The sequence below is a fragment of the Natator depressus genome, chromosome 2, assembly GCF_965152275.1.
Source record: "Natator depressus isolate rNatDep1 chromosome 2, rNatDep2.hap1, whole genome shotgun sequence".
NCBI classification, from domain to species: Eukaryota; Metazoa; Chordata; order Testudines; family Cheloniidae; genus Natator; species Natator depressus.
The window spans coordinates 240681255-241160186 of NC_134235.1; the positions used below are offsets into that span (position 1 = coordinate 240681255).

At 42.4% G+C, this 478932-nt stretch overlaps 2 protein-coding genes across 5 annotated transcripts in view; both read left to right on the forward strand.

Moving 5' to 3' along the window:
* LOC141983273 (uncharacterized) overlaps window positions 1-3540 on the forward strand; it is a 15277-nt gene extending 11737 nt beyond the window's left edge. The window contains exons 1-2 of one of the 2 annotated variants that reach the window (XM_074946236.1): window positions 1609-2505; window positions 3093-3540. In XM_074946236.1, coding sequence (XP_074802337.1) covers window positions 1923-2505; window positions 3093-3223 — 714 coding nt within the window. In that variant the 5' untranslated portion in view covers window positions 1609-1922 and the 3' untranslated portion in view covers window positions 3224-3540. Of the gene's footprint in view, window positions 1-1608; window positions 2506-3092 lie in introns of those variants that run through there. The other variant, XR_012638337.1, reaches the window with a different exon arrangement.
* Window positions 3541-30511: 26971 nt separating this feature from the next.
* ADARB2 (adenosine deaminase RNA specific B2 (inactive)) lies at window positions 30512-455753 on the forward strand. Of its 3 annotated transcripts, none has more exons than XM_074946237.1 (10): window positions 30512-31261; window positions 306799-306885; window positions 315264-316171; window positions 370223-370337; window positions 395507-395675; window positions 403262-403413; window positions 422894-423062; window positions 439436-439617; window positions 448380-448558; window positions 451939-455753. In XM_074946237.1, the coding sequence occupies exons 1-10, from the start codon at window positions 31162-31164 to the stop codon at window positions 452113-452115; spliced, it is 2238 nt and encodes a 745-aa protein (XP_074802338.1). In that variant the 5' UTR covers window positions 30512-31161; the 3' UTR covers window positions 452116-455753. The 3 variants fall into 3 exon arrangements, with proteins under 3 accessions (XP_074802338.1, XP_074802340.1, XP_074802339.1); XM_074946238.1 differs by lacking the exon at window positions 30512-31261 and adding an exon at window positions 299932-300065; XM_074946239.1 differs by lacking the exon at window positions 306799-306885 and having other exon boundaries at window positions 30513-31261.
* Window positions 455754-478932: the final 23179 nt, after the last annotated feature.

The following is a 478932-nucleotide window of genomic DNA, read 5'->3' on the forward strand; positions in this document are numbered from 1 at the left end:
GGATTTCATACCAGCTTTTAAGTAAGTTTCCTTCTTGATTTTTAAAATTTTAAGTGCCACATTGACAAGCCTGGAAACTGTTTATCCGCAGAACATGCATCTCTGCAGCCTATGCTTTGCTGTCTCTGTTTTCCCCACACAGCTTTTCCACTACAGGACCCATCTATAAAGTGAGAGAGTAGTTGATTCTGATGCTGGGAGAAATCCTAGACATCGGTGAAACCACTGGTCCTTCAGTAGGGAGCTACAGGTACTTAGTATCATTGATTTAGATACCTAAATATGGAATTTGATGTCTGACCTTAGGCACTATTGTTATTATTGTGGTAACATACCAGGGTAAAACAAGAACAAGCTCCCATTATGGCAGGCACTAAGCAAGCATAAAGTAATAGGTGGTCCCTGCCCCTAAAGGGCTTACAGTCAAAGTAGACAAGACAGTCACTTAGGAGAAAAGGGGCATAACATATAAGCAGAGTAATCAGAGTGATAATTTGCCAAACAATAGTTCTGAAAAGATGTTCATCTTATATACTGGGAATTGTGCTAGGCTCTAAGGTAGAAACTGGTTCCAATTGATGAAGTTTTTATTTTGGTAAGGAACAGCCACAGAGCATTTTGATTTTCTGACACCAGTTTCATTTGGTATTATGTCATGTACGGTACAAAATATCTAATAATAGTAATTACTGTTATTTTTGTTATCTAGCCAGTTCTCACAATGCTTTGATGAACTGGCTTTTTGTTGTTGTTGTTCCTTTTTTGCTTTGATTGCACCCATTTAAATAAGTGTATCTGATAAAATAGTTGCTGACAGCTTACCTGACAAGGACACACATGGTTCAAAAACATGAGTCACTTTGTAATTCGTACATATTTAATAACATTAATTTGTTGGTCAGTGTTTAACAGAATAATGTCACATTATGCATTCTGTTAGCTTATTGATAAACAGTCATGCTATATCTTCTAAATGATCAATTGTAAAAAAAAAAAAAAAAAAAAAACCCAAACCCACAACCTAACAAAAACACTCCCCAACTTTATTAGCTTGCAACTGATGCAGAATAAAATTAACATTTTAAAATTATTGGTATCACAGAGCAACCCATTATTTTGGGCATGAATACAAAAGAAAATGCATTTTGCCACAAAAGTTTTATTATTTTCTTTTTATACTCCCTCAAAATGCAGCAATTAAATTGTTTTAAAAATAGCAGAGAAGCTCATTGTCATGGGTAACTCTGCACTTTTTCAACAACTGTTTTGGTGGTTATTGTTCTGAGCAGATGTCTTTTAGGTTTAGATTTTCTTTTCTGTTCTGTTCTTTTCTTTTCTGTGGCCCCATACTCTACAAACACTGTAGCATGTGCATAATTTTGCTCTCATTTGAATCCTCTTTGTGTTCCGGGAGTCTACTTATATGAGCAAGTTAAATATGGTCTCAAGTATATAGAGGATTGAGACCTGTGTCTGTACATACCACACTAGTACAGGGCAAACTGGGAAAGGTTCAGTTTAGATAAGTAAACACAAATTCAGATAAGGAGTACTTGTGGCACCTTAGCCCTGGTCTACACTAGGACTTTAGGTCGAATTTAGCAGCATTAAATCGATGTAAACCTGCACCCGTCCACACGATGAAACCCTTTATTTCGACTTAAAGGGCTCTTAAAATCGATTTCTTTACTCCACCCCTGACAAGTGGATTAGCGCTTAAATCGGCCTTGCCGGGTCAAATTTGGGGTACTGTGGACACAATTCGACGGTATTGGCCTCCGGGAGCTATCCCAGAGTGCTCCATTTTGACGGCTCTGGACAGCACTCTCAACTCAGATGCACTGGCCAGGTAGACAGGAAAAGAACCGCGAACTTTTGAATCTCATTTCCTGTTTGGCCAGCGTGGCAAGCTGCAGGTGACCATGCAGAGCTCATCAGCAGAGGTGACCATGATGGAGTCTCAGAATCGCAAAAGAGCTCCAGCATGGACCGAACGGGAGGTACGGGATCTGATCGCTGTATGGGGAGAGGAATCCGTGCTATCAGAACTCCGTTCCAGTTTTCGAAATGCCAAAACCTTTGTCAAAATCTCCCAGGGCATGAAGGACAGAGGCCGTAACAGGGACTCGAAGCAGTGCCGCATGAAACTGAAGGAGCTGAGGCAAGCCTACCAGAAAACCAGAGAGGCGAACGGCCGCTCCGGGTCAGAGCCCCAAACATGCCGCTTCTATGATGAGCTGCATGCCATTTTAGGGGGTTCAGCCACCACTACCCCAGCCGTGTTGTTTGACTCCTTCAATGGAGATGGAGGCAATACGGAAGCAGGTTTTGGGGACGAAGAAGAAGATGATGATGAGGAGGTTGTAGATAGCTCACAGCAAGCAAGCGGAGAAACCAGTTTTCCCGACAGCCAGGAACTGTTTCTCACCCTGGACCTGGAGCCAGTACCCCCCGAACCCACCCAAGGCTGCCTCCTGGACCCAGCAGGCAGAGAAGGGACCTCCGGTGACTGTACCTTTTAAAATACTATACATGGTTTAAAAGCAAGCATGTGAAAGGATTACTTTGCCCTGGCATTCGCGGCTCTCCTGGATATACTCCCAAAGCCTTTGCAAAAGGTTTCTGGGGAGGGCAGACTTATTGCGTCCTTCATGGTAGGACACTTTACCACTCCAGGCCAGTAACACGTACTCAGGAATCATTGTACAACAAAGCATTGCAGTGTATGTTTGCTGGCGTTCAAACAACATCCGTTATTTATCTCTCTGTGTTATCCTCAGGAGAGTGAGATATAATCCATGGTCACCTGGTTGAAATAGGGTGCTTTTCTTCAGGGGACACTCAGAGGAGCCCATTCCTGCTGGGCTGTTTGCCTGCGGCTGAACAGAAATGTTCCCCTGTTAGCCACAGGGAGGGGGGAGGGTTGAGGGGGTAGCCACGCGGTGGGGGGAGGCAAAATGCAACCTTGTAACGTGAGCACATGTGCTATGTATGTAATGTTAACAGCAAGGTTTACCCTGAAAGAGTGTAGCCAGTGTTTTATAAAATGTGTCTTTTTAAATACCGCCGTCCCTTTTTTTTTCCTCCACCAGCTGCATGTGTTTCAATGATCACAGGATCTTCTCCTTCCCAGAGGCTAGTGAAGATTAGAAAGAAAAAAAAACGCACTCGAGATGAAATGTTCTCCGAGCTCATGCTGTCCTCCCACACTGACAGAGCATAGACGAATGCGTGGAGGCAAATAATGTCAGACTGCAGGAAAGCACAAAAGGACCGGGAGGAGAGGTGGCGGGCTGAAGAGAGGGCTGAAGCTCGAATGTGGCGGCAGTGTGATGAGAGGAGGCAGGATTCAATGCTGAGGCTGCTGGAGGACCAAACCAGTATGCTCCAGTGTATGGTTGAGCTGCAGCAAAGGCAGCTGGAGCACAGACTGCCATTACAGCCCCTGTGTAACCAACCGCCCTCCTCCCCAAGTTCCATAGCCTCCACACCCAGACGCCCAAGAACGCGGTGGGGGGGCCACCGGCCAACCAGCCACTCCGCCACAGAGGATTGCCCCAAAAAAAAGAAGGCTGTCATTCAATAAATTTTAAAGTTGTAAACTTTTAAAGTGCTGTGTGGCATTTTCCTTCCCTCCTCCACCACCCCTCCTGGGCTACCTTGGTAGTCATCCCCCTATTTGTGTGATGAATGAATAAAGAATGCATGAATGTGAAGCAACAATGACTTTATTGCCTCTGCAAGCGGTGATCGAAGGGAGGAGGAGAGGGTGGCTAGCTTACAGGGAAGTAGAGTGAACCAAGGGGCGGGGGGTTTCATCAAGGAGAAACAAACAGAACTTTCACACCGTAGCCTGGCCAGTCATGAAACTGGTTTTCAAAGCCTCTCTGATGCGTACCGCGCCCTCCTGTGCTCTTCTAACCGCCCTGGTGTCTGGCTGCGCGTAACCAGCAGCCAGGCGATTTGCCTCAAACGTCTCCCCCTTACTCTCACAGATATTGTGGAGCACACAGCAAGCAGTAATAACAGTGGGAATATTGGTTTCGCTGAGGTCTAAGCGAGTCAGTAAACTGCGCCAGCGCGCCTTTAAATGTCCAAATGCACATTCTACCCCCATTCTGCACTTGCTCAGCCTGTAGTTGAACAGCTCCTGACTACTGTCCAGGCTGCCTGTGTACGGCTTCATGAGCCATGGCATTAAGGGGTAGGCTGGGTCCCCAAGGATACATATAGGCATTTCAACATCACCAACAGTTATTTTCTGGTCTGGGAATAAAGTCCCTTCTTGCAGCTTTTGAAACAGACCAGAGTTCCTGAAGATGCGAGCGTCATGTACCTTTCCCGGCCATCCCACGCTGATGTTGGTGAAACGTCCCTTGTGATCCACCAGAGCTTGCAGCACTATTGAAAAGTACCCCTTGCGGTTTATGTACTCGCCGGCTTGGTGCTCCGGTGCCAAGATAGGGATATGGGTTCCGTCTATGGCCCCACCACAGTTAGGGAATCCCATTGCAGGAAAGCCATCCACTATGACCTGCACATTTCCCAGGGTCACTACCCTTGATATCAGCAGATCTTTGATTGCGTGGGCTACTTGCATCACAGCAGCCCCAACAGTAGATTTGCCCACTCCAAATTGATTCCCAACTGACCGGTAGCTGTCTGGCGTTGCAAGCTTCCACAGGGCTATCGCCACTCGCTTCTCAACTGTGAGGGCTGCTCTCATCTTGGTATTCATGCGCTTCAGGGCAGGGGAAAGCAAGTCACAAAGTTCCATGAAAGTGCCCTTATGCATGCGAAAGTTTTGCAGCCACTGGGAATCGTCCCAGACCTGCAGCACTATGCGGTCCCACCAGTCTGTGCTTGTTTCCCGAGCCCAGAATCGGCGTTCCACAGCATGAACCTGCCCCATTAGCACCATGATGCATGCATTGGCAGGGCCCATGCTTTCAGAGAAATCTGTGTCCATGTCCTGATCACTCACGTGACCGCGCTGACGTCGCCTCCTCGCCCGGTATCGCTTTGCCAGGTTCTGGTGCTGCATATACTGCTGGATAATGCGTGTGGTGTTTAATGTGCTCCTAATTGCCAAAGTGAGCTGAGCGGCCTCCATGCTTGCCTTGGTATGGCGTCCGCACAGAAAAAAGGCGCAGAATGATTGTCTGCCGTTGCTCTGACGGAGGGAGGGGCGACTGACGACACAGCTTACAGGGTTGGCTTCAGGGAGCTAAAATCAACAAAGGGGGTGGCTTTACATCAAGGAGTAGTTCAGGCAGGACTTCACGGAGGGTTCCAATAAAGAAATGGTGCACCTAAGTTATTGTTCTTATTGGAACAAGGAGGTTAGCCTGGCCTCCGATTGATACATGGCTAGATTTACCTCGCTGCACCTTCTCTGTGAGTGACTGCAGTGTGACCTAGAGGAATGAGTCCCCTAGACAGGGGAGAAAGCAAATGAGTACAAAACAAATCTGGTCTATTTCTTGTTTTGATCCACTCCATCTATCTTTTACATCTTTGGCTGGCAGCAGACGGTGCAGAAGGACTGCATGCCATCCACATCTCATGGCTGCTCGGCAGAAGACGGTACAATACGACTGCTAGCAATCCATATTGCCTGCCTGCTCACCATAAGACGGTTCAATAGGACTGACTGCTGGACTTAAGAGAATGACCTGGTCAAGTCACTAAAAATTTAGTCCCTGCGCCCATGTCTGCCCAGGCGCTCCTGATCGACCTCACACAGGCGACCAGGAGCACCTCGGACATGACGAGGACGGCTACCAGTCGTACTGTACCGTCTGCTGCCACAAGGCAATGGGTTGCTGCTACTGTGTAGCAATGCCGTACCACGTCTGCCAGCACCCAGGAGACATACGGTGACGGTTACCTGAGCGGGCTCCATGCTTGCGGTGGTATGGCGTCCGCACAGGTAACTCAGGAAAAAAGGCGTGAAACGATTGTCTGCCCTTGCTTTCACGGAGGGAGGGAAGGGGGGACTGACGATATGTACCCAGAACCACCCGCGACAATGTTTCAGCCCCATCAGGCATTGGGATCTCAACCCAGAATTCCAATGGGCAGCGGAGACTGCGGGAACTGTGGGATAGCTACCCACAGTGCAACGCTCCGGAAGTCGACTCTAGCCTCGGTACTGTGGAAGCACTCCGCCGAGTTAATGCACTTCTGTGGGGACACACACACACTCGAATATATAAAACCGATTTCTAAAAAACCGACTTCTATAAATTCGACCTTATTCCGTAGTGTAGACATACCCCTAGAGACTAACCAATTTATTTGAGCATAAGCTTTCGTGAGCTACAGCTCACTTCATCGGATGCATACTGTGGAAAGTGTAGAAGATCTTTTTATACACATAAAGCATGAAAAAATACAGAGTGGGGTGGGAGGAGGTATTTTTTCATGCTTTATGTGTATAAAAAGATCTTCTGTACTTTCCCCAGTATGCATCCAATGAAGTGAGCTGTAGCTCACAAAAGCTTATGCTTAATTTTTAAGCTGTTGGTGAATAAGGCTGCTTTTGTGTTGAGGTGCCACCTTTGACTCTTTACAACATTCCTCTACTATCTAGAAATAGGATAATTGAACAACAGCAAGAGCCACACTCGAAAGAGCTGACCCAGGCATGTGTACTTTAATTTCAGCGCCTTCAAATCTTAGTGAAAGACAGAGTTGCCCTGAAATTTTTGTTTTTGTGTTTGTGAGTATTCCTCCTGTCTTTCACCACGTTACACAAGAAGCTTTTCTTCTTAAGTTTCAAATTCATTATAGATGCCCTACTCCTGCAAGCTGTCTATGCCTCCTCTTCCAGAATGTTCTCCTCCTGACACAGTTCAGAACGGTTGTCAAGGGGATGCCCTTACCTGGTGCCCTTACTCTTCTTTTGTTTATTTTCATAGTAGGCAGAGATTTTTTTTCTTGGTCTATCAACCTAAACCAGCTCATGTTATCTGAATTATTGAACAGATGCAGGCAGCAGGGCTTTATTATATTTTCTATCACAATAGCACCTACAGATCCCCAAAAGATTGGGACCCAACTGTGCTAGTTGTTTTATAAACGTAGCAGAAGAGACAGTCTCTGATCCATGAATTTGCAATCTACATTTTAATCCTTATTGATTGACTTATAAATTTTAAGACAAGACGGGACCACTATGATAATGTAATGTGGCCTCTCCATAACACAGGCCAAAGACCTTCACACAGAAATTTCTGCATCGAGCCCATAACATCTATTTGAGTTATAGCATATCCTTTAAAAGAGATATTTAGTCTTGACTTACGGACTTTAAATGATGGAAAATTCTATTACTCTCCTACTGTGTATTTCAAATTATCCCAATACATAATTGCAATATGCTTTATTTAGCACTAAAAACACCATATACTAACAGGTAAGAACGCACTTGGAAAACAGGATTGCTGAAAGAAACTAGAGGGGATGATGCACAAGAGACGGAAACTAGAGGTGATGGTGTAGTCATGGGCTTACAGTCTGATGTGGCAGTAAAAAAAAAAAAAAAAAAAAAAAGGCTAGTGCTATTTCGGGTAGCATATGAAGAGGCATCACACAGTACAAGAGGAAGCTTACAGCACAGGACTGAGTGTCAAAAGTTCAGGGTTTTAGTTACAGTTCTGACGTAATTCCTGAGTGACTTTGAGCAAGTCACTCAGGGCCTTTGTGGTGGGGGGAACAATACACGTAGGTATTACTAGAAGTGAGGCCGAATGAAATATAACATGGAATATTTATGCTGAATGTAAGGGAAAATTTTCTTCACAGTGGAATGTATCAGGCTATGGAATAAGGAAAATGGTGGAAAGCCAATTATTTGGGACATTAAAACTAGACTGACAAAAATTCTGGTATTTTACAGTAGAAAACAATCCTGCGCTGGCAGAGAGACTGAATGACTGAGCTAATAGATCGTCTTCATGCCTTATTTCTAGGCCCTGCTGGGTTCCCATCCTGCTCTTAGTGAAGGCTTGCCATAACTCCTATTTACTTCAGTGGGATCAGGATTGGCAATTAGCAGACTATGGGAGGGCAGCCATTAGAGACGTGATCCCACATCACAAAGCCAGTGTATCAGGCATGAATATTTTTATTTCCTTTATTAAAAAAAAAAAATCAAAACATTAGAAGGCAACAGAAACAAAGATGTCTTGTCTGTGTTTGCTCAATTCATTTCACCCTTGCTTGTGTGCGAGAGAGAGCGGACAAGCAGTTTTTACCCCCTTCCCGTAGGCTAGTTATAGCTTGAATAGAATCTGAATCTCGGAGAGAAAAGGCTGATTTGTTATCCTCCAGCAAGTAGAAACAGGGCATCATAGGAAATTCTCAGATTAGTCCTGTTTTGTTTGGAATACATGCCCACCAAAAAAACCAAGCAAACTGTAAACCAGTTCACAAAATCCTTATAATTTTGGGCCATATCCTAACACAATAACTACATTTGACCTTAGCAGCTTTACCCAGCACAAGCAAACAAGCCTTGAATTATTGCTCTCCTGCAACATAACAATTCCACTGCTATGACCCCTGGTGTCTTGCAAAATACAGTAGAACAATAATGGTCAATCCTTCCTATACAATGTGTTACATTTGACAGAGGTTAGCATTAGCTACATGACCTTTGGCTGGTACTCAAAGAGGTAATATCTCTTCTCCAGTTCAAGTGATAAAATGTTAAATAGAATCAATGTTGGCCACGCTTTTCTGGAGATAGAAACAAAACCAATTTTTACACTAAAGCATGCTTTTAACAGACTGAAACTAGACGACAGTATTTCTCAAACTACATTGGTAAAGACACTATTTGAATGTCAAAAGTTTAATTTTTTTAAAGAAAAGTGACAATTCTTCTTCCCAATTTGTGGTATGATTAACAAAACTTTGACGTATACAGACAATAAAGGAGTTTGTTGCAGGTCTTATATGAGTAATGCATGAAGAAAAAAAGGAAGGACTCGTATAGATTCACTGTCAGCTTGTGATCAGGATAAAGCAAGCACATAATCAGACAGGGAAAGAAAACCACATAAGCATGGTGGGGACTGTGGTGGGGCGACAACTCACTGCTGTGGCGCCTCCTGCTGGTTGTCCAGGGAATTAGCTCTTTTCAGCCAGGAGCGCCCTCTGCCGGTCAGTGTCTCACCTGCCGCTGGCCCCATGCCCCTCCTGGACCCCAGTGCACTTCTAGATTAGGGTTCTGCCTCCTGGCAGTACCCCCTCAGTCTGGGTCTCCCCTCCCAGGGGAACCCCCAATCCCTCCCTTGCCTCAGTGGCTACTGTCAGTCATCATCTAGCCCCCGCTCCCTGGGGCAGACTGCAGTCTGTACCACTCATCATCAGCAAGTGGGGGTTGGATCATCTGCCTCTGTCTAGATCTGGGCTGCTCCTCTACAGCCTTGGTACCCTTTTGTGTGCCTTTACCTCGGCCTGCAGCCTGGGGCTGGAGCTCCCCCACCCTTCCCCAGCACTGCTCTACCTTAGGTACCCTACTTAGCTTCCCATGCAGCCAGGTCCTCCTTTCTCCATATAGCTAGAGAGAGTGTCCATCTCCTTCTGGCCCACTACCCTCTTATAAGGGCCAGCTGGGCCCTAATTACACAGGCTACAGCTGTGGCTGTTTTCCCACACAGCCAAGCTTTTTCCCTCTCCGCCTTCTCCCAGGGCTGTTTTAAGCCCTTCGAGGCATGGCGGGGTGGTCACCCCGCCACAGGGCGCCCACCCACCTCCAGGGTTTCCAATAAGACCCCGCCACAGGGACGCACACTCCTATCTCTTCCTCAGAGAGCCCATTCTCCTTGCGTACCCAGGCCCAGTCTCCACTTCTCAGGCTTCTCATCCCAGTCTCCTTGCCCCACCAGTCCTTGTCTCCCCCTCTGAGCTTGTTGTCCAAGTACCAATCACTCCAGACTTCCATTCTCTCTCTTCCCCACACCAGGTCTCAGTCTTATTGCCCAGCAAGTCCCTTTCCCCCTCACCCAGCTCCTCACCTGATCTGTCTCTCCTCTTCCCTCCACTGGCTTACAGTCTTTCTCTGCAGGCTCCTCATTCAGTTTCAGTCTCCCCCACATACACACCCTCCCAGGCCCCTTGTCCCAGTCTTTTTGCCTGCTCCATGGCTCCTTTTCAGATTTGTCTCTCCTCCTCCTCCATTCCCCCCACTTACTCCTAGTCCCAGTCTCCTTGTGCAACCAGTCCCAATCCCCCCCACCGCCCATCTCACCCAATCTCAGTGCTTCCCCAGCCACCTGACTGGAAGCCCACTTCCCTTTTCTCTCATCTGCTCCCAGTTACAGCCTCCCTGCCCAATCAGTCCCACTCATGCCTCCCACCCTCTCAAGTTTCTAGTCCCAGTCTCACCAGACTCCTTGTTCCAATCTACTCCTCTTCCCTCCTCCCTTGTCTACCTTTTGCTCCCTTTTCATTCAAATCAGATGACTTCCTCCTCTGTGCGGCTTGGGAAATAGCAAGTGGGGGTGGTGGGGGGAAATTTTCCAAAATAATTCAGCTAGAGGCATGGAAACCTCGGCCCAAATGATTACAGTTTGGCAAAGGTATACAGAAGTTTATAAAGGGAAGTGTCAGACAACCTGAATAACAGGCAGTGCTCTAGCCTCACCAATAATAATACAGGTATAAAAGTAAATTCATGGTTGTGGAGAACAGCTGGGAAACATGATCCAGGGGTACCATAAAGGTTCAAAAATCAGAAAGTAAGTAAAAAGAATGCAAAATGTGTGGTCTTGTTTTAAATCTCATTATTTTTAAACCAATCTAACGTTATAGGGACCGGGGCTGATTCATGATTAATTTAATACTGGGGATGACAACTCTGTGGATTATATACAGAACTAGCTTCTAATCGTAGGTATAAGGGCACAGAATCTCATGGGAAGTGGTGCAGTACTATAGGAAGCCCTTACCAACATCTGGGTAAAGAAAAATGTAAGATGATTTTTTTGTAGGCAGTGGGAACTGTATTGGATAATAGTGTTGATGGAAGGGATTCAGAGTTTTCTGAAGATCCCAGTTTTTCCTCTGCAGGTTTCAGAAGGTTGTTTCTTTTCAAGTCTCAAGGGGCTTCATAATGAGAAGTATCGTCAGCCACATTACCTAAGAAAAAGAAGCTCTGGTGAACATATTTTTTTTTAAATAGTGCTTGCTATCAAAACCTTTTTGCTGGAAATGAATTAGTTGAGGTAGAGTCTATTATCTTGCTTGCTTTTATTTATTAAATTTTGGGGGCGACCCCTCAAGTAAATTTGTTGTTGTTTTTTTTAGCTCAATCACTGAAACAAAATGCTGCTCTTTAAACTATTTTTATTTCAAGTCTTCATAAACATATTTTCCATTTTATGTTGATACCAGTCTCCGACACCCACTTGTTAAACTTTCAAATGAGTGCCTTTGTGTTTTGTTCTTGCTGCCCCTTATGCTTAGGAGCTCCCTGTAAACATCCACAAAGCTACCTCATTATCTCCCATAAAACTCTCCTGTACTGTGGTGCCTACAGAAAACTTCACAACAGCTTGGCACTGGTGTGCTGAGACCACTGTCTGCTGACCAGTAGTGTCTCATTGTTTCCTTGTGCTCCCCTGTCTGTTGTATCTACCTGTTATCTCTTGTCTTACATTTAGTTTGTAAGCTGTTTGGCGCACAGACCATCTTCTTTTTCTGTGTTTTCACAGCACCGAGATCAGTTGGGTCCTTGCGCATGACTGGAGCTCTTAGGCACTATGGTAGGACAAATAATAAATAATAATAATAATAAAAACAACAAGGAGTATAGTTTGATTCCTAAATGGGGAAGGTTTCCCATATTCTAATACCCATTGAAGTCAGTGGAAAGACTCAGATTTTCATGGGGTTTTGGATCAAGTCTTCATTAAATGGTAAACATGCCTAATATAGAAATCAGCCTAAGTAGAAGAATATCTGTTATGGGTACTTTGCCTTAAAAGAGCTTTGGATCAGGCCAGATGTGAAGTAGCAGTTGTTATGGCAACTACTCAAGTTTCTTACTGAATGATTCTGGTCTTGTATTCATGTGTTTAATGCCTATTGACAACAAGCCCTTAGTAATACAATAAACTGTAATACATGATCTACGCACTGTATTTTCTTGTATATGTAGGCCTAGTCCTACCGCGTGACAAGCACCCTCAGCTCATATCAAGGGTAGTGGGACTTGAGAGCAGTTAGCATCAGGCAAGAGGAACATTTCACCTTGCAGGATGGGGTGTTAAAAGTAATAACATGTCTGGGATGTTATAATTTCAGTATCATAGAAACCAACCTTTTAGTCTATTCTTTTTTGATCATATGTTTTTATTTTGTTTCTTGGACCTTGCCCTGTTGAAGATCTGGGGAATGTGAATGCACAATACTGTTACACTGAAGGTTGGGTGAAATCTTGTTGAAGTTGGTTGGTGTCACAGCCACCCTTCATTCAAGATAAATGGAAGAAGTGGTCAGCTCCTTTTTAGAGCAAGATAAATGAAATGATGGACCACATGCAAGGCCAGTCAGAAGCTGAGCTATGTGAACAGAGGGGTTTCCCTGGGGACTGAACACAAACATAGGAGGCTGGATATTATTTGTTGGAAAGGTGTTTGTCTGTGAGCAGAAGCAGCTAGAGAACAAGCAGAAAGCAGGCATCAAGAAAGCCAGGAAGACATCAAGAGAAGCACCTGCAGGGTGATCATGAGAAAAAACGAAGAGAGAGGGATTTTGGGGTAGAGAGCTGGCTGGAAAGAGGTTTGGAACTGTGAGCACAGAAATGATGTCCTGTTGTTTGAATCCTGCAACATTCAGGGCAACAGGACTTTGATGTAATTCTATTTATTTACATAGAATGTACACACAGAAATTCCTGACTCAATCCTCAGTTTCTCCTCCTAATGGAAACCACCACAAGACCACAAATATTGGCTAAGCACTCAGACTGAAAAGGGGTAGCATTATTAATGAACATTTGGTGCCACTTAAGGCATGGGAGAGGGGTTAGTAGTCAACAAAAGATATAACCTGTCCTTTTTTGCAATAAGTTTCAAGAAAATTATGCAAAAACCAAAATAACTATTTTCATTTTCAATTGAATGGGCAGCTGGAAATTACAATTTTGGATAGTTCATTTCTTTTATTTGTTATATGTGAACCCCCATAATTTTTCATCTTTGCTGCTGTAACCCTTCTGCCCATCAGAGTTGGCAGCAACAAGGGCCGGGTTCAGTATCTAGGGGTTCCATTCCAATAACACAATGCAAAACCGGCTCGAGCCCCCACCCAGTGACCTGGGACAAATATATACCACCCCCACTGGGCGCCTCTAAGAGGCAATACTTCCCCTCTCGCAAACACAGAGTCTGAGTGTAACAAAAGCCTTTTAATAACAGAGAGAAACAATGTGGCATTATGTGGGGGAAACACCACCAACAGGATTCATAACACAACCCATGAGCAAAAAACCCACCCCAAGCAAATTGGGGCATGTCCTTTCCATTTGGTTCTTGAGTCCAGCAACCCAAAGTCCCAAAAGTCCAACAACCCAAAAGTCTCTGTCCCTGGTCAGTGCAGCACCAGAGTTCAAAAGTTTATCTGCAGAGTTTTACTTCCCAACCTGGGTGGAGATGGGGGGAGAAGGGGGTGTTAAGGGGCACCTTACATGGTCCAAAGCCAATTGCCCCACCTCTCCATGGGGCTTCGTTCTGCCAGCCTCCCCCATGAGCTGCTCCCGCAAACTGCTCTGCTCCAAGAGCCACTCTCTTCTGCTCACCATCCCATGAGCCACTCCAGCTGTCCTGCAAACTGCTCCACAATATGTCTTCAGGCTCCCCCACTACTTAACACAACACTCAGTGATTTCAGCTTGTAGTAGGGGAGCCTCAGTGCTGGTACACCATCGGCCCAAAGTGAATTCACTCAGCAGCCCATAACTAGATAGCTAATGGAATCAAAATTAGCTCTGATATTCTACAGTAGAGAGAGAAGGAAGTGCAATTAGCATGTAAGGCCCTCACCAGGGAGCCCATACCACCAAGTATTAATACCTATTCCCCAACCTCTCTCTATTCACTGAGTTTTGGAACCCATGTACCTTGCCTAGTGAGTGCTACTTAGTTGATGGCGAGTCCCTCCATCATAACAAAAGGCCAAGTACAGTTCCACTGTCCTTGATTCACATAATCAGGATAATAACAATTTATTCTTCCTGCCCCAATAACAGAGAAACTGGGGATCCCACAGCAGCCAAAGTGACCATTTGGGCAGCTATGGGCTCATTCTAGGCGGGGTGGGTGTGCCTATGCAAATGAGATCAGCCCCTGAAGTTCTTTTCCACAACTTGCCACAACTCACCACCAGATGTCAGGGTGGAGCTCATCCTGACTCTGCTTACACTGCATTGGTGTGTTTGGAGGCATTTATACAATTTAGGTCAGGGATCAGCAACCTTTGGCCCGTGGCCCACCAGGGTAAGCCACGGGCCAAAAGTTGCTGATCCCTGATTAGGTACACTTATTTTGTTCTACAAATAGTTCCTATTTCTACGAATATCTTCTCTATTTTGAGGAGGTACTATGGCTTGTATTATGCAGGAGGTCAGACTAGATGATCACAATGGTCTCTTTTGGCCTTGAAATCTATGAAAGGGAAACCTTTTTTTCCATGGTCTGTGCTTGGTATCAAAAAGCAACCTCCCATTGTGTGCACAAAACTTTACAAGCACAGGAACTCCTGCATGTGCGCTCTTGGTCTAACACATGTAAATTTTGCAAAAAGAAAAGGAGTACTCCTATTCTTTTTGCGAATACAGACTAACACGGCTGCTACTCTGAAACATGTAAATTTTGATCATCCATGTGTACATAACAAATATGTGTACTAGTATTTATGCTAGAAAAGTGTGCACACAGATTTGTCACATGCAAATATGCACACGCACAAAAGGATACCCCTTTGAAAAGCCTGAAACAGAAAAGGTATTAACCAACAGAGGTAAGTGTATACAGTTTAATGATAGATGAACTATAAAAAGGTTTAGACTTTGGGTTTTATTCAGGAAAGCCCTCAGATATTCAGCCATTTATCCAGACAATCTGCACTTCTTGGGCCTGCAAAGCTGAACTGGAGATTGGACAAGACCGGCTTTTCTGAGAGATGTCTAGTCTTTCCTGTTTCTGATTTAGACAGCTAGACTATGATACCATCTTTCTTTATGCTATTTTGGCACTTCAGTTAGCAGTCCTGACTGAAACTGGGAAGTGCAACAATGCACAGAAATGATAATGGAAGCCTGGGATTAATTTTGGGGAACGTTCTATTTTATTGTAACCAGAGCACTATTTTGTTTTCATAGGGCCGGATCCTATACCCATTATGTATTCCGGGTAACCAGGCTGTGCTCTAAAATCCTTTTCCCCACTCAGCTATGGAGCAATAAGAAAGCTGCTCAACAGCCTTTACTGCAGTCTTGTGGTTGTCATTCTCCCACATCGCTGCAGTCCTCTGTAGGAGGAATGACTAGTAGATTTGTGTGTTTGTTGATTCCGCAGCCCTGATCCATTTCTCCCATGCCACATCTCCAAAAAATAGATGCATGGATTTTAAGGGCAGAAGGTACCATAACGATCAACTAGTTTGACCTCCTGCATCACATAGGCCAAAGAACCTTACTCAATAATTTCTGCATCAAGCCCATCATTTCTGTTAGAGCTATAGCATACGTTTTAGAAAGAGATCCAGTCCTGACTTAAACAAAAACAATCCTGCGACCTTGTCCAAAGCAAGCTTTGTGGAGCTTTGTACCATATCACTGGGCAAGCTTCTCAAATCCTATAACCTTCTACAATGCATCTGTCCTGGTTCTGCTGAATCTGTGGGTCAACCAGGCCAAAGAAGAAAAGAGGTTATGCTTTCTACAAAAGAAAGGAATGAACAGCCTGAATTTACTTTTCTTGAATTAATTTAAATTGGTAGCTAGAACTATTTGTAAGAAAACAAATTGTATTTTGGATTTTTTTTTTAATGAAGAGAATATAAAACTACTGTAAATGATTGAAAACTAAGTTAGAAAATAACTACTGATCTACACCTACAGCTCACTAGTAAAGAAATTGAGAACATGACCCATTTAATGTATATTTTAAATAAATGAGACAAATATACATTCTTATGGCTAAGATGCATGAAGAAAACTATAAAAAGGAACACCTGACATTTTGAAGGGTGGGAAAAAATGGCAGAAAGTATTGATCTCTGATAATGAAATATCAACTAAGTTCACAGAATGCTTTAAGTTACCTCCTCCACTTTGATCAGGTTCAAATGTTACATTTAATCTGTAAAGCTATAAGTGGTACTCAGAACAAAAAAGACTCAAAGACCTGAGGTTTTTGAAAATAACTGCTGACGCTTGATTCAAATGTCAGAACAAAATTACAGAAAGGTGCCTCAGACCACTGTATTTCAAAATGAAATTAAAAATCAATGGATACTTTCTCCCCATGAATTTTAAGGGGATTTTAAGGTATTAAAACTGTATGTAGCAAACAGCCACATATATTCATATTTGTTGGATAACCATATATTATAAATACTAAATAATGCTAACATATCTCCTGTGAGCTTGTGGAGAGCTTATTATCTTTGATCCTTTTGTTTTCTGAAAGAAAAACCATGTTAAGGTCCCTACAGCCTACATATTTGGGTAGGGAGAAAACACAAAAGATTTTAACAAAACATTGAGTTTTTACTGCTACGTTTACAGGACTGGTCCAGATGTTAGGTGTTGTTTAAATGATAGCCTTCTCAATTCTTAACAAAACAGAGTGTTGGTATTTTCCTTGGTATCTTGTCCACTTGGGAGGTGGTCACTGACTCTATAGATCAGCTGTTAACAGCGAGAATTGCATTGTAATGCAGAACAAATGAGGGTTGAATACATGCCCTCCTGGTATTCAGCAAGGCACTGCTGCCACTTACAATTACAAAGGACAAGAGCAAGAGACACTTCAGCAGCGGGAAAGCATGACCTGAGAGCTGCAGCTCATTTTGCACCGCACTTATTCAATACAGCACTGCCCTATAATTTCCTATAGCATTGTTATCTGTTAGCCGTTTACACAGTCACACCTTCATTATGTCCCCAGTTGCCAACATCAGCTGCTTGTCACATCTATTGATTGCACTCAAACTGCAATTTACATGGATCACTTGGGACTGTCTTCAGAAAAACTGATATCCCTTCAAATGAGTCTGCAGCTTTCTACCAGGTACCTCTAAGGCACAACAAAATGTCCGGTGGAAACCAATGTGACTTTAAGCAGCACCAGCAGCAAGTATGCCAACATTTGTCAAAATCCAGGCTGCTCCTTGCTCCTGCTAAATGTCAAGGTGTCATTCTCTTCTTGCTATGTGGTATATTAATTGTGAGGTTGCTTAAGGCCATGAAAGGTCAGAAAGGACAGTTATCAAGCATGTGGTTTGTAACCTTCCTATCTGCCATCAGCAATAATGTGACTAACTTATTCAAATAGTCTGGATAAAGAATTAAATGCATATTATATGGTTACAAAGAGAAAAGATGCCCAGGTATTGAACTGCTGTTATTAGTTGTTTGTATTTCAGTAGCACCTAAAGAACTCCATCAGGTATCAGGTCCCCATTGTGCGAGGCATTGTACATGCACAGAACAAAAAGACAATTCCTGAAGTACTGGGTGCATTCAGGCAGTTGTGATTGCCGCCAGTGTATCTCCAAGGAATTCAATATTCAAATGTGTGTGTCATTTATTTGGAGTCATATACACCACTATTGTGTGCAATAACTTAGGGGTTTCAGGAGAGACAGAGGCACAGGGAATGTAAAGAAAAAACAATCTTTGGCAAATCTCAGCCAGTATTGCATTATCTTGTGTATTTCCCCACCATAATCAAAGTGCAAGTACAACAGAACAAGGACACAAGTTTGATTTTGAATCTGAGGGTCTCCCATACTACAGCCAACTAAAGTGCTGACTATCCCTAGGTGAACGCGTGATTAAGATACTATTGCATGTCTCAGGTGTGATGCTTGTTCTGAATCTGTAATACACGGCATAATGTGTGTCCACACTGGTAGAATTGCAGGTATTTCACTAGTAGCCTACAAGACAATATTTCTGAAGCTGCTCATATTAAAAAGAGTGTCAAAACTCCTGTTGTCTTCAAATGGAAAGAGGATCGGGTCTATACATGGTAAGCAAATGAAGATATATGCCAAAAGCACTATTGAAAAGATTGCATTAACAAACCACTATGACACATGAATTACAAGTGTATTAGGAGGTACATAAACAGGCTGAGAGCTGTTTTAAAGGCTAGCGATTCACTTGCCTTCTCCCTCTTGCACCATATATTTCAATGAGTGTTTTGTGAGATTTAGATTCCAGAAGGACTAGAAGGAATCTGATGTGTCTCACTCAGCTGGATAACAAAATCCTCACCAAACTGCCAGGCAGGCAATAGACAGGGTAGACAACTACACAAACCTTTTCAAATCATCTCTACAAGGATGGAGTGCTGATAAAAGCTTGCAGTGAAATGTTCCTGAAATTATCTGTGATGGAGTAAAATCATGCACCGTTTTGCAAGGGACATTGAATCAATGCTTATTACTAACCAGTAAAATGTTTAAATCTTTCAGTGGTTCTAGTAAGAACAGAAAGCGAGGGAGAAAGATTATGGTGAGCCTGGTAAATTTTAACATATGAGATTACAATCAAATAAATTCATCCTAATAGTCTGGCTTGTTTTGAACAGCACAGATATATTCCTGACATGTCGCCATCCCTTCCTTACAATTTATTACATTGATTAACACACTGAACCATTAATTCCATCTGTGTTTTGTTTTCTGCTTTTTCTTCATGCTGTCACACAGAGCTCTGGGGATATGACATCAATGGTTGAGAACATGAGTGCTTGCAGGGAAAAAAGGCCCGATCCTGCTCAAACTGAGATCTTGCCATCATCTTTAATGGGAACAAGATCAGGTACAAAGACCTAAAAATATTAACCCTTAAAACAGGATTCGTTTAATTCTCAAAAAGGGCAATGGAAACAAATATAATCCAGTGGAGCTTCAACTAATTATACTTTTTTTAAAAGTAGTATATTAAGGACTCGCATTTCAAAAATTAGCAAAAAATAGTCTATGTTAAATGTGAATGATAGTAGTAAATTATATAGTGGAGCATAGTGGATTATAGTAAGCCATTACTTCTAAATTTCTGCACAAATATATTGGTAAAGTGTTATGCTTCTATTCCCATTCAGAAGGTCATGAAAGTCATAAAATACTGAACCTGGACACTTGCCTTTCACTGTTCCTGCATTATACAACAGCACTGGGCTGCTTTAACAATTTACAGCTGAGGTCAAGGTCAAAGGAATCGAATAAGCCCATGCAAGTAGTAGAATATAAAGGTTTATGATGAGGGGTCAGTTATGACAGTTGTATTGTATAATGCCAGCAGGCTAAACATGGGCTAGCTGGTTGCCCTGTATATTTGAGGTCCCATGTAGCTGATACTAAACATCGCTTCCTGAACTGTGGCAGGCAAAGTTTTAAAAATAAAAAAGTTCAAAAAATCCACCTTGGTAATGAGTAACATTTGATGAATGTGCATGTGCTGGGGAAATCTTTGCCCCACTGGTCAATGGCAAAGCTCCTGTTGACTTCAGTGGAGCTAGAACTTCACCTTGTGTATATGAACAGAGCAACACAGGCAGATAAAAAAAATACAGGAAAAAATATTGCTAGGAACTACTGAGGGCCTGACTAGGCTTTGAATCAGGCCCTCAGAAAGAGACATATTTTCCATCCAAATTCCCTTCCAGTCTCAAGGAAGCCAAGAGATTTTCATAACCTTTCTATCACAATGTGATTAAGGATGCATCGAGTAATGTAAATGCTGTCCACAATTACGTCTTTTCAATATTTGTAGGTTTTACCTGAAAGTTTTTATGTGAATTATTTAAATCCAAGAACAATGGTGAAGTTGAAAGAGAAGAAGAGCTTTCCTGTGCTATTTCATTGTTTGCTGAAACTAATAATTCAATGTCATAAGTGATGATGTAGTAAGTCAGCAAACATGAAATATTTCTAGGGAGCCCTTTGTTCTGCTATTTTTTTCCTACCCAGTGCCTCTGGTTGTCAACAGGAAGACATAAAATACATTTTCAGATTTGAAATAAGGCGCCTTTAGGTATGATCCTAATCCATCTCCTTGCTGAAAAATTGAAGAAAATTAAGTCAAGCATTGATGTAGAATTTATTTTTCCTGAAAGTGTTTAGCCTGGAATCCTAGGCATTTAAGAAAGATGATACTAATGAAATTGATTCAGTACAAAGGTAAAATAACTAGAGTCATGTTGAACTGAAAGATTTTTGGTTTTAGGGGGTTGTGGGAAGCTTTTTTATTGTTTCCATTAATTTAGGTTCACGCCTCTTTTTGTCTCGCTTTGAGTTGGGAGTTCTAACAACCTCAAAAAAAAAAAAAAAAAAAAAGAAGAGAAACTCAAAAGGACAATTTTTGGAGGGTGATGGAAGCATTTAGTGGTACCTGATGTCAGAGCACTTTGTCTGTAATAAGACTAAATATAACTGAGTTTAAGAGACTCTGAAAAATTAGAGATATGCCTGAGAAAAAATTCAGATTCAAACCTTCCCTTGCTGCCAACCTGGGAAGAGTTCATCCCCGGAGATTTGGATCAGGCCTGTCTCTATTGAAAGTAGGCAGCATGTAAAGAAAAGTTAATTATTTTAAAATAAATGGTGTCAGCTTCACTAAGCTTCTTTCTGATACTTGTGCTTTGGTAGCTGGTTGTCATTATCTCAATGTAAAACTGTGATTTATCACTGGTTTGACATGTAGACTTTGTTACAGGCTGAATGCTGATTCAGTGAACAAAGTTCAAGTAAAAAAAGTTTGGATAAAGGTGCTGGGGAAAAGAATCCTCAGCCCAAGGTAACCTGCAGCCTTCTACTTTAGCCTAGGAGATGGACACGGGCCTCTATGTACCAGCAAGCCATTGTAGTGCATTCACTAGCCATGTGTGGGGCCTTCCCACATTCCCCTTCTCCTCTGGAAATAGAGACCAGGATTCTCCATTGAATAATGTTATTTATGATGCTTTAAAATAAAATATAAGGCTTCAGTCTAATTACTGAGCTCTGGCTAAGGTGATTGATCAGGTTTGGGGGAAGTGTCTTCGAAGTCACCTGGAATTTTCAGGTGATTTGTTCCCTCTCACTCTGGCTTTTGGAGCAGGTATGACGTGGAGATGGATTAGTCTTGTTACTTGATTATCTGCTTTTATCCATGCACAGAAGATAAGTGTCCTGTTTTATTATTTTAGACCCATCGTCAGCCTTTGATACTGCTGGGATTTTGTTGACCTGCTTGAGGATCCTGGTTGGGGTGAATGGAATTGCTCTGGAAGGATTTAGCTCTTGTAAGCTCCCAAAGGGTGTTACTGAGCAATAGGTCATCTGCCCTGAGTATTCTCTTATGCAGGAATTCTGTTATCCCTCCTGTTCAACATGCCTCTGGGGGAGATAGCATGGTGATTTGGGATGCAACAGCATAAGTATACATATGACAAGCAGCTCTAGGTCTCTTTTTCTACAGACACAGATGGTGCAGTGTATTTGGTTTCCTGATGCTTCCCTGAGATCAGATTTGGATGAGAGCAAATTAGATAAAGTTCAGGCCAAAGAAAATTCAGGTGACACTGATGTGGTAGGGAGTAAAAGAAATATCTAAAGAGTGTTGAATGACTTGTGTTTGCCCACATTTTTGAGGGGGTATGTCAGCGTGCTTTTCAAGAGCTTGACAGTTTAGGAAATCTACTTTTGATCCCCAGTTTCTCCTGCATTCTCAGTGGTGTTAGTGGCTGAAATCTGCATCTGGTGAGGTGATTGCAGTCACTTATGTCGAACGTTTGTTTATTTCTATTACAGTAGTACCTAGAAACACCAAGCAAGATTAAGGCTCCATTGTGGTAGGTGCTGTATACATACACAGAAAGAGACAGCCATGGCCCTGAAAAGTGTATAGTCTAAATAGAGAAGAGACAAAGGAAGTATTACTATCCCTAGTGTATAGATGGGGAACTGGAACACAGAGATTTAAACTACTTGCCCAAAGTCATTCAGGAAGTCTGTGGCAGAACTGGGGATTGAAACCAAGTTGAGGGCCTTCCTTTAGTTATCCAAGCCTTTGTGGCCACCGGATAAGGATTTCTGCAGTCTACTTTACATGGGCCTACCACTGAAGACCACTCAGAAGCTACAGGAGTTGCAGAATGCATCTGCTTGTTGGTGTGGGCAGGAGGACCCAAAGATGGCATTGGTTCTCTATTTACTTCTAGAATCAGTGCAAGTTGTTGGCTTTGATTTATAAAGCTTGTCATGTTTTGTGCTCTTTTTGCTTGAGACATTGCCTCTCTCTTTTGAGTTACCACAGAGAGCACCTGTGCTCAGCTGGGACCCTGACAGTTTTCAAAATGAACATCTAAGAGCTTGTGGGAAGGCATTTTCATTGGTGGGATCTTGGTTCTGGAACACGATTCCTTCTCAGCTCTGTCAGAGATGTAGTCTTTGGCGTTCAGGGTACAACATGAGGCTCATGTCATTCACTATTAACTATCATTATTATGAATTTTTCCTTAGATGGGATGATTATGTGGGTTGAATAAATTCTGTTGTCATTTTTATAAATTAAAATAAAAGAATAAATAAGGCAGATGGTGATGGTGGTATTGGTGTTTTGTTAAATAATCTGTGGGCAAATATGAGTGTCATCAGTTTTGTCTTTAACTTTAGAACAAGCCTACAGTAGTTCATTATTAAAACACAGTAGAGATATTTACATGAGATGCCGTCAGTCAAATGAAACCAGTCCAGATTAACCCACAGTGTCTGATTCTAAACAATCCAAGTGTGAACAGAAAACAGACACAATAGTCCAGCTTGGCAATCAAGAGACAAACTTTCTTATAGGAAATTTACACCAAAATGACATAGCCATTTAAGAGTTACAGGATAACTTTCCTAGGTTATCACATAGGGAAATATAATACACTGAAATTGTTTACTAAGTAGCACTAAATCTCCTTTAGTGTCCTTTGCTCCTGATTCTAGACTTATCCTGCGGTGAGCTTGACACAGACCAACACTTATGCCTCATGGAGCCTCACTGAAAATGGATTCTGCTCATGGGGAACTCATTGCAGGATCAGGGCCTTAATCACTTTATAAAATTGCCATTGTATCGTATAGATGGACAAATGGTGAATAGCACCTGCATACAGACACATCATATTATTTGCATGTATACTTTGGATGTGTGTACTCTCTTGCATACACATTTCTGCTCATGATTTTGTGATGGCTCATATACGAGCTCTATCTGAATGTTTTATTATTGCAGCATGTTGCCAAAATTCTTGTTTTTAAATAGTTTTTAAAATAAGTGGGCAGATCATAATGGTACATTTTTATTAAGTAATAGAACATCATTACCATAGCATGAATCTGCCAGGGAGTCTCGGATGATGCTATTGCAGTTTAATATACTTCAATCATATTCTACTTAAATATCAGTCACTAACAAAGTTAAAACAAATATGGATTGAAGAATAGTGACAGGTGCAGGATGTCTGAACAAATCATGTTTGATACTGAACATATGCCATGCTCATGTCTGCAGACTTAAACTTTGGAGAGGGATATCCTTACTATAATAAATACTGCAAACCTAAAACATCACATGACTACAATTTGGCACTACATTTCTATGATTACTATTGTACAGTACTACATTATCTCTGCAAAATAGATAATGTATTGCATGATTTTTATACAAAATATCTCTGTGGTTCAAAAGAAATGGTTTGCCATTATAATCTGTGCTAACAGCATTTAGTTTTGTAGATGGTAAAATACTTTTCTACCAACTTTGCAAGACTGGTTTTAATTCATATAGTAGAAAAACTGCTTGGGGGAGGATTATTCCTAGTCTAATGTTTATAAGATTTCCAAAGCAAAGATATTAGGAAAAATAAAATATTTTACACTTAAATGGCACTTTCATTATCATATTATCACATTATCACATTTAAATGGCACTTTCATGTCCCCATGTGGTAGGCTAATATTAACATCCCTATTTCACTGATAAGGAAGCTGAAAATTAGAGAAATTAAGACTCATATTTTCAAATGTTTTTCAGTAATTTTAGGTGCCCCAGTTTTCTCAAAATGAGCATCCAAAAGTTGAGGTGGCTAACATGAGTGGACACTTCATGTTTTCCAAAATTGAGCCGAAGAGAGTTGCCCACAAATTGTCTGTGGTGGAGATGGGATTACAACCCAGGACACCTGACCCCATCAGTTTTAGACATAAACCACAAAACCATCCTTCATCTCACTGTTAACCATTTCAATGAACTGGCTAGTATTTACATTAGAGAAACAAGGTGGGTGAAGTAATGTCTTTTATTTGACCAACTTCTGCTGGTGAAAGAGTCAAGCTTTCAAGCTACACAGAGCTCTGCAGGTCTCTGTGTAGCTTGAAAACAGAAGTTGGTCCAATAAAATATATTACCTCACCACACTCGTCTCTCTAATATCCTGGGACCAGCTTGACTATAACACCACTGCAAATAGCTTTTACATGTTCCACTGCCCTCTGCTGGATACAATTATAAATACCTGGCTGCATGTCAGAGGCTTAACAGAGATTCATTCTACTTTAGGTCCACTGGTAGGGAGCTCTCTCTTTTTATGAAATTTCTGAATGCCCATACTGTGCAATATAGATACCTTGCCTGAGGTGAACATTTCCAGCACATGATGAATTTGGAGGATTTAGAAAGATAAAAATGAATTCATTTATTTCAAGATTCTTAGCTGTTACATGCTACTTTTCATTGGTCACTCTCAAGTCCCGTTACAAATTAATATAAGTATCGCTATCCCCCTTTTGCATATAGGGAAACTGAGGCACAGAGGTAAAGTGATTTGTAAGGTCACATAGCAAGTTTATGGCAGAGCTCAGAATGGATCCCATATCTCCTAGTTCAGCATTGTACCACTGAACTCAGGCCTCCTTATTAGCCAGCGTGATGATGATGACTATTAAAATAGGCCTTTACACAGCTTAAGCTTCTCAGGCTAGAGACTGGCTAAGACAGTAAAATTTGGATCCAGAACAAGATTTCAAATGTCCCAAAATTCAGGAGGGTTTGAGCACAGAGCTTTAGTTTAGCACGTTATAAAGATAAGAAGTACTAGCAGCGTTGAAACTGATCTTTAGTAGCAACTTAGTTACCCACAGATTCAGAGCTGTTGGGGTGCTAGGGTGAGGATCTCTGTATAAATGCCTAGAAAGAGTAGAGCCCATCCCTAGCTGTGGCTGTTGTTTCGTGGTCTCTTTTACTGTTCAGATTGGCATTTGTGTAAGCCATAACTGCAGTTACTATTCATGATGATTTGTAACCTTTGGGATCTAGGTGCTTTCCTCATTAAAGAGACTATGGTCTTGAAAACTGGATCTCTCATCAGGGAGATCTGACTCATCTTGCTCCCTTGCATGCTATATACTGAGAGGAACCTGTTTTTGTATAAGCCATGGGCCTTTAAGAAAACCCAGCAAAGAAGACATTCACAAGCCTAAGAAGGAGGGGGGAGCTTATTGTGGGAGTTAAAACTAGTCTATTCTTGCTCCCCCAGCCAGCAGCAGCTGTGGCTATACCCTGAGTTCTATTCCCTTCAGTTAGTGAAGGGTCCAAATCCTTTTTAATGCAACCTCCACCCATGCGAATCCAGCGTAGCTCTGATTTCTTAATGATATTTAAATGTGCAAATCAGCATAACATGGTGACTTGTTTGCATGGAAACACTTACCTACAGACTGACGACAACCTGTAAACATTAAATGTGGATCCTCACTCCTCTTTCTTCCCACCCACTCCTTGATGTCTGGCCCCAAAGCTACAGTGGCTTTCACTGCAAATAGTCACACTGACAGGCTTTTCAGATGCTTGTAAGTAGGGCAAGAGTGGATTAGAGCAGGCATTTTTCAGCAGAAGGCTCTGGAGTCTCACCTGCAGAGCCTTAGGATTGCATTTTTAAATGTTTAATGCATGTTTAAGTGCCCTCGAGCGTCTTTTATCTCCCAGTTTCTAAGGTCCTGATTCTTCTTTTCACCTTCATGGGCACAAAGGAGCAAAAGCAGGCAGAAATAGGAGGGGATGGGGAGCATGAAAGAGAGGGAGAGGAGTCCTCAGAAGCCCTTCTCTACCTCTGAAGAGGACACATTGGGAAGTTGTCACTCTCTGCAGCCTGCTGCCCTCAGAGCCACACAGAGATCCCTGTAGAAGGAAGGAAGTAGAATTCATTAACTCTCACTTTGTGTCTGTGTAACCCACACACCTTCTGGGTATGGTGTTCTGTCCCTTCTTGTGGTAGAGAGAGAGATAAAATGAGTCTGCTCTGCAGGCTTAGCTAACAGGCAGATGGCTTTTTAGTTCATGCAGTAGAGGCTCATGCACTAAGCTGCAGAGTCCCAGGTTCAATCCTGCGCGCCACCAACTGGGGTCTTGTTGATGTTACGTCTGCACCCCCACATCGGAGCTGGAGTTTAGACACAGGAGTCATAGTCAGTCATGAAGTGTAAGGCCAGAAAGGACCAACAGATCATCTAGTCTGCTCTCCTGTATATCACAAGCCACCAACACCCCCACTCTAAACTCAGCAACCAAATATTAATATCCACTCCACACAGCTCGTAAGAGAGGGAGGGGAAGCTGAGGTGCACCATAGTACAGAAGTAGGACTTCATTTCTGTGCAGATTCTAGCGTCTGCAGGTTTTGGAGGTCATGCCCCTGCTTCCTCTGCCATTCTTTCAGACTCTTCTTCACGGAGGGAAACACCCAGTGGAGACACTGCAGAGTTTGCCATCCTGAGTGTCCAGGAATCCCCACCATGTGAGTTTTGCCATGAGAGGAAGCCCCAGCCAGTGGAAGCACTTGCCCCATACAGTATTATAAGGGTCCATAGTAGAGGGTACAGAATTTTTCTGGGTTGTGTTCAAAAACCAAAAGCTTTTTCAAATTTCAATAACCACATAGCTTAGACAAAATCAGATTTTTTTCCTCACAAATATTTCCATATTTTCAAAAAAATCATCAAAAAATTAACACAAGATTTCTAACCAGCAGAGGCAATATGGGGGCGGGAGGCATGAAGGGTCAAATGCCCCCAAGATTGGTTTGTCAAAGGCAGGGAAGGAGAGGGGCTCTGTCCTTCTCTCCCTGCGCTTCTCCCCCGCCACGTTCGGCCGCTCTCCCTGGCAGCCAGGCGGGGAGCAGGACAGAGCCACTTTTGCCTGAGAGCGCCTGGCTAGGAGACAGTGGGGGCCTGCTCCTTGCCCGGGCTTGGCTGCCGGGTACAGGGGTTGAGCATACCCGGGGGGTGCTCCAGCTCACACGGCTCCTGTCCCCAGCAGCAGGGCCTGGGTGGGGGCAGCCTGTGTAAACATGCGAGGGGAGAAGAAGGGGCTCACTTGGCCACTGTCCCCAGGATTTGTGAGGCATGGTGGTCACACAATTCAGGTGCACACAAAGTTCTGCTAAGATGCAGCCAAAATCTGTCTCTTATATTTTAGCTATTGGTTGCTGCCTACTGGCAAATAAACTACTTGGTCTTTTCTTCAGTTCTTTTAGTTTGGGAGACCCTGTGTGAAGAGGTGAGTTGCACCACATCTAGACTGTAGTGAGGCTTCGGTTTGTTGCGATCACTGTTGGTGGGTCATTCCCTGTGCTGAGGGAATGTCTTATAAGAATTTGAGGCTAAGCTCTGACAATCATGTGTTGTACTGGCTGCAGTCAGCTATAGAGATGGGTCACAAAAGCAGTGGCTGTCCTTCAGATAACATAGAGCTGACCGTGAAAGAGCATTATATATGAGGACTGGCATCTTGAAACAAATCCTTCAATCTACTTCAGTATGTGCAGGTTGCAGTGCCTCTGTGTCATGTGTGGGTTTTGTTTTTCACAGGAGGCAGGCTGAGGTGTGGTAGACAGACTGCAGCTTCTTGAGAGCTTTGGCTTTAGCTCCAGATAATGCAGTCAGAAGAAGTCCAACCGACAGGTAATGAACAAAAGGATCACTGTAGTTGGGCCCTCATCTGAGAAGAAAAGACAAAGTCTCCTTGTTAGACAATGGAATCTGGTATTACTGGTAATTACCATTATTTGGGTGTCCAGGAACAGGAATGATTTCAACAGAACCCCAAGGCTGCATACTGCATTGACCATGCATGGGCATGAGACTGCAGTGGAGAGACATTGTATTTACTACATTCTCTTTTTTGCACTAATATTGCCTGTGTTTTTCCTGGGTCGAGCCCAAGTTACTTCACTTTCATCCAATGGGATATTGTCTGTCTGGGATGAGAGAGAGAGAGAGAGAGAGAGCTATGTGTAATTGCCCTGGTCCATGTGACCTCACAGTTTCACTTATAGGTTTCACATAGAAGTTAGATAGAAGTGTGGAGACAAGATTGAGTTTAGCTGGATGAGGAGCTGACGTCATCCACGATAACATGAGAGGAATGAACGTATGCATTTAAGGAATTCTGTGAATTCCAGCAAGTTGTGCAACACCCTATAATGATGGTGTCAAAGGCAGCTGGTTGACTGATTAATTTTCACTTCCATCCATGGCCATAAGGAGGTCATCCATCTACTAGTATAACCAGAGCTGTCTTTGTTCTATGATCATTCCTGGAGTTGCCTGGGAGGGAACTATGTCATTGCAGAGCTCAGATGTTGCTCAAGTTGGCTTGCTGGTGCTTTCTTGATAACTTTGCCCAGGACTGAAAGATGAGATACTGGGTAGCAGTTCACAGGTGACAGCTTTCTGAGAATGAGCCAGACTGTCACCTTTTTAGGGTTGGGTTGGTAGAATGCCTTCCCTGGGGACTGGCAATACCACAAAGACAACCATTCCCATAGTCTGTCAACACTCCAGTTAGAAGTAGAATAAAATTGTGTAAAACACTTTAGAACCTTAAAATAATTATTTGAATTAAATCTTATAAATAGATGACTGTCCAAGAGTACTCTTTTTGTTTTTAATTAGGATGTGCTTTTCTTTTAAAGCTCATAACCCATATTGCGCACGTACAGCATTTAAATATGGAAGGCAATTGACTTCTAATTTCTATTTGTCTACACAGGGATGTGATTTCTTCAGTGCTCTAAAACAGTGGTTCTCAAAGCCGGTCCACCACTTGTTCAGGGAAAGGCCCCCGGCGGGCCGGACAGGTTTGTTTGCAGGTTCAGCAGATCGCAGCTCCCACTGGCTGCGGTTCGCCGCTCCAGGCCAATGGGGGCTGCGGGAAGCAGTAGCAGCCAGGCATGCCCAGCCTTACAAGATCTGCTTTTGAAAGATCGGATAGAGGGATTGTCACATTGCCTAGGCACATGTGGGTCAAATTAAGACCTTTACACGGAATGTACTTGATTTTATTAAAGGTTTAAATCAAAACCTTAGTATGATTTTATGTCATTTTATATATTTAATATAAAAAAATCTACGTAGAGTTCAACCCTGTCTAACCAAAAAGTTTCAGGGGCATAAAACATTTGAATATACAGGGGTCTGAATAACAGGGAGTATTACAGCCTAAGTGCTGCACAGCCTGGGGTGTAACCTAGATGCAGATAAGAGGGAGTTTGAGATTAAAGAGGTTCCAATAAGCAGAGCTTTACTGTACTCCTATGGCTTACTGCAAATGGAGCAGCCACTGAGGACATTAATTATTTAGCATAACTTTTTCTCTAATATTATTTTCTTCTGTGTTAGCAATCTAGGGTGCAGCTTCATATTCTTTAATCACCTGATAACTAAGAGGAGAAATGCCCTGAAGAAAAAGATCCCTGTCACTTAAATGGGCGATCGACCTGCTGTGTAACCTTTTATTTTCTTGAGAAATATGTAATGTTTTGTGGTTAAGCTTTTCTGAGGAATGCCGTTGCCATCTTCCTCCATATAAGCCCCTCTGTACCAGTTACCTTCGTTGCCTGGTTTCCTAAACGGAGCGCCGCAGAGTGTAATATGTCCGTTTTGAAATCAGACTGCGCCCTGGCACACTCATTCATTTGCTACACTCACAAGGAAGGGCAAAAAGAGCTATTTGCCCTTCATTATGAATTTAGCAAACAAATGTGCCTTTAAATAACTAGACATGCAATGGGAATCTTGAATAAGATTTGGGGGTAGAGTGTTTCTTCAACAGTAACCCAGATTCTTCCCCTCGAAGCAATCATCAGTGCAACAAATGAACTAGTTAAAAACTATTTGGTTAGGGGAAATAGTCCCAGCATTTCTGTGTGTCGGGAAGCATAATATTCTGTGTTCATATGGTCTACAGCAAAAAAAAAAAAAAAAAGCCTTGCAATCCCTTTTGTAGCATCCCTTCCTGTAAGCTGCCCCTTAGGCTTTTCCCAGATAAACTGGCAGTATGTTTTTATTCCCTACAGTGCAGTTCTCCCTTCCTTTCTATCAGGTCCTAGGCATATCCGTCAGCCCAAATGGGAGCTGAGTTTGCAAGCTGACAGGGGATGGAGAGGGCTGGTGGTGCTGATGTCAGAGCCAGGAGACAGTTGTGATTGGATCTAATTAGACTTTGCAGCAGCAAATAGACAAGCTCCCTGCATGATTGGCTTCAAAGTGGCTGGTGCCAAACAACTAGCAGAGGTGCAAAAAGTAGAAGCCGTGCATTTACAGCCCTGATAAAGGAAGGCAGCCTGAGTGAGAGCTACCAGGCTCTTGAGCAGCTTCAGTCTATACCTTTCCACAGTTCTCACAACAAGCAGTTAAGCATGTCAGCTCAGAAGATCAGAGACACTTAACCCAGCTGATGCCAAGTGACAGAGAATAATTAGAATTAAACACCATGCAGTACTAAAAAGTGAACCTTATCCACAGATCTATCAAGCAGCAAGAACCAGAGGTGAAAATATACAAGAAAGAAAAGACCTCTACATTCTTGTTTACTGAACTACAGTTATGACATCAGTTCTGGGGAACAACAGAGCTTCTGGAGGTCCAAGTACTCAACTAAAATGCAAGTCCAAAAGGAGGAGGAGAAGGAGATCAAAGAGGAAAGGTAAGGTTTGCTTTCCCTCTACCTTTCTTTTCTTTCATTCTCTCTCTTCCTTGTTCTCTCTCACATACTCTCTCTGGGCTGCTGCTGCTTATGTTGTCTATTTATTTTGGATATATGCACTTTTTTGTAGCCTCCAGGATGCTGTCTACACAGAACACTGGGTACAGGGGTTGCAAAATACCCCACAATTTCATGTAGGCTGTAACAAAGAGAGCCTTGCAATTGCTGGAAGTAAGGGGATGCCTGAAAAAGGGTAGGGATTGTTATTTTGTTGAAGGAAAAGGGAAGTGTTTTGTTTCTGTCTTTCTTTGTAGTGGATGGAAGCAGTTTAATTATCCAGTTTCTGCCGCACAACTCAACAATCCACGGCTAGTGTGCTTCCTTTGACCCTGTCAGAGGTAATGTTATCACATGATTCCTAATGAAATAATACATCGAGCAGTCCTAGGAATTAAAAAAGGAAATAAAAGGAAGCAAGACTTTTGCAGGTTTTTTTTTCCCCAAATACAAATCACCTTCAGATTCAGAGTTGCTCATACCACTGACGCTGGCTTTGCAATAATATGGGACCAGTTCTTATTTATCTGAGTATTTCTCCTATGACAATTACGAACTGCCTAATAAGTCTCACTTGCACATGGCTTATGAAGCAGAAATTTAGTATGTAAAAAAGGATAGAGGATACACCATCTTGTTGGTAATGAAACAAGCTGGAAATCAGTGTGGGGAGAAAAGCAGTTTTCTGACAGGTTGCTACTTACAGACTGTTATTTTTGCCCTGTTATTAATATTTGCCTAAGCTTGCTGTAGTAAAGTTAGTAAATGCATTAATTCTGATCCACTTCTCTAACCAAACCTGCATTATAGAAATGCTAGATTAGTAATTACTTTAATCCAAAAAAAAGTGAAGCTACTGAATGTCATTGCAGACTGTGAGTATGCCTTAGATAAAAGCTCTTCCCAAGACAATCTTGCTTTCTCACAGAGAGGGAGTAAGACACTACTGTCACATTCCTGGTGCTATGCCTGAACAGTTAAAGTTAGGGTTATTGTAAGATATTGTAAGTACTTGAAAGTAAAATAAAATTGATTTAATAAGCAGAATGTCAGAAATGCCCAGCTGCAATTTGTTAAGACTATAAAGATGCTAATACAAAAGGGTTTACCAGAGCTGTGAATTCCACCTAGTCTGTAATTGTCATTGCTTCAGAGGCCTAAGATAAGTTTCTGTCAGCTAGCTCGTCAGCTCAAGCTGTTCTTTTAAAGCCTTTGAGTACATTATTTCTTCTTCAGATTCTGGAAATTAACCAGACAGTTTGGAAGCCCTAAATGTCAATTATTCATGTGTCTTTTAATTATTGCCTCACACAAAATCCATTGGGCGTGCTTGTCTGATAACTTTCTAGAAAGGCTTCAAAACAGGCTTTCTGTGGCGACTTGCAATAACTAGCCGAATGCTAAAAGGGGGACTCTGCAAAATTGGATTGTCACTATTATATATTTACCAGAAACTCCATCTTTTTGTTCAAAATTTTAGTAACAAATAGTGCCCTAAAAGTAAGTAAAACAATCAAACGTGTACGTGAACGGATACTTGAAATAGAAAAGCAGCAGCCTGCATATAACTTTGACTTATTTCAACAAATCTTCAATATTTTCTAATAGCTCATACCAAAGGGTCTTCTACAGTTGTGCTTTATGCTGTGTCACAAAAGAAATATTATCTAAAGTACTAAGCAAGAGAAAAGTCCACCCCACAATTAATGTGGATTAAATCTGTCAGTTTCTAAGGCTCTCTGTTTTTACCTAAACCTAGCTCTACTGACTTTGTAATAAGTTATATGTGCTTTAGCAAACCTAGTTATCAGGACGTTAAAATTTGGCCACAGACTGTTATCTTAAACTTGGGTACAGAAATGAATCAATAATTCATTTAACTATAGAAGAAAGATTCAAAGGCTAATTACACTTGTTAGTTTTGTTTCTCAAACAATCAGAAAAAGTGAAGATCTTTAATAAGGTGCCGTTTCCTATAAACTGTGTTTTGCTGAAATAATATGGAAGTTAGGCATCTTCTTCAAACAGCAAAGTTGCTAAACGGTAACTATTTGCAGAATGCACAACTGGAATTTGGTAGAATTCCTGAAAGGAATTGATACATTTGTCCAATAGTAGATAGACAACTTTCAGGAGCTAATTTCTGATTCCTTGAAATATGGACATTTGTAACCAGTTTCTGAATATTTTAACTGGTTAGCATGTGAATTGTGTTATCATTCTAATTTCCCTGCCCATAGGCTCATAGTGCCCACTCACAAAAATTCATACGTTCATGAATATATGATGACAACTTAAGAAAAACCCAGTATTAAACCTGTTGGATCTGTTTTTTAGGGCACACCAGTTTTCATACTGATTGTATGATTTTTTTTTTACTAAGACCAGTTAATTGCTGATACAAAGGTGTTGTTCAGTGCATCAGATATATTGAGCACTCAACAATAAAAAAGGAACACATCTTTTACATGAATGAATATGGGTCCTACTGTTTTTCAGATACTGCGCACAATGTAATCTATTTTAATCAATTGAGAAAACCATTTTTAAAGGATTATACCAAAGGTTTATGCATTTAACTATTTTCCAGTGTGTGTTTTACTACCTACAGCAAGTACACTTTTGTCAGGTGTTATTGAAGAAAATAAACAGGGGGTCGGGTGGCTGTGTGCATGTGTGTGTGTGCGTGCATGTATATTTGTGTTATATATAATGTGTGTGTGTGTACACAAGTGCACACAGAGACACTCACCTCAGTGTTCAATTTTAATTTAGTAGAAATCAGTGTGAGAAAATGAAATATATCTAAAGACACACAAGTGAGTTTACAAACAGATCATTTATAGAAATAAATTCATTATACCAGCTATATAGTACATATTTGATGTGTTTATGTATCAGGTTAGAAAGTTGTACTACTTTATAAAACACTTAGGCATGCTTTGGAGTAGAAGCAAGTATTGCTCTCTATTTGATGCCATTCTTTATCTCCTTCTGATTTTACTTTCGAGGTTTTTGTTTATTTTCTTACACTGCTCGATGTGAATTTTAATGCCATGTCTCTGTGTATCAGTGTATAATTGATTCTGGCACTATGCTTTAGGAGTTACGTTACCTCAGAGGCAGTTACATCTGAGGGAAACAAATTGCATTCTACAAAAGTTAAATTTCTGCATTTATTTAGGATAAATATAGTGAAAGGGACATACTCTCACAGGGACAGGCACTATTTCTGTATATGTAAATCAGGCAGCGGGGAGTGTAACCGCCATGTACTGTATGGTTTCAATGTTCAAAGATATAGTTCAGTTATTATTATTATTATTATTCCCTGTATTATGTTTATAGTGAATGAGTCTCAGGGCTTAGTTAAGACCCTAGTATTAATGGTATAAACAAATGTCCATGCAGTGTGTATCACATTACAAGCATATTTACATAGAAATTTAATTTAGTTTTACACTACTTGCAGAAAGTGTATTGGAAGGCTAAAATATTCTGATATTCATAGCTATTTGTAAGCAATTATGGTTAGGAATAGTTGCACTATCATTCAGAAAATAACAATTTTAACTCTTAATGGTAAGTAAATATCATAATTTCTCAAAGGGCAGATGTAAAATAAAGACAGATATTTGCCAGAATATCAGCATGCTAATTTTCTGTAAATTACTTAATGGCAGGTCTGTAGCAGTATTAATTTTGTTCTTTTAATCTATGTCTATGGTGTGATCTGACTTTAGAGAAATATGCTTAATAATTTGGATAAATCCATGTTAACATTTATCCATGTTAACATTTAGTGGCTTGTGTCCCTTTGCAAAACAACAAAAAACACCTTGCAAATTCATATGTGTATGAGTTTGAAACATAATAGGTTATAAACAGATTACTGGTAAAATTCACTTCAGAGCCTTGAACAAATTCTGTGTAGAAATAGGAAGGGAAGGGCAAGAACTTTAAAAAGAAAGTTTGTTTTCAGATGAAAATGCTTAAAAAGGGACTAAAATAAAACAGAGTTGTAACATGTTAATCATGCTGTAAAAGGCCAAACTTTCATAAGCCTTCCTCATCTTGGTGGAAATCAACATTTGGAATCTTAACGTGAAGTTGGTGGGTTGGAATGTACCACTGCTTCATTATTTTCCAATACACGACAGCAATGAAATTTACTCATTGTTTGAGTGTGATTTCTTCAAAGCCATTAGTTAAACTTAATCGTAGGAAAATGGAGTGAATCAGATATAAACGCAAAGTGAAATGCTGCAATAGAGAGAGCGAGAGAGAGCTGAGCTCGCTATTGATATTGAAGGGCAAGAAATAAAAGTTGGCAAAATAAACACAGTAAGTGCAGCGGATGGTGAGAGAGACAGGATTATGATGCAATGAAATTCCAGAAAAAAATAATGAAATAACAAGACTGTGCTGAGGATGGAAAGAAGAAGTCAGCTTGAGTCTTCATCACCCAGCAATGCCAAAGTAATAAATAAGCGTGTTTCATCTTGGTTCAGGGACACAACTCCTTCTCTACAACAGGATTGTGTCGTGTTTCAAGATGCGCTCTGCTTATCTCATACCCTGACAGCTCAAGAGGAAGGGCCTGGATTTGATGATAAAATTAAATTGATTAAGCCTTTATCCATCTAATTTTCAACCTTTTTTCTTTTAACTATTACCTCCAATTTCTAGTGATCCGTGTAATGACAGCAATTGGAGATTGCATCAAGGGCATTAGCTACGATGGCTGAACTTAAATTTAGAATAAAAATATGGGATTCATGCATTGATATCTAAATAGCGGAGGATTTGGTTACAGCATAATTGCCTCTTCCTAGCAACTGCATGTAAGTGAGGGGTCAATAAAATTGAGCATTTTACCTTACCAGAGAGAGCAAAATATTTTGGATTAACCTTCACATGTTTATGTAAAGGAGAAAAAGTACTAGCATATAAATCAATAATATATTCACACTGTACCTGTGCACTCCTTATAAATAGCTATCTTCATTTTTTCAAACAATTAGAAATTAATTTAGGTTTTTTTGCTTCCTATTATGGCCGTTCAAAATCTCTTAAAGACACCCACAAAGCATCACAATGCAGAAAATGACTGTATGTCACTTAACATCTGTCATTTCTCTTTGTGAGTTGAGCAGGTAAATTTTCCCACACGGTTCTACACACCCAGGCTCACAAATTCCAGATTATTAAGCGAGATTAATGCAGTTTTTAAAACATTTACGACAGCCCTTTCTGAAGTTCTACTGATACAAATGGGAAACACTGCACTAAAAATTAAAGGTCAGTTGAAATTGCCTAATGAAATATCAAAGCCACTAAAGGTCTGTACAAACAGTTTTATTAGCTTTACTTCCATTTATGTCTGTATGTGATAGTAAAAGAAAAAGTGAAACATTAGAGTATCTAATATTCACTAATTGAACTACTTGGAAACCCTCCTGGCCAATATGCTATAGGTTTTGTGAGTAGTAATGAACCTAAATTGATTCCTACATTTAGAGCCAACTATCTCGACAACCTTCCAGGCAGTTTACAGTTTTTCCTTTGTAAACTATTAGTTATCGAGACAATAAAGCTGATATGCATCAGCAGATACATCAGTCTAAAAGGGTCCATGATAGACTTGACATTTTTTTTAGTATCACAGCCTGATTTCCCTGTAAATTACATAAGCTCCAATAGTAAATAAAGTGCTTACATTTCTTCCCTATCTAATCTTCTTTCCCTGTTGGCTGCATTGTTTAAAATTCAGACAACCTAGCAGAGTTTGCAAAAGCATGTTGTAATTGTGAACGTAACAAAAGAGCACTTTGTTAACTCATGGAAGCAGCTTATGACTCCTAATAGTGACTAAGCCTTGGTAATTCATAAAGTAACAAAATGTGGTACCTTTAGTGTACAAGTGATCTGGTGGCTCATTGTTAAGTTTTCTTAATATTTCTTCTTTAAAAGGTGTATTTTTTCCTTTTTAACATGCAACGAGAGAAAGCATTTACTATTTATTTGAAAGGTTTCAGAGTAGCAGCCGTGTTAGTCTGTATTCGCAAAAAGAAAAGGAGTACTTGTGGCATCTCTAAGGTGCCACAAGTACTCCTTTTCTTTTTATTTATTTGAAGTATGTAGATGTATTTCTGGGCTCTGAATTAACCATAGCCACTCAAAGCTAAGAACTGGACATCATTGTGAACAGCTTAATGAAAACTTGTCCTGACTGTGCGGCAGTGGTGAGAAAGGCAAACAGAATGTTAGGGGAAAAAACCGAACAGGATGGAAAATAACAATGAAAATATTACAGCGCCATTATATATATGAATGGAACGCCCTCAGCTGGAACGCTGTGTTCAGTTCTGGTCATCTGGTCTTAAAAAGATATCACAGAAGTAGAGGGATCTAGAGATGTGTAACACAAAGAATTAGTGATGTGGAAAGTCTTTCATCTGAAGAGAGGAAACTTAAGAGGGGCAATGGCAAAGGTATACAATTAATGAATGGTCGTAGGGAAGGTAAATCAGGTAGTCCTCTTTGCCTATCCTTATAATACAACACTGAAACTGAAAGACAACACATTTAAAATTGATAAAAGGAAATATATATTTTATATAACACATAATGAACCTGTGGAACTCATTGGCTCCAGATATTTTTTACTTCAAGATCTTAATTTTTTTAAATCCTGTATATATGGATACTGGGCTTGATCCTGCAAAATTGATATCAGTGAAAAGTTTGCCATTGACTTAAGTGAATGCAGAATCAGGCCAGAATTGATGAATTAATAGGATTTGGTTTTTAAATAGGAGCTATAAATCCTTGTTCTTCAAAGCATAATCCAGCCACTTACTAGAGCTGGATGGATTAGGAGGAAACTTGCCCTACAGGAAAGCTATTCCACAACTGCTCACTGTAGTGTTTCTTTCACCTTATTCTGGTGTCCTGGCCATTGTCAGCAATACAGTACTCCAGATTTTGCTGTTGTGGAAGATTTAAAATGCCACCAGTAAAATAGCTAGAAAAAACATATGGTTAAAACGACATGTGTGGGCAGATAATTATTTCTTTTTAAGCAAAAGAAAACCAGTGATATGAAATGACGGCCAGATATTATTATTATTTCTTTGTATTATCATAGTATCCAGATACAGTAAATCTTTTATAATCTGTATATTTACATCAGTGGATTAGTCCTGCAACCCTTAAATAGTCTTATTTATGCAAGTGGTCCCATTGAACTGAGGATTGGGTCCCAAAGTAGTTTTAAATTCATTTGATTTTGGATATATGCCACCTGCTAATATTGTTAGGAAGTACTGATAGTAAAGGAGGTTGCTGGTTCTTTTTCTTTCTTTTCTGGGGTTCAACAGTGGTTCACAACTAGATTTCAGTCTGAAATCTACAGAACAAAGTGACGTTACCATCTTTATATAATCTTTGCTCACTGTAAGAGAAACTTTGTTCAAAATTATTAGTGGAATCGCCACTCTCTCGCTGTTAATGAAACACCAGCATGAAGAGTCAAAGGTGTATGAGAAAAAAAAATTGAACGTGACAGACTTTGTATCTCCATCCTTGTAGAAAGAGATTTACACCAAATTAATTTAACATAATTGCCTGGTTCTTACCTCTTCTTAGAAGCTGAAAAATGGCTGTTTATTCTTTAAATGGTGATGGAGGGGGGAAGGGAGAAAGGCAGTTAGAAACCATGGGAAATATGAACCGGAAATAAATATCAAACAATGGCTATGACGCCCACACTAATGACATATCACCCTCATACCAGGCCTTAAGCTGCCACCTCTACTTGCACTGGAATCTCATAGTAAGGTCCTGCTCAGCATGAGCCACGGTAGTAGAATTGTGCCTACTGTATATATATAAAAAATGGTCTCCAGCTGCTCTAGACGTCTAGACATGCTAAATTGATGGGTATCATAAACCCCAGGTTGTATTAGGAAATAGCTCTTAAACACAGTGGAATCCACACAGGTCTTACTTAAATGTGGGTTATTATTGGGTTTTATAATATTATGTTTAAGAATTTTATATATACCTGTAGAAATAGACAAAAGATATAAATGCAAATACAAATATAAATATAGTGTGTACATATACACACAGACAGGCATATATATAATAGTCCCAAATATATTGTAGTTAAAACAAATATGTGAAACCATCCAAAGAAAATAGCAAATAGAAAAAAAAATGGAGAAATAAATAAATGGAAGGAACTCCTAATCACAGTTTCCAAATTATATCTACAGTATATGAAATGAGTACATTTGCTACAAGTTTTTTAAACTTGGTTACTAGACAGGATAGCTAATTTAAACAGGTTTTCGTCTAATGAACTCAAATATTGCAGACCCAGAAATTAAATGAAAACATTTAACATGTTAAAAATGAGAGGATTTGGTTTAAACCCCTTCATGTGCTGATTTTGTTTCAGCTGCATCTATGGCAAAACTCATACTTCGGAGGGAACAGGGGCAGACCCTAAGCTTGTGTTTTGTATTACATTCATCCTATCATCATCATCATCATCATCATCATGTTCCTATCATACCTGCCACAAAATACATATAGATTCCTGAGTAGTTTATAAGTAAAATAAACTTTCTTTTAGCTGATATCCAGGTTGTACCTTCCTTTCCCCCTTGCCAATTGCTTCTATTCGGATGTTGAAATGTATACAAATGGTAATTTAGGGATGGGGTGGGGGGGATCACAGCTATCTGTATTGTCTCTATCCATTGTTAAGCAGCAGAAACAGTAATTAAATTGCAGCTCAGCTCTTGCTCTTTATATCTTTAAAAGTTTTAAAAGAACAGTATAAGCAGAGAATTTTCCCTAATGTCATGGACAGAAGATTTCCTCGAGCTGCTAACTGCTATGCAGTATATTAATTGGTCTGTGGTGCAGCATTTATTTATGCTAAAGCATCTGATATATTTGTCTGTAAAATCTGTTATTTTAAAAATCACGATATTTGGCTCATCATCACCACAGATCACTTTAAAATGACCAATTTTACGGGCATCTGCCATACTCCACAAAGATTTATTTTATTGAGTGCAGTATTCACAAAAAATACCTTACATGCATTCAGCTGAAAGCCATAAACTTAGTCACTTGATGATAAAAAAGCAAAAAATATCCTCATACTACAAATTCTCCAGTATTCCAACACATGCTGAAAAGGGGGATACCTAGTATTCAAGTATAAACACTACTTCAATTCTCCTAGCACAAACCAAGAGCAAGACTCCGTACATGAACTTGTGTCCTAGCAATAGTGTATAGTAAAAGCATACCTTTCCTCTGCATTCAGTTGCTAGGAGAATGGAGAATTTGTAGATCTAAGCGTGTCTGGGACAAATTGTAAACAGTGAGGATGAAATGCAGTCAGACACCAACTTGTCATGAGTATCCCGCTCCCAATGGATTACAATTTGTTCTCAAAACCAGATGCATTTGTTAAGGTCTTATCTTACTTTGATTAGTGAGAAGTGAAATAGAAATTAGGAGTCTTTGCTTTTATAAGTGTGGTTTGCAATTGTAATAGGACTAATAACGGCTTTTACAGAACACACATTTACAGATGCGTTCTAGAAAGTGCACACTTTGTTAGCCAGATGTTATGTTCTGAATAAATGGCATCAGACTCCAAAAAATAATTCTAGTCAGTGATGTGCTAGAGGGCTTGTGTGAGGACTCCGGGAGTGCCTTGTTAAAATTGCACTCTCAAATTGGAAAGAGGGTTGGGGTGTTTTCCCTGCCCAACACAGAGATTATCCTCTTTCTTCAGGTAATTCAAACTCTTCCAAACCAGAAAGGATTCTTACTGCTAGGGTTAATAAAAATGCATCATCATCATTGTCATAATACTTGGCACCTGTGCTTTGAATATTCAAAGCACTTATGCAGAAATTGTCATATTACGTCTCAGAATTAGAGAGGCAGACTACCTAAAATTCACAAGTGAGGAAACTGAGCCAGAGTGGTTCATGGACCTCAGGGTCAGGATCAGGTTTAGAATTCAGGAGTTTATAATACCCAGTTCTGTGCAGTAAACCCTTATTCACATGTAAGGAGCAAATTTTTGCCTTTGGAATTAATCAAATTGCACCAAATTTTCTCCGTGGAACGTTTTTCTAGGAGAGGACAGCCCCTGGTATCCCTGGCCGTTTCAAATTATGGAAGTTAAAAATGTGCCATACTGCAGTATCAATATTCACAGTACAGGAACAGAGTGTAAACAAGGTCAGCAAATGAACCTATTCTATTTCTTTTTGAAACAGTGTTGTCTTTGTCCTTGGTAGTGCTTACACAAGTGTTTGTTTTAAAATGGGAAAACAATGGGTAGGGCCAGATCCTCAGCTGGTGTTATATTAGTTTAACTCTTTTAATTTTGAGGGAGCTAAATTTGTCCCACAGTCATTACTGCTGTACATGTGGTAGAAGGCTTACGGGAAGCTGAGTGAGAACATATTGTTGGGAACCACTTCTTCAAATATTAGCGGCCTATCACAAGCTTTATGTAAGACTAGTATATTTGTGTAACACATGTGTTCCCTTTTCCGATGTTAAAGGGGAATTTGTATGCAAGGCTGATTGAAATGGTTAGAGATTTTTCTAAAACTCATTGAAATGAAATGATTAATTTAAAAGGTGTAATGACTTTCAAGTTTATCTAATTTTGTGCAATATTTATCGGAAATCTTCACAGTCCCTACGTTTGTTCTTTGCCAGCAACTCACTCTGTCTACGGGTGCCCATTTCCTAAAAGACCACTAGGTTGCTGTACTGTTAAGAGCAGTTTCCATTATAAACTGTGTATACTTCTTAGTCATAAGAAGTCATGAGATCAAGAACAAATTTTAAACAGAACTTGAAAATAATAAGCATGCTGATTTTGTAGGTTACAGGATTAAAAAACTACTAGTATCTGCTGTTATTTTTCATTCTGAAAACTAAAAAAAAAAAGTCTTTTTTTAAAAGAACAGAGAAGTTGTGGTTCCTTCATTGATAATGTGTATTAGTGACTTTATTTAGGAACAAAAAAGCCACAAAAATAAAAGTCACTAACAAATTCCTTTCCTTCATTTATTTAGATAAATTCCCAATAATTTGTAGTACACTGACTTGAGCTGCATGTGAATTGGCAAAATTGAAACTGCCTCAGACTTTCACAGTAATGACTGAAAAAAAAATGTTGAAGGATAACTGTAAAGGATCCAAAAAAACCATTATTGTCACAATATATAGTTTATTAAGCAAAGCCTATGTAACCCTCCAGATACAAGAATTGCATGCTTTTATTATCTTTCTCTTCAACAAGCCTCCACCAAAACATCTTTCTCTGTCATCCCCACCTGTTGTTCTTGTCTTACATGGGTTTACAATTCAGTGTAGACATGTATGTGGGATCAGGGCTTGTGGACTCAATATTTCCAAGGCTGTCCTTGGGAATCCACACTGCATTCTAAGCCTGGGTTTACAATTGCTGGATCCAGGTCTCAGAGCCACGTCAAAGTGTCCAAACTGCACTATGCAGACCTTCTGACTTGGGTCTGCAGCTTGAGCTGTGTTCATCCTGCAAAATGACAGGGCTAGCCACCTGTCTCCCCAAAGAGTCTGAGGAACTGGGTGCTTGCTGACCTGAGTCAGATTGAATTGTGTATGTGGGTGGAAGGGGGGCTTGGGCTCAAACTTGAATCGGAGCCCAGACTTAGTGTGCCATGTAGACATACCAAAGTCCAGTCATACAAATCCTTACTCATGGAGAAAATTTATTCAAGCAAATATTGGGAGTACTTATGAGTGACTCTTAGATTGTACAATGTCTTCAGGGCAGGGATCCTGTTCTCCTTTTTTTCGAGTGCCATGCTATTCCAAGGCATTATGGTCCCGATTCAGAAAAACACCTTAGCATTTTCTCAAAAATCCCGTCCTTATTTAGCAAAGAACTTACGTACATCCCCAAACCCCTTTGAAGTCAATGGGACCTAGCGCAAGTTTAAAGTTAAGCATGTACTTAAAAGCATTGCTGACTCAGGGCCTGTATAGGTAACAAATCATAGTAATTGTCCTTTTGGTAAATAATTTATATTTTAAAATATCCTTAATATATTTATTTAATAGTGTATGTTTTAAAAGGCTCCTTCACACAAATTTTCCCATTCATGCACTTATACTATGTGAAGGATTCATTTCCCCCTGAAAACCTACGCTTTACAATAACAAAAGAGAGTAACCCGCAAAGTATGTTTCTGCACTACTAAGGTTGAAACAGTCCCCAATAAAAGCAAATGTATTGCAAGTCAAGGGGCTGACATTCCTTCCTCCCGCCTCTGTGGTTTGGTACTGCATGAGCCTGTTATATAGCCTCATATTTGCATATATGCAATAGTGAGACACAACAGGGTGAAGGATGGTTCATCAAGTTTGACTTTAAGCCATCTCAGTGGTGGTGGTGTGCATCATTACATTAACATTGCCTGTGCTGGTTTGGTATGGTTTTACATAAATAGACACCTAGCCACCTGTGCAGCCGGACACAGACCTACATGCAAACAGTATGCTTTTACTCTAGTATACTGCAGTGCAGTGTGATTCAGATTACGCTGATTCACTGCATGAGGTTAAAAAAGAGGCTTTTCAATAATCTTCAGTGTATATTTTGTGTGTTCATACACATACAGGTAGACAGACCTAGTACACCATATACTGTTATGCACGCAGTCAAGCATGCACACAGTTGCCCAATCTGTACACAAAAACATTGAATGCATCCGATGAAGTGAGCTGTAGCTCACGAAAGCTTATGCTCAAATAAATTGGTTAGTCTCTAAGGTGCCACAAGTCCTCCTTTTCTTTTAACAATATTATGGCGCCCTGACTAAATATAGGAAGTGGGCTTCAATCAATTCTGAGACAGCTTCTCTGCGCTGAATATTACATAAATTTCTCCACAACAGCTTGTTTCAGAAACTTTCCCTAATAATGTAGATTAAATTAAATTGTTTCTGCTGCTTTAATGCATATTCATCAGATAAAAGCCCAGACAGTTATTATGATAGTTTCTCTAGCAGGTGGAGTATGTTTTAGGATTTGATGGACACAGGATTTGATGGAGTAATCTCAGTGACATTTTGTGGATTATTTTTATGATGGGGGTTAGCATAAAAAGTGAGAACGTAAGCAGATTTTGAGGTGATTTCATTATGTTTTTACATTTGTTTCCTTTTATCGTTTTAAACCGAGAATAAGTTCATGCTTTGAACAAATGCAAGTCTTTTAAGGCAAGTAATGAACCACACAAATAAATGCTGCCTAAGAAATATATGTATTAGATGGCATTAATCATATGCAATAATGTTTCTAAAGTAATTGATTTTATTGCATTTATTTTCTTAAATAGTAGGAAGAACCTGAAGAAAATGTTATTGTATACTTTTGCACAAGTTACATGTTGTGTTATGTATATGTGCTTGTGCAGTATGCATATTACAATACATGTTTTGGTTCATAAGAAGTCACTAATACAATTGATAACACACGCCTCGTGGTCTATGGGAAAATGCAAATAGAAATCAAAGCACAACTTCTCGTTTTTAAAAAATTGAACAGAAAAGAAAAGAAAAAAAAAGATTGGTAGCAAAACTCAGCCAAAGAGAGCCGAAGTCTGATCCTGTTCCTGTTGAAATCATTGGGAGTTTTGCCATTGGAACAGGATCAGGCTCTATTCCTATTAGGACTCCTGTCCCATAGGTCATGCTCACATGGGTAATCGCATTGTTTTCAATGCAAATTGACTTCAGTGGCAATACTTATATAATTAGTGTCAAATAAACTAGCATTATAAATAATGGGTCACTGCCAAATTAGAGTTTCCAAAAGAAAATGGAAGTTAGAATTGCACACGCAAGAAAAGCCCTTTATTCCGTCTCTGAAGTGTGTGGTTAGAATTTAACATTCCAAGGGGTTTAAAAATACATTTGATAACACACAAGACTAACACGGCTGCTACTCTGACACAAGAAGTTATCACACTAGACTCCACATCTGTTAATTGCTTTGTTGCTAAATATCAGTAGCAGCACGGTATCTGACTTAACAGAAATAGACATGTTAAAATGCTATTAATTTCTTTACAGTGTTTTGTTACCAATGAAACTTCAGAGCTATGAATGCATGTTTATAATTAATTTCTACTTAAACTCTTATACGGAGACACGGTAGTAATATGCATATTAATATACACACCAGCACGTGCCCCAGCAATGTTTATGTTAACCTACATGCATATTCATTTACAGGGGCTGAACTCAATGAGAGTTTAGAGATTCGATTCACTAGGAGCTGGATCAAGCACATACTATTTAACTTACATGGGGCCAAATTCCAAGCGCAGACTTTGGCTCATCAGGTTTTAATTATTTACCGTTAAGCACATGTGATGATCTTCCCCCTCTGGTGTTACTACTCTCACACTCTTCCATTGTATGAGCTCACCTCCAGCTGCTTTGCTGTGTCTTCTATTTTGTTTATAAAATCTTGCATTTTATTTCCTTATGCAGCTATAATCATTGATTAATTAACAAACCTTCAGTTCAGAATTTTCCTCTAATTCTCAAGCCATTTATAACCTTAGCCTACAAACCAAGATTGAAAGTCAGCCTTGTAGTTAATCTTGTTGTATTTTTCATGAATATTGTTTGTGCTTTATTATGCTGGTTATATTCTCTTACAATGAAATTCACCCTGATGTGGAGTCCTCCGCATCATGAGGCCCTGATCCTGCAATTAACTCAGTGTAGACAGGCAGTGTAGACAGCTCCATGCAGGTACAGGAGACAACATGTGCAGAGTCAATTGCAGTGTCACTGATCTCAAGTGTTCAAAACCCATGAGTGAGGCCTCAAAAAATGATGGAACCGGCTTAAAAAATGTGAGATTGTAAATAAGTAACAGATTTGGGGTTGTTTTTGTGCCTTCGGGCTTTTGAGCCTTTAGGGCATACTCACGGTTTCAAGATTTTCTCTGCAAACACAAGGGCTAGAAAAAGGAAAGCTGTGATTCTCACCTAATCACGTGCTTCCAGTAGATGGAGCTTTAAGGAAATCACCAAAAATTTAGTGAGACTCCCAACACTATCAGGAAAGTTGGCAACACTGAGTTTGGAGCCTAAATTGTCTCCCAGTGCTATGAGATGGTGGGAAAACACAGGACAGATGTAGGGCAGCAGGGGAAGGGGGTCTCTGCACCACTGCACTCTGGAAGAGCGCGCTCCACCATGACCAGGTATACCAGGATGCATGGAGGGGAGTACAGCAACCACTATTCCATCCCACAGACGGCAATTGTAACTATAGAAGGACTGTCCTGCAGCTAGATGCCCCGTGCCTGCCAATAGTGTGGGGGGAGCTGCTGATGGGTAAGGGGAGGAGTGAGGGCAGCCAGCTTCAGCAGTGTTATTAGCATGCTCAGTACAAGCCAAGCAGCAAATTGTGGGGGGCACATGACCCTGCATGCCCCCCCCACAGTGCATCCCCTTATTCACCGCTACAGAAGTCTCCTCCATTAAACTTGTTGTATACCTTCTTTGAAACAATCACAATCTAAAGGCTGGGCGTTTCAAACAGCCGGTTGCCACTATGTGTTTTCAGCTGAAAACAGTGGGACTGGAAACTCTTCCTTCTGATCTTTTCCAGCTCACCGCACAAAGGGAAGCATGCAAGGTAAATTCTGGCGAGATGCTTTACATTCCTGTACAAATGGAATAATGATCGAAAAAATATTTATTTGCCTGTCCCTTATTCTGAACTAGTCACTGTTCCTAATCTGCACCTAGTAGCACAGAAAAGATGTATTCCTCCGAAAGGGACCAGCCATCATCAAGCATCCCATAATTTATGTAGCAATTATTGTTTACTCACCACTGAAGCAAATACCCTCATGGACTTGCCAGTCCAAGGGACCGAGTCCTTCACTTCACCTGGGTCAAATGGGTAACAGACTTTTTCATACATGATTCTTAAGTACAAATAGAAAAGCTATTGATAGCAGTTGTGATACTGCCAGCCAGCAATCCACTAAATTATTGAGAAATGATACCTGTTTTGTTATTCATACAGTCGGAGCCTATAAAAAGCTCTTGCAATATTCTGTGCTACTGTTTGCAGTAGTGTTCACAGAGGCAGCCTGGTTCCCGGGCTTCAGCTGAGCTCTGCACAGCAAGGACGAGGAAAGCAGGCCCTCCACGTGCCAGGACGGCACACTGCTCTGATGAACTCTTGCACATAAACTCTGGAGAGCATTGTGCATTTTAAAGAGGCAGGTCAGGGGGCACCTCACTGAAGGGTTACTGAGTCTTTCTACATGAAGAATGGGGTAGATGAGTGCATTGTCACCCAAAGAAGATGGTACCTGAGAAGTTTCAGGAATACTGGTTGTGGGAAAAAGGGGACCAACAAGCCATCCCCCAAAGACACTGAATGCCTAGAGGTGGGTGAGATATGTGGCTGTGTCCTGAAGATGAGTTTATGACACTCTGAGTGGAACACCCTCCTCCTCAAATGAACGATGAAGAGAATCAGGAAATTCCCTCCTTCTCCCCCCACAATCCATGTTCATCATGTACATACACATGTCCTCTTCACTTTGAGCAAAAATGACAAAAATGGCAGTATAGCCTCACAACGACATGTCTGTGTTCTTAATTCCAGCCAACAGAGACAGTTCTCAGTGCCTGTATTTCCTATGCACAGGTGAAAGCTCTGTTTTAACATTATACTTGCAAAAACCACGGATAATTATTGTGAATTGAGACAGAGGCATTTTAAAATCAATTAAAACAATCCCAACACCTTAGCTGAATTCTTTCCCTTCCAGTTTAGAGATACCTGTGTATTTACATAATACAAAGGTTCATAACTACCCTCTTAGAATATTATCCCAAACACTGGCCTGGTCATCCCCTCCCTCCCATAACATGCAAGGGCCTGCTCTCCATGCACTACTGTGTAGAAGTTGGCTAAAGCAGCCAGGTTCCCTCTATAAAGGTTGTGGGTGCAAGAGGGGAGAGAAAAGGCTACACAGTTGTCCATAAAAAGAAAACAGATATTGTGGTAGATTCTACATCTCTCAATTTCCACTAAGAACAGCGCAAAAGCCAATAGCTGGAAACCAGTTACAGCTCCATGAATTTCTGCGCAGATGATTAGAGCAGCCTGGCAGTTGCTCTAACTTGTGCCAGCTGGCAGTGGCCCCTAAAAAGTGGGACCATGGGGAGGGAGGTGTAATAGCTAGCTGTACTGGCTCTACTCCCACATGTACCAGGGCAGTGGTTTTCAACCCTTGCGGGTCTGCAGACTGTGCCTAAGGGGGTCTGCGAAAGGTTGTCATTACCATAGAACATTGGTTTTCAACCTGTGTTTTGCAGACCCCTGGGGTTCCACAGGCTATGTCTAAGACTTCCATTGGAAATTTTTTAGGGATTCACAAATGAAAAAAAGGTTGAAAAGTATTGTAGGGTTATCACCAGCTGGAGAGTTATGCAGTAAATGCACCTTTTCCGCCACCTAGTGGTGTAAAGGGAACAGAATATAGTATCAGTTCTGGTTCATTGTCCTTTTAGATTGTAAACCCCTTCAGCCTGGAACATGTCTTCTTCAGTTTTCACCTAGTGCTTTGCTGATGCTCAGTAAATAACTGTAGTAGGCTAACGAAAACACATCAGCTGAAAGGAGCCAGGTGTGTCAGGAAAGGAACTTATGTAGCTAAGAAAGATTATGTAGCTAAGCAGGGTACCCACACTCTGAAACTGTTGAAGTTTGGGCTTAAAGTTATATTTCCCTCCTTACAAGGGTTATCTCTAATGTTAGGACCTAATTTATCTTCCAACCGCACAATCCTATGGCCTTCCCACTGTTGTTGTTATTACCATTGGTTGTTTCCCACATAAATGCTAAATCAGGAAAATGATGGGTGGTAACTGCTATTTATGTTAAAGAAATGAATCAAACTGCATACAGGCCATGAACATAGCAAAAACCATCTCAGGAGGGAGGGAAGGAGGAGAGAGTACGTTGTTGTTTTCCTGTATTTCTTTTTTGCTGATATGATACAGGGGTTCTTTACAAAGTCGGCATTCCCCAATAAGTATCACCCACTGGAATCTGAGATACCAGTTTCCCTCATGAGGGTAACTGTAGTATCTCAAATACTACTGCGTGGTAGCTGTAGGGAAATGTGAAATTTTAATTGAAACCACGGACATTGTACATAAATAATTTGATCACTGTTTATAACTTTGAAGTGAGGTAGCACAGTAGAACCTCAGTTATGCATGCTACATACCAAATTTTATGAATTAGCAAATAAACATTATTAAAAACCCAACAAGAATACAGCGTCATAAGTTTATTTTATTTACTTTAAAAAGTGTAGATCTAGTTCTTTATACTGTTGACCACTCCATGTGGTGGAAGGCTGGATGTGTATTCCATGTTTTGCCATAAATTGGCTGCAAGCACATGTTTATGGGTCTGTTTAGCTCCCGTGCTTTCAGATGTCACCATCCTCCATTAATTATTTGTAGTGTTCATGGTATTCTTGTAAAAGTAGAGCCTGACCGTGCAACCTTTAATCCCAGTAGTAGGTTTTACACATGTAGCCAGTCCCATTGAGCGGGATAACTGGATGAGCAAGCATTGCAGCAACTGGCCCCTTCCCATAACGTATTTTGTGAAAGTAACTGAGTCTTAGAAATATGAGATCTCTACTATTAAGCCTGGGGTGACACCTCCACACTCTTGGTTGGAATGATCTGTTTTGAGAAGCAATGAACTGAGACCCAGATTATAAACTCTTTGGGGAAAGGACCATTTTATGGCGATGTATGTATACAAGACCTAGAACAATGGGGGTTCTTGGTGCTACCTCAATATAATTAATTACTACTACTAATGAAATATTTATATTGTGCCACATAAAAGATAGACAATTACCCAGCTAATGAAACCTTCAATGATTATTTTTATTTAAAATAATAATAAAGTCCCATACTCTCTGTGCATACTCTGCAATTAAATGTGATCAGCCCAATAACTACTGAAGAAGAAAAATTGGGAATTGCGGAAAGTTGTACTTGATACCTGTACATTAGTAATGCAAAAATAAACAGATCATTTAGAACGAGGAAATCAAATCTGCTCTTTGTTTTAATTTGTTGTTGTATTTGATAGAAATAGCTAGGATTGGGAAATGATTACTAAGAAGCATTATTTGTATACTGTATATTTCAAATCACAAAGGAGTGTTTCATTTAAAATAAAATCATTAACAAAAGTGCATCAATATATGAATGAATAGGAATGAAATGTTTCTGGTGCTGCAAAAAAATATAGTGAGTCATTAGCATTGGTGCAACTAGCTTCTTTTTCTAATTCACAGTCACATATCCCGATTAACTGTAAAATATTCCCAGATTTAGGACACACTGTCCTCCACAGAACGCTTAGCTGGGAAAGGTTATTAACATTGAATGGGGACTGTTCTCTCAGGAGAGCTGCAGCTAAAATGACCAGGGAAAGAAATAGCACAACTTCTCAAATTAGCATAATTAGTAATTATCTCTTAATAGCCCCACTTGGCTTTGGAGACTTGGCACTTGAAATTCCGCTTAAAGTTCAGTGAGGAAAAACAAATTTCACGCTGAAATGTCTCAATAACACAGCTGAGCTGCTGAGGTAATCGTCTGGTTTAGGTAAAGGAGAGAAGATGAACATATGGATAGCTAAGATCTTTCCTGTAAGTACTGTGGTTGTGTTTACATATGTAAAGCACTCAAGACTTGATTGTAGAGTTGCATCCTTCTCTTTTGGGGAGGGAGTAGGGGTGAGTTAACTTTTCCATATTTCTCTTTTAAGAGGGAAAAAAAGATTAGGGTAATAACAAAGTAAAATGAAGTAGCCTCATCCCTTTGGCATTTTGCAGAGTTAACTAGAAAAGATAATAAGCTAAGACAAACAAACCAAGTGGTGGAAGGAAACAGCAGACTTTATTGTAGCCAGTGCCAGAACTAACCCCTTCCCAAATGGCAGTGTTCTTGAACATTTTACTTAGGACAAAATCAAATGAATAAATGCATGGAGCAATAGTAACCCTAACATTTTTTCTTTTTGTGGCAAGGAAAGAGATGTCTCTCTTAAGATGCTTTTAGCTGAAAGAAAACAAACACTGAAGAAAAATAGTTACAATTTTTATATAACTAAAAGCTATTCCTCTTTATCCCCAGGGAAGGAGTAATTTATTAGCCGATCCTGATCTGAGCAATCCTTTGTTATTATTATTATGTGTTTTATTTACACGCTGCACAGCTGGTTTGAAGCCCCTAACGAGAACAACATGTACGCAATCGATAGGGTGCCAGAAACTAGTTCTGAATAGGAAAATAAGTTTCCTCATTTTAGCCTCTTTGACAGCTGGACGATCCATGTTAGGAGCCACCATGCTGATAATGGACCTCTCTGGTTGCTTTTTAAAAAAAAAAGTGTCAGATTTTGCTGAGTTTAAATTGCCTGGATCTGAACAAGTATGGAAGGTGAATTGCACTCTCATTTCTGAGCAGCTCAGCCTCCTCCAGGTGAGGCTGGATATGCCTTTGAGAACAAGCCAGAACTCCGCAATGCCTGTAGAACAAAAGGCTCCTCCATTGCTCAGAAAAAAACTCTCCCTTACCGCCAAATCGACAGAAAACTAGAAAATATGAAGATAAACTAGTCAGAAGAGGCTGACAGCTGTTATAAAACTGATAGGCTGACACTCTTGTGACCAGAGGAGGAAAAAAGGCTTGGCTTGGAAACTCTAATGAAGCCTGGCCAAGGTCCATTAGCTCCTCTTCACTTGTAGCTTCTCAGCCTCACACCCTATGGATTGCTCTTATTATACAGGGTGCTAGGTGAGAAATGTGATTAAGCAATCTGCTAGTCTGTGTTTCAGAGGACCAGTTTCTGAAAGTGTTTCAAATCCTTTATCAGCCAATAAAATTCATTTCAAAATTCAGAAAGTGTATGAAAGGCAAGGAAAAAAAAAAAGAAATGGAACTGGATCAAAAGAGATGAAATGACATTTTAAAAGTATGGAAATGAGGAGCGTGTTGAGTCTGAATTAACAGCATAAAGCAATAAAAAAAATGCAGAAATCTGGCAAAGTCAGATGGAAATATTTTCAGTCTGAAGAAAAGCAGGAGAATATAGACAATGTCATAAGGAGACAAGCACATTCCCTTCCTCCCCCACTCACATCCATTCCCCAAATGAACACTCGACAAATAAATTAAGCTTACGCACTAACTATGGAGAGATCACAGACAAAAAATCTGATGGATATCTGAGATTTTGCAGAAATATCTTCTGATATACTACATGTGGGTGGCAGCTGAGAAGAAAATCCTACAAAAGGAAAATGCCCACTTCTTGACAAGCCTCTTTGTTGAATCATTGATATGTTTCTGCTTTCTGTCTTCTTTATAGTATCAGGAACTGGAGGTGTTGTTTCAGGACCAGAGCTATTAAGAATTTTTAAAAGATCTGTTAACTCCAGATTTTGGTGCCCTGTTTTCAAAATAGGCCTATTTCATGGTGCCCACAACTTCACTTGAAGAACTCTCCATGCTCAAAGTGGGTAATGGTCTGCATATCTTAATAGCATGTAAATTCTCATTGGAAGGCTGATCTTGTGGTCAGGGCAGTGGACTGGAAGCCATGAAATCTAGGTTTAATTCTTGGCTCTGCTTCACACTTCTTGTTTGATCTTGAGTGAGTCACTTAATCTCTCTCTGCCTTTGTTCCCTGTCTGCAACAAGGAGATGATTAGGGCCCTACCAAATTCACAGTCCATTTTGGTCACTTTCGCAGTCATAGGATTTTTTAAATCATAAATTTCATGATTTCAGCTATTTAAATCTGAAATTTCATGGTGTTGTAATTGTAGGGGTCCCGACCCAAAAAAGGAGTAGTGAGCAGGGGGCGGAGGTCGCGGTACTGCTACCCTGACTTCTGTGCTGCTGCTGGCGGCGGCGCTGCCTTCAGAGCTGGGCAACTGGAGAGCGGCGGCTGCTGGCTGGGAGCCCAGCTCTGAAGGCAGAGCCACCGCCAGCAGCAGCACAGAAGTAAGGATGGCAGGGTATGGTATTGCCACCCTTACTTCTGCGCTGCTGCCTGCAGAGCTGGGCCATCAGCAGCCACCGCTCTCCAGCCACCCAGCTCTGAAGGCAGCAGCACAGAAGTAAGGGTGGCATGGTATTACCACCCTCACTTCTGCACTGCTGCTGGTGGGGCACTGCCTTCAGAGCTGGGTGCCTAGCCTACAGCCACCGCTCTCCTGTTGCCCAGCTCTGAAGGCAGTGTAGAAATGAGGGTGGCAATACTTCAACCCCCCATAAAATAACCTTTACCCCCCTGAAATTCCCTTTCAGGTCGGGATCCCCAATTTGAGAAACACTGGTCTCCCCTTTGAAATCTATATAATATAAGGTAAACGCACACAAAAGACCAAATTTCACATGGGGGGAGACCAGATTTCATGGTCTGTGACACGTTTTTCATGGCTGTGAATTTGGTAGGGCTCTAGAGATAATATTTCCTTTCTCCCACCCTTTGTCAGCTACCTGTCAAGGCCTTGTCTATGCTACAGAGTTTTGTCAATACAAGCTACACTGAAGATCAAAAACTGGTATAATTACGTTGCTTGTGCGTGTTCACACAATGCTCCTTCTGTTGGCAGAGAGCATCCACAGTCGGTGCTCTAGCACTGACAGAGAGCAACGTACTGTGGGTACCTATCCCGCTGTGCTACTCGCCACTTTCTGCAGTTGTGAGTTGTGGGACGGCGGAATGGATCGCAGTGCATCATAGGTGTGGGCTCAGTGTTCCATGATGCAGTTCTTTCCGTCTCATCATTCCACGGGCTTCCGACTGCATTTTGCAGCAGTTTTCAATGGCCCCTGTTTACTGCGCACCTTCCATCTCCGTCTGAAAGGACGGATACTGCACTGCTCTCCACTGTTTTCGTCACTGTTATGAACACATCGTGGATGGTCATGCAGTAGATCATGAGAACCAAATCTGAACATGAATCGGAGCTGCCTGCCCTGCAGTGTGCCATGGAAAGAAACAACACCAGATTACTTTTGGCATTCATAGAGTAGCTGCGCATGGTGGACCATCGCTTTTGGACTTGGGAAACAAGCACTGTTTCGCATCGTTATGCGGGTCTGGGATGATGAGCTGTGGCTGCAGAACGTTCAGATATGGAAAGTCACCTTCCTGGAACTGTGTGCGGAGCTTGCCCCAGCACTGTGGCACAAAGACACCAAAATGAAAGCTGCCGTCTCAGTGGAGAAGCACGTGGTGATTGCTGTATGGAAGCTGGTGACTCCAGACTGCTACCGGTTGATCACGAATCAGTTTGGAGTCAGGAACTCCACCACTGGGGCTGCGTTAATGCAAGTGTGCAGGGCCAGTAAGCGCATCCTACTACGAAGGACTGTGAATGTTGGCAATGTGTGTGAAATAGTGGATGGTTTTGCAGAAATGGGATTCCCTAACTACGGAGGGAAGGTGCTCCAATTTTGGCTCCAGACCATCTTGCTATGGAGTACCTCAATAGAAAGGGGTACTTCTCTATGATATTGCAGGCCCTTCTGGACCACCGTGCCGTTTCACTGACATCAATGCAGGGTGGTCCGGGAAGGTGCATGACATCTGTACAGGAAGCTTCAAGCAGGGACTTTCTTTCTAGACAAGAAGATTCCAGTGCGGGATGTTGAAGTGCCCATAATGATCCTGGGAGTAGCGTACTCCTTACTCCCATGGCTCATGAAGCCTTACAGAGGGAACCTGGACAGCAGCAAGGAGTGCTTCAACAGTAGGCTGAACAGGTGCACAATGACCACTGAATGTGCCTTTGGCAGATTAAAAGCACGCTGGCACTCCCTTTATGGCAAGTTAGACCTAAATCAGGAAAATATTTCCAGGGTCATAGCAGCCTGCTGTGCGCTCCATAATATTTATGAAGCTAAAGGTGAAAAGTTTCCCCCAGGGTGGAACGTGGAGGTGGATCACCTGGTGGCTGATTTTGAGCAGCCAGATACCATGGCAGTTAGCCCCCCCACCCCCACCACCACTGTGCCCCTCTATTTGAATCAGGGAGGCTTTGAGGTACCATTTTGACAATGAGCTCCAGTAATGTGTCTTTCTATACAGCACTCTGTCATGCCTTGTTAACTTGCCGCCTTGCATAAAATTTTCATGATCCCTGACTATGATTTGTACTCCGCAAATAATCAAATTGCCACTGTATATTAATTCCAACAGCAACCACCATGTGTAGGAGATAAATAAAAATTGTTTATCTTTCGGAGAGTATGTTTTTATTAAATACCAGTTAACAACACACACACACACACACACACACACAAAAGGCTTGGTAGGAAGGGAGATAATGAAGGGCAGTGTAGGCTCTCATAGCTGTAAGTTCTACTATCAGTTTGGAAGCTGTACAAAGGGGTGGAGTGAATAGGGTACCGAGACGGGTCGGGAAGTTGCAAGGAATGTGTGGGGTGGAGTTTGGAAAGGGCATGGAAAGCAGTTCTGTATCGGCTGCAGAGTAGCCCAAGCATGCATGAATTCAGCCTGCAGTATGATAAGGGACTTCAGCATCTCTGTTTGCTCCTCTATCACTTTTATCATCTGCTCTTGGCCTGTTAAAATTTGCTCCTGGCTCTCCTTTCTGTCCTGCCTGTCTATTTATAACTTTGTTTTAAAGTCTCTCTCCACACCCTGCGTTCCTGTTTTTCAGCGTATAATGATTGGAGCACCTCTCAAAACATATCCTCTTTCTCTTTGTTTTCTTATCTGGTGGAGGCACTTCGCCAGTGTATAGGGGGTTCCCCCTGAAGGCCACATCTGCAAAAGCACAAGAAATAATAAGCAGAAGCATGATTATTAGTGCATGCACAGCATTGAATCATTGTAGTAAAATGCACCTTTTTAAAAATATGAATCAGTTTCTCAGTTTCTCATTGGCAAGCACACAGCTCGGCGAATGCCCAAAACATGGTGAGTTCGGCCTGTGGGTCAGAGAAGCCACTCAAGATGAGGCGAAAGATCCTGGTGTTTTTTCAAGGGGATCACTACAGGCAACTAAGCACAATAATGTAAATTCTGCCACCATTTTCCACAGGCAGGGGTCAATGAAGCCGATATCTCACTCTTGAGGGTAGGCAAGGATGCAAGGGTGCATCTCCCACACATGTGCAGCTTCAGACCAGGTCCCTATGCTGCCTACCTACATGCTACTTTGGTCCCTAAGTAAGTGATTGCCAAGTGGCGTGGAAAAGTTTCCTACAATGGGGGAAAGAACAAAGCAGCTCTGCCAAGGAACCTTCGGCAGAGGATTGGCGAGTACCTCCAGGAAAGTTTCCTAGAGATCTCTCTGGAGGATTCCCATGAAATCTCGGTGTGTATTAACACACTGTTCTGCCGCACTGTTCAGCTGCACTGGGGAATGTGAAGCGCAGGCAAACACATCTAGTCTTGTACATTTCTATCCCTTCACCCACTTCTAGAATATACAGAAAAAAGAACACCTATACCTCATATAACCAAGCAGCATCAATTCAAAAAGAGCACTTACCAGAGCTCTCCGCTCCTGCATCATGAGCACCAGAGACTGACTGCTGGGACTGGCTAGTAGAAAACAGGTCCTGACTCATCACACCACCGGATGACCCTGCCATGTGCTCCACATCATCCTCCAACTCAACCTCCTTGTCCATGACTTCATTCTTAAGGTTGAGTCCTGTGTCTGCTGTCTCCAGCTCTACCAAAGAATCCATGGGGTTCTTGGCAGTGGAAGTGGGGTTGCCGCTAAGGGGTGGCAACCAGTTCCTTATGGAAGCAGCAGGTTTTTGGCACAGCACCAGACCAACAGTTTGATTCCCTTGCATTCTGGTATGCCTGCCTCAGCTCCTTGATCTTTGCATGGGACTGATATGTGTCCCATTCGTAGCCATTATCCAACATACCACCAGAAATCTGCCTGTAGGTATCGAAGTTCCTATGGCTGGAGCAGAACTGGGACTGCACAGCCTCCTCTCCGCACAGTGCCAACAGATCCAAAAACTCAGGCATGCTCCAAGCGGGACAGCATTTGCTGTGCGGAGCCGCCATGATCAGCTGGGAAGATGTAATGTGAACTGTCCACACTGAGCAAACAGGAAGTGGAATTTCAAAAATTCCCAGGACTTTAAAGGGTGAGGGTCAGAAGCTATAGGCATAGTTTGCTATATTTGGGAGGAAGGGGGCAAAGCACAGGCATGCCCATGCATGCACACAGATGCACACTGAGGCCAATTCCTGTGGCTCATGGCTCTCTCTCTCCCTGCCTGCAGTGGAACCTGGGCTGCTGGTGCTGGGGGGGGAGGGGGGAAGGGGAAGGGGGATGGGCTGGCTTAACAGGGGAGCCCCAGCTGCTGCTAGCAGCCACTCTAGCACCAGGTGTGGCAGCAATGTCACTGCTCTGGTCTGCTGCAGCCGCCTCCTTGCTGGGGCTGGGGCTGCTGCTGAGTGGACACCACATGCCGGGCTCCTGCTTTCCCCCACCCATTCCCATCACCCTTGTGTAGGAGACAGACAGGCACTAGGACCCAGGAGACAGCATCCAGCTGCTGAGGCAGGAAGCCGCAGCGCAGGAGAACAGCTGCTCTGTCCCGCCCCTCCACTCTCCGCAAGCTGGGGTGAGGGCAGGCGCAGTGTTGGAAGAACAGAGGTCCCCCCTCCCACCCAACAGGACGAGCAGAGCAAGCCATGCAGGGCAGTTCAGAGCTTGCAGAAATGGGGAGGGGAGGGAGAAAGTGGCACATGACCCCGTGTAACTCCCCACACACACCTCACCTCTGTTTAGGGGGGGGGGCAATGCCCCCCACACTCTCCCAAACTACCCCCAGACAGAAGCCAGTGTACCTGGGTGCAGGGCAGCACAGTTCAGCAAGGTCATTGTGGGACACCTGCTGGAGGCCATTTACAGCAACATAACAAAGCGCAGTGTCTACACGGACATTTTGTTGATATAACTTTGCTGCAAAAAGCTCTACGCCTCTCATCAAGGTGGTTTTATTTTGCCGGCAAAGCAGGAGGAGAGTTTTGTGGATGGAAGGAGCATTGTAGTTTGTACACCTCCACTGTTGTGTCGACAAAAGCTGACTTGTGTTGACAAAACTCTGTAGTGTAGACAAGGCCTTAGACTGTAAGCTCTTTAGGGGGTGTCTCATTATGTGTATGTACAGCATCTAGTCCAACTGGGTCCCGGTGTCATTTAGGAGCGGTAGGTGCTATTGTAAATAATAAAAAATAATAATTAGCACATTACATCTGGCTCCTGAGCATTCAGGAAGATGTATGTGTTATTTTGCAAGTGTAGTTTCAGAGACTACTTCAACATTTGGCCCTGGATGGCAAGAATTAATTATATATAGCACCATTCTGCAAAGTGCTAAGCCTCTTCAAGTGAGGTGCTGAGAGCCCTCATCTCCTACTGAAATCAGTGGAACCTGAGGGCACTCAGCAGCTTGTAGAGGATTGGGCCTTTAAAATTGGTCTGTGGGATGGATTTGAGGACAGAACCAAGAAAAGGAGAAACACACAAAATTACGTGAGCAGAAAAATGCCTGAGTATAATTTGTTTTGGTTTCTTTTTTAAAAATGCCATTGGGTCAGACTGGCTTTGCAGGAAGCTTTTAATTGCATGAAGATGCTGCTGCCAGTCTCCTCATTCCAGTTCCCTTCTCCTACTTCATTCTCCAACTCAGAACTATCAAGTCTGGCTTATTTTGAATTGCTAGTAATTCAGCACAAGAAGTGTCAATAAGAATATACTGTATATTACTTTTGGTCTGCTTTCAAACAGAGTACAAGCTATATTTTCTGAACACATCAAGAAAGTAAATTAGGAAATCTAACAGACCCTATAAGCCCTACTCTCCTTTGTCCAATAAAAGTAGGTCAATGTTTTATATTGTTCACATTAGTGTCATTCATTTTAGTTCTTCTAATAAAAGCTAATGGCTGGGTAAGCATTAGTGGATAGCAGAATATCAGATAAGAAATTATAATAATAAAAAAAAATTAATGGCAATTTTTTCTTGAAAAGCACTAGATCATTGGAATGTTCCTATACAATAACTTAAATTACACCTTCTAACACCCTGTCATAAATATAAAGGGAAGGGTAACCACCTTTCTGTATACAGTGCTATAAAATCCCTCCTGGCCAGAGGCAAAACTCTTTCACCTGTAAAGGTTTAAGAAGCTAAGGTAACCGAGCTGGCACCTGACCCAAATGACCAATGAAAGGACAAGATACTTTCAAATCTGGAGGGGGGGGATAAAGGGTTTTTCTGTCTGTGTGAAGCTTTTGCCGGGAACAGCTTAGGAAGGCAGCCTCAGAACTTCTGTTAAATTAGTAAGTAATCTAGCTAGAAATGTGTTAGATTTCCTTTTGTTTAATGGCTGGTAAAATAAGCTGTGCTGGAGGGAATGTATATTCCTTTTTTGTGTCTTTTTGTAACTTAAGGTTTTGCCTAGAGGGATTCTCTGTGTTTTGAATCTGATTGCCCTGTAAGCTATTTACCATCCTGATTTTACAAATAGGTGATTCTTTTACCTTTTCTTTAATTAAAATTCTTCTTTTAAGCACCTGATTGATTTTTTTCATTGTTCTTAAGATCCAAGGGTCTGTTCACCTGTACAAATTGGTGAGGATTCTTATCAAGTCTTCCCCAGGAAAAGGGGTGTAGGGCTTGGGGGATATTTTGGGGGAAAGACATCTCCAAGTGGGCTCTTTCCCTGTTCTTTGTTGAAAATGCTTGGTGGTGGCAGCATACAGTTCAAGGACAAGGCAAAGTTTGTACCTTGGGGAAGCTTTTAACCTAAGCTGGTAAGAATAAGTTTAGGGGGTCTTGCATGCAGGTCTCCACATCTGTACCCTAGAGTTCAGAGTGGGGAAGGAACCTTGACACACCCTGATTTAGAAATTCCCGTATATACCATAATGAGAGTGCAAATGAACTGAAACACTGTAAAAAATCTTGTATATGTCTTCAGCTTCAGGTCAACGATCAAACACTCAGCAGATGCTAACCATCATCTTTATCTTGCAGTCCTTATACATAACTTCCATTAAATTCATGCAGAGTTTGTCAGCTGTAAGACTGCAGGATCTGCCCATAATTTCTATGGTTCTGTTCTTGCCACAAAGTAGTTCCTCTTCACATTAATGATAGCTAAGTTCTTGTGTAATGCTGACGGACCCCAGTTGTCAGCAGGCAGGATCGAACCTTGGACCTCTGGAGCTTAGTGCATTAGCCTCTACTGCAGGGGTCAGTAACCTTTGGCACCCAGCCGGTCAGGGTAAAGTCACTGGTGGGCCAGGACCGTTTGTATATCTGGAGCATCTGCAGGCTACGGAGCCCCTATGGAACGCCTAACCGTGGCCAGTGGGAGTTGCGGGGCTCCGTGCCTGCAGATGCCCCTGATAAACAAACTGGCCCAGTCCCCCAGCAGCTTTACCCTGACGGGCCGGGTGCTAAAGTTTGCTGACCCTTGCTCTACCGCATGAGCTAAAAGCCAACTGGCTGTTAGCTAAGACTGTAGAGCAGACTCATTTTATCTCTCTTTTTAAATGGTCTCAGTGTCACTAGATGGGACAGAACACCACACCCAGAAGGTGTGTGGGTTACACTTGCCTCAAGGAAAGAATAGCACCATGAAAGTTTAAAAATGTTGGATGTAATTGTGAAGTGTATAGTAAGGGTTCTGCATACCTGAAGTTGATTAACACAAAGTTGAGCGTAAGAGAAAGTCAAAGGAAAATGTACTGTTTGTATGTTTTGGTTCATTGGGCTTCTTCCTGAAGTCAGACGAGTATTACACCAGTATTGCTAATTCCAAATATTTGAAAATCATGAGTCAGGCCTCAAAAATCATGATAAATCATGAAAATCATGATATGGGTTCCTTTTACTTGGCTTTTTAGCCTTTAGGATATGCTTGGGTCATGTTTTCAAGATTTTTTTCTGCCACCATAAGGTCTAGAAATTTACTACTTTTTTAAAGAAGAAGCAGGTGAGATCCTACTGTCATCACAAGACTCCAGGAGCTGAGGCTTTAAACAAAGCATCAAATATTGTGGAACTTGCGATCAAATCATGAGAGCTGGCAAAATGGTTACTTCCAGTTTGTAGATTAGGAAAATGAGGTATGGAGCCAAAGACTAACAAATAGGAGCCTAAAGTTAGATTCTGTGACGGGGTCGGGCCAGATGGCTACAGGAGAGTAATTTTTTTTTTGAAGCAAAAGATTTTTTTTTATTTGCATAACACACTTACAAAGTAAAAACAGCAGCATATGCAATGTGTAACACAGCAACCAATCACAATTGTTTTTTCATTAGCTTCAGGGGAGGGAAGTGTTCAAGCTTGCCTGGGCCCAGAGCGGGGGGCTTCCTCGACTCTCGTGGTCTTCCACCCCTTCGAGTTACCTGGCGCCATGCCCAAGTGTCACCAACAATTCCCTCCTCTGAAAGCACCCAACAAGAGGGGCAGGCTGTGGGGTGGACAATCTGGGGGGGGACGACACGTGCAACCACGTGTGAAAGGACCCCTCTAAGGTGGTGGTGTCCGCAGCAACAATGGCTGGGGCTGGGGTCCCTTACTCTCTCCCCCAAACAAAGGGTCAGACAAAGGGACCCGGACGGGGACACCGAGCAGAGAACCTTGGACAGCGCCCACCGCTCCTCAAAAGCATCAAGGGAGTCAGTGGATGCTGCCCAGAGGAACTCTGCCCGGATACGTGAACGGACCGAGGATCAGAAAACGGCCCCACAGTCACAGGAAACTCCATCGGCCAACCTCCTCTCTCTGGTTTTATAGATGGCTGTTTTAGCCAGAGCCAGGAGGAGGTTAAGTAGGAGATCCCGTGACTTTGTGAGGTCACGGATGGGGAGTGCATAAATAAAAAGGTGAGGGGAAAAATGCAACCAAAAACGTAATAGGAGATTTGTGAGGAGCCAGAACGGGGCTGCAGCCAGGCGCACTCCAAATATACATGCGCCAGGATTTCCCTCACACCACAAAAGGGACAAGTATCTGGGACGGGGGTGAACCGCACCAAGTACGTGCCCGTGCTCACAGCTCCATGAAGGAGTGGCCAACGGATGTCCCCGACGGGCCTCGGAACCAAGGTGGAATATAGGCTGGCCCACCGGGGCTGCTCACCCTCCAAAGGTGGCAAAAGGTCTCGCCCCTTTGTGTCGGGGTGGGACACTAGGGTGAGGGCGTGAAGGGTGTGGGGCACGAGCGTGTATAGATGTTTCCTTGGCACGGTTTGGAAGCGTACCGGCTGCAGTTCATGCAGCCGGCTCGCAGTGAAGGGGTGAGGGGGTCGATTGGGTTTGTGGGGCAGGGGTCCAATTAAAAGGTCCAGCGGGCCTGGGGTAGAGGGTGGGCGGGGCGTGCCCTCGAGCAGGACCTGATCGAGGTAAGCTCGAGCAGCGGGCGGCAAAGTGGCCTTCGCCTCCTGAAGTATGCGCCGGGGGGTGCGAGGTCTGGAGAGCCCCATGCGCTGGGCGAGCATCAGGGGATCCAGCCAGTCTCCCCAGTTGTAGTCCAGGAGGTCTCCGACTCTCGTGACTTCTGCCAGGATCAAGCTCTGGTGCACCAAACGGGACTCCGCCACCTGCACATGGAGCTGGGGGTTGTGTAGCAGGGGCTCCGCGAGGAGATCTACCCCCTCAGTTGCCGCCACGGACCTGGTTGTTAAAAACAGTTTCCAAGTCCGGAGGAGGTCCTGGTAGAAGACCGGCAGCCCCGAGAGGTCTCGCGGAAGACCTCCTGGATGGAGATAAAAGAGCTGCCGGTCATATCAGAGACCTCGGATGCGGCGCAGGATGGCGTGCGCCAGTGTGCTCCACGCCAAACTGCCTGCACCATAGAGGAGCCTCTGTAGGGCCTGGAGGCGGAAGACACGGACCTGACTGTGTAGACACTTCAGGCCCTGTCCTCCTTCCTTCAGGGGTAGATGAAGAACCCCTACAGGGGCCCAGTGCATTCCTGACCCAAAAACCCCCAGAATCGATGTCTAGAGGTTGGTCAGGAAACCCGGGGCTGGGACCAGGGTGTTGAGCCGGTACCAGAGCATGGACAGGACAAGTTGACTAAGCACCAGCGCTCTCCCTCAGAGGGAGAGACATCGGAGTAGTCCCGTCCATTTCCAGAACCGCTTTATCACCCCGCCCTCTAAATTTTCCCAGTTTTCCAGCGGAGAGGGATGCGTGGCAGAAAGGTAAACACCGAGGTAGAGCATTGGACCCGCACTCCACCGGATGGTCTGAAGCGTGGGTGGGAGGGAGCTCGCCTGCTGCCAGTCTCCTACCGCCAAGCCAGAGCTCTTGACCCAGTTGACCCGGGCGGAGGAGGCTGCCAAATAGATGGCCTGGCAAGCCTCCACCCGCACCAAGTCGCCGGGGTCCTGGATCACGAGGAGCATGTCATCAGCGTACACCGACAGGACCAGCTGCAGCTCCGGCTCCCACAGCACCAACCCTGTCAACCTCCTGCGGAGGAGACAGAGGAAGGGTTCCATCGCCAGAGCATACAGTTAGCCCGAGAGGGGGCACCCCTGCCGTACTTCTTGCCCGAAGCTGACCAGTTCGGTCAGGGTCCAGTTGAGCTTAACCAGACACTCTGCAGAAGTGTACAGCACCCGGAGAAAACCCACAAACTGGGGTCCAAAGCCAAACGCCTGCAGAGTGCTCAGGAGGTACCCGTGGTCCACCCTATCGAATGCCTTCTCCTGATCTAGGGACAGGAGGGCGAACGACAGACCGTCTCTATGCCCAAGTTCCAAAAGGTCCCGAACCATAAATAGGTTATCAAAGATACTGCGGTCCGGAACAGTGTAGGTCTGGTCTGGGTGGATCACGTCCGCCAGCACAGACCCTAGCCGCAGCGAGATTGCTTTCACTACGATTTTGTAGTCCGTGCTGAGGAGCGAGACGGGACGCCAATTTCTTAAATCGCGGAGGTCCCCCTTCTTCGGCAATAAGGTGAGCACAGCTCGCCTGCACGAAAGAGGGAGAACCCTGCTCTGCAGAGACTCGGCCCAGATGGTGACTAGGTCTGGGCCGAGGACGTCCCAAAACACGCGGTAGAACTCCACGGTCAGCCCGTCCATGCCTGGAGACTTATTAGTGGGCATACGACGGAGGGCTTCCAAGAACTCGGCCAGAGTGAGACGCAATTCTAGCCGGTCTCAGTCACTCGCGCTGACCGTAGGGAGCTCCTCCGAAAGCACTCTGCAAGCGCTAGGGTCGGTCAGATCCGGGGAGAAAAGACTTGCGTAGAAGGCTTGGGCCCTCCCGCACATCTCCGCCGGTTCCATGAGGGGGGTGCCGTCTTCTGCCAGGAGGCAGGTGACGTGTTTCTTAGCCCTCCTCATTTTCTCCAGGGCATAGAAGAAGTGGGAGCCGCGATCCATCTCCCGAAGGAGGCAGATGCAGGATCGAACAAAGGTGCCTCGGGCCCGATGGTCCTCGAGGGCCCGGAGCTCCTCCCACTTCTCCCGGCACGCTCCGCAGAGGAGCGGGTCTTCGGGGCTGGCGGCCAAATGCCTCTCCAGCTCTAGGACCTCCCGTTCCAACTGCTCTATCGCCGCATTTTTCCGTCGGCTGGTGCCCCGAGTGTAGTCGTGGCAGAAAAGCCGGGTGCGCACCTTCCCCAGGTCCCACCATCGCCACGCCAAGGGAAAGGCATGCTGCTGCCTTCACCAGGCCAGCCAGAATTCCCGGAAGGACGTCACGAAGCCTTCATCCTCCAACAGGCTGTTGTTAAAATGCCAATAGGCCGACCCCGGCCTCTCCGCACAGAGGGAGGCTGTCATGGTGGCTAGGTGATGGTCAGAAAATAGGGCCAGCCGAATGCTGGAGGAGTGGGCTCGTGAGATATGGAAGCATGATAAATAAATGCGGTCCAACCGGGAGTGGCTCGACCGATGGGCTTCCACCCGGACAAAGGTGAACGTGGAAGTGTCATCCGGGTGGTGGTCATGCCAGATGTCCACTAGGGTGTGATGTTCAACTATCTCCCGGAGGGTGTCCGCGGCGGCTGGGCTCTGCTCGGTCCCCGAGCGGTCTCACTCCTCGTGGGTGGTATTAAAATCCCCTCCCAGGACCAGGCACTCGTGAGAATCTAAGGTGCCGAGGGAGGCGGACGCTTGCTGATAAAATTGCAGCCGCTCCGGGTCCGATGTCGGGGCATAGACGGTAACGAGGTTAACCACAAGCCCCTCTATACGGACCCGGAGATGCAGCAGGCGACCTGGCACGGCCTCAGTGACCCCTAGTACCTCGGGCCGTAGGTCGGGGGAGAACAGGGTCGCCACTCCAGCCTGCCGAATCGTGGAATGGCTAAAGTAGACCTGTCCCCCCACTCCAGCCGCCAACTGTCTTCAGCAGTTGGATCCGTATGGGTCTCCTGCAGGAAAATCACAGAGTACCCTCCCTCCCGAAGGAAGGAGCACCTGGGACCTGCGGAGAGCCATCCTACAACCCCGGGTGTTCAACGTTGCGATGGTGAGAGGTGTCATGGGGGAGGCCGGGGCGGATCCTCACTGGCAGGGACGCTCGCATCCCCCATGGGCCCCGCAACAGTCCTTGACCCATCCTGTAGGTAAGTAATTGGTCACGGAAGACGCGGACCCTCCAGTAGGCTGCGGCATCCTGCTTCCCCATCCATTTACCTTCCCCCATGAGGGGCCCTTGTGGCCCGGAGGATTTGAAAAAAATCCCCCCATCGCTGGAGAGCAAGCTGTACCTTGTTGCGGGAGCCACGGACATCCTCTAAAAACTTCCGCAGCTCTCCTCGCAGCTCAAGGGGGCGTGGGGTTACGGTTTCCCGGTTGTTCCCTGGTGGGGCCCTTGGTGCAGCCCCGTGGTCCACTAAAACGGACAAGCAGGGTGCGGACCCCCGACGGGGTGCCTGATGGGCTGGAGCTTCTAGGCCCGCCTCAAGCTCTGGGGCGATAGGGGGCGGTGGAGGGAAGATAGCAGCTCCTAATGGGTCGGGGCAGGAGAACACAAAGGCCGCTCCCTGGGGGTCATCAGTTGGGAAAGGGAAGGAGACAGCCCCGGTGGAGGCAATAACATTGCAGGAGGTAAATTGGATAGGGGTAGGGGCAGGGGCAGGGGCAGAGGCGAGGTTCTGGGTTTCAGGAGGCAAGCAGCTGGATGGTGGCGCCTCCCGATCAGACTCGAGGGTTAAGGGGGTGGGGAGGGAGCTCTCAGTAATACCGGGCGCGGGCTCTATGGTGGATTTAGCGGCCACAGCATCAGGAGGTGGATTATCTTCTGTTGGGCCCCCGCCCGGGAAGGAAATCGATTGCTCTGCACCAACGGGGGGTGCCCCTGGCGACTCGTGTCCCGGCCGCGTGGCGCCGGCTGTCACCTGAGCAGGCTCGGTGGTCGTCAGCAGGGTGCCATCAGTGGCCGGGTCGATGGAGGAGTCCAGGGGCTCCTCGGAGGTGGGAGCAGAAGCTGCAGTTATGGGGAGGGAGCATGGGGAAAAGAGGGATAGAGTGAGGTCGCCCAAATCGAGGTTTGCTGGCAAAAGGTCGTCCTCCCCCTGGGCGACTGGGGTCAGATCTAGAGCCTCGATCTCCTCGAACATGGAGGATAGGACACTTTCCGTCGCCCCGGGGTTCTCCCCGCTGGCAACCGCCACTACGGTTGCCTCGGGGCTCACGGGGGCTTTGGGTAGTGTCAGAACAGAAGGGGCTTCCTCGAGGGTCTCGGAGGGGAGGGTATCCCGTGGAGGGGAGACACTACCTTCCGGTGCTACCACGTCTTTCCCGGCTGACACCGGTGGATGGGACGCACTCGTGGGCAAAGCGGAAGGTTCGGCATCGGTGCCCCCCTTCCTGGTCTTCCAGGGGGCCTCTGCCTCGGGTAGATGAGGTGGAGCTTGAGCCTTCTGCTTGCCTCGCTTCCCCTGGACTAGGGCCCAGCCCTCCATGGCATCAGCTGGGGGCTGGTTAGGAGGGGTCGTGTCAGGGGGTAAAGGCGATGGCTCAGGGACTTGGGGGGGGGGGCGGTGGGGCGGCATAAGGGAGGGAGGATTCTCCCTGAGGCAGGCTCTCTCCAATGCGTGGTGGTATCTCTGCCACACCCTCCTCCATAGGCCCCGCCAGATTGTCAGCAGCAAGGGTGGGGCTCTCCCGCTCGTCTGGGCGTTGTAGGGGGGGAAGGGGCCCCGGCTGCTGTTGATGGTGGCGGAGGCGGTGGGCGGGAGAGATGACGAGGTGGCAGGCGGGGGGGCTGCTGCCACCAGGGCATACATCCTGGGGGGTGAGGGAGGGACACCCGCAGAGCTGGTGAAGGGGGCAGCAGGGAGGGACGCCGTGGTCAGTGGCAGGGCCGCAGCAGTGGGGGTGGCCCCTGCCACTGAGGGCCTGGTGGTTTTATCGGGGCCTTTCCCCTTCTTCTTGCCCTGGCCTTTCCCGCCGGCTGGGGGGGCTCCCCTAGAGTCTGGGAAGGCAGTGGGCATGGCAGCAGCGGAGGTCACCCTGGTGCCCTCCATTGCCGATGCCCCAGTGGGGGCGGTGGCAGGTGGTTAACAAGAGTTGGGGTCAGGTAAAAGGGACAGGCTGTGGGATGGGCAGTTCGGGGGGGGGAGGGGGGCACATGAACCACCGTACGCTTGTCCAGAGAGTCCTGTTTGGTTGGCTGGTGCTTCTGGCCCACATGGTGGAATCAGGGCAAGCAGCTAAGTCCAGAGGCAGATGTTAAACAGCCAGCAATGATGGTGGAGGAGGCAGTTGTGAAGATGATAGTGTGGGGGTTGGGAGGACACAGATGGATCGGGGGGCAGCTCTGTGCCACACCCCCTGTGTCCCTACAAACACAGTCAGGACACAGTCAAGGCCTCCCCCCACACGAGAGCACAGTTCGAAAGTTACTCAGTCTTGGGCCCCCTCCACGGCGATTTGAAGTTCCCTGGGCGGTGTTCCTCTGGTAGATGGCTGTTTCTCTGTCTGTTCTGGGTTTTCTTTTTTGCATTCCAGAAATGCCAGAGCAAGTGATAAGATTCCTCTCAACCGGAGACGGGTCCGCAGACAAACAGCAAGCGGCTGGGTCTGGGGGCTGGGTCCTTCCACAACCCCCCTCCGGGGGAGCAGGCCGGCAAGCCCCCTCTCTCTGGGGGGGCGGGGGGGGAGGTTTTCAGCTGGAGCGGCAGCAGCGTCCGAGTCACACAGGGACTGTACAGAAAAGCCAGGACTGGGACCCATATTTCCTGACACCCAGCCTTGTGTCTTAACCATAAAAAACATCTTTCTTATCACATCCATTTATGATAATTACCATTTTATAATACTATGTACATTACAAAAGCCAGCAGGTTTATTTAAAATATATATTGTTTTCTCAATAGAAAATAATAGTGCAATAAAATACATGCATCTAGTTGTCCAATTGTTAAAATGGACTTTCTTTACTAAATAGATTGCTGTGGCTCCTGGGGGGCTGTTATAATTTATTGTGCCAATGTTTGACTCTTTCCTCTTGCTGGTAAGCTGGTACCTTCCCACCGCCAGGCAAGACAAACTGGATATGTAATATCAAATCCTTTTCAGTACTCTAGAGTGGCTATGGCTATATTTCAAGGACATAGGAGTCTTCTTGGCTGATGACAAAAAGAGACAACTGTTACTGAGCAGGGGAAGAATCTTCTCTGCTAGTGGAAAGTCTTGACCTCTAAGAACGCACAGAATATGTTCCAAGGTGTTCCCCAGATTCATTTGGTCCCTATATGAAGAGGATAATTGTATGACATGCCTAAATCTGTGCATAAATAGTTCTTAATACACCAAAGGGAAGAATTTGTCCTCAGTTCCTGTTTATTTTTTCATATTCACACAAATTCTGTATTACATACTGAGTTAAGGACACCCCTTCTAAGTAATTTAATGCATTATTAGCAAGGGGAAGGGCTGAGCTTGCTTTTTCCATTCAATGCTAAATTTAGCTATCCAGGCCATGAGATTCAGAATATACCCAAGTGGCAGCGGAGTGAACTGAACCACTCAACTCACACTCAGCCAGGTGAAATAGACACATAGAGTCATAGGCAGAAAGGCAAGAATTGTTCCAGTACAGGTATTTCTGAAACTAAACCAGAAATGGCAGTCTGCATTGGGGAAAGTGTGTGCAAATTGGTGGGTTTATTAGCATATGAAATGGAGATGGTGTCTGGTGGTGGTCTAAATGGGGAAGGGATATAATTTCTGCAGCAGGCAATGGTGCATTAGAAATGAATACACAGTGTTAGTGCTCAAGATTTGGAGTACACAACTCTGCATTGAGACAAATGGAGGCTTGATCAAGACCTCCGTGGAAATTTGGCCCTATTTCCTTCTCTTCCAACCCTGCCATTGCAGTGGAACAACATACCCACAGTCTAGCAGAGATTGGGGCATAGCTGGAGGGCTGGCTGGCTGAGATCCAGACAACATGGGGTTAATGTTTGTGGGTCTGAGGAAGCCACTGAAAGAAATGGTTGAGATTATTTCAGCACCTCCTTGATTAAAAGGACATGCCCATTACTAGTAGTTAGGGGTCACAAGCTGGGAGTCTTGATTAATCCCTCAGCTGTTTATGGATATCTAGGTAGTAAAGACTGCCAAGAGTACATTTTACCGCCATTGCTTCCGGCAAGAAGGTTGAGGTGCTTTTTATTTCTGATGCAGACTTCACCATGGGTATTCATTCCTTTTCAACCTGAGGCTAATTTACAAATGGGTTCTGCTAGGAGCTACACCATCAAACTATTCAGAAATTGTATATAGAGCAGACTGTGACTGCCTCTTATTAAGACGTGTTTCCAATGGTGAACATGTTACTCCCGAACTCTGATTTACACAATCTCTTTGATTTCCAAGTGATGTTTAAGGTGTTAGTTTTGTCCCCCAGTGATGGGGGTACTGCCACTCCACCACCTGGCTTTGCCCATAAAGGTTCAGAAGGGTGCAGTAGATACATATAGAGATCCCAGAGTCCTGAGAATGGTGATTGGGGAAGGAATTTGGAAACTGTACTTTAAAGGGACTGAAACCTTGCAAAGCAGGCATGGCAAGGTTCCCCTCACCCAACCAATTGGGAAAGAGTTGGAAAAAGGCTGCCTTTTCCATCAACATAGACAGACACTGACAGTAGAAGGCTAGCCTGCAGAGCCTTCCAGATTGGAAGACTAATTGGGAAGGGTGTTCAGCTGAAGGGAGCTGGTAAAAGCCTTACAGCTGACTGACCTGAGGCAAGAGGCCGGAGAGACAAACCCCAGGCCCAGAGAAAGGGCTGAGAACTCCTTTTCAAAGGAGAGAGATATTGACTGTCTGAAGGCAAGGGGCACAGAAAACTGCTAGCAGTACAATCCCACTGCTGCAGGGTAGATCTGAGACTCCATTTGGAGAAACGGCTCTGTAGCTGGCCACAGGAAAAGCTGGGAGGAACCACCAATCTCAAGGTAGGGAAAACAAAGCCTGAAGATCTTGTGAAGGTGCCAATGTGTAAGGTAAAGGTAGGAGCAGCACAAGGAAAATAGCAGAGGGATTGAAGGATCAGTTCTTAGCCACCTATGCAGGATCCCTGGTCTGGAATCCAGAGGAGAGGGTGGGCCTGGGGTCCCTTGCCTCTCCCCCAGACCAAAAGGGAAGCATGGCTGTCAATAATAAAAGAAGCCAAGAACAGGAAGTGCCAGATAGAGACTGGCTTGAAGGCCATTAGATGTTGAGTTTCCTATTTTCTGGATTTTTTCTGTTAATCCCTGGAAAGGTAATGGACTGAGAGGACCTGGCCATGTACAATGGCAGAGCATTGTGACACCAGAACAACTACAAGGGGTGCTAGACTACAAAAAGTGCCGCAACACTGCACCGGGGCAGAGAGAGGTGCTGTGGAGAGGGGGCATGATGGGCCGCACCCTCTCCCTCACAAGCCCTAAATGATTTGGATCCCGGTAATGTGGAGAATGACTCTCTCTCCTTTTGATACTGGGATCAGCTGTGGTGTACAAATTAGCCATCCCCCGGTTAAAATGAAAGGGGACTCATGGCAGTGTATTCTCAGTGGGGGTCCTCAGCTTTGGAACGTATCCCCTTTCAGCCATTGGTCTGTCAGATATGGATGCTGATAACCTTCCAACCGTTCTGGAAAAGGTGCCTGTTTCCTCAGGGCTTTTTCTGGCGTAGAGGTTTGATTGGCTGCGAATCTCCGCTTGGGACGTAAGGCTATAGTGATTGAAAATAGAGGGTTAGGGTGCAATTGTTTGAATTTCTGAAGCCCAAATCCTCAAAGGTATTTAGGTGCTTAACTCCCATTGATTTCAATGTGTGCCCTGAATTCCCATCGAAACCTCATTGCTTTCCCAGGTGAGTGCCCTGCATCTCACTGCATCAGACTTTTAAAATGATAGCACCGCCCCAGTCCATGACTTTGGGGTGGAATATGGCGAACCGAATCCCCTATGCACCCCTTACACACTTTTGTTTGCTGGCTACATGCAAATTAAAAGAACACAAAGGAGGCCACATATACACTTACTGACTCATTTTTGCAAATAATGGTTAGCATTGCATAATATAAAAGTATTAAAGAGATTTGTTGCCATATTGGCTGTTTGAGACAGTAAACCTCTTTAGTGAAATTACCTACTGGACACAAGACTGGACACAAGCTAGCTGCAGGAGGCATAATCCAAGCTTTTTTGCAATGCATAACGATATGGAGAAAAAGTGAGAATACAAACAGATCACTATTACTTAGGTAAACACAAGTCTGTTCAGGTATATGATGTTGGGATGTGTGAGGGGTTTTCTGTGTTTTTTATAGTGACCTGAAAATATTGGAATTTGAAGAGAAAAATCTTACCAAAATAATTGCATATTCCAGGACAGATCTTCCCCACTCTCCTAACCCAAACTGGGTGAGGAACTGAATTGGGATCCAGGACAGTTGGATTCTATTATTGGCTGGCTCTACTGCATTCCTGAATAAGCTTGGTCAAGTCGCTTTGCCTGTCTGGCTCCCTATATGTAAAATGGGAATAAATCTATTAATTCTTGTGAACTGCTCAGATGCAGTGATGATGCAGGCTATTGAAAAGCCAGTCAACAACAACAACAAAGCGAGTTAAAGTGCAGGTGTGTTGTGAGTTGTCTCTGTAGGGGGAAAGCAGCAGTGAGATCCAAGTATGTTTCCAATAGTGGGAGACATCCTGATTCTCCAGGGGACTCATGTTATTAACCCCATAGAGCTCCACAATCAGCACAAATGTGCTTACAACACATCGCATTGTGGTATACAGTGAGTAGTAAACCATACACTATCATTCTAGCCTGTTGCTGCTGAAATGAGGAGAGGTTAAGGCCCAAAAATGGGAGGAACGGGGGGACCATGTGCTTCAGTCTCAGCAGCATTGCTGAACCAATCACTGCACAATGTGCATTTGGAGCACGAACATTGGCTTGCAAACAATAAAGAATAGTTAAGCGTATTTTAAACGGGCATTTTTTGCTTGTAGCTCATGAAAGCTTATGCTCAAATAAATTTGTTAGTCTCTAAGGTGCCACAAGTCCTCCTTTTCTTTTTTCAGTCCTTTTGGAAACTTGACACTGACATCTGTTTCCTTAACAAAGAATGTGCATGCGCATGCACACACCCACACACATATGCTGGTTTAGTAGGGAAGGTTTGTGCTTTATGGGCCTGCTTTTCAAAGGTCTTTATCATCATTTATCATTGATAGCTGCTTTCAGCTACCTGAAATGGGGTTCCAGAGAGGATGGATCTTGACTGTTCTCAGTGGTACCAGATGACAGAAGGAGGAGTAATGGTCTCAAGTTGCAGTGGGGGAGGTTTAGGTTGGATATTAGGAAAAACTTTTTCACTAGGAGCGTGGTGAAGCACTGGAATGGGTTCCCTAGGGAAGTGGTGGAATCTCCTTCTTAGAGGTTTTTAAGGTCAGGCTTGACAAAGCCCTGGCTGGGATGATTTAGTTGGGCGATTGGTCCTGCTTTGAATAGGGGGTTGGACTAGATGACCTCCTGAGGTCCCTTCCAACCCTGATATTCTACGATCTCCAGTTCCCATTGACTTCAGCTGGATTTGTAGGTGCTCCATAGTTCTGAAAATCTGGCCTTATAAGTTCTAGCCTTCTGGATGTGATATCTTTTAAAGGAAACAAACAGCATTGAATCCTTTATTTTGCAGGGGGAAAATACTCATTTGGGTTTACACTTTCAGAAGGGCACTCAGCATCCTGGGAGACTGGGCCCAAAGTATCTCAGCCCAGGAACAAATAAATTCTGCAGAAGTTTTTAAACAGCTGGTTTGCCACAATTATAACACTATAAATCATGAGTGGTAGTTCACCTTGCAGCACTATGAGTTTTCAGATCTCAGTAGAAGGACAAACTGATAAATACTTCTCTGTTCCAACATATAGTCCATGTGGTAAAGGACAATTGTGTGTGTATATATAGACACATAAGTTAATACATTGAAGTATGCCATTTTTAAGATTCTGTAAAAATTGGGCATCGGTTTCTCAAATAGCTTAGTAAATTACAAATTTAAATATTTTAGGTCAGGGGAGTGAATAAGCCCTGAGGAAAAACTCAGGTGACGACATTTTCTACTGTTCTCAAATTATCGCATTATGAATCTGCCTGTACCTGATTCCTGTATGAACCAAGGATCATTGGTGCCTGTTGGTGTCTTGCAACAAATATTCACATCTAGACTAGGGATCCCAATATGAGAAGCAAATTGGTTGCACTTAATTTGGCATAAAAGTTTGAGTTACTGATATCAGAACTTTTTGATGTTAATCTAGTTATCAGTCAATGTTGCTCCAATTGATATATGCTCGCAGTCAGAAATCATAATGTTAGCTGAAAAATCTCAATGAAAATTTCACTTTGCTCATTTAAGACCCAGTTCTCCTCCCCATTACTTAAATGGGAATTTTTCAACTGATCTGTATAGGAGCAGGATTATACACATAGAGCCTGATCCTGCAAAGAGGTATGCACATGCTTAACTTTACATGAGTAGTCCCCCTGCAAGATCTAGTTCTTTTCTATATATTACTGTAGGTAAACATTTTAGGTGAATAATAATTAGAGCATCTGTAAATAATGATAAAATGTAAATTACAATAACTTTAAGAGGAAATACCTTACTGATAGTGACAGCTCTTGATATATAACTATGTAAGCCTTTTTATTTCTAAATGTAGTACACACAGTAAGAACAAATAAAACAAGAAATTATTCATAATACAAGGCCAAATTCTGACCCTCTTTGCTTATACCCTCAAAATGGATGCAACATAATATTGTAAAAGAAACAGGAGTAATGTGAGTGGGACAAGTTGTGTAGGGACACAGCTCGATCAGGGAGCTTGAGCTGACACTTTGTCTACACATGCAACTTGCACCATTTTAACTAAAATCAGTTTGTAAATGGAGTTTGTTAAACTGTTGCAAATTCTCGTGTGAACACACTTAAATCAGTTTCTCAACTGGCATATACAGATTTAGTTTAATTCTCTACATTGATATTAAGCCAATTGAAAAACTGATTTAAGTGTGTCTGCAACAGTTTAACTGAATCAATTGAAATGCTGATTGCTGCAAATCTGTTGCCAGTATTGAGAATAGGCCTTTAAGTGCCTGAACCTCATTCTCTAACTTCAAAGCCTCACCTTAAATGCCTCTACAAGTTGAAGCAATGGAGCACCAGAGAGCACAGTGATTCCATGGGTTTCAGGGAGAACCAGAATAAAGAGGACTGGTTCTTCCTGAGTTTCTTTTCCTAGCTGTGGTTTTTCTAGTGTATGCACAAGACTAATTCACAGGTCAAAATTCCCTACTGGGGATTGAATGGAGGGTACGGCACGGATATAGGGTGAATATAAACACCTAAAATTGCAAATCAGCAGGGGAATGATTGGACAAAGCTGCCCTGGCATTTTAAATGTACCCTTACATAGAACACCTGACTGCCTTTATGCTATGGGCACTCTTGTGCCATCCTCTGTAAAAGTTATGCCAAAGCTTCTCCATGACCTCATCCTCCGCTGCTTTTCTTAATTTGCTCATGTGTTCCTGTGATCTCTAAATGGCCTTGTGGCTTTATCCAACAGGAGAGTGAGTGGACCTGAGCAGAGGGGCTGTTTCCATGTTATAAACACAATTACACTCTTGCCATGTCAAACTGCACTGACCAGCAGACTCAGTAAGGGCATCCTGAAGGTGAGAGAGATCTGCTCTTGCACACTTGCCATAACTGTGCCAGCATTTTTTTCCAGTCACAGTGTTCCACCAAATTTCTCACTACCAGCTTTCATAATAGTTTGAGTGTAACACTGAACCAACTCAGGCACCTTGACCATCAGCTCCAGACTTCCCTTATAACCCAAACAATATTAAACTTGCTCCCAGTTTCATACAAATTAGCTGCTCATCAACTCTGTTATTAACCAAATGTGGAGCAGCTGCAGTGAAGAAACCATGATTACTATAAAACTCCTTCAACTCGAACGTTCTTACGCTCCTTCCTGTCATTTTACTCAATTGATTAACTCCATCCCGTTTATACTATTCATTTACTTTAACTGTCGTCAAAGGCCTCATACAGTTCTTCATGCCTGCATCTTTTGGACCTGGTTGTAACTAGCACTTCTTCAAATCAAATATTGAACTAACAACTCCACTTGGCCTTAATAATTTAGAATATCATCACTAGGTAACAAGTGTCCATTAAAAAGAAATATTTTAAAAGATGTACAAACCACAGAGTCTAATTGCAATGAAACCTGGGATTATTTCACTGACTCCTTCTAGTCCGATTCAGTAAAAACTGAGCCTGGCTTCAGAGAAAACCAAGAAAGCAGTGATTTTTGAAGCTTAAGCAACCTTGAATGGGTTTCTGAGGGGGTGGAAACCAGGCAGAGTTTATAATGAACCTCACTCAAGCCAAATGATACAGTTTTCACTCGAGGGACCAAAGCTCTCAGTTCACCTTGATTTAACATGGATGTTTGACATTTGATAATTCATTTGCTTCTGTGTTTTGTCCCCATCCCCTATCCTCCATTGGATTGTGCCTGTAGACTAGAAGCCCTTCAGAGCAGAGATTGCCTCTTACCTGTCTTTTTAAGGCTCACATTAAAATGGGATTATGCACTGCCATAATATACATGTTGACTACCATTGATTACTTATTATTGATAACTAAATAATAAAAGTGTGGAAAGGCCACAGAAGGTCCTTCAAGGCAGAGGACGGGCTGTGGTTCAGCGATGTAAGAGCAGGAAGTGGCAGGAAAGGTGTGCAACAGCTGCATGCAGCAGAGCTAGGCTTCAGGCCAGCTGTGCATAGGCCACTGTAGAAGAGGAGGTTTGAGGGGCAAGCTATAAGACCTGTGGACTTGTAGTTAGGGAGATCCAGTGGCCATGAACAGACATGTCCGGGTGCATAAGGAATGTCGGTCATAGAAGGACTGCGGAATTGTCGTATGCACTGTCCACAGATTGGAAAACTGGATTTCATACACAAAGCCCATTAACTTAGTCTTTGATTGGGGGTGGAGGGAATTTTTTAAAATTAGTCAGTCAATGAGTAGCTTGGCCTCAAAAGGATCACATGGTCACTCTGCTTGTAAGTTTAAACTTGTCTCTGACTGGCTGAAGCAAATAGTGTCTATTCTCTAAGCCATTCAGAAATGGCCACTGGTAACTAATGATGCTATTGCACCTCTCCACCTACTGTGCCAACATCCATTACAAAGAATGTTGAAATCTACATCATTAAGTAGAATAGCAATTAAATCATTATAATCACTTTATTAAAGGCTCAGTCTCTTCTGCTTTGAAACAAATGTCTTGGCTTCACCTCTACATTTTTATTATAGCAGGAAACCATTTCCTTGTTACAACATTCTGTTACATTGGCATTATCTCATCATGTCGAGCTTTCATAAATCATGCAAAGGACTTTATGGAAAAGAATCTTTCCTTTGGAAGGTAATTAATATCCAGATTACTTAGAAGGTGGGGAAGATGCAAGGAGTCTTCTTCTCCTGGGGTGTCATTCCGCTCTAAAGGAGTGGAAAAGAGATGGAGCCACATACCAGTCCCTTGGGGTGCATCTCCATAGCCTGTGGCCACCTGCAGCAGCAAGCCTCCTGGCCTGGGTAGGCAGACTTGGGTTTGTGGGGCTCGTGCTACCGCATTAAAAAGAGCTGTGTAGACAACACTTTGAAGTTATGGCTTGGTCTGGAGCTCAGGGTCTGAAGCCTACCCTGCTCCCAAGGCTTCAGAGCCCGAGCTCCAGCCTGAGCCACAATGTCTACAGCTAGTTTTAGAGCCATAGTGCAAGCTCTGCAAGCCCAAGTCTGCCAACCTGGGCTGGGAGGCTCTCTGCTGCAGGCTGTGTAGACATACCCTTATTGAACACAGGGCAGCCATGCTGGCTACACAGATGAATGTATGGGGTACCTTCCTAATGGATAGTGCCTCAGCTGCACTCCTCAAGAGCTGTGGATGGCCAGAAGTCCCTCTGGACTCTGCACCACCTCTGACAGGCTCCTGTGTAAGCTCTTTTTGGCAGGGACTGTCTTTTTGTTCTGTGTAGCACAATGGGGTCCTTGTCCATGACTGGAGCTTCTACATGCAACTGCAATACTACTACTAATAATTAATATAATAAATGAAGTTGACCCTCTAAATAACCCTGCAGTCAGTTCCGATACTGTTGTGCTATTTGTTTTAATTTTCCTGTGTAGATAAAACCATAGGTGTTATTTTGTTCTCATGAAAGGTGACTTGTCTATAAAACAAATAAGGTGGGATCCAGCTGTCCAAATTACAGAGGTGTCCTCTAAATGCAGTTGGAACTGTGAATGGTGGTGTTTCCAGAAGAAAATCTCTTCCTTTGTAGTTCTTGAAATGGCAGTAGAAGTTCACTAGTACAGTAAATTCTGCCCTAGCCAAAAAAAGTAGGTTTTTGCTCAAGTTAGAGACCATTTCTTTCTTTCAGTTGGTTGTTCTCCAACACCATCAACTATTCCTCCTGTAAGCCTGCTCTTGCATGTGTGCTCATCAGCTTCACCTGCCCTTTAAGTACCTATAAAGCAGTAGTCATTGAGACCACATGCCTGCCCTGTAGTGGATCTTAATGTTTGTTATAAGCCCCAAGGCTCGCTCTTCCTTTCCTGCCACAATAGCAATGGTTCTTGAAATCATCGTTCACTGGAAGAAGAATGCCATGCCCAAGGGGAAGTGTGTATTTTCAGCATGGGAGCGGAATGGGTAACACAATGTGGGGACTTTTGTGGGGAATGAACTCTCAATTGAGTAATTTATTTACTCTTGCTGTAGGGCCTGTCATGCTCCCCTTGATTTCAATGGTAACTTTGCCATTGATGTCAGTGAGTAAGCCACACAGTCAGTATCCGGTCAATGTTGTTGGCAGCTATCAGGCCATGCTAATGGAGAGTGGTGGAGGTACTATATTTGGGGGTTTTTTAAACAAAACATATTTCTCTTTCGTATTCAACAACTGAATGAACTCCTCCACCTGTTCCAAATTGAACTAATCTAAACCAGCTGAAATGGTGACTGTATATCCATTGCACAGGATAATATCCCCTGTTGGATGTTGCAAATCTTCATTTTAATCTGTCTTTGAAATACAATAGAATTATTAGTCAGTACCATCAATGGATTCCCTGTTGCCCCAGATGCCCTGCTCTGACCGCTCTATTTTGTCAGGTTTCAGAGTAACAGCCGATGAAGTGAGCTGTAGCTCACGAAAGCTTATGATCAAATACATTGGTTAGTCTCTAAGGTGCCACAAGTACTCCTTTTCTATTTTGTCACTGTCTGTGCCCCTTTGCAGTATGGACATTGACCTTCAATGACCTCCCCATGAGAAGTAAAAGTTCCACCATGCTGATCCCATGAGCTGCCTTCAACTCTCACTTACACCACTTATATGCTGACTTCATTGGAGCCAGTCCTGATTGATGCTGGAGTATGAGAGATCTCATCCCCTTTGGGTAGCATTAACTCATTCTACAACTGAGATGCAGTCAAATTTTTTTAAATATTTTTCTGAACCAAGCCCAAATGTTGACCCTTACAATGAGCACCTACTGTTTGTGCTTGTCTGTCATGCTGGTTGCTTACTGCATAGGATACTGCACTTCCCCTGGGCCAATCCCTTGGGTTAAGTAGAAACACTTGGCTGCAAGGTACTGTCACTCTGGGTCTCATAGGTACAGAGGCAATGGGGGGACATAGAGAGAGGTCTCCTCCACCCCTAGATTTGCTGCTTGGCTTGTAATGAGCATGCTCACATTGACTGGGCAATATGTCCTGCAGCACCTACTCTCCACAGTGCTCCCTGGTTGCATTTCTGCAGGGCCTTCTAGTGGCACTGTGGGAACACCAGCCACTCTATGCTCTGCAAAGCCAGGTTCTAGTCCCCAGGATCTTATGCAATGTAAATGTGAGCAGGATTGGTCTTTTTAATAATCAGTTAAGTAATTTTATTACATGTTATTGTCCATATGGTACCAGTAGAAAGCAATGTAAAAGGTTTTTTTCCAGTTCTACCAATAATAAGGAAAGGATTAGCATAGAAATGTAGGACTCAATGGTACTTGTAATGCACTGGGTTTAAGAAAATTGCGGATGGTAAGGAGTTGCACAGTGAGGTTGTGGAAAGGGGAAACAATGCCTCTCAGACACTTAGGTCCATGGCCCCAAAAGGTACAGCCCAAACGGTGGTATACTATGTAGTTCCCTCCATCACCAGCCAGCTCCATTAGTGGATGCAAGGGACAGGACTGGAGAGGTTGTGGGGCTAGAGTCCCACTTTTTCCTCACCTCTCCCTGCCCTTGAAACAGTCCTTTGTGCAGCTCAGAGGGCTGCAATTATGTCCTGCAGATGGGGAGCAAATTAGAGGGGGTTCCTTCTACCCGTGGCCACCATCTGTCCGCCACAATAATTAGCAAGGTCACATATAATTAATCTTGAAGAGGTCAAGAGTTCCACTGTGTATTTCCTATTCACCTCGATTTTAACCAACCATGCAATTCAGAGCGCAGATCAAGCAACAATAAGAGGAAATGGGGGAGGGGAGAAAATCAATAATTTAAGTTGGGAGAAATCATAATCAGTTTTGTATAAAGCAGCGCCACAAAAATGTAGCCCCACAGGACATCTGAGTATATGACAGAACTCTGAAACTCTAGGCTCCTTATCTATATGGGATACAGATCATGTCTCATGCATTATGTGAATGAGATGTGCAAGTAATTCTCTTCCTCCCTAGGGTATCGACGGGCTGAGTTTTCATTGAAATGATAGAGTAGCATTCCCGCACATTTGTTGTTTAAAGATTGGTTTTGGTCTCTTATTCCCAAGTATGGTAATAAAATGTATGCAAGAGCAAGGCTTTCATACCTGTGGAAGGGCACGAGAGAGAGAAAGGACAGTTTTAGTTACTTACTTCCCCAAATCTTTATAGCTGCTCTCCTATCACGTTATGCCTGAGCATGTGTTTGTTTCTGTATTGGATGCAGTGATACAATATTTTGGTGCTCAGAGTATTGTGTTGTGGATTCTCACTCATTAACATCCATTCCTGCTGGACTATAAAAATAATTTCTTACAAAGTCGCTTACTCTGGCTTCTAACTCTATTGTAATATACACTGACCTTTTAAACCACTACACCTATGGGGGGGCTAAATTATAGCGTTTAGTTCCCTAGATGCTCCTTAGCTGTCATAATGAAGGAAGTTTACAGTGGGAAAGTGAATGAAGCAAGCATGTTTTTAACCATATGGTAATTATCTGCTATCTGTGCAAAAGACATAAAGTGTTGTTTACCGGATATGAAAAGAGCATCTGAGAAGGGATTCCCTGGGGAGGGAATAAGGGAGATTTGGCACAGTGGCTGCTCTTCAGATGGCTTGTAATAGACCCTATAAATTTGGAATAAGCTGTTGTTAATCAGTGAAGATTGGAGACGGTTGGCACATAATGTTTCAGCGTTAAGGGGCAGGTGACCATCTTGCCAAGCAGGCATTATTTTAAAACTGTAATTGAATTATGCAGTTGAGCTTTTAAAGTAAAAATGAACAAAAATGTGTAAAATGAGGTTCTAACTCTTTGAAGTCAATCGTGCATTTAATGAGTAGGAAGAAAAATCCTTAGTGGTGGATTTTTAGGTGTCATAGCACGACAGTCAGGAGAGCTTCCTAAATTATGGAATCTGTTTTTTACTTTTTTCTTTCTTCCGAATTAGCTTAATTCAGCTTGACGTCTCTCCATTTGCCCATGATACTTACTTATGCAATATGTTTCTGACAACTTTACTTCTTAAAAAGGGAGGGGGAAATGAGTCACGCTTATAACTGTAACTGCAACGGCACAAAATTCAGAATCATTTAACTTCAGTACATTAAATTATTCAGAAAAATTGCCAAGCCTCATTTGAACAAATCTTCTTAACTCAGTTTAGCATTTTAATACCAAGAAAATTGGTTGTGAAATTGCAACAGCGCCATTTGCTATTGAATGTAGTACTTGCTACTGTGAGTTGTCCCATTTGAAGCAATAGGAATACACACGGTAGTAAGCACTACATTTGGAAACGATCAGGTCCAAAGACACTTTTTCATCTGTGGGTAACTACAGTTTATTTATTGTTGTTAATGATATTTATTGTATAGATGATGATAGCATCCATAATGCATATGTCTGAGCTTGTTAAGATTAAGTTTATTGAGAGACCTACAGGTGGAGATGTCAGAGAGGCACAAGTTATGTCTACACAGCATTTTGGAGAGAGCCTCCCATCTCAGGTTGACAGACTTGGGTGAGCGGGGCTCGTGCTAGCACTCTAAAATTAGCTGTATAGACAACACTTCGAAGTTGAGGCTTGGACTGGAGTATGGCTCTGAAGCCCACCCCTCTCCTTAGGCTTCAGAGCTTGAGTTCCAGCTACAGCTGCAACTGCAAAGCACTGTTTATACAGCTATTTTAGACCACTAGCATGGGCCACATTCAGGACCAGATTAACCTTTTGTGAGCCCTGGCGCCCAGACTGTGGCCCCACCCACCCCTGTTCTGCCCCAAGGCCCCGCTCCCTGCTTCACCTACGCTCTGCCCCAAGGCCCCATCCCCACTCGCACGGGGAGGAGGGGCCAGAGAAGAGTGAGCGGAGGTTGGGACGGAGAGGAGTGATGGTGGGTGGGGCCTCGGGGTAGGGGGGTGGGTAAGAATCCATTGTAAACCCAGCACAGGCCCCATTAGTCTCCTAGGCTGGGAGGCTCGCTCCAAAATACTGTGCAGCATGGGATACTGGAATGGGTCGAAGGAGGCAGGCTAGGAAAGGAGATGTAGCGCTAGTTTAAACCATGTATCTGAGCAGATGAGATAATGGTGTATAGAGAAAAAGAAGAGGGGGGAACCCAGGACAGAGCCCTGTGCAGGGCCACCCGGGGGTGGGTGTGTGTGTGTGTGTGTGTGTCAAGTGGGGCAATTTGCCCCGGGCCCCACAGGGGCCCCTACGAGAGTTTTTGGCGGCACTTTGGCGGCGGGTCCTTCAGTGCTGCCGAACACACCCGGAGTGAAGGGCCCGCCGCTGCTTCTTCCGCTCCGGGTCTTTGGCGGCAGGGGGTCCTTCCGAAGACCCGGATCGGAAGGACCCCCGCTGCCGAAGACCCCAGACCCCCTGAATCCTCTGGGCAGCCCTGACCCTGTGGGATGCCCATGGAAAGTAAGAGAAGGGAGGAAGATGACTCACTGAAAGAGAGACTAAAGAAAAACTCGAGAGGTGGAAGGAAAAGTAGAAGAAGGAAAAGTCACAGAAGTTAAAGGGCAAGATGTTGAACACAAGAGTGTGACTGACAGTGTCAAAGGCAGCGGAGAGATCAAGGAGCTTACAGGTGGAGCAGGGGCTGAGAGATTTGGACAGAAACAGGCCATTCCCTCAATATATGTTACCATCCCTCATTATGTCACATCTCTGTGTAGAGTCAGATCCTCAAAACCCTTATTCATACAGTTTGACCCATTGACGTCAGTGGGGAATGTTTACTTAGTTGAGGATTACTCAGAGGAGTAAGTGTTGTCAGGACCAGGCCTTAAAGATGTAAGCTTTTCATGGCAGGGATAAGATGATAAGAATGGCCATACTGTATCAGATCAGTGGTCCATCAAGCCCAGTATGCTGTCTTCTGACAGTAGTTAATGCCAGATGCTTCAATGGGAATTAAAAAAACAGGGCACTTATCAAGTGATCCAACCCCTGTCATCCAGTCTCAGCATCTGGTAGTCAGAAGCTTAGGGACTCCCAGAGCATGGATTGCATACCTGACCATCTTAACTAATAGCCATTGGTGGACCTATCCTCCATCTTTTTAAAGATGAGGCAACCAGAACTGCATGCAGTATTCAAGCATACAATGTATTTCTACAGCCGCATTATGATATACTGTCTTATTATCTATCCCTTTCCAAATAGTTCCCAGTGTTCTGTTAGCTTTTTTGACTGCCACTGCACATTGAGCAGAAGTTTTCAGAGAACTATCCACAATGACTCTCAGATAACCGCTAATTTAAACCCCACCATATTGTAAGTATGCTTGGGATTGTGTTTGTCAGTGTGCATTGCTTTGCATTTATCAACAATGAATTTCATTTGCCATTTTGGAGCCCAGTCACCCAGTTTTATGAGAGTCCTTTGTAACTCTTTGTAGTCTGCTTTGGACTTAACTACCTTAAGTAATTTTGTATGATCTGAAAACTTTGTCACCTCACTGTTTAGTTCTTTTTCCAGCTCATTTATGATTATGTTGGACAGCACTGGTTCCACTACAGATCCATGGGGGACCCCACTATTTCTCTCTCTCCATTTTGAAAACTGACCATTTATTCCTACCTTTTGTTTCCTGTCTTTTAACCAATTACTGATCCATGAGAGGACTTTCCCTCTTATCTCATGACTGTTTAGTTTGCTTAAGAGCCTTTGGTGAGAGTCCTCAGTCTGGGATATTTCCTCAGATTTGTCATCTAAACAGAATGGCTCAGGTGTGGGAATCTCCCTCTCATCCTCTGCTATGAAGAATTAATTTAGCTTCTCTGCAATGGCCTTGGTTCCATGAGTGTTTCTTTATCACCTTGATCGTCCAGTGGCCCACTCATTGTTTTGCAGGCTTTCTGCTTCTGATATACTTAAAACATTTTTTTGCTGATAGTTTAAGTCTTTTGCTAGTTGCTCTTCAAAGTCTTTTTAGCCTGCTTAATTATATGTTTGCACTTGACTTGACAGAGTTTATGCTCCTTTCTATTTTCTTCAGTAGGATTTGACTTCCAATTTTTAAAGGATGCCTTTTTGCCTCTAGCAGTCTCTTTTACTCTGTTGTTTTAGCCCTAGTGGCATTTTTTTGGTCCTCTTGCTTCTTTTTTTTAATTTGGGGTATACATTTAATTTGAGCCTCTATTATTGTGGTTTTTAAAAGTTTCCATGGACCTTGCAGGCATTTCACTCGTGTGACTGTTCCTTTTAATTTCTGTTTAATTTCATGTTTGTGTAATTCCATTGTCTGTAGTTAAATGCTACTGTGGTGGGCTTCTTTGGTATCCTGATTTTTTTTTCAAACACCTCAGTATAAAAAAAAGTCAATGACTTCCAGACTAGAACTCAACTAAGGAAACCCTGATCTCATGGGTAATAACAGCCGTACAGCCTAGTGGGTCAATGCTCTGCTCACTCTGAAGGCTCTCTATATGCATCAGCAAAAAAAAAACACCCAAACCCCCATAACCATGAGGGCAGTTTCAGGCTAGAACTTGTATTTTAATAACTCTGTAGTTTTATAATTTATGCAATCCAGGGAATATGATGTCTTTTATAAACTTCCTAATTACACTTTTACTCAATGGCCCGTACAATCTGTCTAATCATTTATCCACTAACTCAAAAAAAGGCCACCTTCTTGGTCTTGATAAAGCAGATTGCAACAAATCGCACAGAGCTGTTGCTATTTCACCAAGTACATCTGTTAAGAACCATGTGTCTTTACCTAATTTGGGGAATAATATTATTTCATTGATGACATGTCGTCTTACACATTATGTAAGGTGTAACAGTATTCATAATTTTCTGTTTTCCACATACACATAGCAAACAATTTCATTTCTCCACAGCTGCCATTCAATGTATTTTTAGTCAAATGCATGAGGGTTGAGCTGTTCTGACACTTATCTTCATTTTTGAGGAGAGATGAGATGTGTCTCTGCTGTTTTTGAATTATCCCCTCTCACTCCCCTCACATCTGAGTTTTTTTTCTTTTATCGGGATTCAGTGTCTGAGCCCAGTAGTGTCATCTAATAGCAAGAGTCTGTGGGGCTGGCAACAGGAGAACCTGGACCCTCCCTTCTCCATCAGGTTCCAACCCAGGGCCCTGTAACTGTCAGGTTGGGTATGTGGCCTGGGGGAAGACACCACCAAGCCTGCTCCCTGGGTCACTTCCTGCCACGCCCTCTCCCCTCCAAAGTCACAACATCATCTGCTTATGCACTTACAAGGGGGCAGGGTTTGCCCAGGCAGTGATCCGGAGGCTTTTCTACTTCTGTCTCAGCCAGCTGTCTCCGGTCTCCACAGGGCCTTCAGCAGTGGTGCCTTGTTCCAGCTGCATGAAGCTCCTGCAGCCATCCTGCAGGAGCTAACAGTGGAGGACTGCTCCCTTCCTCCAACTGACTTGGGCTACTCCCTTTTGAGCTCTGCTTCCATTGTGAGCACACCCAGCAGGTGCAGCTGGGCAGGCTTCTTGACCCAGATTTGCTTATTAACCCTTGGTTCCCTGGTCTGGAGCCTATACACCCCATCTCACCTTGATAAAGGCCAAAATGCGAGAACCTGTTCTGGTTTCCTATGGACGGGTTGCAAGTTTTTACTTTCCCCCCCCATTCTAGGTATTCTATTGCTTGTATCTTTGGATTTTGTAGCTTAGTATAATGAACCAAGCAGTGTTTTAATGTAGGTGAATATTTTTGTGTACAACACGTACATAGCAATCCAGTGCTCTCTGGTCCAGTTCTCAGCTGGTGCAATTTGATGTCTTTGGAGCTATTTATACAAACTAGTTCTGTTTGTCTTAATGCTAAGAGGCAGCTCCTCAGCTAATGTAAATTGGGATACCCCCACTGACATCAATTTACACCACTCTTAGTTTTTAAGACAGAGTTTAACAGTAAATGAAAATGCACTTTTGAGACCATTCACCTATAAGTTCTTTAGGTTATTGGATTGTTCTGAAGTACTGTGAGACAGTCGGGGTGAGTTCTTCTGACAGGCCAGGCCTTGGTGAGAGAGAACATCTTGTGTTGTTAAGCAGTGGCCTGTCTCTCATCAGCTCTGGCTGTCTTATGAATGATGAGGAGGACTTGTGGCACCTTAGAGACTAACCAATTTATTTGAGCATGAGCTTTCGTGAGCTACAGCTCACTTCATCGGATGCATACTGTGGAAATTGCAGAAGACATTATATACACAGACACCATGAAACAATACCTCCTCCCACCCCACTCTCCTGCTGGTAATAGCTTATCTAAAGTGATCATCAAGTTGGGCCATTTCCAGCACAAATCCAGGTTTTCTCACCCTCCGCCCCCCCACAGACAAACTCACTCTCTTGCTGGTAATAGCCCATCCAAAGTGACCACTCTCTTCACAATGTGTATGATAATCAAGGTGGGCCATTTCCTGCAGAAATCCAGGTTCTCTCACCCCCTCACCCCCCTCCAAAAACCACACACACAAACTCACTCTCCTGCTGGTAATAGCCTATCCAAAGTGACCACTCTCCTTACAACCTGCATGAAAATCAAGGTGGGCCATTTCCAGCACAAATACAGGTTTTCTCACTCCCCCACCCCCATACACACACAAACTCACTCTCCTGCTGGTAATAGCTCATCCAAAGTGACCACTCTCCCTACAATGTGCATGATAATCAAGGTGGGCCATTTCCAGCACAAATCCAGGTTTTCTCACCCCCCCCACACACACACAAACTCACTCTCCTGCTGGCAATAGCTCATCCAAACTGCCCACTCTCCCCACAATGTGCATGACAATCAAGGTGGGCCACTTCCAGCAAAAATCCAAGTTTAACCAGAACATCGGGGGGGGGAGGAGGGTAGGAAAAAACAAGGGGAAATAGGCTACCTTGCATAATGACTTAGCCACTCACAGTCTCTATTTAAGCCTAAATTAATAGTATCCAATTTGCAAATGAATTCCAATTCAGCAGTTTCTCGCTGGACTCTGGATTTGAAGTTTTTTTGTTGTAAGATAGCGACCTTCATGTCTCTGATTGCATGACCAGAGAGATTGAAGTGTTCTCCGACTGGTTTATGAATGTTGTAATTCTTGACATCTGATTTGTGTCCATTTATTCTTTTACGTAGAGACTGTCCAGTTTGACCAATGTACATGGCAGAGGGGCATTGCTGGCACATGATGGCATATATCACATTGGTGGATGTGCAGGTGAACGAGCCTCTGATAGTGTGGCTGATGTTATTAGGCCCTGTGATGGTGTCCCCTGAATAGATATGTGGGCACAGTTGGCAACGGGCTTTGTTGCAAGGTTAGGTTCCTGGGTTAGTGGTTCTGTTGTGTGGTATGTGGTTGTTGGTGAGTATTCGCTTCAGGTTGGGGGGTTGTCTGTAGGCAAGGACTGGCCTGTCTCCCAAGATTTGTGAGAGTGTTGGGTCATCCTTCAGGATAGGTTGTAGATCCTTAATAATGCATTGGAGGGGTTTTAGTTGGGGGCTGAAGGTGACAGCTAGTGGCGTTCTGTTATTTTCTTTGTTAGGCCTGTCCTGTAGTAGGTGACTTCTGGGAACTCTTCTGGCTCTATCAATCTGTTTCTTCACTTCCGCAGGTGGGTATTGTAGTTGTAAGAATGCTTGATAGAGATCTTGTAGGTGTTTGTCTCTGTCTGAGGGGTTGGAGCAAATGCGGTTGTATCGCAGAGCTTGGCTGTAGACGATGGATCGTGTGGTGTGGTCAGGGTGAAAGCTGGAGGCATGTAGGGAGGAATAGCGGTCAGTAGGTTTCCGGTATAGGGTGGTGTTTATGTGACCATTGTTTATTAGCACTGTAGTGTCCAGGAAGTGGATCTCTTGTGTGGAAGTGGCCCACCTTGATTGTCATGCACATTGTGGGGAGAGTGGCCAGTTTGGATGAGCTATTACCAGCAGGAGAGTGAGTTTGTGTGTGTGTGTGTGGGGGGGGAGTGAGAAAACCTGTATTTGTGCTGGAAATGGCCCACCTTGATTTTCATGCAGGTTGTAAGGAGAGTGGTCACTTTGGATAGGCTATTACCAGCAGGAGAGTGAGTTTGTGTGTGTGGTTTTTGGAGTGGGGTGAGGGGGTGAGAGAACCTGGATTTCTGCAGGAAATGGCCCACCTTGATTATCATACACATTGTGAAGAGAGTGGTCACTTTGGATGGGCTATTACCAGCAAGAGAGTGAGTTTGTCTGTGGGGGGGCGGAGGGTGAGAAAACCTGGATTTGTGCTGGAAATGGCCCAACTTGATGATCACTTTAGATAAGCTATTACCAGCAGGAGAGTGGGGTGGGAGGAGGTATTGTTTCATGGTGTCTGTGTATATAATGTCTTCTGCAATTTCCACAGTATGCATCCGATGAAGTGAGCTGTAGCTCACGAAAGCTCATGCTCAAATAAATTGGTTAGTCTCTAAGGTGCCACAAGTCCTCCTTTTCTTTTTGCGAATACAGACTAACACGGCTGTTACTCTGAAACCTGTCCTTATGAATGATGTGAATATACACCAAAGAGAGTCCCCTTCTGTCCTGGGGTGGAAGCAAGTGCCATCAATGATGGGGAAAATTGTGTGCATATGTGATGGCCGGCCTGTTAGCCAACACATTAGGAATTGAACTGGGAACCTCCAGAGCTAAAAGCACAAGCTGCTATAGCTTGAGCTAAAGAGACAAGTGTCTGCAACCGGGTGCTGTAACAATTCAAATCTGCAGATCAGCAGAGGGCCTGTAACATACACTTACCAATGGGTTACACTTCCTGGATGCAAAGAGCTCCCAAACATGGGTGAGGGTGAGAATCTCTTAACAAGTAAAAGTTACCTTCTCTTGTACTAAAAATCCATGTTTTTCTTCATAACAAAGAAGTTGTGAGCTTCATCAAATAGATAGAGAGGTATTGCACCATTCACTACTGCACACTAGTAAAAATGTCTGGGGCCTGGATTCAGCACTGCACTACCCTTTGATTTATGCTGGCATGAAGCTGGAGAAACGCAGCAATAGTCTTTCATACTAATCCTAATATTTAATTGCAAATTCTAAAACGTTCGACTAAATAGAGATCGTCTCTAGTCTGGATCTGTATGTGACTCAGCTGGTTCTATAAAAGTTCGTGTTGTGATCTAGAACAGGTCATATTGGTTACAGTTCCTTCTCACACCAAATGTGCACCAGCTAAGATTCATTAATTGTATGTCCTCTGTGACTTAGGGACCTCTTGATGCAAATTGGCAGAGGGCAGGGGGTGCATATGGTGTACGGGGATCTCCTGGGACTGGTATCTACAAACCATTTTGCCAAAAAGTGTCATGTAGGGTCTCCGCTGATGCCTGTGTCACACAGGTCCTCATAATCATTGTGAAATGTATGTACAGATCATATGTAAGGAGATATGTATCTATACTGAAAATTGTGTTCTTAAGGTCTGTGACTTGGGGCTGGTCACCAGAAGGTGATATAACAAGTTTATTTCAGGCAGGGGGTGCTTATGTACCTGTCCTTCTATGTGTAAATTGAGTATTCACAGTCTGAGCAAAAGGCCAACAAGTAATTGCAAAGCCTCCAGGGGAGATTCTCACAGGGAAAGCAAGCAGCAGGTGTTGCCCTTTTACAACTGAAGACAATGGAGTATTGGGATTATATCCAAGGGTACAGAGGTACAACCAGTTACCCTTCACTGAGGGGACAAGCTCCTCGCTGGCTTGTCTTAGGAATGGAGGATCACAGCTGGACTGGCTGTTTGATGCTGGGAGAGAAACTTTGGGTGAGCTAACTTTTATGAGACAGGAGAATGTCTTGTTTAGTTATGCTTAAACTCTAGAAAGCATGTTATGATTTTATTTTATGTGTAACCATTTGTTTTCCTTAATTCTACTTGCTTCTTCTCAAATCTCTGTTCATTGTTAAATAAACGTCTTCCTGTTTCTCTATAAACATATCTAAGAGAAGCTGTGACATAAGGTGTAACTGGTAAGCTAGGGTGTACTGTTCCTTTGGGAACAAAGGATTTGGGAATTCTGTGAGAATCTAATGGATCTGGGGCTGGGCACACCATGGGGTGCTCAGAAAACTCAGGGGTTGTGTGTGGCTATTACTAACCTGTACAGAGAGAGCGGGGCCTGCAGAGGCCTGGGAGGCAGTGCTTGTGTTGCAGAGGCTGGTGGAGTTGGGGAACGGACCCACAGCAGGCACAGACAAGACTTCCTCACACTAAGGGCAAGTGGTTTTGAGGTGCCTCCCAATCCTGGGTACCCCTAGGAAGCATCACATCATCTCTGTTTCACTTTCCTGGTCTCTTACCATTTTTTCTCTGTGCATTTTCTCTGTCTGTTTAATGTTGTGCTCCAATTGCCTCATCCGAAACCCACTAAGCCACTGGGAATCATGCCACTAATTTTGGATCAGGCCCTAGATTCTTACAATAAGTCCAGTATTCAGAGTAATCTCTAGGCATTGAGATGGTAAATGGATGCACTCATTGCTTAACTTTATACACATCGGTAGTCTCTTTGAGTTCAGTGGAGCTACTCGTGTGCAGACAGTTAAGATTCAGAAAAACGGTAAAAATCATTGTGTGAGGGTTTGTTTTTATCCTTAGGGTGTTTGCTACCAAATGTTGGAATGTTCATACTCTGTCATTCCTGTAAAAACAAGTGTTTGAGTATACAGGATGGAAAGCATGTGATTTTGTTTTGCAGTAAGAAGAAAAGGAGTACTTGTGGCACCTTAGAGATTAACAAATTTATTTGAGCATGAGCTTTCGTGAGCTACAGCTCACTTCACGCTGCTTCTCTGAAACCTGTTTTGCAGTAGTATGTGTTAAATATGGTGGGGGGTTTTAAGGCGAATGCTGTCTCTTTGCCAAGATTTGCACGCAGATGTGGGGCATTAACATAGTGGATAATTGGATATTGCAAATAAATTATCCAAATGCAGTGACTAATGAGATAATGTCCCTAGTTGATACATTCTCTAGTCTTCTATCTCTAAGCAGAAAAAGGGAAGGGAAAAAGAAAAGTGGTTTTAAGAAAAGTGTTCACTTGAATTGTGATTTGCATTATCAATAGCTGACTAAATTCTTAAGTCGTCACTAAATATGTACATATATGTATATGCACACACACAGACCATACCTACATGCTTATAATGGATGCATGATATATAATAAAATAGCAAAATGTACCAATGGAACATTAACAAAGGGGCTACTGTCCCAATTACAGAATAAAATGGATTTTTTCTGGGAAGAGTTTTGCTAGTACTGAGATAAGATTTTTAAAAAATCAGATTAATGAAAATCCAATTCAGCACTCTGAAATGAGATTCTTAGCCAGTGTAAATTGACCTACCTCTTCTGCAGTTGGGGGAAGCCTTATCAATCTCCACGAACCGAGGAGCTAGACAAAATTGACACAATATCCTCTTTTGGTGTCTTTCTGCACACCCTTGGTTTGGGCCTCCCTTTCTCCATCCCATTTATCCCTTGTTTCATGTACATATGCATTATGGTAAAGAGACCTTCTCACAGGTATTTTGATCAGTAAAACCTTATTATCTACTATAGTTAGTACAGAAGATGTTTCTGTAATTTCTTCCGTGTTAATGCCAGATTTATAACAAAGGGTAGGATTTTCAATAGCCCCTCACTGAGTTTAGATGCTTAGCTTCCATTGCTTTCTTCACCTTGAGTGGCAAGATATACTTTTTTTTCTTCCAAATTAGCAGCAGTTGCCAAAATTATGACTGCAAACATAGCCAAAAGAAAAAGTAGTATTGACTTCATATGGTGTGACCAATAATCCTGTTTCTTATTTGTCTATAATGCGTATTAACAAATAATTCTGGCTATATTTTGTCAAAGATTCTACAATTGCTGTAACCATTTCTTTAAATCTTCAGCTGTGAAAACTAGTTGCTTTTTGTCATCAGAGATATACAAACTGCTTAGTTTGCACTTCACTGCTTCTAAATATAGAATATCTTTTCCAGTCACCATTATTATCAGCAGACTTAGGATGTTTCCACTGGTAAAGATGTTTCTTAAGTGCTTGACTTATGATCATGTGAGCTGTTTTACTTACAGTCAGTAGGAAGCCTGGATTAAACTTCAGATATTTTTTCCCTAAATGAAAAGATTTTTATAGTGGCTATAAAGCAGGTGCATATACTTGGCTTATTTAAGCCACAAGAAAAAAAGGCAGCCAGGGGGAAGGGGGAGTTAGGTCTGAGCTACCTGTACTTCAGTAATTATGTGGCATTTAATTTAATGTTTGACTCATCAATATGGATCTTAAAATCAGATGCTTCATGTAATCTGTGGTATCAGATTAAATTCTCCTTTATGGGAATTTATGCAAATACTTTCTCTGTAAAATTTGCTTGTCCCAGAACGTGTTTAAAAACTCCTGGAAGTACCAAAAAAAAGTTTACTGCATTTCATACATCTTGAAAATGATATATATCAGTGGGTATAAAAGTCCTAGCAGTGTTAACTATTTAAGTTCACAGGACAAACAAATCACAGTAAAGCTATCAAAGGACTCTCCTGGCTGACTTGTGTATGCCAGATGGATGTACATGCTGTTACATTAATTTTAATGGGTTTGCCTTAAAAGACGTGTGCCTAGGTGTGCCAAAGGCATAGTGTTAATATGCCCTAGAAAAACATTAGCGCTTTATTTGAAGGATTCAGGGGGAAGGAGGATAATAGTGACAGAAAGCTGTTAGATGCAAAAGGATATTTAGAAGGGTGATGGGGCCGTAAAAAAAAAATCATTTATTAGTAAATCATTTATTAGTAAGACTATTGTATCTTTAAACACATTGTACACACAATCTTCCAAAACTACATTACAAATCTTTAGAATTACAAACACATTGTACACACAATCTTCCAAAACTACATGTAAACTGAGCCAGTAACTGGGTAATAGTTGGAAATGTACCTAGTAATTCTTTCTTAGGGTTCTTAGGTAAGAAACCAGCTGCCTTCTCCTGAGCGTTTACAAAGAAAAGCGATTTTAAGTTTCTGGTACATTCACTGAGCTGAAAAGTAAATGTAAAAACATGACAAGAGAGAATGTTCATGCCAGAGTTGATTTCTTTGTCTCTGAGCATTAAAGTTGTCACCTATGCACTATTGCAAATCACTAATCCCAATCCCATTAAAATCAAGTTTTGCCTTTGTCTTCAATGTGAGAAGGTTTGGATCCATAAAATAGATCATACTTATGGCACCAGCCTTATAGAGATTACTGCCATGTCCCACAATTAATTTCTGAAAGAGGTAACATGGTCTCGTGTACAGGTTACTGGCCTGGGAGTCAAGACACTTGGGTTTTATTCCTAACTCTTCCACTGAATTTGGTCACTTTGCTCTCTTTTAGTTTGTCTTCTCTAGTCAGATGGTAAACTCTTTAGGGCAGCAACCGGCTCTTATTGTGTGTCAGCCCAGTGCCTAGCAGGATGAAGCCCTGATTTTGGATGAGGGCTCTAGGCGCTACTGTAATACAAATGATAACTTTGCTGGAAATAACACTCAGTAATTTAATTATGTTGAATCATGTTGAGAAAAAGCCCAAACCAAGATCCAAATGACAAATATTTACCTAAATTTTACTTTCCTCACATCCTAAAGCTTGTAAAACAAAATATGAAATATACAACGTACCCATGACTCAGTAATGGGCTCTGAAACCTTTGCAGTCTCAAAAACAATGTATAAGAGAACAACTGATGAATTTTATCATTTTACACAGAAGTTTCCCAATCTCTCAAAATATGCTTAAAATGGAAAGAGGAAGCAGTGTTGCATGCGGGAAATGTCACCTCGAAATGAGTTCCATTAAGAGAATGTCGGGAGACACATCTTGGAGAGATGTAGTGACTGCTACTGCGTTGCTGCTATAGCATCAAGGACATCATTATGAAGGATAATGTTGCAAGTCAAGAAATATGCACATGTTTAAAAAAATTGCACATGAAAATGAACAGCAGACACCTTGGTGTTGGCTTGACAAGAACCAGTCACAGGATTGCTTGGGATTATGAAGAAATGTCATCCTCCTCTAGATAATATTGATTACCCCATTCATACTGAAAAGTATCAAAATATATTAAAGGGGCTGGTCAACGTAAATTATTTGAGGAAACCGTTACAAAAAGCCAATTTCTTTTTCAACATGACTGGTATTCAAGGCACAACAGTTCTTTATTTCTGGAGGGGCAAGTAACATATCTGCCAGTTATGATTTTGGTTTTTTGTTTTGTTTTTTTTGTTTTTTAGTATTTCAGCACACTTATTTCTATATAAAATAATGGGACCCCAGTGTCATGGGAGGATAAGAAGAGCCATATTAGAAAACTGGCAAAAAAATCAGGAGAAGGAAAAGAAGTCCCCCCAAAAAGTAGGGACTAAAAGAGCTATTTAGAACATAGATAAAGTAGGAGGGTCCGAACAGAATTTGGGGAAAGGATATATCTAAGCTGATTTCTCCCTATAAAGGGAATATTATGAGCCTGATTCTCTTCTCACATTGTTTTTTTACTAAACTGACTTATATCAGTGTAATTACAGAGACAAGGTGGGTGAGGTAATATTGTATTGGACCAACTTCTGTTGGTGAGAGAGAAAAGCTTATGACCATACAGAGAAATCTTGTTCAGGTCACTTCTGTATAAGCTCAAAAACAGAAGCTGGTCCAATAAAAGATGTTACCGTACCCACCTTGTCTCTCAAATACCCTGGGACCAACATGGCTAAAACAAAATGGCAAACAGCTTATATTAGTGTGAGAGAAGAATGATGTTTTGTGTTCCATAGTAAATGCTGTGCGGATATACTGAACCAGCTTTGTGTGGCGGAATGCATTATCATTAGTCATTTTCACAAATCGCTCATAATGGTTCTAAGGAGCAGTTAGCAAAATTAACCAGCAGTACTCCGTGCAAAGCCATCACAGTTGAGATACAACTTGACATCATTGGGGTGATGATGAACAGAAGAAAGGAGTAGGAAGGAAAACTCAAGGTGATAAAAGAAATGTAAAGGTGTTTGGAAATGGGAGAGAAGGGACACGTAGGCTCTTGTTTCAGCTAATTACAGAACTACTTGTTTCAGCTAATTACAGAATTACAACTCCGCTTCTTACTCCAAAAAGAATTTTGGAGTTTTGATTACACAATAAGTGCTGGGTGTCCCTTACAACGTTTGATTACTTAAGAGTGTGTGCGTGGGAGGGAGAGCTTTAGAAGACCAGTCCAAATAGTATATCATTTTGAGACAAATGTAGAAGTTTGTCACTTGTCCTTAGGAATAATCTTAGAAACATGAACATACTTAAGAAAGGAGATGGCATTTGGCACTTACATATTTCTTTCAGAAAGATAATGAGGCTTTTTTATATAATAGCCTGTAGAATACTTACACTTCTTGGATATTACTATTAGTTTCTTATTCTTTACCTCATTTATTGTATTTTAGTACACACAAAACAAGTGATGTAGATTAAATCCCCTATAGACTTCAAATGTGTCAGAATAAAACGAACTATGCATTTAAAAATGGTTGCACATTGGGGTGGTATGTAAGTTTTGTTTTCCATTGGCATGATCACATCATTGAGTTATAACATTATGGGGAAACAATCACCCTAATTACTAAATGCATTTTTATCACCCTAAAAGAAGAGGGGGATGTTATATGTATACACAAAGCAAGTTGTGGTCTTCTGTTGATAAAGACAGGATTTAAGTCTGATTGGCAGAAGAAACCCTGGGGCTAGCCACTGAAGATGGCCATTATCATTTATTAAGCAGGTGTTGAGATGAATTGGTCTTTTATCGTAATGCAGATTTACAGTGCATTAGGCAATCCATTTTTCAATTTAGTGTACTGCCTCTGATAAATTAACAGATGTCGATTGATTTTTTCCCTTCAGTCCCCCTGTTTACACCTGACAGCCAGTTCTTTATAGCTGAGCAGTTATTTGAAGTTATAAACATTATAATTAGCAATTTTTTAATTAGGCTGACAATTAACAGGAGATTTGCAAAGCTGCTAATTTGACATGTCATACTCTCCACAGTGTTTATGTTAACCACTACTTGAGTGAATTCAATTGAACAGAACCATAGTGTCTGAAAAAATCAATCTCAGAAGAACCCTTTTTCCCACTTGGCTAGCATTATGGCACTTCAGGCAGAGAAGTGGGACTCAATGAAATTTTATAAGATGACAGTCCCAACTATTGAAGTTTAAACAATGTGACCCTGTTAACTCAAAGCTGCTATTGAGCGCCATGCACCAATCACAGGAGCATGCTCATTTGTTTTAATACCAGTGTGCTGCAAAACATTTTAAAAAAACAAAACAAAGAAACAAACAAAAAAAAGTGAAGATAAAGCTGGTCTCTATGTGATTAAAATAGAGGAAAACAAACAAAACAAAAAAAGAAGAAATCATGCATAGCATGTTATGAGTTTCTATGGTCATTACTAATGTCTGTTGTAGTTTTGCGTTATCTTATTGGAACAATAGATGCATTTCCATAGGGCAACACCTTCAGGCACACCCCCTTATGGCATGGTGTGGCTTTTCAGGCTGATTGCCCTCTCCCTCCACATCCCTGTAAGTTTAAAATGATTTACTAACATCTGGGACTGAGATAGGGTTGCCAATCCCCCAGTATTGTCCTGGAGTCTCCAAGAATTAAAGATGTATCTTTTATTAAAGATTATTTCATGTGATGAAGCCTCCAGGAATATATCCAACCAAAATTGGCAACCTTAACCTGAGAACAAGATGCCCCCTTTCCAGAGTGTCATTTATTAGCTCCTTTTCCAGAGTACAAGGAAACCCCCTCCTCGTTAGCCCCTCAAGTCCAGCCCCTCTTTTGGGCTAATGATGAGAAGTGTCCTCTCCTGTCAGCGACAGGTATAATAGGCCAGGAGAGGCTAAGCCTCCCCTAACCCAGGCCCTGGCCCTGGCCACACTCCACACTGAGGCCCTGCCCTCACTCCCACTCCCTCCTGAAGCCAGCAGGGGTTAGTTAAGGCTGGTGGCCCAGGCTGGTCCGGGATCAGAGCAACTCCTCCAGCTACGGGGGGAGGCTCGGGGCTCTGGCGGGCAAGGGGCGACAGAAGGGGCTGGGTGGGGGATCCTCAGGTGGAAGGGGCAGGGCCAGGGGGGCTAGCCTCCCCAAAGGGATTGGGGTTCATGCGCTGCCCATGTCCTCTGCCAAAGTCAAGAGTTCCCCAGCCTTCCTCTTGAAGCTGTGTTATCATTCAAATGTCTTGCTCTCCTCCCAGAGTAGGGTTAGTCAGAGAGTCCCCTAGCTCATCTCCTGGAGTAGGGTTATTCTTCAGGTCAGCTGTAGCCCTCTGTCAGCTTTTCCCTAGCAAGGTCCTTTTTACTCATTCCTTTCACCTGCCAACCTGGAGAGGCTCAAAGGCCTCGTCTTTCTCCTGCTAGAGTGTCAGGGGGCTCCTCTGTCTAGGAGCACCTCCTTTCATTTGAGTCCTGGGGCCTATTATCAGGCCCACCTGCTCATTATTCAATTAATTGCCTAGATAAGCTTGTTCCCTTTAAATTAATTTCTCACAATTAGTCTGGGCCTGGACTCCCCTTAAAGGGGCCAGCAGCCTCCTGACATACCTAATGCAAACTGCTAGAGTACGAAGAGTACATATTGTCCCACTTAGACAGCAGGAAAATTCCTAGCTCTTTTTTGGCATCTGACTTCTCTCCTATGATGTAAAATTTCTTTTAATTGAAGTATATTTTTCTCCAAGAGACCTCTGTCTACTGTACTCCATTTTCAATCCTGATGAACAGACTTTGTCCATCAGAGATATTCACTTAAGGAGTAATTCTTCTCTAGGTTCTCAACTCTTACAAAAGTTTCCATCCTGCCACCATCTACAGCATGAATTCTGCTGAAATCTAGCATAATTTTGTGCAAATTATTTCAGTTTTCCAACCTTTGGAATGGTGGGAAAGCAATGCCATTGATGTGAATTGGTTCTTCGAGGGAGAGGTATCAAGTGGTCTGTGAGACAGCGTTTTCACCAAGACATAGGCCGAAGAAAACTGGAATGAATGTGCCCATGTGTCCATTTCTGTGAAATAAGTCACTTGGATGCACATTTTTAAATGAAACAGGCTCACTTTCGGTGTAAATGGGTCTGTTTTGGCTGAGATTGCTCTTTATCTCTAGGAGCTATCTGCTTCCCTGTTACACAAATATGTATACACACTCTCTCTAAACCAGTGGTTCTCAACCTGCAGCCTGTGGGCCACTTGCGACCCAATCAGCACAGAGCTGTGGCCCATGTGACATCCTCAGGACCATAAAGGTAGGATTAGACGCGGCTCACATAACACACTGTGGGCCACATATGCGGCCCAAAGTGGTAAATAGGTTGAGAAACCACTGCTCTAAACTGTTTTTTGCTTCTTCAAGTCCTGCAAATCCAGATGGTTACTGCTTCATTTGCCAGCTGGAAGTATTCACCCACTTCCTATATTAGCTACTACTCCTGCTCCCCTGGTCCTTGCTCCTAGCAAAAAGTATGCTGAGTTGGACTCCCACACCTACTTTGGGTGGAGGTGAAAAGAGGGCTCCAGCAGGAATTGAATGCACAACCTGGCACTACTCCCTTTAACCACTAAGTGCCATGGGAGTCATTGAATCCAGACATCCACAGGATCTCAAAAGAAGGGACTGGAAGTGACACGCTTATTCACACTATGTGGACTATCGTGCTGGTGGAAGGGAGAGCTTCTACCCTGGTATGCCTGTGATTTTAGTCACTTTCTAATACTTGTTTTCCTCCTAGAGGGGCTTGTGAGGCCTAGCAATTGAGGGACAAATCCTGAGATCCTTACTCATTTTATTTATTTATTTATTTATTTTTACTCAGTCCATCCCTCATCATACTCAATGAAAAAGGCTGGATAAAAGGCTAAGTAAAAAAATCTCAGGATTTGACCCAGAATTTCCAAAGCACTTTGTGTGAAATTCACCCTCTACGCAGAGGGCTACTGCAAGACCTATGCCCCACTTAAATTCTGCTTAAGGCCTGTGTTGAGGCCACTGCACAGGGGAGGATTTCACCCTTTCAGACTCTTGCATGAAAAGTACCGAGGAGTTGGTGTCAATTGTCATTGCTGCACGGGACAAGCTCCAAAAGAGCTATGACCAGCTGAGGATCTGGCTCTAGAATAATTATCATATTTTCTCACCTGCCGATAATGACTTTCTTAACCACTTATATTTCTGGTCAGTAACTAAACAGATAGAGTTTTGAGTTCATAGCCCAGTGCATTTTATAACACAGAAAATGTCAATGCTGCTTTCTCTCTGGAGTAATTAAACTAATAGTATGTCTTATGGTTCTATTGGAGTAAATGGAGAATCAATAGCAAATGAGTTGTAATTAAGTATGTGCAGTGATAGTATTAGCATCTTGCTGCTTACCATTTTTCAACTCAAGTGGGCTTAATTAGCAATGTGGAAAATCCTGTGTTTGACATGCTGTAAACTGAAGAATTCATTTTATGTGAACTATTTCTTGTTCACTTCACACAGTGAGTCAAGCATTGGGGCCAAGGAGGGCCCTTACTGTATCAAATACTTGAGTTTCTTCTCTCTGGACAAATAAGATATCAAGAACCACAATTAAATACCCTTTTAATGAACAAGACAAATGATCTCCCTAGAGACAGTGACTCAGGAAAAAAATATCTAGGGCTAGGCAAATACGAAGAACCTATTTGTGAGAAAACATGTCATCTTCCTTTTCAAAAGTTCTCCTGGCTAGCAAGCTTCATTTAAAGTTAATGAAAAATAGAATTAAAGCAGTTTTCATTGGGAGCTCAAAAGAATGTAATATGCTCAAATATGGGATATATTCAGTTATTTGATGCCATGTTTCCTTTTTGTTTTTTGAGTTATTTTTATATAATTCAAGGGCCATCTTTTGTCCCTGTTGCTGTGTATTTTCTGAGCCAAATTCTGGTCTTCTTTACAGTGAAGTCAATCTAATCCCATTGAGATCAGTGGAGTTACTTTGGATTAGCAGTGTGAGAGAGCAGAATTTGACTTTTCCCTCTATACTTTTTGTTTAAATCATTCTTCATTGAAATCAATAGAATGTTGTTTGGGGACTTAATATATGGTTCCTCCTCTCTTTTCCTTTCTCTTTATTCCCTTAACGGTTTTGTTTTGTACAGTATTTTGGTTCTGAGTGCACCCTCCTCTTACTCACATCTGTCTGACTTCAGAATTCTCTTAAGACACTAAAGAAAGCAGAGACTGAGACTAACTCAAACTGCTCCAGTGACTTCCATAGTTAGAACACCTTGGATTCCTGGTCATTTATGGAGCACTTTTTTTACTGTCTCTTCTATGAAATCCTAGTGGGTGAGTAAGGCTCACATTACACAGGAAATCCAGCCCCAAGATGAGTCAAGGAGTCTTGTGATCTCAGTTTCAGTTGGTGTGGCTTTTCCTTCCTCTCACCTATGGTACTCCTCCTCTAATCGTTCCAAAACACAACTGTGAAAATCCTTTCCCTTCCCTACCGTTCTGACCATGTTTCCATCTCTACTTAAGTCTCTTCACCAGCTCCCACCCATCTTCCATATCAAACTGAAGCATCATCTCCGTATCTTTGAGTATCTTGAAGTCCATTCCTTCCTGCATCTATGCTGCTACATCTGCCTGGAGTAGCCTCCTTATCAATATCCACCATGCTTCTTCCATTTTCTTCAAGAAACTTTTAATAATCCAACTCTTCCATGAAACATTCAAACTGAAATGACTAGACACTTTGAGTCTAATCTGGCTTGTCTTTGTAGACAGGATGGAAATGAAGTTCTAACTTTTGGAGATGTTGAAGAGAAAGTAATGGCAGGATTTGGAAAGTTCCAGATGTGAGGTGAGAAGGAAGCAGAGGAGATAAAGATAAGTCCAAGGATGCAAGGTTTCATGATTGGAAGGATAGTGGCAGGAAATAAGGGAAGGGAAGAAGTCTTACAAGGGAAAAATCAAGGGGTTATTTTTGTGCCTGGTTGAATTTCAAATGGTGTCTCTTCATCTAGAAAGCATTATCAGAAACACAAATGGACACTGTTGGGGTGGACAAACAGAAATAGGAGCTTAGAGCATAGCTGAGTCTGTGGGAATAAAAGTCACCCAGGGAGAGAATAGAGAGTGACAAAGGAGCGCTGAGGATGGAGTCTGAAAGCACTGACTGAGGGAGGGGGAGGCAGGCCTTGGAGGTAGATGAAAGAAGAGAATCAAAAGAGTATGTTGCGTTGATGGCCCAACAAGGAGAGATGAATCAATAGTGCTAAAGGCAGCAGCTAGGTCAAGGAGCTAAGGAAAGAGGATACAGTAATATTACAGCTATCCCTAGAAGAGCTTAACCCCTAGTGGGAAGAAACTCTACAGCCTGAATGCAACTGTACACAGTGAGAGAGGAAAAAAATATTTTCCCTATAAGTGCCAACAAATATGGGAGATATGGATGGGGAGTGGGAATGTTTGGACCTATTGCACAGACAAACTGATTAACGTCATCACATCCTTCTCAAGTTCCTGAGTAATGTCAGAGAGCGTCCTGTCCCACTGGTAAAGAGGAGATGGAGTAGACACTGTCTGCTAATGAATATACCAAAAAAAGGACGTGAACAACACTCTAATTGAGAAAACTATTTATTTTGAGCTGTTTATTTAAGCACAGGAGGATTCCTAATGGAGCCATCAGACCTCACTCATTGGCTAATAGTTTAATTAGGCCCATCTGGTGGAGGCTGTGGAGAGAACTGTCCCAGCTCTGATATTGGCAGAGAGGTAATTACTCATTCTGTGGCCCAGTGACTGGCACGCTAACATCTCTAAAGCCAAACAGAAGCTCAGCAATCTGTCTCACATGAGAATAGCTGAGAGCTATTGGAGGCATTTGAGTGGTTCACCTTGGCACACCAAGGAGAAATGACACTGTTCCACAATATCCTTGAGATAACCTCAACAAAGAAATTGGGGGGAGAGTTTCTGAAAGTCAAGTAAATCTTGCCTTCATCAGCCAAACTTAATATAATGAAAATCTCTCTCCCCGCTCCCCCACCTCCCAAAAATGCATGTAAAGGGTAACAGTGTTCTTTCTTAGTGTTCGGTAGGGAGCATCCTTACTTCTGAAAACTTACTTGCTATTTATAAAAAAATCCTATTTCTAGGTAGACAGCTGGTAGGGTTGCAAATAGAGTATCGTGATACAAAGGCTTCACACCAGTGTAACAGCTGTCTTTAGCTGAGTTGGTGGGGAAATGTGTGGGTTAATTAAATTAAAAGTGGAAAGCACTTCAGAGTAGTAACAGCTACCGTTTTAAAGACTGAAATCAGCGTTTCCTTTTTAGCCTGGTGTTACGGTAAACATTACTGTCTGAGGAGGTAAGGTGATGTTATGACCACCATTTTCTATTCAGTGGGTGTACTTGAGAAAACATGGTTTAGTGCATAAAAAAAGTTGTATTTCATGTCTGTTTATCCAACATTATTTACGAGAAACCATTCCTTAATCTTCAGTTCACTCTAATATGACCCTCTCCCTTTACTGAAACCTCTAAAAAGCAGTTAATTTGTCAAATATTTTATCAACTTTTTTTTACAGTCTCATAATGTGGATGCTGACTAAACTAAAATCAAGCACAAAGCCTGCTGAGTGCAAACTTAGCAATTTCCACTAAAAATGACACTTAGAGAAGCTGAGTAGCCTCAGAGGAGACATCATAAGTTTTTTTTAAAAAATGGCAGCGAGTCAATAAATCACCCCCTTTAAGAGAGATCAGTTCTCTAAGCTTTATAAAAGAAAAGAAGGTGAGTACTCAAAGAGGAACAGAAACTCCTGCTTACAAGCTTTAAATGTGTCCTGCTGATGCGGTGTCTCCTCTTCTGGATCAGACAATACATTGTGATTTCTTTTCAGAAGATGGTTTTAAGTCATAACCTCGTATTATTTTTGCTAAACACCCTAGAATTCATAGTGGAATATTTTTGTTCTTATTAAAATTTACCCTGTGTTCCTCCTTTACAATTACAGCCTTTTGATTATATAGACTCATGAACTTGATGGTCCAGAAACAACTGTTATAATTAATGTTATCAGTTGGGCTCTACTCTGTCTTGGCTTGGACATGCATGGAATTGTTGGTACACATTACACACTTCACAGGTGCAAACGCCTATGTGTTTATTTTAGAAATCACCTGTCATCTATATGTGCAAGCAGGGCCATCTGTAGGGGGTTGAGGGGCCCAGGACATAAGCACTGAGTTTCTAATCTGCCGGGGGTGCTCCCCCCGGCTCCACCCAGTCCCTGCCCCCACTCCACTCCTTCATCTGAGGCCCCACTCCCGCCCCACCTCTTCCCTGCCCAGTTCTGCCCCCTCCTACGAGCACACTGTGGCCTCGCTCCGCTCCCTTCCCCCCAGTGCCTCCTGACGCTGCGAAATAGCTGATCCGCGGCAGGCGGTAGGCGCTGATCAGCAGGGACCACCAGCGGGCAGGAGGCACTGGGGGGAGGGGGAGATTCTAGTAAGGGGGCTCCTCCTCGCCCCCCGCCTGCCTGCCGCTGGCCATTTGCCTCTTCACCTCCCTGCCTGCTTTCTGACTATTCTATAGAATTGTGGGGCCCCCCAGAGTGCGGGGCCCCGGGCGGTTGCCTCGATTCGCCGTACCCAATGGATGGCTCTGTGTGCAAGCATAAGAATTGGTGCCCATGTACCCAATGATTCCCAGTGGGTTTGCATGCGCAGTTTCAAACAACTGTGCACATTATGTGTAAATATACAATCAACACCGTTTTGCAAAAATCCATTCGCCCAATTGCCTGGGCAAGCAATATTTTGATGGGCAAGTAAACATCAATCATTTTTAGCATTCTTATTAACAACATCCTGATAAGAATCAGCAAGTAAATTTTGTGGCACCTTAGAGACTAAGAAATTCATTTGAGCGTAAGCTTTCGTGAGCTACAGCTCACTTCATCGGATGCATGTAGTGGAAAACACAGTGGGGAGATTTGAAATACACAGAGAACATGAAACAATGGGTGTTACCATACACACTGTAAGGAGAGTGATCAGGTAAGGTAAGCTATTACAAGCTCCCCCGCCCCTGCTCTCCTGCTGGTAATAGCTCACCTTACCTGATCACTCTCGTTACAGTGTGTATGGTAACACCCATTGTTTCATGTTCTCTGTGTATTTCAAATCTCCCCACTGTGTTTTCCACTACATGCATCCGATGAAGTGAGCTGTAGCTCACGAAAGCTTATGCTCAAATAAATTTCTTAGTCTCTAAGATGCCACAAGTACTCCTGTTTTTTTTTTTTTTGTGGATACAGACTAACACGGCTGCTACTCTGAAACAAGTAAATTTTGTGCTTGGTCTGATAAATTGTTAGGACAATTTTGCAGTGCTGAACAAACTCACCCAGTGCAAATATTTACCAAAAGATTATCTAGTCTTAAAACAAATCTGACTAATCTATTCTGAATGTGCATGTTGAGTAAGCTAAAAGCATAGTAACAAAAATGCTTTGAAATGCAGGAGCTATACAATTCACTGCAACCTCTAACCAATCTTCTCTTGGAAGTTCACTCTTCTGTGTCCTGCTGCATCAGGAAAACAGTGTTGCTTACAAAAACATTCTCAGCTGATTTACAGGATGTCTGATAGAAGCATTCTGACTACTAATTTATGCAAATTCTCTTGTCTTTACTGTTATCTTCTCCTCCTCCCATTCATTTGTCTGTTTATTTACTCTTTGCATATTGTCAAAATCCTAGATTGTGAGCCCTCTGGGATAGGGATTGTCTTTCTGCTACTTGTCTGATTTTTGATTTAGGGTCTCAAGTGTGACTGAAATAGAAATTCTCATTAATAATAATTGTAAATGAATACAACCAAACTTTCCCAGTTTGCTACTTGTAAAGATACTCCTGGGGAATTCTGCGCCACTGCGTGTGTGTGGAATTCATGTCCTCTGCAGATTTCTTTGCTTCCCCACAGAAAAATTATTTTCTGACAGTGAAGCAAAGGGAAGCTGTAAGAGTGGTCATACCCCCGCTCCCTAGCAGCACAAGTGCATCATTTTGGGCACCCGCAGCAGTCGACAGAGAGGTAAATCATCACAGGGCTGGGGTCACCCCAGCTGGTGGCTACTGCTTGCACCAGGATCAGCTACTAGTCCCCTTCCCCTGCAAGGATTGGATGGGGCTGGGTCAGACCCACCACAGAAACCTCCCCCATCTGCAGAAAGCTCAGCATCCTACTCCCTGTACCCTGACCCTCCACCAAGATTCACCCTGTACACCCAGAACCCCCAGCCCTCCCTACCTAAACCCCACCCCACTAAACCTCAACCCCAGCATCTGGTGCTCCCCTACACCCAGACACCAGGCCTCCAGATGCCTGCTTCTGCACCCAGACCACTCCCCACTGAGCCCCCTGCACTCAACCCCCACCCTGATTAGCCCCACCCCTCTGCACCTGGACCACCCTGATGAGCCCCCCACATTCCCATCCCACTAAGCCCAAATAGCTGTACCTGGACCCCACCCCATCAAGCCCCACTCCCCCAGCACCCATACCCCCTCACTGAGCGCCACACACCCAGACGCTCCTGCTGAGCCCCAACCACCTTCACCACAAACCCCCTGCAGAGTCCCATTGACCCTGCACCTGGAAATCCCCTCAATGAGCCTCTGTACATCCAGATCCCCACACACACCTGGATGCCCCACTGAGCTGCCCACACCCAGATTGTCCCACACAGAACCCTCTCAGCCCCACACCTCGATTCCCCACACACACACGGAGCCCCTCCACAGCTAGATCCTGGGTGGTTGAGCCTGCCTGTCCCACACCTGGCACACCTGGTGTGGAGGGGCAGGGCCCCAGGGTGTTTCTGGGGCAGGCCCAGCCCTTGCACTGTGTTAGGGTCAGGTACAGCCTCATTGCCAAGTCCCTATTTTGGAGGGGAGGAGGACTGCAGGGTGATCTCCCACCTCTGTCCAGCCAATGGCCTGTGCTTTACACAGCCATGCTGAAGCCTCCACATTTATTTATTGACAAATAAAACTTGCAGAATTTTAAAATGTTGTGCACAGAATTTTTAATTTTTTGGTGCAGAATTCCCTTAGGAGTATAAAGAGCACGAGCACCACATCTGACTTGCAAAAATTGGAGCAGACTCCATCTGTCATCATCTTTACTACAAACATGGTGACTCGGAGATAACAGATCCCAGCATCGTAACTAAAGGTAATGAGGGTAGCCTGAAGCTATGTTGTAGAAATATGGGTATGTCTGCACTGCAGTTAAAAACCCAAGGCTGGCTCGCGCCAGCTGACTCAGGCTCTCAAAGCTTGAGCTAAGGGGCTGTTTCACTGTGGTGTAGACATGCAGGCTCGAGCTCTGGGACCCTCCAACCTCACAGGTTTTCAGAGTGCCCAAATCCAAATGTCTAAACCAGGGGTTCTCAACCTTTTTCTTTTGGACACCCCCCCTCACTCCCCTCCCAACATGCTATAAAAACTCCAGGGCCCAGCAGGGGGTCTCAGGGCTCTGGGCTGGGGGGTTACCTCAGGCATAGGTGTAGTTTGGCTTCTATTTTGGGGGTCCAGGGACCAGTGTGGCTCGAGCCAGCTCTGCACAGTGGGGCCTGGGGAGGGAATGCCACCTCCACCCCCTGACTCACATCAGCCGGTCCCCCAGCCTGTCTGGGTTATGTGTTGTGGGGGGGACCAAAAATTATAACTCAAAGGTGGGGAGCTCAGCTCAAAAAGCTTAGGGTACAGGCAGGGGGGAGTTAGGGGCTGTGGGCAGGCAGGGGAGTAGCTCAGGATGCAAGGAGGTGGGAGCTAGGGGCTGTGGGCAGGCATGGGGTAGATCAGGGTGCAGATTGGGGGAGCTAGGGGCTGTGGGCAGGCACGGGGGTAGATCAGGGTACAGGCACGGGGGAGCTAGGGGCCGTGGGCAGGCACGGGGGTAGCTCACGGTACAGGGAAAGAGTAGCTAGGGCCTGGAGGGCTTCCCTATGGTCCCTGTTCCCGGAGGGCTCTCCCAGCCATGGAGCTGGGTCCCCCCTCCCTGGCGACTCTTACCGGCCGTGTGAGCAAAGGAGGCTGGGAGCTGAGGAGCAGCTTCAACCCCGGGCACCAGCAGCAGGAGCTGAAGGAACGCCATGGCTGCCTGCTCTATGGCACCAGCAAGAGCAGGCAGTGCGAGGCAGTTGCTATCTCCAGCTTCCTGTCTCCGACCTGGCCAGGGGGTGGGGAGAGAAGGAGGTGGGGTGGGAGTGGAGCTTCCCTCGAAACTGCCCTGTGCTTGTACTGCAGTTGGGGGGGGGGCAGTACCCCCCCATACCACCCAACTCTGCCCCTGGGCTTAGGGCTTTTGCCCCACGGGGAGCACCGTGGCTCAGGGCTCCAGAATTCAGCCCCACCACTCCTGGTTTCAGCCCCTCATGGGGTGCTGGGGCTTCAACCCCATGAGGGGTGCCAGGGGTCAGGGCTTCAACCCCAAGGCTCCCAGCTTCAGCTATGCAAGGGGCACAGAGGATCGGGGTTTCAGCCCTATGGCGGGAGCTGGGGCTCAGGCTCTTTGTTTCTGCTGCAGGACCCTGTGGCCCCCCTGAAAGGGCTTGTGGACCCCCAGGGGGCTGCAGACCCCTGGTTGAGAACTGCTGGTCTACGCTACAATTAAAAGCCTTAAGCCAAACCTAAGTCAGCTCACATGAGCTAGCCACTGCTATTTAATTGCACACACCAGCCCGCTTCTCATGGCAAAGGAGTTAGGCTGCATGGGAGTATTTTCTATACTTGCAACACGAGATGCATATAAGCAGGCTCCCTGAAGTCATTGGGGTTTCACGTAGGTCCACCTGCATGTATCTCTTTGCAGAGTCGTCTGGAGCAGCTAGTTAAGACTTTGCACCTCAATATAAGAGTTGCAGATGGATAATGGATTACAGTCTGTCCCGTAGGATCAACTGCTCCAAAGTAGGGAGGGAAACCCTAAGTAATCTAACTTGGAGTGTTTTTCTTCATAAGAATATGAGAAAGGAAGACCTAAAATGTTTTGTTCATTCAAAAAAAAAAATGTAATACAAAAGGAAAAAAGCCTCATACTATCAATTTATCTTTGTGATGGACTATATGGTTATTTATCTTTTTTAATTATGCCTCCAAAGGATCATGAAGTGGCAATAAATAACATTAGGCAACAACAAAGGGAACAGCCTGGAGAGCTGACTGTAACTTGCTCACCCCACCCTTTTTATGTTAACCTCCATAAAAGTGCGTGGGGGGGGGGAGGACGTTGCTGGTACCATCTGACATATTCAAGATGCTATATTTCTGGAATCAAGTGAAACACAGCTGCTTGCTGGTAAAGGGTATGCAGGATATGGCAGGATTACTTTAGTGTGATACATGTGTTGTTACTCAGGGACCAGCTAGTTCTCAAATTTAGTGCCAGATACACACATATGGTCACACCTGAGCACATCTAAATACATAGCACCTCCACCAGAGCCTGCCCTGAGTTTATTAGCATTTGTGAATTTTTTTTTTTTTTTTTTTTTTAGTTTTGTGGAGTTGATGCTGCTTAAAAAATAAATAAATAAATCCCTTTAACTTTACATTTTAGAGGCTGCCAAGCACGAAGAACATTTCAAGCTGTAGTATCTTTGCTTTAGCGTGTGGCAGTTTGCAGAAAATCTCACCGAGCTTTCCAAAAGGAGTGCGTCATTTTGTGTGCTCCAATTTTTGGGTGCTCGCTTGGAGGGGCCACCTTACAGTAGCTGATTTTCAGATGGTTGAGTGCCTAACACTTTCTGAAAGTCCAGGTATCACGAACTGAGCACTTCAAATCACTAGTCACTCTTGAAAATCTTGCTTCGGTGTTTGGGAGTGCAGAGGCACAATTATGCCATCAGATATGCTCATGAAAATACAGCCCAATTCCACTGATTTAAACAGAGTTAGTTAATATATGCAGTGAAGTAACCAAAAGCAGAATTTGGCCTTCATGCTGACAGTAATATGACAATTTATCATGCAGACAAGTCTCACAACTATATCATAATTTCAAAAGCTTAGCAGTCTTTCATATTTTGTTCAGCAGTGAAGAACTGTTGGGATTTTCATGTGTGTTTTGCCTTTGCAGAAATAGAAGTAGGAATATGGAATATAGATCCTCCTCCACATTCATTAGCATTTTAATGGCCTCTCAATCGTTAACAGATTTGATGGAGCTACTGGAAAGATAAGGCTGAACTTTGATTTACTTCCACACTTTCCAGTCCCTGTAGTAGTCGTCATGTTGTGTTTTACTAAGTGTAACATCAGGCCTCTGAAATAAATTCTCAATTCTTTGAGAAAAAATAATAAAGACAATTTGAGGTCAAAAAACGCCAATTTTCACTCTCTCCAGTTTTCACTGCAGAATGAAAATTCGAATCTCAATTGATATTTTTGTAGCATTCATTGAAAGCCCCCCGGAAAAAAAAAGTAGCAAAGCAATCTGAAAATTAAAGTTGAGGAACTTTTGCAAAATATAGCTACATAGCATAAAGTAGCAGTTGCTATAATGATTTGTATAATGACCCAAAACAAAGACTAATGTAATAAAATTGTAAAAAAAAAATCACATTGTTTTTAATTTGTGCCTGAGGTCTTATTTTATTAGGAACTGAGATTATTTGAGTGGGTTTAGTGCATAACAAACACCTTTGAACACAGAGATGACCAGCTACGATATAGCTATTTATTATTTGTATCATTGCAGCACCTGCGAGCCCCAGCCACGGACCAGAATGCCATTGTGTTAGGCACTGTACAAACAGAGGCTATTGGGATTTTGCTTCCCAAAAGTATTGGCTCCAAAAAGTGATGCAGAATCAGAAAACACCAGAGCATCATACTTGGAAATGCATTTGGCATCAGAAATGAGGGAAACTACTTGAAGTGACCTACAGTCCCCGGACTCATGAAAATGGCATATGTTTTGCAGTTACATACTGGCAATAGATATTTGCCTACCATCCCTAGTTTTGTTGCCTTGACAATCCCACATCCTCTCCCAGATTATTATTTATTAATTATTATTATTATCTTTACTGCAGTAGCAACCACAAGCCAGAAAAAAAAATCACCTTCTCAAGGACTAATGGTACCATCAAAACAGTCAATGGGAGTTTTACTGTCCACTTAAGAGGACACAGGTTCAGGACCAAGACCTGTACGAATTCTTTAAAAAAGAGGAAAAACAAATAATAGCATTACACTGTCAGAACAAACTAGGTTAATCTGAAACTTTTCTTCCTGTTTCCCACCTCCTTTCAGGCAATTGCCCAAGGACAACAGGAATTAAATGGCCCAGGAGTTTTGCAATGGGACAGGAATATGCTATCATCTATTAGCTGTTTTGTTATCTGGTCCACCTTCAGTTGGAGTTGGATTGGGCTCCTATCTAGCTGGTGATATCTCCACCCATTTCTCTCTGGATTGGTATCACCAAAGCACCACTGCTCGTGGTTGGGCGGAGTGCCCTTGTAGCCATCTTTGGAGAGGGGTATAAGATTGACTGCTCAGAGAGAGAAACTAACCCACAAAAGGTCCCTCCACGTTGAGGCACCAAGTAGCAGGTCAGGCTGCAGAAGCTTCCAGCGTCATTACCTGTGCTGTGCCTGTTCTGTGGTTAAAGAGAGGATTTCAGTTTCCAGAAGTATTGATGCAGCATTATCATGGCAAGATCCTGTCAAAGCTGTGGAGGGGAGGGGACGTATGGATAGGGTGTGGAATACACACGTTTTTTCTTTAAAAAACAAAACAATAAAACCCAGCAGCCTGAAAAGTCACCTTCCATGGCCTGTGTTGTACAGGAGGTCAAACTAGATGATCTAATGATCCCTTCTGGCCTTCAAATCTGTGAATCTTCTTCATAACTCAGCAGGTGACTAACACTGGGCATCTGAGTCTAGACAACAGTCCTCTGATGTCAAAGGCTCTTCACCTTTACATCTGATATATTCAGCCCCTGAACTGGGACGTAATAACTTTCTAAATCAGCAGTATTACGTTCCCACTGTATGATTGCTTTCCCTGTAGCATAAAGGGGAAAATTACGCTGGCTAACATATTTTACAAAATACTTATCTTAAGATGGTATCAGTGAAGCACTGTCAGGGAGTACCTGGAGTTCACCTTTCATCATTCGGAGAGTGAGATCTCCAGTCACAAATTTAGATCTTAAAAATGTAAAATACCCATGGTGGAGATTTCCACTGGACTACAAAAGCCTCACTTTCATTAGGAAAACAATTTAAAATGCTTCACAGTCATTGTGAAAAATATGGGCCAGGAGTGTCTCTCAAAACTCCATTGAGCTGAGCAACTGAAGACAAGAAAAATTGTGTTTGTATTATTATGACCATTATCTGTCCATTCAGCAGTGGTACTCTGCAGGAAAAGACAAAGCTACACTGACAGCTCTAGGAGAAGCCTACACATTTCTGGGTCACCGCTTGTGATAACCCATAGCACCACAAGCATGTTGTGGGTGCTTTTTAAGGAAAGACTTGTGTGTTTCTTCCCTCTGTCCCTCTCCCTCCTTCCCCTCCTCCACTGACCCCCAAAGCTTTGATAGGAACTTGCCATGATAGATGCAGGTGGCTAAAAATAGTGTGTTTTGTGTGTAACATACAAGCAAGTGAATAATTTTCTTCCGTAAGCAAGATGCCAAGGGACAGCAAAAACCTGATGGCAGTGGCAGCTAAGGTACAGTGATGGAGTGCTGCTCCCAACACACTAAATCATTGGCAGAGCAGCTCGGCACACTTGCAAATGCTGCTGCAGCATCAGAAAAACCCTAGAGAAATACTCCCTGCATTTAAAAATTATTCTTTGGAGATATGTGTTTCATACAGGGAATTTGATCATTTATCCCTGCAGTGTGAAAACAGTGCAGTAATAAATGATGGCCTTGTTATATTAGCTGCCTCTGTTTCTGTCTCCTGGATTTGTCAGATTTGTTCGCTCTAGCCAGGATTATACCATATATCATCACACTTCTGCACTCTGCTTGGGGTGTGGGCAGTTAAACAATTAAAGAACCAGTGATTAAGTGCAGAACTAGAAAGCATCTCATCCAGTTCAGGTTTTACTAGTGACGGCATTAATGTAACAGCCATTCCTCTTTGGAAAGAGTTGGTAAGAGCGTGGCAAATAAGGCAGCTCTCTCCAGGATAGAGCTTTGACTTCTGTGGAAGTAGTCAAGCCATTGGCCAGTTTTCTGTTTTACTTCTAGAGTGATGTAAGCTTTGTTATTTTTATTGTCCTTATGACACAGTGACTGTTACCAGCAGCTATTTCAATAATCTGGAATGAAATCCTGGCCCCATTTAAGTCAATTGGAAAATTCAGATTACAGCCCTGGATCTTTGCAAGATCATAAATCATTAGCTAGCCAAGTCCCTTGACTATGTGCCTTGCTCTCCAAGTGACCCAGTTTACATGCTGACCGCAGAAGTGCTGCTCTTGGGATCAGAGGACAGTAGGTGGAACTGGAAAGAAGGAAGGTGCAGTACTTGTTGGGTGGAGTTTCACAATAGATAACTAGTGCTAGAAATAGAATCCCTTCCCTGGAAGGCATGAAATCTTGTTTGATTGTGGGCAGCAGCCACTCATAGGGGAAAAACGGAGACTCAAGTAACTAATGTGTGGTCTAGTGGATGAAGCCCCACACTGCAAGCGAGGAGAGTGCTTGAAATCCTGGCCCCACTGACGTCAGTGGGAGTTTTGCCATTTGCTTTGCTGCCAGGCTTTAACCCCTGAACTCTAGCATTGCTCTGTTATGGAATCACTTTGTCTTGCTGCGCATGGTTGTATTGTGACTGAGGTTATGTCTACACTACAGCCGGGATCAACGCTCTGAGATCGATCCACCGGCGGTCGATTTAGCAGATCTAGTGAACACCTGCCAAATCGCCAGCAGATCGCTCTCCTGTCAACCCCTGTACACTACCCCCAACGAGAAGAGTAAGGTAAGTCGATGGGAGAGTTTCTCCCGTCGACCCCCCACCGTATAGACCCCACAGTCGACTCCAGCTATGTTATTCATGTAGCTGGAGTTGCGTAGCGTAGGTCAACTTACAAAGATGCAAAATGATATTCACAATACAATCAATGAAGTTTAAATTCTGAAGTTAAGTTCATCCATTGACTGTTAATTGGATGTCCTAAGAGGATACAGTTATACCCCAGTAGATTTGTTTCCCTCACACCAGTGAGAAAAATCAGATATGGTGGTTGCTGAAATCTTTTCCTCTGCATGATGATCTGCAGTCTGTAGCCACACTCTCCTTCATTATGTAAATAGGTAGGACAAATGTTCCCTCTTTCCCGCCCCCACCCCTATTTAAATGCACTGTTGTGAAGACCCAGTGCTGCTGCAGGACTGGTATTAGATTGTTCACATCATTAGTTTAAATGAGATTACGATTATACCATCTGCATTCAATTGCATTCCATTCAAACCTTGTCATTGCCTTTGCCAAACTTAACATCTTTTTTTAAGGCTATTTGTTTGCATTTCCAGACAGTTTAAAGACACCTTGCTGCCTGTAAAGGCTGAATTTAGATTTAATTAATAAAACATTACTCTTTGCTGGGAGTTTAGGTCAGATTCCCTATTCCATGTTATTAGTGCTTAAACCTGCACCTTTGAAATAGGATGCCAAATTTTGAGTTGTTCTTTTGATAAGCATTCATCACTTGGCACGATACCCTTGAAATTAGCTAATCTTAGTGTTTCTTTCTATTATGTCTGTCAAGTGGTGACCAGATGCTAAAGCAGAGATCTCCAATTAGCAGAGTCCCTCATACAGTTGCTGGATTTACTGTGTACACTTATGACTCAAACCAAGAACCCTGTAATCCCTTGGCAACAGTTCCACCAACTGATCCAAACTGGAGCCGTGTCCCACCCTGGCTAGCATGAGATGTGCTTTGCTTGCATGAACTAGAAGCTGCTTTTTCCATAGCTTGCACTCTCCACTTTAAAATTTAAGCTTTGTCCACCATTATTCCCAGTATAAATTCACATCTCATATCCCTCGCAGCACCTGCTATCTTGTGTGATTCTTTTTTCTGAAAATCCAGGCTATAAATAGTGTTGTCCTGTCAGTTTGATTAATATCATTATAAAGGTCTGGCCCATCCCTTTCATAACAGAGCACTGTGATGGGGTTTGTACCCCTCACTATCATGAAAGGGGTTAAGTAGAACTAGAGAGCTCAATTAAGATGCCTGACTGCACATGGAAGGTAGGCCAGCCCCAATTACTGATGAATCCCAGGAGAGTTAGTAGAAAGGAAGGAAATTGGTAAAAGAAAAGAGCTAGGAACTGTGCAGTTGCTCTCTGATCAGAGAATGGAAAGAGCCTGAGGATAGCAGAAGGTAGTTTAAGTCATAGTTTAAGTTTGGGATTTTGGTTAGTGGGATTCCAGGGAAGAGCCTTGAGGGTCCTGGCCCTGAAAAAAGGGTGAACCTAGAGAGGTTGTGGAGGAGAAGGCCAGTGAATGCTGGGTAGGAAGAAGTCCATGGAGGCAGGAGCGAGGAGATGGAGCAGTCCTTAACTGCTGTTTATAGGATCCTTGGGCTGGAACTCTGTGTAGGGGAGCCAAGGCCCTCCCACTATCAGCCACTAGTGAGCAGGACCAGCTCTAGGCACCAGCAAAGCAAGCACGTGCTTGGTGCAGCACATTTCCAGGGGTGGCCCTGCCCAGCCATGTGCCGCTTTGCCCAGCCCCCATGCACCTCTGCCCGCGGTCCAGCCCCAGGTGGGTAGTTCCGACCCCTGCAAACCCGGGCCGGGGGAGGCGGTAAGGGCGGCCGCGCCGCGGCTCTAACAGGTGGGATCCTGTGGAGAGGAGGGGGGCGTAGGAGGCAGGGATGGGTCAGGGTGGGATCCTGTGGAGAGAGAGGGGGACGAGCCGAAGCCACCTGTGATCCTGTGACAGGAGCAGCTGCTGCTGGCGCTGCCAGTGCCTCCCTCTGCCCGGCTTGCTGGGTCGCTGTCTGGCTGCTGCGCTTCCTCCATGCCTGCCCCGCAGCAGCCCCTCCCGGGGACTCGCCCCTGCCGCCTGTCCAGACTCCATCTCTGCTGGCCGGGCAGGGCGCAGCATAGGGCCCGGCCAGGCTCGCTGCCGTCTCCAGCCCAGGACGGGGGGTTGGGCGGTGCCTCCGGCCAGGATGCCAAAGCCCCTGCTGCTGCTGCGGGGGAGCCACCCCGGGGACAGCGAGCTGGGGTGGCAGTTCTGGGACTGGTGCCTCTGTACCTACGGGGACTCGGCCAAAACCAAGACGGTGACCTGGAGCAAGTACCAGCGCACCGCCGAGGTGCTGTAGAGGGGCGCCGGCTCGGACATCAGCTCCAGTGGGGAAAGAAAGGCAAGTTCCAGTTCTGGGTCCAGTCCAAGGGCTTCCGGCTGGGAAGCAGCACCCGGGAGGCAGCGAAGATGGGTCAAGTGGTGTACGTGCCGGTGAAAACAGGAATGGTTAGTGCGCTCCATGCCCCGGGGACTCAGTGTTTGTCTGTCTGGTGTCTGTGTCCTTCCCTCCCACAGCTGACACCCCAGGGGCCGGGGCCCAGTGCAGGGGGGAGACCCGATGTGGGGCAGCCCCCCACTCCAGCATCACACACCCCACCCAGCCATCCATCCCAGCCCCTGTCCCATCAGCACTAGCTGGCACATCCCACGTGTAAAAGCCAAAAAAGGCGGGGGTGGGGGAGGCCAAAAATTTTTTTGCTTGGGGCGGCAAAAAACCTAGAGCCAGCCCTGCTAGTGAGGTGGTGATGAGTTGGATGAGAAGGACAGAGAGCCCTGAGAAAAAGGAGTAGTGACCCCGGCACCCAAAGTCAGGGCTGAAGAGCTCATAAAAGTTCTTGGACTCTGGTTTGTTGGACTCTTTCCAACCCCAGAACAGGTGGAGTTAAAGTGTGACCTGTTCAAAGAACTTAGTCACAGAAAGAGGCAGACCACTGAGAACTGAAACAGCCATCAGCAAGAGATGCTGTAATGAGGGTCAGAGCAGCTATGCCGTGTCCCGGCCATGAAGAGGCACTCTAGTGGTGAATCCAACTCTACGTGCATTCAATTTAGTTATATAGAGTGGAGTTCAACTCAGTCACAGAAGCCATAATCCATGCCCTGTCTGCGTACAGCAGGAATGAAAACTTAGCATGCGTTATGCTGTGATTCACCGAGCAGCCGCCACCACCACTTTGCTTTTTTTCAAATCCTCCTAAAGACTCTTCCAACAGTAGTGCCAAGTGTCATGTGTTTGGCAGCCTTGCTATGTGTTCTCACATCTCAGCTTGATTTTCATGCAACCAGCTGAGCTGTTGAAAGGCTGTAGGCATTTGCCTTTTGGCTGCTACAGACATCTGTAATGGTTGATGATTAGGCAGCCAGGCAACTCCTCTCCCTGCTCCCCTGCTAGATGAGAGTCCAGATTAAGCAGCTGGGAGGCAGAGGTGGTGACTTAGGCTGGGAGAATGTAGTAGGTGCAGTTGCACCAGGTGAGGGTCTAATACCACTCCCATGCTCTCTCCTTCCCCACTTCAGCTAGCTATGCCAGGATCTCCCCCTCCAGGAGTCCCTGTTCTCACCATGAGTCTGAGCACCTTATACCTGCTTCCCCCTCTGCTCTAGAAATCCTAGTAGCTGGTTGGGACTCAGGATTTGTTAGTCTAAGGTGCCACCAGTACTCCTTTTCTTTTTAGTTCCATTTGTGGCTCTGAAAACTTTCCCATTTCACCTTTTGCCAAGTCCTGCACCTCACTGACCTCCTTTCCCTAGGCCTAAAACAGGGGCAATACCAATTCCTTTCTCCCATCCTTTGTATGTCTCTTCTACTAAGATCGTAAGCTTTGTGGGGCAGAGACTGAATTAACCGTATGTATATACGGTGCCTAGCACAATGGGCCCATGATCTCATATAGGGCTGCTAGATACTACTAAAATACAAGTAAATAATACAAATTCAGTAACTCAGTATTTTCTATGTAGGTAGCTAAAGAGAAACTTAATATGGTTTGTATGTTTGTCAGTTGCTTAGACAAGGTTTTGCATTTCTGTTTAGAATGGGACACAAATGTTAGTGTGTCACTTCTGCAGACACAGAGTGTCTCATAAAATGGGTTTTACAGAGAAAAAAGGGAGCCTGGGAAATAGATGGCATCTGTCCAAATTCAGGTCTCAAGTACAGAGGCTGGTTTGAGGATGAATACAGGACCTTCAGCTACACTTGCTATAGCTGTTGTACTATTTGAGTTAACTCAATGTCAAATATATGAGCACGCATTGTTTTGGGAGGAGGGAGGTTTTTTGCTTCTAAATTAGTTTTCTGCCCTCACAGCCTCTCTAGGAAACTGGTCATCTTTTTCAAACAATCAAGTCTCAATAACAATTAATAAAAAACCAAAAACTACTATATGTTTGAAGTTATATTCCTGTGTTTCAGTGTACTTTTTGCACCCGTCTTACCTTTATGAATGATTAGAAATCTGTTCTTTTTTAAAAAATTAGTTTCAAGTTTAATATAGTGCTTTCAGAATCGTAATGGCAACTAATGAGACTTGGGAAGAAAGTCTTTTACTGTTGCAAAGTGCAGGTATAGCAAGGAGTGGAAAGCTGAGATTCCTTTATCCTGTTTATGACCTGACTCCAAATGATACACTCTGCTCGAGAAATGGTAGTTTAATGGCCATTATTATCAAACAAGCCCAAGCCTCCTTTGAAGCTGTCAGCTTCAAAATCAACTCCAGTCGTGTATCTTCATTTGAAACCTTTGCTGAGCTTTTTTTATCAAAGCATGACCCAGACCTGCTTTCCAAACACCTTCCTTCTCTTGCACTAAGCAAACTACTTTTTTCCCTCCTCATCCAGCATGCACAAAAAATGCTTTCAGGCCCAGATAGAGACAGTGGATGTAAAAAACCATGGTGCAGAGAGAAGGAATATGCTAATTAAATTACTTAGGCACTTTAAAGGGATTTGCTTCCCTTGTAGAGTGTGCATCTCTGTTGGCATGTTAATTCAGTTGTAAAGTAAATTATTTACACTAATTATTAATAAATCATTAACAGCACATTTTTGAAGTATCCAGTTAAGATGCTAAAACCTAAATCTCTGATCTGTATAGAAACAAAATACTGCTGATCTATTTTGTGAAATAGCAGGACTTGGCTATTTCTGTCCCTCAATCAGAAATATAAATTCTGTGCCCTGGGGTTGATGACATGATCTACAAGTGTCCTCCAACCCCAGTCTTTCTGCTGCTAATGTTGGAACCTGATTCACAGGCATGCCTAGCATCCCTCTCTCCATACTTGACTACAGAGGACTGAAATGCTCATAAGGGTTTTGCAGGCTCTGAGAATTTGGTATTTGAAATAACTTTTGTGGAAGAGGGTTAGGGAACTTTTTATGAATCCCTTACTTTTTAACCCTCTGAGTTTTTCTGTGAGTTAGATCAGTCCTCCCTGCTTCTAAGCTACCACAATGGATATGTTTTTCTCTGTCTGCACTTTGTTGTCTAGCCCAGCTGATGGCCAGATATTTGTGTTCACTTACCACCTGATCCTGCAAGGTGCTGCCCATCCTCCTGATGGGCCTGCTCCCATTTGTTTGTTGTTTATCATGCTCCTCTCCCCTGCATAAACTTTGGTAGGTGCCTCCTAAAACATTATTCCTGTGTGCAGAGCTTGCAGTAGGGAGGAAGTTGGGGGAGATAGGACAGAGCTAACATCAGAAATATGGGGAAAGGTGGTGACTTATGGGTCCATAGAGGAAATTAAAGTGCCTCTTAAATTTCATGTGTGAACTCCCCACACTGCCAGGCTGTGTACAGGGGGAGCTGTCTATGAAGTTTCTACTCCCTGCCCATGCGTGTTGGTGGAGAGTGGGTGCAAAGGGGCAAGGAATGGATGGAGCCTTGACCACACACATGCTGTACCCCAACATGCTGGTCAGCAGAGAGAAGCTGGTGCAAATAATCAACTGGTGGCATGGGCCAGAGTGCTTGACTGTCTATTTCTAACTCCCCGTGAACATTACCCTCTGGTGAGATGCACACACAGCACTGCTCTAGTCTGTAGGCAGCAGCTCCACCAGGTTAGCTGAAAAGGAATCTTCTTTTGGCTGAGCCCAGAGGAGCTCTCTCTCAACTGGAAGTCACTCCTTGCAGATCTTACAACCACAGGTAGGTCTAACATTAATATGAGTTACGCTTACACTACAAGGGGAGGATGTTTCCTCATATCAGATCCCAGATCTGACTTCCTAATTACTGGGGCTAGTGGAAGAGGAGGAGGTTATCTATTATAGATGATAAAAAATGCTAATCTGTCCCCAAAGGTACAGGCAGTAAAAGATTATAATTGATCCTAGGCAATGAAAACAAGACAAACTCCAGATTCCTTCATAAACTATTTCAAACTCTGGGCAGCAGCTATCATTTATACAGAAATTTCTGATTTGCAGAAAGACAGGGAGACAAGTTTTCTGGAGAAACTTTATGGAAGTGGGGTATTTGGGAGCAGGGGGGAAATCGATAGGCAAATCACCAATAGATCAATGTTAAAAAGCCACTAGAGATGCCAACCTAAAACCACAGTACTGAATTCTTAAAGAGCACATACTTAGACTCCTTGCTGAACCAACAAGAGGGGATGCCATTTTAGATTTGGTTTTGGTGAGTAGTGAGGACCTCATAGAAGAAATGGTTGTAGGGGACAACCTTGGTTTGAGTGATCATGAGCTAATTCAGTTCAAACTAAATGGAAGGATAAACAAAAATAGATCTGTGACTAGGATTTTTTATTTCAAAAGGGCTAGCTTTAAAAAAAATTAAGTAAATTAGTTAGGGAAGTGGATTGGACTGAAGAACTTGTGAATGTAAAGGCGGAGGAGGCCTGGAATTACTTCAAGCCAAAGTTGCAGAAACTATCAGAAGCCTGCATCCCAAGAAAGGGGAAAAAATTCATAGGCAGGAGTTGTAGACCAAGCTGGATGAGCAAGCATCTCAGAGAGGTGATTAAGAAAAAGCAGAAAGCCTACAAGGAGAGGAAGATGGGAGGCTTTAGCAAGGAAAGCTACCTTATTGAGGTCAGAACATGTAGGGATAAAGTGAGAAAGGCCAAAAATCATGTAGAGTTGGATCTTGCAAAGGGAATTAAAACCAATAGTAAAAGTTTCTATAGCCATATAAAGAAGAAAAAGAAGAAGTGGACCCACTAAATACTGAGGATGAAGTGGAGGTTAAGGATAATCTAGGCATGGCCCAATATCTAAACAAATACTTTGCCTCAGTATTTAATGAGGCTAATGAGGAGCTTAGGGATAATGGTAGGACGACAAATGGGAATGAGGATATGGAGGTAGATATTACCACAACTGAGGTAGAAGCCAAACTGGAACAGCTTAATGGGACTAAATCGGGGGCCCCAGATAATCTTCATCCAAGAATATTAAAGGAACTGGCACATGAAATTGCAAGCCCATTAGCAAGAATTTTTAAATGAATCTATAAACTCAGGGGTTGTACCGTATGACTGGAGAATTGCTAACATAGTTCCTATTTTTAAGAAAGGAAAAAAAAATGTGATCTGGGTAACTACAGGCCTGTTAGTTTGACATCTGCAGTATGCAAGGTCTTGGAAAAAATTTTGAAGGAGAAAGTAGTTAAAGACATTGAGGTCAATGGTAATTGGCACAAAATACAACATGGTTTTACAACAAGTAGATTGTGCCAAACCAACCTGATCTCCTTCTTTGAGAAAGTAACAGATTTTTTTAGACAAAGGAAATGCAGTGGATCTAATTTACCTCGATTTCAGTAAGGCGTTTGATATGGTTCCACATGGGGAATTATTAGCTAAATTGGAAAAGATGGGGATCAATATGAAAATTGAAAGGTGGATAAGGAACTGGTTAAAGGGGAGACTACAACAGGTCATACTGAAAGATGAACTGTCAGGCTGGAAGGAGGTTACTAGTGGAGTTCCTCAGGGATCAGTTTTGGGACCAATCTTATTTAATTTTTTTATGAGTGACCTTGGCACAAAAAGTGGGAATTTGCTAATAAAGTTTGCGGATGATACAAAGCTGGGAGGTATTGCCAGGACCGGGATATCATACAGGAAAATCTGGATGACCTTGTAAACTGGAGTAATAGAAATAGGATGAAATTTAATAGTGAAAAGTGCAAGGTCATCCATTTAGGGATTTACAACAAGAATTTTTGTTAAACTGGGGACGCATCACTTGGAAGTAACAGAGGAGGAGCAGGACGTCGGAATATTGGTTGATCACAGGATGATTATGAGCCGCCAATAGGACATGGCTGTGAAAAAAGCTAATGCGGTCTTGGGATGCATCAGGTGAGGTATTTCCAGTAGAGATAAGGAGATGTTAGTACCGTTATACAAGGCACTGGTGAGACCTCATCTGGAATATTGTGTGCAATTCTGGTCTCCCATGTTTAAGAAGGATGAATTCAAACTGGAACAGGTACAGAGAAGGGCTACTAGGATGATCTGAGGAATGGAAAACTTGTCTTATGAAAGGAGACTCAAAGAGCTTGGCTTGTTTAGCCTAACCAAAGGAAGGCTGAGGGGCGATATGATTGCTCTCTATAAATATATCACAGGGATAAATATGAGGGAGGGAGAGGAATTATTTAAGCTCAGTACCAATGTGGACAAGATCAAATGGTTATAAACTGGCCATCAGGAAGTTTAGACTTGAAATTAGATGAAGGTTTCTAACCATCAAAGGAATGAAGTTCTGGAACAACCTTCCAAGGGGAACAGTGGGGGCAAAAGACATAAGACTAAGCTTGATAAATTTATGGAGGGAATGATATGATGGGATAGCTTAATTTTGGCAATTAATTGATCTTTGATTATTAGCAGTAAATATGCCCAATGGCCTGTGATGGGATGTTAGATGGGGTGGGATCTGAGTTACTACAGAGTTACTACTACTACAGTTACTACCCTGGGTGTCTGGCTGGTGAGTCTTGCCCACATGCTCAGGATTTAGCTAATTGCCATATTTGGGGTCGGGAAGGAATTTTCCTCCAGAGCAGATTGGCAGAGGCCCTGGTGGTTTTTCGCCTTTGTCATAAATATAAAGGGAAGGGTAAACACCTTTAAAGCGCTCCTGGCCAGAGGAAAAACCCTTTCACCTGTAAAGGGTTAAGAAGCTAAGATAACCTTGCTGGCACCTGACCAAAATGACCAATGAAGAGACAAGATACTTTCAAAACTGGAGGGGGGGAAAACAAAGGGTTCTCTCTGTCTGTGTGTTGTATTGGCCGGGATCAGAGCAGGAATGCAGGTCAAAACTCCTGTAAAAAGTCAGTAAGCAATCTAGTTAGATATGCATTAGATTCTGTTTTGTTTAAATGGCTGATAAAATAAGTTGTGCTGAATGGAATGTATATTCCTGTTTATGTGTCTTTCTGTAACTTAAGGTTTTGCCTAGAGGGATTCTCTATGTTTTGAATCTGATTACACTGGAAGGTATTTACCATCCTGATTTTACAGAGGTGATTCTTTTACTTTTTCTTTAATTAAAATTCTTCTTTTAAGAACCTGATTGCTTTTTCATAGTTCTTAAGATCCAAGGGTTTGGGTCTGTGTTCACCTATGCAAATTGGTGAGGATTTTTATCAAGCCTTCCCCAGGAAAGGGGGTGTAGGGCGATTTTGAGGGGAAAGACTTTCCAAGTGGGCTCTTTCCCTGTTATATTTGTTAGACGCTTGGTGGTGGGAGCAAAAAAGTCCAGGGACAAAAGGTAAAATAGTTTGTACCTTGGGGAAGTTTTAACCTAAGCTGGTAAAAATAAGCTTAGGGGGTTTTTCATGTAGGTCCCCACATCTGTACCCTAGAGTTCAGAGTAGGGAAGGAACCTTGACAGCCTTCCTGGGCAGCATGGGGCAGGGGTCACTTGCTGGAGGATTCTCTGCACCTTGAAGTCTTTAAACCACGATTTGAGGACTTCAATAGCTCAGACATACGTTAGCAGTTTGTTACAGGAGTAGGTGGGTGAGATTCTGTGGCCTGCGTTGTGCAGGAGGTCAGACTAGTCTATCAGAATGGTCCCTTCTGACCTTAAAGTCTATGGTTCTACGATTTCTTAGAAACCAAGTACGATGTAGGCTCACCAGCAGACAAGATCTGAGAAAAGAAGGATAGAAGTATTTGTTCTTGCCTGATTAGACATCAGACTTTTCTGAGCTGTCCCTGTTTTTCTAGTAATCAAGACTACATTGGGAAGTCTCAATATACCCAGCCCTAGGACTGTAGTGCAATAGTCCAGGGCTTCCAAATTTCAACAGCCCATTAAAAAAAAAAAGTTTGCATGCGTGCTAGGGTTCAGGCCAAAACCAATTATCTGCAAGTAGTGGGAAGATGACAACTCTGTGATCCAAATGGAATTGAAAAAGGCATGAATGGAAAACCTGCCTATGAGAGGGATGTACCCAGAGGACAAATACAAGGAATGTGGCAACCATTCTTGGACATTAATTGAAAAATAGAAATTAGAGGAAAGAGAACACCTCTTACTTCCCTGCATACCCATGAAGAACCAATTATTGGGTCTGAGCCTGTGAGTTGCTGAGTGCCTCCAGCAATTAGTAGGCGGCCAGGATGCTCAACGTTTCACAAGAGCTGTTTAAAATCTTGAAAGATCAGGCTTATTATTAATATAAAGCAGAATATTCCTTCTGCTAGAACTACACTATTGAGGTCAGTAGGGAGTCTTCGATAACTTCAGTGGAAGCAGGATCAGGCCTGTGTACACATTGGGTTTCACTGTCACTGGCCTTACACAAGTGTTTGTAGTCTCCTCCTTATGTGCTCTGTAAGGGTCAGCCACAACTGCAGACCGTGTGCCATGGGCAGCACAGTGACTCAGAGGCAGATTAAGATTTATCAGGACCCTGGGCACAAAGAACATTTGGGCCTCCCACACCCTGAGGGCCCAGGGGCACCAGACCTAAGGGAGCTTTTTGGGGGGGGACATGCCCCCTACCACTTTTAACTGTGGAATGGCTATGCCCACTCATTTTTTTAACATGGGCATAGTAGCCTCAGACAGCTGCAGAGTGGCAGTGGCATAGGTGTATTTGAGGGGAGGGGAGCATGTTGCCCCCCCACACACACCCCAAACTGCAAGCCTCAGGCCAGAGGTGACAGGAGTAGCAGTGCTGCATGTGGTTACTGCCTCAGGCATAAAGCCCAGGCATCAGAGGGGGGCAGCCCATCACCAGGAGCAGGAGGCACCTGGTGGGGGCAGCCTGGCAGCAGGCACTGAGTGAGCCCACATGGAGCGTTGCGGCCACTGAGGCTGGGCAAGTAGCAGTGGGAGCTGTGCTGGAGGAGCCCTCCCTGTCTGGCTCCTTGCTGCCTGTGACCTTCCCAGGGCTCCTAGCCACCTCCCAGGCTGGGGCAGAGCCTCCTCTCCCCACAGAGTGAGTCTGCAAGCTCCCAGGGTGGGGGCAGAAGGCTGGACTGGAGCCCCCACCCCTGGGTTCCACCAGCAGCGGTGTGCCCTGGGGGCAGGGACACGGGTTGGGGGCTGCTCTCAGGCACGCTGGCCCCCAACCCAGAGCAGGTGGAGGGTCCAGGGTTCCCCACAGCATCCTGGATGGCTCTTACCATGGCCTGGGTCCAGCTTCTGGCCTGGCCAGGGCCCTGGGGGCAGGGGAAAAGGAGCAGCAGGGCCACAGTTCCAGTGATGGTGGCCCCCCCACTTCTACCTAGGTTCTGGATCTCCTGTGGGGGCCCCCCAAATTGGGCCTGTCAGGGTTCCTTCCCCACTCTGAACTCTAGGGTACAGATGTGGGGACCTGCATGAAAGACCCCCCTAAGCTTATTCTTACCAGCTTAGGTTAAAAACTTCCCCAAGGTACAAACTTTGCCTTGTTCTTGACCAGTATGCTGCCACCACCAAGCATTTTAAACAAAGAACAGGGAAAGAGACCACTTGGAGACATCTTCCCCCCAAAACACCCCCCCCCCCAAGCCCCACACACCCCCTTTCCTGGGGAGGCTTAAGAATAATATCCTAACCAATTGGTTACAAAATCAAAGACCCAAATCCCTAGATCTTGGAACAATGGAAAAATCAGTCAGGTTAGCTGAGCTTCTTAACCTTTACAGGTAACAGGATGTTTGTTGCCTCTGGCCAGGAGGGATTTTATAGCACTGTATACAGAAAGGTGGTTATGCTTCCCTATATATTTATGACAGGGCCCATGCATTAATCCCCCACTGCAGTGACTACTCCATGCCTTTTGCCTGGGGAGAACAGAGACGGAGAGCAGGAGGGCCATGACCTAGTTCTATTTCACCATCCTGGAATGGGATTGGGTGAGGAGGCTGAACCTTCCAGAGCCACCAGGAGAAAACAGTCTCTCTGCAAGTTCTTCATGGGACAAGATGGCTCCATCGCACCCTGAGTGCAGAGCTGGGTTTTAAGGTCATAGTCTAGGCCAGTATATATATATATATATATATATATATATATATATAAAAACCACATTAATTTGCAAAACACAGATCAGTGTTATGTATGAGAGCAAGGCACTGGTCAAAATCAAAACCTCAGCGCCAAACACCCACAAACGCTGGGGTTTTCAGAAGCCACACCCAGTTCTCATACATAAACACTGTTCTGTATTTCTGTAGAACCCTGATCAGGATGTACATACAGTTACAAAGTACACTGATATTTCCCTTGCTAAAATGGGGCTGGGGGTGGGAAAGGACACTCATAAAATATTTTACATTTTAAACAAAACCAAAACCACAGGCACCCCTGCCAACTCCAGCTTGCATCGGATACACTCACTACATTCTGCTTGTCCTTGAATGCTTGGCTCCCAAGCCCTGGGTTTCAACTCACATAATCCTTTGCTGAAAAATTCCATCATTTTCACCCACATGTAGGTTTTAGTAAAAAAAAACAAAAAAAAACAAAAAACCCAAAATATAGTGTTTACAGGTAATATGTATCGATCTGCCTAAATATATTGGGATTGCGTGTGCAAAAAATGCCTTAAAACTGGCACTGTTCTGCACTGGTTTCAGTAACAAACCCGTTTCAGTTAATATGTATTGGATCCTAGAGAAATGTTTAAACTATCCTTCAAGGCTTTAAATGAAATTGGCTTCTATAAATATTATTTGGTTTACTTAAATGCATCCAGCTGTGACAAAGAACTGGTGGGAGCACAAATAAAATCAGAAGGAATTAAATAAAATGCATTTGTTTTGAGAAGTGACTACTGGCTTCAGTGAAAAGCTTTATTGGGGTTAGTGAAAACAGTATTTTAATGAATCTTTGCTCATTTATTTAAACTATATTGTTTCCATGTATCAGTATTGGTTCCACTGGTTAATGAAATGAATTCAATTAAAAGGATTCAGCAAAATCATCTCCATTAGAAAAATTAAACTGACATCAGTTGTGTAACACCTCAGGTCCATGATGCAAAAAGAGTAATCCTATTGAAAATGATAAAATAAACACAATATAAATCCAAAGTATTGGATGAAATATCAATTAATTGAAGGGATATGCTTTGTGAACATAGTGTGTGTTTATACTGGATGGTATCTAATCCTAGGTATTGTTTCAGTCTGTGGTACTTAAGCACGTGCATAACTTAAGGATGCAAGTACATACGTGCTTAAGTGCATTGTTGAATCACGGTGGGAGATGCAGCCAACCTTTTGCACTGGAGTTTGGGTTCAGAGAAGCATTAAGGAGAGGAGGAAGATAAAACAAGAGGGAAACAAATGGTAGTTGGCGAAGGACAGTTATGCAGTGAGATGTGTTCGTGTGATGTTCTATTTTTTTAAGGTAGGTTTAAAATCTACAAAGAACTTGTTTTGTTTGGGTCAAATCCTGAGTTCTCATCTCAGTTTTTATTCACTTGCCCTAGCTCTTATCCTAAGTAACCCACTCTCTGCTTGGAGAGAGATGCTAGTGTGTTCCTTTGGAATGAATTGATAGGCATGTAGCAAAAGTCTATTTGTGTATATACCTTGATACTCTTTTAGGGTGTGACCCCTCCATCCTTACTGTTTGCCCTCCTCTAGATCTGTAAAACTAAAGACAGTTATTCTGGACAGACATGATACAAGCTCTGAGTGTATTAAACCTGTATAACCATAATCCTGTTGCTACCTCAACATGGAGCTGCTTTGGCTTTTCCTTTCTGACACAAAAAGGGACAAGGGGTGGAATCTTGGCCCTACTGAAATCAATAGGGTCTTTGCCATTGACTTGAATAAAGCCAGAATTTTACCTACAGAATGTCAGAAGCTTAAATCTGAGGGCTGAGATTTTCAAAGCACCTCAGCTGTGGTGAAAAGGTAAACCAGTTTAGGCAATTAGGTTAGCATTGAACACGTTTAGCTCAGTAGCTCTATAGCTCACTCCCCTCACACTTTGAAGTCTCCAACCCCAAGCCTAGTTATGTGGTGGTTGTCTGAAGGGGCTTCTGATGTCCCTGGAGAGCAGCAGGGCAGGGGAAGCCTACTGCAAAGATGCCTCTTCCTCTCACTTTGGGGCTTTCCTGCTCCACCTTTCCTCCCTATGCACCATGTAATTGAAAGGGTGCCAGTGGTCTAGAGCCATCAGAATAGGAGCACTTTTATTTCAGACTGAGGGGGGTCTCTACAGCTCCCCAAGGAATTCAGTGCTGCATTTTATACATTTGAGATCTTTTCAAAAAATACCTGATTTGGCTCTGTGCCCGTTTTCCTATTTTTAACCATTGGCTACACTGTTGCTAAACCATTAGATATCTTAATACAGAAGATAATGTCCTTAGAATTTTCATCATTATCATGCATTTTTCCTATATACAAGAGTGCATTAACTTCTCATTCTGACTAATACTTTATTCTAAAAATCAGCAATCGTTCAATGCAGTTATTTTTCATACACTTGCACTGTATATAGATTAATGCCTAAAACCCTGAGTTGAGTTACTTTCTCCACTGCTGCTTTCATATGGCTTGGGTAGTTAACAACGATTACAAATTTATATCCAGATTTGATAGCCAGCACGTTGCCGCATCAGTGAGCTGGTGAATGTCCTTCAGGCCCCCGGAAAAAGAATGAAGGGGGACTCAGATATGATGCGCTCCATCATTTGTGCCTGGTGAATGCAGTTGCATACAGGTGTTTGCCTCATTTTCCATTTAAAGAGGGTTTGTCCACATTTCCCATGAGATGTCCTGATGCGATTCAATCTGCACCAGTCTTTCTGACATAGATCAAAACCCGGTGGTTCCTCGGCAGAGTCAACGATGAGCTGTTTGTTTTGAGCGGTTGAAATGCTCCATGTTGCTCTCCTTTGAGCTTCAATGTCGAAGTTCAGTGTAAGGGTCTTGATGCAGTTCCATAAAGGATTGCAGGATTTTAATCTTGTCTTTGGTGGGTTCTGCGGGTCATCATGCAATGGGATCCATGTGTTTACATTGACATGGTTGAGAAAGTGAGATGTCTGGACAGCTCTTCTAATCTGTGGAGGCTGGATATGCGATATGCTGAGTGGACATCACAGATACCACAGCACTTCCTATAAAGCAGGAATTTATCCTAGCATCCCTAGCAAAAAGTTTTCCTCTTTCTCCCTCTTGTATAGTGTGCTGTGGACTGATTGGTTGTTCGTCCCATTCGCCAAGTCAGTATTTCAGTGGTGGTGTATGTATATAAAGGGTTCTATATCAAGAGTGCCTACATCACCATTTTAGCTGTAAATTATTCAAATAAAAAAAATAAACTGAATAGTGCCACCTGATCAGAAGGTAACTAGAGGAAGCCCTAAGAGTCATACTTGCATTAATCAATTTCAGATAAGCTTAGACTCAGACCCCAAGAGAGGAGGAAGAAACTAGGTTTATTTGGAAGCTAGGTCTATAAGCTCCAGAAACACAAGAGTTGCCATGTTTGTTTTGTGGTCTCTTGTTTGCTTTTGGTGTCTTTTAAAGACTGTTCACCTGTTTAAAGAGAAAATGGCCAAAGACTCTTCTAGTTTATGTTGATTTGGTTGCTCCAAACAAATTTGAAATTCCAGATGTAAGCAGTGTCAGGATGAGCTCCACCCTGACATCTGGTGGTGAGGTGTGGCAAGTTGTGGGAAAAAAAACTTCAGGGGCCAATCTCATTTGCATAGGCACACCCACCCCGCCTAGACTGAGGCCATAGCTGCCCAAATGGTCACTTTGGCTGCTGTGGGATCCTCAGTGTCTCTGTTATTGGGGCAGGAAGAATAAATTGTTATTACCCTGATTATGGGAACTGTGCTTGGAACTGTACTTGGCCTTTTGTTATGATGGAGGGACTCACCATCAACTAAGTAGCACTCGCTAGGCAAGGGTCATGGGTTCCAAAACTGTGTGAATGGAGAGAGGCTGGGGACAAGTATTAATACTTGGTGGCATGGGCCCCTTGGTGAGGGCCTTACATGCTAATTGCACTTCCTCCTCTCTCCACTGTGGAATATCAGAGCTCACTTTGATTTCATTAGAAGTCTAGTTACAGGCTGCTGAGCTCACTTTGGGCTAATAGTGCACCAGCACTGAGGCTCCCCTACTACAAGCTGAATTCACCAAAGAGCTGAACTGACTAAGAGCTGAAATCACTGAGCATTGTGTTAAGTAGTGGGGGAGCCTGAAGATATACCGTGGAGCAGTTTGTGGGACAGCTGGAGTGCCTTGTGGACAGGCTGGCGGAGCAGTTCGTAGGACGGCGGGAGCTGTTGGTGGGACGCGGAGCAGTTTGTGGACCGGCTGGTGGAGCAGTTCGTGGGACGGCGGGAGCTGCTTGTGGGCCGCGGAGCAGAGCGGAGCTGAGCGAAGGAGTTCGTGGGGCGGCTGGCGGAGCGGAACGGAGCGGAGCAGAGCAAAGGCCTATGGAGCTGTGGGGCGGTCAGCTTCAGATCATGTAAGGTGCCTCTTACCCCCGTCCCATCTCCACCCAGGGTGGGAGGTAAAGCTCCGCAGATAAACTTTCGAACTCTGGGGCTGCCCTGACCAGGGACAGAGACTTTTGGGTCATTGGACTTTTGGGACTTTGGGTGATTTGGGGTTGCTGGACTCAAGAACCAAAGGGAAAGGGGCATGCCCCAATTTGCTTGGGGTGGGTTTTTTTGCTCATGGGTTGTGTTATAAATCCTGTTGGTGGTGTTTCCCCAACATAATGCCACATTGTTTCTCTCTGTTATTAAAAGGCTTTTTGCTACACGCAGACTATGTGCTTGCGAGAGGGGAAGTATTGCCTCTTGGAGGTGCCCAGCGGGGGTGGTATATATTTGTCCCAGGTCACTGGGTGGGGGCTCGAGCCGGTTTGCATTGTGTTATTGGAATGGATCCCCTAGATATTGAACCCAGCCCTTGTTGCTGCCAACTCTGACGGGCAGAAGGGTTACACAAACTATTCAAGACAGGACTCTTGTTGAATTTTATTCAGTTGCATGATTGGTAACCCTGGTTTGCCTTAAGTATTTCACAATACTTCATATTTTTAATACTTTTCAGTAGACTGACTTACCTTGTATAGTCCCTGTCATAAATATAAAGGGAAGGGTAACCAGCTTTCTGTATACAGTGCTGTAAAATCCCTCCTGGAAAGAGGTACCCTACAGTTCAGGGTGGGGAAGGAACCTTGACAGTCCCATAGGTGGATTGGTCCATAAAAGTTGATTATTCTTAGTAATATTATATCAGTCATATAAAGACTAAGGTACAGATAGTAAAACTGTAGCAGCATAGAATCTCATTTCATATTACTCGGTTTTATTCTATATCCACTAAAATATTTATCAGGTGTCTAAAACTAGAAATCCACACATAGGGTGAAATTCAGGCCCTATTAAAATCAAATGGCAAAACTCCTATTGACATCAATAGAGACAGGATTTCACCCCTGAAATACACACCAAGGAGGAGGCCTATGTTAACATTTTATTCTTGTTCATGGATGAGAGCTTGGTTTGAAGATAAATCTACCAGCCAATATTATACATCTGGAACTGTTAAACTCAGAGGATGGTACTCCCTTCTTCCTAGAGAAGTTAGCATAATCCTTGCATGACCAGGTTCCTGGACTGGGCCTCGCTGAGACTGGACAGGGCAGAGACTGCAAAAAATAGGGCAGAAAATCCCAAATGGTTTACTCTATAATCTATAATCAGATTCACCAAGCCAACAACAGAATAGCTTCTGCAGTACCACACTTGGTAACTGGAAGCCAAACACAGTCTCACTTAGGCATTCCAGCCCTTGGCTCCCATCCAGCTACATGGGCTTAATATGGTGAGGGGTTATTGAAAACCTATTTCACCATATGTGAGGTTCTTACTGATCCCAGAGGATTAGACACACATCCCTAGGTCAATATGAATCTTAGATCTTTTCCAGTGATCACGCTGATGCCAATCCTTTAAAGCTAAAAACTAAAGGCTTAATAATAAAAAAAGAAGAGAGTTATAAATCACTAATAGATCATACAGATACAAGTGATTTTCAGTGTTCATAGATCAGGATCATAGCAGTGATGGAATAAACTGCTAGCTTGCAAAAGTCTCTCTGGAATTACCCAAACAGATTGAGGATCATCAGTCCTTGGTTAGAGCTTACTTGTTAGAAATCCAGTCCAGAGAAATGAAAACAAAAGGTGCCTTTTTATATCCTCTGCCATGTGTATGGAAATTTGCTGTCCCAAACAAAGTCCACAGCCCCTGTTTGTGGAAACCACTGGCCCAAGATGGAGTCTAGGGTCACATGAGCATATCACATGTCCTTACATAATTTAATGAATCGCAGGGGGTGGACATTGGTCCCTTGGAGTCTGAGGCATCTGCAGAAAGACCTACTGGGCAGGATGAGTTTCTTCAATGGCCCATTGTTAGAGTGAAGTGTTCTTAATGGGCCATGAACACATAGCAGTCTAGCCTTGTGTGATGATGTGGGGAGACCCCTTCCAGTGGAGTGAGTTCACCCCATCCTTAAAGCTGCCCTCAGTCTCCAGACCATAAGACCTAAGGGCAAGGGTCCACAAAGATGCCCTGATCCACAGGATTTTAAGACCCAACGGCCAGAGTCTATGGAATTGCCTTGCTCCACAGGACAATAGGGTCACATGACCCATGTCCGGGGGTAGCCCTTCTCTGCTAGCAGCCAGAGTCCACAGGGGTAACCTGGGGTTTGCAAGACAGTAAGGTCCAATGGCCAAAGTCAACAGAGATACCCTGGGTCTACAGGGCAGTAAGGCCTAGCGGCCAGAGTCATTAATGATACTCTGGGTTCACCAGCAGCCAGGTCTAGTTGCCAGAGTCCATAAAGTCACCCTCCAGCCAGGGCTGTATGGCCTTGCAGCTGGAGCCAATAAGGTCACCTTCTGGGCATGGCTGTACAGCTTAGTGGCCAGAGTCAATGGAGATATCCCTCCAGGCACAGCTTGATTCTGGCCACTAGGCTGTACATGGAGATATCCCTCCAGGTGGGGCTATACAGCCTAGCGGCCAGAATCAATACGGTAGCCCTCCAGGCAGGGCTGTATGGTCAAGCAGATGCTTGGGGGGGGGGGGGTTGCAGCCAGGTAGGGGGACCCAGACCCTCCCTGTTCCACCAGGTACCAGCCCAGGGCTCTAGCAGTCGTGAGTATGTCCATCACTGGCTCACCAGGGATCCATCCACAACACGCTGACCAGCCTCAGGACAATGGCTTGTCCCCACCACCAGCTACTTCCTACCTTGTCACTCCTGTCAGCAATCTGTGCATCTTCAGGGTCTCTGGGTTCTTTGGCCAGTGCAACCCCGTGTAGCTCCGACCTCCCTGGGGTGTCCACAGTAGTTGGGTGTCTGTGTGAGTCTCAGTGTCTCTGGCTTCCACAATCTGGGGCACCAGCGGTTCCTGGGCAGGAGCTGACAAGGAGCATCCTTCCTCTCTGGCAGTCAGCCCAATCTGAGACAGGCTGCTCCCTCTTATATGGCTGCTGCACCTGGAGCATGCCCAGTAGGGATGTGGGGGAGGGGCTTCCTCTGCCCACAGTGAAGAGTCAACCCTTCCCCATCCAGTGCGGGGTGAGTTCACCCCGTCACACTTTGATGTAAATCTATTTGGGGGGTGTAACCCAGGAATACAACCGATGTGTAAGATACAAATACATAGCCAATATTCATAACTTTGGATATAAAGATGATACATGCATATGAATGGAATAATCATACTTAGCAAATCGTAACTTTTCCATTGACACCATATATGACATACTTTGCATGAGATTTGTTACATTTGTATAACAGTGGTAGCAACAATGATACAAATGGTCATCTGTCTTATACACAGCATCACACCCTGGTGTTCACAGGTTCATAAAGTTTAAGCCAGAAAGGACCTGATCTCCTGTATATTGCAAGCCACTAAATTTCATCCAGTTACCCCCGTAGTGAGCCCAGTACCTTCTTTGACTAGCAAATAACTTGTTTGGCTAAAGCATATCTCCACTAAAACATCCAGTGTTGATTGATTTAAAGACAGCAAGAGATGAAAAAATCTACCATTTCCTTTGGTAGTTTGTTCCACAAGTTTATTACCCTCACTGTTAAAAATGTCACTTACTTCTAATTTGAATTTATCTGGCTTAATCTTCCAGCTACTGGTGTTGTGGACTCAGGGACAAATGCCTTCTAGCTCTTGCAATCCATCTGTGATATAACTGATTTTCATGAACAGAGCAAAGTAATAATGTTGTAAATTAGCCCAGCTAAGAATTGGAGAAACATGCAGGAGCAGGAAGCGCTCCTGAAGATAAGCGAGTAATTTTTTATCCTTCTGTTTATTCTATTATTTCTTACTGATCTCTGCATCAGGCTAGTGGATACAGTTAACTGTGACTTTTCTCTGAGGCAGCAGACTGGTGATGCTAAGAGTGAGAAAATGTATTAATCATTTGGCCTGTGGCACACTCAGCACTCATTCTCTCTAGCACACTTTCCATTTTCTCAACAGGGTGGTAATAGACATGTAATCTTAGTATCTCTATGAGGTTTAACACATAATCTCAATGTCTCTGCATCATAAAGATGTACCTGTACACCTGATGTCTCTGTTGCAGTAGGCATGGCGTATGTGCAGCTACAGCTGCCATGTTCATGTAATTTCATTGTATTGGTATACGTATGTATATGCAAATTCCCTCTGGCTATATATCTTCATTTGCATACTTTACTTCTCTTTAAATATTTTCTGTATTTTGCTCTGGTAGCTCTTCCCATTTGGAACTGACTAGAATTTGTTGGACCAAAAAGAAGGAATGAAAACCAACCACTTCCAGATTCTTTCTCCTTCAGTGTTACTTAACAAAGCAGCAGCACACTTTGACTTGGGGCCTGATGTGAAAACACACATCGTTTCCCTCCCCAAAATATTCAAACTGGCTTTTAAAATTGAGGAGTTAGTAGAATGTATTAAGTACCAATGATGTGTTCAGTGCTGTGTACAGCCTCCACTTTAGAATTTTTCCATGCTGTTGCTTAGAGCCAAAGACAAGAAGTAACCCCCCAAAATGTATATTTTTTTACTGAAATGAAGATACTGTAACTCAACAATCTGCTATTAAAAACTAAATGGACTTTCCCACAAAGAACATGATGGGAGATGTTTAACTTGTTGAGTACATAGGAAATAAATCACTCAAGCCAGGCCAACCAGTCTGGATAGGATAAGTACTGACCCAAACTTTTGTTCAGAATGATAATGCAATGTGACGCTCTTTAGAGATTTGAATAAATATGGATGCCGGGTTTTTTCCTCCACACACACTTCTTAGTTCTGAGACTGGAACTGCTGACTGAGAAGAGAGGTCTGTCACGATATTTCTAGCTTGACTGGAAGCAGCAAGTAATGAAAATATTACCCCAAAAATCTTTTCTCACCACATTTCCAGCCCAGTTTGCTGACTTTTGAAGTTCACACAAGGCTTGGTCAAAAGCCACTGTAGTTGATGCAAAGACTCCCATTGACTTCAACAGGCTTTTGATCAGGCCCAGGGTTGCATATAATAAGTGTGAGATTAGCATTGGAATTTTGGGGTGCTTATTCAGCTCAGGTGAATCTCTGAGTTTCACTCACCCCTCAATGTTTCAGTATTCCCAATACATTACTTCACTACGATACTTATTAAGAAGATAGTTTGAGGACTGTTATTTAGGAAAAGATTGTCACTCATCTTGCATGGGCTACCCACACTGCACATGACAGCATGTGGTTAGGGGAGGGAGAAAAGCTTCCTGCATGTGGACGGGAAGTAGGTTGGGGGAGAGAAGAGGATTGATTCCACTTCCTAATATGCCTGACTACCTCTCCTGCAGCATTGACTCAGCTGTGCTAATCTGCTGTTGGCATAGACTGTCTATACTAGTAGCAGATTACTTCTACCATGTCCCCAGGAGCAATGGGTAAATGGAGGACTATATCTTAGCTCCTCTGATTTACTATATGGCCCCTTGGCTGATTCGGGGCAGCACAACTGTGTCCTACCCTACCTGGGGCAACTTGTTAAGGGCTAAATTGTCAGTTAATTATTGAAGGGAATTGAAAAGCTCATTAAGGATGACCACTGTAAGTAAAGCTGCATTGGCACAAAAGTTATCTGTGTCATGGTAGAATTAGTGTTTGAAGTACTTAGCCAGTTACAAAATAGAATGACTGGCGGACCTCACTAGCAAATTGGCCCTTTTTTCCCTAGTTTTGGTAACCCAATGTTTTCTGTTTTATGGAAGACATCCTAGTTTCTTAACTTCTGTTAAAAAGTACTGATATATAATAATAACAATAATAATTAATAATAAAAACTCATGAGGGATGCGCTAACAAATTTTGAATAAGGGTTTCATACCAAAAACCTTGGAGTATGAATGCAGCCCCTTTCATCTTGCTCCCTTGCCTTGTGCACCCCAGGATTCTGCTCTGGGTTTAGGCGGATTAAAACATTACTTTTGGTGAAGGCTGGATAGGATGTTGAAATCTCTCACCATCTTGGAAGCGCTTTTATTGTCCGCGCTGGCTTGTCAAATCTTGGATAAAACTAACTTATTCTAAACATCTTAATAAAAGTATCTGCTTGTCTTTCCTGTGTGGAGCAGTAGCTTATTAAGTTCTTCTCTATGCCATTACAGGAGCAGAATTTGAAAATGTTTTGAAAACATCCCTTAGAGCCACACGACAATAATTAACAGCATAGCAAGTGCTGAGCAGCAAGTAGCTGATAATGACAGAGTTTAATGTCGACTGAACGCAATTAATCATGGATACTACCCATAGAGCTTAGGATTTATACTCCCTTATTATGAAGCACTGATGAGGTCCCTTCTCAATCCTTCACAATGTATGTATTAAGAGTATCTTTTCTGCATAAGCAGAAGAAAGCAGAAGGAATGCTTTGAGACTTGTATTTCTTAATGTTTACTATCTCTCCATTATGCAGTTAGTCACTGGTATTCTCATAGGATGGTGATATCATGGAGAGGCAGCAGCAACTCATCCTTCTAATCTTTCCAGCAGACATGACAACAGGCAACATATATAGCGCAATCCCAATGTGACTAATAAGCACCAGCATTTTGATTTGGATGCTTTACCCAACCTAGAAACTGAGGCAAAACAGCTTACCCCCAGTACACGTTCATCTTTGCCGAGGTTAAGAAGCCATGATCAAATATTCTACTATGTGTGTATGGGTGGCTTCGTAATTTGTATAAAAGCTGCATGATTTCTCTTCCTCTGTTGCAATCATCGTATTCCACTTGTGCAGTGCAGCGTCATCGCTAGAGCTCTACCAAATTCCTGGCCGTGAAAAATATGTCATGGACCGTGAAATCTGGCCTGCCCCCCGTGAAATCTGATCTTTTGTGTACTTTTACCCTATTCTGTACATATTCCATGGAGGAGACCAGCGTTTCCCAAATGGGGGGTCTTAACCCAAAAACGGGAAGCAGGGCAGGCGCCAGGTTATTGTAGGGGTGTGACAGTTCTGCGCTGCCTTCAGAACTGGACAGCTGAAGAGGGGTGGTGGCTGGCTGAGAGTCCGGTTCTGAAGGCAGAGCCGCTGACAGCAGCAGCACAGAATTACGGATTGCATGGCATGGTATTGCCACCCTTACTTCTGCGCTGCTGCCTTCAGAGCTGCGTGGCCGGAGATTGGCAGTTGCTGGCCAAAGGCCCAGCTCTGAAGGCAGCAGTGTAGAAATAAGGGTGGCAATGCCCTACCATGCCACCCTTACTTCTGCGCTGCTGCTGGCATTGGCTCTGCCTTCAGAGCTGGGCTCTTGGCCAGCAGCCGCCGCTCTCTGGCTGCCCTGCTCTGAAGGCAGCGCTGCCACAAACAGCAGTGCAGAAGTAAGGGTGGCAATAGTGCGATCCTCTTACAATAACCTTGGGACTCCCCCACAACCCCACTTTGAGTCAGGACCCCTACAGTTACAACACCATGACATTTCAGATTTAAATATCTGAAATCATGAAATTTATGATTTTTAAAACCCTATGACCGTGAAATTGACTGAAATGGACCATGAACTTGGGAGAGCCCTAATCATAGCTATTTGGCATTTGGCAATTGACTAGAATCTTAACTCCAAAGTGAGTTCATAGTAAGAAGAAGGAGATTGGAGCCATCGTGTTGCAGAGCATTCTCAGTAAGACTCAGAATACTGTATGGCTGAGTAAAGAAGATTCTCCACAATTTTAAAACTGTGTCCAAACCCCATTCATAGCTAGTTTCTGATTTATTGCCCAACCTAATCTCAGATTGTTTGTTTGCAAATTACTTTTGCATTCAAAAAAGAAAATAGCATAGAGCAGTGGCTCCCAAACTGGGGTATGTTTTCCCACCAGTCCTCATACTGCAAGGTTTTTGTAATGGAAATGGTATCCAAATTCTCTCCTGTCTATTTTCCACTTAATTATAAGGCTGGGATTTGGAGCAGCCAAGACTTCCTTACTAGTTGGAGAGTGCAGAGAGCAGAATTGAATGGGCTTCGGTACAGCAAAGATCTTAGGGGTTGTTGATGTAAACTATTTAACCATTTGACTACTGTATTCTGCATATGTCCAATAAAACTCACCAAAAGTTTCACTGCTTGAAACACATCAGCTATAGCAGTGGTTCTCACACAGGGGGCACGCAGAAATCTTCCAGCGGGCACGTCAACTCATCTAGCTATTTGCCTCGTTTTTAAAAAGCACTAGCGAAGTCAGTCCAAACTAAAATTTCATACGTACAATGATGAATGTAAATAATATACACTGAAATGTAAGTACAATATTTATATTCCGGTTGATTTATTTTATAATGATATGGTAAAAATGTAAGTAAGCCATTGTTCAGTAATAGTGTGCTGTGATGCTTTTGTATTTTTATGTCTGATTTCGTAAGCAAATAGTTTTTAAGTGAGGTGAAACTTGGGGTGTGCAAGACAAATCAGATTCCTGAAAGGGATACAGTAATCTGGAAAGGTTGAGAACCACTGAGCTATGGTATAGGTGTCATTTATTCCACCAGACTGCAAAAGAATTCAGTAGTGAAGCTCCTGTGATGAAAGCAATAACCTACAAGTCCAGTGAAGAGAGGATTAGTAGAAGATAATGGGGCTAGAAATTTTGATAGTTGTTGATGGATTCTCTAGGGCTGATTCTGAAGGCATGGGAATGCTGAAACTCCATCGACATTAATGGGAGTTCCACACATGGCTGCAGAATCAGGCACTCTGAACACATTACCAAACTACCAACTGAAAAAAGGATTTTTTTTTTTTTACCATGCACAATTGGCCTGTGGAACTCATTGCCTCAACAATGGTTGGGATTTTTTTAATTGAAAGGAATATACACACTTGTTCTTGTAGGAATAAGTCAACCTCTAGGTCAGTTCCAATATGGTCAGTTATTCATAATTGTACACCTGAGTTTTCTTGCACTACCTTTGATGTATCTAATACTATCCATAGGCAAGGTACTATGTTAGATAGACCACTCGTCTGATCTGGTATAGTATCTGCTCTGTTCCAAATGTATTTCCTAAGTAAATCAACCCCCTAAAAGAACAAAGGTGGCTGACAAAATTCCTACAGTAGCTCTAAAATGTACAATACTTATTCATTGTAACATTATCTTGGGGTTCTTCGTCACTCTTTAGAGAGTGATAGATGGATATTGCTATACTAATGCAGTGCTTTTAGAGAGGTGTGATTCCCTAGTGACTGATTTCCACAGCTAAATAGAAAAATGCAACCCACAGTAAATCCAGTCTTCAGATGAGATGTAAAACTGAGCTTCTGAGAGCTTGTAACAATTAAAAAGTCCATAGAAGTTTTTAGAAGAGTAGAAGGTGCTTGTTCCATTGTCCTGGTCAGCTTTCATGCTTGAATATTACATTCTGGCTACCTAATGCCCCCAGCATTTTAAATTGGATTAGCTATGTTATTACTGTTGCAGAGTGTGGCTATATGTTGTGAAAATGCCAGAGGTGGCTGTATTTCACTGGTGGATGGTATGAGTTTTCGGATGTGAAGCGAATTCATCTCAAAGCACTATTTAAATACCTTATTTTTTGGCCATTTGTAGTAGCAGCCAATTAAACTGCTCGCTATTTGGAGCGGAACCATTGTTAAAATAAAAAGTCATTTTTAAGGACAGTCAAAGGATCCACATGCCAAGCTGTGAAAGTTGGGTTTGGTGGGGTGAGGGTGGGGGTGTTTAAATCTGTCTCCTTGCTGGGCTCAACACACTACTACACTAGCAACTTTGACCTCATGCTTGCTTGTGTTGTATGGTCAGATCATTATTGGGCTTTCATCATTGAAAACAGCTGCCTTTTTTTCAGATCTAGAGATGAAAAGTGCTATACTGTATGACAGAATCAGGTGGATAGACTTGGAGATCTCGTAAGTCCTAAAGGCTCTAAATTCATAATTCTGAGTAACATAAATGTAGACTCTTACTGCTCGGTGCATAACATGAATCCAAAAGCAGAGGGCCTCCACTGCACTTAAACCCCTCCACGCAGTGGGTCTTATGGGTGCAGTATTTGTTCTTGGTGCTCTCTGAACCTACTGGGTGCTGTTCATTGCTTCTTTTTATTCGGTTTGAACAGACTGGTACATCCAGGACCAGCAGAGCTGGGCTAGTGGCTGGGGTACTGTATCCATGTTGATGTGGATCCCCGTGCTCCAGGACGAAAGATCTGACCTGACTTTTCTATTTTGGACTAGGTCTGAAGGAAGCTCTTATGGGTCTTGTAGAGGTGGATATTGCTCCTATCTTTGTGTCTGCCTTTAATAAAGCTAGAAATCATTCCGGGGGTCATAGTACAATTTGTCTCTAAGGCAAGACAATCCCTATCCCTTCTCTTTCTGTCAATCATTTGATGTTCCCCTCCTTTACTTTTACCCTGTGCTTTGGCCCATTGATTAATACATCACTGCAAATAAGGATTCAGCAGAAGAAAAAAATAACAGTAATTTTAAAATGAAACTCACCTCAAAGCTCTGTACAAGATTAATTTTTGTACATTTCAAGCAACCTGCTCCGTAGTAGAGCTACAAATAAATAGCAATAAGAAACTAAACACAGACCTCCACACTACTTACCTCTGAAAATGCTATGATTAGCCTTTTATTCACTGAAAACTATGAATCAGTGTTTTCACAGTTCTAAAATAACTAAAACCTGCTAGTTCATAGTACTAAATGTATCTAATTTTAGATAACTGACATCCATACACATAATAAACACTTGTAAGCCACGAAAATGAGCTCACACGGTAGTACAACTGCAGATTTCCAACAGCCATTTTTAACAGTGCAGCTATGTTACACATATCTGTGGTGTATAGGTTTTATGCCTGTTGCTAAGCTTGTTAATTTGGGGCCCAGTCATACCAGAATTCAAGACCCTGTGAGTTTTGCCACAGGCTTTAATGGGAGAAAGATCAGGCCCCTAAATGATCTCTGTTTAGACTTATGCCACTTGCTCAATTTGCATTCCACATATCCTTTCCAAACTGTGGCTTTCCTGGGTGGTTCCTGAGTCTTTACACAAGACAATATTTAACCATTCTGCCATCAAAAGCTACTCTTCTCCCACTAAAAAATGGACAATTCCCCACACACATTCTGTGAGAAATGAACTTTTTAATTTTGAAGACCTGTGAAAATTTCAAAGAAAAGTCAAACTTTCATTTCTTACAAAAGAGTTAAAAATATCCATTTTTGCCAGCATTGCAGATTTTTTACACCTGTTTTGTTTTTATTTTAAATTAACCTAAATAATATATGCATCTAATCAAATGTAAGATAGTGTCGTATTCTTGTTTGCATAGTGTATTATCAGAAAGGAAACTTTGTTCCTTCAGAACCTGAAGGTTCTGGAGAAGTATCAGTGATATACTATAGTCATGTAATTTAATCATTGTGTGCTTTGCTATGTCTTATGACATTATTTGTCACCTCTACCACAGTAGATTGAATGATGAGAACAACAGAATTGTACATCATTTTCTGAAATACATAGAAATGTTGCCCCTTAACTTCTGCCGTGATGGCTGCTGCAGGTCTGAATAAATCACTTGGTATGTGTTACATGCATGATGGACATTTAGTCTTCCAGGTATAATGTTCAGTAAAGAAAAGTCATTTTATTTCCAGCTGAATAAGCACTCTATCATACTAACCAAGTCAAACAAAGTTATTATTTGGCTTTTTGCCAAGATGTACAGTATAGAAAGGTCACATTTTTAATGGCTTTGTACTCCATCGTAATCAAATTTGTAAGCCTGGAGAAATAACTACCGGTACTTCAATAAATCATTGTTCCCTGTGCATGTTTAACCACTTCCGTGCTGTTCTCAAAGTACCTTTTTCCAGTGTTGCAGTAGGAGTGGCTAGCTATGTTTTACTATGTTTTACTCTTATCTCAGTTATTAGCTTTGTACATGAAGGCATAAAGTGCTCATCATAAATCAGCAGCTAGTAGGTCGTGTTTTCTGATTGCTTTGGAAGACTAAACCAAAAGATAGTTTTCCCAATCAAACATCTGCTTCTGGCCAAACAAGATTACAGTACTGTAAACCTAATGCACATACATGTTAACGTTTTACTAGAATCAAAATAATTAGAAGGAACACCTGCTTTTAAAAAGTTATTGTTCTGGATCACTGGGCATTGTATTCCCCCAAAATCTATGAAGATTACTCCTGAGTGAAAGCTGTAAGCGGTTCTTGTCTCAAAGTGAAACACTATTGATAAAAATTCCCCAATGTCCCCTGCATGACGTGATGGTCCAGCACTGTTGCTGTTGAGCAAGGTGTGATGTCAAAAATCAGCACAATCTTGGAAAGTCCCAGTGAAGAAGAAAGGTTAATCCTTATTAGTCTTTACTTGAGAAAATAAAATCTTGTCTGCATTTTTTAATTTAAGATTAGCTTCTATTTTTGCATTTTTATTATAGCACTTATATATTAGCTAGAATATAAGTTATCAGACAATAACATAATGGTCGGGAGTTGAGAATGCCAAGAAGACCAGCTAGTGTTAATTGTACTGAGGGCTGCTAGGTTGTGATCACTTGTCTACTACACAGTGGACTCAGACAGCAACTATAGGTACCTAGTCTGGAAGCAAAACCTCTTTGGTCATAGGTCACTGGTTGCCTAGGTCAAATGAGACCCAAAGGTGAAAGTCCTCTCAATTTGTTTTGCTTGCACTTTCCACACATACAACCTCTGAGCCAAATCCTTGCTCAGCCCCTGCTAGGGCAAAACTCTCATTCTAACTTCAGGATCTGGCCCTGTAACACTTACTCACTGTTCCTGACTTCTCCAATACTAAGGCACAACAGAAATAGTAGACCTCCACTCTAAACACAACTCTGCTACTTATTTCATCTTATCAGAAAGGTCGAGGATTTAATGGTTATGAAGACTGAAATACCTGCTCACCTGTTAAAGAAGTTCCTCCAGGTTAAAGTTGTGGGACTGCAGCTTACACTGCTACTCTCCATCTTGCATCATTCTGTGGATAAAGGACTTTGATCTCTTGGAGTGTCAAACTGGTACATTTCACACTCACTAGAAAAGGAACACTTTATAGTTATGGTGAGCAGCATCACTGAAACAAACAGGACTAATTCTGGAGTAATACAGTACTCAGCATGACCCAAAGTATAAAAATATCTTTAAAATATCCATATTGACCTCTGTTTCTTGGTGGAAACATCTAGTGCAACAAACAGAGCTTGCACTGAGCCCTATCTAAGTCAGGATCTGCATGGTCCAGTAGCCCACCAGCTTGCAAGAAGCCGCACGATTAGAGCCCTGGGCATTTTGCTAAATAAGAGGCCAAGTCATGTATTGTTTATTTGTCCAACATAATAACTTCAAAATGTATGGGGGAAAAAAATCTTTAAAATGGCCATACCTCTTTGGCTGTACACAAAGAAATAAAAATAATTTGAATATTAAATCCATTTATTTTTTAAATCCCAAACTTGTAAACTTTCCATTTTTCATAGGTTTCAGAGTAACAGCCATGTTAGTCTGTATTCGCGAAAAGAAAAGGAGTACTTGTGGCACCTTAGAGACTAACCAATTTATTTGAGCATGAGCTTTCGTGAGCTACAGCTCACTTCATCGGATGCATACTGTGGAAAGTTTAGAAGATCTTATTATATACACACAAAGCATGAAAAAATACCTCCTCCCACCCCACTCTCCTGCTGGTAATAGCTTATCTAAAGTGATCACTCTCCTTACAATGTGTATGATAATCAAGTTGGGCCATTTCCAGCACAAATCCAGGTTTTCTCACACACCCCCCCACACACACACAAACTCACTCTCCTGCTGGTAATAGCTTATCCAAAGTGACTACTCTCCTTACATTGTGTATGATAATCAAGGTGGGCCATTTCCAGCACAAATCCAGGGTTTAACAAGAACGTCTGGGGGGGGGGGGGAGGGGAGTAGGAAAAAACAAGGGGAAATAGGCTACCTTGCATAATGACTAAGCCACTCCCAGTCTCTATTCAAGCCTAAGTTAATTGTATCCAATTTGCAAATGAATTCCAATTCGGCAGTTTCTCGCTGGAGTCTGGATTTTTCATAGGCTTTTTCCTTTTACCTGCACCTTCTTAAAAACAAGCAAACCAAGTATTGCTTTTGTTTTAAGCAAAGGCAGTTGTTCCGATGCCAACTGGTTGTAGGCTAAATGTCAGCCTGGAGCAAATAGTAACAGCCAACTTGTGTCATCCCTTGAAGAAAATGATTTAACTAAGCAACAAACATTGACAGACCTTTAACTGTTGTAGTCATACAGCACAAAATTGGTACACATTTTAAAAGGAGGGTGTCATCATGAGCATGATTATACATAAAGTGGCATGACTTCAAATTCATATATCTGTGGTAATGTCACAACCATGTCAATGGCGCATGAGTGCTGAAAAGTGGAAAAACGTCCCATTAAGAACCAAATGTCCATGTTTACCAGATAAGCTCTTTTCTTGTTTAAAGGCTTATTGTGATGAGATTGACCTACAAAGTGGTAGGAAGAATTTAATGGTAGACTGAAAACAAGTTTGTGAAGGAGGCAGTCCTTCCTCCTGTAAACAATGGGAAAAGTGACTTTCTAGGTCTTTTTTGAAAGAAATCCCTCTCTTTTTGAGCTAAACTGTGGAGCAACCAAAATAAAGCCTGTCTCCAAATAATCTATCCCACCTTATACAAATAATCTATCACAGGTTCTGGGTGGTGGGAAGGGGACTGTGGAAGTCTTGGTTAACTCTCTGTAGACCTTGAGCCAAACCAGATGTGACTGATTAACGGCCTACACCGGATTGGTCAATGTACTATCATGACTGCTAATTGCACTCTGAGTGGTGCAAGATTCTGTATATCTGCTTGTGTGCAATAGTATGCATCAGTTTAACAATGGTTGCAACAGAGACATTGGGGTGGGATAGGGAATAATAAAAGTGAGGCTTCTCTGCCCAGTTTAGTCTGTTGGGCTGCTTAGGCTCCTATTCCTCATTCACAGCTAGAATCTTTCACTCAATAAATTACTGAGGTTGTGTGGTATTCTGGCCTTCGGTAACAAAGCATCTTTATAATGGTGACAAACGTTCAAATACCTTCCCATTTTGGATGTTCTTGTGTTCATCACTACTGCAGTTACCCATGAATTCTTTTCTGGTTATCCCACACATTGTCATAGCTGGAACACCATGTGACATCCCTCACCCTTTAGCTTGTACCTCTTCTATTTCTTTTGCATGCCCAGTACTGTGAAGCAGACACTTAGTGCAGTGGGGCCATAGTCCACCTAAGGAGGGTCCTTGATTAAGTGGATTGTAACTATACCCTGGTGGCCAATCATGGCATTCTGCTGGGGCCTTCCTGCAAAGAGAATGTTAGGATCTTGGCCCCCTCAAAGGTAAGATACATTCTACCCCATATATCTTGCTGTCTTCACTTTTGAACTCATTGCTCAGTGGTCATGAGCAGCAGAACTATTGCAGCCTGCTGTTACAGTCATAATTTGTGATTCTTCCAAAAGGATCAAACTATTTGCTGCTACATTGCATGAGCCTCTTTTTGTAAGAATCACCAAGAAGCTCTTGTACTATTCACACAGTCCCTATGTAGCAGTGGAGAAGAGCTGGAATCCCATGCTTTAGTTCTGCTGTCTGGAAAGGTCTCCTAGCTGAGAACTTGGCAAAACTTCTAAAGTGCCACAAGTACTCCTGTTCTTATTGATGAATGAGCCATAACTCCTGTAGTGTATTCTCAATACTTCAACCTAGGGAAAGTTTGTCTGGAAGTCCCTATGGGGAACAGTAGAATAACCCACTCAAGATAGTGAATCACAAAGTAAGACCATGTGGATCCTAAAGTATATTGAGACTCAACAGATCAATTTTTAAAAATATACTCTTCTTATAGTTTAACAAGGGCTGTGTCATTAGAAAGGCAGGTTGATTGTCTGTGTCAACATCAGTTAAACTTGAAAGAACATACACAATGACCATGAAATTCACAAGTGCATAAATCTATAACTCTGTGTAAAGTAGAAACTGTTGATTATCCCTACTCTTACTAGCCCTGGATCTTGTGCAAAGGAAAGATCTGTGAATAGTCCTGGGAAAAACTAAAAACCAGGTGCTTGGAGTATAACAGCTGGAACGTTCTTGGAAAAGTAATCACAGGGATCATGGGGCAGGCATGCCTATGAATGCTTCTCCAAGATGGAGAAATCAGGAGACTTTTCCTCATTCCAAATATCCACACCAAAATCTGAAAATTCAGAAAGCAGCATGAGATGCCAAAATAAAATGGAAGAACCCGGGAATGTGAAATTTCCAGAGTCACTAGAGGAAATGAAAATCTTCAAGATGCTTCTCACATTGCAACACAACCTTTTATCCTGTCAGCTTGACTCTCCCCTCTTGTTCCTGGGGGTGTAGTAACTTACCTTAAACTACCACCCTGGCATGCTCACTGAGCTGTGCTGGCCAGCATGGTGAAGGTCCTGAGCCAAGACTGCCCGTTCCTCACCCTTCCCTGTCCACCTATTTGCAGTGGCTGGGAGTGAAAGTAAGCAGGCATACAGCACCTGTTAGCCCTTCCTGACAGCACCCAAGGTCCAGCTAGCATGAGTGGGTGGGGATGTCAGGTATCCCTTACGCTGCTTGAGCATGCAGCCCACCTCAGTCATATATTCAGAACTTACACTTGTTTTAAATATCCTGCACATAGCATTAAATCTCTTCCTATGTGACTCCCTAGCTTTTGACACATGATTTGTGTAGCTCTTTGTATCCATCTTGCTGCATGTATTAAAAGGAGCGGTCTTTAAGCCTGTGCTATTACAGGGGGGCCTGCACCTGGACACCCAATTAGAGGGTAGTGTGGAACCAGGATGGTCACAGATGAGGGTGTAGAAACATAGGGCCCCGTATGTCTGACTTCACATGAAGCCAAAGCCTCAGCTCTGTCTATAAAAGACTGAAGTCAAGTCCACTTTGCAATGTTTCTCACAACAGCATTACCCAGCTCGAAGATGAACAGCCAATGCTGTTAGCATGAAATGGAACAACTCCCCTACAAAGTAAGGAGAAGGGCAGTGCTCACACCACCAAATGGCTCTGTTGCTAATTGCTTGCCTTTAAAAAGACTGATGGACGGAAGGAATAAAGCGAGTGATGTGTATTTAAACCAGACAAGAAATCACCTGGTTATTCCTTAATTACATTCATTCATATGACTGAAAAAGTTGTTCTCAAGATTGCAGACAGCATTGTATAAAATTCAGCAGCCAATTTACCCCTTTCAGAAGGGCACAGGCTCCTGCCACAGCAAAGAGTGAACATTAAAATAACCATTATGTAGGCCTAGGAAGAAAGTGTCACACGCTGAGGTAAAACATTTCATTGAAGGAATGAAAAGACAAATTCCCGCTCATCCAGAAACTAACTCAAATATCATATTGTATGTGCTTCTAATCCTTGGGATCATGCAGGTATTACTGGTATAAAGACAATCTGGGAAGCACATATCCCAGCTTACATGCCTCTGAGAAAGACATAGATTCACAAAATGGAGAGACTAAAACAAATATCGGGGAAGAAGGTGGGGGAATAGCAAGGGGGATGAGTCCTGGCCTCCCATGCTTGGATTTTCTTTTTCCTGTTCCAGTTGTATATTTATATTGCAACAGAGGGACCACAAATGGTTAACAGTCAAAGACAAAACCCACTGTGACCGGCAGGTCTCTGTGCAATCATCAGTAGAACTAGCTATTCTAGCCAATTTAATAGCTTGAAAATGAACTCATTAGTGGTCTTTTATCAGTGGAAAAAAGTCTATTAAATCTGGATGTGTGAAGAAGCAGTACAGAGGCTCATTTCCATCCCACTTGTGACCTGAACAAATCAGAGAAATGCTTTTCAAGGAACAGGGTCAGGCTTGACTGCAATAAGATATTTTCTACACACAGCACCAAACTTGTCTCTTTCCTTCAGGTTTCTGATGCAGTTAATTTTAATATACAGTCTGTTGCTTCCCCCTCCCCCCATCCGACTCCACCCCCATCCCCATCGTCGATAATTATGCAGGCTGTTTACACTTAGTGAGGAGAAAATGCAGTTTGGTCTGTTGGATTTCTGATATACCTGCATATACCTCTAATAAATCTGCACTGCACATTACTTCTCAGTGACCAGGGCTTAACATAAAAGGCCAAATCCTCAGCTAGGATAAATGGGTGTAGCTCCATGGGAGTCAATAGAGTGGTGCTGGTCAAGGTATTTTTTGGTATGTTTAAGGAAGGAAGTTCAGTGATCAGAACCAACCACATTGAGATTTGGCGGCATGTGATGCACATTCACGTATATTGCATTCTTCCTGCCCCCAAACCTTTCAAGCTACTAATACCCAATTGTGGAACACTCTGACAAAGACCCACAATGAGAGACACAAGTTATGTGGGAAGCTTAACGTGCTCTGGGATTCATTTCTTTAGCGTAAGCAATTCTTTCTAAAAAGCATCAGTTTTGTGATTCTTTATTTCTGATTTAAGCAATTTTCAAACATAAAAGTGGTGGGCACCCCTTATTTGTGTGGGACACAGGGAGCTTTGGGTCTGAAATGAGTGACAATAGTGAATAAGGTACAGCTGACAGGAATTGCTGTCTCACATCTTTCATTTAGGAGTTGTCCACACCGAGTTTTGAGACATTAGTACTTCCCACAGAGAAGGGTTTAAACACAGGTCTTAATAGAAAGGTGCTAAGTTTACATAAAATACTTGTGTATAAGACTAGTGAATATGTATCTCCACTTAAAATATTTCTTACATGTAGTACCTCCACAACTGTGTTCTAGTTTATATGTATCTATATAGTATCACTTCATCCATAGTCTTGGAGACAGCATTATTTAACTGTGCCTGGAATAGACTCTTTCCCTTTTTCCTTACAATTGTTTGGTCAAAAGTTAAACTCATAATGGAATTGAATTATTTTTAAAATGTAATTCCAGACACTTTATTCACATGTGTTTAAATTTATAGGATTTAATAAACTCAGATTACTTAATGGCCACTCAGTCCTGCCCTGCAACATAACCCTATTATTCCAGTCTTTTGCTCTCCCATGCATTGAAAATCCCAGCCATGGTGAATTCCTTCCAGAGTATGTTCTGGTTTTGCAACGAATCTGTGCACTATTTTGAGACCACCAAACTCATTTACTCCAGGCCTGAATTGCAGCTCTCTGGGGGTGAAAAGTTACTTTCTCAACCCTCCATATCACCTAGCAACTAAGACAATAGTTTTGCTATAATGAGTAAACTGTATATCTAAACCACAAGAAAGGTGTAATCTGATTCCCTTGATTAGTATAGTGATAGGTGGACTCAGAATGTGTTTGAATGTATCCCCTAAAAATCTGTATGTTCAATTCTTAGATGAACTGTATGGGGAATACTTTCCTTATCTGTTCTAATTTCTCCCCATTTTCTTCTTCCTGCAATTCCATTGAAAAGCTCCCCAGCCCCTCCCTCCACTGTCAGCTTGCTCTGGACCCAGAGACACATACAAATGATTCTCTTCCATTGTCTTGCCTGCCACTCACCTTGGAGATATCCAAGAATCCGTGAGCTCTGGTGACATTATTAGCTAGCATGGTAGTCAGTGTAGAGTTGCTAAAGGCCTGTTGTAGATTTTACGGTATATCGGCAAAGGGGACTTGGAGTCGTTTACTTGTCCAAGCTGACCTAAATGTGTAAGAGTTTGGGTTTTGGATTTTTCTTAACTAAACTGGTGTCACCTGTGCCTGGAATAGAGAATCCATCTTCTTAGCTCTAGAAAGGTACTTCTGCATTCACATGTGTCCACTAAGGGTGAGCCCTAAAGTGATAAAAATATAGATAAAAATATAGTGATTAAAATGAGATTTTTCCCATAGTATACATAAGGCACTGCCTAATTTAAGATGCTAAACTTTGTATCTCGTTGCACCAGCATCTGCACTGCAGGCTGTTGTGAAGCATTGTTACCTGTATACAATGACAATAGAGCATCATTCAATCTACTTAAACAAGCGTTTTACGCACTGTAAATGTGTATGTAAAATTCCACTGTGCTTTGTATAGCACATTTACAGACCAGTAACTGCACTGAATGTATTTGTTGCTGTGAAGTAATTTTATGTTATCTGAAGTCCTATTTTTATATTTCAAAGTCTTTCTCCACACATCACTGGGAATGTTAAACTTTCACAAAGCAAAGGGGAAAGAGGCATTAAAATAGCATGCATACTGATAACATGCTGCCTTTTGTTCCGTTGTTCTCACACAGTATGTACTGTACAAGGAAAGAACATGGTCACCTATCCCCTCGCTAGAGAAACTGTCATTCCTAATTCATTTCTACAGGGTACTTAAGATGCCTTAAGCAAACTAAAACAGCTTTAAAGCAAAATTAATCTAGTTTGACTGTAGCAAACTAGCTTTTTCTAGAAATGTAAAACATCTCTTTATTAAGAGAAGGAGGAGGTCATGCTGCTTCTCGAGGCCCATTCAGGGGGTCTACTGGTAAAATCTTCACAGACCCCTCAGTCTCACTTGTGGTGAGGGGAAAGCAGCTTAGACAGCTATTGCACATGTGCATGAATAAAAATGACTACTTGAGCCCTCTCAGCTGCTATTCACAGTCTGATTGGGTCTCAGTCCGAGTTAGCATAAATCTTACAAAAAGTATTGTATATTCCTCCAGCTGCAAATAGGAGTCTGCAATTTTCTCCTGGCTTGCAAAGGGGAGAGACAGGAGCCAGTCAGCCAATCAAGGGCTGGGCAACCATGCCAGACCTGGGTCCTCCCTTACAAGCAAGGGAGATGACAGGAGCCATTGAGTCCCAGCATGGGAAGGCTGCACATGCCAAAATAGTGGCTATGCAGAGCCTCTACCTCAACCGTCTCCAAGTTGCAGGATGGATTTAATTTTCCTCATGTCCACAGTTCCAGCTGTGACTCTACAGATCTTCACCCATCAGCCCTGTTTAAACTAGAAAATGAGGGATGCTTAGCACATATGTAAATTGAGGTGAACCGTGTAGCCAAATGCTCGAGATGAAGAATATTTTTAGTTACAGATTAAAGAGAGATTTCACCAATGAAACAGTGCACAGGTGAAGAAAGTAATCTTCTAAATCTTCTATGTATTCCATAAAAATGATTACAAAAGAACTATTGCTCAAATCATATACTTCTCTATAACCTTAGATACCCATGTGTAGCATCTTGTAATACTTGTACTGATTTTATTGTCGTAGGGGCCTGCATATCTTTTGACTTGGACTTTTATATCAGATCTCTTCTATCTAACATAATTATTTGAATAATTATGTACGCAACCCTTAAGCTAGATATTTTCAATCTGCACCACATCCTCCCCTAGGTGCAATGCAGGAAGACATCTATCTCTGAAGTTAGTTAACTATATTTGCCACCAAATGTTCACATATTAAGTTTGCAAAACATGCAGTATGTCATGTAAGAATCATTTACTGTGTATTTTTGATGTGAATGTCTTGCAAAGACAGAGTGCTACAAGATGCTACACTTGTCTAGAGGTTGGAGAATGAAAAGTACGATATTGTATTTAGAAACAATATGTGATCATATCGTTAAAGATTGTTTTATAATGCATACACATGAGGGGGCAGGTTTAGGGTTCAGCCTTCCAGTGTTTATTTAGTTAACCTAATGTCAGCTTTGCATCTTTTTAAATTGTTTTAATTTTAGTAATTCCAGATAATAACAGGCTGGACTTCAAATACATTTCTCAAATATTAACTAACCAGTGGGTGCCAGTAAGCAGTCCAAGTATGTAACATACTGTCCATATTTAGGAAAAGTATTACTCTTCCACATTGGGCTGGATTCACGAGGAAATTAGGTGTGCCAATGCTCAGCATTACAATGTCTATGGGATTCACAAAGCCCGACTTAGGTGCTCAGGCTTCCAGTATAATGAACGAAGGGAGCTAGGCACCTCAGAATGGGATTCACAAAACATACCACACTGAGTGGGGAGCCACCGAAGCTAGCCAGTAGGAGAGATGTGTCCTAAGCCCTAACCTTTCCCGGTAGTTCTGTGCCTGAGTCCCAGCTGCAGGGAGGCTCCCAGTAGCTAGGGTATTCACCTGGGATGTCAGAGTAGATCCTGGGTGTTCTGCATCCCGGGTAAATACTCTGACTACCAGGCTATAGAATCATTCTCATGCTTGTGCGCACACTCTCTCTCTCTCTCTCTCTCTCTCTCTCTCTCTCTCTCGGCCAATAACTCTTCCATTAGTTATCCACAGTGGAACAGCTTCAACAGGAGAGACTGAAGAAGCCCAACATCAGAATATCCCATAGCTCAGGGGTTAGGGCACTCACATGAGAAGTGGCAGATCACTGTTCAAATAGCTTCTGCTCCTCAGGGAATCTCCCACATCAAGCTAAAAGTCATGAAAGAGCTCCTCCTCCTCATTCTGTGTGAGTTCACATGCAGGGTCCAATCTATTAAGTTTGCTTAGGGTCCCACATGTGAGTAAGTCAGAGCAATGCCTGGTTCTTGCATCACACTGGGGCTTGGGCAGCTGGGCACCTAGATTGGAGCAGCAGGTGGACATGTCCAGAGGCAGAAACGTAGGTGAATCTAGGACATTGTGCATGAGTTTATTTTGCCTTAACAGACACTTTTATGCTATTTTAACCGGCAGGTTAAGTGTTACAGTGCCAAGGTAGAAGTTCGCAAATGGTGGTAAAATTCACATAGTACTATGAAATGTCTCATTAGGCCACATCCGTGTCCCTTCCTGCCAGCTTGGAAGTCTCTTACTATTTTAGATTGGAGGAGGGGCAGGGTGTGTGTGTTTAAGTGTTTAGTACATTCTCCTTAAATGCCAGTGTAGTTGTTCTTTAAAAAGGGGTCAAATGATCCTAGAAATCTGAAAGGAAAACACTAGCTTCTTCACCAAATTAGAAGCTTAGAGAGGGGAAAGGAAAAAATGTTCTGTCTCTCCCTCCCTGTTTGACGAACACACTGCCTTTTAGGCGAGACCTGTCAGTGATATACTGTCCCCTGGTTGTTATCACTTGTACTATGGAGAAGGAGCTAGGAGAAGCTGAAGGCAATGTTATTCTACCACTCTGCAAATTACTCACTGTAAGTATTAATATGGCCATGTATGGAATCCTAAATATCTTGCTATGATACTAACCAGATGACAGCAGCATCTGATAATGACTTACATTTCTTAGCCCTCCTAGTGTCACAATTTCCCTCTTCAGATAGATGAATTTCATAAAACTACCATAGATAGGCACAGTAAATATAGTAGCTGTGAATCTTGAGCTGCTACTATCTAATGAAATGGAACTTTATAGAAGTCAGTGCATGATTATTTTGATTTACAAAAAGAGGGAGAGTATAGTTTTCCTATAAAGACTTTTGTCCAATGAAGGATGTATTTCGATGTTGTTTGCTGCACCTAAGGATCAGGACAGTCTTAAGATTGTATTGTTTCTAGCTGTGCAGTGTGTTCCCTATTAGTCTTTTATTAATTGGATTGGTCACTGTTACTGAATCTTCTCCTAGTTCCTGCAAATGATTTGGTTCACTCTGATTTCGTCCCTATGTTTCTTTTTATAGCAGCTTGTATATCTTGGATAACAGTCTGAAAGGCAAGATGTTAACTTCACAAACATTTATTGCAGCACGCAAAGAACATGGACAAACACAAAAGCAAACTTTAAAGCTTGTATGTGTCTGACAGTAAATTACCCAGGCTTTACCTGAGCCAGATCTCTGCAACCTTTTTTGTATCACAGTCCTATGGATAAAAATCAGCAGAGCACCTTTCCCTCAGACATCCTTCTGATTGGCTGGCTGCAGGCAAGATGATCCTGCTGCAGGGCTATAAGAGAGCTACTCGCTGATTGCCTACCTGCAAGTCAATCGACCCTTTCATGGGGCCTTAAAATTGAGACCGGGGGCGGCGGGAAGGTGTTGGAGGTCCCAGGCCTCATTTAAAGTAAACACCTAATTAAGTGCCATCCTGAACTGGACTCTAATGCCGAACTGTTTATGGCAAAGTGAGACTGTGATGCTAATGAGTAACTGAGAGCTGGCCTAAATGAGCTGTGTAACTCCTCTCCACTCCCTCCCACTCCATTTCAAGCTGTAAATACAATGTTTTTGGGGGGGGTTTTTTTGCATTTGTCTATGTCCTGTTGCCCTCCACAATGAAGATGAGGGGAACAATATTCCACACTATGGAATTGTATGTAGGTTGCGAGGATTACCTCTGAGTTGCAGCATCAGATATAATATATGTAAAAATGTACCTCCTGAGAGGATGCTTATTAGCAATTTTTATAATGTGAGACTCATTACAGTGTGATTCCTTTTGTACTGGAATTTTGCTCCATTTTTTTTCTTTTTTGTCTTTTCAGTTAACGTTTAACCAGAGATTTGAAATCTGTTAAAGAATTCCCTCTTTGCTCCTGCCATTTAGTAACTGCATTTAGCCTATGAAGTTTGCTATGAATAACAAGACTGAAAATAATGTGTGATGTGTCATTAACCAGGCGCAGGAAAGAAATGGAGTGGAGGATGTGGCCTAATAATTGATATTTTTGGTTTTCTGGTGGTTTCCCAGGGATGTATTAATCAGCTTGAATAGAATATGAACTAACCTCAACCATTCCCCAAAATTCAAACTGAATTAGAACTGGAAGCAGAAGTATTTAGCAGTTCCATAAACACATAATATTGACAGGTGTCAGCTGTTCCACATGAAGTGGCTCCAAACTTCAAGGGTTGGCAGCAGCATTAGTGCTTGACTTTCAGCTCTTAAAACATCATCCACTACCACTTGCACCAAAGGAAAATCCTCATTTGCTATAGTAGAAATAGGGTTTATTGTTGCGTGCCATCCCCTAGAGAGTCACAGTCAAATCATCTGAGGCAAGTATGACATTCCATACAGTAGAGTACTGGTACACATATACACTACAGCAACATCACTGTGTCGTGTGGCCTGTGCTTTAGAAGTCCTAAAATACCATGGTGAGAGTCTGTTACTTGGCATGCTCCCATCTAAAAGAAGAGCCAAAAGAGGAAGCAAATTAAAGTGAAGGAAAATCCATGTGGTGTATTTGTGAAGAAAAGAAGATTCAAAACTGTGGCATAGTCAGAGTATTGGATCACAATAGGAATGAAATGGTATTGCATAAAGTGCTTGATTAATGGGTAATAAAATACCAAACATGGTTACAACGGCTTGATTGTCAGAGATGGCAAGTACCGACAGCCCCTACAGCCCCTACTGAATTCAAAGCTCTTATGAATTTGTTTTTTATGGACTATTCTTACCAGAGTTCCCTTGGTGCATTTTTTTCAGAACTTCTGGGCCCATTCTTATGTGTTGTTAAATAACCTCCATGCTTATTTTGCGTTGAAGACATACAGCACATTTCTGGAGTCCCTTACCACCTTGTTGGATCGGGCCCCACTTTTCTTGCTAATCCCAATTTCCATCACTTTTTTGTTTCATCACTGAGTCATTCTGTCAGCTGTGTAGTAGTTACAAGTAGTATCTGCTGAGTACTCTGAAAGTGCTTCCTAATTCTTGGATGGCACTTAGCATCAGTCTTCCAGAATCTCACCTACTCTCCTTAGCACATAGTCTCAGAGTAGTGAAGAGAGCAGCAGATCTGGCAGTGCCTAGAAAACTGTTCCTATTTAAAAATATGTTTGGATACTGTTTTCAGTCCCTTTACCATACATAACTTTATGGGGATTTTTAGTAGTGATTGACTTGACTATTTTACTTTAATTGAACATATGCATGTTTGTGTCCTGATGTCTTTCTTATTGTAGGTTACTATCTAATGAGCTCTAACAGGCTTAGGAGCTGTGGTAGGTAGATACTACCTCCTACATTTAATATAATGTGTTGCTATGGAGATAAATTCTTCTGTATCTGACAAGCGACAAAGAAGCCAAAGAAGGCATTGGCAAAATAGTTCAAAGCCTGGAAATGTAACATTAAAAAATCCTTTTGCCACTGCACTAAATTATTTATTTTGCCCCCATCTTGCTGTATTGTTTTATCTCAGTTTCTGCTCTTTGCTGGAACTACTATTTTTACATCTTTACTCCAGCTGCAAGAGCTGGCAGGCAGATCCCACTGGAACCTACCCCAGTTCTGCTCCATGAACTGGATTATACGTTGCTCGCTGATGTAGCTGGCGTTTGGCTCCCTTCTCTCCCGCAGTGCTCCCTAGTCAGCAGAGACTGAAACGTTTTTTCCTTCATCATCGTCCTAGCCACCAGTCACTTAGGCTTTCCTGATCCCCCATCTCCCAGCTCAGTGCACAGGGCTCTGGGAATTGTATCTCTTGGGCTCCTGTAGTTTAGAAGCTTGTCTTCCTATGGGGGTTGGAGTCTCACTGTTTCAGCATGTCCTTGATGCTTCTCCGAATCTCTCAGTCCATTGCTCATGTAACAGGATCAGTTTAGCAATTTAGGGGTTTTTTGTTGTTGTTGTTTGCATTCAGTCTGATTAACCAGCTAAGCCATTTTAAATGCTCTCTTCCCTTTATTGTAAAGGGTCAGACTGTGACCAGCTCTGCAAAAGTGTTTGAGAAAGGACACAAGAAGCCTTTCCTGATCACCAAACCAGCCCACTGGCTCTTGCCCTGAATGGGACAGGGCACAATGTACCCTTGAAAGATCGTTGCTGAAAGATCTGTTCTTGCTTTGCAAGAGCTCCTGCTAGTATGTGTCCCAACAACTGCTGTGGGCTGTGTCTTAAAACTGCAATTTATCCCTAAGCCTAACCTTCTTTCCAAATAGTGACTGGCTTAATTTTAGTACAATCATATTTGATATTTCTCTTCCCAAATATAGCTTCTTTATTGCCTGCTAACATTAGTTTAAGATGCATGAGCCAAAATAAAAAGGGGAAAAATGCTAGGATTGCATCTAAGTGTGACGTACGTAGAATGTAATCTTTCAATGTGTTCAAAATTTCAGCCCTTGGGTTGCTCACAAAGCAGTCACTATGAGCTTTGAAAGAGAATTGTGCACAGTTTCAGGGTTTCTTGCAAGCATTTTGCATTGGGAAACTGAAATATGAAAAAGGTGTTGTGGAACAAAAGTCCTATTAAATTCAGTTTGGAAATATCAACACTTCAGATTAAAACAGTGTTTTGACAATCCTTAATCAAAATGGTATTTTGGGTGGGTTTTTTTTTTTTTTTGGTTGTGGGTGGGGTTGGTTTATTGAACTAAATTGAAACATTTTGGTTTGAACTCATTCAACATTACACTGCATCTGCCTTCGGTGCTCAATACCTCAAGGAAGTTTTAGTTTGCGGGCAAGAGGCACCTGTATCCTGCATAGGACTAGGCGTCACAGTGGTCAGACTACATTTCCCATGTTTCAACTGCAGGCCTATGAGTCCACGATGCACACACAGCTTCATTTCAATTTTGCAGAAACTGCATTTTCTGTCAAATCATTTCAATGGTAAATTCCTGACCAACTCTAACACTGGGACATAGTCACACATGATATAACTCTTTTGGATTTTGGGATTCCTTTACCCCATTACCTGCATGAGCAGATAATCTATTCATTTACAGGCTGACAATAATAAATCATCGGCAGGAAGGTTTCACTTCTTGCCATGAAAGGTTAGAACTTGATGACAAGCAAATGTATTTTTATAAGCTCTGCTAACCAATCTAAGCTATCACTCCTTATTCATTTAAAAAGATTCTTCCCCTTGCAGTAGACTTTCTGATTACTAAATTGCCAGCATAACTTAGTTATAAGAAAGCACCTATGTGTTTTTTTAAAAAAGCAACACAACAGAAATGAATGCTCATGATGTCCATATTTCAATATACTTACTCCTAAAGGGACACATGGAAACCTGGCAGGAGCTGATGCAAATCCCACTAGAGTCAGTGGGAATCACATCTGCTTTCACCTGTGTTTATATCATGTGTTCAGTAGCTTTCAGCAGTTGTCAGCATCATTTAATTTAGCAGCTGGACTTGACTTCAATGGGGTCAGGATTTCACCCATCAAAGGGAGTTTTACAATTGACTTCAATGGGACCAGGTGTTCATCCAATGTTTTTGGTGGCAGAAGCTCACAGAGAACAAATACAGTTAAAGTAAGCCAGGGGGAATGTTTTCTTCCACATGTGAATGAAGCACACCCGGAATCCTTGACACAAGAGACAGGGCAAAATTCCTCAGGTATGCACATGTCACTCCCATTCACCTCAGTTTGGTTTGTGTGTGGCAATCCAGGAGCCAAATTATCCCTAAAATGGAATGTGGCTATTTTCAAAAGTGTCCAACATTCTTCACTAGAAGAATTTTGGAGTGGGTGGGTGAGATTCTGTGGCCTGCGTTGTGCAGGAGGTCGGACTAGATGATCATAATGGTCCCTTCTGACCTTAATATCTATGAGTCTATGAGAACTTATTCTCAGAAACAGCAAGGAAGGCCAACTTCTGAGTGAGAATAATTGCGTTTGTAATATCCCTCCTTTCCACCCATGGGAGGATGCTAATGGCTAACAAGTGTGCTCTAGAAAGTGAACGTTGTTGTTTTCTTCACACTTTTCTCTCTTTATTTCTCTTCTCCATCACTTTCTAGCAGCAGCCACATCTTTGGTATTTTACCATTAGCCAGAGGACAAGAAACACCTTCCACTAAAACTATACGTAGATAACTAGCTTGTGAAGTATTAGACATACAAGTAGCTTCATCCACTTGCATGTTTTCTTCTAAGACTTTTGGGACAGTGGTGATAATGGAGTTGTAATCTACAAGGGCTGAGAAGTTATATACAATTTCCACTTTGAGTTCTTATTGCTTGCTAATTACAGCAGAGGAATAGATTGACTGAATGCTTTACATGATCCTGCAGACCATTAATCAGTTTTGGTTCTAGTTTATTGAATCTTCTGGCAGCTTTCACATGCATTGGATTGCCTTGGAGATTGCAGCAGGTGGGCTAATCCATTGTTTAAAATTGGCTCAAATCCTACTATTGCCATGTTATCATCTTGGGTAACTTTGTATACAGAGAGCTGGGGAGTTAGTCCATGGTGCAATTTCCCAGGGTTCTATTTTGGTCCCTTTGCTATTTTATGTCCACCTGCTTCCTCTTGGAACTGTGATTAGATGGTACAATTTGATCTTTTGTTGCTCTGCCAGTGATAAACAACCAGTGAGATAGTCATTTTCTTCTGATTATGCCATGGCTGCTTCTGTGCTCTCCTTATCAGATGTTTCTTGATGGGATTAGGATTCAGTCCAAATAGAGATTCTTTGGGTTTCAACAAACTTGAGTAGAAATCATGGTATATCTCCACCCACCCACCCACCCAATTAGAATAGCCTTTTAAGTGTCAAATCTCCAAGATATACTACCTGAAGGTTTTGATAATTTGGGGCTGGATTGTGGACTTCTTATGTCCATGTGCACTTAGATGAGCAGTCCCATCTCAGTCAATACTCAGCCTAAGGACTGCACAGTCCTGTGCTGGGATGGCTTACCCACTCCACATGCCTATGGATGGAGGTACATGTGGTGAGTTGCAGAATGTGAAGAAATTAGCATGGTGCTCTTTATTGAGGTAATTCTGCAAGGTGTTTATAGTAATTATGGAATGTAAAGTTGGCTGCTGCCAGGTATTCAACTGAGGGCTTGATCCAATGAGATGGTGAACACCTCAAATCCCACTGACTCCATGGGGACATGGGTACTCATGACGCCATATGGCAAGGTGCTGTCTTAGCATTAAAGCTTATCTATCGGATCACTAGTTCAGAATTCTACTATGTCACAGTGGTGTTGTATCTTTTCTTATAGTACTTGCTAATAACGGTAAAATGGTTTCTAAAATGGAAAAGAAGGTTGGGGAAGAGGGGTGCACCTCTGATGAGGTTGAGCACTACTGAAGGAAAAGAGTACCATAATGTTGATATATGTTTTGTATCTTACATGTAGGTCCTTCCTACTTTCATAAACTACCTTCTCCAAATACCTCATCTCTAACCATTGTCTGCTGATTAAATAGGAGCACTTTGTGTGGTCTTCATTCACCATCTCTTTGAAACAGTTTTCCTCATAAGCATCAGAGTATCCTGTTCATGCATTTAGATCAAAATAGAGGACTCATGGGCCTGCTTCTCCTTCCATTTATGTAGGTTTTATGCTGGCATAAGTGCAGTGAGATCACAAGTCACTTCTAACTTATGCCAGAGTAATCAAAAGTAGAATCCAATGCCTATTTTTTGTTACTGCTCTTTTATTAGCAATTTTCTCATTTTTCCCTTTTAAAGAACAATTCATTGACATTTTGCTCTGCATTTTCTGGGGCAGCATGTTTAAAAAGTGCATTGCAAATACTTTCGTTATTGGCTTCTTCATTTTCACACAGCTGTCACCCTCCTGATGGAGCATGGCAAAGTAATTGCAGTTCTTCCGATGGAAATGCTCTGAGAATCGTATTTGTTTATTAAACTTCTTAAAAGAAATGAATGAATATTAGAGCTAATGAAAGGTGCCATGTTCAGTCCTGGAGAATTAAGTCTTTTATCCACAAACAGGTATGCTATAGACCACTGAAGTGTTTCCATTCTGATCTGAGGAACTACCTCTGTGAGTGAGCGAGTGTGGTCTAGTATCTATATCCATTTTTTTTTAAATTTTGGTTTCTAATTGCACTGTCAATTAGTGCTGGTTTTGGTGGTGGTTTGTTGATGTTGGGTTGGATTTTCAAAAACAGCTAGGTGAGTTAAGAACACAAGTCTCTTGAACTTTCAATGAGACTTGGGCTCTTAGACCATTTAGGTGCTTTTGAAAATCCCAGTAGTGGACCTCTCGCCTCTAGGAACCATGCTGAGATCATCAGCAACTCATTTAAGTTTAGTTAGAACAAATATTTTCTTGACATGAAAAACTACCAGGGGGGGCGAGAACAAAAATTATGGGTCTGATGTGCTCTTGCTTATTCCAACTTCATGGAAACTGACTTCAAATATGTTACTCTGGCTCAACATTAGCATGAAAGGAGAATCTGATTATATAGCTGATTATGGGGCCAGATTTTATACATCTGACATCCTGGAAGGTCAATATTTTTAATGCATGAATTAGGAAGATATGAAGTAGACTAGCGCAGCTATAAGTAAAACCTGAACATTTAGTAGAAAAATGAGGTTTAGGATGCATAAAACATCTCTGTTTAGGCAAGTTCAAACTAATTTTATGAACCGTTCACCCAGATCTACTTTCTGTTTCTATCTCATTTTGTTTACCAGCTAAAAACAAATATAGCAAATATCAGTAGACCTTGAAAAATACATTAAAATTGTGCCCATGGTTCCTCCTTCTTTCAATATATCTCAGCTAAATTGAAACACGGCTATATTTTTTGAGCTGACAGCTTTAAAGAAAAGATGACATGAAGTTGAAACTTTAAGAAACAATGTGTTTGGGTTCTTTTTAAGAAGTTTCAGCAATAATGTACTCAAGCTACAGTCCAAAGCACTGATAACAAAAGCTACCTTCAGACTCAAGAACCTATTTATGCCAAATCCCTTAACACTGTGTGTTGCCTGTTTCCCTAGATACTAATTAAAGTCATAAAACTCAGAGCACATATGGTCAAGAACATTCATAATGATTTCAGATTGAAACGTGTTGTGATGGGGTGTTCACCCCACACCAGCCTGGAAGGAGTTAAGGTGGCTCAGAAGGGGCTAATTAACCTTATACATGGGGGAAAGTCATGCTTGATTGATAAACCCTAATTGCAGATGAAGCCAAGCTGGGAGAAGGATTATAAAGAAAGGAAGTTACGAGCAGAAGGGAGTTCTGGGGGTGGGGAAATGTGTGTGCACATTCAGTTGCTCTCTGGCCACAGAGAGGAGGGTAGAAGGAAACCCAGTGAGAAGCAAAAGCCTTGGGATCCTGTTCTTGATGGAAGGGGTTTGTAGGGAAGAAAACCTGTAAAAGGCAGAGTAGGAAGAAGCCCAGGCAAAGAGCAACGAGGTTTGAGACTGTGTAGGTATTGGTTGCTGATTATAGGATCCCTGAGCTGGAACCGGGAGAAGAGGGTGAGCCTGGGTTCATCTACCTGTCACTGGGAAGTGTCATAGGACAGTTGAAGATAGCATCTGGACAGTTGGCCTGGTGGGATCTAGAAGGTGAAAATTACCTAGTTACTTGGCTGGAGGGCTGAGTCCTGAAGAGAGCATCCTAGGTCCTGGCGAGTGAGGGGGAGAATGAGCAATGAAAGGGAAGGGGAGGTAGGCTAGATCAGAGGAATGCTAATTCCCCAGACCAGCCATAAGGTGCCCCCTTCCTGCGATGAGTGAACTAGGTTGCAGGTGTATTGTATTTTTATGAACTCTTATTTCTCGTCATTCCCCCTCTGTGGTTATGAATGGTACTTTAGTCCTCCGCAAGATGGACAGTACCAAATTGTACTTTGGATATACTGGACTAAATTCTGCTCTGCAGATAGCAATGCAAGAGTGGCCAGATCCAGGGATTACAATGGATTTAATCATTTTTCTACTGGTATATCTGACAATGAAATTAATCGCAATGATTTTTTATCTAGATGGGCCCATGCTAGAAAGTAGGGCTTTGTGTTTGGCACTCACCAAAACTTGATGGTATGTGGATCCAGCATTTTGATCAGACCCATCCATAATCTAAAGGCCTTTCGAAATGTACAACTACACAGCAGCTTGAGAGAGGGGCCATGGTTGATGGTGTTTTTAAATGTGGATTTCCAACCTACAACAGGAAAAGTAATTGCCTCCCTTAACCAAGTCAGCAAGCAGCAGCTGTCCTAACAAAGAGCAATGCACAGGAACTGTTTGAAATCATTAGAAACAGTTGGTAGAACTGTCTCACAGCAGTTTGTTTATGGTGTCAATTTTATGGCATTGTTGTTGGTGTCAAGATAGCTTCTTGTTCAGATCCTCTGTGGCTGGTGCCAATGTCTGTTTTTAAGGAAAACGTGCAAGGACACACTTTAGATTTCCTGGGTCACCACCTTATCTTAAACTGAGTTATTGTAGGAAAAACAAGCCATCAACTATATCTGTTGCTCTATGAGAAATGCCAATTAATGCGGTGTGACCTTTCCTGCACAGAGCAACTAGTGTGGAAGCTCTGGCTCTGTTGAAGTGTGTTGCAATTGCCTTCAATAGAGCCAGGATTTCATACTGTTTTGGACCCTGGGTGACCAAGAGAGCGTGACCCAATGAGCAGCGAAGCGAGGGGCAGATCCTCAGCTGGTGTAGACACATTGAAGTCAGTGGAACACTGCTGATACCAGCTGATGAACTGGACCTGAAACTCATCATCCCTTTTCCATTTAGGGATGGCAGTGCCTGCTGAGCCCTTTCATAGCTGTTGCTCTTGTGTGTGGGAATGAGTACAAACTTCCCTCCTTTTTAAAATAAATAAATTAAAATTAAAATATGTAAATGATCCTGGAAATCGACATTTAAATGCCTGGCCCCTCCTCTCAAAATCTGCCCTGCTTTTGTTGAAATGCGAGCAATTTAACCTCCTGCACACAACACACACAATCTGTTCATCTTCTTTCTCCTGCCTTGATGTGACAGGTTTGCGGTAAAAATGCAGCGAGAAAAACAGGTTGGATAGCTCTCAGATTGACTTTTATGCAGGATTTCTAGCACTTCCTGACTTTTGGCATGAATCCTCCTTCCCCCCCCCACCCCCCGCAAAAAAAAAAAAAGAAAAGAAAGAAAGAAAGAAAGAAACAGCTACCCAAACGGATTTAAAATCCTCACCAAAAAAACGCTGAGGTTTAGCCCAGCTCGGTGTGCGGGTGAAGGTCCAGGCTGTGTCTTATTCTCACTGAGAGCAGTTCCCTCATTGTTATGTGTACTGGTAACTGGCCAACTCTTCTAAAGAGCTGCTGCATGCATGTGCCAGGAAGATTTTGCTGCCATTCCTGGGACACTGGAAACTCCTCTCTCAAAAGCTGTTCACAGGGGAAATGTCAGTATCATAAATGCTAAGAAGTGGGAATCAGATAATTCAGGTTACAAATTCTTTCCACCTTAGTTCAGTGGTTTGCATACAACCCTGCTTGATATTCTGTCTTAAACTATCATGGCTGATGGCTTTTTGGTCATATATATGAAATGAGGGCACCTCAGACTTAGTTCCTTAGGGACAGAGATATCTGCATTAAAATCACAGCAGAGACCCTCACCCCTGAATAGTGCTCTGTCCAGTCAGAGTTAAGGCACTTTGCTAGGGCCAGAATGGGGAAAGCATATCCTAGTGCTGCCCCCGTTGTGCCTGCTGAGTAGTGAAATAGAGAAATTCAGCTTCCTGTTCTGCCAAATACTTTTGCAAACATGAGTGTTCGTTTTAGAATTTAAGTGTAACTAGAGAATGAAATGTTGAATTGGCTGAATTTGTAAGTCCCCCAAAGCACTGATGTCTGCAGACAATTAGTGGAGTTCAGTTTGGAAGGTGCACTGTATATTTGAGTTGCTAATTATAGAACTATTTCCTGGTTTTGGAGTTAGTGTCAGTTCAGCAACAGTTGGGGACTGAAGAGAAGGGAAATAAATTCTTTACTCTGGATCTAGACTGACTCAGTTGTTCTGTAATCAGAGTATCAGTTCTTTTAAGAGTAAGATTATGATGAAATATCACTGATAGTCCACTAGGGACTTCACTATCACTATTGATTTTCATAGAATCATAGAATATCAGGGTTGGAAGGGACTTCAGGAGGTCATTTAGTCCAACCCCCTGCTCAAAGCAGGACCAATCCCCAACTAAATCATCCCAGCCAGGGCTTTGTCAAGCCTGATCTTAAAAACCTCAAAGGAAGGAGATTCCACCACCTCCCTAGGTAACGCATTCCAGTGCTTTACCACCCTCCTAGTGAAAAACTTTTTCCTAATATCCCACCTAAACCACTCCCAATGCAACTTGAGACCATTACTCCTCGTTCTGTCATCTGCTACCACTGAGAATAGTTTAGATCCATCCTCTTTGGAACCCCCTTTCAGGTAGTTGAAAGCAGCTATCAAATCCCCCCTCATTCTTCTCTTCCACAGACTAAACAATCCCAGTTCCCTCAGCCTCTCCTCATAAGTCATGAGTTCCAGTCCCCTAATCATTTTTGTTGCCCTCCTCTGGATGTTTTACAATTTTTTCACATCCTTCTTGTAGTGTGGGGCCCAAAACTGGACACAGCACTCCAGACTATTTTAAGACTATGGTAATGGGCAGCAACATAAAACCCTAAGATAGATAGGGAAGGTAATGTGGTATGTTTTGCAAAACCATAAATATGATAATGAAAATATACTATTACTCTTAAGTACAGTTGATGTACCTTTCTTACACAAGACTTTAATGGATTCCATTTATCTTATCAGCACAGTAGTAGTACTGTGCAATACAAGATGTGTTGTAAGTGTATCAGAGGCCATTAGGAAAAAAAGTAGATCATATCATATTAATTAGATATGTGTGATGATACAACTGAATTGTAATAATCACACAAGACCAGAGTTAAGGCTGTGCATTCAGCCTTAATGCTGGTATTTCCTGACTTGAGTGCTTAATCAAACATCATTAATGTCATTATTATTATTATTTTATTTTATTATTTTTGCATGTAATTTGTCTATTAAGTCTGGATGCCAGCTGGCAGAAAGTATGTTAATTTCACTCCTTTCTCCAACATTGCTGAGCTAGTGGCTGTCAATGAGTGCACTTTTATATACTGTACATAAGAAAAAAATGTTGCTCCTATATATTGTTTAGAAAGCATTTTATATCTAATAGAGATATTATTTTGCATAATTCCATTTCTAGTTTATGCAGTGGTTTATATACTGATTCTTTTCACCAGTGCTTCACTGCAGTTACATAAATCATTAAAATGGCAAAAACAATAGAAGAGTCATTCAATTTATGCCTCTATTTTACCCGTTGAACAAAAACAAACACTTGACATGGCAGTCACATCTACTGGAACCTTTTCTTTTCCTGCTAAAATCATTTAGGCGCATTCCTAACTTTAGCCAAATAGTTGGGATGTGCATGGAATGCAAGGCCTGCTTCTGTCTAGAAGTAGCATCTGGTGAGTGATAAGAGCAGCTACCCACTCTAGGAGTGGGAAAGAGAATTCTTGAACCACAATGAGGAATGCCTCATAGAAAACGCAGCCCTCTGTGGCCAGGTGACCCTGTCACCACTGAAACGTTGTCACTGCATTTTTCACATTCTCACTTGATAACTTACTGGATTTCTAAAAGCTGTATTGGACAATTCCAAATACATACTAATTTGTATTACAGGATCCCAACTGAGATCAGGGTTGCCTTTAAATTCCAAACATGCACATAGTAAGAGCCAGGCCCTGCCCTGAAGCATCTACAGACTAAACAGACAATGGGTGGTAGAAAGAGAAAGATATTATTCCCATTTTGTAGATGGGAAACGGAGGCACAAAGATTAATAGACTTGCGCAAGGTCACAGAGATACAGTCCAATGCATTAAGTGCAGCTGACAGGCAGATGCATGATCACAGACTACTCTTCACTCACACATCCACTCCCTGTGGCTTCCCTCCTGCCCCACAACTGTAGTGTCAAAAATGAGGTTATCACTTACATTGAAGACTTGTAACAAGCTACATGAGTACATCCACATGACGAATTACAAAACAATTCATGGCCCACAATCCCTAGCAGAGGACACTTCAACTATCTGGAAATCCAGGTGCTTGAAGTTGCTGTCTCTATTTTCTGTATCTTTGAGAGATTAATTATCATCTATTCACAATCAATAATTAAATTAAACTACAGTGGAGTTATTTTGCATCATGTCTTTCATACATACTTTTCTCCAAATGCTTTACACATTGTAGATTCAATTACAGAGGAGAGTTGGTACAATAATTATATACAAAAGTTTTTCTCTGTGAATTTGGGCAATATTTTATGGAATAGTTGCTCATGGATAACGATTTTTTTCATTGCTTGGTCACCTGTATAAATACTTGATGTATATTCTTAGAATAACACTTGCTGTGAATATTGATACTTTTTAAAATTGTAAAATATTTTTTCATAACTTGGCCATCTCTGACAGATATTGAACCGTGAAATTGTAGCAGGAGAGAGAAAATGAGAGGGATAGTCATGGGGATTTTCAGCTGAGGTGTGAGTTGAGGGAGAGTCAGTGAGACAGATGAATAAAGCAGAGATCTTTTCCGACAGCAGGAGCTGCAGTGGAGAAACTGTCACCAGCAATGGTTAGATTTTGCAGAAGGACAGAAGAATCTATATTGCAAGATGAGTCGAACGACTAGGAAGGGGAGTAGAGAGAGACAAATTCCATGACATAGACTGGAGGAGGATGTAATTTTTAATTGGATCCTGAAATGAAAAGAGCTAGTAGAATTTCCCAAAATGAGGAGTGATGTGGTTCTACACTTTTTTGAACACATGGAAAGGCAGAGAGCAGCAGTCTACACATGCACAATGGCTAGTAATTAGGCAAGTCATAAAGAAATAAATTGTATTAGTCAAAGTAGGAAGAGATTAAGGCATGTATGAGAAATTCAGCCAAGGTAGAGTCAAGGCGGTTGCATTGGTGATGCAAAGAGAATTGTTCTATAATAACATGCAGGAAGTAGAGCATAGTGCTTTGTTTTGCTTGCACTTCCTGAGTAATCCTAGAACATTCTGCTCTTAGTGATGGGAAGGTAAGTGTTGAGAAACTGGTTCATCTGGAGAGAGTTCGGAGTCCCATCCTGGTGCAATGCTTCAGTGGAGTTGAAGGCAATCAGGTGAAACAAAAGCTTGCTTAATATTAGTGAAGGAAAAAGCTTACCTATCTTAACATCATAGAAACAAAATCTGAATGGCTGACTCCAATAAATAGTTGCATCTTTCTCTTTCTAGAATATAATCCTGCATGGGCCACACATTTAATTCCAATAATAATAATTTACATAATGCATTAGATGTTGAAACACTGAACAAACATTGGGTCCATTGTCCGTGGTGTAACTCCAGTGTCTTCCACAGAGTTACAGAAGGCATGAATTTGATCCAAGAAGTAATTTTACAGGTTATTGCTGGAGTTTGGGTTTTTGTGGTAGTTAGGCCCTGAGACAGCAGAGAAGGTTCAAAATATGTTTTGTCCTTTGGGATGAATTGGTTTGTACAAACTATTCCTCAAAGCTCTTAAAAATGAGATTAAGGAGTGCAGGATAGAAGTTTTTATCCATAATGGAAGACATGTTCAACAACACAGATGCGAGTTAGACACCCAACTCACATTGAATTTCAATGACAGTTATTCACCTAATTGCCTTTTATGCCTTTGACAACCTCCCCTATTGTGTTTATCTTGAGTACAGCTGGATGTACCTGGGAAAACATCCCCATAAGGAAATGTGGTCTCTTTTTGGGAGCCTAAGCTGATCGGGTTTCAAGGTTGGGCTGAGCATAGTTAAAGCTAGAGAATCGCCCAGTGGAAATGGGCTGTACTGCTTTGATATGTCTTGGGAAAACTTCTATTCTTCCATAATGAAACTAAGTAAGGGCCCAAACCTGAAAGGTGCTAAGCCTGACTTACCCGGGAATTGAAGGATGCTCAGGACCTCAAAGGAGATGCTCAACACCTTGTAGAATCAGGGCTTAAAGCTAGAAAGACCTTTTATGTGATTCCCTATGCCACTTCTGTTTCTCTGCCACAGTTGCTAGTCTGGCCTCAGGCTTCTCTTACACACCAGAGGAAGAGAGAAATGACTTTTTGAACAGGCAATGATGCAGTGATCTTGCTCTGAATGTCACCTAATGCATCAACCACTTTGTTGCTTTTCACGCATGGAGCAGTTTACACTGCCCACAGGCTTAGTGGCAGAATTTTTTGCCATTTCTTAGGGGACTCATTCTTCATGGCAAGCCTAATGAGTACTTTCAGGCTAGTGATGATGAAGTGGGAGCCTAAGGAGCCAGCCTGCAGAGCTTGGTTTACAAGCATTCAGTTCTCTGTGACCAAGTCACTCCAGCTCTCACACTGATGGAATATTCACAATGCTCTCCCCCCACATGAAAATACAAAAATACTTACCAGCCATGGTATCACACTGGTGATTTTTAGATAACAGAATAGTAAGCCACTAACATAAAGTAACATATCTATTCCATCAATTGATGTACCATCTTCTGATATACCATGTTCTAGTGGGATTCTGGCATTCTGCAACCAGGGAGCACACTCTGGAGGCACACAGGCGTGTCATAGAACATGGAAGAGAGAATGAGCAAACAAAGGCTCCTGCCCTCCAAAGAAACTTCAGCACTTCAAAGAAATGCCTGTGTTCTGCTACAGAACAGAGGCTGGAACAGAACGCAATAACAAAAGGGTTAAAGAATGACTAATTTTATTCAAACCAATGGATGAAGGAGCAGTTGTATTTGCACTATACATTTAGGTGTGTGTTGCACTAGCGAGTAAGGGAATACTGTGCAGATCTGTATGCTGTGGCTAGAAGAATATGCATGTGAAAGAGAACCTGTGAGATGAAGGAGCCTTACTATGACCAACCAAGCTTGTTCATTAATGACAGTGGTGTGAGCTTCCAAGGAGGTGTGCTGTATACATGCATATGGAGGAGGGCAAGAGCCTTTGTTTGCCCCTCTGCCATGTACACTGGTCAAAATGGACAGTCTCCACGTAAAAGAATAATGGACACAAATCAAATCACACAAATCAGACGTCAAGAATTATAACATTTAAAAACCAGTCGGAGAATGCTTCAATCTCTCTGGTCACTCGATTAAAGATCTAAAAGTGACAATTCTTCAACAAAAAAACTTCAAAAACAGACTCCAACAAGAGACTGCTGAATTGGAATTAATTTGCAAACTGGATACAATTAACTTAGGCTTGAATAGAGACTGGGAGTGGATGGGTCATTACACAAAGTAAAACTATTTCCCCATGTTTATTCCCCCCCCCCCACTGTTCCTCAGACGTTCTTGTCAACTGCTGGAAATGGCCCACCTTGATCATCACTACAAAAGGTTTCTCCCCCCAGTACCCAGCTCTCCTGCTGGTATTAGCTCACCTTACCTGATCACTCTCGTTACAGTGTGTATGGTAACACCCATTGTTTCATGTTCTCTGTGTATATAAATCTCCCCACTGTATTTTCCATTGAATGCATCCGATGAAGTGAGCTGTAGCTCACGAAAGCTTATGCTCAAATAAATTTGTTAGTCTCTAAGGTGCCACAAGTACTCCTTTTCTTTTCATTGAGCAGTATGGAGATCGTAACTTACTTAAGGGTCTCCCATAGACTTTAGATTTAGATTCAGTAGTTCTTTCAGTCTTCTCTGCACAGTTAAATTTATCAGTATAATTGTAGTACTCTAGTGATTAATTCAGCTAACTAGCTAAATACATTTTTGCTAGCAAGCAACCAAATATATTTGGGCTTGCCACAGACTTGCATTAAAACAAGGTCTATTCTTTGGTGCAGTGCGGCTTCCTGGTACTTTCGATATATGCACTCCATGCGACTCTCACAATGGAGCTAAAAGCACAACAGAATTGTAGGGAAGAGTGATGAGTGAATGGAATTAATATAGAAGAGAGTACAATTAACTTAATAAAATAATATCCAGGTACAGTACATTGTGAAATAAAGCTAGAACTAGAAATGGCATTTTCTAAAAACGTAGAGAATGTCATTTTCCTAAACAGAATTAAGTAACTAAAGTAACTGAATGTAGCAAAACGTGAGGTGGCAATTTTCTTTCAGGGAGGCATTTACTCTCATTCCAATATATTAACTACCGAGTTCCTACTGTGTGGTGTGCGCATGTCCAGTTTGTGGAGGTTTTTAAACTAGTTCTGGGTATGTTTGCAAGACAATAATATGCTTTTTCTGCTTGTCCATATATTGTTTCTGTGCAAATTGACAGATGCCACACGCTGGTACACATTCCGATATTCAATGTCACAATTAATTATGCATAAGGAGAAAAAGTATGCAGACTTTTGGCTAAGTGTTGAAAATCCCTGTAAGCCGTTTTTATGATATTGAGCAAGCATGCAACTGCCAAAAGTAGTTCTGTAATATATAGGAATATTTAGTGCATTTTATATTACTTGATTATACTGGTACTGGGTCTCTCCTCTCCCCACCCCCAATGCTCTTTTCGAGAGGCATCTTTAAGACCAATTATTCTCTATCATTATTACCTGCAGGAAATCGGTCTTACATTTCCCCACTGTAGAAATAATCAGCAGTAACTATGCAATATCAAGCTGCTACCTTTTTAATGAGCTAAGCAGCATAACCACTAATTTATGGTAACTTCCCATGTGACAATAAAAATACATTAACTTTTATTTTTAATAAAGGCAATACAAAAACACCAGAATTACTGTACGGATAGAGAATAATCATAAGCATATGTGTCAATGAATTAACATTGCCTGTTAATTTTAATACTGTTGATTAGCATTCATAAAGTCACAATTTTTTTTTAACTTGAGCCTTTAATTGGAGTGTTGCCTGCCAATGTTTTTATAGGCGGGGTGGGGCCACTGGATAAAATGTTTAAAAGTGGCTAAGTCCCATTTTCAAAAGTAACATGTAGACTAAGGAACCTCAGTCATGCAGGGCCAGACTTGCAAAAGTATTTAGGCACCTGATTGATGCAGGTAGGTGCCTAGGAGCTTTTGAAAATCCCCCTAATTCTTTTTGAAATCAGTAGGAGTTACAAGCTTTTTGGAAAGCTGAGTAGACACCTAGCTGCCTCATTAGGCACCTAAATACCTTTGAGAAACTGGCCCATAGACGCTTTTTTTAAAATGGCCTTTGTAAGCTTTTATGTTGAAATTTTCCCAATTAATATTAAATTGTTAACAATAATAGTGCAATAAAACCCAACTTAGTTTTCAAGTTTGAGCCTCTAGGCTGGTTACAGAAAATTTAGTTAGTAGAGGACCACTAGGTGACACTTTGAAGGATAAAACCAAACATTTTTTAATAAAGAAAATGATTAGTTAAGCAAACAGGCATGCAATTACTATGTACACAACACTACAATTATACTTACACTCAAAGATGAAATAGTGTATCAATGGGTCATCAGTCCCCTGCCAACAGAGTGAAGTTCAGTTTTATAATCCTGGAACTTAATGGCTCCCTTTTCATGTTAATTGGAGCTCCCCTGTAATTTAGGAAAACTGTTTCTTTTATAGATCATTATAATACTAATTAACATTAAACTGCCCTTACCATAAATATATTTCCACCTCCTCATTGGCTTTATTCATTACACATTATTTAAATAAACACGTAAACCAATATCCTTCCCATACTATCAATATAGATAGGATTTTAATAACATTCACAAATCTTAAAAACACTCATTAAAAACCTGGAACAACCAGTTAGGGCCATAACCTAACCCTGGGTCACATTCTTACTCACTTCAACTTTCTTACTCTATCCAACTTATCAGTTTCTCACACTCGCAAGCTCAGTTTCCGATACTCCTCTACACTTAGGCGCAACTCCTAATTTCTATTTAACATAGGCTACAGATTTAGACTTCTAAGTTACTTAGTGGGGGAAATTTTAAGATTACCTATGTCCACTCTATAACTTATACCTTAAGGGCAAGATTTTTTTTAAAAACTGGGTGCCTAAAGTTAGCCTTCTAAATTTAGGCTTTAAAATAAGTTGACCTGATTTTCAAATGTTCTAAGTCAGTAGTTCCCAGACCTTTTACTAAGGCAATCCACCAACTGCTTTTTGTCTCTGGAAGCTCCCCTTCCCAGGTGTTGCAACCTGCCACACAGGTTTGCAGCACTACTTAGTTTTAGTCCAGCTCCCCTTACTGGGCCAAACCTGAGTGTCTCTGTGATCTTGTGTGCCAGGTCACAACACCTGGAGTGGGCAGCTAGGCTCAGTCCCATGGGACAGGAGCTACTGCTGTGGGGCAAGTGCAGGCTGGACTTACCCTCCAGCCTCCCACATCCAGGGCCTCCCCACACAGTGGACCTGTAAAAATGTATGTTTGCCTAGGCCAGGACCCAGTGGTGGGTTAATTTGGCCCTGAATGTGGCGACCCACTGTCTGGTTGGGACCCACCATTTGGGAAATAATGTTCTAAGTAGTTGGTAGCTCCCACTGAAGTCAGCGCTTTTGAAAATCAGGTCACCTTTCTTGAAGTCTAAATAAAATAATTTAGGAGCTCAACTCCCCCCCCCCTTTTTTTTTTTTTTAGATCATCATACCCTAATAACTTTCCAACACTAGCTTCTGTCTGAACAACTATAAGCTTTCACGCAAGAGCAGACTGTCCCTCCACCCTCCTCCCCACTGTAAAGTTGGATGTTTGCTGTGTTGGGAGGTCATGACACTTCCCAGTGATCAAAATACAAGTGCAGCTGAAAGTCTTTAGTGAATTTTACATTATCTTAAAAAACCATCCTAAACAATAATTCAGTTTACAGGTCTCTTCATGCAGACCTACAGTAGAATACTCAGTTCAAACACTTTATCATTCCATAGTAGGTAAGTATAGCGATAGCATATTGGCTCCTTGAACATAACCTAGTGAGAAAAATCTTTAGACCCTGAAAAAATGGAAACAAAATTCTCAACCCTTTTTTTGTCAATTTGTGTACTTAGGAAATTCCATTAAGGCTTTCACACAAATCTGTTCTGTTTAGTCCTGCCAATACACACTTTAAAATGCCTCCGACTACACAATAAGCTGTGATAATACACAACAAACTGTCTATATGATAGACTGCAGTAATTCCAATCATGATATCCACTATCTCACACTCCCATGAGATTTCATTTTCATCTTTGCTAATGCTACTAGAAATAATGGGCATAAATCCTGAAGTCTCAAAGTAAGCACAAATTCAGGTGAATTCTGGTAGTTTTGACTGCATTAGGACTCGTCTTCTCATTATATTCCTACAACAGATGAACAATAAACCTCATCATTTGACTTCCAGTCATGTGGTGTTGTCAATTACGTAGCCCTGGTCTACACTGGAAGGGGGGAGGGAAATCAATCTAAGTTACACAACTTCAGCTACATGAATAACGTAGCTGAAGTCGACGTACTTAGATCAACTTACCGTGGTGTCTCCACCGCGGTGAGTCGACTGCTGCTGCTCCCCCGTCGATTCTGCCTGCACCTCTCACGGCGCTGGAGTACAGGAGTAGACGGGAGAGTGCTCAGGGGTTGATTTATCGCGTCTAGACTAGACGATCCCCCTGGATCTATCGCTGCCCGCCAATCCAGCGGGTAGTGAAGACATACCCTAAGACTCTTGAGGGAAAGGGCTATCTCTGTTTTAACAAATGATGAACTGATGTATAGAGAGCTTAAAGGGTCACATTAACTTAAAATTTTCATCTTTTTAACAGTTCCTTTAAGAAGTGTAAAGAAGTTACTTTTAGGGACCCCTTGGTGACCCTAACAAATTTTGTAGTTTTAACAATTGCATTGAGACTGTACATAAACTGCTGTCAAATACCCTACTGAACAAATTGAAAAGATTTCATAGATTCTCAAACTTCATTGCACTGCGACCCCCTTCTGACAACAAAAATTACTACACGACCCCCGCAGGGGGGACCAAAGCGTGAGCCCAGCTGAGCCCTGCCGCCCTGTGCTTGGGGACCAAAGCCAAAGCCAAAGCCCAATAACTTCAGCCCCTAGGCAGGGGGCTGTATCCTGAGCCCTGGGCAGCAGGGCCCGGGCTTGGGCTTTGGCTTTGGCCCCGGGCCCCAGCAAGTCTAATGTCTGCCCTAGTGACTCCATTAAAACAGGGTCATGACCTGTGTTCCCTCTAAGCTGTGCGGTCGCGCAGCTGCCCAGGAGTGAATCAAGTGCTGTGCACTTGATTAGCAAAGTGGCGTATGGTGATGTATATTCAGGTGCTCCTCCCGCCGCTGCTCTGCAGCTGGATTGCTCCTGCCCTCTGCCTTGGATCCCCTGGCCAGCTGCTCCCGGGACCCTCCTGCTTGCTGTTCAGAGCGGAGGGGAGCGGCTGATGTGAGGGTGCCTCTCCCCTGCCCATGTGCCCCATCTCCACAGAGCGGGGGGTGGGGGAGGGACGGGCTCAGGAGCAGGTGAGCTCAGCTGCGGCAGTCTGAGCCTTCTGGTGTGAGTGCCTTAAACAGACAGTGCACGCCTTCTCCGAGACTTCCCCAGCAGCCAGCACATGCGCACGTGCACACACACACACACAGAGTCTCTGTGTGTCACACACACACTGTCTCTGGCATGCTCACCTTCCAACACATACTTTTGTTGTTGTTGCTGTTGTTACTTCTTGTTTCTAAAATGCTTAACCTGTCCCGGCTGGAGTAATTATCCCTATGGTAACTTTTAAAAAATATGTCTAGGTTTTTTGTTTTTACTGGTGGCGCCATCCACACATTACCTCGATATTGGCGCACATAATAAAATTTACTCCACACATGGCTGGAAAAAATTAGAGGGAACATTGGTCATGACCAACTTTGGGGTCCCAACCCACAGGTTGAGAACCGCTGGATTAGAGAAAGTAATTTTTCTCTAATCGTTCAGTTATAGTGCATCAGGAGCATCCGATGAAGTGAGCTGTAGCTCACGAAACCTTATGCTCAAATAAATTGGTTAGTCTCTAAGGTGCCACAAGTCCTCCTTTTCTTTTTGTAACAGTAGTAGATAACGTTTTCAGTCAGAACAGTACGATTTGTTTTTTCAGTTGATGAGGGCTCTGTAAGCGACGTAATAAAGGTTCCGCGTGAAGTCGAGAACAAAACCTAAATCTCCTGATGCCGCAGCCCTGGCTGATCGGCATGAGACCACCCTTTCCATCTGAGGGGGAATGATGGGGTAGATTAAGGCCAGCATTTCCAGCTTCTCCCCTGAAATGCTACGCTTATATCCCTCTAAGTCCAACCCTTAGCATTATTTGAACCTCGTATTTTGCAGTTTAAATGGTACTGCACTGTAGTGTGCCAGCACGGTGTCCTTTAATGGATACAACACTGAAAGAAATTGACTCCATTAGACCAAAGTACAGCCTTTTAATTCCCTTTGGTTGTGAGTGTTCACTTATCAATATCTCACAGCATCCTACGTCCAAATCAAAGCTGCCCGTTGCTTAGAGCACTAGTTGTATTTAATTTAGTTAGTAAAAAAAAAAAAGCACCTCGACTTTTCCCTCCCAACTGCAGACAGGTTCCTTTCAAGCTGTGCTGAGTAGGCGTGTTTCCTTCTGACATGAAAGGGCAGCCAATTTGTAAGGGGGAACATTAAATTTAGGACACTTAGTTTGTATGACTGAAAGCAAAATGAGGGTGGAGAGGCAAGGATCTGACATAGAAATGTCAGTACAGACAGCAAAAAGAACAGGAGGACTTGTGGCACCTGAGAGACTAACACATTTATTAGAGCATAAGCTTTCGTGAGCTACAGCTCACTTCATCGGATGCATAGAATGGAACATAGATAGATAGATAGATAGATATACACATACAGATAAGTTGGAAGTTACCATACAAACTGTGAGAGGCTAATTAGTTAAGATGAGCAGGAGAAAAAAAACCTTTTGTAGTGATAATCAAGTTGGCCCATTTACACAGTTGACAAGAAGGTGTGAGGATACTTAGCTTAAGGAAATAGATTCAATATGTGTAATGACCCCGCCACTCCCAGTCTCTATTCAAACCCAAGTTAATGGTATCTAGTTTGCATATTAATTCAAGCTCAGCAGTTTCTCGTTGGAGTCTGTTTCTGAAGCTTTTCTGTTGCAAAATTGCCACCCTTAAATCTTTTACTGAGTGGCCAGAGAGGTTGAAGTGTTCTCCTACCGGTTTTTGAATGTTATGATTCCTGATGTCAGATTTGTGTCCATTTATTCTTTTACACAGAGACTGTCTGGTTTGGCCAATGTACATGGCAGAGAGGCATTGCTGGCACATGATGGCATATATCACATTGGTAGATGTGCAGGTGAACAAGCCCCTGATGGCGTGGCTAATGTGATTAGGCCCTGTGATGGTGTCCCCTGAATAGATATGTGGACAGAGTTGGCATCGGACTTTGTTGCAAGGATAGGTTCCTGGGTTAGTGTTTTTGTTGTGTGGTGTGTGGTTGCTGGTGAGTATTTGCTTCAGGTTGGGTAGCTGTCTGTAAGCAAGGACTGGTCTGTCTCCCAAGATCTGTGAGAGTGAGGGATCATTTTTCAGAATAGGCTGTAAATCTTTGATGATGCGCTGGAGAGATTTTAGTTGGGGGCTGAAGGTGATAGCTAGTGGCGTTCTGTTATTTTCTTTGTTGGGCCTGTCCTGTAGTAGGTGACTTCTGAGTAGTCTTCTGGCTCTGTCAATCTATTTTTTCACTTCAGCATGTGGGCATTGTAATTTTAAGAATGCTTGATAGAGATCTTGTAGGTGTTTGTCTCTGTCTGAGGGATTGGAGCAAATGCGGTTGTATCTTAGAGCTTGGCTGTAGACAACGGATAGTGTGGTGTGTCCTGGATGGAAGCTGGAGGCATGTAGGTAAGTATAGCAGTCAGTAGGTTTCCGGTATAGGGTGGTGTTTATGTGACCATCGCTTATTAGCACCATAGTGTCCAGGAAGTGGATCTCTTGTGTGGACTGGTCCAAGCTGAGGTGGATGGCGGGATGGAAATTGTTGAAATCATGGTGGAATTCCTCAAGGGCTTCTTTTCCATGGGTTCAGATGATGAAGATGTCATCAATGTAGCACTTATTGAATCTATTTCCTTAAGCTAAGTATCCTCACACCTTGTCAACTGTGTAAATGGGCCAACTTGATTATCACTACAAAAGTTTTTTTTCTCCTGCTCATCTTAACTAAGTAGGAGTAGGAGTGTTAGGAGACGAGAGCTAAGGAAGTGTTGTTCTAAGTCAGCCATAAAAATGTGAGCATACTGTGGGGCCATGCATGTACCCATAGCAGTGATGCTGACTTGAAGGTATATATTGTCCCCAAATGTGAAATAGTTGTGGGTGAGGACAAAGTCACAAAGTTCAGCCAACAGGTTTGCCATGATATTATTGGGGATATTGTTCCTGATAGCTTGTAGTCCATCTTTGTGTGGAATGTTGGTGTAGAGGGCTTCTACATCCATAGTGGCCAGGATGGTGTTTTCAGGAAGATCACTGATGGATTGTAGTTTCCTCAGGAAGTCAGTGGTGTCTCGAAGATAGCTGGGAGTGCTGGTAGCTTAGGGCCTGAGGAGAGAGTCCACATAGCCAGACAATCCTGCTGTCAGGGTGCCAATGCCTGGGGCGTCCAGGATTCCCAGCGTAAAGCAGTTCGTAATTCACCTTCATAATTCACTGCATACTCTAGCAGAAGCAATAAAGATATTGTCGATTAAAAGCAATTAATATATTTTCCAACACTCGATAATACTGAGTTTACCATTAAGGTTTACTGGGTTTTAGTACTTTCTTTTTCTGGAAAAATTCAGGTTTTCTCTTCTTTCCTTCTTTGGCCAAAGTTTTAAATCTGAAAAACGCAAAATAAGAATTTTCAGACTGGAATACGGGGGATCTGGGTTTGATTCCTGGCTTTGCCTCAGAGTTTCTTGATCTAGAGCAAATCATTTAATTCGTGTCCCAGCTTTCCTTCTGTAAAATAGAATTGGGGAAAAGGAGGCATTATTTATCCCTTTCTCGGTCTTCTCTATTGCGATAGTAAGCTCTTTGGAGTAAGGACCTGTAAGTGCAATGCCTAGCATCTTGGAATCTCCACACGCTGCTGAAATTCAAATAACTCAACCGTGAGGTCTATTTTCCCCTTAGTCTGCTTGCACGATCACCATTAACACTGAGTAAATTAGGCACATATACAGGGGAGGGAGGAATAGGTCCTTCAGACCTCAGACACCCCAGGAGAGGATTGCATTAGGCATTTAACAGAGGAAAAAGAAGGCTATGTGTTTAAATAAGGGAAGATCGAAAATGCAGCAGGGAAGCAGTTGTGGCTTGTCACCTTTAGATAACCAGATAAGTGGTGGTGGTCTTGTGTAGGAAGGATAGGGAAGGGTCTTGAGGAAGTTCTGCCTTCCAAGATCTGTACTCCACTCTACCACGCCTTTGGGAGTAGTGGATCTGAGCACTTGTATAGGAGACCATCTCCATGGTGGAATTCAGCACCAGTGCAGAAGTCTATGCATTATTTAACTCCTCTTAAGCCCTCAAGGGAAACAGTGCATATGGGACTTAAGTGCATAAGCTTGGTGCTGGGTCTCGGCCTGGGTGAAAGTTTCACCTTGTGAATTTAGTACAGGTGCAAAATGCTGGACTGGTAGCTCTTCATACTGGAGTCCTGTCTTCACCCGACAACAGAGAGAACGCAGCCAGCAGCAGTTGAAGGATCCCCTGCCTCTCCCCAATCAACTGACTTAGTTCTCTCATGCGGAGATCACCTCCAACAATAAAAATCTAGGTGTCAGTCTTCCTGACCATTCTCTCCTCGCCCTCGCTGCCGAGACTGCCAACAAGGAAGGAAGTTAATACCAGTATAGTGATTTTCCCCCACCTACATGTGGACTGTGAAGCATGCTCCTGTTCTAGCAAAACTTACAAATCCTTAAAAATAACAATTTTGGTAGTACCTAGAGGCCCCAATTGAGACCAAGGCCCTGTTCTGCTAGGTGCTGTACATACACCTAGTAGGAGACAGTCCCAGCCCCAATTTACTGTCTAAATAGACGAGGCAGACAAAGACTGGGAGAAAAGAAGTATTGTCCCTATTTTACACATGGGGACCTGAGGCACAGAGAGAGTGTGCCTTGTCCAGGGTCACACAGGAAGTTTGTGGTAGAACCATGGAACTGAACTCCGGTCTTCTTAGTGCCAGCCCAGTGCAATATCAGAGCTCCTTTGTAGCTTGAGAGCTAGCTAGTGAAAAGGGCAGGAGAGATGGCAACAGCTTTTGAAGTATGTGCTGAGCACAGGCATCATCTTTCTGAGTTGCCAGGGGTGTTTGACCCCCATTCCACCCCTTCCCCCAAGCCCCCACCCCTGCCCCGCCTCTTCCCACCCCATTTCGCCCCCTCCCCAAAGCACGTCCTGCCCTCACTCCTCCCCCTTTTCCCTAGTGCCTCCTGCATGCCGCTGAACAGCTCATCACCAGAGGGCAGGAGGCGCTGAGGAGGAGCTGATTGGCAGGGTTCACTGGCAGGTGGGAGATGCTGGGGGAGGAGCAGATCAAGGGGCTGCCGGTGGGTGCTGAGCACCCACTATTTTTTTCCCATGGGTGCTCCAGCCCCAGAGCACCCCCAGAGTTGGCACCTATGGTGCTGAGAGTTAGAAACCTGTTCTACCTATTACATGGGATGGCTCCCCAAATTATCTGCTTAGGTTTCAGGTGCCTCACAAGCCCTTGGTATAATCAGCATTCTACTGAATAAGGGTGGAAGAATTCAGGCTGCAGTTTTGATGTATGAGGACAGAAAACATTAAAGAAATTATATACACCAACACTCTGTTTGGCATGGACTGTTTCTTTCGCCACGATTGATTTGCAATGGTGTCTTGTAATTTATTCATGCAAGGAAACTATGATGGATGATGTAAATTATTCTGTTTTTCCCTTTTGACTTAAATAATAATTGCCAATATCTCAGGGCAGTATGGAACTATACGGATAAGACAATATGCTGCATAGTGTTGCAAATTGGGGGGGGGGAGGGTTAAGGAGATGTCAGTTGAGAAAGAAAAGCTCACTATTGAGCAAGGATCTCTTCCTGAAGGAGTGAAAATGTTAGTTTAAGAAAATTATTTGCCCCCAATATGTTAAATCTGTATGTTATGGGGAGGGGGGGATGATATCAATTGCACATTAAAATAAAAGATGATCAAATTTAGACTCCAGTGGTCCTGTTTTAACCTTTAGTTCATTGTAAGAAATTCAAAATCCGTGGGTTTGATTTTGAAAATACAAGTTTTGGAATAAAACCATGTTTCCTAAGGCTATCTTTTCTGCAGCTCACTAGGGAGGGAGGTTTAGGAATAAAATTAAGAACTGGAAAATAGAATATAAAACAACCCAGAGACAACCATTCTGTATCTTACTGCAGCCCCGTTCATCCTGGGTATAAACCAGCTGTCTGCAGCAGTTACACCAATGATGAATTTGTCCCATGACATACTACAAATGACATGCATTTATCTTATTTCTAAGGAACCATTTCCAAGCACCATGTTGTATGATATACAAATAATAACAGTAGCACCTCAAGGTTCCAGCAGTGATCCCATTATGCCAGTCACTATACGCACATACAATACGAGTCCCTGCTCCAAAGAGTTTACAATCTAAATAGACAAGACAGACAAAAGACGGGAGGAAAGAAGTATTGCTAATCCCCATTTTATAGATAGGAGAGTGAGGCACTGAGGGATTCAGTGATGTACCCAGGTTCACATAGGAAGTCTATGGTAGAGCTAGGATTTGAACCCATATCTCCTGAGTCACCTTCCAGGGTCTTAAACCACGACTAGCCTTGGTCTCTGATTGTACTCTGACATCATATGTTCCCAAGGGGAGCCAGGGAAGAAGATGCTCTAGGTTCATAGTGCTTCCTCAAGCTAAAGCTTCTTCTGAAAGCTACATAAACACTCATTCTCTGTGAACATCCACTCCTAGGATACTTGTCCAACTTCAGGTTTTAATATAGCAGGTTATATCTGTATGTTTCATAGGACAGTGTTTTGGGCTGCAAACCTTTCATCCAAACTCCAAGCAAAATGTTGTGTCTGGACGACACACGTACAAGACTAGCTCGGGTTCATTCATTTTGGTTTGTCATGAAACTTGTCATTTGGTATGCCAAGCAAGTCAACGGGCATAACCCAGTTCACAAAGTTTAAGTCTCCGCTTTCCCATTGCCATACTAAGTTCAAATGAACTGGGACCTGAAACTGAGGAAGTTCATCCAAACCCATACATGTCTGAGATGGCTGTATTACTTCCCACTGCTCTCTTGGTCAGATAGGTGATGAGTTGATGATCCTCTCCATCACCCGTATCTCTATTACTCAAAGCATCAGTGGCGCTAAGAGTCTCATTTTCCCTCCTTACTGCCCACCACCCTTCCAAGTGACCTAAAGATTCCATCGCTATTGCCACTGAGCACAGGTCCAGCAAGCTTAGAAATTTCCTCTCACTTCAGCAATCTACCAAAGGCACCACCGTGTCAGCCTGACTTGCTCATTCAAGGCACTTCTTAATTTATCACCTCGTCCTCTGCGGGGGTTGCCAGGTCATTATCAGAGGTGGGGGTTGTCAGGGAAGTAATGGCTTTTCAACCCAGCGCCGCTGCTGTTGAAATGGGCTGCATGCTGAGTCACAAGAGCAAATGACCTTACCTACAAGACTCAGGTAGAGAACTGAAGTGCTGTGAGTGATATAGAATAAGGAAGGAGATAAAATTAAAATACCTTTTAATGGTTTTGGCTGAAGCAGTGCCTCAGGTGCCCAAAAGACAGAACTGCAGCTGTCTTAGAAGAAGCTGTCTGTCACCTATGAAATGAATATTGTTACTGCTGCTACTCGTGGAACAAAGAACGCCATTAGAGAATCATAGTATGTGTTTGGGGGCTGGGGGGAGGACACAGGAATTAACAGGACGAGGCAAAATTCTTCATATACTCCCTGACTACCTACAATATCCAGAATCACTGTCTGTGATGTGAAGCTGGTTGGAAGCATCATTGGCCCAATTCTAAGGGCCAATTTACCAGGCTCCAACATGTAACGGAAAAATCCATGTTCCAGTGCTAATCTGTTTTTGCCATGAAAACAGAGTGCCTACTAACAAAAATACACCAAAATTGTCTATAATAACAACATAGAAATGGACTGTAAAACCACTAATGATTTATGGGGAACATATTCTTATGCTAGTGCAGAAAACATGCATATACTTTTACAGTAATCAGCATACACCGTGGGTTTCCCATAGTACCTGCAAACTGCTTGAGCTGATTAGCACAAAATTTAATTTGTGCTAATCAGCTCAAGGCGAGGGGAACGCAAAATTAGCTTGACATGTTAATTTTGCATTTTTGCAGCAATGCCCAGTTTGCCTAACCCTGCTAGACCAATTTTGTGTGTGTGTGTGTGTGTGTGTGAGTTGTCTCAAATAGAAGTACCATGCTATGAGATGTTTCCACTTTTCCTTTGTATTAGAGGCAATCCTTCCTCGTGTCTCACATTTAAAGTATCATGCTTTCTTTTAGCTACAGTCTGCTGATGGTACTAATGTTTAGTGACAGTTACTCAGTACTAATGATCACCTTTGGGGATTTTTGGAGTGCTTGCTTTTTGCTGGTTATTGGTGAAATGTAATCAATAAATCTGCCAGCCATGCTTTTCGTGTTGCCTTTCCTGTTGGAATTGAATGAGCACCACTATTAATGATTTGTGATGGAGGTCCCTTCCCACCAAAAGTGATCCCGTATGGGAATAATGCCAGTTAAATTGATCTATGAAACGTCTTGTAAAATCGTAAATAAATGAAGGGGAAACAAATGAGTATTACTTACTTTGGGGTTGTGCCTGGGTGTAATTCTTGCCTTAAAGGAGGAAGGAAGAAAACAGGTTTTAAAAAAGGCTGTTCCAGCTTTTTTTCCTTTACTTTTTTCTTTTCTGTTGAGTTGTTCCAATTTGCGTCTCTCTTTTTCTAACTCATCAATACACAGATGAGATATTTTCAGGTTTTGTATTCAGCAGCTATGCATGCACATTTTTTCATTTCAAAAAGAAAGAAGCTTCCATGTGTTTTCTCTGTAAGTGAGCTCTGTCAGGATGTCTTCTGTCCCTATTGTAACATGAGTGTTAGCAATTAAGAGTTAAAAGTAAACCATGTGTGATTTTTTTCATCTGTCAGTTCATTATATAAATCACTGTACCTAGTAAACAGACATTTATTTTTAATTATTGATTAGAACAGTAATTTTCCAACCTTCTGACATCAAGTAATAAACAACATTTAGTCAGACGCCAAATGGCTTTCTCGAAATGAGTGTACTGTGCCTGTGATTAAAGCATTATTTACTTTGGGTCAGATCCTGCAAAGAGACATGTACTCGGTACTCCCATGAGAAGTTCATTTTGTCTTCAAATGTCAGTAGGTGTTAAGGGAGCTCAACACTCAGAAGAACGGGTCTTTATTTGTGTGTTAATAGGCCATCTAATTCCAGTTTTGCTTCTACTTGTGTTTCAATGCTGAGGGGTAAAGGCTAGATGCATCTTCAGCTATCCTCTTGCTGCAAGAGGAGGAGACTGCCTGCATATATGTACTTGTACCACCCAGGCAAACAGGCTCCAATAATTTTAACAACACATATGGTTTCAGCCCCTTGATTTGTTTAGTCTACTGCTTCTTTGGTTCATAAAAGGGAGAGAGGAAAAGCCATGCCCTTGTGTAATTAATTAGACTCTTTAAGGGTTAAACCTGTTAAAAGTCTGATTTCTGCAACTAAATCCAAATGTCAAAAGTAGTTAAACTTGAAGAAATCATGATTTTAAAAAAATTCCCCATGTGGCTAGCCACCATCTTACCTTGACTGATTGCTGCTGATGTTATACCCTGGACAATCAGAAGACAATTGACTCATATATTCAATGATGCTTTCAACCAGCTTCCTAATAAAAAGCTTTCAAAAGGCCTTTTAGCATCTCTCTCCCTCCCCCATAATAGCAAATAATCCATTTGGAGCTTCTGACTCTTGTAGGTTATTGCAGATCCTGCATGAAGCAACATGCATTGGAGATGTCTGCTGATTTGAATTAGAAATATATATCTAGGCCCTGATCTGGCAAAGATTGACATGTAACTTTACACACTGTTATTAGTACCATCGACTTAATGGAACTATTCTCAGTGCATTAATTTAGAAATGTGCATAAGTCTTTGAAGGATCCACTCTTTAGCTAGTTTCGTTTTTTACTTTTACCGCCAACATAGGAAGCGGGAAAGGTGACTTTGTGCTGCCTTTATGATACCCTTATCCTGGTGCCAGGCCAAGACCCTCAAGGTAAATTAGAACAGCTTTAAAAATTAGATTTATTAACATAATCCTCCCATAAAAAGATCTTTTTAATTCTACAAATGAAAATATTTTAACCCAGACTTCTGTGAAATCATTTTAAAATAATCCGTTGAGGTAATGCAACCCCAAATTTAACCAAAAATTCAACCTGAAAAGCAGATGGCCCTATGTATGAGGAAATCTTCACTTAAACTTAACTATAGTGATCAATAATAAGCTACCTTATGAAATATATAACATATCTGTGTGTTCTAAAGCCCTTATCACTGCAGTATATAGGTGTGTTTGAGTGTATGTTTATAGCATATTCACGTAAATAATTTATTTGGTGGTTTTTAACAACTATTTATATGGATATTTAATGCTAGTTGGGAAATGAGGATTTTTCCCCTGTGAAAAACTTCAACTTTTTTTTTCCCCAGCTTTTCCTCAAAAACCAAAAACCTCTTTAATTTTTCACTGAAAACTTCAACATTGTCAACAAACCCAGAACATTTTCACAAAAAAATATCCATTTAGTTGAAAAGCCATTTTCCGTTGGGGACTGGGGGAGAGGAAGAAAGATGGCGGGGGGGGGGGGAATTGTCGAGTGGTTAGGACAATAGCCTGATTCAACAACCTGGATTCAAGTCTCTACTTCTCCACAAACTTCCTGTGTGACCTTGGGAAAGTCTCTCTGCCTCAGATATCTCCCCTGTGAAATGTGGTTAATAGAACTTCCCTATCTCACAACAACATTGTGAGGACAGAGATGTTTAAAAGATTGTGAGGTGCTCAGATAGAAAATTTTAAACCAGCTGCCACATGCTACCTCTCTAACTGAACCCGGTAAGGAACAGAGGATATCCTTAATCAGCAGTTTTAACAGCAAAAACAGTTATAAATAAACCGTGTTTGACTTTCAGCAGTGAATTATGCTACAAAGCACTGAATCTAACAATCTGACATGATGGCATCTAACTTAACACAATAGTATCTGGGTGTTGACAGGACACTTAGATCCACTGGAAGATTTGCTATTAATTATCTGAAGAGCAAATTATTTGAAAACAAATCTTCCAGATGGCTCTAAATACCCTGTTCAGATACGATGGTGCTATAAAAAAGCTTTAGATAGAGAGCATATAATTTTTCTGAGACTTTCCTTTCCTCACCTGACACAGAGGTCCTTTTGAAAACATATGGTAGATTTCTAGGCCTCCAGGTAGAAATGTCCTTGTGTTTCTCCTGAGGATAATTGGTATGAAAGCAAACATGCTCTGCTATGCATGGGGTGTTTCTGAGCAGCAGAGAACTGCACAAGACCTCTATGGTAGGTATGTGATTGGCAGGTCTATTGGGGTACTCTTTTCTGTTTTGTCACATTTCCTTTTTCTATGCAGGGATCAGCGTTGCCAACACTTACTACTGGGCATAGCAATACTGAAGTCAATGGTAGTAACCTCTATGCTCAGTAGAAAGTGTTGACAGAATCAGGCCCTGGGACAGCAATTTACCATTTAAAACTCTTTTTTGTTTTGTTTTCTTTAATCATTCACATTTCAGTCGTGGCCACTTACTCATGTAACTAGTGCAATTAACTTCAGTTGCTCTACTCCCATGAGTAAGGGTTACTCATATGGATAAAGGTAGCTGGATCAGGCCTCTGCATTGGGTTTATTTGAAAGCACTTTACTTTGGTTTGCTTCATTTAAGGAGACTTTTACACATGATAATGATTATAGCATTTGTGCAGACCGATAACATTTGCAATACTGGAAACCCCAAATTCAATAGTTGCTTTGGTGTTATTCCAGTTTTCAGAAATTGCACACATGCCAATGCATTTTGAATAGAATCCAACAACTTTTGTACCATGCAACTCTAGGAAATTTAGCAATTACAAAGCATTAAAGCTGAACAACTTATACCTTACACTCCCAAATTGACAGAAATCACTGCATGTATTTTATTATCAAACTGACACTTATTGTGTAATTAATAATTAGAACAGTAATTCCTCCAAGCTGCCTGCCACTACAAATGGCTAAATAGTGTACTTCACGTCTCTGGAAGACTGTTCTTCTCATTGTTCTACATGAACAAACTGCCTAGTTAGTTAATGGACACTGGTGGTTGATTCTGTAGAAGACCTTACAAGCAGGGAAGGATGGTGGCCATGACACAGAGTCTTAAAGATGAGGTGTAAAGTAGGAGGGAATATTTCAAACTAATTGTTCCCATCTGTACCTTGATATATTGGTTTTTTTTTCTTTTACTCCTATTAAAAGTTGAACTGAACTTTTCTTTAAGAATATAGCCTATTAACTGGATTAAGATGAAAAATAAAAAAATGTGAATAATTTTAAAATATGTGGCCAGTCATCATTAATTCATTTGGTGCTCATTATAGTACCAGTAATCACGAGTAATGTATTCGGTAATAATATAGACTTCCACTGAAAATCTGGTTTGCTTCTAATTTTATTTCAAGAAAAATAATTGGCTGCTTAAGACTTGACCTATTCTCCCTTGTTCCTCAGTCTTTTAGAAGTGATGGCCAAGGGAAAATGGATCACTCAGGTGGTCGGCAATGGGACATGGAGCTTTCTATTCCCTAGGTTACACCTGGAATGTAGGCCACGGCAAAAGTGGTAAGAGTCTAATGACTCTGTGAAATAATTTAGTGGTCTCAGTCCAGCTGCTCACAAGCAGGTGTTCGTGTCACAAAACTGCCTTAACAATACTTGGCATCCTTTCTGGCAGTTGCAGCAGAGAGTTGAAGAATAAAATGCAGCATGGTAATGGAACTTACTTCCGGCCTGTTGAGATAAGCACTGCGTGTCAGGGTTGATACACTCTGAGTGGAGGGCACAAGATTGAGAAGCTTGCATTGTTACTACCAATAACGTGTCTTTTATGTGAGTAAAGGATTTCAGTTTCCATTGCTGTCAATCCAGTCCCTTTCATGAGCAGTATTATTTCCCTAAGTGATGGCTAAGTTTGTTGCAATATATAGTGTCGCATGTATTTGCAGCAAAGAAGTTTTAAAATAAAGGCTGACTCTTTTGGCTTGATGTGGTTTTGAAGTTTTATTCCGTGCTATCTTCCATCATAATGGAAACCATACATTTTAACATTGCTTTGCCATTTGAGCCAGCAAGTTAAACTGGCACCTCCTCCCTAAGTGTGCTGATAATGAATGCAAGTTCTCAGTTGCCAGAAGCTGGGAATGGGTGACAGGGGATGGATTACTTTATGATTACCTGTTCTGTTCATTCCCTCTGGGCCACCTGTCATTGTCCATTGTCGGAAGACAGGATACTGGGCCAGATGGACCATTGGTCTGATGCAGTATGGCCATTCTTATGTCCTTATGTTCAGTTACTCTGCAAAGTATAAGCATGAAAGTTTATGTCTCCTGATAAACTTTAAGTTGGATCTATGGCTTTTGGGTTGCATTCCATATTTCAAATGTTTTTCTTTATTTGTTAGAGAATAAGTTTTGTGTTGAAATGTATCTTTCTCCTAATAAGTTAATGTTCCCCCCCACAAACACACTTCCATATGAAACGTGTACATGGTTTGGGAGATTAAATATATTTAACAAGGGGTAATATCATCTGCGGAATACTGCAGTGCTCAGTTGTCCCTCAGTTAAGATGGAGAATGTTACAGAAGCTTTACCTGATCTCAGTTTTAGATACAGTGTATTACTAAAAGCTGAAAGCAAAACCAAAGTTCTGCTTGTGGACACTACTTAAAAATAGAAAAAAATTGAAAGGAAGTGGGCTGCTTAAATCTTAGTCCAACCAACCCAGTAGGGAAGCGGTGTGGTTTTGTAGCATTGGTTCATTTCTGTGCCAGTTGTATTTAAATGTTCTATTGGTAGGATTTTGATCCTGAAAAATTAACACAGGTGCTGACGTAGGGGATTGAATCACCCCTATGAGTGAAAAATGCATTTTTCATGTACCCCTTCTGGGGCCAGCTGTTCCTGAGCCACCCCCCAAAAAATACCCATGTAGGAATGATGGTGCTGCCACCTTCCCCAGACCAGGGCAGCTTTAAACTCCGCCCATGGTTTGATTCAGTAGGAGCCCCACTAATGGAAGATGCTTAGGAAGGGTTCTGAATCAGACATACCCTGTACCAATGGGAACCATAGGCAATGGCCTGAGGAGCCTAACTGATGTCACTCCCCACCAATACTCCTGTCCTATTAGGTTGAAAAAGCAGCATGCTGCTTCCTCTCCACTCAGAGTGCCCTGCGTCCTGCTCACTGCTTCTCCAGTACAAGTTGAGCTGGCTCAGGTTAAATGTGGTATATGTAGACTCAGCGTGGGGAGAGTAAGATGGTTCCTTACCTCCCGCTCACACATATGCACATCTCCAGTGCCAGACTGGTCCCCTTGTGACACTGGGTTGTGAGTGAGGGGCGAGAGCCCAGGATAAAAAATAACATATTTCTTCATTGTTATTGAAAGTGTGGGGGAGGGGTGGGGGGAGACTTGTATTTGGTCCCTACACAACAACAACAAGTAGTAGTTGCCACTGCTCAGATTAAATCCAAACTGTCTGTTAAACATCTAATTATCAGCTTGCCTCGTGGGTAAAATGGTACTGTTCAATGATTGGTTTTTGTTCGCTTGTCAGCTGCAAAAAACATATTATCACGGCTTTTCAAACCAGCCAAAAGAACAGAAATTCTGCAAATTGCTTTCTAAACGTAGTTACTTTAGACCTAATACCTCTCTGCAGAGTGTCAGAAATTGTATAATGCTATGTTGCATGCAAATTGTCGTTAATGTAGGTATTCCAATTATTTGTTTTACATTATGTAATTTTATTGAAACGATTTCCTTTGTCGCCACTTTATATGTGGCTCAGTTTGACACATCCAACTTACCACGTAAAAAATGCATTTTATCAAGGCACTGTAAATAAAAGCAAAAGTTGTCAAATGGTGGTTAGTGCTCTGATACCATTGTGAGATGAGAAATAGAAACCTCTTTCCAAGGAGGGTAATTTCAAGATTGACTATATTTGACAAACTTTTTTTTATTTAATCTCTGTGGATAAAGGTTCAGGAGATGCTTTATCCTTGTTGTGTCTGTTACTGATAACATGCTGCCAGACGGGTATCGGAGCCCACACCCTGGAGTGCTAGTGCAGGTATCATTATGGTTATAACTGTGTTATAGCTAGAATGACTGAAGCACCATTCCTCCCATGCTAAAACTGGGGAATACATTTAATACTTAACACATTTACTCAGACACAACTGATTTTTGAGGTTACACTTCCTTTGCTTTCCATTTTGGAAGTGATATCATCAGAGCACTATGTGAAACCTAGTCTACCAAAGCAATGGGAGCATAGGGGAGAGATTTCCTCTGGTGACTATTAAAAATCTTATTTTTCTCTCTCTCTTCCCCCCTGACTCCTTCCTGCATGCAAGAATGGCATGATCCTTGAAATAAACAGTCTTTTGCAGGCCAGTTGGTCAGTACAAGCTACAGCAAATATATGCGGTTATTTTTGAACTACTAATTCACATGCCATGTCATTTTCATCCCATGGCAGCTTACCTAGACATACCACTGTTTTGCTGTTTCCTCTAGGTCTTCTTTTGAGGATGCCCTTATTGCCATGTCATCTGCATATAGCATCTACTAACGTTTTCCCACTGGGATCGTCCTGCTGACAAAGTCCATCATATGATAAACAGTAAGGGCTGACCCCTCATGCAAAAGTAAAATTACACACATGCTTAATTGTGCAGGATCGGGACTAGCTGCTCTTTGTAACAATTATATAATGATTTTAAATATATTTGACCTAATCTGGAATTCTCCTTTAACCCAAACTTGGAAAATTGCCATGAAAATTTACCAGCTCATGGAACTAAATGTTTGCACGTGCAAAAAAGACCTTGATGCTTTATTTGCCCACCAGAAAATATATTTGCCCTAGGTAAGTGTGTGAGTAGCATTTTACAAAGCTGCTCTAACCTGACTGTAGACTTCAATTAAGCTCTCCTTATGATGGCGTGTGTCATTCGTTCTTTTCCTCCTCAACAAAAGCCGACACTAGCAAGGCACTCACCTTGCGAGTTTCCCAAAGTTCTCCCAGCTCTAATCATCACCTGTCTTTACTCAGTGACAAATTATGGCTTGGCTTCTATTGACTGAGAAGGGACCACAAGGGGTCAGAAGCAAAGAGATTCAGTGAGGCCAGCCATCCAAGAGAGGCAAGTCACACCTCATTAGTAGGCATGCAGGCAGTGGAGCTTTAGATTTGTTTCAGGCCCCTTGCAAAGGTGCCTTGGCAGCTTGAGTTATGTTGACAGCCTCCCCTCAAAGGGGAAGAGAGTGTCAGGCAGAAGAGATGAAACATGTTTCACTGTCACCCTCCACACAGAATAAATGGATGGCCTAGAATCTTGCCATCAGCGACATTCCCATCTGGGGAAAAATGGAAGAGTTGAGTTTGATGTTATAAATCACCATAATTTGTTACAATTTCCAAAGACAAATATGACAGGGTGGAATTACTTTGCGGTGCTGAGACAGTCATTTGCAGAAGCTATAAAGTGCCAGTATAAATCTAAGGATGAGATATATTTAATCTGAGGAAACAGAGCACAATATCACCTCAGTATATTGTGTTTACCAAGAGCTTAGTTGCACTGATGCTATGGTATTGCAGGTTGTTCATTTCATTTTACCCTTCAAAACAAGCTGACTCTTGTATAAACATTCCAATGACTGTAAAGGATTTCTCTATATATTTTTAAATTTGCTCTGTTGGGAGGGGGAAAAATTATGTTTTTTATGTCACCTGAGAAAAATGTATGATGATCAGTTTTGACAAAACAAATAGTTTCACAGGTTTATAAGCAGGATCCAGAGAAGGCAGGTGTTCATATTTTTCATAAAATGAGGAATGTCTTCTCACAACTATCCCGATTTAGTGGCTCTTACAAAAATAGACCTTCAGTTATATGTTCTTGTGTTTAAAAGTACCTCTGAACCACTTACCATCCTCCCCACAGCCATAGTTTGAAACTGGCATTATTTACACCATTGTTAACGAACCCCAAGAAATACTATAAATAGTCCTTTCAAATTTTGGTCCTTCAAAATTTGGGGGATTTTGGGAGATGGGTCTTTGGGATTGTTTTCAAATTGAAACCTATTTAAGAAATTTTTGAGGTGTTATTCACCATGAGTTTAGACTTCAGAACCTGCAGCCAAAAACTTCTATTCCCAACTTTGGGCCTTACTGCTGGTGAAGTTGTTTAACTTCCTGTGCCTCACCTGTAAAATGAAGATGTCTACCTTTTCCACGGGGGTTTTTTGAAGATTAAGAAATGAATTCCTGTAAAGCACTTTGATTACCTTAAACGGAAGGTGCTCTAAAAAGTACAATGTCCTATTTAAATGAAATTTCTTTTTAGGATCAATGTTTCCTTGCATTTCCCACATGAGAGAGCTATGGCCCATGTTATCAAATGAATTTTTTTTTTTTTAAAAAGGAGGCAGAAAGAGAAGGATTCTCAAATGCTGATTTGGCACTTTCAGCTAAGCCCTATCTGAGCCCCTGATTTTTACTTCTATAAATTCTGATGTTGGTATGTCAGTGAATAGCTGATGATGTGTTCCTCTATTCCTCTAACATTTGGGTGTTACCGAGAGAGGCAAAACATGTTTCACAGTTGCATTTTATGCAGCATAAATAAAATACCAGTAATGAAATGTAATATTATGAAAATCCCATTATGTATAAAATAAGTGATAAGTGAACTCACCCACCCTAAAATATTCTCTTAGCTGGAGCTCTCATATGTTAGTCTCTTGCTCCAGAGGAAACTATTAGGTATTTTAAGCATGCTGAAATGACAGTAACTTTAGTAAATGCTAACAAGAAAGGGTTTAGTGCCTTTTGCCCTGCACCCTACAGAGCATGCAGTGTTCTACGTGGCCCCAGTGTTTGAAAGCTGAAACCAAGAATGAGCAAAGGATTGAGAGAGAACACAAAAAGAAAGGGTGGAAAAGTTTAAGGTAAAGTGTTACCAGAGTGTGTTGACATTTGTTTATAACTTTCCTTTAAATCCCCTCATTTTCCTCCCCAATGCTGACCTATAAGTCATGTCACCTCTCCTAAAGGGTTTTCAATCCCTTTTGCTCTGACACACCGTCTTCTCTCTGAGAGTGCTCCAGAGAATTCAGAGGGCCATTCCTACACACAAGAGGAGGGAGAAGTAATCACCCTGAGGTGCAGCAGAGGTTTTAATGGAAGGAGGTAAGGACGCAGGTGGCTTTTTCCAACACAAATGGAACTCTATAAGTGTCACCTTGCCCGTACACTACTGTGCAAACCACTCTCCTGCCAAGCCCACCTCTCTACCCCCTCAAGACTCAAACAACCTTTAACTCAATGTTTGTTTGGGTTATTTTGTTAAGTCTTCAGTATTTCAACAGAAAGAGAGAGAGAGAGAGAGAGAGAAGTCCTTGCAGTTCTATCACGCTTCATAGGCTATTGCCACGCAGTGTAAAGCGGCTTTCAGTGTGGAAATGGTTTGGGGGCAATGTCAGCAAGAGGGAGCTGTGAGAGAAACCTGGGAAAAGTACAGGAGCTGCTGCAAGCTCTTTCCACTCCAGTCAGTCAGGATGAGAAATGTGTGTGATGTGTTGCTGGTAGGCGAGCGTGTGTTTCCAAAAGTGGGCTAGATCCACTGGCGGCTAAATCAGTTTGCCTGCTTGGTATCCAACCTAGAAATCTATAGAATTCTTACTTCTAAATTTGTGCAATATGTTTAGTCACACAGCTCTTAATTATCTGCTCTACTCGGTCTTGATTTCCCCCTCTCCCCCCAAGCTTGAAAACATCCCAGGGTTAATGAGACCAAGAAAATAGTCCCTGTATAATTTCTTTAAAATTAGTAACATTGTAATACTGAAGCCTGTCACATTGTAATTCTTTTTTGAGTGGGTGTAGTCAAGTCGATTGAGCAAAGGGCTGGGATTCAAGAGACCAGGGTCATTGTATGACCTTGGGTAGCTATTTAACCATTCTGTGCCTAAAATGGAGATAGTAATGCTCACCAACATATGCAAAACACTTTGAGTTCGATGGGTGAAAAGTAAGGCTAAGATTTTGTCATGGTTATTTTTAGTAAAAGTCACGGACAGGTCACGGGCAATAAACAGAACTTCACAGAAACTGTGATCTGTCTGTGACTTTTGCTGCTGCAGCTCCATGGTTTCCCCTGCCACTGTGGTGGCTGGGAGCTGTGTGGTTCCCTCTCTGCCCCTGGCAGCTGGAAGCTGCAGCGGGGAAGGGGTGGGCCTTCACCCACGGTAGCTGGGAGCTGCAGGGTGACCATATTTCCCAATGAGAAAACAGGACCCCCCCCCGCCCTACCACCCTGCCCCCCCACCCGAGGCTGTTGCCAGTCAATGGAACTCTGAGGAGGGCCCTCTCCGGAGTCTGTCACCTGTCACTGGACCCTTGCAGGGGGCCCCATGAAGAGGCTGTCGCCTGTTGCTGGAACCCTGCCGAGGCCCTGCTGATTGCCAGCTCCAGGCCCTGGGCCCCTGGGGTTGAAGCAGAGAATGTCATGGAGGTCTCTGGAAGTCACAGATTCCGTGACTTCCATGACCTCCGTGAAATAAACGTGGAGTACTATAGAGAGGGAACCCACCATGTGCCTGAACTCTCTTTTTGTCTGGGTGGTGATAGAAGAGCTAGTGACCTCAGCAGCAGTATTCCACTTGTCCTTTGGCACTCTGCTGCTGGTGGTGATGGGGAAATGGAACCCAATGGAGAAACACCTTATCCCAACTCAAGGAATATCCACTCAGGGCAGAGTTGATACAACCTAAGCTGCTCTGTACCTGAGTCCTTAGAGATGGCCATGCACCCTGAAGAAAGCCAAAATGTGTGCAGTTTATGTGGATTCAGTAGTATGATTGTTGATGCCTCTCTTCTGAATAGTACACATTGGGTTGGGTTCCCAACCCCACCCAAGCTCTGGTCGGATGCAGAGGCTTTCCAGGAGCTAGTTAGAGATCTCTTATCCAGAGCAACTGGAGCCAGTAAAAGTTAGAGTAGCTGGGGACCTGCTGTAACTTAAACCAGTGCTGCAAGATCCTAGTGGAGAATGGTGTAGCATCCGCCCACCCACAGTACAGCCCCTTTGTCCCCTGACATGCTTCCTACACTGAGGGTGAAAGAGGCTGCTCCATCCTGTCCTCCAGCCTAGGACAATATTCTCTGGAAATTCTCCACTGACCTTTTTGAGCCAGAATCTGTCCTTGGTGTGCAAAATGGATGGTGCAGAACAAAGAGCCTGGCCCTTTGGCTGCCTTTTGTAGGTTCAGAGACAAAGATGTTTAACTTTGTGATTCTCTCTGAACGGATTGCACCCTTATCAATAACAAAGCACCCCAAAGTGTTCATGCTGCATAGCCTTTAAAACAGTGGGGACAGCAGGAGCAGGGACGAAAACAATGAGAACAGGGTAGGAAAGACTTAGTCTGGAAAAGCTGGTAAGTGGGGAGTAAGAACAGGTAATCTAGTGTAGTGCTTGTAATTGGCAATCAAACTCCAGATACTTACTTGAGCACAAGGATTTCCATCATGTTAGGCTGCTGTGGAGGGCAAGTAAGTGGCGAAAAGTCCTCTTTGCAGCCCTTTCCCTCACTGACTCAATCTGTCTGTATGCTGTTAATTCGAGACCTAGCAGTTGTGTAGCCATTCGAATGTCGGCCAGCTCACACTAATCAACTCAGTCCTAAAGGATGTAGTCTGCTGTACAATGTGAGCTAAGTCAGTGTTCATCTTCTTTGGGAAATAGCACCCTCCCCTCCCCCCCGCCCCCGTTTAGCAGTTCGTCGAAAGAACAGTTTATTAGAACAGAGTGGGCAGGAGCCAGACTACAGACGGCAGATCATATCACAGTAGGTGTTTTAAGCATGCTGAAATTACAGTAACTTAGTTTTAGAATTAAAACAATAGTTTTAGAATTTGAGAGGGGGACAGTTTAATTGTATCCTTGGTCAGCATGAAAGACAGCTCACCAGTGGCCAAACTGTTGTCACATTTTTGAAGGCATAATAGCAAAGGTGAGTATACGTTGAATATATAAACACAATAGTTTTAGAATTTCAGAAGGGGACAGTTTAATTGTATACTTGGCTATTCAGTTATTTTCATTTGTGTAGCATGTATCTCATAGAATCAGATAGCTTATATACAGAAAAGACCTCTTAGGTCAGCATGTCCATTCAAACCTCCTCCTCCACCACTGTAGGGCTGTTTCTTACAAATTCTTCTCCAGTTTTCAGTGTCTCAAAAGGTGAAGCTTCCACCATTTCCCTTGGGAGATCATTCCACAGTCCAATAGATCTCCCCATTAGCAAGTGTTCATTATTCTCAGCCTGCAGTACCATGGATCATTACTCCTTCACTTTCAATTTGTTTGCCAGGACTCTCTTAGTAACAAAATATTGCATCTCAGAATAATTCATTTATTCCTTCTTCACGCACTTTATATGTTTTTAACAATAAATCTAAATTGCAAAGAATCTTAAGCAACAGAGTTGTTTGCATTGCAATATTTAAAACTCATAACAGCACTGCATGAAGGGGAAAAATAGATCCATGTTATACTTAATATAGTACCATCCTTGAGAACTGGGCATTGCAGAGACATTGATATATAACATGGGTAATAAAAATTGGGCTTTTATGTATTTGGGAGATGAGGCAGAGGCATATATCATCAACAGTGGCAGAGCCCTCTAATAAATAAGGGTGGTATGTATTCAAGAGGAACATTTAAGGGAAAGGAACATAATCTACTGTCTGTATTTTTTAAGTGAATGTAGTGCTCTTGAAAGGTGCCAGATTGAAAGTCCTCTATCTGTCCACAGAACAGGCAACGCATGGGCAGCTGCAATGCAAATTCCATATTTTGTGTTGGGGTATATAAACTACCCTCTGGCTATGTCAGGATTAAGGGGCGCCAGAGAGCCGAATTAGCCCATTATGTGGCATCTGAAGGGGAGACAGGCAATTAAGGATTGGACCCAGTTGGGCTCTAAAGGAAGGCTTGCAGGGCAAGAGGGAGAGGAGAACCAGGAAAGAGGTAATTGGGAGTTTCTGCTCTCTGGGAAAGGAACCACAGAGGGGCTTGCAGGAAGCAGTTTGTAGCCTAGGACTGTCCCTAATGGGAGAGGGCAGCTGGGGAAATGTAGATTTCTAAAGCAGGCCTGTGAGAAGAGAGACTCCAGGGAAGAATCCCTGAGGATTGAGTAGCCTGAGCGGAGCTGGGCCTTCAGGGGGAAAGCCCTGGGAGACAGTGCTCTGTAATAGAGTGGGGAAGAACTCTGTGGAGTCCAGGAGATGGATAAAGAGTCTGTGGAGGTTTGAGTCCAGAAAGGGAGGAAGAACATAAGAGCGGCCATACTGGCTCAGACCAATGATCCATCTAGCCCAGTATCCTGTCTTCCGACAATGGCCAATGCCAGGTGCTTCAGAGGGAATGAACAGAACAGGTAATCATCAGGTAATCCATCCCCTATCGCCCATTCCCTGCTTCTGGCAAACAGAAGCTAGGGACACTTCTGAGCATGGTAATATTCCTTTGAGTTTTGAGTTGGGACATTGTTCCCCAAGAAGGGGTGGGACTGTCAATGTGCCAGCACTGAAGGGCCAAATCAGTGCACACATATCCGAGCAGGAGGGCAAGGCAGAGGGCTATGATGCCAGATCTTACCCTGGAGAAGCATTCTGAGATGGTGAATCTGTGAGACACACACTGTAAAGAGATGGACTGAATAATGTCATACGTCTTCCTCTGCTCTAACTTCTATGTGTCTACGGATGTCTGACATGCATCTAAGTATGTGCTAGGTGCTTTACAAACACAGAACAAAAAGATAGTAACTTTTGTGGGGCAGGGACCATCTATGAATAAGACAAGAGATAGCCAATGGAAAAAGCCAGACAGATCAACAGGGAAGTACAAGGAAACAGTGAAATAATATTGGTCAGCATGAAAGACAGCGCACCAGTGGCCAAACTATTGTCACATTTTTTGTAGGCATAATAGCAAAGGTGAGTTTTCACCTTGCTTGTATTCACTCTTGAGCATGAACAGATATAGTAACTAACTGATGTGGTGTAAAATGTTTGGGGAGGATGGACCTAGGAATTCCTATGACTAGCAGTAGAAAAGACTGCTTCCTTTACTTCCATATCTGCTGAGGCAAAGGTATTTTGTAAAGCACATAAAACCCAGGTAGGACTATTTTAACCTTATTAATTCATGTTGTATTTGGGAGTCCTGCATAACACCGTCAACAATGATTACTCCTGGTGTAGAAGTATTGGTTCTGCCCTGCCCCACTTGAACTTTTTTCTCGCATTGTACCTATCTAATTCTAGGAGACCAGATGGTCCGTAAAAAGTAAGAGAGGCCCAAATCCTCCACGTTATTTAGGCTCCTATTGTAGCAGAATTTAGGAGCCTAAATACATTTGAGGATCTGGGCCTAAATGTCTCTTTCACCCTGGGGCAGTAGCACAGGTTTTAAGCACACCTGTAGGGGCTTCATTATTACTATCAGTTTTACATGGAAGACACTTGGGTACAATGGTGATGGATATTACAAAACCCTAGGACAGGTAGAATTTCAGAACTTGCACTGCTCAGTCGCTATCCTGTTTGGCCAAAAAGACTTACTGCATATATTTCATCCTGCCTTCTATGCAGAAATGGATGCATTGCTGAGGTTATGTATGGATTAAATTTACAATTCCAGTATAAGGGGGGAAAAAGCCAAAGAGAGAAGCAATTTTTCTCAAGGGGAATAATGGAGAAGGATAAATAATTACAGCCCACATTTCTGAGCTTTAGAAGATTAAGGCTGCTGTACATATTACTGTATTGAGAACAAATGATTTTGGAACAATTAATTACAAGAGCCAACATCTCAAGAACAATGATGAAAGCAGAAAATACTTTGGAAAGGATACAGGGCTCACAGTTGCAGCTGAGCAAGCCCAGGAAGTTGGTAAATACGATTCCTCCCAAGACGGGTACATGAATGGGAAAAGACACACACAACAAGGCTGTGTGTGATATAACAGGCTTTTCTTTGTCAAAAATAGAAAACAATGTCTAAGTTTCATAGAGCTTAAGGCCAGAAGGGACAATGTAATTTCACAATATTCCCCAGTGGTGGTACAAAGACACTGCATGGGAGTGGTGACCAGTCTGAGCCCAGTGGGAGTCCGTATATGGGAGATGTTGAGGAGCGCTTTTCATTCTTTCTTATAAATCAGTATAAATAGCCCAATGGGTGTATCATATAACACACTGTCTGTTACAGGCAAAGATCAACTTAACAATCAAAACAGTGCAGACAATGACACTTTACCCACAAATAATGTAAACACGTCAGCTACCTTGTTCTTCAGTGTAACAGAGGATGAGGTACAATACACTGGAGACCATTCAGAAGTTTCTCATTTCCTCGCAGCTACCTGACAGCTAAACAATATAATCTACTTTGCAATATATTGCCTTATCGTGGGAATTGTATCTCAGTATGTTGCAGTAAAAAGGAAATATTTGAATGGTCTACATCTCCATTTGCACATATCTGTCACATTTTAGATGGTCATTTAGATGATGTTATTGCACTGGATGAGTTAACATAAGACACTGCTACAGATTACTCTTTCAGTCCAGCCCTGAAACTGACAGCAGCTGAAGACTGGCAAATGGTACCTTAGGACTGCAGAATAAGATCCCACTATTATGACAGAGGTGAAGGTTTTTCTGAGGATGGGCCCCGGCCGGCAAAGCTGACTGAAGAAAGATCCCAAAAGCATTTCACTCTAGTAATGTAAAACTGCGCTGGACAGATGCATTTTATACCATGTGATTTCCTGCTTAATCCATTCTGGCTAAACTCTAAGGATATAAGAGGCTGCTCAAGAATAATTTCTCCATTTCTGACGGAGGGGGAACTGTTTGGAGAATCTGAATCCCTTGTGGTTTAATCATAAAGCAACATTCTCAGGTAATCCAGAGCATAAAGACAGGTTTCAGAGTAACAGCCGTGTTAGTCTGTATTCGCAAAAAGAAAAGGAGTACTTGTGGCACCTTAGAGACTAACCAATTTATTTGAGCATGAGCTTTCGTGAGCTACAGCTCACTTCATCGGATGCATACTGTGGAAATTGCAGAATACATTATTATATACACAGACACCATGAAACAATACCTCCTCCCACCCCACTCTCCTGCTGGTAATAGCTTATTTTATTTGAGCACCTATTACCAGCAGGAGAGTGAGTTTGTCTGTGGGGGGGCGGAGGGTGAGAAAACCTGGATTTGTGCTGGAAATGGCCCATCTTGATGATCACTTTAGATAAGCTATTACCAGCAGGAGAGTGGGGTGGGAGGAGGTATTGTTTCATGGTGTCTGTGTATATAATAATGTATTCTGCAATTTCCACAGTATGCATCCGATGAAGTGAGCTGTAGCTCACGAAAGCTCATGCTCAAATAAATTGGTTAGTCTCTAAGGTGCCACAAGTACTCCTTTCCAGAGCATAAAAAATGAGTGGACCCAACTGCAGAAAAAGAATTGCTGATTTGACAAGGACTACAGAAGGGAAAAAATAGATTGTGAGTCATGAGAAAGTCATGAGTAGATTTAAAAAAAAAACTTCAAAAAATGGTATTTTGGTTTAAAATGCACAGATTCAGATTGGCAGAAGAACAGGCCTGAAATTCTGTTCAAGAGGAAGGGTGGTCCAGTGCTTAGGGTGCTACTCAAGAGACTTCAGTCCCTGCTCCACTGCAGACTTCCTGTGTAACTTCGGGGTAAGTCTCTCTGTGCTTCAGTTTCCCCAGCTGTAAAATATGAACAGTTGCACTTCCCTACTGCACAGGGGTATTGTGAGGAAAAATACATTAAAGACTGAGAGGTGCTCAGATACTATGGAGAAAGAGGCCACAGATATCTGATCTCACTCTTTGGTGGATTTCACAACCTGTTAAGGCTTAGGAATCTAACCTTTTGCCCATTGACTTGGATGGCAACACTTCTGTGCGTGCAAGATTGAGCCCTTGACCTGATCACTAGATAGTTAAAAACTTATGCAAAGAGGTTACAAGTTAGTGAGGCATTTTGAGTAGATTTTGCATGTTTGTGTGTGATTCTTTAGTGAGAGGAATTCTTAAACCATTAGAAATATGGGTATAGTTTACATATGTATCTACAGTAACTGCTTGTGACTGGCTGAAAAAGTGTTCGAGAATAAGGTAGAGTTTTAGGTTTGGATTTTCAAAAGCACCAAAGTGACTTAGGAGCACACTTGAAAATCCCTCCCTTTAACCTTATTTCTGTGTGTAGATCACTTCTGTTCATGCTGTCTCATAATACATATGGGTACTCAAGGCAGCAAGTTCAAAATGGATTAAGGGAAATACCACTTCCATAGAATGCAATGTTAGCCCATGAAGCTCATTGCCTCAAGATATAATTGAGGCCAGTATATAGGATTTGATATTTCTATGGATAATCAGAGTAACCAGAGTTATGCTAGCTATGGGGTTTTTTTAAAAAAGAGGAAAAAAAAAGAAGAAGAGTTTTTCAACTAATACAAACCCTCATGCTTTACAGCATAATTCAACCTCTATTAGAGGTTAGGAAGAAATCTTCCCTGGTCAGAAATATGCCATAACTTTCTACTTTCCGGGCTTCCAGCACCTTGCTCTGAAGCATCTGTTGCTGAGATAGGATCCTGGACTAGATGGGTCAGTGATCTGATTCCATGTAGGATTTGCTATGTTTTTATGTTCTTGTATGCTCTTTTATATCTTCTAATCCACTGACTTTCATCACATCACAATTAAGACCCTCATAGAGTAGTTCTGTTTTGCTATAATTCTGTGGTGATACAACACATATTAATGTTGATCAAACAGTACTGTCTTTCAGGAATGTCAATGTGATCTTGAGTCTTGCTAATTACACAACCCAGATGTCTTTATTATGACTATGATCAATAAATACTGAAAAATGTAATTGTAGTAGATGGAAACTGCTTTGAAAAAGTTGCCAAGTGAGATGGTTTCTAGACTAGGTTTTAAAAAAAGAACCTGGATTTAAGACATTTCTAAATATTGATGTTGATTTCATTCTTTTTGTAATCCAAAAAAGAATTTGCAGCTACAACGAGCTGTGTTTTCAACTCGTGCACACAGCTGTCTTTCACATTCATAAAACCTAACCATCACTCTGCACAGGAGATAAAACGCCTGCTGCCTCCCCTCCCCCTGATGCCAAGTAAATATTTTTGTGTAAGGTAACTACATAGAAGTTTCAGGGAGGTGGGATTGTGAATCCATTCCCCAAATCCCAGGCAAGAGGACAGGCACCTCCTTGGCTGGAATAAGACCCCAAACCTCTGTGCACCACTGTGGGGGCAGGATTGTGGAATCTGGGTCTGCATAAATTTGGATGTAGTGACTCCTTCACCTCCCTGACCCTGCCCCCATCTCCCTCTGCACTGGTGTATGCGGAGCTGGAGTTAAGCCCATCGCTTAAAGTTAAGCCCATGTTTAAGAGTTTTCCTGAATAGGAGCTTGAGTCAGTTATGCCATCTCAAATTTAGGCAGTCACCCTTGCACTGAAAGCACTTTGCCAGCTCTAGTAAGAACTTCGTTTATACAGGATCCACCAAGATGCAATTTCTTTTGGCATCAGTGGTGCAATCAGAAATGGGCTGAGTCTAGCTTTCAGAAAAATGTGTGTATATATGTACTATGGATATATGTTACGTGGTGGCCTATCTGTCTAGAAAGAAAGGAGAAGAGAAGTGAGGTAGTGGCAGGGGGAGAGAGGCCTTTTTTCCCCTTTGTGTGTTAGGGATATGTATTAACTTTGTGGAATCACTGAAGCACATTGTAACTGATGTATGAAATGAGAAATCCTTGCCCACTGCACAGAGAGGGAGAACATGACAGGCTGTGCATTTTCTACTGAGTTATTTGCCATGCTAATCAACTTGGATATAGCCACAGAACCCCACCAAACTCAAAGTTTCAGCCAACAGACACTAACAAGGCAAAACTCAAGTATTTGATTCTATGGGATGACTTGGTGGTTTAAGCATCTGATCTGACATACCGAGAATCCCTGGGACTACAAGTTTAAATCCCAGCTGGGGTCAGTGCAAAGGCATTTATTTTGAAGGAAATAAATTGAGTACTGGGCAGTTTAGTGTGAGGAGCTCTTACAGATGGGACCTTGAAAATAATCCTGGCTGCTCCATGTAGACACTTACGCCCATGGTATTTTAAAACAAAAAACCCAACAACCCTGGTTTGCTCTTGTTGCCAAAAAATGTCTCCGCATGACCTAAGCTTTCCCTGTTCTTGTGTGTGGTTTAGTTTTACTTGTGTACTTACTGACCCTGGAAGGTGCCTCTGCCTTATTAGCCATTGCCTTGATTGTGTGCTGCAAGGTAGGTATCATTTTCTGTCTAGCCATCTCACTAAGGACCAAACTCTGATAACCTGCTGAATAGCACCCTAAGCCACAGGCAGCCCCACTGATTCCACTGAACTGCTCTAGAAATGAGGAGCTATTCCAACTCAGCAGGAAGATAAGCATCAGAATGTTGTGTTCTCTTGCAGAAAACACAGCAGTGACTTTCTACTATCTAATGCAGGGGTGGGCAAACTTTTTGGCCCAAGGGCCACATTTGGGTGGGGAAATTGCATGCAGGGCCATGAATGTAGTGCTGGGGCAGGGGGTTGGGGTGCAGGAGAGAGTATGGGGTTTGGAGGGGGTGCGGTGTGCAGGAAGGGGCTCAGGGCAAGGGGATGGGGTGCAGGAGGGATGCTGGGTGCAGGAGGGGGCTCAGGGCAAGGGGATGGGGTGCAGGAGGGGTGCAGGGTACAGGAGGGGGCTCAGGGCAGGGGGTTGGAGGCTCAGGGCAGGGGGTTGGGATGCAGAAAGGGGTGCAGAATGTGGGAGGGGCCTCAGGGGTTGGGGTGCAGGAAGGGGCTCAAGGCAGGGGATTGAGGTATGGGGTGCAGGAGGGGTTCAGGGTGCGGGCTCCAGCCCAGAGCTGCTTACCCCAAGAGGCTCTGGGGTGGCAGCGGCATGCCTCGGGGCTAAGGCAGGATCCCTGCCTGCCCTGCCCCACACCACTCCTGGAAGTGGCCAGCATGTTTGGCAGTGGCTCCTGGGGATGGGGTGGGATGGGGCAGGTGGTTCTGCCGTGCATTGCCGTGGCCTGTGGCTACCACCCCTGAAGCTCCCATTGGCCGCGGTTCCCCATTCCCAGCCAATGGGAGCTGTGTGGGGCGGTGCCTGCAGGCAAGGGCAGCGCACAGAGCCCTCTGCCCCCCCCCACTCCACCCCAGCCCACCCCACCACCCAGGGGCTGCAGGGACATGGTGACAGCCGCTTCCGGGAGCAGCGCAGGGCCAGGGTAGGGAGGGAGCCTTCCTTAGCCCCACTGTGCCACTATGTTTAAACTCTAACACTTTGGTTTTAAATGTTCCAACTAGTTACAACTGTTGGGATAAAAGAGGGGAAGAATGGCAGCCTCTGACCGAATTGTATTTTGCAGCCTCCCTATGTAATGGGCACCACGTCCGGGGCACCCCAGGGAAGGAATCAGAGAATGATTCCTTCTCTGTTTCCCACCCTTTTTCCTGGGTATAGTAGTCTGTAATTAGCCCATACTGGTAGGAAATTGTTATCCCCCTGCAATAGCTCAGCTGCAAGATCTGGCACATTGATGGGGGAGCAGAACTAAGGTTCCCTCCGTTCCTCACCCCTCCCTGTAGGAGTATCAGGCGCCTCGCTCCTATTTAATGCCTCAGCACATGCAGTAGACTTGGAAAAGAGGCCACACAGAGGCATGGAGGGCTCTTACTCTCCTGTACATAGTCTTGGAGGCTGGGTATGATCTGGCCCTAAGCAGGACCCAACCTAGATATGACTTAATAAGTTTAAAAAAAAACAACCTCTCACAGAATTGCAACTTGACATGAACTGGAAACCAACATGGACAGGGGGACAGGAGTGATGTGCCCCATGAAACACAATAAGTCATCACATTCTGTGGTCTTTTAGGTCTAGACCACATTCAAGTGGTCTTTTAGGTCTAGCACCAGTCAATAATAATAATAATAATAATTCAGCGGCCCTAAGATGTGCAGAAATGGAGCTCCAGACTTTAGTCCTTCAGATCTTAGTGTCAGTTCTATGGGATGTAGGAGCACCACAGAACTGAAATTCCAGATTATCTGAACCCAACGTTTTATAATGTTTTGGGACGGCTGCTAAAGCTTCATGAAATCAGACTACACCTCCGCTGTAATTCAGTGGGACTACTGAATTGCACCTACTCGTATAAAGTAAAGGCCTGAGCCAACTGTCATTGGAATCAATGGGAGTGTTTCCACTGACTGACTGCAATGACAGCAGGCTCAAGGCTTGAAAAAGACTTTTCAAGGCTGACCAGAAATAGTAACCAAGTAGCCAAACAAATATGTTTAAATTGTTGCTGACTTTGGCATAACTAAAATTTAGTGGTTTAGAGACTATCATGCTATTCTGTATTATATTTGTCCTTTAAAAGTGAAAGTTTTGATGCTCTCTATAGGGCTTCAAGAAGATTTTGCTTAAATAAAACCTGTAGAAGGAAAAATGTAGTTTTTTGTCATGAAAATAAGGAGCTATCTAAGTGGCAGAAAAGTGGCACAATTTTATCCTTCTGAAACAGATCAATTTTTAAGTGAAATTATTTAATTTCTGAAGTGATTCTTTCTCTATTTTTAAAGTTAGCCCGTTGCTTCTTATCTCACAAATTTTTTCAGGCCAGAGCTGTGAGTGACAGGCTCTCTCGTGCACTCTGTGTGGATGATTCAAACTTTGAATTTAAAATTTGGAGATAGAAAATCTTCCTCGGGTGAGATAGGGAGCTGACAGCTTGAATCATCAGATTCAACTTTTCACTCTTGCACAGAGTGGGCAAAAGGGAGAGAAGCATAAACCTTCAAGTGATCATTTTACTTACCATTGTAAATTAATGTTGACTGTCCAAAAACTCAGCAAATATAAACTGGACAGCTGAATAAATGTTTTACAAAAGCATTCTCAGATGCAGTATTTAGGTACCATGTAATGAGATTTTAATACAAACTCCTACGAATTTGAATTTAATACAAGTTCTTCTATAATCTCTTTTATTAAAATTCATACCATTTAACATGTATTTCATATATCACAGTTGAGAAAGTGGAATGTCTATGGAAGGAATTTTTTTGCTGCTGAACGCCAGAAGATGTTAATGTTACTGGAGATGGTTTCAAACTATAATAATTGATTCCAACCCTCCCGACTTTGAAGGTCAGATCTCTGTAGAGCAGGCTGCTTTAGCTGTGAATTTTATAAGCTGTACAACATGCATTGTGCTTGTGTTGAACAGCAATTTTCAACAGGTTGAAAATCTGTCAAATGCAAACCAGCATTTGCTACATACTTAATAGTGCTTCATCACAACGAAGGCTATTTTCCAGGCCAAGTTTCAACCCTCAAATGTTTTGACTGTTCACACTACAAAAGGCTGTGAGAATATTTTTATTATAAGGAAAATATTTCTCATGCTGTGCTTGGGGAAGGTGTCAGACACACAGGGCAAAACTCCTTTTGACTTCAATATGAGAGTTATCAGACCCAGATTCTTCCCCAACCGCTTTCAGCTGTGTGTTTGTCTGCCTTTTTACAGCTCTGTCTGCTCTATAGTGATGACTGAAAGAGATCCCAGTTACAGTGCTGCCATTTTGTAGCAAAGATGAAACCTCATTTTTCAAACATTCTTGTGGTTGCCATCTTACTTGTTAGGGGCCTGATCCAAAGCCCATTTAAGTCAATGGAAAAAAATTCCTCTTGGTTTAAACACATGTGGGATCAGAATCAACATAAGGGTGAAAGAGAAGCTGACTGGCAAACTTTTGATGAACTAGTTTATGTCAAGGTGCATACTTTCTGGATTTGATAGAATCATAGACTTTAAGGCCAGAAGGGACCATCATCATCTTCTAAACTGACTTCCGGCACATTTGCAGGCCACAGAATCTCCCTCATATTCATTTATCATCTCTTCTGATTTCCCTTCATTACTTCCTCCCCTATCTTCATTTATCCTGTTCTACAGCTAAATCACAGCCAGTCTTATTCCCGCTCATGGTTCCTTTCAGCATGAAAGCTGATTTTCAATACACTTTCAATATCCCCATTGCTCCTGAGTAGTTAATGGCACCATTGACATGACACATTGATTTTCTGTGGCACCACCATAGCTTGGCTTGCATCATCAAAGAGCTGTGCTCACAGCATGAAATGTGCCAAGAGACAGAAGAAATTCCAAACCCATGAATTTCTAAGTTCTAGGTGATCATTATTACCCATTACTGTCTCTGCTGGCAAGAGGTGATCCACCGAAGCTGGTACTTAGGTTAAAAGATTTTTCAGTTATAGACATAAGGGAATAATAGATACAGTGCCACATTGTCAGTGAAAAATTTATTAGACTTTTGTTTAAGATCTATAGTAAGAATAAGGGGAACTGATGATTGGATGCTGATATGTTCAGATCATAGATCTCAGAGGTGGAAAAGACCCAGTAGGCTATTTAGTCCACCTTCCTGCAGCCACAGATTTCTCCTTACTGAATGTTCATGAATGTCGTAGCTATTCATTTGCTGAATATTTCCACTAACTTGAGCATTCACTAGTGATGGGTGAATCCCAAAAGGTTAGCAGGCTCATTTTCCTTTTGGTTTAAAATTCTTCTCTGTACCTTTTGTGTCTGCTAAATTGCTCTAGAATTCTTATGAGACCAGACTGTCCTGTGAGATTTCCATAAATAACAGGTTCAGACTGAACTGGAAATACTGGGAGAATAGCACTTTCCTTGGCATTTTTTGGCACTTCATTCCCTCCCATCTGGATTCAGGAAGTACAGTGTTATGCAACTAATTTTACCAAATCCCAATCTAAAAATATTTTGACCAAACTGAGTGTCATGCACGTGTTTTTCTTGAAAAAGAAAAGGAGTACTTGTGGCATCTTAGAGACTAACAAATCTAAGGTGCCACAAGTACTCCTTTTCTTTTTGCGGATACAGACTAACATGGCTGCTACTCTGAAACGTGTTTTTCTTCGGTTTTCCTTTATTGAAATGGGTTCACCTTGAATACTAGATCTGTTTGTAGTTTGCATGTAAATCTGTTTGGCCCACCTCAAAAAAGATATCTTGGAATTGGAAAAAGTACAGAAAAGGGCAACAAAAATGATTAGGAGTATGGAACAGCTTCCATATGGGGAGAGATTAATCAGACTGGGGACTTTTCAGCTTGAAAAAGAGATGACTGAGGGGGATATGATGGAGATCTATAAAATCATGACTGATGTGGAAAAAGTAAATAAGCACGTGTTACTTACTCCTTCTCATAACCCAAGAACTAGGGGTCACCAAATGAAATTAACAGGCTGCAGGTTTAAAACAAACAAAAGGAAATATTTCTTCACACAATTCACAGTCAGCCTGTGGAACTCTTTGCCAGAGGATGCCGTGAAGGCCAAGAACAGGGTTCAAAAAACAACTAGATAAGTTCATGGAGGATAGGTCCATCAATGGCTATTAGCCAAGATGGACAGTGATGCAAATCCATGCTCCGAAGTGTCCCTAGCCTCTGTTTGCCACAAGCTGGGAATAGGCGACACGGGATGCATCACTTGATGATTACTTGTTCTGTTCATTCCCTGTGGAGCACCTGGCGTTGACCACTGTCGGAAGACAGGATAGTGGGCTAGATGGACCATTGGTCTGACCCAGTATGGCCATTCTTATGTTCTTCTGTACCTGCTTCCTCAACTGAGACAAAAAAGGAACCTCATAAGAGTTACTGTAACTGCATTTGCTGTGGGTGAAATTTAACCTTATGTAGAAGGCCAACACAAGTTCTGTGCTCCCCTTACATTCCATTAGCCTAGTGTTGGTACTCTTGGCACATATATGAAGTCTTTGTGAGCTTGGGCATTTTACTTAGTCCCTTCATTCCATAAGGATTTATGCACATGCTTAACTCTACATACTATCCCTTTAAAATCAATGGGGCTGTCCACAATGTGTCAAGTTAAACAGGTACATAACTCTCTGTAGGATCAAGGACTGTGATCTCTCTGAGCAATCAGTTTGCCTCTTTTTTGAAAAGGGTAAATATTAATACCTACCTCACAGGACCATTATGAGGCTTAACTGCTATTCATGAAACGTTTTGATCTCCTTTGGGGTGAGGGAGAGGGAAGGAGTTATAGAATTGCAGAAGGGTTGTCTTTCCACAATGATGCTTAACTTCATTTGGTCACAGCCAGCCTCCTTAAAATAACACCCCAGGAAATTCACCCTATTTTTAATTTACTTGCCAAGATCTTACATTTGACTTTAATCCCAGAGGCCTGGAACCGCAGTTGGTGCAAACTGACATAGCTCCACTGAAGCTGAGCTGATTTACAATACAGCTGAGGATTTGTTTCTAAAACCAAGCCAGTCATACATTTAAGATGAAAAGAAACACTACAAATTAAATTTAGTCTGTGGCCTCTAAAATCAGCTTTAACAAGTTCAACATATTACAGGTTTCGGGGGGGGGGGAAGGGGGCGGGGAATCATTTAAACTGGGAGAGGAAAAAAACCACAAATTCCCAAAGTCCAAACCTTAACAAAAGTAGTTCATAAACCCTGCGGCATCCAGTTGTTTCCATGGTTTCACATCATGTGCATGAATTTTTAGGGTGCCGTATCATATGTGAAAGCAGCCCAGAAAAAAAACCCTCCACCTAAAGGCCTTTATTTCACTTCTCTTTTCCCTTTTTCAGCTGCTACAGCTGAAAACCTCTTGAGTTTAATTTGGATTTGAGCACTTCAAAGACTGCAGAGATCTAGAGCTTGATCCTGCCCCCACAGACGTCAATAGAGAAACTTTCATTGACTTCAGTGGGAAAAGGAGCAGGCCCCTGATATGAGACTGAGTAACAATAAGCTTGGTATGATTCACTTTTCCCCAAACTCCCCAGAAATAATCTAACATTTCCACCATGATGCAATAAATTTATTAAAGGCAAATAGTCATCTAGTGCTAGAAATCCTTCAGAGTACAGTGTTTTGACTAAATGACATTTAGCAGTGTTGTGGCTCTAATGGCAAAGAAAACAGTAGCAGCTCAGTACTTAAACCTCTGTCCCAGGGTGAATATCACTTCAATATCCTGTTAAAATTCTTTGAAGTGTTTGTACCCAGGAAGCCTCAGTGGATTTACTCAGAATTAGTTAATAGTGAGAAAGCATTGAACTAAATTTATCGGTTACGGTCTCTCATGATCGCATAAAAAATAAAATTAAAAGGAATCCTCTATAGAATACTTTATCAGGCTTGGTAATGGCATCATCTCTGACAGTGAGGCAATAAAAGCATATTAGTGACCCCCTGATGAAACATGTTTACCGGTGAAGTCAAAGAGATTGATCATTCTATCTGTGCAGTGGCATTTTAGTTCTATGTACTGTTACTGTTAGTCACAAAAGCACATTGGTCTGCTAATGAATGGTGAAAAATAAATGTGTGAAACAGGATAGAATTATCGAGTTCCACTCGCTCCTTTCAGGAGACTTGAACACATTCTGCTTGCAGACTGGTCTTCTAGATCACACAGTCACCTGTATTTCTCATATTTATTAATAGTATTTGTATTACAGTATGGCTGAAAGTCCACAACCAAGATCCAGGGCTCCATTGTGCCAGGCACCATCCAGACACAGTCTTTCTCCCAAAGAGCTTCCACTCTAAAGAGACAAGACACACACAGGGTGGGAAGGGAAACAGAGTCACAAAGAGGAGAAGCGACCTGTCCAAGGTCATATAATAGAGCAGAGGCAAAGCCAAGAACAGAACCAAGGTCTCCTGATGCTCAGTCTTGCACTGTATCCATAAGACCATGTTGAATTGTGCCTTGTTTTCTTCAGGACTGATGCAGTCAAAACAAAATCTTGGGATGTTTTTGAGTTCATCCTTTCATGCCACTGATACCCCACCTGAAGTCACAATCCACAGTGGCATAAACAGAGAGACAAAAGTCCCTTTCTTCTTGCTCTCTGCTTGGAAGCCTCTTGCCTCCAGCAGGTCCTCCTGAGATCCAAACGCAACTCAGGATGCATTGTTTAGAACATGGAACTCCCATCCTCATTGTCAGTGGTATGTAAATGGCACTTAGCTCTACATCGTGCTCATCTCAAAATCATTGTCCAGCAATCTCTGCGCCAGACTATAAAAAGCTCCTGGAAGAAATTAAACCCAAACCAGACAGTGGTGATGCTGATGGGGGGAAAAATGCTCTGAAGAAACCGTCAAGACCAAAACATCTCCCTCAAGGTGAGGCATCTGCTGTCTGAACATTAAGATGGTTTGGGATTCAAAGGGTTCCTGGATGCTTTGCTGCTCCTGGATACCAAAATGGTGTCAGTAGCCAAAAATGCCTGCTGCCATCTTTGGCTGACCAACCAGGAGACAATACTTCTTCCTCTCATCTGAGGGTCAGCAAGACATATATTTGTTACTTCTAGGCTCAATTATGGCACAACACCAAACCTGTATATTAGAAAAAACATGATGAAAAAAAGCTCCCAATGGTCTAATACATGGTGGGTCATCACCTCAGGCACACAGAATAATAAGACCATATCAACCTAGTGCATCACATGCCATCCGTAGCTCCCTGTTTGCAACTACGTCTAGGTTTACATCCTCTGGGTTAACATCCTGATCTTTCGGACTCTCAATAGACTGGGCCTTGGTTACTGCAGAGACTCCCATCTCTGTCACCAGGGATAACAGTGTTAGCAGTTGCAAGACCAAGATTCAAGTAGATGGAGACAGGGCCTTATCAATGGCTGGCCCAAGTATGGGTGCTTTGGACTGACCAAAGAGTTTGCAGTGTCCCACATGAAACACTGCAAAAAGCCATGTTTTTCAACCACCTTTCCTGTAATAACACTTCCAAGAATAACTCTGTGTGGGGAGGAGGAAAGAAGAAGACATGAGTAAAGGAGGGTAGTGGAAAACAAACAAAATTCAAATAGCCATCAAAAGGATCTTTAGGAGGAGAAAGCACTACCTCTGGCTGCTTAAATGTTTTGATACACTGGTTAGTGACCAGTTACCCCTATAATGGGTGCATAATAAATATACAGAGAGATTCTGTGGGAGCGAGGCACAAACTCAATCCATGCTGGGAAAAATTAAAGGAAACTCCACCTTAGTAACAATATCTGGAGTAGGGGAGAGTTTGGTTCAGACATCCTACTAAAGAGCAAGGGTAGAGAAAGAGATGTGTTTCTAAATATAAATTTCCCCCAAGCTTCCATGAGGCTTCTGCTTTAACACTTCCACTGCTATAGAAAAGTGTGGCACTGTGTAAAAGCATTTCACCCTTTACAAGGAGAGGTTTGCTAGCTCAGACAAGTGTCACAATCAAAGACAACTTTTCACAATGAATGCAAAAGCTTCATTTAGTGTCTGCCTGACAATAATATTGGTTCTACTTTTTTCAGGTGCTGGAATTCAGATCCTTACCTGTCTGTGGTTTTAGGTTTCTACTGCAAAGATCCCTTTTTAACCACCCTACCTATTTATACACTTCTTATTGTTTTGCAGAGAAAGGTCAATGTGACTTAAACATTAGATTTAGAACTGATCTAAGTTGCAGAAAGCACTGGCTTTCCCAATACTGAACGATTTTCAGATTATTTTTTTAAGCAGTATTGGAACCAGAAAATAAATGAATCATTTCGCTGGAACTTGTTCAGCCCAAAGAAAGCAGCAAGGGATGGATAAAGGCAAATCAGGAATTCTATTTAAGACTCCAAGTCAACAAATCAGGCATTAAATTCCTCACTCCTCCCATTTCCCAGAAGAAGGTGACCAGAAATTAGAGAGAGAGCTCAGTAATGTTCTACAGTTCTCTCTTTAATCCAAAGTGACGCTCAGATCTAGTAGCTGACACAATGGAAAGCTAGAAAATGTCTAAACTGGGGTTTTCAAAAGAACCTAAAGGAATTAGATGCCCAACTCCAAAATAATCTCAGTGGATATGGATGATGGGGCACCTTCAGGACTCTCTGAAAATCCCAGTCCTGTTTGTAATTCAGGATGAGCCACTATGTATGTTTTGTGTTTGGCTTTGGAAAAGTCACTTAACATCCTTATGTCTCTGACAGTCCAAGCAGAAACAGGTTCCTTGGAAAATGTGTGGACCTGACTTTTCAGTGAGTGAAAAAACAAGGGTGTGTCCTCTAGGGACAAGAAAGGGGAGATAACGAAAACCAATGAGAATCAGCGGATAGAGATGAAGACTCTGACGGGAGAGGAACTGGGATGGAGAGTTAATTTTGAACATCTGAGGAGGAAGGTCAAGAGGGAAGCATGATTGTCTTTTAGAAGCCCTGACATTTTGTTGGATCAGGCCTTATTTAGATTACAGCAGTGGTGGGCAACCTGCAGGCTGCATGCAGCCCATCAGGGTAAGACGATTGTGAGGTACAAGTCACTTTGCTGATTTTGACCATCTGCAGGCATGGCCCCCGGCAGCTCCCAGTGGACGCATTTCACCATTCCTGGCCAATGGGAGCTGTGGGAAGCGGCAGGCTGCAGGGACATACTGGCCGCCACTTCCCGCAGCTCCCATTGGCTGTAAACAGTGAACTGCGGCCACTGGGAGCTATAGGGGGCCGTGCCTGTGGATGGTCAACATTGGCAAAATGTCTCATGACCCACAATCAGCTTACCCTGATAGGCCACAGGTTGCCCATCACTGCATTCATAGAATCATAGACTATAAGGGTTGGAAGGGACCTCAGGAGGTCATCTAGTCCAACCCTCTGCTCAAAGCAGGACCAATCCCCAACTACATTACAGTCTAAAAGAATCTACATGGAGAAAAAATATGTGATAATGGACTTCAGTCTATCACAGAAAGGCATAACACGATTTAATGGCTGGAAGTTGAACATACACAAATTCAGACTGGAAATGAGGCATACATTTTTAACAGTGAGAACAATTGACCATTGGAACAACTTACCAAGAATCATGGTGGATTCTCCATCAGTGACCATTTTTAATCAAGGGTGGATGTTTTTCTAAAAGAGAGATTATTTTGGGGGTGTTCTATAACCTGTGTTATACAGGAGGTCAGAGTAGATGATCACAATGGTCCCTTCTGTCTTTGGAATCCATGAATCTATTGAACTCTTTATTCTACACCTAAGGATAAGATTACATAATAGACTGTTGCATATTTTAGCTCATTTCAGAATGCAAAGGCCTGGGATTCTGTCCCCATGAAGCTTTTTTTTTTTTTCCTCTCGATCAAACTTTTCTTGCCTCTTTACAGTTCTGGGTTGTATATTTGGTGAAATGGAATTTCAAAAAAAACTTGGAGAATTTAAACAAAAAAAGTAGTCACATCTGATTTTTCAATCTTTCTCTCACCATCTGACGTTGTGTAGTAATAATAATAATACTGTGCATATCTTTAGTGCCTCTTATTCAAGGATCGTAAGTGTTTTTTAAAAGATGGATAAGTATTACTATTTCCATTATAAATGGAGGAACTGCAATTTCGAGGGCTTTGGTATCTGATTGTTAGAGCTCCTGAGCACCTGGAGTGCCTAGTTAAGTCAATAGCACCTTTTGAAAATCAAGCCTTAAGTAACTTACCAAATGAGTCTTTGGGAGAATCAGGGCTAAAACGTGCTAGTCATAGGCGTTAGTCATGAGACCATGTGCCTCACATCAAAAACCATGCGCTAGATCCTCATCAGGGGTTATCTGGCATAACTGCTTTGATTTCAGTTAAGCTACATCATTGTATTTCAGAAAATACAATAGTTGGGATCCACCTGTAATCTGCTTCAGTGCAAATAAAGACATCAGTGTGTTTAAGGGACATTATTGCAGCACCATATGGTGTTGATGCTACACAAAGAAGCCTAGATGCTGGCAGCAATGTTCACTGACAGATCGTCCTTCCCCTTGTGTGTTTTCGAATCAGCATTTCCCCCCTCATTATTCAAGATCCATTATAAACAATCTTGCATTGTCTTTGATTTTGTTGTTTGTTGTTACGTTTTGCCTGTAACAGTTGCAATGCAATGGGGAATGGGAATGGCAGCAGCAAAGTTGATGACACAGTGGAAAGCTGCCATAGCTGATGTGGCAGTGCTAATCCACTGAAATGACACCAATTTATTTCTCTGTTTTTCTGAGAGTATTACAAGACTGGCTTTTGCTACAGTACGTTAGTAAAACGACCCCTCACTAAAAGTCCCCAGGACAGTATGTTTGTGGCCTTTACAAATCATAAGCCTAGTTTTGTTTTCCTCAGCTCAGAAATAAACTTACCATAGCTTTTGTCAGCTAAAGGTCATCTGTCAGCTAGAGGTGCTGGGCCTTTACTTTCCCGTCATGGGGAGAGAAATTAGCATCCACAAGGTAGGTCATTGCAAGGATGCACAATATTAGGGACTATTTTCCTCAAAGGCTGGCTGAGAGGTTGCAGAATTTTCTTTCAAGATGTGCGTGTTCCCACAGTTAGGATAGCTTTTGTCACCTCCAAGCTAGATTACAGCAATGCATTCTGTCAAGCATTTGCCCTTGATGGCCACTTGGAAGCTTTAGGTAAATGCACAATGCAGGTTGTCTTTTAGGTAGAGTTGGCCAACACAAGCACATTACACCAGTGCACTAGCTATAAAGCACAGAACAGCTGTTGCATGGCCAATGCCCAGTGCAACATTTGCAGTTTCCTGAGGACTCCTGTCATTCTCCAAGATTGAATAATAGTTGCTAGAGGCTAGTTGTTCTATTTGAAGTGTTCACCTTTGTAGTTAGAACTGCTCAGCTGTGTGTCATAGACCTTCTACTGTTAGAGGCTTGCCTTAGCTCATGTAGTAAGGTCCTAGGCTTTTAGAGGAGGAGGATCTGAGTTCTATCCCAGTACTGCCATGGCCTACAATGCTGTGATAACTTTGAAGCCTCTAAGTGGGCATAGATTTTTAACAACAAATGACTTTTTTAGCATCTGTAGATTGGGTCTAATATTAAGGCTAAATTAGTGTTGCTCAGTTTGTTTTCAGCTTATGGGGGCTCACGGAAAAACAAAGTTTTATAAAAGCTCCCCTTCCAGTTCGGCATTTTATTTCCTTTGTTGTTCGACATAGATCAAGTTTCCTTCTAAAAATGTTGATGTCCAGAAGTACATCAATATTCATAAAAATATACACACTGTTTATTGTATGGAGAGTATCCTAGAAACAAAGTGTCCCCTGTAAAGAGGGAAAGTATCAAAGGTATGGATTCTAAGGTACCCATCACTGGAGTATCAAAGTGCTGGGTTCAGGATAACCAGCTTGCATCAACCCACCATATGCCTCTGTAACAATGGTTACAGTACGGAGAGATCTGCTCTGAGGCAACTTACATTGTCAACATTACAGTGTTCCCATCTGTCTCATAAACAAGAAAATCTTGGCTTTCCACAGGAATTGAAGTTGTGAACTTGTCGCTATTGGGATTTTCTATTAAATGTCTGTTCTTTGGGTAACCCATCCATTAAGCCAATTTCTAAACATCTGACAAACAGTTGATACCTTCAGGGGAGTACCTTACCTCCACCATCTTTTCTGTGTGTTTGATCATGCAATCTAGCTGACTGGTGAGGGCACTCAAGTGAAGAAGGGGGTCCCTTTGTTGACTCCAGATGGCTTTAGATCAGCTCTTTTGACCTTTAACGGAAGCTTAAAATTACTGTCATCCTGTTTCCGTTCTAATGACAATCTACATTGATGCTACCATACTTATGCTTTTCAAAAATGTTAAGAACCAGGACAATTCTCTGACAATGATTTCAAAATGGATAGGAAATGTAGTTTTGAGAAGTGCTTATAAAACAGGAGTGCTTTTTCTTCTCATAGAACTCACTGAGCTGCTTTTCTTAGATAATTTTTATTGTATTTTATTCCTCTATTATACTTGTCTGTTTGTTTGCATGGGTTGCAGTGCAGTCATATTTTTCAGGCTATAGCTTTCTTTCTCTTTTGAAGAGCAATAAATGGCCACAAGGAATAAATGCAGGTTTTTCTGTGCTAATTTTCTAACTATTTAAATGTAAATGCATGCTACTTAAAATAATTCAGTCTTATTCCTGCCAATGTGTTTACATTAAAAGAATAAATATATTTTCCAGATGACAAATTTAGGGAAAAGATGATTATTCTTTTAATGTAAATACACTGGCACTACTAATACATTTTGCCCGAAGTTCATTTTGGGGGAGATGAGGTACATTCAGTTACTTGGATGGATGGATTCATAGGTAGATTCTGGTAGCTGGTTAAAACTCATTCATTCATTTTGCTGGTGCAGACCAAATCCTTCATTTGTATTGGCAAGAAACACTAATTATGAGGGGCCACCCCTCAAAAATAAGTTCGACCAACATCACTTCTTGTGGGATGGTAAACAAAACCAGAAAAAACATGGCTCCAAAGCAGGCCTAAAGCACCTTCCCCATAGAATCGACTCCAAGTCCTCCCTCCAGTGAGTGAATGAAGAAGGCTGATGAGTGTTACAAACAAAAATCACTTTCCGTCTTTCAGATACCAGGACTTAGTTGCTTATGATAAAACTTTTTGCATTTGTATACTGCCTTCTAACTGAAGTTCGCACTATGCTTTACAATCATCAGTTAATTTAGCTTCACATAACTGATGTGGTTAGTTTCACATCTACTCCCATCCAGTAGAGGGCTGGGGCGTGGATTTGGAACTCTCTCTCCTTCCTTCTCAATTTCTTTTACATTTTAAAGGTGGCTTGAAGTAGCAGTATAGCTAATATACAGATTTTAAAGCCTTGTGTTTATTTCTTTAGTGCATCATGTTAAGAGTTAACTCTGGAAAAGTGTATCAGAGAATCTTCAACATACATGATAAAAATCATATCACATACTTTGTTGAATATAAATGTGGAGATAAAGGGAGAGGAGAACAAAAAGTGTGTGTGCGGGAGGAGTATCACAGCTCAGTGGGAAGCCAGGAGGAATACAAAGTTGAGTTTTTTGGATCTTTTAAAACTATTTTGTTAAATAGCATAACCCCAAATTTTCTAAAATAAGTCTAGAATTCTAATAGAAGAGTTCAACTATCATGGTCAAAGCACTTGAAGAAGGTGCCTGGGACTAAGGGGCCGAGGCTGGTGGGGAAGAAAAGACTGATACTGATGGGGAGAGAGTTCCTTTAAGCCCCTTGGGTTTATATAATCCTCCCATTCATTATTCTTTTCAGTGACACTGGGGTTCTGTCTGTGCTACTAGAATTCCTACTTCCTCAAAGTTTGTAGGAGTTTGGAATAAGCTAGCAAAAAGGTAGGAGTTTCCACCACACACAGCCTTCTAACATGCGGGGAGGAAGGGACATTATTTCTTACAGTGTGTTTTGTTGGGCCCCAACTATCCTTTCTGCTACCATGAGTGGATGGGCAATGGGCCGTACCTGTCCAAAGCAGGGGGAGTGCTGATTCTAAGGGAACTGTTCCTCCAAACTAGAACTGGTTGCAATTTTCCACTTCTGTTTTTTCTGTGAAATTTGTATTTTCAACAAGAAAAGTCTTGAAAATAAATTGGCTTCTTTTTGTATTGTCAATCAGTTCTAAAGCTGGTCCGCATTTTTTCGGTTTGTCCAAAAATGTGGACCAATTGTTTTTCTAGTTCAAAACATACATAAATAAAAATATGAATTTTTGTATGGTTTTTTTCAGAACCCTCCACTATACCCTGACCGAATCTGGATTTATGAAATCTGGGAGCGAGGCTGGTGGTTGCTGGATGTGGAGCAGGGGACCAGCTGCTGTGCATAGCACTGTCGCCTGCTGCTCCCCATATTTCCATTTGGAAACCACATTGGGATTTAACAGTATGTCAGGCACCATTAATTCCTGCTGGGTTACACAACTTTGGGAGGACACAACCATTGGTATTGTATCTCCCTCTGGGGCCAGTTGGGAGTGGAGCCAGCAGAGCAGCATGGAGAGTCCCCCACCTCTCTGCCCCTCCTTCCTACCCCCCGCATTACTGCCTCTGTCTCCGTGGAACTAGGGCTTCCTTTTCTCATACTTTCCTAGGCTTTGTGGAGTTGAGAAGCTGTGTTCTATCCCTTCTTCCTATCCCATTCTCCCAACAAAAGCCCCCATCCTGAAATCACAATCGTTGGGAAACTCCTGTAGGTCAAGTTTGCTGACTCCTCTGCCCCCTCTGTCCATGGGTTTTTCTGTTCGGGGGTATGAGTTGGCCCTTGGTCATGTCACATCAGAGAATGACAGGTTAGTGTATTAAGGCTTGACCACAGGCTTCATCCTTCTAATGGTCACTGTCCGGCTGGTAATCATGTTTCAAACATACATTGCAGCTCATAACTTTGCAAATGCAATTTCACAATGCAGTCCTGCAGACAGGATCCACTGAATTCAGATTGTCCATTTCTAACACTTGTTCAGAAGAGCAATTGTCCAGACCAGCCATAAGATGTAAGATGGCAAAAATGAAACAATTATTTTACTGCTAATCAGAATCCACTGATGATAAAATGATGGATGAACACAGCTACCCATGCAGAAAAATGATAGCACATGTTTTGTTTAAGGTCTATACTGGCAAGAAAGGGACAATCTCTGTAAACTAGACCCATACCTTTTGGCATCTTCGATAGTGCACAATATTTCTCACTTAGGAGAGAACACAGATAAGTTTATAAAGCTAATAACAAAGTGTTTGTGTCATTATTTAATCACTCTAAAATTGCACATTACTGTTGTCACATGGCTACAGTAAATTTGCCATATTTAAAAGGAAATAGAGCTTAAGGGTAAGCTAGGGTTTGGTGATCTGTCAAACTGAAAAGAGCATTTAACAGGCTCTTAATCCATTTCATAGGTTATTGTCCCCTTGAGTGCTGTTAGAGTCTGCCGATAAGAAAAATGAGAACAAAGGGTTATTTTCACTTACAATTCAGCAGCTCATAATATTATTACTGTGTCATTGGTAAACAAACAAAGGTGCACTAATAATTGTATCCTTTAAACATGTAGCGTGCAGTAAATATTTGTTCATTTCAAAGTAAACAGGCTGTAGGAATTAGAATGCTATTTCCATCAAAGGTACCAGATTAAATACTCACAACGCTGAGCACCACCAAGAGACACATGCTTGCCATTTTTATATGGTTTTCTTGATCTCAGGTTTGCTTGTACTGGGGGAAAAACAGACATTTGAAGTAAAACTATAATTAAAATCCAAATTAAATCTCATCCTGTATCCCTTTTGAAGCCTAATCTGAAGATGGTCTATAATAATAAATATACTGTTTCATACTCTAGAGATAGGCAGCTACAAAAAATAACCTGCTACTCACCTCCCCTCATCTCGCTCTAATTAATGGAGTGCACAATGGCATCCAGAAGACAGAAATTTTATTTTTCTGCTCACTAGCTCCATGCAGGATAGACGGATGGATGAGCAATTCCTTTCACACTGTGAAAGACAGACAGATGGTCCAATAGGACACTTGAAGTTTTGACTCCAGAACAATGTGTGCTGGTGTTAGCCATGGGGAGCCTCCAGCGTCTCTATTCTGCTTCACAGGCACAAGACATGGAGAGAAAAACCTCTAAAATTAGACTGTCCCCAGGAGTCATTCCTGCCTTCAATCGTGAGGTGAGCTCTGCTCCTGAGGTGATGCAGGTAATGCTGGTTAGCTGTCCTCATTCTCACTTGTATCTGAAAGCACCTTGAGGCCCTGGGATTGGGGCCCCATTGTGCTAGGCACTGTACAAACATATAGTAAGTGACTGTCCCTGGCCATAGAGTTTACAATCTAAATAGACAGAAGACAGACAAAGGTTGGAAGAAAGGCAGTAGTACTATTATCCCCCTTTTACACATGGAGAACTGAGGCTCAGAGCAATAAGGGGTAACAATTTCAAGATGCCTAGACTCATTTTCAGAACTGTCATAGGCAATTATGAGCCTCTGTTTCACTGAAAATCATTAGGTCCTAGGCTCCAGAATGACTTCGGCACTTCTGAAAATGAGATTGATGCTTTTTAAATCACTTTGGCATTTTAGAAAATGTCACCCTAAGGGACGTGCTGAAGGTCCTTGGGGAGTTTGCAGCAGAGCCAGAACTCACTTCTGAATCTCAGTCCACTGGTTTAACCACAAGACCATCCTTCCTTTCTAAGGAGCCTTTGAATCCCCACGTTTCTTATCACTGAGAGAGAAGGGGCTGGATTTTTTCGGTTAGGTGGGGTTTTTAAATATTGTGAGCCTTTGAGATTGGTTCTGAGTGGACGAGCCATCCAAATATTTTTTTTCTCAACAATAAAATTCAATGCCAGCCTTCAGCCTTGTGGCCCAAGCTGATTTCTGTGGCTGAGGAACTCATAACCTATTGTTTGTGCAACGAGAGACATCCAAGCACTAATAAAGAAATCAAATCCGAACTACAAATCCTTGAAAAGCTAATGGTTGGTGCAGGGACATCTCTGCCAGACTCTGAATTGTAGCAGCTCCTGCTGGTGCCACTATATTAACAGAGTCATAGCTCTGGAGAGAGAACCACTGAGTGAAGCTGAGTCGTTCTGATGCCAGCATGGCAAACGATTCAATACAGATCATTACATATACTGGATGATGCTCACAACAGACAAGTGTAAGGCTATGTGTGAGCTCCCCTGTTTGTTGTTGCTGTTGTTGTTTTTCCCCAGAGGATTTAAGTGATCGAATGCTAGAGATAGGGAGGCTCAGAAGTAGTTCTGGGTCAGGTGAGAGTGGCTGATTTGGTAACATGACGGGGTCATACTGGTGTTCTCCCCTTAACATGAAAACAGCAGCTCTGCAAAGAGGAAAGAATGGGTGCAGGGGTAATACCCAGTTGTGAACTGGTATGCCTGGAGCTTGGTCTTCCCCTCATGCCATTTACTGGACTATAGGTCGTGGTCTGATGACTCAGAAAGAAAGCATGCTAATATCAGTGCTTTGCAATTCTATAGCACCTTCCATGTGAGCATCTTAAAGCTCTTGGCAACCCGTTCGACCCAAGCCTTGCACCACCACTTTGAGAGAAGCAATATTAACCCTGTTTTATAGATTGGGAAACTGGGCTGCAGAGAGACAAGGTAACTTCCCTAAGGTCGCACAGTCGGTCACTGAAAGAGCTGGGAATAGAAACCAGGTATCATCTTGTTCCCCTGCTCTAACCACTAACCAGCTGCCTCCATGACTGAGTTAAATTGCATGCCGTGTGATGTTAACACAGAGATAGACCAAACCACTTCAGACACCTGAACGCTGAGGATTAGGGAAGTATACTCCAACAAGCAATTTCTATACTAAGCAGTACTATAATTAGAGCTATGGACAGAGAGGCATTCAAAATACTATGTACAAAACACCCATTGAGTTTAATGGGCCCAATACCATATGTGCACTTACATGCTTAAAGTTAGTGTTTAAGTACCCTGCTGACTTGATGCCATATTGCTCTACAGCTTCAGGTCAGATCCTTAGCTGATGTAAATGGGCTGCATGCCCTTGACTTTAGTAAAACCATGCCACTTTAGTCCAACTGAGGCTCTGATTTGTAGCTCTCACAGTAGGGTTCAGCTTTTTAAAAGCCCAGGCTTTTCTGCTTGTCAGAAAAGCAGAGAAAAGCGCTGTCTATAAGCAGCGCTCTCTCAGGGCTCTGGCAGCTATTTCAGTTCATCTCTGTCCATGAAGAAAAACAATAGTGTGGAGTTAGGTGGGGAGAACTCATGTCTAAAGCTTTTAAAAAGTTATTTTAAAAGTATTTTTAATCTTCACAATGGAAGTGGCTTATCTAATAGTGGTAACTGAAATGGTCTTTCCTTATCTTGGTATGTAAGTGCCCCATGGCCTGGTACTAAAGAGTGCTCAGCTGAGGATGATGAGCTAGGAGTTTTAGAGCATTCGAAGTGTCAACCTCATCAGACAGCTCTGAGGCCTATGTTGGAATTGCGCTGTGAAGCACCATCCAGGAGCCACTTTAGGACGAGGCAGTGCAGTGACTCAGTGCCCTTTTCTGCTTTCTGTAGACATCAGTGCAGATCACCAGGGAAAAATGAGATTTTTTGGCCTCCCTGTGCACTCACATCACAGATCCATCAAACATACTGGCAGTTTCTGGTAGGGGAGAAAAAAGGCCCAAGTCTGACATCGTGGGGTGTTGCAGTTGAGGAGTGAGGTGCATTGGCAAAGCTGAATGGAGATGCTTGAATACCATCTGCCAACACTATGCCTGGCCCTAGCCAGGGCTATTAGCCCTTTACTTTCATTATTTTTAAATTCACTCACAAATTCCTTTTTTGCCTGGCCAAACACGCCCAGATGCCACTGTGTTCTGTGTATGAGGATTATTGATGAATGCGGGGCAGACACCACATGTGGCTAGATAATTAGAGAGAGCCCAAAACAATGAAGACACGTGGGCATGGATAAAACTGATGAATAGAGCAGCAGGGAGTATATTTTCAACGCTTCAAATTGGACGCGCATCTTCCATTAAAATTTTAATGGGAGCTGTGTGTCTAAGTCCTGTCCATTGTGCTAAAAATCTACCTTTGTATGTTTTAAAACTAATTGATTTCTGAAGGTACCCCGCAACTCACTGGATATTAGCAGCAAATAATAATCTTTGGGAGAAAACATATATTTCACACTGTTCCACAGCTCTACTAATGCTGTTAGGGCATTTGTCTATTTTTACACCAATTCTGTAATGCAATCCCTGAAGGTCACTCTTTAGGAAAGGCCTTAATTAAGATTTCTGCCTGCAGCAAATTATGGGAACTATAATATATCACGCTGTAGCAACCCAGATACAGATCATTGGCTACCCTGATCCAGTCATGTGCTATGACCAAATATTACCATTTTCATATCGTTGAGGATCATTTTACAATGCGATTAAAAATGCAGTGTCTTTGTTTTTTTAAAACATCTATGAGAAGACAGAAGAATCTTTCTTTCAGGCCAAATGCACTGCTCAGTTTATGCAGTGAAGGTCAAATGTAGACATGGATACATAGCTGGCTGAGGACTGCAAGGCTTTTTTGCATCATAAATATTAAAAAGAATACTGTTTAAAAGGTCCAATCTATTTTTATTTAATTAATTTCCTTCCATCTGTTTTACTCTTCCTTCCCTCTGGACTGCCAAGGTCTGCTCTTCCTAGTCCAAGGACAGATCCTCTTTACCTGCCAGCCCTGGGCATTCATGACTGATGTGATTCCAAATCAAGACTTACAAATTTGGGGCCTGATTTTCAGAGGTGCTGAGCACCCATAACTCCTACTGATGTCAGAGGGCTCAGCACTTCTGAAAATCAGACCATTAGCTTCCAGGTATTTGTCTCCGCCTGCTTTAGGCCCTGGTCCCGCAAGTGCCCGTGTGTGGGCAGACCCCTGTGCCCACGCAGTCAGTGGGGATCCACATTGGTGCAGGGATCCATCCACACAGAAATCATTGCAGGATCAGAGCCATATTTAGTGACTGCTCTGACCTTTTTTTTTTTTTAAACAAAAAAATATCGCAGCTTTGATATTTCTAGCTGTGGATCTTCTATGAAATGAGCGGTTTTTACTTTTCATTGTATCAATGGCAAGATAACTTACTTGGGATATTTCAGTCTCTAGTGGATAAGGGATTTACTACTCAGATAACATACCTGGGAGGATAAGTTTGAAAATATCAGTGCACTCATCAGTAGCCAGGGATCATGCTTAGGGGCATAGGGGACAAAAGGGTGCTTTCCTTCTCCTACTTTTTCTGTCCCCCCTCGCCTTCCTCTTCCTCCCTCTCCCTGTCCTCCGGCTACATTGACACTGGCCACGTATGGCTACATCTGCTCTTGGAGCTAGGGGCGTGAATCCCAGCTCACACAGTCATACGTACCCATGGAGTTCAGGCAGATGTGTACTCTGGGCAGCCACCCTATGCCGCTGTTCACCGATGCCCATGCTACTGTAGCGATACTTCTGTGTTCAGCATGGTAGGTCAATGAACACTAGTACAAGTGTGTCGGAATTGCACCCTGAGCTCCAAGTGCAGATGTAGCCATTTGTGGGCCAGGAACAATCCGTCTCGGAGTCAAGACCCCGTCCCCACCCCTCCCACACACCGCCTGGGGGCACAAAGAAGGGAGCATGGTGGTATCCTCCTGAGTGTGAATACTGAGTAGCTCCAGTATTGTGACTCCCCACACTGCACCCAGCCTGGGCCTATGTATGAATGATCTCCTGTCTGGCCCAGTGAAAAGAAACCAAACCTTCTTGTAGGCATGAAGAGTTCAGTTATCTATTCTGCTCTCCCCATCTCTTATTTCATTGGCCACCTCAGCACAGCTGGGGCCTAAAGCAGGCATGCTGAAGGATTGCGGGAGAGAGCCTCTTCTTGCTGCATTTCTTCCCTAACTGGAAGCAGAACCCATCCCCAAGAGTCTGTTCATTCATAAGACTCCCATCCTAATATTTTCAGCCTCTTGCCCCCTTTTTCCTGTCACCATCCCGCTGCAATGGTTTTTTTCTCTGCCTTTCCACCACAATATCCATAAATATAGAGAGGTGGCTGCTACAAGACAAATCATGCTGCACTTCCTCAGAATATCCCTAGAAATCTATACAAGATATATCCATTTGGTGCATGGCTGTACAGCTGAATCTTACTGCTTCCCTCACTCCTGTGAAAATCATGGATCTCACCCTATTCGCTGTGGCCTTGGGCACGCCAGGAACATTGCTCTCCAGAGGAGAAAAAAAAAGAGAAAATTGTTTTGCTCCCGGCCAAGGCACCTAAAACATTTCATATGCTGCAAGGTAGTGGTGGCGCTGAGAGTGGACAGGGAGGGAAGGTCCATATTTCTATCCAAATGAAGTCTGCTGTCCACAGCCAGATCACTGTCCATTGCCTTAATCTCAAAGGTCAGCGCTTTCCCAGCTGCCTAACATATACCATTGACAGGGATACTGCCTGCCACCAAAAAAAAAAATCCGCCTCATTTTTACGTTAATGAGTTCTTTTTTCAAAAAAAATCTACCGCCGATTGTGAAGAGGTTTTATTTTTGTATTTTATTTGAAACCAACGCATTTTTCAGTACAAGCTGACAGTACAGCGAAGAACAAGTTAGTGTTTTAGCCTTGTGGCTCATCGGAGGTCAGTAATCAACTGCCACTAATAAGAGACTCGGTATCATTTAATACCATGCTTTTATATAGCGTGACAGCATATATGGCCTTGCAAGTCCATGAGTGAAAAATGGCAGTAGGCCTTTAAAATATACATGCCTTCTGGTCTGTGTTTAGAGGTATCCTTCCACTCCCTATAAGGAAGGTATCCTTCCCCTTCCCTGTGTTACATGACAGTAACAGACGGTGGCATTTCAAAGCAATCAGGAGTGCACCAGGCTAACTTGCCTGCTTTCCTTTCTTTATTTTTATTCCACTGTGATGTGTTCAGGATATTTTTTAACTATAATGATGTATTGTGAAATAGAGAAAAATATAAAGTCTTCACATGAGGAGGAGGCAGTTTACCTATGACTTTCTTGCGTCACTTTTCAAACAAATTTTCTAGGGTTTTATTTTCCCCCCTCCCTTTCCAGCCAAATGAGAGAAATATAGCCTGCACATGAGAGATAATATTGTCCTGGGAAATATCCAGTGGATTAATGTATTTCTACTGAAGCTAGCAGGAAATTGTGTTTCAGTTTGTGCTTATGGGCTTATTGTGAATACGTCATATTGAGAACAATTTGTTAAACAAGAAATATAGGGTGTTAAAAAATAGGAAGGCAAAATAAACTGAGAAAGTCAGATTCTATAATAGGCTTGATGTGTATCTGCATTGTTAATAGTCCAGATGCCACATTGCTGACTCCCTTCATTCTGATGAATAGCCCCCTATTCCATAACGAAACAAAAACCTATTGTCATCTCCAAGTTATTTATGTTCTGTAGCTCATGATGCCTATATACATTATTCCAGTGGTGTTAATTTGTAAACACCCTTTTGATGACATAATTATAGGTAAATAGCTGTACAGTGTGGTTAAGTGGTAATGCCTATATGATACGATGCAATTAAACTTAAAACAATGTCCACCTTTAGAAACAGGAAACCTCGGTGAAAGGAAGAGAGAGAGAGAGTACAGATAGGTCTGACTCTGCGACATCATTGCACAATAAATGGATGATCGCAGTGAAGCAGAGCCAAAAGTGAGCTGTGAAGGGTCATCAATAACTAGTGGGAGTAAATGATGTATCAGAGCCAGCCACTTGTATGTGCCATTTATACAGCAGCGGCTTGGATTTTGATGGGCAACTAGGTCATTTTTTGTCAATTTTGATGGAGCCACGTTAGTGTTCACTCGCTGGGTGTGATACACACTATTGATAGGGCATTAAACTTAGTCATTACTGCCATAGCGCAGTGAGAGACTTCCACATCCACCTCCTATGTCACGTACCCTATGAGCAGGAGCAATCCAGGGATTTTGTCAGCCTGTCCAGAGCAGAGTGGGCTATGTGGCTCCTAATTAAAGTCAAATTGCTACGTGTAGAAACGAAGCTTTGCCCACACACAGCAGCTTGCAGGACTGGGACCTAAACTATATTGTTGTGTAGAATTAGGCCAAGGTTCTCAAAAGTGACTAGTGCTTTTGGGGGCCTGCATATTTGAGTGTCCAGCATGTACCACCTTAAAGGAGCCTGATTTACAGAAAGTAGTGAACACTCTTCCTCTGAGAACCAGGCCCCTAATCCCAAGACACTTTTGAAAGGTGAGGCCTCTTTGTATTGTCTGTTCTAAACCAGTATTAGTTATTTCAGCTGCGCCGTGCATTAAGAATGTTCTGTCCCCTTAGTTCAGGGGTGGCCAACCTGTGGCTCCGGAGCCACATGCGGCTCTTCAGAAGTTAATATGCGGCTCCTTGTATAGGCACCGACTCCAGGGCTGGAGCTACAGGCGCCAACTTTCCAGTGTGCTGGGGGGTGCTCACTGCTCAACCCCTGGCTCTACCACAGGCCCTGCCCCCACTCCACCCCTTCCTGCCCCCTCCCCTGAGCCTGCCATTCCTTTGCTCTTCCCCCTCTCTCCCCAGAGCCTCCTGCATCCACGAAACAGGTGATCAGCAGGTGGGGGAGGAAGGGGAAAGCACTGATTGGTGGGGCTGCCAGTGGGTAGGAGGCACTGGGAGCTGGGGGAGGGGAGCTGACGTGGGGCTGCTGACGTATTACTGTGGCTCTTTGGCAAGGTACATTGGTAAATTCTGGCTCCTTCTCAGGCTCAGGTTGGCCACCCCTGCCTTAGTTCGAGACCATGTACTAGATAATATAAAATGGTACTTAAAGCCTCTTGGAATGTATGGACTGGGAAGGGGCTAAAGTTATCACTGCTTCACTCTATAGGTGAAACCCTGAGTGAAACTTCGAACTGTTGGAGGCTTTTCTGATCCTTATTCTTTCGAAACAGAGGTCAGATAACAGGAGAGAAAGTCAGAGAAAGTTATTACAAACAAAGTGTTTTTAAAAATCTTTATCTCCACTGATATGATGCCAAAGACTTAACAGACTTGTAGGCAGGAAAATGCCAAAGAATCCCACCAAGGTAGCAATTAACTTCAAAAAATGTAATGATACAAAAATGAGGAAGCTAGTTAAATGGAAATTAAAAGGAACAGTCACAAGAGTGAAATGCCTGCAAGCTGCATGGAAAATTTTAATAACACGATAATAGAGGCTCAAACTAAATGTATGCCCCAAATAAAAACAAAACAAAACAGTAAGCGGACCAAAATTTCCACCATGGCTAAACAACGGAGTAAATGAGGCTGTTAGAGACAAGAAGACATCCTTGAAAATTTGAAGTCAAATCCTACTGAGGAAAATAGAAAGGATCATCAATTCTGCAAGTCAATTATAAAAGGATAATTAAGCAGGCCAAAAAAGAATTTGAATAGCACCTAGCAAAAGACACAAATTTTTTGCTGTTAGTTTTTTTAAGTACATAAGAAGCAGGAAGCCTACCAAAAAATCACTGGGGCAACTGGATGATTCAGGTACTAAAGGGGCACTCAAGGAAGAAAAGGCCATTGCAGAGAAGCTAAATGAATTCTTTGCATCGGTCTTCGCTGCACAGAATGTGAGGGAGATTCCCACACCTGAGGCATTCCTTTTCTGAAAGCCAGCAACAGTTGATGTGAGAAATGCAGTGTCTACACTGACACTGCGTCAACCCAGCTGTGTTGAAGTAAGCTCTACGCCTCTCACAGAGGTGGAGTTAAGTCAGCATAGCGCACAAGTTACATCAGTGGAGCAACATTTTAGTGTAAATGCTTACAGAGCTAGGTCAACGTAAGCTGCCTTGCGTTGAGTGTCTCTGTTAATAAAAGGTGGAACAGATTGTTTAGCATAGAATCATAGAACTGGAAGGGACCTCAAGAGGTCATCTAGTCCAGTCCCCTGCCCTCATGGCAGGACTAATTATCTAGACCATTCCTGACAGGTGTTTGTCTAACCTGCTCTTAAAAATCTCCAATGATGGAGATTCTACAACCTCCCTAGGCAATTTATCCCAGTGCTTAACCACCCTGATGGGTGTTTTTTAAGTTATTCCTAATCTCCAACCTAAATCTCCCTTGCTGCAATTTAAGCCTAAAGCTTCCTGTCCTATCCTCAGAGTTTAAGAAAAACAATTTTTCTTCCTTCTCCTTATAAAAACCTTTTACGTACTTGAAAACGGTTATCATGTCCCCTCTCAGTCTTCTCTTTTCCAGACCAAACAAACCCAGTTTTTTCAATCTTCCCTCATAGGTCATGTTAAATATGAGTCAACAGTGTAACGTTGTTGCAAAATAAGCTAACATCATTCTGGGATATATTAGCAGGAGTGTTGTAAGCAAGATATGATAAGTAATTCTTCTGCTCTACTCTGCTTGATTAGGCCTCAACTGGAGTATTGTGTCCAGTTCTGGGTGCCACATTTCAGGAAGGATGTGGACAAATTGGAGAGACTCCAGAGAAGAGCAACAAAAATGATTAAGGATGGTGGTCTGAGCGAGGTTATTAATGTTGTGGAGTTTTGGGGAGAAAGTAATTTGTGTCCTGGAATAATCTGGCCCTTTTTGTGTTGAGTGGTTTGAGGATGGTTTCTGTGAGTTCCGATATTCCTTCAGTAAGAGTGTCTGGCCACATCTGATGGGTCTGCCTGGGTTCCCTTGTTAGTGTATCTTGGGAAGCATGTAGAAGGTCCCTGTGGGGTGTGGGTTTGTGGGGGATGAGTTTGCAGAGTTTCTCTTGGAGTTGTATCAGGAAGGATTTCATGATAGCCTTAAATTCCTGGGTAAATTGTGATGTAGGGTCTGCTTTGAGTTCTTTATAGTAGGTGGTGTCGGAGAGTTGTTGGTTGGCCTCATTAACATAGTAATCATGGCTGAAGTCTAAATTAGCTGTTACCACTCAAGAAGGAGATCTTGCAATCATTGTGGATAGTTCACTGAAAACATCTGCTTTGTGTGCAGCAGCAGTCAAAAAGCGAACAAAATGTTAGGAACCATTAGAAAAGGGATAGAGAATAAAACAGAAAATATCATAATACCACTACGTCAATCTCTGGTATGCCCAGACCTTGAATACTGCATGCAGTTCTGGTCGTCCGCTCTCTCCCTCCTTCCTCCCGAAGAAAAAGATATATTCGAAATGAGAAAAGTGCAGAGGAACATAACAAAAATTATTACGGGTATGGAAAAGCTTCCATATGAGGAGAGATTAATATAAGTGAGACTGTTCAGCTTAGAAAAGAGATGACTAAGGGGGGATATGATAGAGGTCTATAAAATCATGAATGGTGTGGAAAAAGTGAATAAGGAAGTGTTATTTACCCCTTCACATAACACAAGAACCAGGGGCCAACAGATGAAATTAATAGGCAATAGGTTTAAAAAAATATAAGGGAGTACTTCATCACACACAGCAGAGTGTACCGGTGGAACTCATTGCCAGGGCATGTTGTGAAGGCCAGAAGTATAACTGGGTTCAACAAAGAATTAGCTACATTCATGGAGGATAAGTCCATCAATGGCTATTAGCCAAGATGGTTAGGAATGCAATCCCATGCTCTGGGTGTCCCTAAGCCTCTGACTGCCAGAAGCTGTGACTGGATGACAGGGGATGGATCACTTGATAATTTCCATGTTCTGTTCCTTCTCTCCGAAGCAGTTGACACCGGCCATTTTTGGAAGACAGGATACTGGGTTATATGGACCATTAGTCGGAACCCATGTGACCTATACTACAGTTAGTATATGAGAAACCAATTAAGTTGACCTAGAGTGTCAAAAAGTAGCCAGGCTGTTGGCACTCAATGTGGAGACAATTCCATGGCAGTCAATAGCAGCAGAGCTCAGAATGAGCAAACAGGGCAAAAAGAATGAATATAACAGTGCTCAAGACTCAGCCCTATAATTTCCTTAACTTTGCAACCAGCCTAGGGAACAGTGGAGCATAACAACAATCAGCCAACAACAGGCTGGTACCATCTATCTGTGTGTTCCTGATTGTAAATTCTTTAGGATAGGGACCATGCTCGTGTTTACCATACAGCACCAAATGCATAGTCAGTGCTAAACAATGAAGCATTGTTCATTGGCATGTCTATTCTGACAGGGAAATCAGTCCAGTTACGCTAAATGGAAGGGATGAGACTTTCTTTGTGCCTTGTCCAAGCTCAGTACACTAACAAGGGCAGGAATATATGGACACACAGTCACAGACAACAACCATGGCTCAGTCTATAAATGTCTGTTGGCAGACTGTGGACAAGTAGCAACTGTATGTGTTTCCCTTTAAGAATGATGGACTGTGAGGATATGTTGTCAGTCTGCCCGAGAGAACCGTCTCTTTGTGTTGGTGTTCTCTCTGAAAATCCTCTGCTGAGTCAATCTTCGATACAAGGGAACGAGTTAAAGGGGTGCCATCGGATCACTGAACCAGAGCACAGCAGTGAAACCTTTTGTCTGTTGAATTAGGGTTGGGCTCAGTCGGAGCCAGACCATGGAAGCATTGCAGAGAGCTTTTGGCAAAACCTGTATCAACTGAATTTTGATCTAGTGTGTTCATTAACGGGATTTCTCAAAGTCAGACACTCCAGCTTCTCAAGGGGTTAACTGTGGGGATTTTCAAGCTGTTTTCCATTGTTATTACTGTTTATTTGTATTATGGTAGCAACTAAAAGCCCCGAATGACAGCAAGGCCCCCATTGTGCTAGGCACGATACAAATACGTAGTAAGAGACACTGCATGCCCCACAAAGCTTGCAGTCTATGTAGAATGGGGTGAAAGGAAGTAGTATTTTCAGGAGTGATTCAGTAACCAGCAAAGGACCTAACTGCAAAACAAGTATGTGCAATGAATAGCTATAGAATGGACTAATCTGGTTGGCGCTAGCAGAAGGCCAAATGGTGGAATAAACCCAGCTATATGGGTCAAGATTAGTCATTCAATGATTATTGTAAAACTAACAAAATCATTTTATTAGAGAAACAGCACGTCAAACAGTGGCTCTGAATTAGGTAGCTGCGCTGCTTGAGTGATCTAAAGAGCTTCTCCTTTGGCATACCGTCTTCAGTGGGCCCACAGTACACTAAGAAAGCCTGATACTTAGCCTTACCACACTACACGATTGTCCATTACTGCTGACGCACGTTGCCTATCCTGATGTTGCCCCTTACCTTTACAATAAAAAAGGGACCAACGCTAATGCTTAGTGAGCAGTAAGTACATTTCACAGCATCTTTTTTTCCCCTGTAAAACTCTAAGCTTTAAAAAATATTTTCATTTTCCAGTCACAGACCATTATAGGGAGACTGTGGGGGCGGCAGTGGGGGGGGAGAATTGTTTCTGACAGCCATATTATGCTGACATATTAAAAACATATTGGCTGAGAAGTGACTATTATAAATAGCTGGCATTGTAGCGCAATACATTAGTGTGCTAGTCTTTTGATTCCTCTATAATTATAGAATGAAAGCTTCAATCCCTGCAGTGGGTGAGCATTTAAAATTACAGCTGAGATAGTAAATTACTGGTCCTCAATGTCCCAGTCAGACAGATTGCTTTCAGTTCATGAAAAGGAACTCAGCGCTGTGTCAGAGCCAGATTCCTCCAGTGAGCTTAATGTGTTCTTTTCAAAAGTATCAGATGAAGTAAAGGAAGTAGTAGAAAATCTTACAGTTCACCAGCGTAAACACTTATTTTTATTTTCATAAACATGCGGTGCTGGAGTTGCCTCAACAATGCTTACACTATTTATATTGCCTTTTGCTTCACACATCCTTAGGAACAAAGCCGATCAGCTAATAGTCTGGTTTTATTAGTTTCACTGGATGCTGTTTCAGTAATGGGTTTAAGTCTCACATGAAGGTAAGGTGATGATGCCTTTTGTGCCTGTCGATAGAGACTAGTCTCAAAAGCGCCTCCTACCAGTGGTTATGCTGATGGGGACTACCAAACAGAAAATTGCAACAATAGTTTCTAATTCTTTCTAGCTGTAATCTGAGCAATGGAGCAAGAATGGATGTCAGTTTTCATCTGCCAACCAATGATTGTCCCTTAAAGGTTGAAAACACCAAATAAACAGACATCGGTCTTATGTGTCAGAATCACACTTTCAAAGCAATAGAAGATTTCTGAATAAAATACTGATTTATTTTTTCTTGCAGGGCCAAACTTAACAACTATATAAGTGAGTGCAACTTGAGTGACTTCAAAGGAATTGCACCCATTTTTACCATGACAGAATTTGGCTCAGAGGCCAACATTTTCAAACCTGGATGCCTCAAGTTGTGCTAAATCCATAGATAAGCATCTAAATAAGGCCCTGATCCAAAGCCCAGTGAAGTCAATGGGAATCTTTCAAGTGAGTGCTGGAGAAGGCCATAAAAGTGGTCTGATTTTAAGAAATGCAGAACAGCCACAAAGCCCACTGGGAGCTGTAGGTCCTCAGCACTTTTAAAATCCAGCCGGAAAAATGTAGGTGCCTAAATTTGGATATAGGAACTTGACTAGGTTTGAAAATTCTTTTGGAGTGTGTTTATGTAAGCGGGGGAATAGTCCCGCTATATGGGGAACTTTCCTGGCTTCTGCACTACCCCGGTGAAGTGGCCTAGCGAAAGGATCTGAGTCCTTGCTCCCACTTCCTTTACCCAGTGGCCTACCCGCTCTTGAGGACTCTCCTGTCTGGCAGAGTCCTCGTAACCCCAACAAGGCTGGGCCCAGGATTCCTGGGGAGCTCAACCCCCAACCCTGCTGTGGTCACCTAGGACAGGGGCTAGGGTGTCCCCACTCCGGGGTACTCTCTCTGCACTGGGCACTTCTCTGACCCACTGACCATTACATACAAGTTAAAGCAAATGCAAGTTATTTAATCAACAATTAATTTTAAAAAGAAAAAGGAAAAATGGGAAAGGTTAAAGGAAACACATCACCCCGCTCTGTGGCAGGGAACATCACAACAGTGTCTCTGGAACGTCAGGGCAGTTCACAATCTGTTCCTTGTAAGTCCCAGGCCTTCTTCTCAGGCCCTGGCTGTGCTGTAGGGATGCTGTGGGTTGGACACTTGCTCTGCTGGTGGCCACACGCTCTCAGGCTCTAAGTGGTAGGACCCTTCTTCCCAGTGTCGCCCCCACCCTGTCGGGGGTACGATCCAAGCCTGGCCACCAGAGCCTCTTGGCTGAGGCGTCTCCCTGTGCTGGGCCCACTGCCCAGGGTCACCCTCGCTCTCCCCAGCTGCTGACCGCACCCAGATCCAGACTGCTCCAGCCCCAGCTACACCACTCTGTCTCAGCACTGCTGCTACTCTGCCTCCAGCTCCCTGGGCTGCTTCTTTGGCCCCTCTGGCTCTGGTTGCTGCAGCTCTGCTCCCAGGACAGGTCTGCTTCCTGGGCTGCTTTTCTGGACGCTCTGGCTCTGGTTGCTGCAGCTTTCTTCCCAGGGCAAGTCTGCTCTCTCTGGGCTGTGCCTCTGGCTTTGGGGCTGCAGCTCTGCTCCCAGGAGAGGGTCTGCTCTCTCTGGATCTGGCCCAGCTCTGCTCCCCAGCTCAGCTCAGGCCCCTGCTTTCTCGTTAGTTCGGCTCCACTCTGACTGACCCAGGCAAATCCAGCTCACACGGAGGACGGGACCTCCCTGGCCTCCTGACTCCCTGATTAGCCTGCCCGCCCCATCATTCAGGCTGACCTGAAGCATTGGCCTCTCCCCATTGTTCCTGGGGGCTGTCAGTCTCAGGGTCCTGATTCCCCATCGACCCTTCACCCTTTTTAGTACTGGGAGCTAGCAACTAAAATACCCCTGCCGAATGTTAGTAAGGGGGCAACAGTCCCCTTACATTTAGATAGGTGATCAACTGCACTTGTGTTAGCCTGGAATAAATCTATTATTGGACCCTTCGAGAACAAGCAGTTTTGAAATGAATGTGGAAGGCAACAACACCCAGGGTATGTTTGTGAAAAAGTTAGTCACACCTCGTCACTATTGTTGTTCAGTTTCAGCAGAAAGGCCAAGGATTAAATGAAAATGGAGACCAAATTACTTTCTCAAACATCTAGGTCAAGGCTCTGACACAGTGGCACAGCTCTGTGGGGAAAATTCCACTGTCCCTGCCCTATGTTGTATTTCTCATGTGTATAAAGAGGGGCTGACACAGTACAGCTTTTTATTACGTTTGCTTCAAATGTATAAAAGAAAAAAACAGTGACTTCTTTCTAGCCCTGCAGATTGTGGGAAGCATTTTCAAAAGTGCCTAAGGCCCAGATTTTTATAGGTGTTTAGGCACTCTTCCACTCTGTGTTGCAAGGCCTAACTGAATTAGGAGCCTGCATATTATTTTCAAAAGTGACTTAGGAGCCATAGTCCTATTGATTTTTCAATAAACTAAGGTCCAGATTTTTAAAGGCATTTGTGTATCTAATTCCCACTGATTTCAATGGAAGTTAGGCACCTAAATACATGTTTGAAATCTGACCCAAAAATCACATTCAGAAATAGGACTTTGGCTTCTATGTAATTTAGGCACATTTTAAAATGTTACCTTGTCAGCCCAATAGTCAGACTTCTACTTTGTGAACGAGCAGCACTTAATTAGATTAAACAAAAGCTTGGCTGAGAACACCCACTTTCCAGGATGTCTTTAAGATTTTCCCAATAATCTGTGTTAATATGAATTTTATGTAGAATATCTAAGAGTCACATTGCCAAATTACTTATTATCCTGGATCTGGATCAGTGTGTTTTGGGTTTTTTTAAAAATATACATGCACACAAAAATGATGCAGGACACAAATATGGAGAGTGGGGGAAAACCCCTTACTTTTGAAATCTTCTAGATTTTGAAGGTAACACCATAAATAGCTGGATGCATCCTTTTTCCATAGGGAAATGCCCTCTTTTGCAGAGAAAGTTTATAGGATTGTGATGGCCAAATTGTCACCAAATCGTCTGAGACACAAAGATCCCATGCATGGATTCTGATCCTCTAGAAGTGTAACTCCTATATGGAATAACTTGGCATACATTCCTCACGACCCACTACAACTAGCCACACCCACATTTGAGACCTGATTTTCAGCAGTATCCTAGGCATCCATTTAGATATGCACAAATGCATGCCTGCGTTACTTTACATGTGCACTACTTGATGTGTGTATAAGGTATCAGACCCAAAACACATCAGGCTGACCTAAAAAGAAGCAATGCCTTCTTTTGTAAACATTTTACTTTGGTTATTTAATGAGGGCAGCATTTTTCTCTTTTGCTATAAAAATGTGTGCTACCAGGAGAGCCAGATTAAAAAGACAAAGGGAAGCACACACTGCATATATGAGCCCAATCTAACAACAAGAGATAAGCCCCAAAGCCTGTATTAATATATTGAAAAGCAGCTGGTACATATTTAAAAAGCACCTGGGGGCTTTTTTATTTACATTTAACATTTTATATTTTAAAATGCTAGGAGTTTTAAAATGTAAACTAATCCCCTCCTCCAACGGTAACATTTTAATGGCCCTTCACATTTTCCAAGATCATCTCAGCTGAAAATCTGTTTTCTAAAAGAAGGTGTCTAAATGTTCAGTCACTCAGCAACCTGGGCATTTAAGAATTCAGAAAAAAACTTTATAGAATTTCCAGAAAACCAAAGGTACCTGGAGCTAAGGGCAAAATTAGTCTTGAATTATTGCCTTCATCTCTTGTTGTGTTGATGCTTCCTTCCTGGATCATAAAATCTGCTTTTATGAAACCAAGTGCTAGAAATCACAGAAGCCTGATATTCACCAGTCCGATGTGTATGCAAATATGCATTTGCTTTGCAGGTGCGTCTCTATTTGCCCACACTTCAGTACACATCCATTTCACTGGTTTTGTGCCTAAATCAGGCATTTGTATATACACATCTGGTAGTGCACATGTAAATTGAAACAGGCATGCATTTGTGTCCACTTAAATGAGCACTTAGGATACTGCTGAGCAATTTGTAGTGATTTCATGAAACTTCGAAACCACAAGTGGAATTTGCTTAAGCTTCATATTGCCACTTTTCTTTTCACTGATATTTTGAAGTAAAGCTGTAAGAACATCACACATACATAGATATAGATACACAGACACACACACACACACACACAAAAACAATTGAGTAATGAAATTTTGGAAGGTCAAAACTCTTTCCCACCCAACCTTTTGGTTTCCAGTTTATTTTTTTGTTGTCTTTTGTTTCTCTCTCTCTCTCTCTCTTTTTTTTAATTACAGGCAGAAAATCCATTTTTCTGCCATTTTTGTGGGGTTAGTGAGGGGGATGAACAGGACAAAATCTGCCAGTGAAATTAATGGCTTTTCACCTGGTGAAAAAGTTGCCAGTTTTGCTGCGAAGAAGCAAAAATTAATAGTTTCACACAGCTCTACGGTTGGATTCTTGTTTAAAAATAGTAGAGCTCCCAAATGCATGAAACGTCTTTATCTTTATGGAATCCCCTTCTGACTTTTGCATCTCCTGCTTATTAAGGAATTCTCATACACAAATTCCTGTAACCAAGATAAGCCCAAGTCACAAAATGTGAACAAACCAAAACTTGAAGATGTTCAGATCTGGGTTGCTGTTTTGCCACATTTAAAAAATTTGTGTCCAGATTTGGTTTCATATTTTGACTCTCCCCACAGGTCTGGATATTTGGATCAAGCGTGTTGCTTAGGATCCATCTCTGCTATGCACTGTGTTTGGTAAAAGGGATTTCTAGATTCCTTTTACAGCCCACCACTGGTTTCATGTCAGGAACCGTTTCATAGGTTTCAGTCTCCCTGACAGTGAATGGGAAGCTTTGCCTGGTGAGTGAAAGGACCTATTCTAGATAGCCTTCCAAACATGTATGGGGGAATGGGGGCAGGCAGGGGGGTGTGGTGATGCTATGATGCCTTCTTGAGTTTGCAGGTAAGCAGTGCCTGTATCTGCTGCTACTGAATAGCTTTCACAGGCAATAATAGACGCTGGTAAGTTTCACTACTGATATTCAAAACCCTGTGGGCAGCATGAAAGTGGGCAGTGTGATTGGCCTAGGCACTGAAGGTGCTGCCCATAAGGTTTACCAGTGGTCCTTCCACAACCCATTATTTTGGATTGACCTCTAGCTAAGCAGGTGTCTAGTCATTTTTTAATTTTTATGATGTAATAATCAAAATGTTGGAAAAATAGCACTCCTCTTAATCTGACTCCTCTCATTTTAGAGAAAGTAACTTGATCTCTTATTATCATTGTTCAGATTTGACTTTCATTTTATCTAATTGGATATCTATGTTTAAAAGTCACAAAAAATGAGCATCAGTAAATATCCAGATAGAGTTAATTTCAACGTTCTGAAAACATCACAAACCACACAAAAATGTCTTGTAGTTTGTGATGTGTCTAAAAAGTTTAATGAACTAACTTCCTGATATTAGCTTAATGTATTGTCCATCCCATCTATTATTCCCTATAATGATTAGATCCTTCTCCCACTAAGGTCAATGGGAATTTTGAAAGCGACTTCAATAAGAGACGGATTGACCCCATAAGAGTATTTTGCACCTAAGAGATGGTGATTATGCAGGACTCTCCATAATATATATATAAAAGATACATGTTTCTAAATCTTAACACAAACAGAATTTTGTCAGACTGTCAAACTTCAGGAAGAAAATGTTAATTATTCTCTCTCTAATCATGTCTGCTTACATGTGTCAAATCTATTTTTCTCCCAGTTTAGAGAAAACACCCACAAACACAACAAAGCTTGGTTATCTGTGAAACTGTAAAACAGGAGCTAGGTAAAACTATGTGAACTTGTATAAATTTAGCACTTCTGTGGGACTTTTACTTTTTGCTCATAGTTCATTGTTGCTAGCAGATTTATATTGAGCAGGAGATTAGCACAAAGTTCTTGCTTTGTACATTGGATTTATCTGGGAGAAATCTGAGTGTAGGCACATTCTGTTCTTGCTGTGGAGACTTGCAAAGATTCATATACATCTATCGGGGCATAACAGGGAATCTCGCGAGGAAGTTATATGTTTTTGTGTATGTAGGTTAATGAAGTGTGCCTTCTATCCTGCAGCCAAGTTGAGGTTTCTTATAGTGGCAGCATTAAAAAAAAAAAAAAGACCTAAAAAATGAGCCCGAAGCTATGTCTGCTCTTCATAGCTAACTCAGAAACACTGTAGGATCAGCTTTATGAGCACTTCAGCATTTGCAACTTTAGATTTTTACATCCTCACCTTTCATCAGTGGATGATGCCCCTGTTAGTGTTCTCAGGCTCCTGCTAAGACTTTTACTTTCTTGTGATCCTACGAAGAAAGTATCTTTCAATCAGTCGTGTCCAGAGGTGCAATTCCAGGAAAACCCTTAGGGATGATCGTTTCCATGAAAAGTATCCAGTCTAGACACCAAGCAAAACATGTGTCCTTTACTGAGTCCCAGAATCCTGGGACTTGGAAGAGACACGGCCCTATCTTCTTCAGTGTGGAGCAGCAATTTCTCCTTTGCATTTAGCAAAGCTCAATATAGAAAAGATGAGCCCAGAAATAAAACCATGGCTGCCCTTTTTTCTTTTTCCTTTTCCTCCATCCTCTCTCTGCTTTTACATCCTGAAGGTCTGAGTGTCCCCGTAGCACAGTGCAAGGGCACTTCCAAAGCTACATCTCTTAAGCAATAAACAGGAGGTGTTATTTCGGAAGCGACAGTCATCTGGAAGGGCCAAGGCAAAGAGGAAAGAGAGAGGACTTTTACAGTTAAATTTGTTGTGAGTTGGGAGCCTGGGGTCACCCAAGCTGCCATCCCTGCTACCATGTCTTGTTAAAGAAGTGAAAATAAAAATAAAAAAAAGCTGTGTGACTTTAAACACTTCCACAGGGCACATATGACATAGCTAGATAATAAATGGCCATGACAATGTCTACAAAGTGTCAATTAGACAATGAGAGAGAGGCTCAAAAACAAAAAGCTCTCTCTCTTTATTAGAAAGAACTTTCCGTTCATAAAGTACTAGATCAATAAATTAGAATGAAACTCTTTGGTCTACTTGTAATTATATATTTGAAGTTATCCCGTCTATTAATTATCCAGGAAGAGGCACATTAATATAATAATCAGAACTGAATTATGCTCTCTGGGAACTGAGTCTCCGTACTATAAATGTATTCAGTTCCTGGACATTTTAGTGTTTTACTGTTACAATACATGGATTCACATCACTCTTATACGAAGGATGTGACTATCATATTTTTTAAGAGGACAAGAAAATATCCACTATAAGTAAAGTGCATTATTTTATTGCAATTCAAATGCCTTAATAAAAAGAGCAGATTTAATTGCCTTCAGTACTAAAATGGGCATCCTTTCTTTTACATACACAGAATATTCCATTTAAAATCAAATGTTCTATGTTGTATAATTCTCCAAGATGGGTTGTATGGTTTGGAATTGTGCTATGCCTAGAGATTTGCAAATTCCCTATCACAATAACCTTCTTCTGTAGTTATAATAAACTGGGGAAAGGACAAATAGCCTCATTAAAAAGAGTACCCAGTAAGGTAAAATGCAGGCATTATGAATAATTCCCATCAGAGATGTTTAAAATGTCACATTATGGTGAGATAAAATTTTAACACAAAGAATCCCAGTGCTTTCTGAAGCTATTAACCAGAGCTTAACTTTCCATAAAGAGCCAAAATTCAGCTCCATCTCTGTTACTTAGAATCAACCATGTATTTTATTTACCAGCAAATATGAACTGGGTTTGTTTTGATCATCTCAGGATGACAGTAGCTGTTTACTTTACAAATGTATAAAACTAGTCAAATATTGTAGCCGCTGGCAATACCAGCCACAGTAAATTGGCCATTGTATTTTCTAATCTATTACCTACTCTTTAAAACATTATAAATTAACATTTTAAATACAAAGCATTACTATTTTTAAAGGAATCTCTAATGATTAAATTCCTTCCAGGTGGTGCTTGATACGCATCTGGCAAAAGAGTATGGAAGCATCTGCTTCTTAACAAGTAGCCTTCTTTTCACCTGCATGTCCTTACTAACAAGCATCTGTCGGCTGGCTGCGTGTGTAACCAGGACTTGGATTTTGCTTATAAATAAATTGTACCTGTGAAAATCGACAGTGTAGGGATCCTCTCCACAGAGAGCCAGGGAGGAAAAAACCCTTACGGAGTTTCTTTAAGCCTCTCTTTTAAAAGCAGCAAATGACAGTCCTCATTTAAAACTTCTACTACCACTTCTGGGTTAAACTAACAACACCTTTTGTTTCGAAAACGTTTTGGCAGTAGTGAGCATCAGAAAATGCGTGCAAAGCATGGCTGCAAGTGGGGGAAACAATGGGAGCAGGGGGGTTGTTTTCAAGCATAATTAAAGTTCACAAGCATATATGTGTATATAATATATATACATAATGTGTTCACAAGCATAATTAAAGTTATACACAAACGGGTGAAATTCAGCCTTTCATAGAGATCCAGCACAAAGTCTATGCATAGGTTTGTTTGGCACATTGAGCCTTCCGTTGGCCCTCAGCATGGGGCTGAAGCTCAGTCAAGAGGGATTCAGTGAAATATCCATGTTTAAACCCTGGGGTCTGTCACATTGTCACCAAATACCTGGGCTTGTGCATACGGCTAGAAGTCAGAAATGTTCCATTAGAGCAAAGTCCCCGTTCTCTGACTCCTGAGGCTCAACTCACACTTGTGAAATTGCAACCCCTGCAGGATAAAGTCTGCATGTGGAGGAGCCAGAAACCCCACATGCAAGAGGCAATGGGGAGGAAATGTAATGAAGTAGTATCAATTCCTTCCCTCTTCTTTCCCCCGCTTGAAATCCGTGGATGCTTCCACAGCACACTTACAGATCCTTGAGTTCAGTAAGAGCATGAGGTGAGAGGCAGGACCAGCGGGAGATCATCCGTCTGCGGTTCCCCCCTCTTTGCCCCAGTTATTTATACTAAACCCTCTACCATGGTACCTGAGTGCCTAGTTTGATGCTGTCAGCACTATCTCCCCCGGTTGGAAGGTACTGGAAGCAGAGGGCCTGGCTATGGCTGCAGGCCAAGTTCCCAGGACAGCACACCTCCCAAAGGGAGTCATTTAATCAAGGAGTGTGGGGAGTACCCCTTTACTTCCTCCATTCCCTTGAAGGGTTTGCAGCTGGAACCTAAGGAGTGAGGTGCTCCCCCGTCTATCCGATGGCCTTTGAAAGCCATCCTTTGACTGTTATGCAATCCCTCCTCCACCAGAATGATGACTTGGGAACACCAGATGATATCCTAACCTTACAGAAGTCAGTTGAAGTTTTTCCCTGGACCATAATGGGGCCATGTTTTCACCATAAAGGCTGAAAGTTGCCAGTCACCCCATGTTTTATTCTCCTTGCAGAGGGAATGAATTGGGTCCTAGTCAACTTTGTGTCATGGGTGCGGAGGAGCTAGGTACTCAGCTACTACCCTGAATAGAATAGAAGAGGCTTGACAGAATGCTTAGAACACACCACATACCCCAAAGGAACAAGGGAGTGAAGAAAATGCCCTTTGCTATCCCTAGCACCAGTGCATGTGACGCCAGTGTCCCAGAGCTGACCATTCATCTCATTCAACCCACTTCCCCTGAACACTCCTCACCGCTGCATTTTGATTCTAGAAGCCCTGGAAATAGAACAGTGCTTAGAAACTAGGGCAGCAGGCTTTGGGCTGTATTTTAAAGAATCCTTATTGAGGTTACAGGAACAAACCATCCCGATGTGTAGAAAGAATAGTAAATATGGCAGGTGACCAGCTGGGCTTAACAGTGAAATCCTTGCTGATCTTAAACACAAAAAAGAAGCTTACAAGGAGTGGAAGATTGAACAAATGACCAGGGAGGGGTATAAAAATATTGCTCGGGCATGCAGGAGTGAAATCAGGATGGCCAAATCACACCTCGAATTGCAGCTAGCAAGAGATGTTAAGAGTAACAAGAAGGGTTTCTTCAATGATGTTAGCAATAAGAAGAAAGTCAAGGAAAGTGTGGGCCCCTTACTGAATGAGGGAGGCAACCTAGTGACAGAGGATGTGGAAAAAGCTAATGTACTCAGCGCTTTTTTTGCCTCTGTCTTCACAAACAAGGTCAGCTCCCAGACTACTGCACTGGGCAGCACAGCATGGGGAGGAGGCGACCAGCCCTCTGTGGAGAAAGAAGCGGTTTGGGACTATTTAGAAAAGCTGGATGAGCACAAGTCCATGGGGCTGGATGTGCTGCATCCTAGAGTGCTAAAGGAGTTGGCGGATGTGATTGCAGAGCCATTAGCCATTATCTTTGAAAACTCATGGTGATCGGGGGAGGTCCCGGACGACTGTGAAAAGGCTAATGTAGTGTCTATCTTTAAAAAAGGGAAGAAGGTGGATCCGGGGAACTACAGGCCAGTCAGCCTCATCTTAATCCCTGGAAAAATCATGGAGAAGGTCCTCAAGGAATCAATTCTGAAGCACTTAGAGGAGAGGAAAGTGATCAGGAACAGTCAGCATGGATTCACCAAGGGCAAGTCATGCCTGACTAATCTAATTGCCTTCTATGACGAGATAACTGGCTCTGTGGATGAGGGGAAAGCAATGGACGTGTTGTTCCTTGACTTTAGCAAAGCTTTTGATACGGTCTCCCACAGTATTCTTGACAGCAAGTTAAAGAAGTATGGGCTGGATGAATGGACTATAAGGTGGACAGAAAGCTGGCTAGACCGTTGGGTTCAACGGGTAGTGATCAGTGGCTCCATGTCTAGCTGGCAGTCGGTATCAAGCGGAGTGCCCCAAGGGTCGGTCCTGGGACCGGTTTTGTTCAATATCTTCATTAATGATCTGGAGGATGGCGTGGATTGCACCCTCAGCAAGTTTGCAGATGACACTAAACTGGGAGGAGTGGTACATACGCTGGAGGGTAGGGATAGGATACAGAAGGCCCTAGACAAATTAGAGGATTGGGCCAAAAGATATCTGATGAGGTTCAACAAGGACAAGTGCAGAGTCCTGTACTTAGGACAGAAGAATCCCATGCACTGCTACAGAACAGGGATCGAATGGCTAGGCAGCAGTTCTGCAGAAAAGGACCTAGGGAAGCTGGATATGAGTCAACAGTGTGCCCTTGTTGCCAAGAAGGCTAACAACATTTTGGGCTGTATATGTAGGGGCATTGCCAGCAGATGAAGGGATGTATTCTTTCCCCTCTATTTGACATTGGTGAGGCCTCATCTGGAGTACTGTGTCCAGTTTGGGGCCCCACACTACAAGAAGAATGTGGAAAAATTGGAAAGCGTCCAGCAGAGGGCAACAAAAATAATTAGGGGACTGGAACACATGACTTATGAGGAGAGGCTGAGGGAACTGGGATTGTTCAGTCTGCAGAAGAGAAGAATGAGGGGGGATATGATAGCTGCTTTCAACTACCTGAAAGGGGGTTCCAAAGAGGATGGATCTAAACTGTTCTCAGTGGTAGCAGATGACAGAACAAGGACTAATGGTCTCAAGTTGCAATGGGGGAGGTTTAGGTGGGATATTAGGGAAAAGTTTTTCACTAGGAGGGTGGTGAAACACTGGAATGCCTTTACCTAGGGAGGTGGTGGAATCTCCTTCCTTAGAAGTTTTTAAGGTCAGGCTTGACAAAGCCCTCGCTGGTATGATTTAGTTGGGGATTGGTCCTGCTTTGAGCAGGGGGTTGAACTAGATGACCTCCTGATATTCTATGATTCTAATATGAGGCCATGTGCTGCTCCAGTGGGAGCTTTCATCTTCAGTGCATGACACTTCCATTTGTAATTAAGTAAATACAAACCCAGCAAAAATAAGCAGAACAGTCCATGTAACACAGCATCATCATTAATGTCTAGCATCAGATAAGCTGCTTATAGTCAGCTGAATGGGAAACCGTCATTGTTTTATTAAAGCAGTTTGTTGGGGGGTAGATTTGTGTTATCAGTTCGGCTCAGCACAGATAAACTCTGTCAATGAAATAGACAAAAGATATATTTGGGTTCAGAAATCCGGTATATCCTTTCCTCTCTTTTTCCTTGATAATATAGCTGGCATGCTCTTGTCTTCATGGCATGCAAAAGTTGAACTCAGGCTGCTGATCTACAAAACATACAATAATACAAATATTTACACTAATAAATAGAAATAAAACAGATAAAAATCTAACCATTCTCATTACCCATATAACTTTCTTCCCCATGCTAAATTATATTAAAGCAAAAGTACATACTAAGCCTTCAAGGTTACTTTAAATAAATAGGTTATTTAAATGCAAAAGTAACTTCTTTTTTGTTTAAGAACATAATAACGTAAGAATGGCCATACTGGGTCAGACCAACGGTCCATCTAGCCCAGTATAATGTCTTCCAACACTGGCCAATGCCAGGTGCCCCAGAGGGAATGAAGAGAACAGGTAATCATCGAGTGATCCATCCCCTGTCGCCCACTCCCAGCTTCTTGCAAACAGAGACTAGGGACACCATCCCTGCCCATCCTGATTAATAGTCATTGACAGACCTATCCTCCATTAATTTATCTAGTTCTTTTTTGAACCTTGTTATAGTCTTGGCCTTCACAACATCCTATGGCAAGGAGTTCCACAGGTTTACTGTGCTTTGTGTGAAAAAATACTTCCTTTTGTTTGTTTTAAACCTGCTGCCTCTTAATTTCATTTGGTGACCCCTGGTTCTTGTGTTATGAGAAGGAGTAAATAACACTTTCTTATTTACTTTCTCCACACCCGTCATGATTTTATAGACCTCTGTCATATCCCCTCTTAATCATCTTTTTTCCAAGCTGAAAAGTCCCAGTCTTATTAATCTCTCCTCATATGGTAGCTGTTCCATACCCCGAATCATTTCTGTTGCCCTTTTCTGAACCTTTTCCAATTCCAATATATCTTTTTGAGATGGGGCGACCACATCTGCACGCAGTATTCAAGCTGTGGGCGTACCATGGATTTATATAGAGGCAATATGATATTTTCTGTCTTATTGTCTATCTCTTTCTTAATGATTCCCAACATTCTGTTCTCTTTTTTGACTGCCGCTGCATATTGAGTAGATGTTTTCAGAGAACTATCCACAATGACTCCAAGATCTCTTTCTTGAGTGGTAACAGCTATTTCAGACCCCATTGTTTTATATGTATAGTTGGTATTATGTTTTCTAATGTGCATTACTTTTCATTTATCAACATTGAATTTAATCTGCCATTCTGTTGCCCAGTCACCCAGTTTTGAGAGATCCTTTTGTAGCTCTTAGTTAAGTCCCAGGCAGACTGCAATCTTGAGTAGTTTTGTATCATACACGAATTTTGCCACCTCACTGTTTACCCTTTTTTCCAGATCATTTATGAATATGTTGAATAGGACTAGTCCCAGTACAGACCCCTGGGGGACATCACTATTTATCTCTCTCTATTGTGAAAGCTGAACATTTATTCCTATTCTTTGTTTCCTATCTTTTAACCAGTAACTAATCCATGAGAGGACCCTCCCTCTTATCCCATGACTGCTTACTTTGCTTAAAAGCCTTTGGTGAGGGACCTTGTCAAACACTTTCTGAAAATCTAAATACACTATATCCACTGGATCCCCCTTGTCCACATGCTTGTTGACCCCTTCAAAGAATTCTAGTAGATTGGTGAGGCATGATTTCCCTTTACTAAAACCATGTTGACTATTCTCCAACAAATTTTGTTCGTCATCTATGTGTCTGACAAATTTGTCCTTTACTATAGTTTCAACCAGTTTGCCCGGTACTGAAGTCAGGCTTACTGGCCTGTAATTGCCGGGGTCACCTCTGGAGCCCTTTTTAAAAATTGTCATCATATTAGCTATCCTAAAGTCATTTGGTACAAAAGCTGATTTAAATGATAGGTTATAGACTACAGTTAGTAGTCCTGCAATTTCACGTTTCAGTTCCTTCAGAACTCTTGAGTGAATACCATCTGATCCTGGTGACTTATTTCTGTTTATTTTATCAATTTGTTCCAAAACCTCCTCTAATGACACTCAATCGGGACAGTTCCTCAGATTTGTCACCTAAAAAGAATGGCTCAGGTTTGGAAATCTCCCTCACATCCTCAACCACGATGCAAAGAATTCATTTAGTTTCTCTGCAATGGCCTTATCATCTTTGAGTGCTCCTTTAGCCTCTTGATCGTCCAGTGGCCACACTGGTTGTTTAGCAGGCTTCTTGCTTCTGATGTACTTAAAAAAATTTGATATTACTTTTTGAGTCTTTGGCTAGCTGTTCTTCAAATTCTTTTTTGGCCTTCCTAATTATATTTTTGCACTTCATTTGCCAGAGTTTATGCTCTTTTCTAGAATTTAACTTCCACTTTTTAAAGAATGCCTTTTTGCTTCTCACTGCTTCTCTTATTTTGTTGTTTGGGGTATACATTTAAGTTGAGCCTCTATTATGGTGTCTTTAAAAAATTTCCATGCAGTTTGCAGAGATTTTACTTTTGGTGCTGTACCTTTTAATTTCTGTTTTACTAACCTCCTCCTTTTTGTGTAGTTCCCCTTTCTGAAATTAAATGATACAGTGTTGGACTGCTGTGGTGTTTTCCCCACCACTGGGATGTTAAATTTAATTATATTATGGTCACTATTACCAAGCAGTCCAGCTATATTCACTTCTTGGATCTGATCCTGTGCTCCACTTAGGACTAAATCAAATATTGCCTCTCCTCTTGTGGGTTCCAGGAATAGCTTCTCCAAGAAGCTGTCATTTAAGGTGTCAAGAAACTTTATCTCTGCATCCTGTCCTGAGGTGACGTACCCAGTCAATATGGGGATAGTTGAAATCCCCCATTATTATTGAGTTTTTTATTTTAATAGCCTCTCTAATCTCCCTGAGCATTTCACAGTCATTATCACCATCTTGGTCAGGTGGTTGGTAATATATCCCTATTGCTATATTCTTTATCTCTATTGCTATATTCTTCTTATCGAGTATGGAATTACTATCCATAGAGATTCTATGGTGCAGTATGGTTCATTTAAGATTCTACTAGAATCATTTGATTCTATGCTTTCTTTCACATATAGTGCCACTCCCACACCAGCACGACCTGTTCTGTCCTGTCCTTCCGATATATTTTGTGCCCTGGTATTACTGTTTCCCATTGAGTATCCTCATTCCACCAAGTTTCTGTGATGCCTATTATATCAATATCCTCATTTAATATGAGGCACTCTAGTTATCCATCTTATTATTTAGACTTCTAACATTGGTATATAAGCACTTTAAGAACCTGTCATTTTTTATCTGTCTCCCATTACATATGTAATTGCATGAGACTTTTTTCATTTGACAGTTTCTCATCAGATCCTACCTGTATTTTATCATCTTACATACGCTGCTCATTACTAGGACATAGAGAATCTCCATGAGTAGACGCTCCCCTAAGGGATGTCTCTGTTGGAACTACGTGTTCCTCCGCACCTGTCAGCTTTCCCCCAGCCCTTAGTTTAAAAACTGCTCTACGACCTTTTTAATTTTAAGTGCCAGCAATCTGGTTCAGTTTTGGTTTAGGTGGAGCCTATCTTTCCTGTATAGGCTCCCTCTTTCCCAAAAGTTTCCCCAGTTCCTAATAAATCTAAACGCTTCCTCCTTACACCGTCATCTCATCCACGCATTGAGACCCTGCAGTTCTGTCAGTCCAACTGGTCCTGCATGTGAAACTGGAAGCATTTCAGAAAATGCTATCATGGAGGTCCAGAACTTAAATCTCTTACCTAGCAGCCTAACTTTGGCCTCCAGGACCTCTCTCCTGTCCCTCCCTATGTCATTGGTACCTACATTTACCACGACCACCGGCTCCTCCCCAGCACTACACATAAGTCTATCTAGATGACTCAAGAGATCTGCATCCTTCTCACCAGGCAGGCAAGTCACCATGCAGTTCTCCTGGTCATTGGAAACCCAGCTATCTATGGGTACGTCTTCACTACCCACCAGATCAGAGGGTAGTGATTGATCTATCGGGGATCGATTTATTGTGTTTCGTCTAGACGCGATAAATCGATCCCCGAATCGATGCCTGTACTCCACCTCTGCAGGAGGAGTAAGCGGAGTTGACGGGGGAGCCGCCGCGGTCGACTTGCCACCGTGAGGAAGGCCAGGTAAATCGAACTAAGATACTTCGATTTCAGCTACGCAAATAGTGTAGCTAAAGTTGCGTATCTTAGTTCGAACCCCCCTCCCAATCACCCCCCAGTGTAGCCCAAGCCTATGTTTCTAATCATTGAATCACCCATTTCTAATACCTGTCTCTTCCTAATAACTGGAGTTCCCCCCCCCCCCCCGGAGAGGTATCCTCAGTGAGAGAGGATACCACGACATCATCTGGAAGGAGAGTCCCAACTATGGGATCATTTCCCTCTGCTCAAGTTGGATGTTCTCCTTCCCTGAGACTTTCATCCTCCTCAACAGCACAGAGATTGTCAGACTGGGTGTGGGACTGTTCTACGGTGTCCCAGAAAGTCACATCTACGTACCTCTCTGTCTCCCTTAGCTCCTCCAGTTCACCCACCCTAGTCTCCAAAGCCCATAAATGGTCTCTGAGGGTCAGGAGCTCCTTGCACCAAATGCACACATATGCCACCTGCCCATAGGGCAGGTAATCATATATGCTGCATTGGCTGCAATAAACTGGGTAGCCCCCACTCTGTTGCTGGACTTCTGCCTGCATTCTCTTTTTACTCCTGCAGCTCATTCCTTTGTTGTTGTTTTGTTTTTATCATGGGGTGTTTTTTGGCTTAAGTTTAAAGAAGTTTAAGGAATGTTAAGTGTATGTAGACCCCCCTCACACTTCCCAAGTAAACTCCCTCGCAAAACTCCCCTGTTAGCCACTCCTGTTTGTTAGCGTTTGCTTTTTGTTTTGTTGAAAAGAGCACATATCCTCAACACCGTCTCAAGACACATACCAAGGTCACCAACATTTCAATATGTGATTCAGGGTCTATTTAGGCTGCTATAAATCTCATATATTTGAGCCATCTGAAATTGAACCAATGACTGCCTAAAAACTAATTGAGCTTGCACATCAGTGATGAAATAATTTGAGTTAGAGTTGCTGGGAAGGGTATTTTTAGTTTGCAGAATATACTCTCAACCTGTGTGGTGGAATGCAGAATGCATACTAAAAGGTGTTGGTGAGAACTGGTTGAGGATTTGGGAATGTTGTTACCTTGACTGGGTGAATGTGTCTGTGAGTTACAACAGAGAACTAGGAGTGAGGGCTCCTTGGATCCAATTCTTATCTCTGCCAAGGATTCAGTGTGTGACCTTTGATAAGTCACTTAACCTCTCTGGGAACTGGTTTCCTCATCAGTAATATGGGTATACTATGACCTACTTCACAGAGGCATTCTAAGACATTGAAGTCAAAGGGAGTTTTGCCATTAACTTCAGTGGGGCCACGATTTCACACATCATACTTTTGACACCTTTGGATTAAAGGTATTATGGAAGCATAAAGTAGTAGTAATAGTCTATCTGTAGATGTTAATTATCTCTTTCTTCTGGTGCACTGTTTTGTGCTAAATCTCTAGGCTGTAATCAATCTGGGCACGCATGCTTTCTTTCAGACAACTTTGATTTTATCTTTTGTTAGAAGGAGTGCTTCGCTGATGTAGGGCAATGAAATTTCCACTCTCATCATTCTTAACCACTTATTGACTCAAAGGTCTTTCCAGGCTTCTGTGTGAAACATAAGTACATGCTTATACATTTAAAGCCTTTACAGGCTTTTTAACTCTCTGGGAGGTTTTTTAACTCTCTGGGAGTAATTTTCAACCTGTGTTCCACAGACCCCCTGGGGGTCTGCAGACTACATCTAAGATTTCCAAAGGGGTCCACACCTCCACTTGAAATTTTTAGTGGTCTGCAAATGAAAAAAGGTTGAAAACCACTGACTTAGAGTAACCAGGTCATTATATGTGTGAAAGAAAATACAAATATGAGAGTCTTTGTTACTCATCAGCTTGAACTGGTATAGATAAGATTTGCCAGCTCAGTTTGACACTTTGCAATGTCTGGTCTCTAGAGACAGGTAGTAACTTCAGTTCAAAGTAGCATGGGATAAAGGTGGCATAACAAGTTTTGGTCTTCTGTTGCTGTGGTCTTCCCTTTGAGATTTAAAAGAGTGAGTGAGAAAATTGCTGGATCTCATCTCTTATCAGTAGGAGTCCTCAGAGGCCAGGTGACAGCTCTAGTTCTCATTTTCTTGTACCAGTGCTTTCAGTTTGTGGGAAGCAAATTGCTGAAGCCATCTTAGGCTTTCTGTTCAGTTTTAGAGTTTTACATCTCATTCAGAAACATGATCTCACTTTCCACAGAGCCAGTCTGAGGAGATAACATTTCTACCTCATCTGGATTATATCCACTTTTTCATGGTAACTTAGATGGTCATGAGTCAAATTCTCAGGTAAAGTAATCTAGGATGGCTCTGTTGATTTCAAACATGTTATACAGTTTTACATCAGCTGAGGATCTGGCCTTCATACTTGGCAATTTGTGAGGAATCCCTTTCTGGTCACAGCTTAGCTACTGGCCATTATTTTATGAAATAGGAGAAGCTTGTTTTTGTCTATAATACCACTTTGGTTTGCTTTAACAGAAATTCCAGAAGTCCCAGCCTCCTTAAGTCTATTGCAAAGAGGTGATTTTATTATCAGGTTTGTCTTCCTGTTGCTTGTTTGTTTATATGTATTTCAATCGCAGGAGGCTTTGACACCCAACACACAGTCTGGGTCAGATAACTCCATTATCAGAGGTCGTTAGGGTGACCAGATGTCCCGATTTTATAGGGACAGTCCTGATATTTGGGGCTTTGTCTTATATAGGCGCCTATTACCCCCCACCCCCTGTCCTGATTTTTCACAATTGCTGTCTGGTCGCCTAGAGGTTGTGCCCCAGTCCACTTTGTCCTTCTATTTTTTGAGGTCCTTGTTCTATAACAGGCTAGTTCAACCTGTACAGTTCAAACTTTACTTATGCTAGATTCATTATTATTTATGAACTTACAATAGCATAACAAATATAAATGTATAGTAAAAATCTTAAATGAATCAAACAGTACTATAGAATCTCTACGGATAGAAATTCCATGCTTGAATAATAAGAGTATAGCGGTAGGAATACACTACCGACCATCTGACCAGGATGGTGACAGTGACTTGACAGTGACAGTGAGTCAAGGAATTCTGATGTGATTGGAATAACAGTGACTTGGTGGGATAACTCACATGACTGGAGTACTCTCATGGATGGATATAAACTGTTCAGGAAGGACAGGCAGGGCAGAAAAGGTGGGGGAGTTGCACTGTATGTAAGAGATCAGTATGAGTGCTCAGAGCTCAAGTATGAAACTGCAGAAAAACCTGAGAGTCTCTGGATTAAGTTTAGAAGTGTGAGCAACCAGGGTGATGTCGTGGTGGGAGTCTACTATAGACCACTGGACCAGGGGGATGAGGTGGACGACGCTTTCTTCCGGCAACTCGCAGAAGTTACTAGATCGCACGCCCTGGTTCTCATGGGAGACTTCAATCACCCTGATATCTGCTGGGAGAGCAATACAGCGGTGCACAGACAATCCAGGAAGTTTTTGGAAAACGTAGGGGACAATTTCCTGGTGCAAGTGCTGGAGGAACCAACTAGAGGCAGAGCTTTTCTGGATCTGCTGCTCACAAACCGGGAAGAATTAGTAGGGGAAGCTAAAGTGGATGGGAACCTGGGAGGCAGTGACCATGACATGGTCGAGTTCAGGATCCTGACACAAGGAAGAAAGGAAAGCAGCAAAATACGGACCCTGGACTTCAGAAAAGCAGATTTTGACAACTTGAGGGAACTGATGGGCAGGATCCCCGGGAGAATAACATGAGGGGGAAAGGAGTCCAGGAGAGCTGGCTGTGTTTTAAAGAATCCTTATTGAGGTTACAGGGACAAACCATCCCGATGTGTAGAAAGAATAGTAAATATGGCAGGCGACCAGCTTGGCTTAACAGTGAAATCCTTGCTGATCTTAAATACAAAAAAGAAGCTTACAAGAAGTGGAAGATTGGACATATGACCAGGGATGAGTATAAAAATATTGCTCGGGCATGCAGGAGTGAAATCAGGAAGGCCAAATCACACCTGGAGTTGCAGCTAGCAAGAGATGTTAAGAGTAACAAGAAGGGTTTCTTCAGGTATGTTAACAACAAGAAGAAAGTCAAGGAAAGTGAGGGTCCCTTACTGAATGAGGGAGGCAACCTAGTGACAGAGGATGTGGAAAAAGCTAATGTACTCAATGCTTTTTTTGCCTGTCTTCACGAACAAGGTCAGCTCCCAGACTACTGCACTGGGCAGCACAGCATGGGGAGGAGGTGACCAGCCCTCTGTGGAGAAAGAAGTGGTTCGGGACTATTTAGAAAAGCTGGACGTGCACAAGTCCATGGGGCCGGATGCGTCACATCCGAGAGTGCTAAAGGAGTTGGCGGATGTGATTGCAGAGCCATTAGCCATTATCTTTGAAAACTCATGGTGATCGGGGGAAGTCCCGGATGACTGGAAAAAGGCTAATGTAGTGCCCATCTTTAAAAAAGGGAAGAAGGAGGATCCTGGGAACTACAGGCCAGTCAGCCTCACCTCAGTCCCTGGAAAAATCATGGAGCAGGTCCTCAAGGAATCAATTCTGAAGCACTTAGAGGAGAGGAAAGTGATCAGGAACAGTCAGCATGGATTCACCAAGGGCAAATCATGCCTGACTAATCTAATTGCCTTCTATGACGAGATAACTGGTCCTGTGGATGAAGGGAAAGCAGTGGACATGTTGTTCCTTGACCTTAGCAAAGCTTTTGACACTGTCTCCCACAGTATTCTTGCCAGCAAGTTAAAGGAGTATGGGCTGGATGAATGGACTATAAGGTGGATAGAAAGTTGGCTAGATTGTCGGGCTCAACGGGTAGTGATCAATGGCTCCATGTCTAGTTGGCAGCTGGTATCAAATGGAGTGCCCCAAGGGTCGGTCCTGGGGCCGGTTTTGTTCAATATCTTCATAAATGATCTGGAGGATGGTGTGGATTGCACCCTCAGCAAGTTTGCAGATGACACTAAACTGGGAGGAGAGGTAGATACGCTGGAGGGTAGGGATAGGATACAGAGGGACCTAGACAAATTGGAGGATTGGGCCAAAAGAAATCTGATGAGGTTCAACAAGGACAAGTGCAGAGTCCTGCACTTAGGACAGAAGAATCCAATGCACCGTTACAGACTAGGGACCGAATGGCTCGGCAGCAGTTCTGCAGAAAAGGACCTAGGGGTTACAGTGGACAAGAAGCTGGATATGAGTCAACAGTTTGCTCTTGTTGCCAAGAAGGCCAATGGCATTTTGGGATGTATAAGTAGGGGCATCGCCAGCAGATCGAGGGACGTGATCGTTCCCCTCTATTTGACACTGGTGAGGCCTCATCTGGAGTACTGTGTCCAGTTTTGAGCCCCACACTACAAGAAGGATGTGGAAAAATTGGAAAGAGTCCAGCGGAGGGCAACAAAAATGATTAGGGGACTGGAACACATGAGTTATGAGGAGAGGCTGAGGGAACTGGGGATGTTTAGTTTACGGAAGAGGTCAGCCTCCTGGTCACGTGATCTTTACTGTTTCAGAGCAGCAGCCGTGTTCGTCTGTATTCGCAAAAAGAAAAGGAGTACTTGTGGCACCTTAGAGACTAACAAATTTATTTGAGCATAAGCTTTCGTGAGCTACAGCTCACTTCATTGGATGCAGTCACAAGAATGTAATGCCTGCATGCTGCATGGAAACTTTTTTAAAACCACCATAACAGATGCTCAAATTAAATGTTTACCCCAAATAAAAAAAAACAGTAAGAGGGCCAAAAAAAAATGCCACCATGGCTAAACAATAGAGTAAAAGAGGTGGTCAGAGACGAAAAGACATCTTTGAAAAATCAGAAGTCAAATTCTACTGAGGAAAATAGAAAGAAGCATAAATTCTGGCAAGTCAAATGTAAAAGTATAATTAGGCAGGCCAAAAAAAATTGAAGAGCAACTAGCAAAAGGCACAAAAACTAATAGCAAAAAAATATCTTAGTACATCGGAAGCAGGAAGTCTGCCAAACAATCATTGGGGCCTCTTGGTGATCAAGGTGCTAAAGGAGCACTCAAGGAAGATAAGGCCATTATGGAGAAGCTAAATTAATTCTTTGAATCAGTCTTCACTGCACAGGATGTGAGGGAGTTTAGGTGACAAATCTGAGGAACTGTCCCAGGTTGAGGTGTAAAATAGGGGAGGTTTTGGAACAAATTTGTAAATTAAATAGTAATAAATCAACAGGACTAGCTGGTATTCACCCAAGAGTTCTGAAGGAACATGAAATTGCAGAACTACTAACTGTGATATGTAACCTATCACTTAAATCAGTCCCTGTACTTGATGTCTGGAGGATAGCTAATGTGAAGCTGATATTTTAAAAAGGCTCCAAAGGCGAACCTGGCAATTACTGGCCAGTAAGTCTAACTTCAGTTGAAATTGGTTGAAATTTTAGTAAAAAGCAGAATAATTAGACACTTCACTCAACACAATATGTTGGGGAAGAGTCAATGCAGCTTTTGTAAAGGGAAATCATCCCTCACCAGTTTATTATAATTTTTTGAGGGGTCAACAAACATGTGGACAAGGGTGATCCTGTGGCTATAGTGTACTTGGACTTTCAGAAATCCTTTGATAATGTCCTTCACCAAAGGCTGTGAACCAAAATAAGCAGTCATGGGATAAAAGAGGAATTTCTCTCATGGGTCAGTACCTAGTTAAAGGAAGGAAACAAAACAGGAATGAATGGTCAGTTTTCACAGTGAAGAGAGGAACATAGCGGAGTGCCCCCAGGATCTGTACTGGGACCAGTGCTGTTCAACATATTCATAAATGATCTGGAAAAAGGGGTAAATAGTGAGGTGGCAAAGTTTGCAGATGATACAAAATTACTCAAGCTAGTTAAGTCCAAAGCTGACTGCGAAGAGTTACAAAGGGATCTCACAAAACTGGGTGAGTGGGCAACAAAATGGCAGATGAAATTCAGTGTTGATAAATGCAAAGTACTGAACATTGGAAAACATAATCCCAAGGACACATACAAAATGATGGACACATAACTAAATTAGCTGTTACCACTCAGCAAAGAGCTAGTTCTCTGAAAACATATGCTTACTGTGCAACAGCAGTCAAAAAAAAGCTAAGAGAATGTTAGGAACCATTAGGAAAGGGATGGATAATAAGACAGAAAATACCATAATATCACCATGTAAATCCATGGTATGCCCACACCTTGAATACTGCATGAAGTTCTGGTCACCCTATGTCAAAAATATATGTTAGAATTGGAAAAAGTACAGAGAAGGGCAGCAAAAATTATCAGGGGTTTAGAACAGCTTTTGTATGAGGAGAGCTTAAAAAGACTGGGACTGTTCAGCTTGGAAAGGAGACAGCTACGGGGGGATGTGACAGAGGTCTATAAAATCTTGACTGATGCAGAGAAAGTGAATAAGGACATGTTATTTACCCCTTCACAAATCACAAGAAACAGAGCTTGGCCGACGAAATTAACAGGTAGTTTAAAATAAACATAAGGAAGTGCTTCTTCACACAAAGCACAGACACCTATGGAAGTCATTGCCGGGGGATGTTATGAAGCCCAAAAGTATAACTGGGTCCAAAAAAGAATTAGATAAGATCATGGAGGCTATTAGCCAAGATGGTCAGGGATGTAACCCTCTGCTCTGGGCATCCTTAAACCTCTGACTGCTAGAAGCTGGGACTGGATGAGAGGGGTTGGATCACTTGGTACATTTCTCTGTTCTGTTCACTCCCTCTGGCACCAGCCACTGTCAGAAAGCAGCATACAGGGCTAGATGGACCATTGGTCAGACCCATTCTTCTATTCTTAACTCGCCTCAGATAATATGTCAACATCTTCGACAGTTATCCTAGCACTATTTTCTTATACAGTATCATGGTCTTGATGTTATTTTACCTTTAAAATATAATATCAATCTGTTCTTTGATCAGCCTGATAAATATTCTTCGTTTTAAGACTGTCCACTTTAGAAAGTATGGAAATAGAGATGAAGAGATGAACAAAATATTTCACAACTCTTTATGACTAGCAGGCATTTACCTCAAGGGAAGACTGTGGAACTTCTTTTAAGCAGGATTGTCCTATTTATGATTTATAGGTCTGGTATCCCTGTAGTCTTATTTTTATGCCTCCAGTGTTCACGCAGATAATGGGATCAGTGCATGTAATTTCAACTCTTTCAAAAGAATTCATAACCCTTTTCAAGCTCTTGTTCACTACAAGTCACTTGTATGCCAATTTTGGTAATAATCAGCCACCTAACTTGACAATATGCTAATATAATTGTTGCTTGTAGTTTAGTAGCTGTTATTATATCATTTCACCTTGAGGTCTGATTCTAGATTCAATTGAGGCTATTAAGGACTAGCCCTACTTACTACACACAATCTTTTTGTGGGTCTACCAGTGAGCAGTGCTGTAGGAAAGGGTGTTTGAGAGCTTTCATGATAAAAACCTGTTTACAGAGGTCTATAAATTGTTGGTGTCAATGTGTTGCAGCTTGATTGTTGTAAAAACACAAGTGAATGGGAGGCTGCACCTTGTGGTATATCTTTTAAATGAAGTTTTACAAAATCTGTTAGTGTTTCTTTTTTAAATGGCAGCAGACCTTCATTGACCTTCACTTTTTTATATTTTGCAACCCAAAATCGTCCACAACTAAGGCTGTATAGCAAATGCTAGAGTGACATCCCATGCTAATAAAACATAATTAGTTTTACAAAATGTACCACAATGTGCCTCCTACCGTATCATGAATTCTGAGGTAGTAACACGAGGGAAACAGCAGCTGAGTGCACACAGGTTTTCTGACTTTTTTTTTATATGCATATTTGTATACAAATGCTGAAAGTTTGAGGGCTAGTGTAAATTAGCATAACTCCATGGATATCAGCCAAGCTGCTTCTCTTTACACCAAACTAAAGTTCTGGGCCTCCGTTTCCAAAGGATTTAGAATGACAGAAAATATGTTATGATTTATTGAGCCAAGTTTTTATCTGGTCTTAAGAAAGTTTTATTTGTACCCTATATTTGTACGGTACCTGGGTGCAAATAATTGCAGGTGGAAGGTAGATGCCCACTTATCTAACTGTGCACCTTTAATCAGGTATGTAGCTATTGAGACAGGTGAAATTATGCCCACAAATAACTGCAACAATTTCAAGGGCCATGTGGGATCATAGTCACACGGAAAGTGGCATGCAAAGTCATTGGGTCTATCTCTGTGATCCAAACACAATCCCCAGTAATAGTGAGTTATGAACGGGAGTGACTCATATGGATCATGAGGATATGACTGAAATTTGCTCCAAAGGACAAGTATGGGGAACAGTTTCGTATGTATAAATAACTGGTGTTAGCATATTTAAGTTAGGCTCTTACGTCATTAGAATTTTGTTTTTGAAGAACAGGACTAAGAAAAATCAAATGGGCCTGCACAACCTCTGTATGTAGAAGTCCCATGGAAGTCAGTGAGGGATCTGCATGATGAGGCCTTGTTGACTCTGGCCAATTATAAGTACCCAGTTCATTAATAACCAATCCAGCTTCCAAACCACACAAGTCAACAGAAACTCTCTTTGTCTGACCGGGAAGTCAAATGAATTCTTTACTGAATCTGGCCCTCTGTGTCTAAGATATCACATAATTTCTAACATACATTTCTAGATTTAATCATAATAACTTGCTTTTATATACAATGCGCAAACATCAGAAATTCAGTGCATTTTGAAGCCTATTTCTGGTTATGTAGGTTGTGCAGGAGTGCATCAAGCAGTACTCCTTTTCTTTTTGCGGATACAGACTAACACGGCTGCTACTCTGAAACCTGTCATTATGCAAGGCACTGAATTTAGCCGTATGGAGTGGAAATCTATTAACTTCATGAAAAAATTCGTACAGATACAGACAGACAGCACCTTCCTTTCCCCACTGTATTTTCCAGAGAATGCATCCGATGAAGTGAGCTGTAGCTCACGAAAGCTTATGCTCAAATAAATTTGTTAGTCTCTAAGGTGCCACAAGTACTCCTTTTCTTCAAGCAGTCCTATTAGTGACATAGCTGACCCCTGACATCTAACACAATGAATGTCTCCTGCCACTCAACCTATTTAGTAATGGGAGAGATCATGTCAAAGCACTTCTCTCAACTACAGCACAATTAGAATCAGCAGACTTGAGGCGGAGAGGGGACAACTTAGAATTCCAGGGTGCACACTAGTCATCAGCTAAACTACTACTGAGATTGAGAGGCTTCTTCAAAACAGGACATGAATTTAAATGAGGATTTACTATCTGAGAAGTCTTCTAAAAATAAGAATTGTATAATAACAATAATTTACAAAAAGCAGCCTCTAAAATCACCCATCCAATGGCACAAAAGCTCTAACTATTGTCGCAGACACCCTTTTAGCTAACTGGAAATAATACATTAAGTAGTTCATTGTAAGAAAAACAAAATGATCCATTTTTGGTAGAGGAAATAAAATAAGCTGCGGGGGGTGGGGGAGAACATATGTGGTTTTTCACTCCTCTTTGGAATTTCCACAAATATATGGATTCCCTTCCCTGGAAAAAGGAATATACGGGGCTGAGATTACTAACTAGTCTATAACAAATGAAACCAGGTAACAACTGCACAGATTCAAATGATTGTCTGATAGACTTGACAGTTTCTACTTAGCAGAGTGCTTCCACTGACACTACCAAGTGAGCTTAGAAACTAGGCTGTCACACAATGTAGGAAGAAGTTTTAATCATTAAAGATCTGTACAGAAGGAGCATTTGTAACTAGTCTGCCCTCTTCAGTATTGCCTGACTGACAGCATCTGGCTTCTGTTCACAGTAGTAAAATACCTTTTTATAGTATTGCAACATTTTTTATTAACACAATATTACAAAATTTTGCATTTATCCTTAAACTCTGTGATTCAATATATGCTGCTGTAGGACACATTATATTATGGCGGTGCTAGATGAGATACACATTTCTATGGTAATAACTCAAATTTTATAAAAATAAGAAGAAATGGAAATTGGTGCAATGACTTTAATCCATTGATACAACAGTGCTTTGCCTCAAAATGGTTTGTGTTTAAATTACATGCATTCTCAGGGAAGACTTTTCTTATATATTTAGATGCTAGCCTTTGCACGTATACACCAAAAATGTTTCATTACTAATTCAGTGATAATGTTATCTTTAAATGGTTCCTGCAATTTGTCATTTAAGGAACTGCCTGTAATTTAAAGGTATGCTTCCTTAGAGGTTTTGTTGTTTGTTTGTTTTGATTTAATTTTATTTTAGTTTGTAAAAAATCAAGCCTTTATAGGGCAAAAGAAAAAAACACCCTACGTGTTAATATAAACAGGAAATATTTTTGAAAGCTTGAGTTCTGATCCTGCAATAATAAACAGTAAATCCCTGACCACTATAACTTGTACAGATCCATGCAAAATTGGGGCCTAGCTACTCATATAGCATAAAAAACCCTTGTTATCTATTTGTGTTATGGTTGCTCCCAAAGGCACCAGTCTTGACTGGACCCTGTTGTGCTAGGTGCTGTACAAACCTGTAGGGGGCAGAGATGAGTCTCTGCAGGTGCAAGAGTAAGCCCATTGTCCAGTTAGGGAGCATACGGTTTGATGTCCTTTTGCTCTGAAGCTGCGAAGGTACGTTTGGGCTTGCTGGTTGCCTAGCCCTGTTACACTCACAATTAGCTTTGGTGGAAATTGAAAATGTGCTTGTCAAGGTTCCAATGAGCCCTTTTGTTTAACAGTTTGAATTTTCCCTCACACGGAGGGTCTATATAAGGCCCTCACCAGCACCCAAGTCCTACATTTGCTCTGTGGGAGAGACCTCAGGCAGTTCATTCAGGGTCCATTTCTCTGCATTCCTTGTGCACAGAGTGGGATGGGCTCTGCTTCCACCCCAAAGAGGCTGGTACAGAGGGTGCTGTTTGAAAAGGGGCTAATGGATCAGCAGTCTGGGCAGATCCGATGTCCCTAATATTAGGTGTAAGTGGTGCAGGGAGTCTTACAGCCATTATTTCAACCTCTAAGATGTAGTAGCAGGCACAGAGGGACAGTGTTGCAGCCCCTTGGCCCTGGGTGGCAATCGTTACAATAGAGCCATTTCAGAACCAGACCCCCATTACTGGGCATTGTGCAAACACAGAGAAGGATGTGATCCCTATTCTGGAGGTCTCTACCCATGTGCTTTGTGCACGTCACTTGCACGAGCCTGAGTGTTCTGTAAATTTCACCTTATCTATGCTCTTTGTGGCTGCTGCTATGTACCAATTCCAAGCCAGTTTTGTTCAGTAATATCACACAGCCTGACATTTATTTTTTGTCCCAGATATCCAAATCTCCCGGTGCAAGCAAACTAAGGGTCAGTGTGTTATTCCTGGACACCTGTCGTACACTGGAGGTGGCTGGCTGGCGTTCCCCAACTGCCCCTTTTTGAAATTTTACTACTGAGCTGAAGGGAGGGCTGAAGTGATTTACTTGCTCATAACAAGGTTCACCCTACCTTTAAAGTATAAACATTTCCAACGAAGCCCCCTAATAGAATCTAACTCATGCTTACACAGTGTGGTTGTCTGTCTACCTTTAGTGGCTGGCCCACATGGAGGTTTATGAGTCTGTACAGCCTTTTTGACAGATCTCGATCTTTTAGCTGAGGCACTGGGGACTCATGGTCTTAAATCCAGAGGTCCCAGACTCCATCCCTAACGACAACTCACCCAGAAGCATGAGATTACATACATTTGTTTTCCAAGTGGATCTGCTGCTCTTCCTCTAGCCCACCCACCTAAGTAGCCTTCCTGTAAAGGTTGGAACAGAAACCAATTGCCAAGCACACTCTGTGACCACTAAACCAGCTGACATTCTTGCACAGTCCCTAGCAAGCCCCTTAACTAGTGTGGTGGGCCTCGTGTCAGCTGGCCACAATGAGAGTGAATTTCATCCTTAGCACACAGGTCAGTGCAGAAATGCTTTGGCTGTACATTAGCAATAGAGTAGTTGACGTCTGCATGTTTAAAATGAGACACAACCGTGACGACCATGCTTGCGTGGATACAAAGATGGACTTGCCCATGCATGCGAATGCTGTATGAATTTATGATGTGCAAGTCAGACGTGAACTGAACTGACGTTACATTTGGCAAAATGCTGTGCAAAGCAATATTGGGAGGGTTCATCCAGCTTTACTGCACAGTAATCTTTTTAAACCACATTCATAAGAGGGCATCGAATATTATAGTACTTATTTTTAAATCTAATATAAAAACTGTGGATAGAAAGCTTTTACTTTCCTAAGAAGCAAATGTCAAGGCCCTTAGCAAAAGAGACTATTTTATTTTCTTGTTTCTGAAGACTGGTGCCTTTTTTTAAAAAGGCGCCTTCTAAACTTAGCTGCATTGGCAGTGAGTTATAGCTTAGGAAAAGAATAAAATGAATCTTGAAAATTCCTTCATTTCTCAATTTATGGGAAGTGAAAGGCTCTTTTGATAACTTTTCCCTTCACATCTCTAATAGCAGACAATAGAGTCGCTTATTCAAATGAACCAAAACCAGTCAATCCTGCTGATGTATTTATCCAAATATGTAATGACCACATTTTCCAAACTGCACCAAAACAGATATGGTGAGATTACTACAAAGTGTCACTCAGAAAGAAATATAAGGCTTGGTGTAGAACATCTTCTAAGAGAGCCTTCTCCAGTATATAGTCAATAATAAATCAATGTGCTGCAGGGTTACATGAAGCAGCTGCATTTTCATCACAGAAAATAAGATCTTTTCACCTAGATGAAATTGCTGATTTAAAGGAAGAATGTAAAACTTGAAATGACAGTTCAGGTACGTCCCATTCCCTGGGGAAATTTAGATGTACCTAGGTGCATGAAGAGTACTACTACTGATTTACCCTGTTCCAATTTAAGATATTCTTTGGGAAGCCAAAATTAAGCGTTAGGTCCTATTACCGTATTTATCCTAAAGAGTTGGAGTGAAATCCTGGTTCCACTTATGTCAATGGCAAAACTCCCATTGACTTCAATGAGGCCAGCATCTCGCTCAATAGCAGCCTTGGGCCTATGCTACTTATGCACTTTCATAATTTCTCTGGCACTTAATGGCCCTATGGCTGTCCTCCTGACCCAAAAGAGTGGACATGTCCTGGGCATGCCAAAGCGGAAGGATAGTCACAAGTGGAGAAGGAGCTGGATAGGTACCCACATGTTTTATTTCACTTAGGGCTTTACAAAATCTGAGGCCAGCCCTGAGTGTTAACAAAACCAACTCGTCAGTCAGTAAATACCAAATGCTCTTAGCACAAGATTGGCATCAATGTTAGGCTGCTGATTAAAACCAGCCAAATCTTAGAATAGCAACCAACCGAATGTTATCCTTACTTAATGACAACTGCCATTTCAGCAACCAGTTTTATCCACCTCTTGTGTGACTTTTGAAGCAGAAATAAATATCTTCATCTACAATAAGTAGTAAAGTTCCTTCAGAAAAATGGTTTTAGACTAATCTAAAAAAATAATGAAAAGTGCTACTGGAAAATTGCAGGTTGCTTACTATTGTTCCCTAGTGTTCCAAATATTCAGTCAATTTATGGACAGTTCATAAATGTAAGTGGCTTCTGAAGAGCTGCTTGTATTTGCATAAAAGTATTCATTCTGTTCATAAAAGAGGCTGAGAATTTTTAAAGATTTATTTCCATCATAAAAAGATGTTACATTACAAAGGCTTATGATTGGTGCAATGAACCTAAAATATCTTCCTGCCTTTTCCTAGTTGATAAATCATTCTAGCCAATTCAGCTAACATTTACTTGGTTAATAGGACATACATAACCAGGCAAAAAAGTGAACTCAGCAATCAAAATTTAACAAAATAACGTACATAGGGAGCATTTTTAAGCTACTGTGAAAGTTACCCATTCTATCAGGCAGAGCAAACACCTCTGTGTGTGTGTACACACATTGAAATTTTGCTTCAGAGTGCAGCTGAAAATGACACTGAAAATATAACCCCTTCGTAGGTCAGATTAAAAAGTCACAGACTGATTCTCTTAATTGTGTGCTTTCCATTTGTCCTTCAGATTTTGGCTAGATTTTAAAGAATTAAGATGGCACAGAAGAAGAAAGCTGCAGAAACTCAAAAAACAAAAAAACCAACAACAACAACAAAAACACCCCACACATAACTCAGTTCTCCCATCATGCACCAACTTCAGCCTGCAGTACTTTTATCTTTCTTTCTTTTTTCATGGAGATCTACTGGCAACTACAGAAGCAAACTAGATCATTTTCATACCTGCTGTGGTCCTATATTTTGCAGCAAGCAGAGATTTATAATAAACCTTAACACACTGATTCCCACCAGAAGTAATCCCTGAAGAAATAAAAGGTTTGCAAAAAAAAATCTGGCACATCAATTTTGCACTAATGCAAACACCAGTAGACAAGTAAGGAATTTTCAGATGAAGTTTTATTTGGTTGACCCTGATGGAATTTCTGTATGACATTAAAAAAAAAGTGTCCAGGGTTGTGATGGCCTATAAAGTTTAAATCAAATGATGCTACACTTGATTGGCTTCTCAGATACCTTGATCAAACTTTCTAGGTTTGGAAGCAAAACTGATAAAATTCTGCCCAATTGATTCTGATTCCCTGTCTGTCTGACAGGAAATCTCATAGCAAAGTCTATTCTCATGAGGTTCCAGACAAGTTTTGTTTTTGCAATAGTTATCTATTATTCAAGATGACAGGCAGGGTGAGGATTTAGAGAGGATGGTCCAGTCTCTTTGCCAACAGAATCCCTAGATTCTGTCCAGATTGTCATTCTGCCCAGATTGTCACAATTGATGCCTTGATTTCTGTTGTATGAATATTTGTCCCCTGGAAGTTGATGAAGTACCAGCTCGCTGCATGTGGGACACTTTTAAACTATCAGACAGTAATGACAATCTGCCAATCCTGACCTGGATTGTGCCCCAGAACTATTGGGGATGGGCTCCTTTTACACACTTATAATAATTTTCAAACCAAGGTCAATAAGTCAAAGATTCAGTGTTAATCTTTTGGAGGGCGGGGGAAAGATGTCTTTTTATAAAAGTTGGAATAGTAACATTTTTGTAGTAAACCAGTGTCCTGTACGACGCTTCTGTTCCCTGCAGCAGCTCTGAGCATCCACTGAAACTATTTTCTGGAACATGATATCATTTAGCACGCACCAAGGCTATGTGTTTAGCAGCAGTCTGAAAAATCTAAATTGTGTGAGAACAGCTCATTATCAGATTAGACCTTCTGTGAAATGAGCCACATTATGGCCTGTCTAATCCCCAAACCATTCAGCACAAAATGTGCTTTGCAGTCATAGAAGGGTATCCTCATTCTTAAGGTGTCTTTCAGCATACCTGCAGTCGGCTTATTATGCAGCTTGATTTTTTTTTGTAAACAGAAGAAAAGACTTGTCTACAATATGCAACGTCAATGTAGATGGTAGACAAGAAATGGGTATAGGAATGGACGGCACATTGGTAACATGCAAGTATGTTCTAATTAATGTACTGGCAGTACTGAAGAAAATGTTTTTCCATAGCTACCTTTTGTTTGCAAATTATTGGCTTGATTCTGCAACCCTTATTCACAGAAAACAGCACTGATTCTTGCAAGTAGTGTCATCTGATGTCATGCCGCTGCCTAGAGCTCTGTTGGCTGTTGCTCAATATCTTGCTGACAAAACTGTGTGAGAGTGGGTCTCGGGAATCGGTCCGAACTAGATTTTGCTCTTTTCCTCACCCGCTTCCTTGTGTAGTTTCAATTAAGTTGAGCTTAATTTAATTCTTAATAAAAATCAGTTGTTACTTTTCTAACTTGCCTCTGGATTCTTTAAACTGAGGTTTTCAAAGCCACTATGGTAACTGGGTGACTCCACATTGATGAGGTAGCTTTGAAAATCTCAACCTTAAATAACTGTTATTTCAATACTATCATTTGCTGTCATCTATTGGATAGCACAGAGGATTGAGGATGGGGAAATTCCCAGAGGAACTCAGAGGGCCAAATCCCTACCTGGTGTAAATGAACATACATTGATTTACACTAGCTGAGAATCTGGCCCAGAATTTCAATCAGTTTTATTTCCAGAGACCCAAAAACCTGGTTGGCTTTTTCAAAGTCTTTTTTCAGTTATTAAGGTGATAAGCTAGAGTGAATATACAGGGCTTGTCTAAACTGTCCCACAGTTCAGAATATGGGGGTGTGAATAGCAGTGCGCACCAAAGTGATGTGCTGTAACTTCCCCGTGTGGATGCTGCAGGCATGAACGAAAAGGCTCCTAGTTCACACTAATGTAATCTTCTTTAACAGAATTAAATTACTGCAAACTAGGAACTGTTTAATTCGCACCTGATTATTTAGAGTAGCTTAAACTCAGCTTCCCCACTGTATTGGGTTATTTCAAAAGATCAAGTCATGATGACCCAGCTCAACACTTTAAAAAGCTTTTCTGAACTGTCTGCTTTATTGCCTTTTGAACACACATTTGCTATAGTAACTAGTTCAATAAATCACATTAGAGGTATTCAACTGTAGTAGATTAAAGTCTTTAAAATACCCCAAACAGAATATGTTTGAGAAGTCTGTCCCATTTTTTAAGAGATAAAGAAAAAACGATTACTCCAATCAAGATCTGATTCAGAATGCAAAATAACATAAAAAGTAGTCAGAAAAAAGGGAGATAGGATAGAATGCAGAGAGACAAGTTGCAAAACTGAGAACTAACACAGTCAATCTTGTATGATAAAAAATAAATAAAATCAGAGTGGGAAAACATGACATCAAACATTTTGATTCATTGAAAAGGGAGTCAAGGTAAAATTAACATAATAAAGCATAAGGCACAAATTTGTCTTTTAAACAGAAAACTAGCACAAGGAACTATAGAAAAACGCATCTAGCAGTTTAACATTTTAAATGTATTGATCAAACACTATTAAACTTTGTGCTTCCTTTAAGCTTATTACTTCTCTCTGACAAACTCATCCAGTTATGTTATGGCTCCTGTTATAACAGACCAAATATACATATGTCAATTTTAAAATTCAAAGAAGCAGAGCAACAAGTTCATTTCCTATCCTTTGACTCCTAGCTCTGTGGTCTACCATTTCAAAGAATACTCACCTGAATGTAACGACAGTTGGGTACACATGCATGCAGAGTGAAGATAAACAGAGTGCCTCCTACTCAGGTGATTTGTTTTTTTCTTGCAAACACAAAATGTCTGAGGGAGATTACACTGAAATTTCAGTTTATAAAAAAAAAATAAAATCAATCAATCCACTGTTGATGATACTTGAGAACAGCTGGTGGTTTCCACCAGTTACTCCCAAGTGGCCAGCAGTCGCAATTTGTGACTAGCCCTGTCTTCAAACATCTCAGGCCAACCAAAATGTGACAGGATGACAGATAGTCCTCTCAATAGATACTGACAAACAAATTAGTGCAAAGATGCTTTTCATAGCATACCAGATGTGTTGAGTTCTATCATATGGAACAAGCAGTGAAAAACTGTCTATGTCCCATCTGTGCTTTTTTTAGTAATCACCGATGCACTAGTTGTGGAATATAAGGCACCGTAAACAGTTCATCTTGTGTTTTACATGTGAAATAAATGGACAAATCCAGGTCTTGGCCTCATCATCAATGTTTAAAACTTTTGTATTTGCAAGACTACCATACATGCCCAGAAGTTCTATTCAGTAGTTAGGGAACTGTCCATTGGCTGCAATTAGTTGAAAAATTATGCCAATACCAAACAAAGGTTTATGTAAATCAGTTAAAGACTACAAAATTGTGCTTTGTATCTGAACAACGTGCTTAAAAAGCTCTAACTTAAAGAACTGCTATTTGGATTTACATCATTTAGTCTCCCAGGCTTATCTCTCCTCAGACTGTTAACCTACATTTAATTCAGAAAGGCTACAACTGAAGCTGTATTAACAGCATTATAATAGACATGATGGGAGTGAGGGGTCTTGGTGTTTAAAGAACACTGGGCACAACAGCATATACATTGCTAGCTCGACTGTAAATGAAACCAATATCCTCTTGTAAAAATGCACTTTCTGTTGGGCATCATGCCATAAAGGGTCACGTTCATTGGGATTGGAGAAGTGTAATATAGGGCAGGATTGGCTCCAAATATCCACAATAAAACAGCACATAAGTATGATGGAGGTGCCTAAGTCTTGTGTTCTGCCCGGGGTGAATTTCACCCACTATTTATGCTGATAGGAAAATATTACATATCCTCACCCCACTCCCAAAATAGTTTCTTATTTTTAAAATATTTAAAATTAAGAAGACACATTGTAATTGTTGGAAGAGCCTTCCCAGCATCTGGACATCATCATTCACTCAGCTCTGACACTTGGGCTCTTAGGTCCTGGTTCATCTCTGTGCTGGAGTTGAGCCTAGCACAGGGAGCATGAGAGGAAGCAATGTGCCTGCCTGATTCCTTGGATTGCACTATCTCTTTTGGGCATTGTGACAGCTGGGAAATAGCTGGGACACAGGAATGCCCTGGCTTGCCCTGCCTACCGCAATGTGCCTCAGCAGTGGGGACTCTTTGGGGGAGAAAGGGGAAGACTTTTGGATGAGTTGCAACTTCTTTGCACCAACCACAGAGCACTGAAGAATTTAGCCCTAAATATCATTTATCATTGGCTGTATTGCCATTGGCTGCTGGTCTCACTTCATTCCACCCATCGCCACTTGCAGTCCCTCAGCCCTAAGAGGGACCTCTTTCCCATCATGGTTCTTAGCCTTCTTTTTGTTCTCACTGCTCTTCTCCATCTCCCTTCCATTTCCACTGATCTTCTGAGAGGCAATAACCCATTTGTCTAAATGATGCTTTCTGTTTTCTTATCCCTTTTTGAAGGACATTGGTTAAACAATTGTGAATCCACCTCCAGTTCATGAAATAACCACAATGTAGTAATAAAGTCAAAATATGATTCTCCTATAATATAGTATAATCACTCCCTTTTCTTTATCCCTTGAAGATGGTGCACCTCTTAGCACAGACAGTGCTGATTCCAAGTGCATAAGATATGTAGACATCTTTGCATTCTCTCTCTTTATACATGAGTGTGAGTTTGGGCGTGTGTGTGAGTGTAATATAATCCTTGCCATTTAATTTTCCCTGCTTTTCATTTTGATTCCTTTTTTAGAACAAGGACTTGTCATAATCCATCTGGGATTTTATTCTTCATCATGTAAAAATGTTGCTTGAAGGCCAGTTTCTACTTGGCATTAAGAGACTGAAGATCAGCCTAAATCAGAATTTTATAAACCTCTTATATTGAAATCCCCTCAGTTGTAAGTGTACTGTCTCAGTAATTAGATCAATACACCAGACCACTTGTGTTACCAGAATAACATAGGAACTAATTTATAATTTCCATTTGGTATGAACATCCCTCATCAAATAACATGCCTCAGTATCTATGTCATTCGCCCATTGTTGTAGATAACTGTAGATGTAAAATTATTTATAACAACAGCTCCATTAGAAATAAAAACTACTTAAAAAAGAAAATCTAGAATGATGCTGTATGGACTAAGGGATAAATTAAAAGTATTTTTCAGTGGTAGGTAAGGGTTTTTTTAATTCTCATTTGATCATTGACAAAAAGCTTCTGACTTGATTGTGAAATGTTTTCTCTTGTGCGTAAATTTCATGCCAGAGATTATTAAAAATTGACTTTGCAGTATTTATTTTACTTATCTACCCCAGCCAGACTGCGCTTAACCTGTAGATTTTGTGAATTATTAAATTTTAAAAGCAATTTGTGTTGGATTTTACACTTCAGCTATGTCTGCAGGGACGTGCTCTTCCAGTCCTAAACCTGGAGCTGAAGCACTTTGATTCATCTTTAATCTAAAGACTTTTTAAAGTGTGTGTTCCAAAGATGTAAGACATAATGATAATCTCCAGTGTAATGCTTAACTAACTGCTTGTTAGTTTTAACATTTAGAAGCATATGATAAAAAATAAAAAGACTAGTTTCAATAGGTTAACCGAGCCATAATGCTGCAAAACATAATTCATTAAGGCAGATAACAAGAACTATTTTGGAACATAATGAGAAGCTAATAAAGGTCACTGTGCCTACAAACACATATAGATCACTATTAATTTAACAGTACCAATGCCAAATACATATGCATTTCAAATATGGATTGGAGTCTTCTTAACTGAAACCTGTTGGAGTTGCATACATTTTAAAATGTACAGTCAGTTAAATAAATCTCATGTTTAAATTAAAGATGGGCCCAAGCTACAAATTTTGAATCCAGATCAAGATCCATACTTTGAGGATCGTCATATCTGGAGTGCTTGGATTGGCCATTATATGGCTAGGACCATTCAGTGTCATGAATGGGGCCAAAACTTTGATCACTTCACTAGAATTTGGGGTGTTTGGATCCAGATTTCAGTTTTTAAAAATATATAGCCAAAATTTTCCCAAGTAACATTCGAGTGCCTCTATTTTGGGGTATCCAATTTGCTGCACCAGGAGGTAGCCTGATTTTCAGAAAGCTGTGAACTGCCATCTTAAAAATCTAACGTGTATCAAGTTTGGAACCCCAAAATTCCAGCAACCAAAATCAACAGTCAGTTTTGAAAATCTTGGTCTATAGATGTTCATGGAACAACAACAACAAATCTTGCCCTTTGTTTACATTGAAAATAAACACTAATTTTGTTTTTGCTTAAACCATTGGATTTCTAAAATATGTTTGCTTGTCTCAGTAATTTTGCCAAGAATCATGCAATTGAGATGAATCATCACATTTCCCAAGGCATGCAGGTGCAGGAACAGAAAGAGGCATCGGATAATAACACAATGAATGTATTGCATATAAATGACATTCAGTTAAATGACAACATGACTGGGAAAAAAACCCACAACAAACCACTGTATATAGCTACTTTCATAAATGCATGTTAAAATGCTGTGTCCTGTGAGTGTTCTATCTTGTCAGACACCCCAAATTTGAGGTGAAGTTGCTTTATTCTTAAAGGGGCGCCGGCAAGGTGGATAGATTCAATGTTTGACCTACCTTTTTTTGCTGCTGATTGCAAGATCCATGTAATTATTTATGTGAGGTACTTTTAATGCATCACTGCTTTTTCTTTCCTTCTCTTCTTTGCTAAAAAACAAAACAATAAATTCCAGCAGCCCTCATGAGCACCCTAAAATAACTAGCCTGTGTGTAAGCACAATAAAAGGAAAACAAGTGTAAATAAATAGTTCAATGAGAAAGCAGTAAGATTGTTACTTTACCTTGAGAGCAACCGAGAAAAGAAGATGTACTAAATCCATTTTAGTCAGTGGACTGCCACTGACTAAATCCTCCTGATGGTGGAGGCGCCATCATTTTGAGTTTTTACAATCAAAATGGGTTGTCTTTCTGAAAGATGTTCTAAGTCATCCATAAGTTATTGAGGTGGATGAAGGAATTATTGGGTAAAATTCTGTGGCCTTTGTTATACAGGAGGTCTGATGAGAGGATCATACTGGTATCTCCTTGCGTTAAAAATCTGTGAATTCCCCCTACTCATGTACCATTTATGCCTCCTGCCCTTCAAGGCACAACTCTACACCTATCATCCTTCTGGATGAGGAGGACTGACTGATAAACTGTCAGTGGCTTTTACTACTTAGCCATTCCAGGGTGACACAAAGCACTTCTGCATCCTATACTCTAGGGGGTGAACATATTGCCTTCACAGCAGACCCAGCACTGGCTAATGTAGTGTACAAGACAATGAAACCAATATTTAGGTTGTTTGTTCACAGTACTGTTACTGCTAGCTAATTTGGCAGGAGTGAGATCCTGATTTTAACCTAAGGAGTGTTCTCAGTTTATTGTAAGATCGAAAGCTAAGATAAAATGCTTTTCCTCTAACATTTTACTTATTGAAAACAATTGTGAACGGCCTGTGTCATGCATGGGGGACTTGTTACTGATATTTGGGTTCATAAGGGCCATCTCAGAAACCAGATGCATGATTTGGGTGCTAGTGTAAGCGGGGGAATAGTCCCGCTATTGTGGGGAACTTTCCTGGCTTCTGCACTACCCTGGTGAAGTGGCCTAGCGAAAAGATCTGAGTCCTCACTCCCACTTCCTTTACCCAGTGGCCTCCCTGCCCCGAGGACTCCCCCCCTTCCACTCTCCTGTCTGGCAGAGTCCTCGTAACCCCAACAAGGCTGGGCTCAGGATTCCTGGGGAGCTCAACCCCCAACCCTGCTGTGGTCACCTAGGACAGGGGCTAGGGTGTCCCCACTCCGGGGTACTCTCTCTGCACTGGGCACTTCTCTGACCCACTGACCATTACATACAAGTTAAAGCAAATGCAAGTTATTTAATCAACAATTAATTTTAAAAAGAATAAGGAAAAATGGGAACGGTTAAAGGAAACACATCACCCCGCTCTGTGGCAGGGAACATCACAAACAGTGTCTCTGGAACGTCAGGGCAGTTCACAATCTGTTCCTTGTAAGTCCCAGGCCTTCTTCTCAGGCCCTGGCTGTGCTGCAGGGATGCTGTGGGTTGGACACTTGCTCTGCTGGTGGCCACACGCTCTCAGGCTCTAAGTGGTAGGACCCTTCTTCCCAGTGTTGCCCCCGCCCTGTCGGGGTTACGATCCAAGCCTGGCCTGCAGAGCCTCTTGGCTGAGGCATCTCCCTGTGCTGGGCCCGCTGCCCAGGGTCGCCCCGGGTCTCTCCAGCTGCTGACCGCACCCAGATCCAGACTGCTCCAGCCCCAGCCCCAGCTCCACCACTCTGTCTCTGCACTGCTGCTGCTGCTGCTCTGCCTCCAGCTCCCTGGGCTGCTTCTTTGGCCCCTCTGGCTCTGGTTGTTGCAGCTCTGCTCCCAGGACAGGTCTGCTCTGCAGGCTGCTGCTGTGACTCCGCTCCCAGCACTGACCTGCTTCGTGGGCTGCTTTTCTGGCCCCTCTGGCTCTGGTTGCTGCAGCTCTGCTCCCAGGGCAAGTCTGCTCTCTCTGGGCTGCTTTTCTGGTCCCTCTGGATCTGGCCCAGCTCTGCTCCCTAGCTTAGCTCGGGCCCCTGCTTTCTCCTTAGCTCGGCCCCACTCTGTCTGACCCAGGCAAATCCAGCTCACACGGAGGATGGGACCTCCCTGGCCTCCTGACTCCCTGATTAGCCTGCCCGCCCTGTCATTCAGGCTGACCTGGAGCATTGGCCTCTCCCCATTGTTCCTGGGGGCTGTCAGTCTCAGGGTCCTGATTCCCCATCGACCCTTCCCCCTTTTTAGTACTGGGAGCTAGCAACTAAAACACCCCCACTGAATGTTAGTAAGGGGGCAACAGTCCCCTTACACTAGTGTTTGAAATCTGTACCTACAGCTGTAAAAATATGAGTTATGCAAAATACACATACCTCTGTCATAGTCCTCATTTGAATCAGAACTGTAAACATATCCACTAAGGTCAGCAGATAGCAGCCCTTTCATGTGACAGAGGAATAACTTTTGGTGACCTTGTTTATTCTTGTGGGGTGACTGGAGTCAGATTATGGTCGAGATGTTTTAAAACAGTGCAGGGGATTTCAGACATATTTATTCCACTAAAATGAATAGAAGATATGTGGCTAAATCCCTTGGTCTGTTTTGAAAACCTAGCTCTTCTGAGAGTCACACTTTTATTAAAGGAACCAGTTGTGGCATCGTGCTGGTGACAATGGTGTACATTGAAAGGACACATTTACACAAAGGGTTATAGATAGTATGATTCATATTAAAATGTTACAGAAAAGCTGCTGTCAGCTTAGTCCTCAATGGAAAAGTTGCAAAATGACCTCCCTCTGCACTTAAAAAGGGGTGCTGCTTCATATAAGTATATAAAAACTTTCTTATTTATTATAATCTATCTAATAATGATGGTGATTTTATTACAGATACTGTATCATATCAGAATATTTTCGGGCATATGCTCTTTGAGTTAAAATTGCCATTTACTGTATGTTCATACAATGCTGAGGACAGTGTGATTCCACTACCACAGTATAAATCTTTAATAATAAATAACACACTCTATAGCATATGTTGCTTACAAGGTTGTAAGCGTTACAAATGTGTCAAACCATGTTAGTTCAGGAATAGTGGCGGTGTCCTCAATCTGAAGGTACTGGAAAGCCACTGACTGAAAGGGGCAGACAGCAGAGGAATGAGGCTGCGGGGGGGGACAGAAGGGGTTTTAGGGCAAAGCATGGGGGCTGCCTACGGCTCAGGCTAGCGGTGTCCAGTGCAGAGGGTGATGGAGGGTGTAAGGGCCAGGGAGTACAACTATTGTCCAGGTCACATTTCCCCAGAAAGTTAACCCAGCAGGACCTGGAGTCCCAGGAATGTTTCTCCCATTTGCTCATTTGCTCCCAGAAAGTGATGCCTCCAGCTCCTGGCTTAAATTTCAGAGACACCTCACCTACCCTCCCTTTACCTGTCCCTGAGGGGATGTGGCTCAGTGGGGTGCTCACTCACCAATCCAACAGCTTGGGTTGGCTCTGCCACCACTCAGATGCATGCTGTAGATGCCACATGTCTAGGGTCCCTGCCCTGGCCAGGAGGGGTAAGAACCCATGGACCTGGAACTGGAGTTTGAGGTAAGTGCTGCTTCATCTTCGCCACCAGGAGCCCATGCAGGGGGACCACAAAGGAGAACAAAGAAACTAAGCCCTGCAGGAAGACCGGGCCTAAGTGGTCTGAGCAACAGCGCTCTGTGATTCTTTGAGTGCCTGGCACTCCCCATATAAACCAGGAAGCCGTTTCTGAGCCCTGGTCTACACTAGGACTTTAGGTCGAATTTAGCAGCATTAAATCGATGTAAACCTGCACCCGTCCACACGATGAAGCCCTTTATTTCGACTTAAAGGGCTCTTAAAATCGATTTCCTTACTCCACCCCTGACAAGTGGATTAGCGCTTAAATCGGCCTTGCCGGCTCGAATTTGGGGTACTGTGGACACAATTCGACGGTATTGGCCTCCGGGAGCTACCCCAGAGTGCTCCATTTTGACCGCTCTGGACAGCACTCTCAACTCAAGTGCACGATTGTTTGCCGTTGCTCTGACACAGGGAGGGGCGACTGAGGACACGGCTTACAGGGTTGACTTCACGGAGGGTTCCAATAAGAAATGGTGCACCTAAGTTATTGTTCTTATTGGAACAAGGAGGTTAGCCTGGCCTCTGATTGATACATGGCTAGATTTACCTCGCTGCACCTTCTCTGTGAGTGACTGCAGTGTGACCTAGAGGAATGAGTCCCCTAGACAGGGGAGGAGGCAAATGAGTACAAAACAAATCTGGTCTATTTCTTGTTTTGATCCACTCCATCTATCTTTTACATCTTTGGCTGGCAGCAGACGGTGCAGAAGGACATATTGCCTGCCTGCTCACCATAAGACGGTTCAATAGGACTGACTGCCGGACTTAAGAGAATGACCTGGTCAAGTCACTAAAAATTTAGTCCCTGCGCCCATGTCTGCCCAGGCGCTCCTGATCGACCTCACACAGGCGACCAGGAGTACCTCGGACATGACGAGGACGGCTACCAGTCGTATTGTACCGTCTGCTGCCACAAGGCAATGGGTTGCTGCTACTGTGTAGCAATGCCGTACCGCATCTGCCAGCACCCAGGAGACATACGATGACGGTTACCTGAGCGGGCTCCATGCTTGCGGTGGTATGGCGTCCGCACAGGTAACTCAGGAAAAAAGGCGTGAAACGATTGTCTGCCCTTGCTTTCACGGAGGGGGGGAGGGAGGGAAGGGGGGACTGACGATATGTACCCAGAACCACCCGCGACAATGTTTCAGCCCCATCAGGCATTGGGATCTCAACCCAGAATTCCAATGGGCAGCGGAGACTGCGGGAACTGTGGGATAGCTACCCACAGTGCAACGCTCTGGAAGTCGACTCTAGCCTCGGTACTGTGGAAGCACTCCGCCGAGTTAATGCACTTAATGCACTTCTGTGGGGACACACACACTCGAATATATAAAACTGATTTCTAAAAAACCGACTTCTATAAATTCGACCTTATTCCGTAGTGTAGACATACCCTGAGAGTAGTCCAAACAACACAGACCTCCCATGTACTTCTGCCTTAGATCCCACTCACTGCTTCTTACTGTGACTCACTTTGATCTGATTTCCAGCTCTTGACTTAGGCTCAGCTCCCAAACCTGTCTCCAGTTTAAGACCATTGGTGACCCTGGTTAAAGACCTTGGCCTAGCCCAAACCTGGTTCTCACTTCACACTCTCAATTTGGTAACAGACTCTGACCTTGTGGTTTTAAACTGACCTGGCCACGGACAGATTCCTGATCTCTGGCCCCAACACAGCTCACTCTGTGCCCACAGGCCACCTACAATCTAGCCATGACAAATTGCTTGGACCACCTCCAGACTCCCCCCTTCTGCCAATCCCAGATGATGGAAGAGGCAGGTCCATATCCCACCTGATTTTCCCGGGGCCACCGGGGACAAATTCCCAGAAATGAGCTGCCTGCTTGCAGATGGAGAACCTTGCACTGCATGCCCATTTAGGACAAGCCGTGGCCAAAGCGCTGGTCCTGTGTGGGCAGCTGGCTCCTTCACAGACTCATGATATGCAACTCATGTCAAAAGTACAGACCATTTCTGAGAGCAACCCACACATTCACAAAGAGAGGCATCTGAACTGCAAGCTCAGGTGGAGCACCCTCCTCTTGAGCAAGGCCCTATGGTGCTTCTACCAGAGCAATTTGATGGGGGCCACTGGAAATATCAGGGTTTCCAAAACCAATTTTGGCTGCTTTTTCTACACCCCACAGACCAAGAAAAGGCAGGGCTAGTGATTAGCCTGCCCAACCATAGTGGAGGCCAATGTAGTACTAGGATTTTTGAATAATCTACCTCCCATGTCACCTCCCCCAACCTGGTAAGAGAATTTCATTAGGCTTATCCTGACAAGCCTAGCCCAATTCTACTCCAGAGAAAATGGCCCTGAAGGGAGGGATGTAAGGACCCATCGGCCAAGAACCCATGGGTTTGTGGGGGTTAGAGGAAGCTGCTGTCTCCTTATTGCCAGCAGGGGCCCAGGCAAGGTTGCTACCAGGATGAACTGAGAAGCTAAGCCCTGCAGGAAGTCCCACCCTAAGGAGCATGAGTGACAGCCCTCCATGATTCCCTGATTAGCTGGCACTCTCCATATAAACCAGGAAGCCATTTCTGAGAGTTGTCTGAGCAATGCAGATCTCTGGAGTGCTTCTGCCTTAAACCCTGCTCGCCGCTTCTTGGTGTGACTTGCCTTGATCCCAGACTCCATGCCCTCAACCTAGGCTTGACTCCTGACCCTGATCCTGGTCTACTCTCTCTGGCTTAAGACTTTTGCTGACTCCAGTGAAAGACACCAGCCCAACCCTGAGCCTCACCTCACATTCTCAATTTGATAATGGACTCTAACTTTGCAGTTTTGACCTGCCCTGGTCCTACATTGATCTCTGATGTTTGACCCCAAAACTAGGTTGCTCATTCTGTGCCCACAGGCCAGCCATGACCCAGTCCTGAAACAGGGAGATCCCTGGATGTCAACAGTGGCTTCAGGGCCAAGAGCAGCCCAGTCAGCATGGTGACTCCTCCATTTCCATCTTCGCAGCTGGAGGCAGGAGGAGCAGCTAGGAGATGGGGCTGCCACCAAACTTCCTGGTGACAGGCTTGAAGAAGCACCAGGCCCAGGGATTCTGCTGCCTTGGGCTTCCATGCACAGCAGTCTCCAAGCCCGGGAGTGTCCAAGCTGCTGCTAGGCAGCAGAAACACTGAGAGGAGCAGCATCAGGGAGCACAGCTGGGTGGGGAGCGAGGGACTGAGAAGGGCTGCTGCAATAGTACTGGAACAGCATTCTGGCTCGACTGCACGACTGTTCAGGAACACTATTTCTTCAAAGGCTATTGTGGCTTTGGTCAATTAATTAATTGGCACTGTGACATTACTCCTGGAAGTTCATTCTTAGATGCTAGGCTGACAAATACATCCCCATAGTTCATGATGTAGCCACAGATAATTGTGACAGTATCTTTATGCTACCGGATAAGTACCGGTAGCCCTGGGTGAGTAGTCTGAAGCAGGGCAGATCCCAGCTATACAAACAGGTTCTATGATTCTATGAACTTCCTGTTCCTCCTTCTGGCTTGCATGGGGGAAGAGGCCAATTAGGAGCTCCAGTGTTCCACCAATCAGGGACTAGGGGTAGAGCTGCCTATCTGAGCTGGGCTTCAAGGAGTCCCAGTTCTAAAGCCAACAAGCTGTTGAGTGGAGGATTAGAACATCATGACCCCCTGAAGACCCCAGTTTGAGACCTGTGGGTCATGACACATTGTTCCTCAGAGGTGCCTCAAACTTGTTCTGGAGGGAACACTTTTCAGGAACAGAGGATAGTTCTGTTTCAGTGCTCATTTGCTCCTTAAACTCTCTGGCCTTGCCTTCACTAAGGAAACAAGGGTGTGTCCTTGGCTTGTGTTAGCTAACACAAGCGCATATTCACATAACTGTAAAACTTACTTTCCAAGAATAGTCTTGCAAACAACAACAAAAAATCCCTGTAAGTATATATTCACACGAGCTTTTTATTTTTTGTTTGGTTGTTTTTGTTTGCAAGAATGTTCAGTGATGTGAATGTGTGGGGTTTTGTGAAGAATATCATGGAAGCTTTCCTCATCCTGTTTATTTCAACGGATCAGTCATCTAGCCGGGGATGAAAAAAGATACTGTGTGACTTAGGTGACCAGTTATTCAGTATGGGTCGTGAAGCGTTAAAGCAATTATCCTGCATATGGTAAAATACGTCTGCCTAGCGCATTTGAACAGTTTCATATGACAAATACATTTGGAAAAACGAAAGTCTGTTTGCAGAAAATTTGCAAACAGAAAAAAAATTAATGCCACTGAACAAATCTTTAGCAACAAGTAATTCTCCCAGTTCGAGCCACAGGACATGCAGTTCCATAGCTCTAGACATTTTAATAATGTACACAAGTTGATCCAGCCATGTGTATCAGTTTGCAGGATTGGGGCCACAGAGAGCAGGGCTTTGAGTTCATTGCTTCTACGAGACGGGTTTAGAAGGTTTTTATTCAAGAAATACATTCTTGCCAATAAGTCACTTAGAGATGTTGCTGAAGTCACGCTGCAGCTTGTAAATTTTGTCACCTACTGCATTAGGAACAAGCAATGAGACTGTTTGATTATAAATCATCAGTGCTAGACACAACTGCATATAGCTTGTAAACCATTTATAGAGCCTGAAAACACACTAGAGCCTGAAAGAGATCCCTGAAAGAACCCTTCCCCTCAACCTTTGCTCACTTGAGATTTACTGTACATCTACTTCTGGAGACAAATTGCTATCTTTTAGGTTTTATTTATTTATATTAATAAATATAAAGCAAATCTGTCCATTAAGTGTCAGCCAAGGCCAAAGGGTTTCAGTTTCCGTGCAGTTTTGACTGTCCTGAAGTATCAAATGCCTTGGAAAGGTCAATAAACGTAGTGGTTCCCATGGGACTATAGCTATGACCCCATAACTCTAAGTTGGTTGCAGTGCCTGAGATTCTAAATTCAAATTCACATGCTATAAAACAAACCAGTACGTAGCTCTTATTCCATGTTCTAAGTAATAAAAATGCTAGTAATCATTGGTTCTTTCACATTTACATTGTGGCAGTGGCCAGAGGCATCAATCAGACTGGGGCCTCATTGGGCTAAGTACTGTTCAAACATATAGTAAATAACAGTCCCTGCCCCTGAAAGCTCATGCCTGTGAACTGGGTGAAATTTTCCAGATAAATATTTTATTCGACAAAAAATGCAGTTTTGATCAACCAAAAACTGTTCATGAATTTTACACAACTCGTTGTGGCCCTTCATCAGACAGCTAGTGGAGGAGGAGTTGGCAGCAGTGGTGGTGTTGTTACCTCTCTACACACACCTCTAAGCTTTAGCCTGGTGATTCAGGGCCCAGTGACCCAGGTTCAAATCCCCATTCTAGAACAGAACCAAAATGGACTTTTTTTTTTCATTTTGCCAAAAATTTTTAAAAATTTCAGCTTTGGTTCAGCCCCAACAGAATGTATGTATTTATTTATTGTGATTTTACAGAACTGCCACTGAATCAAAAAATCACCTCTATGTACAGCTTATGGCCCCTTTAGACCATTCTAACAGTGTGAAGCATTTGGGACCATCTCAGCTTATCGACTGTATGCGCTAGATATTCAGCACCTGGTGTAAATCAGTCTACGCTACTGACTTTCATGGACCTATACCGATGTGCAGCTGCTGAGGAGCTAGCCTTGTGACTGAGATACAACTCTGCACGAGCTAAGATGTACGAATTGGCACTAGTAGGGTATTTGCTGTGAAGACTGACATTCTTTCTTTAATCAGGAGAGATGGTTCAGGAAAGATGTTTAGTTTAGTGTCAGTTTACAATATCTTTACCAAGTATAAGAATCTGGCATATTTGAATCAATACACTTGGAGGCCAAACTATGCCTTTGTGAATACAATGACTAGATATATAGTACAGTATAGTACAAAATATAAAGTAATGATTGGCACTTTAAGTGGATTAGTACAGGCTTTTATTTGTAGCAGCCTGGAGGACCAGGGTTACTGTTGTTTGTTATTGTTTCACTTACACTGATGATTCACTGTTATAATTTAGAGGCTAGAATTTAGATAGAAAAGCAACTGGATCTTCAAGTGGCTAAACGGCATCACAAGTATTACAAAACCAGCTGTGTTGCCATTGGCCTGTGGATATTAAATGCATAGAAGGTTCCACCTTTTGAAGTCAATGTAAAGCTGCAGTTCTCACCACTGGTAATCATTTTAAAAGCTCATGGTATATTTAGCAAGAGTAGGGTTGCTAACCTTCATGTCTCGGACAAATTCCAACCTGGCTAATTACAGTCCGCCTCCCTGTATTTCCCCTTGTGTTTAAGACAGATTCAATATTCTTACTTACTATTCTAAACCACTTGTATTGTTACAGTGAACTGCTTTCCGTGCCAGAAGTGGCTGCATTTCAGTGGTAGAGGAAGTGATTCCTATACCCTTATAGCTCCATATATAGGAGGGCTAAGCACTTTGATTCTATGGTGACAAGTACTGTGGAAAACCCTAAAACAGATAGACATGAAGGAGGAAATGGTAGTGGCCTTGCAGATTAATTCAGGGAGGGTATTTCCTGGAAGAAAGTATGGAGAGGCATGTGGGAGGGGCAGACAAATGGGTATGAAAGATTGCCACCATTGGCAAAGCAAAAGGGATATGACAGTAGGGAGGGGGCACAGTTGTGAAAGGTCTTGAAGGTGAGAGTATTAGAAGCTTGAATTTGATGGAGCTGCATCAAGTTCCTTTTTCACAAGGAGGTGTTTGTGTGATGTGAAACATGTTTATTCTGGATCAGGAGAGAACTGTCATACAGTACGTCCAGTCCACATGTCAGATGTAGCCTCCTCACTGACTAGGGATGCATTAGCTACTAATAATCCAGTTTTGTGTCTGTGCAGTTCATAGTGAAGTAACTCCTGCCATGACAACAAAGAAAATCTTCTTTTCCATTGAGGCAGAAGGGAAGTTGGCTAGTAAGAGAAGACATATATATTCAGTATATGATTCATACAACTAAATACATTTGGAGACTATAAATTATACATTTTTCCTACTCAGAGGTATTTTCTGTGCCAGAGGGAAAGATGCTTGAGATACTTTTGGTGCTTTTAAATGAAAGAACAGAATTTGGGAGCTGTCTTTCAATCTCTAGCTAAATTCAAAAGAGAAGTGATAAATGTGTACTGGTGCTGCCACAGCTATTAGTTGAACTAATGGAGCCTCTAATGAAGCAAAGTCTGGGTTGAGGTTCTTCATCTCTGTTATGTATGAGGAGTCCAAAAGACTCATATAATTAGCAATGGATGAAATGGTTTTGGGGAGGGTGGAGGTGGGCAGAAAATAATTATCCTCCTCCACCTTTCCAGAAATGGCTCTGATCTGTATTTCTGAGCTTCTTCTTCTTTCATCTACCCCCAATTTGTTTTCACTTCTTGTTTCTAGGTGGAAATGGGATTGGAAATGTCAAAATCCCATTAAAAGGTTTGTTCTTATGGAATTCTTGACCAGTTCTCATCATAATCTTGTGGAACTAAGAAGTGTGAATAGTCTAAGTTTATAGGATCATAGCCCTAACTCATGTAAATCAATATAGTGCCACTGACCTCAGATAGTGTGAATCTACATGGGTCCATTGACTTCAGTTGATCTACAGAGTTTCACACTAGCTGAGGGCCTGGCCCATGAAATTCTAGAGGCTTATCCAAACCAAACTGAACTCCAAATAATTTTAAGTTCTCCTACTGTGAACCAGACTTCTAGGAAAAATAATTAATAATTCAATAGCTCCCACTGCTTTTACTCCAGATACTACCAATGCTGTGCTCCAATTAATCATTGGTTTAACAGCTGAATCAAGAGTTTCCAAGCAGTCTCTGTACACAGAACATTCGAGGTGCAGGAGAAATTTATTCAATACACTGTATGGCAAGCGCTCCATAACTGTAGGCTTGCCATGAGTCAATGCATGAAGCAGCAGTGACATGCTCTGGAGGAAGCTTTCAGGCTAGCTATGAGGTCCGAGTTTCCTAACAGCTGCTACTGTAAATGGTGGGAAAAAAATCTATTTTAGTTGGGATTCTCATCACATGCTCTTAGTCCTCTAAAATGCAGAAGCTGGGTTTGAACAACCCAATCCGGAGGTCACAGTTATGCTGTTCTTGTAGGGAGATGAGCAGAAAAGAAAACAATAAAAAGTAAGTGGTGCTTTCCAGCTAATCTAATCAGTTCTTTTCAAGAAGGGAGGGCTGTGCCAGCTGCAAATCAATGCACTAAATCAACTTGGTGCTTGTGTGAGTACTGTTACAGTGACAGCTGCTAACGAGGGAATAAAGAAAACTGTTATTGGATATTTAGTAGACTTTTAAGTGCTTGTGTAAAATAACATTTAATTTAATGTGAAGTTATAAATATAATGGAGCTTTATGGACATTGCAGCAGGGAAGCCAAGAATGGGCTATCCCCTTCCTCAACTCAAATTGCTATTTAACTCTTGTCGAATCTTAGAATGTCCTTATCAAACTGCAACAATAAAGAACATTTGGGGGGGATTTTCCTTTTGTAATTCATTTGTTTTGGCCACTTTTCCCTGAACTGTACCACAGCCTGTTTGAGAAGGAGCAAACGTGCTCATTTATAAGAATAATAATTAAATACATGGCATGTTATATAGTTTTGAACATGTTCAGATCATGATACCATACTAATTCACATTCTGTTGTGAGTTAAATAATTAGTTAGTACTCTCCCTATTTTGCATCTGGGGAAACTGAGCCAAAGAAGCAAAGTGACTTGCTCAAGGCCTGTCATAAATATAAAGGGAAGGGTAACCACTTTTCTGTATACAGTGCTATAAAATCCCTCTTGGCCAGAGGCAAAACCCTTTTACCTGTAAAGGGTTAAGAAGCTAAGGTAACCTCTCTGGCACCTGACCCAAAATGACCAATGAGGGGACAAGATACTTTCAAAACTGGAGGGGAGGAATAAAGGGTTTGGTCTGTCTGTGTGATTTTTTTGCTGGGAACAGATCAGAAATGCAAGCCTTCCAACTCCTGTTAAGTTAGTAAGTAATCTAGCTAGAAAATGCGTTAGATTTTCTTTTGTTTAATGGCTGGTAAAATAAGTTGTGGTGGACGGAATGTATATTCCTGTTTTTGTGTCTTTTTGTAACTTAAGGTTTTGCCTAGAGGGATTCTCCAGGTTTTGAATCTGATTACCCGGTAAGGTATTTACCATCCTGATTTTACAGAGGTGATTCTTTTACCTTTTCTTTAATTAAAATTCTTCTTTTAAGAACCTGATTGATTTTTCATTGTTCTTAAGATCCAAGGGTTTGGGTCTGTGTTCACCTGTACCAACTGATGACGATTATTATCAAGCCTTCCCCAGGAAAGGGGGTGGAGGGCTTGAGGGGGGGGAGGATATTTTGGGGGAAGACATCTCCAAGTGGGCTCTTTCCCTGTTCTTTGTTTAAAACGCTTGGTGGTGGCACCATATGGTTCAAAGACAAGGCAAAGCTTGTATCTTGGGGAAGTTTTTAACCTAAGCTGGTAAGAATAAGCTTAGGGGGGTCTTTCATGCAGGTCCCCAAACTGTACCCTAGAGTTCAGAGTGGGGAGCTTAGCTACTTCATTTCACAGTCTATTTCTCATCTCTCTAACTATCCCCTATGGATCCTCCTGAAAGGTGCTGTAATTTCTTTGCTTTACGCTAATGTGCATGGAAAGTATGATGACACTTCTAACATTTTAAAGAAATTCCATGAAAACATTCCATTTTAAATTGAAAAGCAGAAGGCTGGCAACCTCTAATGAGTAAGCATCTTTAATGGAAAACTCCAAAGTAATACAAAAGATCTTCTAATTATTACACTGATGTCTTGCATGAAACAATAATAAAAACTAACAAATAGATATTTTGGTGGCCCTATAGGGAATCAGTGGCAGAGCCATTATTAGAACTAGGGACTTCCCTCTGTTTTACGTTCCTCCTCTTAACATGCACTGTGCAGCAAAACCAGCACAATCATGAAAAAGAGGACTCAGCCCGAAAATAATGAAATTCTCCTGCTGTGGCCCAGGCTCATATTTTCCCACTGGGTGATGTCAGAAAATTACTCTTTTAAAGGAGAGAAACTCAAAAAGTGGCTGTTCAGGGGTTAATGTGGGATTTTGGTTGTCTCCAGTACTATCAAACATGATACCTTCCTAGCCCCATTGCCTTCCATTTGTGGCTACTCCTTCTGAAGGAGTGTCCTTCTTGAATGCACTAATCTGGGAAACAAGGGACGGGACTTTGGGCTCCATGAAGTCAGATAGTACCTGCCCTATGAAATTTCCCACTCCTTGAAGGCAGTAATTATCTACATATACTATGTCTGAAGTGTATAAACATCGAAGGAGAGGAATTGTTCAGAGTTGCTCAAAGGAGAGTTACTAGCACTGAAAAGATACAACTGAGCCTCTTCCCTAGTAACTTTCTCCATCTTCTGCAATAAACAAGTTGTCTCCAGTGCCTTCCAAGAGCTTTCTGGATAATCTGTGCTCTGCCTTATTATTTCCCAGCAGGTGTCTGGGTAGTTGAAGTCCCCCATTACTGTGCTTTGGATGATTTCTTTAGTTGTTTATAAAATGCCTCATCTACCTCATCTGCCTAGTTAGGAGGTCTGTAATAGACCCCGACCATGACATCACCCATGGTTTTTTACCTCTTTTATCCTTATCTAGAAACTTTCAACAGGTCTGCCTCCCACTTCTGTCTCAACTCCAGTGCAAGTGTATACCTCTTTGATATACCAGGCAATGCCGTCTTCCTTTTTCCATGCTTGTTCTTCCTGAACAAGTTGTACCCTTCCATACCAATATTCCAGCCAATTATGTCATAATTGTGATTATGCACTAATATTTCTAGTTCTTCTTGTTTATTCCCCACACTTCTTGCATTAGTATATACATATCTAAGATGTTCATTAGATTTCGCCTCTATATTCCCTCTAGTATATTTATGAGCACGATTAGTCTTATTGCTCAAGAATATACTAGAGAGCACATGTAACACACACACCTCCTGGGTGTGGTGTTCTGTCCCATCTACTGGCACCAAGACCACTTACACAGAGAGAGAGAGTAATGAGTCTGCTCTACTGCATTAGCTGACAGGCGTATGGCTTTTAATTCATGCAGTAGAGGCTCATGCCTTTAGTTCCAGAGGTCCCAGGTTTGATCCCGCTCACAAACGACTGGGGTCTGTCAGTGTTACAAGTGGCGGCTCGTCTGTGATTTCAACTAGAAAATCTCTGAAGCTCAGGATGCACTTCCTCAGCTAGGGGAAATATGTAAGCCACACACCTCCTGGGTATGGTGTTCTGTCCCATCTAGTGGTGCTGAGAGAGAGTGTCTGCTCTACAGCCTTAGCTAACAGGCATGTGGCTTTCAGCTCATGCATTTAGCTCCAAAGGTCACAGGTTCGATCCTGCCCACCAACGACTGGGGTCTGTCGCTGTTACACACAGTCCTACATACACAAGGGGTTGGGAGTCTCTCCTATCCCTAAATTTTCTGTTATCCATCATTATGACAATCCTGCAGGAAGGAGAACTCCACCAGGGAGCTCACCAGTGATGTTTTCAGATTACATATTAGGTGGTTGCTATTAGTCACACCACTTTTTCATTGCACACCTCACTTTTTCAGCCTTCTCAGCCCTCTGCCAGCTTAGGAAGTAAGAACCTGGAATCCCTGCAATTCACACTCAGGAGCATTGCCCTCATGCACATGACGCTGTCAACTAACTGTAGCTATCAGACCAGCCCAATGTTGTCATTTAAACTATAGCCTTGCACTGAAACGCTTTATATAAAATACATATGGGCAAGCAGTGGCATTCCTCCTCTTTATTTACATCAATCTCAAATCACTCCAAAGCACTGCCATCCTTGACTGTGCTAACTCTGACATGCAGTAGTTCTGGGAACACCATAAAAATGCCAGCACAGCAGCAGTGGCACAGAAATTCAGCTGCTTGATCTTTGGAGAATTATTAGACGGTGCTAACATTCAAGGGTATGTTGTCAGCACTGTGCAGAAGGAGTCAGATGTACAGCCCCCATTATTATTGTTAATGGGAGTCACGTGTCAAACTTCCTATGCATTGCTCTGAAAATTTAACTCTCTTTGTAAAGCTTTGCTAACTTTTCTCTTGTTGCTTCTGTTAATTAAGTAACAGATTTGCAGCCATCTGATGAGATGATGAGTAAAGATAGAAGTGGTGTGATTTGCAAAAAAATCCAACCAGTTAGTAGACTCTCATAATCAAGAGGTAAAGAACCTAAAACCTCCAAAGAATATGCAACTTGGGACAAAAGCATTGATAAATATTAAGAACCAGATCTTCAGCTGGAATAAATCAGAACAGCTCCTTTGAAGTCAGGTTTACACTATCTGAGGATCTGGCCAGTCATCTAGCCTAGAATAGTCCAACAAAGTTATAGCTTCATGTTCTTCCGACACCTTTAAAGTAATTGTTTGCTCTTAACAATTTTACACCCCATGTTAAAAATATGTCTAGAAATTAACAGTAAAACCATTAACAGTCTGTCCTTTAAAAGAAGCCACAAACAGAATGAGCAGCAGAAGATTCTTTCATGGTAAAGAAAAGGTCGTCACAAGACAGGATTAGGGTTAAATATGCATTATTGCAAAAATACGAGAGAGAGAGGTCATACCTTCCTGGTTTGTAGTAGATTGGAGATTAAACTGAGAGCCTTTAATCCCTAATCACTTACTGTTCCTTTCTGGAGCAATACATTCATTACACAGCACACAAATAGTAACAAGCAAGTTCTTGCATGAAAACTATATGCAAATGCAATGGCAGGGAGTCATCTGCCCACAACTGGGTCTATTGGCAAGTAGTGGAAAGGTGCCATTTCTCACAGATAGCTTAATCATTTAGCAGTATGAATTGGACATCCAAGTCCTTTAGGTAGCTTGGAAAATACAACGCTAAAAGTCTATTTTATTAGTTAGTAAATAATACCTTTGGGAAACTAGACAAGCAAGGTGACTTTTATCCAACTGATACCCTCCAGTCTCTGACAGCATAATGCCTGTGTCAGTCAAGTTACATTCTAAACAATGAGAATGGTGGCCTTTTAAAGAGTGAAACAAATACTTGCCCACTCATTAGGAGTATAGTGGGGTTCACTTAGGGGCCGGCAGGCCATGGTTCAACAGTCTCCAAAGTCCTGGGGGGCCTTGTTGACAATCTGAGGCCCTGGTGGACAGTCTGTTCTTCTCCAGATTCTCCCCCTTCCCCCAGTTGGACTAGGGAGATAGGGAAGGGTAGGGGAACCTGAGCCCTCCCTCGTCACCAGGTCCTGGCCCAGGGCCCAAGAGATTAGGGGGTGTTTCTGTACCCTCTAGTTGATACCCCAGACCAGCTTCCCCATGACCAGTTCCTACCCTCCCCTCTCACCCATTATTGCTCTCTTGGGCTGTGACCATGCTCCAAACTTCCATTTCCCTCCTCACGGAGGTTTGTTCAAGAAGTCTCAGTGATTCAGATAGTTAATTGGGTTTCCCAGCTCCTTTCGGGGTGTTCAATGATTTCCCCCTTGTCAGGGAGAAGGGGAGAGGAAAAAAAAAGGGGTCAGGCCCCTGGATGCCTGGTTGGACCTTACCCACAGTCCAGGTCCTTCCTCTGTGAATTCTCTGTCCCAGAAGGTACTAACTGGCTCCCTTCCCGTAGACGATCTCTCCTTCACTCTCTCCTGCTTGATTGCCAGAGGTACATTTTAAGCAAGTCCTCCATTTAGAGCATGCTGTACAGGCGAGGCCTTCTTAGCCCTGTGCTGCTGCATAATTCCTTTAGTTTTAGTGAGGGGTCCGTAAACCCCATCACATGGAGTAATTGGTGCCTCTTCTCCCTCCAAATGCATCCCGTTTGCTCCCTCACCATTTATCTGAGGAGTGTTTTCTTGTTTCCCCATTTATTATTACTCTTTACGTGTGTCATTATTTGAGTGCTATCAGTGTAGGCTTTATACACATAAAGAGAGAAGTGGTCCCTACTTCAAAAAGTTTACAGTGAGACACTGTCAATGTCATTCTCAGAGACTGACAGGAAGTCTAGAATTGAACTAGTGTGGCTATCCTGAGAGAACAACTGAGTGGTGGTGGCCCTTGCTTATTGGAGCAATGCCTTCTGAATGTAGGAACCCACCTTTGGAAGCAGAGTCATTACAACATAGGGTTGGTCTGCAGTGAGCTCTGTGTGGGCAGATCCCCCCTGTGTTTGTACAGACCTCATTCTGGCATCAGGGCCTTAGAATTTGTCCTGGTCTACACTTAAAACTTAGGCTGACATAGCTACAGTACTCAGGGATGTGAAAAATTCACATCCCTGAGCACCGGAGCTATGCCAACCTAACCCCTAGCCTAGACATAGCTATATAGGCAGAAGAATGTTTCCATTGACCTAGCTACCATCACGAGGAGAGGTGGTGTTCCTACAGCAATGGAAAAACCCCTTATGTTGCTGTAGGCTGCGTCTACACTACAGGGTTTTGCCAGCATAGCGACAGCACAATAGCTCCGATGATCTAGTCCCCATAGTGTAGACATGGCCTTTGTCTAAACACAGAGTTGCATTGGTTGAGCTTAAGATGTGTTTTTAAACCAATTTGGGTAAACTGATATTAAAAGCTTGTGTAGACACTCTTATTTCAATTTAAGGCAGCCTTATTTCACATTAGTGTAATTTGATTAGGAACAGGTTTAAACTATCCTGAAATAAGCCACTCTTAAATCAAATTAAGATTGTCCACACAGGAGGTTGAACCAATTTAACTAAAGCAGTTTAAAGCAGACAATGCAAATTCGTATGAAGACACAGTCATGTGAATAAGAGATTCCAAGATTAGCCTGGTCAACCCGAACATTGATCAAAGTAGTTACTGCAGGCAGGGTAATTATGTAGTGATTTGCCTGCTCTCTGTATACAGATGCCCTTCCCTAAAACTGATTGATATTCAACTGGCTCGCAATCAAATGATATTAAGTAGTGTTAATTATGCCCCTTTGTTATGTGCTTAATAAGGCTACTGTCCCTTTTTTACTGTTTACGGCACAGCTCTTACTTGCAGAGTTTTGAGCAGCGATGGCTTTTTAACAATTGTTTGCTCATATGCTCTGTCTGCTTTAAAAAGGGTCTGCCCTCCAAAAAGAAAAGAAACAAAATGCTCACTTGTCATATTTTATTCCCAAACTGCACAGAATGCAAAATGAAAATATTTTTAAAAGAATGCTCAAATAAGATCAGAAGCTTACAAAAACATGCTATTTGTAAACTGCCACTTTCTAGCCAGAGTCACATAACTTAGAAAATATCTAATACTGTGTAATCCTCATGCAGACGGAGGTGCACATACACTGATAGTAATGCAAGGTATTTTATCTCTGTGTGTCCCCAGGCTAGGCATCAGAAGAGAAAAACACTCCGGAAACAAAATTAAATAGTTTTAGATCTAATTTTACTAGGCTGAACTAGATTTCAGATTGATTTCTGTAGAATTTAATAGAGAACAGCACACTCTGATACAAAATCCATCTACCACATTGTGCTTTTTACTTACTTTGCTGTTTACTGGAATTATAAGAAACTAATATTTCACAATGTAAGGTGTTTCATTCTGTAAATGGCTTTTCATTTTAAAGGAGTTTGGAATGGCTGTTATGGAGGGCTGAAGTATAGCCACTGAGATTTGTCTACTCAAATGCCTATTAATATTCATATGGTGAAACTGCTGCTAAAATCTACCTTTGTCATTCTGTGAAATAAGAACTGCAGGACAGGCCATCATAAAAAGAAATAATATTCCAAATGCTGCATACTTAATGGTTTTCTTATTGTGGTCGGTATTTGGTTTGGTTAGTCTTCTCAAATCACTGGCGAGGGGCTCATTATGTGAAGGGGTTTAATCAGTAAATCATATCCCAGTTGAAGGTATTCTACACTTTGAGTCACATTTGTACATTCCATTGTCCAGATCCTCACGGATTGTTTGCAGGGTTTGGTTGTGGTGCATCTCCACTTCCTGAGTATCTAACTCCTAATTACAAGTTGTTATCCTGAACACACAGTGAATGAGCACTGGTCCATGGCCTGTAGCTGAGGCCAGGGTGCCAGTCTTAATTTCCTGTCATGCAGACATGGGGGGGTCAGAGCCTCAATTGCAGATGAGTAGCAGTCAGTGAAAGAAAGTCGGGGGGATGCAAAGGTTACCTTTTGTACCCCTCACTCCTGAGACTGTCTGGCAGCTAGTCTAGTCGCCGCTGGCTGTTCTAATGCCTGGATGTGCAGCAACACTCCAGCCGCTCTCTTGTTCCCCAGGCACACTTCCTGCCTCAGAAGGGTTTGGCATGTCTCTGCCACCTGAGGATTCCTCTAAGTGAAGAGGAATCCTCCAATGACCTTCTGAGCCAGCTGAAGACCAGCCAGATTACAGGGCAGGAGCCAGCTCTTGTCTACTAGGAGCTGGATTTTCCCATAGATTACCCAACAGTTTATTCAGATGGTAACCACTTTTGGCCTTGTAGGGCCAGATTATTAAAGATGTTTAGGTGCCTAAAGATGTAGATAGGCACCTAATGGGATTTTCAAAAGCTCCCATGGGCTTTAGGTGCCTAGGTGCTTTTGAAAATCCCACTAGGTGCTTAACTGCTTCTTTGGGTGCCTAAATACTTTTAAAAATCTGGCCCTCTCTCTGCATATGCACAGTGTGCCCAGCCATTTGATAGCATCATTATCAGCCAGGTGAAGAGCCAGTAGCCTGCCATTAAAGTAGCTCAGCAGGCTCTCATCAAGGATATGCGACACAGTCTGAATTTCACCACATCTACATTGTGGGTCATTAGAGAAACCCCATTTGAAGAGATTGGCCACATAATTGTCAGCAGCCAAGCACAGCGTCATCAATTGGGCCCTTAATGGACAAGACTGGAAGCCCAGAGGTAAAAAGCTTTGTTCCTTTACCTGTTCCCTGAGCCAACTGAAGTTACACATTTAATGCTCTTAACAGTATTGTAATACAACAAACTGTTATTTATCTGTATTGTGGTAGCTCCTCCCTGCCCCAGTCATGGGCCAGGACCCCACGATACTAAGCACTGTACCTTAGTAGATAGGCCCTTCCCCAAAGAACCAAATACATCAATAAAAAAGCAACTGTTACTTTTATTTACACCAAACTGCTGTATGCAATCGACCAAAGTGGATTTCCAGTTGAGGCAGAGGGATAGACCCTTTTATGCACTGTGATGCATATCGAACAGCTTCTAGATGTACTTCAGAGGAAACCTTCATGGCTTTGGCATTCGCTCCTCTAACTTCTGACTTGAAAGGGAGCCCTCCTAGTGCAGTCAAAAACCTTCCCCTGAAATGCTGAATATTAAAATGTGCCACAGGTTTGTCTTCCCTTTGATTACCAGATGAGACAAAATATGTTCTGCTGTTTTATGTCTTAATTTCATATCCCTGCTGAGGCAGAGGGGGAAACATATCATAGCTGATGAATTTCCTCTCTTATAAAGTTCCGTTCCTAATTCACAAAATTCCTTGGTTTCCTTCCAGAGAAAAATGTCCCAGGCAAAGGGCAGCAGAGTATATGTCACTGAGGGTTTGTCTACACAGGACCTGGAGGTGTAATTTCCAGCTCGGGTAGACATAGCCACTCTCGTTCTGATCAAGCTGGCGTGCTAAAAATAGCAGTGTTGCTACTGGATAGGTGGCAAGACAGAACAGTCCAAGCTGAAACCCTGCGTACATACTCAGGGTGATGAACCCATTCCACTGCTCACACCGCCATGGCTAGATGGCTCTTTTTAGTGCACTGGCTCAAACGGAGCTTGCGTGGGTATATCTACTTGAGCTGGAAATTTGCCTTCCAGACCCAGTGTAAACATACTTTGTATTCCTTTACCACCTCCTGGAAAAGATTTCCCTCCACTTCTCACATCTCTCCAGCAGATGTGAGAAATCAATGCAAATGCACTAGATTTAAAAACTAATGATTAAAAGCAGATCTTGAGCAAATTTATGCACAAAGGGCCAACTTCTCAGCTGTTGCCAAGCAGCTTTCAGTATATCTTAGGGCAGGGATAGCAAACTGGCTTCTAGCCACCTTTGTACCCATCCAGTCCAGTGGCTACTCTGCATTGGGTTGGTCCCCATCAGCACACCTTAGAGCAGAATAAGCGCTGGCTGCCACTATCCCCAAGGCATCGTGTCAGTCAGGGATTACCAGGAAAGCATGAATGTCCTAGGCATGCCATCTTTCCCCAGTCATAGCCTGTGTACTGGCTGTGAAGGAGCTGTGAAAAAGATCCAAACTCAATATCTAATCAGAGATTTTCTGCAGCAGTGAATTCCACAGGTTATCTATATATTATGGGCCAACCCTCACTTTTGTATCCAAAAACTGTGTATAACTGAATACTGGCAGAATCCCCTGAAATTATTCAGTTGCTCCTATATTAATGTGCTCTGATTTCAGCTCATAAGTGACAGAAAACAGAAGTCAGTCACAGGGCAGGATTATCCACAAACCATATTTGCCAGTTTCAGAGATGTGTACATGCTTCAGAGGCAGAGGGTCTAGCAGCTGTATGAGCCTCTGTAAAATCCAGTTGTGTACCTTTGCCCCCCCCACACACACACACACTCCTTTGCTGTTGGTCTTAGATCATGACTGGCCAAATGATGGTGGACCTCTTGTGTTTCCCATCTTCACTGGCTGGTATATTGGGGCAGCAGAGACACAGACAATCCTCATATGGTGAAGGGTGCATTATTTCAGCTTGTAGCCCAAATGTTATCTGGCTGCATCACATATACACACGGTCTCTGGGCAGAACACTCCTGATGTTGCCCTGGCTTTGTCCCACAATCCCTTGTGAGGCCAGAGCCATGCAACATACACAAAACTGGCCTGTGGCTCTTACTGTTGGCACATGCTGTGACCGATCTCCCCCAGTGTTCCAGGTACAGTGTGCATATTCTGTCCTTCCACAGTGGTATGAGGCATCTCAGAATCTGTCTCTGTGAGGGGAAGTTTTTCCTTCTGTTTGTTCTGAATGCGATGGCCATTAATTTCATCAGTATCGCTAAAGTTTGTGAAATTTTTGCACGGAACCCAAATTTTTGTGTCCCCACTCCCTGTGCATGTGCCAGATGTAGCTCTCAAAGGGTTAATCCCTTTAAGCATTTCTTTTTCAGCTGCTGCTAAATTCCACTATCTCTCTCTGCCCACTTGGTGTATGGGACAGCAGAGTAAACTACTTGTCTCTCTGTCAGCCTCTATGAGCTTCACTGTGAACCTGTTAGCAATATTATTATGGTCATTAATGATGTGTATTACACTAGCACTGAGGGACTGCAAAGAAGGATCTAGGGACTCACTGTGCTAGGAACTGTACAAACAAATAACACTTGTCTCAGATAATCTCTCCTTGTCTCAGAGAGATCCCAATCTAGTATTTAGACAATGTGCAACTGGTGAATAAGCAGACGAGCAGAGGGAAGGACCAGGCAACAGTGAAGAGAGGTGTGGGTGCATACAGTAATAGTCTCAGTGGTAACAGAAAGTCAGCAGTCTAACCCAGGGGTGCCAACCTGTGGCTCTGGAGCCACATGTGGCTCCTCAGAAATTAATATGCAGCTCCTTGTATAGGCACCGACTTTGGGGCTGGAGCTAAAGGTGCCAATTTTCAAATGTGCCTGGGGTGCTCACTGCTCAATCCCTAGCTCTGCCACAGGCTCTGCCCCCACTCCACCCCTTCTGCTCCCTCCCCTGAGTATGCAGTGCCCTCGCTCCTCCCCCTCCCTCCCAGAGCCTCCTGCATGCCACGAAACTGCTGATCGGGACGTGCGTGGAGGGAGGAGGGAGGCGCTGATCGGCTGGGCTGCCAGTGGGTGGCAGGAGCTGGGAGCAGGGTCGGGGAGCTGATAGGGGGCTGCTGACGTATTACTGTGGCTCTTTGGCAATGTACATTGGTAAATTCTGGCTCCTTCTCAGGCTCAGGTTGGCCACCCCTGGTCTAACCGGTACTAGATGGCAGTGATTTGTGGGCACTGCAGTAAAGGTGAGTTTCTAAAGATGTATTTAAAAGAGGATAACGTGGTGGGTTCCTACATGTAGTGTCTGTGAGATAACGGCACCTGGGCGATTTTACTGCAGCAATCTGGGGGCACAGTCTAGCAGTGCATACAGAAAAACTTGCAACTCAACAGTGGGATTCTGAATTCAAATTTAAAGGTTGAGATCGATGCCAAGTGATGCCAATCCCTACCTAGAAAACAGAGTGAAGTTCCTGTTGCAATAAGAGATGCATTCTGGTGGTTGTGCACTTTGCAATTTAGAAATCTGTGAGCCTCCTGTAGTAAGCAGTGTAAGTTTAAAGGAATTGCTATTTCTCCTGCAGTTTCCTCTTGTTTTTTTCCTTTTGTGTAAGGACTCACTTCTTTCTATCAATCACTGTGAGCTCATCCAAGTCTGAACTGACTGAACACATCAGGAAAGAGGAACAAAATCATCTCCTGGTGTGTGGGTTTATTTTATTTTATTTTATTTTCGAAATAAATCGAGGTTATCATGAATGTAGCAATGTGAATATTTGATTTGGTGCATGTGTAAGTTAAGAGCAAAAAGTAGCAGCTGTCTTCAGGGAGTTTTACAGCTGAGTTCACTTTATTGTATCAAAGTTGACCCATCCTCACTAATCTCATACTCAGTGTGAATCGAATGCATTAAGGCATGGTTTATAATGTCCAAATTGTGTTTTTTAGAAGAATCCCATTTAAGAAATCTCCAACATTCAAAGTAGCTTATGGTAATCAATTAGAATATGAAAATGGAACTAATTCTGTAAAACACACGGAACTGGCAAACTACTGGTAGCCATCTGTTTAATCCTTGTTGTGTAGTCAAAAGTCGCATTTTAAAACACAATTATTAATAGTTGTCATTAACTGCCAAGCAAAAGAGCACACTACCAATTTCCATAGGAAATACTTAGGGAGATTTGGAGTAGAACTTGCAGTGTGTTTCCAGCCCTCCCTTATTGCCTCAAGCCAAGAGCAGGTCTCTCTCTGCTTAGGTGAATAAGGCCTGATTTTTTTAGAAGTGCTGAGTCCCACAAGCTCCCATTACCTTCATTCTACCACCTGAGGGGGCAGAGGTGAAAGTAACTTTAAGCACTTACCAGTATGGTGGCCTGGCTCCGGGCCCCCGGAAGGGGTGAGGCCTTGGGCAGAAGGGGTGGGGCTGGGGTTCAGTCTCCCCCAGCCAGCCCATCTGCGCTGCCTGGCCTGCGCCGCTCAGGGCTCCGCTGGTGATTTAAAGGGCCTGGGGCTCCGGCCACTGCCGCAGTAGCAGCCGTGGCGGCTGGAAGCCCCGGGTGCTTTTAAACTGCCGGCCCCGGGGCAGCTGCCCCTTCCCCCCCGCCACCGTCAGCAGCCCTGCCGGTAGGGTCCCTAATGGCAGGATCGCCAACAGGGGGCGGCAAAAGGGGCAGCGACATTAAAGTATGCATACGGGCCGGTACCGGTGGCCACTTCTTACTGGTACGCCGTACCGGCCCATACTGGCTTACTTTCATCCATGTGAGGTGGACACCGTAGTTCTGAAGATCACACTGTCTTAGCATGGTTCAGGCTTTCTTCCAGCAACTAACAGAAGTTACTAGATCGCAGGCCCTGGTTCTCATGGGAGACTTCAATCACCTTGATATCTGATGGGAGAGCAATACAGCGGTGCACAGACAATCCAGGAAGTTTTTGGAAAGTGCAGGGGACAATTTCCTGGTGCAAGTGTTGGAGGAACCAACTAGGAGCAGAGCTCTTCTTGACCTGCTGCTCACAAACCGGGAAGAATTAGTAGGGGAAGCAAAAGAGGATGGGAACCTGGGAGGCAGTGACCATGAGATAGTCAAGTTCAGGATCCTGACACAGGGAAGAAAGCAGAGCAGCAGAATACGGACCCTGGACTTCAGAAAAGCAGATTTTGACAACCTGAGGGAACTGATGGGCAGGATCCCCTGGGAGAATAACATGAGGGGGAAAGGAGTCCAGGAGAGCTGGCTGTGTTTTAAAGAATCCTTATTGAGGTTACAGGGACAAACCATCCCGATGTGTAGAAAGAATAGTAAATATGGCAGGCGACCAGCTTGGCTTAACAGTGAAATCCTTGCTGATCTTAAACACAAAAAAGAAACTTACAAGAAGTGGAAGACTGGACAAATGACCAGGGAAGAGTATAAAAATATTGCTCGGGCATGCAGGAGTGAAATCAGGAAGGCCAAATCACACCTGGAGTTGCAGCTAGCAAGAGATGCTAAGAGTAACAAGAAGGGTTTCTTCAGGTATGTTAGCAACAAGAAGAAAGTCAAGGAAAGTGAGGGTCCCTTACTGAATGAGGGAGGCAACCTAGTGACAGAGGATGTGGAAAAAGCTAATGTACTCAATGCTTTTTTTGCCTCTGTCTTCACGAACAAGGTCAGCTCCCAGACTGCTGCACTGGGCGAGGTGACCAGCCCTCTGTGAAGAAAGAAGTGGTTCGGGACTATTTAGAAAAGCTGGACAAGCACAAGTCCATGGAGCAGGATGCGCTGCATCCGAGAGTGCTAAAGAAGTTGGCGGATGTGATTGCAGAGCCATTGGCCATTATCTTTGAAAACTCATGGAGATTGGAGGAGGTCCCGGACGACTGGAAAAAGGCTAATGTAGTGTCTATCTTTAAAAAAGGGAAGAAGGAGGATCCTGGGAACTACAGGCCAGTCAGCCTCACCTCACTCCCTGGAAAAATCATGGAGCAGGTCCTCAAGGAATCAATTCTGAAGCACTTAGAGGAGAGGAAAGTGATCAGGAACAGTCAGCATGGATTCACCAAGGGCAAGTCATGCCTGACTAATCTAATTGCCTTCTATGACGAGATAACTGGCTCTGTGGATGAGGGGAAAGCAGTGGATGTGTTGTTCCTTGACTTTAGTAAAGCTTTTGACACGGTCTCCCACAGTATCCTTGCCAGTAAGTTAAAGAAGTATGGGCTGGATGAATGGACTATAAGGTGGATAGAAAGCTGGCTAGATTGTTGGGCTCAACGGGTAGTGATCAATGGCTCCATGTCTAGTTGGCAGCCGGTATCAAGTGGAGTGCCCCAAGGGTCGGTCCTGGGGCCGGTTTTGTTCAATATCTTCATAAATGATCTGGAGGATGGTGTGGATTGCACCCTCAGCAAGTTTGCAGGGGACACTAAACTGGGAGGAGAGGTAGATACGCTGGAGGGTAGGGATAGGATACAGAGGGACCTAGACAAATTGGAGGATTGGGCCAAAAGAAATCTGATGAGGTTCAACAAGGACAAGTGCAGAGTCCTGCACTTAAGACGGAAGAATCCCATGCACCGCTACAGACTAGGGACCGAATGGCTAGGCAGCAGTTCTGCAGAAAAGGACCTAGGGGTTACAGTGGATGAGAAGCTGGATATGAGTCAATAGTGTGCTGTTGTTGCCAAGAAGGCCAATGGCATTTTGGACTGTATAAGTAGGGGCATTGCCAGCAGATCGAGGGACGTGATCATTCCCCTCTATTCGACATTGGTGAGGCCTCATCTGGAGTACTGTTTCCAGTTTCAAGCCCCACACTACAAGAAGGATGTGGAAAAATTGGAAAACGTCCAGCGGAGGGCAACAAAAATGATTAGGGGACTGGAACACATGACTTATGAGGAGAGGCTGAGGGAACTGGGATTGTTTAGTCTGTGGAAGAGAAGAATGAGGGGGGATTTGATAGCTGCTTTCAACTACCTGAAAGGGGGTTCCAAAGAGGATGGATCTAGACCGTTCTCAGTGGTAGCAGATGACAGAACGAGGAGTAATGGTCTCAAGTTGCAGTGGGGGAGGTTTAGGTTGGTTATTAGAAAAAACTTTTTCACTAGGAGGGTGGTGAAACACTGGAATGCCTTTACCTAGGGAGGTGGTGGAATCTCCTTCCTTAGAAGTTTTTAAGGTCAGGCTTGACAAAGCCCTGGCTGGGATGATTTAGTTGGGGATTGGTCCTGCTTTGAGCAGGAGGTTGGACTAGATGACCTCCTGAGGTTCCTTCCAACCCTGATATTCTATGATTCTATGGCTATCAGTGCCACCCTCAGGACAGACTGTCAAAAAAAGAGGGCAGACACTCCAAACTAGTGATATGTTCTATCATTAGATTTCACCAACTGAAACTGAAGAGATAGCAGACAGGCACGTGCACAGAGGAAAGGAAGGAAGGGTCTATAAGGACTGATGTGTTGGGGGCATGTTTGATGTGTTCAGTCCTAGGCCCACCATCAAGATGCTTCTAAAGATTTTCAGGGAAACACCAAAATGCTTATAAAAATTTTTAAAGATATGACTTTAAAAAATATCAGATCATGCTGTTTAAAGGCTGAGCTGTCAACAAATTGAATTATTTTAAATTAGCTAATTGTGAAACCTTTCAGGTTCACAATGTCCAGTAAAATGATAACGTTCTTTGCTGCTGTATATAACTCTAACCCCCATCTTTCTGGCTCAGCACTAAGCCTGTATTTATGAAGTGTGGATCAACAAACCACAGGGCAAAAGCCACGTTGCAAAAGGGTAGAATTTAGCAGAAGTTTGGCAGCCCTTAGTGATACATTAAGATCTGATGAAATGTTTGGATTAAATGCTGTTCTTTTTCAAACACGGGGAAAAAATTTGGCTCATAGTTTTTGGTTTGTTTTTGTAATTTAAAAGGATATTGTCAAAACAGTTTGCGTGATTTTTTTTTAATTAATTGCTGCTGTTGGAAAATACCTCTTAAGAAATCTGAGGAAATTGAAATCTGCTTCCTTTCTCAAATTGTTTTTTTGGTTTGGTTTGTTAGTTTTTTGTTTTTTCTTCCATCTTGCATGCACAACGGATTTACACTGAGAGGACAGATGGTTGTGTGGTTAAGGTACTGGACAAGAGCTTAAGTCATTTGGCTTCGTGTGGAAGGATGGTTTCTGGGTCGGGCAGCAGACTGGGTCTTGGCAGATGCAGTATTGTTCCTGGCTCTGCCACAGACTTCCTGTGTGACATATTACCTCTTTGTGCTTGCATTTCCCCTCTCACCCGTTGTCTCTCTTGTCTATTTCCGTTGTAAATGCTTTTGGTCAGGGACTGTATCTTACTGTGTCTGTCCAGTCCCTAACACAATGGGATCCTGATTTCATTTCTGGGGTTGCCCCTGTTTGACCAGAGTAGCCAGTCAAAGTTTGGGGCCATAGGGATGTTCCATTTGGAAGTAAAAATTGATGGAGTCTAGTAATTTCTTTGATGGAACCTTGTTTATTTATAAGGCATGTGCAGAGTCCTGCTTTTTCAAATGCAGGAGGAAACAAGAACAAAAGCTTAAAGCTCCAAGTCTCTTTAGCCAACAGACCCACAAGTTCTCTCCCTAGCTTTCCCCAAGGTCACATAGGATATGTCTACATGGTTATTTATCCTTACAGTTATGTTAATTGAAGGATGAGGTCACACCTATCAATCTCAATAAGGTTTTGACTCAATCCATAACAAGGTTTCACTCAACTCATGACAAGGGTCTTCTAGGCCTTATTCTAATGCAAGTAAATAATAGCTTATTTACAGACAAACTTAAAGTAAAATAGTAGCTCAAATTTTGTGTTGCAGATCTTGAGTCTCCCTTTGAAAGGACGTGTAAGAGCAGAAGAAAGTGGGAAAAGATAGGATGCTTTAATGGTATTTCTCTGGGGAGCCACGATACTTTTTCAGATCCAGCAGCCTCCTTTATTCTTATTCATGAGATTTCTTCAAACTGCCAGAGATAAGACTAATTGTGATGGACATTAAAATATATGAGGACTTAAAAGTGTGAATGCCCAATTCACCTAATCTTGTTAGAAACAGTAAACAAGAATAATACTGAATGTTGCCATTGACGATAAACCTAAATTAGTGTTACATGGCACATATATGGTAATAGACAATAACTTACAAGAGATGGAAGTGCATGATCATACCTTTAGATATATCTCCAAACAGATTATTTCCCTGTAAGCACCTCAATTTAATTATTCTGCCATCCGTCTTCTCCTCCTCCACAGACCGAGTAATTTGTCTGCATTAGGTGCACATAGCAACCCTTCCCTTCTTACATCTTTCATTCAAGAAACCTCCCCTTCTGCTTTTTCAGACACATAGTAAATCTTCCGTTCCTCAGCCAATGGGTTTAAATCCTACATTCTAATCTTTATCATCTTTATTGATTGAGCCATATTCTTGTGTAAATTGGGGCCAAGTTGTATCTGTGATATAATTAATCCTTCCATTCTGATCTGCAGTTCTAAGATTGGTGGCATTGTCACAAACCACTGCAGTAAGTCTCTGTTCTCCGCCATGCAAAAGTGAAGAAACAAGGAAGATCTTTGGGGAAAAAATATTAGAAACCCGAGATGGCTAAGGGGTCCATTAAAATAAAATGTGAAATTTCAAGTCATATTACAAATCAGGCCCATCAACCAAACAAATGCTTGGGCAAAAGAGGCGTCACAGAACGCTGTCTCATGTAATAATAATGCATTAGAAAACTATACTTAACCCTTATATAAATGCAATGAATTAATTAGTCAGTGCAATTAGATGGGGCCTAGGAAAGTGGGGTCCTGCTCTGTGACTGGAGCCCCTAAGTGCTATTGCAACACAAATAATAATGAACCAGAGATTCAAAGTTACAGGCTAAAGGGGCTGCAGCTTCAGGAATGCAGCATCACAGAAAGATAGCATTCTAGAATAGACATGGGGCATATAATTTGGCATGATGTCATCAGAAAGTATAAAAACTAGAATCTTCAGCATCACTGTCACATGCCCTTACTACCTGAGCTAAAGGAATAACTCCATTAGCTGTGAGTAAGAAGCAGCCTTTATTCTCAGTGGGGGCACTTTCATTTAGTGTATGTCATCCTTTCTATTAGGCAAGCTGGTTCTGAATGTCTGAGGTCCACCAGAATTAAGTCCCAGCAGGGATGCATTTTATAATGAACCATATCTTCATATATACAGCACCACACTCATTGCTGGAGATCAAATCAGAGAATTCAGCACAAATGGGCTTTGGATCAGCTGTAGAAAGCACAAACGATTACCTCTTGAGCTAAACAAGTTACTCACTTGATTTAGGTGTGAATGTCAGCAGGTTTTAGCTTCACCAGGGCCAGGCACCAGAAAGAGGGACATGATCACACACAGTAAGCAAGTGTGTTACATAAGCATCACATTTCTCCCTGATATCACAAAGCAGAGTAACACCTCAGCACACATTATTTCATTTCGGGAAGTTTCTTGGGTAACGCATGTGAACTTTACTCTCTCACTTCATCACATCACTGCAATCCCTTAATAAAATTACAATTCAAGCTGGATGTTTCACTATAAATTATAAATTAACATAGGCTAAAAGGTTCATGGACTAAAAATTCTTATGTGGAGATACCATTTAGTGCACTTACGCAAGAAAGAACACTCATCTTGTACTTGTAGCTGAGTTGAGTTGTGCTGCTACCAAGCTTTGCTGGTTACAAATGTCTATATGCAGTTTATTTTGGAGTCTGATCACACCCTTTAATATGAGACAAAACTGTTTGCAAACCCAGGCAAAACAAGGCTGACAAGCCAACAGATACACTATTGAAACAGAATGAGTTTAAACAGACTTCTATGTCAGAATACACTGTGGAATGGTAGCTAAACAAGGAATCATATCTAAAATTATTAGCCATATGTTTCAAGGAAAGTTGTACTAAGAAAAATAAAAGTTTAGGAAATGTTTCCTCCCAAAAGAGAAGTTCACATTCAAAATTATTTTCCAGGCCTACTTAGACGAAGTTATTCATTATTCAGTTTTTGGTGAATTTCAAAATAATATGGTACAAGATATAAGTAAAACAGCCCAATATGGTGTATAGCAGCATTGATTATAATACTGTAGATGCTTCCATGAATAATGAGCTTTGATATATGTTTGACTAAATAGCATACACATCTGCAATGTAATCAGGTTTAATGTGTCTCTATGAGTAAAAGTTCTTTCCCAATATACAGATATAGAGAGAGATTCTCAGCATAGCAATGCTGTTTTTATTGAAAGTGCCTGGTAGTCATAGTTTTAAGATGGAGTTTGATACATTTATGAATGGGATTACATGACGAGGTTGCCAGCGATAGCAATCAGTATAAATGAGACTATGGGGATTAGCAGGATTCAGACAAGGACTGGATGTTTGTTTGGATAATAAGAACATCCAGAATCACAACAGGAAGGATTAAAAAAATAAAAAACATGATTGGGGAAGAAATATAAAACCCCCATGCATTGAGGCATGAGTCAACCTCTCAGTAAGAAAATTTCCCTGTAGTTAGGTCATTCGATAACTTCCTTTAGCAGGCTCTTGAAACCTACCTCGTCTGAAGCAGCTGCTATTAGCCAGGGTCAGAAATGGGAAACTAGACTAGATGAACTAATGGTCTGATCCAATTATGGCAATTCCTATAATCCTATTTCTGCAATTGACTCCCTTTAACTGTTTCGTTTTCTCCAGGGAGCAATAATAGCAGCCCTCCGTCCCAACTACCAATCTCCTTTAATCAGCATAGAATGGTGAAAGTCACAATGAAAACTGTTTCACGATACTCTCTAGCAGCATTATATCTACACATGAGGCAAGCGCTACCTCAGCCAATCCTGTCTGGAGAGTTACATTGCTGACAAATTTGAATAAAGATCCTATTACAAGTAGAACCTCAATCAAATACTCCCAGAGGAAGAGCAAACTCACTGACTCTGCTCACAAAACAACACTGACTTTACTGAGCTTCAACTTCTGAGGATAGGACAAGAAGCAATGAGTTAAACTGCAGCAAGGGTGGTTTAGGTTGGACATTAGGAAAAACTTTCTAACTGTAAGGGTGGTTAAGCACTGGAATAAATCTCCTAAGGAAGTTGTGGAATCTCCACCATTGGAGATTTTAAGAGCAGGTTAAACAAACACCTGTCAGGGATGATCTATAGCAGTGGTTCTCAAAGCCGGTCTGCTGCTTGTTCAGGGAAAGCCCCTGGCACGCCAGACCAGTTTCTTTACCTGCCGCGTCCGCAGGTTTGGCAGATCGCAGCTCCCACTGGCCGCGGTTTGCCGCTCCAGGCCAATGGGGGCTGCGGGAAGGACGGCCAGCACATCCCTTGGCCCGCGCCGCTTCCCGCAGCCCCATTGGCCTGTAGCGGTGAACCGTGGCCAGTGGGAGCTGCGATCGGCAGAACCTGCGGACGCGGCAGGTAAACAAACCAGTCCGGCGCGCCTGGGGCTTTCCCTGAACAAGCAGCGGACTGGCTTTGAGAACCACTAATCTAGATAATACCTGATCCTGCCTTAAGTGCAGGGGACTGGACTAGAAAATCTCTCAAGATCCCTTCCAGTCCTACAGCTCTATAATTCTATGAAAATAGAGTTGCCAACATGCCTAATGGGAGGAAAAGAGTACGGTAAAAATCTGAATGTTTTGGGCTTTGGTGAAACCCTGATTTTATAAGTATACATCCTTTTTTTTCCCTTTTGTTCCAGAAAAAGTAAGCATATTGTCAACCTTCATCACGCCCTTCAAGTATTTAAGTCCTGGTGCGGCCAATATGGAAGATGAAGACAATTTAAGTAAGCAGCCTCTCTTCTTCATATAGAGATGAATGATAAAGTGAATTGAAAGAACTGTAGAGTGCGGGTAATTCTGGGAGCCAGGTGATTTAGCAAATATGCAACCGCTGAGACCAATCCTCAGTTCAATGCAAACTTCCCTGGTGCCTGGGGCATGACCTGGTCCCCAGTGAAGATGGGGTTAACCTCAGCTCAGCTTCGCACCTCTTGCACAGATGCTAAAGGAAGGGATATATATTGGGTGTGTAGAGATGGGAGAAAATTCTTATGAGAAGGCAGTGCTAGGGTCATAGGACTGGGGAGTTTCTTTGTTTTTTCTGTTTATATTAATTTATTTTGCTTTATTCTTATATGCATTATCCCTAAAGGAAAAAACTTCCTTGACTGACTCTGTTTCCCCTCACTGTCTTGCATTCTCAGGGATTTTAATGGGAGTTGTGCCTGAGTAAGGTCTTCAGGATCAGGGCCTTTGTTTGAAACATTGCCCTCTCCTTTTCTCTTTGTTAATATTACCTGAAAAAGAAAACAATCCAAGTCTAATGGAATGGGGATCATTCACTAGATTTGGGTTAACTAGATTCAGCTGAAGGGCTGGTTACATGGTTCTCCAACAGCTACTCTTGCTCCTGAGTGGTGGTGCTGAAATATGCTGTACCAATGACTGTTTAGATATAAGCATGTCAGCAGCCACTATGTACTGAAGGAGAAGTGAAGTAATTAAAATGTGAATGAGGCTGGAGGGAATGTCTGTGGTTAGAACTGAATAACCTTAACCCACTCTTTGCGTTTGACACCTCGCAGGGATTACTGCACATCCTCCAGCCTTCTCGTTGTAACATATTTCAAGGCACATAAAACAGAGAGGGAAGCTTTTCAAACCAAATGAACACCTCTTTGCCTTTTAGAATCCCCTACCAGATGGGTACCTCTTCCAGCCAGAAACAATGAAGAGTTGCCCTATTATAACCAGTGGGTGGAGAAAATGGATGATTCTCCATATTGTAGCTAATCTGCCTTGCTTTGGACACGAGGCGGCATGGACTGGAATATTTACTGAAGGAATATGACCCTTTATTGCCCACTGCTGAGTAACACGTGTACATCGTATTGTGCTTTCTGACTGTTGTTAGCACCTTGACTGGCACGTAGAACATAAACTAGCAAAGGCCAAAAAGTCTAGAAAAGCCTTTAAATCCTGGTCCTAAGGAGCGTATGTTTCTGCAATGCTGTATGAGAAGTGCACACAAAAAACATATTATGCACACGATGAGCTGCTGCTGGAATCTCCTGTAGAACGTTTCCTAAATGTGCTACTCAGTTATTTTTGAATAACGTAATAAATTTGTACAAGCCAAACACTGAAAACCCCATTTTCTTATTCCTGCAGCAGTATCCAGGCCTGCTTGCAGTTGCATTGGCTTTAAAGCTGATATTATGGACAACATAAGCTTTGCTTCCTCACAGAGAAATAGCAAATTTCATCTTGTTAGTGAGCATCACACACTAGTCCTCTCCTGGTTCCAATATCCTATAATGACATTGGCAATGACAACAATTTTGTGTATTCGTATGAATTACACACCATTTACTGCTAGGAAAAAAAAGGTCACCTACCCCAATCAAAGAGCTACCAAATGAACTTAGTGACTTGTTCTGAATAGGAGGCTTTATATTGTGCCAGAACTTTCACTACATGGCTGGAGGGGGAGATGCTTTAAGAAGAAATAAATCTATCTTGCAATGATGTACGGTGGTGGCCTGGCTTGTCTATTATGGCTCTTTCAACCCTAATATCCATGGGCTGTATCAAACTGCTCAATCCAATCCAGCTACTGTTGCAGTCAGTGGAAAGATTCCCATTGGCTTCAATAGGAATTGCATCAGAGCCAAAAAGAATATTCCACATCCATTTGGGCCTTGTTTACACACAAACTTGCACCAGTTTAACTAAAGATGTCTTTACTAAAGGTACAAGTCTTAACTGCAAGTCTGTGTATAGATACTCATATTTTGGTTCAAGGGGTGAAATAACCTGATAGACAGAAAAACATCTTCAGGCCACTTGGCTCCTTTAAAATGCCATCTCTGCTGGACTCAACGTCAGTCACAAAGGAAGAATTCATCTGAAACCTTATGGCAAAACTCTATCCTACAACATCATTCCCATAAGCCAGATGCCAATGTCATCTATGGTAGCCAGGCTCCACACAGTGTGATCCTGCTGCTGGGTTAGGGGAAGTCTTCAATGGCTGTACCAACATAATGCCATTACCCTGGATCAAGGAGCTAGCTTTTTGGTTTTAGTCATAGAGACGCACAGACCTTCTCTGTGCAAGCAGCAATGGATACGTTTCCTGTTGGATCAGGCCCTATAAGACCATGATACACATATATTTTTGGTGATTGTGCAGACACTAGAGCCCTGAAAGACACTGAAGTACATATTTAACTATGAGCATATTGGCCAAGATTCTCAAAAGTGTCTAGTGATTTGGGGTCTCTCCATTTTTTGGATGCCCAATTTGAGACACCTTAAGGGAATCTGATCTCCAGAAAATGCTGAGCACCACCCTTTGAAAATCAGGCACCTTTAAAGCATCTCAAGCAGCCCAACGTGGAGGAACCGAAATCACTCGTCACTTTTGAAAATTTTAGCCATTGACTTCAGTAGCCTTTCTCATGAGCTTAAAGCTGAGTATGTATTTAGGCCCTGATTCATGAAAGCACTTAAGCAGGGACCTATGCCAAGCTCTATTCAGAACAGCGCTTAAGTACACATTTAACTTTATGCATGTGCTTAAGTGCTATTCTGAACAGGGATGCTTTCCTGAGTCAGAGCCTAAATGCTGCACTGGATCAGGGCCAAAAGTTATGTAAATAAATTCCCTAATTGGTAAGAACTGTACTAGTGCTTAGGCATGTTGTAGTTATTACAGACAATAGATGACTCAGTGGTAGGAAAATTTTCAGTATGGAGGTGCTAAAGGAAACAACATTCACCTTTCACAAGTTCCTCCATAAATTCTCAGCTTTAATTTTAAGCAAAAAACTGGCACAGTTGTCGGGGAAACAATAGGAGACCCTTTAAAAGGATTTTTATAAACTGCAAATGCAGCCATTCTACAGCGTATTGTTATAATATCCTTTGGGGTGAATTATAATATGGTTTTAAACCACATACACCTTGCAAGTTAGGAAGGATTTGATCATCAACAAAGAGAATATGAAATGTTTTTTTTCCTCTTAAGCATAATTCATATATATACATCTAACTGGTAGTTAAAAGTGTGTGTAGTTTTGATTTCTACTGTTAGCTACAAGTTTATTATACCAACTTCAAGAATATGGATCTGAATATAATTGATTTCTGCAAATCTCCAGCAAAAGAATTTTTGTTTCTTTTTTTGAGATTTGGTAGTTTATGAAAAGGTTGGTTGGTTGGCTGGGGAGATTGCCCTACAGTGCTGTTGATATACTAGTTGACTGGAACACAGGTCTCCTGAGTTTGACCTCCAGATCGTACCTATAGTTTTTGCTGTGAAATGCCTCATTTTCAAGTATGTCAGAAATGATGGAAGTGAATCCCTTTAACCTCTGTGGTCAATACAATGGAGATGGACAGCAAATAACATGCTCTGTGTGAGGAGGTCAAATGGGGGCCAGATATTAAAATGCAGACCGCAAAAAATTAAAAATAAACCTAACCTTCACTGTTCAAAATGCAACAGTAGCAATCTTGGGATTCCTAAACATTTCTAAAGATAATATTACCTTGTGACCCTCTTGTATCTAGGCAATCATTCCTTATTCCTTAGATCTTCATATAATAGATACCTTGCAATTATCTCAGATGTTTATTTGTTGTGATTTGTTTTTAAAAGATGTTTGCCATAGTGAAGCTGCCACATTTCCTTCCCCCCCCCCCAAAAAAAAAAAATTTGGCAGCAGAATAACCTTCAACAGGAACAATATTATCTCTTCAAATGTAGCGTGGAGTATCGGATGGCTAGTTCTTCAGAGCCCTTATGACCCAGAGACATAGGCAGTGTCATTATTAGTGATGCATTATAGTTCTGAAAAGCTCTTGATGATGCAGACTCTCCAGGTTAACTCTACTGTGCATAATGACCAGATAGGAGAGAGAAATTAAACGAGATACAGAAGAGTGAGGGGGAAAATGCACAAATAAATACATTTGATAAGTGTTCTCTTTTCTCCCATTCAATTGTTGTAGCAAAAATAAGATTGCAATATAAAGGATAAAGGCCTTCACTTGCTTGTTCAGTCTGAAAAAGAATGACAAGTAAAGTTATCTGAGGAGATCTTACAAGGCAAAATCAGATTTTTTTTTTAATCTGTCAGAATAAAATTAAAATTCTTACTATAAATCTGTATTTTTTTGTTTCTTCTTTTCCAAAAACATACAATTTCATTATGCTGCAAACTTTTCAACTTAGGAGCACTACATTTGATTATAATTTTTTAATCAAATATAGATAATGTATTTTGGAGACTCAAGAGCCAAGTCATTCTGAGAGATAACAAGGATGAAAATGATCCACCGTTTTGCATTTTTCCCCATGTGCAACCTCTGACTTGCCCCTTTCCTTTTAGTGTTTTTCATTTCTAAAATTGCTTGTGATTGTTCTATTATGGCTGCTTACAGTATTTATCTAATGTAATTTGGTGTCATTTGCCTGCTTTGTCTGATTTTCATGAGAGAAGTACATGTGCCACCATTAGAGATGTAATCTTGTGTCTGCTGCACAGAGGTCTCATGAAAGCCACATTTCAAAGATCTCCTATTTCAAAGGTACCTGAAAGTATAAAGTAATTTAGCTTTATCCAACTATTGTTGGATGTCATGCAAGTCCATCAGGCATATGGTCTTTCTTAGAAGCTTCACTCCTTTGTGAGAAATAAAGGAACTTTCTGATTGAATTTAGGTGGCCACTAATTTATATGACATGAATGACAACTGGCCTGATTCTGCTCTCTTTGAAAGCAATGGGGAATTTAGCTATTAACTGGAATTTCAGGATCAGGCCCTATGTATGATTTAAGGTTTGTCTGGCCTAAGGTAATTTGCATCACCATCTACCTCAGTGTTAGCCCATAAGGTAAGCATACTGCACCAGTGCTAAACAAGGTCTGTGGACGGTGCTAATATAAATCACTCCAATAATTTTTGGTCCCAGCGCCATCTCACACTGCTGTCACACAACTACACTGAGGGTTTACACTGGCATCACTGTATTTGTCTAGTTGCATTGGTGAAAAAAAAAATCATAGCCCACTACTCCACAACCAACCAACAACCCAGGATAGATAGTGCCAGAGACAAAACTTTTAGGGCACGCAGGGAATGTTTATTTTTGGTTCATTGTGTTTGTGAAGGTGAAGGACAAACTGTCTCCGTTCACAAAGCCATGGAGCAAGGATTATAAAATAAAATAAAAAAACAGATGGAAAAAGACAATATGAATTATAAATACAAATAACCCTCTGAGTTTTCCTATTCAGTGGTGCATAATCAATACAAATTCTTTTCAAATCTGTATATAGTGTGAAACAAAAGCTATCTTTCTTTTCATGCCTCCTGGCTTCAATATTATTATGTACAATAATTGGGTCCGTAAAAACCCTATTAGGAAAAGAGAGAGAAGAGGTGTTAAATACAGAACCAACCCTACTTCCCTTAGAAAAGCGTATCTGAGGCAAAATGTTTCACAGCTTTTAAACAAGAAGGGATCTTCAAAGAAGGATAGTTCAGCCTTAGGAAGGTGGTGCTATCTATGGAAAACCAGCCATGGTGGAAAATGGTTAGCTATTTCAATGGCTCAGGAAAATAAGACACAGTTAAGGCTGACTTGTTCCCCCTCCTCAATTCAGAGCTTCCATAAATGGGTTTGAACCCTAGGAGAAGAGACCAAGTTATCTCTGATCATGTCTTATGAACATGACCTTTTCAGTGGCTCGTTTCCAGTGAGGCTGTTTTTATAGCTATCATATTTTATATGGCTGAACTTTATATGGCAAGATTTTTCTTTTTCTAATTTGACTTCTTTTTTTTTTCACTTTAGAATGTAAAAAATGAGCTAATCACTAAGGCCGTGATTTAGCAGCCCATGCCCATCCCTACCAAGCAATGCACTTAAGCACCCTGTGACTTTAATGAAACTCAAACATAGGCTTGAAGTTTAGCATGTGCTGAAGTGCTTTGCTGAGTTGCAATCTCGGTGTTGCAAGATGTTGTGCACATAGGGACCCCTGCACGCACAGTAAGTCCCATTGGCCTCAGTGGGTATGTCTATACTGCACTTAAAAACCCATGGCTGGCCCATGTCAGCTGACTCAGGCTTGCAGGGCTTGGCCTAAGGAGCTGTTTAACTGTGGTGTAGACATATGGGCTCAGGGGCCCCACAAAGAGGAAGGGTCCCAGAGCCCAGGCTCCAGTCTGAGCCCAAATGCCTATAATGCAAATAAACAGCCCGATGAGCCCAAGCCCCACAAGCCTGAGTCAGCTGAAACAGGACTGTCGTGGGTGTGTAACTGCGTTGTAGGCCTACCCGGTGGGGCTCCACACAGGAATCCACCCTCACAGAACAACCTGCAGGACTGGGACCTTATTGTATTGATGGAAGAAGTTGTTCAGAGTTTAATCAAATACCAGGATTTGACCCATTGCTGTTTGGAATACGAAGCAGACACTTCATACACCCTTGGGGAATTTGCAAGTGTTAAATAACTGCAGTCAGGTTCCCCTATAATTCTCTGAGGACTCATATGTGTCCGTAAGGCACAGCCGGAGCTGGGAGCGGTGCAAAGTTACAATGCTCCAGCAGAAGCTCCTCCTGCCCTTAGCAAACAGCTAGCTTCCCACGCCCCTGCACAGCCTCACAGCTTTGTCATCCAGAGGTTAGGGGAGGCAGCATCATGGCCACACTCCTTTGGGTCGTGCACCTAGGGGAATCAGGAGGGAGTGGTCTCTGCACTCCGCTGAACACAGGGACTATAACTTAGCCAGGTCCTTATGCAGATTTCCCATAAGTCACAGCTGATGAAATATAGGCAGCCAGGCATAGCGATGCTCTGCTTTGTGTCAGGGATCAGACTGGCAGCTGGTCAGCCCCTTGATCTGGTCCAGCACCAAGCAAACTTCGATTGGACCAGAGAATATGGCCCACTACATTTTGACTTCTAGAGGAATAAGAAGGGGATACATTTAAATGTACTAGTCAGAGATGGCAGCAGTACAGTGAATCGCTTCGTGACCGAGCAATATGGTTTTCATTGTTGCTCGTTTTTTCAGTTTGCTACCAACCAAGCCCCAAGGATGCTTAAACTTGGTTGGCTCAGACTTGGTTCTCAGTTACACTGTACTACTGCACTGAGGTCAGCGGCGATGCAGGAGCGTAGCTGAGAGCGGAATGTGGTTCATTAGCTCTGTGGTTAGAAAATGCTCCCTCTATCTTCCCCCTGCCCCACCACCAACAGTCCCTTGCTGTAGGTGCTCTTTCCTATTGCTTTTCTTTGACATAGCTCATCCTTTACATCAGTAATTACTGCCATCGTGCAGCTCTGGTTTCTCCAAGCCTGATTTGCACTGATCTAATATTTTTGCATTATTAGTTATTGCTGTTGCAGTCGCAAAGAGCACCTGCGATTGAACTTGACAGGAAAAATCTCACTTATTAAAACAAGGATCTTAGCCCCGGAGAATAGACTAGAACAAATTAGAGCCTCAAATACCGGAAAAGGATGTTTGATCATCTCTTCGTCTGGGTTTGTGATGTAAGTAATACAAAGGTCTGTGTTGTGGCTACAGCTGATCAATTTACTCACTGAAAATAAATTATTCAGTGAATTTGCCCATTTTTCTGTTTGTGAATCATTTGTGAATCAATTCTGATTTGTAGCAACATTTGCTCTTTGTAAGCATTGGCCTATGTGGCTAATGTGAACAGATTTCAGCACAGGGCACTTGAGAAACTATTCACTTTTACTATTAATTATCCATTTTGAGTGTTCATTTAAGTAACATGGCAGCATTTGTGCTACCTCATCGGATAACAGAAACTCTTTAAAAAGTGGCTATGACTAATACACATCAGGAAGGAGTTCTTGGACCAATAATCATTCATGACATTCTAGGAAGTCATCAATATTGTAATAGATAAACCAGTCACCATCCAAATACTCATGAAGAACTATTAATATGACCCTACAAATATCAGCCCAGTGAACCCAGTGAACGGGCCAGGCTTATTCATGAAAATATCTGTGAATCTCTTTTCATGCGATTCTCCAGCTCTAGCTTGACGTTAGATTTCTTGATGGCAAGAGTAATGTGGGGTTTTCTGTTTGTTTACTGACAGGTACCAGCAGTGCAGAAGTAAAGGAAAACCGAAATGTTGGCAACCTGGAGGATCATCCGATATCCTCTAGTGACAGGTCAAAAGTGGGCACACCTAGCATTAAAAGGAAAAGACCTTTAGAGGAAGGCAACAGTGGCCATTTCTGCAAACTCCAACTCATCTGGAAGAAAGTCTCGTGGTCAGTGACACCAAAGAATGCCCTGGTCCAGCTACATGAACTTAAACCAGGTTTACAATACAAAATGGTTTCCCAGACAGGACCAGTGCATGCTCCAGTCTTTGCTGTTGCCGTAGAAGTAAATGGGCTTACATTTGAAGGTACAGGACCCACGAAAAAGAAGGCCAAAATGCGAGCCGCAGAACTAGCACTGAAGTCTTTTGTTCAGTTCCCAAATGCATGTCAAGCTCACTTTGCCATGGGGAACTGTTTTAACCCGTCCACTGACTTTACATCTGACCAGGCAGACTTTCCAGACACTCTGTTCAAGGAGTTTGAACCGTCTGCACACAGCGAGGACTTTTCGGTCTATAACCCGGTTAATAATGAATTGCTTTCCACTGCTTATCGGCATGGCAGGTTACTCTGCCACACATTGGATTTAATGGGCCACGCCAAGCAAAACAAGCACAAGATGGCATCCACAGCTGAGAGCGAAAAGAACCCAGTGGTGTTGCTAAATGAGCTGCGATCGGGACTGAGGTATGTCTGCCTTTCGGAGACTGTGGAGAAGCAGCATATCAAGAGTTTTGTGATGGCAGTGAGAGTGGATGGGAGAACATTTGAAGGCTCAGGACGTAGCAAGAAGCTGGCAAAAGGCCAAGCAGCACAAGCTGCGCTGCAGGCCCTCTTTAACATTCGGCTGCCCAGTCACATTCCCAGCAGGAGTAAATGTAACCATTTGCCACAGGTGAGAGTTCTCAGGTAGCTGCTACCAAAGGGGAGGAATTCTTAAGATTAATGTGATTGTTAATGTTCTTGCTGTGGTTCATGAGTGATCGTACGTACCATTCTTCCCACTTATAGAAAGTACCATATTACAGCAAACCCCTTTCTTCACAGAAACAGCCTTAGGCCACACACAAAGGCCTGTATATGTGCTTACCTGAAAATCATTAGGAGCAATTTACAGGCTTTTCCATAAGATGGATGGATGAACATGGGAATGTCAACATTTCAGCTTACCAGAAATAATTATTGTATTGACACACGTAATGAAGGTACTTTTTGTAATGATACAACATTCTTGTAAGAAAGGAAACCGTAAGTAAAAGCTAATGGGATATCCTGTTTCTTTTCTATAAAGTTGCACTTTCCCGAGGGGAATACCATTCTGAAGAGTTGCTAGTGACAAGGAATGTGCCTTTTCTCAAGCCTGATCTTTAGACAATTCTGCCACTGGCAAAGCTGATAGATAGATAGATATGTGTATATACCTATAATAGATATACATATGTAGTGTGACAAAGCTCCTCCTCTATCTTGGTGGGTCTTGCGCTTATTGGCGGATTTGCTCACCTTGGAGCTTCATGGCAGCCCTCAGTTTGGCCGTTTTCGTGAACCCACAGTCCAGGTCAAATCCTCCTGTGTCTGATCAGGAGTTGGGAGGTTTGGGGGGAACCCAGGCCCACCCTCTACTCCGGGTTCCAGCCCAGGGCTCTGTGGAATGCAGCTGTCTAGAGTGCCTCCTGGAGCAGCTGTGCGACAGCTACAACTCCCTGGGCTACTTCCCCATGGCCTCCTCCCAACACCTTCTTTATCCTCACCATAGGACCTTCCTCCTGGTGTCTGAGAATGCTTGTACTCCTCAGCCCCCCAACAGTCCGTATTCTCACTCTCAGCTCCTAGTGTCTCTTGCTCCCAGCTCCTCAGACGTGCACCACAAACTGAAGTGAGCTCCTTTTTAAACCCAGGTGCCCTGATTAGCCTGCCTTAATTGATTCTAGCAGCTTCTTGATTGGCTGCAGGTGTTCTAATCAGCCTATCTGTCTTAATTGTCTCCAGAAGGTTTCTGATTGTTCTGGAACCTTCCCTGTTACCTTACCCAGGGAAAAGGGACCTACTTAACCTGGGGCTAATATATCTGCCTTCTATCACTCTCCTGTAGCCATCTGGCCTGACCCTGTCACAGCAGATAGATACATATAGATATGTGTGTGTATATATATAGATATATATCTATATAAATAGCAGCTGTGTTTGTCAAGCTTCTAACAGAGAGAGGATTGCAAAGATTCATACATTTCTTGGATGTAGTGGTGATATAGAGATAGATGGTGAATATGTAGATCAGAGGCCTATGTCTTGTGAATCAAACTGTGATGGGCTGTCACATGCCAAAGACCATCATGGTGCTATATTCTCACACTTGTATGATTTTGCTGGGTTCAAAGAAACTGATGTTTTCTGGATGTGGAGGAGTCCTACAGAGGTCCGAGTGATTGCACAGAATTGTACCAATAGTTTTACTGTACTAGTGCTGGATTCCGCTGCCTGAATTCACTAATGCTATGGAGCATGCTATGCTGTGCTACATGAAACTGTCTGCATTACAAAGGGAAACCAGGGGCGCCGCTTGTTCAGGGAAAGCCCCTGGTGGGCCAAGCCAGTTTGTTTACCTGCTGTGTCTGCAGGTTTGGCCGATCGCAGCTCCCGCTGGCTGCAGTTCACTGTTCCAGGCCAATGGGGGCTGCGGGAAGCAGCGCGGGCCAAGGGACGTGCTGGCTGCCCTTCCTGCAGCCCCACTGGCCTGGAGCGGTGAACCACGGCCAGTGGGAGACATGATCGGCCAAACCTGCACATGTAGCAGGTAAACAAACTGGCCCAGCCCACCAGGGGCTTTCCCAGAACAAGTGGCGCCCCTAATTTGAGAACCACTGAGCTAGAGGTTAAAACAGAAGCTTGGGAATCAGGAGACCTGAGTTTCATTCCCCAATCTGCTGCTGGTTTACTACTTAACGCCAATTCCCCCTCTATCCAATGGGGATGTTACTTTGCAAATTTCTTTAAGAATCTCAAGAGCTACGTAAATAAAAATTAGTAGTAGTTGTTATCATTAGCATTGGTAAATGAGACAGGCTTTCCAAAATAGACCCTGATTTCCATGCCAGTATCCCTTCTAATTTATACCAGCACACTGCATTCCTTGTGAAAGAATCACTTTATTTCAGCAATACAAATATAGAAGAAAACACCACCACCGCAAGCATCATAAATAATAGGGCTTACACTGTGCTTCATGTCCTTTTCAAAATGCTTGGCAAACATTTGCTATTGGATCTTCCTGACAGCACTCTTCTTAATAGGAAGAGTCTATACTTTGGTGCTGCTCAGATTCCAGTGCTCAGGCTAGTGGCATGGGGCTCTTTTGCATTCAGCTGCAGCCAGTGATAAGACTATCATCAGCATGGACTCCTAGGGTATGTTTTGCAGAATCACTCAGTGTTGGTCTAACTCTGCGTCCATTTGAAGTCACTAGGAAGGTTACCATTCTTCACATGCATAGCAAATCTCCCCTACACAGTTTCCTACACTAACCACCTTTGATCATGTGTATAGTAATGTTTACTTTTCTGAGGCATCAACCCAGGGCCCATCCATACTTTTTCAAGGATGTTTCCTTCTTGTCAATAGAATGTGCAGAATAATCCCAGATGCCTTTGTGCTTATGGTTATAGATTACTTTGCTACCCACAGAGAATTTTGCTGGAGTATCAGCAGATGTCTGCTGTGTATTAACAACTCCATTGGAGGTAGAAGCTGATTTGTCATATTCTGAAATGACACCAGCCTGCATCATTACCTGTCTATACGACAGGGTGTACCATTCCCTAAGTAGCTGGTCCCATGATCATCTTCCAACCATGGGCGCCGGAATGGGTGTGGGCCAAAGGGCCACGGCCCTCCCATTTTTGAAAGTGGACTTTTTGCCATGGGCCTGGCCCCCTGCCCTCCTCTTTCCCCCAAGGCCCCACCCCCTGCGAAGGCCGGAAGCTGGAGCCCGGCACAGGTAAGAGCAGCCTGAGGAGCCCATGGCCTAGCTACAGCTCTTCGGCCCCTGAGGCCCTACCCCCTGGCCAGGCCGGAAGTCAGAGCCAGGTCGCTGTAAGAGCCATGTGGGCAGCTGTGCGGAACCACGGACCCTGCACCTGCTCTGGGTGGAGGGTTTTGGGAGGTGGAGGGGGCAGGAACACTGGCCAGTAGCTGCTCTCTGGCCCTCCCCCCACCCCGGGTAGGTGGAGGGGCCCGGGACCTCCAGCCCAGCTCCAACCTCTGGCTTGGCCAGGGGGTGGGACGTCGAGGGGAAGAGGAGGGGCAGGGTGGGACCACAAAGGGGGCAGGGCCTCATGCCCCCCCCTTTTAGGACGAATACATCGCCCCTGTTTCCACCTGGATTGTACATCTTGCATGGCTCAGGAATTGTATATCTTCCTCTTGTGTCTTTTCTTCTTTCCTTAGACCCACTCCACCCCCCAGCTTAATCTTCCTATGCTTCTGGAAGTGAACATGGTAATGAAAAGATGTCAGTGAACTCTCTCTGTCAAACTTTCTTTTGGGTTGTTATATATTGTGCCACCAATAGACTAGTCAGGCACTTTTAATGCCAGCATTCAACATGTCAGCTCAAGGTACCATTAGTACATTGTGATTTTTTTTTCTGACATCCCACTAATCATGTCTACCAGCAGTGACTCATACTGTTCACTAAGGGTCTGATCCAAATCCCACTGAAGTCAATAGGAATCTTTCCACTGATTTCACTGAGTTTTGGATCAAGCCCTAAATCCACTGGTACCTTCGTCTGTCCAGGAGGATCATGAGTTAGCTCTTCCAGCACCCTTCTCTGTGTTCTTCCTTGCTGTGCACAACTGGCTATTGTGTTAACAGAAGTGGTGGCAACTGACAGTAAGAATGTACTCAGGAGCAGCTGTCCCATGAGCTGCTTAAAAAGGTACATTCTTTCTCTCCATCCTGTTCTATCTTGCCCATTGCTCAGCCATCTCTTCAAGCAGTTTGAACCCATTTCCCTTACTAAAGTAACATCTACACTTCGAGCTGTGCTCTGATTGAGCTAGCACATTAAAAAGTGTAGCCACAGCGGCAGGAGCAGCAGGAGGGGCTAGTCGCCCTGAGTGCATACCTATCTAAAACGTCACTTATTCTGCATCCATGTCTGCTGAGGAGCAGGAGGGAGTCCTGAAACCTCAATCGCTTTGAGACAATACCTGAATTTTCAGCTCCTTTTCTTTTCAGAAGAAGCACCAGCTATTCCCCTAACTCACCAATCACTCTTTTTCTGTGCTTTCTCTTTTTTTGTATGGAGATCAGGATACTGACTCATTGATCCTTGGGATGGGCAAACCAAATCAGATATAATCAGGATCAGCTACAGGAGTCACCAAAAAAATCATATATTTTGTGAAATTCAAATATAAATGGCCCCCCCACTGCATTCCATTTTTGCATATCTTTGCACTACAAGCAAAATTCTGCCGTTGACTTCTCTGGGACCTTGATTTTTGAGCCATTCGTGTCTGCAGCCTGACTGGAAGCAGGAAGTGCCAGACGTCATGTGAGTCTGTACTTGTGCTATTTCTAGCCCAGTTCTGCTGCCCCTAGTGCAGTGGTCCCCAAACTGTGGGGTGCACCCCCCTAGAGGGGTGCACAGGAAGGTTTACGGGGGTGCCCAGCAGGTTCTAGGCCAGCCCCCACTGGGGGTGGGGAGGGAGCGCCGCTCGGCTCCACCCCCAGCCCAGCTCCGGCCCCAGCAGCAGCTCTGCCCTCATTCCCTCTCTGCGCCCAGGCCAGCTCTGTCTCTAGCCCCAGCTCCTCCTCCATCCCCAGTTCTGCCCTCAGCTGTGCCTTCAGCCCAAGCTCCTCTGCTGAGCCAACTGTGCAGTAATTGAGGGGGAGCACGGACAGAATCCATTACTGGTAAGGGCGCGGTGGGGGGGGTGCAACAGGAAAAGTTTGGGCACCACTGCCCTAGTGGTTTGCAGTATTTTATCAGTGTTTGGAGAGAAGCATCAGAGCTTTCCAGGCGCTTAGTTGCATGGAATCTCAGAATCTTTTGAAGTTTGTGCCATTCTCTGACCACTCACTGAACAAATGAGCAAAGGTGCTTTGATGTAAAAGGGGTCTCTTAGGGGAAAGCTCCTGGAGCCACATTCTTCAATCTGTACTATCCTCCTTCCTCAAGGCCTGATCCTGATAGGTGCTGCAAGTACAGGATGCCTATTGAAGCCTCCAGAGTTGTGAGGGTTTATCCTCTGTCAGGATCAAATTCCCTAGTCACAGCACTGAAGTCTAGTCCTTGATCAGCTGTTCTCAATAAGCCTTTTCTCAGGCAAAACAATTAAGTGCCAGAATAAAGAAATTAGGGCAGCTGAAATCCTCAGGAGCAGTCATGACCTAACTTGCCTCGGCAGCTGCCTGCCCTACCAAGTATCTACAGAGACTGAAGTGTGCCTCTGTTCTCAGCAATGGCTTAAACCTTATCTGTTAACCTGGGCCAAAGCTAAATATGTTGCCACTCCACCTGAGGGCAGGACATAAATGCAATCAATGGTCTGAATCAACATGGAATATGTTGGTCATGGTGTCCAAGCAACCAGAGAGGGTCCACTGAATCACCCAGCAGAGTCCAAGTGGAATGAGAATGGAAACATTTCATGAAAAAATCATCTCCTTTCTCTCAATCACTGAATGTTGCCCCTTGTTTACCATTGCACTTGGTCTTGACTCATATGACCCAGAAATGAAGATCACTCCTTGGCCTATCAACTTTTATGGGAGCCTGAGGGTTGGTTGTTGTTGTTTTTTTCTTAAAAACTGTGATTCCTACTCCAAAATAGGAGTTAATAGTGAAAAATGCTGACACGACCTTACCAAGTCCGCACTAGTGAGAACCCAGTATATTCCCTGTCGAGAAACTGTGGGATAATTGTAGGCTTTTCTAGTGCAGTGTGCTCTTTTCAGAACCATCAAGGTGACCCCCAACTGCACCTGACCAGTTTCCAGATTGTTTTTCTAATCTTATACTCCTCCTAATCTATCTCACTCAGTGTAAACAGCATTCAACTGCTGAGAAGCAAAACCATTAATTAATATTGCCATAACAAATTAGTAATAGAGGGTGCTCGGATTTCAAATGGACATACATTAAAAATGAATAGGTGTGAAAATCGCATTCACCCTCTTTGACATTGTTTAACTCTGCTCGTGCTGGTTTATATCAAGTGGAATCCAAAGGATGAGCTGCTAGTTTATGTGTTTAAACATAACCTCATGTGATTGTGCATTGTCTGTGTGTCACTACAAAGAAGCCGAGAAGACTGGTTTTTATTCTGCAAATGAGGCTAACAGTTTGAATCCAGTTAAATCCCATGTTTGCCTAAAGCCTCATTTACAGTCCAGAGCAATCTGAGTATCCCCTTTGTACTGATCCTTTACACTGTGCAGGTCAGGGATTCCTATTAGTCAACTTAAGTAACATCTTAGCACACAGGGTCATGTGGAGAATAATCACTATGTATGGAAAAGACCAATTGCTCATTCCCTCTGAACCATTTCCCGACAAAGCCCTGTTTCTCTCTAAGCTGCAAAACGGACTTCATTTTCACGTTGGATCAGTTGTTCCCATTCCTCTCCTTTATTTCTCTAACCATCCTTGCTGCCAGCTTCCTTGCAGTCATGCCCTCACACCAGTGATGCAATTAAACCAGGGCTCAGGTTGTCAGGGATAGATATGATTCTGGTGCGAAGTGAGATGGCATGTAGCTGGCAATGTGTTCTCCGAAGCTGTTCCAATGTGCCTTATGTGAACAGCTTTGTCCAGTCAAATGACCAGGCAGAGTGTTTTAACCGTCTCCACCCCCCATTCTATACAAAGGCAGCAGATAAGGACTTGTGATGCGCCTAACAGAGAGGCAAAGTGGGTAGGGAGGACTGGACAAATGCTGCTTGAGTTTAAAGCACCTGTCATCAGCACACACACTCTATGTGGGGAAAGTTGCTTTTCATATAACCACAACCGTGGCCAGTTGCGACATTTATAGGATTACCGTTTCTTAATGTAGAGCAACTGAAATGGAGCCAGCTTGGTGACACAGCAGTAGTGGACTAGGTATTAGTAGTAGTGTATTTGTATTGCAGTAATACCTCAGAGCCCCCCTTATAGACCAGGACTCCATTGTGCTAGGTGCTGTACAAACACAGAGCAAAAAGATGGCCCCTGCCCCAAACAGTTTACCATCTAAGTGAGAGACAAGGTGGGTTAGGTAATCTCAACTTCTTTGGTCCAATAAAAGATATCACATCACCCACCTTGCCTTTCTAATATCCTGGGACCAACACGGCTACAACAACACTGCAAACACTTTAAGTAAAAGACAAGAGACAACAGGTGAATACAGACAGACAGATGGGGGGAACATGAGAACAATGTAGGAAAATTAGATGAAAGAAAAGTGAATGCTGAAGGGTATCTAGGGAAGCAGGACATCTCTGGGCATGGCACATTATCTTGCTGAGGTAGCAGTGTCAATTTGAGGCAGGAGGGCATGTATTTTATATTGGAAGTGTCAAAAAGGTAACCACCAGCTGTTGAATGAATTAAAGAAGCCTGGGGCACAAAGCGCCCAGGCCAAGAATGTCCAGCCAAAGCAGCATGTCAAAACTCTACATAAACAGAGCTAAATATGGCCGTGGAGGTCTGGTTGTCAAAGGAACCTGTCCATGCCGTTTGTGACATTTAAAATAGCATTCCATAGGTATCACCCAGACAAAGTGGTTTGATGGATCCAGCTGGGTGACCAGATGTCCTGATTTTATAGGGACAGTCCCGATTTTTGGGTCTTTTTGTTATATAGGCTCCTATTACCCCCCACCCCGTCCCGATTTTTCACACTTGCTGTCTGGTCATCCTAGATCCAGGAATCTGTTTGCTGCGCCTCTGATGGATGACTACCCTCACTGCCCATTCTGTTCATGCTTTGGGATGCTCTGTCATCTCTCATTTTTCTTCCCACTGGGTGTACGGTTTCCTTCCGACCACCTATCTCCCCAGTCTCCTTCCCCAGATGTTCTGTGCCACGGTTCTCTCCCCCAGCCCTCTGCTGCCAATATCTGCACAGAGAGGGAAGAACTGCGGCAGTAACCTGTAGCAGAGATGCTTTAAACTCTCCCCTGCTCATAGCGCCCTCTACAGGAGAAGATTCTAATTGGGCTGCTCGTGTGCTTAAAGTTAAGCATCTGTGTCAATCTTAGCATCATCTCGGTGTCAGACCGAATGCCACAAGGTGCTTAAACTGACAAACTGGGATAGAGGAGTTTGGGAGGGTGAGATAGCAAAACCAGACAACTTAGCAGAGAAGCATAAGGCTTAGTGTACCACTTACCTAACAAATGCCAGATGGTTAGTGCTTTGTAATAATAATTAATAATTAATGGTTCATGGGCATTTGTGGCTCTTTATAAATCATATTTATATCTTCCAGGGGAAAATGTACATGAACTAAAGCAATATTTTTCTCAGCTATAAAGACCTTATCTTCCCCACTAGCAGAAAAGATCCATAGCTTTCTAAAAGACACTAGTAAAATGATGGATGCTCAGTTTTTCTTTGATAATTAAACTGAAGACCTCTTTGTGATGGAAGCATATGTAGAATTATTGTCAAATGACTTGTCTGCCAGTGAATGCTGGGTGCTGGCTGCTCTGGTAGTGTAATTTTTAAATCATTATTCCATCCATCCATCCCAGCAGCCAGCATTTGCTTTCTTCTCCTCAGAATGTATATTATTTATTAAGTGAGGATAGGAAGACACAGTATGGACCCTGCTAACTTTCCCTATTTACTAGTCTGAACCAAACTCTCCTATCCAGGGAGCTGATGATGGGGATTACCTGACTTGTGGAGAACTATTATTTGTATGAAGCTTTATGGTGAGAGAGTTTGTTGAGAATGATTAGGTCTCGGGCAATGAGCTGGGCTAGTTATTACATGAAAGCTTGAATCCCAGTCCGATGTCATCATCACATAAAACTTCCTTTAAAAGCGAAAAGAAAAGGAGTACTTGTGGCACCTTAGAGACTAACCAATTTATTTGAGCATAAGCTTTCGTGAGCTACAGCTCACTTCATCGGATGCATTCAGAGGAAAATACAGTGAGGAGATTTATATATACACAGAACATGAAAAAATGGGTGTTATCATACACACTGTAAGGAGAGTGATCACTTAAGATGAGCTATTACCAGCAGGAGACCGGGGGGGAGGGGGGAGAAGAAAACCTTTTGTAGTGATAATCAAGGTGGGCCATTTCCAGCAGTTAACAGGAACGTCTGAGGAACAGTGGGGGGTGAGGGGGGGGAAATAAACATGGGGAAATAGTTTTACTTTGTGTAATGACCCATCCATTCCCAGTCTCTATTCAAGCCTAAGTTAATTGTATCCAGTTTGCAAATTAATTCCAATTCAGCAGTCTCTCGTTGGAGTCTGTTTTTGAAGTCTTTTTGTTCTAATATTGCGACTTTTAGGTCTGTAAAAGCAGCCACTCTTACAGCTGTCAGAGTCTAAGTTGTTGCTTTTCTGGCTCTGTAAGTGAGCTAGGGACACGTCAAAAAGCTCCTGGCAAGTTGGACCTCATTAAAGCTTCAGCTTCCTCTTGGACTTGTGTCCTTTACATTGTTTATGATCCTTCATTATTATCTATTTAGCACAAGCTATGATCGTTCTGTTCCACTAAATGGGAGATGTAATACCAGCGCCTGTTGTGAGCCTTTCTCTGGCTTGATTCTATACAGACCCTTCTCTGTTTGAGATGGACTGTTAGTCATTCCAAAATTACATTCTTTATCTGTTTATCACTGATAGTCACATCTCGGAAGCCTTAATTGTCCAAACAGCTTCTTCCTTCCAGAATGCAGAGTAGCAATTTGAATTAGGCTACCTCTTGTTTTATGATGACTGACTCCCTCTTGTGGTACTCCTGCCAACTGTATGCGATGCATTCTGCAGCTATGTAATGAGACTGATAAAACAAAATCACAAAGCACCTAGGAATGTTCACCCACTAACATCATTCCGTTACCTGAATATTCAAGTAACTCTCTTTTTAAGATGACATATCATACAAAACAGCAGTCGTGGATCAGTTCATTGTTACAGCCTGGTAGGGAGCTTTCTTAATTGTTTTCCTTTAAAGTCTTTTAAAGTAGAGTTCAGATGTTAGGGTGTCATTCTATCATCGCTTTGGACAAGACCAGCTCCCCGACCCTTTGGCCTCAACCAAACTGCTCATGCAACATTACAGTATAAAAAGGTCTATAATTAAGAATGTATACTGTAGATATATCAAGAGATAGACCATTTGGGTTTATACAGCCCATAAATTATACATTCTATAGCATATATTTAGGTCCTTATTTTTAGGGGGACTGATCGCCAACAAACCCAATTAACTTTGGAGGTGAGTATGCTCAGCCCTCTGAAAGTGAACCTTGGGTATATAAATATATTGTATCCATGTGATCAGTGCATGTACATATGCACAGCTGTAGATACATTTGTTCCAGCTAACCAAAAGTTCAGAACGTATTGTCAGACAGTGAAGGCTTTTGTTGTTCAGTAAATGCTTTCTTTATTTGGATAACCTAGGAGTGGGCACACAGTTTCAAGAGACACAAAATTAGATATACCTAGTTATTTTTCTTTCTCATTTTATGAGATGGATTATGAGAACATTCGTTAAAATAAAATATTTTTCAAAACTATTGAAAAACATAGATGGGAAATAATTTTGTATAATCGTTGTTAATTTTCAGGTGTAGCAAAAATTCTGTTACCAGGATTGGAATTTAGTTGGATTATATGTATGCTTTTTGCACGCTATACCATTCAGTTAAAGGAATGAATATTCTCAGTGTTACCCCCCAGTATCACATGATACAAATCAACTTCTTTGAACTCTGTCAAAGAAAGACATTTTAATGTATACATCAACCTTTGTCCCTTCTGCAATGTTATCTCCCTCACCTTAAACTCCTTCTCATTATTCTGAGCCAAATTAGTGTGTTTTTTCCTTTTGTTCTTCTTATTGAAAAGTTACGTTTTTGCTTAAAGCAAAAAAGTGCTGAGCTAGACAACTCTCTCCTCATTCAGTGTAGAGGGTCTTGTAAGAATGCAGCCCATGGTGATTAATCTTATCCCATCAGATCCCCTGCAGCCTCTAGCCAAGAAATCAGTTCTGCTGAAGGCAAAAGAATCCATTGTCATTATTTGTTATATGGGGATTCTGCCTTAAAGTCAAGTAGGAACCAAAGATGCCACCCACAACTGCAGTTCTTCCATGGGGAAGCAGAATCCATCCCTTGGTATAAATTCACCATATCCTTTTTTTTTTCTCATTTTGAAACGAAGGATTGTCTTCACCTACCTGACTTATAAAAGAGAGATAAGGGTGGAAGGAGTGTATAGCTGGAATATATGTGTTTAAGTCAAATGAACCGTGGGATGTTGTTTCTCACCTGTTCCTGTTTGTTCACAAGATCGGTCAAAGAATTACTGGAATTTATAGTTTTTGTGCATGTGGTTCTTCATTGTTCAGCTGCTATTATTAGATACTCTTTTATGAACTGTGCACGATTACTCATGAAAACAATTATGATCAACTCCTTCCCTTCCTATGCTGGTCACTGCTTTATTAGATTAAATCCAATTAATAATGTGCATCTCAAAGGCCTTGTGGGGAGACTAGAGCCTGCAACATTGGCCTCAGTTCATGTTTGATAGTTTTTATCTGAATCAACTGCACTGTACTTTTAAGTAATAATCCTCATAGGGAGGTTAAGAAATTAACGCTTATTGAATCAACTTTGGTTGGTGAGAGAGAGACACGCTTTTGAACCACACAGGCCTCTTCTTCAGGTCTGGGAAAGCATCACAGGTGGAATAGATTGTTTAGCATAAGTAGTTAGCACATATTCTAAGGGACCATTCAAGATAGATACCTCAACTGCTAGAAGAGGGCCTCATCCTACCTGATTGAACTAACTTCATTATCCCTAGCCTGATTCTTGCTTACATATTTATACCTGCCTCTGGAAATTTCCACTACATGCATCTGATGAAGTGGGTATTCACCCACGGAAGCTTATGCTCCAATACGTCTGTTAGTCTATAAGGTGCCACAGGACTTTTTGCCACTTATTCAAGATAGAGTGGCCCACTAACACTTCTACAGTCATGGGACAGAAAGAGGGGATTAGTTGGTTACAGATTGTTGTAATAAGGCAGGGGTGCCCAACTTACTGCCTGTGGGCTGTGCATGGCCCACCACAGCATTTCATAAGGCCTGCTGCCTGCTTCAACACAATATCCTAATGGTCAATTCATTAGCATTTTGTGTTCTTTACTCTTTTTCCTGTTGTCTATCATTCTAATACATGTTTTATGCACTGATTTCTTTATATGTTTTAAAATAGATTATACTGTATATGGAAACAACCTATCTAAATACACACAAAACAAGCTGAACTTAAGATTTAAAGTCACCTCTACTGATTTATATCTTATCAAAATATGTAGAATATGTTTGGCCCGTACAAGGTTGTGCTTAGGTTTATGTGGCCCTTCTATGTAATAAGGTTGGGCACCACTATAATAAGTCATAAATCCAGTGTCTCTGTTCAGTCCATGATTTTTGTCTAGCAGAGTTATGAATTTAAGCTCCCAGACAGGCTTAAATTCCCAGACAAAAGTCATCTACATCCATTGTACATGTCATCAAACCCATGCAAAATTGACAGATGAAGCATGCACTCCCCAAACAGCAAGATAATGCTCATGATACCTTCTAACAAAGGATAGTTATATTAAAAATGGTGGTGATAATATTATAGCAAGGTGAACTATGTATGACTCATGCCTGAGAGGTCACCATCCTGATTCCTAGCCAAACGTATGTCCGGGGCCATTATCACCCAAGACAAAGCTATGCATCTGGTACATGCAGGTAGTGACTTGTGTATCATATGTCAGTAGCTTCAGAGCCCAAACCCAAGTTTTTGTTATCCTCAGCCAGGGTTGGAAGCACATAAAAACACAGCTGTATTTTGCGGCCATTTGGAGCAAAGGTTGTTCTATTTGCTGTGTTCAACTGCTGCCCAGCCATCATGCAAACCACAGTCCTTTCCCTACTCGTACAATGGGCACTAATGTTGTCTTATTACTATAGGCTGGTATGAGAGAAGTGCTGTAGCTTTCTGATAACAGTCCAGTATCCCACTGTCTTGGAGAAAGTCTCCCCTGTACCTTTGCTAGTTTGCCTTCACTCTGAAACACTGTTTAGCTGCATTTGTTGATGAGGTTGGGTTTTGTCTGTAGAGTTCGTCATTGTCAAGCTACCAGCAACATGACATGAATTGCTAAAAGAGTTTTTCGCCCAGACTGTGCCTGTCTTTTCCAAAAATGTGTTGTTCTTTACGGCTATACTCTCTGAACTTCATTTACGTCCTATTATCCACTCATCTCTGTGCTCGGGGTGCCAAATCCAGCAATACTTAGGCAACCCTCTGACTGATTTTTATAGGAGCTTTGCAGGGCAATCATCCTAGCACTCTGCGCTACTATTCTCTGTGCTGGTGGCAAGTTGCCCTTGTTCCCCCATGTGAAGGTTTTTTAAATGCAGAGGACAACTTAGAGCCCTTAGAAAATGAATATTTGTCTAAATTAACACACTCAGTTCAACTGCAAATTTACCAAAGTTCTGAAAACCAAAGCCAGCAAGCCTCCAGGTTGCCATAGAAACATCAGACAGAAAGGACATGGGCTTTTTACTTTTGGAATATGGTGGTTTTGGTGGTTTTGGTCATAATGATAGAAATTGTTGTGATAGGAGGTTCCTGCTGCTTTTAGAGGGTAAAACCTTCAGCTCTGTGTTTTACATCTCGACGTTGAGGGAAATTAAAACAGGGCAGGGATGTGGATGTTGCTGTCGCCATAGAACACCGACAGGGAATAAATGAATTGCATCCCCCCCAAAAACTGACAAGCTAGAGTGCATAAATTTGCCTCTTTAAAGTCTGTATTCATTAAAAAAAAGGGAGGCTCAGTAAAATGACTTTGAGATTTACTGGTCTTTGGTGTGGATATTTTTGCAATCTTTCCTTCTATGAATAGACTAGAGCCAAGAAGAATGTTAATTCACAAAAAAATACATAGTTACCTGGAGTTTCCCTTGGATATTTCTATGCATTTACAAGGAACAGAGACCCAAAAAAACAAATTCTAAGTCCAACATCTAGCTTTTATGTATCAAAAATCAAGAAAACAAGCTATTTTAAAGTGGAAAGTTGAGGTTATTAAAGAGAGGGTCATATAACTACTGGACAGCCTCATTATTAAAATGAGCATAAATTGAGCACAAATCTAGGCACAGATGCCACATTGCCTATCAGGAGTGACCTGCACAAATGAAAGGGATCAATTAGTCAAGCACGCAGTAACAACAGGTCACAAGATAAACACCAATGAAGTCAGATTGATCAGCAGGAAGAAAAGGAGCATTGCAAAGACAAGACAGAAGAGGCGTCCAGTCTGCCTTTGATAGAAATTGATCTGAGTAAATTAAGCACTTGTACCACAGTGGTTAGCAGCATTAAAAAAAACGTAAGATGGTGGTGGTGTGGCGAGATCAGTGCTGCTGCTTTGTCTGTTACTGAAAGGCTGAAGTTCACATGGGAAAGTGCAGCCTTCTCAGCTGCAAATACAAATGCAAACCTGTGGGTTCCGGTGAAAAATTGCTATTCATTGAAAGAGATGGAAGCACTTTGGAGGGGGAGGGATAATCAGATATCTTAGCTGAAAATCCAGCACCTTCTGCATCTACAGAAAACCTTGAGTCTCACTGGGGAAAATGTGGGAGTTGTTCAGTAGAGTACTGAAGCACAGAGACAAAATCTAGGCTCTGTTTGAAAGGATTCTGCCGGGTATACGGCGGAGGGCGTGCTATGATGGTAACTCAACTGTATTTTATCTCCCATGCTGAGTACCCTAACCTGTGCTTTTATTTCTTTAGAAGTATAGACATTGTCTTTGCATTTGTTTAAAAGATCTGTGGTTTTTTTCTTATCATGAAACTAAGAATATTAACTGGGCAAATTTAAAACAATTCTACATTCCATGGGCCAAATCCACTGTCAGCTCCACTGATATAAATCCACAAAACCCCACTGAAGTTAATACCGTTACTCCAGATTCACCTGGGTGCAAATGAGAGCAGAATTTGGCTCAGTGGATTTATAGTGAATAAAATACAAAACTTACCCTGAAATGTGTTGCAGCCATTTCTCATTCCGTCATGCAGCTGATAAATACCTAATCTCCAGGTCAGTCCTCTATATTTAAATGTGCACATCAAGAAGTTTAGCTATCTCCAGCTGAACTATTTCAGTTGAATATCCCTAGTTCATTGCTTCTGGTTCCTATTAAATACAGTTCAGATAAGGTCCGTTTGTATTCTACTAGTTCTTCACACACCTTGCTTCTGCTCATGTTAAAAGGGACTGTTTTGGACTAGAATAAAAGTCTGTTGGAAAAACGTATATGCTTTAGTGATGAAATTCTAAACAACATTAAGACTGGAAGGACAGTGAATTACTTCTTCTCTTAATGCACGTGTGACTCTCATTAACTCTACTGAGAATCCTGAGTTTTTCCATTGAATTTAGTTGAGTGCAGGATCAAGGCCAAGATGAGGAGGCTACATCACTCACCAGTGGTAGCGCAGTCAGGAGTGAGTGATAGGGCACCCACTCTCGATTGTAGATCTCTTCAAGTTACTACACGCTCTGTTTACATAACTGCCCCCTCTTTAAAAGCTGTCTTCTTTTTTGGCTCTAAATGTGTTGCAGTTTCAGAGTAATTCTGTGCTGGAGTAATTCTGAGCCTCCCTGTTATATGCAGTGACAGCCTTAGGCCTACACAACTTCCACACAGATCCAAGCAGGGTGTCACCCTCCAGGGCCCCCCCAGCACAAGCTCAGCTTCATGCTGCAAAGAGCTCCATCCTTGATTCCTTTTCTGTGGCCCTATTTGATGCCAATCCATTTCCACTACTCTATTCCTGTGCTCCCTGCTTAGAAAGTTGAAACAGGAATTGGTGCCATCTCCTGGCCTCTCCAGTCCCTGTGCATGTTGGCTTCACTGGAGTTCCAGAAACTCACACAGGGGAGAGAAACATGCAGGACGCATGTATCGCAGGTAAAATTATAGATGGAGAGGGATTTTGATGGAATGCTTTGCCATGAAACTTTATACAACATACAACATAAGCCTGACCATAGTTTTAGATTGCTGGTTCCTTTCCCAGCCAATAGCTAGACAGCAAATAAGTGCTGCTAAAAACTACCGAGCAGCTGAGAACATTTGTGCAAAACTATTTTAGATCTCACAATGCTGTCTCATCCATTCGGCATCCTTGTAATAAAAATACAGAAAGTAGTGTGTTAACACAATAGTGTACATGCAGCGTATAGTTATATTTATATATCTATGGATACAAAAATGCATATAGAAATAAATACATGGAAGTATGCAGTACATCCCTGTTCACTGTACATTCCATATTAGCGATTAAAAATAAAATAAAATAATTTTTAAAAGCCTAGCTCAGGAGTGTTTGGGGTCATACTCATCCCTAGCAGTGTTGATGGGATAAATCTGGCACCTGACATATTTTACAATAAGATATATAAATACAAACAATTGCCTTCACTGTGTCTTGGGATTAGTTCTAAGACGTTTCAGTTGATTACTTCAAGGTTTTATCTGTATTTTTCTAGTTGCCAGATCAGTTGCTATTTTACAGCTTTCTATCTAGTGCTATATAACTCTCACTCTGTTTACATGAATAGCAGGTGGCCGCAGAAGCAGAATCAATAGTATTGAGATATACTGTGCCTGTATTACAGAGGTTACTGCCGTTGGAAAATAGCTGATGAAGACTGGAGGTAATGAGCTGAAACATCCGGAAAGTAATTCCTTGCAGCACTAAAGACAATAATATAACTTCACCTGACATGGGTAATCCTCAGTAGACTGAGGAAGTATAATTTTTTCTGGAAGGGAGTTTTGTGGTCCACTGAGAGTTTGAGTGAGATATGGGCTATATCTTACAAGTGAAGAATGGCTCATAACTCAGGAGAGGTGGAACCTAAACGGAGTCACAAAGGTCATTCTTATTTTATCACAGGCAGAATTACGCCCTGTATATCACATACCTTTCACGCATTTGGTGTTAGAGATAACTCTTATTGTAACAAATTGTTGCCCTTTTTATTAGGAGGCTTTTATTTTCTGGTTTTCTTTTGGTGAGTGTTTTTGAAACAAACATATACAGAATATTTGCCTTTTGATACCAAAGCACAGCTCCTTTTTACAGAGGCACACACATTGTATAAAATGGGAGGGGGGGGATTTTTGTTGTTGAGTATTGAGCAATCGGCTGTTCTTTTTTTTTAGCATTTTTGTCCTCTTTGGGAAGGCTTTTTTCAGCCGCAGTGCAGAGACTGGAAGGGCCACTACAGTAATCAGAAGAGTTTGCCAATCTGTCTGTCTTCTCTCAAGCATCCAGTCTGCCGTGCAGTCTCAATATTCCTGCAAGAGAGATTTTTGTGTCTATTTTCTCACATTAATTCTCCAATCCTAAATCTAAGAACCCACCATTTCCCACCCCACACCCATTCAGAGCTGTATGTATCACAGTGTAGTGGAAACATTGCTTTCCCCAGCAATTGTTTTTATTTGTAGTGAGCCACATCCGGAAGTCTCTGCTCAGTTGTCACTCAATCCTTAGTTGTCCCCTTACTTAGGGAAAACTCCCATCAGTGGGAGTTTTCCCTAAGTAAGGGCTGAGAATAAACTGTATGGGCCTCCAAGCTTGTTTTGCTTTTGTGTACAGTGGGCCTGATTCCCCCCTCACATAAAGCTATTATAAAGCCTTTGCAATCACACTAGTGTAAGACTGGTGCAAGTAGGAGGAGAATCGGGCCCAGTTAGTTTGTATCTAACTCAGCAATGCTGAGTAAGCAATGCTTTCATTTGTGTCTTTACCTTTGAGATTTCTTTTAATATAGCAACAACTTATGAAAATAGTTCTTATTTAAAAGTCTGTGTAATTGGCCTAATTCTGTGTAATCCTCATTGAAATGCATGGTTTAAACTGGCATAGGTTTTAGTTTGATTTGTCTGAAGCAATGCAAATACAATGAGATACCTCTTGGTGTAAGAGGCAGCTTTGTCTCTGTTTTTCACTTAAAATGAGATTCTTTACTAGGTAATAACATGGATATATAGGGAACTCCTAGGGCCTGACTCTGATCTCACATCAGTGTCAATCAGGAATAACTTCATTGAAGTCAACAGAGTTATACCAAACTCTGAAAGCGGTGGGAGTGATACTAGAATCAGTCCCTAGGCATTCATGTGGGGTATACTGGGTAATTTTGACATTTCACAATTTGCCCAGTGTTGTGTTTGTTGCATCAGAAGGGCGCTTTACTATACCAGGTAAACAGGCATTATGGAACCAGTGTACCATGAATATAGGAATTAGCAGGGTGAGGAGGGGAATAGCTTTCTTCTCCTATCTGGCACGTATGTGGATTTCACTGTACTGATTATAAATATTGAAATGTTTCCCTTTTATTGAGATTGCCACTAGTAGTCCCTTGTCTTGTGCAGCATGATAGCGAGCAGACTATGTGGCTAAAAAATGGCATTAAAATAGTAGGACACCGCATGATTGAATTACAGGACGTGCATTCTAAAAATTTCCCTGTGTATGCAGAGTGCACCTCTTGGCCAATCTGTATAAAGACTGGAAGCTGGAACTCTAAGGGAAATAATATGAGCAGTTGATTGGTGGTGTCAAGGGGGCAGGCAGGGAAGGGACATCATTTATCCTATTTATATCTATAGTGGTAACCAAAAATGTGATAATCTGAGTTTAAACTCATTCTGGTAACAGATATAAGTGATTTCAGTGCTTTTTAATGCAACATGTTTGCCGATTAATAAACTAAAAATCCAATTATTTCTTGACTCAAAAATGAAGAGGGTAACATGAGAATTTGAATTGTTACATTCACATTTTTTCTGCGTAACTCTCTCCTGCCTCTGATTTTTCTATAGCGTTTAAATTTTGGGATTTTAATTGGCAAAGGGTAGAAAGGTGAGAGATGGTTCATGAGAGGTTCTGTCATAAACTGGAAACATACAGTAATCTAACGATAGTGTTGATGAGTTTACTGTTGTACAATTGCTATAACTGTAATCTGTTGGATTGTGATGGGGCAAATCCTGAAGTTCTTGCTCAGTCAAAACTCCCACTGACGCCAATCAATGTAGTTGCTGAATTAAATGGTGACATTTGTACTGAGCTGCTGAGAACAGTGTTTCAATGTGTTAGAGAGTGAGGTCAGTTTGCAATATGTCTGGGGGTCATGTGTGTAATATATCTGTCGGTGTCCTTGAGGCAGTGTGATGAGGGAATTGAATAAGAAGGTGACATTCAAAACAAGGCTATAGGAAGAGGATAAAATCACAGTACCCAAGAAGACCTCGGGTGAAATCTTGGCCCCCTGATATCTAAAGTCAATGGCAAAACTCTCATCGATTTCAATGGAGCCATTATCTCCCCTGATGGTTTTAGGAGAGTGCATTTAGTGAACACTTGAAAACTAAAAGATTGAGTTACTGCAATTTAAAAACAACATCAATGGTTATTCATCATTAGCTGCCTGGTTTCCATTCATGGCTTGCAGGTCTAATCAATAAAACATAATCATCTCCTCCATTTATAAGGTGATATTTGTTCTGTGGATAGCACTATTGAAAGTCCATATGAAGCGGACATAGACATATGTGTCAGGATCAATTCAGGGTTTAAATTGTTTATAATGGTTTTTTAATCTCAATGCAGATATCTCTGAGTGGCCAAAAGAGATGATGGCAAAAATGTAACTGACTGTGTAGCAGGCTACAATCTTGCTTGCGTATTTTAGAGGGACATTGTCAACTTGAAATCTAGTCAATGAGTTTTAAAGTAGTGTCAGACACTGCACCTGCCCCAAATCTCCCTGCCAAATTTTGTGATTTCATAACGACATTGTCCTATTTTTTAAAAATGTTTCTCTCTCCCTTGTTGCTGTGTGAAAGACCCAGAACAACAAAAAGGAAAGCTGAATAACTAATGAGGGGAAAGCATGAAACTGACCATACACAAATGGATGTCAGATGCAGAAAGCGTGCAAATAGAATTTTTTTCTCTATTCTGTGTTGGTTATAGCACAAGTTAGTGGGCTAGATGCAGGAATTACTGGGTGAAATTCTATGGGCCTGTGTTATGCAGAAGGTCATATGGGATTATCGAAATGGTCTCTTCTGACCTTAAAATCTCTGTCTTGTGAGTTGCTTTACTCAGTATCAGGTAAAACAAATTTTTGGACAGAAACATGATTTTTAACTTGATGGTGTCCCTTTAGTTGTGATGTTTAACAGTTGGAAATGTTCATATTAGTAATGAAGCAATCTTGATAGCGCAAGTGTTGATGGAATGCTTCATAGTTACAAGTCCTCATTGGTTAGTATATAGAATATCACATTCTGATTGCAGATCCACATTCTGCTAGTTATATCATCTGTATTTCACTTCAAACATGTTTTATTATGGTACTTTTAAAAGGGGAATGGAACATTTTATCATATTTTCCTGCCAACCCTCTTTCATCCTCACCCCTCTCCCCCGCCCCTTCAAGAATAGTTATCATCCATCTTTTACCTTGTATCACTGCATCTTCTTCACTTGTTGGTGGGAAAATGAATGGACTTACAGTATACAACAGACTGACAGCAAATCATAGCATGGATGTTCCCTTAAGAATGACAGTTATACCCTATAAGGCATAGTGACTAAATAACTCATTGTGAAAAACTCCTTTTAACAGACAGTTGTTAAATGGGAGGTATCACAAAAGTGGAATAGAAGAATTATCTTCTACTCCATGGTCATTTTTCTTTGGTTAAGGATATCCGCCTTTCCTTTGCCTTCTGCAAGTAGCAAATGTAAAAGGGGAGCAGACCAGAGTTAGATATCACAACGAAGCCTGCTAGTGTCATTATCATTTATGGTCACTCAGCGTTTGTATTACAAGCCCTGTTTTCCAGGTGGGCCATGAAAATTCCTCAAGGTCAGGGTTCAGCATACAGTTCACTCTTATTCTGGGGAGACATGATCTTTTTGTGCAATTTTGGGATCAAGCATGTTCATTTTAAAGTTTACAGTAGTGTGAGCTAAATAATTAGCAATTTCAGGTGATTTTTGTTGCTGCTGTGCTATAACTCAGAATCCAGGTCTGAGTTTGAAGCTGGGTTTTTGCAGGTGTCTAATATGAAATAATAATGCCTCTGGATATATTGGAAACAATACGTTAAAATGACAGGTTTGTTTTATTTAGAAAAGCACCCACTGCGTATGGCCAGCAAATGTAATAATTTGACTGCACAGACTTAGTGTCAAAGCCCAGTGGTCTGCTGAGCCCCATAGACTTTAATGAATATTTTGGAGCCTTTGCACTCTTCTCACGTCAATAATCCATCCCTAAAAGAGTCTCAGGATATGTCTGACGTACAGAATGGTTACGTATTATTAACTGCTTTTTCTTTAACTGCTTATAAGTGAGATCCATGCAGTAATAGTTACTGAAGGTCAAGAAAACAATGACCATTTAAAAAAAAATCACTGTAGTACAGATATGACTAGCTCTGGACCAGTGTAAAGACAGCCTTGTTAGAACAAGGGTTCAGTGATTGCATTTTTAATCTACATATATCAGTTTATACACCTATGTCTATCCAGTTGTGCATCAGTAATTTACATTTACAAGAAATACATACAATAAAACTAGCTAACTTGTAGTCTATGCTAACACCCTTTCTTCTCTAAAAAGAAATAAAGAATCTCACCACACAGGCCACATCCCGCAACTGGAAAAGGGCCAGCCAAGCTAAACAGATCAGCTTTGCTGCGTTCCCTGAATTCTGAAAGACAATAAACTGTGTCCAAAACAATCTGAAGAGTCCTTCATGGAGAGCTCTCTGACCACACACCCTGTGCAAACACCACTAGGGATTGTGAGCCATGAGTGTCCTGGCACTTCTCAGCCGTTGGGGTGTGAAGAGAGATGAAGGAATCTCTAAGGAGGTGTGTACACTGTGGCTGGGAGCATGGTTCTGCTCAAGCTGTCGCACTAAAAATGACAGTGGAGTTGTGGCACCAGGGGCAGCTTGGACTAGCCGCCCAAATAAAAACCTGCCTGACCCTTGGGATCTGCATTTGGGTGGCTAGCTTGCGCTCCCAGCTGCAGAGCAGACATATCCTAAGAGAACTGAGGCCCAGGTCCTGACTTACAGTTAAGGAGTACTCTGTGCAACAAAGGGGAGTGACATACAACTGAATAACCAGGTGCTTAGGCATATTTGGAGTTTCTAACAGATTTACATGTCCTGGTTGCAGAACGGAGGGAATTCAGTAGTTTTACCCCTCTGGCAATTTTGCAGCAGTTTGTCCATTTTTTCGTGCCCTGTGTGTCAGCTGAGCAGTGTTCTTCAGAGCTATCATCAGAAGCAGCACCCACAGAAAAGGGCAATAGTATTTTTTCCTGCCACTGTGAGTCATGCAGTCACATGTTCCCCTCCCCCGCTCTGCCCCAAACACATAACCACTTTTTAAAAAAACAGTTGTTACAATTTGCTTAAATACGTGGGGTGATATTTTGCCTAAGTGACTTGCAGCCCTAAGAGGCGTGCTGTGGTGTGGCATAAATATTTTATTGGGGCACATTTTGGATGTAACTTATTCATTGCTTCACAACTAATTGATACAATATGTCCATCCTGAATGCATGCCAATCAAACCTTTATACCACACCACACTGTTATGTATTTTCTGTTTTCCCTAAGGATCCCAAAGCACTTCCCAAACTATGGGCCTGATTCAGTATGGACTGAAGTCAATGGGAGTTCCATGCCTAGAACAGTTGCAGGATCAGATACTACAGCACCACTGAGATGCAGCCACTTCTGGGGTGGGAATGTGGAAGGTAACAAAATAACTAGGTTCCAGCACTGTAGAAAGAAAAAAAGTACTGCCAGAATACTGGAATCAAAAATACAAACATGTAAAAATAGCCATACAATCATTAATATCCACACAATGACAGAGGTTTGGTTGTTAAGGTCCCATCTGAAAAATCTGCTCATAGATTTACCAGGCTGTTAGAGGAAGGAAATAAGGTAAGCAGAGCCAAAGTATGCTGCAAAACAAAAGTACATGAAGAGCAACAGAAAGTAATAAACAGGTATTTCGTGAAGGCAAAAAGTCAGTAAAATAAGAAACAGTGCCCAGTTCTAAATGGAGAACCATTTTATTTCCCTATGGTAGCTATACTCATAAGAATGATTTTCTTTCCGGTTTCAGCACTGACAGAATAGGAGGAAATGGTTTAAATGTTAACCAGGAGAAAAATATCTTTGCTTTATTTTTACATACACACACACACACACACACACACACTGCCCTTTGTAATGGCAGGAGGAACAGGCAAGGCATTCCTTTTGGCAACTGTTGTAGTGGTAAAAACAGAAGTGGGTAAATTAACCGAAGCTAAGCTCCATGTTCCCCAAATGAAAAGTAGGTAAACTTGGTTTACCCAGGGTTACCCTCAGCCACCCTACTGCTTTTGGACAACCCATCTTTTAAAATAATTATTTTGCTGAGTCGGTCTAGTGAAAACTCAATCAGGATGAAGCCCGGTGTCATTTTACTGAGTTCAGACCTAAGAAGGAAAATGGAAAGAGAAGAATTCAAAAGATTTCTTTGACAATAATGTTGCAGTTGGAGAAAACTTTTATATCACTAACTTATTGCTGATTGTTTTAATTAGAATAAAAAATGCCCTTATGAAATATTATCAAATGGTCTATAGGTCTGACCCAAAACCCATTGATGGGAGTTTTTCCATTGACTTCAGTGGATTTTGGATCAGGCCTTATATGTATCATATTCTAAGGCAGGTTATACTATGGCAAGTTTATACTATAAAGAGTTTTCACCATTCATAATTGTGCTCAATATCTTGGCTTTACAAATAATTTATGGAGGAGGAATTTTTGCTTCCAAAAAATTTGTTGTTGGGTTTTTTATTTTTGGAGGGGGTGTGGGTTGTCTTTGGTGATTTTTTTTTTTAAATAAAGCCTGAAGGCTGAAAATTGAAGGCAATAAAGTAAAGTTCATATACAGTAAAACCTTTAGCATTAATTGCTCCTGAATGTTTGTGAGTACCCAAAATCCTGACATAAAAGCTTTAATTTCTATGCAAAGTAGATAGGATGATTGAGTTATAATTAAAATGGTAATTATACCTTAATGCTCTCTGTATTTGACTTTTCAAAAAATGTTCTGCTCCAAGAAAAGCTATTTAAAGATCAGAGGGAAAATGGGTGAAAATGAATGTATTCAAGACATTCTAAATCTTTTAAAATCCTGTTATTGATTTTTACATGCTTTCATATGTAGTCTGAAATGTTTTCTTCATTTATTCTGGTCGATGAAAATAATAAAAAAATAATTGGAATGTGAAACACTTAAACAAATGCAGTATTATCCAAGTGGACATTTAACATGAAAAATATTTGAAATGTTTTTTGGGGTAGGGGTGGAAATATTCACAATATGATGACTAAAAATCTGACCTCTTCAACCTCAACCAGCCAAGGCCAGGGAAGAACCAATTGGAATCCAGCAATCTGTGGTTCCTCTCTTACTGGCTCAGGATGTGTCACTCTCCATTCTGCGTGCTGCAAACATGACATTTCCTTTGATCCTTTATTGACTGTTTAGAATTAAAAAGAGCACCTAAAGCTATAAATCAAATGTCAGATGTGGCAGCCTAGTGGAACCATATCAATATTTCATATTATATGGCTTGCTGGGAGGCTTTACAAGCATTGACCATGCCAAAAATGACACCCAATATGCTTTGCACTCACTCAGCCATGATGTCTGCCCAGAGCTGCAGTCAATGAATCATGAATATTTGGTGAGACTTACACCATTATATATAATGTAAGTTGGGGTCTGAATGAGGTCTCCCCTGCCCTCTATTGATGAACTGGGGGGGAAAAACCTCAGGAGCAGACCATAGTATTTGCATAGACACACCTACTTTGCATAGGTCATCAGCTAGCAGACCTGTTTTGCCAAAGTGATCAATTTTGGCTGTTTTGGGTTAAAATTCACTTTTAGTCTTGAATGCAGGGGTGATGAAATGTTATTATACTTTATTGTATAACTGAAGGGCAGCAGAACTGTACTTAGCATACCCTCATTGAGAGGGGTCATCCTAACGTGAACCTCACTTGTTAAGCAGGGGGTAGTGATTCCAAATCTAAGTGATAGTCAGAGTTGGTGATGATGTAGATGTTCTTTAAAGAGGACTAGATATCAGTTGATGCTCCCCTTCCAGTGTTTAAAGACAGAGCTGATCTAAATTCTGGGATGATTTAATTGGGGATTGGTCCTGCTTTGAGCAGGGGGTTGGACTAGATGACCTCCTGAGGTCCCTTCCAACCCTGATATTCTATTATTCTAAATTGAGTCTGTGTTTCTGCTCAGTGATTACAAGAGCTGGAATCACTTATGAGCAGGTCTTGGGGGCTAAACCTTAGACCTAGTATGACTCTGAAACCTATGGGGATAGTATTGCAGTGAATGACAATGCAGAGGATACAGCAGCAGTGAGGTTCCCCACTACCCAATGAAATCACTCAGAGCTGAAATCAGTAAGAACTGGACTCAGTGATGGAACCTCAGAACACGACATTGCAGTTAGAGGCAAAGGCAGCAGCGTGTCATGGCAGAGATAGTGGTGAGCAGCTGCAAAGATGGCAGGCATCGGTCGGCAGAGAAAGCAGCAGCAACAGCATTGCTCACCACCCCCTTCAGGGGTAGGAGGTGAGCCGACGTGAATGCACAACTGAATTCTGGGATTTCACTGACTTTGGAAAACTGACTGTGAGGGGAGTGCAGTGGAGGAAAAGGGGAGTGGTGTGTTAAGGGGGCATTCATCTGTCAGACTTTCACCCCACAAAGTGGGAAACTGAGGTAAAGGACACTGCCCAATATACTGTGGCATAGGTGTTTACTTATACTTTGCGTACCTTTGAATCATTGTGGTGCTTTCCCAAATTAATGCTGGGTTCCCTTTCTCTTTTATCAAAAGTTTTCTTTTGTTCTACACAGACTTAGTGCTTGTGAGTGGGGAAGTATTTTCTATTAGAAGCATCCCAGGGTGGTGTTTAGTTTTCCCAGATGTCTGGGTGGGAGTTCCAAGTCGGTTCTGTTTTGTAATGTTAAGATATTAAACCTGGCCCTTGTTGCTGGCAACACCACCTGGCAGAATGGTTACATATACACAAAGCTTACATTCTCATAGAATATTTCCAAGAGCCCCCCACACCTCCCCTCCCTTCCAACATGCTATAAAAACTCCAGAGGGGCTTCACTCTGGACAGCTCCGGCTGAATTTAAGCTCTGGACGCATACAGAGAAAGAGAGAGAGAATCTGTAGCACAATCAAGTGACAATCATGTTCTATTCTTTGCATGCACACACTATTGCCCGTGCAATTAATATGTTGAAAAGTGGATTAGGCGTGCCTTTATTCACACTGAAGTTCATACCGCGATCGTTCCTATTGTTCAAGTTAGCACTTTTCTGAGCAAGATGGAGACAGGGCATAGCAAGTTGTAGACATTTACTGTGCAATCAGTAATGTTGTGTGAGTATCTAAGATCTTGTGTGCCTGCTCCTTCTGCAGCATTCATAGTGAAAAATGTCTGCTGTCTATCCCTCTATCTAGTACACATCTAGTTTAATCTGTACTTCATCACTCCCGACCCTTTATAGTCTGCACATAAGATCAAAAATCTCTTCTCACTTCACAGCTGTCATGTCAGAAAAACTATTGTGTGTGGGGGAGAGGATGTGAAGTTGTTTCAGCATATACAATATTGAATGTGATTATATTATATCCTGTAAAGTCATGGGGGAGAAAAGGTGGAGCATATAGACTTATCCTTCCTTTTTCATTCTCCATTCAGGCCTGATCCTCTGTCCATTGACATCAATGAAAAATGGGCGTTGGGTCAAGGCCTCGTTTACTATTTTGCAAAATTCAGCTATTTGAAACAAATCTCCTGGCCATTATTGTGAATTAGCCAAATGCTACAGAATATTTTGTGAATATCTGAATGAGATGGGTCCTAGGACCCCTGCCCTACAACCCACATTCACTCTGCTCATAGGTCCAGCACTGCCACACAGGGGAACAGAAAACAACGTCATGGAAGAATCACTCCCCACCACTGTGTGTTCTGGTATACGTATCCCTCAGGTTGCTGTCTCCCTCTGCTAACAGAGGGGACACTTTGGCCCTGAAGTAGGAGCCTGGAACCACAATGAAAGGATGAAAAAAGGCCTGAATGGCACAAGGGGAAATGAGTAAGTAAAAAATAACAAGATGGAGAAGTAAACCTTGGGAAAGAGAGTCGACTAGGGATGGAAATTAAGAATGAGAGCCTAATCAAGGAAAAATAAGGGTGAGAGCAAGGAGAGAGAGACCAGGTAACAAAGAAGTAGAGCACTAGAGGGAGACAGAGAGAGAGAAAGAGTGGGAAATGTTCTGGAAGGAGAGAGAGGAGGACTATTCCCTGACTTTATTTTCTTCCTTTCTCATGCAAGATTGTGCAGAAATATTTGTAAAGCGTTCACGTCTTTTGAATTGAATCTATTTAAATTTATCCCATTCTTTGTTTAATGTGGTTTTTCACAGTCTGGCTTCCTTCCTTAATCGAGAGCTGATGTTTGCATTCGCCCTGCAGTATGTTCTGAATGACTGATTTTTAGTCATTGAGATTTTTAGAAATGGTCCTAGTTAGCAAAAGATGTGTTATGGATGGACATCAATGCCAGTTGGCCAGAAGAAAGAAGTGTTGGTAGGCATCACTGATAGCCATTAGCTATTCTGAATATCTAGAGACGCATATTGAAATTAAATGCAGAAGCACATTTATATAAAAGCTTTGCATTAAAAGTTTCACTCGTGAAATAAAAGAAGCTTCACATTTAAAGTGCACTAGGGGATACAAAGCCCACTGAATTCAAGAGGAGTCTGTCCACTGACTTCAATAGGCTTTTGATCAGATACTAGGGTTTTTTTTTTATATGTCACATTACTACAGTCTGGAAGAAAGGAGGAGATAAAAAACAGAGGAAGAAAAATTCTCCCCAATTGTTATTCTTGCTGGAATTAAAAATTAATTTCTCCAAAGTGTTTTGGAATGTTTTTTTAAAAACTCATACAGTAAGCTAGATCCTCAGCTCAGGTAAACATATCTTAGTTAATGGAACTTAGCCAGTTTATGTCACCTGCAGCTGTAGCCCACTATATATATTACAGCTTTGCAAAATTATCGTGAGATTTACCAGTCCAAGAATGAATGGAATGTTCTTTCCTTAAAACATGTAGTATGAACATTATTATTATCAATTATCTTGTGCCAATTCATTGTTTGACATAACATTGAACAACATTGCAGTTTTTAAGTGATTATTTTGTTTTTTGGGTTTTTTTTTTTAAACCAAACTCCTAATAGCATGTTGCGGTGTCTTTCCCCAAAGGTTTTGTAGTGCTTGCTAATCTCTGAAGAGGTTCTTAGGATATTTTATTTTTGTATATATGTTACTGTGTCTTTCTAGAAAGAGAAAATAATATCAATCAGTTGTGCTGTGTGGGCCTCAGTCTCCATTAATTTGTACCTTGGGGGAGAATTCTATATCAGTGTGAATTTAGGAAGTATTCTATTCCTTCTTTGCACTGACTGATATTAAATGATGACTCAGGCCCTAGGTCTCCTCAGTGTTCCACTGGAATAACAAGTCATTGATGCTATATGATCAAAGGTTGTGAGTAGACACATTGCTCATCACATCTACGAGCTGCCCTTTGGCAGCTGACGTACAAATGTGTGTCCATCATGGTGTTCTGCTGGGAAAAATATGTACCTTCACTTGGCTTTCTCAAGCTGCTGTTTTGTTTCTGGGGAGTAAGAGAATATAGACACCTGCTGTCTGAACAGCACTGTTAAAAGCTGCTTTCATCTCCGCTGTGACAAAGGACAAGACACACACAGCACTTCTTTCCAGACTGTTAGGGCAATCTAGGAAGCTGAGATTAGTGCATCAGCCTGCTCATTTTGAATCCAGGAGCAAACAAACAGGGATATTGTTTTGAGATCTCATCTTCCCTCATTGTTAAATGATTGTTGTTATCTCTACCAGCATTTATCCTACAAAAGAAATATGTTTTCATTTTGTTTCCTTGGCAAAGGCTATGGGAAGGATGCTCGGTGCTAAAGCTGTCCCTGTATTATTGATATGCTAACATGCTAATAGTAACACTTTGCACTGAGGCAGTGATTTTTGTGTTGAGGGCATGGTATGAACATTAACTAGCTGATCCTCACAACATTCCTGTGAGGTGGGTAGGTAAGTATTATCATATATATTTTATAATTAGGGAACATGAGGCAGAGAGCAATGTTCCCTCTAATTTTTGACAGGACGTGTGTGCAAAAAATTTCTTCTGTGCAAATTGTGCTTCGGTACAAATTTTTGTATGCACTGTGTTTCGCCGTGTTCGCGGGCTTTAGGATCTGTGTGTGCGTGCACACGCGCCCAGTTTAGAGAGAACAGTGGCAGAGAGATTAAATGATTTCACCAAGCAAGTGATTAGCACTCATGACTTCAAATTTCATGTATCAGAGGGGTAGCCATGTTAGTCTGTATCCACAAAAACAACAAGGAGTCCAGTGGCACCTTAAAGACTAACAAATTTATATGGGCATAAACTTTCGTGGGTAAAAATCTCACTTCTTCAAATTCTTCAAATTTCATGTGTGTTTCTCTAAACCCCAGTGCCACAAACCTAATGTCAAATACCACTGGTTTGTGTGTGTGTGTGTGGGGGGGGGTCATCAGCATCCATTTTTAAAGTATTAAAAAGTCCCTGTTTATTAATAACAACACAAAAAATAATAAGAAAAGAAATCAGGTACAAATCATACATCCATATCTGGGACCTTTGACTCAGCCCTGTGTCCCTTTATTGTACTTCACAGAGTACTCTTCTCAAGGAAGGCCTCCAGCAATCTGAACTCCTTCTGATATCTCCTTTTTTAATACCCTGGAGAGGGTTCCCATCCGAGTTCAATCCTTCAGGGGGGCCATTTAGGGATCTGGGGAAAAAATTGGGGATTGGTCCTGCTTTGAACAGGGGGTTAGACTAGATGACCTCCTGAGGTCCCTTTCAACCCTGATATTCTATGATTCTATGCTCTGCCCTTAAAGAGGTCCTTACACTTTCTCAGTGAGAGCTTTACTCTGCTTTCCTTGCTCTCTCCGCTGAAGTACTTTAAAGGCAAAGTAGAACAGAATAGAACAGAAATCTCTTGGCCAACATTTGGATACACAAAGGAAAGAAGAGCCTTTAGGCTCAGCACCCTATTGCACTACTGCATGTTAAATGTTGGTAAAAGTTGAGGTTGTAATAGCCAGCCCTGTGTGTATTATAGAGACAATTATGCATCAGAAAACTCATATTCATTGGAAGAAGACACAGTTTGGTTATGAGGACAGAAAGGAGGTGAAAGCTCAGAAGAAAAATTTGAGAGGAAGTTTTTTTGCTTTCTTGGTGACACTGGTTCGGACAAATGAAGCACCATGAAAAGACGGGGGGGCTGTATGATCTTAGTAAGCTGCCGGTGGACAGGAAAACACTCTTGAACAATTGTACAGCCCTTCACCAGATGGTGACACATGGGAAGTGGTCAGTCAATAATAAAGACCTCTATGTCAAACTCGACAACATATATCACATTTTGCACTCTCCACTCCAAGTTCTCTAATTCATTCATGATGCAGAGCTGAAGGTCACTTTTCCTAATGTGTGGATAGGTTTGAGGATTCTGCTCATGCTGCCGGTCACAGTCGCGTGTGGTGAGTGCAGCTTTTCAAAGCTCAGGCTCATTAAAACACATCTTCAATCGACGATGACCAATGAGAGACTGACATCACTTGCTATTTTCTTGCTTGAAAATTCCATTGGCCAGTCTTTGGATCTCGCTGATGCTGTGCTTCAGTTTGAGAGGGCGAAGGCAAGAAAAGCGACATTTTGAACTAAAGGACTAGGGTTGACATTCCAAGGCTGTCACCTAGTATCACACTCTTTAATACTGGTCCACCCAATGTTGATGCACAATTTAATTTCTTGATGTTAATACATTTCAGTAATTCTTAAAATTAAAAATTTTCTATAAGCTTAGAGGAACCAAATATTTGTATTTGCTTATATATGACATGAATAAATATAGATTTACAGATCCTAGTGTGCAAATTTATCATTTCATGTGACAGGGATAAATCATGCATGAAAATCATGCATTGAAGTTATGAAATGGGCTACAAATGCAATAAAAATAAGGTATTTAAAAGTTTAAAAACTGGGGGAGGGAGGCACCGAAGACGCTCCTTACCTGGGGTGCCATTTGGTCTAGGGCCAGCCCTGGTTGTGAGGCTCAACTGGAAAGCACTTTGAGACCATCTAATGGAAAGTGCAGCTGTGGGTGGCTGAGAAAGCTAAAATGAGCACAGCTTTTTTGAAAGGCCTTTCTGTCCTTACACACGAAGACCCTAGATTCACGTATTCCAGCTCTGTGACCTCTCAGAATGCTGCCTGCATTGCAAAACACCAAATGTGCTCATTTTAGTTGTCACTGCTGTGTGGGCACAGTATTATTATTATTATTATTATTAATAATAATTATTATTATTGTTAATATTTATTAAATGCAGTAGATTACACAGCATTTCTCTGTCAGAGGTTATAATAGTTTTTCATTTCTGAATAGACACAAAAGTAATTGTGTAAGTCAGGCCAGCAATGCTCAACCTTGGCAAGGGAACTCAGTAGGTTTAATGTTTTGTCAGCTGTAATCTATGAGAGTAAGTCTGATGGTTTTAGATGCTTGTCTGAGCTTTCCTTATATTTACTAGCCCCTCTACAGAACTGAACAGCCTTCATTTGAAGCAGGTAACTACTACTATAATTCTATTGCAGTAAGGAGACAAACAAATTGCTCGTGAGGAAGCTAAACAGAACATTTTATACACACCTCTTCCCAAGCTGTTCTACCAACATAAAACACCAAACCAAACTACAGCCCACTGCTGGTGGACGCTTCGCCAACCTGCTACTCACCTGTGAAAATGGACTACCCAGATTAATTACCTGACAAAGACTAGACCTGAGGTGTCAGCACGAAACCGAGGAGTGCTGTGTGGATGAGAAGCAATGCAGAAAATATTCTAAAAGGGATTTGCTCAAGAACCTTGCCTTCACCAGGCTTTTTTCTGAAAAAAAAAAATCACCTCTCTTGCCATTGTTTATTATTTGTATTGCCGTAGCACCTGGGAGCCCCAGTCATGGACGGGGACCCTGTTGTGTTCGGCACCACACAAGCCACAGAACAACATTGCTGCCAAGAATGGAGCTCCACCAATAATAGCAGTGTCGGGAGGGCAAGCATAGTTGCCAGTGTTTTAACCACTGTGTCGTTCAGACCTATTCTATACACTTTATCTAAGATGATGGTTAAAATGCCAGTAGCTGTGTGAGCCTCATCATGACTCGGGCTTCTACCATTCTTATCACTTGTGTGTTAAGAATTAACACTCATCAGTGTTAGCAACAGGGGGCCATTTTCCCAGCAAGTGTAGACACGGCCAGACTGGCCTAATACTCCTCTGCGCTTCTAGTTAGCATTCCTGTTATTTAATCAGTTGGGCTAATGGTCTCTGGAAACTTAGGAAGTGAACAGCTGAGAACAAGAAAGAATTGGACTGGGTTATGTGTGCTCTATTGGAGAGTCTATATGGTTTTGGCATTTATGTTCCTGCAGTGAATTCAAATGATAATGCTGATGGTGATATTTAGTTATGAAACAGAAGAAATAACATAAACAATAGCAACTCCCTAATAAGTATAGAAGTGCTAAACAGCCAAAAATAAAAACACTGCAGCAACAAGGCCAAATTCTGCACCGGGTTACATCTATATAAACCCAGTTAAGCCTCACTGGGTTCACAGAGGAGTTAAAGTAAGAACCGGTGTAGCACAATTCCCACTCCCATCCCTGGTTTGGGGGGATGAGCTCTCCCTCACAGCTCCTCTTCCTCATTGGTTTGTGTAATGAGAACTCCTCTTCCTGCCTCAATCTTGTTATTGGGTGTAACTGAGAGCAGAATTTGCTCTGTGCATGGCATTTGAAATTCGAGTCTTATGCCCAGTTCTTCCATTAGCTATTCAAGGAAATTTAAATATAGTATATTGCAAAGCAAACAAAGCATACTGGTCAGTTTCGCAATACAATGCATGTTTATTTTTTAACAGAGTTTTCATTTTTTCCCCCAAATAACTTTATGGAGATAAATACAACAGAGCAGACAGTATAAGTATAGTATAGTATAAGTACACAAGTTCATAATTTTGGGATGCAGTCATATACCATTGTGAGGGGTACTATATAAGAACCAAGAATGATGGACAGATAGTATTTTCATAAAAAGATTTTCTGTGGCATGGATCTCCAGAGTATTTGAGCCCCTCATATATGTTAATAAATTTGAATGCATCTCATTATTATAATCCCCATTTTACAGGTGGAGAACTGAGTTACAGAATAATTATGAGACTTTCCCAAGGTCACAAAGGGCATCTTTGGTAGAGCCCAGGAACTGAATCCAGAAGTCCCAAGTGTTCTCTCCACTGCTGTAAGGTTAGATAGAAAGATTTTTTCTGCTCATTCAGTTCCAGTGAAAAATATCACTGGAAATTGTATACAAATACACAAAATCAGTTTGGTGGTCTCAATCAATGACTGTCCAAAACACACAAACCAGTTCCACAATTGACAGAAATTATTTCACATGTTGGCAACCTCATTGGAGAAGCTAAAAATTGAAGGGAATGGAAACAGATCTAACTTTCTCAACCCTAAAGGTGGTCTCACCCAGGTTGGGCAGGGTAGCGTATGGGAGTATGCAGTGTCACTCACGTATTGAAACTTTTCTTCAATAATAGAGGACATTACCCACCAGGGCTGTCAATCCATCATCTTGCAGAAATACTAAATGCACAAGATTTTAAAAACTCAAATAAATAAATAGGACCTGCACATGCACCTAGAGACACATTGGGGTTTGCAGGCCTTTTGGGGGCTTGTCTGCATTAGAAACTCTTATCATATCAGGACACACGTTAATTGACATGATGTTGGACATGGAGTGGAGACAAGGCTATGTCATGTTTAACATCATGCTTGCTAGCCATGGTTAACTATTGTTGCTCCATAGATTTCCTGTGTGTCCACCCTATGTTTAGCTATGACCAGCTGACATGATATTCAACATGACTTGTCCTTGTCTTCACTGTATGTATTGCATCATATTGGTACATCAACATGTGTCCTAACAAGGTGTGATTCCCCAAGGTAGATAAGGCCTTGGAGAGACGTAGACAGCACCTCAAGGAATGAGAATGAGTTTCAAGGCCCAGGATAAGAGGGAGCCCTGTAGAACTCTACAAAATTTACAATTTCTCCATAGAATTCAGCACAAGAAGTTTCATCCTGTTGTCTGATGTCATTTTGCACCTTCTCTGCCAAATTTGGCTTTATTCACAATTTAGATTAAATGGTTATTCTTGAATCACAAATCTGCAGAAATACAAGTGTTGGCATGTTTTGACTGGTATGGCCATAGCTGATAAAGGATAGGCCTATTTGTACCCATTTCTGCTCAAGAAAGCACCCCTTATTACCAAAAACTGACACTGAAAAATTAGCCTATGTTTGCTTTAAAAAAAAAAAAAGTCTGACATATTTTTGAGTTCGTAATGAAAAGAGAAAACTGGTTAATTTCACATTCCATTCCAAGCATTTCACACATTTCTCCAGCCATTCACAGTAAGTGCTGCCTGTTCTGTCTCTATCTGTCATCCTAACTTCAAATCAGCCCTGGTCTACACTGCGCGCCGGGGGGGGGGGTGTCGATCTAAGTTACGTAACTTCAGCCAAGTGAATAACTTAGATCGACTTACCATGGCGTCTTCACCGCGGTGAGTCGACTGCTGCCACTCCCCCGTCGACTCTGCCTGGGCCTCTCGCAGCACTGGAGTACAGGAGTCGAGGGGAGAGCGCTCGGGGGTCGATTTATCGCATCTAGGCTAGACGCGATAAATCGATCCCCACTGGATCAATCACTGCCCACTGACACGACAGGTAGTGAAGAGATACCCGCAGTCAGGAGTCAATTTGCTCATCAGATGAGCTGGTGTCCCATATAAAAGCACAGAGAGTTAAACTAGTTGGGACAGGAGAAGGAAAAGGCTGGGTGGGGGAAATATAGGCCATACTTCTAGTCTGGAGGAAATGCCTTCCTAAAAGTATAGAAATGATCAGCCTATAATGGAAAGTTACCTGGAAAACTGTACTTAGACTCATAGATTTTAAGGTCAGAAGAGACCATAATGATCGTCTAGTCTGACCTCCTGCACAACGCAGGCCACAGAATCTCACCCACCCACTCCTGTAACAAACCCCTAACCTATGTCTGAGCTGTTGAAGTCCTCAAATGTTGGTTTAAAGACTTTGAGGTGCAGAGAATCCTCCAGCAAGTGACCCATGCCCCATGCTGCAGAGGAAGGCGAAAAAGCCCCAGTGCCTCTGCCAATCTGCCCTGGAGGAAAATTCATTCCCGACCCCAAATAGCGTGATCAGGAAGTGCCAACCCTCCCACCTTACATCCTCTTTACACTCACATGTTCTGTGCCTTCTCTCACATGCTCCTTTTCATAAACTTTCTAGGGCCTGATCTTGCAAAAGTCACTGATGGGACTCCTTTCGCTAGTAAGGATGACTCGCATAAGTAAGGAACTCAGGACAGAATCCTGGACCCATAGATATTCTAACTCTTTCATGCATCTGATCTCATATTGTTTATTATTTTTATGACTACTGCAGACTAGCCTAAGCCTTGTGTATGCTCAGAAATAGGCCTGATACCGCTGTCTGTGCAACAAGAGTGTAGACAAGGGCAACCCAGGGTTTGCACTGATTGAGCAGGACAGGGTTTGGCTCCCAGATCAAACTGATCAAACGGCTGCACTGATAGCTGAAATGATACTATTCACAGATGTAGAAAATGCTTTAGTTCTTGACTATGAAACTTTTTCAGTGCCAACCGTGCTTAATGTGAGGGGTTGGTTAGGAGGCTCATGAGGGGTTGTATATGTGGTCAAAAAAAATTAATTTAATTTAAAATCAAGCTGAGTCTCTGAGGGGTGCACTTTAGGCACTGTTTTACCACAGCCGCTGCTCCCAGATCTGATAGACTCCCCCCCCCACACACACACATACTTTTTTCAGTCCATTTTAAGGCCTCAGACCCACCCTCTGCCCACAAAATGCTGAAAAGCCATGTTCATTGGGTTCCTATAGCAACTGTTACTCTACCCATTACACCTCCACAATTGTAAAATTTCTCTTCACCCAGTAGGATTTATTTTTCCTTCAGTCAGTGGTTCGCAGACAGCTTCAAATGAACTTTGTTTTGGGTGTGGGGCGGGGGGGTTAATCTGTATTTTTTTCTTCCCCTCCAAGTCTTTTGTTGGGCATTTACTTGTGCTGGAAGACAACGTCCTGCTGACACTTAGAGAAGCATCAGTGAGTAAAGTCTGCTGTACAGGCTGCAAAGCCATCTGGACTTTCTGCTGAAAAGGTTGGACATGGATTTAGGCAAGGTTTTATCACATCTGAAAAAAAAATCTGCAGACCGTACATCTTCCAAGGTTGCTGTCAGATTTTTTTTTTTGTCAGTGGCAAAACAAACCAAAAAAAATGACAAACAGTGGGAAGGCAGTAAGGATGGAGATATAAATCTCTAGAGGAAGCTTTGTCAAAGGTAGTGGAGTATAAACAAAAAATAAATTAGTTTTGATTTTATCAGAAACTGGACAGACTTCTATTCGTACAATAGTTTTTTCTGAGATTCTCGAAGCTGCCTCGACAGCACTTCCAAAAATCTAAACACAGATTTACTCAACACAAGCAGAGAGTTTTTTCCTTCTAAAAGCTACAAAGGGTTAAAAAAGTATACTCTCCGGAAGGAAAATGGGGGCTGGGGAGACAAGAAGACACATGCAATGAAAGAAAACTACAGGAGCTTTGAAATTCTGTGCCTTCTTTTTTCCCGGTTGATCAGCATGACACGTTACCTCTTTTTTCCAGAGAGTTCAGCTCTTGAGTCCAAAAGTGTTACGTAGCTTAGCAACATCTGCTACAAAAAAAAAAAAAAGAAAGAAAAAAGCTTTCTTGTAGTTTGAAGAAAAGGTAGAGCAAGTCTATATGTCAGAAGTAATCCCTTAACACGTTGTCTTGTGAGCAGAACAGGAGATGGCAAGTTACTGGATGTAAATTATTGGCATGCCCTTTAGGTTATATGCAAGTTGGCAAGTGTGCTAACATCCAGCAATTGCCCTAAAAACACATACCGATGACACAACTTATGTATTCCAAATGCCAGATGTTAAACGTTGCATCTGCTGGTAATTCAGTTTCCTCCGTGCTATTGTCATTTGAAATCTTGCGAGACTGTTATGTTGATGGGACAATGGCTGCACATTGCAACCTAGAAGTGTGACATTAGAGATCCTCAGATGAAAGGTGCCAAGTTTATGTATTAATATCTAAAGAAAAAAAATCTTCCTCCAATTTTTTTTTGTTTAACTCCTAGGAGCTAGTGATCAGAGCACAAAACTAGGAGTCAGGACTCCTGGGTTCTATTTTCAGCTCTGCCACTGACTTACTGCACCTTGGGCAAGTTACTAACCACTCTGTGCCTCAGTTTACCCATTGGTAATGTGGAAATACTGTAATTGTATTTACCCACCTCACATGGATCTTCTGAGGCATAATTAATTTACTTAGAGAGGCTTACCCTTAAAAGGTACATTATAAATACAAAGCATTATGGTTTACTATTGCTTTATTTATTTATTCATTTATTATTTGTCTTGGTCTTCCCAAGAAGTTATATTCCTAAATTTTGTACTACAAAAATGTGGCTACGGTGAGTAAGGCCCATATCTCGTAACCTACTTAGGTGCTTAAGTCCCAGTTTTAGACTCCAATGTGATCCACAAAACTCCCTCTCAGCTGTATGTGCCTAAACTCACCCAGTGCTTACATTTTTGCAGTAAAAGTTCCCTAGCTGCCTAGGTTTTTGCCTCTGGGCATCTGCACTGCTGCCTCACTCTGGGTATCTGGGTGCCTAAGCTCCAAAGCAATCCACAAACCAAAGGAAGATAGTTGTTCGTCCACCTGTCTCACGTGCAGGGCCTGATTTGGTAGATGAGCTCAGAAGTCACTGCCTGGATTGGGTCCACTCAAAATCTGACCACCTGCAGAATTAGGGGTGGTAGTGCCTCCCTTGTAACTTTTAGTCCATGGGGAGAGCACTCACCTGGTCACAACACCTACATTCCTTTGTGGATCCAGACCTAAATTACGCAGTAGCTAGAGTGACAATCTTCTACTCTTAATGTAGATGCAACTGGTCCTACTTTCACTAGGAATACTGTGATAGATATAATGTAGATATTGCCCTATTTATGGCAAAATTCAGTCCACCACTTACACATACATGTATGTATATGAGAAAAGGTTATCAAGTGGGGTATAGCTGTTATGCCCCATTCTGAGTTATCCCAGGATTAACAGAATTCATACTCAATCATCTCCCAGAGCTGGTGCTCAGAAGCAGTTTTCTGAGGCAGAGGTTAGTGCCAGGGGAAGTCATCATCAAGTTTTAGTGCAGGTACTCCCACATTTGGCCTTATCTTCCATGCAGGAGATTATGACTGCTTCTGACAGGAATTATCTGAGCAGAAAGTTCCATGTGGGGGTGCAGGCAGATTGGAATATGGACTCATATTAATGCTGCCTTTTCAGTTTTAGGGTCAGATCTTCCACTGGGGTGAATAGGCTTAGCTCCATCAACTTCAGTAGAGCTATGTTGATTTATACTAGCTGAGGATATGTACCTTGATGTGCCCCAAAATCAATGAAGGCCTGGACTTAGCCCTTGGTGACTTAAACAAATACCTTTCACACCCCATGAGTTGCCATAGGATTGTGGTATCAGGTGTTTGGGAATTTCTCCTCTGCCAAACAAGTATAGACCCAGTTGAAATAATGGGCCTGACTCTAATGGTATAATTTTAGCATAGCTCACAATACAAAACCACCTGAAATAATCTTGTTAGTGAGGAGGAAAGCCTGCAACTGAGGTAACTTGAAATGTAAATTGCCTTAATACCCCTCCAGATCAAGCAAGAGGTCATTAAGAAGACTAAAGCAGGATTTCTAGGTTCATTACGCAAAATGAGAGCATGCACCTTAATAACAAGAAAACGTAGAAATCCACTGTCTTTATAATGACTGCCTTTCAGTAGACTGTGTGTCTCACTATGTAGCAGTTATGAAGGGTGCATTGTTTGATCCCTTGCTGGGTACAGCAGTTCAGAATAGATGAGATTTGTTTTAGACACTGACTGCCACCCCTCCGTGTGTAACAAAGCATATGTGTGATGTGGAATCCTGTTAATAGTACAGCTCTTTAATGAGAACCATAAACACATGGGGGTTGATTTTCAAAGTAGTGCTCATGGGATTTAAGAATACACAGTTCTCGCACTGCTTCGAAATTTACCCAAGAGCCATCCCTCTTCTGACTTTAGTGTTAAAGCAGACCTTGAACAGTCAACAGTATTGTTTGTGACAAGGATATAATGCTACTGTTAATTTACAAAGGGTGTTCATCTTAGCGCATGTGAGAAAGACAAAGCAAGGAAATGGAAAACTGAAAGGACATTTCTCGGATGAAGCATTGATTTTATTAAAGAGATAGGGCTTGTAATATGAATTTAAAATACAATTTTTATAGAGTATAAAAGGCTTTTTACAGAGTTAAACATTCCCAAATGCTGGTAGCTTTATAAAGCTTTTATCTAGTTAAAGGAAACTCATTCGAGCTAATTTAATGTCTGTAGTGGTACAACAGCTTGACACCTGAGGCTTGTCCTAAGCAGTCACAATGTTGCGAAGTGAACACTGCTTCATTGTTTTGAATTATTCAGCATTTACAGCCAATCTTATGTATGTCCCTGTAGAAAAAGGCTTTGGGGTTAAGGATCAGTTAAAAAAAAAAGCCCACAACCCTTCCTTTCTGGCATTTGTTAGCAGGTGCAGTATTGACTTTAAGAATGATTCTGCAAACTTGGCATGGACATTCTTCATTACCTAAGCAATAAATGCAAAACTGTACTCAGAACTAGCAGAAGCTGGAAAATGAAGCGTGGCCTCCTTTAGGGAACATCTGCTTATTTCAGTGGAGAAGCTTGTTTCTCTACATTTATTGAAATGGTACTTGTTTTGAAAGCAAGCCGAATACAAACAGTAATGAATCAATCTCAAATGGAGGGGCTCATCCGTCAGCATCCTAGCATTAACACTCTAATGTGAATTTAAAGATTCTAATTAAACCTAGATGCAAAATGTTTTACAAGTAAATAGCAAACTGTAGTTTTTGGAAGAGGTGGGACCTTTGGATTTGACAATATTTTTTGTTAATATACTCATTTGTATGGGTTCCATTTTTTTTCAGCCAGTCCAGAGGTATACGAAACAAATAAAAGACACATATTAAGTTTGATTGATCTAGTGTAGTCAGGGGAATTTTTTTCGGAAACAAGATAGTTTATTTACTGAACCCTTAAACTAAATTCCTGTTCGATCTTTGTACGTCCCATTCTTGCTGTATATGTCTCCTTTTAGATGTTCATCAACAGCATGTCTGGATAATCACATTCACTGAAGTACATCTATACACACCTGATATGTGTGTGTTTATATAAAATTAAAAGACTAATGCATTACAGCAGCAATCTCATCATAGTTATAGTTGAATCTCAGTTTCCAAATTTCCCCTCCTACTCTAGAAACCCCAATTCAAATTATTCCTACTTCAAATCTGACATGAGTGATCTCTGCCAAGCAGATAATTTTCCCTATAGTTTGAAGTTCATGAAAACCATTTTTAAGACAGGGTCTGCAAACATTCTCCTAGTTCTTTTTTGCCACATTCTACCAGTTGCAAACAAAAGGTTTGTAGATGAGATTTTAAAGGATTTTAGTAAGCTGTGGTGCACAGAACCAAGCTTGAGATGGACAAACTAGTAACACCAGAATGGCTTGTCAGAAACCAGCAAATCCTTAAGGTTCACTGTGGCCGCTAATGACCTTTAGGAAGCACACTGTGGATATGAATAAGTTCTGGAAGTTAGATGGATTGCTTTTTTAGGTACAGTTTCCTACCATATGCCCATTCAAAGGGCCTCATCCAAGAGTCAGTGAAATCAGCGGAAAGCCTCCCATTGACTTCAGGGGATTTTGGACCAGGTGAAGAGTAAGGTTCCCAAGGTCCACAGGAAAAGGGTCCTCAACACCCCTCTCATTTCCTTCTCCCACTCCCATCTGTGTATCTTTTCCATCCATCTCTTCCTGTGTGGAATGACTTCCCAACCTCAGGGAGTCAGCTTTCCATCTTCTTCCCCCATAAAGCCCTATTTTTTCTGTGAAGCCCCCAAATTAAAATAATCAGAGTAGGAATTTACTGAAGTGACTCCTTCCTCTGGGTCTTCCAATGTTTGTCAGTCTTGTATTTAACTGTAAACTCTGCAGTGCAGGGACTCTCTTGATCCTAGAGTTTCATCCAGCACCAAGCACATTGTTGATGCTTAACAAATAATCACTAATGATATAAAAATAAACAGACTAGACTAGCTTACGTGAAAATATGTCTGCCCTGGAAAGGACTGAGGAACAAGCAGGGTAATAGCTCCCTAGCAGGGGAGGAAAGAGTGTCCAAATAAGAACTGCTTTGTGAGCAAGAATTTTTCGCCTCGTCCCAGCACAGTTAGCTGAGACATCAGAGATGTCATAGATTGACGCCCCCACATGTGCAGAACAAATTCGGTTTGTTTGATGATTACAGAAATATGGAATTTACCATGAGAGCTGCGCCACATATATAGTTAAAACACTCATAACAGATCTACTGAACAGGTTTTCTTGCTGTAGGGATTCTTCTGGCCAAATCAATGAGAGCATCTCATCTTTTTTATCAGTTTTGGTCTGAGAAACTTGAGGGTGCTTAATTTAAAAATACATTATTTTTTATTAAAGCTTTGGTGAGAAGCACAATGCAGGGATGTGTAGCAGGTTACATATGTGCACAGCTCACTCTAATAAATGTGATTAAGTAGACTCTTCTGAGTTGGGGTGTATGAGGAATATACTGATGTGTTCAGCGGAAATGAAAACATATAGTCAGACAAAATAAAATAATGTCTATGTGAGCTAAAACAAAGTCCCTCTCCTCTGGTCCCTGAGGGATAAACCAAAGCCAGACATAATGATTGATACCGTACATCAGTTATGATCAGACAGAAATAGTCATTGCACATCTTCAGGAAAGAATCACAACGAGCTCCCTGGCAGTGTCCTGTTCTTTCAGCAGTACTGTATAAATGCCTCTGCTGAGTTATGAAGGGAAGCTAGGGAAATATCCCTATTTTACATAAGGGGAACTGAGGCACACAGTAAATTAAATCAGTGTCACAAAGGAAATGTGTGATTGGGCACAGTATTGAACGCCAGTCTCTTGAGTCCTCCGTCTACTGCCGTACCACTCAAACCACCTTCCTAATAGTCTGGCTGTCTTTTTATCTGTCTATTTCTTTGGTCCCTATCACCAAAGTCTCTGAATGCCTTCCACCTGCACACAGAACTTCCACTCATGCCAGAAGACAAGGATCGAAATCAGCCTATGACCCTTTACCATCTTTTCTTCTCAGACCTGTATCTTCCAGATGACATAGTCCATGGAAAGAAGCTGATTACTTAATTGGCTCAAGGATACAGGTGTTGGGAGATAAATTTCCAACCACCTATGGAAAAGTTATTTCCAAGCTCAGACCACGGTATGCTGGGTAGCTATTTGCTACATACCCTGACCACTTTGTCTGCCATTTACCCCTATTCCACAAAGAGCTGATGAGACATATGATTTAATGTCAGCGACTTTGGAAAGGTATCTCTTTATAATTCAAATCCTCTGTGCCAGTTTTTTCTTCTGTTTGGATTAACGAAGAAAAATACTGATTCCTACCTTCAAAGAGGGTACATTTTCTGCATATTGTGTAAGAAATTACGTGTACAGCTTCTGTTATCAGTAAAGGAGGTTGTGAACCTAATCCCCCATGCTCAACATTTACCCCCAAATGTCAGTAATTTACTGCAAAATAGAGTACTTGGGAGACAGGAGTAACAGAACCCTTTGTGATATCTGTTTAGTAGACTATTTCATCCCACCCATATGCAAATCTAACCTTTCTGATATTTCAACCCTATAAACCCAAAGACAGGATTTCAATAGAAAATATTTACGAAAGGCTTTCTCCTTTATAATCTATTGATTTTAATATCCTTACCACTCCTGTTGAATGTCAGTTTTACCCTGAAGACTGCCCCTGCAAACTTGAACACATTTAATTATTTATACCATTTGGAATATTAGTGCTGAGAAATGAATAAAAGTTTTCGGTTTTGTAATGTTATGATCTAAAGTTTGATTTTCCTCTGCGAATAATGCTGGTAATTTGATATTGCAATCAGGAGTTACAGAAGGGTACAGATGACACAGTGCAGCTTGAAAGAGAGTGACATTTATTTTCCACCTTATTTATGTACAGTAACAAAGAGCTCTTTAAATCCAGTGTTCCATTTTAGAGTACACTTTTGCAACTACAGATTCAGAATTATCTGTATTCTTTTTTTTAACTAGACACCTAACTGAAGGCCTATTTCTGCCATCAATTACACATATGCAACCGCCATTGATTTCAGTGGGGGTGGGTAAGTGTAACTGACAGCAGAGTTTGGCAGATCTAGTTTGCCTTACACACATCACTCACCTCATTGACTAATGCAAGCAAGGTTTTGATGCTGAAGAGCTTGTTTCTGGCTTACATTTTCTGTTCATGTAGAAAAATCAAACTATGGAACATATGGAAGCTGTGATTTAAAAAACAGACAGACAAAAAAAACTTGTTCTGAAACTTAGTTTGGGAGTTTAAAGAACTTGGCGAATTAAAGGTTCATTCTGCTAGAGAGCCAGATTCTGCCACCCTTAGTCAGTGGGTATCTTACCCTGTTGATTTCAGTGGGACTACTCAATGAATAAGGTATTACTCAGCATACATGTGGCAGAATCTGAGTCCTGATTTAGCAAAGCATGGGCTTAAATCCCACTGACTTCAAAGGTTGAAAGTTGAGCACATGCTTAAGTACGTGGCTAAATCTGTATCCTAGCATACAGGACCTAAAGTAAAGCCCACTGAAGTGTGTTATCTCCATTGACTTCAATGGATTTTTGGATCAAGCCCAAAGTCTGTAGGAAAGCTCACCTCCTACATAGTGCCCTTCAGGAATCGGACCCTGTATCAGTAACTGTGCATTCTTGTGGATTTTCAAAGCACTGAATGTCAATAGTCCCCTCTTCCCCCCAAGATTTGCAGTCTGTTTATGCCATTACACTTTTAGTTCAATTACATGCTGTCCTGCTGGCTGCATAGTTCACAATGAATATTTCTATTTTCTTAAGTTTCTGCATCTTCCTTATGGCCTGCCTTTTTCACCAGCTGTGAGACTGGCATACTGAGATTGCCAAGATCTATTCTGCTCTTTCATTTAAGCAAGATGGGGACTCTTGTCTTCAGTCCTGATATCTGGCAACTGTAACCATGGGTGTCACCAAATATAGAGATTCTCACAGATGAGTTTCATAAAGCAGAAATGGCAAAGACTCCCCCTCTCTCCTCCCCCCCTCCCCCCGCACCGCCAAGGTGTGCATGATTTTAAAACTCTTTTGATGGCAGCCAACTTTTCCTTGCCAATATTCCTAAGAATCCTGGTGATGGAATTGTCACCAGGCTCATGTTATCCTTTGATAATAAGAATTTCCTGGCTTTTACCCCATTGGCAAGTTACCTAGCTATGTACCTTTTAGTAATTTAGGACTGTTGTTTAATTGTAAAGCCATGACCAAGAAAATCTATTGGCCGGAATACCAGGGATGCCTGTGAGCTGGATGGGATAAGTCTGTACAGCACTTACTTCCACAATGTTCGGCCACTGTTCATTAAATCCACAATTTGGTTTGGGTTTGGTTTTTTTGTTTGTTTTGTGTTAACGGAAAGATTCAAACCTGATGTGGGGCCTGATCTACTGCCTCTGAAGTCAATGTAAAGGCTCCTGTTGACTTCATAGATCAGGCCAATGATGCTGTTATGGTAGTTTATGTTTCAGTATTGTGTAAGAACAGGAGACCACACATGCCAGTAGTTACAAGACAGGACTGGGAATCAGGCCTGTACTCTATTCCCAGCTCTGCTACTGAGTCATTGTGTGGATCTGGGCTCAGTCCTGCAAGGCACTTGTAGTGTACTACGCACACAATCTTGTACAATCTTGTAATGTACTACGCACACTCAGTTCTCATTGGAGTGAATAGGAATAGGAGGGCATTCAGCACCTCACAGGACTGAACCCTTAATCTCTGTATACCTCATTTTCCCCATCTGCACAAATAGAGATCGTGTTGCTTATCCACCCATGTGAAGTATTTTGAGATTTGCAGATGAAAATTTCTATATAAGTGACAAGTATTAGCATTATATTGTAGCTCTTCGATTGCCTTCTAGATTAGGTCTTGCACTACTGGTTGATGCTTCTGAATCCTACTGTATTTTACAAGGACCAGCGTATGTCACTCCATCACTTCTACATTGCATTAATTTTACTGGCATCCTGTTCAGCAATTTATTCCAAACTAAAATACTCTCCTGTTGTATTTTAGCTAAGAGGCTTCACATTTAATGGATTTCCTATTCTTCAAAGTCCCTGGTCACTCTTTGAGATCAGTGAATGCTAAATTCCTTATTGTCCCTAAATGTTATATGAAGTCATGTCATTCTTTTGCCTTTACTGAGTCTCATTGCCCTCTGGCTTTAGAATCCACTGCCAAATGAGGTAAAGAACGCTCCGAGTTCTGGGATTTCTAAATCCAAAGTTAAAAGTTATTTGTTCTTTTTAGCATTTTTAAAACGAGTCTTTTAGGAATTGCATGTGCCTCTAAGCTAATTAACTCTTAATGAGCACAAAATGCCTTGGGATGCTTATATGGAGGGCACTGTGAAAATGCAGGCAAGGATTGGTCTGTAATACTGTGGGAGATTAAATGGATGATTTGAGTCTTTTTAAGAGGATGGTGCAGATTGTTTCACTGAGACATTCCCTTTTTAAAAAATTCTAAATAAGCTGATCAGATTTGCAGTTCACACTATGTGAACCCAACCATAGCAATCCTGGGTGCATATTTTTATTTTCCTGTTTGCCTTATTATGTTTTTAAATATGGAAAACAAGATTAGAAACAGAGTTTTATATCATGAAAGCCAGGCACTGTTATAGTGGTCACCATAGAGAACTGGAGTTCAGGGCAACTGGGTGCTCTTCCAAGCTCTGCTGCTGACCCTCTTGGGCCCATCATTTACCCTTTCTGTGCTTTAGTTCACCCATCTGTAAAATGGGTATAATTGTATTTATATTACAGGTTTGCAGTGAGGCTTAATACATTTATGGATGTTTAGTGTTTGGGGATACTTTGATAAAGGTATTATTCATAAGTGCCAAGTATTATTATAATTCATAGATAATTCATAGATTTATAGTGTTTATGGCCAGAAGAGATCATTAGATCATCTATTCTGACCTCCTGTATATCACAAGCCATTACATTACACCCAGTTACTCCAGTATTGATCCCAATAACTCAGGTTTGACTAAAGCACATCTTCCAGAAAGGCGTCCAATCTTGATTTCAATACATAATGAGATGGAGAATCCACCAGTTTCCCTGGTAGTTTGTTCAGTGGTTAATCACCCTCACTGTTAAAAATTCATACCTAATTTCTCATTTGAATTTGTCTAGTTTCAGCTTCCAGCCATTGGTTCTTGTTATGCTTTTCTCTGTTCCATTAAAGAGCCCTTTGCTAGTCCCTATTTTCTCCTTGTGAAGGTACTTATACACTGTAATCAAGCTAGCTCTCAATCTTCTTTTTTAAGCTAGACGGGCTGAGCTTTTTCAGCCTCTCACTGTAAGGCATTTTCTCCAGCTGGTGAATTATTTTCATTGCTCTTTTCTGCACCCTCTCCAATTTTTCAACAACCTTTTAAAATGTGGACACCAGAACTGGACACAGTGTTCCAGTATCAGTCTCACCAGTGCCACATGAAGTGGTTAAATCCTTACTTTTACTCACTTCTCCCCTGTTTACACGTCCAAGGGATGGCATTAGCCTGTTTTGCTACAGCATCACACTGGGAGATCAGGTTCTGTTGCTTGACCACTCTGACCCCAAAATCCTTTTCAGAGTCATTGCTTTCCAGGATACATTCCACCATTCTGTAGGTATGGCCCGAATTCCCTGTTCCCAGACATATGACTTTGCACTGGCTGTATTAAAATGTATGTTGTTTGAAGGGCCCACCTGGCCAAGCAATCCAGATTTCTCTCTAAGACTGTCAATTCTGCCAATCTTTGTGTCATCTCCTGATTTTATCAGCAGGGATTTTATATTTACTTCCAGATCATTGATGAAAATGTTGAATAGCATTGGGCCTATGTGATGGAGTGTCCACCCTACACAGGACTGGATGGGGTTAAGATGGCCAGGCGGCCCAATTAACACAACAGGCTGCATGTGGAGGAGGAGCCAGGGAGCAGGGAATTGACTGGAATCAGGCTCAGCTTGGGGGGGTCTGTATAAGCCAGGAAGCTGGCAACAGTTACTCCCTGAGAGGAGGGAGGCTGGCGAACCCAGTGAGGGGGGAGGCCAGGAAGGTAGGAGAAGACTCAGGAAATAGTAGCAAGGTAGGACACTGCAGGCCGGGGCTGCTGATTGGAGGGCCCCTGAGCTGAAATCTGGCGAAAGGGTGGGCCCGGGTTCTCCTACCAGCCACTGAGGACATGGCATAGACCAGGCAAAGGGCAGTGGATTGCCTGGGATATTTTGTTCTGGAAAGACTTTGTTACTTTCCCTGGAAAGGGAGGACATTTGTGACCTGGCCAACGAGCCAAGCCACAATGCAGATCCGTGAGTGAGCAGGGCCATAGAGCAAGACAGGATGGGGGAAGACACCACCAGAGAGAGAGCACAAGCCTCTCCTGGGAAAGCTAATTCCCAGGACAGCCAGCAGGAGGCTCCACTGGCGGTCAGTGCACCCCATGACAATTGATGGAGAATGTGGGCACCTGGTCACCCCGATACAAGGGGTGTTTAAAAGAATGTAAAGGACTGCAAAAGACAGTCACCCCTGATGCAAAGGGAGCGTGGAGAGCTATAACAGAAAGAGAGAAAAAGTGACAGTGAGTGCGTCCGGTGACAGTCTAGTACCGGTTTCTGTGGAACCCCACTGGAAACACGCCCATTCAATGATGATTCCCCATTGACAACTACTTTTTGAGATCTGTCCACTATCCAGTTCTTAATCCATTTAACATGTGCTTTATTGATATTGTATAGTGCCAATATTTTAATGAGAATATTGTATGGTACTAAGTCAAAGACCTTACAAAAGTCCAAGTATATCACATCTGTGTAGTTGCCTTTATCAACCAAACTTGTAATCCCATAAACAAATGAAATCAGGTTTTTTTTGACAAGACCTATTTCCCATGAAGCCATGTTGATTGGCATTTATTATATCCCTATCCTTTACTTTTTATCAATAAGAACCCTGTATCAGCTTTTCCATTATTTTGCCCAGGACTGATGTCAAGCTAACCAGTCTATAATTACCTGAGTCATCTCTCTTGCTTTTTTTTTTAATATTGATACAATATTAGCAATCTTCAAATATTACGGAATTTCCCCAGTATTCCAAGTTTTCTTAAAAATTAACATTAGCAGTACAAAGCTTTCCTGAGGCAACACTTTTAGGACTCTTGGATGTAAGTTCTACAGGCCTACTGACTTAAAAGTGTTTTCCTAATACATGATATTTACCATCCTCCTTAGCTGCTAATAGACTGGAACATACCTTATCCTTTTAATGTGTTACAAGTACATCATCCTGCATCTTTCCAAATAAACAACAGAAGTATTTATTGAACTCTTTTGCCCTTTTTGCATCATTACCAGCTTTACCATCTCCATCTAGTAATGGGCCTACACCATTGTTAGGGTTTCTTTTGCTCCTAATATACTTTAAAAACTCTTTATTATTGTTCTTAGCTCTGCTAGCCATAATTATGGTTATTATGGTAGAGATTTTCCAAAACACAAAAGGGAGTTAGGCTCACTGCTCCCATTGACTTTCAATGGACGTCAAGTGTCTAACCACCTTTTAGCTTTTGCTCAAGGGACACTGGGTTCCATCCCAAAGAGTTTACTCAGCAAATGCTACTGAGATTTGCAGACTTTAAGGTTGTTCGTGTGCACCAGAGTTATTACTAGCAATATGAGTTATTTTATTATTAACACGCATTCACACAGCACTGCTAAATGGATAGAGCACTTCTTCACACAACTAAAATAACACAGGCTTCAGATTTCCTGTCACTAGTTTGAAGTGTTAGGTGATTAACTATATGTGTGTTTATATGTATGGATAACATAAAGCTGAGGATGTGACAAGACCCTGTCTATTACTCATGCCATGGCATGTTTGCAGACAATTCTTAGCGCTTGGCACTTATATCACCTTATATCACAATTCTTAGCACTTATATCACCTTCAAAATACTTCACAAACATTACCCATTTAGTGCTCGCAACAGTCATGTGAGGTAATTAAGCATTATTATCAGCCATTTTATAGACAGGGATATTAAGAGACTGACAAGAGAAGAAACCAGATGAGAGTTACACAGCAAGTAGCATGAAGAACTCAGGAACACCTGCAATCAGGAGTGGTGTAAGGTCCCAAAAAGTGAGGGGGCCACCGGCTCCCAAACGGTGCCCCCCCACGGCCCTTCTCCCCGATGTCCTACCTCTGCCCCTCAAACACCTGTCCCCACTCTGCCCCTTCACACTGAGTCCACAGCCTAGCACTGCCCATTCCCCCAAGACCCCTCCCTGGCATCACCCCTTCTCCCCGAGCCCCCACCCTCACCACCCCATCTCCCTGAGGCCCTGCCCCCGTGCCACCCTCTTCCCCCAGGGCCTCTCCCTTGCACCACTCCTTCCCCCAAGGCCCTGCTCCCACGCCACCTCTTCCCCCCAAGACCCCACCACCTCCACCCAGTCGCTCACCCTTAGGGCCGATAAAGTGTGGTGGGGGGCATGGACCCCCGTTCCAGTGCCCCTGTTTGCAATCCCATGCCCCACTAGCCCAATGGCCATTGAGGATATCCCTACACTGCAGTCCCACAGTGCGATTGCAGTTTGTGCAGACATTCCCAAACTAGCTTTGAACTTGTTAGCTCGGATACCAGAGCAGTGAAGCTGCAGCAGCAAGGGCTTCAGTGCAAGCCCCGCCCGTGGAGAATTACAAGGTTCCAGGTGGGCTTGGACAGGCTGCACTGAAGCCTGTGTTGCTGCAGCTTCATTGCTCCAGTACCCAAGCTAGCGCAAATAAACCAAGTTCCGGGAGGTCTACCCACACTGCAACCACACCATGTCATTGCAGGTAGAATGTTAACCCTAACATGCTGACCGCATTCCAAGTGAATTAGGCACATAGGTCCCCAGTTAGTTACCTAAAGTACATGGGTACATGACTAGGTATTTGAATGTGCTGATTTTTGATGCACTGAGCACCCACAGCTGCATTCATGATATCTATAATTTTATTACTGTTTAACATTTATATTTTGGTAGCGCCTAGAGGCCAACCACATCAGGGACTAGGGTTGCCAGATGCCCATTTTTTGGCCATAAAGTCTGTTTTATTTGGGCTTTTCCCAGAGATCCAGTTTAGCCCAGTAACAGTGAAAGGCAATAACTGCTGCTTAATCAGGACCGTGTTAATGAAGACTCTTCTAAATGGACCAGATTGCTCAGAGATTGCATGATGCAAGTGAAACCCCAAGAGATCTGAACCCAGGACGCAATTCTAAGCTTGAGTCTTGTAACACAGAAGTTTTCAATTGAAAGAGTTTTTGTTGTCGTTTGTTGCTGAGACAAACTTAGGCACTTAATCAGAGCAGTCAATTAATAGGGCTGTCCTGTAAGGTGCTTCAAATAAGAAGATCAGGGTAATCTGCTGGCAGGCCTTGAGGCAGTTTGTGTACATTGACTGTCCACAGGCATGGCTGCCAGCAGCTCCCAGTGGCTGCGGTTCGCCGTTCCCAGCCGCAGGTTGCCCACCACTGGTTCTGATCTATTTCGAATAGCCCCCTCTCTGTGGTTGTGGGTGAAACGCTCTCAGATTATTCAGACTGGAACTCTTAATGTGACCACTGACCAGAGTAGGGACCAATCCTGAGAAACGCTGAGCAACCTCCTCTCACTGCCTATTGATTTCAATCTGGCTGTGGTGCTTCGCACATCTTGGGGACAAGCCCCGCTGCTGCCTAGTGTAGCCCATACCAACACAGTGCTGCAGGGCAGGGGTTAGTGCTCTTTTGCAGGTATCACCCTTTATGTGAAACATAAGAAGAGGTCCCTCCAGCTGTTTCTGGTGGCTGTCTATGTGGAAATTAGAAATCTTATAATATGTTTCTAAAAGAGTTGGCGATAACCCTAGAGTCCATCATTTCTGCTCTCTTAGCTTCACTGGGCCATTAAAGGCTCTTCTTAAATGTGGAATAAGGAGCTTCTTGTGGCACCTCAGCTGCAACACACAACTCAAAGGGCATCTCAGACTTTGCTTGGCTAGGACCCAGCCAAGGGACAAAGTAACTTTTCTTTAAGTTTCATGAAGCGATTGAAAGCTTTGCTAAACTAACATTCATGAACAACAAAAATACTGAAAAAAATCACTGAAAAAATTAGGTGACTCCCCCCACTGTTCAGCCCAGTAAATGACTTGCTGGGGCAAAGAAACACTTTTTCAAACAAGTAAAATGCTTTCAAGACTGGTAAATTTTTCTATGAACTAGCCCTGGACCAATGACCAGAAACAAAATTTGTCAAATTCTAGGTCTTTTTCTTGAGCACTAAGAATTTGATTCAAAGCCTAGTCAAAGTGAGCCTTCCTATTGATTCACTGGGTTTTGGGTCAGCTCCTAACATCAACCTTCTCAGGATATGTCAACAATGCAATAAAAAAAGATGGTGGCATCAAGACTCTGAACTCAGGTCAATTGACTTCAGCTCATAGGGCTCAGGCTGCCGGGCTAAAAATAGCAGTGTAGACATCCCCAAGCCCAGGTTCTAAGGCCCACTCCCCTCATGGGGTTTCAGAGTCCAGGCTCCAGCTTGAGCCCAAACATGTGTGCTGCAATTTTTAACCCCTTAGCCAGACCCCTGGGCCAGCCTCTGCCATGCTGTGTGTCTTTTGTTGCAGTGCAGATGTACCCTTAGAGGCAGCGAGTAGCCATTTATGATATTGATCGTCTCCTAGGGCAGGTTTCAGACTGGTAGCCGTGTTAGTCTGTATCAGCAAAAACAACAAGGAGTCCTTGTGGCACCTTAGAGACTAACAAATTTATTTGGGCACAAGCTTTCGTGGGCTAAAACCCACTTCATCAGATGCAGGGAGTGGGTTCTAGCCCACGAAAGCTTATGCCCAAATAAATTTGTTAGTCTCTAAGGTGCCACAAGGATGCCTCGTTGTTTCTCCTAGGGCAGGGGGTCTCAAACTTTTTCTTTCTGAGGCTCCCCAACATGCTATAAAAATTCCACAGCCCACCTGTGCCACAACAACTGGTTTTCTGCATAGAAAAGCCAGAGCCAGCATTAGAAGATAGCAAACAGGGCAGTTGCCTGGGGCCCCACGCCACAGGGGGCCCCCATGAAGCTACATTGCTCAGGCTTTGGCTTCAACCCCGAGTTATGAGGTTCAGGGCCCTGGAATTCAGCCCCAGGCAGCGGGGCTTGGGGCGGCGGGGCTTCAGCTTTCTGCCCTGGGCCCCAGTGAATCTAATGCTGGCCCTATTTGGCGGACACCCTGAAGCCTGCTCGTAGCCCCCCAAGAAGGCCCCGGACTCCTGGTTGGTTTCAGAGTAACAGCCATGTTAGTCTGTATTCGCAAAAAGAAAAGGAGTACTTGTGGCACCTTAGAGACTAACCAATTTATTTGAGCATAAGCTTTCGTGAGCTACAGTATACATCCGCTGAAGTGAGCTGTAGCTCACGAAAGCTTATGCTCAAATAAATTGGTTAGTCTCTAAGGTGCCACAAGTACTCCTTTTCTTTTTGGACTCCTGGTTGAGAACCACTGTCCTAGGGGACCGTTCCTTTTATTTTTTTGCTGAAGTAGGTGGAGCTTAATTCTAAAAGCGAGATCTCAAAGGCAGAAGGCTGGTTATTAATCTCCAGACACACCCAAGTGCTTCAATCAAAGAAAGTGAAAAATTCCTTCTGATTGTGTCTTTCAGGAGTTTGCTGATTCCATATATCAAATGGTTACACAGAAGTTTCAAGAGTTGACAGACAATTTCACCTCCATGCACGCACGCCACAAAACCCTTGCAGGAATTGTGATGACCAGAGGTAAGATGCCCTTTAATTTCATTATTTTATTTTATTTTCCTGAAGTATTCTTCATGAATAAGGAATGTATTATTTACCCAGTCCACAGTACTAAAGAATCCCTTTACTCCAACACAGAAAAATATACAGTAATGAGAGAAACAAGCGTTAAATATTTAAACTTCGAGCAGGTGCACAAAAAATGTATTGACAGTAGAAATATAGCTAAATTTATAAATATATATAAATATACCATTTTCTCTTTATTCATGGGAGGAAATGCAAATCTAGCTAATTTTATTTCTCCTAATAGGTATTCCTTTTTAATTATCAGTAAGAAAAATATTAGCTCTTTTATTTATCTATTTGTTTGTTTGTTTATTATTTTTAGAGCTGGAGCCATTTAGTCTTAGGTCTAATTTAAGACTGGCAGGTGAAAACAAATCTCAGCCCATTTGTCTTCCACTCTAAGTAAGCCCAGAAACCTGAGGCTTTCTATTCTGCTCGCATCTAAACACAGGAAATATTCAGTGAGGAGATACTTGGATGTTCAGTTCTTTAGCCTCTAAACAGGGGATGTACTCCACCTGAGAGCATATACTACAAAGACACGTTCAGCAGGTGGATAAAAGCGTTGCATACATGGCCCTACTTTGTTTGTTTGCACAGGAGTGATTACCTCGTTTCTGGGCACCTTATGATATTTATGAGAATGTCACCATCCCAGATACTGCATTAAACATCATTCTCACTCAGAAGTGTGGAGCAGTAGATAGACTTTAGATATAAGAGGGAAAACTTGGAGGTGAGAGAAATGTATAATTAATCCAGGCTTTTCTGTCTTGTTCCTTTCAGCAATTACATTAGCCAGATTCAACAGGGACAATTGTATGTATTGCAGAACAGCAGGCTGGAGATAGGATTTCCCACCAGGTCCTTTCAAACTACAAATTCTACATCCTACAGACTAACACATAATTCCACGTACTTGTTGCCTCCTATTGAAAGGGACAGCATGAGAAATCAGCATTAGAATCACAGAAATTAGAGACAGAGTTGGCCTAAAAGTCTTTTCCACCTTTTTCCACAATGTAGTATCGTTTCCCACCTATATTTCCTACTACTTTGACCAACCTACTATTATTGTTGTTGTTTGTATTGTGATAGCAACTAAGAGCTCCAGTCATGGACCAGGACCCCCATGGTGGTAGGCGCTGTATAAACATAGAACAAAAAGATGGTCCCTGCCTTGAAGAACTTACAGATGAAGTAAAAGAGATGAGAAGGAGATACAACAGTCAGATGGGGGATCACTAGGAAACAATGAGATAATACTGGTTAGCCCGTTAGGCAATGGTCTCAGTGCACCAACTGTCTAACCAATATCGGGTTTTTTTGTAGGAATCATAGCGAGGAGAATTTTAAGGGCCTTGACACAGGACAATGAGGGAGCTTTGCAGGTGTTTAGGGGAGCTCTTCCTGAGCATGCGAGGCCTCAAAGGAGAAAACATGAAGTTGTTTCTTTGAAAAAGTCTAGTTATTGGTGTCCTGAGTAATGTGGCTTCAATCACTTCCTTTGGGAGACTGCTCCACAAGTGAAACAATCTCATCATCAAGAAGCTTTTCCTAATATTCAGCATACATTTCCCCATTTATAACTTCATCTCATTCATACCCATAGTGCCACCCTGAAAGCCCTTCTGCTTCCTTGGGACCCAATCCTGGCTCCACTTAAACAGGCACAGTAGAGCCAAAAGTACCATAAACAAAGCCATTAGGTCCATGCATAGCCAAAATAAACATAGGAGTAGGGGGGGGTGTAGTGGAATATGTCCACTGCCCCCTCCAGCCCAACAGTTGCTGGACATGCTCAAGTTGTATTGGTGACTTTGCTCCCTTGTACGGGGAGGGTGGGAATTTGAGGAGTCCTTCCTCCAGATCCTTTTGAATTTCATATGAGTAAAATCCTTTAACTGTGATTTTATTCTTTTGCACTTCACATTTCTCCATAGTCAGCACAAATCCAAGAAATAAATGTATTTAATTTATCCTCCTAGGTCCATTCCTCCAGACTCATTATTTTAATTTTTTTCCTCTGAATTCTCCCAGTTTAAATTATCTCCAATTTGTCATTAGATTTTACTGGTCCTAAGGAGCCCCCCAGACTGAATTCACTGCTATAGGTGCGCTCAAGAGAAGCAACTAAGCCAAAAGCAGCCTTATCTGGACATGTTCTCCCTGAAGATTTGAGTCCCTTCTTGCATGAGCATATCTGCAAACCCATGGATAGGGAGGATTATTTGCCATTTGTGAAACTACATTTTGTTCTGTACTTACAAGGTTGTGCTCTTTTCCCAGCCATTTCCCAGAGGTAGCAAGGATCATGAAGTATAAGGTTTCAAAGGTGGTAGGGGTAGGTTTCACTCTAGCAGCAGACCTATGAATAAGTGCAAATCTCTTGGTTATTAACATGGAATCTGGCTGCTACTGTGGAGAATTGTAAAAGCTAAGCAAATAATAAATAATAATACCAGCAATAAAAATAACTCTAGTAATGTCTTATTGAATTTGGTGAGATACATAGCTCCGTGCATCCAAAACTCATTCGGTTTTTCCCTTCATTTCAATGTAAAGTCATATGGCTTATAAATAGAATTTTCCATGCTTGTGCTGTTTTCAGGCAAAACTTGTAAAAAAACACAATATGATTGTGGGATAACTGCCATTGAGATAATACAGCAGCTCTACAAACAAAACAAAAGGTGCAGCAAATTGGTTCTCTTTTCCTGAATTCTGGCATTTTTTTTCTGCTTTTTCAGATTACAGGGGAAACCAAAGAGAATTGCAGTTGAGTGCTGTGTCTGAGTTATGTTTTAGCACCAAGGGCAAATTCCTAGCTAGAAGGAAGAAGAAAGAGGAAAAAATGTAGAAAATGATGTTACTGAGTGGCTGTGAGTTTTCAGTAGTGATAAATTGCTTGTAGGAAAACAGAATTTCCATCCCATAGGAAATTCTGACATTTCAAAATTTGTTTGCATCCCGAATCTTGATGAAAAGTTGAAATCTTGAAATATTTAGCAAAATGGAAATTCCAAAATATTTTGATTCAAAAACGTCAAAATGACTTTGTGAAAGGTTTCACTTCCATAATGCTGAAATATTGTAATGTAATGTGCATGAAACAATAAACTCAAAGCAAAATGTTTCAACACTATTAGAACAAAATGTTTTGACATTATCGGAGTAAAATATAGCAACATTATTGGTATGAAAAAAGAAAATTGAAAGAAATCATTTTGAAACTGTCAAATTTGTTGAAATCAGCACATTCCCATGAAATATTTTGATTTTGACAAAATGATATTTTCAAATGGAAAACTGTTTTGTGGAGAAAAAAAAACAACCATCTCTAGTGATAATAAAATCCACAGAGAATTGCAGAAAATAAAGATAGAAAAGACCTAAAGTCAGTTAATCTAACCTTTTTCCCTCCAGGATCTTCTGAAATAAATTGTTATGTTTATTCATTAGTAAAAAGAAAAGGAGTACTTGTGGCACCTTAGAGACTAACCAATTTATTTGAGCATGAGCTTTCGTGAGCTACAGCTCACTTCATCGGATGCTTATGCTCAAATGAATTGGCTAGTCTCTAAGGTGCCACAATACTCCTTTTCTTTTTGCGAATACAGACTAACACGGCTGCTACTCTGAAACTTATTCATTAGTGTAGCACAATATTAATGTGATGGCCTTATTCTCAGCAGTTTTACACTGCTTTAACAAAATGGTTTGTCCAACTCACTTTTACTTCAACTCAGAAAACTAGAAAGACAACCACGACAGAACTGTATCAAATACAGACTGTCAACTCAGAATATATAAGTTTAGTACTTGATGAGCAATTTTTCAGGAGGAGGCAGATGGTATCAAATGCATATTCAAGAAAGGGTGGCTAAATTATCTGGAACAAATTCACATTATGCTGTAGACGAGCATTGTGCAAAACATTATCTAGAGATGGCCAGGTTCACTAATCTTTCTGTGACCCTGGGATTCATCTTTTTGACAAACCACATGCACATGCTGTCCGGCCCAACGTCCCGCAGCCTTGTTGAGTTCTTCTGGAGTGGGTATGGGCTAATCATAGAATCACAGAATATCAGGGTTGGAAGGGACCTTAAGAGGTCATCTAGTCCAACCCTCTGCTCAAAGCAGGACCTAATTCCCAACTAAATCATCCCAGCCAGGGCTTTGTCAAGCCTGACCTTAAAAACCTCTAAGGAAGGAGATTCCACCACCTCCCTAGGTAACCCATTCCAATGCTTCACCACCCTCCTCATGAAAAAGTTTTTCCTAATATCCAACCTAAACCTTCCCCACTGCATCTTGAGACCATTACTCCTCCTTCTATCATCTGGTACCACTGAGAACAGTCTAGATCCATCCTCTTTGGAACCACTTTCAGGTAGTTGAAAGCAGATATCAAATCCCCCCTCATTCTTCTCTTCCGCAGACTAAATAATCCCAGTTCCCTCAACCTCTCCTCATAAGTCATGTGCTCCAGTCCCCTAATCATTTTTGTTGCCCTCCGCTGGACTCTTTCCAATTTTTCCACATCCTTCTTGTAGTGAGGGGCCCCAAACTGGACACAGTACTCCAGATGAGGCCTCACCAATGTCAAATAGAGGGGAATGATCACTTCCCTCGATCTGCTGGCAATGCCCCTACTTATACAGCTCAAAATGCCGTTAGCCTTCTTGGCACCTGTCACTTTAATCCTTACTGTCCAACCCTTACTACATATCTGGGCCACATAAAAATTGCTGTGATGGCAATAAAATGTCGTCCTTATCCCTTGAGTATTTTGACATTTTTTTGGTCTTGTCCTATATCTTTGTGCTAGAGCTGTGCAATCCACCACCTGCACATTGCACTGTGCTGGGAGGGAAGGGCAAAGGGGAATGTAGATGGCACCTTTGCCAAAGAGCAACAGGGCTTGTTCCTCTCCTCCCTTCTCCCTGTACCTCCACAGTCATCATGCTTTCACAATTGTAGGGCAGAGGAAGAATGAGGCCACATTTTCAACACTAGTGTTAGTTTATTTGGAGTGTAAAATGATATTCGTATTCTAGAGGCAAGTGTAAAACAATGCTAAATTGAATGTTTCATTCAAGACGTAAAATGGGAGGGTAATGCCAAACTGGCCCAATGGGGGAACTGTTCATTGGGTCTCCCCTCTGCCAAGCCAGCAGCACCGCTCTGGGAAGTATAAGAGCAAGGGAGGCAGGAAAGCAACCCAGGAAGAAAAAAAGAGAGAAGGTGACTCAAGACCATCTGCAGCCCTAAGCAATACTTCAGCGTGCCACGCCCCCTAGAACAGGGGGACTCGCCCTCCGGGTATGTGTGTGTGCACCTCACCAACCTGGGGCATCGGGCTGCAGCACCACTGAGGTTTGGCTCAGCGACCCCTGCTGCCCTAGGCAGAACCTATACAGCTGCCTAGTTTGCCTATAGATAGAGCATCCCCTGCAGGAGATGAATGAGCACTCCAACATGAGGAACTTTTCCAAACATCAGTCCAAAGGGGGTTCATGGCAAATCAAGGTTTGGAAGAAAGAAGATCCATTTCTTTTCAGAAGGTGATAGTTTAATTAAGGGGGAAAGGGAAGTCACTGTTAAGTGATGCTTTCTGGTTTATTGCAATCAAGTTATCATAGAATATCAGGGTTGGAAGGGACCTCAGGAGGTCATCTAGTCCAACAACCCCCTGCTCAAAGCAGGACCAATCCCCAATTTTTGCCCCAGATCCCTAAAAGGCCCCCTCAAGGATTGAACTCACAACCCTGGGTTTAGCAGGCCAATGCTCAAACCACTGAGCTATCCCTCCCTCCCAATGATTGGTTTCTCGTGGGAGTGCTTCTGTGCATTTATATTCCTCCTTTCTATTTAGGGCATACCTGTGGTATGCCCTAAATAGAATGCCTCCTGTTTGCACCATAAGGGTGGTGTGCCTCTTTCCCTGCGGTCTGTACAATTCTGCTTCTTAGGCATAATTTGCCGATTATGAAGAGCAAACAATTGTTATATTTTTGTGTCCTGCAGAAGGGACAAGAGAAGAGAGCCTTGTGGTTTTGTAACATTTGCTATAAGACAACATCAGAGAACATTCACACGGTTATTCAACCACAGATAGTTTTCTTTTGTGGACATTAACAAATACATGTGCGTGTGATGGCCACCCACTTAGCTTATAGACCAGGGAGTGAACCAGGAACGTTCAGAGCTAAAAGCATAGGCTGCTACAGCTTGAGTTAAAGAGACAAGGCTTTGTAGTTGTGAGCTGCTACAACTCGTATTCTCTGTGGATTAGCACAGAGCAGAATCTGAACCACACACTCTCCGGGGGTTACACATACACTTGCTCAGTACCTAAAAGTACTGGACATGATAAAGAATACCTGTCACTTGCTCCATGGATGATCTGTTATTGCTAAAGTTCCTCTTTCATGAAAAAAAAATCTTAGGCCTTGTCTACACTACAGTGAAAAGTCAATCTAAGCTACACAATTTGAGTTACGTGAATAGCGTAACTCAAGTTGACGTAGCTTAGATCTACTTACCGCGGGGTCCACACTATGTGACGTCGACGGGAGACACTCTCTCATTGACTCCCCTTACTTTTCTCGATCTGGTGAAGTACAGGAGTCGACAGGAAAGTGAGCTGTGGTTGATTTAGCAGGTCTTCACTAGACCTGCTAAATCGACTGCTGATGCATTGATCACTGCTCGTTGATCCCCTGGTAAATGTAGACAAGCCCTCAGAATCGATACAAACAAGATGAAACTGGTATTTAAACACTGTTTTACCATTGTGTTTGATAAACCTTAACAGTTTAAATACATGTAGAAACTTTTTTGTCATCTTTCCTGCTAAAAATGAAGCATTAAGAAAGTTCAGTGCTCTTCACAGTGGGGGACATTCATGGAAAAATGTTATAAGTTGATTTCTCAATTCAATTTTGTGTGTGTGTGAGAAAGAGAAAGCGAGAGAGAGAGGCTGACAATCACTTTGATCTTAAAAGCAAACTAGGAGGTCTTTTCAGTTATCTATATGAAATAAAGATGAACTGGCCAAAAGAGCCCTAAACAGCAATTTCATGCTTCGATGAAAGATGGGACATTATCATCTGTTATCTCATGGAATTGATCTTAATAATTGCTAAGGAGAATAACAGAAAAAAAGGGGAAGTTTGCAATATGTCTCCATGGATCTTTCCAGTCATATTAAGATAAAAAAAAAACTAACCTCTAACTACAATCAAGAATATCGATGGGCAATTAATTTCTGATCCATACTTTAAACAGGGAAGACGGAAACTAGTAAAATACAGCAGCAGATTTGTAACATTTACATTATAAATATGCAGGATACCAAAGCTGATTCGTGTCAAATACTGGCATCATCAAAACTGGGTAGGCCATCTACAAACCTGTCCCATGAACAATATCCCAGAAGAGTATTAGATACCGGGTAAATTTTTCAAAAGCCCTAAGTTACTTAGGCTTCTCCATCCCATTTTCAAGAACTGATTTAGGCACTTAAGAACCTGCATACCATTGATTTTCAATGAGAATGGGGAGTTAGGCATCAAACCTGTTTAGGTGCTTTGAAAATCCCACTAGGCTCCTATCTACATCTTTGGGCACCTAAATATCTTTTAAAAAATCTGTCCCTATGTCAGTTAGGTACTTTTGAAAATTTTACCAACTCTTTAGAAATGCTTAAACTCTGTGGTGTTGGGGCTCTCTAGATATACTTAGAGATAGACAGCTAGGAATAGATTAGATTAGAAGCCATGTACCTAGCCTTGTTTTTTAAAAATCTGTTTTTCTTTGGATATGAGCCTTATCCTGTTCATCTGCAGCTTAGTGGTAAGTACTCCAAACTCTGTAACTGCGTGGTTGAATCCCACAGATCTGAATTTCACAATTCCAGTATATAGTGGGCTGAACAGGAACCCCAGACCCAAACACTAGATTGGGTTTTGAAATCTGGGCTCAAACTAAGATCAGAATTTGGCAGTTGATACAGTCAATAACAGTGTGAAAGAGAAGATGTATATCAAGTAACATTTTAGCTTTATGATCTTGCTTAGGAAATGTGAAACGTAGCATACCCCAGAGCTTTATTTTCAGAAGTGTAAGAAAAGGCTTCAGCTAGGCAGAAGGATCAGCACCTAAGCTGAAGGAAACCTTTGTGATGAAACTCCAGCTCATGCGAAACTTACTTGAATTCAGATTTTCTTAACTCCAAAACTCGTTGAAAAATTGATTCAGGTTTGTTAACCTGGTTCCTATTTTCAGCAACCATAGCCCAGGGTTTCAATGTGAAAGAAGGGGAAACTTGGCAGTCTTGACCAAGTTGCATTTTGAGTTTGTTCGAACCTGAAGCCACACGAACTCAAGATTTAAAAAGCTAGGCGAAAAAAAAAGACCTTGTCTACACGTAAAAGTCCCCAGTGCATATGCAGTTATATCAGTATAATGGTGCTAATGTCAGTACAGTTTATTCCGATACATAAAGGGAAATAAACTGTACTGGTAAAAGGCACTTTTACTTCAATAAAACTGTGTCCATACTAGGGGGTGTCCTGGTATAACTATATAATTAAAAAAATCATACCCCTTACCAAAATAATTATATAACTACAAAAACTGTGTGTAGATCCGGCCACAGTTTTGCATCACTCTAGTTAGCTAATATTGTTGATCATTTGTCAGAACAGGCATAGTAAAAAAAAATTACAAATAAACCCTCTGGTGCTGGGACTAAATGTATAAACTCATGACCAGATCTAAACTTCAAACTGTAATCAAAGTGGTCACATTTGGGAAAGTTTAGGTCCCCATCCAAACACTGCACCTCAGGCCCATCTCTGAAAACAGTGACATTCAAGTGCAAATAGAAACAAATAAAGGACAAAGGTTGCTTTTAATATTCAAAAACTTAAGAAAATGATAAATATATTTGAAAACAAAATATTTGAAAATTCGTTCCGCTTTTGCTCAACAGCGAACTTGAGTTAAGGATTCTGTTTTCCCTGCTGCAGTTAAGGATGATGATCTAACCACACATAAAGAAGTGTAAGAATGTAGCTTTGTTTACTGCTTAGGTGTTAGTGATGCTACCTTCTGTAGGAGAAACACAGATTTCTGAACTCAGGTATCGGCAGGGAAAAATGCTTCATTTCACCTTTAAAGTAAAATGGGGACTTCGCTGTAAGTCCCTGCATGGTTTTATCCCTGAGGAGGAAAATTGTGTTCAGAGTCTCAAAAGTGTAGAGAACAAGAACAGGAGGACTTGTCGCACCTTAGAGACTAACAAATTTATCAGAGCATAAGCTTTCATGGGCTACTTCATCGGATGCATAGAATGGAACATATAGTAAGAAGAAATATATATACATACAGATAAGTTGGAAGTTGCCATACAAACTGTGAGAGGCTATGCCTATGTTAATATTGACTCTGTCAGTATTAACTTAGGCAAAGAATCCTATGAATTTGGTGAGGGGATCAAGTGTGCAGACCACCTATTTCTGCTCTAGTCTGCCTGATCCCCTGTAGATTTTCAACACCATAGAGGGGCAGGAAAAGGGAGAATGGTGCTACAGAGGTAGTATTGTCTCTTTCCACGCTCCCCAGGAGCAAATCCACTTGGATTTCATCCTTTCCATCCACAGAAGGGAGGAATGAAATGGACCATAGAAATTAGAACGGAAAAGACTGCTAAGTCATCCAGTCTATTCCCCTGCAAGAGCAAGATTGTTTCCTATAGTACATTCCTGAATGCTTTTTCCAGTCTAGATTGAAATGACTCAGTTAGCAGTGCGGCTGTCAATACTATCCCTGGGAGACCATTCCCATGTAATAGAGCTCATTGTTAATAATTCTCTCCCATTATTCAGCCTGCCATTTACTTTCCATGATTTGATCCCATTGCTCTTAGTTATAACTCTTTGTATCACCCTAAAAATATCCCCCATTCAGTTTGCACCCTTCAAATACATGCAGACATGTATCCTATTCCCTTAGTTGTCAATTAGCAATGCTATACATATTTAATTATTTTAACCTCTTCTGAGTTGGTCTCCTCCACAGCCTCTTAATCAGTTTTGTTCCTGTTTTCTGATCTACCTCAAGTTTGTCAACATCCCTGTCTGGCCAATTCTCTGTCTTATAGTGCTGTATGACCCAAGACCTAGCTTCTTCTTGTTAAGAATGACACTTGCTGAAATGAAATGCATAGAGTCAGGTAGAAAATGTACCTGAAGGTCTGTTCTTTTTCAGACATCCATGGATCTGAGCCAGCAGGTCAGAATGGGCTTAGTTCATAAAAGGATTTTGCTTTAAAATGAATTGGATTTGAAGAGCTCATTTCACAAAGAAATGTCTTGGTAGCAAGGGCTGTTCAACATGTCTTAGCAATATCAGTTCTCATACACTGAGAAGCCGGCTGTTGTTACTGCCATGATGGGATCCGAGTTCAGGACAGAGAAGAGTGAATCCTTGTTCCATCTCTGACAGGGGTTGAGCATGTCTTCGAGATGGCCCTCTCCAGCGAGCTGATAAAGTCCAGCTCTGCACAGCAAAGGAGGAGTTACCTGAGCACATGACCTGAGCGTGGAAAGAAGGGAGAATAAGCCAGGGAGAACATGTGAGGATCCCATATTTCTACTGCTCCCACCCGCAGTAGAAATATGATGTAATATTCACTTTCAGATAACTCACACCAGGAAGAGATCAGGAGAAGAAATCACTACGCAACCACAGCATTTCAGATATCACTGATGTTCACTAGCCATTGTGGGGCCACATCTACATTACTTTGTGCACCCAAAAATGCCATTGAACTCATTGTTGACCATTTTTTCCCTGACGTTCAGCCACCCTTTGTTCAGATTCATCCAGTAACTCCTTGAGGCACTCTTAACATTCCTGTTCCTCCTTCGGCCTTGTCTGCACTAGGGATTACTTCTAAAACATCCCATCATTGCTGCCACTGGTTCAGCTCCACCAGTGGCAGCAATCTCAGGAGCGTTAACTTAAACACCCCATGGGGTCACTAGGATTAGATCATTAGAACCACAGCAGCTGGTGTCACTGTTACTACCACTGGTGGAGTTGAAATAGTGATAGCAAAGGTGGGGATAAAGAGAAAAAGGGTAGCATAGACACAGCCTTTGGGTGTACCCCTTCCAGATAGCTACAGACAGTTATGCTTTCCTATCTGACTGATTGTATCTACCTGTTGTCCCTTGTCTTACACATAGATTGTAAGCTCTTTGGGGGGCTGGTTTTTTTGTTCTCTGTAGCTCCTAGATGCTACCACAATACAAATAAAATAATAATAATAATAAATAAACAATTAATGTGCAATAAGAGTATGGGGTTTGCAAAGTGTGGTCTACCTAGCTTATGTCTGTTACGATTGTTTTTCTCTATAGACAGAGAAAAGTTCCCCTTCTCTGCTGCAGAAGCAGCTGCCATTTTGTGTTCAGATCCCACCTGCTATATAGGAGATACACGGACAGACCCCAGCCTTTCAATCTGCTTTCTGTGGGTAGATCCCTCTGTCTGTGCAGAGCCTCCATGACTTCAGTGGGACTCTGAGTAGGCACACGTCTTGCCAGTGTGGTTCAGATTGCAGGATCAGGGTCCTGGTGTGCTGTCCCATGGAGGACCTACAGCACTTTTGTCCTTTCTTGTCTTGATGTTCTCTTATTATAAAGTTAAGGTCATCCTGACTGATAATATATGGTTGCTATGGAACAACATAATGCAAAGGGATGCAGGATTTGTCGGATGCTACATCAGTAGCTTCAAAAAAATTTCATTTCCTAAAAACAAGACAGAAATGGAACCCTCATCCTCTTCTACAGTGGATAGAGAATGAAAAATAAATCAGTGTGTGATCACAGCTCTATTAAGCTGTTTCAGAAATGATTCCAAATACATTTAACAAAAGAGAATCCTTTTGATTGATTTGTTAAAAAAAGCAAAGAAAGAACACAAAATTATTGCTTATCAGCAAGAGAAGCAGCACCATTTAAAATAACATGAAATTGTACCCAATGAATTATTCACGAGGGCTGACTTTACACTATCATTATTCCTGGCTTTGCTTTTTCGTGAATAGTAGTTTGTGTCAGTTGTCTCCAACCTAATAAAAGAGGTGGATTTTTTTTCTTAATTAATCAAGCCTGATTTATCTGATTTTTTTTAAAATTCAAGACGAACAAGTTCCTAATACGGTCTTTACAGTGTCATGTTGAAAAGGAAGATAGATTTCTTTCTTGCTAGTAAGTCCTAAAATGTGCAGTGAAGTGCATGCTCACGCAGTAACCTTTCTTATGGGTGCAAAATATTAGGCATCCAGATAGCGAGCTCAATTCAGAATTGGTATTATAGATGCAACTCAGTTGACCTCAGTCTGAATTTAGTCAATTGAATATTACACAGATCACTGACAAGCAGGCACTGCCTTTCTCTAATACACACAGTGGCTCTAACTCAGATTTCGAATAGTGCAGACTTGGTAGGCTGCAACTACCTTGATTGCAAGATCTGTTGACTGTTGCACCCAATTACACCTTGTGACTTTGAGTTTTCTTTTTAAGTTTTGTTTTCTGGGCCCCAAATGTAGATTCCCATATGTGACAACAGTGCACCAGACCTTCAGCAGGCATAAATCAGGATAGCACGACTGAAGTCATCTGAGCTATGCTGATTTAGACTAGCCGAGGACCTGGCTCATTGCTTTTACTGGTGGGGTTGTCCCTGGCAACTGTGTATAGACATACCTGACATTTCTTGTAGTAATTTTTTTAAAGCATAACTCATAAACTATGCTGCCTGTAGACTCTTGAGTTGTCAATCAGTTCCCCACATCTGGCTCATACTCTGACCAAACCTTTGCATCTCTCCTTGTTTACTGTCTCCACCTACTCTGTTGACATCTTACTGTAACATTTCTATTGCTAAAAGAAAAGGAGTACTTGTGGCACCTTAGAGACTTGCTGTAACTACGGTGTGTTGTGAGATATGTGTAAGGAAGCAGTGTGGCCAACTCTCACGATTTTATCGCAAGTCTCATAGTATTTGATGTTTTACATATTGGCCCAGTTCCTGAAGTCCTAGGATCTCAGCCTTCATTTTTTTTAAAGTAAATTTCTAGCCCTGATGGTTTCTGGGAAAGGCTGGAAATCATGAAGCCTAGAGGCTCAAACACCAGAAGGTCAAATAAAAAGATCCCAGATTTATTATTATTTTAAAAATCTCATGATTTTTAAGCCAGTCTCACGATGTTTGGATTCTGGCTTATGATTTTTGAACACTTGGGATTGACAATACAGAGCTCAGCACACTATAAAACCTGCAGACATTCTCCTTTATAATGAGATACCATCCCTTCTCCGAAGCTGAACAGAAGACAGCTAGGTCAGTATTTGGGTGAGAGAGCTCTAAAGAACACCAAGGTGCTGTAAGAAGTTATGTTAGTAATTCAGGGAGTGGCATTCTGTACTGTCCTAAATCCCCTAGATATTGATGTTGGATTAATGGTAGTACTGCACTGTCATGGAATCATAGAAATGTAGAGCTGGAAGGGACCTCGAGAAGTCGTCAAGTCCAGCCCCCTGCACTGTGGCAGAACCAAGTAAACCTAGATCATTCCTAACAGGTGTTTGTCCAACTTGTTTTTAAAAGCTTCCAATGTTGGGGACTCTACAACCTCCCCTAAACGTCTTTTCCAGAGCTTATAATTCAAAAGTTTTTCCTAATATCTAACCTAAATCTCCCTTGCTGCAGATTAAGCCTGTTACTTTTTGTCCTACCTTCAGTGGACATGGAGAACAATTGATACAGTCCTCTTTATAACAGCCCTTAACATATTGGAAGACTTATCAGGTCCCCCCCTCAGTCTTTTTTCTCAAGACTAAACAATGCCCAGTTTTTTTAACCTTTCCTCATAGGTCAGGTTTGCTAAATCTTGATCATTTTTGTTGGTCTCCTCTGGACTTTTTCCAGTTTGTCCACATCTTTCCGAAATTGTGGTGCCCAGAATTGGACACAGCTCTCCAGTTGGGGCCTTGACACTGCCAAGTAGAGCAGGACAATTACCTCCCGGTGTCTTACATACAACACTCCTGTTAATACTTCCCAGAATCATATTAGCCTTTATTGCAGCTGCATCACACTGTTTACTCATGTTCAGTTTGTGGTCAACTATAACTAGAGCCCTACCAAATTAGCGGACATGAAAAACGTGTCACAGACCATGAAATCTGGACTCCCCTGTGAAATAACATAAGAAAATAAGAACGGTCATACTGGGTCAACCAAAGGTCTATCTAGCCCAGTATCCTGAGGGAATGAACAGAACAGGTAATCATCAAGTGATCCATCCGCTGTCGCTCATTCCCTGCTTCTGGCAAACAGAGGCTAGGGACACCATCCCTGCCCATCCTGGCTAATAGCCATTGATGGATCTATCCTCCATGAATTTATCTAATTCTTTTTTAACCCTGTTATAGTCTTGGCCTTCACAACATCCTCTGGCAAGGAGTTCCACAGGTTTACTGTGCTTTGTGTGAAAAAATACTTCCTTTTGTTTGTTTTAAACATGCTGCCTATTAATTTCATTTGGTGGCCCCTAGTTCTTGTATTATGAGAAGGAGTAAATAACACTTCCTTATTTACTTTCTCCACACCAGTCATGATTTTATAGACTTCTCTCATATCCCCCCTTATCCTCTCTTTTCCAAACTCAAAAATCCCGGTTTTATTAATCTCACCTCAGACGGCAGCTGTTCCATACCCCTAATCATTTTTGTTGCCCTTTTCTGAACCTTTTCCAATTCCACTATATCTTTTTTTGAGATGGGACGACCACATCTGTACGCAGTATTCAAGATGTTGGTGTACCATGGATGTATATAGAGGGCAATATGATATTTTCTGTCTTATTATCTATCCCTTTCTTAATGATTCCCAACATTCTGTTCGCTTTTTTGACTGCCACTGCACATTGAGTGAATGTTTTCAGAGAACTATCCACAATGATGCCAAGATTTCTTTCTTGAGTGGTAACAGCTAAATTAGACCCCATCATTTTATATTTATAGTTGGGATTATTCACTATAATCTGGTCTTTTGTGTACTTTTACCCTATACTACACAGCGTTTCTCAGACTGGGGCTCCCGACCCAAAAAGGCATGGTAAGCCTATTGTAGGGGAGTTGTGGTATTGCTACCCTTACTTATGCACTGCCTTCAGCGCGGGGCGGCCAGACAGCAGTGGCTACTGACCAGGCACCCAGCTCTGAAGGCAGCGCCCCTGCTGGCGGTGGCGCGGCCTTCAAATACGGGTGTCTGACCAGCAGCCGCCACTCTCCATTCTGCATTCAGAGTTAGGTGGCTGGAGAGTGACATCTGCTGGCTGGGAGCCCAGCTCTGAAGGCAGCACTGCCAGCAGCAGCAGTGCAGAAGTAAGGGTGGCATGGTATGAACACATCCACGAAATTTTCTATTTTACGCTGTCAGTAACCCATGAAAAATGTGTGATTTCTCTGTGATTTAAGTAAACCCCTAATTATAACCTCCAGATCCTTTTCAGCAGTACTACCACCTAGAGAAGTTATTGCCCATTTTGTAGTTGTACATTTGATTTTTCTTTCCTAAGTGAAGAACTTTGCACTTGTCTTTATTGAATTTCATCTTGTTGAATTCAGATCAACTATCCAATTTGTCAAGGTTTTGAATTTTAAGCCTGTCCTCCAAAGTGCTTGCAACCCCTCCCAGATTTATGTCATCTGCAAATTTTATGGGCATCCTCTCTATTCTATTATCCAAGTCTTTAATGAAAATATTGAATAATACTCTGCGGGACCCCATGAGATATGTCCTTCCAATTTGACAGTAAACCATTCATAACTACTCTTTGAGTATGGTCTTTAAATCTGTTGTGCACCCACTTTATCATAATTTAATCTAGACCGTATTTTCTGAGTTTGTTTATGAGAATATCATGTGGAACTGTGTCGAAAACCTTACTAAAATTAAGGTATATCACATTTACTGCCTCCCTCATCCACTGGGTCAGTATCCCTATCAAAGAAGGAAAAGAAGCTGGTTTGGTTTGGCATGATTTGTTCTTGACAAATCCATGCCAAGTATTCCTTATAACCCTATTATCCTCCAGGTGCTTACAAACTGATTGTTTAATCATTTTCTCCAGTATCTTTCCAGGTACTGAAGTTAGGCTGACTGGTCTATAATTCCTTGGGTCCTTCTTGTTCCTCTTTTCAAAAATAGGTACTATGTTTGCTCTTCTCCAGTCTTCTGTCCTCCAAGAGTTCTCAAAGATAATTGCTAATGGCTCTGAGATTGCTTCAGCTAGTTTCTTAAGTACCCTATGATGAATTTCATCAGGCCCTGTCAACTTCAGTACATCTAACTTATCTAAATATTCTTTAACTTGTCCTTTCCCTATTTTGGCTTGCATTCCTTCCCTCTGGTTGTTAATATTAATTGTGTCAAGTATCTGGTTATCATTAACCTTTTTAGTGAAAACTGAAGCAATATAGGCATTAAGCACCTCAGCTTTTTTGATGTTATCAATTATTAGCACTCCTTTCCCTCTAAGTAGAGGACCCATACTTTCCTTTGGCTTTCTCTTGCTCCTAATGTATTTAAAGAATCTCTTCTTATTGACTTTTGTATCCCTTACCAAGTGTAACTCATTTTGGGTCTTAGCCTTTTTGATTTTGTTCCTACATACTTGTGCTGTTCTTTTGTACTCCACCTTATCAATTTGACCATGTTTCCTTTTTCTTGTAGGATTCCTTTTTGATTTTCAAGTCATTAAGGAGTTCCTGATGGAGCCATATTGACCTCTTGATATTCTTCCTGTCTTTCCTTTGCACCGGAATAGTTTGCAGTTGTGCCTTTAATATTGTCTCCTTGAGGAACTGCCAGCTCTCCTGAACTCCTGTTTCCCTTAGATTTTTCTTACCATGGAACCTTACCTGCCAGTTCTCTGAGTTTATTAAAGTCTACTTTTTTGAAATCCATTATCCTTATTCTGCTGCTCTCATTGCTTTCTTTCCTTAGAATCATGAAATCTAACATTTCATGGTCACTGTCACCCAGATTGCCTTTCACCTTCAGATTCGCTACCAATTCCTCCCTGTTGGTCAGAATCAAGTGCAAAATGGCTGTCCCCCTGGTTACTTCCTCCACTTTCTACTTTCAACGTTCCAAAAATTTGTCACCAATACATTCCAAGAACTTACTGGAAATTTTGTGTTTTGACATATTACTTTCCCAACAGATGCCTGGGTCTCGAAAGTTCCCCATTACTCTCAGGTCCTGTGTTTTGGATATTTCTGTTGTTTGTTTTAGAAATGCCTCATCCACCTCCTCTTCCTGATTTGGTGGTCTGTAGTAGACCTCCCACCATGGCATAACACAGAGACTTTACACAGAGACTCTCAACAGGTCTGCCTCACACCTCCTTCTGGATCTCAGAACAAGTGTATATATCCTTCATGTATAATGCAACTCTTTTCCCCTTCCTGTCCTTTCTGAACAAGCTATAGACCTCTATACCACTATTCCAGTCATGAGACTTATCCCACCAAGTCTCTGTGATGCCAATTAAATCACAATTTAGCTTATGTGCTAATACTTCCAATTCTCCTTGCATTTATGTATAGACATTTAAAATGTTGATCATATTTCTCTCCCCCCCCCGATTACCTTCTTGTTGCTCCTTTGACCCTATTGTCATTTTCCACATCTCCCCCAGCCCCATAACATCTAACCCAATATTAAAGTCACTATTTTTATACTTACCTGTGGGTTTTTGTCATCTGCCCCCTGTGAACCTAGTTTAAAGCCCTCCTCACTAAGTTGGCAAGTTGGTGCATGAAGATGCTTTCCCCCTTCTTGGTCAGTGGACCCCATTTCTTCCTAGAGGACCTTCTTCCCAGTACAGCATCCCATGGTTGAAGAAGCCAACGCCCTCCTCTTGCCGCCCTCTGTCTATTGAAGGACACAGAAAACTGAGGTCCAACACCCTTTGATTTAAGAATAGGTTTATTAACTGCAGTGTAATTACCCTATTCCACCTGAGGTAATTATTTTCTGGTTTCTAAACCCCCTCTGCAGTTTCAATAGGATACAATTATTATTCTTCACTTCCTAAACTTTTGTACAGTATAAAGAACACTGTTAAAGGATTGCTGAGCTCAACTTCAAAGAGGTAGCTGCATTTCAGTGGTGGTTAAATAGACCCTGGTATATCCCTCACCAATCTCACAGGGGTGCGATGGGGCTTAATTTATTTTTATAAAAGCCACTGAGATCTTCAGATGGAAGGCACTATATAAGCAGAAAGTTGTATTACTTAATGGAGTATTTTTGTGTGAGAAAATTGACCCATTACAATTATAGTATGTATATTTTGCATATGTATACACAATAAAGATCCTGTGGGGAAATCCATTTTTCTCTCCATGGATACAACCTGGTTTATTATAACTTCTAAGATTTCATCGATTCATATCAGGCTTTGGTAAAAAGCCCATGCCCTCGCTCAGTGTTTTTCTCTGAGGTGCTTGTTTCTGATTTTCTCATACACAGTAATACTTCCAGCATGGAACCTGTTTATCAAAGTGGGAAGAAAAGGGTGGAGAAACTTTTGTAATGCTGCCGTGCAGGCCCAAGCTGGTGAGCAGAGCACAGGAGAAAGGTGGGAAAATAAGAACAGGTTGAATAAAATCCTCAAATTAATATAATTTATCGATAAATTGGAGAGAATTCAGAGAAGGGAAAGACATGATTTTGGGGCTGGGGGAATTGATTTACAGCATGAGGGAAGATTAAAAGAACAGAGCCTGCATTTAGCCTATGTATCAATGATATAATACACACACACACACTCTGCTTCGGAGAAATTCCCTTCATATCCTTGTAATGTAAGGTCTCACTTGAGAAGATATAAATTAGTCAATAGACTCCTGGCCTCTTAGCATACAATATAACATAAAAATACCTAGTCTTTTATACTGTACTTGATAAACAAAATAGCAAAATGCTTTACAGAGAAAATTAGTCATAAACCATCCAGAAAAGATTTTTTTTAAGGTAGAATTGAAAAGGAAAACTCCCCTGACTAACCCAAGTAATTCAGGCAATTGATCCTGCCACCCTGGTACAGCATACAAGTATAACCCACTGGTGAGTATCGGTTATAGATCCCCTTCTGTGCCTGATCTGCTGACATGTGAGTCTGTTGCAGCCACAGCTGGAGAGAATTGGTCCTTTAGCGCAAGCTATTGTAGCTCATGTTTGTAGCTCTGGAGATCCTCACTTTCAGTCCCTGCTGTGTTGGCCAAAATAGCAGCCATCACATAAAGAATCTGCAAATCAGGACGTAATCCAGCTCTATTGGAATCAGGGGGAGTTTTCCCATCGACTTCAATGCGGGCTGTATCAAGTCCAAAGGGCTGGTGTCAGAACCCAGAGCCCTGCTACCCGAGTTGAACCTGATGGGACCCAACTAGAAATGTTGAGTCCAGGTCAGGTCGGGTGGGAAAACAAACAGACCCTCTCAGGCTTGGGTCAGGGGGCCATCTCTCCACCTGCCTGTGGGATCAGCATATGCGCAGTATGCTGCTGTCTGGAGTGTGCGTACCTGTCGAGGAGTAGCCGAGCCCCTCACTCCACAGCACATGCAGTGCAGCATGGAGAGCTGGCCGGCAGGAGCAGGACCCACAGTCACTGGCACATGCAACTGCCATTGCACAAATCCCCAGCAGGAGGAGAGAGATGACCCCCGGGGCAGGAGGCAGCAGCTCCTGTTCAGGGGTAAGAGTTGGGGTCATGTCAGACTCAAACCCCCTGGGCTCAGGGTTGATTGGCTGGCCTTCTGTCTGGGTTGGGCCTTTCAGGGAAACTGGGCCCGATCCCATGCCTAGGGATTCAACAGGAATTTTCACAGTGACTGCAAAGGATGGGAGCCCTTTCTGGTTAGAAGTTCATTGTACCCACATAAGGTGGAATCCTGGCCTCACTAGAGTCAAAGGCAAAATTCCCATTGACACCATCAGGGCCAGGATCATACTCATGGCCTGAGCCTCCGAAGTTCTGACCACAACATCCATTGAGGTTGCGAGTTTCCAGCACCACTCTTCGCCTTACTAGGCTGGGCCTGTGCTCGAGCTGGGGGAGTCATTTGCAAATATATTTGTCCAATAATTTACCCACTAATTTTTGCATATAATATTTTGAATAAAACATCTGGCAAATTCTTTCCCCCTTCACCCAGCTGCCACTGTGAAAAGAGTTGAATCCATTTTTCAGCCCATACGCTGACACAGCTCCCCTATTTCCTTTCCCCTGCTCCATTTCCTTTTTAAATTGAAAACTATTAGGAGCGTTTAGGCAAATAATAGAAACCTGAGTGTCGGCACCTCTTATAAATTGCTCACTAGTTACTTTTGCCCTAATGTCTTCTCAAATGTTATTTCATGCCAGGCTGTGAAGGGAAGAAATGCTTGAAGAACTCTGACAGTTGATGGGTCAGGAGTCAAGGTCATAATATAGAAGTTCATTTCTTCTTATTTTTCAAATGATCTGACTGTAGGGTTAGCAATGGTTGGCAGCTTTAATCTGGACCTGGTTTAGGTGTACAACAGCTAAAAGTGTACATGTTTGATTTTCAGTGAAGGATGTTCTCTTAGCTTGGTTCCAGTCAGCAACGATGTGGATTCTTTTCAAGAGCTATATCTTCCTGTCCAGAGAGCTCTGTGTGTGCATCTGTCACAAACCAGAGCTGTAGAAATAATGCTAATGAAAATGTTTGTGGAACATTCATCTGAATAAATATCACAGATTCACGATGAAAATATTTGAGACGCCTTTTGGTTGGTTTTCCACAACCATTCATAAGAGTTAATGGGGGAGGGGCGTAGTAGAGCCTGAGGCTACCCTCTAAGGCAGCAGTTATCAAACTGTGGGTCGGGACCCCAAAGTGAGTCACGACTCCATTTTAATAGGGTCACCAGGGCTGGCTTAGACTTGCTGGGGTTCAGGGCCGAAGCCTGAGTCCCACCACCCAGGGCCAAAGCCAAAGCCCCAGGGCTTCAGCCCTGGGTCATGGGGCTCAGGTTACAGGTCCCCTGCCTGGGGCTGAAGCCCTTGGGTTTCAGCTTTGGCCCCCCTGCCCAGGGTGATGGGGCTCAGGCGGATTCAGGCTTCAGTCCCCCCTGCTGGGATGGTGTAGCAATTGTTGTTGTCAGAAAGGGGTCCTGGTGCAATGAAGTTTGAGAACGCCTGCTCTAAGGGAACCCGAAAGAGCTATTACACCAGTATGGGATCATCAGATTGTGCCACACATCAGCTCCGCCTCTTTTCAGTCCTCGCCCATTCTCTGTACTGCTGCCATCAGGGGGTGGTGGCAAATAGCCAGTGATACCAGATCTGTGCTAGCCGAGGATTCCACCACAGTCAGTGCTTCCTTTTTCCTATATGTAAAATGGGGATAATAACATCCCTTTGTTCTGCTGCATGTTTGGAGGTTAGATTAATGAACATTTAGAAAGTACCTTGAGATTATCAGGTAGAAGTTGCTATAGAAATGCCAAGTATTATTGAAGCGAGAACAAATACAGAGATGGTAAATAACAATTAATAATTAATGTTGATTGTTTACTAACAATTTGAGGTAGAAGGCTCAAGCTAACTGTACTGCAAAATCAACAAATATTGGTTAAACTATACAGAAGGATCTCTCCAGTCTCAATCATTGGCCCCAAAAATTTAGGTTCAGCAGCTGAAAATACTACACAGAATAACAATGTGACAAGTCTTTCCTCCATTAGAATATAAGTGTGACTTCACCAAGGGGCTGGGTTGCAAATAAATTCATCTTGTGTTCATGGAAAGTTATATCAAGGGAATGACTTTCTGATTCTATACATATACATAATAAAGCATGCAAGAGAAGGATTCATTTGCATACATGCTCCTGAATGCATCAGACACCTGTCATATTGTCAAAAGTATTTTTCATTATGCCGGGTTCCCTCACACGTGGTGTTCAGCAGCAGTACATTGGTCACAGAGCGCTATACGCCTTTGGCTCCTCACTGACATGTGGCTATTTCAGTGCTAATGCATAACTCATGTACATCTGTGTTTCTGGGTGTCTTAGTGCTGCAACATACATGAGGAGCATGGGTACTATTTCCACTAATTGGGAATAAGACATGTTGGAAGATCACTACATCTCTAACAATGCACAAGGCCAATTTTGTGGGAACTTGGAAGCCAACTCCTCTAAGAAGGGTCCACAGTCATCTTGATGTCCTTGATACTTGTGACACTTAATATTTGTTTACTTTGTGACAGCAACACTGGCATATATGTGGCTCTGTGAAGGCATATCACCACACCGAGTGGACAAGTGTGTCCATATCTGTGGAGACTGGGGAGCAGTATCTAATTCACCCAAGGGGGAAAAGGTTCCTTAATATCAATAGTGGCCCTGATATTGTTATGCGGGAGGGTGTTGGTGGTGGCCAGCAAGCGTGTCTCTGATTTATGTTCATCAGAGACCTCATAGAAGATGATGGACACACCGGTCACCTTTCATTCAGATTAAATGGAAGAAGCAGTTGAACTCCTTTATGGAGTAAGGTAGCTAAAAGAACAGAAGCCCCTGCCCAAGGCACTGGATTGCATGGGAAGGCCTGAGCAAGAAGAAGGAAGAATATAAAGGTTCCCTGAGACGGATTGCAAACACAGGGACTGGGGCATTCATTGGTGGAGCTGTGTGTGTCAGAAGGTGAAAGGAAGCAGAAAGCCAGGAGAAAGCAAGAAAAGCAGCTGATAGTATTGCCCTAAAAGGGAGCAGAGATAGAGCTCCATGGGCACAAGAGTGGTTAGGAGCAGACATGAATTTCATTGAAACTGCCTGGATACAGTCAGAGATAGAACAATGGGCTAGATGGACCATGGGTCTGAAACAATACAGCAATTCCTATCTTCCTTAACTGTGACATTAGTGTCCCGAGTTGGAGAGTTGAGGTCAAAGAAGTTGTAATGCACAGACTGCAAATATCCCTTTTTGTAGCATGGAAGCCACATCTCCGTATAATTTTTTTTCCATAATAACAATAAAAACAAACACAAATATTTGTTCATTCTTTCTCTTCACTGCATTTTCCAGCATCTCCCTTGTGTGTCTCTCTTTTAGCTTGTGAAAAAATTGTCTCTTATATTTCCAAACACATTGTCATTAGGCTCGAAACTACAATAATAATATTAATTGATAATCACAACACAGATAAATCAACTTCCACAATGATGTGCACTTTGCAGTTACTGCCTATAGCACCTTCCATCTGAGGATCACAAAGTGCTTTAGAAACCACAGTGAGTTAAGCTTCACAACACCCTTTGGAGCTTGGGAAGTAGTTTTGCCATTTTACGAACTGGGAAACTGAGCAACAGAGAAGTCAAGTTTACACAGGAAGTCTGTGGCAGAGCCAAAACTACAACCCAGGTCATCTCCTGAGTCCCAGTCCTCTGCTTTAACCACAAAACAATCCTTCCCATTTTATCTTATCTGCAATTTACTGCTGCTTATCTCATATCCAACCCAGGGATCTTATGGGAGAACATGTCCCTAAGCAGCATGCTTCTAATCCAGAAAATCATTGCAATTTCTTGTTTGTTTCACTGCTCAATAGATTTCAGCATACAACTAAGTAGCTGACTATATAAGATGAATCTCAAAGCTTATCACACCTAAAGAAGGTCACAAAAAGGAGAACAAAGCAAATGTGCATGCAGAACAGTATGCATTCTCCAGCAAAGTGTTTCAAAGACAGAAGCACTTGGCCTGCGGTAAGACGGTTTCCATTCACAGCATGGATATATCTGACCCGAGGCTCCCTGTCTTAATCACAGCTCCGTTAAATCTTAACGTTTTGGATTGCTGTGCCCTGTGTGTGTATATAATAACTGTTTACAGCTGTAAAACATGGATTAAAGTTCTTGGGATACTTGATCAAGCCCTGATGGTATCTCATTTGACCAGAACACATTCGTTAGGGGTAGATTTGTTTGTTGGTTTGTTTTCTCTGTCAATCAAAAATGGGCATGTTCTGTAAAGTGCTCTGCAATCACTTAAGTGGGTTTTATTTCAATGCATTTTTAAACTGTTCTCCCAGGGCTGTACTGAAGAACAACACTCCTGTCCTGGAGAACAAAACTCCTGTTGACTTCAGTGGAGCCAGGTTTCACCCCTAAAATGTTGTTCATTCAGCTGAATGAACATTTTAGGGGTGAAATCTGGCTCCATTGAAGTCAACAAGAGTTTTGCCATCAACTTCAATTGGGCCAGGATTTCACCCCATAGATCTACAGGTTGTGGCTATTTTGAATAAAAAAGGAGCAACCACAGCTGCCCTTCCCTTTAATATTGAGAGGAGCCCATGGAGACTGTAGGTCCGAGCCAGCAACGTTCCATCTAAGTCTGAGCAGAGACTACATTTCAGAACCCTGTGGGCCTCAATATAGGAAGCACTGATGTAGAGGTACATGTGAGGGTGGGGAAGGAAACCAGACAGAAAGTAGGATCTCTTTGTTCTCTGAGATTTTTAAAGAAGAGAAGCTCCAGAAGTGTTACTTGCATTTTATTTAGCACTTCCAGTACACTAGTGATGAAAGCTAACATTATAGGGAGTGTGTGTTCCCATCAGAAAATGTCTTCAGCAGCTCATAAAACCCTGGCCATTTATCAGCACTGCGGGAGATCTTTATTACCTACTTACAGCATGTGCTTTTCTATGATGTAGTTATTGATTTAACAAGTAAACTTTGTGGCAAGCTTTTATCCAGGAATTAGCAGTGCAGACTGAAATAGAGCCTGTATTATTCTAATAGCGCTGAGATGTGAGGGTACTGCATATTCCAAAAGCCATATAATCATTTTCATCAGCATCCCATTAGGGCTGTCTCAGCTGCCACATCAAAATGGGGGCTGCAAGAACTTTAACAATTACGATGTCTCGCTAACCCTGAGGCAAGTTACAACTCTTTTGTTTTCCTTTCTGCAGGCTTGGACACCAGGCAGGCTCAGGTTATTGTGCTGTCATCGGGTACCAAATGTATAAACGGAGAATACATTAACGATCAAGGGCGTGTGGTCAACGACTGCCATGCAGAAATTCTGGCAAGGAGAGCATTTGTTCATTTCCTTTTCTCTCAGCTGGAGCTACACCTAAGGTAAACTGAATTTTGTTGATGCCTGGGAAATATTATATGGGCTTCTGTGGAACAGATCTGTCCTCTAGATGCCTGACGATACATCATTGTTTATGAGTCTTTGGCTGATGAGTGGCCAATATACTCTGCCAAGGAAAGCAGAGTTAGATAGTCTATTGTTTTGGGTTATGAGCTCTTTCATTCCAGCTGATTTTCCTTCAGCAGCTATTAGATATGAATCATAAAGTCAAGTTTTATGAAGTCTGATGATTTTCTGCAAATTCTTTAACCACAGACCTAATAATAACCCTCGCTGGTCAGAGATTCTTATTACAGGCATTTTCCTTCCTTGCTGAACCTGAGTTACCTCAGGAAAGTGATTTACATCTCTCTCTCTCTCTCTCTCACACACACACACACACACACACACACACACACACACTTGAACTACACTGATCATTAACACATTCGTTGGCTTGCTAGAGAACCACTGCCTGTTAACGATATAGCAGACCTGCTATGAAAGAACTAGATATTATTGCTCCTTCTTTGTTTTGTTAAAAATGTCATAGCAGGCATAGTTACTGGAAATTATTCTGATGTGGGTGCCTCTTTGTTGCTAGTGTCTTCAGCCTTGCCCTTGTCATTGTTTCTTAGATTATTCATTTTTATAGTCATTAATTATCCATTTCTGTCTCTTAACAAGTTCCCCTTCTGCTGCCACAACAATACCAGCCTCAGCCTTGATGGCATCCTTGTCTATCTCTTCTACACTGCCCTGGGTGCATGAATCACCCTTTCTGAGCTGATCCTTAAGACTGGGGTGGGCAAACTACGGCCTGCAGGCCGGATGTGGCCGACTAGCCGTTTTAAGCCAGCCCTCGAGCTCCTGCTGGGGAGCAGGGTCGGGAGCCTTGGAAGCAGCAGCATGGCCCCCCTCTGGCTCCTACGTGCTCCAATGGCCCTTCTCCAATGGCCCCCTCTGGCACACCAATGGGAGCTGCCAGGGCAGTGCCTGCAGATGGGGCAGTGTGCAGAGCCACCTGGCCGTGTCTCCGCGTAGGAGCCGGAAAAGGGACATGCCGCTACTTCCAGGAGCCTCTTGAGGTAAGCACCACTCGGAGCCTGCACCCCTGAGCCTTTCCCCACATTCCAACCCCTTGCCCTGATCCCCCTCCTGCCCTCCGAACCCCTCGATCCCAGCCTGGAGTATCCTCCTGCATCCCAAACCCCTCAGCCCCACCCCAGAGCCCACACCCCCAGCTGGAGCCTGCACCCCTTCCCGCATCCCAACCCCCTGCCCCAGCCCTGATCCCCCTCCCGTCCTCCAAACCCCTTGGTCCCAGTCCAGAGCACCCTCCTAGACCCCAAATTCCTCATCCCCAGACCCACCCCAGAGCCTGCACCCCCAGCCAGAGCCTGAACATTTTTCTGGCCCCACCCCGGAGCCTGCACCCCATCCCCAATTTTGTGAGCATTCATGGCCTGCCATACATTTCTATTCCCAGATGTGGCCCTTGGGCCAAAAAGTTTGCCCACCCCTGTTTAAGACTTTACTTTCTCCAGATCTTTTCTCTGGACAGATTCTTTTGCATTTTGGTAGTTCCTAGAATCCTCAATCTGGGCTCATGGCCCCATTGTGCTAAGTGTTATCCACGAGTGTATCTAGCAAGATGCCTACAAGAAACTAACAAATAAGGAGCTGAAGCTGTGGGTGGGTAGCATATATTTTTATCAAAGATCCAAAGAACCAACAACAACAAAACCCTCAGTTGTAAGTTGTACTCTCCATTTTTTGTTTTCACAGGGCCTTATCCAAAGCCCATTAAAGTAAATGGAAAAACTCCCATTGACTTCAAAGGGCTTTGGATTAGGCCCCGAAGATGCAAGCATCTCTGAGATGGGACTGTGTCTTCCTGAACATGTGGGAGAGCACCTGACACATTGCGAGGTCAACCATAATAGTCATAACAACATTAGTAAATTTGCACTTCAAGCTACGAGGAGAAGATGTTAAATAGATGAGGATGGTCTAATGAGGTTGGGGAGACAGACAAGACACTTGAGGGGTTTAATCACAACTAGCATTCTCTCTCCTTCACTCTTTATTGTTTTCATTTCAAGTTTACATTAAATTATTATGTTTTCAGCAGTTAGCAACCCCACTACTTGCTTTATATTGAAAGCTGTACCCGTCTCTCTTGGCTTATAAGTGCTACCACCATATTTTAAGCTATTGTATTGATCCAGCTTCATAATACATTCAGTTATATTATGTTATTTTGATTGATGTAACATTTTTTTTGTAAAGCGAATTCTCAGTGCAATACAAATTCTGCTTATGGCGACTTCTGCAAATGTTTCTGTTCAGGAAAGAACCAAAACCGCTGCTCCCCTGACCTGTACGCACACAAAAAATCCCAACAAAAATGGTGAAACCCCAACACCCTCTGAAACACAGAGCTGAAAATATTGTAGAGTCAGGTTCCGCTCCCTTGCTATCCATGTATAAATCAAATAATCCTTTTATATGTAAGAATAATGTGAATATATATAACCTTGTTACATACTCTTCGTGCCAAATGTTCACTGCTATACTATGGAAATGCCAAGCCATCATCAGGAGCTTTGTCACAAGTCAAGAAACTGTGGATGTTCAAGTGAAATGCTAAGCGGGTTTTTGTAACAACTTCTACACTTTGGATTAAATTTTGCTCCATCTTCTACTGGCGTGGAGGCTCTCCTGGCAGACAAACCCAATGTGATTCCATTGCACAGCTTAGGGCAGAGGTTTGGGGGGGACGTACAGAGGGTCTATATGCCATGTGCAGAGCTCAGTCCCAGAATGATTCCCTGCACCCCAATGCATGGGCAGACTAGGGACAAGACAGATGATTCTCTACTGCATAAATGCTCCCGTCCTTCCCTATGGAAAGGACACATTAGAGCTTTGGTGGCTACTCTACAGTCTTCATCATCTGTCTGTCCCCCACGCAGCCCAGCTACTCAATTTGGTCTGTGAGGGCTAGATTTCACCTCGGTGAATTTATTTTATGAGTTTTTAACAATACTCTGTTTTCTTAATAATGGGATCTGATCCTTAGGAGAAGTAAATTGACATAACTCCACTGACTTCAATGGGACTTAAACACATGCTTAAGTTCTTTGCAGACTCAGACTTTTGTCTAATAGTCTGTAGACGGGCTTGAAAAAAGCAGGAACAGGGATGCATGAGGAAGCAACAATAGGGATGGAGGAGGACTAGATAAGTGAACAAGGACATTCTGCTATCTTCTATATTTGATACAACTACAAAATTATAAAAATAATTTAAATTACAAATGCATATTTTTAATTCTTCTTGTTTTTGACATTAGAAATGCCAATTCCCTGTTTGTTGTTTTTTGTTGGTGGTGAGGTTTTTGATGATTAGAGGCCTGGACTGGGAGCTTTCTCATTTCTCAAATGAAGAGATAGGCGTGTTGAATGTTTCACAAGCAGAACGTTTCTCTCAAAGTTTGTCAGAAGTTTGAATTAAATAGATGTTACAAAAATTCTTGGCTGCTCAGATTTATTTTATTTTATTTGTGACAGTCACAATCCCACTAATTCTCTAGATGTCTATGAAAAGACCAGACTTTTCCAATGTAAAAATAAAAAGCAACAACAAAAAAAACTTTTTGGGGGCCTTCTTTATACATCATAAAGAATGAAGAAAGGCTACCAAAACTGTTTTATACCAGTGAACTGCATTGACTTCAGTGGAGTTACTTCTGCTTTACACTGGTTTGTGAGAAGGAGAATCAGGCTCTCTATTTTCATTCTTTACAGGTCACCCTTAATAAAACTATTATCTGCCTATTGAACATATTGGTATGGCATAGTGATCTTGCTAGTAAAGAGGCTTTGCAGTTCCCAGGGAGATAAGCTGCACTGGGAGCTTATGCATTTCCAACCAATCAGATTGCAACCTCTATCCAAACCACACTTTAGCTTATACATGATGAAGCATGTAGTAATTTTCATCCAATCAAATGAAATTAGCGGCAATAAAACCAGCCACTTCGCCATAAATTTAACTCATACCTTGTTTTCATCCCAGTGGTCTCTTAATGGACTTGACTGCTTTTCTGTTAAGCTTGCTATTAAGGTACCTGTGGGAGACCATACACATTTATAGTACTGTAATTGGTCTACAGACTTCCCTTACCTGCATTTTACAAGCATTGTTTGCCCAAAATAACTCCTGTAATTTTTTCAGAGAGTAAGAACCTGATTCAGCAAAGCACTTAACATGTGCTTAACCTTAAGCACATGCTTAAATCCCTTTGAAGTCAGCTTTAAGTATATGCTTGTGTCCTGCTGAATAAGGAAAGGCTTAAGCACATGTTTAGGGTTAAGCACATTCTTTTGAATCAGGGCCTATACACTGAAAATAGGAAGCCCTACCTGTGTGTCAAAATTCCCAACTTCTGCTATTTTGCTGTTACCAATTCTGCTCAGCTGCAGGCCTTCCTTCACATCCCAAATACCAGATATGAAAGAAAGAGAGTGCATAATAGCTAAATGCATAGGAATAGATTCTGCCTTTTAGCCACTGCCTGCATTGGAACGGGTATACTGATAGCAGATCCTGAAGTCATGATGCTTGTGCCAATACAATAGACTTCATTCTTCACTGTGTAGTTATCTGTGCCTGTGCAAAGTAGGTGTAAACCACATTCTGACTTAGTAATATTTTAAACCCTCTGTGCATTCACACTACACAGGTGTAAATGACTATGTGAGGGGCTAGGTAATGGGGAATCTGGCGCAATGGCTCTGGGAGAAGAAGTGCATTTAACACGGTATACTGTTCTCTCACTGTCCCGTTCTTATGAGCATCACTTTTGGCTCTGGAATCCCCTCGTCCTAGCACTCTGAGAGCACAAGGATAACCCTGCACCTGGATCCAGCACCAGTATACATGGTGCCCAGGGAATCCACCCAAGTCATGCTGCCCCCAGTTCTCATTAAAAAGAGAATCGTGGCTGTCTCAGTATTAGAGATGCTCAACTGCTATGCAGGGAGGGATCTGAATTCAAAATCAACCCTAGAAATACCACCCCACAGGCTGGTTAGGAGCCTGGAGATAATAATGCTTTCAGAATCCTGGAACAAGACCGAGGCTGCACTGCCCTCTAGCTCTGCTGACTATTTTTAAAGAAGCTATTTATCTCCCATTAGCCATAGATATTCCTTGATACTCAGGGAGTGGAAGAGGAATAGGGTTAATCAGTGAAAAATAATAGAACAGGGTGGGTGATGATTACTATGAACTCCCTTAATCCAGCCCAGTAAAGGACTATTCCAACATACCTACCACCCTACCTAGCAACTGTTTCTAAGTCGCACAAGCTTTCTCCCCCTCCCATCCCCCCGCAGAGTTTTACATAATAATAGCAGGCACTAAGACTGCCCTGCTCTGCAGTCTCCCAGCTGATTTTGCAGTGAATTATTTAAAGGCAACAGTGATTTCTCTGAAGTCCAAGCAGCAGGTCTTACAGGTATTTTATTATTTCAGAGATTTCTATCAGGGCGATAATATAATTAGTGTGATTGGGAAAATTCCGTCAAAGCAGGAAGAAAAACAAGAGAGCTACATGTGGCAGTCTCTTCTCAGGAAACCTTATGGCTCACTTTTCCCACAGGCAGGCTAATGTGCCTGTAAATTTTGCCTGACAGAAAACTCATCATAGCCTCAAAAACCGACAAAACAACCAATCCATGGAAGAGTGACAGCCAAATACCTCTAATGGTGCACAGATTGCACTGGGAAAAAAACAAGCAGGCCCCTCAAGGAACAAGCCTGTTCCCATCTTGGAAAAAAAGCATCCCAGTTACACCAAGCGTAGGCAGAGCAGCAGAACTAGCCTGCGCAAAAGGATTGCTCACATTTCAGATTAGATGGGCAGAAATCCTGTTCCATGTAGGAGAACCTTCCACATACAGACCCGGTTCTGGTCTCAGATATGCACACATACTACTCATTGACTTCACTGGGTGTATCTGAGGGCAGAGGTGCGATCACAGTGTGAGCGGCTTGTCATTTCTCAGCTACACTAATCACATTATCACCTTAAAAATTATAATCCTCATCACTAAAAGGTGTGTGATCCTACTGTCTGTCAAAAAAATCATCACTGCCTTCAAACAATCCAAAGGGAAATCACCTGGGATGCTGCACAAGAGAGCAGCCATGAAACCTGCTCTTGTTTTAAACAACATTAGTGAAAGGAATTTGCCTTCTCTAGCAACCTTTGCTAGGGTGACAGGTTGGCTAAGTGCAATGTGTCCCCTTCTAGCTGCAGAGCCACTTAGGCAGTAGCAGTAGTAAGCTCTTAACTTCTAACTGAATTAGTTTTGTAAGGGAGACAAGGTAGGTGAGGTGATATCTCTTATTGGACCACCTTCTGTTGCTGGAAGGTATAAGCTTTCAAGCTACACAGAGCTCTTAGGTCTGGGAAAGGAAGCAGTGTCTGAAGTGCTCTGTGTAGCTCAAAAAGCTTGTACCTTCTACCAACTGAAGTTTGTCCAATAAAAGATATCACCTCACCTACTTTGTCCCTCTCATATCCTGGGACCAACACAGCTACAACAGCACTTCAGACAAGAATTAGTATTTTAGCTAAAGTAGTAGACGTCTGTGTTTTTGGTGCACAGGGCCCAGGTTCTATCTTCATTTCACCAGGAAACTTGTGATTCCCAAAGATTTCAAAACAGACAAGAGAGCCACTGTCAGTCAAGAATCAGAGGTCAGTTATGGGGGGGGGGGGAGGGGGAGAGAGCGGCATTCCTTTAGGATTTACACTTGGCTATGGATGAATAGGGAGGAAAACAGAAGCCCATTTTTGGATGTCTGAAATCTGTTAGGTTTCAGAATAGCTGCTGTGTTAGTCTGTATTCGCAAAAAGAAAAGGAGGACTTGTGGCACTTTAGAGACTAACAAATTTATTTGAGCATAAGCTTCATCCGATGAAGTGAGCTGTAGCTCACGAAAGCTTATGCTCAGATAAATTTGTTAGTCTCTAAGGTGCCACAAGTACTCCTTTTCTTTTTGAAATCTGTTATTTTCTTTTCAGGATTTCTGTTCATAAATTCAGGGCACTGCGATATGACCTCAATTCTGCAAAGCATTTAAGCATGTGCTTAAGTCACCTTGAATTTCAACGGGATCTGAGCACATGCTTAGGGGCTGTGATGAATAGGGATAATTTGTTAAACCTAAGGGAGCTGTTCTCCTTTGATATGTGCACATAAGTCCCATCAGTACCAATGAGATTTATGTACTGTACATCCAGATCCCCTCTATCATTCGAATAAATTCCAGCTAAGCAAGCCAAGAAACACATCGACAGTTCCTGGACCTTTTGAGCACCTCATTTACTTAGAGTAGCTTATTATTTTTCTACCATTGACACTAGCCAAAATATGATGAAAGGTGCTAATAAAACAAACAAACAAAACCCCCAAAGGATACAAAGAGAAACAAAACCACCACTGAGAAAGCAGAAATGTTTCTGATTTGGAATGTAACAAATGACCCGGAACTTCTTTTGTGATCATAGCAAACGGCGAGAGGACTGGGAGCGATCAGTCTTCGTGCGATTAAAAGAGGGAGGCTACAGGCTGAAAGAAAACATTCTGTTCCATCTGTATGTGAGCACTTCACCCTGCGGAGATGCACGCCTCAACTCCCCCTACGAAATCACAACTGACTGTAAGAGCAATTACTCCTCCAACCCTACCCCTCCCCTTTTTTTTAAGGCAGATCTTTGTTCCTTTGTTTGTGGATAACATATTTCACTAGCAAGCACAGATGATAGGGGTGTGTGTCTGTCTGGATCTCTGTATGTATGTGTTGGGATGGAAACTGTGTGGGTGGAAATGAAAGCTGGTCAAGGTGTCATGGGACTTCCGTGCCTGCCTGCAGCTCAGTGGCTGTGCTGTAAGAAAACCCCACAGGCCCTAGTAAATAAACACCTTTCATGTAAAGACCTGGGAGATCATCCAAGCCATGGTCCTCTGGTGGAGCAGAGCATCACAACTGTGACTGGATTTGGCCGTTTCCTTCTCAGGGTTTAGGTTGTACAATCATAATAGTTCCTTGTGATTATCAAAAATAGTCTGTCATCCAATGATCCCAAAGCACTTTGCAAACAGCTTGTTGTTGTTATTATTAATTTTATTATTATTATTATTACCCAGTTCTTATATGGTGATTTTCATCCACAGATCTCAAAAGCACAGTAGTTTCTAGAGGCCCCAACTGAGACCAGGATCCCATTGTGCTAAATGCTGCACATATACGTAGTGACAAACAGTCCCTGCCTGAAAGAGCTTACGGAACAAACAAGACAGAAATGAATGGAAGGGGAAACAGAGACACAGAAAGGTGATGTGACCTGCCTTAGGTCACACAACACCCTTGTTGCAAGTATCTTGATCTTCATGTTGCAGGCAAAGAAACTGAGGCACATAGTGGAGAGATTTGATCAACTCACACAGCCAATGAGTAATATAGCTGGAGAGTGGTACTTCTCCCAAACCCCACTTTACAAACATATTTGTTCATTTTTAAATATTATTTTCCTGGGAATGGAAAGTTTCACACCTGTAATGATATGTGGAACATCAAGCCTACCAAGCTGAAATTAAAAAAAACATTCCTATTGGTAATAATATTGGTCCCAGTTTGTAGAAGGTGGAAAGATGTCCTGGACTGGGACTCAGAAGACCTGAGTTCTATTCCTGGCTCTGCTCTGGCCTGCTGGGGGACCTTAGACAAGATACTTCAACTCCCTGTATCTCAGCTTCCCTGTCTGTAAAATGGGGATAATGATAGTGACCTCCTTTGTACATCACTTTCAGAACTACTGATGAAAAGCGCTATACAAGGGCTAGGTATTAATTATTAATTTATTATTATTTATTTCTATATTCTGTAATGGTGTCATAGAAAATATAAAGAAGAGAAAGAAAATGTCAAAAAGTCAAACAAAAAACTAGTCTAATTTCAAGGCTAATTTCAACAAAGAGCTAGCACAAGCCATCAAACACCAGTGATTACTCTCTAAAGATGCATTAATGTTTAAAAACAGCGTCTCGCCTTGTGGTTTCTGGTTTTGAGTAGGAATATGGTAAGCCTTTATCAATATGTGGAGTGAGTGAAATCCATTCCTCAAATCTCCTAAAAATTTCCTGCATTATCCACCGTTACTTCCACAGCACCCCCAAATCTCCTTCTTATGTGCCTTGTTATGGTAAGAGAAGAGATAAGTTTGCATGCACTCAAAACAACATTCTTAAAATAGATGGCACTGGGTAACAATCAATGACAGATGTAAAAGTTTGACACTGGGGCTATGTCTACACTACCATTTATGTCAGCAAAACTCATGTCGCTCAGGGATGTGAATATTCCATCCCCTGCGCAACATAAGTTACACCAGCATAAGTGGTAGAGTGCACAGCACTACTACCACCAACATAGCTACTGCCGCCCATTGGGGGTGGATTAATTATGTCAATGGGACAGCTCTCTCCCGTCAGCATAGAGCAGCTACACAAGAGATCTTACAGCGGTGCAGCTGCATTGGTACAGCTGCGCGGCTGTAAGCTCTCTAGTGTAGACGTAGCCCAGGTGTTTGTAATGGCTGTAATGCAGTCTGTAGCTGAAGGAGGAAAGATCAGGCAAATCCCTCTTGAGCATGACTGAAATGAGCCAATGAGTGACCAGAGCAGAAGAGAGTAAATCTGTAGAATGGCATCAGTGTTTTTCCTAGATCAGGGTTGAGTTGTTCTGATGGTTGATGTATCTTCTGCCAACAAGGGACAATCACTTACTTGTAATTCTGAAATATAACTCCATCAGGATTCTGCCTTCTGATTCCTTAGTGTGAGACCAGCCGAACTCTCTCACTTCTTACAGAACTTTGATCCTTTGAGGGCAGCAGTGGTGGGATAAAGTGAGGGCCATTCTCCCCTCAGCCAGCATGTCCCACCACCTGCCATGTGTTAATGCTGGCTCCCAGACATTCCTGTCAGTTCTGGAGGTGAAGCTCCCAAATGATAAACCAGTTTAATCATGGCCCAAAAATGGGCCTCAACAAAAACAAGATACAAGGTGTAAATGCTGATTCTCTGTACATAAAGATAAACCCCAAAGTCTGAGGGTGAATGATAATCCTGTCAGGATAATATCTTCAGAGAAGCAGGTAATTTAGTCACCAGTTACAGATAAAGTAACTTTCCTTTCCCTCAAGATACCCACAATCTGCCAGGATTGACACTTGTGGAGAATAAGCAGCTCTGGAGAGAACAAATGAAAAAGCAGGTAAAACTGCTATAAGCAGCAACACTAAGGGCTATAGGAAAAGAAGGTAGGAGCGTAATAAAAGTTTAACCTATCTGTCACAGTGCCTGGTATGTGGCTCACAACTGAGGGGCCAATCTCAGGTCAGACTGTCAGAAAACAGGGCAGACAACCCAAACTGGTGGTATATTCTATAATTAGAGATCGCCAAGCCAGTAACAAATGTGCGCTACTGGAATACTGTCTCACCATGGAGCCAGAGGCAGTCCCCTTAGGCACTCCAGATGATTTACCAAGAGACAAGCTGGACTTAATGATGAAAGGTTATTAAAAACAATACTCATCACACATTATTTTCTTCCAGCCCCAAAGGGCCAATCATGTACTCAAGGTTAGGGTGTACTTCAGCTCTCATCAAAGACAATGCTGACAGTCAATTTCTTAAGTAAACTAAAGATTTATTAGGTAAGAAAAGGAAATGAGAGTCATTGAGAGGTTCAAGCAGATAAAATACAGTACAGGTGAATTAGAGTTTGTAGTCCAAATGATGCAGAGATGTAATGTCTGCTAGTTTTCAATAAGTTCCTCAGGGTTTCCCAAAATGGCTTTTGGGGACCTCAGTCTTGCATCTGGAACCCCCCTGTCAGTGTTCAGATGGCTCAAAGATGTGAAATCACTCCCAGTGTGCCTTTTTATAGCTGAAAACAGTCTAGCAACAGTTTCATCACCACATGGACCTTGCTTTGTTGACTAAAAGTAGACAAAGTCTATGGATCTTCCACTCTTCTTCATATAATGAGCAATGCTTAGAAATCAACAACCTTCTCATTCAAAGTTTTAAAGCTTCAGTTCCGGCTGATGGGCCATTTAGAGATAATGTAAGCATAATGTGATAGCCAGGAACAATACTTCATTAGATTTTATACATCAAGTAACTTCACATCTAAACATTTAAATACAGGCCTTTTGACCTAATGTTAATTAAGTAGAGTTGCATACATAATGTAAAAGTAATTACAGAGTTACAGGACATGAAAAAGGATATAACAACAACAGGTTAATTGAGTTACACTAATATACGTTAAACAGGATGTAGGTAGATGAAGACAAATGCAATTAACATCTGTTCTAACAAGTGAAGTGCCTAGTGCCTTTTAACATTCCTTTGAAGTTCACCCACCAGTGAAGTGGTACACTTAATACTTCTCTGAAATCTTGACCTGAGCTAGCCAGCTGCCAGGACCACACTACCTTTAAACAAAAGGACTAGAGTGATTCGGGTATTTAAAGACCAGTCATACATACTTCAGTGCCAGATAAATTTGCTGAAACAATTTAAAAAATATTATAAAAATCTGCTATGAAAAAATGTTTTGATAGGAACAAACCAACATGTCTTCTGTCAAGAAAAATCTTGGTGTGCACACAAAATGGTCATTAATAGCCTAATCTAAAGCCTGTGGTAGTCAAAGGAGAGATGACCATTGACTTCAGTGTGTGTGGCGGGGAGGGTGGGGACTGGCCCCAAAGGAGAATTAGTTGACTTAATTTATTTGGACTTTCCAAAAGTCTTTGACACAGTCCATCCCCAGAGGTTATTACTAAGTAGTCATGTGATCAGAAGTAAAGAACTGTCATGAATTAGAAATTGGTTAAGAGAGAAAACAAAGCATAAGTAGTCAATTTTCAACGTGACAAATAGTTAGCAGCAGTTGGTGCCCCTAGGTTCCATATTGGAACCGGTGTTGTTTGCAATATTTGTCAGTGATCCAAAAAAGAGGAGTGTCTGTTTTTGTGTTATGTCTTTGACATAATTTGCAAGTGACACAAAATTATTTAGGTTACTGAGGACTAGAGAAGACTGGGAGGGACTCCAGAAAGCCTCAACAAAGTTAATGGTACATGAAATTCAGTGTTGACCAATTAATGATAACCACCCAGGAAAAAGTCCTGGATAGCATTGTGGACCATTCAATGAAATCCAAATGCTGCACAACATACGAATGCTACACGTCCCCATGATGGACTCAGAACTTGCAGTAGGAAAGGTTTTGACATTGTGAAAAACCAGTGGGGCAATCTGACAGTAGCTGACCAGGTATACTGTCTAGCTAAGTACCCAAACACAAACAGTTTGAAACAAGTACTTCATATTTTGGATACCAGGCTCCAACCTTCATCTCACTCCACTATAAAGAAGAGACAACGAGGTCTATAGTGAGAACTGACCCAATACAGTTTGTGCCAATAGGCACAAAACATCTCTCTGTCTAAAGGACACATATGGGTTGATGGAAAGCAGTGCAGTGCAGCTTGCAGTAGCTAAGGCTTCCTATATAATGTACCCTTGCTGTGTGATTGTAAAGCTGCTTATTTATGTAACCCCTCATTATCATTGTATCCGAGTGCCTCACTGCCTTTAATGTGCTTATCTTGTGACACCCCTGTGAGGTAGGCGGCCCCACTGACTGTTTGGCAGGCTTCCTGCTTCTGATGTACTTCAAAAAAAATTGCTCTTGGTTTTTGAATCTTTGGCTAGTTGCTTTTCAATTCTTTTTCGGCCTGCCTAATTATACTTTTACGCCTGGCTTGCCAGAGTTTATGCTCCTTTCTATTGTCCTCAGTAGGATTTAACTTCCAATTTTTTAAAGGATGCCTCTTTGCCTCTCACTGCTTCGTTTACTTTGTTGTTCAGCCACAGTGGCACTTTTTTGGTTCTCTTACTATGTTTGTTTGTTTTTTTAATTTTGGGGTATACATTTAATTTGAGCCTCTATTATGGTGTTTTTTAAAAGTTTCCATACAGCTTGCAGGCGCTTCACTTTTGTGACTGTGCCTTTTAATTTCTGTTTAACCAGCTTCCTTTTGGGGCCTACAAGAGCAGGCACTTGAACGTAGGTCTCCAAATCCTATGCTTGTGCCATAACCAGTGGACAGTCTTTCCTCCCTCCTCCAACTACTGTTTCACACGCTCTCATGTTGACCCTTCTGCATACACATTGCTGGGGATCAGACGACTCTGTGACCACCTCTCCTTTTCCAGTGCCCCCTCCCACTTTGTTTTAGTTGTGCCTATTGTACACACAACTGCTATTGTCCCTGGACCTAGTGACTATGCTTAGGGGCAGTATCCTAGCTCTATTGTTTGCAACATACTCCACTGGTTTATACAGAATACGGTGCATACATTACACCTTTCACCACCTGGGAAACTACAGAATAATCGAATTGGGCCATTGATGTGTCTTGCGGCTTCTTTGATTTGTTAATTATTTTCATGAGCCTCCTTTGAAGTAAAAGGAATCACTCAAAAAAAAAAACCTGAATCAGTGAATCCTTAACTTCCCAAACTCTCTTCCTCCAGCAAGTTTTTGCTTCTCTGGACATCTTTCTTCCAAAGTGTGCACTCTCTCTCTACATGGATTGACACAGATAGATAAAATCTGCCCTAGGGCTGTCTCCACTCTCCTCCCCTGGGATGCTTTTCTATCTCTTGCTAACATGCCTTGTGCCATTGACTCCTTGATAGCCCAGCTCCTGTTTTATCCCCACTCCCTTTAGGTCTGAAACACACCATTGCATCTGCTCCATGGGGTCTTCCTCCTGCTTGTCTATTAACCTACAGCTGTGCTGGAACTCTGATGCACACAGATTCAATAGAGCTCCAATCTGAACTGGATCCACATGCAACCATATGAGCTGGGTCATTGAATTTGTGGGTAATTTAGAGGTGTGATGTGAATTTTTCAGTGGGAATGGGGAAGGGGAAGAGAAGAGCACATGGAAAGACACAACCACATGAAACCTTGAATTCATATACTCCACAGATGGAGTTGTGATTTTAACAACTCAAGGCTTCAGCTGCTGATCTTTTTACCCCATCTGCAATGAAAATGCAAGCTCAAAGCTCTGTTTCCTCCCGTTAACTGAGCTGTTCTAGAGGAAGCAGCCTGGCCAAACCAGCCCTGTTAGAGTTAGTAGAACTAACCCAAACTTTTGTGGGTTCAGGTTTGGTCACCTGGGGGACAGACATTGCATCACAGTATGATCCCCAGGTCAGGAACCCAACCTCAGCACAAAAGCAGCAGAAAAGGACCAGCCTTACCAGGAGGCCATATAAGCCAATCCGTCTTCCAGAGAACTGGACTCAAAAGGCAGTGATATCCATGGCCCATCACTTCTCCATGGAAAAGTTCCCCAAACACAGCCTGTTCTAAGCTGACATCAGGATGCAAATATCATCAGCTCGCGATGCTTCGTGAGCCACAACCTGTGTCCAAACTTTTTGGAGTTTGGTCAGTGTTTTCAGAAATGCATGAGAAAAATTGTCAGCTTCTCCTCTACTGATCCCAGCTGCTGTTTGAATGGTCTGTTCCGGAATAGGCACCTTTTACTTTTGTAGTGCTATTTTCTGCTAGGAAATGTTTGTTTCTTGGAGAGGAGGGGAGGAAAAGGTTCCCATTTCAAGACAGAACATCTAAGTAACAGCTCACCTCTCTGATTACTGATTAGGTACTGTTCAGTGGTAAAAAAAAAAAAATGAGGTTCTTTATGGATTGGAATATACTACCCTCAGGGCAATCAATGTATAGGTGGGACACAGTCATTTTAGGTGGGGAACTATTTAGTCTTAGCTGTACACCTGCTCAATAATGACGGGTACTTTTCACTTCTCAGTGCTTTGCTGTGATTGCTGGGCTGTTCAGTTAATTGGTGCTGCTGCTTTGGAGGCCCCCTCCCACCCCCCCACCTCCCGCTTCACTTCAAGTGTAGGTAACTTGAGTTAACTCTGCAGTGAAGATGTAGCCAGCACAGTATTCCCTGTAGTTAGCTCTCCCCGTCATTTGTGCCTTTTGTTCTCAGCTGGGAGCAGAAAATGACTTTAGTTTCTGGCTCAGAACAGCTGACATGGCAGCACTGCAGAGCGTGGCAGCCGGTTAACAGCTTTGTACAGGCCTGCCCTCAGTCCTAATGTAGCATAACAGCTCTGTACTCCTTGGGCCTACCTGCGGGAAAGTAAGAACAGGGAAGCAATACTGTAAAATACCTGTCGGCTTTATTATTGGCATTATCATAACCAAGGTAGCTCTGAAAGAGGAAGACTGCTGTCATTGCATATTGTGAGCTAGCAAGGAGTCATGGGCAGACAGACCTAATGGTCAGAGCCCAAGTCTGCAGGAGCAGGATGGATCTCAGTTGCACAGGGAACTTCCTGTTCCTGCGCTGGGTATATATAGAAGGACCCCCAGCTGTGACAGCGTCCCCCGGGTGCAACCTGGACTGTGGGACCCCTGAGCCCTCCGAACCTACCAATCTGGGATAGCTCTCACACTGTGATGCTGATGTCAAGCTACAAACCTCTGGCAGACACTGTACTTACACAGCCATCCACAGGCAGGGACACACCCAACTGAGTTATATCAATGATTTCTCAATCACTCATGAACCAATAATAGTAAGGCTCCAGCCAGTTCATCCCAGCTCCCCAGCCTTGCACCCCAGAACTGTACCATCTTGCACTGATCAGAAACGTGGCTGGTATAAGCTCATTACCTAGTTCGCCACTCTGCCAAAAGGGCAGTGGATGTGCAACAACCCTTTTTAACATGAACTGATATGTCCCAGCACCGTTTTAGGCAAAATATAAAACACATTTATCAGCTACAGAAAGATAGATTTTAAGTGATTATAAGTGGTAGGTGTAAAGGTCAGAAATAGTTACATTAAGAAAATGAAAAGTAAACACAGATTCTAAATCTTAAACTTGTCATATAAGCAAGAGTTGAATAAAACAATGTCTTACCCTGACAGGTGGTACAAACAGGTTACAGTTCCTCAATACACCAGCTAGGACTACCTTCCTGCCTGGGACCATCCTTCTCCAGTTCAAAGTCTTTCCCCAGTTCAGACATTCTTCCAGGTGTTGAGATGGGGCATAGGCTCTGACTCCATGAGTGCTCTGGGGCTGGAGCACCCATGGGGAAAAATGGTGGGTGCTGAGCACCCACCGGCAGTCCTCCTCTCTCCCCATCCCCCCAGCACCTCCTGCCCGCTGCCAGGCCCTGCAGATCAGCGCCTCCCCCTCCCTCCTTGCACCCCCCACCCACCTCACTCAGCTGTTTGATGGCATGCAGGAGGCTGGGAGGAAGGGGGGAGGAGCAAGGACGCGGCTTGCTCAGGGAAGGGGGTAGAACTGGGGACGAAGAGGAAGGGTGGGGGTGGAGCAGGGGCGGGAAGCGGCAGGGTGGGCTGGGGCCTTGGGTGGAGTGGGGGCGGGGCCTGGGGAAGAGCCGGAGGTTGACCATGCCCCAGGATTTTGGAAAGTTGGTGCCTCTGAGATGGGGGAGTAGGGGGGAGAGGCCAAGTCACTTCCCCTCTTTTATACTTTCTTCCAGCTTGCTGGAAAGATCTTTGCTGTTAAGTAGGGATCAGGCAGTTCTCCATTGCCTCTCTATCTTCTCTAAAGAGTCTCTGGGATAATGGATTCTTTTCTTGATGGGTGTTGATGAGCCATTAACACTGTCTGGTTATTGATGGATACTCCTTTGTTGTAACTGAAAGGCTCACTGTGGGTGTTCCCAACATATTTCAGTAACACATATGGCAATGCCTCATAACTTCACATACAATGATAGTACATACAATCCAACAGGAAATTAACGTTCAACCAATCAAGACTTTTAAAATGATACCTCACAAGGTATACTTTGTACAGAAGATATCATAATCATATTACCATGGTGAATATAGAGGTTCCAGGGTGTGACTTTGAGGTACAGGGTCAAACCAGCACTCTGCCAGTCAGGGTCCAGGACTGGTGTCCTCTGTCAGGGTTCAGCATCTGCCTAGCAACTGTTAGCAGGTCTCTGGGTGACAGGTTAGAGTTTACTTGCCCCTAAGAGTTCTGTGGGACCAGGGTTTAAGACTTGTGGTTCCTGACACAAGGCACTAATGGATATAAAGCATTCAGTATCAGATAGCCAGTTTAGGCAACTGTTATTATTACCTCATCTTTGCTTAGCCCAGTCACTGTAGCTAGTATTTTAATTTTTATTGGCTTGTGACTTTCTTGGCTACTGTTTGGTTTGCGGATTTTTTAGCAATATTATAAACAATATCATAAAGGAAGATTTCTTTTAGGAGAGAAAGAGAGAGTGTCTGTGTGTGTATGGAGGAGGATATGGAAAGGAGGGGATTCCACCAACTATCCTGGGTAGCCCCAGACTTTAGTTAAAGACAGTAAACTAGCATTCTGTGGACATGCAGAACCGATGTAATTAAAGTGGCTTATGATCATCAACATAACTTACGTCGACTTAAGTCTGTAGTGTAGACATGATTTGGCCAGAGCCTTAGAAAGCTTTCATGTAAAGCAAAATCTATTTGTCTGGGTCCAGGCAAGCTAATTTCCACAGCTATAATCAGATCCTAAGTTTAATAGAATGCTTGAATCACCAAAGGGAATTGCACTGTGTTTATTGATTCTGTTTTGTTTCTAGGTATTGCTGGTTTGTAAAACATTACATTCAGAAGCAATGTTCAGATGCAATATAATGGCTACATTAATCAGAAAAAGGCCACAGCTGAGAAGTCTGCAGAATAGTGGGAGGAATTTTCACACAGGCAAGCTATTTGTCCAAGTATTTGGCTGGCCCTGAAACAGTTATTTGTGAACTCATCTGGGGCTTCCTGCAGAGTGGATCAACAATATGCAAAACAGCTCATGACAAAGAATGCTCAGTCCCATCCCCCCAGGATTTGGGAATACTACCAGAGTCACAAAAGTGGAATGCAGGCCCTTTGCTAGATCCACAAAGGGATCTAGGTACCTGTCTCACCCCATGTATTGTGTAGGGAGCCTGGATGCCTAACTCAGGGCTGTGGATGCCGCTAGGTGGCAGGGAGCCTAAACATTAGTTGTTGCAATGCTGCATTGAGGTCCCCTTTGTGGAGCTAGCTCCTCATGGACAAAAGGTCCCTTGACAAACATTATTCTTTTTGCTTTGATTCTAATGCATCTAGTCTGCACCATGCCATCAGGGTGTCTGCTACTGTCCAATCCAGGACATCCTGAACTCAGCAATCCCTTTCTGTTTTAATCTTTAAAAAAATGTATAGGGGGGTTAGTTTCTTCTTTCAGGATTTGCCAGTCATTTGCCACAGTGCGTAAGCAGTAAGAGGGCTGTTGTCAATCATCCAGTACAACACATTTCGTCCAGTTTAGCAAGACATTTCTAGCATACTGGTTAAAACCCAGTGTAGTCTTAATGATGTGATCACACAAATAGCCACATTCCATAGATGAACAAAGGCAGTCCTAGGCTTGAGTCCATGGCAGTCACAGTAGGAGTCACGCCTAAAGCTCAGCAGCTGAGGCCAGAGGCAGATTGGTGTCTGGTGGGATTTTCAAAAGTGCTTAGGCGCACCTAAGGGAGACCTAAGTCCTATAAAAAAAAGACAGACCTGATCTGACTGTTAATGCTTTTGAGTGGGAGTAAGAAACTGATGGGGTCTAACCCCAGCTCTGACACTGACTCCCTCTGTGGTCTCACTTAGGCTCTGGTTACCTCAGTTTCCACATCTGTAAAATGGTGATGAAAGTTACCTACCTCACACAACTGTGTGAAGATCAATTAATGCTTACAATAGAACTTTGAAGATGAAAAAATCTAGAGCTATGTATTATTATTAATAATAATAATAATAATTCATAGATTTTAAGGCCAAAGGGGACCATTGTGATGAGCTAGTCTGATCTTCAGCATAACACTGAACTTCACGCCTAGAGGCCATAGAACTTCACCCAGTGATTCCTTCATTAAGCCCCATAACTTATAGTTTAACTGGAACATATCATGAGAGAAAGCCTTGACCACGAAACCTGTAGACTCCAGGAATGCCAAGACACATAAGACTAGAGTTGGTTGTAAAATAGGAAAATTATTTTGTGAAAAAAATTCATTTTCTGTTTCTCATGAAATTTTGCAGGATATTTTTATTAACATGTTTACTAAACTTGCTAGAGAACATTTTCAGTTATTGAAAAAATCATGTTTTCTTGGTAAAAACTAGGGTTTTGGTAAATGAAAAATGTCTCTCATGATGTTAGTAAAAATATTGATGAAAAATAGCTCGGAAATTTTCACAAAAAACTCCATGATGTTAACGGTTTTACCAGAAAAGTTTCATTTGTTTATAAAAAGATGAGTCTTAGATGGAAAAAACTTTTAGATAGCATCCTGCTCCTGTGGTACTGTGATTAGGAGTCTTATGGGCCTCTAGCTCCCATTGACTTCTGCCTTGTTGGCACCACAAAATCCCCACATTCTGGATGTGCTCCATCTGAGAACTGAGTACCAGCAATTACGTTCAAAGCTGCAGAAGGATTAGTTGATCATCGGTGGCAACCATCTAATGAGTCTTTGTGACTAGCAACTAATCTCACAAAAAGTTCGCTCCTTCTGAGGCACAAATCCTAAATGGCAGCTAGAATTTTGCAGCTCCCAGAAGGCCTTTTGACGGATCTCCACACTTTGCCCCGCGGGGGCTGCTGCGCTTTCGAAGCGATGGTGCGGCACGTTTAATTTTAGATGAGAAGAGCAATTAGTAATTAAAAATAATAATCTTGAAGCATTCAAGTTGCACTTTCCTTGATTGGTATCTCCAAGCCACATGCACGGAATCTTAATTCCTCTGACAAATCTTGTGATTTCTGCTTAGATGTGCTAATACAATTCTCATCCAGAGCCGGGCTGGGTTCTCAGCACGGAAAATAATAATTATAGGTGAGACGAACCCCACCCTGACCACAACAATTTTCATTCCTCTGGGCCCTCAGAAATAATTTACAAGCACAATAGCCAGCTGTTTGTGGCTTTGATGGCAATAATTTGTTTTAAGGGACCATTAAGTAGTTGTATGTATTTACCAGCTAACAGGCCCCTGAGGGAGAGTATGTGACATGACACACATTTCATAGGATAAATATTTCCCACAATATCATGTTTGGTCTCATAAGGATAAAGCCCCATGTGAGACAGCAGCTTGTTTAGAAGTTGTTCCAAAGACACAAAAGGCCCCAATAGTTAGTATAAAGTGTTCTTTCTTTAGCAGTTAGCTTCACTCTAACATAACTCCAGCTAGAATGAGCATTTCACATACGTTTCTAGCTTTTACTAATGTATGGAAAAGAAAAGACATTGGAACAGAACTGAGGTCCCACCCTTCTAATACTTACGTGTGAAGGCATTGTTTGATGTAACTAAATTCAGCCCTTTCAACAGATCACAGTCCCTGGTAATACTTTCCCATTCCTGGCTATTAGTCCTAAATATTGCTGACAGACCATACGTGTCAAGACAAGATAAAAACCACAGTTCAATAGCAACTAATTTAAAACAGATGAGGAGAAATAAAGCAGTAGTTTCCTGTTCTATACTTTTGGATGTTTATTCATGCTGATCCTCTCCCGTGAACATTCCCATCAGTGTTTTTCTATATATGTGGTAGATTGAATTCCATTTGTCCAGGATTCACAGATAAGCAAACTCCCAGGAACTTCAATGGAACCAGGATTTCACACCTGAAACCAGGAGCAGTGGAAGCTCCCTAAAAGTGGGGGGCCACAGGTGCCTAAACTGTGGCCCTGCCCCCCATGCCTTGCCACCCTGAGGTCTCCCCCGCCCCCCACCCCTGCACCACCTCTTCCCCGAGGCCCTGCTCCTACACTGCCTCTTCCCCCCAAGACCCTCGCTGCTCCTCTCTGCCCCCTCCTCACCGTCGCTCACCCTTACAGTGATGGAGCCATGACCCCCTGCTCCCCCCCTTGTTCCAATGCCCCTGCCTGAAACTACTGATAGATTCGAAATTATGGATCAAGTAGAAGGATTCAAGAATGCTCTCTTTAAAATTAGTGCAGAGCAAGAGAAAGATAAAATACCTCAGGTAACACCCTGAATAAAGTCAAGGGATTATCATCCAAAAATAGGATTTCAGCCAGGAAAGACAGAGAGGTGAGAAGACAGTAAAGGGTTTTATCTTTAGCTGATAAAGTCATGGGCCTCTTTTTCCTAGTAAATATTGGACTGATTTTGGGGATGATCCCCAAGAATCTCCATGAGCTGTAATAATGTTGTGATAAAGCTCTCGGCCTACATTTCAAACTTGACTAATGATATTGGGTGCCACAATTTCTGGGTGCCCAACTTGAGACATCAGAAAGGGGCCTGATTTTCAGAAAATGCTGAGCACCCACCATCTACAAATCAGGCCCCTTAATATTCTCTCAAGTGGGCAGCCAAAAATTGGGACACCCAAAATCACTCTTTGGTTTTGAAACTGTAGGCCTTTTTCCTCCTTATGTGCCTGTCTCTAAAGCAAGGCAAGACCAAGAACACCTGACCACGTCTGACATTCTAGCCAGCGAAGAGCCAGAGGTACTCATCCATAGCAATCAGTATGTGTTATGACTCCATCCCCAATACAAGTGCACATAATACTATTGTACATTTATATAATAATACCTATATTCAGCATTATCTTTAACCTGAAGAGCTCAAAGTACTTTTCAAACATGAATTAGTGTTAGTTAGAGATGACGTTACTGCCACGCGCGAAAAGTCATATTCTGCCATCTTTACATTGAAATCCTGAACTCTGGTTGCATAGAAAAATGCTACTCAAGATGAGAAGGGGTGGCAGAACTTGTATGCATTTCTAATTACTATTGAACTACAAAGTCATTCATATGCTAGTACTGCTTTTTCCATCGCTTTGCTCCTAACAGCCTTTATGAAGCTTTATAAACCACATTGATGAATTGAGAGTCCAGCCTCCAAAAATGCAAGATAGGCTTCCCCCCCACCCACCCTTCTGGAGGAAAGAACAGCCTCCAGTGAAGCACGGAAATAGAAAATGAACCTCAGAGGCAGCCACATGTGAATTTCAGACAGAGCCTTACTTGTGTGATTCTGTTTCATCACCATCCATTTCCTTTGAACGCATCATCTATACATAAACATGGATTTTTTGTTTTGTATACAACTCATTTTTTCACATGCCCATGGAAAACAACACCAGAGCAAGGCGTGCACCCCAAATTAAATGGATGTTAGGGCACTATTTTAAATGTGGGTTGTCTGTTTCAATTTATAGGACTGTAAGTAATACCCCTGCACCTTTTTATTTCCAACATTCTCAGGAGCTGTTTTTATGTCTAATTTTACGTCTAGCGTACCTCATAAATCCACCCCAAATTATTTTAAAATTTGTACTCTCTAATTCTGGTTTGAATTGACATTTTGTTCTGGTTGAAGTGACATCCTCAGCTTCCTTTTCCCTCTGCAATTAGTTGAGATTAAGCAGTTGGAAAACCAGCATGGCAAAGCTCAGAAATGTTCAGAGTCACTGATGCTTTGATCACACTGAACAGGAGAGCAGCAATAGACTGTCGTTTGTAACTTCAAGGTACATAAATAAATAAATCTCTGAGATATTTTTTTAAGTGATCTGTGGCAAAGAGTGTTCCAGCAAGTGGCGTCCCATTAATGTCTAGCAAGCAGTGTGCACTCCAAAATCAGTCCAAAACTTTAATGTAAAATAAAGGGATTCTTTGTTCAATATTTATATTTGCATACATTGCTTAATGATACACTAAGAACTAAAACTGGGCTCATGTTCCAAAGATCAGATCCGTATCCAACCTTTAACAAAGATCAGGGTGTGGCTTTTAATAAAACATTGTTTTCTTAATACATGTTAAAGAGCAACATATTGGAACATGTGTTTTGTTTATTCTGGTGAGGCAAACAACTTGGGACATGCAGCAGTGCACAAGGGTTTAGTCACACAGCATCCACTGAATTTAATAGCCGTTGAGCAGCTAAAATCCCTTATCAATTCTTTGGAAATGTATCCCAGGGTGAGTGTGCACAGGCAATGGCTGCCTGAATCCTATCAGCTAATTCTGTCTGCTCTCCCTCTCCCTAGGTAGAATTTGTATTAGAAAGTAACAAAGTTTGAAGATTGGGCCAGTCCATGTAAGCATTTGAAGGGTGAGATGTTTTGTGTGATCTCTTACATTTACTAAACTATGAAGATCTGTGAAAATCTGTTGCTAAATTACTGGTACTTCCAATCCAGGGCAGAAATGCCATAAAAACAGCCATTCTCATAGTATTTTGGCCCTTCCAGCTCCAGTCCTGAAGAGCACTAGAAGGGACAAGCATGCACAAACATCAAGTTTAATGGGAAAAAGAACATTTTCCAAAGGTTTGGAACCCACAGAACAGTTGGTTTTGATTTCAATTCAAAAAAATGACTAGCAATTATTGGAGGGGCTGGTTCTTATTTTCCCTGAACTAGATTGCTCCTCCTTAATTCTCTCTGTCAGCTCATTCAGCGATGCTTTGCCCCTGGCTAGGTAACATTTACTTAGCATAATCAAAATTATATAAATGATGGGATATTCCCCTTGTCGTGCAGTCACTAAAATCTTTAGGCCGCTGCATCCTGCCCCCCTCCATCCACCTTGCTAACGTTGCAGGCTTTGACATACAAGAGTGAGTAAAAAGGGGGGTAGCAATTTGGTGGCTGTTTTCAACTGCTTGACTATCAGAGTGAGAATGGAGAACTATGGCTGCAAGGGAGAGGGGCTGTGGCATGGGAATTGGTGAGGGTAAGAGGAACCAGAGCAAAGTGGAGATGATGGGGAGGGAAAGGCTGGGAAGAAAGAGAACACTTTTAATAGGAGGCGAGGACCAGTAAACATGGAACCTATATGCAGGAGTTAATATAGATTTTTATATAAATAGACCATGCCAGACACAACTCTACTCTTCTTGCTGTTCTGGGTGTGCAGTCCCCCATACAGTGTTGTGTCTAAATTTTCTGTGATCATTTGGTCCTATTTCTGGTTGTGTTTGCTGTGGAGCAATGGTGCTGATTGTTTGTCCTGACTGGCCCAAATCCCATCATATCTGCCCCATGATCCAGTTGTTTAATGACAAAAATGCGGATGCTCACCTTTTTTTGGAGGTATGTGAGAAAAGACAGTTCACCTCACAGTCTCAAGAGACAAGTGGACCAGTTCTCAGACCACTCTCCCTATAACGGGAACACCAACTGGGCCCTATCGGAGGAGGCAACTTGAACAAAGAGAAGTGGTGGGATCAGAAGACAGGGTCGATGAATATTTTTGAGGTGCTCAGTTAGTGCTGTGATGAGCACCATAGACACGAATCAGAAAAAAAAACCCACAATTGCAGCCCATGACAATAAAGACAAAATGTTAGCTGTATTGGGGGGGAGGGGGGAATCGTGCTGCTACTGGCATAGCATTTCCTGTGGAAATAGCGTAGGCCGACCCTTAAAGAGCTGGGATGTATCAGAGCCTGTCCTTGAATTAATGATATTTTTAAAACACAAGAAAACGAAGAGCAAATGATCACAGGAGGATCGGCCGACGTAGCTGCTGGCAGGTCACAGCTGACACTGCTGTTCTACATGTGTTTGCTGCACTTGCTAATCCCAGTGTTCTGAAGCAATTTATTTTTCCATTGCTTTTTTGTAAACAATCCATTGGCACCAGCCAAAGTCAATCAATTGCTTCAACTCGCGCCAGCAGCACAGGATACACTGTAACAAAGCAAACACGTTGAAAAATGACAGGAGGGAACCGGGCGCAGCGAGGGAACACACACAAAGCCAGCTGCTTTCTGCCAGTGGCATGATCAGCCCAGTGACTTGTCACACCTTGATTTTATTTTGTGTGATGAACAAGGTCCATACAGACCTGAAACCTGCTATATACGTGCATATAACCAGGATAATCTTTCTTAGCAAATCCTACCTTTTCCATTGACACCTTACATGACATACTTGGTACAAGATTTGTTGCAATTCTATAACGGTGGTAACATCAGTGATATAAATGGTCATATTCAATCATACAGCATCACACCCCAGTGCAAAACTGATGCAGGAAGGGCCGTCTAGAGTGCATGCTAGAAACTTCCCATTCTTAGTCTTGTATTATTACAGCTTCTAACCCAATATTAAAGGTATCAGTGTATAACAGAAATGGTTCATCAAAATCATCTCTGACTAAAGAGGCTTTCTCTTTGTAAGGTCCATTATGGAAGTAACAATGTTACAGAATCCCTTTACAAACCCCCAGTAATATTTGGTCAGATCTTTAGTGGATTGGACATGCTCTTGCAGGAGTTGCAGTATAATCCGTGCATGTTTCATGTGAACTCACCAGGAGCTAATGAAAATAGCTAATTTATCCATCTAAATCTGGCAAATGTTTGTGACCCATTTAAAATCAACTCAATGTAGCTATTAATGTTCTTCACCATGTAGGTATCTGGCATTTAGCTCTGAAAGCAATGCGGGGCATGCCTCAGTTTCCCTGTTCATACAGCAAATCAGGTTTGCAATGGCTTTTCTGCTGTGCAAAGTTTTAAGTTTGTTTACAGGTGCTAGGTGAAATATCAGTCTCCTCAGGCTTTCTAAAATGAAGTGTGTTCTCATGTAATACAACAGCATAACCATAAGGGTTTCTAGCACAGAGTGTGTTCTCATGTACCACCCCTAACTTGTTCAAGGATTTTTCCAAAAGACCATGCTCACTGTACATTTGTGTCGCCTCTGGCTCCTCCATCTGACATTTGATGCACCAGGAACCACCCCGTTCCTCTGAGGGAAGTTCCCAGTGTGAAATGGACACCACACAAAAGTTAACACAGTCATAAGATGCACGAACATTCGGGCAGATTTACCTCTGGTTGCTGGGGAGATGTTAGTCCACACCCACCACTCCCCTCCCCCGCCACCTGGCCTGCCTCATTTTGTTCCATCTATGTACAGAGCCCCCGTTATAGACATAGGGGTGGCCAGAGCAGCACTGTGGAGATGAGCAGCATGTGAACCCTCTTTCACACAGGTGGGAATGTTAGATCTACAGGCCAAGGGGCTCCTCCATGCATTAAGGTTGATTTCCTTCCTCCTGACTTATGGATAAACCAGCCATCTCTGTATGATAATGGTAATGTTGCTAATGAATTTGCATGTGTACAGTAGCCTTACATCCAAATTGATCCAAAATGCTTTACAAATTTGACTCTTTCGTACAAACTACACACCTACAGGTTTCATTTTGCACATTACTGAAATGCAGCTAGCGCTGGGGTGGAGTGTGACAACAGTTTAACAGAACCTATCAACACCACACAAGAGTGTAGTATACCTTATCCAAGGGAAATTATAGGGGGAATCTTAGGCAAACAGAATATAACTACCCACACTTTACTTTGTCAAGACACCAGGTTGGAAATTTGTAGGGACATCAATCCTGGACTTTAGTTTTACATCTCCTTCCAGGATGTTTCTTCCATTAGCATGGTACCTAACATTATGCTTGGACATTGCTTCAGTACTGAGTCAGAGAGGAAAAGCACCACCCACACTGGGTCCTCAAAGCACCTGAGTTTGTCCAGCCAGTATCAAACTGGTGTGACCATGCTTAGCTTACAAGAGCTGAGATGGGCACTGCACAACATACTGGAGGGAATAAGAAATCAGAGGGTTGCTTAAAAAGCCTCTGCATTTTTTCAATACGGTGGTGAATGTGAAAATTATCTCAATGCATGTTGTGTTAAAACCACAGATTTATGTGAAAAGCTGACAGTGCAAACCACTGAAAATATCCATTATACTTCTCTCATGGGCTGCAACCTTATCCAATTTCCTCTTTGATTTAAAGGGCTCCATGTGTGGTTCCATGATGCAAGCTCAAGTGTCACAGACATTTTCATTCATCTCGGGAGACAATTGTACAAACATTTAATTACTGTCTTTCTATCATCACTTTTTTCTGACCCAGTGAACAGTACCAAGCACATAGTAAGAAAGTACCGGGGGCATCTACGAACGAAGATTGAGTCTGGAGAAGGAACCATCCCCGTCCGATGCCATAATGCAGTTCAAACATGGGACGGTGTGTTGCTGGGAGAGCAGCTAGTCACAATGTCTTGCACAGACAAAATTGCCAGGTAATGTGAGCACCTAATTTATACATTATAAAACTGGTTGCTGTGTGGAAATGAGGTTGATGTCACAGAGGACTGTGACTACTGGTGGGGAATAAATAGCAGGTGCTGATAAACCCTAAGGAAACAATGACCCGCTTTGCATGTAAATGTAAGGCACATAAATAGGATGGAATGTAAATAGAATGTTTTTTTCCAAATTCTCTGTGGATCATTAGCTGCTCTTTAAAGTGTGACAAAAATATAAAACGTCTCTTGCAGCATTTTCACCAATCATATTTCTATATGCAAATTAAACAAAATCACCTCTGTGCTTATTGGATGATTTACCTCTGAAGTGGCAAACCAATCGTGATTCAGATAAACTTATTTCATTTGCATCCTATTGCATAAAGTGCTCTAAATGATAAGAATGTTTATAGTTTCTAAAATGCAATTTCAAAACTCTGATGTCACCAGTGCAATATGAAGCCTTCTGATGAAGAATTAATCATGAAATATGATTTTTCTTCGCTCAGGTGACTGTGATGGGTTTTTTGTTTGTTTGCTAGCTCTACCAAGTAAATAGAATGTATATTTACTAAGGCCCCCACTTAACTTGTGCTATTGCGGAAATTGCGGATTCCACAATATTAGACTTCCGATGCAGTTTTGACAGGAGCCCTGCTATGCACGGGGCTGACAGTGGGAGCCCCAGGCAGCCGACAGCATACGGGCCCGCTCTCAACGCTGGGTAGTCAACAGTGTAAAATCACAGAAAAGAAATAATGGACTTAATTACTACAAACAATAATGTCCATTATTACTTTTCTGAAATTTTCCATGGCTTGTCACAACTCAGCTGCAATTTTTTGATAATCATCCCACAATTCAAGTAGGGCCTTATATAGACGTATATTAATACAGAACAGTTGCCATTAAAAAGTCAACATTTGCCAACAATTATTCCACAGGGGCATGCGAAATACCACAGCTATTTCCCATTCTAAAGTTAGGGTACTACGTATTAGCAAATGTTGATTATTTTAAATGGCAACAACTCTGTGTGCGTATATATTTAATACACATATGTAATTATATATAATTATATGTGTGTGCATGTGTTATGTATATTAAATGTACATGCATCTCTACTTGGAAAATACATTCCATCGCAGCTATAAGAAATGTAAATATTATGGGTCAAATTCTCTGCTGCCATTTTATGTATATGACTTCAATGGAGTTACATCAGAAGAGAATTTGGTCATAAATATCAAGGGCCAATGTGAGCACAATGCTAGAAAAATACTACTGTTTAATGCACTTGCCCAAATTCTGCTCTGAGCTTTTCCTGTGCAACCCATCTGAAATCAATAGGGTTGTACAGGCAAAACTGAGAACGGAATTTGGCCAAGAATGTGTGTGTTTCATCCAATCATAAAATAGGAGTGCTAACAGAACAAATTACAATGCATCAAAATACTCGCTCTGCAATAGGTAGATTAGTCACAAAATTACTTCTGTTTGCATGACAAAGAAAAGGCATCCTCTTCTGTAATATTTTCATGTATTCATATAGAGATAAGAGAAAACTTAAAACTGAGAGTTTCAGCAGAACTCTCCCTCTACTTTCAGATACAACTGGGCTTTCTAAATCCAAACCCACACAGACTACAAAAACTAAACAAGTTAAAGTTTCTGAATTGAAATTTTGCAATCTCTGTGGTTTTGAATGTCAATAGACAGTAAATTAAATATCAACTCTGCAAGCAGTATTATATTTGTTATTGATGGGAATGTCAGTTTTAATATAGACTCTCGGAAGCTGAGTTTTCTCCAGATACTTGTTCTTTTATCCAGTATTATATCTGCTTAGAGCTTTCACTGAATCTTTGTATACCTCCATGAAACTGATTGTTACCCTGTAACTAAATGGCATTAAACCTGTAAAGGAATATTACAGATTGCCATGTAATATTCTTACATTATCAAAAGAAAACTTAGAGCCTCCCCCTTTGCTATGCTCTAATTGTTGCTGTTATTATTATTTATTTGTACAGCACCATAAATGTGCATGGCACTTAGACAAAATACAGTATTCCCTGCTCTGACAAGCTAAACGAAGCTATAACTTGATGAATGACAATTACAAACACTGTAGATAGGGGTAAGGGAAAACAAAGGTAACATCAATAATACTTGTTGTTATCTGTACAGCAAGTGTTTTGGAAGTTGTGAGACTTACATGTGATACCATATCTCTGAAGGGCAGGCTTCATGGAACATGTGTGTTTTAAGGAGGCACTCAACAAAGGAAATGGTGGAGGCATGGCAGATGGGGTGAGGAAGGGAATTACAGTGCATACTGGGCTGCTTGGAAGAAAGTCCTGGAGCAAGAGTGGGAGAAGGAAACATCGGGAGGAGTCAGTCATGAGACTTGGGTGAAGCAAAGGGAATAAGGGAGGAGTGAAAAGAGGGTACGGCACAGAGGTAGATTAGTGCTCTGTTGTGAAGGATCTTGAAGATGAGGACATGAAAACTGAATTTGATGTGGAAGGTAAGGAGAAGCCAGCAAAAGGAAAGAGTGGTGACAAAGGATATGAAGAGAAGCTGGGTCTGATTTTTCCAGAATTTGGATGGCTCATAAAGCCAGGGATGCGGGGGGGAAGGAGGAGGCAAAGTAAGAAGAAAGGAGGATTGAGAGGAGCAATGTGGTAGTAATAGAAAGAGAACAAGAGAGCAACTGAAAGTCAGAGCCTCTAAAGGAGGATGTGATCAACCATAGCAAAGAAAGAGGACAGGCCAAGAAGGATGGGGATGGAAAAGAGGCTTTGAAGCTTTACACTGATGGCTTTGGAGAGGGTAACATCAGTGTGGTAGAGAGGGTGGGAGCCAGACTAGAGGGGTTCAAAGGGAGACGTGGTGGAGGGAATATTGAGGTTAATGAAGTAGAGAGCACAGAGATGAATGGAAGGAGGGGAAAGAGATGCTAGTAAGAAAGGCAAGAGGAGTCAAAATAATGTTCTGGGACATTACAGTGGCACATTTGAAGGAAGAGGGGATGGTGATAAAGGAAAGAACAAAGCACCAAGTACCAGGAAAAGTCTCATCAGCTCAGAAAAGCTCTTTTTCATTTTAGACAGAGTACTGTTCCCCCATCAGTACCCCAGCAAAATGGATTTTTCTTCAACAACCCCATACTGAACAAGTTACAGTTGAGTATTGGGTGCTCCTTGGGACAGTTTTATCTAGAGTTGGGCAGAGAGCAGTGAGGGGTGGGCAGGGGATGTGAACCCTTCGTGAACTAAATACCAACTTTCAGTTCACAGTGTACACAAACCCATGATCATTTTTGTTCACCCTGTGCAGGATCTGAGATAGGGCAGGGCAAATATAGCTTTATACTACCTTTGCATTCCTCCAGTCCCCAGGGCTGCTTACTACATTCTTCACATAAGGATACAAGAACCACAGCTGGGAAAGGAATCCAGTGAATGAGAAGGACATTGGTTTAATGCCTTCTTTATACTCCCCCTCCTGGAGGGAAGCTCAGTAGAAGGTTATTATTCAATACTTTTGAACTCCAAATATTCACCATAAAATGTAAACAGCTCAATCCCCCAATGATTGCAGGGGCTGTGGTGACACAGGAACCTATTCGCACATTATCTGGACTTGCCCTACAGTAAAAAAAACTTCCAAAAATGAACCCCTTTGTATAAATAAGATTTTTGACAAAAATCTTCCTTATTCTCCTTTGATTATGTTGCTTGGAAAAGGCCCTCAGGAGCATTAGGCTATTAGAGAATGTTCCCCATTGAGAACCTTACTAGTAGCTGCTAAAATATGTGTCATTTTGCACTGGCTGCAAAGGAACTCACTACCAGAATATCAAAGATCCCAGCAATGGAAAGCAATACTGAGCAACAAATTATGTTCTTTCCTGCTCACAGGATATCCACAAGCAGAACGTGGCTGAATCAGATTTATTTATTTATCAAAAACATTTAGCAAATTTTTTTACCAATTAAAAAAATTCTATTGTTCAAGCACAAAATTTTCTGCCGGGGCTCGATACCTAATATTTGCTATTTGGGCTTTGTTGTTCATTTGTGATTGGTGAATAAGTTGTATGGTATTATGTTTATGCCTTGATTGGGTAAATGCACAAACACTTCTGGTGTGAATCCTCATGTGTTATTTGGTTCATGTAGGAAATTACTGAATGAAATTCTCTGACCCATGTGATGCAGGAGGTCAGCCTAGATTATCATAATAATTCATAGATTCCAAGGCCAGAAGAGACTCTTGTGATAAGCTAGTCTAACCTCCTCTATAACACAGGCCCTAGAACTTCCCCAAAATAATTCCTAGAGCAGGGGTCAGCAACCTTTGGCATACAGCCCATTGCTGGCGGGCCGCAAAACATTTTGTTTATGTTTACCGTCCACAGCCATGACCCCCCGCAGCTCCCAGTGGCCGTGGTTCACCGTTCCTGGCCAATGGGAGCTGTGGGAAGCAGCGGGCCGCGGGGACGTGTTGGCTGGGAATGTGCTTCTGGGAACAGCAAACTGCGGCCAGTGGGAGCTGTGGGGGGACGTGTCTGTTGTCGGTCAACATAAACAAAATGTCTCACAGCCCGCAGCAGATTACCTGATGGGCTGCGTGCTGAAGGTTGCCGACCCCTGTCCTAGAGCATAGCATTTAGAAAAACATACGATCTTGATTTAAAAATTGTCAATGGTAAAGAATCCTCCACAACCATTGGAAAGTTGTTCCAATGCTTAATTTCTCTCACTGTTAAAAATTTATACCTTCTTTCCAGTCTGAATTTGTCTAGCTTCGACTTCGAGCTGTGTTATACCTTCCTCTGCTAGACTGAAAAGCCCATTATTAAATATTTGTCCCTCAAGTAAGTACTTCAAGTCACCCAAGTAGCACAACCTATTTAGCATATCACTATAAGGCATGTTTTCTAATCCTTTAATCATTCTCGTGGCTCTTCTCTGAACCCTCTCCAATTTATTAGCATCTTTCTTGAATTGTGGGCACCAGAACTGGTCATAGTATTCCAGCAGCAGTCACACCAGTGCCAATGCAGAGGTAAAATGACCTCTCTACTCCTACACAAGATTCCTCAGTTTATTCATACAACGATTGTATTAGCCCTTTTGGCTACAGTGTCACACAGGAACTGTGTGATTATTCATGTTCAGCTGATAATCCACCACAACCCCCAAATCTTTTTCAGAGTCACTGCTTCTCAGGATAGACACCCCCACCCCATCATGTAAGCATAGCCTACATTATTTTTCTTAAATGTATACATTTACATTTAGCCATATTAAAATGCATATTGTTTGCTTGAGCCCAGCCTACCAAGTGATCCAAGCAACCTGTCTTCCTCATAATACCACTCCCCCAATGTTTCTGTCATCTGCAAACTTTCTGAGGATGATTTTATGTTTTCTTCCAGGTCATTAATAAAAATAGCATAGAGCCAAGAACCGATCTCTGCAGGACCCCACTAGAAACACACTCATTCAGTGAAGGTCCCCCATTTACAAATTACATTTTGTGACCTATAAATTAGCTAGCTTTTAATCCATTTTAATGCATGCCATGTTAAATTTGGATCATTCTATTTATTGTTTTTTTATCAAAATGTCATTTGGTACCAAGTCAAATACCTCAGTAAAGTCTAAGTATATTACATTGACACTATTGTGTTTATCAACCAAACTTGTAATCTCCTAAAAAAGATATCAAGTTATTTTGACAGGGTCTATTTTCCATAAACCCATCTTGCTTGGCATTAATTATACTACCTTCCTTTAATTCTTTATTCATCAAGTCCCATATCAGCCACTCCTTTATCTTGCCCATAACTGAGGTGAGACTGACAGGCCTATATTTACCTGGGTCATCCCGTTTACCCTTTCAAGTATTGGCACAACATGAGTTTTCTTCCAGTCTTGTGGAACTTCCCTGGAGTTCCAACACTTATTGAAAATCAACATTAACTGTCCAGCAAGCGCCTCAGCCCGTTCTTTTAAAGCATTTGGATGCAAGTTATCCAAACCTTTTATTTTAAAATGTCTGACTTTAATAGCTGCAATTTAATGGTCCCTTCTGGATTTAAAATCTATGAATTTATATGTGTAAATTTAAAATTTGGTTTCCGTGACTCCTCACATAACCCACACTAACATAGTGTTGGCCTTGGTCGTCCTCAGGTGGCCAGTCCACCTAAAAGTTTTATGAGCCTCATAATGCATGCTGAAGTAGTAGCGGTTCAAGATTTTTGAAGCTGCAGGCTGTAGAATCAAACACCCTGTTGGCCCAAGTATCCTTGCTTACCCTCATACATAAGACTCTGAAATTCATTCTCCATGATGAATGTCACTGATGTCACTAAGACACACACACACATTTGTGAAAATATGAATATGAAAGGGGCATATGCATTGCAGAAGCAAGTTCATTTAAAAATTCAGCCAGTTGTTTAAGGAGCATGTTTTTGCAGTCTTCACCCAATTCTACTTGGTGCTAATCTCAACCTCCAAAACAAGACTTTTGGCTCGGTATAGACACGTTGGGACAGCACTGCAGCCCTGGGAGAACTGTAATTTCTCAGGCTCATCATCAAAACAGAAAACTCCAAACTTGCTTAATATTATGGGCCAGATTAAGCCTCTCCTTACCTTGCTGCTCCCATGCAGAGGCCAAGTACAGAGGAAATCTAATGCAAGGTGACTATGGGGTTAATGCTGCTGCAGATGTTAGGGGGCCGGGGAGGAAGTTTGGTGTGGTAACGCCCTTCTTCGATTCTGGCCCTGCTGTGCAAAGGAAAGCAGATGATGACCTGAGTTTCCTGGGAGCTTCAGGGAAAATTGTGCCTGCCTCAGGCACAGCCCTTGCCAGAGCAGCCTTAAGAGTGCACTTTGACACTATCCCCACTGCAGGGCTGTAGCTGAATGCCACAGTCCTGCCCTTTCTGCATAACAGCAATTTAGAGAGATCAGTTCAATTTTTTTGTCTGGCTTGGATACATTGTCAGACATTTTTTGCACATATTTTTCTGCCTCTTCAGGTGTCTAAATACTTTTAAAAATCTGGCCCCCAGTGGGATTTTCAAAAGCACCTAGGCACTTAACTCCCATTCATCTCAATGGGTGTTCGGCACCTAGGTGCCTCTGAAAATCTCATCAAGCACCTACATGCCTTTAAAAATCTGGCCCTAAATGCTTAATGCTAAGCTCTTGTGACCATCTGGCCCCAACTATGGGTGCTGAGATCTTCTGAAAATCTGACTATACACATACAAGACCAAATTCTGCAACATATTGTGTTGCACTCCGAACAGCTCCACCATCATATTTCAGAGCAGGCAGCACTAATTGCGCATCCCTCTTCTAGCTGCCCAAAGTCCATCCCCCCAGTTCCCAGTGCAGATTAGATTGTCTCTATTCCTGGCAGAGATAACCTGGCTGAGGGCATGTTGAGCAATGGCCAGGCCAGGACATAATCATGTTTAAATGCATGGCGCCTGGCTCCTAGGCCCCATTCAGAACCATCCTTTTGAGATTCCCCTGTAAGAGCACTTGTGGAAGGTCTGCAAAGTATACTCACCACACACTTTGTTGGGACATTCCCCATTGAGCCACAGTGTTTCTGGCACATGCTTAGGAGTAAACACCAGACAGAGTTCAGCCCACGTTGCACTCACTCTTGACTTTAGAGCATAAACCATTTTTTAAATTGTTTTCTTTAAAAAAGCTTCCTCAAAAGGTCAGCTTTAAAAGGCTGCATTTTTGTGCCACCACGTTATGCACTGAGCAGTTACCTACTATTTCAAAAAGACACTGAAGTTAAACCCAGGGGCTAAATGAGATTTACAACATCTGAATTACACCTCACCCGTACAATGACATGAATAGCAGCAGAGTGCCTCCAAACTTCATGTTTGCCATTGTCAAACAGTCTATTCTTGTTCCCTGGCTAAGATTCAAGGGTCCTTCTGGCCCATCGCTAGTGAATAGATCTGAATATCTATTGAGGGAAGTATTCATAACAGGGTAGGATAAGAGTGGTGTTAAAGAACAGCGTAAGGATTTAGCAATAGGGATCCAAAATAGAACTTTACAAAGTGATTTGGACAAATTAAGCTGTGTTTAAATGTAGCAGAGAAAAATGCTAAACTGCAAGTCAGGATAGGTATTCACTTTTTTAGATCTATTTTAGGGTTAGCCTGTTGACCAGAGACATTTATTAACAGAAGTCTGAGCCTGGCAAGTTAACTCTTAAAAAAAGCCACTTCAAAAGCTGCATATTAATGTAAATGAAAATCAATGAACACAGCTAGCTCTTCAGTTAGAGACAATTTGTGCACACAATTAAGTCAATTTGTAATTCCCTCTCTTAACCCCTTTCTGTGTGACTGAGAATTCAACTTCAGTCTTTCATGACAGGGGTATTCCAGAAAATATATATATGTTTATATATACACACACACACTGCTAAGAAACTCATCAAAAACGAATGCTCTAGTTCCAGTTTCTAAACCCATAGTAGCTTAATAATCATATAAATAGGAATATGATAGGTACTCTGATGAATATAGACCACCATGAGTAACAATTTATATGGTGCAAAAGCATAACGGGAAACTTTGGTAGTAAGGTCTGTGGTACGGTAGTTAATGGCGCACTAAGCAGACAAGACTTATAGATAGATTCATAGATTTTAAGGTCAGAAGGGACCATTATGATCATCTAGTCTGACCTCCTGCACAATGCAGACCACAGAATCTCACCCACCCACTCCTGTAATAAACCCCTAACCTATGTCTGAGCTATTGAACTCCTCAAATCATGGTTTAAAGACTTCGAGGTGCAGAGAATCCTCCAGCAAGTGACCCGCGCCCCACTCTGCAGAGGAAGGCGAAAAGCCCTCAAGGCCTCTGCCAATCTGCCCTGGAGGAAAATTCCTTCCCATCCTCAGATATGGTGATCAGCTATACCCTGAGCATGTGGCCAAGACTCACCAGCCAGACACCCAGGAAAGAATTCTCTGTAGTAACTCAGATCCCTCCCCATCTAACATCCAATCACAGGCCATTGGGCATATTTACCGCTAATGGTCTTAAAAGAGTTGATAAGGACAAGAAAAATGCATCTCCTGTAAAAGCAATAAACAAAGAAAGCTTTCAAATTCACAAGCAATATTATTTATAGTTGGGGTTTTTCAAAAGTGCCTAAGGGAATTAGGTGCTTAGTTCCCATTGACTGTCAATGGGAGTTGGGCACTTAATTCCCTTACCTGTCTTTGAAAATTTCAATCTACATTTCTCTTAATATTTCACTGGGGGAGGTGGTGTGGGCAGTGGAGAGTTAGCTGTTTCCTTTAACAATAATAACAATAATATTGTTAGGAAAAATTTAGGATTTGAGTCTGCCCTCGTGCTGTGAATCAGGAGTAGCTCCACTGAAGTCATTGGAGTAACATCAGTGTGAGATAAGAATCAGCCCTAGGTCTTCACAGCGCATCAGAGGTAAGTAAATATTGACTTCAGGAGAACTATACCCATTTACACCACTGAGGATTTGGCTTATCACCTCTTCTTCATCAGCGTGCTCTATTTTTATAACCTATGTTGAGAACCAGATCATGCATGGCCCTTGAATGAATGCAGAAATAGGAAGTAGGACACAAAGAGCCTTACCTCTCTGTCTGCCTTCCCCTCCTACATGCACCTTCACACAAAGACCAGGCACAACAGCAACCCTTGCACTGAGATGCAATCCAGCAGAGCTCACTCTGGGGCTACTCCACCACCCAGTGCAGACCAGTGCCTTCAAAGCCCCTTAGGTTTTGGTTAGTTTACACAGGCTCAATCAATTTCAGAACACGACAATTGTTTGTATTGTTGTTGTATCTGTGTTGGTCCCACGTTATTAGAGAGACAAGGTGGGTGAGGTTATATCTTTCTTTGGACCAACTTCTGTTGGTGAAAGAGACAAGCTTTTAAGAACATAAGAATGATCATACTGGCTCAGACCAAAGGTCCATCTACACAGACCTCTCCTTCAGATCTGGGAAAGATACTTAGCCGTGACACTCTGAGTACCTTTCCAAGACTTGAAGAAGAACTCTGTGTAAGTTTGAAATCTTGCCCTGGTCTACACTAGGAGGGGGGATCGATCTAAGTTACACAACTTCAGCTACGTGAATAATGTAGCTGAAATCAACGTACTTACACCTGCTCACCGCGATGTCTTCACTACAGTTAGTTGACTGCTGCCACTCCCCCGTCAACTCCACCTGCACTTCTCGCGGCGGTGGAGTACAGGAGTCGATGGGAGAGCACCCGGGGGTCGATTTATTGCGTCTGGACTAGATGCGATAAATCGACCCCCGCTGGATCAATTGCTGCCTGCCGATCTGTCGGGTAGTGTAAATATACCCCTTGTCTCTCTTGCCAACAGAAGTTAGAACATGACAACACATTTTTCTCAGCTGAAATGTGCCCCTTACTGTTCTGCTCCCCCAGTTGAACAGACGGTCTATGAAAGTAGCAAAGTCTTCAGCATGCTCTTACTTCGTAGCTTCAGATCCACCCAATCACACCTTCTTGGCTTCTCTTCTCCATCAAGATTTGCTTGAAGCAGTGGAGGGGGAGAGGAGGAAGGAAGGTAAATTAGCAAACTGAAGCAACATTAGTTCCATGCTTAGAATGTGTTTCTTTTAATTTCACCAGCAAGAGAAAGGGCAGAGTTGTGGAGGGAGGAGGAGTGCAGATGGCGAGGATAGGCCAAGAGAACAGAGCATCACAGAGGTTGAAATAAAAACCACTTAGGTAGGGGAAGCAATCAGTGAATAAGGAGAGGTGGGAACAGGAGCGTTTCCTCGACCAATTACTGTCACCCTCCTGGTGTGCAACATATCCTGGTTGTCTGCCCGCCACCCCAGAGTTGGCCATATTTCATTGACAAAGCTGTATGCCTAGTGTACCCAAAGCTCACTGGGATCCTTTGGGAGGAAAGGTGCTATATAAATGTAAAACACTGTCATTATGTACACTGAAAGATAATGGATGTGAAGCTACACGTACTGCCGTTGTGTCAGCTTCACATATACAGCAGCATGCTCCCAATGAAGATGCTGCAGCCAACTCCTGCCCCAGGCTGTCAGTAAAATCACAACGGTGATAAGGATTCTGATGTAATTACTATTTGTAAGTATATTTTCAAGAATCTCTCTGTTAGTGACTAACTGGCATAAGCACATGCAAACAGTTCCATTGCGATTGTAGTCGGAGTCGCCATGCAGTTATGATTTGTTCTGAGAAAGAAGAGTATGTCACCTAATTAAAGAAAAGCTGCCTGCTCCAAGATCCCTTCCAATTCATCTTTGGCATTTCAATGACTGACAAACAGGCAAAACTATATTTGTTTAAGGATTATTGAAAACTGGGCATGGAATTTTGTCTCTGCAAATACTGCAGTAATATCAGCGGCTTGAACAAAAGGGCTTGAGCAAAAGCCCTAAACGCAGAAAAACTCCCCAGTTTAAGCTCGGGTGGGGACATTTGGTTTTATTGAACTGAAGATTGCTGAAGATTTTTTTAAAAATCTGTGACTATGTGAGCAGTGGGTTGATTTTCTTATTGGAAAGGTTATTAAGAAGCACACAGAGTATAAATCATCTGAGAGGTGTGCCCTTGAAAACAGCCTTTAAAAATCTTGCATAATTAGAAATACTCAGAATGATCCACTATATTTCTTCTTAGTGAGGAAAGTCACTTTGATATTTTGAGGGTCTGAAATGTAACACTGCGTTTCCGCTGAATAATAATTTTATTTGGAAAAGCTGTATTTGAAGCAAGCACTTTGTTACAGTTCGGAACACAGCTACTTTCATGCACCTACAGTAGATTATGTAGATAAAGCTCCTTCAGAAATGAACATTGCTATTGATATTTTTACTGCCACTCAGACCAGAATCACTCCCTGCAATTTTCCTATAAGTAATCCTGTAGATGTTTAATTACCAGAGAACTGAGCTGGTTACTAAAACCAAGTGTACTATAAATAGGTGATAGCCAGAACAGGGATTATACAAGCAAGAGGCTTCTCCCACATATTTGTCATTTGAATATAGTCCTCATGAAAGTTAATGGACTGACTGCCCTCAAGCATGAGCTCCTCTTCTTAGCCACAGAAAAAAGTGCAGCACAAGTTATAGCAATGCAAACTTCCAACCAATATGCCTCTTCTATGATCTGAGACAGAGATGGGAGTGCTCAGGGACCCTAGTGCAGAAGTCCATCCCTAATCAGGACAACACGCAACTTTAGGCACCTATTGACTTCAGTGGGACTTAAGCAGGGGCTTATAGTAATGGTGCTTTGCTGAACTGGGGCCAGACTTGAGAGCATAGTTCAATCTGTGCTTTTTCCATCTGTGGGATCTGTGCGGAGACTGCCAGTCAGGGTGCAAATTAGTGCTGATTTTTGTAATGTGGACTTGGGAGTAGGTCAGCGGCATCAGTCACTGAACAGATCAAGGCATTGATCTGAATCCATGACCAATAGCAGAAAAGCTCCTTCCCTCATTATGCTTCCATTGCAACCCCATGACGATCCAGTTCCCATTCCCAAGCATTTCGAAAAGGAAACGCCAAGCTTTCCGTTCTTTTGTTAGCAAGGAGAACCGTTACCTCAAGGACATGAAAATAGCGAAGCATCTTTTTTCATGGAGAGGCAAGTGTCTACCGGGAGGTGTCTGACCAATTTAAGGACATAATCCAGTCCTTATAAAATGTAATGGAAAGCTAATGGAAGCTAAATCGGGCCACAAGTTAGACTGGCATAGAGACACTAAGCCTGCAAAACATGAGATTGTCTGAGAGCCATTTTTAAGACTGAATAGACTAACTAGCTTGATAGTTCTCAGAGGGGGCTGGCACTGGAAAACAGTCAAGAGCTGCCTTCCCCATTGAAACTTGCCTGCTAGGTAAGTAGGTCCATTATCTGGTCTCTCTCTCCTCCATGGCACAGGATATAGGTGATATTCTGAAAGCACCTTAGTTCTGGGATAATAAACTTACACTCTGTCTTCACATTTCAGGCACCGGTGCTGCTCTGAATTTTTTCCCTCATTCTTTTAGTTGCTTTCTCCCTTCTTTCTGTGTATTTAGATATTTGAGATATAAATATCTTAAAGTCAAGATCTGCCTTGGGTGATCCACAAATCTTATTGCCTTTTTAATGCTATTGCTGGATTGTCCTTGGGTGGGTGGGAGTCTTGTCAGGCAGAATGAGCACAACAATGGGACTTGGGAAACCCTGAGTTCTAATCCCAGCTCTTCCTTTAAGTAACTCTGTGGTCTTCGGCAAGTAACTTCACTTTTCTGCCTCAGTCTCCCAGTGTAGATAATTATATTGATCTACCTCTCAGGATCATTGTGAGAATTAGTGAATGTTTATACAATGCTTTGAACACAAAGGGCTGATCTGATCACGCTTATACCATGTTTTCCATTGATGTAATTCCACTCACTTCATAGACTTAGTCATCCCTAACAAGGGTCTCAGCGAGATCAGAATTAGCCATATACATCTTTGTAAAGATGCTACAGGTTGGTATTTAATGCAAATAATAATCATGACTATCTCATTATTTATTATCGGAACTCGCTCGCCTATTTTTGTAAATAAGACCCACGTAATCCACTTATGATATGCATACTGGTGATATTTCAGTCTTGCGGAGCATATGTTGTTTTTCTGTTTTCTCTTTCCTTTTCAAACAAACATACAGGGTGGGAGGTCTGGAGGGAGGGTATAAAAGAAAATGTCATATATTGAGAGCGACACTGAGATCTTGCAAGTGTTTCAGTCTGGAAGGAAGAGTTGCTGTCTAATATTTTTTACTCTGCTTGGAAGCCAATTCTGAATTCAATACTGTTAACTGAACTCTCTATTTCCTAAGCTTGCATTATTAATTTTGCATTGCAATAAGATATGCATTCAGAGAGTCAGATAGTCCCTTCCTTTAAAAGTGACATTATTTGCAGAAATGACCACACTTTTTTTCCCCCCAATGAAGCTATGCAAATCTGATAGACTAAAGTAAATGTTTCATAAAACCAATGACTGTTTAAATTGTGGGACTAAATTGTTTGTATATAAATATTACCTTTTATATTCCATTTGAGTTTTATGTAGATGAACACATTACTTTAATGACCTGCATTTATAGAGGGAGAGAGGGAAAGTCTCACTCTGAAATCCTCAGCAGCCAGATGGCTGCCTTTTCTTGCATGAGATTAAAAGATGTTTCTCATTCACAGCCCTGCTTCTGAAGCAAATTAATATAGCCAGCTAAATTGCTTGTGTTTTTGGAATAAAATTTAAAGAGAACTTTTTAAAGCAATTGGTGTCACAGGTTTCTTGAGCAGATTGCTCTCCAGGTACAGCATGCTGGTTTTAAACATTCCGTAATTAATGGAAAGTATTCCGTGTTAATTGACTGCTTCAGGAAAGGGAAATATAATGACTCCTTATTAATCATGAAAAGAGACATACAGCACAGAGGCACCGCAATAATTGCACTAACGGTTGAGAAATGTTAATTAATGAAAAGAACAATGATGTAAGAAATTAGCTACATAATGCTTGCTGCTGATGGAGATTGTGCTTTAAACACATTATTTAGCATGGTAACCACTGGATGTTGCCTCAAATAGCAGACACCTCTAAACTTTTTTTCATTCGGCCCTGGATCTCCAAATGTTGTCAGTGTTTTAGTTTTTTTAGCCAAAATGCACTCCCTAAAAGTACATTTTTTAAAAGAGTTTCTAATTTGAGCTCAGTACTGCCCAGAACGGGGTGAAAAGCTTTGAACTACATTATAAGTGTCACTTAAGTTCAGGAAAACATGTTTGTGTTAATTTAGGAATGGAAAATATTTCTTATTAAACTGGCACTGAGCGAGACAGAATCTGAGGTTTGCAAGTGAAGATAACCATATCTTGAAATCTCTTTTTTCCCCTTTTTCTCCTTTCTGCTTTTTATCTAATTATATACTTTCTAGAGAATTTAGAATTTGGATTCAGTCTTATTTGTAACTAGCTTTATATAAAAGAATTGTACATATTAAAATGCAGAGCAGCTCTTTCAACTAATCCAATAGCCGTTATAAGGAGCTTAAAATCATTAGCAGTTGCAAGGCCCTAAGGTTTTCATCGTCATTCTTTATATCTGTATTGAGAGCATCAAGGCAAGGCACACTCAGTCTGAATATATCAGAGCTCATCGAATTATTTGTTATGAATAAATTACCTAACAAATGTAGCCCTTTTTTCGGTTCAGGAATACACTTTAATTTTTTTTAAGGTATTTGCTATTCATAATTGTATGGCAAATTCTGTGCCAGCAAATGTTAGGCTCTGTGGTGTTTGCAGCAAACGGGTCATAACAACCATGTGGTGTGGCAGTTGGTCATCTGTGAAACATGGCATCCTGTCTGCCCCATGATTGGACGACCAAAACTTTCTGAAAGAAAAGAATAGCAAACAACATATGACCAATAGCAAATAACGAATAAGGAACACAAATGCTTTCATTGCCACTCTAAGCTCATTTCTAATGTAAGAACATGGATGTTTTTATCCAGGACAATTTTAAAAATCCACACAAATGTGTATTAAGAGTAAACACAAAAGAGGCTTCAAATAAAATAGCCATTCCAAGGATTGTGCCCAACATGAGACATAACTCCACTAAATCAGCAGAGTTACACCGGACTAATACCAGTGTGAGAGGAGAATCAGTCCTAGTGTTTTCCACTAGTTGGCCAGTGTGAGAAAAACTATGGGCCTGATTCACCCCTAACTAGTTCAGCTTTATGCAGGAACAACTCCACTGAAATCAGTGAGGCTGTACTAACATAAAGCTGAAGTAATACATTGCTAGCTCAGGCCTAATGAGCTAAATCCTCAGTCTTACTATGCTTGGCACAACTGAGCCGGGGTGCGAGGGATAATTCTAAACCACCTTTCTGCTTCCAATCCAGGGGCCACTGGCTCCACCCCTTTCTGCCCCGACATGTTTCTGACATGCCACGGCACACTCTGATGCTAGAGCAGGAGGACCTTTATGTCAGCCAAAGATCTCTCCACACCGACAGAATCCTCAGCTGTCTATTTAGGGCAGTTTAAGGGGACTTAGCCAAGTAGAGCGTCTGACCCTAAATGTTTATCTCTGGAATCAAAATACCAAAGAAGGGAAAAGTCTCCCTCACCCATGTGTTGACATTTTTTTCCTCACAGTCTCTCACAGGTTTGTTTCTGTACCAGTATGTTTGATCATTGCTGTATTTCTTTTCCAGATGGAACGTTCTGGGGTTACAAGGTGCTCTCCTCAGTTACTTCATCGAACCCACATACTTGCACAGCATTATTGTGGGAAGCCTCTGTCACACTGGTCACCTTTCCAGGGTAATGAGCCATAGAATAGAAGACATTGGTCAGCTGCCAGCTTCATACCGGCATAATCAGTTGCTCCTCAGTGGTAAGCAAACACCTGCTTGAAAGACAAATGATCACCTTTCCCATCACTAATTGCTCTGGACGTCAAGAGGAAAGTTAACTTCTTAGCATTTGTTTACACCGTGTGTCTTTCCTGCATCCAAGCTGCATGTTTCCCTCTCATTCTCCTTTGAGCAATAGCAATACCCTGCTCCAGACTACACTGACTACAGAGGAATGATCCAACTAATGCAGCAGGCTCCCAGGGAAGCAATTTATTCCCAATGATAATCAGTAGGAAGGACTGCTGGTCAATAGGGACTATCATTATGCATAGCTGGGGTGACCATGTGGGTTACCCGAATATATGCATAAGGGGTCTGATTGGGCACCCACTGAAACCAATAGTAAAGTTCCAATTGACTGCAATAGGCCCAATCCAGCAGGGTGCAGTGTGCCCACAGTTCCCACTGAAATCAAATGGGGTTGAGTGCACTTAGCACCTCACAGGAGTTGCTCAGCGCCTTGAAGGATCAGGCCCTAAACTCTTACAGTGGCCTATTGGTGGCCATGAATGCTACACAGCTTTAAATGCTTAAAGTGGAATCAGTACTTTAGCTCTTATAGCCCAATGGACTTCATTCCCCTTGTACTCAACCCTGCCTGCCCAGCCCAGCCCACTCCTGACCTGGGGCCTCCTCAAGCTCCCTCCAGCCCAACTCCCACCTGCTCAGAAACATCTTCCCCCAGACTGAAAATCCTTCCACTTCCTACCTGACATCTCCACAGCTCAGAACCAGCCCCCGCAGCTCGAAGCCCTCTCTCATTTGACACTCCCCGCAGTACATCATCCACACTACACAGTAATAATATTATTGGTAGGATGTAGCCCCATCAGCCCCCCATAGCCTAATAAATCCTTATTAGCCAGGGCCTGATCCAAATCCAGTGACGTCAATGGAAAAAGTCTCATTGGCCTCAGACAGCAGCCAGGATTCCCAACTATTCTGAAGTTACCTTAGGGCCTGATCCTGAGAAGTGTGGACAACATCCTGCAGATTGCTGAGTACCTTCCAGTCCATTTGAGGTAACTGAGAGTCGAAGGTCCTCAGCACCCCACAGGATCAGGCCCGTCAATCAGGCTCCTGGAACACTGGAGAACTGTGATTGTTGGCGAGGATGCACTGAGATACCAAGGCAATGACTGTGGCATGTTTAAATGACTTGCCAGGAGTCTCTGCTGACATTGCAACACTGATCTCAATGGAGTGACTTAAAGCTCCTAAGTCACTTCAGTGCTGTTGGATAGTTTATCCTTTATCTATTTCTTATTCCTCTTGCTGAGTTTGCGTCTTTGAGATAAAATTAGCTTTGCTAAGCCTGAAGAAGTGATAGTTTAGCTGAGGGGGAAATTGGCTGTTTCATTGTGGCTTATCACATTAGATTGGTACTGCTTGCATGTGTGTTGTCAGGGTGAGTATGTCAGAGGTAGCTGCTTAGCCTGTTTTCAAACATTTGCTTTATAAATCTTCAGTATAGTTAGACAAATATAGAAGATTGTCTAATACGAATATATAAGGAATCCCCATACATATTTCATCATTTTGTTTGAGATTACATTAATGGCCCACCTTGATTATCATACACATTGTAAGGAGAGTGGTCACTTTAGATAAGCTATTACCAGCAGGAGAGTGGGTTTGTGTGTGTGTGTGTGGCGGGGGGGTGAGGGGGGGTGAGAACACCTGGATTTGTCCTGGAAATGGCCCAACTTGATTATCATACACATTGTAAGGAGAGTGACCACTTTAGATAAGCTATCACCAGCAGGAGAGTGGGGTGGGAGGAGGTATTTTTTCATGCTTTGTGTGTATATAAAAAGATCTTCTACACTTTCCACAGTATGCATCCGATGAAGTGAGCTGTAGCTCACAAAAGCTTATGCTCAAATAAATTGATTAGTCTCTAAGGTGCCACAAGTACTCCTTTTCTTTTTGCGAATACAGACTAACACGGCTGTTACTCTGAAACCTACCATTAATAACTATATAAATCCTGTTTATCAATTACTACACTAGAATGAGAATTGGCCTCTAAAGTGATTTCCATATAGAGTATCAGTGCATTCTCCCTTTAGTGGGAAAAATTTATCCCTATGCAGAAGGCCATCACACACTTAAGCCAACTAACTCCTCAAAATAGGGTTTAAGTGGGATTTACATAGTTCATAGGTCTTGTGCTGAACCTCTGCACAGGGGTGAATTTCATCCATTGTGACCATAATGAACTTATTTCATATGTTATTATATCAGTTTTACATAATCATAACTCCACTGATTGCATCAGTGTACATGAGATAAGAATCAAGCCCATTTTCTAATAAGTCTCACTGGAAGTTTCCTGTGTACAAAGAAACCCCACACAGGTTGAAAAGTGATTAAAAATTATAAGATGCTAACAAGGGAGACAAGCACAGCCAGCCCAGATGATACTCACAAGGGTTTGGCTTTATACTATAAACACAGTGGGCCAGAGCCTCAGCAGGTGTAAAGCAGCATAATTGGCCCAGTGTACATTTATGTTTGTGAGCGAATATCACATTTCCAGGATGGTAAAGCTGTATCTGTCACTTGTAAAAACTGTGTTTGTCTCACAGGACTTGGTTTCTTCTTTCACTGAGAGTTGTCTTTGTTTGGGAAAGCTTTCTCTTTGCCTTCATGCTGTCTGTAAATTTCCTGTAGACTGGGAGCAGTAGTGGGTGGAATCTGTCTCTCCAGATGATTTGATCTGTATTGCTTAAGAAAAACTTTTGATACTGTGGAGCCAAGTGTCAGAAATACTACAGAGCCAGTGTCAATCCAGATTAAATGTAGATTGTTGTGATTTATGTTATGTGCTTCACAGCTCTAAAACTGTGACTTCCTCAGATGAGAGGTTTCGAGGACAAAGTATTCAGTGAAACTAATGGCTAATGAAATGGGTGACTAGAAAAAGGCACATGGAATGCATTGAAACCCATAACAATCTCAAACCGGGCAGCTTCTAACTTCAGGATTCCAATTAGAGATCAAACTAATTAGGGATTAAAAATTATTGGTCCCCTTTGTTTATGAGGATACCAAGCATTTTTGTTATCTCTTTTATGCTTTAAGATAGACCATTTTAGTGAAGAAAAGAGTTAAGGTCCTGGTAGCTGAGGATAACTAAGATCATTCCTTGCTATCACAATAGAAAACGTCTTTTTGATTTTCATCGCACATCAATTCCACACAAGTGAAATTCCATTGACTTCAGTGGCATTACTCTTGATTTATACCATGTGACTGAAAGCAGAATAAGGCCTAGCATTAGGGTTTTTTTGTTTCTATTTCTTTCTAAGATCTAACTTGTTATAAAGGGTTTTCTTACTGTTGTTTGATTGCGGGAGGAGGGGCTGAGGGGGAATCCTAACTCATGATATTTAAATGCTTGGGGTTGGCAATGCTGTATATCCCATTAAGTAAAACAATGTAGGACCACACTGTGCCATCAGCTACACTTCTGCAACTCCTATGACTCTAATGGGGTGGAACCAGATGTGATTCAGGGCACAATTTGGCCTACTTTGTTTCAAAGACTTTAATATTAATGAGCTGGAGGGGATGCCCTCGATCCACAGGAGCCCCTTGTTAAAATTCTCTGACCCTATCCCTTCCCCCAAACTTGGGCCCGGCTGCAGGGGGGAAAGAACAGAAGCCTGCTGTGTGCTTGGTATTCCTCTCATCCCCTGAGCAGGTGGGTCAGGAGAAATAGGGAGTAGGGAGAGTCTTGGCTTCACCCACACTAGCTGGTTCGAAGGGAAGAATATTCTACACCCAGTAAATGGCTGTAACAAATGGCCCTCTCCCAGGCAAGTGAGGAGCAGGAAAGAAATTGTGATTCTCTGAGTCACAATTCCTTCTTGGGCTCCTCCATATCCGAGCACTGAGCAATGGCTCAATATAACCCTAAAGAAAGGATTGGAATGATTTCCACATCTCTGGTCAAGTTCACCCTCTCTCTGGATATGGCTGAATTATCCTGTCAGAAAAGACTTCTGTCTGGAGCACAGAAAAATACCTCTGGAGATCATTTTTTCCCCTCTCTACAAATAAGATCCCCAACTTTTTCCACTCCCCCATAATGTATACCACAGGCAGAGAGGAAACATTTATGTGGGATTAAATTATCCACTGTGCAAAACTTTGAGTTATTAGCTAAATAACACTCTGGCCTATGCATCCCTCAGTTACTGTAGATGTTCTCAGGTATGCAGGTGGGGCAAATCAAGCCATTTATTCCTTTCTGCATGGATCTGGAGGTCACCTGATCACCACACCCTGTTACCCACCTGATACTGTTAACTGACACTGTAACAGGACTAGGTGAAGAGGTGATGTCTAGATCTGGGCACCGGGGCTAAATTTTATCCGTATGATTGGCAGACATACATTGACATGTGCTACTGCCTTCATACAGCCTTTAGGTTTATGGGCTGTTCATCAGTAATATCAGGTTTTTTTCCCCTAGTTTCTGTTTTCAATTGTGCTGTTTTATGCACTGGTTATTGCAGAGCTTCAACTATTGTTTAATGTCAGCTTGGTTTTGGCTTCTGTGGGTTTCTATGATCCATTCCCCTATTGTAGACCACTCTCTATTGGCACTGATTGCCTGGGGTTGATCTGTATTCTTTTTTATTGTTTAAGGGATTAATTGTAATGTATGTATGCAAAGCTCCTGTTAATTCAAATCACATTTTTGTTTTCCTCTGGTCATTGATTTTGCTGCATCTGTGTTTATTCTATGACCTGTGGCTTTTTGCTAGGCAGGAGCTGGCTGAGCATTTGCTGCCATATTTTTGGCACTCAGTCCATTAAGCTTTTTGGTAATATCTTGACAGAGACTGGTGCGTAAGTGTCAAATACCAGATTCTGATCAGTTTGCATTTTGTTCTGTATGGAGGTAAATGAATAGCACCATGGAGTTCTCTGATATTCAGGACGTTAGCAAAAAGACGTTTTTATTCTACTGCTTAGGTGAATTGGATTTTGAGATGCAGACTCATCAGTTAGCTCAGAAAAAAACTGCAATTGGTATTAATGTGACATGAAAGTGATTGCGAACCCAGTGTGTGATTATGACTCAATTTTAGTCTTTCTTAAGCCGTTTTTGTGCTGTAGCTAGGATCGTTCAGTCATCTTGGTCATTCCTCTAATGCTGTCCATGCCAAGAAGCCACAAATACTGAATAGCTGTATCTAGTGTGACCACTTTCATTGTATTATTTTGTTTTTTAATGGCCTCATTTCTTTCCCTCTGCATGCTCAGTCTCCCTTTACTCTAGCAGACACTTTCTTTCCATGTAGAGAGAACCATGCTGGACAATATTTGGAGCAGAGAGTGAGCAGCTCTCTATGACATTAATTCATGTCCTGCTGAGAGGCACACAGCTGGGAGGTGGGAACTGTTTTAAGTGGCAGAACTGGCGCTGCTTCCAATGTTACAAGTGCTGGAAGCATTTTCACGCAGGACGACTCCAACAGTATTATTGTGCTGGCAATGCGGTCCAGTGAGTAGGATCCCAGTGTGGATTTTGTTCCCTACTGGGCTTGCTGAATGACCTTTGGCACTAAGGCCTTTCAAAAGTGGCCGCTGATCTGTGTGCCCCCATTTTTGGAGGCCCAACTTGAGACACCTTGGGATTGATTGTTTAGAAGTACTGACCACCCACAATCTGAGCTGCAGTTAGTGGGAGCTCCTGGAGTGCAGCATATCTGAAAAGCAGGCTCTCAGTGTCTCAAGCTCAGAACCCAGAAATTAGTGGACAGTTTTGAAAGTATCGGCTTTAATAGTTATGTGTCTCAGTTTCCCCATCTGTAAAATGAGGATAGTGATTCCTTTCCTCCCTTGTAAAATACTCTGAGAGCAATGGCTGAAAAGTGCTAAGATATAAATTTAAAGTGACTGTGACCAGGGTCCCAGTGGGGACCAGCTGTGGTCACTTAATTAGGGTGAACTGCAAAAATGGGGCAGACAATCCCCAAAAAGCTGGTGGATATTCCAATACCTAGATTTACCCAGCCAGCATAAAAGAGCTTCTTTATTACCTTACTGGTTACTCAGAAGTCCAAACAATACAGTTCTCTCAAAGTGATCCAGCCTCAGGCCTCCATCCAGTACCTAAGTCAAATGTGATGAAGATTCCTGAAAATCTTATTTCATCATATAAAAGAAAAGGTACTACTAATCCCAAAGGATCGGACACATTACCTCCCAGGTTACTGAATATTTCAGTTCTTACCCAAATACATGATACAGTCAATTCTTATTAACTAAACTAATATTTATTAAAAAACAGAAGAGAGAGAGTAGGGTTAAAAGATCATTATACATACAGACATGAGTTCAGTTCATTGAGGTTCAGATTCATAGCAGAGATGGTGAGCTTTGTAACTGCAAAGAGTTCTTTCAGAAATAGTTCATAGGTTATAGTCCAATGTCCAAATATCATATTCAGGGCGTACCAGCATAGCTGGGACCTCAGTCTTGTGACTCAAACTTCCCCCGATGAAGCTTAAGCAGATCTGAGATGACAGAATCAGGACCCGAGGACCTTTTATACAATTTCATGTCCTCGTTGACAAGTTGGGAGTTCCTCGGGGAACAAAAGGTAATTAGGATGACTTTGAAGGAGGTCCATCACTGGCACTTAGCTACAGAATTAATATAAGGCAATTTGCTTGTTCCTCCACCATTCACAGATTATTTGCTATACATTTCAAAGAAAGATGAATACAGAGATATCTCCTGTTTACAATTCATTTAAATGCTAAGATGTTCTTTTGATCTCTGAATTTTCGGAATACAGCATAGACAGGGACTGTTGATTACATTGTCGACCAGACTCATACATATGTAAATACACAAAAACACAAACATTATCTCCCCACTTGTCTTTTGAGGGTTATTTATTTTGCAGGATGATTTCTGGCTATGCATCACAGTGACATTCATTGTTGTAATCTGTCAAAGAATAATAAATGGAGTTTTCCAAAAAGCTGTAAAAACAATGCATCATTGTTTGTACTCACTATTGTAGCCTGACACGCATGTGGGAAGGGCAGATTGTCTGTTAGCCAGGCTTCAGTTTGGAAACAGAGAGTCATTCCTGGACTCCAATCCATGCCTATTGCCAAGGTAACCTCTGCCCAGTAGGACAATCCACTTCAGCCCAACCACCAGGCTGGCCTCCTCTATCCAGGTTTGTGGGGTTAGTTCTATCTATGGCAGATCAATGAAAAAGAGAACAAGTGAATCCAAACATATTGCCAAGTCCCTGCATTTTCCAAATATCCTTCAGGCCACCATCTCTTTTCCAGGTGGGGTATCACTATCAGACCCAGAAGTTGGAGCTCTGCACCTAAAAGTCACTGTTGAGCATCCTGGTCCTAAGCTCTCTTCATGCCATTTATATTGTGCTGGAAAATAAACCCAGCACCTTCCTTACTCCTCTTATCTCCTTGGGCTGACTCTGCTGCTGATCTATTCCTGGCTCCTTGTGCCTCAAGGCACAAGAGAACAAGATGCAGAAGTTGCCATGAGGAGGGAGCTAAGCTACTTTGTCACCTCTAATGTTGTCTGGTCACAAAGATCTCCAGTATAAACCAAACAAACACCCAGACACAGTGTGGCCACAAGAGTCTGTGCACTGATGCTAGTAGGAAACCTGTAGTTATACATGGTGGGACAAGGATGAGTTGTCTAGGACAGAAGCAGTAGCTTCTAGACAAGTACAATGGTAACCCATGTGACTTGCACACTCACCACAGGATAGCCATGTGGCATCCACTGAGAACTTGGAATGCCTGAGATACATTCAAGGATAGGGCAAAATCTTGTGTCTGCAGTAGTGACCATCCCCCATGCCGGGGGTATAACACTAGTCAGTGGAGTGACAGGAGTGTTGACCTTTGTTACCCTGCCCACATTATGTGTTTGGGGCAAAGGCCTGTGAATTCAAAATTAGTGCTGTGAGCCTGGGAAAGGTTTGTGATGACTGTCCCTTAGGCGGCTTCTTATTAAGGTGTTTGTACGTATTATGTATCTGTATGACCGATGATATTTAGAAGGCCCCTATCAACTTGGGGTCTAAGTGCCAAAAGAAAGATCTCTTCCTTTCCATGGTAAATGCCAACTTGAGAGACACACATTTTGTTAACACAGCAAGAAGTCCTTGTGGCACCTTAGAGACTAAAAAACTTATTTGGGCATAAGCTATCGTGGGCTAAAACCCACATATTTTGTTGTTATGTCACATTTTTATTGCCCTGCCAACCAGAGGCCCCAGTTGGGATCTCAATGTGCTACTTACTGGACAAACTCAGTCCCCACCCGGAGGAGCTCTTAAGAAGAGATGTGTTTATTGGGGCTGCCTGTTAGTTCTTTTTAAAAATTAGGTTTTACATTGAAGCCAGTTAGAGGAAGCCTCGTTCACTCAGCTGTTATAACGCTGCTCACTGCCATGCATTACCATGTAATTGCATTCCCCATCCTAAGCATAAGATCTGTCTGCCAAGAAAAAGAATCTACAGGAATGGCTGAATTATTCCATCCTCGTATGCCCTAAAGAGGTGGCGGTTAAGAGACAATAATAACAATATCAGAGTGCACAGTAGGTATATGTTTGCACAGAGATATTTCAGCAAACAAAGGCCCACGTTTGCTGGCTGTGAAAGTTTGGGGCCATTGATATTAATGCTCTTCTGCCCTTCTGTTTGTCCCTTGACAGGAGTGAGTAATGCTGAGGGACGGCAACCAGGAAAATCTCCCAGTTTCAGTGTGAACTGGATAGTGGGTAACACGGACCCCGAGGTTATTAATGCCACAACGGGAAAGAGGACCTGCGGGGGCTCTTCACGGCTCTGCAAGCACACGTTTTATGTTCGCTGGGCAAAGCTTTATGGAAAGGTAGGCCTTGTAAACTACTGGGGGTACAGCCTCAGAGTCAGCCATGTGACTGCTGGAAGCTTCCCAACCATGGATCTGACATGGTATAGCATTTCAGCCTTGCTGTGAGGGAGAACTAAGAGCTCTGCTTTCTTGCTCCTCAGGGCTGTAGCATCTGTGAACAGAGACTGTGCCTTTGTCCCTAGGACAGGTTGATCCCTACTCTATAGCCACCCTCTTTGACAGTCTATGTGTAATGATGACAGCCTCCAAGGAGCCCCAGTATTCCTCATTAGTGGAGACCGAAAGCTGAGGGAAATCCTCGGGCGTCATGTACACTTGAGATGGCATTAGCTGGAGTGGACAGGAGCACAGAGAGACCTAGCAGCTGAAATAGCACCCCAAGTTGTACTGCAATAATCCAGGCAGTTTTCAAAGGGAAGTGCCCACCTTGGTCATTCTGGATAGTGAAACGCTCCATTTTCAAATTTGTAATACAAAAATAGGACACTGTATTCCTGATTTGGGTGCACATAAATTGGCTGTTTGGTTTCCTATGTTCCATCCTGAGTACCCACATTTGAAAACTGGGCTCTGATTGTGACTGTTGTTTAATATTGGTAAATACCTCTTATGCCATTTCAACTTCTTACAAGTGACGTACCCGATCCTGCAAGATTCGGAGTGCCCAGAACTCCCACTAAACTCTACAGCAGTTATATTTAATGGAATTAAAGCCACAGGTTTTCCTCAGTTAAAATGGCCACTATTCCTCCATACCCTGGTTGCCCCTAGCAAAGCTGGCCACCCTTTCCCATTGTTTTGTCAATACAGCAATTGGTAAAGGATCCCCTGAATGACTCCCTCTGATTTCTCCCTTCCCCTGGAGGATGCTCTCCAGGAATCTTTTTGTACCTGGGAAACTGCACAATCTGTGTAGAATCACCAGATAGGCACTAAGCTGTGGCTATTTCTGCTTGCTCCTTCCTCATCTTGTCCCTCTTCTTTGAGTCAACCTTGCTCTTCTCTTCGAAGGAGTTGCTAGAGGAAGAGCAAGACCTGGGTTCAAAGAGCTGAGAGCTAAGGTCCACACTTTCAGGCGAGAAGACAAAGGAAACTGAAAGGCTTAAGGGGGATGCTGCCTTTATATATCCTTTGCCTCCTTGCTTCCTGGTCGTTATAGCACTGATTGCCAAGAATCATCCTGCCGTTCTCTGCAGGATGGGAGAAGATGGGGACAATCAGCAGCCACAACCACTTGGAAGACATGTGATGAAGGGGAAGTGGTGTTCTTTTTTCTTATAGCCTCTTCTTAGTTGCTTTTCCTTTATATCCCTTTGGTTTGTAAATTACACTCATTTTGCATGCAATCCCCACAACCACCCCACTATATGAAGGTGTAAAGCCTCACTGTGTGGGTGTGAATTCCCACTCCACAAAACAGCAGAAGTACTGTGAATGCTGTAGGTCTCTGGAGCCCTGATTGCAAACAGAAGCTGGGTAGGGAGAAGGAAGGAAATCCTGGACCAAGTTCCTGTGGCAAGGTCTCTTGGGAAGATGAAGGGATAGCTGGGGCATCAGCTGGGCAGGAAGAGTGGCTGTCACGGCTGCTGCTACAGGAACACAGCAGGCTGAGAGCTAGCTCTGGGCTGGAGCACAGGTCCAGAGAGCAGCCGGGGTATGTGGCCCTGGTGAGTCTGCACTGCAATACACATGAGAATCAGCCAGAGCCCAAAGGGAAGGAGGCCCTGGATCAGTGACTGAGGGACTGTGTGGGGTGGATGCATGGTGTCCTTTGTGTCCCCATGGGCGAGCAGCCTAGGCTGTATGTTGCTGTGGCCAATAGAGAGGGAGAGCAGGGAGCAGTACTGCCAGAACCCATGGGTGAGGGGTTCACCAGTGAATCTGATCTAGGGGCAGCTGAGACCCAGCAGAGAAGTCCAGGCCAACACCAGGACTATAGCAACTGGTGCCATACGTGGCAGGGGCCCAGACTCAGCACTCTGAGCTTTCACTATAGAGAGGCAGGGGGGCACGGGGGCAGTTTGCACTTTGAATTGGTTTATTGATGAGCAAGATGCCTGTTGCTGATAAAGCTGAGTGTTTGTGCTGATAATGGCACTGCAGTGTCCCCTGGGCAAATCCCTGCCTCCCCAAGGGCAGCAGGAGGAGCCCCTCACACTAAGGCAAGAAGCAGGAGTCTGGAACACACTACTAGCAAAGGGAGCCGCAACTTGGCACACTACTTTGCCACTTCCACCTGTTTTCTGGTCAACACACACCTGGCCTGTAAGTATTTAGTATAAGTATTTAGATCCTTTGCTGAATTTGGCTGAATATACCAATAAAACCATTAACCTCCCACTAAATTGAATGAGTAACATTGGCCCAGAGATTTCCATCAGAGTTCAACCTGCTCACTTCAGCCTGCATTTTAGTCTCTCTCCGGGATGTTTGCTCCTGGAGGTTGTGCTTTGATGGGGAGTTTTTCTTACAGGATGTAATTTCGCTGGTTGTAAGCACTAGACGTTCACCTGTATGCCTGCTCTAAGGCATTTTCTAGACCTTGATTGTTTTCATATAATGTCAAAGACTCACTGTTGGCTTGACTGTGTTAAGACTTCGGCAGATCGGAGAAGGTCATAGATTTAGTCCTTCTGAAACACAAAAGTGCTTTCTTCTTGTATGTGTGCTCAGGGTGATTGTTGGACTGCAGACATGTGTCTTTGTCTCTTAAGACAGTTTCTGTCAGATGCTTCAGATTTTACTTCAGAACGTTCACTTGTGTTGAACTAGCCATGTTCCCTCTCAACAAGACAGCTTCTCAGCTATACATTCTGGCATAAATCACCGAAGCTTGATTACTGTCCTATCCTATGCAAGTTTCGCAGCATCTTTTATTATAACAGATTTAAAGGAAGCGGGGAGGAGGATCCTCCTCGTATTGTCTCTTGGTATTAGTTTGACTGGCTCAAGCTCTGAACTGCTCCGTTTCCTTTATTGAAACCAACCACGTCCTCTTCTTTTCGGATTCTCATAAAGGGTGGGGGTTTTTTTCCTCCTCTAAGCGCCCTAACTGACAAGCAGATTTTTCTTTGCAAAAACACCAAGTGATTTGCAGGTTTATATTTGCTGCTGGTTTTACCCACTTCAGGAAGGCAAAAACTGTTTTCCTTTTTTTGCATTTGCTCCACATTTTCAAGATAGGAACAATGTCTTGTGCCTTATACCTTCAGTGTTTTGTTGTTGCAAATCAAAGGCAAACAGAGAAAGCCCAGAGATAGTTTGTTGCTTAGGAAATGTAGAGGGGAAGATTATATGGCTGTTGAAGTCTCCTGTTTCTGCTAGCTTGTTGATTTTCTTTTTTATTTTTTTCCCTCTCCTCTGATTTTGTTCTGCAGCTGAGCTCACGAATGCCAAGCCATGGAGACATGCCATCAATGTACAGTGAGGCTAAACTGGTGGCTCAGACGTACCAGGCTGTCAAGCAGCAGCTGTTTAAAGCATTTCAGAAAGCAGGTCTGGGCACCTGGGTGAAGAAACCCCCAGAGCAAGATCAGTTTTTACTAACTGTATAAATCATTCGACACCTTTAATACATGACCGGATCACATCAACTGGAGATAAGGATAGGCAGGATGTGTGGGCTGATAGAATGGATGCAGTTCAATATTTAATAACAACCTCCATGAGAATATTTTCTTTTAATTCTGTATTGGAAATACGTAAACATAAGCTGTATTCGATTAATGCACTGAACTTGACTTTAGGAAACTGCTTTTTCGTACTGATCCCCTTACACAGATCTACATGCCCAGATTATAAAAAGTTTCTCACAAAGACACTGCTGTTCATTGTTTGTAGTACACAGGATTATTATTATTTATTCAGGAAGCAGCTGCATTTCAGACTCAGCAGGCCATGCATCTGACTTAAAATACAGTTTGATCCAATGCTCAGTTTGTAATGAAAGAGGTGCCGGGGCTCAAGCAATTAGGTGCCAGGGCTTAAGCCATTTTTTTTTTCTTTCATAACTGACCAGGCAAGTCCTGAGATGGTCGGGCAATGAGCTGCCAAGCCTAGAGATGCCGGGGCTCAGCCCTGGCACAAATTAAGCACTGAGTTTATCTTCCCCCAACACCATCAGAGCAATAATGTTGCTGAATGATGGAAGATACTTTAGTAAGTGAACAAATGAAAATACCTTCATACCCACAGCATGACAGGGAGTCACAGGACAAGCATATTTATCCACAAGAAGGAGTTGCGTATCCTCTATGCAAAACTCGTTCAGTCAGCTGCTTAATTTTGACTACAGGGATTCTTTTAAACTGTGTTTCCTGTTTTCAGATCTGAGCATAGTGCTAGGAGCCAGGATTTCCTGATTTCTAAACGTGGCTCTGACACTGACTCCTTTTGTGTCCTTGGGCAAATCACTTAGGACCAAACTTTCACCCACAGTCCTAAGTTTTTGGTGCCTCATCTTTTGGAAGCTGCAAACTACACAGAGTTAGGGCCTGATTTTTCAGAGGTGCTGAAGCCCACAATTCCAGGTGTAGTCAATGGGAGCTGAGGGTCCTCTGCACCTCTGAAAAATCGACTATTGAGTGTCTGATGTTGGATACCCACAAAAATCTCAGATACCCAAAATTAGAGACCACTTTTGAAATTTGGTCCTTTGCTGCCTCAATTATTCCATCTGTCAAATGGGGATAATAATATTTATCTGCCCCATGTGGAGCTTGTGACGATAAATTATTTAATTAATGGTTGGTTGTAAAGTACTGTCACACTTATGTTGAGTAGTACTTCAGGCTGTAGATAGTCCCACTGAAACCATACAATGGACATGAGTAAGGATTTACTCAATCCCCAGAGTAAGGATTTACTCAACGTGCGAAAGGTAGGCTTGCCAGTTTTGGTCTGATATATGCCTGGAGGTTTCATCATATGATGTAATCTTTAATTAAAGATTAATCTTTAATTCCTGGAGACTCCTAAAGGGTTTTCAGATTCTGGTCTTATGTAAGTACTAAATAGTCTTATTAAATTGACCACACATTCATTTGCAGTCTGAAATGCAGATTGTTTTGTATTACAAGAAGAATAGCTTTTATCTGCTAAATCATATCTTCAAAAGGAAGGACTGAGTCTGTTATTACTGATCTATGAATCATGTCATTTCATCAGAATGTAAGGAAAACAAAGGCATGGGAGATCTAAACTTCCATAGTCCAACTACAGAACTAACTGTCAGACACACTGTATTTCTTTTTTGTTTTTTTTTTTGTTTGTTTGTTTTTTAAATGACAGGATTTGCAGGTATATAACAACGTTTCTTTTTATTCCAGTGATTCTCTTTAAATCTGTATATAACATCCTGCCACTGATTTGTGATAATTGTCTAGGTATTTCCTCAGAACAGTCAAGATGAGTTACTTTTCAAACAAACACATAGCTCATATTTTTCCATGTAATTTCCTTTACACAGGAAACTGTTCCTATCAATAAAGGTAGATGCTCTTTGTATAGCGTTTATCATGTTTGGAGAGCCATATGCCGTAAATACATTGTTATTGATGCCCACAATAGACTGGCTACAGTATTTTGATGAGATCTTATTTTTAGATTATAAACTACAAGATGTAGCTATCGTGTCTTGTATAAAAATTATTGTGATAAATTAGACTTTTTAAATTAGATAAAGCAGAGCTCTCCCCTTATGGAAACCTTTCCAATAAAATAATACATTCCATATTAACTACCAAAAAAGTCCTTAGAGTAGCTATATTTAATAACCTGAAGTTGTTTCAATAAGTTAGGGGCAAGAAGATATTTTGTGGTAACCACTTTGTTAATATGACCCATTCCAGGGTTACCTTTAACGTTTCAAAATAACATTAAACTCCTGCTGGAGATTCCATCTGCACTTCTGAATGTCAAACATTCCCCTGTGTTACCTTCCCATCGGGCTTTGGCCCTAGCTTCTGCTGGTGTTGATAGAAGATGTCCCCATTGACATCAAGGAGAGCAGGATCAGGCCCAGAGCCTGCCAGCTTTGTGTCAGTGCAGAGGGGGGCCACTTTGTGAAGGTAGCAGGGTACAGGTCTGTGTAGTGAGTTACACACAGAGCTTGTGGCTGCTCCGTAAGCAGGTACGGAGTCCTTTAGTCCCAAGGGCTCAGTCCACCACAATGGGGGGTTGGGCCATGGCCCTGCCCCAGCTTGACATAGGGCTGGTGTGTAGATGGGATCATGCAGCACACCTTGAAGGTATATAGCCCCCAGTGTCCCAGATAGCTCAGGGAAGAATTCTAGCACCCGGAGACAGAATTTCCCTCCACCCCTTACTCTGAGCTGAGCACTTTTGCACGATGGGGTCAGTGCATTAGCAAGGTTGAAATCCGGCCGCCAGCATTTGAAAGGGCCCAGTTCTCTTGAGTCTGACCTCCCCAGCATGAAGAATACTGGGGCTCTGTCATTTAAATTGACCCCGTCCTCATGAAGGGTACTGGGGACTCCTTCTTGAACTACTGGGTCTCTCTACGTTAATTAACCCAACCTAGCCACACGAGAGACATCAAGGCTTCTTCTTAAACCACCTGGGTTCAGCCCCAGCATGTTTCCAACCTTATGGATGCGTAAGAGCTGCAGGGGCTTGCGTCAGAGCTAACATGATAACAAACTGAAGGATCTGGTTATTTTAAGGCTGACAAGACAGGTGGGGGGGACTGATCTAGCCTTTGCTGCAGCAAATATATTTTAAAACTCCTGGATTCGATTGCCAGACCTAATCTAGACAGTGAGGACTGAACTTGAACCCTATTATAAGTAGGCATGTGATAGGTCCATTGAAGGCAGTGGAGTCGCACCTGCTTACACCATGGCTGAATCCGGCCCAAGCTGTCTACCGTTCCTCATTATATGCATCAATACAGTGTGCACCGCATCCCAGCAGCACAAATTACCAACCTGCAGTATTTCCTGAAGCAAAGGAAAACTTTCTCAATAGTAATTCTTAAATGACGATTATGTACATAACACGCATGAGTGAATGGCAATACTGTACTAATGGATGTAAATTTGTAATATTTGTAAAAAAAGACAACAAAAGAAAATAAATCTGAATTTACATATGTGAATTTGCTGCTAAGTTCTGTAAATTGCACTTCAGTGATACCTGATAAGTGAATGTTTCTGTTAAGTGAATAAAATACCGAGTAAAATTGTTTCTTTATTGTTTGGTTGTTATTTTTCACTGTGGCCTAGAAATCATATTCTCTTTATTTATTCAATAGTCAATATATTCTCCCTTTGACATGCCCAATTACAGTGCTTCATGGGAGCTAAATGGTTGTATTGAGAGATTATCCACCCTGGATGTATTTGGATTCTGTTCTGAAAGTGATGGGAACAATCTTGCACTGGGAGAAGGATGAACTGAATCAATCTCTAATGTTAACCATTCTAGGTTACAACTGGGGCTACTGTTTTAATCACAGCTGTGTCACCATATCACGGCAAGACTGTCAGTGTCTGCATTATAAAACTTTTATTTTGTCCACAGACTTTATCTTGTTCACCAATAAACATGTCTAAAGTGTCCTTTGCCAGAGTAGCTAGGTGCTGAATGGGATTGTAAGAAACAGTGAAAATTGTCCAGAGAGACATTCTTTATCCTGCTGTTCAGTACAAGTGTGAAATCTAACATATACAGAAGTGCAAGGAGTGATTTCCCCTCCTGCAAAACTTGGAGGGGGCAGAGGGTCATTTTTGATTCACAGGAATGCAAAATTCCCCAGAGGCTAGTGATTTCAGACACTTTTGCATAGCTAGTCCTTTGCCACAAAGGCATCTTTCTTTTTAAGCCAGGATTTTGCTGGGGGTATAACTGTGTTTTGGGGCATGTATGTAGGAATGATGGCTATAGTGGAACACTTTCAGAGTCAAGTTTTTGCCACAGTACCAAGTCGCTCAGGGTCAAGTCTAAACTCCTAACTCAGGCAAAACTCCTACTGGAGTCAGAGTTTTGCCTGTGTAATGAAAAAGTCCAGACTCTCGGTAGTTATAAGTCTTAGGTCTTGTCTACATAGAAAAGTTGCACTGTTGTAACTGGTACCGGTATAGTTAAAGCAATACCACTCCCCTAGCGTGGATGCAATTATATCGGTATCAAAGTGCTTGTACCAATACAGCTTATTCCCATATAGGAAGTGGAATAAGCTATGCTGGTAAAAGGGCCTTTCATACAGTTATAACTGCATCCACACCAGGTGTTGTGTTGGTTGTGACACTTTCTCAGGGTGTCCAGAACCATAGGTCACTGTAACCTCCCCTGCCTCAGCAAGAGAGAGATTTCCTGGGGCTAACTGGCTAACAGCTCCCTGTCACATCAGTCTGTTACCCACCCCCAACAAACTGCTCAGTACTCTGCCAGTCCTTACTTTGCCTTGAATGTAACACTTGGTGCACCCCCGTTCTGGTGAACCCTGGAAGAGCATTTGCCTGGAACAGCCAGCCCCTGTCACCAGTCGCTCACAGAAATTATCAAGTTTGCTGTCTCCAAAAAGAGACTGCACACACCAGCTTGTTTGATTTAACTAAGAATTCACACTTGGCTCAATATTTCAGGATTGAGCTCTACTTATGATAAAAGAAAGCGGCATTTATTCACAAAGATAACGATTTAAGTGATATTAAACTAGATACTGGAATCAAAACAAAAATATAAAATGCTTCTAAGAGACTAAACATAACTTTAGCAGGCTAAAATCTTTGTCTTTCCTAAAGCAACCTCTCAGTGTCACCAGCTCCCAGGGCCAGGATCCAGCTTTCATTGATGCAAAGTGCTGTCCTTTCTGCTCCCTCATGGATGGACCACCAAAGTTCTTTTTCCCCCCCCTCCTTACAGTCCAGTAAACCTTTGAAATGTATCCTTTTGAATACTGCACGCAGATCTGGTCACCCTGGTCTCAAAAAAGATATACTGGAATTGGAAAAGGTACAGAAAAGGGCAATAAAAATTATGATGGGTAAGGAACAGCTTCTATATGAGGAGAGATTAGTAAGACTGGGGCTTTTGAGCTTGGAAAAGAGACAGCTAAGGGGGGATAGGACCGAGGTCTATAAAATCATGACTGGTGTGGAGGAAGTAAATAAGGAAGTGTCATTTACTCCTCATAACACACGAACTAGGGGTCACCACATGAAATTAACAGGCAGCAGGTTTAAAACAAACGAAAGGAAGTATTTTTTTCACACAACACTACGTCAACCTGTGGAACTCTTTGCCAGAGGATGCTGTGAAGGCTGAGACTATAACAGAGTTCTAAAAAGAACTAAATAGGTTCATGGGGGATAGGTCCATCAATGGCTATTAGCCAGGATGGGCAGGGATGCAAAACCATGCTCTGAAGTGTCCCTATCCTCTGTTTGACAGAAGCTGGGAGTGGATGACAAGGGATGGATCACTTGATGGTTACCTGTTCTGCTCATTCCCTCTGGAGCACCTGGCACTGGCCACTGTTGGAAGACAGAATACTGGGCTAGATGGACCATTAGTCTGACCCAGTGTGGCCGTTCTCATGTACTCCCAGATAAAGGTCTTCTCCCCTGCTGCTTGTCCTCCCATAAGCTGCTTTCTTATCTTCCTGTTAACTTGTTTGTCCTGCTTACCTCAGATGTAACTGTAATTCCCATTACAGACTTTCCAAAGCGCCGGGGGGTGCTTGACCCCCGGCTCTGCGTCAGGCCCTGCCCCCACAACACCCCTTCCCTCAAGGCTCACCCTGCCTTTTTCCCGCCCAGTTCGGCCCCCTCCCCTGATTGCGCCACATCCCCGCTCCTCCCTGCTGCCTCCCAGCCTCCTGCACGCTGCAAAACAGCTGTTTGCAGCGGGCAGGAGGCGCTGGGAGGGAGGGGGAGGCACTGATCTGTGGGGCCCACAGGCAGGCGGGAGGCACTGGGGAGGAGTGGGAGGGGAGCTGATAGGAGGGCTGCCGGAGGTGTTCAGCACCCACCATGTTTTTCCCCCTTATCCCACTCTAGGCCGTTTTGCTCCAAACATGTTCATTGTAGGCAGGTTCCAACCTATTTTCCATACTAATGTAGCTATTTGTACCCATCCATGGCAGCTGCAGTGACATGACTTGGCTGCTGAAAACAACTGCAAAGCAATCCCTGAGTCTGGGGTTAATCTCATTAAGTTGAAAGGAGAAATACTAGCATGGCAGCTAAAGCATGACAGGCATGCACCACCGTGTTCTCAAGCACGGCTGAAGTTTTTTCCAACTGTAACTTGGGGGAAAATAACAACATAAAACATGAGTAATTTGATATATTGTCTTAATAGAGGGCTTCAGTGAAGTGCCTGTTTCTCAAATAAAATAAATAAGTCCTTCTGCTCCGGTTAAGTCTTGATAGGCATGCTTGTGTGTTGAAGAATGAAATGGCAGTGTAAGAGCTTTTTAAACCTTTTGATTCATTACTTCTGTGTCTACTTTGAAGCCCTTAACCCTGATTACTTTGGTTGGTTTCAATTTGAGCATGGATACACTAGTTCAGATGGAAAGCCAGATGAAAAGTCAGCTCCCTTAAAGGGCCAACAGCGTTTCTGCTGAAACCCCACAAAACACCTGCAATCCACACGTGCACACACACAACTCCAAGGGTTATGAGCTAAATAATGTGGCCTTGGAGAAAGAGGATTAATAATCACTGGCTTTTCGTCAGTGAAATTGTTCTGCTCAAATAGTCTGTCCAGTCTGGCTTTCCGGGTAATTTCATCCCTCGCTGGTGTAGTTTATGTTCTATTTTATCAGCTCAAGACTGAATTACTTCCATTAGGCCATTTAAAACCTGGTCTATTCCCTATGAGAAAATGGTCACATTCTTGAGAGTTTAGCCTTTTCACCAGAACAAATGTCCTTTGAATCTGTAATAATCTAGCACCCTTCCCCGCCCCGTCCCCTGGCCCAAAGAGGGTGCTTGGATGTTATGGTGAGGAGCCCCATGTAAATAGATACATTTATTATACCCAGAGTGGCCAAAACAGCCAGAGACACAAGCTTATAAATAATGTGAATAGTGGTCAAAACTGAAGGGCTGGAGCCACAAGTGCCGACTTTCATTTTTCTGGGTGGGTGCTCTGCCTTGAGGCCCCGCCCCTCACTCCGCCCCTTCCTTCCCCTGCTCCACCCCTTCCTGCCCCTGCTCCGCCCCCTTCACCAGTGCCCAATGCTCGCTCTGCCTCTACCTGCCCCCGCTCCACCCCTTTCCCCAGTGCCTCCCACCCTCTGCTGACCAGCTGATGGGCACATGGCTGGGCTTTTTCCATAGGTGCTTCAGCCCCAGAGCACCCACAGAGTTGGCAGCTCTGGCTGGAGCTGAGGCTCAGCCAGTGCTACTTGCTGTAACGGGGGCCAGGTCTACACTACAAACTTACACCAGTATAACTACATCGCTCAGGCATGCGAAGAATCCGTACCCCTGCGTGACGCAGTTGTACCTACCTAACCCCCGGTGCAGATAAAACTACGTCGACAGGAGGGCTTCAAGTGCTGATGGCTGCAAGGATTTTTTTTCCTTACAATAACAGAAGCCTTAGTGATTCTACACTGCACAGCTGATCTGCTTTCAGCTGATGCACTTTCACCTTTATAACTGAGAGACATCATTTCACTTGAACCCATAGCTCTTGCACGACAAGCCATTCTTGGCCCTGATGCAGCTGCACTGACTCAGGAAAATAGAGGTGGAGTCCGTGTTGCCAGAGGCAAAACAACTATCTACCACATTAGCCTTGGCATTTGAATTTTATTACTGTGGGTCAGCACTATTTTTTCCTTAGCTGAACCAACAACTCTTTAACTCTCTATTAACAGTGAATCTGTTTGAAGAGCCCTTTACTGTTACTTGAGGTATATGCTGCAACAATTCAGACACTTTTTAGTAAGGTATTTATTTAATTATTTTCGGGTTTCCAAATAGTCTACTTATTGCTGACACTGAAATGTTCACCCCCTACTTTACTCTGGGATAGTAACCGGTCTCTACATATTCCAGTGTGGCAGGAAAATAGAAAAATTCCAGCGCACTGCTCTGGAGGGGGCGAAACACATAAGTCAAATGCCGTTCTGTGCAACCACAGAGGTAACAGAGCAGAGTTTGACCTTATGTGGATAGCCCCCCCTAGAGCAGTCACCCCAACTGTAACAGAGCAGAATCCAACTCATGACATTTGTTTAGGCTTCATGAAAAAGATTGTTTACTTCGTCATATTTGCATTTTCACAGAATGTCTCACAATTTCAAACTGTACCACTAAGCATCAGAGCAGCCTAATATCATCTCTAGGGTAAAGATTAATCTGTGAAATAACATTAGGATGGTGACGCTTTTTGGTGCTTATGGGATTTGGCCGGGGTGCCAGCGTTTACACATGCTTCAAACTTCAAGTCACTTTTTGTTGTCTTAGCGTCTGGCTATTTTAAATTAGTGCAATAAGAGTCGTTCAGTTACTAATGCAAGAGATTCATACACGTCAGGGCCCAAAGGGACCACTATGATAATCTATTCTGACTCCAAAGAACTTCACCCCATAAGTCCTGCAACAGACCCGTCACTTCTGTTTGAGCCACACCCTCTCATTTTAAAAGATCTCTACTGTATCCAAACATTCATCTCAACAGCAGCCCTTACAATAAATTGTCCCAAATTTCCCTAGCAGAGAGCTGCAAGATTAAGGCCAACAGCAAGAGCTCTTCAGTGTCACAATGAGAAGTGCTCACGTAGTGCTTGATCACACACTCCGGAGCATTAGGTTCTTTTTTAGGAGCCTCTGCTGGAATTGCCATATAGCTGCTGCTTAACACAGACAAATGTAAAACAATTGGTTGAGGAACAATAACCAAAACAGAAAACACAGCTAAAATGCAGCAGTTCCCCTCACCTCCTACCAAGGAGATTTACAATAGCTCCTGAACTCCTGCAACACTGTTTCATTGGGTATTAGTGATTTTTTTTTCTCAATACTCATAGCTGCCATTTCCCAGAGGGAGACTTATCAGCTCCAGCCACGGAAGAGGGGACACCTGGGCTGCTTATAAAAAACTCCAGGCTCCCTTGTCCTGGTGGCTCCCTGGTCTTGCAAAGCTTAGTAGCTCTGCAGCAGTCCTGGTTCCTACAGCTTTCTCTGTTTCTTCTATCAATGAAGCATCTAAACCCTGCAGGGAGCTGTTCCAGTTTAGACACACTGCCAGGCTCCTAGGGTTGTACAGCCTTAACTGCACTATCACTTCAGATTCAAAGGTGTAACATGAAAATACTACAGTGAAACATCTTTGCAGTGAAAATCTCCAGTTCTTGTTCTGCTCCAAAACAGACCCATTCCCCAAGACTGGACTCCAGGCACAACGTATTTCCTCACTACCTTGTGAAGCAGACAGTGCCCTCATAAAATCCTATCACATCAAGCTGCCTTTCAACCCCTACTGAGTATGAGGTGTTATGGGAATCTGTAAACTAGACATGCCTGGAACTGGCTAACATAGGTTCTAGTCTATGCAACTGTCAGTCAGAGAGGTAGTGCTGGCTTGTAGCAAGAGCGGGGGAGCAGGCCTCAGAAATCCTTGGGTTCAATTCACCATGGTCCTGTGTGTTGCATAGTCATTTGCACAAGTGCAAAGTCACTGGGTGTAAAATGCTACCAAATCAGAATGGCAGCTCTTTGCACACTCATTGCCAGGAGTGAGTGCACAAGGTCCAGGACAATGATCAATCAGACCCTCGGATACTATGACTGATTTGGCTGTTATTTGCTCACTATGTGACTAGTGGCAAATCATGTCCCCAAAGCCAGAGTAAGACAATACGGGGCCCTAGGAATGCAATGACATGCCCCCTGATCCCTACCCTCATATTCCTGGCCCCACCGGGACATGTGACAGAGGAGGTCCCATTCCGTCCCAGAAAGGCCAGCTGGTGCAGTGGCACCCTCTCCCTGCCAAGAGGGGCAGCAGCAAGGGGTACATACAATGCAACAGGATATTCATGTTCAACAGATCAAGACTTAAAATGATACCTCACAAGGCATGCACTGTACAAACACATACCATAACCATAGCACCGGGGTGAATATGGGAGTCCCAGAGTGCTATTCTGAGGTACAGAGTGTCACAGTGATTCATTCCAGAAGCTCCTAATCAGTTAGGGCACAAGTAACACCTCACTGGGATGCATGGGACAGTTCTTCTCCCTCAGGCTTATTGCTTCAGGATCTCTGCAGATTCAGGCAGACATCACTGCACAGGCTACGCTCCGGTTGCTTTTTCAAGCTTTTCTTCATGATCATGAGAACTAGAAATGTTCTTTGTTTTTTAACGAAAAATATTTTGATGTATTCACATGACTCTAGGAACTAGGGCCCTAAGCATGGGCCTATATAGCTGCAGCCTTAAGCTGGCCCTTCATGCATAATTGTACCTATCTGTAAAATGGCCATAATAAATACCCTACAGAGATGAGGTGAGTCTTCGGTTAACATATGTAGAGCTCTTAGAGAGCCTCAGATGAAAGGTACTATGTCAGGGCAATGAATGGCTATTATTCCTACAAGGGTTAAAGCAGGTCAGACCTATTGGTCTTTAAAATCTGCATGCCTTAGCCACCTCAGACCTTTAACATCTTCCCTAAAATTGGCAGCATGAGCCTGAGCCAGTAAAACGGCCATGGCTGTAGCTGAAGCTGCCCTGAAAGAAAGAAATTATAGGCTTACGGTTGTGGTGTTTTAAAACCCAATATAGCTGACAAGCAACACTCCTGATCTGTGACTAGAATACAAATGGATGGTTGCAAATTGCTGCCTCTTTCTCTTTGGGCTGTTCAATCTGAGCTGTGGCTACTTCAAAAGGCTTTGCGCTTAGGAGACAATGAGTGGCTGGGGCTATGATGAAGCTGCAGATTTCAGGGCAAATTTCTGCCTGGAGATCTGCAGGGCAGAGCACAACTCTGATTTCCTGCTCTCCCTACATGTCCATGGGGTCCTCTGCACCTGAAAGGGAAGCAAACTAGCAGAGTCAAACTCTGCGTGCAGCTCTGAGAACAGAATTTTACCCTGGAGCAGTAAAGACATCAAAGGCCACGCAGCCATTGCTAGCCAATGTTTTGTTTATTTTAAATTGATTTAAATGAACGAATATTTTAAATGGGAGTTGTTTTACACTATAGATTGATAGGTATCTTTAGGCAGTGAGCAGCCCATCCCTCTTCAGCAAAGTACTTAAGAACATGGTTAACTGAATCTGGGACTTAGCATTTTACCAACATTAACTAATTAACTACCATGTGCTCCACTGCCCCCATTTTACAGCAGCTCAGTGATGTGTCCAAGGCCACCATTGTCAGGGATGGGATAAGAACCCAAGACTTCCTGAGACTGATGTCTGTGTTCAGACCATGCTGCTCTCTCAACCCTCCGAATTAGTAAGAAAAGAAACTACCTATAAAACTAGGGAAATACATGATAGGGTCTGCAATTGTGAGATTTTCTTATTTCTCACACCTCACTACTTGGCTGAGGCATACAGATAGCTCCCAATAACTTCACTATTCCCTGTTGCATGATCTTCCTTACTTGAAAAAGCTTCTTCATAAGTCTAAATACCTCCTGTGATGAGAGCGAGGACCATTTGCAGAATGAAAGATGCTAACACCTCAGGAGGAGCTGGAAATAGACACGTCACAGCCCATCAGCAGCCTGTAAAGTATTCATCTCAGGCACATTAACAGAGATAGAAATTGTTTCCTTTATTCATGTATCAGAATGGGATTTCAATCTGGCTATTTTAGCAGAATTATTGCTCAGTGATGTCTTCTGATATGTGCTGAGGTATAAACAGTTGCATCTAATACGTTCCTGTCAATAGGAGAATTGGGTTTATTTGTGAATATGGTTGTTTGAAATATTTCTGCTCGGTACAGGGCTTTGATCTCTTGGCATAGTTTGCTGTCTACTTCCTATATGCTGTTTTTCATTATGCTGAACTATATAAATTGAGAGGAAGGGTGGATAGTCTTGTAACTAAAGAAAGGGAGTCAGGAGTCCTGTGTTCTAATCTGATACTTCCACACACTTCTTATATGACCGCAGGCAATTTGTATGAGCCTCTTTTTTCTCCAGCTAAAGTTTACCACCTTTGACATCAATGCATACAAACACTGTGTACTGTAAATGCCAGATTAATTAGAGATAGAAAACTTTTTGGCACTTAAAATGGATTAAGTATTATCTGTTAATGGACACCATTAACTGTTAATAAACATCATTAATGACTGCTTCTTGGAGCAGCTAGTCATGGAACCCACAAGAGAAGAGACGATTCTTGATTTAGGCCTAAGTGGAGCATAAGATCTGATCTAAGGGGTGAATAGAACATCCTTGTGGGAGGAAAAATATCAAAGAAGCCCACCACAGTAGCGTTTAACTTCAGGAAGAGGAACTACACAAAAATGAGGAAGCTATTTAAAAGGAAATTAAAAGGTACAGCTGCAAGAGTGAAATGCCTTCATGCTACCTGGAAACTTTTTAAAAACCATCATAATAGAGGCTCAAATTAAAGGTATATCCCAAATTTAAAAACATAGTAAGAGGACCAAGAAAGTGCCCCCATGGCTAAACAGAGTAAAAGAAGCGGTTGGAGGCAAAAAGGCATCCTTTAAAACTTGGAAGTCAAATCCTACTGAGGAAAATAGAAAGGATCATAAACTCTAACAAGTCAAGTGTAAAAGTATAATTAGGCAGGCCAAAAAAGACTTTGAAGAGCAACTAGCAAAAGACACAAAAACTAACAGCAGAAAAAAATGTTAAGTACATCAGAAGCAGGAAGCCTGCCAATCAGTGGGGTCTCTGAACGATCAAGGTGTTAAAGGAGCACTCAAGGAAGATAAGGCCATTATGGAGAAGCTAAATGAATTCTTTGATTGGTCTTCACTGCAGAGGATGTGGGGGAGATTCCCAAACCTGAGCCATTTGTTTTAGGTGACAAAACTGAGGAACCGTCCCAGATTGTGGTTTCAATAGAGTGGTATTGGAACAAATTGATAAATTAAACAGTAATAAGTCACCAGGCCCAGCTGGTATTCACTCAAATATGAACTTGCAGAACGACTAGTTGTGGTATGTAACCTATCGCTTAAATCAGCTTCTGTGTAAGATGACTGGAGGATAACTAATGTGACACCAATTTTTTAAAAAGGCTCCAGAAGCCATCCTGGCAATTACAAGACAGTGAGCCTAACTTGAGTACCAGGCAAATTGGTTGAAACTATAGTAAAGTACAGAATTATCAGACACATAGATGAATATGATTTGTTGGGGAAGAGTCAACATGGCTTTTGTAAAGGCTTTTGCCTCAACAATCTATTAGAATTCTTTGAGGGGAGTCAACAAACATGTGGACAAGGGTGATCTAGTGGCTATTGCGTACTTGGACTTTCAGAAAGCCTTTGACGAGGTCCCTCACCAAAGACACTGAAGCAAAGTAAGCAGTCATGGGATAAGAGGGAAGGTCCCCTTATGGATCAGTAACCAGTAAAAAGACAGAAAACAAAGGGTAGGAATAAATGGTCAGTTTTCAGAATGAAAAGAGGTAAATAGTAGTGATCCTCCTCCCAGGTCTGTGAACTGGGACCAGTGCTGTTCAGCATATTCATAAATGATACAGAAAAAGGGGTAAACAGTGAGGTGGCAAAATTTGCAGAAGATATAAAACTACTCAAGATATTTAAGTCAAAAGCTGACTGCAAAGAGTCACAAAGGGAGCTCACAAAATTGGGTGAGTGGGCAAGAAAATGGCAGATGAAATTCAGTGTTGGTAAGTGAAAAGTAATGCACACTGGAAAACATAATCCCAACTATGCATACAAAATGATGGGGTTTAAATTAGCTGTTACCACTCAAGAAAGAGATCTTGGAGTCATGGTGGATAGTTCTCTGAAAACATCCGCTCAATGTGCAGCAGCAGTCAAAAAAGCAAACAGAATCATAACGCCACTATATATAAATCCATAGTCTGCCCACACTTTGAATACTGCATGGAGTTCTGGTCACCCCTTTAGAAAAAAGATATATCAGAATTGTAAAAGGTATAGAGAAGTTCAACAAATATGATTAGAAGATGGATCAGCTTCCATATGAGGAAACTGGGACTGCGAACCTTGGAAAAGAGCCGACTAAGGAGGGATATGACAGAGGTCTATAAAATCATGAATAGTGTGGATAAAGTGAATACGGAAATGTTATTTACCCCTTCACATAACACAAAAACCAGGGGTCACCCAAAGATATTAATAAGCAGCAGGTTTAAAAAAACAAAAGGAAGTACTTTGTCACACAATCAAGCTGTGGAACTTGTTGCCAAGGAATGTTGTGAAGGTCAAAAGTATAACTGGGTTCAAACAAGAATTAGATGAATTTATGGAAGATAGGTCCATCAATGGCTATTAGCCAAGCTGGTCAAGGATGCAACCCCATGCTCTGGGTGTCCTAAGGCTCTAACTGCCAGAAGCTGGGTATGGACGACCAAGGACAGATCACTCGATAATTGCCCTGTTCTTTTCATTCCCTCTGGAGTATCTGGCATTGGTCATTGTCGAAGAGAGGATACTGGACCAGTTGGACCGTTCGTCCGACCCAGTAAGGCTGGCCTTATGTTCTAGAAAAATCTAGCAGGTCTTTTCCAGCTCTATTTGCATGATTCTCTGAATTTATTTTACATCACTGAAGTTCACTCTGAAATTGCTAGCTTATCTGCTTCTATCTTCTAGGACTACACACTTCTTTCCCAAGACCATCCTTCTGTATTAGTCTCTGAATAATCATTTTTCACAGAAGAGCGTGGAATACTTTAGCATTTTAAGAAAACCATAATTTGTTATAAATGCTTGAGCTGCAAACAGTTACACTGCCCTTTTTTTATATTATTTTTAAAGCACCACATCATCATGTCTCAAAATAAGGGAAAATGTCAGATGGAATTTAACACACTTTAAAGCATCAATGCTGGGAATTCCAATCAGTGTGCAGAGACAAGACCAGACTTCAAGATGATGTGATCTGTGTATACATGCCAGCGTGTGAAAATCGCAATTGCTGAAATTAATTGCCAGCTGTTCCTGGAAGCTGATCATCACCTCCTTCACCTTCACGGTCCTCACCTTTTGCTCACTACAGTGCTATGTCTTGTGCACTGTAAAAATTTTCCTGGACAGTGTCAAAAAAGTAACTCTCTGAGCAAGTGGATTTTTACACTGGCAAGAAGCTTACCATACACCTTTGACTTCAAGCAGCTGATTCAGCTTCTGCTTTGTCTTTCTTTCTGACACTAAGAGTTCTCTAAATATCCGTATTCCTTTAGGGAAGCATGCATAAGGGCTCTGCTCCTTCAGTAAGTTATGCTTATGCAGTTCCCCACTGGCTGCATGCACAATGACTGGCAGTTTGGGAGCCATAGTGTGTGTCAGCTTCCGCAGATCAGATATTCTGACTATATTTGTACTGGGGAGGGATTAACATATTAGAGGTGGGGCATACATTTCTCAGTCTTCCTCTCCTTCTATAAAATAAAATAAAAGTATTGGACCTTCAGTCATTAGGTGGTGCTATCACAAATAATGTGGAGTACTGTTTATCTCAATGTATAAGGAGTTAGCGCTTGAAAAATGCCTACTGTCAGCTGTGATGCAATTTTTTTAGATGCTGGTCATAATTCTAGTAATACTGACTCCCTGTCTTAATCTCAAAAGTAAATATATCACCCCATTACTATCATATCTGAGCACTTCACAATATCTAATGTATTTATCATCATAACATCCCCCCTGATGGCACTGAACAGAGGCACTGAAAGACTAAGCCCAGTTCCTCGCCCAGTTCCTCAAAGGCATTTAGGCACCTAGTTTTTATGACATCCATGGGAGTTAGGCACTTAAATATCTTTAAGAATTTGTACTTTAGTGTTGTAGACCAGGAATTAGGTGGTCAGACCAAGTGGTCAGAGCAGTGGTGATCAGGAGACAGGAACCAGAGTTCGAAGTCAGAGTCAGACTCAAAGCCAGGAATCAAACAAAGGGGTTGGAGTCAGAGTCAGTAGCCAGGAGCATGGCAGCAGGGATCTAGAGTAGGACAGGAGAGTAGGAATCATGGGGGCGGGTGGACCCCCACTTCGGGGAGGCTAGCCCCGGCTCTGCCCCTTCTGCCTGCGTCCCTCCCCCACCATGGTCAGATTCCCAAGACCCCCTGCCTCCCCACAGCCGGAGCCCCATGACCCCCTGTCCTCCCCATGGCCAGAGCCCTGAGACACACACCCCTGCCTAGAGGAGTCTGAAGCACCCACATACACCTGCCCAAGGAGTCCTCGGCCAGCTGCAGCCACTCCATGCCTACCCTTCCCAGACCCCAAGCTCCCTGGGGAAAAGCATCTCTCTGATCCAAAAGAAACTTTTGCTATGCCCCATGCAGGTTCCGGGGTGGCTGAGGAGACAGTGTTTGCTACACAGCTTCCTGGGTTCATCAGTAATCTCCCTGGAGTCCAGGGAGATTATTGATGAATCCAGGAAGCTGAATAGCATATACTGCCTCCTCAGCCATGCCGGAACCTGCATGGGCATAATAAATCAAAAACTTCCCCCAAAAACCCCACAACTGGGGGTCCGGCCTCCCCAGGCCTATTATACCCACTGCCCATGGTAGGAATCAGGAACAAGGCAGGGCTCAGGAGTCAGGTGAGAAGGCAGGGTCTGATATAGCAACCAGCCATGAATTCACCCAGTTGCTCAGACAATGTCCTGTGCCTTCTTCTGGCTTAAATAGTGAGTCTGAGCCAACTGAAGAGGCAAGATGTCTCTGTGATGGTGCCCCCCATAAGGCTTTATGGAAATATGCTTCTAAATGTATATATGACATAACTAAAATGTTTTATGCTACATATGCCACGTAACATTTCTCTGTAACGGTTATGATCTACTGAATCTATTCATCCTAATTGTATGCATGTATCATTTTTCTAGTCAAAGTTATGAATATTGGCTGTGTACTGGCTTGATTTTTAAGTAACCTTTGTAAAGCATTTGGTCAGCTTCTTGAGAAAGGAATGCGCAAATCAAGAAGCACTTAGAGGACAATAGATCTTGGAATGCTCCAATTCACAAAGGAAGTCTACTTGAGGACGTTCAAGGTAGCATGTGACCCATGGCTGCTACCTGTAAAAAACTGAGCCATGCATGGACATGTGACTTGCCCATGTGACTCCAAAACTCCATCTTGGAGCTGGACTTTGCTCAGGGGAGAGGAGGGGATCTTCACCCACAAGAGAAAGTCTAGTTAAACCCCTGGGAGACCCCTCCATTTTGTCTTCAGCTGGCTAAAGAGAGAGCCTCTCCACCCCCAAGGATACCTGAAAGAAACTGGAACAAAGAACAGTAACTACAGGGGGTGTGAGTGATTGCTGGACCCAGACTAGAAGGAGACTAGTCTGTAAAAGGAAGCTTACTGGAACTGGTGAGGTTTTATCTGTATTCAGTTTTATTACTGTACTAGACTTAGACTTGCATGTTTTATTTTATTTTGCTTGGTAATTTACTTTGTTCTGTCTGTTACTACTTGGAACTACTTAAATCCTACTTTCTGTATTTAATAAAATCACTTTTTACTTATTAATTAACCCAGAGTATGTATCAATACCTGGGGGGGGCAAACAGCTGGGCATCTCTCTCTATCAGTGTTATAGAGGGTGAACAATTTATGAGTTTATTCTGTATAAGCTTTATACAGGGTAAAACCGATTTATTTGGGTTTAGACCCCATTGGGAGTTGGGCATCTGAGTGTTAAAGACAGGAACTTTCCTTAAGCTGCTTTCAGTTAAGTCTGCAGCTTTGGGGCACGTGGTTCAGATCCTGGGTCTGTGTTGGAGCAGACTGGCATATCTGGCCCAGCAAGACAGGGTGCTGGAGTCCCAAACTGGCAGGGAAAGCAGGGGCAGAAGTAGTCTTGGCACATCAGTTGGTGGATTTATTTGGGGTATTGACCCAATTGGGAGTTGGGCATCTGAGTGTTAAAGACAGATGCCCTGAGCGCCTCCCTCCCCCTCAATCCCCATGGCCAGAGGAGCCCCGTCCAAACCAACCCGGGCCACCAGCTGCCGTCAGCACCAGCCCCAGCACCAGGCTGCCAGCCACCCCAAGCGCTGGCCTCAGCACTGGGCCACCGGACCCCACATCAGCCCCAGTGCTGGGCCGCTGGCCTCTGACTGGAACTGAGCTCCCATTGGCTTGGGGGAGAGGGCAGAGCATGGGAGGAGTCAGGGCTTGGCTTAATTGGGGTTGGTCCTGCTTTGAGCAGGGGGATTGGACTAGATGAGCTCCTGAGGTCTCTTCCAACCCTGAACTTCTATGAGAAGGGAGAATTAGCCTCCCCTAGCCCATTATACCCACCTCCCATGCTGACCGAGGTTTGAGACCTGTGCTCCCTCGCACTTAGTGACTTATCAAAGGTCACACAGGATGTATGTGTCAGAGCAGTTCATTGATCCCAAGTCTCCCAACTCTGTGTGTGCCAACAACTGGACCAACCTTCCTCTCTCTGACTCGTTTATGTCTTAGGTGAAGAGATGACACGCAAGCAAGCAAGAACATTACAAGTAACAGCAACCAACAACTGTGATGGGCAAAAAAAATTGAAGAACATTCATTTGATATTCACCTAGACCGTCTTTCTTCCCTACAGAGTGTAATCATTATGTAGAATTCTTCCTCCCCGGAGGTACAGGCTGAAATGTATCAATCATATTATGGTATTTAAAGAGGCATGATTACTTGGACATCACCAGCATTGCAGGTAATAAATAGAGATAGATGACAATGATGGTACATTGTATGGAGGAATATTTCAACAGTAGCCATTTGTAATGCTGGTCATTATAGGCCTGATTTTTATGTGCTTCCACTTGTACCCAGGCAGCTTTGCATGCAAAAACCCCTCCAGGCCCATTTTTTGCACACAGTCATCTGAAATCCTTCTCAGTATAAGCTTTGTTACTTCCCATCACATTTTGACACAACTCATTGAACAGATTGTTGGTGCCTTTGTGAAATCATGGCCATCTGACAGGACAGGGTTAAACCAAAGGAATCATGCAGTCAGACTCACTGTGCATCATATGCATGGCATGAACCATGACCCCCCGCCCATAAGCTACAGCTCTCCTAGGTGAGCCAAAAGGAAATGACCAAGCTGATAGAGCTTCTGGACTTGACTCACCTGGATGCTGCAAATCTTACATGGCCAGTGTGCAGTCAAAATAAAGCCTCTAAATATATGTCCTCTCCCTGAATTCCAAGGACTATCGTGATTTCACAGGATTGCAAGCCGTTGTCTCTAGTTGCAACCTGTTTTTTTGTCATCCACTATCCATCACCTATAATGTATAGATGAAGTGTTTGGCTACAGTACATTTGCACTGTAATCAAATCATTAGCCTGGGGGAGGCATAAAACATTAATGACTTTAGGAATGTTGGTTAAACTCCAGTCCTGATCAAAGAGACCAAAATTTATTGTCATTCCACTAATAGCTGTGCAGTAACCAAAATGAAATCAATTTGATGAAGATAATTAGGTTCCCATCTCCAAATCACCAGGCATTTAGCACAATTAGGTGGAATTAGCTTCCTCCGCTAGCAATATGATAGAATGAACACAGGCAAAATTATCTTCTCAAATGGTTCCTCCTCCAGGTCTGAACTGTGGATGTCCAGACCTTCTCTTCATCTACTGTATGAATAAGCAGCAAATATCAGCAATAGAGCTAATCAAATCATGAGAAAACAGATTTGCTACCGTATTCATCAGCAAATGGGCAAATTTTGCTCCTGTGGTATTTATGGTATTCTTATAGTCCTCCTATATTCCATTGTGAATGCTCAGATGATGGGGTGGTTTTGTGGGGGAGGGAAGGGATTTTTTTATGTTTGTAAACCCCAGTAGTTTCCTGAATTTTAGCACAAGTGACCTGTACATTTTCAAAGCAGGAATTCAGCACTTGGAAGCAAAGGCTAACATTTTCAAGTCTCTAAGTGAGTTAGGCTCCTAAGTCCCATTAAAAGCCAAAGCTTTCAAAAAATTTTCCCTAAAGCTCATTGTGACTTAAAAATCAAGCTTAAAAATCAAGGGTGAGTGGTCAAAGGACAGCGTGTTCATCCTGTCCCTCAAACATAGCACTGGTCAAATTTTGAAATTCCAGCATTCAAAATAAAATATTAAGAAAACTTTTGGCACATTTGTTCACCTTTCCTCCCTGTTTTTGATCATCAAGCTCCTCGCATTTTCAAAAAGCCTTTTTAAATTTGTGCAAATTTCCTTTTTTTTTTCTTGTTCTTTTTTTTGCCCCCCCCTCCCCCCCCCGTTTCTCCCCCTACCTGTTCTACTCAAACAGTGGTACTCAGAAGATATACACACATTCCTGCAAAATGGCAGGATACTAATGATGCCTAGTTTGCATAGTTTTCATCCACAGATTTCAAGGGCAAAGGAAGTCAGTATCATTACCCCCGTTTTAAAAGTGGGGAAAAATGAGGCACAAAGACATGAAGTGAGTTACCCAAAATCTTCCAGATCGGTGCCAGAGGTGAGGATATACCCCAGATCTCCTGTGTTGTTCACCAGTCCTTCTGCCACTTGGTCTCACTGATTAACAGACTTCTTAGACCTCACTCCTGCGGCCCACTGTGCAAAGGCAGACTGCTGCACCTATCTGCAGCCCTGTGGCCTACTCTACCCACGCACTACACAATGCAGGATCAGGGTGACTGTAGCATATAGTCCATTGAGCCTACTAGGGATTGTCCTGTGGCTCTTATAACACAGTATTACCCACCTAGATCATTAATGCTATTGCACTGATCATTCTGATTTGGGCTTGTTTGTGCAGCCAGCAGGGAATAACCGCCACGAGACGTCAATGAGCAGACATTCACATGCAAAGGGCTGTGCATATTTGCCACAAGTACAACAGAAAGGGAGTGTCAAAAACAATTGAACCCCCCCCCCCGCCTAAAAAAAGGTGATGAAAACATCAATAGAAAAACTACATGAATTACTCTCGTATTTAATCATAGCTTCTGGTATTCTCAGAGGAAATATTATGATGAATAAGCAGAGAAAACTATTGAAATTCTTGTGTAATGAGCCCTATGTTAATTGCCCCACTGGCCATTTAAATACAAAAGACAGTAATGAAGCACACAATCTCATTGTCCTCAGGCAGACTTTTGTTAAGCCTCTGTCTCTAAATGCTATGCATCCAAGGCAGCTACATGATACAGTGAACTCCAACAAAGGGCCTCATCTTGTCTCAAAATGAAGAATCCCTCAGTGTGGCCTGGCTTAGTCTGACCATATCAACAGAACTACTGGCATGTTGTTAAAGCTAATGGTGGGAACTGAGGTATCATGTAGTCCTGGACCTTAATTCTTTACTGCGTAAAAGTGCACTGTATAGTGTCACCAGTCCATGATCACCTAGAACTTAATTGAGAGGGGTAGCCGTGTTAGTCTGTATCAGCAAAAACAATGAGGAGTCCTTAGATACTAACAAATTTATTTGGGCATAAGCTTTCGTGGGCTAAAATCCACTTCATCAGATGCATGGAGTGAAAAATACAGTAGACAGGTTCAGAAACAGACTTCAACAAGAAACTGCAGAACTGGAATTAATTTGCAAACTTGACACCATCAAATTAGGACTGAATAAAGACTGGGAGTGGCTGGGTCACTACAAAAAGTACTTCTCCTTCTGTTGATACTCACACCTTCTTGTCAACCATTGGGAATAGGCTACATCTACCCTGTTAGAATTGGCCTCATTAGCACTGACCCCCCACTTGGTAAGGTAACTCCCATCTTTTCATGTAATATATATACCTGCCTACTGTATTTTTCACTTCATGCATCTGATGAAGTGGGTTTTAGCCCACAAAAACTTATGCCCAAATAAATCTGTTAGTCTCTAAGGTGCCACAAGGACTCCTCGTTGTTTTTGTTAGAACTTAATTGTTACTATACTACACACCACAGCCTCTCAGCACTTCACAGCAACAGCTGAGATAACCCAGGTCCTCCTGTTTCAATAGCACAGGCCACTATTACTTTAGCTAAAGGAGAATCTCTGCTAGTTGTTAGTAGTATAGGGCTTATGAGACACACATGGGTGGTTCTGGTCATACCAAGTAGAGGGGCTGTGGTACACATATACATAGTATTATGGCACCCACAAAAGGGTTAATCTGAGCTAAATTACTAGGTGATAGTGTCTCATTCTCAGGATCAGTGATTAGGCCGTAAGAGTTGTTCTGGTGATGTTACGTTTGTTAACTGTTTTGTTATTGAATGTGCTGTGGGGGAAGAATTGGCGTTTCTCAGGGCCAGTGTGAAATACAGCCTCAGGCTACTCATGTAGTTTGAATTGAAACTCAGTTAAAATTAAGCATCTTAATAAAGCAGATATTTTCCTAGCTTACCTGTGGCTCTTTGTTGCCTTTATTCCAAACACATAGAAAAACATGGACACTAAGGACGTGGTACTGCAGCTTTTACTAAGGGCAGGTCTACACGAGAAGCGTTATATCATCTAGTGAAGACGCTCTATGCTGACAGGAGAGCACTCTCCCATCAGCATAGTTACTCCACCTCTGTGAGAGGCGGAAGCTATGTCAGCAGGAGAGCATCTCCCACCAACATAGCGCGGTGTGGATAGCATTTAGGTCACTGTAACATGCATAGCTCAGAGGGTATCTTTTTCACACCCCAAGCCACATAAATTAGATCAATTTAAGCAGTGGTGTAGACTTGCCCTAGGTTAGTAGGAGTGGGAGTTTTGCCTGATTAACAACGTCAGACAGGGTCTCAGCAATATAAAGGAGACAGGCAGTGTGGTCTGATGGAATGATCACCAGGCTGAGAACCAAGAGTCCTGGATTCACTACCTGCCTCTACCACCAACTTGCTGTATGACCTTGGGCAAGTCTTTAACTTGCTTTGTCCCTTAATTTCCCCATCTATAAGTGGAGAGAATAATATTGTTATTACAGCTGTCACCAGGCAGCGCTGCTACACACAGTCATTTAGGTTCTTTTTCTTAGCGTACAACAAAATGTTCAACTTTGGGGACATTTGCTGTGGGGTGTCATTAGCAGCTTTTATTTGGGCATAAGCTTTATCTGAAGAAGTGTTTTTTTACCCATGGAAGCTTATGCCCAAATAAATCTGTTAGTCTTTAAGGTGCCACCGGACTCCTCATTGTTTTTGTGGATACAGACTAACACTGCTACCCCTCTGATACAGAAAAACACAGATTGCCTTCATTCAGTTTGACCACGGCTGTTGCAGAACTGTTGTATACAGGTGAATAAAACAAGTTACGTCTAGACTATATGCAGACTCCACATCACTGATATCTTCTCCACTGGGAAGCTGATCTGCAAGCCTCCAACATCTACTACCATTCAGCAGAAGGGCAACAATATTTACCTTTCCTGTTATCCTCAAAGTGCTTTCAGATCCCAGATTGAAATAGTACTTCAAGTGCAAAGTAGCATAGTTTATAAAGACCTAAGGCACATCAGCATCACTGTACATAATTCATTTCCAATCAAGATGAACTGGAAGCTCTCCAATCTTTCAAAATACTTTTTATAAACTATTTTCTCTTCAACTCAGCTTTTTGGTTCTTAAACTTAGTCTTATGTCATGGTCTGATTATTCTCAGAAAGAATAAAACCAGAAGAAATAAAGATATTCCCCAGAAATCTCATTATATTATTAAAGCCTCCTTTAGTGCTTGTGTTGTGTTTCTCCAAACCACTTGTCAAGATATCATCACCCCAATTTAAAACACCAGCACTATTGCTACATGTGGTTATGGCTGGAAGATCTACATTTTCCACAGAGATTGTAACTCTTATTGCTTCTTCAGGCTGAGCCTGCAGAGAGTAGGCTACTGCTAAACATACACAATCATCTATGAAGCAGTGGTGATGCACAAAAGAGATGAATGACTGCCCCAAATCATTAGCAATTCAGGCCCATGTTACCCCTTGTCAAGGTTCCTTCCCCACTCTGAACTCTACAGTACCGATATGAGGACCTGCATGAAAGACCCCCTAAGCTTATTCTTACCAGCTTAGGTTAAAAACTTCCCCAAGGTACAAACTTTGCCTTGTCCTTGAACCATATGCTGCCACCACCAAGCATTTAAAACAAAGAACAGGGAAAGAGACAACTTGGAGACATCTTCCCCCAAAATATCCCCCCCCCCAAGCACTACACCCCCTTTCCTGGGGAAGGCTTGAAAATAATATCCTCACCAATTGGTACAGGTGAACACAGACCCAAACCCTTGGATCTTAAGAATAAAGAAAAATCAATCAGGTTCTTAAAAGAAGAATTTTATTTAAAGAAAAGGTAAAAGAATCACCTCTGTAAAATCAGGATGGTAAATACTTTACAGGGTAATCAGATTCAAAACATAGAGAAACCCTCTAGACAAAACCTTAAGTTATAAAAAGACACAAAAACAGGAATATACATTCCCTCCAGCACAGCTTATTTTACAAGCCATTAAACAAAAGAAAATCTAACACATTTTCTAGCTAGATTACTTACTAACTTTACAGGAGTTGGAAGGCTTGCATTCCTGATCTGTTCCCAGCAAAAGAATCACACAGACAGACCAAACCCTTTGTTCCCCCCACACACACCCCGCTCCAGAGCTGAAAGAATCTTGTCCCCTCATTGGCCATTTTGGGTCAGGTGCCAGCAAGGTTACCTTAGCTTCCTAACCCTTTACAGGTGAAAGAATTTTGCCTCTGGCCAGGAGGGATTTTATAGCACTGTATACAGAAAGTGGTTACCCTTTCCTTTATATTTATGACACACACCCCAAATCACAGATAGGGTGAAACACTGGCTGCGATTTCTTCCTGGAACTCTACGAGAAAACAGAGTTAATAAGACACATGCACCTCTAAATATACTACTAACTGTATAAAAACTAACAATATTTTCCACACCTTAGGGACGATTTTAACCAGTTGATTCTGGGAAACTTTCACGGGAGAGTGCATCAGCTACTTTGTTAGATGCTCCTGAAATGTGTTATATGTCGAAATCAAAATCTTGGAGAGCTAAACTCCACTGAATACGTTTTTTGTTATTTCCCTTGGTGGTATGAAGCCACTGTAGTGCAGCATGGTCAGTTTGCAGGTGGAAACGCTGTCCCCAAACGTATGGGCGTAGCTTTTCCAGAGTGTAGACAATGGCGTAACATTCACTTTCACTGACTGACTAGTGGCTTTCCCTCTCAGACTGCTTATTGCTGAGAAACACGACAGGATGGAACTCTTGATTCGGTCCTTCCTGCATTAAGACTGCTCCCACACCACACTCAGATGCATCTGTGGTTACTAGGAACGGTTTGTCAAAGTCCGGGGCCCTTAGTACAGGGTCAGACATGAGTGTCACTTTAAGCTGGTTAAAGGCCTTCTGACACTCTTCAGTCCACTGAACTGCATTTGGCTGTTTCTTTTTGGTTAGGTCTGTCAGTGGGGTGGCAATTTGGCTGTATTGCAGTACAAATCGTCTGTAATATCCAGCCAAGCCTAAGAAGGATTGGACCTGTTTCTTTGACTTTGGGACAGGCCACTTTTGGATAGCATCCACTTTGGCCTGTAGGGGGTTGATAGTTCCTTGACGCACCTGGTGTCCAAGGTAAGTCACTCTGTTTAGGCCTATTTGACACTTCTTAGCCTTAACTGTTAGTCCTGCCTCCCTTATGCGCTCAAGGACTTTTTGTAGATGTTCCAGGAGTTCTGCCAAGGAATCCGAAAATATGGCCACATCATCAAGGTAGACGACTGCATATTCTCCCAGTCCTGCTAGGAGACCATCTACAAGTTTTTGGAAGGTGGAGGGTGCATTCTGCAGCCCGAAAGGGAGTACATTAAATTCATACAGCCCGATGTGTGATGAAGGCTGACCTTTCCTTGGCGAATTCATCTAGCGGTACCTGCCAGTACCCCTTGGTTAAGTCCAAGGTAGAGATGAACTGGACCCATCCCAGTTTCTCCAATAGTTCACCTGTGTGTGGCATTGGATAGTTGTCTGGGCTAGTTTCAGCATTTAGCTTACGGTAGTCCATGCAAAAACATATCTCCCCATCTGGTTTGGGAACTAGAACCACTGGAGATGCCCATGCACTGCCAGAGGGGCAGATTACACCCATCTGTAGCATATCCTGGATCTCACGTTCTGTAGCAGTTTTAGCTTGAGGAGACACCTGGTAAGGTTGGG

Excerpts from the sequence above, each read along its gene's own strand:
- ADARB2 (XM_074946237.1), top strand. The coding sequence starts at position 31,162 with ATGACATCAGTTCTGGGGAACAACAGAGCTTCTGGAGGTCCAAGTACT. Across the intron at positions 31,262-306,798 it reads AAGGAGATCAAAGAGGAAAG|AAAAAGTAAGCATATTGTCA; the intron begins GTAAGGTTTGCT and ends CTTTTGTTCCAG. Across the intron at positions 423,063-439,435 it reads TGCACAGACAAAATTGCCAG|ATGGAACGTTCTGGGGTTAC; the intron begins GTAATGTGAGCA and ends TTTCTTTTCCAG.